Genomic DNA, 576,716 nt, shown 5'->3' on the forward strand with positions numbered 1-576,716 from the left:
TAGTGATTTCCAGGTCAGCCTGGACTAGAGTGAGACCCTACCCCCCCAAAGAAAAACAAAAAGGAAAAAAATATGAAAATAAAAGCAACAGAATAAGTTCTCATCCTGATGTTGATACCATCTATGTCTTCTTAAAATTTTCTGGACTTTCAGGCCAAGATTTAGTAACTGCTTTTTGACATCTGGATTAGCACTAAAAGTGGAAAAAGTGAGTCAGTCCCTTCAAAGCTCATATGTTGAAGTCCAAACATCCCTCACCATCCCACAGCACTAATTGGAGATAGCATTTAAAGAGGTCATTTAACATAGTGCTGAGAAGAAGTGACAGAGGAGTTTCCAGCACTGAAACATCTCCATCCCATCCTCCAAGGCTCAGGGTCCGTTGTGGAAGAATGTAAGAGCCAAAGGAAGGGAACTACTCCTTACAATGCAACTGTCCAGAAAATGGGCCCTGATCTCCATGACCTCACAGTGCCTAGCAATACCTTCACAAGACACTCATAATAGGAGAAAAAGATGATGACTTCAAAATAAATGAGAAATGGAGAGAGGGAGGGGATATGATGGAGAATGGAGTTGTGTAGCGGAAAGTGGGGGAGGGAAATATCAATAAAAAGTTTTTAAAAAGAGGTCATTTCATCTCTAATCCAGTATGATTGAAGACCTTATAAGAAGAGAATAAAATATCAGAGATGCAGGCACACAGAAGAAAGGCCATCTAAGGGCACAGTTATCAAGTAGCTATCTGCAAACAAAGAGGTTTTAGGACAAATCAAGCCTGTTAGAACCTTGAGTTGGACTTTCAGGCTCTAAAACTTTGGGGAAATAAGTGTCTGTTATCTCAATGGCCTACACCATGGTATCTGTTATGGCTGCTTTAGCAAACTAGAGCAACTCCACTGTCAGCAAACTTTCCAGTTTTCTTCCTAACTTTTCATTTTAACTCAAACACCAGTGAAACAAAGAAAAAGGAAGATAGTCATAATCTGGAATTTTGTGCTGTGCTATATGGAGAACTGGTTTTACTGGATTCTTCTCTATCCTCTACCAAGTTGAAAACATTTTTAAGAATTTCTTTAGGAATGCTTTTATGTTTCGGCAAACAACTTGGTCTCTCTGGGCCCTTTGCCGGCTTGCTTGCTGTGGTCTGTTACTTCTTTTTACATGTCTTGCTTTTATCTTCTGCCATCTAATAACTTCTTTACTCCCTAAGTATGGACAATGGGCTCCCCTGTTAGGCACTGATAAACTGTCAAAGTTCTGACTAACATTATGCAGCAATGCTTAGTAAAGGACTATGGAAGTATAGGGAAAAGAGAATGCCATTGACAGGGGAAAAAGAAGAAAAAGAAAAATAGAAAAGACAACCCTGCATTCACCCCAGGGTGTGCACTTATGGCAACAGAAGGCCAGCATTCTAAGCTCAATTTCTCAAACAGTTGTGTAACTCATGAGGTTTATAACACTGGATGGCTTGTCCCTTGTTACATTCATTAATAGTCAATTTTTTAAAAGTCAGGAAACATTTTAGACATGCAGGAGATCACACTCCTTGGTTTAGTGGGAAGCAGCAGCATTATACCTCAGGTTACTGTTGCCCCAAAGATTTTTTTTAAATATTTAATTTAATTTATTTATTTATTTGAGAGAAAGAGACAGGAAGAGGCAGAGCAAGAGAGAGAGCGAGAGAGAGAGAGAGAGAGAGAGAGAGAGAGAGAGAGAGAGAGAGAGAGAGAATGAGCATGCCAGGACCTCCAGCCATTGTAAATGAACTCCAGATGCACGCACCCCTTGTGTATCTGACCTACATGGGTCCCGGGGAATTGAACCAGGGTCCTTAGACTCCACTTAACTGCTAAGCCATTTCCTCAGCCCCCAAAGATTTTTTTAATGGTGGTTGGAAATTGTGATCTTATAGGAAAACAAGTCTTTTTGCATGAAGAAGACAATGAGAGATAAAGAAAGACATTAGTGCCGGACGTGGTGGCGCACACCTTTAATCCCAGCACTTGGGAGGTAGAGGTAGGAGGATCGCCATGAGTTCAAGGCCACCCTGAGACTACAGAGTTAATTTCAGTTCAGCCTGGACCAGAATGAGACCCTACCTCGAAAAACCAAAAAAATAAAATAAAATAAAAAAAGAAAGACATTAGTGAAGAGGTCATGATATTTTCTTATCCTTCTTTTCCATTTTTAATCTTTAATCTTCTATGCTTGACTATAGTGAGGCCTCCTGACCCATACTGGTGACTGCACCTCCCCATAGACGTAACACCACCACAATATTAGGAACAATACGGATAGTCCAAAGTTATGACCTAGTTCCAGAGGCATTGTGTCACTACTCTGCAGATATTATCTTAATCTTCATACAACTTAATTGGATGCCACATGTTACAAATGAAGAATCTGGATCTATAAAAGTAAAGCTATTTGCCTCACCTGTTGGAAGTAAAGTATAAGCCTATCTCCAAAAGTTATATGTAAAAAGTATTGTATAACCATTTAGGATAGTAATTGGAATGCTATGCTACTTCCTGTCTCCTCCAAAAATAAAAAATAAAACCAGGGCCTAAATAATTTTAAAGGTCTCCCTCTTTCTACTTCATTCTCCATCTCTTTACCTCTTCATTTCTTTTCTTCTCCCTTCACCTCTTTCCCTCTCCTCTCTCTCTCTCCTTTATTGTTTTACTTTGGTTTTCTACACTAATTTCTAAGAGATTGTGATGTGACAATGTTCTAAGTGCTGATTTTCCACTCAGCAAGGGCCATAAATAATAACAATATGTTTTCCCCAGGAAAACCAAATATTCTGAACTGATTTTGACCAAAAAAACCGAATGATTTTAATTTAACTTCTTATAGGTTGACAACACATTCAGTTGGACAAAGCTTAAGTGAGAGGCTGGAGAGTCCATGGTACACACTGAGTCGCTCTCTGCTTTAAGAGCAGGCTACCTACTACAAGGGCTCCATGTTTCAAGTATAATGTTATAAGGTACTGAGTTTTTCCTTGGTTCTCCGAAGATAGGTGTCAAGGTTGACCAGATGGTCCATTTGAAAATGTTATCCAGAAACAAGCAGCACTTCTAAAGCAGCACTCAAGTGATACTGTTGGTAAAAATTCCCTGAGCCATGGTGGGTGAGTTTTAAGTCTTCTTCAGTGATGAGCTCTTAGGAGCCTCTGGATCTCTGCCTTGGTAAGTGTTGAGTATCCTCAATGTCTGTCTCCTTCACCCTGGAGCTGATTGTCAGGCTCATCATGGAAGCAGTACTCTTGCTCATCTCCCCAATTCCTCTGTGGTTTCACCTGGGCCTTGACTGAGATGCAGGTGGGTCTTGCTACCTTCTGGAAAAGAAAAATAGATTTTCCAATGGAGAATGAGTGTAGTATAGGATAAATTGGACAAGGTTATTAATTTAGGGAGAGTTTGATGAATGTGACCCCTAGTGAGAGCTTGACATTGGAGAGCATAATCTTTGTCTCCAAAGGATTCTGACCTGGTTCCCAATCCTAGATATGGGTTCCTTTCCACTGAGTAGAGCTCTTAGCCAAGCAGAAAGCCATTGGTTACCCTCTAAGGCTGTGCTATCATTGCACTAATGTGCACTTCTTGTCAGGCTGGTTGCTTCTGAGTAGCTTAGACCCCTGCCTGCTCACACCGTTGTTGGCCACTTTCCTCCAGTACCTCATCAAGCACTTTGCAGCATTATACAGGCTGTCTGGGGACTGACTGTCTTCCAGATTCCAGTAAGGTCTCTTTGTGATCTGTGTTGGCAGCCTATGGTGTCTTCAGCATTTGGTGTCTTAGTATTTACCTCAGGTGGGTCATCAAGTGCTTTGACAGAAGCCTGTCTTGTTTTGGGGACCTCACAGGTCTCTATTATGCATAACCCACAACCTCATGGGGAATACCAGCAACCACACTAAGGAGGTGCCCACTGCAGAATGAGGGCAGGGAGGAGGGAAGCGATGGTACCAACACATGATGCATTCACCCAAAGTATGTTTTAAATAAACATAATTTTAAAAGAAATTTAGCATTCTATAATAGCATCTTTTTTTTTTTTTCAACAGAACTAGAATCTGACACTGCTTTTAGAAAAACTAACAAATGCTAGTGGGTATTCCAGGTGAGTATCTATCGGTGAGTCTCATTCCCTAATTTCTCCCTCTTTCCAAGCCTGTGGTGTGGTGATATTGGTCTGCTTTCCCAGTGAGGGAACAAAGGCAGCAGAGTTCAAGGGTGAGATCATCCTAGCGCACGAGAACGAAAGAGCTCTTTCCACAAACTTCAGTGCAGGAGAGAAAACAAATCACTCAGTCCCTTCTTCATAAAAGAGGGTTATTTCCTCAGGACTTAGGTAAGTATGGAGGACCAGTTTTGGCTAACTGAGAACAAATTTTGAGAGCAGAGTTTGAAACATTTGATAGTTCAGTATCAGCCACGGTGAGGATGCTTATACAGAGGAAATAAACAAATGGTATAAATCAAGCTTAATGTTTTCTTGTGGAGAGCTGGTTTTCTTTCCCACTGCTATTCAGAGTTTTAGCTACTTGTTCAAAGAAACTCCATTCTATGTTCACTTGAAAAACCCATTTTGATTTGCTACTCTACATTGATGTATTTATACTGTCAGGGGCTATTAAAGTTTTACCTAATAGAACTTTATTTATTTTGATTATTATTATTATTATTTTTGTCTTGACAAGGTCATGCCATACATCCCTGGCTGGCCTGGTATTCACTGTGCAGCCCAGGCTGAATTCATGGAAGTTCTCCTATGTTAGCCTCCTACACTGAGACTATAAACATGAACCACCATACTCACCTTAGAATTTAAACACTAAAAATATTAATACTGTGACACAATGATATCAGAAATTTCTACTATTTCACATTTTTTTCAATTGTTACATTCTGTCTCAGTTTTCGCACCTTCATCTAAGTATGGTATAGTCTATCTCATCAAAGCATCTCTGCAGGCTTCTGTGTGGTGTCATTAGCACAAACCTTCCTTCCTGGTTTACTCATCTTACCTTGACAAGGTAGAACTCCCATTTGTTCTTCTTTCCCAATAGTTGATCTTCTCAGACGCCTTGCTCCCAAGTGTTTCCATGAAGAACCACTGGAGCCTTGCTACTGAGGAGGCCAGTCCTGGGACACTGGGGAATCTTGCAACTAGAGAGGGAAAAACAATTTTATAAAACTGTTAATGAGGTATTGAATGGTTTCCACAAGGAAAATCTCTATATAACTTTGCCTTCCTCTGCCTGGAAGTGGAGGTCAATGGGGCAATGTGTGCCTGGACTCTTCTCCTCCTTTCTTGCTCAGGGACCTTCCCCTTCATCAGTACCTGCATTCATCCAGCTTGAGTCCATAACTACCTTACCTTTTCTTTTGTTTCTTCATGCCTTTCTCCAGAACATTGTGTTTTTTTACCCCCCCCCTCCACTATAGGCTGAGGAAAAAATCTTATCTCTGAAGTGAGCAGTAGTGTGCTTATAGAGTGGAGTTAAGGAATGTCTGTTAGAGAGAAAGGTGGTAGAGACAGAAAAAGTAAAGCAAAGCAAAAATGAAGAGACCCAGGGAATCAGTGAACTGTATGCAGGTCACATCCTTTCCTTGATGAACGCAGGACCTATCATGGATGGATAGAATGGATGAGCCTTCCAGCAGGGGCTGTCATGCTGCTGTGTAGTGAAATGCTTATGTGAAAAGGTTAGTGAAATGGTTATGTCAGTATCTTACAGAGGACCCCAAAGACACAAGATGTTGGACCTCTTCACAGGCCTAAAGAATAACTTTTACATAATTTATATAGCTTAGGTCAGCTTGGTGGTTAAAAGTGCTTGCAAAACCTAATGGTCTGAGTGTGATTGCTCAGTACCCACATAAAGCCAGAGGCACAAAGTGGCACATGAATCTGGAGTTCATTTGGAGTAGAAGGAGGACTTGCAGTGCCCATTCTCTTCTCCTCTTTCTCTCTCTCAATAAATAATTTTTTTTAAAAAAAAGATATAGGCATTTGGAATTAAGTAGAGAGTTTTAAACCTGGCTCTTTGCCTACATCCAACTTCTGAGTGAAGGTCCCATGCGGTATGATCACTATTGTTTTTCTTTTTCTTTTTTTTTCTTTTTTATTTATTTGACAGCGACAGACACAGAGAGAAATACAGATAGAGGGAGAGAGAGAGAATGGGCGCGTCAGGGCTTCCAGCCTCTGCAAATGAACTCCAGACGCGTGCGCCCCCTTGTGCATCTGGCTAACGTGGGACCTGGGGAACCGAGCCTCGAACCGGGGTCCTTAGGCTTCACAGGCAAGTGCTTAACCGCCAAGCCATCTCTCCAGCCCACTATTGTTTTTAATAAATGTTTTGAGACAGGGTCTCACTCTATAGCCCAGACTAGGATAGAACTCAGTATCTAGCCCAGACTGCTTCAAACTCATGATGGTCCTCCTGTCTCAGCCTCCCAAGTGCTGAGATTATTGACATGAGTGACCACACTTAGCTTGTATTATCATTTTAAGTCTTCAGATATCTAATTAGAACAATAAAATAACAATACATGACATAGAAGCAAACATTTTTATTTGCCAATCCAATATCTACTTCTCCTTCATTTCAAACATAGTTTTACTGAGTTATAATAGATATGATTTTCATATAATAAAAGAGTACATTTTAAGAAGTTTTATGTATATTTATACCCATGAAACCAAATCAAAAGAGAAAATGTATCTATAATACTCCAAATCTTCCTCTGGCACCTTTAAAACTCCCCTTCTATCCTGTCAATATCCACTGATTTACTTTCAGTCATTAGGGATTCATCCATTTTCTAGACCTTTATATAAATAAAATCATAGGCTCTGTACTATGATTTTTTTCACTTAGAATAATTATTCTAAGATTTATGCAAGGACTTTTGTGTACCAGCGATTTGTCCTTGCTTATTACAGAGTAGATTTCCATTGGAAGGACATTCCACATTTGTCCATACATTCCCATATAGATGGATATTTTGGTTTCTACTTTTGACCTAATATAATTACAAATTTACTGCTATGAATATCTACTTTATTTTTTTTTCCTAAGAAGAAAGCAGGCAAAAGAACAAACAGAACCCTGAGTTCATTTTAAACATTGACATGCCTAATTAGGATTTTTGTGGACTCCTTTTTACATTTAACAATAAAAATAAAGTTGTACCTTTCAGCTGCATTGATAAAGAAAATACAACCTAGACTGGATTGATTATTACATGCTTGTATTAGTTCCCTTCTTGTTGCTGGGACAAAATACTTGACAAAAAAATCAGTTTAAGGAAGAAGGGCTTATTTCAGTGTCTAGGCGCAGGGGCATCAGGAGCTGGAGGCAGCTGTTACATTCCATCCACAGTAAGGAAGCAGAGAGTGATGAATGGTGGTGTTCAGCAAGTTCTCTCCTTGATACACACAGTCCAGGGCCTTGGCCCATTGAATGGTGTTGCCCACAGGGAAGGCAGGGATTCTCGCTTCAGTTAACATAGGCTGATTCCTAACAGGCATGCCCATTGGATAAACTGGTCTAGATAATCCTTTAGAGATGAGTTTATTCTTGGCAAGTTGACAATCAATATAAGCATCACAATCCTCAATAGAAGCATGGTGAGGGCCAGGCAGTTTGCCTGCTGTACATAGTGGGTAAGGCGGGGCTGCGCCCAACCAAAATTTCTGTTCACCAGACTCAGATAAGAGTAGCCTCCTGACATCAGCTCAAAATTTCTTAGGAATTCTGAAAGAAGAGATGCTTATTTTTTCCTTATTCCTTCTGTTGAGAATTAAGGACATGAAACCGGTAGATACACTAGCCATTTTATACCCAAGAGGTGATAATATCTTCTTATTAAAGGCAATCAAACACAAAATTGAAACATCGTTGCTTATGGATTCTTGAATTCTAGCAGTAGCCAAAGAAAGCCCTATCAGATGAGGAGGGTAAAGGCCAGTTGTTTTAGTTAGTCTGGGTTTGGCTTTCTCTTATGAACCAGCAAGCAACTTCCCTCCTAACTTAGAAATTACCACAGAACTTCAAAACTGTTCTTCAGGTGGAGTACAACATCAAGACTTTACACAGATCTCTTCTTAACATTAGGAAGGTCTCCAGACCTGCAACGTCACGTAGGAATCACCAACACACAGGGAAACTATGGGAATGATTCTCTAGGAGCAAACATATTGTGGAGCCCTCCTCCTTATTTTCAGGAGAGGCTGTGAAGCACACAGACTATAAGAAACCAGGCTCCTTGCCACCTAGCCACGAGGATGCTCACTCCTTCCCGAGACAAGATCTTGAGTCCAGACCTAACTGCCTGTCCTTGGCAGACTGAACACACTTATGCCTACTGGGAAGCCTTAAGGGGCAGAGTGCCAGGAAAGAATAGATCCAATCACTTTAGGAAGACTAAACTCTGATAGAACCCCTCAAAGATAAGTTGGAAGACCACACACTATTTCTCAGTGAAGGATGGAAGCCCCAAAGGAGAGGTCAGTGCTCAGGCTTTGGGTCACCCCATTTCCTGCTGCTATAGCCTCAAGTGTCAGAAGACATGTGTTCCTGGGTCTTAGGATTGGGTTGGATTCCTTAGTGAGGTCAAAGTAGCAAGTGAAAAAAAATCAGTTGTGGCAGTACATTTTCTTGATCAAGCTTATACCTAATACCAAGAAGGAATGAGGAAAAAGAGGGTACCAACACATGATGTATCCATACAAAATATGTTGATAATAATAATAATAATTAATAATATTAAAAACTTATAGAGGAAAAGGGCCAAAAGCTTGAGTATATAAATAACAGCAGCTCCTACAATCTAAAAATGAGAAGGCTAAACAATTTATTTTAGGTAATTTTGAGGGAAAGACCCTATTCTACTAGGGGTTAGTGGCATAGCAGTACCTTCCAGACATTCATTTTTATTTATTCATTTTTAACTTGCGTACTTATTTGAAACACAAACAAATGAAAAACCTTAATACTAGCATGTGTACAACACTCTGAAGGAAATGGACTCCAATTCTGCCCTTAAGGTGATAGCCAGCTGGGAAGACACAGTGAACAAATAAAAGACAAAACAAGCATGCTAACTGATAATGGCCACTGTGGAAATGTGATGGAGGCGGTGGTTGCTCAGCATATTGGATCCGGGGATATTTCACAGATTACAAGGCCTGGGTCATGCAGCTAGTGAGCCACGATCTCTGGGGTGGAGCACATGGCCTATCCCACTTGGTTATAAAGTTTTCTAGGAGAATCCAGTGCTGACAAGTTTGACAGCCACTGAGAGGAGAATGAAAATCCCACTTCCTCTAATAAGCAAAAACCATAAACAAAACAATAAAAAGTGATGTATTTTGACCTGAACCTTAAAATCATTACATTCTGAGTGGGGTTCCTAAAAGGCTTCTTAGAAAAGTCAAAACTTGGGTCCACCCCAGAGCTATTGTATCAGGCTCTATGTTCAACAAGATCCCCAAGAGGCTGTACAGATAGTAAGGTTTGAGAAGCACTGTTAAAAAAATAAATTACTTCAAACTGGTTGCATTGGTTTGTGCTCACAGAATGCACAGGAATCAAGTGGAAAGACAAGTTGGAGAAGTCCACGGGGAAAGCCCGCTGAAGTCCTTGGATACTCTTCAAAATATACCTCTGGATAATCTGTATCTTTAGCAATGCTATTGGAGATGGAACATTTATTGATCTTTGACCTCAGAAAACCATTATTCACAGATGAGACTGAAATCCAGATGGGATCATCCACACTATGCATCCTCCTAGTCGGTCATTATTTTCTGACTTTCAAACTCACTTCATTTCCAAAAAATAAGGATGCACAGCAACCGCAGATGCTCAGAGGAATGCCCCCAAGGACTCTGGAAATGATTTTCATCATTACTAGAATGTATAGCCTTGCTCTGTGGCTGTTATAAATAGCATAGCATTTACTATATGTAGAGGTTCTGTTGGGTATATTAAAAGATCCTTAGTCAAAATGGATTTTAATCTATAACATCCTGGTGAAAGAATGCATTCCAATTCTATATGATTAATTGATTCCAAAGGAACTATTTCAGAATTCTATCTATAGTATGATCACATATATTCCAAGCATATGTTCAATGTGTGTATGCTTGTGAGCATTTGCTAAGAATTCAGAAACAAATCCAGGCATTGGATGAATACTTTCAATCAGACAGGAGAACTGCCAAATTTCAAGGTTATCCTAGATGACCTAGTGGATTCTAAGCCAGTCTGGGTCACAAAGTAGTCCCCTAACACAATGAGAACAGAAGTCAGAAAATTTGTTTTGATGTTATTTTCTCTGGTAGAAATTTAGATGATTGGTATTTTTTTTTAATTGGAGCACATCATTTTTTTTTTATTCAGCACATGTAGCTTAAGTAGTAAAATGTTATTTCCTTCTAAAAAGAAAACATTAAAAATAACTAGGATAAAACTGTCCACATGACAAAAGCAACACTTACAGAGGCTCTTAGAGAGCTCCCACTCCACCTCACCCTGCCATGGGGATGCCCAGTGTATCAAATTAAGATCCTTGTGTGTACTTCATGTAATAGGATTCTTTAAAAACCTTGAAAAATAGACTTGCTAAATATAAGTTTTGTAAAATTCAGGAACTAAACACTAGAGAGATGGCCCCTTAACCTATGTTGAAATGTCAGTTTATTCTTAATTACCATTTCAGTGGGCAGGGTGAACTATGGTAGAATAAATCCATGCTGGATTTTTGAGAGAGGCAAGGTCAACATACTTCTTTGTCCAATGAAGAGACAAAGAGAATCAGAAATAGGAGAGAGTGACAGGAAGAGAAAGAAAGAGAGAAAGACAAAAAGAGGAAGAGCGAAACAGAGAGAGAGAGTGTGTGAGTATTTCTTATAACTAATCCCAGAATGTGTGCATTGGTTACTGGAAGCTAGGAAAGCTGACTCCAAGTGAGGACCAGAAGGCTGCAGTCCCTGAAAGAGACAATGGGACATTTTCCTTTTAGTCTAAAGGGGGTGGGGAGGGGGAAATATCCCAGCTCAAACATAACAAAACAGCGTTCTTTTGGGTTCCTGAGCATGTTGATGAGGCTTCCTCACAGGTTTGAATGCTAAAATTATCTAGAAGCTCTAGCAGAAGCAGCCAGAATAAAGTGTGATTGCATATTTGGGTACCCAATGATCCAGTCAATGTGACCCATAAAGTTAACCATCACACCCACTTAGAAAAGATCTCCCTCGGACCACATCTATCACACCTGAGCTCTTCCTGCCTTACTTTCTATTCCCAACACATTTCCCATCCAGTTTGCTCATCTGAGCCAACCTTGGCTTTTCTGGAAACAGAATCAAAGAGGCTGGACACTGACCTGCAGACTTTGGTGGTGGATGGAACCCTTCACTCTCACCACTGATAAGCAGTACAGTCACAAAGGCGGGGTGCTCATTTCTACCCAGCAGCATCCTCTGTGTGCTCCACCTCTGATTAGCCTGCTGCTCTGAGATGCTTTGAGGACCTTGTACTTGTAGTATGAAGGTGAATGAGTCTGGGACCAACAGACATAAGCATCACTTCTGCTCCTTGCTGTTCTCCCTCCTAAGTGACTTCAGCTTCTCTGTGCTCACCTCTGAAACGGGAGCACTCACAGCCCTTCAGACCTCGTGAGGTTTGATGGATCTCCAAGTACTACAAAATATGCCAACAAGAATTCCTGTTGTTATTTTTTAGGAAAAAAAAAATTAACAACATAAAAATCAATCACATGAAGTGACTAGAACTGTGAACTCTTGGAGGACAGAAACCATACCAAACACATGCATAGCAGCTCTGTAAATGTCATCTGCACTTACTTCCTTAGTGTAAGTTTAGCTCATGACAATGGACTAGCTTTCTAATATTTTCTAATTAGCTTAAAATTTATTGCTTTTTTGCATACTAAATAACCCAGAAATAGTGTTGCCAGATAAAATGCAGGATGCCTAGTTAAATTTGAATTTCAAATTAATAACGAGTATTTTTTAGTATATGTTTGCCCATGTGAACCAATTGTTGTTTATCTGAAATTCAAATTTAACTAGGCATTCTCTATTTTTATTTGTTAAACTTGGCAACCCTAGGCAAAAAGGAGGTGGCAAAACTTTATGTTAAAATTACACAGTAACATTTTCTTAGATGATGAATATTTAAAGCATTACTATGTGGAAAACACCAAATTTGAGACTTCCTAATGGTTTATACAATTGGCCTTAAAAACAAATTACTTATGCAGCGAATGGACCTAAATATGGAATTTTAACTTCGCAAATTTTGATCGTAAGACAAAGATAACAATATTTAACATGCAGGGATCTTCTAAAGCTTAACTGAAATGACATATCAGAAAATTCTTCATAAACTGACCCAAGAAAGTCTTACTGGGTCCCAGTTTTTACTGTCTGATTTACCTGCATATGAGGTTCTGTGTTGTGTGACTCAGAAAAACTACTTAAGATCTCTGTCCTTTGTTCCTAATCCATAGTGTGAGGGTTATGATAGAGTATTCCACACAGGGTTTTTTTGCAGGAAGCAGAAGAGAAAATGCATAAATTACACCAAGTGCATTATCAAGAATTTCATAAATGTTAGGGTTCAAAAATGAAAGGATTTGTCTCCAAAAAATTATTAAGTTGGACTGGAAAGATGGCTTTGTGGTTAAAGTGTTTGCCTGCAAAGCTAAAGGACCAGGGTTCAATTCCCGAGGACCCAGGTTAGCCAGCTGCACAAGGGCGCGCATGCATATGAAGTTCCTTTGCAGTGGCTGGAGGCCCTGGAGAGCCCATTCTTTCTCTCTCTCTCACTAGCTCATTTGCTCCCTCTTTCTCTGTCAAATAAATAAATAAATAAAAGCCTTATTAAGTTATTGACACATGGTAATGTAAAATTTAAGGCCTAATTTCAAATATAATCTCTTGCTTTGTCTGAGTGTTCCTTCTAGTAGACATTATTTTATGTCTGCACTGCTAGGTGCTAACATGATGTGGTTGAAGGGTGAAGTGATGTATGAGCAAGGCTCCTCACTGCAAGCACTTTTCCTAAGTACCAAGAACAGCAGTTTCCATGCACTGAACATGTCATTGCAAATCCATGTGCAATGCATCCAGCTCTGAATGCCTCAATCCATCAGGATCATTCTTGTTTTAACCTTGTAAAGAACATTAGTATCATCAAGAAAATTATAGTGTGCTTTCAAATTGCTGCTTTAGTCTTATAAATCAGCCTGCAGGGGCAGTTATAGCCACACTCCTATTATTAATATAGAACCTTCGCTGTGCTCTTTCTGCAAATAGAATCCTAGAGAAATCACTATGCATGAAAGGTACAGCTGCTAGGCCAAGACTTTGGGCCAACGCTCTGAGCTCAATGAGGTGCTAGGACTTGTCCATCTCCGAAGGTCTCAAACTGGCTTAAGGTTAGGATCAATCAGCTAACCTGGCTCTTACTGTGTAGGGAGGTTCTAGGTTTCTCAGTGGCTGGCAAGTAGATCTGTTAAATGTATGTCTGATGAACATATACTGAGAAATTTTTTATAGAGTTTCCAGACATTCCTGATAATTTATGAAGACAAGGATGATTAGCTCACAGAATACCTATTTTTTCCCTAAAATTCATTTAACTAGGTGATAAATGACCCTTTACTATAATAATCATGTTGTCCTTTATGAACCATATATTAAATCTTACACTTAGAAAATAAATTAGGTATAGAGGATATGTTGTTTAAATTTTTGAAGCACTATTTTTTTTTAAAGCAAAAGATAGATTAGGGCTGGAAAAATGGATTAGCGAGTAAGGAGGTCACCTATGAAGCCTAAGTACCCAGATTAGATTCCCCAGTACCCATGTAAGCCAGATGCTCAAGGTGGTGCATGTGTCTGGAGTTCATTTGCAGTGTCTAGAGGCCCTTGAATTCCCAGGCCTTCCCTCTCTCTCTCTCTCTCTCAAATAAATAACCAAAATATTTTTAAAAAGAAAAACTTGGTAGATGCGCTGATACAAAGAGTTGGTGCCTCTAGCTCCTTCCCCACGGCCAGCTGTGCCCCCAGTGGCACTATGCCTTCTTGCAAACCCCCACCCCCACCCACTTACATTTTCCTAGCCAGCCACTCCAGGGTTTAACACAGGGAAGGCTTTATACCACATAGTCCTTGCTGATATCAAAACTGTCTCTACTAGCTTGTAAGGTTGGATCCCTCCTGGGGCTTCTGGCACTCCAAACAGCAGAAGGTCTGTGTGCAAGCTGGAGGCAGGAAGTCACAGAGGCGAGGGCACCCTCTGGCTGACACACACTTTCAACAACGTCTGGGCCACTGATCTGCTGCTTCTGTACTCAGTTCAATGAGGGGAAACTCTAAAATATTTGGAGCATATTCACAGCGCATATTAAACAGAGGGAACAATACCACGTTACAGGCTGTCCTGTGCTTCAGAAGACATTACTAGTAGAAACCTTGACTGCATTTGCCTTTTAAGGCATGAGGTGCTTTACCAGGTAGTGTGTATTCAGAGACGCATGTCAGAGGTCCTGTTAGGAGACATGACCCCAGCATCTTACTTTAAGGGATCCTTTAAGAAGTCAGTCCTGTCTGGTCTTTCTCAAGCTTTCTAGTCTTTCTTCAGTGTTTGATGTTGGTAAGCATTCTGTCTTTTTCTGAATTACTTTTCCATTCTCCTAACCATGGAAAGAAAATCAAAATATCAGCATTCTTCATATAACTGGTATCCTCAGGAGCTGCAAACCTAAACATGAATGTGCCTACTTGGAGCAGACGCCACACTCTGTGAGAAGCACTGTCAGTATTACCATCAGCTGCCTGCACTGTTGCCCAGGAAGGATCCCTTCTTCACCGCAGTGACAGTGGTAATGACAATAGCAGCTGACATTCGGCCAGGTCTTCATAAAGCCGGATGTAATGACTCATTCAAATATTCATTAACATCCTTCACACACTTCCTGAAAAGTTTGAGAGTTTCTGTAGGATGAGATTTTTCTTTTTTTTTTTCCTTTCTTTTTTTTTTTTTTTTTCTTTTTCAAGGTAGGGTCTCACTCTAGCCTAGGCTGACCTGAAATTCACTATGGGGTCTCAGGGTGGCCTCGAACTCACTGCAATCCTCCTACCTCTGCCTCCCAAGTGCTGGGATTACAGGTGTGCGCCACCACATCTGGCTTTAGGATGAGATTTTGTTTTAATTACAATGAAATGTTGTTTAGTTAATAAATGCAACATGTAGAATTGCAGAACAAACACCAGAAATTATGGGTAGCTAAGACAAAAGAAAATCCACAGTGATCCACAATGTATTACTAAATATCATGAGAGACAGACAGCCTCGGTGTTTTCAGCAATCCTGCCATTCAGTGCTCACAACCGTGAAGACAGTGGCATTCTGAGGTGTGCTCTTGCTTCTCAACATTCACCAGCAAAGACCCAGTGGAATCAGTGTGTATCCTGGACAGAAGGCATGTGGAAGTGTTCACCCGGGGGATGTCAGTCTTCTGCTGCCTAGCTTTGCTCACCGACACTGAGATCTCCGTCCTTTGGCTCAATTCTTCATCCCTTGGCCCCATTCCTGCCACTACAAGTGCTTAGGAATGTTGGGGGTAGGATGTGTGTTTCCCTATGTTCTGCCTAGAGAACCTCTAGACACTGTGGCCACCTGAAATGAAGTATGCTAGGCGCGTGGTGGAATTGTTTAGGAGCCTCATTTGCATAGCAATCATATTGCTTTCCATTCGAGTATGTTTTAGATCACTACTCACAACTGATGTAGAGTTTGTGACAGGTGAAAAATCTTTCTAAGATAAGCCTCGATGTTGGCTTGTGGTCTGTCCCTCCAAGGAGAGAAAGGCACACAGAATGTATCCAAGTCGAGTTATCCCAGTTAAGAGAGAAAGTGGCCTGAGAGCAGGAAGAGAGCAGAGGGGCAGAGAGTTCACAAATCACAGCTTTTGGGTCAGCCTTTTGCTTCCCTAAGGACAAGCAACAGTAAACTCGGCTTACTTTTTTTTTGGTCCTGATTGAATTAGAAGAAAGTCAAGGAAGCCCGTGTGAGTCTAAGTCAGGGAAATGCAAGAGACTTTTAAAAGCTTGCAACATCAAACTTTCCCATTGGAGCTGAGCCAAGCCTGGGGCAGATGTGTCAGTCAGCTTCTGGCTGGATTACTTCAGGAAAAGAGGGGGTAGGGATGAAAAACAAGTCGAAAGATGAACATATAATCGATAGAGAGGCATGGAGCGCTGGATGGAAGGTGGGCAGGTAGATGGAGCTGCACTTATTGCTGGTGACAGTCTGTCAAAGCCAAAGCAGAAAAAAATAAAAAGAAAGAAAGAAAGCAAAGAAAATTAAGCAGCTTTCTGCTCAGGAATGAAAGAGTGGGGAGAGGACTTAGTGGAAAGTCAGGGCTGCCTAGAAGCATAACAAATAACCATGGCCTGGAAAAGTACAGTGCTAGGGGAAAATGTGGGCTAGGCAGATTCCTCAGCAGGGCTTTGGGCTGTTTTCTTTGGCATCTTATCAATTATATGACTGTTGCCTGTTTGAATCTGGTCATCCCGTGCTTGAAATAAATGCACTCATATTTTTACAGTCTTGGAGTGGAGAGAGCCTTCTGAGCTTTAATGGAAGCCCAGAAACTGAGGAAAAGGCCAACAGATTGGAATGATTAAGAAGTCAAAACCTCTTCTTGGCAGGAATCAGCTCACGTGAACAAATTTACAAGCCAAAGGAGGACTGTGGGAAAATCTTTGTAACATGCACCAAAGACAAAGAGCTGCTCTCCACTGAAATGTACCTATAGCACACTATGAAAGAAACAAAGGCGGGGGGGGGGGGGGTGGGGGGGGAGGTAAGCATGGACAAATGATAACAAGAGAAATTTCAGAGAAAATTAGAAATGATTGCTAAACATTTAAAAATATTTAACTTCATTGACAATAGTTCTAAATCCAACTAACATAATTACTTTTTTAAATTGGGAAAATTCAATAAGATTTTGATGGCATGCTGTGCTCATTAACAAGATAAAGGAAATCTTCCTCTCCTTTTCTCTCTCATTTTCTGTTTTGTTAAGGCAACATCTTGCTATGTTGCTTCAACTGGCCTTGACATCACAATCTGCTTACCTTGGCCCACCAAATGTTAAGATTCTAGGCATGTGTCACCTTGACCAGTGAAAGAAGCAAATCTATATTTTGCTAAATGGGCAGGATATGGCATATTTGAAAGACAACTTGGTAAACCTTTGTTCAATTCAAGCTAACTAATTCAAGCTAATAACACAGATGTCCCACTGACAAGGTTCTATTTTTTTTTTTTTTAAAGCACTGACTGCAGTGGGAAAGATGTGTGTGTGTGTATGTGTATTTTTGTTTATTGTGACATGGTTGTACTGGCAAAATCTGAAGACAATGAAGATACCATCAATAGGGAAATGGAGAAATAAGTCATTTGAGGAGCTAAGAGATAATATAAAGCCACCACAGAGATGAAGTGTGTCTAGATGCACTGATAATAAGTTGTAAAATGAAAAGAGAAAGACTAGAGATATATGTTCACATATATGGTCACACATGGGTATGTCTATAGGTACAAAATATATAGTGATGCATATATATATGTATATAATATGCATAAATATGTAGACATGCATAGCATACATAGTATGTCATATTTTATTAAAATGAAACTACTTGTCTATATATAATTACTTGTATGCATATATTTACACTTTGAAAATTACATTGAAAAAGTATATACAATGAACACACACTAAACTGAGAAATGTGGTTAACTGTAAAGGAATAAAGCAATTGATAAACAATATCATTTTTACCTGTCATATTTCTGTATTTGGAGTTGTCATTGTGCATCTTAGTCTTACACTTAAAAGACACGTGTAAGCCAGGCATGGTGGCACAAGCCTTTAATCCTAGCACTTGGGAGGCAGAGGCAGGAGGATCACTATGAGTTTGAGATCACCCTCAGACTACATAGTGAACTCCAGGACAGCCTGGTCTAGAGTGAGACCCTACCTTGAAAAGGAAAAAAAGAAAAAAGAAAAAAGATGAAAGAATTATACATATTGATACACATATACTCATATCACTCTCCCAGTAAGCAGCAAGAGTACTGTAATGCAAACATATGATTATGCACACAAAAAAATCCTACTTCTGGCACTTTCAAGATCACCCTACTAAGGGTGGTTGGTAATTCTAGAAATAGCTCTAAACTTAGAGCAAAGGCATTTGGACACCATCCCCTCATGAGGAGTCTCAACATGAAACATGTCAGGAAAACTTATGAAAAACCATTTGCCATGGTGTCATCCCAGTGTCGCTAACCCTCACCTTCAAAAGCTTCCTTCCTCAGATTCAAACCCTTAAGAATCCTTATGAGGAGGAACTGAGTCATTATGGAAGTGATTGAAAAGTGGTTGGCACACAGAAAGTGACCTTCTCTCTCACCTCTACAGTGAGATGAGGTAACACTCAATGTATCTCCTCACTTCCCACAGGACTTCCCCAGCAAAATGGGAGCAGAAAGCACCCAGGGCAGTCTGGTAGTGCCTTCCTCCTGAGTGACTGCGGGACCTCCACACCCAGCAAGACGTCTGTGCAGCGCAGGGAAGAGTGGCAGGGAAAGAGAAAGGTAGGAAAATGGTGAAATTGCGAGGATCACTTGTCTCGTTTCCCCAGGAATCCAATCAAAGGTAGCATAAGTTCTTAGAGTTCCCATAAACTTGGACTTGGCAGCAGAAGGAAAGTGTGCTGGTTTAAATGTAAATGTCCTGGTAGCCTCAGGCATTTGTGAATGAACTTCCCCAGCTGGTGGAACATTTGAGAGATGGAGCCCTGAAGTTGGTGTAGTGCTGGGGGAGGGGCAGAACATGGAAGTTGAGGAGGCTAGTCTGCTGTGTGTTCAGAACTGGCTAGATCTTGCTGTTATCTCTGCTGAGGATGCATGATACTGTGAGCCACGTGCTTTTCTCTGCCATAATGAAGCATCCCTTCCAAACTGTAAGCTTTAAATAAATCCTTTTTTCCCATAAGCTGCTTTCAATCTTGTGTTTTGTCCCAGCAACAAAAAGCTAAGGGACCTGCTGGTTATTGCATGTGACTGTCAATGGAAGTAAAATGATCAGTGAGCACAAAGGTGGAAGTTGAAACACAGAAAAATGTTACTGACCACAGGTGGCTTATGCTTGAATATGGCCATCCATGATGGGGCTGACCAGCTTCATTGGCATAGAGGCTCACAGATTATGACATGAACTGTGAGACGTCCTAAATCAATTAAGGGATAATCGTTCACATAACCAAGAAGATCCATCCATGATGGAGTTGACTACCAGCTACACTTGGCATAGAGGCTCACAGATTATGACATGAGCTGTGAGATGTCCAAAATCAATTAAGGGATAATTGTCCACATAAACTAGATCTCTTTTGTTGTTAGCTCTGTAGCAAAAGGTTGAGATAAGTGCAGAACAGGAAAAGATCCTTAAGACAAAGGTGCTGTTTGATTGAAATTATGTATGTGTTTGTGTGTACACATGCATGCATGTGTGTGTAAATTCCATTGAGCTAATTTTAATATGCTGGATTAACTTTAAACTAGATGATAATAGAAAATAAGGTAACATTAAACAGAGGTTTTTCAAGGTGTGCATGAATATAACAGGAACCCTATACTTAAAGAAGAGGGCCAGCGCTTCAGAACCAAGGAGGGGGATGTGTAGTTACAAGGACAAGGCAGCCATTAGGTTTGCCCATATTCCAGTCTAATGTCCCCTTACTTCTTCCTCTTTCTTCATAAGGGAACATTTTATCTTCTCCTGTCATAAAGTCATAACGACTGAAGGGATCGAGGAGAAAGGAGCCAGCTCATCTGCAAGCTAAAGAGAGCCAGAGGGTGCCCCTTTATCCCCATCCTCACTAGCATTTATTCTTGTTTGAGGAATGAAGTTATATTGTGTGTAAGAAAATGGATGTGAGGAGAGATAATAATATTAAGCAAATTAAATCAGTCTCTGAAAGGCAAATATCATACTTTTTCTCTGGCAACCAGGTCCTAGACTTTATAGATACATAAAATGAGGTATAAAGTAGAAGTGAAGCTATCTTGAGAACAAAGGGGACTATTGGAAGGTAATGGAGCTGAAGGGTCAGAAATTTGGATATAGAGGGAATATGCTCAAAACACATCATATTTTTCAAAGAAAAATGGCCTTATCCAATCCTATAACCTCTTACAGTTACCGATTATTAAGAAAAATTAGAAGCTGTGTCATTGGTTTTAAATTATAATTAAGTATATATACTGAATCAACCCCCAAAAATAGAATCTAGGAGATCACACAGACATAGAATAATAGTATCTAATTTTATGATTCAGTTTCAAGGCTTGAAAGTTTGGCATTTGGCTGCAATTGGATGGTGAGCTCTAAGATAGGTTCCATTACTTCAATTTCAGCTCTATAAAATTGAAGGGATCTAGCTTTCAGTTAAAAAAACTTGCTATAAAAGTATTCTATGAGATAATTCATGCAACGTGTTAAATGTTATGAATGAATGTTTTATTATTAATTGGCAACATTTTCACATTTATTATTTGTGTGTGTGTGTGTGTGTGTGTGTGTGTGTGTGTGTGTGTGTGTATAGACATGCTGGAGTCTCTTGTCATTGCAAATGATCAATAATTGGGCTTTACATAGGTGGCTTGGGAATTGAACCTGACCAGAAGATTTTGTAAACAAATGCCTTTAACCACTGCTCCATATCCCCAGCCCCCAGCACATTTTAAAAAAATGTATTTTATTTATTTGAGAGAGAGAGAAAGAGGCAGAGGGAGAAAGAGGATGGGTGCACCAGGGCCTCCAGCCACCGCAAGCAAACTCCAGATACATGTACCCCCTTGTGCATCTGGCTTACGTGGGTCCTGGAGAGTGGAGCCCAGATCCTTTGGCTTTGCAGGCAAATGCCTTAACTGCTGAGCCAACTCTCCAGCCCCACATGTTTTAATGTAAAGGAATTGTCTGAACCAAAACAGTGGATTCTTCTAGCATGTCACGTTAAATTCAGCTTGACTGATTTTTGTGAGTGGATACAGAATTTACCCAAATAACTTTGCTGGGACGACAGGGTGAATTTCTCAAAAGTTTCCTAGGTAGGAGAATCATGACTAAGTCACTGGCATACCTGAGTCAGGTGATATTCAAGCATAATCCAGGGATGTTCAAGAATAAATGTGAGGAGGGTTGGGCTATGACACTGGTAACAGCACACACAGCCCTAAACCTCGGAAGATCAGGGACTGGCAAAGGTTATTTGTTGCTCATATGATGTCCGGTGGATCAACAGGGCACTCGGCCATGCAGTGACTCAGGAGTCCAGGCTCCGTCCATCTTGTGTGATGGCCTCAACATGTGACTCACATTCAGCCAAAGAAAAAAAATTATTAAAGGAAGGACAGAAACAATGAAGAATTCGGGATCAGAGGTACCATTTTCCTTTCACTCTTATTCCTAAGTGCCCGAGCTCCAGCACAGGGGGAAGTTTCCTAGATCGTTAAGGAGAGGAGGTGGGTATCAAGTCATTACCTGCTCTGTGGATGACTTGATGATACAATTAGGGTCATAAAGCCTTCAGGTACTTCCACCTTATGTACTTGAAATGGACTGAAGCTTTGGTTTTAAATGTTTTAACTAGTTATTCCAAAATAACACTGTTTCAGAAAGGAGAAGCAAACCAGGGAGGTTCAAGAATAAACGTGAGTAGGGTTGGGTTATGACCCTGGTAACAGCACACACAGCCCTAGGCCTTTCCAACTTTGCTAAGAAGTGCGTCTAGGGAAGAGTCTACTTCTAAGAGGCTGATCATAATGACATTTAAACCAACTCAAATCCTCATATAATTTCTAGAAAAAAAAAAAAACCCTGCTGCTTCGCCTGGCCTCAGACTCTGTAACTGAACCACTCACTTTGCTCTAAACCGAAACGCAGGACTTCATGTTTACCTACTCTCCTGTCCTGCTAGTCTCAAACAACTGCTTATCACAGCTACTTCTTTAGGATTTGCATCATTTTCCAGTTTGATGAGTATGTTTTCTATTATTGCATCCAAATTCTTGCAGAAGTAGGCCAAGGGTAGAGCCCTGCTTGAACCCCAGAGGCTCCCTTGGGAGGCATCACAATTCATTAACAAGCCCTGAGGGCTTATTTGTTCCACTAGCATCAGAACCTCCTTATCGTATTATCACCCAGTTCGCATTTTGCCATGCTTGCAAGAATTTATGAAGATTTCATAGCATGGGGGGTGGGGGCTGGAGAGATGGCTCAGAGGTGAAGGTGCTTGACTGCAAAGCCAAAGGACTCAGGCTCGATTCCCCAGGAGCCACGTAAGCCAGATGCACAAGATGGTGTATGCATCGGGAGTTCATTTGGCAGCTGGAAGCCCTAGCACATACTGTCTCTCTCTCATCTCTCAAATAAAATATTAACAAAAGAGATTTCATAGCACTAGTTCACTATCTTTCTTCCCTGACCCCCATCACATTCCTGATGTACTAGTTGATGGTACCACGGCCCAGCCCCGGGCCAGAAGCAAGCTGAAATGCCTGGGTCTCTACCCACTGTGGTTGTCACCCTTTGGTGTCTGGAACACGGCTTCCAAGCTTGCTCTCTGGTATCTCCTCCTCCACCTGCCCTCCTCCTCCTTCTCTTTCATTGCAATGGACACTGAAAAACACAAACTATATCATACTATACCCTTGACTAAAAGCATCAGAAGTCCCCAGTGTATGGGCAATATTTAAAATATTTAGTAAGTGATGAGGCACAGGTAAGGACCAAGCAGCCAGCCAGTGAAGCTATTCCCAATGGTTAGCAAGAGACCTTTCTATCCAGGTGTTTAGGTGGTTGCTGTCCACCCATCAACCCCACCCAGGATTTAAGTATATTTGTATATTTCTACCTGTTTCTCCTTCAGACCTCTCCCAACTCAGAAAGGGTCTGACTCCTCTAAGGTAGACAAGCATTGCATACGTTTTGCCTCACTACCTGAGTCAGCAATCATTCCAGTTTTATTGTGTTGTAGTCAAGGCTTCAGAGTTCAGTAACTCCATGAATGAATGCAACAAAAGGTGACCGCCAACCCTGCCCTACCTTCCAGAGGCCAGGCTCAGAAATGAAGTCTTGAAAAGCTTCCATTTTATAGTTTCATCTAGAACTTTGACTCTATTCTGGCTGGATTCTTTTCTTTGAGGCAATAGCCTGTTTCAGAATCTGGTTAAATGCTAAAAGGACTAAAGTGCAAAAAAAAAAAAAAAAAAAAAAAATCCAAGAAAGAAAAAGACTTCTTACAGTATTTTTATCCCAAATCTTTGTTGAACCATGAACTTGTATCACTAAGTTCAGCAGTATGCAGAGACCAGTGTTTGACTTCTGTCTATGGAGTGTGTGTGGAGGGATATATGACATGTTAATTGTTTATGGACTGAATGACTACATGAGCAAAGACAGACCATGCCAATGGCAGTTTGCTAACCGAGCAGTGTATTAACATAAAACAGGAAATAGAATGATTGAACTTAATTTCTTTTTTGTCAGTTGTCTCAAATTGAAGGAATAAGAAAAGTTACAGGATCTTTTGAGAAGCTTTAGCCACAGAAACTTTGAAACCACTTTTATAATCATAAGTTTTCGTGGGGTAGGAGTAGGGGAAATGGATATGTTCATAGAGAGAAGATTTTCATTTTCATTTTCAGACAATGGAATTCCCGTATGCTGGGTTTATAATTCTTCAAACAGAGAAGATTCATTTTGTTTTCTTCTCACCTTGTTTTCCTCCATTATCGTGGCAATGAATGCCATTTCATAAGATTAAATCAGTGGTTTTTGTATGAATCCTCTTCAACTTATTAGACCCTTGACCCTGGAATTGGTATGTCAACATAATTAGAATTAAAGTCATATTTCTCTGGAGCTAAGTATTGAAGTCTCTCAACTGTTTCTAAAATGACTCTAACCTCCTTGTGTGATTCTCCCTTCTTTCTTGGAACATTTCAAAAGGAATTATTTTACTGACCTAATGTGGTCCTTAACAGGTTTTTGTGACTTAGTACTGATTGATCTGTGCCCACAAGTACCACCTTTGTGGCATGTGGGCTCTGGATGAAAGCAGTCATGACTGTGGGCCCAGAAGCAGCATTGCATAGAGAAAGCGAGTGAGTGAGCACTTGATCCAAAAAAGCTGCTGTTAATTATACAACACAGCCTTGGAACTGCTTCTCGCAACATGTACAGTGAGCCCAGCACCATGTGTGACTACAATGAGTATGTAAAGTGACTGGCATAATTTATTAAACAATGAAGAGATTAGCCAGGTCAATAGACTAAGCAAGTGGCTTGTTCTCTGAATCCCTAGATCTCACTGAGAACAAGAGCTGGAGTCCAGTCAGGATGTGAAAAGAGCCTACTGTTCATATGGCCATGCTTGACATAGCAATCCTGGCCTGCTGAGACAGTGTCTGATCTGACCCTTTGCTCTGAATGCTTCCCTTACTATGACACAGCCTGTTCGGACAAACGGAGGCTTCACTGTCCGCCCCTCCCCACTGCTGGGCCTTCAGGCTTTTCCTATCAAGGTTCCTATGGCCCAGGAACCTTTGCTCTCCAGTCTGCAAACACTGGCTCGATATGCAGCAGACAAGTTATTAAAAGTACAGGAGAAAACTGTCTTAATGGATCACATGGCTACTATTTTAGCTGTGTGTGCATGTGTGTGAGCCACTAAATATAGTAGATTTCCTTTATCTTCTGGTTTCATTTTTATATCCAGTTCTTGAAAAGACATTTTATTCATTCTTAGTTCAGAAAAAAAAAAAAATAGGCCCACTTTGTAGTTCAGCTGTGTTCAATTATGTTACTCCACCCACACTCTGGGTTTTTTCTGGGCATTCATTTACCCAGAGAAGGATTTATAAGGCAACTCTCTGCTCCTTCTCATCCCCTGTGGTCACGCTGCCTCCCCACACCTAATCTGTTCCCTGAAGAGCCTGCTGGTTCTGAATCAGGGACTGTGCCAAGCAGAATAAAGGGTGCCTCTTCCTCCCCATGCTCAAACATTTGTGTATGAATACCTATCTACAGGTGCTATTTTGCAAAATCTACTATGTCAACAGGGCATGGTAGCTCACACTTGTAATGCCAGCATTTGGGAGGCTGAGGCAGGGAGACCACCACAAATCTGAGGCCATACTGGATACTCAGTGAATTTCAGAACAGTCTTGAGCAACCTAACAAGATCCTTCTGTCCTCCCCACCAAAAAAAAAAAAAAAAAAAGAAATCTTTATATGTTTAAACCAATGTAAGGTCCACCTGGTTCCCCATTCATCAATGTTGGTAAGAAACATAATTTCAATCATCACTGTGACTCTACATTCAAACAGTGTACAGAAGAATTTATATTATACTAGAGCATCATTTTGCCTTCTCAGGTCATGGACCATGGTCCTGATGGTTTCTGCTTTTATTGTTACTGTACAGTATGGTCATTGTTTCCTGAAACCATTCTTAGGACACTGAAGTTTAAAGCCAGCTTCCCCAAGAGTCCCTAAATATAGTGGTCTGAATATAAAATGTTCAAAGCCTCATGTGTTGTTGATTTAGCCTCATAGTTCATCCCCAGTTGGTAGAGACTGTGGGAGGTGAGGGCTTTCTGGAGGGTAGGCACTGGGGTACTATAGCCCAGCCCCATTTGCCACACTAAGCTCACTATCTCCTCATTTTCTCTCTGCTGCTGTGGATATGTGACACCTGGCTATATACTCCAGCCATACTTCCCCATCATTATGAAACTTTGGCTTGAAAATATAAGCTGGAAATAAAGTCTTTCCTTTCATAATCTCCCTCTAGTCAGATGGTTTCTCCCACAACAAGAAGATAATGGTCACACCCTGCCCTACCTCCAACCATTGGCCATCGTCCCTTCCTTGGCTTTCTGACCTGGATAGTAACATCCCTAGCATGAAGAGTATTGTTTGATCTTTACCTCCTATCACTGTCTAGAAAAAGCTCTCCGTTCCCCTTCTACTGGACTTGAAACTCCTCATCTTCTCTCCTCTGGCACACCTATCCTAATTTCATCAATGATAGAAACTTTGTCATAAGATGGCAAAGCACCCCTCTTTTTCTCAATTTTCTTAAACATTTTCCATGATTATAAAAAATATCCCATGGTAATACCTCCTCCCCACACTTTCCCCTTTGAAATTCCCTTCTCCATCACATCCATTCCCCATCTCAATAAGTCTCTCCTCTATTTGGATGCCATGATCCTTCCCTCCTCTTATGATGGTCTTGTGTAGGTAGTGTCAGGCATGATGAGGTCATGGATATTGAGGCCAAATTTTTTTCTGGAGGGAGCACATTGTAAGGAGTCCAACCCTTCCTTTGGCTCTTACACTGTTTCTGCCACCTCTTCCGCATTAGACCCTGAACCTTGGAAGGTGTGATCGAGATGTTACTCAGTACTTTAGTTACTTCTTTCCAGCACCATGATACCTTCTGAGTTGTCCCAAGGTCACTGCCATCTGAAAAGAGAAGAATCTCTATCCAAAATGAGAGTAGCAGTAATATAAGGGCATGAATATTAAGAGAAGTGCTTACTGGGCAGTTTGATAAGCATAGTATATACACTTATCCAGACATCAGCAGATGTTATACCCCTAGGGCTCATGATTACCCCTGCTTTAAGTTTTCAGTATCAGAGATGTATTCCCTCTCTTGGAGTGGGCCTCCAGTCCAACTGGAAGGCAGTTGGTTTCCACCATGACAGATGTGCCACTATTGCACCCGTTGGCTCATTTGGCCTGGCTGGCCAATTATAAGGATTTCAGTGTCCTCTGTTGAGTATCTTCACTGGTGGTGTATCTTTCTCCCATTGAATTGCATGTAGAATGGCTTCTTACAGCTTTCTGTCAGCTGGTCTGCATGGACGAGGTTATCAGCTCAGTTCCAGCAGGATTTCTCAGTGGCCTTACAGCCCAAGTATGTGGAGTCTTCAGCAATAGGGTCTTACCATCTATTCCAAGGGCCTCGGCAATGGCCTATAATGTTTTGGGGACATCAGGGACCTCCCTGGTCAACAACTCACTGGAAGGTGTCCCATCCATGGCACTGAAAATTTTCTAGCAACGATCTACAACTCCTGAGTGTTCCATTGTCCAAAACTGAAGGATTCCATTTGATTTATTTATATAAGCCCCCCCCCCTTTTTTGACATAGGGTTTCACTCTGTAGTCTCAGGGTAGCCTCAAACTCATGGTTTTCCTTCTGCCTCTTCCTCCCAAGTGCTGGGATTAAAGGTATGCACCACAATGCCTGGCCAGTAAAGCCTTTTGATATCAATTATATTTTTTGTTATGAGATAGGATGCCTGAAATGAGAATAAAAATGCAGTGTGCAACTGTTTTCTTTAGCATCCTGTTTGCTCTTTTGTAAATGAATAAACACTAGGAAAAGAATCATGGGGGAATGTGCAGGTCAGGAGAAAGGCAGCTGAGGAGCACAAGCATTGGTATGGAGTTGAAAGGGCTTCAGTGACTGCACACAGAGAGGTCACTGCTATCGCCCACATGAAATTTCTGGCATTTGCACTGTAATCTACATTGTTCTACTGGCATTTCTTCATTTGAACCTTTCATGCTTCATATGTCTTCATTCATTTCATTTTCTTTCCTCATTTTTCCCCAGCATGATTTCAGTTTGTACTCCCATGTAGAGCATCACAAAGGCAGAGTTCAATATTCTTTACCAAGGTCCAGTGAAGTCTCATGGAAGGTCATTTAAAATTAGCTTCATAGGGAAAGTGGTCCATTATTTAGACTTGGAAATATTCATAGGACCAGACCATATAAAAGGTAATTCGATGTTCATACAATCACCCTGAAGATGATTGAACTGGTTTGGTGCATAATTGCCTAATTATGGAATCAAAAGGAACATTAGCTTTTGTCTAAAACCTAAGTATATGATGCCTTTTGTCTGATTTCCAACCTTCCTATCTTATTTACACGGACAGCAAATATGAGCTTTTAAGCCACTATTTCTGATTTCACTTATTCTACACATTCATGCCTGGGTTTATAAATATTTAAGCTTGTGAAAGCTGTTTGTTATGATTCTCTTGTCCGCCTTTGTTGAAGAACACCTGCTTCTTTCACATACTTAGTATAAAAATCATTTTTTAGCAAAGGTGTTATGAACTTATATAATTTTGTAGTACATGATTTTCTATATCTTTTCTTCTATCCAAATTGTATTACATTTATTTTCTCCACATATTTTTATTCTGCAAAAATATGGGTCAGCACACAATGATAATGGGCCAAATATAAACCACTGTCTAGTTTTGTAAATAATGATTTATTAGAATACTGCAATGCACACTCTTTCATCAAATGCTTATGGCTGTTACACACTTGCACACTACAGTATCCGAGTTGAGTAGTTATAACAGACACTGTAGATCTTTAAGTTTTACAGGACAGATTAGAGCCTTGGCAGGTATGATTTATGAAAAGTAAAGATTTATTTTTCACCTCTGCTTTGTAACCATGGGAATGACAGACTCTCCATTGCACATGTTTCCTGATTCATATTTAAAATACACTGGCAACACACTTAGCACATGTGTCCTGGCATGCCTGGAATTAGTTCTTTTTGGGCTCTCAGAGCTATGGCTCTGCTCCCTACACATTTTCTTGTAGGTTGACTTAAGTCCTTACAAAGCCTATGCAGGGCTAGAGAGATGGCTTAGCTGTTAAAACACTCATCTGCCAAGCCTAAGGACCCATGTTCAACTCTCCAGGTCCCACACAAACCAGATGCACAAGGTGATGCAAGTGCGCAAGGTCGCACATGCACACAAGATGGCACAAGCATCTGGAGTTTGACTGTGGAGGCTGGAAGCCCTGGTGCATGAGTTCTCTCTCTCTCTCCTAAAGAAATTTTTTAAAAGCCTATGTAAAATAGAAGTGAATCAACTGTTAAAAGCTCCTCTGTTCCCGAGAGGAAATGAGACTCTTCTTCCATAAGTGAACCTCTTATGTCTCAAAAAAGTAAAACAGAAACCACTATTTTGAGTTATAACTTTCATAATTAATATTTCAAATTGGTACAACCTGGGCCTGCATGCTGCAAGACTTATTGACTCCACACAAAATTAAACTGCCTTTTCATAGCTTTCGAACTTATGTTAACTGTGAAGCTTCTTGACTGTAAAATTTGAAACTAATTTTTGTCAAAGAACATCAGAATATGAATCAAACAGGGAAGCATAGAAGATTGCCAAATTGTTTAATTTAATTTTCAAACCTCTGACACACTAGCATTAGAAAGCCAGGACTGCAGCATCTGAGCAGGATCCTCAACTTGCTGCCTGAGAAATGTGTACCTCTTATCTTTCATCAGTCTTACTGCTGTAGTTTGAATCCCTCCAATTTCCATGTTGAATTTAAGCCCATTTTGGTGGTATTAACAGGTAGAGCTGTTTAAGAAGTGATTAAATCATGTGTTCCACCCACATGAATGAGATTAATTCCCCTATAAAAGAGACTTCAGAGAGCTGCCTGGCACAAAATTTCTACCCTTCTGCCATCCGAGGGTATAGCTTCAAAGTGCTAACTTAGAGAAAGATACAAGAAGCAGTTTTCACTAGACACTAAATATGCTGACCTCCTGATCTTGTACTTTCTATTCTTCAGAACAGTGAGAAATAAGTTTCTATTTGTAAGTTACTCCCTTTAGTCTTGTGCTTTGATTTTCTCTTGGGTTTCCTATGTCATCCTTCTCAAATATTCTCTTCTCAAGTAAAGACCTTTTTAATGTCTAAACCCAGACATTGAAAGTCCCACAGCTGGGCAGGTTATTGTCTCGATGAATGTGGTCATCGCTTTTAGCTGGGCTTCTAAACTCTCCAAATCTCTACACCTGCATGACCCCAGGTGTCCCTACCTTCACCACAGTCCGCAGGGAGCCCTCCTCCCAAGGCAGGCCAGCTATGCCATAGTTCTCCTGTATCACATACACCTCAGGGAAAGTTTCCAGCTCTCTCCCCTTCACATCTGGTTTGCAGTGAAAGCAACCTGACCAGCCGATTCACAAGAGGTCCAAAAGCACCTCTGAGATAAATTAATATAGAAATACAGCATCACTTAACTCAGGCCTGCACGTATACTCATACAGCTATGACGGCAACAAACTGGACCCTCTCTTGCTGAGCAGAAACTTAAATCCAAAAAAGTGAAACAAACGACAGACAAGCATGCTCGATCCTAAGCCCTGGTCTGTCTCAAAGTACTCTCGTGATCTTTCCCACTGCATGATGCACAGACGTACAAGCAGAGAAACTTGCTACCAGCATCCAAGCAAGGCCAGCTCAGTTGTTTGAAGTCCGCTGAAATCCTTATGTTCATGTTTGATAAAGGACCAAACATGCATTACATAAAATTACATATGCGCCACTAAAGAGAAAGAACAAAACTGAGAACTGAGCAAATGACAGTTTCAATGCTATGAGCAATTCTGCCTGCCAGTCCCCTAAGTGCTCATATGAAGCAACTACTGTTGTCACACAGGACGACAGCTAATCCCTGCCATGTGTCCCGATACTTCTTTTCCTTATCTCATTGCTCATCACGCAGACACTGAAGCAATCATTACTGTCAGTGTAAGTCACCTGGATGAATCACCGTGTTCTTTGCAGAACCAGGCAAAAGCACCCAAGATACAGTGACCAGCACACCTTGGTGCTTCCTTTCTCCAAATGCTTCCACTCTCCTTATTATCTCATGATGTAAAATACTATAGACACTTCACAATTTGCATGTGAAGAAATGTGAAGATATGGCATTCGTGTGTAGTTTATATATGTACGTATTCTTTTTTATAGAAGATTGCACATACAAAACCATGCTGTATTCAATCTACAGGATTCTCAAGGGCTACTTTGAAGAAATATTCTCACATTGAAATGACAATGCAGCTTTTATATAAGATGCAGTCACCTGTAGAAATAAAGAACAATGTTAGTTCCCAGAAGCTAAAACAAACAAATAAAGCAACCTGATTTAGAAAAGAACAATAGAAACAAGAACCACCAGAAATTAAAGAAAGTTTTTTGCCAATATGAAATATAGCAGATGAGGTCCTTTAAAGTATATTTTACAAAACCTGGAGCTTACATAGTAGTTACTCTAAGAGAATTAGAATGACTTCATATCAAAATTTGAAGATAAAATCTTTAAAATGTAAGACAATTCCAGTTAGGAGCAATTCTACTTAGCATGTGGTGATTCTTAGTTTGAATTAGAATAATATAAAAAATAAGTTATGCTCTTTTCAATACAATGAGATTTCTCCTGTCCACATAAAGTAGATATTATACAAGTATTTAAATAATATTACTGTGCAAAGAGTTCAAGTTATTAGCCTCTATCAGTTTGGGTTTACTTGGCTCTTTCATGTATCTTCAGCCATTTATTCTGATCTATCCACTCTTACCAGCTCAAGTCTTGCCCATCAGTCAAATAAAACCAAATACCAACCAGTCAAAAAATCTATGTGAGTAGGAATAAAACTCAGTAGTAGAGGACAGTAAGATAGAAAGGGGATATAAAGGGAATAGAAATGGAGAGAGTGGGGACATCATAGGATGGTATTGTATATATGTAAGTAGAAGAACAGATTAATGGGGGTGAAAAGGCCTAAGTGAGGTCAGGGGAAGAGCTTGAGTAAGGAAAGGTGGAAGGAGGGCTAATCAAAATCTAATAGAATGTAAATCAATCACATGGCAACCTACTTTTTTGGACAATGGAACACTCAGAAGCCACAGATTGTTAGTAGAAAGTTTTCAGTGCCAGGGATGGGATACTTTCCACAGAGGTATTGGTCAGGGAGGTCACTGATACCCCAAAAACATTGCAGGCCATTGCTTCCCACCAGTAATAGATGGTAAGACTTCATTGCTGAAATCTCCCCACACTTGGGCTGCAAGATCACCAAGAAATCCTGCTGGATGTACACCAGCTGGAAAAGCCATGCTGCCTGCAGTTCAATGGGAAAGAGAAATCACCAGTGGACACTGTAAGCATTAAACATTCAACAGTGGACACTGTAAGCATTAATTTTGTCACCAGGCCAAATGAACCAATGGGTGCAATAGTGGCATGTCTATTATGAGGGAAAACAACCATTCTTTAATTGGACTGGAGGCCCATTCCATGGGAGGGAATGCAATCATGATATTGAAAAACTTACAATAGGAGTAGTCATGAGCCCTAGGGGTGTAACGTCTGCTGGTGTCTTGCTAAATGTATATACTATGATCACCAAACTGCCCAGTAAGCACTTTTCTTAATGTTCATACCCACGTATTAATGCTACTCTCACTTTTGGTTAGAGAACCTCTCTTTTTAGATGGCAGTGACCTTGTTATGACTCAGAAGGCACCATTGGTTCTCAGAAGTGACAGAGGAGTGCTCAGCATTGAAATATCTATATCACATTTTCCAAGGCTCAGAGTCCATTGTGGAAGATGTGGCAGAAAGAATGTACTCCTCCAGACAGAAAATGGCCTGGATATCCACCATCTCACAGTGTGTGACACTACCTACACAAGGCCATCATGCCAGGAATTCTAGATGGTGACATCAAAATAAAAGAGACTGATTGAGAGGGGAAAGGGTATTATGGAGAGTGGAATTTCAAAGAAAAAGTGGAGAGAGGGAGGGAGTTACTACAGGCTATTGCCTTACAATTATGGAAGTTGTCAATAAGAAAAAGTTAAAAAATAAATAATAGGGTTTTTTTTTTTAAAGTTAAAACAAAAACAAATAAAAACTTTTGAAATCTGTAGCCAGTAACATTTTATCTCCCTTCCTGGTCAACATTCTTCAGCTGGCTAAAATAATTTTCAATTTTTAAATCAAACTCAGCCTTTTAAGTGATTTTCTTGACTTATTTTCTCTGCTAATCCCACCTTCCAACTATAAGCACAGTAATTTTTTAAAAATACGTACCTTAGGGCTGGAGTGGAGACAGCCATTAAGACATTTGCCTGCAAAGCCTAACAACCTGGGTTTGAGTCCCTAGTACTGACATAAAGCAAAATGCAGCCAGGCGTAGTGGTGCACACCTTTAATCCCAGAACATGGGAGGCAGAGGTAAGAGGATCGCCAAGAGTTCAAGGCCACACTGAGACCACATAGTGAATTCCAGGTCAGCCTGGGATAGAGTGAAACCCTACCTTGAAAATCAAAAAAAAAAAAAGGAAGAAGAAGAAGCCCACAAAAAACAAACAAGCCAAATGCACAAAATGGTGCATGTATCTGGAGTTCATTTGCAATGGCTGGAGGACAATTAAAAAAAAAATGACAGCTCCGAGTTGTGAGAGTCTGTCTCAAAGCAACAGCACATTAAAATGTGACACCTAATTTTGCTCTGACCTCTGCATGCATGCATGTAGGGTGCATGTATCTCCATACACACATGCACATCACATACACTATACACCAAAGAAAGTATATAGAATTCTATTGATTATCTGATAATATATGAAAATGACCCCTAAACTTAGCAGTTTTAACAACTGTGATGGCTGGCCTCTATTTATTGTCAACCTGATAGGACCTCCAATCACCTATGAAGGACTATGTAGACTAGGTTAACCTCTGTGCATTATCTTGATTGGACTAATTGAAGTGGGAGGGTTCACCATCAGTGTGGGTGGCATTATTCCATAGGGTGGGTCCCAGGCTATATAGAGAAAGATCTGGCTAAGTAGCTGCCTTCATCACTCTGCTCTGCTTCCCCACTATCAGACTGAATGTGACCAGCTTCTGCTGCACTGACTTCCCTGCCACGATGAGCTGCAACCTGGAACAAAACTAAAATAAGTCTTTCCTCTGTTGAACTGATTTTTTGTCAGGTACTTTGTCTCAGCAATGAGAAGTTTACTCATAAAATACCACAAGTACATTATCTCAAAGTTTCTGTGGGTCACGAATCTATGCACTAATTTACTGGGTCGTTTGTTTTAGGGTTTCTCATGAGACTATAATCAAGATGACAATCAGACTACGGTGTCATCTGAAGGCTTAGCTGGGGAAGGATCTTGTAAGCCCACATACACTCAAACATTTCTCTGGGGATAGTTGGGATAAGGGCCTCAGTTTCTTATCAGATTTGGCTAGAGAATTCATCAGTTTCTTACCATGTCACTTGTCATACCAGACAAGCATATGAGAAAAGCCACAGAAAGAATCCTGGAAAAATAGAAGTTACATGTTTTGAAACTTCATACAAGTACAATGGCACCACTTTTACCATATCCTTGTCTATAAAAGCAAGTCACTAGATCCAGATCACATTGGGAGGTAGCTAACAGGGTCCAAGGTCATTGGGAGACATTTTGCAAGATTGTCTACCACAGTAATACAAACTGCAAAGAAGTCACATGGAGGAAAAGGGAGAAGTCCAATCTGTTTGGACCAAAGAGAATGGGTGAGAGAGCTGCAAGATTCTAAATGTTAGTTGGAACAAAATGTGAAGAACTTCCAAAACAATTTTGACCCTAACATACAGGAACAGAGGAGCAACATCTGAGCACAAGTTGACATGGTAAAATATATATATATATATATTAAATGAATACAGACCTTGTATTCTGAGAAGGGTGGCTAGTAGGAGCCAGGAAACAAGAAGCGTGTTAATAGACTCAATTCTATAGCAGGGTCTGAAGTAGGTTCTGTTAAGGAATTCAAGGGGAACAGTAAGTAATAAAAAAGAAGAAGTAGAAATATTTTGAAGATGACCTGGAAATTTTAAGGAATGAAGCAGCTACAAGCACAAATCACATAGACACATTGTTCTGTCATAATTATGTAATAAAAAAAATAGGCTGATAGGACAAAGGGAAAGGCTCAGTCTATAAATCATATGACCTGAGTTTGATCCCTAGTACCCATGTACAAATGTTAGGTGTGGTAGACTGGGCATATTGGCCACACACCTTTAATCCCAGCACTCAGGAGGCAGAAGTAGGAGGATTGCCTTGTGTTTGAGGCCACCCTGAGAATACATAGGGAATTCCAGGTTAGCCTAGGTTAGAGCAAGACTGTACCTCAAAAAAAAAAAAATGTTAGGTGTGGTAGAATGCATATTTAACCATAGAGTTGGGGAGAGACAGGCAGGAGAATCCCTGGGGTACATTTCCTAGCCAGTCTTGCCTAATTGGTCAGCTTCTGGCTGGCTTATTTGAGGAATAATACCCAAGGTTGTCCTCTGGCCTCTGTGTCATGTGCACACAGATGCATGTACATCCACACATGCACACTCACACACTATGAACACACCTATGCACATATTCCCCACATATGTATACACACACAGAAAAGAAAATGGGCTGATGTTTAAAATAACAACAAAAAAAAAGATCTTGTTTATTTAGAGATCTTTACTATTACAAAGAATTTGTGTGCTGACTGTTTAAATCTTCTCTTTACAACAATCTAGTGAGGGGAAGAATGGTATGGTAAGAAATTAAAGATGACAGAAGCCAAGAGCCTACTCTTCCATATCTTACTGCCAGTCTAAGTATTTAGCTCAAAATTTCCAGTTGAGTTGGTTTTCAACCTTAGTGTTTGGAAAGCTGCATAGTTTTCATGATTTCTAGCATTGTTAAATTAGTTTGAGCTAAAATAATATAAAGTATGATATTACGATCAAATTTAATCAATGCTACAGAAATAAATCAAAGAGCATATACCATTTAACTTGACGATGGAGGTGCCTCACCAGCTCGGTGGGTAGCGAGTAGTCTTATGGATTCATTGTTAATAAGTGAATCTTCACTTCTAAACCTAAGAGAGCATTCTAAACATAAAATCTCCTTGCAAGCTTTAAAGGTGAGATTCTAGCAGTTAGTAAAATTCTACAACAACTCAAAATGACCATGAAAGCTCTTAATTTTATGTGGAATCATTTTAAGTGGCCTTCTAAACATATTTAGCAAACATCACAAATTTTAGATTGTGGCATTGCTTTAATAAAATTCTTCTTGTAAGTGACAAGATACAGGAAGAATGTTAAGGCGTGGGCGTGGGAAGGAGCACTGTAGAACTCCGTCATCTGGACATGACAAGGCCAGTGCCTTCATGAGCTTACAATCGCTATGCACAAGCCCGGCACGTAGTGGAACCTGCCGATATTCTGTTATGGATCAACAAGATGCTTCAGAGGTTGCTCTCTCCCTGCAGACCTAATGACAGTTTACTGGCTGTCTGGGGAGGAGGAGTCATTCTGTTCAATGCTGTAGCCACTGGTCAGTGAGGAAAAGAAAGGGTACACTGGAATTGAGGGGGATAAGGAAGGATACTATGGGGTACACAAGGTCAAAATGTAATATTTGTGCATAAAAATGTCAAAAAAATTAAAAATAATTTTTAAAAGGCAAATCTCTAGTTAATTACTGCTAGATTAAAAAGAAACATTTCAGCACTGGAGGGTTAGTGGTTAAGGCATTTGTCTGCAAAGCCAAATGACCCAGGTTTGATTCCCAAGGACCCACATTAGCCAGATGCACAAGGGGGCGCATGCATCTGGAGTTCATTTTCATTGGCTGGAGGCCCTGGTGCACCCATTATCACTCTCCCTCCTTCTCCCTCTTTCTCTGACAAATAAATAAATATTTTAAAAAGAAACATTTCATATTTTATTGGCAACATCATTTTTTGGATCTGAGGTTAATAGGGCTATTCAAGAACATGTTTCTCACTTTGCCCAAATAGAAAGTGACTGGCTATTTGGTATTGAAAATTCACAGTGTAATTAACATGAAGCAATCTAGCAGCTGGCAGCACTGCAAACATTGTTCCTGTGACATCATGTGAAATTTTAAAACTTGCCAATGAAAGAATCTGGTAACAAAGTTGTCATGAACATTAACTTTGGTTAAACTAGAAATGCCTTCCATGAGGAGCTGACTTAATCATTATGGGATTTTGATGTGAATGCTTGATCACAGGGCACTTTATACCCCACTCCACTGTGTCACATAGCAGCAGGTGTGAACGCCGAGGTTCAGTTCCGGCTGGGCTTCAAGCTTGGTGCTCCTGCCTCTCAGCGCATCACCCAGCAAAACGATAAACAAAGAGAAATCTCTAGTCTTTCAGGAGTCTCAGGAGGTCAGAACTAGTAGTGGCATCATGAACAATTTCAGTTACCTAGAAATGTAGCTAATATTTCCTTTGAGAATCTCCAGTTGTCTTCATTTGCCAAACAAAATGGTCCATGTATTATGCCAGGATTAACCAATGTGGGTCTTAAAGGGAAGCTGACTCTGTCTTAGATGGTTATGCAACCATAAACACAGAATTATCCAGAATAAACTCTGACTGGCCTAAACTAATTTCTTGGAAAGTGTTCTAGGTATTTTCCCGAAAAGACTAGAGAAATATAGGAAGTTAGCCAGCCTGGCTTTGTTTATCCAGGAGTGTCAGTGCTCTAGAGCGCAAACATCGTCTTGCACAAGGGACATTATGTAGGTAGAAATTAATCATAATTAGTGACTCCTTGTCCAAGGGTGGATGCTACACAAGAGAGCCCAAGTGCTTTCAGAATCTATGTGCTTCACAGTTTCTGGTAAAGCCATTTTTCTTCCTCTCTGTTTATAAAGTAATTTAAAATAGTAATCAATAGCATATATTCAGGGCTGCTTCATTTTATGCAGTCTTAACTGACTCATATGTGTTATATCACATAACCAAATGGCAGCTTTATGAGATAACTGATGTCATCATTCCAAAAGAAACTTATGTTCAGAGTTGTTTAATAACTTTTCCAAATTTGTATAGATGATAAGTGGTGAATTGAAGATATCTGACTCATAATCACCATGCTATACTGCACCTTAGAATAATTTTCCTCTTGTTCTACCGCCTTCCATACTGCTGGTCTTTCAAGCCAGCCACATTATTTCCTGTAAGTTTCTCTTCTACTTAAAGTTATAAAACCTTAATAAATTAAGAAATAAAATGGAAATAAATAGCAATTATAAACTAAAAATTAAAAAAAAACTTTGAGAAATTGTATACCACTCAAGAAAGTTGGAAAAATCACTGAAATGCCTGTATTTTTAATTTAGATGTCCCTCTTCTTAGGATGGGAGCACAGAAGTGCAAATATTGGTGAGTAAGCAGCACAAGTCATTGAGTAGCAACAGAAAAGTCAAATTGTAATGAATATGTTGGCATCTAATGGGTGGCAATGATGTCAAGAGGCACTGACAGATCCAAAACTATCTTCTAAAATGGTCAGGCTTGCTATTTATTAGCAAACTAATCATATACAAATAATATCCATGTTAATAACACTTTTCTAGTTCCCGTCAAGTGATAGATTGAGCCAGGGAACAGACAATGTCCTCCTGATGCAACTCCCTGGAGCTCATAAACCAAGTACACTACAAAGTTATAAGTTATAGCATATCTCGGAAAAGAAAATGCTCCTTACAGATTGACTTTCCTGGTGGTTATTGATTGCTTACTCATGTCTTGTTGGACATAAGTGCAGAGCACCTTGTTGGTTTATATAGATTGTCAACTTGACAGGACCCAGAATCACCTGTGCAGGATTATAAAGATGAGCTTAGCCTCTGGGTAAGTCTATGGGGGATTATCTTGATTATTTTAAATAAGGCCGGAACTCTTCCTTGCCTGTGGGTAGAATCATTCCAAGGGGAGCTGGCTGAGCCGTAGCATTCATCGCTATCTGCTCCCTCACCGTGGGCCTTGTCAAGCTCCTGTCACCACGATTCCTCCACCATAACCTGCTATGGACTGTGACCTGGTATTGTAAGCTTAAATAAATGCTTGTTCCCTTAACATGGCTTTATTTCAGCAATGAAAAGTTGACAAATACAACCACTAAGCAGCAAGTTGTCTGGCTAATGGGCCACTTGTATGAGCTTCATGCTTGGGCTTTCTGCTGGATGGCTGCACTGTCTACACTACAAAATTCCTGAGGACACTTCACTTATTCTCATCAAGTGGATGAAGGCTGAAAGAACCCAAGTAGTGCCATTGGAAATCTTATGGGCTGGGCCCAGGAATGGCCTAAACTGCTCCTATTCCATTCAACGCACATGGAAGCAGCTGGAGAATGCAGCCAGACTGTGTGCTCTGAGAAGAGGAGGACACTAGGTGAGAAAATTAGTTACAAGCCTGTATCATGGTAAACCAAACAGCCAAAGAATCCTGGATAAATGGGAGCTGGAGAAAGAGATAACAAGTTCTTTAAGTCTCAAATGCTTATATTTTCAAAACTCATAGATTGAGGTACTTTAAAATTGACTGATTGTCAAACCTTGTCTGTGAGTACATTGTTTTTTAACATTACTATTATGCATGTAGATGGATTCATAGGGTAAATATGTAGTATCAAAGTTTTGCAGTAAGAGATGGTGCTTTACTGTTCCAATAAGGAGTTCTTGTATGCCCAATAAAGTTATTTTTTGATTTAGAAAAATCTCGATTCTTTTCCTCACTCAAATTTGACACATTATTTTCTGATTTCTGTGAAAAGCTATGAATAGAAGTAAATTGGAAGTTAAAATATCTATACAATGTTTCAGAGGTAAGTTTAATTGCTAAACCCAGATCTACTGAATTAAAGATGTGTTAAATGAGATAACATCATTAATTTGGGCTGGAGGGATGGTTAGTGGTCAAGGCGTTTGCTTGCAAAGCTAAAGGACCCAGGTTCTATCCCCCAGGACCCACATAAGCTGGATAAACAAGGTGGCACATGTGTCTGGAGTTCATTTGCAGTGGCTGGAGGCCCTGGCACTCTGATTTTATCCTCTCTCTCCCTCCTTCCCTCTTTCTCAGTGTCTCTCAAATAAATAAAATATTTTAAAAACCATTAAGTTTGTTTCAATATTTGCTTAATATTTATCTCACATGAGAATTTAATATTACACGAAGATCATAGCTTTGTTTGATATTTCTACTTTCCCTAAAATCAAGGTTTGTTGTCCAGAGATGTCAAATCAGAATCTAAAGAGCAGAGGAGAGTATACCCTAAGTTCTATGCACTACCATCCACAGTGTGGGAACATGTTCAGGGTGTCTGTCGGGCTCAGCCTCCTGGAGGGAGACTCCATGTCACCATGCTTCCATCACTGCTTTTCTCCTCATTTGCTGCTTTCTGACTCATCCCCTATGACAGGAGCATCACCTTTACAAATCAGTCCCTATTTGTCCTTCAGATAGCCACATGAACCTCATAGCTGGAGTTCACAGAAGCCTTTTCTGAGAGCTGTTTTCTAGGTCAGTACTTTAGAGATATACTTTGTAAAATGGGGTAATTTAGTAGTTTAGCAAAGCTAGAAGTAAATACAGATGCTATTCAGCTTCGGATAGTAACATCCTGATAAAGCCACTATAAGCTGAAATAATTATGTCAAAAAATGACTAACCCATCAAATATCACAGCTTAGCACTCAATGTTCTATAGATTGCTGGTTCTATAGATTGTTGTGATCTGGGCTGCCTGGGAATGATGGCTTGCTGCTTTCACCCAGCATCATGAGAGAGAACTGTATATTGCTCTTTGGAGAAAAAAATGCAATTCATAATATGGTTTCCACTGAATGCACTATCAGTAAAATTGAAAAGCCATAAGGTAAACCTGGGGACTGTCACTCATCACTTGTGGATTTGTTCAAAATTTATTTCTGGGCTAGAGAGATGGTTCAGCATTTAAAGGTACTTGCCTGCAAAGCCTAACGACTTGGGTTCAGTTTCCCAGTACTCATGTAAGCCAGATGCACAAAGTGGCACACACATCTGGAGTTCATTTGCAGTGGCGGGAGGCCCTGGCACATCCATAATTTTCTCTCTATCAGCTATCTATCTATCTATCTATCTATCTATCTATCTATCTATCTATCATCTATCTATCTCTCTGCTTGAAAAAAATGAGTAAAATGTTTTTTTAATTTATTTTAATCAGATATGGACATAATTAGTATGTAAACAACACATGTTGGTGTCATTGTTTCCCTCATCCCTGCCCCTTTTCCAGAGAGGCATTCCTTATTGGGGATGCAAGTCAATCCTATGAGGACTGTGAATCATACATTGTGGGGGCAGCAGTCAGTTATGGGGAAAGGCAATGTCTCTGTGCAGAATGTCCCAACTTGTGGCTCTGACAATCTTTCAGCCCCCTCTTCTGCAAAATTCCCTGAGCCATGTTGGGTGCATTTTAAGTCTACTTCAGTCATGGGCTCTTAGTTGCCTCTGGATCTCTGCTTTGGTAGATGTTGAGTGTCTATCTCCTTCACCCTTGTGCTGTTATCAGGTTCGTGAAGAAAGCAGCACTCTTGCTTATTTCCCCAAATTCCTCTGTGGTTTCAGCTGGGGCTGGGGTGAAGTTCTCTGGGTCATTTATCTACTCAGGTCCGGTTCCCATTTGAAAAAGAGAAGCAGAATCTCCAACTGAGAGAGAAGTCAGAACCAGTTAAATGGGATAACCATTATTAATTTGGAGAGAATTTAAAGGGTGTAGACCCTCTTATAGCCTAATATTAGTGGGAGCTTGACAATGGAAAGCAAAATCATTATCTGGATATAATTTTGAATTGTTTCCCAGTTCCAGACATGGTTTCCTTTCCACTGAGTGGATCTTTTAGCCAATCCAAGAGCAGCTGGTTACCCACCATGGCTGTGTGCCACTACTGCACTTGTGTGAGCACCATGTAAGGTGGTTTGATTCTGAGTAACTTAGACTTTGAGTTGCTCAGGTAGATATTAGCCATTTTCCCCAAGTAGCTCATGTAGCACCTTCTCATTTCATGGGCTGTCTGGGGAATGGCTCTCTTCTGGATTCCAACCAGGTCTCTCCATGGTCCTTGCTGACAGCATGTGTTATCTTCAGCAGTAGTGTCCTACCATTAACCTCTGGTGGATAATCTAGTGCTCTGACAGAAGTCTGTCGTGTTTTTTGGGGGAGACCTTGTCGTTTTCTCCAATCAACAGCTCCTTATAGATGTTAACTGCATCCTAGTACAGGGAATAACAGGCTAGCACCAAGAAAAAAGAAAAGACAAGAAACAGGGGAAATTTAAGGTTAGGCTTCATTTCATCTTCTCTAGGGCCTTTCAATTCAGGTGCTCCCCCTAAGTTCCTGTTGAAGGTTCAATCCTTTAGTCTAACTTTCAGGATATAGGTTTCTATGGTAATAGTTCAATTTGGGTTCAGTTTTGTGTCCTCCCCCACCATTCCCCTTCCCCCAAGTTTCCCTCCGTATTGTCCAAGCTTCATGATACCATTCAGGTATGTCAGCAACTTTGGCTGATCCAGGTTAGGAACCACAGATGAGTGAGATCATGCAATGATTATCTTTCTGTGACTGTGTGATCGCTTAGTATGACCTGCTTCAAGTTCAACCATTTTTCTGCAAATTTCATTATGTCATTTTTTTTTTCTTACTGCTTAGTAGAATTCCATCATTTAGATATACCACATCTTGGTTATCCATTCATCCAATGATGGGCAACTGGGTTGATTCCAGTTCTTAGCTATTATGAATTGGGCAGCTATAAACATGGTTGAGCAAATACCTCTGAACTGAGATGCGGAGCTTTTAGGATAAGCTTTTAAGTGTTTAAGGAAAGCTTTTAAGCTTATAAGGTAAGGGAATAACAGGGTCTTTTGGTAACTCTATATCCATCCTTTTCAGGAGTCTCCATATTGATTTCCATAGTGGTTGTACCAGCTTACATTCCCACCAACAGTGAATGAATGTTCCTATTTGTCCACATCCTCACCAACATTTGTTTTCATTTGATTTTTTTAATGTTTGCTGTCCTTACTGGGGTAAGGTGGAGTGTCATAGTTGTTTTAATTTGCATTTCCCTGATGGTTAGGGATGCTGAACTTTTTCTTAGTGTATGTTAGCTATGTGTAATTCTTCATCTGAGAACTTCCTATTCAGTTCTCTGTCCCACTTTTGGAGTGGGTTGTTCATTTTTTTTCTCAATTTTTATTAACATTTTCCATGATTATAAAAAGTATCCCATGGTATTACCCTCCTTTTCCTCCCCTATACTTTCCCCTTTGAAATTCCATTCTCCATCATATCCCCTCCCCATCTCAATCAGTCTCTCTTTTATTTTGAAGTCATGGTCTTTTCCTCCTCTTATGATGGTCTTGTGTAGTTAGTGTCAGGCACTATGAGGTCATGGATATCCAGGCCATTTTATGTCTGGAATGAGCATGTTGTAAGGAGTCCTACCCTTCTTTTGGCTCTTACATTCTTTCTGCCACCTCTTCCGCATTAGTTTTTGGAGTTCCTTGTTGATTCTAGATATTAGGCTTCTGTCAGTAGTATAGCTGACAGATTTTTCTCCCATTCAGTGGGTAATCTATTGGCTCTGCTTATGGTATGTTTGTTGTGCCAAAGCTTTTTAGCTTCATGAGATCCCATTGTTTGAGAGTTTGTTTAATTTCCTGGGCTACTGAGGTTTTGTTCAGGAAGTTTTTTTCCAGTCCTGTATTGTGGATAGTGCCTCCTATTTTTTCTTCCAGCAGTTGGAGAGTTTCAGACCTTTTAAATCCATTTGGACATGATTTTTGTATATGGTTAAGTGAGTGGATCTAATTTCATTATTCTACATATGGTCACCCAATTTGTCCAACACCATGTGTTGAAGATACTGTCTTTTCTCCAGTCTACATTATTGGCACCTTTGTCCAAGATCAAGCAGCTGTTGTTACTTGACCTAAGGTCTGGATCTTCAATTCTGTTCCATTGGTCTATGTTTCTGTTTTTATTCCAGTACCATGCTGTTTTTGTCACTATGGCTTTGTGATATAGCTTCAGATTAGATATGATTATGCCACCAGAGGTGTTTTCCCCCACCCCTGAGGATATGTTTGGATATCAGTGGCCTTCTTCCATTCCATATGAAGTTTTAGAACATTTTTTCAATTTCTGTGAAGAATGATGCTAATCTATTTATTGGTATTGCATTAAATCTGTATATTACTTTTGGTAGAATTGCTATTTTCACAATATTAATTCTAGATATCCAGGAGCATGTGAGATCTTTCTATCTTCTCAAATCCTCCCCAATTTTTTTCTTGAGGTTTTTTAAGTGTTTTATTATATAGGTCTTTCACATCCTTGGATGGTGTTATTCCAAGGTATTTAACTTTTTGTTTTTGTTGAAAATGGGACAGTCTCACTGATTTCTTTCTCTGTATTTGTCCTTTGCATACAGAAAATATGCTGATTTTTGTGCATTGGTTTTTATATCCTGCCACTTTGCTGAAGGAATTGATTACCTTTAGAAGTTTTGAGATGGAGACTTTTGGGTCACTTATATGTCAGATTATGTCATCTGCAAATAGGGATAACTTGACTTCTTCCTTTCCAATTTGAATCCCTTTTATTTCTTTCTCCTGTCTTATTGTTAGGGTTACTACTTCTAGTACTATGTTGAAGAGCAGTTGTGAGAGTGGGCAACCCTGTCTTGTTCCCAATCTCAGGGGGAACTCCTTGAGATTTTCCCCATTAAGTATTATTTGGGCTTTAGGAGATTAATATATATCCTTTATTATGTTGAGATATAAACCCTCCATGCCTATTCTTTTCAGTGTTTTGATCATGAAGTGGTATATTATTGCCAAAGGCCTTCTCTAAATCAATTGAGATAATCATGCAGTTCTAATGATTCAGTTTATTTATGTAGTGTATTACATTGACTGATTTCCATATGTTAAACCATCCTTGTATCCCTGGGATGAAGCCTACTTGATCAAGGTGGATAATGGTTTTGATATGTTGTTGTATTTGCTTTGCAAGGATTAGTGTTCAGGATCTTTGCATCTAAGTTCATTGTGGATATAGGCCTGTATTTTTCTTTCCTTGTTGCATCTCTGTCTGGTTTTGGTATTAGGGTGATGCCAGCTTCATAAAGGGAGTCAGGGAAGAGTCCTTGGTCTCTGATCATGTGAAAAAGTTTGAGAAAAATTGGTTTCTGTTCTTCAATGGGGGTTTGATAGAATTCATCTGAGAAGCCATCTGGTCCTGGACTTTTCCTTTTGGGGAGGTTTTTGATTAGTTTTTCAATCTCCATGGATATGATAGGTTTGTTTAGGAGACTAATCTGCTCTGAGTTTAGTTTTAGTAGGTGGCATGTGTCTAGGAATTCAACAATTTCTTCCAGATTATTCAATTTTGTGGAATAGAAGTTTTTGAAATATGCCTAATGATTCCTCCAATTTCATTGAAATCTGTTGTGATCTCTCCTTTTTCATTTCTGATTTTATTAATTTGATATTTTTATTTTTTTAGTTGATCAAATTGGCCAGGGGTTTGTCAGTCTTGTTTATTTTTCAAAGAACCAGATCTTTGTTTTATCAATTTTTTAAATTGTTTTCTTAGTTTCCAATTCATTAATTTCTGCTCTAATCTTGATTATTTCTTTCCATCTGGAGGACTTTGGGTTGGAGTCTTCGTGTTTTTCCTGTTTCTTTATGTGGACACTAAGGTTTTAGTTTGAGATCTCTTTGTCTTTGTAATGAAGGCATTTAGGGCTATGAATTTCCCCCTTAAGACTGCCTTCATTGTGTCCCGTACGTTTTGGTAGGATGTGTTATCATTATCAATCAATTCTAGGAGTTTTACAATTTCTTTTTTTATTTCTTCCAGGACCCTTTCATTGTTTAAAACTGTGTTGTTTAGCCTCCTGGAGCTGGTGAAGTTCTTGATGTGTCTCTTGTTAATTTCTAGCTGATCTAGGTGATATGATATGCTATGATACAGGAAGTTACTTCAATCTTCCTGTGTTCATGAAGACACTCTTTATGGCTTAATATATGGTCAGTTTTGGAGACGGTTCTGTGGGCTGCTAAGTTGGGTTAGAAAGTTCTGTAGATATCTGTTAGGTCTAGTTGATCTATGATGTTGTTGAGCTCTATTATTACCCTGTTCATATTCTGTTTGGATGATCTGTCTATTGATGATAGTGGAGTATTGAAGTCTCCAACTATGATGGTGTTATTGTTTATTTCTGTTTTACTATAGACTTTTTTTTTGTAAACTGTGGTGCACCTGTGTTTGGTGCATATGTATTTATGATTGTGATGTGTTCATGTTGGATCATTCCCTTGATGAGTAAGAAGTGGACTTCTTTATCCTTTTTGATTACTTTTGGTTTGAAGTCTATTTTATTAATGTAGCAACAGCTGCTTGGTTTTTTAAATTTCCATTTTCTTTGACTATCATTTTCAAACCTTTCCCCCTGAGGAGGTATCTATCTCTAGTAGTGAGGTGGGTTTCTTGAAGACAGAAGATAGAAAGGTCCAATTTTTGATCCACCCTGATAACCTGTGTCTTTTGATGGGTGAGTTAAGACTATTGATATTTAAGTTTATTACTACTGTGAGGTTTGAATTAATCCCTGCCATGATGAGGTGTTTTAAGGGGTTTGGTGCTTTCTTGTGTTTTGTATTATTTTAGGCCTGGTCTATTTTGGGTATTGTGATCTTCTTGTTGGCTCTTGAGACTAGTTGTTTGACTGTTCCATGTGGAGTATTCCCTTAAGTATTCTCTGTAGGACTGGGTTTGTGTTCATATAATCATAGTGTTGACTTTTTCATTGGAAAGTTTTCCTGGGTAGAGTAGTTGGGTTGGAAGCCATAGTTTTTCAGACTTTAAAGTGTTCCACTACAGGCCCTTCTGGCTTTCAGGGTTTCCCTGGAGGAATCTGATGTACTTCTCATGGTATTGTCTTTGTATGTTGTGATTTTTTTTCCCCTCTTGATGCTTTTAACACGTCCTCTTTGTTTCCATTGTTAAGAATTTTAACCATGATGTGTCTTGGAGGTTTCTTCTTTGGTCCTGTCTGTTTGGTGTTCTGTGGACTTCTTGTGGCTAGATGGGCTTCTCTTTTGAGATGTTTGGAAAATTTTCTTCAATAATTTTGTTGAAAATGTCCACTATGCCTCTTGCTTGGATTTTCTCTCCATGTGGCATACCCATGATCCAAATGTTTGGTCATTTTAAGGTATTCCACGATTCCCTCATATTCTGTTCACTTAATTTTTTTTTTCTGAACTTAGCAAAGGTTTTGGCCTCCTGATCTATTTCTTCTGTCTTGTCTTCCAGGTCAGAGGTTCTGTCTTCCACATGAGTAACTCTGTTAGTGAGGGGCTCTAGAGAGGGTTTTATAAGTTCCAGTTGATTTTTGCTTCCTGTTGTGTTATTTTGCATCCTTCCATCTCCCTTTTTTATTTGTATAACTTATTGAACATATATCTATTGCATGTGAAATGGTTTGATGGCAGCACTGGGCAGAAAAACCTTGGCAGGGTCTTTTCTTATCCTATGATGAGACAAAAATACATCATAAATATGACACAGTCTCTGATCTTTAGACTCTTATGACTACAAAATGGGATGAATAAGTATATATAAACATGTTGCATATATTGTGCTAAGTATAGTGTGTTCTTTACATCTTATTCATCATGAGACAGTCATGGCTTATGCTTGTTGTCCTGGTGACAACATTAGTATTTCTGAGGGTCACAATAATGGTCTGTATGAATGTTAAGGATAAAAATGTAGCACAGAGAGACCAGTCTGCTTTCCCACAGCAGATCCTGGAGCTAAGTGTTGAAATTTGGCCAGCTACAGCCTGAGAGTTTGGGGTTCTGGTGGGAGAAAAGGTATATTCCAGGAATGTATAAAGCTCTCTATGCATAGAGATTATTCTGGAAGCAAGAAAAATTAGTTGGTTCAAGTAATGTTTGGAAAATTTACTCTGTGACAGTTCCTCAAGGACAATTAATGAATATACAGGCCTCCAAATCCTAGGACATCTTTATTCCTGCACCCTTTGCTTTGGGCTAGAGATGGAATTTAAAGCCCTGTGTATTCTAGGCAACCACTCTACTTCTGAGCTATACCACCCAGCCTGAATTTTTGAAGTTTATTTTTTGACAACTTTATACATGTATTGCTCTCTTGTATCCCCTCCCTTAGAACTGTTTCTTCCCAAGAACTTCTGCTTTCATGTCATTTTTTTTTTCCTTGAACTACTGAATTTAACTAGGGAGGGTTGCTTGGATGCATATGAGTGGAGGGTGTGTGTGATTTGCTGGAGCATGCACAATTTACCAGTGGCTGTACCACTGAGGAGAATATCCTACCCTCAGGAACCATTAGCTGCCAATAGCTCCTCAGGCAGGGATAGAGCCTAAAGCCCCTCCCTCATCCAGGCTGGAATGCAGACAGGCCCAGTCTTGCGCAGGTCACCACAGCTGCTATGAGTTTATGAGCACAGCCACCAAGTCATGTCCAGAAGATAGCATTCCACAGCACTCTTGTACATCCACTGGCTCTTAGCTTCTTTTTGTTGTTGTTGTTAAAGAATTACTTGTGCTGTTGACATTGGCTTCCCACTATATCTATTTTATTTATTTGCTTATTAGAGGGGGTTAGAGAGAATGAACATACTAGGCCTCTAGCCCCTGCAAACAAACTCCAGACACATGCATCATCATGTGCATCTGACTTATGTGGGTACTGGGGAATTGAACCTGGGTCATTAGACTTCGTACACAAGTGCTACAACCATTAAGCAATCTCTCCAGCCCCTCTTAGACTCTGTAAAGCCCCCCTTCTTCGATGCTCTTTGAGCCTTAGAAGGGATTATCTAGATATCCCATTTAGGGGTGATGCACAACAGTCACTTATGCTCAGCACTTCGACCAGTTATGAGTCTCTACATTAACTACTTCCCACTGCAAAAAGAAACTTCTCTGAGCAAGGCTGAAAGCAGCACTGATCTATGGCGATAAACATAAATATTTAGAAAACTGTTTGACATGTCCACTTAGAAACATGATAGTAGTAATCCCTTTCCCACAGGCCCTATTACCGCCCCAGCCACAGACTTTTGGCCAAGTTTACACCAAGTATGAATACTCTCTTGAGGAGTTGGTCTCAATCCAGAGTGGTTGATGACTCCCATAACAGTCAGGTCATTATTCTAACAATGGGTATATCTTGCCTGGCAGGTTGATGCTTTAGTGTGCAGGGGCTATAGCTGGGTAAGACCACTAGATCGCTTTCTCTCTTAGCAGCCTGCATAGCACCTTCTAGCAGTAAGAAAGCTAGCCAGTAGAAAGAAGATTCCAGCTCTGTTCCAGCTTTTTTTCTCTATGTCCTGAACTTGAATTGTGTGATAACTCCAGTAATAGCCTACCAGCTACAGTATATGCATCTTATGCTTGTCTAGGTAATTTTAGGGCACACTGAAGGTTAGATCCAGGACTTTGAGGATGGTGGCTCAGAATTGTAGGGGATTCAGATAGAGGGAAGTAGTAAGTCAGACAGGGGTGAGCTAGGTGGGAAAACCGTGAACAGAAACCATGTATTAGTCACAACCAGGATGCAGAGAAAAGATTCTAGAACTATTCACAAGGGAAGCATGAGTAGGACCTGGGTACTGTTATTTCCAGGTAATATAACATGTGCCAAATCAAGGCACCCAAGAGACTTTTAACCTGAAAGTTTATTTCTTGGTGAACATAAATTCAAAGATACTAACAGTTGGGCAGTGTTGTCAGATGTCTTGTGAACCCATAACAAGATGATAGCTGCCTACTTCATTTCTTTGTAGACTTAGGACATTCATGACAGATGTGTTTATATATGGCATGAAGGTGGAATCAATTCTAACACATCCCCCTGCCCTTCCATTATGGTAGGATGCCTGACAATCCTAGTGATTTTGCTCCTGACTTTGTTATCAAATATTCCTTGGTAATGATGTGTTGCCAACCCCTTCAGGGCAGACTCCTTCAGTGTCTGACAGGTTTCAGCATAATTTTGCCCCCAAATTTTGGAGGTGCAGCCACTTCATAGATTTCTTTGCAAGTGTGGAAAACAATAGCTGTACAAGAAATGCCTCACAGAGATTCAAAGATGCCTAAGCCTAACATCAGGTTCATGTGGACCATGTGCTTGGGTGCAGGCCCTGCATGGAGCCCCTCAAAGGAAGATGAAGAAGAAAACAGTTCCAATCTTCCTTTGTATTAAGACACAAAGATGTTTTCACATGAAGGCTGCAATACTCAAGCCTTCTACAGAAAACAAGGAATGATGAATGTAAAGAGCTAGGAAAGGAAAAGAGAAGAGGAAACTGCTCAGATGTCTCCTTTACCTGATTTGACCTCTTCAAGGCATCCACAAGGTTTATAGTCTTTGTCCTGGGCTCGAGGACTTACAAATCCTGGAAGAACTAGGGATGATGATGGTCAGGCTTTAATTTTCTATGCTCTCAGTGTCTTGGAAGAGGATAAAACCATGTACAGGAGTTTCAGAGAAAAATGGTTCTGAACTTCTGTGTGGCCCAAAGACTCTTGTCATTATATATTAATACAAGATGAGGCCCATAACAGGTGCCCATCTCTTTTTTGAGGTATGAGTTCTGACTTTCTTGTTGCTTCCTGGAATTCATTCTTACATATGGTCAAGTTCATTCATTAACCTTAATCAATTGGTTGTTGAGATATTCCATTTCTTGACTCACTTTAAATTCATTCATATCGCTTTTGAGAGTTCTGATGTTTTCTTCAATCAATTTAAGCCGTCTGTCAAAAGCTGAACACTCTAAGAAATGATTCTATTCAATTTCATTGATAGGATTATTGGTTCTTTGATGGTTTGCTTCCAGTTCAGCAATTCTTTTGATCAGGGTCTAATTGGTTGTTGTGTTTTCATTTTGGGATTGATTTTCTGTTGATTTCTCTATGATTTCATTGGAAGCTTCCATTGTAGGAGGAGATCGCTCAGTTTTCTGACTTTCATTGGCTTTTTTGCATTGTGGTTTACCCATTTTAGGGAGACTTTATTTTGTTGAGAAGGAAGCAAATTTTTGTACTTTGACCTGTGTACCCTCTGACTCAGGTGAACAGGGATGTTGCTACCCAGTGGCCAGTCAGGATACCAGAGCAAAAGGCCTGATTCCACAGCCCATACAGGGACCAGGCCTCCAGGAAACTGGGCGGAGCAGGGAAGCAGGGATCTGGCTAGTCATTCCACACCGCCTCTGCAGCCGCCCACACACCATCTAGTACAGGGAACCTGGACCAGGGAACTGGGAGGAGCCAAGCTAAAAGTTTGGGGATTTTTAAATGTATTTCTTTAATGAGAATCTATGCTGCATCATAACACAGGCTCTTTATTTGTTCATAATTTTATTCCCTGACCTCTGAATTAAATGAGCATTAATAAATGCTAATTCATTCAATACATAATATTGAGCTTATTTGTAAAGAGTTGAGAAAGTCTTGGTTGTCCCCACTTTACAGATTTCAATGGTCTTTTACCAAGTAAAAGGCTGGGATAATACACCTTCATAGATTGTCACAGCTGAGAATACCCCATTACCTAGTCTCTCTACTCAGGATCGGTGATGACTCCCACCTACCTGTAACTGTCCCAAATATAGCATCATGGAAGATGCGAGGGGAAACAAGAGGATTGGCAGGTATTGTTTTGGCCCTATGGTAGTCTGAAAAGATTCCCCCCAATAGATACAGGAAATTATTAAAACTTCTTGGATTTCCAGCCACCTGGCTGAAGGAGGTGTCACTGGGTGGATTTTAGGGTCATCCCTAAGGTGTGGTGGTGGATTTGCAATACCAATTTAAAGATATGCAAAGTTCCTGGAGTCCCTGGAGTGTGTTAGCTTGTGGTGTGGCTTTTGGTTTTTTGGCTTATGGCTTCTCTTTGTGTGTATTTAGATCTGTGAAAGCAGGCCGTCTTCTTCTGCCATTATGGAACTTCCCTTGGATCTGTAAGCTTCAATAAATATCCCTTCTTCCATAACTGTGCCCAGTATGGAAGTTCACTTCAGCAATATGAAGCTGTCTACTACAGGGCCAGTTACATAGAACAGATAAATTCACAAATGCGGTAGCTCCTTTAATCGTGTGTGGACTTTTTATTAAACTAGGAAATCACCTAGAGAAGCAGAAATTGTATCAAAGAAGTTTGAGATCTGGAGATTGAGGTGGAACCTTGGCATTCTCATGCATTGCTATAGGCTCCCGTTCTGTTTCCAAGTATATTTTCTTTGTAACCTGGGAGAAGGGCTGAAGTACTGGGCTTCAGGGTGACTCAGGTCTGAGGAAAAGCTCTTCACACTCACTCTGATCTAGTATCCAGTCAGCCATCTTGAGGGGATTCTGGCAACTCAGGGAACTGGAACGTTTTTTGAGTATTTTTATGATTCCATTTCCGTCCTGGCCAGAGGGCTTACTGAGGATTTTCTCAAGGCCGCAGCTGCAAGAGGTTGTTTCAGGTCAATGCAAGAGACTGATCTATCCCTTAGAGTAAGACTAAAGAAAGCTGTAAAGTCAACAGGGCTGCAGTTTTCACAGGGCTCCCAAAGAATACTTAGGACACCCAGGGCCCCCAGACTGGTCTGCTCTGCGTGATGTACGCCTTCTTTCTGCTGGAGCAGAGAACGAAGGACCCCAAGAGAGGAGTCCTTCCTGTGATGCAAGCGGTGTCCATGGGTCTACCCCAGATTTCCACTTAAAAGATCATTATTTGGCTTTTATGGAATCACAGATAGGGCTGATACTTGCTTAACAATATCTAGAGATGCGGGGAATGAATTGAAAATCTTTTATGCTAACCCCTGAGGGTTGTGAAACTAACTTTGTAAGGAAAAAAAACCAGAAGACCATTACACCAGTGGTAAGGCTCCTACAAGGTCTCTTGTTGGGACCTTCAGCATTCTTGCTCCCCAGGTCCACGCCCACGACTTCCGCCTCTGTGTAAGCCTGTATCTCTTCACCACTCACTGGCTTATTTTCATAATGGTATTGTGCACTTCTGCTTTTTCTATGGGTAGGCTCTTTCAAGCGTGCTTTAGCTCTAGCCCATGAACAAATCCAGAAAAGTTCTAAACTCCTAAAAAATTTCAGTGCTGAAGTGAAACACTTATACGAAAATTCTTAAAAATATTACACGTTACCTTCAGGCTGTGTGTTGAAGATATGTATACATGAGACATAAATGAATTCTGTTTAGACTCAGGTCCCCTGCAAGCCAAGATGGCCGACCAGGTAGATGGCGATATTCCAAAGACCAAAGATAGTTTTAAACCTGAGGCATCTCTGATACCAAGCAATCCAGACAGGTCATAGTGAACCTGTGCATGGCTTCTTTTAAGTTGCCTGGGACTTAACAGAGTGCTTTCATCAACTAAGTAGCAGTTTTATAGCTATATATCTGTTTTTAATAAAGTGACTGGGTTTCCCTTATACCTGATATTATTTTTTCCTTGATTATACACTTGTCTTTGTTTCCAGAGAAAGCAGCAAGTTGCTGTGTGTGAACAATGCCTACAGTACACACCACATAACCTTTGGAGCATCAACAGATGAGTGGTCTGAGAACAGTATGAACACTAAATTCTCAACTTAATTCTCATGTCATGATCAGATTTTCTAAGTCCTGAATTTCAAATACTCAAATTGGATAATTTGCTCTGATAACCAGTATATATGGCATGCATTGTGCAGAGAAACAATTACCAGCACAAATCTAGTTTTCTCAAATGCTATATTTCATAGTTGTTTTTTTTTAAATTTTTTTATTTCTCTTCAGTGCTGGTATAGAGTCTAAAAGGCCCTGGACAGAAACTGCTAGCTGAGTTCTCTGTTAATTGTGTTCTGCTTGTTGACCCTCCGACTCCAAACTTTTAGCTAAGGTACATTTTTAAATCTTTTTTCTGAAGTTAGCTTTGGTTATGCCATTACTTCATAGTCAATAAAATGAATAGAATTTTCAAGGAAAAGTCCTTAAAAGAGGAGTCTCCTCCCTTTGCATCCTGGTCCTTAAAGTCTTCTTGGATCTTTTAAAGAGAAGGGTCATGTTAAGGATGGTGTGATAGACTTGAAAGGACTCTGGGTTCCTGACCGTTCTGTGGAGCCACCTCACCAGTGCTGGACTGTCTATCTTTGTAATTCTCTTTTCGTGACAAAGAAATGCATCTTGTTTAAGCCGCGGTCAATTTGGGTTTTTCAGTTATGTATGAATAATACTAATCTTAAGTTATACAACAGTCTACAATCCACTAATACCATTGATCCAGGGATCCATGGATGAATAAAAGAATTTTCTATGGTTTTAGGGATAAAATGATAATAAGTAAGCATGAGGACTCTGATTTCAAGAACAAAAGTAATTGCCAAAATTCAGAGGAAAAAACTAGGGCTCAAAGCTGTCTATATTTTCATTTTTGCCCTTCCTGTCAAGAGCAGAATTAAGGTCATCACCGCAGAAAGATTTCCACTGGTCTGAAAGATTTCCACTACAGTTTGTAGCTTCACATCTCTCATTTCCAACTGAAACCCCTCCTGCTCCTCGGTCCACACAAAGTAAACTTGTTTGCAAATTGCAGTCAGTCAAGATGAGACCACGTTTATAAACAAACTTTGGTGCCTGGGCCTGAGCTAGAGAAATATGTATGGTTTGAGTGCCTAATTACTAAGGATATTTGTTCAAATTAGCAATTAATTCAGGAAATAAAATACTTAAGCTGAAAGTAATGTTTGTGGTATTCCTGTCATCACAGATCTTCATTGTTCTACGAGATACAAAAAAAATCTAAGACTTTGTTTTTTGTGATGGTTATTTGAACAGTGGATGTTGAAGCCATGAGGACAGAAGAGAGGAAAAGGCAGAGGCTATGTCACTCCCCTGCAAAGAAGTAAATAAAGAAGTACATTGTTTTGTGATATGTCCTGCTGCTTCAGCATGCTCACTGCACTTCTCCTGTTCTAGGTACATGCAGTCAGAATTAGAAATATTTCACAGACTGGTGGGTCTACTAAAACTAAAAAGTGTAGAGAGAAGATACTATGCAAAAAATGTTTGATTGGGCGGAGAGATGGCTTAGTGGTTGAACACTTGCCTGTGAAGCCTAAGGACCCTGGTTCGAGGCTCGATTCCCCAGGACCCACGTTAGCCAGATACACAAGGGGGCACATGATTCCGAGTTCATTTGCAGTGGCTGGATGCTCCAGCGTGCCCATTCTCTCTCTTTCTCTCTCTCCTCTTCCTCCTCCTCCTCCTCTTTGTCTGTCACTCTCAAATAAACAAACAAACAAACAAATAAATAAATAAATAAAGTTTGACTCCCTCCCCCTAATATTGAAAGAGATAGATATATATCCTTGAGTCTAGTTGTCACCACATGATTTTTCTTTCACTTCAAGTATGTGACGGTGCCATATGGTTGGCAAATGAGAACTGTTAAAACTGAAAAACCATGGGCTGGAGAGACAGCTTAGTGGTTAAGGTGCTTGCCTATGTGCCTAAGGACCCAGGTTCAATTCCCCAGAGCCCACATAAGCCAGATGCATATGATGGTGCATGTGTCTGGAGTTCATTTGCAGTGGCCAGGAGCCCTATGCCCATTCTCTCTCTCTCATTAAAAAATGAAAATCTATGAAGAACTAAACAAATATGAAAGAAGCTGGGGATATGTATTGTATTTCAGAAATGTACTATGTCTTCGTTTAGTGATTTTCTTTTCCTTTCAATCATAACCCAATTCTCAATACCTATAAAAGAATTTTTAGACATTTCACTTTGATATCACAAACCAATGAGTTGTTCATACTATTTTCATGTTCTACTCATTCAATTCTTTCTTCCTATTGTGGAAAGAAAGAAAAAAAGATAATTCCCAATTAGAATGAAAAAGAAGTGCTGCGTGGCTCTTTCCTCTGAATTGAAATGTTTCTTCTTGGAAGGCATAGAAAGTCTCATAAGGCTTGGGAAGCTCAGGAAGCTTTGAAGATGCAAAAGCTCAGGACTTAGAGGTCATAAGGTTCCTTCCCATGGTTACATGAGCAGCAAAGTCGTGAACAACTACTACTAGTAAGGAGGCCCTCATTCAATGGAAAACACCACAAGTTGTGCAGGGAGCTGCAGGGAGGAGGATTTTTTTGAGTCATCAGCTATGCTGGGGTGAGTTTTTGGATGATGGTTTTGCCTTTATTATGTCACCCAGGCTCCCATAAGTAATTGCAATCAACCATTAATTTATGAAGCTAGAATGATGGAATTGGTTCTTTAGTCTGTCGTTGGTGCCCGACTGGGTAAATTGACTTTTGACCAGTCTCCCTAAAAGAGTCATGTGACATCAAGGTGTAGCAACTACTGATTATGAGAAATCTATGACCAAAAAATGGTAGGACCTTTCCACCTGAGTTTTAGTCATTTCAGTCCAACCAGAGTCAAAAGTTATCCTCGGGCTAGAGAAATAGCTTAGCAGTGGAGGCATTTGCCTGCAAAGCCAAAGGACCCAGATGCAATTCTCCAGAACCCATGTAAGTCAGAAGCATAAGGTGGTGCATGCATCTGGAGTTCATTTGAAGTGGCTTAAAGCTCTGGCTCACCCATTTCCTCTCTATATATCTGCCTTTTTCCTCTCTTTCTCTCACTGAAATAAATGAAAATGAATAAATGAAATATTTTTTTAAAAATTTATCCTCATTTGGCTGTTACACAACCATCAGACTGAGACAGTTTAAGGTGACCAGGTCCCACGAGTAAAAGTCCTTGAGCCTGCCCTTGCAATCTCCATGTTACTAGATCTCAGAGAAGGAGCTCTCCTCTTCTTTCCTTGACTAGGAATTAACTAGATCTGTTTTTCCATAAACAACGTGAGACCCTCCCTGGGAAGTTCTTTTATCCTAGAATTAAGGTTTAAATATCATCCTGGCATTGGGGTTTGCTTAAGTTCAACCCCAAAACTTGGCATCATGGCTGGCCTCTTCCTGAGGCAGGCCCAGAAGCCCAGACCAATCAGCTCTCTCTCAAACTCACCTGAGCCTGAGGGTAAAGCCTACCACAATGAGATTATAAATCAATAGGTGGGCAGGTCTATTTTTGGCTGCTCATCTCTCCTGAATGTCCAGGTTCCTGCCCTGGTAAGCTCCATGCTTGTCTCAGCTCAGCTGGGTAGTGGACTCCCATTCCCACTCCTGCCGCCACAAGGCAGGAGCTCTCTGCACCGTTCTCTTTCCTTCTCTGAGTCTAATAAAGTCTCTTTAAGTATTACCCTCTGGTCCATGAGTTTTAATTTTTTAAGTTCACAAGACAAGAATCTTGGGAACACTAAATTTGTTGGTGCATAGACATATTGCAGTTTGACAAGGAATCCCAATAATCCTGTTACAACTTCTAGTTAAGTAATTGTTCCTCACCTCAACCTGGGGCATCAGTTATTCCACAGCAATATGCATAACAATGGCCTAAATCCTAGGCTGAGTGCATTAACACATTTCATTCTTATGACTATCTGAGATTCTATCATCATCCTGTTTTAGAGATAACTTAGTCAGGAGATTGATAATTTGATGAAGGCTACACAGCAACTAAATTATATACCACAAGCAGTGGTCTTTATGTTTCATGATGCTAACCTCTGTACACACTGCTTCTCTGTGTAACTAAATATAAAACTCTCTCTCTCTCTCTCTCTATATATATATATATATATATGTATATATATATATATATATATATATATATATATATATATATATATATGTATATAGTTCATATATATATGAAAAGAAAAGCATGTTGAGAAAAATACAAATAAAAATTCATCCTACAAGCACCCTAATCTCTTTTCAATCTGCAAAAGTGTTAATAATTGATTAGCAGTTGTCCCCAGGTGATAATTCTAAAAAGAATGTTGACAATCAATTGTGGCTATGTATTCCTTCCAAAACTCTACTTAGTGAAAGCAGATATGAGTCATGCATTTAGAATTATGTCATCCTCCAAATAGCATCTCTCTTGGTCCCTCCTCCACCTCAAGTTCAGCCCTTTGAAAGCATGTAGTTATCATTCTCTGGAAATATTCTCATACTCTCCAGATATTGATGTGAAGACATGCCCAATAGAGCCATCTGATCTTTATATGTGTTCCACACATACTAGACATGAATGACTCAAGGAAGTAGCCTGCTATTCTCCGAGGAATAAAAGGTGGTTTCAATTGCTTATTCTTTCTTATATAGCTTTTCCTTTTGTGAGGGGTAGGGTGTCACTCTAGGCCAGGCTTCCTGGCAATTCACTCTGTTGCCTTGGGCTGGCCTTGAACTCACAGCAGTCCTCTTAACTTCTATCTCCTGACTCCCGAGTGTTGGGATTAAAGGCGTGTGCCACCATGCCCAGTTTATAGCCATTTTTATAAAATTTTGAAACACTGCTTCTTTCACAGGTTGGAGAAATAACAAAATTTAGCTTGCTTTTATGTGGTACTAGTTAAGTCTGGCATCAATTTGAAGCCTGAGTTGAGTATCACCCACTGAACAAAGGTTCTACAGACTTCATTCTTCCACACCCAAAATGACATGAATGTTGCATCTGTGTTTCTCCTTTACTTTTAACTTATTAGAATCAAAGAACTTCTACACCACAAAATTTTTTATGTTAACATATTTTTTCCAAATATGGATATTGAAATCTGAGATGTTTAGTGATTCATTTAAAATTACACAGTTATTAGCAGGAAAATGGATGGACCTAGAAAAAAAATCATTCTAAGCAAGGTCACACAGGGTAAGAAAGGCAAACAGTGCATGTTCTCTTTCATATGGAGCAGATCAGCTGGAGTTCAGTGTAATCGGTAGTAAGCATCAGAATATGGGCACAGAACTAGAATGAGACCAGGAGACAGTAGAAATAGGGAGGAAGAAAAGGAAAGGATGCCTGACAGAAAAAAATATTATGTGTGGGGTGGGAGGGTTTGGGGGATGTAGGAGGAAGAGTAGGTGGAGAGGGGAATTACACAAAATTAAAGACAGCATGAATCAGTATCTCCTCCTGGATAGCATTCTATAAGATATAATCCCCAGTAAGGGGGACCAGACCAGACAGAAGTATACCATAAAAGTTGAGAAAGCTTAATCTTAAAACTATTAGTTCTGGCTAGTAAATCCCTGAACTAGAATTGGGTTACCCCACACAGTGACCTGTTGTTTAAGGAGACCCAGGGGGACCCAACACAGTGCAGGTCATTGCCAAAACATTTGGCTACCCACCAGAGCCAATAGGTAAGACTCTAATTCCAAAGATACCAAAAGCTGCTGCCACAGAACATTGAGAGACCATGCTGTAACTGAGAGGGAAGCCAGTTCTCTCCTGGAAAGCCCTCATGGCACTGGAAAGTGCTAATTCCTTCAACAACAGGAGCAAGCATGGGACCCTGTAAGTCTGCAGTCAACCATCCAGGCAAGAAGTATACACCTGTACAATAGTGGCACACAGCCTATGCCGGTAACCAACTATCTTCTGATTGGACATGAGGCCCACACAGTAGGAGAGAACTCATACCTTGTACTGGGAACCAAATCAGAATCCCATGACCAGGAAATTGATCGACTCCAGAGACAAGCCCTCATAACTTTCTGGATAAGAAAAGTGGGCATACACATCAAAAAGTTTCTCAAACAACCGTACATATTCATCCTTAATCCAAATTGCTCTAATGCTTGATTGGAGAATCCGTTTTATCTTATAGATAACAGAGAACACTGGGGAGATTCAAGATCCATCATTATGACAACAAATAGCTGACTGCCTACTACAAGAAGTGCCACCTCTACCGCATCTGCCTGGTCCCAGGAGAAATTGCAGAGGAAGTAGCAACAGAGTATTGCTCTCACTACTAACCTGACAACCAGCTCTAGGGAAACGGAAACAGACACTGCAGTTAATCAAAACCCATCAAAGCAGAAACCCAGACCCTACAGCAAACTCAATACTAAGTCAGACTGTTAACAGGGCTAACAAGGCTCATGGATCATTATAGAAGAGAGGTCAAAAAGATTGTAACAGCCACAGGGTGGGTAGGATTATCCTGAGGCATAGCCCACCACCTCCCCAGACTGACTGAGGCCTTAAGTACCTCACAGTGAATACCAATAACCCCACTGAGAATTTCCCTTAGGGAAACTAGGGCCAGGGGAGGGAGGACATAAGACTATAACCTTTGTAAAAAAATTTAATTTAAAAAATTAAATTAAAAATAAATAAGGGATGGAGAGATGGCTTTGTAGTTAAGGTGTGTAGCAGACAGCTTCAGGTTCACTGAGATAAACTTCCAGACCAGGCACAGTTATGGAGGAAGGGATTTAGTGAAGCCTACAGATCCAGGGGAAATTCCATAAATGGCAGAAGAAGCTGGCCTAACTTCACAGGTCCAAGCAGAGAGGGCGAAGTACAAGTCTAAAGCCAAAAGCAACAGCACACTTCAGGAACTCCTGCTAGGCACACTTTGCATATCTTTAGATTGAAATCTGAAACCCACCACCATACCTTAAGATCCACCCAGTGACACTGCCTCCAGCCAGGTGGCAGCAAAAGCAAACTACAAACAATAAAGAATATACTGGGGGCCATCTATTCAAACTACCACAAGGTGTTTGCCTGCAAAGCCAAATGACCCTGGTTCTATTCCCCAGGACCTACATAAGCCAACTGCACAGGTGGCACATGAATTTTGAGTTCATTTGCAGCGGCTCAATGCCCTGGCATGCCCATTCTTCACCTGCCCCCTGGCTTTCTCTTCTTGTAAATAAATGACTAATAAAATGATGACTTTCAATGGCCTTAGCTATGTCATTGAGTAAAATTACAGACTTCTTTGATCATTTTAAATTCAGCAAATTTTGTAATGATTTAGCTTCAGATCATTGCTATCCTTGAGTAGAACCAATCATGACCAAACATCCAGCCATTTCTAGCTTAGATGTGAAAACAGTTTGTAAGCTGTAAAGCATCATGCTAGTAATATGCTACACAAATTCTATCTCATAGAGTTTCCTTGCCTCTTTAGTGGATGGTGAAGGCAAAAATAAAATAAAGAAATTTAAAAAAATGTAGAGAGATTAGTTGGAGAAAAGAAGTGGCATGGAGGAGGAGGAAAGAGAGCAATGAGAAGGGACTGTGATCAAAATACATTTTAAACTTATATAAAAATTGCTAATGAGAAAGGTTTTAAAAAAGGAAAAGTGCACTTGTAACCCATCCAAGAAAGCCAGGATAAGAACTGAGGTAGAGAATACCACCTCTAAATTTACTTTGAAAAGCTACGAGGAAAATTTCTTAAAAGTCCTGAAAATAGTATCAGGATGAGGTGCCAGCAGGCGGAAGCTCCCATCAGCCGCTGTGCTCAGGCTGCTGAACCTTGGCACGTGCCTTGGTCTTTGGGCTCTGCCAAATTTCATGTCAACTGGTATAGACTCAGGTGAAGGCATCAGGGTTTGCTTTCTGACCACCTCAGACTCCTTTCTAGACATGGCCCTTTTTCTCATTAGCTGATCTTTGAATATGTCGCAGACTTGCTCACAATACCCATTGCTCCCATAATGGTTATTTGGAAGTGCAGACAGAACTTTGCAACTCTCATCTACTCCATCCCAAATCAGCAAATGGAAGAGCAACATCTTAGTAGCCATCTGTCTATAACTTGCTTTCTACAAGGTTTTAATCGTTGCCAGTTTTCTCACTGCCAACACATTCTCTATAAATTTAGATACTATATGTTAAAGATCATTTCCAAAATCTACTCCAGGTTTTCACCAATTTTCCTAGGCCCACATACAGGGAGTTATTCTGTGCCAGCATGCTTTGCAACTTGCAGCAAAAATCAGACTGAGAAACATCTTTTCACAGAACCAGTCATGTGCAAATTCAGAACACATTAAATTGACTGAGTAACTTATCCCGCCTCCTCCCAGCTTTCTCCAATGGCCAAGCATGCTGAAATAAAAACGTAGCTTGCAGTTGGTTTTGAAAAGGAAGCATCATTGAATTACAGGCTTTTTATGTTTTTACTTTTTTTTTTTTTTTTTTTGAGGTAGGGTCTCACTCTAGCCAAGGCTGACCTGGAATTCACTATGTAATCTCATGGTGGCCTCGAACTCACAGCAATCCTTCTACCTCTGCCTCCCGAGTGCTGGAACTAAAGGCATGCATCACCACGCCCAGCTAAATTAAAGGGTTTTGTCATCTTCCATTTTCATGAATAAATTCCACTTACACAATCATCTGAGGTAACTCTTTGAACCCATGCTGAGAGTGGTAATGACAAAAGGAAGAAAAAAAAGTTAAAAGGTTATAGCTATAAGAAAGTAGTTTCATGTCATAGATAGATAGCCATAAATCTGGTGGCATGACATGTCAGGCTGGCACATTCCACCCTTCAAGAAAACTAGGATCTCTCTGGCTCTTATATAAGAGAATAACCACTATACAGACATGCAGGTCTGGTACTGTCCACATTTCCCAGCATGCACTTGTCCTCAGTCAGTCATCTTGTGGACAGATTGTCAGTAAGTTGAAGCATGTGTGGTAGGGGACCACCAGGTATGTCATTTATGTGAGAGTGACACATTAACTATTCTTTCAAAAATGCTCTCCCTTCACAAGCATATTTCCAGGTAGTACCACTATAAGAAGTAAGTATAAAATATTTATTTAAACAAAACAACTATGTTATATTCTTCACTTCTGTAGTCTTATCTGGACTCACTCTCAAGAAGTGACAATGTCAGTTCTATGGACTTGCTCTCATGAGTTTTTGCAGCAGCAAAACATTATCCAAATTCTTTACATTCACAGTCAGTAAAATATCTCAGAGAAACAATGAACTCCCACAGTGCTTATTGGTCTTACTTAATCACTTTATGCCAGTGCATCTGGCAGCTTTGAGAGTTATTATGTGAAAGGGGTTACCCAGAAGGGATTGCCAACATTCTGAGAATATTTCATGATCAAGGATTTGGCCTATTATGTGTGAATGCCATTGCCCCTAATGCATTCTTGGTTATAAACAGATTTCGGTTTTGAAATAGACCTTTATATAGTTATCCCTTTTGAAAATGTACTCTTGCTTGGCAATACAAGTAATGCATGCCAGTTCAAAGACTCATGACTTACCAATAAGCTCTCCCCTTTCCACAGACTGACACTCTTGAGAACTGCTGAAAACCTGGGATAATGACAGAACATTCTTTTGTACACAAAGGAAAATCTGAACAATCAACATGCCATCTAAGAAAGGCACCACAGGTTGAAAATTAGGTTGAAGAATACGTATCAAGTATCAAACCATTTTGGGAAAACCCCAGATCTAGCCAAGAAACCTTGGCAAGAGCACACAGCTGAGAGCCTGACTCTTGGCTGCCTAGGCGGCTGGAGATATTTGATTCCTTAAAGAGGCAAAGAGTTGGAATCTAATCAGCAGGCATGTCTCTAGATAAATAAATGCAGGGAGCAAGTTCTGTGTTTAGAAGGGCAGGGAAGGTCAGGAAATTTTACAATTAGATTGAGACCATAACAGCCAGAGATGGGACTGCTAGCTCTCACTGTGGAAGGTATGTGAACTTCAGAGAAGAGTGCAGAAGGATAGGTTGAATCTTGACCCTGTCACGAGCAATCTAGGTGACCTTGAGCAAGTTACTTAATCCCTAAGCCACCTGTGGGATGGAACTGAGACTCAGAATACCCATATGGACTTACTTTGAAGACTAAATGATGATTGTTAAACAAAAGGTTAGCCTGATTCTTAGTAAAGTTTCAAGAAGTGAGATCATGGTGGTTTGAGTCAGATGTCTCCCATAAACTCATGTGTTTCAAATGGTTCACAGTTGGTGGCAATTTGGTAGGTGGAGCCTGGCTGGAGGAGATGTGTTTTGGAGGTGTGTTTTGGGGTGCTATCGGCAGCTTTCAGTTGTCAGAGTATGGCTCATTTTCCTACTGCTTCTTGCTACTTGTTGTGGCAGAAGTGATGCCTAGCCTCTGCTCCTGCCATGCTTTGTTCTGCCATCATAAGCTTCTCCTCAATAGTGCAATACAAAATAAAACATCTCCTCCCATAGCTGCTTTGGGTTGGATGTTTTGTTCTGGCAATGCAAAGGTAACTGCAATAGAACATTGATGCCAGGAGTGAGGCTGTCGCTGCTATAAACCTTACCATGTTTTGTTTTTTAAATCTTTTCAAAATGATTTATTAAAGAACTATGGAAGAATTCAAAACTTTGGAGTAGGAGATGCCATACAGTGCTGTAACTAGAGTTTGGTGATCAATTCCATTGAGAATTGGAATACATAAATACAGAAATAACTATGGATTGTGTAGCTTAGCTTATAATGGCAAGAGCTTGTCTGGATTGGGCTAGAGGCAGTTTATAGGACAGGTTACCTGCACTCTGCCCATGTCCTAAAAATTAAGCTTTGTTGAATTTAAAAGAAATGGACTGGTATGAGTAGAAGGACATGACACTGAAAAATATGAAAGTTTTGGGCTGGAGAGTGCACCCTAGTTTAGCTGCAAATATTTGAGAGATTACTACCATTGACAATGGGGCAGATGTTTTCCATTGGGACAGTGAAAAGAATGCTGACCCTTTAGAACAGAGTTAGCTTAAAGGAAGAATGTTAAAGTTTTCCTGCTCTTCAAAGTTGGCTTTGTTCCCCACTGAATTAACAAATGCGGTATATGACCTGGTAGTACGAAAGTATAACAAATTCACTTTTGTGTGTGAATTTTCAACACATTGTTTTGGAAATGGATACTGGGTGTAACAAACAGCTTCAGATCACTGGGATGAACCCCCAGACCAAATATAGTGTAGGGGAGGAAAAGGGAATTTATTTGAACCTTACAGATCCAGAGGAAGTTCTGTAATGGCAGCAGAAGTTGGTCTCCTTTTCACAGATCCAAGCAGAGAGAGAAAAAAAGCAAAAAACTATCACCACCACACCAGTAAGCACACTTGAGGAACTCGAGGCAAAACTCAAGCATTCTGTATACCTTTAGACTGGAATCCCAAATCCACCCCCACACCTTAGGGCTGGACCCTAGGATCTGCCCAATGACCCCTCCTCCAGCCAGAAGGCTGGACATCTAAATTACAAGTTTTAATAAAATCCTGAATATATTGGTGGACATCCAATCAAACCATAACACTGAGCAACGTGAGGCAGGGTTTTTAGAAACCCTGGGTGGAGGCCCAATTGAGCCATGAAGATCATCTGTAGGTTGCAGTGGAGGAGATGACAGAATGATAGAATGGTTGCTAAGAAGAGCTACTGACTCAGAATGGAGTTTTCCCCAGGCTGTTGGGAGGTCAGCTGGAGGGGTGGAATTGGAACCTCAGAGACTTCATGATGGGTCCTACATTCTGCACATAGAGCTGAAGGATTTGTTATTTGCCCTGCTTATTTTATATATTGCATAGGTTCAATCTTTTTTTGCATGCTGTCTTTGCAGTGTGCATATTTACATATTTTTTTAAATATATATATATATATATTTTATATATATATATATATATGTATATATATATATATATATATATATATATATATATATATAAATTTGTGTTTTTATTTTATAGGCTTGCAGTTAAGAGACTTTGGCCTATGAAGATGTTTAAACAGTGTTGGGATCGATAAAAAAAATATGGGACTTTTCAAAGAGGCAACCTACAGAATGGGAAAAAATCTTCGCCAGCTATATATCTGATAGAGGATTAATATCTAGGATATACAAAGAACTCAAAAAGTTAAATAATAAGGAATCAAACAAGCCAATCAAAAAATGGGCTATGGAGCTAAATAGAGCATTCTCAAAGGAAGAAATACGAATGGCATATAAGCATCTAAAAAAATGTTCTACGTCAGTAGTCATCAGGGAAATGCAGATTAAAACTACATTGAGATTCCATCTCACTCCTGTCAGATTGGCCACCATCATGAAAACAAATGACCATAAATGTTGGCGGGGATGTGGAAAAAAAGGAACCCTTCTATACTGCTGGTGGGAATGCAATCTGGTCCAGCCATTGTGGAAATCAGTGTGGAGGTTCCTAAAACAGCTAAAGATTGATCTACCATATGACCCAGCAATAGCACTCCTAGGCATAGTTCCAAAGGACTCATCTCATTTCCTTAGAAGTACGTGCTCAACCATGTTTATTGCTGCTCAATTTATAATAGCTAGGAAATGGAACCAGCCTAGATGTCCCTCAACTGATGAGTGGATAATGAAGATGTGGCACATTTATACAATGGAGTTCTACTCAGCAGTAAAGAAAAATGAAGTTATGAAATTTGCAGAAAAATGGATGGACCTGGAATGGATTATACTAAGTGAGGTAACCCAGTCCCAGAAAGCCAAGCGCCACATGTTCTCCCTCATATGTGGATCCTAGCTACAGATGATTGGGCTTCTGTGTGAGAGTGAAAATACTTAGTAGCAGAGGCCAATAAGTTGAAAAGGAGACATAAAGGGAAGAGAAAGGAAGGGAGGAGGATACTTAATAGGTTGATATTGTATATATGTAATTACAATGATTGTAATGGGGAAGTAATATGATGGAGAATGGAATTTCAAATGGGAAAGTGTGGGGGTGGGGAGGGAAGGAATTACCATAGGATATATTTTGTAATCATGGAAAATGTTAATAAAAATTATTTAAAAAAAATATATGGGACTTTTAATGTTGGACTGAATGCATTTTATATCTTGAGATGATCATGAATCTATGGAAATAGCAATGAAATGTGGTGGTCTGAATCATGGCTTTTAAATGCTTAGGCCTAGCTGGTGGCAATTTGAGAGGTATATCTATGTGTTATTGAAGAAGGCTAACAGGTATTATAGTAAGTTCCCCTTTAGTAGGCTTTGGCTTACTCTCATGCTGCTATTTCCCATCTGCTTTGGCAGAAGTAATGTGTAGCCTCTGCTCATGCCATGTTTTCCCCGGTCATTAGGAAGCATCCCCTCAATTCTGTCAGCCAATATAAAACCATCAGTTGGTTTTGGTTGGGTGTTATAGTTTACAAAGGTAACTATGACAGAAAAGTGAAGTAATCATGGACTTAAGTAAACCAAGTATTAAAGCATCTCTTTGGAAGAACATGAATAAATTAAGGGCCAGACACTGATATATTCACAAATGAATATTTATTGGACTTGTATTGGATAATATCATATACTTTTAGTAAATTTTCCTGGAGAAAATACATATCAAATGAAGAAGAGAGAACTGTATCAGTGCCTCAATCCAAAATGTATAGTGTACAAGGAATTGGGCTCAATCATTAGCAGACAGAAAGAAACAATGAGAGAGAGATTGAGAGAGAGAGAGATTAAAGATGCAAGACTGTGGGTTCACTCACTGCAGAAAACAATCCAAACAGATCAGAGTATAGGATGTCCTTCTGAGCTACATGGAAGGAGTTTCATGGAGCTAAAGAAAGATATAAAGGAACATTATTAGCACAGAGGAGGCACATTTTCTTTACTTTGGATTATTCTATGGTGATGTACTGCATAATTATTCTTTCAACTGTACATGCGTGAGCTCCACATGACCTGTCTTCGCTTTCACATTCTCTGTGGTTTCTAGGTCTGCAACATGCACATCTCATGGTCAGATCATTTAGAGGGAAAATACTATTTTTAATTTTAAAAGTACAAATATTGTATTTGTTACTATGGGTAAGCAAGTTATGTAGAGATGATAGGAATGTTGCTTGATACAGCTCACAGTTTTAACTCAGACACACAAAATACACAAGCTTTCTCTGTTTCCTACTACATATGCTCACGTACTGTCCATCTGCCACACTAGAGTTTACAGGCCTTTCCTGTTGGGACTGATTATTTCCCCTTAATAATTGCCGCTATTCTTGCCTCAAGTCAATCTAGTCAAGCTGGATCTTCTAGTTTGTGGGTATACGGCATTAAGGCTGTCCTTGATTTCACTGTGTAGCTGAGGATTTTCCTACTTCCTCCCTCCAAGTATCTCAGCTTCTGTATGTCTTAAAAGACTTTATTTTGACTTTCCCTTTGAACGATATTCTAGTCAGATAAAAATTCTAAATGGTCTTTTTTATTTCAGTACTTTAGTTACTTACTCTACTGTCTTGTATAATATCCTATGAGAAATAGAAATCATCCTACCAGTGTGCCCTAATATGCATTTTTATTTGACAATATTTCTTTTATAATAATTTATTTATTTGCTTACAAGGAGGGAAAGAGAGAATGAATAAATGAATGTGCCTGGGCCTCCTGCAAATATAAACAAACTCCAGATGCACACACAGTGTGTCTGGCTTTACATAGATACTTAGGAATTAAACCCAGGTCTTTAGGCTTTGCAAGGAAGTGCCTTAACTGCTGAGCCATCTCTCCAGCCCTACAATGTCTATGTTTATTGCTAGTCTTAAGAAATTTTCTCCTGATTTTCCACAGTGTACTCTTATTTTTCATATGCCTGGGTTTAATTGAACTTTTCAGATCTGTAAGCCATAGGTTTTATCAAATTTAAAAACTTCCTTCAGTGATTATAATTATAATTAATTTTTGTTGCTTCAAATAGTCCTTTATTTCATCTTTTTTCTCTCATAATTAATATAGTCTATATTGTTAATCTTCACATTCATTAATCTTTTCTTCTATTATCTCTGATTCTATATAGTAAAATTTTAATCTCAGATGCAGTTTTATCTTCACATATATACATATATATAAACATATTACATAAAACATATTTTTATTATATATTTTTTATATTATATATTTTATATATGTTTATATATGTGTTTCTATGTCATGGTTCTTTTAGCACATCAGATATTTCTTCCAGCTTGTTGAACATTGAAGAATGTTCTGGAAGTGTTTTTATGACATTGACTATGAAGTCCTTCACCTGTGTCACTTCTGGCTAGTCAACTTACCTAAATAACAAGCATACATTCTTCAAAGAATAATGATGTTTACTTTGTAATGAACAGGGAGCATTGCAATACAGAATACACATGTCATGGAAATCATAAACATAATTAAAGGGATGCAGCAAAGGGAAACATTTTGGGCAAAATGAGGAAGGTTATATAAGCTATTTTGAAATAATGATCTTTGTCTACATGACTAGTATAAATAATAAGCAGGGTATCATCCCAAATTTGAACAGTTATTAGACAAATACACTTGAAGAAACATTTTCTGTATAAGGTTGTAGTGGCCTTTGTGCAAGGTTGTGGTCCTGACAGAATGTTTTATGATAGTTCTTGTTATCCACAAAATGTATATGAGATTTCTTCTTCTGTAATCTCCAAGATTTGTGTATTTTATTTCTTTTGTTAGGGCTTAACAAAAGTGACTCCATTTTAGATCTGCTTCAGTATGAGGTCTTGGGAGCCTCTGTGTCTCTGGATCTCTGGTTTGGTAGGAGTTCAGTGTTCTTTCTCTGTGTCTGCCTCCTTCCCCCTTGTGCATTTTTATTCTTTCACCATTTCATTTCCCTTCATTATGGGTTATGTTATCTTGCTTTCCATTATGTTATATGCCATTGCCTTCGGTGCCAGACCCTGTCGATTTTCTTTCAGTATAAATTATTTTATTTTGTTTCTAAAAATTTTTGTGAGTTTCAGTCTGGAGCATAGTTACATACTGGAAAACCATTTTGATCCTTTTAGGTATTGATTTTAAGCTTTTAAGCAGAAACAGAACAGTATTTAGTACAGGGTTAAAAATGAACCCAACATGGCTCAGGGAGATTTTGCAGAAGAGGGGGTGGAAAGAATGTCAGAGTCACATGTTGGGTCATGATATGCACAGACATTTATCATACCAATAACTGTGGGCTAACTCCACATTCCATTTACATCAACAAGGAGGGTCCAATGGGAAGGGGTAGATTATGGATGAGCCTACACAATAGTACCAAACTGCCTGTATTTGCTGAAAAGAAAACTAATAAATTAAAATTTTTAAAAAATGACCCTTTGCTGAGACAAGACATTTACTGGTCCTCTGTTCGATTCTCCAGGAATTATGAGATTTTCTGTTTTGGTCAGGGGAAACCGGCACCATGTCCAGACCTTTGTGAGCTCCCTCTCTGAAGCAGTTCTTGTTGTACTCTTTCCATTTGCTCTTTCACTGGCTTCTAGGAGTTTTCTTGCATGAATGCTCTGAAAAATAATCAACTGAATATTTAAGGAAATTCTGAAGATTCTCAAATTTTTCTCTTTGACCATCCATTTACTCACTAGTACCCCACTTAATCTTAGCTACATGGGCTTCTTTTGAAATTTTTTTTTATTAGTTATAGACATACTCATTACATGTTTGTACCATAATTACCCTCATTTCTACCCCCCCCAAGGGATCCTCCTCATTTAGGATGACAGTTATCCCCATGGGGATTCTGGGTCGTGCACTGTGGGATAGCCAGAAATTATGGGGAACAGGCAGTGTCTCTGTGCGTAATGTTCCAAATTGTGTCTCTAACAATTTTTCCATCCCCTCTTCCATGAATTTCCCTGAACTATGTTAGGTTCATTTTAGGTTTACTTCAGTGATAGGCTCTTAGGAATTTATGTATCTCTAGTTTGGTAGGAGTTGAGTGTCCTCAGTGTCTATCTCCTTCACCCTTCTGCTGATACCATGTTCACTAAGACAATAGTACTGTTGCTCATTTTCCTAATTACTCTATGGCTTCAGCTGGGGCCACCTGGTGAGGTGCAATGGGATGTTTGTCTCCTCAGGGCCTGCCTCCATCTGAAAAAGAGAATCAGACTCTCCAATGAAGAGTGAAGTCAGCACAGGTTAAATAGGATGACCACTATTAGTTTAGAAAAAATTTAGTGGGTGTAGGCCCACTTGTAGCATAAGATTGGCGGGAGCTTGATATTGGAGAGCAAACTCATTATCTGGATATGATTCTGACTTGTTTCCAAGTTCCAAATATGGGTTCCTTTCCACTGAGTGGATCTGTTGACCAATCCAAGAGCAACTGGTTATCCACCATGGCTGTGTGCCACTATTGCACTTATGTGAGCATCAAGTCAGGTTCTTTGCTTCTGAGTAGCTTAGACCTTGAGTTGCTTGGACAGATGTTGGACACTTTCTCCTAGTAGCTCATGTAGCACCTTCTAAGACTAGATGGCCTCATTTTCTGGGGACTGGCTCTCTTACAGATTTCAGCGAGGTCTCACCATGCTCTGTACTGACAGCATATGGTGTCTTAAGCAAGACTCTTATCATTAATCTCTGATGGATAATCAAGTGTTTTGACAGAAGTCTGTATTCTTTTAGGAAACCTTGTAGGTCTCTCTTATCAATAGCTCCTTGTGAACATTAACCACACCCTGGTACTGGGAGTTATAGGCCATTGCCAAGGAAAAGAAAGAAAAAACAGAAAGAAAACATTAAAAAAAAAAAAGAGAGAGAGAGAGAGAGAAACAGGAGAAAATTAAGGTTAGGCTTCATCTCACCCTCTCCAGGGCTCTTTCATGCAGGAATTCCCTCTCAGGTCCTGATGAGGGTTCAACTTTTTAGTCTTTCTTTGAGGATATAGGATTCTATGGTACCAGTTCCATTTGGGTTCAATTTTGTGACCTCTCCCATACCTTTATGCTTACCCTCCCTGTTGTTCAGTCCTCAAAATGCCTATTAGGTATCTCACTATCTTGGGCTGATCTAGGTTAAGAGCTACAGATGAGTGGCACCATGCAATGACTGTCTTTCTGTGATTGGGTAAGTTCACCGAGTATGATCTATTCTAAGTTCGATCGTTTTTCTTCAAATTTCATTGTGTCATTTTTTCTAAGTGCTAAATAGAATTCCATCATGTACATATACCACATCCTGTTTATCTATTTGTCTAATGGTGGGCACTTGGATTGATTCTAGTTCTTAACTATTATGAATTGAGCAGCTATAAACATGGTTGTACAAATATCTCTGAATTGAGGCATGAAGCATTTAGGGTAGATGCCCAGTAGGGCAATAACTGTGTCTGTTGGTAACTCTATGGTCAACCATTTTAGGAGTTTCCATATTGTTTTCCATAGTGGTTGTACCATCTTATATTCCTACCACCAGTGAATGAGGATTCCTATTTCTCCACAACCTTGTCAAAATTTGTTTTCATTTGATTTTTTAATGTTTGCTATCCTTACTGGGTAAGGTGAAATCTCATAGTTGTTTTAATTTGCTTTCCCTGATGGTTAGGTATGTTGAACATTTTCTTAAGTATGTGTTTGTCATTTGTATTTCTTCCTCTGAGAACTCACTGTTCAGTTCTCTGACCCACATTGGTGGGCTGTTTGGTTTTATATTGTTGAAGTTTTTGAGTTTTTTGTAGATTCTACAAATTAGGCTTCTGTCAGTTGTAAAGCCAGCAAAATTTTTCTCCCATGCTGTGGGTAGTCTATTGGTTCTGATTATTGTATGTTTGTCTGTGAAGAAACTTTTCAGCTTCATAAGATCCCAATGGTTGAGTGATTTTTTTTTTAAATCCATGAGCTGCTGGTATTTGGTTAATGAAGTCTTTTCCCACTCATATGTCGTGGAAATTTCCTCCTATATTTTTCTTCCCGTAGTAGCAGAGTTTCCATTCTTATATTGAGGTCTTTGATTCATTTGGACTTGATTTTTGTGCATGGCGAGATATGAGGGTCTAGTTTCATTTTTCTGCATATGGTCATCCTGTTTGTCCAGCACTATTTGTTGAAGAAGCTGTATTTTCTCCAGACCACATTATTAGGACCTTTGTTGAATATTAAGTAGCTATAGTTATGTGACCTAAGGTTCAGACACTCATTTCTGTTCTATTGGTCTATAATCCTGTTTTTATGCCAGTACCATGCTGTTTTTGATACTATAACTTTGTGATATATCTTTGTATCAGGTATGTTGATGCCTCCAGAGGTGTTTCTTTTGCTGAGGATATGCTTGGATATCTGAGACCTGCTTATATTCCATATGAATTTTGAGATCATTTTTTTCAATCTCTGTGAAGAATGATACTGGTATTGTTATTAGTATTCCATTAAATTTGTATATTGCTTTTGTTAGGATTGCCATTTTCACAATGTTAATTTGCCTATCCATGAGTATGGGAGGTTTTTCCATCTTCTCAAGTTCCTCCTCTATTTCTTTCTTGAGTGTTTTCATGTTTTGATTATATAAATCTTTCACATCCTTGGCTAGTGGTATTCCAAGGTATTTAATTTTTTTGTTGTTGTTGCTATTGAAAATGGGACAGCCTCATTGGTTTCTTTCTCTTTATCTTTGTCCTTTGCATATAGAAAGGCTACCAATTTTTGTGCATTGATTTTGTATTGTGCTACTTTGCTAAAGGAATTAATCACTTTTAGAAATTTTGAGATGGAGGCTTTTGGGTCACTTATGTATAAAATTATGTAGTCTGCAAATAGGGATAACTTTACTGCTTCCTTTCCAATTTTTATTTTATTTTATTAATTAATTTATTTATTTGGTTTTTCGAGGTAGGGTCTCACTCTGGCTCAGGCTGACCTGGAATTCACTATGTAGTCTCAGGGTGGCCTTGAACTCTCAGCGATCCTCCTACCTCTGCCTCCCAGTGCTGGGATTAAAGGCGTGCACCATCATGCCCAGCTCCAATTTTTATTTCTTTCTCCTGTCTTATTGCCTGTAGTATGGTTGAAGTGCAGGGGTGAGAGTGGGCACCCCTATCTTGTTCCTGGTTTCAATAGGAATTCCTTGAGTCTCTCCCCATTAAGTATTATTTGGGCTTTAGGTGCTTTATATGTAGTCTTTATTATATTGAGATATAAACTATGCCAATTGTCTCCAACCTTTTGATCATAAAGTGATGTTGTATTTTGTCAAAGACCTATTCTGTATCTCTCTAAATGGTTACATGGTTTTTGTGATTAAGCTTATTTATGTGGTGTATCTCATTGATAGATTTCTGTATGTTGAACCAACCCTGCATTCCTGGGATAAAGCCTACTTGATCAAGGTGCATAGTGCTTTTGATGTATTGTTGATTTGGTTTGCAAGGATCTTATTCTGGATCTTTCCATCTAAGTTCATCAGCAATATGGGTCTACAGTTTTTTGTTTTTTCTTTTTTCGTTTTGTTGTTGTATCTCTGTCTTCTTTTGTTATTAGGATGATACTAGCTTCATAAAAGGAGTTGGGGAGCTTTCCCTGTTCTCTGATTATGTGGACCAGTTTGAGAAAAAATTGGTTTCAGTTCTTCCATGAATGTTTGATAGAATTTGAGATAGATTTTCTAAGGAGATTAATCTGCTCTGAGTTTAGTTTTGGTAGGTTGTATGTGTCCAGGAATTTATCCATGTCTTCCAGATTATCCAGTTTTGTGGAGTAGAAGTTTTGGAAGTGAGTCCTGATGATTCTTCCAATTTCACTTATGTCTGTTGTGATCTCTCCCTTTTCACTTGCAATTTTGTTAATTTGAAGCATCTCTTTTTTTTTTCTTTCTTTCCATTTGATCATATTGCCCAGGGGTTTGTCAATCTTGTTTATTTTTTCAAAGAACCAGCTCTTTGTTGTTGTTTTTATTTTCAATTTCCTTAATTATTTTGTTAGTTTCCAATTCATTAATTTCTACTATGATCTTGATTATTTCTTTTGGTCTGGAACTTTTGGGTTGGATTCTTCTTGTTTTTCCAATGACTAGATGGATGGCTAGGTTACTGATTTGGGAATCTATCTTTGTTATGAAGGCATTTAGTGCTGTGAATTGTCCCATAAGGACTGCCTTCATAAGTTTTAGTAGGATGTGTTCTCATTGTCATTCAATTCTAGAAATTTTGCAGTCTCAGGGGTCTTTTTTTCTGATCCATACTGTTAGCTTGTGTCACTTGATGGATGAATTAAGGCTATTAATGTTCAGGGTAATAACTGTGAGGTTTGATTTAATCCATGCCATATTGTGATTCTTTATGTGGTTTGGTGTTTTCTTGGACTTTGCAGTTTTTTGAGCCTTCTCTGGTTTGGTTTATTGTGGTCTGCTTCTTTTAGGCTCTTGAGGTTGGTTGTTTGACTCATCTATGTGGAGAATCCCATGAATTACTCTCTATAGCTTTGGCTTTGTGTTCACATAGTTGTAGAGCTAACTTTTATCATGGAAAACTTTTCTTTTGCCATATATTATAAGGGATACCTTTGCTGGGTAGAGTAGTTTTGGGTTGGAAGCCATAGGTTCTTAGACTTTCCAGACCCTTCTGACTTTCAATTCCCATTGAGAAGTCTGAGGTAATTCTGATGAGGTTATATTTATATGTAATGTGTTGTTTCTCTTTTGCTACTTTTAGGACTTTCTGTTTGTTTTATTGTTTAGAGCCTTAATGATAATATGTTTTAGAGAGTTTCTCTTTTGGTCCAGTCTGTTTGGAATTCTTTTAGCTTCTTCTATCTTGATGGAAGTGTCTTTTGAGATGGTGGGAAAGTTTACTTCCATAATTTTGTTGAATAAGTTTTCTATGCCTTGGTCTGAATTTCTTCCCCTTCTGGTTACCCATAATCTGAATGTTGGGATGCTTAAGGGTATCCCACAGTTCCCTCATGTTCTGCTCATAAAATGTTTTGAACTTTCTGATTTTCTTAATGCTTCTTGAAATTCATCCTTGCATCATTTTATATCTTCATTGAGCTTAGCCAGCTGATTATTGGGGTCCCCTTTTTCTGGCTCACCTTCAGATTACTTAACTATCTTTGGAAGATACTTTGTTTGGATTGGTTTTGTGGGTTTTTTTTTTCCCCTATTAGGTCCAACCTAGCAAGGACAGAATTCACACAATTATTGGTCTTTTGTTGATTTTCTGCAAGTTCTGCCAATTGCTTGACCAGGGTCACATAGCTTGTGTCTTCATTTTGGGGTTCTGATACAGTTGTCTCTTCTATGCTTTGATTAGAGACTTCCATTGTGGGATTAGGCAACCTTGTTGGGATTACTTCCATTTTGATGTTTGGTATTATTCCTTTTGCACTGTGCCTTGCCTATCACAGTGTGGAATCTCATTTAATTCAGGAGGAAGCTGTGGGTTTACTCCTGAACTGTTCTCAGTGATTGTTCCCTTTTAGGTTTGACTAGATTAGGCTTTTGAAGGCAAGGAGGCCTGTCTACTCATGTGGGAGGAGTTAGCTAGCCTTGATGGGGACCAGGAGACCTGGTGGCAGGACCTGTTGCCTGGTTGGGGGGGGGGGGGAATGGGACTGCGTGGCCTGGCGGCATGTTGAAGGGGGGGTAGGACTGCATGGCCCCGTGGTGCAGCGGGTAGAGCAGTTATGTGGGACTGCTGGTGTGGTGGTGCAGTGGGGCAGGGAGGATGGGATGCTGCAGTCTGGCGGCATGGTGGTGTGGAGCAGATAGATGGGACTGCGTGCTCCGGTGGCATGGTGTGGTGGGGGATGGGATGGTGCGGTTCAGAGAAGTAGGGAGATGGACAGTGTGGCCCAGTGGCACGGCCAGGTGGAGCAGACGGACGGGATGGTGCAGTCCAGTGGCGCAGCAGGGTGGAGTTGGGTAGAGGGCACTGTGTTTCAGTGGTGTGGTGGGGGGATGGGCGGCATGGTCCCAGTGGTGTGGCAGAGCAGAGTGGATAGATGAGGCTGTGTGGTCCAGTGGCACGGTGGGGTGAGGGGATGGGGTCCCAGTGGTGGGGAAAGGGAGGAAAGCCACAGGAGGAATGGATGAACGAGAACCAGCTGGCATGAGTGGGGCCTGGCATGGGTCCAAGGAGCCTGCAGGTAGCCCAGGAGTAAACCTTGTCCGTGGAGTGGTGGCTTGTGTAGCCCCTGGGATGGCTGTTTGAGGGGCTTGGGGCACTGGTAGGCTACCCAAGAGCATAGAAATAAGCAGATTTTCTACTTTGCTCCTTGGCACCCTCCAACTGGAGGTCTTCTAGTACCTGTGGGCCCTAACCCCTACAGATCTGCCCTGCAAGGTGAAGTGTGGTTAGGTGGATGCCATCTTGACCAGAATTTCGTGAGCTTCTTAAACACCCAGCTCCATCTCTTCAGCTCTGACTTTTACCTCAGTTCTCTCTCTCTAGACAGTGAAGCTGGAGTACTTTCCCTAGGCAGTACACTGAGTTATCCTAGAACTTTTTATTTGTTTTCATTCTCAGAAATCATTTTCTTTTATTGTTATTATCATTTTAAAAAGCTTCATATTTATTTAGCTTTCTGACTCTTTGCTTGTGCCTTCAACACCTTCACAACTATTTTCTGCTCCTCAATAAGGAAAATTCACTTAATCCTGTTATGGACACATTCACCACACACAGAACCCCCATAAGCCCGGCTGACATGTTTTTTTTTTTTTTTCTTTTTGTTTTGGACAATCTCATAAGAACTTTAGGTCTCACAGAATGAACCTGTCCAAGTCTGCCTGGGCGCACACCACATGCTGACTTTGATGCTTTCCTGACCCTCTTGGTGTACAGATAAACAATTTTATTTCCCGGGGTTTGGGACAGCCTACTTTTGTTAGAGGCTGTATTGTAGGGAAGCCTACAATGCTATGCCAAATGTTTAGAGTTGCTGGCCCCAGAAGAGCTCAGAAATAATTTTCTTCATTGTCTGTCAAAACCTTGAGAGTGATTTCTTCAATAAATTTTGTTCAATTATTTAACAGGAGGAACACTGCTCTCACAGCTACCACTGACCACAGACTAGAAAACGTGGAGTGGTACAATGGAATGCTTAATGGCCACTCCTGGGTGCCTGCTCTTCTCCATGAAGAAGATCTCATCTAACCTTCTCTCTACCCCTCATTCTCTTTCTCCCTCCTTCTTTCTCTCTTTTCTTTAGCTCCTTCTCATAGGAATAGAATATATGACTTTTCTCTTTCACAGGTAGCCACTAATCTACCACCGTACTGCAAAAATTTATGCATGTTTGTAGTATTTATAAATATGTACATGCAAATACACATAGATAATTTTTGTATATTTTTTATTTATTGGAGAGAGGAAGAGAGACAGAGAAAGAGACAGAGAGAATGAGAATGGGCACACCAGGATCTGCTGCCACTGCAAACTTCACATGTATGTGCCACTCTGCACTTCTGGCTTTATGTGAGTAGTGGGAATCAAACCTGGGCCGTCATGCTTTACAAACAAGCACCTTTAACCACTGAGCAATGTTCACAGCCCTGGGTCTTTTCCATAAGTGGAAAAGGTCTTAAAAATATATACTTTTAAAAAATTTTTTTGTTTATTTTTATTTATTTGATAGTGACAGAGAGAGAAAGAGGCAGATAGGGAGAGAAGAGAGAGAATGGGCGTGCCAGGGCTTCCAGCCAGTGCAAACGAACTCCAGACGCTTGCGCCCCCTTGTGCATCTGGCTAACGTGGGACCTGGGGAATCGAGCCTCGAACAGGGATCCTTAGGCTTCACAGGCAAGCGCTTAACCGCTAAGCCATCTCTCCAGCCCATACTTCTTTTATTTACTATATTATAGTGATGTTTTCCTGAAGCATATATAAATGAATGGCAATAATTTTAACAGCTATGGAGTATTTCACAGTTTGGATATGTATTTGGATATTTGTCCACTGTGAGCCATTGAGGATTTCCAAATAGGTATCTTTATAAACATGTGTGACTATCTTTGAGTATAGATGATTACTGGTAAAATACTGGCTAATGGTACATAAAATATTTGCTATTACAGCAACATATGCCAGGGCTAGTCTATCTATGGTCTGTTTAAGTCATTGATTTTTAACAAAGTTGATTGTCTTCATAACTATATTCACTCATTGCATATTTTGTTCTGTAAATTGATTATTGATAGATTTAACTTATTTAGTAGGATGGGTATTCTTTTTCATTTTCTTATTGATTTGTATATCTTCCTATCACTATATCAATACTATTTTTTCATTATATGGACTTCAAATATATTCTCTCAAGCTGTCTTCTTATGATATTTATGCTAATTTTAGCCATGGTAGCTGCTGAACTCTGTTGGCAGAGTTAGTGAGAGAAGTAAGGCTAAATACCACTTTGGGCCACGTGGATATATAGATTGCTCTCCTTCTGTGTTGTGGAAGATTATTCTTTTATCTTAATAAATCCTCTCTTTGTTTAAACTAGGCAGAGTAGGTTCTGTTATTTCCAACTTAGTAGTCTGACTTACCTTCCTACTTACATTATACTAACGCCTCTCAATTTCTGTTCAATAATGGTGCTTTTACTCTTATGCTAGTATAAATGTGACGGCCTCTCTCACTAACCCTGAGAAAGTTACATTGAACCACTGACTCTTGCACGTATAAGCAAGAAAAATAGTCACTGTTCTTCTCAGGCATTCTCATGTCAGATAAAAGTCATCTGTTGTTTGATCATGTATGCTGGGAAGTGTGCATCTAGCAGTCAAAAGCAGCCCTTAGTTACATAGTAGGATACTCAGTTCACTTCTAACAACGTCTATATAAATGCTATGCACATTGGGTTGCAGTGTATGCTGTAACAGTTACCCTGTTTTTGCTCAGTTTGAAAACTACAACTCTTGCGCTGTTTTTAATCTTAGTACAACTTGTCACTCTCTGACATAACAAAAACCTTAGTAAGTTTTCAGTAAATATTGATTAAAAATTCATTCAGTGACCTTTGGAAAGATGGCTTGGAGGCTTTGTTAAGAGCAATGTATGGTCAATGACAGCTGAAGACCACTGGGTTTTGGATCCCAGGGTTGATGGATATAACAAGTGTCATCACTATACTAAGAAGGACAGACACAAGAAATTTCTGTCAGAAACATAATTGCTCTCAGTCTCAGTGTGTAAGGTTGTTGACTCCTTGTAAATCATGAATTATAGAGACAAAAGACCAGCTCTTCCCTTGCCTTCCTAGGGAGGTTTCTCAATCCTTTGCCATTATGCATTGCCAGACAAGTCTATATGAAGCTGCCAGCATCTAGCTGTGGATCTTTTTCTGTGTAGCATAATTAACTGGACAAGGGGAGTTATTTAGGGATTCCCCCAGCATTTTCCCTTCTCCCCAGGTTTTGCATTTCCTTCCTTGACTTAGGGGTTGCTGTGGGTTGTTTAAGGGCAGTGGCTCTTCCTGTGTTTGTGTATCTTTCCTGTATTTCTCCCAGTTGAAAAGTTTATGTTAGTACTAGGGAGCGGGTGGGGAGGAAGAGAATGCCTTTGAAGGAACTAATGTGAGAAGGAAAATTTCAGCAAGTTGAGAGGTGAGACCTGGAGCTATAGAGAGGGTGTTCTGATCATTGCAATGATTTGATAGAAAACATGGGTTTAAAGGGGCCTGGTCTCAGAAATGGCTCTGAAGGCCACAGTATTCCAACCTCAATATGACTTCATGCCCTCGGCAAATCACACGATATAGAAAGTTACTTGCTCAGAGATTACTTAGGTTTAGATCATGATGAAGCAGTGTGTGTATGAAGCGTGGAAGCACTGTACTGTCATTTTCCATCTCATGTTGCAAAAATAAAGTTTTAAAAATCTCAGAAAAAAATGGATGAATATTTGTCAAAGCTAGTATGTCCACTAGGAATTTATTCATATCACCCAGGGGGAAAATAAAGCACTTGCTCCAGCTGGTAAACAGGAACCCTGCAAGGAAAATCAGAACTAGGTCTATTACTTGACACACTCAAGGAGGAGAGAGAGGTGTGTTCTTTAAATGGAAGACTAAGGTGGTACTCCTAGTTGTTGATTCCAAGGTTCCAGGCCAGATGTATACCGGTGTCACTTTCAAAAACCTATCTGACGGTAACTAGCACAAGCCTGCTGATGACCTTACAGCATTCATCTGCCCTGAGAATATCATACTGTCATCATGGTTCATGGGTAGTTGGTGAGGGTATGCCTCATTGATTTGTCCTCCCTGGCATCTGAGGATCTGCTCTGCTTTAAGGAGTCAGCTCCTTCAACCAGTCGCCACAATCTCTGTAGCTGGGCCATGGTGTCTTCATTTGGGGAGAGATGGAAGATTTTCTTTTCACATCATCAGCCCTTGGGAGGAGGCAACTAATCCCCCACACTGAGTAGATGGAAAACAGGACTCTGCCAATATTTAACTGGAGAAAGTTCTTAAGTGAAACCTCAACTTGGGTAATATGGGAGTATTAGATGGTTAAGCAAGATTTATGAGGTAACACATTCCTGGGCAGTCAGGGTAGCTACCACAGCCCAGTTTTCAGTAAACTTAAAGATACAGATTGTCTCACTCACTCAACCCATGAGACAGGAATTCTACAACACTTTTGATAGAATGCTACTTTCCTGTCTTCAGACATTCAATGAATTCCCAAACAAACTTAGAAGCATGCACAAACAAAATAGATAAGGACATTCTCACTCTCCTTTGTTGGGTTGCTTCCATTCGCTGACTCAGCGCTTCCCTGGTACCACCTATAGCTGACCTCCCCCATCACAGCAAGCTCCAGACGTACTGCTTCTCAGGCGGAACATGCCATCTGATAACTTCTTAAACTAAGCTGATACCTGACCCAGCCCTGTGCTACACGACAGGAGGCTCCCTCTTATCCAACAAACCTGACTCCACACACTTGAGCAAGGAGACTTGGGGAAAAGCCAGATACAGGCTTGGTCTCTCCCCTTCTGTGAGAGAAGCATCTGCTATGTGTTTTGCAAACATGCCAAATAGAATCTAGTGTATCATTCCCCTACCTGAAAATCTTTGTCCCCTGACCCTTCTTTCACCTTCTCTTCCATAAGTGGGAGTTGGCAGGGAGAGGTTCTCGTTGGCTAAGTTCTTTCACAGTCTCTGCTTCCCTTAGTTCTCACATCCAAACTTTAGGCCTTGGTCTCGGTCTTTAGAGGTTCCATAGTCTGTGGTCTGCCACCACCTTATTTATCCCTAGCCCACTGCCAGGTGACTCTCAGCTATTATCCATTGTTCCTCCATTCATGTAACACTTATTTCTGCCCTACTATATGCTCAAGGTGCTGAGTATAATTTGTGTAAAAAGTACCCCTGTTTGGGCCATTTGGGAGTTTGAATTTTTAAAGAGGAGAGCACAAAATAAGCGTGCAGTATGTCCAAAGGTGGTGGATTGAGTGGAGGGGGAAAAAAAAGGTGTAGAAAAGGGGAATAGAGGACATTGGGAAGGGGAGCACTGTTTATTCATGGGCAGTAAAGGAAGACCCTTCTAGGAAGATAGTTTTACAAAGACTTGTAAGAAATAAATAAGCAAATTTGTAAGTAAATCTCGAGGATGTCTAAGTAACATGCGGTCTATGGAGAGGATACAAAAGTCTTGAGGCAGACGTTGGCTTGGTGCGGTCAAGGAGCTGCAGTGAGTCCAGCTCGCCCGTAGTAGAAAGTGGAGGGTGGCAAATGATGGGGAGAAAGGAAGTAAAGAGGGCAGTGGCTGCATGGCAGAGGGACTCACAGGGTCTTGTGAGGACTTTAGCTTTCCCTTGGAGTAAGATGCACAGTCACTAAAGACCCGAATGGAGGCATAATTAGAATTTTAACAGATGGATCTAGCTACTTCACTGAGAATAGGAGACAATGGTGAGATGAGAGCACACACTTAGGAAACCATGGTAGTAATCCTGGCTTGGGCTAGGGCTTAGTGTTAGAGATAGGGAATTAGTGTTGGACTCAAAAAGTGCTTTCCCAGTAGAATGAATATATAGGATTTTCTTAGCAGCTGAATGTGGACTGTGAAGGAAAAGAAGACTCCTTAGTATCCTCCTAAGCAGTTTTTTAGAAGTCAGGAGTGTCCCTTTCTTAAGCTGCAAAAGGAAAATTGGAATGAGGGAAGGAACTCAGAAGGGTATTTTGGTTTGTTTGTTTTGCTTTTGGACATCTGAAGTAATTTTGAAGTATTTGAAATGTTTTCTTAGATATTTGCATGAGTACACTAATCAAGCACTTGGCATGTGAAAGTGACATCTCAAGAAGTTGCATTTAAATACACACGTTAGAAAGTTACCAACATGTTGCTGATGTTGACGGGATTGGATGAGAGCAACAATGGGGTGAATTTAGGTTGCTTTATGTAGGGTTTGCAATGGCAGTTGGATTTCTCATTTTTCACTGTCTATTCTGAATAATAAGCCCTTTGCTCTACAGGCTGGCTCTGCAAGCTGGCTGCAGCAAACCTGGCCCTGCCTGTTCAAAAGCCTGGCACTTCTTCCTTTGAGCCTTTACCAGCAGCGACTACCTTCATCTTCTCTACACCAAGCTCCAGACTCAAAGACTAGATTCTAAGCCTTGAGTAGTGCTCACTTTTGAAGCACCAGCTCAATACACTTCTTTATTCAGTCACTTCCAACACAATTTTCTTTTGAAAATCTGTGAGCATTAGATGCCAAAAATATAGCAAAGCAACACCAATGACTTTCAATCAGAGTTTACTGGGGAGGCTGAAGAACTAGGCATGAAGAACTGTGTAGGTGAATACACACACACACACACACACACACACACACACACACACACACACACCATGTTTCTTGCTGTGATAGAATACATACATAGTAAAGCAGGATACTATCATATTCCCTAAAGATGCCAACATCTTACCAAGGCCAAGAAGCTATAAGTATGTCATTTTACATAGCAAAGGAGAAATTAAGGTTGCAGGTGAAATTAAAATTATACATTCAGCTGACATTAATATAGAGAACGTGTCTGAAGTTATCCATGTGGGGCCAGTGCAATTGCAATGGTATTTCAGTGTGGGGGGAGAAGACTGAGGGAAAGATACTTGATGATGGAAGTTAATGATAGAGAAAGACAAGCACAAAGCAAAACATGTGGGTGACCTACAGAAACTAGAAAAGGCAAGGAAATGCATATTCCCCCAGGGTTTACCACAAGGGCTGCACCCCCACCAACATCATGATTTTAGCCCAATGAGACTCAATAACTCTTCAGTGCAGAACTGTAACAAAATCAATGGTTATTATGTTAAGCCATCAAGTTCATAGTAATCTTTTACAGTAGTAAGAAAAACTAACATAGAACTCGATGGCCATTTAACTTTTTCAGAATTGTGTGTGTGTTGTAAGCCCACAATAAGCTGCCAAACCACAAAGACCTAAAACAGCAAAAACACCTTGAAAAAAATTCCTCCATGATTGTACATGTTAGTGAGCCCCTTTCCATGGCAAGTAACAGAAAACCTAGCCAAAAAAAAAAAAAAAAAAAAAAAAAAAAAAAAATCTTAAACTGAAGGTCTAGCTGAATAAATAAGAACTTCTGGGGAAGGTTTTCAGGAAGAGTAGAAAATGCTGTGATGTCAGAAGTCCACCTCTCTTCTGTACTTTGCGCAGAGAGGCTGTTTTCAGTTGGTTGCAAAGACACCCAGTGGCTGGAGGTGTTTTTACTCAGTTCTAGAATTGACATTCTTAGGATTGATTTGTTTTATCTACCTGACCCTGATCTTGTCATAGTGCCCAAGGGAGCGCTATGGTCTTATTGCCAGGTCTGGGTCATGTGGTCATCCCTGATGTGTGGAAGTGGGGTCAGCTTCCTCCACCCACAGCAATTGGAGTGAAAGTCCACAGTAATTGCCCTTTCCCTACAATGCCAGAGCAAGGAGTAGCTGCTAGGTGCAGGATAGATATAAGTGACTGGACACTGATAACAGACACACTTAGATTTCAATTCTATCTCTGCCCTTTACTAACTGGGTATCTGTCGGAAACCCACACCGTCCATCTGAACCTCAGTTTACTCATAAACAAAAATCATCTAACAATTCCAGTTCTTAAGTCAGTGCATCCATGCAAATCTGCAGAAAATAATGCACAATGTACTCAGAAATACACATTCCTTACTCTTTTTCCAGCTGGTAAGGGCTATGTCCTGCACATCTAGTAAACCCCTGCTGAACATCTCCGCCATTGCTCACCTTCCTCCCGCAGGAAGTCTCGCTCTTTTTTGCCTTCTGCCACTTTGATTCTACCTCTCCTCAGGGTGGTTCTTGTGCTTCTTTAGCTAAACTGGAATACTCCTTACTTATTATTTAGAAACAATCACTCCCCTCAATGCTACAAGAGTTATCCTAGCTAGGACCGTACTCTGTAGTGGAGGGTTTAAAAGTCAATGTGCCCACTGACTTCTTTCTCTTTCCCCACAACCTGTTGCACAAACGTGCCCTTGAAAGAGCAGGTGGCAGCTGTATCTGAAGATAGTTCACACAAATCCCAAGAGCTTATAGCTTTTCCAAGATGCTTAGCCAGATGATCACTAGCAAAACTGGGAGTGAATGTTTAGTACGAAATGGAGCCAAACTTGGCTACACTCAGAAGTTATCAAACTATGAGAGAAAAAAAAATCTATCTGGATCTGTATCAAGAGATATATTGCTCTGTTTCACATTGACCTCAGTCTCTCACCATCCAAGTATTAAAATCTTATGCAAAATTACAATGTGTTCTAGCTCATTTATATGAGAACACAATAAAGACAGACAAGGAATGGTTAAACAGAGTATCTCTAAATCTTTTAAAACTCACATTAGACTTCCTTAGTTTATTCATGAAACTGCCCTATGTTGGGGTACTGGCTTGGGCATCCTAACTTTAGACCCCAACCACTCACATGTATGTATTAAAACACATTCTTGCCCTCAGTAATGAAGAGTTTTCCTCATCACTCACATGCAGGGAGATTTTAAAACTTCTAAAAATTCCATTCCACTAGAAACTAGCTAAGTGGAAAATCACATTGCAAGTATATTTCTGAGCCAATAAAGAGGAACAATTCAATTGCAGGGAAGGCAGGAAAAGCAGAGAAAGTTTGGTAAGAATGAATACAAAGAAAAGAAAACCGTAAGCTAGCTCTAAATGTCAGAGGACAAAACAAATGTAGTCTCCAAGATGCACATAATGAAAACTTTTTTTTTGCCACTCTCTGACATCTTTAAATACAAGTAATGTGCTCTACATTGGTCTATACAAACCAGGCACAAATCCCATTAGTGGGTCTATTTTGAAAAAGAAACAACAAAACCCTCTGCAAATATCATTAACTCTCCCTAAAGCTTCTTGCAAAGGAAAATGACAAGTTGCTTGCCAACTTACAGCATGACAGTGATAGGACTATGTAGGTCACAGACAAGGGAAATCTTTAGAGTAAACAGCATCCTTGAGATTTGCTAAGGCTCCAAGGGAGAGTGTGAAGATGGCTGCTTTGATCTTATGGAGACAACTTCTCAGTTGGCCTCTGGCTCCAGTCTTCATTGTCTGTATTTTCTTCCTGAAGTAGTGAGGGAATTTGTGATGTCTTGTTTCTACTTAAGTAGTTTCTCAGAAGGAAAACAATCTGCTTTACCAACAAGGGAGAAAATTATGATTATCCAAACACTTAAAACGCAGACAGCTGGAAGGATCAGCATGCTGCACATCCATGAAGAACTAGTGGGTGGTTTGGCAGGGAAGGTCACTGGAAGTGTCCCATGGAAGCTCGTAACCATTAACTCTACCTCCTTCAGGAATATGGTTTTTCTACGGGCTTTGCAAATGCCACGCTTTGCTGACATTTTTTGATGTACCATTTTAATGGCTTGTGGGGTGAGCCTCCTTTCCTAAATGTCCCACTAGAAGTTGGTGGGGCATTGTATCATTACTCATTTCCTCATGTGTCTCCCACAATTTAAGTCTGTTCCCATGATGTCAGCTGTCATCCAGGTGATCAAATCTGTTTTCCTCTGAGCTACCTAATAGCCACTTCTTGGATATCTGCTTACTTAATGCATTTGTCTTTGAAAGTCTTTAACTTGCCTTATGAGACCCCTGTGCTCTAGATATTTCTGCCTCAGTGATTAGCCTGCCTATATTAATAGGAAGTGGGCAACATTCTTAACACTTTCTTGACCATTCTCCATAGCCACTGAATTATTAAACCCTGCCTGTTTTTCTTCTATTTTTTAAGTATTTCTTGAATCAACCCATCTAACCTTATCCATTTTTCTACCTTCCTAATTTAGGCTATGATATCAGGTAGCAGGTAAGGGTGGGAATTAAGAGAATGGTCCCTATGTCAGGGTTCAAATCCCAACTGTACTTCATAAGAACTAGGAAGAGACAATTTGCTCTGTTTAGTTTTGTTTTTCTTACCAACAAACAGAGTTGTGAAAACTAACAGCAATATATGTTAAGGGCTTAGAGGAATGCCAAACCCATACTGACCCAAGAAAACATTGATTGCGTTTACTATGATTATTATTACTACCATTACTATTATTATTATAAACCTTCTTAACTGAACCTCTCACATAACTCAATATCCTATTATCCTCTGATATTTCTCCCAAATCCTCTCCACACAAGAGCAATGATGTCTAAAGGACTATCCAACTGTAATTCTGCCTCACTGGTTTATTCCCCTTCAGAATAAAGTTAGGTGACTTGTCATAACTTAAGAGACTCTTCAGTGCCTACCTTTCCACTCATCTTTCGCACAGTCCTTCCTGACAGTCCTGTGCCTGTCCTTGTGACTGAAACACCCTTCAGCTTTTTCGCACTGCTGACTCTTGGTCTCCCTTCTGTTCTGCATTTGCTCCCCTTGTCTGAACAGAGAAATCCAGCTAGGAAATACAGTGGTGCACATCTGTAAACTCAGCACATGGAAGGTTAAGGCAGGGGGATTGAGATTTTGAGGTCAGCCTGGGCTTACATAGTGACACACTATCTTAAAAATAAATCAGTAAATAAATAAGCAAAATAACCCATCCCAGAAAAATCTCTCCACAAAGTTTGTATAATAAGGAAGGAGGTTTACTACTGAATAAGCATTATACCAAAATAAAATGTGGCTTATCAAATAGGATATCCTAGGAGATGGTGAAGATAGAAATCTCATGTGTGTGTGTGTGTGTGTGTGTATTCAGAGTGAGAGCAGGTATGTATGCGCTACATGCACATGTGGAGATGTGAGTGTAACTTCAGATGTGAGTTCTCACCTTCCAGCTAGTTTGAGGCAGTGTCTCGATTTGCACCACTGCCTCTACCAGGCTAGGTGTTGCAAGAGCTTTCGGGCAATTCCCCCATTTCATTCCCAACTCACCACAGGTACACTGGGGTTACAGACACCTGCCACAGCCTCCATGAACTTTCCCACAAAGTCCACATAACTTTTATGTGGGTTCTGGGGACCCACTCAGATATGCACCCTTGTAGGGCAAGTACCCTATGATCTATCTCCCAAGACTCTCTTTTGTGTTGTTTATAGCCAAGCAGTTGCATAAATGTTATCAAGGTAAGCACACATGTTTTATATACATATTTTCTTAAACACATGCTTGCAAGGTAAACAGTAACATTCCTGGAGTAAAGGGAGTTGACAGTACCATCTGTGACACAAAGCTTTAATGTCACCTGAAAATTGTGATAGCTGTTAGTTAATTGGCTCTGTCTAAAAAGATCTCAGACCCCCTAAGACAGAAGGTACACAGCTTGGAGATGTCCGCTGAAAGCAGGGTCCTGCTTAGCTGCAGCAGCCTCATTTTTAAAAAGACTACTCTCAAATTTGTGTGTGTGTGTGTGTGTGTGTGTGTGTGTGTGTGTGTGTGTGTGTGTGTGATGTATGTACAGGTATATATAAGTGCATATGTTCCACATTGTGTGCGCATGCAGTGGTCAAGTATCAGTCCTTGGGTATCAGTCCTCTCCCTCCACCTTGTTTAAGACATGTTCTTTCTTATTGTTTGTCACTGCAAACACCAAACTCACTGGCCTTTAAGCTTCTGTATTCTTCTGACTCTCCCTCCAATTGCCATAGGCATGTTGGGATCATAGACACTATATGAACACTGCTCATCTGACTTGCTCAGCAAGAGCTTTTAACAACTAAGACATCTTCCCAGCCCTGCTCTCAGATTCTTGAGTAAGATGTTTCCAGGTCATAAAACTGATGAAAGACCTCTTACTTTTCAAAGGTATTTATGTGCATTTCAAAACTAAATGAAAATGACTGGCTTTCCAAAGTAAATTTCCTAAGAAAAAAAAAATGCAGAGAAACCTCTTCCCTTAGTTTTAGCAGGGGGAATTTAGCCTCTTGTTTTTAACTTGCAATTGTCCTAGCTTGGGCACGAACTGCCATATCTGCATGTAATGTTGAATGAAATGCTGATGGCTGACATGCTGTATACTAATTGTGATTAATAAATGGAATTTGTGGGATGTCTTAGCACATTTAGTCCCAGCTCTTAGGAGTCTGAGATTGAGGTAATAGAATCACTGTGAGTTCAAGGTCAATCTGGGCATACAAAGTGAATTCCAAGTCAGCCTTGGCTAGAGTGAGACTCTGCTTTGAAAAAACTAATTAAAAAAAAAAAAACCTGAAAATGGGGGCTGGAGAGATGGCCTAGCAGTTAAGCACTTGCCTGTGAAGCCTAAGGACCCCGGTTCGAGGCTCGGTTCCCCAGGTCCCACGTTAACCAGATGCACAAGGGGGCGCACGCGTCTGGAGTTCGTTTGCAGAGGCTGGAAGCCCTGGCGCACCCATTCTCTCTCTCTCCCTCTATATGTCTTTCTCTCTGTGTCTGTTGCTCTAACTAAAAAAAAAACCAAAAACCTGGAAATGGAGTTTGGTTGTTTTAATAAAACTTATAGTCTAGTAAGGTAGCCAAACAAATAGTTGTGAAAGAAAAGTCAAGATTAAGAGACCAGAAAGAGAATGGGTCCCTAATGTAAGTCTGGTTCAGAATGTGTGCCCAGACAGCAAACCAAGGCTCTGTTCTGTCTAAACCATTGTGGTCATTTGAATGGGAAATGTCCCCCATTGCCTCATATGTTCATGATGAATCAACTCCCAGCTAGTAGTCTTTTGAAAGGTGGGGAGCATTGCTGGAGGAGTTGTGTCACTGGAGGTGGACCTTGAAGTTTATTAGACTAACCCACTGGCTGTTCAGAACTTGCTCACTCCTGCTGCTACCTCTCAGCTGATGTGACGAGACCTGAGGCCCAGCCACTGCTCTGCCATGCCTGTCCTACCATGATGAAACTGCCCCCTCAAAACCATAAGCTGAAACAAACCTTTACTTGCATATGCTGGCTTTGGTCAGGTGTTTAGTCCCAACAATGAGAAGGTAACTTCAATAACTATTAATAGTTGGATTGAGTATAATTAATCAGAACTGATTGCAACCCTGAATATCATCACCAGCCTGTGCTCAGCTCTACATAGGACCAAACAACAAATAATCACTAACCTCATTTATATCATAGGAATTGCACAATGGGAAATTGCCTGAATAGTAACATGCCCTAACTGAACAAGGGTGGCTGCTCCAAAATAGAGATTGCTATGTCCTATCTTCCTATGTTAGTGGCTTATTTGTTACTGACATCTTCACTGTTTTCTTTTTGCCCCTTATCTACTTCAGAGGGCAAATTCTCAACAGTTCATATACACTCACAATAATTAAACAAATGAGTAGTTATAAAATATGATGTGATAGGTATAAAACAAGCAAGTAATTTTAAAATAAATACTATTAACAAAAAATTAAGGACTAAGTAATTATATCTCTAGGGCTGAATAATTTAGAAAGGAAACATTTCTTGGACAATCTTAGGCTAGGATTGGCTATTAATCTAAAAGGGTTCTATAGAGCACTTTCACTCTTCAGGGCTCAAAGTGTTTAACATGTTTCACCATGCTTTCCTCAGATGTTTTCCTACACTAAAAGAATACTTTGTGAACAAATGCTTTTTGAAATATTAATGCTGAAGCAAAATTAGGCAATGGAGTTTTGTCCATAAAAATCAGTGCTTCCTCTATTTCACAGGATGTTGGTTAGAACAAAGACTATATTCTCTGCATGTTGGCTCGCTGTTTATCTAATTTCAGACTGTATATTTCATTTAAGGTCTTTTGAAAGTTACCAGAAGTTTGAGAGGAAGAGGTAACAACATCCTCCCCCTCCCACAAACACACATTCGTATGTGACACAAGTCCTGCCAACTTATATTCTACATTCCAGCCAAGGTTATACACATGATTCTCCAGGCAAGTTCCACCTTGCATTTTGTCACCTAAATCATTGAGGTTTACTTTGTTCCCAGAGTTATTTTTTTGTTCATTTTTTTATTTATTTGAGAGTGAGAGAGAGAGAGAGAGAGAGAGAGAGAGAATGGGCGTGCCAGGGCATCCAGCCACTGCAAGCCAACTCCAGATGCATGCGCCCCCTTGTGCATCTGGCTAATGTGGGTCCTGGGGAATCGAGCCTTGAACTGGGGTCCTTAGGCTTCATAGGCAAGCGTTTAACTGCTAAACCATTTCTCCAGTCCCCCAGTGTTAATTTTAAGCCAGCCAAGACCGGTTACTCCTTAGAGGATATGATGTGGCATTCTTTCAAGATAAGTTTGTTTTATGGGAGGGGGAACAACTTTAAAGACAGACAGGGATGTGATGCTCTGAACCATTAACAGTTGATCTCTCCTTCCTATTTGGTCTGCTAGGGAGGAAAGAAGTCAAAGAGAGGCGATGTTTTAGTGTGCACCAGAGCCACCTGTGGAGATCTAATTCAACAGGCTCAATTGGAGCTTGAGAATTTCATTTCTATAACAATTTCCCAAATGATGCTGATGCTGCTCATTTGGGAACTGTGCTTTAAGAATTACTGTCTCATGTTAATGGTTCTTATTCTTGACTATTAGAATCATCTGGAATACTTTTAGAAACATTGATGCAACACATCAAAAACCAAAAAAATTCACAATCCTTTGGAATAAGTCATAGCCATTTGAGGTTTCTTTAAATGTAATAGAAAAGCTGGGTTGAAAACAACTATTTCAGATAAAGACCTAGAATAACGAAAGCAGAGGAGTAAGTGGAAGCTGGAAAGGATGGTGAGTGAGTGCCAGTGAACACCATATCAATCATAGTAAAAGAATGTGGGAATAAGATCCTAGAATTGGAGAATGGTAGATTATTACTATGGTGAAAGATGGAACAGAGAAGGAAGGCAGTGTATTTAAGATTTTACTATCTATTAACATTTAAGTTAAACCTGAACACAAAAGCTCCTGATTTTCAGTTTAGTGGTTTTTTTTAACTCCACTGACCTTGGATTACAATCCTAACTGCTCTAAGAAAAAACTTTTGAGGTTCATCCTCAGAAAATCCTAAGAATGAACAGACATTAAATTCAATGTGATAACAGGAACGCTGAGATAAGCCATCTATCTTTGTTTAGTAAAGTGATGAGTTGGCACTTGCCAGTGGAGAGGGAAAGGACAGGTCAGAGTGACAGAAAAGTTCCAGCTGTGACACAGAGGTTGGAACGGAATGTTTATGAAGGTTCTGCAAAGCTTTCAGAAGCACTGCAACATAAAAAAGTAGGTAAAGGTCAGAATCTTATATATAATGATGTGTATTCTAAATAGGGAACTTTGGAATAATAAGTGGGTAACATTTTCATTTTAGATAGGCTAGATTGTCAGCAGTGATGAAACTCGATTTGAGGAGAACTAGTCTCTCAGGCAGAGAACGTTTATGGTGCCATAAAGAAAGTTTTGGGGAGATACATAAATGGTATAAATCAGGGCAGAAGCATAAGAGATAGAGCTTAAGAGAACTTTGGAAATGAACAACAAGTTCCAGTAATTGATTTGAGGTGAGTTTTGAGAAAGAAGGGTAGATCTAGAATAAAACCAGCTTCCTAGACTACATAACAATAAGAAATTATATTAGAACATGAGAGGAAAAACAAACATGGAGAAGACAGTGAGTGTAATTTAGAGAAAACTGATTATTGGAGTCTATAGGTATATTAGTCATGGTTATCTAGAGGAATGGAACTGATAGAATGAATTGGTATTAAAAAGTGAATTTATTGGAATAGCTTACAGCAGTCCAGCCATAAATGTCTGAAGACTTGAAACTAAAGGAACCCATAACTGCTCAGACAATGTGACTGGATACCTCAGCAGTTCCAATCCAGAACTGAAGGTCTGAAGTCTACCTGGAGAGCCTCTGGTCTTCAGTCCACATTGGAAGGCTGAGGAAACTTGGTTCCAATGCCAATAAGAAATAACTAAACATGATAGATGCATGTTCAACTGTAGGCACTCACTGGCAAGTAGCATAGATATCCAGGCAGAAAGAAGGGACCATTTCCCCTCAGAGTTTCTATATATATCCATATATCCTCTCACTGGGTGGGCCACCTACTCTGGATAAGGGGCCCACTTTGGAAGAAGGACTTCCTCCTCAAAGCAACAACACAGACCAACCCAAGAGGAATGTCTGTGGATTCCTAATCTAATCAATTTGACAACAGAACTTACCATCACAGTAAGTTATCCAGGTGAAGATGTCTAGTATATAATAAGTTTGACACTTGGGTGAAAGAGATATTCCAGAGGGAAAAAAAAATATATTCATGCTTCTGATTCACAAGTGAGGTTTTAATGGGAAGCAGCTGAGAAAACCAGTAAGGGCAATGTAATCTTGTAAATTCAAGAAAACACCAACATGGTAGGAGAAGGCAGGGCAAGAAGAGCTAATTAGACAATGAGAATGTGGTGAGACATCACCTCTCTTACACTTTCCTTCTACTCACCTGTGCTTTAGGAAGAAACTTGTACTTGATCTCTCCATTTTTGCTTCTCCACCTTTCCAAAACAGTAAGAAAAGTGGAAGAAATTGTGTATATTAAACTGATGAGTTAATAATAATGACTTACAATAATGACAATAACAGAAATCTATATAACAAAGGGACATAAAATGAAGTAAATGGGGCTGGAGAGATGGCTTAGTGGTAATGCTAAGAATGCATGTTCCAATCGCCAGGTCCCACATAAGCCAGACACAGTGATGCAAGCATGCAATGTATCACATGTGCCACAAGGGGACGCACATGTCTGGAGTTCACTCATAGTGGCTGAAAAGCCCTGGTGTGCATATTCTCATTCTCTCTCTCTCTCTCAAACATATAATAATAATAAAATGGGTAAACGAAGAAATAATCTAATATTAAGAACTAGGTGAGAGAATGATGGAGATTGTGGCTTTGAGATTTAAAATGTGTGAATGATATGTGTGTGTCTTTAAATGTATGATGGTATTAGATTTCTATTAAGATTCTCTGAGGATCCCACATTAAATTGCTCTCAGTTGCTGCTCTGGGCATCTTTTAAATTTTTTTTTGTTCATTTTTATTTATTTATTTGAGAGTGACAGAGAGAAAGAAGCAGACAGGTAGAGAGAGAATGGGCTTGCCAGGGCTTCCAGCCACTGCAAATGAACTCCAGACACCTGCGCCCCCATGTGCCTCTGGCTAACGTGGGTCCTGGGGAATCGAGCCTCAAATCGGAGTCCTTAGGCTTCACAGGCAAGCGCTTAACCACTAAGCCATCTCTCCAGCCCTCTAGGCATCTTTTAAATAGTCTCCGAAAGAGTCTTAGCAACATGGCATTCAAAATTTAGAAGAGTTATAAGGAACAGCTTTCAAGAGGATAGAAGGTGATTTAGAAGAGACACCACAGAAACCAATGTAAGGAAGGAGAGATCCACAGCATCTAATGCTGCTGCTGGGGAGGGGGGCCTGGGCAGCAGGGGGAAAATAATACAAGTCAACTTTTATCATTGTGGCTTTGGAAAAGCTAAATGTTGGAAGACAAATGACAAAAGATGAATTAGAATGAAGATGTAGGACAGTGAATTCAATCTTCTCTAATGAAAAACTTGACTACTAAGAGACAATTAGAAAAAGCTAATGTTTGCATTTAGACATCAGTTGCTATGTGTACAAAGTGATGGATCTGTTAGTCTGGACACTTCGATTTTCTCTTGCTTATAAGTTCTTGAGTCTGTTTGCTTCATTATTGTTCCACTGTATATAAGAAAGAATTTGGGTGTTATTCAAGCATATTTTGGTGATGACATCTTTTGTGTATTTTTTATGGATATTTTGTTGTTTGTGTGTTTAGTTTGCATAGTTATTTTATGTATTAGACAGAAATCAATTTTAGACAAACAGAACAAAACCAATGAGACAGATATACACATGAGGAGATTTTTTTTTCTTTTCTTTTCTTTTTTTTTTTTTGGTTTTTCAAGGTAGGGTCTCACTCTGGTCCAGGCTGACCTGGAATTAACTCTGTCATCTCAGGGTGGTCTTGAACTCATGGCAATCCTCCTGCCTCTGCCTCCTGAGTGCTGGGATTAAAGGTGTGTGCCACCACGCCCGGCTCACATGGGGAGATTTTTCATAGGATTTGGTTTATACATTCTTGGATGCCAAGAAGTCCTATGGCCAGCCACCAGATACCTGGTGGCATAGTCCAGCCAACAAAGGCCTGAGACTGGAGGAAGGAGAAATAAAATGGAAGTACCTGAGCAAGTTCAAAATCCAAGACACAGGAGCTCCAAAAGCTGAAGGCAGTCTCTGATCAAGTAAGAATAAATCCACCTTCTACCATTTTGTTCCTTTCATGACTTTAACAAATTGGATGATATGCCTACATTTGGAAGGGCCATTTGCTTTCCTCATACCAATTCTAACTGTACAGTTCCTAATCTAATGTTAATCTCTTTTAGGAACATACTCACAGACACTTTCAGGAAAGTGTTTTACCAGTGACCAGGGAACCCCTAAGCACAGTGAAGGTGACACATAAAATCAGCTATTGCTTCAGTGGAATCATCTGGTGTCAACTTAGTCTTGTGATTATTTATTTATATGTCTCCCAACAGTGATGATGATTTAAAACAGTCTTTACACAGGTAATATTTCTAGCTTTCTCTGAACAGGGTAATAGATTCAAGTGGGACATTTGTTTGGAACTTCTGTGGGAGAGTTTTAAGCTCACAACCATTGTTCTACTCTAACTCTATTGTCTACTTTCTAGATAAGATCAACTTAGCACAGAAGGGAGCTTGGCAATAGTGTGCTAAGAACGTAGCGCCGGCTAGTACCGTCATCGTATGTGAGTCAGGGCACGCTCGGCCGCCCTGTGTGTCACTTCCCTGCCCATGCCATCACTGCTGTCTCACATGTGAGCCCAGGGGCACTCTTCTTCTCCATGAACTCTTTCTCCACCTGCACCACCGCTGCTGCCGTGCATCAGTAAGGCACAACATCCTCCTCAGTGTGCTCCTACCCCACTTGTATGGCTGCTGCTATTGTGTGTAGATCAGGACACATTCAACTGCTCAGTGTGCTCTGTTTCTACTTGTATGATCCTTGACCAGCCTCATAGGTGTATCAGTTAGCTTCTCATTAATGGGGCAAAGCACTCAACTAGAAGTAGCGTGTGGAAGGCAAGGGTTTGTTCTGTCATACAGTTTCAAGGGAAAGTTTCGTCACGGCAAGGAGAACATAGCATAGACAGCTGGGCATCTTGTCACATCAGCAGGGTTGAAGTAGCAAAAGTTAGCTAGCTGTCACTGAAAAACACTGTTGGACTATAAAATCCCAAGGCCTGCCCCCAGCAACACACCTCTTCCAGCAAAATTCCACCACTGAAAGGCTCCACTACTTGGAGACTAAATAGGAGACTTAATTAATCATAAACACATGAGGTTATGGAAAACACTCCATATTTAAACATGGCAGGTATGAATCTGAACATAGTCTCCAACAACACATACCCTTCCCTCCATCCATACTACATGTGTAACACACAAAAGCTGGCCTGCAGATCAGAGCATGTGCATACCAGTTGACCTGAAGCCCAATGAAAAGATTCATCAAGGGAAGGGGCCATATGGAGGACAGAATATCAGGAGTCAAAGATAAAATAGAGGAAATATATCAGTTAGTAAAAGTCAATGATAAGTTCCAAAAAAAATCAGTAGAACATGATAGACTTTGAGGCACCATGAAAAGATCAAATTTATGAATAATGAGCATACAGAAGAGAACCTCTTGCCAAACAACATAAAATATTTTCAATAAAATCATAGAAGAAAATTTCCCAAGTGTGTAGGAAAAGAGGTGTCCATCCAAGTATAAAAGGAATATGTGAAACAGTAAATTGATGGCACCGAAAAAGAAACTCTTCATGTCATATTAAAGTCAAAGCACTAAGTACATGGAGAATGAAAAATATTGAAAGCTGCAAAAGGGAAACATAAATTGTACATAGAGGCAGGCTCTTCAGAATACCAGCCCATTTTCCAGTGGAAATTCTAAAAGCCAGAACTTGGAAGGATGTATTTCAAGTATTGAAAGACCACACCCAACAATCCAAACTACTGCATCCAACAAAATTATTTATAGTACTAGGAGGAAAAGAATCTTTCCATGATTGAAACAGTCTAAAGGAGCTTATGATTAAAACAACAGCTCTACATATATTACTGGAAAATACTTTAGAGGGAAGGAAAGAAACACATTCAAGAGGATAGAGGGGAAAAATAATAGCCAGTGCTAGAACACTTGTTAGGTAAATGAAGACCAAGAAAGTACCATACCCCACAAAGTCACCAACAAGGCAATAATTAACTCACAACTTCAATAATAGCTCTGAATATTATGTCGATGTCCTAATCAAAAGTCATAGACTAAAAGATTCGATCAGAAAATAGGATGCATCTTTTTGCTGTATTCAAGAAACATACCTCACTATCAATGACCAACACCATATGAGGGTGCAAGGATAGAAAAAAGGATTTTCCTAGCAAATGAAATCAAGAACAAAGTGGGTGCTGATATTCTAATATATACCAAAATAGGTTACAAACCAAAATTATTCAGAAATGGAGAGATTAATCAGCAGTTAAAGACACTTGTTTGCAAAATCTGCAGGCTAGGGTTTGATTCCTCAGTAACCACATAAAGCCAGGTTCATAATATCAGGCATACGAGATAAAGAAGGACATTTCCTACTGATTAACTTAATAACTCACCCAGAGGATGTTACAATAATAAATAAATACAGGACTTCTGGTCAAGATGGCATATGCCTAACCATGCTAACCTCACAGGGAAAGAAAGAGATTATAAAAATTGATCTCAAAATTCATATGGAATGGCAGAAGGCCTCAGATGTCTAAGCACATCCTCAGCAAAAGAAACACTGCAACAGGCATCACCATACCTGACCTAAAGCAGTAGTAACAAAAACAACTGGTACTGGCATAAAAACAGGATTATAGCCAGTGGAATTGAATAGAGGATCCAGACTGTGGGTCAAGTACCAACAGCTACTTGGTATTCAACAAAGGCCCTAATAATGTAGACTGGAAAAAAGACAGGTTCTTCAACAAATGGTGCTGGACAAACTGGATAACCATATGCAGGAAATTGAAACTCAATCCACACATCTCACCATGCACAAAAATAAAGTCCAAATGGATCAAAGACCTCAATATAAGACTGGAAATTCTGGGCTGGAGAGATGGATTAGCAGTTAAGCGCTTGCCTGTGAAGCCTAAGGACCCCAGTTCAAGGCTCGATTCCACAGGACCTACATTAGCCAGATGCACAACGGGGCGCACGCGTCTGGAGTTCGTTTGCAGAGGCTGGAAGCCCTGGCGCACCCATTCTCTCTCTCTCCCTCTATGTGCCTTTCTCTCTGTGTCTGTAGCTCTCAAATAAATAAATAAATAAAAGAAAAAAGATTTAAAACAAAAGACTGGAAATTCTGCTACCCCTGGAAAAAAAAATAGGAAGTACTTTCCACAGTATAGGAATGGGAAAACACTTTCTGAACAAAACCCCAGTAGCTTAGGAAATTAAACAATTACTCAACCATTGGGATCTCATGAAGCTGAAAAGTTTTTTCACAGACAAACATACAATAAGCAGAGCCAATAGATTACCCACAGAATGGGAGAAATTTTTTGCTGGCTATACAACTAACAGAGACCTAATTTCTAGAATCTACAAAGAACTCAAAAACCTAAACAATAAAAAGTCAAACAACCTACTCACAAAATGGGTCAGAGAACTGAATAGGGAGTTCTCAGTGGAGGAAATACAAATGAAAAACACACACTTAAGAAAATGTTCAACAGGGCTGGAAAGATGGCTTAGCGGTTAAGTGCTTGCCTGTGAAGCCTAAGGACCCCAGTTCAAGGCTCGATTCCCCAGGACCTACATTAGCCAGATGCACAACGGGGCGCATGTGTCTGGAGTTTGTTTGCAGTGGCTGGAAGCCCTGGCATGCCCATGCTCTCTGTCTCTATCTGTCTCTTTATCTCTCTGTCACTTTTGAATAAATAAAAATTAATTTAAAAAAAAGAAAATGTTCAACATCCCTAATCATCAGAGAAATGCAAATCAAAACAACTATGAGAGAAGTGACAGAAGAGTGCTCATCCCTGAAATATCTGTACTACACCTTCCAAAGCTCAGGGTCCATTGAGGAAGAGGTGGTGGAAAGAATGAAAGAGCCAAAGGAAGGGGCCTGAAGAGCAATGGTTTAGTGGCTAAGCCCTTGGACCCACATAAGCCAGTTGCACAAGGTGGTGCATGCATCTGGAGTTCCTTTGCAGTGGCTGGACATCCTGGCGCACCCATTCTCTCTCACTCTCAAATCAATAAAAATAAACAAACAAAAAAATGTTTTTCAGACAAATAAAATGGGTCCCAACTAAAAATAGAATAAAATAAAATAAAATAAAATAAAATAAAATAAAATAAAATAAAATAAAATAAAATAAAATAAAATAACTATGAGATTCTACCATATCCCAGTAAGGATAGAAAACATTAAAAAAATCAAATGAAAACAAATGCTGGCAAGGATATGGAGAAATTGGAACCCTCATTCACTGTTGGTGGGAATGTAAGATGGTACAACCACTATGGAAAGCAATATGGTGACTCCTAAAAAGATTGACTCTAGAGCTACCAACAGACCCAGCTATTCCCTTACTGGGCATTTACCCTAAAAGCTCCATGCCTCAGTTCAGAGAGATTTGCTCAACCATGTTTATAGCTGCTCAATTCATAATAGCTAAGAACTGGAATAAGCCCACATGTCTATCATTAAATGAATGAATAACAAAGATGTGGTGTATCTGCATGATGGAATTCTACAACAGAGTAAGGAAAAATGACACAATGAAATTTGAAGAAAAATGGTCAAACAGCTGGGTATAGTGGTGCATGCCTTTAATCCCAGCACTCAGGAGGCAGAAGTAGGAGGATCATCGTTCGAGGCCACCCTGGACAACCTAGTGAATTCCAAGTCAGCCTGGGCTACAGTGAGACCCTACCTCGAAAAACCAAAAATATAAAAAGGTCAAACTTGGAACAGCTCATTCTCAGTGAACTCACCCAATCACACAAAGATAAACATCACATGGTCTCACTCATCTGTGGCTCTTAACCTAAACCTGCCCACAATGCTGACATACCTAATAGGCGTCTGAAGAACTGGGCAATAGGGAGGGGAGGGCATGAGGGGAGGGTAAGGACATGGGGGGGACACAAAACTGGACCCAAATGGAACTGGTACCATAAAATCCTATATCCTGAAAGACAGACCAAAAGGCTAAACCTTCATCAGGTCTTCAGAGGGAACACTTGAATCACAGGACCCTGGAGAAGGCATGATGAAGACTAACCTTAATCTTCTCTGGTTTCTCCTATTTCTCTCTCTCTCTCTCTCTCTCTCTCTCTCGGTTACTCTCTCTCTCTTTCTCTTGTATATTACCTATCTTTTTCTTCCTTCTTTTCCTTTAATGCTGGCCTGTAACTCCCAATACCAGGATGTGATTAACATCCACAATGAGCTGTTGATCAGAGAGACCTACAAGGTTTCCCAAAAGAAGACAGATTTCCATCAGAGCACTTGATTACCTACTAAATATGCTAATTGTAAGACCCTACTGCCAAAGACACCATACACTGTTGGTATAGAACATGGAGAGATTTGGCTGGAATCTGGAAGAGAGTCAATCCCCAGCCAGTTAGCTTGTCTAGTGCCAGAAGGTACTACATGAGTGAGTAGGGAAAAATGGCCAACATCTATCCAAACAACTTGTGGTTTAAGCTACTCAGCAGCAAACAATGGGACATGATGCTCACCCAAGTGTAATAGTGGCACACAGCCATAGTGAGTAACCAACTGCTCTTGAATTGGCTAATGGATGTGCTCAATAGAATGGAACCAATGCCTGGAACTGGGAAACAAGTAAGAACCATATCCAAAAGACAAGTTCACTCTCCAATATCAAGATCCCACCAATCTTGGGCTACAAGAGGGCCTATACCTATTAAAGTACTTCTGAAGTAATAATGGTTATCCTATTTATCCAGTCCTGACTTCACTGTCTGTTAGAGAATCTGCTTCTCTTTTTCAGATGGACACAGAACCTGAGGAGAGAATCAGCCCATCATACCTCACCAGGGCCCCATCTGAAACCGTAGAGGAATTAGGGAAGTGAGCAAGAGTGTTGCTCTCTTGGTGAACCTGGTATCAGCAAAAGGATGAAGGAGATAGACACAAGAACACTCAACTCATACCAAACCAGATATCCAGAGACACAGAGGCTCCCAAGACCTCATCACTGAAGTAGACCTAAAGCAAACCCAACATGGCTCAGGGAAATTCACAGACGAGGGAATGGAAAGATTGTTAGAGCCACAAGTTGTAGCATTATGTACAGAGACATTTCCTCTTCCCAATAACTGATGACTACCCCCACAATTCATGACCCACCATCCCCAATGAAAATGGCCCTTCAGAGGAGGAAGAACAGGGAGGAGTTTTGCACTAAATTCAGGAACAAAACAAGAGTGTCCACTGTCCCCATTTTTATTTAATATAGTACTAGAAGTCATAGCTATAGCAATAAGGCAAGAGACACTCATAAAAGGGATACAAATTGGAAAAGAAGAGATAAAATTATCACTATTTGCAGATGATATGATTCTATACATAAAAGACCTCTGAGTTGTTATTATTTTATAATGGGTTAGTTTTGCTATTGTTATATGTGAGATGGTACATTTTTCTGTATAAGGTTATCATCATCAATTTCAAATACTGATGCTATAATTACATTAGAAAAAATGTTTGGATATTTTCCTCTGATTTTTGTCATGAAATTAAAAAAAAATTCTTAGAATCTGAGGAATTCATAAAAGTCTTCAAAGAAAAAAGACCCTAAAAACTCTACCAGCAAACTGTTAGAACTGATAAACCTTTATAGCAATGTAGCAGGATACAAAATACATACACAAATATCAGTAGCTTTCCTATATACTAACAACAAACATGCAGAGGATGAAATCAGGAAATCTCTCCCATTCACAATTGCCTCAAAAAAATAATAAATAAAGTATCTTGGAATAATATGAACCAAGGAGATGGAGGATCTCTACAATGAGAACTTTAAAACACATAAGTGAGAAATAACAGAAGACAAAAGGAAGTATAAAGACATTCCATGTTCCTGGATTGGATGAATCAATATTGTGAAAATGTCAATCTTACCAAAAGCAATCTACACATTTAATGCAATCCCCATTAAAATTCCAATGGCATTCTTAACAGAAATAGAAAAAAAATCCTAAAACTCATTTGGAAGTACATAAAACCTTGAATAGCCAAAATGGTTTTGAGCAACAAAAATAAGGCTTGTGCTATCACCATACTCAATTATAAGCTATATTACAAAGCCATAGTAACAAAAACAGCATGGTATCATCAATGGAACAGAATAGAGGACCCAGTTGTTAATCCAGACAGCTATAGCCATCTGACTTGACAAAAATGCAAAAAAAAAAAAAAGTGTTCATTGGTGAAAAGACATCCTCTTCAACAAGTGGTACTGGGAAAAATGGATATTTGTATGTAGAAAGATAAAACTAGATCCTTATGTTTCTCCATACACAAGAATCAAATCCAAGTGGATCAGGGACCTTAATATCAGACTTGAAAATCTGAAATTGCTTGAGGAAACTGTAGGGGAAACCCTTCAACATATATTGGCATAGGTAATTATTTTCTGAACATAAATTTCTCAGAAAATAAAACTGCTAATCAACCACTAGTATCTCATGAAATTACAAAGCTTTTGTACAGCAAAGAACACTGTGAATAGAACAAAGAGACAACCTAAAGAATGGGAGAAAATCATTGCCAGCTACACATCTGACAGGGGATTAATATCCAAAATATACAAAGAACTCAAAACCAGAACAATAAGCTAAACAACCCAATTAAAAAATGGGCTATGGAACTAAATAGAGAGTTCTCACTGGAAGAAATACAGGTGGACTATAAACATGTAAAAAAGTGTTCCATATTATTAGCCATCAGGGAAATGCAAATTAAAACTACCTTGAGATTCCATCTCTATTTTCAGAATGGCTACCATCAAGAAAACAAATGACAATAAATGTTGGCAAGGATGTGGTAAAAGGGGTACCCTTCTATACTGTTGATGGGAATGTAATCTGGTACAGCTATTGTGGAAATCAGTGTGGAGGTTTTTGAGATAGCTAAAAATAGATTTACCATATGATCTAGCTACAGCACTTCTAGGCATATATCCTAATGACTCTTCTCACTACATTAGAGATAATTGCACAACCATGTTTATTGCTGCTCTATTCACAATAGCTAGGAAATGGAAAAAGCCTAGATGTCCATCCTCAAATGAACGGATTAAAAATATGTGGTACATTTACACAATGTAGTTCTATTCAGTGGTAAAGAAAAATGAAATTCACAGGGAAATGGATGGATCTGGAAAGCATTATACTAAGTGAGGTAACCCAGGCCCAGAAAACCAAACATCACATGTTCTCTCTCATATGTGTATCTTAGCTACAAATGTTTAGATTTGTGTGGGCTGGAACCAAAAATCAGTAGCAGAGGCCCATAAGCTAGAAAAAGCCTATAAGGGAGGAGAAGAGGAAGGACTTTAGGGAATGGTATTGTATATATGTAAATAGAAGAACAGATTACAGGGAGGGGACAGGCCTAAAATAGATCAGGGGATGAGACTGTATAAAAGAAAGGTGGGGGGGAAGGTCAATCAAAACACAAGGTATTCAAAATAAGACATATAAAAATCTACTTTCTTGAATAATAGCACATCCAGAACCCATAGATTGTTACTAGAAAATTTTCAGTGCCAGGGATGGGATACCTTCCAGTGAGTTATTGGCAAGGGAGGACTCTTTTGCCTACAAAATATTATAGGCTACTATCAAGGTCCTATTCCTGAAGACTTCACATGCCTGAGTGGCAGAGTCACTGAGAAATCAAGCTGGTGCTGAGCAGAAAACCTTCTCCCTGTAGCGCAGCCAACTGAAAGCTGGATAAAGCTTCACTGTATGCAGCCCTATGGGAGACAGAAGTCATCAGTGGTGAAAACAGTGGACACTGGAAGCCTCAAGTTTGGCCAGACAGGCCAAATGAATGAATGAGTGCAATAGTGTCATGTCTGCTCTGGGGGAAACCAACTGCTCTCTAATTGGACTGAAGGCCTGCTCTATGGGAGGTAATACATGCCTGGTACTGAAAACCTAACCAGAAGTCTATGACAGGGGAGGCCATGAGACTTAGGGGTATAAAGCCTGCTCTTGTCTGGATAAATGTATATATTACTCTCACTAAATTGACCTGAAAGCACTACATTTAATGTTCATATTCGTATATTAATGCTAATCTCACTTCTGGTTAGAGAAGCTTCTCTTTTCACATGGTAATGACCACTGGGATGACCCAAAAGCAACATAATGCTGAGAAGAATGGATGGAGGAGTGTCCAGCACTGAAACATCTCACACCCTCTAAGGCTCAGGGTCCATTGTGGAAGAGGTGGCAGAAAGAATGTAAGAGCCAAAAGAAGGGTACTACTTCTTATACACCACTGTCCGGACAGAAGTTGGCCTCAATATCTAAGACCTCGCAGTGCCTAGCAGTATCTACATAAGCCCCTCATTATAGGAGAAAAAGATGATGACCTCAAATTAAAAGAGATACTAATGGAGAAAGAGGGGATATGATAGAGAGCAGAGTTATGAAGGGGAAAGTGGGAGAGGGGAGAGAAATACCATGGTTTTTTGTCTATAAATATAGAAGTTGTCAATTAAAAACTGTATAGGGCCCTCAGTGAAATGGGGTGAGGGAAGAGAGGACATAGGAGTATAGCACAATGGGACCCTGACCAATTTATTCTATGTTCATATACTAACATTTTTAATTTAAAAAAAAGAATGTCCAGATGGTTGGTGCTTAAGAAGTGATGTTATTGGGCTGGGGACATAGCTCTGTGGATATAGTACTTTCCACACAAGCATGAGTTTAATTCCCCAGAACCCAGATGCTATAATGTTATTGTCTTTAATCCCAGCATGTGTCTAGGGCAAGAGTGAAGTCAAAGACAGGATCACCCAGAAGCTTATGGATTTGATGAATGTAGCACAAAAAACAACAAGGAAGGCAATGATTGTTATATAACGTTACCCTCTGATCTCCATACATGCATCATGTAACTTATGTGTCTTATTTCACATACATAAACACACATATACTCAAAGAAATGATACTTTAGAGCTATGGAGACGGTTCACCAGTTAAAGACACTTGCTTGCAAAGCCTGATGGCCTGGGTTCAATTCGCCAGTACCCACATAAAGCCAAATGTGCAAAGTGGCACATGCATCTGGAATTTGTTTGCAATGGCTCTCTCTCCCTCTCTCTTTCTTGACCCTTGTAAATATATAATTTAAAATATTTTTAATTAAAAAAATGAATGGCACTTGATAAAACAAAAATCTAGTGCTTGGAATGGTAATGTGTATTTGTACTCAACATTTTGAAGAATTCTAATTTTCTTTTATGAAAGATCTTTTCGTCCTTCTTAACAAAGCTGTGGTGTATTCACTAGCCCTTGCTAGTAACTAAAACTAGTGACTCTTAATCATAAGGACTGGAAGGACTAGCAGTTTGTGAGCTGGGTCACAATCTCTCCTGCCCATCACCTTATTGTGTTTACCCTAGTTCAGGCTTCCAGAGACATCTGTAAGCACTTAAAATCATGTAAACAAACTGAAATAGATGAATAATGCATACTGTTTAGATTGATGGTATCCTGGCTACATGTCCTCAGTATTGTTAAAAATTCATTTCTTAGAGCAAGTAAATTTACCAATCAGCTTATCGAGACAGTCAATCCTGGGAAGTGTTTTGTGATTTAAAAAAAGTCTCTATCTGCAGCCTAATATGTATCTATATCCTGCCACTGCCATCATTTCTTTCACCCGAAGTTCTCTCAACACATCCTGACTCAGTTTTTCAGATTTCTGTTTTGTCTCACCACATGTAAGATTTTGCAAAGCAAATGGAGAAAGCACTCAACATATCTCTTCCTGTCTAAAGCAGCATTTGTGTTGGAGTCATTCATATGAAAACCCAAATGTGGTTCCACTATTTACTCTCAGAGCAAACTCTACAAGTAATGTATACGGCAGCTTGCCCTTGTTATCATAGGTTGAATGATGCAAATGCTCTTAATCAGAACTCTGTGTTGAGTCTCTTGTGCTTCTATAGCTAATTAAAATAATGTCCAAAAGATTCTTTGGCCCTATAATCCATGTTTTAACAAAGAAAATGCAAATTTAGCAATTCTTCCAGCAAAGTACACCTTCTGCTAAAGGCAGAGAAATCTTTCAAACAGCATCACCAATATGTCTTGCCATCTAAATAAATCATTTTAACCCCGGAATAACCATTTCTGTATCCAGGCCTACACTTTTGCACTTCAGTCCTTGCAGTGACTATTTACACTTGAGGGCACCAAATGTCAGTGGCTTTTATGTTCTCAAAGCAGAAAAATAAAAAAAAAAATATAAAAAACCTGCCAAAATCTAAACTAAAGCTAAAATTTTCATGGTGTCTGAGAGATGACACCCAACCTAGGTAGAAATGAATATGCTTAGGTAGTCATTAATTTGTAATATCTTAAAATCCATCTGAATCAAATGTTAGGGAACCACCATGTCCTTGCAAAATAACTTGCCAGAATTGTTGCTTTATATATCATTGGAAAGAAGGTATTAGGAGCTGGGCATGGTGGCGCACGCCTTTAATCCCAGCACTCGAGGCAGAGGTAGGAGGATCGCCGTGAGTGAGAGTCCACCCTGAAACTACATAGTGAATTCCAGGTCAGCCTGAGCTTGAGTGAGACCCTAAAAAAAAAAAAAAAAAAAAGAAAGAAAGAAAGAAAGAAAGAAAGAAAGAAAGAAAGAAAGAAAGAGAAAAAAGAAAAAGAAGGGGTAAGGGATTGAAATTTCAGTACGAAAGGATTATTGGCCAAGGTTGCCAATATGCATACCTTTCCCTATACTCACTTGTTGCTCACATTCCAGCAACTGTCTCGTATCAGGTAACTTCGTCACAGGCCATCAGCTCCTGTTGGAAGTTCCGTAGTTGCTCATGTATATTCAAGCATGTCAACCATAGAAGAGATCACTCTTCCCTGCCACAGGACTCTCCCTTGTCACCTGTGAGTGGTCACTTAAGGTGTTTACCCAAATGCCCAGGTGGAAACTGTGGGTGACATTTCCATATCCAATCAGTCACCAGTCTTCTTTCCCTATTTATGTTTCTCAAATACTGATGTATTCTTTTGATCTGCCAATGTCTTTGCTTTGTTCCTCAAATTTTCTCACGTAAATAACTGAAACTGTAAGACCCCCAAAACGAGGACCCCACGCTCTGCCCGCATATGGCGACACCCCAAATCACCCATGAGAAGCGGTCTTGATGCAAACTGCAAGAGGATTTTATTCCAAGCGCGCTGGGGCCCACAGTCATACACCTCACAGGGGTAGAGGACTGCAGAGCCCCGAATGCAGGAACGGGACAGTTTTTATAGGGTTTCTAACAAAGCCTGTGCATTAGACCAATCAGTCTCCTTTGACCTTGGTGGTCAGCATTTGCGCAGGTCCTTGGGTGGGAGTAGCAGAGTGTGGTATCAGTCTCCTATGACCTTGGTGGTCTGAGGCAGGCTGCTACGGCTTATGGTGCGGGCTACTAAGGCTTACGGTGTGGGCTATTAGGCTTATGGTGCAGGCTATTAAGGCTTACGGTGTGGGCTATTAGGCTTATGGTGCAGGCTATTTACAGAAACCAAATAAGTGGTTTACTTTATTATTCATTTCCCATCCTTGAGGGCTATCTCATGCCCTTTTTACCTAGTTTTATATTAGGAGTAGGCTCTGATATAATGAGAAGAGGGATTTTTTACTTGCTTTCAACAGAGAGTAAAGCCTGGAGTTTGAGGTATGCAGGGGCCCGCGTAAGCTCCCTTTGGAGCGTGATAGTATTTCTGGGCTTCTGAATTCTTGGGCCTTTCAAAACTTCTCTTTGGTTAGTCTCCCTGACTCTAAAGCATCCCTTGTTCAGTTAGTTCTCCATATTTCTATCAGATTTGTTATAAACATCTTTTTATAACTCTTTATGCCTTTAAATGATTTTTTTAATCCAAACTCCTTATTAAAGCACATAAATTATTCCATAAATGTCCCCAGTCTACATCATTGGCTTGTTTATTTCCAATCTCTATTTCTTATTTTATATTCAAATTATACTTATTTGTGATTTTCTGAGCAAGGTCTATTCTCTCTGGCCTTCACATGTTGGTTGGGTTGGAATTCAGCCAGGACAATAGTTCCTTCCAGAGCACATGTGACAATATCTGGTGATTTTTTTTTTTTTTTTGTAACTGTCAGTGAGAAAAGGATGTACTGATGTGCACTGGGGCTGTCCAAAACAAAGAATGTTCAGTTCAAAAATAACAATAGTGCTGGGCTGTGAAATCCTGCCTTCGTCCTTCTTTCCTTGTGTAACTGAAACTATTATTTGCCATAGTATCTGATCTTCATCTTTCTTTGCATGGTCAAATATCTCAAGCTTTAGTGGGCCACATACCCTGTGAGATTATAGCTCCCGACTCCATCATGGAAGGGATAGCATATGTGCTATGCTGAGTGGGCGCGCTTCCTATGGAAGCCTGCTGGCAAAGGGGACTCTTTGCTGACATCTGGGAATATGGACTTCATGAATGGTCTCATCAGCACCAAATAAGAGATACTTCCTGCACCTAAGCTCCTGAAAAATAACACATGCTAAATACTGCCTTGCCTTCTGGAAATCGACAATCTGGGGATGTTCTGAAACAGAGAGTGAAATAACCAGTCACAATTAAAAATCTGGACACTGGAGCAGGTCATGGTGGTGCACACCTTTAATCCCAACACTCGGGAGGTAGAGGTAGGGGGATCACTGTGAGTTCAAGGTCACCCTGAGACTACATAGTGAATTCCAGGTCAGCCTGGGCTAAAGTGAGACCCTACCTCATAAAACCAAAAAAAAAAAAAAAAGTCTGTACATAGACTCTCTAATGAGCTTCCCTAGTAAAGAACATCTTATGTTGTCATAATTTGTTGCTGGTGGATTTAAAGTACATCCTGAGTGACTCCACTGGGAAATGATTCTTGGAAGCTTGCAGCTGGTTTCCTCTGGCTTTTGTCCCATGTGATTGTCTTTCTTTTTTTCTTTCTTTCTTTCTTTCTTTCTTTCTTTCTTTCTTTCTTTCTTTCTTTCTTTGTTTCTTTGTTTCTTTCTTCCTTCCTTCCTTCTTTCCTTCCTTCCTTCCTTCCTTCATTTCTCTCTCTCTCTCTTTCTTTCTTTCTTTTTGTTTTCTCTATGTCCTTTTGTTTCAGTAGATCCCAGCCATGAGAATGACTACATGATAGTGCTGTGAGTTGGAATTATTAAAACTGAGAATAAGTATGGGGCTGGTGACATGCGTGTGACTCAGTTCTGGCCAATAAGAAGTGAACCGAAAGCAACTGCTGGTTCACAACGTTTAACAGGAAGTTGATTGGCTCTTTTGCTCTTCCTTCTTAACAGGCATTATGGTGCGGATATGGTAGTAACCTGCCACTCTCGGTCAGTTGAAGTGGTTCCATCTGCTAAAGCAGAGTTTGGCTTTTTTTTTTTTTTTTTTTTTTTTCTGTGAGGCAGCCATATGTTCTCTGTTGTGCATACTCATTTCTACTACTAAAGGAAGCTATGGAAAATACATAAATGATCATGTATAGCTATGTGCTAATAAACTTTACTAACAAAACAGGAGTGTATTTCTTACTTCTTTGATTGCTATGACACAGTACTTCACAAAGGCTAGTTGAGAAAGGAAGTGTTTATTTTGAATCACGGTATTGAGGATTTACAGCTCATCATGGTGTGCAAGTCACAGGGGCAGGAGCATGAAGGAGTTGGTCACATTGCAATCACAGTCAGGAATCAGAAAGAGTTGGTGCTCGGCTGGCTTCCTTCTTTTTTCCTTTTTATTTCATCTGGGATTTCAAATTATGGGGTGGTACTGCCCATACTCAAAATGTGTCTTCCATGTTTTATTGAACTTCTGTGGAAACACTCTCTCAGGCACCTTCAGAGGTATGTCTCCCAGCTTATTCTAAATCTAATCAAATTGCTTTGGAAGATTACCCATTACAAAGAGTAAGGCCAAAAGTTCCTAGCAAATCATAGTTAGCCAATTGCTTCCTTAGAAAATACAGATAGAAGGGGCTGAGAGACAATTTCCATGGGTCTTACTTTCCTTCCCAGCTGTCAAATAGATGTTTTGCTTTGTCTTGTTTTTGTATAGCTTTGAGAACTAGAGACATTGTCTTCTCCAGAGCAAAACCTTAACTAATCAAGGTAGTAAATATAATGTCTTATTCTAGGACAAAATTCAGGAAGATTTCACTTCCTGAGTTTAGGATTGCTCTCTTGTAAAGTAATCAACTATCACTACAAGTGCCTCCTCTGCCTCCCAGCATACCCTGTGATAGAGCTCGGGTAACTGGAGCAAACGCTGTTCGAAGTTGAGCATGGTGGCACATGCCTTTATAATCAGCACTCTGGAGACAGAGGAAGGAGGATCGCCATGAGTTTGAGACCAGCCTGAGACTACATAGTGAATTCTAGGTCAGCCTGAGCTAGAGCAAGAGCCTACTTTGTAAAACCAAGAAAATTGAAACAAAACTTGTTTGAGATGCTAGACAACAACTTAGTCTAATTTTAATACTCGTTAACTAATTATTAATCATCCCTTCGTTTCCAATTCTAGGCTTATTACCTATAGGAAATCTCCTATGACGTAATCCAAACACGCTCATACATTCAAGTCCTAAGGGAAACCCCTTGTGAGTGCTTCCATTTATTCTATGCATATGCTGATCAAAACGATTAATTTTCTGAATTAGGTTCCTTAAATTAATAGCCAAGCTCTTGAGAGCCAGGATTTTCATTCCCATATCTTCCTCACCTACCACAGTACCTACCACATAGCAGGGCTCAACAGCTCTGGTGCTGTATCTAGTCAAGTTTGCTTCTTATTTGCCCATTTTGTGGTCATCCTATCAGTCAAATATGGACAACACTTAATCAGTCAGAGTGCTCCCTTATGATATCACCCCAAGTTCTGAGTGGCATCTCAAAAGGAAGTTTACTTTAGAGGTATGAATATTCTAGAACATAATTTAATGCAAGAAAATGGAATATACATTGGAAAGATATATCTATTTCACTCCTAAAATCAGGACTAACATTTCAAACTTTTTACAAGAGAACATTTATGACAAGACCAAAATGTTCTCCTTTATAAAAATATGCAGATTAAAAATGCCCCAATAGTTCAATTGGTATCACTAGCGTGAGTATATTCTAAAGCAGACAAGGGGCAAATGACACACAATTAGGGCTTTTTGTGAGAAACAAGACTGCTGCTCACTTTTTGTTGTTGTTGTTGCCGGAAATCGTGCTCCTGCTCCATACACTGACTGTTCTCTAAAGTGGAGTTCCAAGCATGATTTTATAGCCTCCTTTCTGCTTATAGAAACTGCCTCACTGAGCATATTAAAATAATAGCTTACTCATTTATATGTTTCCCCTTCTTTTCTCCACACTGTGTCTGAGGATTAGCCTGTCAGTGCATTTTCCCCTTAACTTGTACAGGATAAAGGCTTGATCATTCCTGGGAGCCTTTAGGTATAGCTCAGAACAATCCTTACAAAGAGACTGTCCAAGCTCAGAACTTTATTCCTGCTCTCTGTAGTCTGCCTTCTTTCTTACAACTGGCTGGGCTATCCCTGTAGTTTAGAAGGCACGCCACTACCCACAGGAGCTGTTCTCATTCTTCCTGTTCTCAAGTCTAACGTCATGGCTATTTTTCTTGGTATTAGTACACAGCACTGATGTGGCATGGTAAGTCCCCCAAGGAGTAGACAGAACCAGCCTGTTTCTGGGCTCAACATCTCCTCAGGCTGTGGCTATATCTCTTGTGGATGCCCATTATTAACTGCTTCCTGGCACTGAGTTTGAGGTGGAACAAGGCTTTCTGCTCATCCTACAAAGCCTAGCACAAATGTTTGTCTATAGCACCCACGCTCTCATAGCCACCACTGCTCTCTTTCTAGAATCCACGTTCACAGACTTTGTGTGTCACATATAGTTTGAGGCTTAATGATGCTGTCTTTTGTTGCTTGGGGTGTCTTGGTTTTCGTCATTTCAATTGTAAGTTTCTTGAAATCAGGCTCTGTTTGAGCCTTCATTAAGCACAGTTATCTCAGTACACTTATCCTATACTTACTGAATAACTACTTGTTGACTGGTAGACATATAAACATTTTAGAAGTCAAAGGAAATGATAATAGCAAATGTTATGATATAAAGGGCATTAATGATGTCAAAACCAGTAAGCGTGGCAGCTAAAACCCACCTGCAGTGCCTTAGCGCCTACCCTGTAAGAAGTCTGTGCTATAGCAAGCCTATGATAGGTGTTCTGGGGTAGAAGCATCCTGGCGGCTCACTTCCTTGAGTCATAAAGTCCAGCACAGAATCATAATCAAATGCCCCAAAGTCCCTGTCTAGAAAGAAAATTCAAGTTTGTATTGCTTTATAAGCCACCTTGAAAGACAGGCCCCGGGCTTCAACAGATGTCTTCAGTGACCCACACACAGGATGGGACATTCCTCACGATTTCTTGAGTCCCAGCACGAGGGCATGCAGGGTGAGTCACATGGGGCCTGAGAAAAACCAGATGCTTGGGAAGGCAGTAACAGGCGACACTGGAAATACTGTATGGTCTAGACTGAATGCTTCATTGGTCTGCAGATAAACAAAGTAGGCCAAGGGTGAAATGTGTGAGCTCAGTCAGCTTTACCCAGGAGAATTCCAGCTCCTATCTTCAGGAAACAGCTAAGGCAGGTTTATGCTACCACAGGCAAACTTGGCATGCACTTTACTGCCTTTTGCAGATTGATCAGTGTACTTGACTTTACAGGACAATGCATTCGCATCACAAGTATTTTCCCAGAGTCCAGTGCTTGATCTTGAGACACATGAAAAGTTAAGTCTCCATAGGCATTTATTTCCTTCCTAAAGAAGGTGCTGAATGAGGTGCCTGTCGTTGGTACACGAAAAAGTGGGTGTTTTAGAGCTCTGCCTGGGGCAGGTCAGTATTGATGCTCAGTACACTTATCGAGAATTGATTTGCAAAGGTTGAGAAAGAGCTTGTTGAATCTGGGAGAAGCAGTAATTTAGGAGGAGGTCAGGTGCTATATGCAGATGGTGAAAGCGATGTGATCATTCATGCCAACAAGAAAGATGGATTGGACAGATCTTCCATTTGAAAGACTAGGACATCAGCACTCCAAAATTACTGCGTGCAAAATTGTCTTAATGCTGTTCCCTCCTCATCAAATAATTGGGTTCCATCCACAGTGGACAGTACTATAAGAACAAGAGCTGTGTTCAGCTGGCTTCACCAACCTGTGAGTGAAGTGTTGCTAGAGCATTGTCCCAGCTTCCTAGGGTGACTTCCTGCCCTGGCTTTGTTTCTGATCATCTGCTGCTGACCGTGACTTGAAGACTTTGGCTTCTGTCCCACTCAGCCCAACCAGCCTGACCAATTTCTTGACTTATTATTCTTTTGAGCTTAGCTGGATTTTTAACTTAACATTCACCATCCCCATTGTCCTATGGCCCTGTTGGCACCTTTCCAGGACCCCCTTTCACAGCTGCAAGACATCCCTAATTGGAGATGAACTAATTGTACTGTTCTGCTCTCAACATGTCTGCCCGGGAAGTCCACAGTAAGCAGCTCTTCAAAAACAGATGAATAATCAAGACATGTTTTTAAGCAGGGTTTTAATTCTTAAAAGATACAGACTCTCTATTAAGAAGTAGACTATTACAATGCTTTCTTTAATTATTGATTAGTCAAATTAATGTTATAATCAAGAAGCCCTTGAGGGTCACTGATGGCAAATGTCAAACAAGGTACCTATAATTTTACTCAATAAGCAAATAAACTCTGGCCTCTTGAAAAAAGAAATCCCTGACCCAAAGCTTTTGAATGGAATTACAAATTAAGCCATGATCTATTAACACTGTGACAGCATACTAACAAAGGAAAAATTAATGAAGAAAAGAATTAAGCTTATGGGAACAAATCTCCTGGAGAAAATCAAAGGTAAGTGTGCCCACGTGGACAAATTTAAAGTAAATGTTGTGAGCAATAATGAAATGGTTTTCAAACTGTCAGCTTTTCAGACAGCCTTATTCAAATACCTGAGCCTGCATTCCCAAGATAAATTAATTTTTTTCTTGCTTCTTAGGCCTAATATGGGAAGTCAAGTGCTGTAAGTAAGCAATGATGTTTTTCTTTTTACTCATATTTACTTATTTTTCCCAGCATTTCCTCTATGGTGTTTCAGTCTGCTCAATGGAGCAATAAGGAAGAAATCTTCTAATTTCCTGTCTTTTGACTTATGGTACCATTCTGCCTTCTGCCGAAAAGAACCTTCCATGCTGAACTCTTTGCTTTTTCTTTTTTTAAGTCTAACAACCCTTTGAAGGACAGATCAAATCCTACCTCTCCTGTGAAGCATTCTATGACTATACCACCTAGACATGCCCTATTTTCGTTTGTTTCATTTATATTTTAAACTCACAGACTTTTCATTGTCCTGCTCACTTTTGAGTCATTGCTTGAAAAATTTCCCAAGAATATAAATTAGCACAGGACCTCAGCTACTATTGCTTCCTTTCAAAATTTAGTTCTCTAACTAGTTATTTAGGTTTGATATTTTAATGAAATACTAGTTTGAGGATTAGAAATTATTTACTTTAAAAACAATTCTAGAAAAATGAAGTGCCAGGAATCTGAGTTCACATGTAGAAAAAAATTGCTCTGGTCAAATATGTCAACTACAACTATTTTAAAACTCTGGAGATTTTTTTGGCACTAAAAATGAATGAGGGAAACTTGAATGACAGTTGCTTCTTATCTCAGAAGCAAAGACAAGGAGGTAGTTATACATAACTGCATCTCTCCACACTGTTTCAGATCCATTCCACATGGATGACATTACTTCTAGGAAATTTCCTTTTTCGCTTTCCTTCTTTTAGAAGCTATTAAGTAATAACTCATTTACAAACAACAGTATATTGAGGAGACAAAGAATGTGATCACAGGGCTGGAGAGATGGTTTAGCAGTTAAAGCATATGCCTGCAAAGTCAAAGGACCAAGGTCCGGTTCCCCAGGACCTACATAAGCCAGAAGCACAAGGATATGCAAGCATCTAGAGTTCATTTGCAGTAGCTAGAGGTCCTGACACACCTAATCTTTCCCTTTCTTTTTTTCTCTCTTCCTCTCTCCTTCTTTCTCTCTCAAATAGATAAATAATAATAAATTTTTTTGAAAAGAATGTGACCATATGTCTAGGGAAATGCCAAGAAATACCTGAAAAGACTGGCTTTTGCCTCAGGCTACTCTTTAACATAAGAATAGCCTATAATAATCTAAAAAAAACAGAAAAAGAATGATAATAGTACTCATAAAAGCCTGCAGAAGTAGAGAATATGTATGCACATGCCCACAATTTCCCAGGTTTCAACAACAACAACAAAAAAATCACAAGAGAAATCAATAAAAACTAATAGACTATTTGAAAAGTCAAAAAAGCTGGGCTTGGTGGTGCACACCTTTATCCCAGCACTCGGCAGGCTAGGTAGGAGGATCGCCAAGAGTTCAAAGCCACCCTGAGAATACATAGTGAGTTTATAGCCACATTTATGAAGAACATGGGCAAGGACAGAAGTTTGATAAGTACAGAAGCAATTGAGAGAAACTATTTATTCATCACATGTATGGGATTCTCAAGATTATCAGCAAATATATCATCAGGAACTTTAAAGTCCAGAAGACATGAAAATAACATATAAAAAGCATTAAAGGGAAAAAATATACTATAAGCCAAAAGAATACTGTATATAACATCTGTGTCTTCGGCTCACAGGGTAATATCAGGTAAGATCTGTAGGGCTCAAGTGTGAGTAGTTCTTAGCAGACTTCCAGTGGGTGGGCATGGAGGGACACAACTGGGACTCTGCTGATTCCCATATTTTCAGGTGACCCACTACAGCCTTAGGTGCCCCTAGGCACTCGGCCTAGCCACCTCACCCTGACTCTGAAAACCAGGTTCTCTGCTGGGCTACCTGCAGTCTCTGCTGACCATGGCCCACCCCTTCCCTGTCTCCCAGAGACCCCTCCCACTGCTTCTGTGGGTCATGCGCATGCCCTCCCTGTCTCCCAAGATCTCCCCCGCCCCACACTCACACAAGTAGCCCATGCGCCTTCCCAGTCTCCTGGAGGCCCTGTCCCATGCCTGGCTTCCACAGGCTACACTGACTGAGCCCACAACCCACACACATTCCTGTTTCCTGCCATGCTTCCCTGTCTTGTATCCTTGCTGAGCTGGCCTGAGGGCTGCCTCATCCCCCCCCACCTGCTGATCTCAGACCATTAACACACTGTTTTGCCTATAGCCACCCCTGTGTGCACCCCCTGGCCAGTTCCCTTGTATCCCCCATACCAGCCAATTCACTGAACCAGCCTGGACTGTGGCACCCAGTGATCCCCACCATCTCTCTAATGCCCTCCCAGTGACTATTTGGGGCATCACATCAGTCCCAGAAGGGAACACAATAATATCAGGCAATCACCTGCCAGAGGGAACCAGTGAGTCTTCCATAACCTGCCTGTGGTGGTTTGATTCAGGTGTCCCCCATAAACTTAGGTGTTGTGAATGCTAGGTTCCCAGCTGATGGAGATTTGGGAATTAATGCCTCCTGGAGGGAGTGTATTGTTGGGGGCGGGCTTATGGGCTTTATAGCCAGTTTCCCCATGCCAGTGTTTGGCACACCCTCCTGTTGCTGTGGTCCACCTTATGTTGGCCAGGTGGTGATGTCCACCCTCTGCTCATGCCATCGTTTTCCCCTGCCATCGTGGAGCTTCCCCTCAAGCCTTTAAGCCAAAATAAATCTCTTTTTCCCAGAAGCTGCTCTTGGTTGGGTGATTTCTACCAGCAATGCGAACCGGACTGCAACACTGCCCATCTGTGTTCAGTAGGAGAGCAAGGACAAGTGCTATGGACCCAGAGCCACAGGCAAGACACAGCTGAGACACCAGGTCAAAGGGATCCCAGAATTCTAATCTCACCTTTGGTAGTGAGCACCAGCCCAGAGTGGCTGCTAAATTTATGCCCTTCGTAAGCTGCACATCCCAAAATACAAAGCCATCATTAGCCTACTCTATTCAAACATAAAATGGAAAACTCACTGAAGACACTACAAGGGAAAACTCTTGCTTTCTCCTTAATTAAATAAGATTCCCACAGTGTGATGGGCAGACTACAATGCAAAAGAAACATCATGAAACATTAAACAGAGGGAGCTCCAACAAGGTTGCCTAGTCCCCAACTGAAGTCTGCAATGAAAACACAGAGAAGACAAAAAGGAATGCAACACAAAAATGAACACACAAGATATATGATCCTGACCAAGCAAATGGCTAAACTGGCAGCAAATCAACAAACAAACAAACAAAAACAATTGTATAAACAAAATCCATGAAGCTTTCTTCACTAGGCTTGACTTTAAAAAACCCAGAGAGACCTCAAAATAGAGTTAAGTGAACTGAAGGTGAGCAAAAAAAAAAAAAAAAAAAACAGAGGATCTCAATAACCAGCTGCTTTAGCTTAATGAGACATAAGTAAATGCAAGAATAAATTCCAAGAAGCATTTAAAAAACTAAAATAGTGCCTAAATTTGGAACTCAACAAAGGGATGGATACTATACAGAAAAAGGCAACAGAAAATACAAATCAAATTGAAATAGTTAAAACCTCTCTAGAGACCCTCAGGAACAGAGGTAATCATATGGAAGACAGAACCTCAGAGTTGGAAAAGGAAACAGATGACACAGTTTTCAGCCAAGCATGGTGGTGCACACCTTTAATCCCAGCACTCAGGAGGCAGAGGTAGGAGGATCACCATGAGTTCAAGGCTACCCTGAGACTCCATAGTGAATTACAGGTCAGCCTGAGCTAGAGGAAGACTCTACCTCAAAAAACAAACAAACAAAAAAACCAATAAAAATAAAAGAAGAAACCATTTGGAAGTCCAAAAAAAACTTTAATTTAAAAAAAAAAAGATCTTGTGAACAGAACATAAGGGAACTATGGTGAGGTGGTTTGATTCAGGTGTCCCCATAAACTTGGGTGTTCTGACAGCTAGGTTCCCAGCTGATGGAGATTTGGCAATTAAAGCCTTCTGGAGACAGTGTCTTGTTCATAGTGGGCTTATGGTGTTGTAGCCACCTTCCCTGTGGCAGTGTTTGTCACTCTTTCCTATTGCTGCTGTCCACCTGATGTTGGCAAGAGAGTGATGTCCACCCTCTGCTCATGTCATCATTTTCCCCTGCCATGATGGAGCTTCCCCCTCAAGCCTGTAAGCCAAAATAAACCTCTTTTTTTTCCCATAAGCTGCTCTTGGTTGGGTGATTTCTACCAGCAATGAAAACCTGACTGCAAAATATGGGATACCCTAAAATGTCCTAATGTTCATATCATGGGTATACCAGAAGGGGAAGAAATTCAGACAAAATGCATGGAGAAGTTATTCAACAAAATTATTGAAGAAAACATTCTCATCCTCTTAAAAGAGAGTCCCATCAAGATACAAGAAGCTCAAAGAACTCCAAACAGACTGGACCAAAGAAGAAACTCTTCAAGGTGCATCATTGTTAAAATTCTAAGCAGCTCTCTTCCCAGTTTTCTGGTCCCATTTGTTCCCAGGCTTGAGACTACCTGGACCTTGAAAGCTTGTTGTGTAAATAAGCCCCTTGGGCCACCTTCCTGACTGAAGGGCGCCTTTGTCCCCAATTCCTGGATCGCTCCTCCGGAAAGTGTGCATGTGGAGTAAGTAGGACAGATCTCCACATTCCTCCCTCCCTCTCATCCCATTTCTTTGGTCCTGGTCAATTTCTCTGATGCTGGCTTGTGACTGCGTGGACCCTGCAAGCTTGCTGCAGAAACAGGTCCCTGGCTTCACCTTCTGAATTGAAGGGTCCTTGGGTCCCCAATTCCTGGATCCCCTGCTCTGGCTGGTGCATGTGTGAAGTGAGTAGGCCACACCTCTCCCCCCACCCCAACCTCCCAGCTCCCTGATCTTGGGCCAGTTCCCATGCTGCTGGCTTGGGGCTGCCTGGACTCTGCAATCTTGCTGTGGATGTAAGACCCTGGCTCTGCCTAATTGATTAAATGGCCCCTGGGCCCCAATTCCCAGATTCCCTGTTCTGGAGGGGGTGTGCATGGAATGAGTAGGCCAGAGCCCTGGCCCAGTACCCCTGTAGCTGCCTTGGGGTGGTCTTACCCTGTGTGGGGGCTGTGTAAGCAGGCCTTTTAATCAGGTTTCCTGATTGACTGACCTCTGTGTACACAAATCCCTATTCCCCTAAGTCAGAGGGTGCATGGACTACTGTCGGAGCTGGCCTCTTGCCCCTGGCTCTCCAGCTTTCCAGCTCCTGGTTCCCCAACCCCTAATCCCTATGTTCTGAAGAATACATGCAAGCCGGGTGAGTAGGTAAGAGCTCTCAGTTCCCAAAGTACCTTTGATATACTTGCAATCTCCACAGTCTACACATCTGTGGTTTAACACCATCCTACTCGAATCTGGTTCACATTTAAAACAAATACTTACTTCTCCTCAATAGAATAAAACATTTTCCCAAGATAGGTAGACCACAATGCAAAAAGAAAAAGAAAAAGAAAAAAGAACAGAAGAAAGAAAGTCAGAAAACAGACAGATCTCCACCAAGGATGCCTAGTCCCACAATGGAAGTGTCCAATGAAATCATAGAGAAATCAGCAAAAATTGAATACCAAAATGAAAACACAACAACCAATAAGAGCCTGATCAAAAGTATTGTTGAACTGGAGGTAAGCCATCAAACAAAACCAAAAACTGCATAATCTAATTGAGCAGAATTATCTCTTAGAGCACTCAGCTTTTTAAAAATCTATTTCTTCTAAAAGAAAATTTTGTTTATTATTTATTTATTTATTTGAGAGCAACAGACAGAGAAAGAGGCAGATAGCTAGAGAAGAGAATGGGCATGCCAAGGCCTTCAGCCACTGCAAACAAACTCTAGTCGCATGCACTTCCTTTTGGGTCCTGGGGAATCGAGCCTTGAACTGGAGTCCTTAGGCCTCACAGGCAAGCGATTAACTATTAAGCCATCTCTCCAGCCCAAAGCACTCAGCTTTTGACTCTAGGCTTAACTTAATTAAAGAAAACCTTAGAAGCTTAAAAAGAAATACAAATGAATTAAAGGTGAGTCACCATGGAAGATCTCAATAACCAGTTGATTAAGTTTAACAAAGACTTAATCAAATGCAAGGAAGAATTTTAGGAAGGATCAAGAAAATTGGACCTCAAACTGAATTTGTACCTTAAAAAAGAGATGTACATCAGGGAGGAGTCTAGTAATGGTACCAAAATGGCTGCTTACACACTGAGTGTATACATAACTAATAAAGAAGTAGAAAAAGAGATGAACATGATACAAAATATCACAACAGAAAACAAAAATCAAATAGAGATTTTGAAAACCTTTCTAGAAGCCATCTCTAACAGAGTTACTCATGTGGAAAACACAACCTCTTAGCTGAAAGACAAGACAGAAGAAATTGATCAAGAGAACTTTACTAAGTTCAAAAAAATCATGCAAACAGAATATGAGGAAACTGTGGGATACCCTAAAATGATCAAACATCCAGATCATGGGTTTACCAAAAGGAGAGGAAATCCAGGCCAGAGGCGTTGAGAACATATTAAAAAAAAAAAAAATTCCAGTCTTTCAAAAGAGAGGCTGGTCCAGATACAAGATGCTCACAGAGCACCAGACAGACAGGACAAAAGACGAAACTTTCCAAGTACATCATAGTTAAAATTCTTAACAATGAAAATAAAGAAAGAGTACTAAAGGCAGCAAGAGAGAAGCAACTCATTACATACAATGGCAATTCCATCAGAATTGCATCAGATTTCTCAGTCAAAACCCTGAAAGCCAGAAGGGCTGGAATGGAGCACTTTAAAGTCTAAAAAACTGTAGCTTCCAACCCAAGCTACTCTACCCAGCCAAAGTATACTTCATAATAGATGGTGAAAGAAAAAATTTCCATGATAAAAGCCAGCTCTATGATTATATGAAAACAAAGCCAAGCCTACAGAGAATACTTCACGGAATACTCCACCCAGAACAGTCAAACAACCAATCTCAAGAGCCAACAAGAAGATCACAATAACCAAAATATTGCTCAAAACACAAGAAAGCACCAACCCTCATAAAACACCTTATCATGACAGAGATTAAATCAAATGTCACAGTTATAACCTTAAATACTAATGGTCTCAACTCACCCATTAAAAGACACAAATTAACAGGGTGGATCAGAACAATGGACCCTTTGAATTATTGTCTTCAAAAACCCACCTCTAGAGACAGACACTTCCTCAGGGTGAAAGGATGGAAAATAATAATTCAAGCAAATGGAAATAATAAGCAAGAAGGAGTTTCTATATTAATATCTGATAAAATAGACTTTAAAAGAAATCCAAAGGAAGAAGGCCACTTATTACTCATCAAGAGAATGAGCCAACAAGGAGGGCATCTCAAAACTTATAAAGGCAATTAATTCCTTCAGTAAAGTGACATGATACAAAATCAACTCATAAAACTCCATAACCTTTCTACATGCAAAGGACAAAGATACAGAAAAAGAAATAAGCAGGGTTGTCTCAGTTGCAATAGCAACAAAAAAAATTAAATACCTTGAAATAACATTAACCAAGGATGTGAAAGATATATAATAAAAACATAAAAACACTCAAGAAAGAATCAAGGAAGATTTGAAAAAATGGAAAGACCTCCCATGCTCCTGGATAGGTAGAATTAATATTGTGAAAATGGCAATTCTACCAAAAGCAATATACAGATTTAATGCAAAATCAATAAAAATTCCAGAATCATTCTTCACAGATATCAAAAACATTATCTCAAAATTCATATGGAATGGCAACAGCCCTCAAATAACCAAACATATCCTCAGAAGAAGAAAATAATAACCTCTTGAGGTATCACCATACCTGCTCTAAAGCTATATTACAAAGCCATAATAACAAAAACAGCAAAGTACCGGCATAAAAAATAGAAACATAGACCAATGGAACAGAATTGAAAACCCCAGACCTTACATCAAGTAACTACAACTACTTGATATTTGACAAAGATGCCAATAAAGTAGATTGGAGAAAAAAAGACAGCATCTTCAACAAATGGTACTGAACAAATTGGATAAAGAAATGAAACTAGTCTCACTCCTCTCACCATTAAAAAATCAAGTCCAAATGTATTAAAGACCTCAATATAAGACCTGAAACTCTTCCCCTATAAGAACAAAACATAAGAGAAACTTTTCACAATACTGGAGTAGGGAAAGACTTCCTAGGCAAAACCCCAGTAGCCCAGGAAATTCAATAAGTAAACAATTAAACAATCAATTCAACCAATGAGATCTCATGAAGCTAAAATGCTTTTGCACACACAAACATATCATAAGCAGAGCCAATAGATTACCCACTGAATGGGAGAAAATCTTCACCAGTTATGCCACTGACAGAATCCTAATGTCTAGAATCTACAAAGAACTCAAAAAACTAAACAATAAAAAAAAAAAAATCAAACAACCCACTCCAAAAATGTGGCAGAGAACTGAGAACAGAGTTCTCAGAGGAAGAAATACAAATTGCAAACACACGCTTAAGAAAATATTCAACATCCCTAACCATTAGGGAAATGCAAATTAAAACAATCATGAGATCCCACCTTACTCCAGGTAAGATGGCAATCAGTTAAAAAAAAAAAATCTAACAACAACTGTTGTCAAGGATGTGGGGAAAGAAGAACCCTCATCCACTGTTAGTGGGAATGTAAACTTGTACAACCACAATGGAAAGCAATATGGAGATTCCTGAAAACAATGGATATAGAGCTACCAGCAGACCCAGTTATTTCCTTACTGGGCATGTACCCTAAATGCTCCATGCTCCAAAACAGAGATATTTGCTCCACCATGTTTATAGCTGCTCAATTCATTATAGCTAAGAACTGGAATCAACTCAGGTACTCATCATTGGATGAATGGATAACGAAGTTGTGGTACATTTACACCATGGAAATCTACTCAGCAGTAAGCAAAACTGACACCATGAAATTCACAGAAAAATGGACAAACTTGGAGCAGATCATACTCAGCAAACTCACACAATCACAGCATGGTCACACTCATCTGTGGTTCCTAACCTAGATCAGCTTGATTTGCTGACACAGCTGATAGGCAACTCAAGACCCAGAAAATGGAAAAGGAATGGTTTGGGGGAGGGAAAGGGAAGGTGAGGGGAAACCACAAAACTAAACCCAAAATGAACTAGTACCATAGAAACCTTTATCCTTGAAGATAGCCTAAGAGATTGAACTATCAACAGAAGTTTTGGAGGAGCACCTGAAAAGACGAGCCCTGGAGAGAGCGGGATGAAGACTAAACTTAAAAAAAAAAAATTCTGGCTCTGGCCTGTAACTCCCAGTACCAGAAAGTGGTTGCTACCCACAATGAGCTGTTGGTCAGAGAGACCTATGAGGTCCCCACAACAAAACAGGTTTCTATCCAAGCACTTAGTTACCCACCTGTGGTAAAAGGTAAGCCCCTATTGCTAAAGACACCATATGCTGCCAGCCCAGAACATGGAGAAAACTGGCTGGAATCTGGAAGAGAGCCAGACCCCAGACACTTAGCCCATCTAGTGCTGGAAAGTGCTACATGAGCTATTAGGGGAAAGTGGCCAAAAATATCTGAGCAACCAGTGGTCTTAGCTACTCAGACGCAAACACCATGGCAAAATGTGTACACCAGTGTAATAGTGGCACAGTCTTGGTGGGTAATCAATAGCTTTCTGATATGGCTAAGAGGTCTGCTCAGAGTAAAGGAACCCATATCTGGTTCAGAATCCTATGGAGACAAAGGTTATGCTCTCTGACTAAAATTTCCCATTAGTATTTGGCTAAAGTAGAGGCTATATCCATCAAATTCTCCCTAAATTAATAATGTTTATCCTATTTAACCTATGCTGACTTCACTCTCTGTTGAAGAGTCTGTTATTCTTTTCCATAAGGTAGCAAGTCCTAAGGAGATAAACTACCCCTTCACTTCAGCCAAGCCCCAGCTGAAACCACAAAGGGCAGAGATGAGCAAGAATACAGCTTCCATGGTGAGCTTGACAATCAGTATCAGGGTGAAAGAGACATACGCTGAGGACACTGAACACCCATCAAAGCTCTCACTTGCTTGGATTAGGACTCAGGCCCATTTGGCACTGACTTTAGGCCCTGGGCCTGCCACCTGTGCAGGCCTAAGTAGGGATGCCAGAGCTTGTGACACTCCCTATCCCAGCCAGTAGTGGAGACTGTACATAGAAAGAGGACTCTGATCATATTCCAGTGTGCCCTGACCTTCAGAAAACCTGCCATCCCATGACCACCTTGACTAAGGCTGACCAAGCCAATCAACACAGCCTCCACAAGAGTCACTGTTACTTCATTCTCAGCAAGATGAAAAGATTACCTAAAAATGGGTAAACTGCAACACAAAACAAATAAAAGAAACCAAGACAATATATTCCCACCAAGAATTTCTAGACCCATAGTGAAATCTTCCAATGAAGACAATTTGGAGGAAAATCCAGACAAAGAATTCTAAAATCCAACTACAATATTCAATAAGCATATTCAAAAAACAATGAGATCATGAACAAATGGCTGAATGAAATGGAAGAAAGTCAAGAAAAAAAAAACTCAACACATGACTGAATGAAATGGTTGAGAATCAAAAACAAAACTCAATAGATAGCAGAATAAACTCAAAGACAACATGATCAAATGCAAAACTGAATTCCAAGAGACAATAAGAAAGTCAAACCAAAGAAATGAAAATTGAATTCAATAAAAAGATGAAGATGTTGAAGGAAAACTTAATGGAAAACAACAACAGAATAGCTCAATTAAAAAGCTCCCAAGACAAAGCCAGGCATGGTGGCGCACACCTTAACCAGCACTTGGGAGGCAGAGGTAGGAGGATCACCATGAGTTCAAGGCCACCCTAAGACTACATAGTTAATTCCAGGTCAGCCTAGACCATAGTGAGACCCTACCTCAAAAAAACAAAAAATAAAAATAAAGCTCCCAAGACAGTCCCACCAATAGAATAGATCATGTGGAGAGCAGACTATTTAAGATTGAGGACAGCACAAAGGAAATACACTGGGAGGCCAAAATCAATGACAAGTTCAAAAACACATGTGAACGTGGGGGAAATGTGGGACAATTTTAAAAGACCAAATATTCAAATCATGGACATATAAGAAGAACTACAGGCCAGAGGCCTAGAGAATATTTTCAATAAAATTATACAAGAAAATTTTCTGAATCTTACAAAAGACAGACCCATACAGGTAAAAGAGGAGCACAGAATACCAAACAGACTGGGCCAGAGAAGGAATTCCCCCATGTCACATTAGAGTTAAAACAGTAAACACAGGAAACAAAGCTGAGTGCTACAAGCTGCAAAAGAAAGGGAGGCCACCATTCTGCCTTTCTTTTCCTCTGCCTCTTTCTCTCTCTTTCTCCCCCCACCAAATAAATAAATATAAAATATAAAAAAGGAAAAGAAAAGAAAAATCCATTTTTTAGTGGGCACTTTGAAAGCCAAAGGGATTAGAATGAAGTTTATTGTTTGAAAATATCAGGTGATCTATAAAAATGTAATATAATTGGCATTAGCAGAAGCAAATAATAATATTTTGAGCTTTCATTTTATATGAATGACTATTAAGTGAAATGAATCACAATCGTGGTTACTTAGATCACAAAATATCCACAGAAAATGTTAGTACTCAAAGCAATGCACAAATACCACCAAAATGGTTGTATATACATGCCATAAAAAGGAAATTAAAGCTGGGCATGGTGGTGCATGCCTTTAATCCTAGCACTTGGGAGGCAGAGGTAGGAGGATCACCATGAGTTCAAGGCCATCCTGAGACTACGTAGTGAATTCCAATTCAGCCTAGACTAGAGTAAAACCCTACCTTGAAAAACAAACAAAAAAGGAAATTAAGTCCTTTAAGAATGGCTATGTCATTATATAACTTTAACTTATACATTTTGTCTGAGACCAAAATGTATGTAATATGCATATTTTGAAGAATATTAGCCAAATAAATGTAAACATCTTGTGTTGCAATTTTTCTTTAAATCATTTAAATCAAAAGCACATGTGGATGCATGTTAAATTTTATCACAATTAATAACTAGCATAAAGGTCTCTGTAATGAAAGTGCTGTACAATTTTTCAAAAAAAAATTTGAAAGACCATGGCTTACAAATCAAACTACCATACCCAGCAAAATTAGTCTTCATACTAGAAGGTAAAAGAAAACTTTTCTTTTTTTTAATTTTTATTTATTTAAGAGCAACAGAGAGAGAAAGAGGGAGAGAGAGACAGAGAAACAGAGAGAGAGAGAGAATGGGCGCACCAGGCTTCCAGCCACTGCAAACGAACTCCAGACATGTGCACCCCCTTGTGCATTTGGCTATTGTGGGTCCTGGAGAATTGAGCCTCGAACCGGCATCCTTAGGCTTCACAGGCAAGCGCTTAACTGCTAAGCCATCACTTCAGCCCAAACTTTTCTATGCTAAAAACTGACTTTATGAACATATGAGCACTAAGCCAATCTTATACAGTATTAGATGAAGTACTTTGCACTGAAGAGAAAAGTAAACCTACCCAAGAGTCTACAAGAGGGGAAAAATACAATTGTCAAAACTAGATAATGTATTAGGACATAAAACAAGTCTCTAAAAATTCAGAAAAATTTACATAACTCCCTGCATTGTGTCTGACCACAATGCAATAAAGCTAGAAATTAACAAGAGGAACAGGAAAAAAGAAAAAAAGGTACACTCATGAAGATTGAACAACATACTATTGAACAATGTATGGATCGCTAAAGAAATCAAGAAGGAAATAAAAAACTTCCTAGAACTGAATGAGAATGAAGACAGTACAATATAGCAAAATGTGATACAATGGAGGCAGTGCTATAAGGAAGTTTATAGCTCTAATTGCTTACATTATAAAACTACAGTGATCTCTGGGCTGAAGAGATGGCTTAGAGGTTAAATGCTTGCCTGTGAACCCTAAAGACCCTGGTTCAAGGCTGGATTCCCCAGGACCCACATTAGCCAGATGCACAAGGAGGCGCATGCATCTGGAGTTCGTGTACAGTGGCTGGAGGCCCTGGCACACCCATTCTCTCTCTCTTTCTCTCTGTGTCTGTTACTCTCAAATAAATAAATGTACAAAAATTTAAAAGAAAAACCTAGAGTGATCTCAAATAAATGACTTAATAATCCACCCAAAGGCTTTGGAAAGATGAGAACAATCCAAATCCTCAAAATACCAGACACAAAAAATAGTGAAGATCAGGTAGAAGTCAATGAATTTGAAATGAAGAAAAAACAACTAATGAAACAAAGAAATGGTTCTTCAAAAAAGGAAAAAATTATATATCTATCTGGCCAAAGTGATCCAAAGAAAAAGAATTCTCTAATTAACAAGATTAACAGTGAAAAAGGATAGATGTTATAACAGATACTAGTAAAATTTGGAGAATTAATTAGCAGGTTTAAAATTTCTAATTTCCACAGGATTAGAAAATCTCAAAGAAATGGATGAATTTCTAGACAAAAATTACTTACCAAAGCTACACTGAAGGAGAGAAGTTACTTGGCCAGAGTTATGACATCTAACGAGACTGAAGGAGTGATTAAAAGGTCCCAGTTACAAAAGCCCAAGTCAACATGGATTTACTGCTGAATGCTACCAAATCCTTCCTGAAGAATTTAAGCCACTTCTTTTCAAGTTATTTCATAAAAATGAAAAGGAGGAATGCTCACTGATTCCTACGATGTAGGCAGAGCTATAATAATATAAAACCCAGAGACACAACAAGAAAATTAAAGACCAATATGCCTAATTATCTTAGATTCGACAATTCTGAGTAAAATTCTTGCAAATCAAGTCCAAGGACATATCAAAAATATCACCCACCTCAATAAAGTAGGTTTCATCCCAGGCATGCAGGAATGTTTCAACATAGAGAAATCAATAGACATAATATATCACATATAGTCTTAAGAACAAAAATAGCATGATCATCTAAATAAATACAGAAACAGTGTATTGTTGGGGGCTGGGTTATGGGTATTATAGCCAGTGTCCCCTTGTCAGTGTTTGGCACACTCTCCTGCTGCTATTGTCCACCTTATGTTGACCAAGGGGTGATGTCCATCCTCTGCTCATGCCATCATTTTCCTCGCCATCATGGAGTTTCCCCTTGAGTCTATAAACCAATATAAACCTTTTTTCCCCACAAGCTGTTCTTGGTCAGGTGATTTCTGCCAGCAATATGAATCTGACTGCAACACATTCTCCTAAGATCTGGAACAAGACAGGGTTGTCTACTCTTTCCCACTGCTATTTAACATGGTACCTGAAGTCATAGCTCAAGCATTAATGCAAGAGAAAGAAAGAAATACAAGCTGACCAGGAGCAAGTCAAACTAGCTCAATTTACAGATGATATGATTCTATGCATAAGTGAATGGGAAAGACTCCACAAAAAACTTCCTAGAGCTGATAAGCTCTTTTAGCAAAGTGGCAGAATATAAAATCATCCCACAAAAATCAGTAATTTTCATATAAACGAAGCCTATAGCTTGGAAGGTTATCCACCTCAGAAGGAAGTATTCACTGTTTTGTGGCTAAAAGATAGGTTATACCCATCGAAAAGTCTTCTAGGGCTGGAGAGATGGCTTAGCAGTTAACACACTTGCCTATAAAACCTAATGACATGAGTTCAATTCCTCAGTACCCACATAAAACCAGATGAACAAAGTGGTGCATACATCTGGAGTCCATTTGCAGCATCTGGTGGTCCTGGCATGCTCATTCTCTCTGCCTGTCTCTCTTCTTTCTATCTCTCTCTACTTGCAAATAAATAACATATTTCCTAAATGTCTATGTTTACATCCTTCGATCAATGCTCCTCTCACTTTTGACTAACAAATATTTTTACAGATAACAGTGAATGCCAGGGAGATCCAATACCTACTAGTATAACAAACAGACAACAAAAGAAGAATAGCTGACTGCTTAACACAAGACAAGTCATATCTATCAAAACTCAAAACTAATGGAGACATGTGTGTGTGTAGTATGTATGATGTGATATGTATGTGGTGAGTATATGTATAGCATATGTATGTGTTGGTACAGATGCACTGCTCAGTGCACATACATGGAACCAAAAAAGAATGCTGGGTATCCTCCTCTACTGATCTTCCACTTTGTTTGTTGAGACAGAGCTTCTCACTCAACCTGAAGCTGCCATTGTGGGTCAGAATGGCTAACCAGTGAACCTCACTGAGCAGATCCATTAGGCAACTCAAAAGCAGTTGGTAACCCACCATGGATGTGTGCCACTATTGCACTTGTGTGAACATCACATAAGGTTGATTGCTGCTGAGCAGTTTAGACCACGAATTGCTTAGACATACGTTGGTCATTTCCCCCCAGTCACTCATGTAACGCCTTCTGACATTAGGCAAGCTAATTGTCTTGGATTGACTCTCTTCCCATTTCCAGCCAGGTCACTCCATGTTCCATCCCAACAGCATGTGGTGTGTTCAGCAGTAGGGACTTGCCATTAACCTTTAGTGGGTCATCAAGTACTCTGAAAGAATTCTGTCTTCTTTTGGGAAACCTGGTAGGTCTCTCTGATCAATAGCTCATTGTGGATATTACCCACATGCTGGTATTGGAAGTTACAGGTCAGTACCAAGGGAGAAGAAGGAAGAAAAATATAGGTAATATAAAAGAGGAAGAGGAAAAAGAGAGAGAGAAACAGGAGAATATTGAGGATAGTCTTTATCATACCCTCTCCAGGCCCCTATGAATTCTCTCTAAGCACCTGATGAAGGTTCTACGTTTTAGTATGCCTTTCAGGATGTAGAATTTTAGGGTACCATTTCCATCTGGGTCCAGTTTTTTGCTCCCCCTGTCCTTATCCTTCCCTCCCACACTACCATCCCTACTGTCCAGTCCTCAAGGTGTTTGTTAGGTATGTTTGCACCACAGGCAGATTCAGGTTAGGAGCCACACATGAGTGAGACAATATGATGATGATCTTTCTGTGATTGGGTGAGTTCCTTAAGAATTATCTGTTCCAAGTTTGGCCATTTTTCTTCAAATTTCACTGTGTCATTTTTCCTTACTGCTGTGTAAAATTGCATCATGTAGATATACCACATCTTAGTTATCCATTTGACTAATGATGGACATCTGGGTTGATTATAGCTCTTAGCTATTATGAATTGAGCAGCTATAAACATAGTTGAGTAAGTATCTCTGAGCTGAGGTTTGGAGCCTTTAGGGTAAATGCCCAGTAAGGGAGTAACTGGGTCTGTTGGTACCTCTATAGTCATCCTTTTTAGGAGTCTCCGTATTGCATTCCACAGTGGTTGTACCACCTTACATTCCCACCAACAGTGAATGAGGGCTCTTATTTCTCTAGAACTTCATCAACATTTGTTGTCATTAGATTTTTTAATGTTTGCTATCTTTACTGGGTAGAATCTCATAGCTGTTTTAATTTGCATTTCCCTAATGATTAGGGATGTTGAACATTTTCTTAAATGTGTTTTTGCCATTTGTATTTCTTACTCTGAGAACTTCCTATACAGTTCTCTGCTCCATTTTGTGAGTGGGTTGTTTGACTTTTTATTGTTAAGGTTTTTGAGTTGTTTGTAGATTCTACAAATTAGGCCTCTGTCAGTTATATAGCCAGCAAAAATTTTCTCACATTCTGTGGGTAACATTATTATTGGCTCTGCTTATTGTATATTTGTCTATGAGAAAGCTTTTCAGTTTCCTGAGATACCAATGGTTGAGTGATTGTTTAATTTTATGAGCTACTGGGATTTTTTTTTTCAGGAAGTCTTTTCCCACTCCTATATCATGTAAGTTTCTCCTATTTTTTCTTCCAGTAGTAGTAGAATTTCTAGTCTTATATTGAGGTCTTTAATCCATTTGGACTTGATTTTTGTGCATGGTGAAATGTGTGGACCGAGTTTCAGTTTTTCTGCATATGGTTATCCAGCTTTTCCAGCACCATTTGTTGATGATGCTGTCTTCTTTCCAGTGTACGTTGTTAGGAACGTTGTCAAATATCAAGCAGCTATAGTTACTTGATCCAAAGTCCAGGTCCTCAATTCTGTTCCATTGATCTATGTTCCTGTTTTTATAATTATGGCTTTGTAGCATAGCTTTGGATCAGGTATGGTGATGCTTCCAGAGGTGTTTCTCTTGCTGAGGATATGCTTGGACATCCAAGGCCTCAGGTTCAACTGTTTTTCTTCAAATTTCATTGTGTCATATATCCTTACTGCTCTGTAGAATTCCGTCATATAGATATACCACATCTTGGTTATCCATTTGGTTAATGATGGACACCTGGGTTGATTCAAGCTCTTAGCTATTATGAATTACGCAGGTATAAACATGGTTGAGCTAATCTTTCTGAACTTAGGCATGGAGATTTTAGGATAAATGCCCAGTAAAGGAATAACTGGGTCTGTTGATAACTCTATAGTCAACCTTTTTATGAGTCTCTATATTGTGTTCCATAATGGTTGTACCACATTACATTCCCACCAACAGTGAATGAGGGTTCCTATTTCTCCTCAAACTTGCCAGTATTTGTTATTATCAGATTTTTAATGTTTGCTATCCTTACTGGGGTAAGGTGGAATCTCATGTTGTTTTAATTTGCATTTCCCTGATGATTAGGGATGTTGAACATTTTCTTAAGTGTGTGTTTACCATTTGTATTTCTTCCTCTGAGAACTTCCTGTACAGTGTTCTGTCCCATTTTGTGAGTGGGTTGTTTCACTTTTTATTTTTTAGGTTTTTGAGTTGTTTGTAGATTCTAAAAATTAGGCCTCTACCAGTTGTATAGCTGGCAAAAATTTTCTCCCATTCTGTGGGTAATCTTATTATTGGGTCTGCTTATTGTATGTTTGTCTATGAGAAAGCATCTCAGCTTCCTGAGATACCAATGGTTGAGTAATTGTTTAATTTTCTGAGTTACTAGGGTTTTGTTCAGGAAGTCTTTTCCCACCCCTCTATCATGGAAAGTTTCTCCTATTTTTTTTTTCTTTCAGTAGTAGCAGAGTTCCTGGTCTTATATTTAGCTCTTTGATCCATTCTATTTCTAGATTTTTGAGGAACCTCTATCAAGAATCCCACAGAGGTTGGAGTAGTCTACATTCCTAAGAGCAGTGTGTGAGAGTTCCTTTTTCCATACCACTACTTGTTGCTCTCTGTTTTCTTAATGACTAACTTTCTGACTGGATTAAAATGGAATCATAGTGTAGTTTTTATTTGCATTCCTCTGATGGCTACTGAGGTAGAACATTTTTTTTTTCAGATTACTGGCTCTTTGTAATTTATCTTTTGCAAGCTGTGTTTATGCACCTATTTACTGATTGAATTCTTTGCTTTCCTGCTGTTTATGGGTTCTTTTTAGTCCGTTATATATTCTATATATTAATCCTCTGTATAGTTATAAAAATTGTCTCCCATTCTAAAGGCTATGGAGAGACACTGGTTTCTGTTTAGTACTCTCTCTGGGCATGTTAGAAGAGCATCATGGTTATGACAACCCCTCCCAGCTCCCTAGATACTGCAGAGCTACTTAGTTCTCCATTAAGAATGAGGAAAGTCACAAGCTTAAGGGGCATCCCAGCACTACACATTATGACAAAGTCAGCTCCAGGGCCTAAGAATGGATATCTCAATGGACCACAAAATTGTCATGTTCTTCCCTTTGAATGAGACCCAAGAAACCAACCTTGCACTCATGGAAGACTGAGCCTGGGAGACTAGCTGCTCAACTCAGCATAGTCTCTCCCTAATCCACACAGTAAATATGCACTCAAGTCTCATGACACCATGAACTAATGGAGTTCAGCTACTAGAAGGTCTTTGGAGGGCAATCAGGTGCTATTAAAAATATGCTAATGGCAGCTTGTGATCTAGCAGTAGGACCCCAGGATTTGGAGTTGGCATGGCAACTGCCAGCAGATAGTTCATGCAGAACAGGAACAATGGAAAGAATGAGAATGAGCTGCTTAAGTGCAAATGTTAATGAAAAACGTAGAACACAAATGAGGATTTGAGAGAATGTTTAGTGCTCCCAGTGGTAAAAAATAAAATAAAATAAACAAAAGCCACATACACAAAGTCTAAAAGTGAAGTTGAATGCCTTCCATTGTGCTATGGCAATAGGAGGGCCAGCCAATGGGAAAAACTGATATTTAGCCCTATTTTACAAAGGAACTGTGATTCCGTTGTAATTCGAGTATTTCATATGTGGACGACAGAAGTGTCATGTGCATATGTGTCTTCTTGCTAAGGCTCAAAGAAAAGGTCTGATAGGGAACAGCTTTTAGCAATCTACAATATCAAAGGCAGTACAGATGGCTGTTTTTGCTTTTCTTTTTAACTTAAGTGAATGTCAAAGACAAAAAGGGGCTCCCTCACAAGCACATATCTGCCACATGGGGAGAAGTTGAAACAGATTTTGCACCCAGGTGCACACTCATCATGGAGTCGACATGGCACATGTGGACATGTGTGTGTCCCTGTGCTGGAGCTGTGTGCTGCTCTTTCCCTCCTTCTCTGGCAGAGCTTTTAGTTTTGTAGTAAGTCAGCCTTTGCCAATATGGGCTTGAGAACACAAAGAACACGATTTTTTTTTTCCTGTTTTCCCATTTTGAGGGCTAAATGCCACAGTGAATGATTTCTCATGGAGAGGATGGCCAAAAGGCATGTTGATTGCATTGTATCCAGGCATTCATTAGGTTTGCTAACCAATGTGGCTGACAGGGACCATACAGAGCAAGACAATGTGGAAGAGAGCTGTGGTATCCATGACAAAAATTCAGGAAAGGAAAGGTAATATATCTGCATCCAGCAGGGAGGCTCTCCTGTGCCCAAGATGCCAAGATACCAACGAAGCAGAAAGCAACCACATCTCTGGGTGGGGGATGTGTGGTAGCTTGAATATATGGCCCCCAATCTATTCAGTGTTTTATTACAGTTTGTAATTTAGATCTGCAGCCACCTGGCTACAGAAGGTGTCACTGGGACCCTAAGGTGTGGCAGTGGGTTTGAAATTCCAATCTAAAGATATACAAAGTGCCTAGTCCCACCTGGAGTTCCTGAAGTGTGCTGTGTGGCTTTTGGCTTGTGGCTTCTCTCCCTGTGTTTGGACCTGTGAAAGCAGGCCAGCTTCTTCTGCCATTATGGAACTTCCCCTGGATCTGTAAGCTTCAATAAACATCCCTTCCTCCATACCTGAGCCTGGTCTGGAAGTCATCTCAGAGAACCTGAAGCTGTCTGCTATAGGGTGAACAAAGAAAGAAATGGGGAGGCAGCCAGACTGAATGCCAGAATGAAGTGACCTCAGGAATACAGAGGATACTGGGTAAACCTACTAAAGCTCAAAGCACAATCTATATGCCACAGAGGGGGGCAGGGCAAAGAAAGGAATTCACCTCTGCAAGATTTAGGCTTCCATCACATTGCCCTTAGTGCTAGCCGGAAACCCTGGCTTTGGGGGAGAAAAGTTTTAATACAATTTAGGCATGCTTCCTTTCCTTAGTCACTTCCTTCCTTCCTTCCTTCTCTTTGATACAATAGTCCCTTAAAAAGAACTGGGAGAAAAGCTGATGGAAATGCATACAGTCTGAAACAATTGCTATTGTCCTAGGCCCTTCATCCAGCAGAAACGGACAGGTGTTCTGCTGCTAAAACGGGAGATCGCCAAGGAACCAAGGTTTTGTGGGACAATCAAAAGTCGTGTAAATTTGAAAGGGTCCCTTTTGAAGAAAAAATATTCAGAATCATAATACATATTTGCTAGGACACTCCTAGAGCTTTGCAAAGGACCCAGGCAAGGGTGGGGCTCTGTTCAATTGTATCTATTACTTACTGTGCGTGTCACTGTGTCAGTACTTCTGCTGACTGCAGACTGCGAATAGCACACTTCCAGAGGAAACGGATTAAAATTCCAAGATAAAAATCACTTTACAAAAAGTGATCTCTACCAGGCATATAGTGATGCTGAAATGTGACATTTCATCTAGTATAAGGCATGATTACTTGGTCTCCTGGGAGAGATGATGGGGATGTGTATAGCATGAAATGAAAGGAACCAAATGTTTCTTGGTTCATCTTGAATCTCTCGAGAGGCCAAAGACAAGTGGCTCAGGGGTTTCATAGTCCAAACTTAATCATTTACCATAAACCACTTAAGGTTCTTAATGAATGGTAGGGTTTTTCCCAAAACCAGATCATTGTCCTAAGCAAGCCTTTAGTCTGTGAAATCACAGGAAAACCTGTGAGGCAGCTGCCCAGGAATTTGAGGAGGCGAGTGTCCCTTACCTCCATCCTCAGAGGATGTTTTCAGAAGGTTTCCTCTAAAGGACTTGGTAAGTCAAACACAGAATAGTAATGGCTGAGTGGGGATTTCTTCTGTTAGGCTGCCCTCTTATGGAAATCTCATTATTTATCATGCATGGGAAAGGGCCACATAGCTAGTGGTCTGAGTTTTTGAAGATGCTCTTTTTCTGTAAAGCCTCAGTCACCAAGGCTCACCCTGGAGTGACCTCCCCTGTCTCTTTTCACTGTGACTGAACTTGTACATTTCTGTAGTTTATTAAATGCTTCCTTAACAGTGTGTTTCTTACACGTGGGTCACTGGAGAATTCCCCTGCCAGGCCTGTACTGAGTGGACACTGCTTGTACCCTGAACGCCCTTGTTCCTGAATCCTCTGGAACATACAGAACCCTGAACAAGTCTGTCCTTCATCTGCCTCTTCCTTCACTAGCACCCTTCATTCATTCGGTCTGTCTTCCAGATGCATTTGATTTGTTTTCAACTCAGGTTTTCTCTTCAGTATCTCTCCTGTCCATGCACACTTGCTTCATCTTAATCTTCTCTGAACCTTAACATCCTTCTGGTCTTGACCTAATCATCTGGGAAGGGTTTCCCTCCACCTCCAAGCATGGAGTTTGCACATACCCCTGAGGTTTCCACAGTCTCCTTTATTAATTACTCTCTCCCTGTGAGACCAGGCTTCCTGAGGACAGGAATCCTGTTTGTTTCTACCTGTGTTGTTCCTGATTGTGACCCCAGTGCCCATTTTGGTGTCTTCCACATAACAAGTGATAAATAGGCTTTGAATGACAAACAATCAGATACCATTATTTCATAGCATACACACTCTTCTAAACCAGTCATGCCTACAGCAGTATTACCGTCAATTTATGTTCCAGTTTATAAATAATTACCCATACTAACTATAGGTCAAACAGAATTGGTTGCAGTGTAAAAGGAATTGGCAAAAATGATTACCAAGGAAAAATGGGGTCGGCAGTGCCAAAGGAAAGGCCTGATGGTCCAAAACTTTTCCTGCTGAGAGGGTATACCATTCAGGCTGACATCATTAGGGACACTGTCACAAACAACTTTACATAAGTGGAGAAAATGACTAGCTGTATGATCAGAGGTAACTTTAATCATGTTCTCAAGGCTATATGAATAATGAGGAAGAAGTAGGCACTTGGGCCTCTATTGCAGTACAGGTCCGTATGCAGGCACTAGTTTTTATTAAATTTCTGCCTTCATGTGGCCCCAGTGAAAGGTTGTGATTTGGATAGTCTTCTAGGACTTTAGGGGAACTTCCCTCCAAATCACTCAGTCCCCTTTGAACATATCACATCTGGCTTCTCATGTGATTCAATGAGAAAGATTGTGAGAGAACCCTTGAAGAAATGAAAGACTCAAGTAGGTGTCCCAGGACCAATGTGTTACTATGAGCCCTAAAACCTACAAATCATATGATAGTTTTGTGTGGAGTTCTTTGGCAGCCCTGGAGTGTAATCAGCATGCTATCTGCCAGGCAGGCAACGTTTTTCAAACAAGCATAAATGCAAAAGAAAGCTTAAAGTCCATCCCTTTATTGGCACAGCCCTGCTCCCGGGTCAAAGGCTACCATGGTCATGTCCAGAGAGCATCACCTTCTGAATGGGAGGGCATATCCCTTGTCATTGAGATCCTCATGACAGCTTTGCTTCTTGTGTGCATTGATCAGTAATGTGACTTTGTGGTATGTTTGAGACACTGCAGATGAGGCATACATTTCCTTGGTGAAATATTCAAGTGTCTCCTAAGGAGTTTGGGATTAACTCAGAGTGAATTAACTTTGTCATCATGTTTAGATGGGAGCTTTTGAGTTTGCTTAAATTGCCATGTACAAAGAGGAAATCTACATAAATAGGTCCATAAAGCCTGCTGGTTCTACTCCTGATCCAAAATGATGCTTTCAGTTGTCCTCCTAGAGAACATGGCAGCCATTACTTATTTTCACTGGAGCCAGAACTATCCTGCTATGAAGTGCACCACAGGTACATTTAAGAAACAGAGTGTGTGCTAATTTCATAGCTCAGAGTAGGAGACCAAGAAAAGCAAATCAGATGGCTATTTTGGGAGAGATTATGTGAGAGGCAGATTTTAAAACTCAGCCCATCTCCTGCAGAGAAGAGCTTATTTATCTGTAGTAGTGATAAGGGCTTTACCTGTGAGCATGAAGTATGGAGTCATTGGATTGTGAGTGACTGCAGGCAAAACATGCTCATATATTAACGCTACTCTCACTTTTGATTAGAGAAGCTTCTCTTTTCAAATGGCAGTGACCACTAGGGGACTCAGAACTCACCCAAGTGCAATAGGAAGTGTCAGGGGAGTGTTCTGCATTAAGTAAGACAGATCTGTCACACTCTCCAAGGCCCAGGGACCATTGTAGAGTGGTGATGGAAAGAATTATAAGATCCAAAGAAAGGGGAGGAGTGCTTTGCAGTACTGTCTTCCAGACACAAAGCCACCATGGTATTCATGACCTCAAAGTGACTGACACTACTTACACAAGGTTTGAATTATAGGAGGGGAAAAATGAGGACATCAAAATAGAAGAGAGACTAGTTAGTAAGAAGAGCTTCACTGGAGGGAGTATTTGGATGATGGAAAAGTGAGGGTTGTGGGAGGGGATTGAGATCATGACATGATCTATTATGCTATGATCATACCATATCATGGTGTGATCATGGTCTATATCTATGGTGGTTGTCAATAACAAGGTTATTAAAAGGTGCACCTTACTCTTCTGAGTGGCACAGGATACAAGTTGTGATACATACATAGTCCTCAATGGTGACTGAATAAATATGATCCCTTCTCAGAGCACAAAGTTAGGCTGTTTCCAGAAATATTGGCATGTAGTAAAAGGGAGAAATGGGAGGAAAGTTCATAAGACTGTAGGCAATGTGATATGTGTGTTCTTGTTCTCTCATCCCTATCTCAACTTTGGAGCACCTCTATCTGCCAGGTTGGGGGAACTTTCCCCTCAAATTTCTGCCCTCCACCTGTCTAGTGGCCAACTTACCAATGGAGAAGGGATAGTTTCTATAATTCTTGGTCTTAAACCAAAAACTGTATCAAGAATGGATTTTGAAAAATTTAGTGTGTATATGTATGTATGCGAGTGTGTATCAGTGTGAGCTCATGTAATCCATCCTTGAGGCTGAGGACATTGGTCAATGGATAAAGAGCTTGCCCAAGAATAAAAGAAATAAAATAAAGAAATTTAAAATTAAAAGAAATAAAAATTTGTGTTTTTCCTATAAGCTTGTGCTGGTAAATCCTAGTGTCAGAACTGGGTTATTCTTCACAGTGAGCTGTTAGTCAGGGAGGTACCTAAAACAATGCAGCTTATTGCCAAAGCTCTTGGTTACCCATCAGATCTAAATAAGACCCTGTTGCTGAAGACACCACAGGCTGCAGTCACAGGACATCAAGAGATCATGCTGGAACTGAGATGGAAGCCATTCCCCTGCTGGCTAGCAGTCATAGTATTGGGAAGTACTGTGTGGCCTGCTGGGGTGTAATGGTCACTAATAGTGTGAACAAGCGGGGAATCCAGTCAGGCAGGATGCACGCATCTTTGCAATGATGGCACACAGTCTATGGGGGTGATCAGTTGTTCTCTGAGTAAATATTAGGCCTGCTCCATGGGAGGGAATTCATACCCAATACTGAGAACCAAGTCATAAACCTATGGCTTAGAAAGTCATAGACCTTAGAGGGAAGATCCTACTGTTGTTTGGCTAAAATGAGAAAGTATGCCTATTAAAAAGACTTGCAAATGTCTTTGTTTATTCCCTCTGATCCATGCTGCTCTCACTCTTGGTTAAAGAATTTGCTTTTTACAGACTACAGCAAATATAGGGGAGACCAAAGAGGCAAATCAGTAGGACAAGAAAAGTGCCAAGCACAAGACATCTTATCTGTATCCTATTTGCCAGGGCTCAGGACAGATTCCAGAGAAAGCTGCAGGTTAAATATGAGTGATGCTCTCGCTGCTAGCCTGAGGACCCTCTTCATGGAAATGACGGTGGACTCTGAGGAAACTCAGAACTTATCAACGCTGAAAGTCAGAGTCCGTTGGGAATACAACACATTAAAAAAAGACTAACAACAAGCCCCCCAAGACTCAGGGAACATTGTGGAAGAGGGGATGGAAAGAATGTAAAAGCTACAGGGTGTGAATGTGTATTCTGAGGCATCACCCCCCCCACACCGTCCACAGAGACTGCATGGTATTTTCATGACTCCACAGTGAACCTCAATAGCCCTACTGAGGGGGGCCCTCTGGGGAATAGGGATGGAGATAAGGGAACATAAGAGAATAACATGATAGCAATATGATCAATATGCAATATGCCTATGCAATAAAGTTCACAATAAAAATAAAATAAAAGATTCCTAGTTACAAGAACTGTACAATTAATGGAATGACTGGAACTTAAATATTTAAAGCATACTTCCCCCCAAAATTTGTTTTGGTTTATTTCATAAATATATTTGAAGAAAATTAGAGAACTGTATAAAAGTAGAATAAATTGAAAATGTTACCTGCATCAGGCATGGTGGCGCATGGCTTTAATCTCCCCACTTGGGAGTCTTTGATAGGAAGGTCACTGAGAGTTAGAGGCCAGCCCGGGCTAGAGTAAGACCCTACCTTGAAAATCAGGAGAAAAAAGTTATCTGTATTCAATATAGCCAACTTATATTAATGTTTTAATCAAGTTTTCATTATGTCTTATCTAAACACTAGTTGGTTAACTTTTTTTCTACAATTGTTGGCATTGGGTACATGCAATTGTATCTCACTTAAACCATAATTTTTCTTATGATATCATTTTACACTCAAATAGTTTTTATAGATAAAGGTTATTGGAGCATTGCTAATTGTGAAATTTTAAAATCATCTTCAGTTTTCACATTCACTAACAGTGTTGTGAGAAATTCCTTATATGACATTTTATCTCATTAAAATTATTTTCTTTTTTTAAATTTTTTTATTTATTTGAAAGTGACAGAGAGAGAAAGAGGCAGATAGAGAAAGAGAGAATGGGCATGCCAGGGCCTCCAGCCACTGCAAACAAACTCCAGATTCATGTGCCCCCTTATATCTGGCTAACGTGGGTCCTAGGGAATCAAGCCTCGAACCGGGGTCCTTAGGCTTCACAGGCAAGTTCTTAACCACTAAGCCATCTCTCCAGCTCTAAAATTATTTTCTTAAGGAAAACTTTATGGTGTAGTGTCAAGCAAAAATTTACCACAAATGACATTAAAGTAATATCTATAAGGAAAAAAAAGAAGAGGTAGATTTTTGTCAAAATAAAGTATTTTTCTCCACTTAAAATATTACTAAGGGGGGCTGGAGAGATGGCTTAGTGGTTAAGCGCTTGCCTGTGAAGCCTAAGGACCCTGGTTCGAGGCTCGATTCCCCAGGAACCACGTTAGCCAGATGTAAGGGGGCACATGAATCTGGAGTGTGTTTGCAATGGCTGGAGGCCCTGGTGTGCCCATTCTCTCCATCTGCATCTCTCTCTCTCTGTCTCTCTCTCTGTCTCTCTCTCTCGCTGTCTGTCACTTTCAAATAAATAAATAAAAATAAACAAAAAATTAAAAAATATTAACAAGGGAATATAGAGAGACAGCCTCTAGATTTGAGGAGAGTATTTGAAAATAACCTAACAAAATGCATGTATCCAAATTATAATAAAATTATCACTGGGTATGATTGCTCAGACGTGCAATCCTAGAACCTGGAAGGCAGAGTTAGGAAATTAAGGAGATTGAGGTCTATCTGGGCTGCTTAGAGAAAGCCGGTCTCAAAATGCCAAGGGCTGTGTATGTAGCTCAGTGACAACAGTGCTTGCACATCACGTACAAGGCCCTGAGTTTATGAAACAAGATAAAAATTCAACAACAATATAACTATTTGCCAATTAAAATATGAGCACAAGGTTTGAACACACACTTTATTAAAATGATATAGAAATGGCAAATAAGTCTATGAAAAGATGTTCGTGGGCTGGAGAGATGGCTTAGTGGTTAAGCACTTGCCTGTGAAGCCTAAGGACACCCGTTTGAGGCTCGATTCCCCAGGACCCACGTTAGCCAGATGCACAAGGGGCACTCACGTCTGGAGTTCGTTTGCAGTATCTGGACGCCCTGGCACACCCATTCTTTCTCTCTCTCCCTCTTTCTCTTTCTGTCTGTCACTCTCATAAATAAATAAAAATAAAGAAAAAGATGTTCAATATTATTAGCCACTACATTCAGTCAAATATAACCACAATTCACTATTACTACACTTATTGGAATGGCTAAGAAAAGTTAAAGTCATAATACTAAATGTTGGTGAGAAATTTGTGGTCTTATGTTTTGCTGGTGGAAATACAAGGAGACACAACAATTCTGGAAAACAATTTTATGATTTTACATACGGTTGACTATAACTTTACCATCTGACTTAGCAAATCAACTCCAGGATGTTTTTCCTACATTTGCAAAAACTTATATTTACATAAAATCTTATATACACATGCTCACAGTTTCTTTAAGTGGATGTCCTAATGTCCTTCAATGAACAAATAGATAAGCAAAATAGTGGTATAGACATACAATAGAATACTATTCATCAGTAAAAAGGAACATTCTAGCAACATACTAAAGCAACTTGGATACATTTTAAAAGCATTATGTTTTGTAAGAAAAGACAAGCTCAAAGATTCATTTATTGCAGTATTCCATTTATTTGGCAATCCAAAAATCTTGAATGATGGAAACCAGGCCAATGGTTGCCAGGGGCTATGGGTAGTAGATAGGATTATACAGAAATAGAAGTTTTCTCTGTGGCCCAAGAGTTTGGTATCCAGTTTGGCAGTGATTACAAGAATCTATTCGTGGGCTGGAGAGATGTCTCAGCAGTGAAAGGTGCTTGCTTGCAATGCCTGACAGCCGAGGTTCTATTCCCCGCCACCCCTGTACATCCAGATGCACAAGGTGGCACATGCATCTGGAGTTCGTTTGTAGTGGCAGGAGGCCCTTGCATGCCCATATTCTCTCTCTTTTTTGTCTCTTTCTCTCAGTCTGTCTTGAAAAAAATGATAAAAATATTGGAAAATTAAGTGTTAATTTTTGAGTTGAAGCCTGATTCTCATCCCCTTTCTGTTTTTTGTTTTTTGTTTTATTTTATTTTATTTTATTTTATTTTATTTTATTTTATTTTATTTTATTTTATTTTATTTATTTATGTTAGAGAGAAAGAGGGGGAGAGAGAGAGAGAGAGAGAGTGCACCAGGACCTCCAGCCACTACAAACAAACTCCAGATGCATGTGCCACCTTGTGCATCTGGCTTACATGGGTCCTGGGGAATCAAACCTGGGTCCTTTGGGTTGGTAGGCAAACCCCTTAACCACTAAGCCATCTCTCCAGACCCTCTTTCTGTTTTTCCTATGTTGTGAGTTAAGGACAATTCTGTAGTTACTGCTACAGCTGCTCCTGCTGCTGCTGGGACCAGCTACAAGGATGGTAAGAGAGGAAACTAAAGGAGACACTTGCTGACTTGTATCAGTCTGCTATTATGCCTGTCTGCACTAGAGATAACAAATCTGGATCTTCCTTTCCCAAATAAAAGCATACAGCCGGAAGAATGCTTGAAACACAAGCTTCTCTTCAGCCCTCCGAAGTAATAATAAGTCCTTGAGGTCTCCAATCCTTTTTGAGTAGTGCTTTGTTTTCTTCCTCACTCAAACCCAAATTTCTCCAACACTTGCTCTCTCAAATAAATAAAGAAAATTCTTAAAAAGAATATTCAGCCAGGCATGGCAGTGCACGCTTTTAATCCCAGCCCTCAGGAGGCAGAGGTAGGAGGATCACCATGAGTTCAAGGCCACCCTGAGGCCACATAGTGAATTCCAGGTTAGCCTGGGCTAGAGCAAGGCCCTACCTAGAAAAAAAAAAAAAGGAAGAATGTATTTATATGACAAATCTTATAGGATTGTATTTCAAAGAAAAAGATTTTTATACATGATTATTTTAAAAATTAAGTTAAATTTAAAACTAATGAATTTTTAAAGGAATACTCATGTGCAGCTGAATAAATGAGGCAAATAGCAGTGATAGGATGAAAGAGCTGAGGAACTTCATTAGCTCATCCGACCTAGTGCTATTGAAAGAAAGGAACAAACGAGGAGACATTCTAAGCAGCCACACAAATATTAACATGCTAGGACCCAAAATCTGAGTAAAAATAATAGCTAGTACTGAGTCTCAAGACACCCTTGTGATACTATTTTAAGGGTTCAAGGAATCTTATTCCATCCTAAAATGTCTCTTTCATAGATACAAGAATGAATATGTATATGTATATGTATATGAATATATATATATATATATATATATGCCACATAAAATCATACACATATCACATAAGAATTTCTTATTCAATGATTTTTTTCTGTTGTATTTTTGCATTGCTGTCTTGTTTTTAATTATTGAGTTTTTGTTTGTTTTGTTTTGTTTTTCATTTTTTTATTTTTATTTTTATTTGAGAGCGATAGACAGAGAAAGAGGCACAGAGAGAGAGAGAGAGAGAGAGAGAGAGAATGGGTGTGCCAGGGCCTCCAGCCACTGCAAATGAACTCCAGATACATGCCCCCCCCCCGGTGCATCTGGCTAACATGGGTCCTAGGGAATCGAGCCTCGAACAGGGGTCCTTAGGCTTCACAGGCAAGTGCTTAACCACTAAGCCATCTCATTTTTGAGGCAGGGTCTCACTCTAGCCTAGGATGACGTGAAATTCACTATGTAGTCTTAGGCTGGCTTCAAACTCATAGTAATCCTCCGACCTGTGCCTCCCAAATGCTGGGATTAAAGGCATGCATCACCAAGCCTGGCCCTAATTCTTTCTTTCTTTTTTTAATTCACTATGTAGTCTCAGGGTGGCCTCGAACACACAGTGATCCTCCTACCACTGGCTTCAAGTGCTGGGATTAAAGGCATGCGCCACCACACCAGGCAAGGGTCTCATTCTTTAAATGTGCAAATACAATCAACTGTCTCCTGGCTTAAGTTATACCTCATTGGCTTTCTTTACCCTTGGGATAAAATTCAACTTCTTGTTTAAACATCTCAAGTCTTCCATGATATACATGATTTCTTTCCTCTTGTCTAACTTCTTCCCTCGTTCATATCTTCTAGTGAAGCTAAATTCACTTATGTTTATTTTCCCTTAAGCTTACATCCGACTTGAGACATGTCAAAGAAGAGGAAAGACATGAGAAATACATGGAGAAAGAAAGGAAAACCTCATTACTCAGTGTGAGAGTTGAGGCAAACATGAATCATTTTTGAGTGTCATAATTGTCCATTAGGTGGCATGTCACCCAATTTTTCTGTCCCTTTCCCCTAAATAAAATTAATGATGGATAATATTTACTGAAAATTTAATATGCATCATTTTATTAAGTGCATGATATAATATTCTGTTTAATTCTCCCATTCATCTTAAGAGGCAAGTGGTTTTATTCACATTTTAAAGACGAGGCCATTGATGAGCATGAAACCTGATGACCTGAAATACCTTCCCAAATTAACACACCTAGAAGAGAGATAACTTGCTCATGTGTGTTCTTACTATCAGATTTAAGAGAAAGTGATTGTTTAGAGATAGCACCACTCTCTGGTCTGGGAGGGTTTCATTTTCATGGAAGAGTTTTTATTGTATGTTAGTTCTTTTATGACAAATATTAAATTCATTCAGTTTGTTTTTAACTTAATGATTTCTTGTGGTGCTATGAACTTTCTCCCTAAGAAAAATGAATGCAGGAGGAATGTCCTTGATTGACTATTTTTTCCTCCTTTGTACAGACACACAGATCTCATAATTGTTAATCCTGTTGAGCTATCTGAACTGAACTGAATTTTTTCAAAGCTAATTCGATCATTGATTCAGTGATCTTATAGAAACATGACTTTTTTAATGATAGAAGTAGAGATGTAATTTATTAATAACATCATTCTAAACCTTTATATGTATAAACAAAAATCTTGAACTTGAAATGCAACCAGAGATATGAAACACTATGTAAAATGTACGGCTTTGCCAGCCTCAGAGGCTAATGTCACACCAAATTAATAAGGTGACAGCTACAAAAGGACTGAGGATGTTTTTGTCATCAAAATGTGAATTCTTCCATCTTTTCCCTATACCAAAGGTTCTAAGGAGGAAATATACTCAAAATTACCACAAACAACAAGCCTCTCTTGAACAAGACTCTCATCAGAGATTTAGACCTAAATGCACTGAAAAAAAATTACACATTCCTCCCTCGAGAGTTCATTGCCTCATGTATTTTTCTCATGCAACCGAGTTTAAGCCTGGCATACATCTTACATCAATCCCCATGTGAACAAACCAGGTAATTATATTTAAAACACACTGTAATTGAGAGAAATGAAGCAGTGGAAGAATGGAGGGATGTGGAGGGAGAAGTATTTTTTCAAATTCGTAGCTCTAATTTCAGAAAAATAGTTGACATTGAAAATCCCACCCTTCATGTACTTAGAAATAATTATATTCTAGCCAGAGTAAAATGGATTTGGGTGCACTTTATCGAAGACATTCATGTGATGTTATTTCCTTGTTATCTGATGGTCTGGACATAATTTTCTTTCTGAAAATTGGCTATTAAGACATTATAGGAAAAAAAAAATTAACTCTTTCAAGCAAGTAAGCCTCCACACAGTAAAGTAGTGGTGTCGTATACAATATTCCTTTGGAAACCAAAGAAGTAACTGCTGCCACACCTTGACCTAAAATAATCTCAGGAATTGGACTAATTGCTACCAAGGAACTGGAGTTCCCTTTTGTGGGTTATTAGTCTTGCTAACGAAAGAACTTAGGAACAGATTCAAGAGAAAGCTCCAGTGTAATTTTATTGGTGTTTGAGAGAAAAAAGCCATAGGAAAGGCAATCTGTAAATCTTGGCCCCTGCTGAGAGGAGGGAAGTGGATAGGAGGAAGACAAAAAGCATTACTATTGGGGGAGGGTGCGGACAGCAGGCAGGTTCAGCATTCAAGGTAGACAAGTATCTGTGTGGGGTGGCAAAAAAGCCCAGAGTGCCTGGGCAATCATTACAGAGGTTTGGACCGTGATCCAAATCAGTACTAGAAAGGGAAGAGTAAGTTACACTGTCTTGAGGCAGACTCAGCAGTGGGAATCTATAAGCAACTGCACTGAAGGAGAGGCTTCGGCCAGCTTAAGTACATTATCTCATTAAGGGGACAGATATTTCTTCCACTTCCTTAGAATGTCCTTGGGTGAGGCATGGTCTCTTGACCAGGTGATTAATCGACAGGACATTTGGTTTAATTTTTAAGGAAGGGGACTGTAATTTCATGTGTGGAGTAGCTTAGAATTTCATGTTTCTATCCAGTGCCAGAAGTAAAACTCAAATTCTAATTTTTTTGACCAGAGGAAGTAGCTGGTATCTTCAGAGTTCTGTCTTTGACCAAGGAAAGTGAAGGTGGGTTCCAAAAATAAATGTGAGGAAGAGGTCCTTCTTCAATAGCTTCCAAGCCTGCTAAGTCCTGTCTAACCACCTCAATCAGAAGCACATGGCTGGGCTGGAGAGTGGCTTAGTGATTAAGGCACTTATCTGCAAAGCCTAAGGACCCATATTTCATGTCTCCAGATCCCACATAATCCTGTTGCACAAAGGTAAGGCAAGTGCAAGGTCATACATGCCCACTAGGTGGTGCAAACAGTGATTGATTGCAATGGGTGAGGCCTTGGTGTGTCAATTTTCCTTCTCCCCCCACCTCTCTCTCAAACCCTCTTCTCTCTAAAAAAGTAAAAGCACATGGCTAATGTAAAGCTGGAACACACTCTTCCCCACAGTGCACGTGTGTGTGTTGCAGGCATCTGTACATGCCAATGGAAATCCAAGGCCACTGCTAGGTTGTGTCTAGTAATTTACAAAACAATAAGGAAAAGGAACTGGTATAGAATTTCATTCCACCTGGGTGGCTGAAAAAGATTACTAGTAAGAGCTGCCTAAAAATTACCTGGTGGAGCCGGGCGTGGTGGCGCACTCCTTTAATCCCAGCACTCAGGAGGCAGAGGTAGGAGGATCGCCATGAGTTCGAGGCCACCCTGAGAATACATAGCGAATTCCAGGTCAGCCTCGGCTAGAGTGAAACAAACAAACAAACAAAAAATTATTTGGTGGATTTGATCAAAAAGAAATGCTGGTTCAAAATACCTGCGGACCAAATAATGGTTCTCCCCACTGGAAAGCCACTTAAGAGGGAATTTGAAATCATTGTGAGTCATATTTTCAAGGCTTCCCTGAACTGTGTGAAATCAAAGGATCACCCTATGTATGGAATCTCTGTTGGAACTATCAGAAGGGCCCTCAGCTTTTTAGTTAATGAGCAGTTGAGAGCCATTTTGTTACTCAAATTTCTTCCAGAGGAGCTATTTTTCAATGCACCCAGGCAGGTTCTTCTTTGTCTTACTATCCATCAGAGTTGCTAAAAAAGAGACCAAAAAACTCACTGTTCAAACTGGGAGAGAGTAGTCAAAAGTTCTCAGCCAGAGTTGGTGGCTCCTGCCTTTAATCCCAGCACTAGGGATACAGAGGTAGGAGGATCACTATAAACTTGAGGCCACCTTGAGACTACATAGTGAATTCCAGGTCAGCCTGGGCTAGAGTGAGATCCTACCTCAAAAAAACAAACCAACATCAAAAATTCTCCCACTACTTGAATGCTGCTTAAACTGAGTAAGAATGTATTGTATTAGAATTCCAGACCCTAAATTAAGGTTACATACAAAATATTCAAATTAACAAAAGCAAAATAATAAAAGACTTAACATGTGATGAATAGGTAGGGAATACTATATATTGATAAATACAATTACCCAGTTTGATGAAAATGTCAAATAAGTGAGAATAAATAGATAGACTATATGAGTCACAAATATTTATTTAATGTTAATAACTGTTCAATTTTCATTCCCATCCATATGACTATTACCACCCTAAATGCTAGAGAAAAGTATTACCCCTACTGCAAATGTCTTAAATCAATACTTAAACTTGAACTCTTAACATTGGTAATGAATATATTTTTAAAAATTCCAATTTCTATAGATTTTGAAATCAAAAATTACTTTTAGCAAAAAGGTGTAATATGATTGAAGGGTGATGAGAGATGGAACTTAAAGATAAATATTGATCAAGATGGCTTTAAAGTACCCTTAGGTAGCCTAAACTTTAGATCAGTTCTTTGGGTTTTTTGAAGAATGAATGAAGCCTGTTGACTTCCCTTGGTTAAAGCATTAACTTAAAACAATATTGTGAATTATTTTTTCTATACCCTCTCAGGTATATACCTATAGGTTTTCAAAATCACCTTGTTTGTTTCACAATACTGCACTTTCTTTCTCACCCACCTTGGGGCCCTCCCTTTGAAACATAGTCACATAGAGCAAGCTCCAGCCCTGTCTCCCAGGCTCTGTTGAAGGGAATAGGAGGTGAGCTTCCTAGAGAGCACTAATAAGCAAAAAAGGGTGGATTAACCTTGGAGAAAAATACCTGCAAGTTCAGGGCTAACTCAACGTGCTGGAAATACCCTATCTATTCTAATACCCTCCAGTATGTTTTTATCAGCTTAACTCACCTCTTAAACACGCTCCTTGCAGTTCAGTTCAGAGACAAAAGAACAGGAACAAAGCCCTGATTTTGGTTCCCAGTACTAAAATGAAACAAAAGCCCATAAAATAGCAAGAAAACTTTCTCTTGCCTTTTACTTCAGTGGGGTTAAGTTCAAACATAGCTCCAGTCTCCCTCCTCCATTGCAGTGACTTGAATCACATTGTTTCTTACTTCGTTTTGTGTGATGCAAGTTTGCTTTAAGAGTAGAGGTGCTATGATCAGCAGGGCAGGCCTTTCCAGGGAGAAGCACAGCAATGGTAAGACCTGGTGAGGCAAGACACGAGAGTGAGGTCTGGAAGACCTTGTGTAAAACCTTTCAAAAATTGACATGTGAAAAAAAAAAAAAAAAAAAAAAGAGTTGTCAAAGACGAAGACTGACCACCACCTTCCCCGAGGCTGGCTGAACTAGCTGGCTTCATGGCACAGACACTGGGCCCTCCAGAGTGTCCTCAGCAGCCTATGCCTCATTGTAATATTTGAACTAACGTTCCCCCAAAAGCGCTGCATCTGCTGCACCTACATCCAGCAAGGATGATGGATTGATAAAGCTCCTGTGTTCACAGAGAGATGGAATGTTGCATTACCTTGGGCTAACTTTAGCTCATCAATAGCCAATTATTGCCCACCTAGTTAGGGTCTGACCTAAAATACACATGACTATCATTTGGACAGGGGCAACCTTTTTGCATCTGAGGCCTATGGTGGTGACATGGGATCTGGAGAATTGGATTTACATGGGACCTGGAGAATTGGACCTGGGTCCTTAGGCTTCACAAGTATACAACTTCATCACTGAGCCATCTCTCCAGCCTGCTTCCTATCATTTTGATGAAAAAAAAAAAAAGTTATGGTATCTTCTAGAATAGCTCTCACAACTTTAGAAGCAAAAAAAAAAAAGAAAGAAAAAGAAAAAACAGGAAAGAAAGAAAGGGAGAGAAAGAATGAAAAGAAGAAAAGCCAAGGCCAGACTGCAAGCACACACTGAAATGCATGGAGTTGGTTAACTGCAAAAGTTAGATTAGAACATGTAATTCCTATTGATCTGACTGAGCCTTGTAAGCAGCACGCTGAGCGTGCATGAACAACATTTTGACCCTTGTACATTGCAGACCTTCTTATCTTCAAAATGAAATAGTAGCTACTTTCTACAACTACTATAAAGGACATGCTATGGATGGGTACTTGGTACAGTTCTCTTTCCTTTATCATAGCATCTATCAAACTGCATCAATATCTTTTTTCTCTAAATTATTATAAGGTATTTTAAAGAAAGAATTTTATTTATTTGATGATCTATTGCCAAAATTGTATCCAGAATAATTGTTTAACATAAGTACTTTTAAAATAAATTCAACGTTAAAGCAGTTTAAAATGTGTAAGCATAACCACACGTTGCATGGTCATAAAAACTGTTGTAGAGAACGTTCCTATAGGGAAAGGGTCAGGAGGGTTAGGATCAGGAAAAGTTGAAACCTGTGATGATGAAAAAGGTTTGGATAAAGGTGATGGCTGCACAACCTCATGAATACACTTAATGTCACTGAATTTACACTTGAAAGAGGTTAAAATATGCCTAGGGCTATGGTTCACTGGTAGAGCATTTGTCACTTGCCTAGTAAGAACAAATTTCTGGGGATTTCAATTATGGCAAAAAAAAATAATAATAATAAGGGTTAAAACGGCAAAATTTAATATTTTCTATAATTCCCCACATTTTAAATGTTACCATCTTGAAAAAGTTGCATCCATGGAAAATATTTTTACCACTTATAGAAAAAAACCATAGAGTCTATGTTCATTTAACACCAGCTGGAGACTTGGTCTCCATCTGAGAGTGACTCTTTTCTCTCTCCACTCCCGACTAGCAAAAGAGGGTGGAATGTGACTCTCTCCCCAGCTCCACAGCACCGTGGGGCAGAGCGGCAGCCAGGGCCAGGAGGATATTCTTCTTGTTTGTATGAAGAGGAAATAGTCTTGGGCAAAAAGTGACTGGCAGCACCCATCTTGGCAAGAGAGTATCAGAGAACTTTAGACACAGTATTTCAAACCTAGTATTTCAAATCTATGTGTGGTGGAGTTGCTGATAGAAATAATATTCTGTATTTGCCAATTAGGGCACTGGATGCCTTTCGTACGTAGGAATTCTCTAGTATTTACACAGGCTAGATGAGTCACTGCTACCCTCCCCAGAATCTGGCCTCTCTGTGTCTGTTGTGTGCCTGACCCGTGGAATCAGGACACGAGGTAGCTCCTCACTCACAGAGCCAGAGGGAAGCTGGCAACAAAGAGATCTTCCCTTATCACTGGGTAGCAATGGGGTAGGAGGAACAAGATTTTGACATCCGGAGTGCAAGAGTCAGCCAAGCAGGCCTCTTAGGACTTCTTTGGCTAGCCAGGCTCGTTGAGGTGAGCAGCCGCGATGCGAAGGTCACCCTCCTCCTCTCTGACAAGCCCCTTAGATTGTCAGAGGAAGGCTTCTGGCACCCACTTTCCCTTTACTCCTGCTTCTCTACCTGATGAAGGAAAAAAACAGAAATCATGCAGATAAAGGTGCAAAGTTGAACACGTTTTAATTATAAAAGTCTCTTGCAGCAGACTTTTACAATCATAGTGTTTTATAGCCATCTAGTGGTCAAAATTGGACTTCACAATTGAAAATTTTCACATGAAATTAGCTTAGCGGTTAAGCGTTTGCCTGTGAAGCCTAAGGACCCCGGTTTGAGGCTCGGTTCCCCAGGACCCACGTTAGCCAGATGCACAAGGAAGCGCATGCGCCTGGAGTTCGTTTGCAGTGGCTGGAGGCTCTGCGTGCCGTTCTCCCTCTCTCTCTCTCTCTCTGTCTCTCTCTCTCTCTTTCTCTGTCTGTTGCTCTCAATAATTTTTTTTTTTTTAAAGTGAAGACTTTAGAGGTGGTTTAGTGATAAAGGCTCTTGTCTGCAAAGCTTAAGTACCCAGGTTCTATTCACTAGTACCCACGTAAGCCAGATGCAAAAGATGGCACATACCTCTGGAGTTCGTTTGCAGTGGCTGGAGGCCCTGGTACACCCATTCTCTTTCTTTCACTCTCTCAAATAAATAAATAAATAATTTTTTTTTAAAAAAACAAGAATGATTTATAAATTTGGGGGGACCTGAAGTTTTCTTTTAATATATTCTGAATATGTGCATCTTAGGCAGTCTAATGAATGCCTTTTATACAAAATAATTTCTTCAGTTTATCTGTTGTTTTGAATTTCCTATCATAATTTTTATAGCAAGAAGAAATTCAGGTAGTAAAATTAGAGAACTGACTTTCCTCAAAAGGTTTCTGGCTATTTTATGTCCTTTGCTTTTGAAAATGGCTATTGGCATCTAAAAATGAGCCAGGGAAAACTTCAATTTAGGTTGTATCATGTCTATAGATAAGTATAGATAAAATAAGAATTTTCTGCAGATTAATGCACATTGATCTATGGAAAAGTAATACACATTAATCTATCACTATGACATTTATGACTTATGTTCAATGTGTGCTTTGCTTTGCACACATCGCAAAGTATTTCCTATTTTATGCCATCCTGACTAGTATTGTTATGCTAACTGATTTTTCTAGTAGTATTTTACTAACACATAGAAATGCAATTTTTATGATAGTTTAGATTATATTTTACATAAAATCATAAGTCACCACAAGTTTGTTTTATTTGCTTTTTGGGGTTTTTTATTAGTTATGTACACAGTGTATACAGCCATGTTGGTACCATTGTTAACCTCCTGCCTGTCCTGCCCCTTCTGCAGGAACCTTCCTCGTTGGGGAATATGGGTCGTGCATTGTGGGGGTATCCATCAGTTATGGGTAAGTGGCAATGTCTCTGTGAAAATGACCCAACATGAAGCTCTAATATTCTTTCCACCCCCCTTCTACAAATTTCTCTGAGCCATGTTTGGTTCATTTTAGGTCTTCTTCAGTGATGAGGTCTTGGGAGCCTCTGTGGCTCTGGATATCTGGTTTGGTAGAAATTGAGTATTCTGTGTGTCTATCTCCTTAACCCTTGTGCTGGTACCAGGTTCACCATGAAAACAGCACTCTTGCTTGTTTCCCCACTTATTCTTAGTTGCAGCTGAGGCCTTTTTGAGGTGTGATGGGCTTGTTCTCTCCTTAAGATCTGTGTCTATCCAAAAAAGTGAAGTAAATTCTCCAATGAACACTAAAGTTAGCATCAGATAAACTGGATAACCATTTTTTTAGAGAGAATTTAATAGGTGTAGGTCCACTTGTAGCCCATGATTGGTGGGGCTTGATAATGGAGAGCAGGCTCATTTTTGGATCTGGTTCTGACTTGTTTCCCAGCTCCAGCTATGGGTTCCGTTCCACTGAGCAGATCAGTTAGCCAAATCAAGAGCAGTTGGTTTCCCACCCTGGCTGTGTGGCACTATTGCACTTCTGTGAGCATCACATCAGGTTGTTTGCTGCAGAGTAGTTAGACCACGAGTTGCTTGGACAAATGTTGGTCATTTTCCCCCAGCTCATGAAGCACCTTCTGGCACTAGACAAGCTAACTTTCTGAGGACTGACTCTCTTCCAGATTCCAGTCAGGTCACTCCATGTTCCATACCAACAGCATAAGGTGTCTTCAGCAGTAGCATCTTACCACTTACCTTTTGTGGGTCATCAAGTACTTTGACAGAAATCTGTCTTCTTTTGGGCAACCTTTTAGGTCTCTCTGATCAACAGCTCATTGTGAATGTTAGCCATATATTGGTACTGGGAGTTACTGGTCAGTGCCAAAGAAGAGAAGGCAGTAAAAGATAGGTAATAAAAAGCGATAGAAAAAGAGGGAGGGAGAGAAAGAAATAGGAGAAGATTAAGGTCAGTCTTCATCATACCCTGTCCAGGGCCTTGTGATTCAGGTGTTCCCTCTAAGGACCTGATGAAGGTTTAACCATTTAGTCTGTCTTTTAGGATGTAGAATCTTATGGTACCATTGCCATTTGGGTCCACTTTTGTGTTCCCCCACCCCCACCCTTGTCCTCCCCTCAAGCTCCTCCCACCATATTGTCTGCCCCTCAAAATGTTTATTTAGTTATCCAGTTTGTCCAGCACCATTTGTTGAAGATGCTGTCTTTTTTTCCCCCAGCCTATATTATTATGGCATTTGTCAAATATCAAGTAGCTCTAGTTACTTGACCCAAAGTCTGGATCTTCGGTTCTGTTGCAGTGGTCTATACTCCTGTTTTTATGCCAGTACCATGCTGTTGTTATTACAATGGCTTTGTAATATAACTCCTTACCAGATCTAAAGCTATACTACAAAGTCATAGAAATACAATTTTATATTTACATTTATTTTTCATCCTTTATTATTATTAAACTCAATAAATCTAGTAAACAGTTATAGTTTCTACATACATGGTTTTCTACATAGATGATCATTCCATCTGTGACTAAAGAAAGCTGTCTTCCTTGTTTCCAGTCCAGACATCCTTATTTTCCTTGACTGACTGGACTGTCTAAAGGCCCTAGAACACTATTGAATAGAAGTGTGAGTAGCCATCCTAGTTTATTCCTCATCATAGCATTTCACCTTGGCCCACTGAGCATGACTAAGTATTACAGTGGTCATAGGTACCTTTCATTAGGTTGAGGATGTTTCTTCTACCCTACTTTTGTGAATATTTCCATGACTATTAGATGTGAGATACTTGTTAAATGCTTTCTCTTCATTGTTGACACTATGATATTTTTTGTCTTTTTTATTCTGTTAGCACAGCAAATTATATTTATTGGCTTTCAAATGCAAGCAAACCCAACTTTGTTGTAATCTTTAATGCTTTTAATTTGTCATTATATTTGATTTGAGAAAATTTTATAAATGTCATTATGTGCATGAGAGATATATGTCTGAAGTTTCCTTATGATATGCTTTCCTGGTTTCAAGTTTCACAACAGTTTCCAATAGAGAAAAGATGTCTTTAATTTTATGAAAGTTTGTGCTAAAATCATATAATATCACTATTAAATGTTTGATAGAATTCACCAGTGAATTGATCTGAAAGTAGAATTAGTGGTAGATGGGAGGTTAAGACTCCAGTTCAAATCCTTTCTTCGACAATTTTTCATACATGTACAGAAAGTATTTATATCATAATTCCCTATCATTACCCAATTATTTATCAAATCACATTGTGAAATTCTTTAATAGAAATAGTTATGTCTTCTTGAATAACTATGGTACTTTTAATCTTATGAAATTTTAAATTTTTCTTGCTTTTTATAAGTGAAACTTAATATAATTGACTAAAGATCTTTTTAATATAAATATTTAGAGTAAAAAAAGAAATTCTCCTTTAATTGCTATTTTGCTATGTGCCATAAATTTTCATATGTTGTTTTTATTTTAATTCTATTTTTTAAAAAATCTAATTTCCTTTTAAAATCTATTCTTTGGGCCTACAAGTATATAAATTATAAATATTTGGGAATCTCCCAGATAATTTTCTTTTACTTATTGCTTTATCGAAGTTTTAAAAATCAAGAACATAACTTTGTATGCCTGCATCATGTGTTGGTACCATCTTTCCCTCCTCCCTGCCCCCATTCCAATGGGTACCCTCCTCAGTGGGGTTGCTGGCATTCCGTGTGGGTTATGGGTTATGCATTGTGGGAGCAGCAGTCAGTTATCAAGGGGTGGCAATGCCCCTAGGCATGACATCCCAACCTGTGGCTCTTACAATCTTTCTACCCCCTCTTTCTTAAAATTCCCTGAGCCTTGGTAGGTATGGTTTGATTTACAAAAAAAATTTTTTTTTATGTGCAAGGAGAGATAAAGAGTGAGTGAGAGAATGGGCATACCCAGGGCCTCTGACCACTGCTGATGAACTCCAGATACATGCATTGCTTTGTGGGTACTGAAGAATTAACCTGAATCCTCAAGCTTGCAGGCAAGCACTTTAACCACTGACTCGTATCTCCAGCCCTCTTTTACTTATTTCTTCCCTTTTTAAGAAATTATTTTACTTATTTATTCATTTACTTGAGAGAAAGAGAAAGAGAGAGAGAAAGTGGCAGATAGAGAGAGACAGAATGGGTACACCAGGGCTTCTAGCCACTACAAATGAACTCCAGAAGCATGCGCCACCTTGTGCATCTGGTTTATCTGGGTACTGGGGAATCAAACCTGAGTCTTAGGCTTCATAAGCAAGCACCTTAACCACTAAGCCATCTCTCCAGCCTTCTTTTACTTATTTCCAAAGTAAGCCCATTGTGATCAGATAATGTACTTTGTTTGTCTTTTGTTACTCTATCTTGATATAAACATAAACTCAAGTTCATGTTTATGGACTTAGATCTTGTTTCTAATCTCATCCTACTACAAACAATTTTTGGATAGAGATACACTTGGAATCTTTGTACTGTTTACTATGGCTTAATGGTTAAGGCATTTGCCTGTGAAGCCTAAGGACCCCGGTTCAATTCCCCAGGACTCATGAAAGTCACATGCACAAGGGGACACATGCGTCTGCGCCTGGAGTTCGTTTGCAGTGGCTGGAGGTCCTGGCGAGCCCATCCTGTCTTTCTCTCTATCTGCCTCTATCTCTCATAAATAAATAAATAAATAAAATAAAATAAAAAGCTTGAAACAAAAGTTTTTGGTAAAAGAGCATTGACATCTTTTTATATAATGTGTATATACATGGCTTGTTTGATGATTTATACTCAGCAATGGACAAATACTTTATTTCAGATCAATAACTATCTCTATAATGTGTTCTTAATGACTTACAGTGTTCCACTTTACTAATACATTACATTATATTGAAGAATCTTCTAGTATTGTAGCTCTCAGTTCTCTCTAATTAGGGATAAATTTCCATAATGCTTGAAGACATCACATGCAGTTCATTAGTTTATGGAACAGCACTGACCTCATGAAGGCAGTGATTTAGGAAAATTTGTCAGGAAGTAGTGTGAAAATAGAGGACTGAGGTCTAGAGGTAGGAAAACCCATTATAGACAACTACGGTTCTAATATAATGGCTGCTTGCTGTGGCCATAGTGAAAGAAGACTAATGGAGACATAGAGCAGATGGAAGGAAAACCAAAACGAAAGGGCCTGACACAGTTAGCAACTGGTTTTGTGGAAATTTAAAATCCATATTAAAAAAAAGAAAAACAAAGGTCTTTTGAGATAAATTATCAGGCAGTAATTTCTTCTAATTACTTAGGAAACTTTTTTCATGAATTGTAGAAGGAAGCTAGAGGAAATATTTCTAATGTACTTATAATGCTATCTAATGAAAAACATAATTTATGTAGCTCATCACTTTACAAGGGATTCTATTAACTCAAAATGTTTATCTTCCTGTAGTACATACTTAGCATATCAAACCAGGAAAATCTGAGAGCTCTTTATGATTTTTGTTACACTTTTCTCCATTATTATCCTGCAATATTTGAAAACACAACATTTTTCTGAATTATTACTTTTACAAATATTTTTATTTACTTCAAAGCAGAAAGAGATAGAAGAGAGAGAGAGGTGGGGACAGAATGGATGCTCAAGGGTCTCCAGCAGCTACAAACGAACTCCAGATACATACTCCACTTTGTGCACCTGGCTTTGTGTGGGTACTTGGGAATTAAACCTGTGTCGTTAGGTTTTGCAGGCAAGCAGCCTAACCACTGAGCAATCTCTCCAACCCCAAAGCAAAGCATTTTTGATGGCTTAATATAAAGAAAGAGAACTTGTGTCTTCCTGTGAGTGCCTTGTCTCCTATAGTAGTTCACTGGTGCCTGGTGCATTGTGTATGGCAGGAATTTGCTTCTACGTTCAATGAATGCAGAAGGCCTATGTCTAAGCCTTGTATTTTTCTTTCCTGCCGCTCTAACCTCATATTTTGTAAAGTTAAGGCCTATGAGCTGGGCTTAGATGTTCTTTCCTGTAATTCTAACACTTGGGTATCCAAGGCAAGTGGATTATTGTGACTTTAAAGTCTGTCTGGTATACAGTAACATATTCAGCCCCACAAACAATTCATAATATGTTTATTATTATATGCACTTATATAATTTATCACTTAGTTTAGCATCCTTATTTAGATCTTTGTTCAAACTTTTCAAAGTGCAATCTATCGTAATAAATTCTCCTCCAAGGACTTAAATAAAAGCTTTTGCCTTGATAATGAATAGGGGCATGGCTTTATTAAGAGGCTTGATAAAATGACCAATTTCAACTTTTTTTTTGTTTTGATTTTGTAACACACTTCATTTATTCAGGAAAGCAACATACAGTCAGGTGATCAGAGGACACAGCTACAGACACAAAAGACTCTGGACACAACTGGCTGACTTTGGTCTTCGTGACCCCAGGGCTCTGACAGTGTTTAAGCTGGAGGTGAACTGGCAAGGGCTCGCTTTGCCCTGTGTGCTCCCAGCCTGGTGAGAGCCCACAGAAACGCCTGCTGAAGAGCCCTCAGGGCCAGAGGTAGCCACCCAGACCTGGTTCTGAACAGCCCAGTGCCAAAGCTAGCTTAATTTCAACTTTTTAGACAAAGTACCAAATGTGCTCACAATTGCCAAGAAAAACAGGAAGTACAAGGCTCCCCTTACAATTTGTAAGGATTTTCTAGTAAGTCAATTACAAAACTCCCTTAAACAATAAAGCCAATTACATGGAATTCCACTTGCATTGCTAGAAAGGAACACTGAAAACTGAGTATTTTATATGGAAATTTTTTTTTCAGAGGTCTGGAAAATGTAAAATTCAAGATCAGTGCTCATTTAAGTTTAACAGCCTTTACTGCTACATTTTCTGTATTTCCTCATGTGATGCAAGGGACAGAGGGTGGAAAAGAATGAAGTACCAAGACCTCCTGTTTTTGTTTTTGTTTTTTTTTAATATCACCTAATCTCATTCATGAAAGGAGCTCCAATAGCCCAATTACCTCCTCCATGCCCACTTTCATCATTATCACTTTAGTAAAAACCTAAGTTTTGGAGGTAACACATTCAAACCATAGAAAAAGCCACAAAACAATGAATTACAATGCACTCATTTGTTTGTTTACCTCACTGCTTAATTACCATCTGCACTGTTTTGTCATGTGACTACAATATCAGTACTACTACCCATCCAAATCCTATGTATAGTTTAAAGATATTACAAACGTTCCCACCCCTGGGTCAGTGATTATTAGTTACTTCTCAAAAGTGAACACCCTGAAGGGAATTATACCATGGGCTCTAAATCTGATTAGTGTGTTGTGGTCTACGACTCTTTTGGCAATGCATAATGGATTTTCGTACAAAACAAGTATTTTGCTTTTAATCTTTTTCTTTAATACATACTGGCCTTCTAATCTAGGAAAGTCACTTATACTCAGTGCAATGGTGTGTTAAGTTTCACCTACAGGTTCTTAAACATTGTAAGGTTTGAAATCTACAATGGCGGGAGTATTTGCAGCAGATAGCGGCAAAGGCTGCTAACGAGGGCGCTTTGTCCCTAGAGTTGGCTTAGCACTCCATTACTGTCTCTGAGCCACGTCCTCATCTATAACAGAAGCACTAAAATTTCAACCTGTAGTAGACATATCCAGTTGCAGAAAACAGAGGTTGTCTGAAAGTTTAAGTAGAAAAGAAATATTCTAGGGGGTATCAGATCACACAGAATTATAGGGAAGACTGGTGACGTAATTAACCAGTTGAGATTTTCAAAGACAACTGTGAGTCGCATTATAAAACTAGACCACTTCTACATTCAGAGAGCTGCTGGTCACGGGGAGGCTGTTACTACAGTGGCCAGTTTAGAACTAGTTTATCACTAATTTACTTCTAGCGCAAGCAGGAAAGTATCCTGGATGAAAAAGTCACCTGAGACAAACCACAGATCTCCACACTGTCTGTGCTTATACTTGCCTTTCAAAGATTTCAAGAGGTCATCTCACTAGCAGAAAGTAACTCAGAATCAGAAGTAGCTACATTGGCTGTTCAGAAATACAGTCTTCATTTGGAGAAGTCTTGTGTTCAGAAAAAAAAAAAAAATCACAGGTTCTACTGATATAGGTGTGAAGAAAAGGAAGGATCAGATCTTGGAAATCATCTAACAGTCTCTCTCATAGACTGGCCACTCATATCCCAAATAGTTCCTTGACATCTTTTTCCCCAAAGACTAATTCATGCCTTACCCTGGAGGTATGGCCTCCAAATCCAACCCAGAAAATGAGTACAGCTCAAAGATCAGTACCCCAGACCTCAGCCTTCAGAGTAATACAAAATAATCACAGGTAGGTCTAGATAGGGCCACCTGTTGCCAGGTGATCTGGGCAGACAGGTACATTATCCTATCATGCCCAGTACACATTCATGCACACACACACACACACACACACACACACACACACACACACACTGCAATAATAGAGTAGGAACATCATAGCTAGAATAAAAGTCTTTTCAGAACAATGCCTTTGGGCAGGAATTGCAAAGATCTCTTCCTCAATAGGTTGTCCCAACCCCCAATCTCATCTCTATGACCATCAGCTTCATCTTCTTGGATGTTTTGTTAGACCTCCATTATTGTGATTGAATATCTGACAACCATAATGGAAGACATTCATTTTGTCTTAAGGTTTCATGGTTTCACTCCATGCTCAGCTGCTAACACTGCTGTGAGACAGAAGCAAGCCTAAACATCATGATGTGAACACACAGTGGAGCTTGACTGGCTGAACTCACTACATGACAATCAGAAAGAGGAGTAAAAAGAAACAAGATACAGTCTCTAACAACACAGTCCAGTGAATCACTTCCTCCAGGTAGACCCCACCTCCTAAGTTTCTACACTTCCCAAAACATTGCCACCAGCTGGGTACCAAGCCTTTAATGCATGAGCCTATTGGGGAAGACACTTCATGTCCAAGCTGTAATACTCTGTTGCCACCCTCCAAAAGGTTCACATACATCTCATAAAGTAAAATGCATTTAGCCCATCTCTAACACTTCTGGCATTTTCCAAATGTTTCCTCTGAGACTCATGGTTAACTCATACAGATTCAAATCCATAATACCCTGTAATATGGGACAGAATGGCAAGGTAGCACCCTTAGACCAACCTATGCAAATGGACTAGTTCTTGATGTCTAACTGAAAACACTTTGGAGAAGCACTCGTGAATAATTGAAGTCACAGTTCTCCTTCAAAGCAACCTCTCACTGCTTCCATGCAGAAGTGCAAATACCATGACTTGGTTCAACAGTGAGGCACAGAATAATTAGATGTGTGAATATACAACTTCTTGTCTGCAGGTTTTCATTCTCTGTTATTTCCTTAGGGGAAAAAATATATTCCCTGTGTCTCTCATTGTAGCCTGGCTATCTCTAGATATAGTTCATCTCTATTCTCAGGAACCTTACCAAAAATAACAGAAACAACTGATTTATATCATCCTTCTGAAAATTTCCAGTGCTCTCACTTAGAGCCACAGACTAAGGTAATTTAGGGAACCATTTGTCAAATACATTGCCACTGAACAACAAGAGTCTCCGTTTTTCAGATTGTTACACAATTGCACAGCAAAGGGTGACAAAGAAATGGAGCCCCAAGCTGTTTTTAGAAATCAGCTAATTTTTGTTAATACAGACTCAACAGATTCCTTCATATCCAATGGCTAAGCCCCGAATGCAGTGGAACATTGCCTTATACAGACTTTAGTCTCTTTGGCTATCATACAGGGTGTTGCAGTCAGGTTTGCATTGCTGGCAGAAATCATCTGACAAAGAGAAGCTTATGAAGAAAAAAGGTTTATTTTGGCTTACAAACTCAAGGGGAAGCTCTATGATGGCAGGGGAAAACAATGGCATGATCAGAGGGTGGACATCACCTCCTGTCCAGCATCAGAGGGATAACAGGAACAGGAGAGTGTGCCAAACACTGGCAAGGGGAAACTGGCTATAACACCCATAAGTCTGCCCCCAACAATACACTGCCTCCAGGAGGTGTTAATTCCCAAGGCAACCTAGCATTCAAAACATTTAAGTTTATGGGGACACCTGAATCAAATCACCATACAGGGTGATACTCATATTCTGATTGGTCACTTAGAACTTGTTAAGCAAAGCTTACTAAAATAAAAAAAAAATTCAGAATTTATCACCATTGCTTACAGGGTGGGAGAGAAGGTAGATAGGCTCAAGGACTATAGATATTTCTTACATTTGTTCAGTTCCTCAGGACCACCTTTATCATCAGGGTCCTCTCCTCCCATGTCATAATACAGAAACATACTATTCTAAGATACTGATAAGATACTAAGCTCATTCTGGGCTCCAAGGCTGCTGGACGTACACTGACCTGCAGCTGCCTGGACTACCTTGTGAGGGCCCTTGTCTGTCCTTGTCATATGTTGCCTCACCCAGTGAAGTTTATGAGAGGAACCTTAACACCTTTCAGGAAAGTACCCACTTCTCAATTGCAAATTTTGATATTTGCCAGAGTCCAATTGCAGAGAATAAAAATCCACTTTATCTAGTTCAAACCAAAAAGAATTTAGTACAGCATTTGTTATATATCTTAGAGAATTACTTGGAAGACTGAAGAAACACCCAGTGAATATTTTGAGGATAAAACAACAGAGATAGGCTACTATGTTAGACAACTTTTTCTCACTATAACAAATATTTGATATAATCAAGTTATAAAGATATTTACTTTATTTTCTGGTTTCAGAAGTTTTGATCCATGATCAGTCGGCTCCATGGTTTGGGACTTGTGGTGGGATGTGAGTGGTAAAGCAAAATTTCTCCCTTTATGACTGAGATGCAAAAGAAACAAGAAGTGGCCATGGTACTATCATCCCTTTCAGGTGTAGGCTCCTTTGACCTGACAACCAGCCTCTAGACCTCATGTCTTAAAGATTCCATTGTTACTTAATAGTGTCTACCAGGGACCAAGACACATGAGCTTTTGAGGGAACTGCCATAATTTTAAAGCATTCTCGAACCAAACAATGTACTTGGATATCCAGAAACTTTTAGCATTAGCATTGCAGGAGCAATAACAACATGACTTTTATCTTGAAAATTTCTCATTATTGCATCTAGTTGGGGGAATCTAATTCAATCCGGTGCTGTATATGCAACAAAGTCTGGAAGATGCCTATTATTCTAGAAGATTATACTCTCAACTAAAAGTAAATATTTCTTTTTCTATGAGAAAAGGGGGAGATAAGAGAGTGAAGAACAATAAGTAGTCATTGTCAATGTAAAAATGTTAGGACTTAAAACTGCATAATCCCTCAGCCAGGCAAGATGAGTCTATAGATGCAATAGTGCCATATAAGTTATGGGGGTAAACAACTCCTTTCTGATTGGATTTGAGGCCCCACTCAGTGGTAGGGATTTCATGCCTGGCATTTAATATGAAGTCAAATGCCTATGTTTGAAAGGACATAGGCCTTAGAGGGAAGCTATCACTGTTTGAAATGGTATGTTGAGACCATTAAATTGCCATCTAAGTGTGTGTGCATGTGTGCATGTGTGTATACACACCTTTAGAAAGCAATTTGAAACTATTATATCCAATGCTATTCTCAGTTTTGGTTAAAAAAGCTTCGTTTCAGATGGTGGTTGTTGTAGTTACCTTGCCAGAACAATACACCTTACCAAAAGCATCTAATGAGAAGCAAGGGTTTATTTCCAAATACAGTCTTGAAGAGAAAGTTTCATCATGGCAGAGAAGGGTGATAGAGCAGAGGCTACACATCACTTCTTGTCATAGCAGCTAATAAAAAGCAGCAAAACTGAGTTGAGCTCCTACTGGCAAGGGGAACTCTAACACTCCTGAACCCAGCTCCAATCATACACCCTCCAGTGAGACTCTACCTTTCAAATTGTCATAGCTGGGGATCAAATATTAAAAAACACATAAGGATATGGGGGTGATTTCATTCAAAATACAACAGCATTGACTATGAGGAGATCCAAGATTCATCAAGGTGATGAGAATAGAAAGCCCAGTGCATAGTACTGGATACTGGAGGAGTCATCTCTATCATGTCCCTTATGGTTCAGTAACATTGCAGAGAAGGTGGAAGAAAGAATATTAGTTCTGATTATAGTGCAAGCCAGAGAAGCTTCTCTATGGAGATGGTAGTAAACACTGAAGAGGCTTAAAACTCAACAAATCTGAAAATAAGAAGCTGTTGAGAGCTCACAGCTAAACAGATATATCTTCCAAGCACTCCAAGGATCAGGGAACATTGTGTAAGAGGGGTCAGAATGAATGTAAGAGCCACAGGGTGGGAAGGAGTATTTTGGGGCACTATCATTCAGACATTATTAACTGACTGGTACATTCATGATCTCACAGTACATGTCATTATCCCCACAAGACCTGCACATTTCTGTGCCCATCAGCATTTTAACATAGAGGGTGGCAAAAGGCAAAAAGAATGAGATATCAAAAACATAAGAAGAACTATTTGGAAATATTTGGGTGCTCAATGGGATCAGATAGTGGAAAGAGGGGAAAAGATAATAATAGGATAGGGATATGATCAAATTAAAGTATGTTTTATAATTCTCAATAAAAAATGTTAACAGAATTAGGATTATTCCTGGTACTTTTATTAATTGCTTACATATTTAAGGAATAATATAAACATCCTAACTGAGAGTATAAAAATGTGAAGGCAGAAGTATAAGATCAAATACTGAAAGGAAAACTATGTCACAATAGTTTTAAGATTTGGAATGTTTAGGTGAAACAGTGTTTTCTCAGTTGTAATATTCACAAATGTCATCTCTACTTAACAAAATTCTTACTCTGAAGTAACCAAGGTCCTAATCCTATAGAATTTTCTTGTCCATTGGTCTTTCTCAACCAATGGCAGAAGGGCATTCAGGTGTGTAGTAAGTCTGGTTTTATTGCTTCAAATTTTAAATCTTAAACCTACATTTATGAAATATGCTTTAGGGTAGAGGCTAGCAAAAAGATTGTACTATTAAAGGCTAAGTGGTATTATTCACAGTTCTGTAGTCCACATGGTCTCTGTCACAGTTTCTCCATCGTGACCCTGCAGTATGGAAACTGTGCCAGGTAGCATATAAGTGAATGCCCCAGTGAACGCTTATATGCAGCAAACCTGGGAGCCCAGTTCCCTGGCTCTTATTTTAGATAACTGCATAGAATAAGTGGTTTTGGCAGAAGTACCTTGCAGATCTTTTGGGGTATGGACTTTAGATGGATCTTTGCCTTCTTTGCTTGTAAAAGGATTCCATTTTTCCATACACTAACTTTTGGTCTTTGAGAAAACACTCTCTTAAGTGCAGTTTCACTTTAAGACCATGCATCAGTGTTGTTCTGACCATTCCTGAACCCAAACCCAATATGAAATTTCTTTAACCTAAAAAAAAAAGTCACTGTAATGAGGATAGCAAGTTGCCACCAACTATACTATTCTACATGCAAAGTGACCATTGTACTTGTCTCTTAGCCTGAATTGTGAACAAGCTTCATGACAGACTTCTGGTATGTTACAGATACTTTGAGTACCTGTGAACAGATATGGCTTTCCACACCCAGTGGAAAATTCCAGTTAGTCTTAGTCAAGCCTTTTCTATTGCTGTTCTGCCCTGACAAGGATCAGCTTTTGTACTGAGAAGGAGAAGCGTATAGTGGCTAAGACTACAGAGCTCACACAACTTTTGCCACCTACTGGTCACATGACTTCACTTATTTAATCCTGTTATGCTTTAGTTTCCTAATATCAAGATGAGGAATTTGATAACACCTTCTTACAGCAATACCAAGACTACATGTTAAGCACTCCTTAGGTGTTATATACAATGAAGGTATCGCCTATTTATATAATTTATAATTACAATGTTATTTAAATAATTTAACATATTATGATTTATTTATATCAGAATATTTGAATACATGACAAAGTAAGCTTTGAATTTTTTGCTTTGCTTGTTTTATTTGTTTTCCCTTTGGTCACCAAACATCATAATATATATCAATATAGTGTACTTTTATACCCACTTGCTGTAAATTTTATGAAAAGGATACTTAATTTTTGAAGTAATTAAACAAAAACAGTGAACAACAGAGTTAGACACCACACAAAAGTAAATCAACAAGGAGTAGGATGTTACTGTATGATAAATATGACTGTGTAGATTTTGATCTTTTGGAACTTTTGTTTTAGAGGAATGGACATGGAGTTGGCATTTACAACCGAAGATGCCTTCATTCTGGTGAGAGTTTGAAAATACTAAGTGCAGAAAAAAAAAAATTGTACTTAGTGGCTTTGCTTGTGTGCGGCGAACCCCCTGACCAGCAGGAGAACGACCAGCAAACGAAGATCCTTCTCGATCACACTTTATTGGAGAGCCTCTTGGTTAACAGGAAAGCTGATGGCGAGGGGCGAGGGGCGCAGGAGTGTAGCTGCTTTTATAGGGCAGAATACTACGGGGCACCTGCTGATTGGCTGCCATAGGCTCACCCGCCCACAGGAGCCACGGGATAGGCTCAAGACAAGGTGCGTCAAGCGCATGCGCAACCTCAAGCGAGGTTGGCGCCAAGGCACTGCCTAAATAAGGATTTGTTTACCTCAAGACTGGCAGGAAGCCAGCGCCATCTTGTAATGGCGTCTGCATTAGCTCCCTACACTTGTGAACTTTCTAAGGGGAAGGAGAGACTAGAGAAAACTTTGTTAGAACTGGGAGACCAGCATAAGAGCTGGCTGAATTCTGTTGCCCATGCCCAGAGTTTTATTATGGTTAAATTTATAATGAACTTATGTGCTTGACCAAAGATATAGAACTCAGAGATATAATATTTAAAACTGAAAAAATTCAAACACGTTTAAGATTATTGGAACAGACACTGGTTTTAGGTTACTGAAGCTGCTATTATCAAATACATTAACATTTAAAAGAAAGGTAACCCAACTATTTTACATTAAATCAATGAAGAAGATGCCTGAGGAAAGACTAAATAGTAGAAATCCAAACTCTTTTAAAAGGAACTGAATAAAAGAAAGAAACCTTCTTTTTAAGATCATGATTTATTTTGTCCCTAAATTAACAACATGGTTGTGTCTGACCTACATGGTATTGGTTTCAAAAACATAAAAATCATGTGGAGTGGGTCATAAAGTGTGCAAGGTTCCAGGAGCTGCTGTTGAGACACAAGTGAGCTAGGGGTTGATGACCCTAATAGGCCAGTGAAACCATTAAAAGATGGACTGTGGGGTTGGAGGAATGGCTTAGCAGTTAAGGCGCTTGCCTGCAAAGCCAAAGGACACAGGTTCAATTCTCCAGGACTCACATTAGCCAGACGCACAAGGGGGCGCATGCATCCGGAGTTCGTTTACAGTAGTTGGAGGCCCTTTCGTGCCCATTTTCTCTCTCTGACTCTACTTCTTTCTCTCTTTCCATCTGTCACTCTCAAATAAATAAGGAAAAACTAACAAACAAACAAAAATAGATGGACTGTTGTTCCAGCTGAATCTGGCCCAGTACTACTATGGATGTGGCCAAATACAAAAATCACAAACTTACTTTGAATAGTAAGCAATTTTTGTGATTTTATTTAAATAACTTGACTGAGTTCTTGAGTGTGAATTTTGTAGATGCCAATGTCTTCTCAGCAATTTCAAAACTGCATGCAGATTTTTCAGAACCTCTCTTGATGAAGACATGTGGGAGAGTTAGTGACATCTTCTCAGTGTCCTTTCTCATGTTCTCACCCAAGTTCCCCTCCCTTGGCCTTTGTATCATTTTGTGCGTTTGTGCTCGCTCAGACCCCCAAACTGTACCAGTCTCCTTCAGTCACTTATAACACCTTTCAGAGAAAATGTTCTTCACATATTAAAGATAACCAAAGTTCAGTGATATTACTTATTTTGTCCAAATTCTTGGGTGATGAAAATGAATTAACACTTAGTACAATGCACACAGTGTGGCAGGGACTCTAAGGATATTTGCAGATATCAGACTTGTTCAGATTATTTTCTCCCACATTAATCTCTGACATTTTAGTTTATAAGTACATGTAATTAATATGATAGTTGATATTAATTCACCTCACATAGGTAAGGCTCTTTGTAGGGATGGGCCAAATCTTATATACAAGATGAGGATTGATTATAATCAATAAAATCTATGAAAAAGACCCATTAGAAGGATATAGGAGGATTTTGCGGGAACTAAATGCAAAAAAGTACAAATCCTGGCCTTATTAAAACTGTATACAACATTGCCTTTGGTGTTTGAGATACTTGTAATAACAAAAGTAATGGAGTTTTCCCAAATTATTCTATCAAGATACATAGATGTGTTTGGCTATGCCCAAATAGTTACTCCAGGCAACTGTGTAAGAATAAAGGAACTATTATTTATTATCTCCTCAAACACAGATGAAACATTTTGGGCCCCCCTTCATGAGTTAGCTATTGCCACTATATCTACTCCCTGCACTCTGTTTTCACCTGACCTCAGTCCACTGTTATATAAAACCAAAGGAAGAGTTCAACAGGAATGAGGTCTCTATTCGCTAGGAAATATTTTAACCTAAGTAAAAGAAGATTAACTCAGAGTTTTGAAGCAATAAACACAATGGATTGCATACATAAAAGGTCCAAGGTGAAATCTGGTCTGGCTTTGGATGGCTTTAAATACTCAGATGATGGATCCGGTCATAGCCTCCATCCACTGACCCTGTTTTATCTGCACTTAATCTTCATTCCTACAAGTGGCAGTGCTGAGGAGCTCCAAACTAACTTTGCACCTTGGAGCAGCAACTCGTATCAACAAAATCACTTCGCTTTCTTAATATCATCAGAAGTCCTGCAGAGAATGATTCCAAATGAATTTTTTGGATTGTTTTTTCTATTTCCATGAAGAATGCTTTTGGAATTTTGATAGGGATTGCATTAAATGTGTAGATTGCTTTTGGTAAGATTGCCATTTTCACAATATCGATTCTTCCAATCCAGGAACAGGGGATTTTTTTCCACTTCCTAGTGTCTTCTGCAATTTCTCGCTTGAGTGTTTTAAAGTTCTCATTGTAGAGATTCTTTACTTCCTTGGTTAGGTTTATTCCAAGGTACTTTATTTTTTTTGATGCAATTGTGAATGGGGGTGATTCTCTGATTTCATCCTCTGTGTGTTTGTTGTTAGCATATATGAAGGCTACTGATTTCTGTGTATTTATTTTGTATCCTGCTACATGGCTGTAGGTTTTGATCAGCTCTAACAGTTTACTAGTAGTTTTTAGGGTCTTTTATGTATAGAATCATGTCATCTGCAAATAATGATAACTTGATCTCTTCCTTTCCAATTTGTATCCCTTTTATATGTGTCTCTTGCCTTATTGCTATGAAACATGTAGAATAGATTAAGGTCATGTGGCCATTGGTAATTAATCCCTTTGGCAGAGTAGCTATGATATACGGATTAGCCAGACTGTGGCCATCTAAGAGCTCACAAGGCAGTAAGGTTGCTGTAGCAAAGGAACGGCAGTTGGAAAAGTCACACTCAAAGCTGAAATTGTTACTGTTAGCCGAAAAGAGACTCGCTCTTGGGCCCTCCAAAATAACTGTTGTTCTGTGCAGACCCCCGTCCTTCCTTCCTACCACATCAACAATGTCCTCGCCTTCTGGTACTGTTGGATATGCAACAGGGCTGCTTAAGAGCAAAGCAAAGAGGGACTGTGTGGCTGAAGCAGAAGTGGAGAGAAGAGAAATTTATAAGACAATGTAAGAGGATAAAGTGCACGTTTATGCTGATGGGCCTCTCCAGTGCATAGAGTTGATTTTGAAACAATACCTAAGGTCAAAATTTCACATCATTTGATTGTCTTAAGCTGTTTCAACTTTCCACCTCAATATTTCGGCTCAATCCTTTGAAAAGATATTAATTGCCAGGCTTTTTTTCTTTCTTTAAAAGTAAATGCTGGGGTGATGGCCCATTCAGTGAAGTGCTTGCTGTGCAAGTGTACAAACCTTTGTGTGCCTGTGAGCCCAGAGTTTAGGAGATGGAAACAGGCAGAGCTCTGGGGGCAAATTGGCTAGCTAGCTGGATTGTGAGCCCTGGTTTCAATGAGAGGCCATGTCTCAATAAATAAGATGGAGAAAAACTGAGAAAGACACTTGACATTGACATCTGACCTGTACATACATGAACACATATACAAGACATCTACACACACACAAAGACAGGTGAAGTGTTGGCTCATTAAATTATTTAAAGTATAATAGCCAGACATTATTTGAGATCAATAACTCACTCTCTTGTCTTTATGATTATTAGCAGAGTTAGAAGTTGAGCAACTATTTAAATAGACTAATAGACCATAGTGAGTCAATTATTAGCATTGGGTCGTCTACTTATCAGGGCTAAGGCAAAAAATACAGCACTCCAATCATTTTATAAAAACTGATCATAGGGCTGGAGAGATGGCTTAGCAGTTAGCGCTTTCCTGTGAAGCCTAAGGACCCTGGTTCAAGGCTCCATTCTCCAGAACCCACGTTAGCCAGATACACAAGGGGTCGCACACATCTGGAGTTTGTTTGCAGTGGCTGGAGGTCCTGGTGCACCCATTCTCTCTCCCTCCCTCTATCTGCCTCTTTCTCTCTCTGTCACTCTCAAATAAATTTTTAAAAAAATTAAAAACTTATAATCTTAGCACACGCCTTTAATCTCAGCACTCAGAAGGCAGAGCTAAGAGGATTTCCATGAGTTTGAGGCCACCCTGAGTGATTTCCAGGTCAGCCTGAGATAAAGAGAGACCCTACCTCGAAAAAGCAACTTAAAATCTTTAAAGTCTTAAAATGGGGATAAAGCTGCCAACCAGACTCAGCTTGAGCTCTGAGTCAAGCCTGACCTCTTCTTTCTGTGTTCTGTACAGATCTCTGTACTTCCTTGCTCACACATCAACAATGTTCTCTCCTTTTTTCACTCAGGCCATTAAACAAATATTCTTTTTCCCCTGCCCTCAGACTTATACTTTTTCCTTTTTTTTTCCCTTTTCAATGACTCCAAGAATATTTCCAGTAAGTTCCTCAGTTTGAAGTTGATCTAATCATGTAAATTCCTTTTTTCTCCCTGTTGCATTCAGGTTCGTATTGCTGGCAGAAATCACCCAACCAAGAGCAGCTTGTGGGGGGAAAAAAGGTTTATTTTGGCTTACAGAATTGAGAGGAAGGTCCAGGATGGCAGGGGGAAATGATGGCCAACATAAATTGGACAATAGCAACAGCAGAGTGTGCCAAACACTGTCATGGGGAAACTAGCTATAACACTCAGAAGCCTACCCCCAACAATACACTGCCTCCAGGAGGTATTAATTCCCAACTCTCCACCATCTGGAAACCTAGCATTCAGAACACCTAAGTTTATGGGGGACACCTGAATCAAGCCACTACATTCAGTCCCTGGCTTCAATAAGCTGATAACCATCCATGCATTCAGTCCATCTTTAAAAGTTCCCATAGTTTTTATCAATCCTAATGATGTTCAAACATCCCCATAATCGAAGTTTTTTAACTGAGCCATTATACCAAAAATAACTTCAAAAAAATGATAATGGCACAGAATAAACACTCACTCACACTGTAAAGGATGTCACTGGGCATAGATACTCAAGCAATACATGATTTAAACAGGACAAACACCAAATGCCGTAGGTCCAAGTCCACCAACTCTAGCCAGTGACAAATCTCCAAATCCAATCATTCTAACCAGCAAGTCTCTGGAATTGCAATTCCACTCCTCCAACTAGGCTACTCACAGTCCTGGAAAACTTTATCTGGGGCCGGCAGCTTTCCTCAGCAGCCATCTCGTGGTCCTGGCATCTCCATTGGGTCTCCACTGCAACCCAGGGTCCATCCTCATGGCTCTATCGGGTCTCCACGCAGGCATCCAGCAAACCTGCTTCACACTACCCATGGCCATTTGTAAAACACAAGACAACGTTGCAAACTCAATGACCCCCTCTATCCTACATTTCTTACACTCCATCAGACCATATGGGGTGCCTACATGTTAATGTGGGGGGAGGGGATAAAACAGACTTTGAAGAACAGCACACTCCTTGAGCACTCAGGCACCTTCACAAGAGTCTACATTTTACCTGTTGCCCCAGTGCAGGTCAGCTGACCCAATCTCAAAGGTGATAATCTCCCAATTGCAACTGAATAGGCAACAGTTTCAGCCTAAAGATTTCTTTCTGTGCCATGTCCCTCTGCTCACGCCAGTCTGTTTCTGTGCAATGCAATCCTGCACAACTTCTCAGGACACAGACATAATAAAAAGCCTCTCACACAACCTGCTTCTAGCACAGTCCAGGCAAAGCTCTTTCTCATCCTCACAGGCCAAACCTCACAGTCCATAGTTCTCACTGCATTCAGGTCTTTTAACTCTGACCAAAATGCCCATCAAGCTGTACTTATAGCACTGCAAGGTGTCTCTTAAGCAAAAAGTTCAAATCATTCCACATTCCTCTTGAAAATAAGTTCCAAAAGGCCAAAGCCACAGTCAGCAGCAATTCCACTCCTCTGGTATCAACATTACTGTTGCAGTCAGGTTCACATTGCTGGCAGAAATCACCCAACCAAGAACAGATTGTGGATAAAAAAGGGTTTGTTTTGGCTTACAGAATCAAGGGGAAGCTCCACGATGGCAGGGGGAAATGGTGGCATGAGCAGAGGGTGGACATCACTCCTTAGCCAACATAAGTTGGACAATAGCAAAAGGAGAGTGTGCCAAACACTGGCAAGAGGAAACTGGTTTTAACACCCATAAGTCCATCCCCCAAAATACACTGCCTTCAGGAGGCATTAGTTCCCAAATCTCCATTAAGTGGGAATCTAGCATTCAGAACAACTAAGTTCATAGGGTACACCTGAATCAAACCAGCACACACCCCTAGATAAAAGTATACACCAGACTTCTTTGAATTCTTCCTTTATACTGCCTAACTCAACACTGTGCATAAATGTGCACCTATGACTTTTCCTTAGCATTTGTTGATTTTTTTAATACAGTATAATAAAAATAAACAGAAGGCAGGTTTTAGAAGTCTTTAATGAATATCATGCAAATAGAATGTTGAGCTACAATTCCTGAAGGCATTTCTGTCCATGTGACCCCTTTCATCCTGGACTACCTTTGCAATAAAGTTTGACTAGCCAGCAACAGGAGGAATTCTGAATATACCTGAGGCAGAGCCATTGTACTTTTATGGGCTTGGTAGCAAAGAGATTCCTTTTCCCAAGAAAATAATAAAGTTTACAAATAGTGAAAAGTAGATTTGTGACATTAAGATGAAAACTTCCTGGTTTCCTGATGGTTTTACTATTCCGGTACTTGCTAAGGTTTGGTTGGCTCTCTGAAGTATTCTTCTGAGTCTTGAAAGTACACTTCTCATTTTTCTTAGGTTACTCTGAATTTGTAAGAATGTGCAAACCAATCAGTATCAGTAATTTAGTTCAGTCTGTCTGCATAATTACAAATGTTTGAAATAAAACTGTATCCATTACAATCTCATTGCTGAGACAAAACACCCAACCAGCAGCTGCTCATGTGAGCAAAGAGTTTACTTCAGCTTACAGCTTCAAGGGAAGAGTCATCATGGTGGAGAAAAAATGGCAGGCAGCCAGGTCACATCTCCATACATTGGCAGCAGAGCTGGAATAGCAACAAGGAGCTGGCTAGTAAACAGCCAATTGAGGTAGACTAATGAAACTTAAGGCCTACCCCCAGTGACAGAGGCTCCACTAGCTGGCATTGAGTATGAGGCTTAATCACAAACACATGAGGCTACAGTGGACATTTTGCATTAATTCCACCACAAAAACCATACATGACAAGAACAAATTCACAATACGTATCATCCACACACTCCTCCCTGGAGGAGGGCCTTCTTGAACTGTCCCTCTTCCAGTGAGTTTCCTACAGCATCTGGGATAACAGAGAGGCATCTTAGTAGGGCACAGAGGGACTCTGGTACCAATACATCAAAGCACTAAACAAAACACAGACTCCTTGATCAGTTAGAGAAACCTGTGATTCAGTTGAGATGACAATTTTTCAGGTTCTCGCACTTAGGTTGCCAAGCGTCTTTAACTGCTGAGCCATCTCCTTTCCAAAAAAAAATTATTTATTTATTTATTTGTGTGTGTGTGTGTGTGTGTGTGTGTGTGTGTGTGTGTGTGTGTGTGAAATCTCTTGACGCTGTAAACAAATGCCAGATGCATGCACTAAATTTTGCCTCAGGCTTTATGTGGGTGCTGGGGTATTGAACCTGTAACTGTTGAACCATCTTCCCAGCTCTCTCATGCTTAAATTGCTTTCTCAGTTCACTCTGAAAATCCAACCTAGTAAATTTCATGTTGGCTCTAAATGTTATTCCTTACAGGTACTTTAGTCCCTTCTAGAAATTTCTTCAAGGTGTCCTCTTTGAGAGCCGCTAGTCTGTCCCTGTTTGTTCCTTGGTGGGTAAGACTTCAATTCTGTGGCCTCCCTGGACCTTCAGTTACCTGCCAGGTACCTTTGATTCCCAAGGAGAAGGTGGCAAGATAACCATTCTGAGTGAATCTAAGTGGCTGAAATCCATCTCACATTCATGAGCAATACTGAGATATGTCCTTTGATCTCAGTCATGGCTTTTATGCCTGTTCTTTGTCCATGACCCACTTGGCTTAGTAAAAATACACTCACTTGTGTACTTCAGAGTAAGCTCTGTTTCATAAAATGAAGATTCCTATCTTTCTTCTGGGCTTGTGCCCAGTCAAAGCTGTGCATTTAGCCATCTGGCTTCTGAGTGCTGCAGCGATATTCCCTCAGAGCTGACCAGATTCTCCTTTTATTAAGTGCAGCAATATAGACTCGTTTTTCACCTTCATATCACCTTGCTGAACTTCAGTGATCAACATACACCAAATGCTGCCTGAGGTAGATTCATGGGAATTCACTGCACTCATTTCTCTTCTTGAGGGATGAAAATCTCACGTAGCCTGTCTCTCCATGTCAACAAACAATTGTTTCCTACATCTACTTCAGGAGAGCGATGTGAGATACAAGTCATTATGCCACGGAAAGAGATTATTTTGGTGTATATGTATAGATAACGTGTGGTGTGATGTGTATGTGATGTACGCACGTGTCCAGAGGGAAACGTTGGACAGCCCTCCTCTATCACTCCTGCACATAATTCCTGGAGACAGAGTTCTCCCCTCAAACTGGAGTTGCAATTTTTGGACAGTGAGCCCCAGTAATTCTCTTGTCACCCCTTATCTCCCAAAGGACTGGGGTTACAGCCATGAGTCTCCACTTATTGGTTTCTATGTGAATTTTGGGGATGTGAACTAGAGTGGCCTCACACTTAAGCAATAAGTGCTCCTACCTCCTGAGCTATTTTCCTAGCCCCAGAAAATTACTAAAATTTTAAAAGTCTTTTTTGAATATCAGAATAACACAAAATAATTCATGAAAAGAACATATTTTTGGAGCTGGAGGGATAGATCAGCAATGAAGGCACTTGCCTACAAAGCCAAATGAACCAGGTTCAATTCCCCACTACCCACATAAGCTAGAAGCATGCACTGGAGTTCATTTACAGTGGTTAGAAGTCCTGGTGCACCCATTCTCCATTGTCTCTCTCAAATATATAAATAAAAACAAGATATTAAAAAAGAACATATTTTTTAACATGTATGAATATAAACTCAATTTCAATAATATCAGAATTATAGTTTCTTTATGCAAACACTTTGTCCTTTGCCAAGAGGTAGTTTTGTTTTGCTAATAACTTCAAAGATTTTTTTTTAAGTTTATTAGAATTTCTCTTTCTTTCAAATTTTTTTTGCCAATTTATTTCCTTTGAGTATTATCTATTCAGCCATACTTAACTTAATGATTAGTCACTAATTTTGCTTGTTCTGTAATTATGATTTCTCCTGATTACTTACTTATAATTACTTAATTTGGCTTTCTTTTCCCTTCTTTATTGGGCTAGCTGTTGACTTTCCCATTTTATTATGCTTAAAATCTTCCTACGCCAAAAAAAAATTAAAATGTTTTAAAATTAATTTTATTGTCTCTTTTATCTCTTGAATAAAATGCATTTTAACTGATATAGAACAAGAATGTATATTGGGGCTGGGGAGATGGTGCAGCAAGTAAGAGCACTTGCTGCACAAACAGCTGGGTGTGGCCAGCCATGCCTGTAACCCCAGGCCTGACAGGAGAGTCAATGAAGTTTGTTAACTGGCCAGTCTGACTGAAAAATAAAAACAAAAACGGTGGCTCTAGGTTCAGTGAGAGACTCTGTCTCAAGGAAACATCGTGGATGAGCAATGCATAGGAGGACACCCAGTGTTCTCCTTTGGCCTCTGCACAGAAGCACACGGGGTAGGCACATCTTCCCACACCCATGAATACACCAAATGCTTACCACACATACACAAAAAATAATACACACTCATGGGGTACTATGAGATATGCCCATACATTACATGTAAATCAAGCTAAATATATGTAAAACCTTCAAAGCCTTGTCTTTCAACTTTTGGAAACATTATTGTCATCTCTGGTCACCCTACTGTGCAGTAACACATCAGAATTTCTTGTTCCTTTCTAACTATAACTTAATATCCACTATCACCATCCTTCTTCTCCCACTCTTCTGCATCCTATGATACCAGCTTTTTAAGAGTCCAGGTGTCAATCCTCATTACACGATGCTTGTGTTTCTGGGCCAGGTTTATTCACTTAAGAGAATGTGCTCTTGTTCCATTTCCAAGATGCAAATAACAAGATTATGTTCTTTTCTGAGGCTGGATGGTATTCCATAGTATATACATACCACATCTTTTTTCCCCGTTCATTACTTAATGAACACATAGATTGTTTCGGTGTCCAGCCCACAGTAGTAGTGTCACTATACACACAGGGCTTCAGATGTTTCTGACATACTTATTTTATTTCTTAGGAATATTAGCCTATAGTGGGATCACTGCATAGTGTAGATTATTTTTAAGTCCTTAGGGAACCTCAATACTGTTTTACGTTTCCACCAACTTGGTGTAAGGTTTTCCTTTACATCGTTACTGGCACATTTTATCTATGGTTATTCTTTTACTATTTTATGTTTTATTTATTTGAGAGAGGGAAAGGGGAGAGAGAGAGAGAGAGAGAGAATGGCACACCAGCCACTGCAAATGAATTCCAGACATATGCGCCACCTTGTAATCTGGCTTACATGGGTCCTGGGGAATCGAACCTGGGTTCTTTGGCTTTGTAGGCAAGTGCCTTAACCACTAAGCCATCTCTTCAGCCCTGTCTATGGTCATTTTGATAGCATCTATTTTTCTAGAGTGAGGTGATCTACCATTGACACTTTAATTTACATATCCTAGGTAATTAATGATGTCAAACATTTCTCTTTTTTGCCATTTGTGTCTTATTTTGAAAAATGTCTATTCAGATCTGTTGCTCATTTTGTAAATTGAGAACTTTATTGTATAAATATACAATAATTTGATCATGTTCCAGTCCCTTTATCCTTTTATTTTTTTTGTCCCCTCTTGTGCATCCCTGGGAACCTTTTTCTTTCAAAGTAATCTTCCCTCTGTTTTGTTGTCTCCTTCCTTTTGTCATCCATGTCAAAATGCTGATGGATTCAGAACCGTGCTGGTCTTGTGGTATGATTAAACATTGCGAGGTCACAAATGCACCAGTCAGCTCATGCTGGGAGGGCAGAGCACCATGAAGTATACCTGTGCACCCTGTGGCTCTTCATTCTTTCCACCTCCCTCTTCTGCGATGTTCTCTGAGCCGTGGGGGACACAGCAGAAACCTCTCTTAGTGTTGAAATCTCAACAGCCTCTTATTTTCTACTTTGATGAGTTTTGATTCTCCTCAGCATCTTCTCTAGTTAGCAGTAAATAATGCTCATTTTAAAAATGTTTTGTTTGGGCTGGAGAGATGGCTTAGCGGTTCAGCGCTTGCCTGCGAAGCCTAAGGACCCCGGTTCGAGGCTCAGTTCCCCAGGTCCCATGTTAGCCAGATGCACAAGGGGGCGCACGCGTCTGGAGTTCGTTTGCAGAGGCTGGAAGCCCTGGCGCGCCCATTCTCTCTCTCTTTCTCCCTCTGTCTTTCTCTCTGTGTCTGTCACTCTCAAATAAATAAATAAAAATTTAAAAAAAAAAATGTTTTGTTTGCTTATATATTACATATTTACCAAATGTATTATGTTTTTGCATATAAATTCCCAGCTTTGATGTTTAATTTATAACTTATAGCTTCACTCCGTTGAGTCATATGTTATACAGAAACTTTTCAGTTTGATATCACATTTATCCATTTTCTTTTGTTTCTTGTGATTTTGTGATCTTGTTCAAATAATTGCCATTTTCTATATCCTAAAGCCTTTATTTATGTTTTCTTTTACTAGTTTCATAGTTCCAGGTCCTCCCTTTAAGTCTTTATTCCATTTTTGAGTTCATTTGGTTCGCTGGGGAGAGAGAGGAATCTATTTTCATTTCCTGCATGTGCATCAATAATTTTCTTGAAACCATTCATGGAAAAGACTGTTCTTTCTTTAATGGATGTTCTTAACACCTTTGTCAAAAGTCACTTGTTGGTAGATAGAAGCTGGGCTTCTAGGACCTTTGGTTCTGTTAACTTAACTGTTTATGCTTATGCCAACACTTTATTACTTTAATGACTACTGTTTTGTAGCATATTTTGAACTTGGTATATTGCATGCCGTTTGCCTCTCTTTGCTCAAGATGGCTTTGGCCATTCAGGATTTTGTGGTTCTAAATCAATGTTTGGCTTCCCCCCCCACACACAGTACTGTGAAAAGTGAAGACTCTCATTGGTACTTTAATAGGAATTGCACTGAATCTGGAAATTGTTTGTGTAGTATGAGCTTTTTAGCAATATTGATTCTTCCAATCATTGGATATAGGATCTCCCCCCCCCCCTTTGTGTGTGTGTGTATACCCATGTTCACTTTAATTTCTTTTAATTACTTTCATCAATGTTTTATACTTTCCATTGTGATATTAACCACCCCATTTGGTTACATTTACTTGTAGCTTTTTTTTGTAGTTATTGTAAATTTCTATTTCAGATAATTTTCTATTGACTAATATCAATACTATTGATTGTATACATTGATTTTATATCATGAAACTTTGCTGATTTTGTTTGTTTTAATAGGTGTGTGTGTGTGTGTGTGTGTGTGTGTATGTATGTTTGAGATAGTGTCTCACACCTGCCTGGCATGAAACTCACTATGTATAACAATCGCTAAGCCTTCAAACTTGTGGCAATCATCCTGCCTCTGCCTCCCAAGTGCTAGAATTACAGACATACACTGTGGTGGTTTGATTCTGGTGTCCCCCCATAAACTTAGGTGTTCTGAATGCTAGGTTCCCAGCTGATGGAGATTTGGCAATTAATGCCTCCTGGAGGGAGTGTATGGTTGGGGGTGAGCTTGTGGGTGTTTTAGCCAGTTTTCCTATGCCAGTGTTTGGCACACTCTCCTGTTGCTATGGTCCACCTTATGTTGGCCAGGGGATGATATCCACCCTTTGCTCATGCCATCTTTTTCCCTGCCATCATGGAGTTTCCCCCTCAAGCCTGTAAGCCAAAATAAACCTTTTTTTCCCCCAAAAGCTGTTCTTGGCCAGGTGATTTCTATCAGTAATGTTGAGCCTGACTGTAACATACACCACAATGCCTGAGTTGATATGTTTTTTTGTTAAAGTATATAAGTACATGCCATCTACAAACAGACAATTTGGTTCTTGTTCCCCTTTTTCAATTTCCATGTCTTTTTTTTTTTTTTTTTGTAATGGCCTGATTCTTCTGTCTGGAACTTCTAGTACTATGTTGCAAATGTAGGCTGGAGAGATAGCTTAGCTTGCTTAAGGTGTTCACCTGTGAAGCCTAAGGACCCAGTTCAATTCTCCAGGTCCCACATAAGCTAGATGATCAAGGTCGCACATGTGTCTGAAGTTCATTTGCAATGGTTAGAAGCCCTGATGCTCCCATTCTCTCTCTCTCTACTTCTCTTTTTCTCTAATAAATAAATAAATAAGAATAAAATCTTTAAAAAAAAAAAAAAGAAAGAAAAGAAGAGGGCTGGAGATGTGGCTTAGTGGTTAAGTGCTTGCCTGTGAAGCCTAAGGACCCTGGTTCAAGGCTTGATTCCCCAGGACCCATGTTAGCCAGATGCACAAGGGGGCGCACGCGTCTGGAGTTCATTTGAAATGGATGGAGGCCCTGGCGTGTCCATTCTCTCTCTTTCTCTCCCTCTCCCTCCTTCTCTGCCTCCTTTTGTCTATCTGTCACTTTCAAATAAAAAAATAAAAATAAAGTAAAAAAGAAAAGAAGAGCAAATGTGGGCATCCTTGTCTTGCTACAAGTAGTAGAGAGAAATCATGCAGATTTTCCTAATTTAGGATGTTATTAATTGATTTACTATAAATGGCCTTTATTATGTGTATCAGTCAACTTCTAGTTGCTGGGACAACATGACAAAAATCAGTTTAAGTGAGGAAGGGTTTATTTCAGCTCACAGTTTCAAGTTACATGTAGTCCTTGGTGGTGGTGAAGCCATGATGGCAGCAGCTTAGGTAACTGATGACGTTCAGCCCAGTGAGGCAGCTGTGAGTCATGAATTACTGCTTAGTCTGTCTTTTCCTTTCTGTACAGTCCAGGGTCCTCACCCACAGAATGGTGGACACATTGTTTCTGTTTTAGTATTGTTTCTGCCTTTAGTTATATTCGTTTATACTGAAAAACTAGATAGAAACTTTATTTTTCAATCTTCAAACTATTTGGGAGGGATATCCATCTGCTTCCTGCATATGTATAATGGCAATAGTAATGCTGCCAATCACGATGTTAGAGTTAAGTGAGTTAATGCGTGCAAGCTGTTTATCACTGTGCTTGGACCATAGCAAGCCTTTAAATAACAGGGACAGTGTAGCAGACAGCTTCAGGTTTACTGAGATGAACTTCCAGACCAGGCACAGTTATGGAGGAAGGGATACTTATTGAAGCCTACAGATCGAGGGGAAGTTCCATAATGGTAGGAGAAGCTGGCCTGCTTTCACAGGACCAGAGAGAGAGAAGCACAAGCCAAAAACCAAAAGCCACACAGCACATTTCAGGAACTCCAGCTAGGCACACTTTGCATATCTTTAGATTGAAATCTCAAACCTACCACCACACCTTAAGATCCACCCATTGACACTGCCTCCAGCCAGGTGGCTACAGATGCAAACTACAAACAAATAAAAAACTGAATATATTGGGGGCCATCTATTCAAACCACCGCAGACAGATAATATTCTTTTTGAACCTGAGGTTTTGCCTTACTGTCATTCCACTTTCATAGAAACAGGGTAGTTTGCACTTAGCCTAACTTCAGTCTAACCAAGAAAAAAAAAAAAAAATAGGGCAAGAGATAAGAAACAAAAGAAAAAGAAACAGAAGGTCCTGGAAACTAGAGAGCAGACAAGAAATCACAGGGGTCATAAATGTGATGTATGAACTTAAGCAGGACTTTCTGCATAGAAAATAAATGTTAATTTTATTTTAAACATATTTTGCTGGACCTGGGGAGATTTCTCAGTGGTTAAAGATACTTGCTTTCAAAGCCTGCCAGCCTGTGTTTGACTGCCCAGCACCCATGCAAAATTGGATGACCATTTGTTTGCAGCCAGACACCCTGGAATACTCATGCCCACAAACATACAAATACACACACACACACACACACACACACACGTGCAAATAATTTTAAAAAATACATGTTACAGCCTTCTCTAAAAGATTAAGTAGAGTTGCTGAGCAATATTCTCATTTTGAAAGACATTACTTTTCTATTTTTCTGAACTGTTTGCATGAACTTAATCTCAAATCATTTACATATTTATAGAAGGGCCTTTAATTTCTGGGCATCGAACAAAGTAAAATGCAGAACACTATGAGTTTTGTGTGGAGCAACAGCTCCAGTTCTAGAGCCAAGAAGAGCAGTCATGCTGTAGTTTAACCGCTCGGTAATTAAGTGCCTTTAAGAACTATGTCTAGTGTTTCTCATCTGCATGGTTTGTTTGTATTTTACACCCAGAGCCCCAGCTAGCCCACTGGGCTGGGCAGGTGACAGTATTTTACAGGTATTTTATCTGCCATAGGAGGTTGTTAAGAAAATTCAATGAGGCATAAAACGTAAAACTTAACTCAAAAGGGATGGGACTTTAGAACATACAAATAACTCTACGGTCTCACATACAAACCCAAAACAAATCGTTCTTCTTTGTATGCATAAATAATGGAGTAAAATTGTTAATATATGTGTAGTTATTTATTTGAGAGGGAGAGAGAGAGAGAATGGGCACACTAGGGCCTCCAGCCACTGCAAAGGAACTCCAGTTGCATGTGTCCCCTTGTGCATCTGGCTTACGTGGGTCCTGGAGTGTTGAACGGGGATCCTTTGACCTTGCAGGCCTTAACTACTAGCCCATCTCTCCAGCCCAATGGAGTAAAAATTTAAATGGCCAATAATAAACAGCAAGTAGCACTTGGTGATTTTTTTTATTCCGTGAGGCCAATTTAAAGTTTTTTTTTTAAATTTTTATTTGAGAAAGAGAGAGAGAGAGAATATGCATGAGCATACCAGGACCTCCAACCACTGCCACCTTGTGCATCTGTCTTTATGTGGGTACTGGGGAATTGAACCTGGGCCCTTTTGGCTTTGCTGGCCAGTACCTTAACCATGAAACCATCTCTCCAACCCCAGTTTCAAATTTTATGGGGCATTATTTGCTCTTACTGAAAGTGTATGAGAAATATACTGCACTCTTTTCCTTCTTGCTTCTGAAGCCACATATAATTTGCAAACCATTTGAACCTTAGCGTTCAGATCTGGCCAAGAATCCCAGCAGCCGGCTGGCCTCACAGACACTGGAAGAATCATTTCTCAGGGTAAAGCAGATGAAAACTCGAAAAGGAACAGTGGCCCAATCCTCCTGCCACACTCTCCTCTACTTTCAAGGACAACCTCTTGAACTCTTATCTGCAGACTAGATATCAAGAGCTGGAAGAGCTGGCGAGATGGCTCAGCGGGCAAGGTTCAGCTCACACCTGGGCTGCACTGTTTATCTGCGGTTTACAGAAATCAACTACCCGAAGTCGGGCTGGGCCGGGGGAGGGGGGGGCGGGAGTGCCGGTCAGCCCGGGGAAGGGCCACTATTCTGACCAGACGTGGTTCTGACCCTGGAGGGAGAGCCTCACCCCTCACCATCAGGCATCAGTGTATTTCTTCCCGCAGGCACAGAGCCTTGCACAAGCCCAGTACAATCAATTGGCCAAACACTCAGCCTGACCCAAAGCCCACAGGCCACACCAAGCACTCGGGGGAACTCTGGCAAGGTTAGGGCCGGCCCCACACCCACGCGGAATCGGTCCATCTGCCCGCGACCAATCAGCGCCCGTCGCGCTGCCGAGCCAGCCAATCCGCGCAAACACACGTTGCTCTTCCCCCAAGTCTCCATAGCCCCCCGCCCAGAGCACCGGGGTCCATGCGGGGGCGTGGCTACAAGTGGGCCCGCCCCAACGTGGAAGCCTTTCGCCTTCTGATTGGCTGAGGCGGGCAGGCACTCTCTTTCCATTGGCTGCCGCTAGCCCGCACCTCGTCGGGCCGGGAAACCGCGGAGGTGAGCGGAGCGGGCGGGTGGTTGAAGTACTAGCGGCGTGAGCGCTGCCGGCGCCGGATGCCCGCCCGCCGCAGGTAGGAGCCGCGCCGGAGGGAGGTGGTGGCCGCGGGGGCCCGGCCGAGCGGGATGGCCCCGGCGTCTTCCGGGAGCGGCTCGGGACCCTGAGGGAGGGAGGCGGGCTGCTGGCCGGGGGCGGCCACCCAGGGTCGCGCGCAGGGCCGGCGGGAGCGGAGCCGGCGCGCTGCGGGCCTCGGTTTGCCCGTCTGTTGACGGGGCTGCCCGGGCTGTGGGGCAGAGCTGGGCTTCCGACGCGCTCCCCCGGGCCGGGGCCGCGGGTCCTGACCCCGAGCTGACGCGGTAGTGGTGGTGACCAGTATTCCGCCCGCTCCAAGTCTTGGCTCTCGCAATGCATCCGCGCATTTCAGGTACCGACTTTCTTACTTCAACCTCAGAGAGCCTTCCAGGAAGGTTACCTGAGAATTTGGGGTCCCGGAGTTCAGGAGCTAGGGGAAAAAATTCATTTCAGGGACAGCCCCTCCGTCCCTCCCTCCCTCCCTCTTCCACCCCCTACTTTTTAAATAGTCTCTTCAAATCTGTGATCAGCTTTTGACCTTTTTTTTTTTTTTTTTTTTTTAATTTCCAGAAGGCCTTTAGACTCAGGTCAAACTGCACCGGTTACGATTTTGTCTCATCATCACGTATTTATCTGTATGATATTGCACAAGCGATTTAACTTTTCTGTTGCCATATTCCCTTTCTGTAAAATAGGAATAATGACAGAATGAGTTCTTCGGGTTATACATGATGTTGGGGAAAGCCTATGGCATATTAAATTGAAGCTATTTCACATGTGTGAGAACTATATTGAATAATGGAAGGTTAAAAGTTCCCATGCCAGAGATGCTTTAAGTGTACATAGGGGAAGACAGCTGTTGAGGATATTCACTTGTTAACCGAGGTTAAGTGTTTAATACATATTTCATATTAGAAAGAGAACCTATTGCCATTTTGTTGTGATACAGGTTTGAGAATAAGTGGAACTGTGTTAGGCAACACTGGCGCTATAATTGGGTGGTTTCAAGAAAAATTTTAGTGTGAGAAAGAAGACTGCCTCAATCACCAGTAGTTTTCCTTCATAAATATGGGCATAGAAAACACGAACATAAAATTTAGCTCCAGTAAACAATGTGGATGGAGGTGGACAGTAATCAGCATTGGGCCATAGGACTAAAAAGGGTCTCAGGGTCTTTTGTGTTGAGTTCTTAGATTCTGATAATAATAAGGGATGCATGTTCTCCCTGGCAGGTGTTACAGTGGGAGAATCTCCTGACTACAAGATCAAGAAGGGGATAATAGTTTAATTAATAAGAGCATCCATTGTGGTATTTAAAACATTTTCAATGGGTAGAGCAAGATCCTACCTTGAAAAACTGAAAAAAGAAAAAGGAACCAAACAAATTAAAAAAAAATTCAGGCTGGAGAGATGGTTAAGCGCTTGCCTGTGAAGCCTCAGGACCCTGGTTCAAGGCTCGACAACCCAGGACCCACGTTAGCCAGATGCACAAGGGGGTGCATGCATCTGGAGTTCGTTTGCAGTGGCTGGAAGCCCTGGCGTGCCCTCTCTCCCCCTGCCTGTTTCTCTGTCGCTCTTAAATAAATAAAAATAAACAAAAAATTGTTTTAAAAAAAAAGCACGATCTCTAAAAAAAAAAAAATTCAAACATTTCCACAGTTGGAGTCTTCAAGAGGACAAGTTGCATGCTTTCCTTTCAGGTGATCTAAGTGCTCTATTATACTGGGAGGTGGCTAGAAGCACATCAGTTCCAATAGCATCTCTTCACACCTTCTTTATTCCATAACATATTTGGAGAGGTGCTCAGACATGCCTGTTTACACACAGCTAACAGCTTGGACAGTAATTTAATAATATTATGATATAGTATTATTTTATATGGTTTATAATAAATACTGATATTAATAAAGACAGATCCATGAAAGGCCTGCCAGGAAATAAAATATTTCATGGATTAAAAGATAGCTCTTAATTTTATGCTTCTTTTATCCTTGAAAGCTATTGATAAAAGTTTTTTAAGTTTTAGCTTTATTGTTGTTACTGCTGTTAAAGTATTTAAAGAACAGAATAAACCAAGTATGATAGCAAAAACAGTATTCAATCTATTTTCATGGTTTTAGGACTGGTTATACACCAGATAATTAGCATCGTATTATTCGTTCATTTTGGAATTTCAGTTACTCAAACTCTTGAGGATGGTTGGTATAAGTGGTAATATGTTAGTTATCTTGAGGTTTTCCGTAAGTGAGAATAGTAGCTCATTGTCTATCCATTTTCCACTTTCTCTTCGCTGGGATTGTGATACATGCTAGTCATAAGGAACACAACACAGAACAATTGTATTATTTGCTCTAAAGATTGACGCTGCATGGAGTAACATAGCTGGTGACTAATTAAAATCTGGAGTCGTGAGAAACCATTGGAGGAGGAGAGCTAACCCAGTTTTTAGGAGAGTCCAGGAAAGAAGAGTAGAAGCCAGGCAGTGAAGATGAGTTAGACATCTGTAAGCATCTTAAAATCCTTGGACATTATTCTAAGGAATAGATGTGAACGATTACTAAAATAAACAGCTTAAAGTTGCAGATTCTCATCTTTATAGGTACCTTGTTACTGCTTGCTTTTCTGACCTGTATTCATGTAAAGATAACGTTTGTTATTTATAATAATAGCTATTAGTTTTATCATTGATTTCTCTGAAGCCTTTAGTTTAAAGAATGCGATTTAACCATAATGATCCCAGTAGTAAATAAATGTCTTTTACAAGCTCACTTCAAGAGTTTATGCTTGTTTATAGCATACCCTTTTATAAGGTCATTGTACTGTCAAGTTGGCAGGCTCTTGAGTAGAAGTGGTATATATTCCTGATTGGCAGACTTTTTGAATGAGCTCATCCACTGTCTGGCTATAGGTGGGATCTGGACTTACTCATTTTGCATCACTTAATGTGTCATAAGCTCCATATTGATTGTCCTATATATGCTTTTCTATATTTCTCTGTATTTTTTAAAATTTGGTTTATTTTTATTTATTTGTTTGAAAGTGACAGAGAGAGAGAGAGAGAGAGAGAGAGAGAATGGGTGTGCCAGGGCCTCCAGCCACTGCAAAGGTACTCCAGATGCATGCGCCCCCTTGTGCATCTGGCTAACGTGGGTCCTGGGGAATCGAGCCTCGAACGGGGGTCTTTAGGCTGCACAGGCAAGTGCTTAACCGCTAGGCCATCTCTCCAGCCCTCTCTATTTTTTTGAGGCAAGCCCAACACACTGGCCTTTTTTATGCGGGAGAGGGGAAGAGAGAGAATCCGCTTGGCATGCCAGGGCCTCTAGCCACTGCAGTCAACCTCGGATGTGTGCATTCCCTTGTGTGTATGTGCGACATTGTGCACTTGTGTCACTGCATCTGGCTTATATGGGACCTGGAGTATTGAACATGAGTCCTTAGGCTTCACAGCCAAGCACCTTAACCACTAAGCCATCTTTCCAGCCCAAACATTTATGTTTGATTGGGTACTACTTTGACTTATTTCTGTCACCTCTAGTTTGTAGATCAGTTGACAGAAAGATTTATTATAAAAAAATACCCCAGAACAGATCTTGTTTTTAATAATTTCATAACTCTGTAATGGGCAGCTTTTTTCTCTAGACTTTTACCTTGAAACAAAGTAAGGGGAAATAGGAATTATACAAAGACATTACTACAGTGGCATCAAATGAAGATAAAGACCAGATCCTGTTTGAAAGTAAATCATTTCAACAGTGTTATTAAGTAAGGGCCTACTCTGGGCCAGATAGTATTGTAGGTGGGGTGCCATAGTAGCAAATAGGGTAGACAAAAATCCCTGTTTCATTAGTTAGCTGTATAAAGTTTAAAAAAAAAAAAAAAAGTAGAATTAGACCTGGAGAAATGGCTTAGTGGTTAAAGTGCTTGCCTGCAAAGCCAAAGGACCCAGGTTTGATTCTCCAGGACCCACATAAGCCAGATGCACAAGAGGCACATGCATCTGGAGTTCGTTTGCAGTGGCTAGAGGCCCTGGTGCGCCCATTCTCTCTCTGTCTGTCTCTCTTCTATCTCTGTCTGCTTGCAGATAAATAAATTAAATTTAAAAAAAAAGCAGAATCATGTACCAATAAGTAAACTTTAGATATTGGTAAACATTATGAGAAATAAATGAAAACTATAATAAAAAGTAACTTGCAGAGGCTGTATTAAGGACATAGGTTTTAAATTAAAAATTGTCTGTATAAGTTATTGTCATGCTAAGATTTAACATCTAGCAATCCAGGCAGAAACATACCAAGGACAAAGATCAAAAGTCAGTGAAGATTGGCTGATTTGAAGGGCACAAGGCAAACGCTGGCAAATAGAACATTGTAGGCAGTGGAGTGTGGTGGGATGAATAGAATTCCCTTTATTACTATTAAGGGTGGTTCCAAGCATTTTGACTTGACTGCCTTGACTCAGTTGTAATTTTCATAATAAATGTTAGGGAAAATGGAGACAAATTGAAATTGGCCCTTAGGCTTGAAGTTCTAAGTGGGCTTCTGGATTTGGGAATCTTGAACTCCCTTGAGAAAGCAGGCTTAGACTTCAACACTTCCTTTCCTGTTTTTTCTCCCTGTCTTTTTTTTTTTTAGTTAGAGAGAAATGGCATACCAGGTCCTCCAGCCACTGTAATTAAACTCCAGACGAGTGTACCATCTTGTGTGCGATCTGGTGCGCTTGTGTCACATTGTGTGTCTGGTTTATGTGACACCTGGAGAGTCAAACATGAGTCCTCAGGCTTCACAGGCAAGTAAGTGCCTTAACTGCTAAGCCATCTCTCCAGCCCTTTGTGTATTATTTTTATGAGTGATTTTAGTTACTATCAAAAAGTATAATCATTCTCCTTGGCCTTGAGATATTTCAAGAAGAAAATGCTCAGGTCCTACTCTCAGAGATTCTGGTTGGTTCATGGGGAGTGAGAGCCAGGTGCAGGTACCTTTTATAACTCTGCTAGAAGAATTTGTTGTGAATTCAACCTAGGACTTACAATAGTATTTTCTGATGCTAATCTTGGTCTTTATAACAGGAAAAAAAAATAAAATGGAAGGCCTGCTTGACGTTGCCTCTTTTTCTACCAAACTTCAAAACACTCTCATCCAGTACCATAGCATTGAAGATGATAAATGGCGAGTTGCAAAGAAAATGGTAAAGTTGCTCAGTTACTTAATGCTTATATTTTGGGTATACCCAACAGCTTGGTTAAGGACTTGCAAAATAATATGAAAGGTATTGACAAGAAACCTTTTGAGTGGATGTTCAAGATAGAAAATGATGCAGATAGGGCTGGTGTGTTGTCTTACAAAAGAAGAAACATGCATGGTAATGTTGCTCGTACTATTCTTATTATCTCTTCGCATACTAGACTTGAGAATAGTCTCATAGTGACCAAAGCCTGAAGAACAGTCTTCTGAGTCAACCAAGAAAGTACATCATTGTCAGCTTAAGGAAGTATAGTGGCTAAATGTTTGGGATGGTATTAGACATAACAAAAACTTGTGAGGGTGGCCAGGTTAAGATCTTTCTTAATAGTATATGACCAGCCATCTTAGCACCAATCTGAAAGCTAGGATTTTTCCCTACTATAGTTCTCTAGTTGCTCTAATATTCAAAGTTACTTAGCAGATAATTAGAGAAAAAAATGTAGGGACTAATTCAAGATAACACGGTCATGAAAATAGGTGAAATGATTAATTTTTTAAAAGGTATGAATAAGCTGGGCATGGTGGCACACACCTTTGATCCTAACACGAGGGAGGCAGAGGTAGTAGGAAGACACACACACACAAACACACACACTCAAAGGTATGAACAGTTTCAAATGAAATACTTAATGCTCTTCATGTCATAGTCTTTTTTAAAAAATTTATTTATTTATTTATTTATTTATTTGAGAGCGGCAGACACAGAGAGAAAGACAGATAGAGGGAGAGAGAGAGAGAATGGGCACGCCAGGGCTTCCAGCCTCTGCAAACGAACTCCAGACGCGTGCGCCCCCTTGTGCATCTGGCTAATGTGGGACCTGGGGAACTGAGCCTCGAACCGGGGTCCTTAGGCTTCACAGGCAAGCGCTTAACCGCTAAGCCATCTCTCCAGCCCTATGCTCTTCATGTCATAGTCTTGAATGTATCAGTAACAGTAAATCGATAAGATTGATGTGAAGCAAATAACAATGGTCTCTAATATAGTACCATCATTTCATCTTACAGTAGTTAAATCTCATTAAGCTGCTAAAAACTTTTTTGAAGTTATGTAACTTAAGTATACTATGATAGATGAAATTAAATGTAAATCACTTTATGGCATAGATAACGTTTGTGTCTGAATATTTACTGTAAAAATTGTTAGTTTTGTTTTGAGGATTCCACCTATGTAATTATCACTATATAATGCTTTTTATTTTTCTAGAAAGATGTAACAGTTTGGAGAATACCTTCAGAAGAATTTAATGGTTATCTGTAAGTACATTCTCAGTTTTTTTAGATCTAAAACATTGCTAAACTACATACATACAAATGCACACACAAGAGATACTAAATAACTATTGCTAGTAACATTTGGCATTTGCTTTTATGATTTTAAGCTTTCTGAAAGGCAGATTTGTTTTATGATTTAGAGCCTTAAAATGGCCATAAACCTTGTGAATTGAGTTATTCATAAATAATATCAAAGGGCTGAGAAAATTCTGAATTTTTAGCATGGTATGCCTCACCTTTCTTATGTTCTATATTACTCAGTGCGGTGTCATTTTTTTGTTGCCTTTTTCTCTTTTTTTTTTTTCCTACCTCAGGCTGACCTGGAATGCACTATATAGTTCTAGGCTGGCCTCAGACCCACAGCGATCCTCAAACCTCTGCCTCCCGAGAGCTGGAATTAAAAGTTCGAGCCACCGTGCCCGCAGTTTGTTGTCTTTTTAATGATTTTTTTTTTTTTTTTTTTTTTTGAGCCAGTCTCACATTGTAGCCCTGGCAGGGCTCAAACTCACTATGTAGTTCATTCTGGCCTGTGGGGAGCCTCCTGTCTCTGTTTCCTAGTGCTGAGATGATGGGCATAAGCTAATATGCCCAGCTAGCACTCTGAAATTTAAAAGTTTTTCTTGAAGAAATCATTAATAAGATGATAGTGGTAGTGATAGTTAAACATGCATTTTCTTATAGCCAAGAAAAAAATGTATTGCTTTGTAAAAGCCATGGAAACAGTTACCTTGTGTAATTGCAGTAGAGAATGTTCACATCCTTAGGGTTCAGCCCCTTTTAAAAAGGAAACAGGCCCTAACTAGTATATACAGAATGTTCTGAAGTATTATATGACAGATGTTTCCAAAAAGATGAGTTGTACAATATTTGTGAAATGGATAGAGAAACTAGAATTAGATTGAGCATTGTAAGCAAGTCTGGAAGTTAATCCTTTGGAATGGTAACTCCCCATGGGGATTGGAAAGCATAAAAAAAAAACACCGAGGGAGCACTAAGCTTGGAGGTTTGTAAAGACTTCATGGAGGGACAAACTCATTTGAGTTGAGACTTAAAGGAAGAAAAAACAGATGTTTCTTAAAGAATGAAGGGCTGATAGCAGGCAGGATGTACTGCTTCTGCCACTTACATAGAGAAGGGAACACTTTAGAGTGTGTTAATAAGGAAGTAGAAGTGCTTATAGCACTGGAGCCTAAAGCGTGGGGAGGGGGAGAACCATGTGTCTCAAGGGCTCTTGAATTCTAAGCCAGGAATGGCCCAAGCCCTTCTTGTATTTTCCAGGGCCTCAAAGAATTTCAACTTTATTGTAATAACACAGTGGAAGATGGAAATGACCATGGAGAAGTTAGGAATCTTCACTCATGGGTCTATGGCTAGCTTCTTGGATTTCCTCTAACAGTATACGTGAACTTTTGTGACAGTATATATTTCCTAGGGAGGTGATTCAGATTAAAAGAGTAGAAACAACTGATTGTGATGGTGTACACCTGTATGTAGTCCCAGCAAGGAGTTGAAGCCCAAGTCTCTTATTTCATTACCTTATTCTCTGGAGGTAACTTTCTAATCTGAAAATGTGTAGTGTATATTATTTTTGTTTCATTCTTTGACCACACAGTTTTATGTCCATATACAAAAGCATTTTCTGGGTTTTAATTTTTTTAAATTTTTGTGTGTATGTATTACTAAATGTGCCTTTAATCTTTTGGTCAGTATTCTCAAGATTTTACCATTTTATTCTGTATACATAAATAGATTCTTTTGCTTCTGAAAAATATACCCAATGTGTTTATCTGTGTCTGTAAGTTTCCCTGTTGACAAAATTTTAGATTGCTCTTGATTCTTCATAGTGTACAGTGCTGTAATAAGCGTTTGTGTTTGTGTTTTCTTATTCACATGTGTGGTTTTGTTTATGATGAGGGCATATGTCATCCAAATATGCTAGATCTTGCTATATAGTTCTAAAGGGACAGTTTAAGAGTTTTTATCTCTAAAACTTGGTAACAGAGGAGCTTGAGAGAGGACTTAGCAGATAAAGAAATTACTACTCAAGCCCAAGTACCTGGGTTTGGATCTCTAGACCCCATGGAAAAAGTCAGAAGCCACAGCAGGCTTCTATCTTCTCAACACACTGATGGCAAGAAGGGGGTGGAGACAGGAGAACTTCCCAGAAGCTTGTGGCTTAGTTAACCTAGCAAACACAGCAGTGAACAAGGCAAGGAGAAGGCACGTGCTGACACCCAGTTGTCCTCTGACCCCTGTGGGAGCCCCATGGCACCTGTGCTGCTGCACACACGCATGCACAGTGAGATGCAGTAAAAGGAGATATTGTGGTACACTGTAGACGTTTTGGATGGTAATTAAATGAAGGAATTCTGTCTTCATGGTGGCATGTAGTATGATCTTCAGTTTTCCATTTAGATTTGAGGGCAAAGGATATATTTTGATAAAACAATTGGTAGACTTTAATTTATCAGGAGAATGTTTGAAATTTCTTTCTTTAAAAAAAATCTATATTAAGTTTTACTCCTTTCAATGTTAGCTGTTCACTAAAAATGTTCATTCTGATAGTTAATGTTTTGTGTTTCAGCTACAAAGCCCAAGGTGTTATAGATGACATTTTTAGTAGAGTAATAGACCATATACGTCCAGGGCCCTGGCGCTTGGATTGGGACCGTTTAATGACTTCATTGGATATTTTGGAGCACTTTGAAGAGGTATCTGCTTAGATGCAGTACTGTAGAGTATGTATGTGTGCATGTGCATGTATGCACATGTGTGCTTGTGAGGGTATGAGCTAGAAGACAGAGTGCATGTGTGTGTGAGTATTGACATGTATATATGCTAATGTCCATTGTATTTATTGCTTTGAGAATAGTAGTCATGGCAAAGATCTCTGGGGAATCCTGTGCTGCCTCTCACAAAGCCCCGGTGTCCTCATCCTAATGAGGATTAGGTCTGAATTTTTTTCGACAACAGCTCTACTCCTACTGACTAGAGCAAAGCTTGAGCATCTTTAAGTCAAAACTAGTTAAGATTCTGAAATCTCAGAGTCTGAAAAATATCACCCTCCTAGTTATGTTTCTAGGTCATTGTAGATTTCATTAATATTAAGTCAAAATCAAACACCAAAGATAAAAATACTACCTTAAACATTAGACAACTATCTAGCCAAGATGCCATGTGCTTTTGTCTTCATTTCTTACCATGTTTGAATATTCTATCAAAACATGTACTAGTATAGTCAAAAAAACTTGTGGGTTTTTATTTTCATTCTCTTAAAACTATGCATTTCCTACTTCCTCATTCCATGTGACTGTTATTCTACATAATAAGCTAAATTAGTAGAATTAATAATTCATCTCAAATTAAATCAAAATTTGGATATTGAGTAACTCAAGTCTCCATATTTTTATTGTATATCTTTTTATATCCACACAATTTCAGTGGGGTTTAGACAAGAGATCTATACCTGTCAGAATTGTTATTCTGTAGCATAACACTTTAAATGAATATTAGTTTTATCCTAGAGATTTTTTTTATTGGAGAGAGGGAGAGAAAGTGATATCTATATATATAGAGAATGGGCATATCTGGGCCTTGAGCCATTGCATACAAAGTCCACATGCATGTGCAACCTTGTATATCTGGTTTTACCTGGGTGCTGGGGAATTGAGCCTAGGTCCTTTGCCTTTACTGGCAAATACCTTAACCGCTAAACCACCTCTCTGGCCTAGAGATTGATTTTGATGTATGAGTGTTTGTGTATGTCCTACAGTAGTAATGCCTACCTTACCTTTTTACTTTTTTCAGAATTGCTGTGTTATGCGTTATACTACTGCTGGTCAGCTTTGGAATATAATTTCCCCAAGAGAGTTTGTTGACTTCTCCTACACTGTGGGCTATGAAGAAGGACTTTTATCTTGTGGTATTTATCTACAAACCTTGTACTTCATTTCAGTGTGCTTTAGATATTTGAATTTTGGAGGCTAAATATATTAGATCAACTTTTAATCCTCATGCTTATTGCTAAGATTTTTGTTTTTGTTTTGTAAATGCTAAACCTGGATGACAGTGCAAGGAGGAATTTCAAATCTTTTTTTTTTTAATTTAAAAAAAAATTTTTTTGTTCATTTTTATTTATTTATTTGAGAGTGACACAGAGAGAAAGAGGCAGATAGATAAAGAGAGAGAGAGAGAGAATGGGCGCGCCAGGGCTTCCAGCCATTGCAAACGAACTCCAGACACATGCGCCGCCTTGTGCATCTGGCTAACGTGGGTCCTGGAGAATTGAGCCTCGAACCGGGGTCCTTAGGCTTCACAGGCAATCGCTTAACCGCTAAGCCATCTCTCCAGCCCGAATTTCAAATCTTGAAGTATTTCTTTGCCTTTTATCCTTAGTTCTATGGGATGCCCTAGAACACATAAGTAGCAGAAAAAATCATATGACTGAATAAAAAGGGATTCAATAATTAATTTTTTAAGCTATTCTGAGAAAATAGTTTCTTGGTATATGTTTGTGTGTGTGTATACAAGTACATATACACATATATGAATAATAGATATGTGCTACTACTAATTTTTTTCTTCCTCGTATTACATTTCTATTTCAAAATTGAAGATACTAACTTTGAAAAACAAAAAAAAAAATTAAAATACTGAAGTAGGAAGCTGTTTTCTAAAACAAATGGATAAATTAGCACTTTGTTATATATTATACACACTTAAGTTGTAGGTGAACATCTTCTTTCTTAATGAGCAGGTGCTAAGGTTGGATATGGCAGTGTCCATGGGGGAATAGTTGTGGTACCATGCAGTGCATTATTGGTACTGTGGGGCCTGGCTGCTACAACTATGATTTGTAATTTCCAAGGAGTTGCCAAGATTCTATTCTGAAGGAATTCTATTCTATTTTGAAGGAATTAGAACTTTTCTCATTGCCTATTCACCAATCCCATGTCAGAATTCACCTTGGTAATTATCTTTTCCATTTTGTAGTTACTTTTGGCATTTAACTTTCATTAATATGGCAATATTCGTAAAATTGATTGTTAGACAAATATCAGTCATTGCTACTAACAGTATTATTTTAAAATTGTCTTACAGGGATAAGTCTTGACTGGAGTGAAAAGAGAACAGAATTTGTTCGTGGATATAACCATCCCTGTGGATGGTTTTGTGTTCCACTTAAAGACAACCCAAATCAGAGCCTTTTGACAGGCTATATCCAGACAGATCTACGTGGAATGATTCCTCAGTCTGCAGTAGATACGGCCATGTCAAGCACTTTAACTAACTTCTATGGTGATTTACGAAAAGCCTTACAGAAAGCGTAATATGTTAAGATTTGTAGTATGGAGATTTGCAGAATCAGTTCTTCCCCTCAGCTACGTCACATGTAAAAGTCAGTTCCTGTCTTCTGCATAGTGTGTAGAAATATTTGAGCTGTTTTGGGTTTAGTACTACAATGTTTTGTAAGTCAATATTTGCACAAGAGAAGGTTGTTTACCTTTTCTTACTTATTTGCACATTGTTATGGAAGTATGTCTGGTAATGGAAAGTATCACAGAAGTCTGTGAAGACTTAGATATAGGTCTTCAGGTCAGACTATTCACAGAAGTGAAATAGTGCCTCTGTATTGTTTAGTAACTAGCAAAAGTCTTCCCTTCTTGTTATTCTTGTTATTTTAAAGCTTTATGAATATCTTGTAAAATTTTATTTCTCAAGGTAAACGTTTGGTATTACTTTTGGTAATGAATTTGCCAGGAACAAAAGGAAGAATGCCTTCTTTGTATTTTGTAAAGATGAGATTGTCAATTGACTTGTATTATTTTAACTATATTAAAAAGACCAAAAATGAGTGAAGCATATTTATCATAGTAACTGTAGGTACAATTCAAATACAATTTAGTTTTGATATCTAAATAGTGTTATTTTATAAAATCTTTAAAAGCATATTGTATTCTTTGGGGAATTTATTTTGTGAGCATAATACTGTTTTTCCATGGATATGATTTTATTAAATAAACGTTGTATATGTACTGGTGATACCACACTGTGCAGCAGCCGGGGCTATAGAAAACAGTTAGTGGAAGCCTCATTACTGACAGAGCGTCACCCCTAGAAAGTGAGATTCAGTGAATGCTCAGTGCATGTTTCAGTATCATTTAACTCTAAGCATTACATACTGCATCGTAACCATTCACAGCTGTGCTGTAGTCTAGAACGATAACGAATGCATGTTTAGAGTTACCCGATTGCCCACCTGTCAAGTGATAAATGACCTGAATGAACTAGGAGTGGAGCTATCTAAATGGACATTCTTAATTGTAGCATTGTTGTTTGACTTCATCTTCTATGCAGTGTAGTGCTACAAGTGGTAGTCCCACGCACGTCTTTGTGTTCATGTTTGTTTCCATGTGCTCGTCTTGAAATCCATCTCAGTGTTGAGTGTAGTTCCTTCCAGGTTATTGTTTCTGCCAGTCTTTTTTGCTTCCTTTTCCTTGTCAAATTCCCTCCTCTTTTTTTTTTTCTTTCTTGTTTAGGGTAATATGGAGTGAGCTCTGAAAATAATCACATGCAGGCAAGACATACAAAAAAGGACACAAAAGTATGTAGTGATTCAAGTGCCTGAAGGTTTAATGTTAAGATATTTTTCTCTGTAAAGAAAGAAGTCAATTCTTTAGACTAATTTTGACTGTCAAAAAAGTAAAGTTATTTTTATTTTATTTGTTTTGCTTTGATTTATTTTGTGACCAGGGATGATGGTATTTAAGGTAGAAAAATTCAGTTGGAGAGATGGCTTAGCATTTAAAGGGGCTTTCTTGCAAAGTCTGATGGCCTAGGTTCGATTCCCCAGTACCCACATAAAGCCAGATACTCAAAGTGGAATGTGCATCTGGAGTTTGCTGCAGTGACAAGAGGACCTGGTACGCCCATTCTCATTCTCTCTCTCCTTGCAAATAATTTTTTTGTTGTTGTTCATTTTTTATTTATTTATTTGAGAGCGACAGACATAGAGAGAAAGACAGATAGAGGGGGAGAGAGAGAATGGGCGCGCCAGGGCTTCCAGCCTCTGCAAACGAACTCCAGACGCGTGCACCCCCTTGTGCATCTGGCTAACGTGGGACCTGGGGAACCGAGCCTCGAACCGGGGTCCTTAGGCTTCACAGGCAAGCGCTTAACCGCTAAGCAATCTCTCCAGCCCGCAAATAATTTTTTAAACAAAAAGAAACAAAAGATGACAGCTTCTCATTGTCCATGGCAAATGATCTCATAGTTTTTAGACAAAAATAATGCTTAAAGGTGACAGAAGCAATGCCCAAAGAATCCTATATTCTGAATTGAAGTCACTAATACTCTTTTCTAAACTGTAACTTTTGAATTACTGGATTTCTATGTCACCTTTTCCTTCTACAATAGAGGGAAAAAACAATGTCCATTGAAAATTTTTAAATTTTAACTTTAATATCATTTCATTTGCTTTCTTAAATATTTTTAAACATTTTATTTATTTATGAGAGAGAGAGAAAGAAAAAGAGGCAGATAGAAAGAGATTGGCCACACCAGGACCTCTAGTTGCTGCCAACAAACTCCAGATGCATGCATTATGCATCTAGCTTATGTGGGTTCTGGGGAATTGAACCTGGTTTCTTTGGCTTTATAGGCAAGTGTCTTAACCACTAAGCTGTCTCTCCAGCCCTCTTCATTTGTTTTTATTAGTGTAGAACAGGAGGTTTGATACATTCCACTATTCTGTCCATGATGGTGAAATACCTTCAACTTGGGTAAAAGATTTGTTACAGGACTAGATATATTTATATAAAGGCTATTGTCTGAGCTGGGTGCCTCTTTAGATAAACCAGTTGCTCAATAGCCTCACTAACTCAGTGTTCCCTTTGTCCTTGTGGACTTACATCTCCAGTAAATGGTCACATCACTCACTGACGAATATGGACCCCACTGCATGGCCCTAGTGGGATAGTTTTCACTGCAGTATGAAGTCCTATGATGCATTAAAAATCACTCTTGAATCACTTGAAATTTATGTGCAGTTTCTAGATGACACTAGAACTGCTGGATTCCAGCTGTGGACTTTGTCACAAAAAGCTGCTTTATTGAGATACAGTGTATATAATGTAGAGCTTACCAATGTTAAGCATATAATTGAATGTTTTTAAAAAATATCTTCATAGGATTGTGCAGTCATTACAACAATCTAGTTTTAGAACATTTCTGTCACCCCAACAGATCCTGTTTGTTTGCAAACCCATCTCACCAAAGGTTGTCCACATTTCCAGGACAAAGAAAAGGATGAGAAAAGATTACCATATGTCATGTTTGGTTTTGCTTTCAAGAGTGGACCTGTTTGTGTGTGTGTGTGTGTGCGCACGCACGCACGCTTAAACTCAGGAACTTTGTTACAGTGTGTTCAGTGTGTTCTCTCAAATGTCATAGTAACAAAAATGTTGTGAGATGGGATTGTTATAACTATACAACTGGGTTTGCTGCTTCTATAGCAATATTAAAAGAGAAAAATAAAGCCATAGGGATAACTTAAAATAGCCATATTCAAAAATAAAAATATGTGGCTGAAATTAATTTTAGTAATTTTTTATTTAGCTCAAAATGGTATTTCAGCATGTAACAAATGTAAGAAAATCACTGAGTGTATAGCTTTTCCTGCTCACTCTGATGCCGCTGTGTATTAATGTGGAGTAGCCGTGGCTCCTGTAATGTGTAGTACATTATATGATTTAATTCATCTCGCTAAAGCTGAAGTATTAGTCAGCTTCATGGAATTACTTTTAGTAGAAATATTTTCTAGTTTGTCAAGCCTTCAGCATTTGCTGAATTGGGCAAGACATCAAAACTTTGGAAATAAGTTAGTATTTGTCAATAAAATAACCACTGATACCAAGTATTTTTCTTTAAAGATATATGGCAGCTAAGGATGTGGAAGAATATAATCTGGAATATTATTATCTACGTAGTTTTTCTGTAGTGTATAGCTAGTTATAGACATTTGGATAGATAGGAAATACCAAGTTTCTGTCTTTAGCATATATATTTTTAAAAGGAAACTAGTTTTGTAGAAGTGACATTTTTGCTTGTAATGTTATTAGTGATTCTTAAATTTAAGGTAATTCTCAGAAAAAAGTAATTGTTAGAATTTAACATCCTTCAGTTATTTATGAATAAAATGTTGGAGTATTACAGAAATTGTAAATGTCAGAAATGACTTCACTGTTTCTTGAAGTTAGATGAGTATGTATTGATTTCCTGGTATAAAATTATACCCTGGTTAATAGAATTTTATTTGTTACCTTTTATCCTCCGTTTATTTTCTAGCTCAGGGTCGTTTTATTAATACTCAAGTTGAATTCAATTAACTTCTCAAAGCACAAACTATCTGAGGTTGCCTCGGGAGAAGATAGAAAAACTGCACAATTTATGCTCCTACTTGCCTATTGAAGTTTTAGGTCTGGTATATATTTGATAATAGATTGGAGCTTTGCCTGTTTACATGTGACCTTACTAGTAACCTCAGAATTGGGACTTCAGTCAAATTTGTTTTAAATGAATACTATAACTTTCTGAACCTTATAGAAAAATTAAATAAAAATCTGTACCTGATCAGGCTTTTATTAAAACTTACATAATTGTCCAATCTCCCTCTATTGATCCTTTCCTTTCCCCTCTTTCTTCTTCCCTCCATTCCTGCCTTCCCTTGTGGTACCAGGGATCAATACTTAAGAGGAAAGCATTGTGCCACTGAATTACACTCCAAGCCCTTAGGTTATCTTACTTAACTTCTAGGAGTATGGGATGGTGGGACCTAATCATATAAGAAACAAGATTTATTACAGAGCACAGGGGCTTGAAATTACAATTTCTTCATTGTGTTGTTTCAGAGGTATGTATTGTGTGTGTGTGTGTGTGTGTGTATACATATAATTATTGAAATTCATCTAATTCAAGAAAAGCTATATATAGATCTTTCAAGTAGTTTATACTAGTCTCATGAATATATATCTATGAAGCTAGAATATTTAATAAGTGCATGTATTAGAATAAATAGAATGTATATTTTTAATTACAATGGAATATATCAATAAATGTTTCTGGATATTGTTGTAATTGGTCATTGATCTTGTATCTGTAAGTAGCTTTAATCTTAAGGATGGACCCAGAGTTTTAGTCTTATGTAACTGAATTTAGAGAATTCAACCCCCTGAACTGTTAACAAAACAAAAACCATAAACCTGGAACATAAAAAGTAACCCATACACTAGTCTGCCAGGGCTGCAAATAGTATTAGCAACAGTACTACCGAACCTTTATTGGCAGTTTATAGCCTTCGCTACAATAAATTACTTAAAATGGTTAATTTCAGCACCCAGTTCTGGAGGTTCCTGTCCAGAATCCAGTGGCTCTTGCCCTGGGCCTCTGGTCAGGGGAACATCATGAGAGAAGTGTGTGCTGGAGCAAACTGCTTACCTCATGATTCAGGAAGTGAAAAGCGAAAAAGATGAGGGTTCCCTGCATCACACATCAGTGACCTATAGATCTTTCATTAGGCACAGTTTTCCAATCGACTACCCTTGGCACATCGTAAGTCCTTGTGGGTATTCAACATTCGAATGATAGCCACTCTTCCATAGCTCGGGCAAATTGATAGGTTCTGCTCTTATTTTTTATTTTTTTTTTATTTGAGAGCGACAGACACAGAGAGAAAGACAGATAGAGGGAGAGAGAGAATGGGCGCGCCAGGGCTTCCAGCCTCTGCAAACGAACTCCAGACGCGTGCGCCCCCTTGTGCATCTGGCTAACGTTGGACCTGGGGAACTGAGACTCGAACCGGGGTCCTTAGGCTTCACAGGCAAGCGCTTAACCGCTAAGCCATCTCTCCAGCTCGGTTCTGCTCTTATTACAGTAATAGATTGCCAGAATCTGTAGTGCACATTCAGATGATTATGTTAAGCTGATTAGGAATTGTGGATACTTTCATTTGTGGATGTGTATGTTTAGATGTGTGTGTGTGTGTGTGTGTGTGTGTGTACGTGCGCACACGTGTGAATGTATGTGGAGGCTCGAGGACAACCTGAGGTGTTGCCCTTCACATACGACTCACCATGTCATGAGACAGGCTCTCAGCCCGGAACTTACTAGAGTAGCCTAGTTAGCCAGCAAGCCCCAGGGATCTACTTGTCTGCCTTCCCAGCCCAGAAATTACACATCAAGATTGGCCGTCTTACCTGTGTTCTGGGCATGGACCTCAGGTCATGCTTGTGAGGCCAGCATTTTGCTGACTGAGCTGCCTCCTGAGCCTTTAGATGCTTTCACTTAAAAATGAAATGGAAGTAGTTACAATCACACCTATGGTCTACATTGTGAGACAGTAATTACTAATGCTGTGGTACTGTGTGATAGAAGATATGACAGGCTTAATCAAATAGAGAGCTCTCCCACTTACCTGGTACTGTAGCCTGAATGCTTGTTACCCCCAAATTATGTTGAAAACTTAACTTCTATGGTGATGGCTTTAGGTGAGGCTTTGAGAGGTGGTTACCTCATGTATATCTCATCTAGTGACCCCTAAAAGCTCAATGAGACCCATTACCCCTTGTTCTTGTGAGGACATAGTAAGCAGGCATCCTCTGAAGACACAAGTCTTCATCAAACACTGTGATCTTGAACTAGCCCTTTCCTCTAGAAAGCTGAAAATATACCCATGACCCACCCAGCTTATTGTGTTTGGTTATAGCTGCTAGAATGCATTTCAGACATCTGAATAAAGGTGATTGTTAGTGTTTTTCAACTAGAGAATGTAAGGGCCAGTGCTTCGGCAGTTGCCTTACCTTTTCTGGAAGTTCAGAGGTAACTGACAAGCTCTGGGAATTCCAAACAGTTAAGTGAGAAGATTCAAGGATGGCTTGGAAATTCTCTCCCACTTACCAGGGAGACACAAGCTTTCTGAGAAGCTCCCATGACTTTGTTCCTCATCTGAATCACACAATTACCCATTACTGGGAACAAGAATTTTAGTATCTCAGAGAGGGTGCCGTTGGTGACTGGATAGCCTACCATAGCCTCGCCCTCTGTGGTTTTCCCCAGATGTTATAGGAGAGTGATGGTCCCCTAAAACAGAAATTAAAACACTTTTTGCTCCATTCAAGAAACATTTTGAAGCCCTTTCTAGGGACTGATGCTACATAGTGATCATTTGCTTAGGTAGTGGGGTGACAGCCACCCTTCATAGGAGGCAACAGCATCCAAAATGAATGATGTTTGTATTGCCATATTTCAATTACTCTGGAGCAAAGGGTATCCATATGGGCTACTTTTATAGCAGGCAGGTGTCAAAAGTGTGAAAAAGTGAACTGCAAATGTATCCCAGGAAATAAATGAGTATACCCAGGCTACTTGTAATTGAAAAGTGCACAATTCTGAGAGAAAAACATGGAGAAAGCAGAATCTATATGTACCTAGTAGGTTTTTACCCATTAGTATTCTTTTCAGGTGCTTTATGGTCTTACTTGTGGTTGTTTTGGTGACATTTCTTAAGGACAGGACAGCTGACTTATTAAAAGAAATAATCCAGAGGTTGTACAAAACTAATGAAATAAAAAAGGATACATATATAGAAACATAAAAATTGGTTGGCCAATGGGAACTTTTAGTTTTAATTCCCTCAACTGATAGGTTTTTGTTTAGGATACTGCAAAAGATCAGGATCTTGGACCTAAAGGTGTTGAGTCAAGAAAACTGTAATTCTGAGGGTGAGCCAGGCTGTCATGTCATCATCTCCCCTCAAACATTTGACACAAAATATTTGATAATTCATTGAGTGGCCAAGCAGCTCAAGGAAGATGTTCACAAATCATGCTGCTTTTTTTTTTTTTTTCAAGGTAGGGTCTCACTCTGGCTCAGACTGACCTGGAATTCACTATGTTGTCTCAGGGTGTCCTCAAAACTCACAGCGATCCTACTACCTCTGCCTCCCAAGTGCTGGGATAATAGGTGTGTGCCACCACTCCCAGCTGTGTGTGTGTGTGTGTGTCAACATGCAAGACTCTTATTCCTTTTAATCTCAGAACCTGGAGGTTTGGAAACGTCATCTTGCAGTTACCACTGACTGTCACTGACTTGTCAATGATGCCTTGAAAGCTCATAGTACCATTATTTCCTTAGGGTGGATTTCCCCAAATACCGAAAAGGTTTTATGTAGTGTTACTAAAGAAAGAAAAAGAATTGTGTGCATTATTATGCAGCTATCATAAATATGTGTGTGGAATTTATACAAAAGTATGTGTGCTATGATGAATGGTTGATACAGAACAGAATACAGTATGATTACAAATTTGTAAGAAAAAGTTATCTAGTGCTATGCGGCAGAGAAAATGGCTTTTGGAAAGTGTTACTATAATTTTCTACTTTTCTATATTTTTAATTTTTTTATAATGAGTAGATTTTTTATGAATTTCTGCTATTGTGTTGAGTGGATTAACTCTCTTGTGGTAAGAAACTAGGACTAAGTAGTGAGTACTCTGGCTTCCTTTCTCGGCCTCCATGAGCTTACATAAATCATTAACTTTATAGGTCTGACAATTCTCCAAATATAATGGATGAGTTGGATTAAGTAGTTATTAATATCTCCTAACTTTAATGGTTTTACCTTTCTACCCTATAGAAAATAAGTATTTTTGGATTGCAGTGTGACAAATACTATGGTACTCAAAGCATAATTTTATCTAAATAGGAAAAACACTCAAAGAATGATCCAACTACATATTTAAGATGTAAGGGAAATGTCCACTGTGTGTTCCTTGAGTCATAGTAATATTTCAAATCACAGAATGCAAAGTTTTGGTGGGTTCTTACATGATTTATTATCATACTGTACATGCAAATTGCTTTACAGATTTCCGATTGCAGTTTTGGCTTCTTTTGGCATTTTCTGACAGTCTGTGGAACTTACACAAAGTAACACTGGCCCTCACTAAAGTCAGTTTCTACCATCAGTCTACCAACATTCACTTTTGCTCATTTCACATATTATTTGTTCAAGTTCATGGCAAACATGCCCAACCCAGCATTGCCAAATGAGCACATTTAATTATCAAATTGTCCAAGCTGCATGCAAGAAGAAGCCACAGTGAGCTCTAAAATGTTCTTGGTTTTTGACAGCTGAAAGCCAGTGACTGTTGTGTTCCCTTCAAAGAAAGTAAGAAGTCTTAGGTCACTCCACCATTGAAGAATATGGTAGCTCATCCATTAGGAAATGGGCATGATTTTGATGAATTTGCTACAAAGTTTCTGTATTTACATTTATGGTTAAGCCTGACATATATTTAGCTAAAAATATTGTAATGTATCTTTGTATCAATAGCACCATGTTGACAAGTTTTAAAATGAAATGCTCACAACTATTTTTCAGTACTTTTAAATTGGAAGCTGGGAAAGACATCTGTATTCTCAATTATGCAAACTAACCTATTTATACTTTGTCCTCCAAGTCTTACAAGCTCTTGTTTGGGACTGATGTCTAAGCTACTAGAACTCTAGATTTTCTGCACGTGATGGTCTTCCATTCCTCTAGTCCTTGTGCCGCTACTGGAGCTGCTTATGTTCCTTGAGTCTTGAAAGTTTTCAACAACCCACAAGTACAAATTTTACATCTAGAAAAGACTAAAAATGACTTCACAGATAATGCCATGTAAGCCTGAAAACCCTTCATAGGAAGTTTTCCTTTCTCAATGTTTGTGAATTCCTTTCTACTACTCAGATGAGAGTCAATCTTTGTCCCTCTCTCTCCTTATTTCACGTACCCTGGAATAATGTAGCTATTCACTAATCATAGAAATTGCCATAAATAAGCAAGGTTTCAAGACACAAGTATTCACCCTGAAGTCAAATTCTACTTGGGGGCTACAGGGATGGCTTAGCAGTTAAGCCAAAGGACCCAGGTTCGATTCCCCAGGACCCACATTAGCCAGATGCACAAGGGGCACACACATCTGGAGTTCATTTGCAGTGTCTGGAGGCCCTGGCGTGCCAGTTTTCTTTCTCTGTCAAATAAATAAATAAATAAATAAAATACTTTAAAAAATTCTATTTGGCAGTAAAGATTTAAAAAAATTATTGGAGTTATATTGTTGTAATCGGTTAGTGTGTGATACTTATAAAAAACAAATTTCTTGAAGGTGGATGGAAAAAGTGTGTCTGCAATGAGTGATATAAAAAGCAGTTTACAGAGGGGTATATAAACTGGACAGAAGACTGGTAAGAGAGAAAGAACTTGACAGGACGATCTTAATGTTTGGGGAAAGGAGTTCTAACCTTCAAAAAAAAATTTTTTTTTTGTCATTTGTTGACTTAGCTTTACAAATTCTTTCCTTCTAAACGTTCAGGCAGCATTCTGTCTTCAGTCCTGTAGAAGTCATTTCAAGTCATGCAAAATAACAATGGAACCTTTGATTTGGGCCTCCACTAGCCACCCATTAGTAAGTGGTTTCTTAGTCACATAGACTGGAGTTTTGTAAGCTTAACTCAGATAAGCACATTGATAGCGTACTCTTCTTCAGTGGAGATCTGGCCAATACAGGTTTTTTAAATTAAATTAAATTAAATTTTTAGTGGCAGAGGCTATGTTTATACTGTTGACTTGCAAAAAAAGTCTTCAATATGTTCGATGGTTTTCATTCTGCTTAGATGTGCACTAGACCAGCCAAATGTGCGGAGCTACGTGTGCCGAGGCAAGGCTGCACCTGTGTTCATCCAGAGAGCAGAGAGCCTACCTCGTCTAATTCTGCACAGATCCAAGACTGACGCACAGCAACACCTCCTTCCCATCGAGTATGGCTCCTTTTCCACTTTGCCCATCCTTTCTTATCTCTGCCTAGGCTCAGCCAATCCTCACCCAGACGTGCGGCTTCCTCCCTTTCTGCAAAGATTTGGCCCATCCTGATTAGCTGTTTTCACACGAAGCTTTCCTTGCTCGTTTTTTTTTTTTTAAATAGGATTTTTTATTGTTTGAGTTTTGAGAGAGAGAAAGAATATGAAAGAGGGGGGGGGTTAGATGCTGCAAGGGTCTTTCACCTGCTGTGAATGAACTCCAGATGTGTGCGCCTCCTTGTGGGCATGTGCGACATTGCATGCTTGCATCACGCGTCCAGCTACTACTATGTGGGACCCACCAGGAGATTGGAACCAGCGTTCTTAAGCTTTGCAGGCAAGTGCCCTAGCCGCTAAGCTATCTCTCCTGCCCTCCTTGCTCATTTATGACAAAAGGCAGCATTTCCCGCTTTCTATCCCTAGAGGGCTTACCATCTGCCATGATTTAGCACAGGTTGTGTAGATAGATACACTTGCCTTGTCTAATTAAATGCCCAGTCATGGAGCGTAACATTGGGTTTTGCTCATCTCTGTCTCCTCCACTACATGTGATAGGTCTCTCAGGGAAAGTTGACTGGGAAAAAGGGTTCCTGGAATGGTCTGTTTCTGGGAGGCTTTCACATTAGTGAATCATGTCTGTAAAGTATGCTTCCATATAGGCCAAACACCCTCTAAAACTGTGGGGTTTCATTTCCAGGAAGAAAATGAACCATTGATTTGGGTCTATTCATTTCTAAGACATTTAAGCCTGTCAATAACTACCTTCAAACTCTGAGCAGCTCAGGAGGTAAGGAAGTAGGAATGCGAGGCCTAGTGTGTATTTAGTGCGGCCTTTCCTTCCATTAAGGTCTGTCTCCTACACGAGCTAGCCAGAGGACCTGGCAGATGACTCACACCTTTTGCTCATGAATTCTGGGACATATCCCCGTGACTATAGTATTGATTGCTGCAACATTTTTTTTTCCAAAGAATGTATATTTATGCATAAGTTTAGATATTCCTAATGATAGGCAGATAGTGGGTTTCTGCTCAACATCTTATTTATAACCTTTTGGCTACAGACATTGAAAGTCAAACTGAAACACAGTCATAAATGCCTAAATCTCTCTCAATATCTGGGTCACCTGCTTCCCTTCAAGTATAAAAAGACCTTCAGGCAGGTATTTTTAAGTGAGTAATTTCTCTGTGCAGAAATATATTATGGGGCCTTTCTTGGATTTCTATAGTTGTAGGAAAAGTACAGCATTTACTCGAAGCCTTTTCAAAGAAATGAAATATAGAATGCTGAAAAAAGCATGAGCATTGGAAAATAGTTTTCTTACTTGATCGAGTAATCCATTTGTATGTTCCCTGAATGAGCAAGCTGTTGTCACTGTCAAAGAATGCCACACGATACAACACACCGAGTCCTCGAAGTTCATGAAAATCCAGTTGCTATGAATTACTTCAGCGTTCTGAGAGACTCAGAACAAAAGAGCTCTCAACTTTTAGCCGACAGTGCTTCAGACTGACTCGAATGCGAACAAATGTTTGTGATGTATATGAATTTCATTTCGTTGATATGCTTCTAAATACAAAATTCCTAAAACATGCTCAAAGAACCAAAAACTGAGCTCCCACTCGTAACTGACTCAGCTCACACTCTAATTTTCTTTTTCAAGAACGATGCAATTTTACATATTTTGGTTCTGCAGGGAAATTTTACTTTTTTGTTTGTTTGTTTTTTGGAGGCAAGCCCAACAGAATGGCCTTGCTTTTTTCCTTTAAAATGTGTGTGAGCAAGCAAGAGAACTTGTGCGCCAGGACCTCCAGCCATTGTAATCAAACTCCAGACGCGTGTACCACCTAGTATGCATGTGAAAACTTGTGTACTTGTATTACCTTTCTGTGTCTGGCTTATGTGGGATCTGGAAAGTCAAACATGGGTCCTTAGGTTTCATAGGCAAGTGCCTTAGCCACCAAGCCATCTCTTTACCCTGGAAATTTCACTTTTAATTTCTGCTTCCTACACAGTTGCTGTGAGACTATTTGTAACATGAAACTCAACCTAACTTCCTAAGAAGCTAGTAAGAGTAAGGACTGTAAGCTAAGGGAAAACCTTGGCAGTCTAGGAATATGAATTCCCAGAGGATAAAAGCATGAGGTACAATATACAACAAAGTCTCTCTCTCAAGGGTCAGATAAATACTTCAGGTGTTGTGATTCATGTGGACTCTATTGAAAATGCTTATCTTGTTCTGGTAGCTTGACAACAGCCTCAAACGATATGCAAGAAAATAAGTCCTATAGTGTTTCAATAAAAATGGACTTTGGAAGATTTGTCCTGTCAACTATAATTTGGTCCCTAAAAACTATTCTTTGAAGATTTAAATTTAGATCCTCTGGGAATTATGTAGAAGTCATTTTGATAAATGCAGATTAATTTTATATGTATATCTCAAAAACCAAAAGTAAAATGACAGGCATCCAAACAAGTAAGAATAGTAGCATATTAGCATTACCCACTCTTTAATTGACAGCCCCTATTGTCTATTCCTTTATTGTTTGGGCATAGAGAATTTCTTATACTTCAAGTCAGCTGTTATCACTCACTGAACTCACAGGACACTTAGACATTTCAAGGCAAACAGCAACATCTATTGGACATAGTAGAATAAAGAACTATTTTGTCATTTTGACCTAAGTACTTAACAAATGGAAATGTTATAACATACAATGTTAGAACATGACCATACCAAATATTCCTGAAACTAGGAATGTCATATAAAGAAAAAAGTAATCATTAATTTTGTAATTGATGCAACTGTATATTAGCCACATTACAGGCATTCAAAATAGGTTAGGTTAAAAGGAAGCACACTTATAAAATGATAGTTTTTAATATGTGGCCATACTTAATTGTTCCCTTTACAAAATAGACTTTTCCATTTATAAAGTAAAGGACAAAGAAAACATGTACCTAGTAGATTTTTATCATTCACAACTGTCCAAGTTGGGAGAGAGTGTCAGAAAAACAGCTTTCAAAAAAAAAATCTAATACAAAGTCTATTGTATATGAGTAGGTTGAAATAATCTTTTTGATGGAACGTGAAGATTATTCAATCTTACTTAATATTAAATATCTGTCATTTTAACACAATGAATCAAAGCAAAGATCAGATTGGCTATAAATATTCTGTTTTTATGAGATTTTCAGGTCCATCTTCAAAGTGTGCAAGAACAGCTATTTGTATGAATAATGTGCTAAGATCAGACATCCAAGCCTTCTTGAGTACATCAAAAAACACATAAGAAAATTTGATTTTAAGGAAACATAAACTAATTCAGTTTGTTATTATTCTCCAAGATAAGCATAAAATGTTTGAACTAAGATTACATTATTTGACTTTGGGTAATATCCACAAAGACTAATGCCCTTAATGGGTCAAAGTATAGAAAGAGGAAATGTTGAAATTCGTTTTCATTGAAGTGTGTAGTTAATATATATTCAGGATGCGTCTGTCTGTCTGTCTCTCTGCTGCCCTCCCTCTGTCCTCCCTTCATTTCTATAATTTCAAAGAACTAGAGAGTCAGCCTTTTACAAGGAAGTAAAATGACTTGAAGTTTTTAAATAGAAAATTATTATGTACATTTTTGTATGATTATAAACATAATATTGAAGTTACATGTGCATAAATTTTTAAAAAATGAGAACACTGCAGACACATGTCTAATCAGAAAGCAGTGTCCAATCAGAAAATGCTCAAATGTCAGCAATGACCCTGATCTGGAAAAAATCAGTGATGAGCATTCAGGAAATTGGATTATGACCTAATAGGCAGTAATTACAAGGATATTACAAATCTCATTATATAAGTGAATGTCTGGAAATTTTGTGCTATCTCAAGTAAACCTAGATAACCAGGCTGAACACTCTGCCATGACAACTAGATTACGTAATGGCACTGTAATGGTCTAATTGGTGGCCTGTGAATATTTGTCAATTGTGTATGTTGTCAACCTTCATTATGAAGAAACTAGTAGTAATTCACTTCGATGACCTCCAGTCTTCGTTTGGCATTGCAAGAACGATCCTAAAGCAGGAGGAATGGTTTACAGATTTATCTTTGGCCGCTTCTGGAACTGCCTTTGCTTTTTCCCACCTGAAGTGCAACCAGCTGCTGCTGTTGCAATAAAAGCTGAATCACGAAGCAAAATGGCTGTCTAAATCATCAGCCTGTAGGCAACACTCTATGAGTTACCTTGCTTATATAACTGTAACTAGGACCTGCTAAACAGTCTAAATCGAAATAGTGTGTAATTGAGGTCACAGTAAAAGGCAAGCTGCTCCTTTCTTTCTGTCTGCCACTACAAGTGACTATAGAACATTGACAATTATTCTAAAATCAGTATGTAAAAAGATTCCAAAAGTATTTTTGTTTCAAAAAATCTATGTGTAATGGCAGTGTTGATTAAGCCCTTCTAAGGAAATCTACTTTATGTTCATAGTCCCACTTTGGGGATAACTGGCACATTGTTACCATCTTAATACAAAGCCCATCGTGCAAATTCATTTGGTTCTATCAGTTTACATAGAGAAAGATCACCTTCAAAATAAGGGTGGTGTCCAGCTTATTGCAGGACTGTCAAACTGCTATTGGGTAGTCTGCTCAGTGGGCCCCATGGTGTGCCCAAAGTAGGTTTTGGTGAGAATATTGTTGGCTCTCTGGCAGTATTCAGGAGACTAGAATGTGGTCAGGTTTACAGGGCCTGAGGGACTCTGGCAAGAACACAATTCAGCAATGCTCAGGAAACTCTTGCCCTTTGAAGTCATACTGGAAAATGCTATTCTGAGGCATAATAATCAGGAGTAACCAATAATGTTACTTATTTATGTCTGTAACATTTGTGAAGCATCTTCATCTTAACCTCTCAACAGATTACCAATGTGGGAAACTGAGGCAGCTCAAATTTAAGCACAGAAATTCAAATGTCATTTTGCTTAAAGTAAAAAGTACTCTAGACCAAGAGCTGTCTAACACAGTGGCCATTTACAGGTTGTTATTGGCTACTGTATGTATTAAAAGTGTGTGCACTGTCCATTTAAGAAGCAGTATAAAAATAATTCAAAACATCTCATTAATTTTAATATTGATATAATTTAGATTTATTGGATTAAAATATACTGTTATTAATTTCATGTTTTTCTTTATGTGGATAATAGAAAAAACTAAATCACATATCTGGTTGGGTATAGTGGTACATTCTTGTAATCCTAGCACTCAGAAGGCTGAGGAAGGAGGATCACTATGAGACTATGAGTTCAAGGCCAGTCTGGGATACATGGTAAATGGAAGGCCTGCTGAGATACATTACAAAACCCTGTCTCAAAAAAATTGCATGCCTGAGACCACATAGTGAATTCTAGGTCAGCCTGGGCTAGAGTGAGACCCTACCTTGAAAAACCAAAATAAAAAATAAAAAATAAAATTGCATGCTATGCATGTTGTGTTATACTTACGTTAGACAGCACTTGTTCTAGACTTCTACAACCAGCCTATTCTAACTTCTACCTTTTTTTATATGTCTTTGGTACAAATGAGGTCTTATTAGTTTGAGAAAACCACTGGGATTATAATTAGTTTTTTTTTTGCATGGGGTATTTCCAGGTTATCTGTCATGGTAAGAGGACCTGGTTTATGCTATGCATCTGAACGTCTCAAAATAAAAGCTAATAATATAATTTGGTAATTGTCTGCTCCAAAATACAAAATGTATTTATTTTGCTAAAATTTTAAAAATTCTTTTGCTCTGTGACTACACTGTCTCTTAAGTGTAACGTTATATAGAGTTATTTCCAATTAAGACTATTTGTCCTCCTTTAGCTAAGCAATCTTTGAGAAAGGTAATATATTTCATTTTAGTAAGCAATGTAAATATTGGCTATTCTTTTAAAAATGGCAACATCATTAGTTAAGTTGTGTTTCTATGAAATATAAATAATTTGTCTATAGTGAGCATTTTTGTGAATATTTGACTTATTTCCCACTGAAAGACTTAGTCATTATATATGCCCTAACAATGCTTAATATTTAACATACAAGTCAAAAGTTAAAATTCCTAATGACATTTAGGTAATGCACTTTTGAGTATCTCCAAGGAGTTGTCACATGCCGTCCCTTAAGTGGGCAAATTCTAAAGTGCATTCCTGCCTTAGCGTTTGTCCTGCTCTTCCTGTAGTCCATAGGGCCAACCAGTGCAACCTGCTCTTACTGGAGTAAAATAATATCTGCCTGTAGGATAAAGGGGGATGGGCTGGAGTGATATGTGCTCATCTTATCACTTTCTAATAAGACCTCTTTGTCTTCTTTGCTCTTCTAGTATAAGAGACACTTATCATGTGTCAGTTAAGTCTTATGGGGAAAATCACACCAGAATTACACCAATCTTGTTCTTAAGTGGAAATATTAATGAAGAAAGCATTCTTAAAGGTTAAAAATAGTGAGCCCTTTATAATACTCAAAATTTTGAAAAGGAATAATTAAAAGAGCACAAATACTACTAACTAAAATAGACTAAAGCCAAAAACAATCATGTGGGCACAAATGATATACTCCTTTAGGGCCTTTCACTCCATGCTAACTACCTGTCAGGTCCTCAGACTATTGAATACTAGAAGCACCACATTGTTTTCTGCTCATGAGAACTCTAATAGATTTGTGCTTGAAATATTGAAGACTCGAATAGCCTTGAGATGCCTAAGATTTAATTTCATTTTCCAATGTAACAGTTTTGTGGAAGAGTCAAAAGAAATTAAGATTTCATTACTTAATGAAAAATTTTCTGTGCTGGTTATTTTTATTATCTCCATTTTGGATTTTGAAAGTAATAGTTTTATTTAAAAATTAAGAAAACACACTAAAACTGTGATAATTGTTTTGGTAAGATGATCATTTTCATTCAAACTAGAAATTTGAGATACTTGAATTTAGTGTAGTTTTTATAGGAGAACACTGTTCCTAAGAAAGCAAAAGTAAAAGTCTTCTGGGAAAACCATACTAAAACAGTAGGTCTATGCTTTTGCTCCTTAGAATTTGATTTTAAAACAGCATTTTTCTTGTTTTGTAAGGCAAATAAAAATTTACAGCTAAATTTCTTGACAGGATAAGTTTAAAACTATTGCAAAATATGGACCCTTCCATTCCAAGTATGAGAAAAAATATACAAGTTTTCATAATTACCTTGAAGGTCATGAACAGTATGTCAACATAACCATCAACTAAAGGAGAGTACTTTGTGTAAATTGTTTCCTTGTTCTAATAAAATCAATGAATTACCTGATAATGAAATATATTCAGACATTTTTACATTAATATGTATAATGAACTTTTCTGAAAAATTGAAACTTGTTAATTATAGGGTATTTTTGTAACATTTGTCTTATCAACAAGATTGTATGTGTTTACAAATAGGGAAATTAAAAGTATCAGATTTTGTCTAAGTCCCAATTTTATCTCCTTTTCTCTTCTAAATTTCTTTATTTTCACCTGTCTTATTAATCCGGAGGGGGTGTCTTATTGGACAACAGGTGAAGGAAATGAACTCAGAATCAGTTTAAAAATAATCTTCTTAGAATTGTAAAATGGTAGAATCTTATGTTAGAACATTTTGATTATTATTACTATATAGTTCATATAAGTAAGAATAAAATAAGACATTCACATAAGCTTAAGGGCAGTATGGATTCATGGCCCTTTTAAGATGCTTCAATCTCTTAGCATTATAAATAGATTTTTTTTTTCCACACAGTGTATGACTATCATGTATAGCCATCCCTTTTAAACACTTGAACCCAATAATGATGAAGATATTTGGAAAGCCATGGGAATGTGTCTTCTAACTCTGACTGGTTTTAAGTGAGCAGTAGTTCATAGGAATTACTACTGCCTTTGAAGAAATTCAGAGGATATAAGATGGCTAGGCTTGAAAAGAAAAATTAGTTGGCTATCTCACTTCAAATATGTGCCAGAAGAGGCTGAGAATTATCTTTTTAAGTATTGTGTTTACTTGCAGTTTCAAATTTAGCTCACCAGTATTAGGTATCCATTACATGCCATAGGAAACACTATTATTTTCATAAAGCAATCACATGCATTGAAATTAGGATTACCAACTGGCATATATGTGTTTTGTTTTTGCACCTCAAAAACAGAATCACTATAGCTGCATATCATGCTTCCACACCTGCCTGGCTGAGGGACAAAGTAGGGACAATGCTGGGGTTGGTCTCCAGACCTATAGGAAGCCAGCTCAGTACTCGGGCAGGATCACATCTTGCTGTGGAACAGCCAGTCCCACAAGAGTGCTCTCCTGGTCTTCTCCAGGATTCTTCTCTATTGTTGGATCTTCCATCTTCATCCCATCCTCCTGTGACACAGGAACCACCCTGGGGGCCTTATCAGCCTTTCCACGGGTGTCTCCCTGCTCCTCTTCGGACCGCCCCTTCCTCATCTCTGCCACTTCACCATCAGCTTCCACCGGGGCCACATCTTCCTGCATGTTCTCTCCTTCTGGAAGACCTTTGTTGTTCTCCTTGCCATCCTGGGTTGGAGATGCTTCTCGGCTGGCCTTGTGGCTCTCCTGGATGCTATGGCTGCTGCTGCTGGCACTTCCCAGTCGAGAAGAGGCCACCACAGCCTTCACTGCTGCCTGCAGGAGACAGAAAAGTGCCACTTAAACTTAAAACACTGAGTCCAGGTGCAATACCTACTTTGTGTTCCAGAGTCTGTTTGATAAATTAGTATTCAGTCTTTCAAAATAGCTGATATTGTTTCAAGATTGTCTGTTAGAAGAAAACTTATTTTCAAGCTGAACAACAAGATCTCTTTCATCTCAAATCAGAATATTTAACCATATGGATAATTGCAAACTAGTGTAAGATGTGTTTGCCCACAGATGACTAGCATGAAAATTTCCACTATTTTTTCAAAGTATTTATTGCATGGGAATACTAAATCCATGGATGTTAGGAGATATGTCATGGAGATAGGAGAGTTATGTGGCAAAATTAGCTTCAGAAATACTGGGGTGAGCCAAAGATATTTAATACAAAGTGCTTCAAAATGTGACAATAGAACTCTTCTGGTTTGTTTGACTTCTATCAGACTGTGAAAAATGACTGAATAAAACCCTGATTTTGACCCCTAGCTATTCTCTGGGATCTATAAGTTCTAAATACCATTATATCATACAGAAGCACCTAATCTGTATTCTTTTTGTATTCTATCATATAAACATATATGATAATTATATATTATATATATGAATAATGTTAGTATCATTTGCATCATTTATAATTTAAGAAATTATATTATGAAATAGTTTCAAAAAATATTTCTCACCTTTCACAAATTCAAAAAGAAAATTTTTCTGAGTATTAGTTCCCTGAACAATGCTATTCAAGAAGTCCAGCCTTGTGCAGATAAAAGGCAACAATATATTCAATGACTAAATTCAACATATAAACTATTTTCCTGACTAATGGTGAATTTTGGAGGATAATAAAACTGCAAATGGTTTTTGTCAGCATCTTGACAATTTTGCCTGGCACCACGGGAAATAAATAAAAAAGGAAGAAGATAAGTAGAAAGCATAAATTTTAAAACATGGGATTTTTACCTTGAGCTTGCGTCGAGCATTGAACTCCTGGAGTTTCTTTTGAGCAGTATCCATGTGTACAAAGTTGGCTGCTTTACCTGTGACCCATGGGTGCTGGAGAGCTTGAAATGTGGTCAGCCTTTTCTTGGGATCCAAAACAATTAATTTTCTGACCTGAAATGACATAGACTCAGCAGAACTTTTACGGTGACCTGGACTTGCCCTTAGATTGTGAACTTTTAGGTCTTGTTCTATTTTGTTAGTAGTTAGCACTAAATATACAGTTATTTTAGAAGTGTACACCCTCAGGGGTCACTGAGCAGGACTAAATTCATCTAATGGAAGGAGACCAGGATGACCACCTGAGAGCCCCACCCCACCCCCTAAACTGGTAGATCTTTTTCACAGGGGTCAAAGAAATAAGTCCTGACTTGCCCATAGACGAGCTGCTATTCTGGATGATTCCAGGTTGTATTTTACAGTCACCTAGAATTCAGAACATATCTCCATGATACCAGAATTATTCACACAGCATAATTTTCTCTGTGGAGATTAAATGGCAAACAAAAGGGATAATCTCCCAGCCCTCACGGATCACTGTTTTATGATTTTCTCAGGATTTGTAGTTCATTTCCTTTAATCCCTTGAGTAAATTTGAAAGAGTAAGTTCAGAGCTAGAATGTATTCTATTTTTTTTTTTGTTTGTTTGTTTTTTTGAGGTAGGGTCTCACTCTAGTACAGGCTGACCTGAAAGTCACTATATAGTCTCAGGCTGGCCTCAAACTCATGACAATCCTTCTACCCCTTCCTCCCAAGTGCTGGGATTAAATGCGTGCACCACCATGCCCAGATATATAAGGCATTATGGAATAAAAATAATGTCCTGTCTTGCAGTATGATTAGCTTTAAAGGACTAAATTCAGTGGCAGAACATTCTGGAAGGTTTACTGCTACTGATGAAGATGAATAGACAATAAATTGCCAGAAAGAGCAACAAATGAAATAAGTCTCAGCCCTAAGCTCATAATGGAGGTCCTTGGTATAAGGCAAAGACCATGACTCAAGAGGGTTTTCAAGCCCTGGTTATAGCTCTATTTTTTGTGACCTAGTTATAGTCTTTAAGACAGATAGTTGTGGACACTACTGTAGACTTTGTTATTGGATCTCCTTTACATTTTGATTCTTTTGTAAGAACAATTCTTATATGCATATAAAATGCATGCACATAAACAGCCTTAAAACCCATGCAAATCATCTTAACCACCCAATTTAGGTTATAGAACTCTCAGCTACAATTTACAAGTGAGGGCAGGCAGATGCTCACAGGTATAGCTGCTTGCCTGTGGTCAAACAATTTGTAATTGGTAGAACCTGAATTCAAACTTAGGTCTGCATGACACCAAAGTTCATCAATGGCCACTGCATCATGATGACTCCAAATCAGACAATCTCTTTCGACTTTGACATTAAACATGAGGAGCTTTGAATGATCTAAAATCCAAGGTGTTTTCTAATTCTAACTCAGGAAGAAATAGCGTCACTAGGCAAGTGACATCAAGTTGCAAGTCAGGTAAGGAAGAAACAGTATCTGGTTCTCATTTTACGCTTTTTCTATTGTGTTTGCAAAGGAACGTGTGTTTGGGGTGGAGACATTAGGTTAGTAGAGGATAGAGCTACCTGGATCCTGTGTGGAGTATATTTGAGAAGGGCAAGAGAAGAAGCAGGAAGACCAGATAGGAGGTTGTGGCCATGGTACAGGTAAGGAGAGGACAGTGGTTTGGACTGAGACATGGTAGTGGAGAGAGGTAGATGCATTCAAAAGATAGTCAGGAGTGCTGGGTGACATATTTTTACATCATATGTGCTGCCTCCCTTGTCAGTCATGAGGGAAAAGGCACAGACCCTAAAGAATGTTTCATGAATGGGTATGTAAAGTGAAAGGAATTTGGAGGGAACAGTCTAGGAAAGGGGCTCTAGGAGCCAGAGTCAATTTGAGCAGTATTTCTGTTGGGAAGCTATAAACTTTGGCACAATTGGCATACTTATCTTTTAAACAAGGGAGGACTACATGGATTCTGTGTAAGGTTTGGGACTGACCAAGACCAAGGAGACCACTCTGAAGCAAAGATGGAAGCTTTTATTCAGGAAAAGCACAAGCTGCCAGGACTGACTCTCAAAAGCAGAGCACAGTTGATTTGGGATTACAGATAGTGGGATTATAGTTGGGGGAAGACGAGGAAGGGAAATAGCTAGGGTGTGAGACCAAGTGACCAGGTGACCTGGGAGATAAGGGGGCAGGAAACCTAGACCTGAGGCATTGTTGGGCAAGGAAGGGATAATGGCTGGGTGGTTTCTTGAGGAATGTGGATAATCCACTTCCTTATGTCTCTGTCACCCTCCTGCTGTGACTCCATTTTTTGTCCTGACCTAACATTCTAAACTTTCAGAAATCAGCTTTTCATTATGTTTGTAGCTTTTTTTTTCTAAATGATTGATGGCAAATATTTCAGTTATATACTAGCATCCTTTCTGATTTGTTTTTAGAAGAGGTGAACCTCTCCTCAGAAGGTATTCTCTGAATGTTAATGAGCTTCAGTGTTAACACCAATGAAAAGCAATGTAAAGCAAACAGTGAAACACACTATTGCCCTGTAATGCCAATGATGCAGAGTGGAACTTGGGTTAATGTCAAATTATTTTAGTAAATCTGAATGAATCTTCAAGCATTGAATTAAGTGGTTTTGAAGGACATCTAAGTCTAGGAAAAACAAGCCATGTTAAAATAGAATTCTAGGTGAATGATTTTTAAATTATAGTAACATAGTATCTTTTATAAGACTGTATAGTTGCCAAGCAGTAAAATGTGTTAATCAAGAGAAATTGTAATTTGTGATAATTCAACTAATGATGAGTCAAAATATGTTTTTCATTCTTCATAAGGACAAAGGATTATACATATTTTTAATTAAAATACTTTAAAATGATTACAAAATCATGATGCCAAAAGTGGTGTGTTTTTAAAACTGGATTTTACTTTATTAAACATGAATTTATTTCATTTTGTTTTGATCATACTTACCAAGTCCTTGGCATTTAAAGACACTTCATCCCACCAGGGGGAGATAAAGTAATATTCACAATTCAGAATTCTCCTGAACATGAACTGATCACCTCTTTCATCATAGAATGGTTCAAATCCACAAAGTCTACAGGAAAAAAATATAGAGAATCAAGAGTCTTTAAAAAATTAAGTATATTTTATCACATTTCCACAGAAATTATGGACTTCTTCCATGAAAGCAAGTCTACTCAGCTTTGTTATAATTCACTACAGATAGTATAAAAACACAATCATATCTTCAGGAAGCAAAAAGAAAATTGGATTTTAATAGAAAGCTATAATAATCATTACAATAATGACACAAAAGGATAAAAATAAATTACTAAAATTATAGATATTATGCTACCAATTTACCAGGGTCTTTTCATGAGAATTAAGAATATATAAGAGGTTGATTAGGGTTCCAACTTAGTATAAAGTGAAAAAAATGTAGGAATTTTAAGAACAGAGATTTGAAGAAAAAAAATAAAAAGGGATTTTATTCCTTTCTGGCCACTGAATTCTTGCAGAGAAATGAGAAAATGTCCTTCTAGATTGGATTTCATTAGATTGAAATAAGAGAGAGGTGAAACTATTAATTCAGTCACCACAGGCAGCCAGCAGATGAACATCCTGCACTGACCTTGTCTTTGTACATAACCCTCACCTTTGTATATCTTACAGATCTCCTACCCCATACGCCTTCACTTTCCACTGTAGCGTCATCATAAGAATGAATAGAGAGAGTGGGAGAAAAGGAACTTGGAAACTACTCTGGCTTGCTAACAGAGAGGGAAGGAAAGTCAGTTGCTGTTGTGGGATTACCAAGCCCACACTGCCTCAAGACAGGTGGCAGTTATGAAATCACGAAGGAGAAAATGGGAGCTGTAGTGATGCATCTCCATTTTCAACTTTATTAGATTGTGAAACAACCGAGAGACAGTTCTGTGAGGACATTTAGGGGAAGGATAAGCTGAGGGAGGAAGTTCGTCTCACTGAGTGGTAGCTGTTTCAGCTGCAGCTCAGGCTTAAAGAGGTCTGAGGTGAAGCAGGACTGCTTTTGACTGCCTGACATTGCTCCTTGCAGCTGAGATCATCTACCCCGTTGCTGTCATCCTTTGCTGACATTGAAACCCAGCTTTTTTGGCCTTCCAACCTGGACTGAAGACCAGCAGCTTTCAAAGAATCCTTCGGGCCTTCAGCACCAGAGCTGAGCTGCAGATCATCCAGCCTCAGGGACTGAGTAACTGTCAGGTTCTTAGCCTCTCCAGTACACAGGCAGCCTGGGTTGGACTACTCCACCTGTATCCCATAATCCAGTCTAATAAATCCCTTGGTGGTATCTATACAGTCTAGTGGTTCTGTTCCCCTAGAGAACCCTGACTAATATAGGAATTGCAGAAAGAAAAAAGAATCCATTCTGCAAAGAATGTAGGGAAATGGTAATAAGGGAAAACCATGCTGTCAGATTCTTTCCCTCAGATGGGCATGAGAAGTTCAAGTGCATCCTAAAACATGGGCTTTGAGGAAGAAGGAGTTTCTTATGGCTTCTTGCTCATGAGATGTCCCCACAGGGAAGTCTTTTGCTCTTCCAAATCTTCTGAAGCCGGACAAGAGAAATTACTTGGAAGGGCTAAGTGCTACACTAATGCATTCTTCCCCTGCCTCCATCTGCACTGAGAATCCTGCACTGGACTTACCTATGGAAAGGAAGCGTAAGGCCAGAAGGGAGAATTGCCCCTGACCTGGCCCATCTAGACTCCTATAATACTAGACAATTTTAGCTTGTTGCTGGATAGTCATGCAAAAAGTAAACAACTTTCTAAACTTATTTTAGGAGGGTCTTTATGTTTGCCATTTTGAAAATCTAAAGATTAAAATGATATTTAGAAATTTATAATGCACATATGTCTTTTCTTTCATCTTGACTTTGTGCTTTAGTGACAGAGATAAACAGTTTATGTCATGTAGACTAAAATGTCTGAAAGTGGAAGAACCAAGTGCACAATAAAAGAGATTCATAGGTCCAGCCGCACAACTCAGAGAAGAAAATGTGTCCGTGTACAAAGCACCAAGTCCCCAGGCTTAGGACCTGGCAGCATAGAAATAACGGGCATCAACTGTAAGGTGCATTGTCATTTTCATTTTGGGGCTAATTATCATTACTTCTTCCAATCATCACCTATTAGTTAATGATCTTAAGTATATGAAAATGGAAGAAATATAAAAAATATCTTGTATAACTTGGTAATAGACTGGGAGAAAGAAATTTTGATAGGTTTTGAAGTTATTTTCAAAGTTATAATGAAATATTTTTGAAATGTTCACATTTTCCCCTTTATGTTTCCATGCCAGTGGCCATGGATGGAATTTTATTTAATATGTATGGCAAACTTTCTGGGTGAATGCAACTTAATGTCCTACTTTCATCTCTTCAAGCTATCTTATAGCATTAATGCTTCTTAAATTTTAGGGTTAACATTAGTCCTAATTTGTATATTTCAGTTTTCCCTTCCTATCACAAAATACATTTCCTATACAACTTAGGAAACAATATTCTTTGACTTTTAATTAATTTATCACTTAGTGTGTCAATGAGAAATTACCTACTAGTTTGCAAATACATTCAGGCGAACAGGGAATTACTGTTTTGATATAATGTACAAGATACCATTTTCTGGGTTGCTTGCTTAAACTTTTTGTCTTTCTCAATCAATGAGTACATCTAGGTGAATTTAGGGTTTGCCATTTTTCGTGGAGATCCTACCTTAATTGCTCATTCTTAACCCATATGACCTTGACAGAACACTTTACAACAATAGGCTTCTCGGGAGGGGAAGTGAGATTCACCCATGCTGTAGCCACTGGTAAGTTGCCCATTTCACAAAAAATAACATTCCACGCACGACTGTACAAGCAACCCTAATTTAACTCAACAAGCTTTTAAAAAGGGAATGAAAGTAAGATGGAAATTAATGTTTGGAGTGGGGTAAGGGTGTTAATAGGAAGAGGTGAGGATAATATAGGGTAATTGGAAGGAATAAATTGAAAATACATTATATACATGTATAAAATGGAAAAATGTATAAAATTAAAACAAAACTAACCTTTTCTGAATTATATCTCCTCAAAAATGTATAAATTGAAGCTGTGTCCCCCCCCCCCCCCATATGACAGCATTTAGAGACAGAGCCTTTGGAAGTAATTAGATTTAAATGTTCCTGTTCACAGGATTACTGCCCTTGTAAATGACCACACAACTAGTGTCCTCCCCTCTACCCCTCTGTAAATGACCACAGACCCAGTGTACCTCCCTCTTTCCCCCTCTTGTTCAGCAATGAGAGGACATGGTGAAGGGGCAATTTTATGAAGCTGGGGAGAAAGCCCTTCTCCAGAACCAAATCATGCTGGTGCCCTGACCTCAGGTTTGAATCCTCCAGAGCTGTGAGAAAGCAAGCTTCTCTTGTTTAAGCCACTTTGCCTGTGTGTTTTGTTATGGTAGCTCACATAGGATTTAAGCACTGTCTTGGGAACCCTTGAAAAATCTCTGTATAAACTTGAATAATATGGATTCCAAAAGACATCCTCTATTCCCTTCAAAGTGACAAACAAATGTGCTTTGGATTAAACTCTTGGACTCAGTGGGATTGTGTGTTTCAGTTATCTCAGAGCAATCTTTCTCTTCAGTTTCAGTTATGATTTCTCTCATCAGTGCTTCCAATCCCATCATTGTTTTGACAAATTTCCTGAAACTTCATATTTTTTATTAGATACTAGTTTACTAATAGAGTTGTAGATAACCAGAGAGTGAAATATTTAGTTCACTTTTTCACCCTGAAAAATGTATGTAGAATTTAAACCCAAGGGCCTTAAAGACCTAACTGATAGAAATAAAATTGATATCCAAACATTTAGAATATTCTCACAAAGAAACATACTAGTTTTGGATTGCTTAAGAAATAAATAGTAGTTACTAGTTAGCCTTCCTAAAATGAACAATATATAATGAGAGAGTATAATAGGACAACTTAGATTTCACATTCATTCATGATACAATCATTAGTTTCCTAAATATGCTGTAAATTATGTAGTAAAATGAGACAAAGAAAAGTACCAGTGTTCTATTCCTCAAAAAAGTACAAAATAAAAAGCAATATTAATTTGAGAATTATATTTGCTGTGAATAGAAAATCATGAAATGCCAAATACTGACTCTTATGAGAACTACCAACACATAGAAAATGTTATGCAAAGGCAAACAGTTTATATAAAGATTGCTTTTCTTCACTTACAAGATATAGGTTATTATTCCTACAGACCACATGTCCACTTCCGGTCCATAGGCACAGCCTCTGAGAATCTCAGGTGCTGCAGAGAGAGTGAAAATTAAGTTAAGCTGTACCATTCGACACGCACATTGTAATATCAAGCAATGAGAAGAAGCAAATTTCCAACAAGATTTCAGAACTCTCTCATAACAAATTTCTCCCATAATCACACGAAGATGCTATAAATTCTTACATCTATTTTAGTAGGAGAGGTTACAGTCTGTGTTTTGAGTATATAAAAGTAATGCTAGTAATGATAAAATTCTACATTGGAACATCATGAGATTGTTCAAATCAGATAGATAGAGGTATATCTCTGCTACTAAACTCCTTACTTCAAAGAGAGCTTTGTATATAAATACAGAAGAAAAAAAAAAGAAAGTTAAACAAAGTAAAGGACCAAATAGACAAAAGCATGGTAACTTGAAAATTTGGAGTTGCTCTGAGCAAAGGGATTCCAGTGAGGATGGGTCTAACTGCATGGGGCGGGGCAGACTGAATGCAAGGGGCACTGAGCTCTGGTACTGGCATGAAGGATCAGGAGCAAGAAGAGGCCCTGCCACATATGCTGCCATTGACAGCTGCCTGTAGGTCCCCAAGGAGAAGCTGTTCTCAGTGAGACTGAGGTTATGGGCTGAGAAGGGGGGTTTCTCTGAACAGTGGGGATGCCCATATTAGCCCTACCTACTGTGGTGGCAAGGAAGGCCTTCTTAGTCATGAAATGTCTCTAGAGTAGAAAATGACATGATCTTTTTCTGTTACTTTCTGTGATTCTTTCACAGCTTTAGAGCTGTGGCAGTGGAAGTTAACTGGGTGTGTTGGTTTGACTGAGGACTGTGGGTGTTTGTCAAAGTGATGAAAAGATAAGTATAAGTTCTAGGTAGCCTTACAGGGACACAGGGCTCAGGCTTACAGACCACAGCAGATACTCTACTGTATTCAGTAAAGGACCTATAGCTAACAGTGAGGGAGGTTCTTTTTTTTTTAATTTTGTTTGTTTAGTTTTATTTATTTATTTGAGAGTGACAGACAAGAGAGAGAAAGAGGCAGAGAGAGAGAGAGAGAATGGGCACGCCAGGGCCTCCAACCACTGCAAACAAACTCCAGACGTGTGCACCCCCTTGTGCATCTGCCTCATGTGGGTCCTGGGGAATCAAGCCTTGAACTGGGGTCCTTAGGCTTCACAGGCAAGCGCTTGACCTCTAAGCCATCTCTCCAGCCCTCAGTGAGGTTCTTAAGGAAAGAACTGCTTCATGGAGGTCTCAGGGACCAGGATACTACACTACTCCTCCAGGTGGAGGCTCAGAGTCAGTAAACTGAATGTCATGTTCCCATATCGGGAAGACAAATATATTCCCTTGATCACTCTGAAGAGACTCTATTTGCCAAAAAGATTACTGCCATGTTTCAGTGCTATATCCTCTACCCCACCTTACTCTAATCAGAATTTTCCTGTCCTCCATAGAAACTGTCACATGCAGTACAGAAGATGAAGAGCTCATACTAGGAAAAGCGTCCCAGCATGCTAAACAGCTATCCAGTAAGATGCACTACTCAAAAAATTTTTATGTGGCCGGCATGGTGGCACACACCTTTAATCCTGGCACTTGGAAGGCAGAGGTAGGAGGATCACCTTTGAGTTCGAGGCCACCCTGAGACTATATAGTGAATTCCAGGTCAGCCTGGGTTAGAGTGAGACCCTACCTTGAAAAACAAAAACAAAAAACAAAAAAAAAAAATTATCTGGCCCCAACTAGTTTTTCTTATATATAGTTGAATTACTCCTAGAAAATTTTCCTTTGAAGAATTATTTGGCAAAATTTTAAAAAATGCCTCTTAATGCCAACATCTTTCTTAGAGTGATTTATATGTCACAGAGGAGACTTTATGGCCCAACAGTAAGCTCCTGCCTGACAGGCCTTCTTTATCTCACTAGGAAAGGAACCCAGGCTGCCACTTATAGTGGCCTCTTGCGGGCTCTGGGAGCTGATCCAGAAACAGGGCTGACAGCTGGCATGGTGAATGTGCCTCCATCCTCACCCACTCAGGCCCTCACGTCAAAGATTTCTGTCAGGTTTGAAATGTTATCAAGCCTCATACTGATATTTAATCATACATACAGAGGCATCCTGGCAGAGTCTTACACTTCCTAAGGATGCCTTCCTTCCTTCCTTCCTTCCTTCCTTCCTTCCTTCCTTCCTTCCTTCCTTCCTTCCTTCCTTCCTTCCTTCCTTTCTTTCTTTCTTTCTCAAATCTTACAGAATTGGACTAGCTGATTTCAGAGTTCATTCTGAGTTTTATCATGCGATTTAGTAAAGGCTTAGTTACTGGTCATTCAAGCAGGAAGAAAGGGCCAGCACAAGCACTTTCCTGTGTAGAATCTGCTCTATTTCCTTTCTCACTGATCTTGTTAGAGCAGTGACTGCCTGTGCTGCCCCCGTGGGTTGGTGGGGGGGGGGGGACTCGCACTGATGCCCTACTGAAGTCAGCCGTCCAGCTTCCTCCTGGCCGGAGACACCTCCTGGCAAGGGTCAAATGTCTTCTTTGGCTATTTCTCATGACTCCCAGCCACCAGCCTTCAGAGTGTGAATGCTGTGGGATGAAGAGCTTTTTGTATCCACTCTACACAGCATCTGAACTTCTTACCTAGCACACTAATACCTGCTCTCCTCATGGTACTAAGTGGAATCAAGTCTCCAGAGGCAAAATATTTCCTTGTAAGGCATTATCCTGTAATGCGAGGGAACTTTCAGTATGAAAGGATAAATTTCTCATAGTGATCTTAACTGAGCCAAAGACTCTAACATTTTCTTGGTCTCCATATTAAATTTCTCTTAAAACTATTTCAAGGGGGCTGGGGAGATGGTTCAGTGGTTAAAAGTACTTGCTTGCAAAGCCTTCCAGTCTGGGTGCAGTTCCCCAACACCTATGGAAAGCTGGACACAAAAAGTGTCACATGCATATGTTTGCAACAGCAAGAGACCCTGGTGAGTGTGAATGTGTGTGTGTGTGTGTGTGTGCGTGTGTGCATATACACACATTCAAACAACTACAAGTGTGCACACACACACAAAGAAAGATAAAGAAATTAGAGCTAATTTGAGAAGTTATTAAAATTAGAGCTGATTTGAGAGGTTATTAAAATGCACACCAAAAGATTTTACAAATAGGTTTAGAGGTTGGGGAAATGGCCCAGTGCCTAAAACACTTGCTGCTCAAGTGTGAGGAACAGAGTTGGACCCCCAGTACCCAAAGGGGTCATGATGGTCTGCCTGAGATCCTCGTACTAATGAGGTGAAGCTATGGGATTGCTGAGATAAGCAGGCTAGCCAATCTGACCAAACAGGTGAACTCTGGGTCTAAGTGAGAGGCTCTGTCTCAATAAATAAAATGGAGAGTCATTGAAGGAGACACCTAACATCAACCTCTGGCCTCCATACCCACACATGTGAAAACACACATGCATACACACATGTAAAAGAGACATATTTTCTTTAAAAGAACTCACAATATTTAATCATAATACAAAATAGGATTAAACAAAGTCTAAACCCCTAGAAACAGTTAGATACCATTTTCATTTGTGTTAAATATTTTCAATTACTAGTTCCTATGACACTGACTATCTTTGAAATCAGCAGAGTTTACTCCCATAATCTACCCAAACATTTCTAAAAAGCTGTTTCACAATAAATTTCAGTCTCTAACACACCAATGCTTCATTTCTCCTACGTATCAAATGTCCTACTAGGTGATTCTACTAATTTGTGATTTCCATAGAGTGAGAGTAGTTGCAAGATAAAGATGTTCATCTATTTAGTTAAAGAAAAGGTATCAATGAGTCTACCTTAGTCAGTTTTTTGAAAAATATTTTATAATTTATTTATTTGAGAAAGAGAGAGACAAGGCAAGGATGAGAATGGGTGTGTGAAGGCCTCTAGCTGCTGCAAATGAACTCCAGACACACTCTCCACCTTGTGCATCTGGCTTATGTGGGTCCTGGGGAATTTCACCTGGGTCCTTTGATTTGCAGGCAAGTGCCTTAACTGCTAGGCCATCTCTCCAGGTTTTCTTTTCTTTTTTCTTTTTTGGTTTTCTGAGGCAGGCTCTCATTCCAGCCCAGGCTGCTCTAAAACTAACTCTGTAATCCAGGCTGGCTTTACACTCACAGCAATCCTTCTACCTCAGCCTCCCCAGTGCTGGGATTAAAGGCATGTACCACCATGCCCAGATTTAGTCTACCTTTTAATGCTGTAAGCACTTGGCTATCCTTTATATATGTTGCCACCTAATTGCCAAAACAAATCAACCACTTTAAAATATAAGATATTTGAAATATACTTTCGGGACTGAGGATATAGCTCAGTAGTAGAGTGCATGCCTAATATGCTTACAGCCCTGGGTCTAATCTTCAGCTCCAACAAAAGAAAGTTTTTCATATGGCTTATAATCCTTTATTATGTTTATAAATCACCTTATCAATTCATGATATCATTTATCCAGCATGGAAATGTTACAGAGCTCTTGAATGGCTACTAACTCAATGCAAAGTCTAGTCTACTTTTGGAAAATGGTCTGAAAATCCTAAAGATGACAGACATACCATTTTAAAAAGCAATTTTAATAATATAAAAATTATCCAGTGATTGATATTTCATAAACCTACCACCTAAACCCCAGGGTGCTGATTTTTTTTTTTTTCTGTGAAATTGTGAACTAAAGTTCCAAGAAATAAGCCACACATATGTTAAGCACTCAAGGTCAATTAGAACTTTAGTGATTATGGAGAGGCAGGAATATTACACCACTGCAGTCATTTATTGTCCATATCTGTGTATAACCTTACACCCTGTGACTAATAAGTCCTTTTGGAATGTGGGAGCAGACTTCCTATCTCCCACTAACCTATGTCATCAGACAGTGTCTGAGGCCTGTACAGACTTCCCCACTTTGCTACGTCCTGATTACTTGATGCACTCCCCAACATATTTGAAAATGTTCTGATCTATGACTTTGTTCTGTTACTATAAAAACTTCATGAAACTGCTCTCATATTGGAACATGGAATCTGGGGTGACTTAAATCCGTGTGTCCAGGATATTATCACTCCCATTTGGCTGCAGAATAAACTATCTCTTATTCCCTTTGAGATGAGAGCTGTTTTTTTTTTTTTTCCATTATCAAAATGATGGCACCATTAAAACGCCTAGAGATGATGGTCTATCTAGAAATCACAATGAATTCAATTTTACCAAATAAAAGCACTATAACCAGTTCTGAGAAATGGTTTTAAATGTAAGAGCACTGAGAATTTAAGATTCTGTGCTACGAATTGGGACCATTAATGCTGGATTCCTCTTCTCTTCCTAAAGCCCTGGAGAAAAATATAGGGACAGGTTTTGTCATTGAACCATAATTCTATCAGTCTTGTAGGTGAACTGCTATTAGTTAATACTGAGTTAAAAACTATAAATATAGTTGTTGTTTTGAAACTTTTCAACTATTGTAAACTCTTAGAGAAAAAAATGGATGGAAGATGCCTTATATAAGTAAAATCCACAGGGGTATTGACTCGCTCATTAAATAAGTCATCAGGGCTGGAGAGATGGCTTAGTGGTTAAGTGCTTGCCTGTGAAGCCTAAGGACCCCGGTTCGAGGCTCGGTTCCCCAGGTCCCACGTTAGCCAGATGCACAAGGGGGCGCACGCGTCTGGAGTTCGTTTGCAGAGGCTGGAAGCCCTGGCGCGCCCATTCTCTCTGTCTCCCTCTATCTGTCTTTCTCTCTGTGTCTGTCGCTCTCAAATAAATAAATAAATAAAAATTTAAAAAAAAAAAAAGTTAAAAAAAAAAAATAAGTCATCAAACTTTTACTGAGCATCTACCACATGGTACGCTAGGAGGTGCTGAGGAAGTTAAGTTGAGCTGAGGTCTGAGGAACCTAGAGACATTAGCTAGGCAAATGGGGAGAAGCAGTGGTTGAAGAACCAGGGAGAAGACAGTGACTGGAAGGAAGGAGCAGAGAGCCATGGAGGAACTGAGAGAAGCTGCTGTGGCTGAGCATGGCCCAGGTCCAGATGGATGGACAGACTCCCTTGAGGTCGTCAGAGAACAGTCTGCAGATCTAGTACTGAGAGATTTTATTTCTTGTGCGGCAGAGATGGCTTAGTAGTTAAGGCGCTTGCCTGCAAAGCCTAAGGACCCATGTTTGACTCTCTGGGTCCCACATAAGCCAGACACACAAGGTTTTTCTCATGTGTACAAGGTGCCTCCTGAGTGTGGAGTTTGATTGCAGTCACTGGAGACCCTGGTATACCAATTCTCTCCTTCCATCCCTCCCTCTCTCATAAAAAAATACAAAAAAAATTTAAAAAGATTTTATTTCTTTAAAGTTTCTCCTCTAATTTCATTTTAGCAAATCAAACCATATGGGAAAAATATCTATGTGAATCTTAAAATGTCTGCATTTGACTCTCCAGCCCCCTCTCTGTGGGAGTTTTCATGGCAGAGCCTTGTCTTGAATTCAGATGCGTTCTCTGAGAGGCATGGAAATCCACTGTATCTTGAAGGTGCCTCTGGGTTCTCCAAACTTTGAAGTGAACATGAGGAAGGCTGAAAGGGGTAGGGGAAGCATCTGTGGGAAGAAAAGAGCAGGCCTTGGAGTCTCCCTGCCCTTCCCTCTTCCTCACCTGCTCTGGGAACCCAGGGGACAAGAGTGTGCTTGAAGCAGCTACATGGTGCTCACAGCTGGGCAGACTCCATATGGGGTGCTTTTCTTAGACCTATGCCTCACACAGCCCTTTGCTGTTATGACACCTATTTTTACCAAGAAGGGCACATGGCCCATGTGAAACAGGCCCCCTCCTCACTACAGATGAGGACAGCCACGCTGCACAGAGCTTGCTAGGGGGTCCTTGGGCAAGCTGCAGCCCAGGCCGTTTTACACTTTGCACTTCTGGTGGTGGGCACCTCCTGCTAGCAGCATCCCTGTCCCATGGGTGCAGTGACTAGTTCCACTTGTGCCACACTGTAAAGGGGTGAAGTGCTAGAAGGATATCTGAGGCCTCTGAGACTCTCCTTATCTGGGACTTGAAATAGGAGAGCAAAAAGAAAAAAAAAAAGTGGGCTGGAGAGATGGCTTAGCGGTTAAGCGCTTGCCTGTGAAGCCTAAGGACCCTGGTTCAAGGCTCGGTTCCCCAGGTCCCACGTTAGCCAAATGCACAAGGGGGCGCACGTGTCTGGAGTTCGTTTGCAGTGGCTGGAAGCCCTGGCGTGCCCATTCTCTCTCTCTCTCTCTCTCTCTCTCTCTCTCTGCCTATTTCTCTCTCTGTCACTCTCAAATAAATAAATAAAAATGAACAAAAAAAAATTAAAAAAAAAAAAAAGAAAAAAAAAGTGTCAGAGGCAAGTTTTCAAACACAAGTGAAATGCTGCATGCTCCAGCCACCGCCGCCCCAACTCCCCATCCCTGTGACCAGAGCGTCACTCTAACTCCCACTGCCGGCTCTTCTCTTGCGATGTGTGCAGTCTGCCTTGACACATGAATTGCATTTCCGCTTTGTATAAGTTCTATAGCTGAGGGAACAAAGATAGTATTTTTTTCTTATGTTACTTATGAGGTTTCTGTTTGTTTGGTTTTTGGTTCTTTTTTTTTTTTTTTTTTGTTTTTTCGAGGTAGGGTCTCACTCTGGCCCAGGCTGAGCTGTAATTCACCATGGAGTCTCAGGGTGGCCTCGAACTCATGGTGGGTGATCCTCCTACCTCTGCCTCCTGAGTGCTGAGATTAAAGGCGTGCACCACCACACCCAGCTTGTTTGTAGGTAGGGTCTCAGGCTTGACCATGAACTATGATACAATAAAACTTCCCCTGGAAACTATAGGCCAAAATAAAACCCTTTTCTCTCACAAGTTGCTTTTACTTGAATATTTTTCCAGCAAATAGAAGCTATTACAAAAGCCCTAAAGAGAAACTATCCCGAGAACACCTGTGCTTTGAGGAGAGGAAAAACAACAAAAACCCCTCACATGTCTGTTTTTTGTTTTTGTTTTTGTTTTTGTTTTTGAGGTAGGGTTTTGCTCCAGTCCAGGTCAATCTGGAATTCACTCTGTAGTCTCAGGTTGGCCTTGAACTCAAAGTGATCCTCCTACTTCTGCCTCCCGAGTACTGGGATTAAAGGTGTGCACCATCACACCTGGGTGATTTTTTTTTTTTTTTTTTTTTTTTTTTACCAACCTGTGAAATTCTCTTTTGTAATATTCCATTGAGTCTCCCATCCTGTGGTATCACAGACTTCTCCAAATCTGACTTAGACTGAGCCTCCTGATCATCCAAACTTGGCAAATGGGCATCCACTATGGTAAAGTTGCCTTTCAACAAGTTGCTGTAGAGCAGAGGCAAGCACAGCCCATGTCAGTGCCAGCATTGCGCAAGACTCTCCTGTCTGTGTCTGGGTTTCCTCGTATGAGAGGAAAGATGCAAGAATGTAGAATGACATGCTAACTATGGTAAATATATATGGTGTTTTTCTCTAAGGGATCAATAAACATCCCTGAGTGTCATTAATAATAACTCTAAAACTTTTCATTTTATGCATATACTGCTGCAATAACCTAACATTATAAGATGGAACATTTCTTTGTGGGTGTTCAGGGCCCAAAGAGTACATTTTAAGCAAGTCTTCTACCCACTTGCCATCAATCACCTCTTCCTTGTGACCTCTTTTCCTCCCATCATCCCACCCTCACATATGTAATAATAGAGCTGAATCCTTGCAGAACTGTGAATTCTTTGACATAGTTGGCTCTGCTATTGAAGTAGTGTCTTATAGTTACATAAAAGTAATAGAATATGACTTCTATGGAGACCCAGGAATGAAAGATGGCTTTTACATGAAAAAAAAACTGTCTTAAACTCAAAGAGAACATGAGAATTAATCTAATAATACTGGTGAAAGGTTCTTGAAATACAATCTTATCAGCATCTCAAGCCAAAACATACTTGATTAATACTGATCTTAGTAAACAATTGCCATAGCCCTCAGTTTAGCTTATATGGACAGTGTATAGAGGGTTTTAATGATGGTATCACTTAATATAGTCTGCCATATAACTTGTGGATGATATTTAATACAGCTCTTGCCTCCCTTAACTGACATCCATGCATTCTGAGAGGTGAGTCAGTTAGCTTTCACTCCACTTTCCAAACAAGGAGTCAGCCTTTGATCACTGGCCAAAAATCTGTGCCTTGAGATATTCATTCATAAGTCCTAATTCTGTCCTGCGAGACTTCCTCTTGCATTTGAAATTCTGTGATAAATGTGGTTCCTTCTCTCTGGATCCCAAATGATGATATGGCCAATGGACCAGACTGGGTTATCTCTTTTATGTCTTGAGAATGCCTGATAAGTCTCATGACTTTAAATATCAGCTATATCCTCCTAATTCCCATGTTTTTAATCAAGAGCCAAGTCTTGTCCCTGAACTTCAGACACATATCCTCTCTGCTTAGATATCTAACAGGCATCTCAAAAGTAACAAGCCCAAGACTCTTACTTCAAAAGTCAGTTCCAGCTCAGTAGAAATGTTAACTGCATTATTTTGGTTGTTAACTCTTCCCTCTGCCCCACTGCATTTCAACAAACCAAGCTTCTTCCTGACCTGAAAGACACCCAGGCCTATGCCCACCTCAGGCTGGTTGCTCTGACTCTTAAGACCCACCACTGGAAACTGACTTCCTCTAGACAGGCTCAGACTCCTAAAGGTTCCCCAACTTCCCAAACATTTCCACCAGCTGGGAACCAAGTGCTCAAGCTCATGAACCTATGGGAGTCATTCCATATTCAAACTACAACATTCAGCCCCTTGTCCCTACAGGCTCCATGGCCATCTTATTTTGCAAATGTATTCAGTTCAACTTCAAAGGTCTCCACAGTCTTCACCAGTTCCAACACTGTTCAAAAGTCCAAAGGTTTATCTGAGACTCTGATCATTTTCTTAACTATGAGCCTTGTAACACCAAAACACAAGTTATCTACTTTTAACATATAATGGAACAGAGATTCACATTCCAAAAGAGAGGATCTTGTTTCATATACAATTATCTTCAATTTTGTAGTATAAAATTTTCTGTATAATTCTATATTTTCCTTGTAAAAATAACAACACAACAACTCTTTGTAAATCCAACTAGGTCTTTGGAATGTTTTACTTAACTTCCCTACCATTTATTTTTGGAGTGTACATTTTTACAGCCTACTCTTCATTCCTAGAAACCATATTCCTAGTCAGTAGGTTTAAAAATCTAGACAACTATCATAAACCATACTTCTAAGTCATCAATGCTTATTAAAATATAGGAGACAATTTTACATTTCTAAAAGCTGTAGCAGAAAGGGTGCCATTTCAAAGACCTCCAGCCAAATTCCCCCAGAAGTAGGATTTACTATTAGGACAAAACGGAAATATCACAGGAACTGATCAAAGAAACAGATCCTTTTCAATGGTAACAGTTAAAATGATGGTGACAACATTAATAATTACTTTTTGAAGTGCTAGTGATGGAACCCAGAGTCTTTCACATGCTAGACAAACACTATCACTGAGCTATATTCCAAGCCAATAATTACTTTTACAGTATAGTCATCACTTATTGAATGTTCCTGTACCAGATACTGTGCAAAGACCTTTATATCCATTGTAAGATACATGCTCTTCTTTTTTCCTGAGGAGTTGAGGAGACAGAGATATTGCACTCACAGTGAGGCTGAATGGCTTACATGAGCGACAGCATAACAAGCCTAAGATCCACAGGGCCATGTGAGCAACAGGGAAACAGCTTTGCCTGTGGCCCACCAGCTCCTGCAGCCGGCCTCATTCTGCAGTGAAGGGAGACTGTGATAGACACTTGGCATGCCTCGGAGGGGAGGGAAGTATGTCTGTGATTTTAATACTGAACATCAGATTAGTGACGTTCACTTTTATGAGTCTATCTGCTTGCCGATCCTTTCTCACTTGGGGATACAGCAAGTCTGATGGGCTGTCTTTTGTATGCTACCCTTCACTTTTCATCATACCCTTCACATCTCAATAGCTAAAGCTCCACATTTAAATACCTGCATTACAATTACTGATATTTTACTATAGCACCTTCACTTACAGTTACTGCTGATAACAGCACAGTGGTTTCGGTTTCCAACGCAGAGGCAGTCACAGTCTGAATAATGGAACACTTTGTATTTGCTCTCTCTTTGGAAACTCCCATAATGGGATGTATAGAAATAGGTACCTGCACACCCTTGTTGCAGAGATATTTGCACGTAGTGGCAGCTCATTCATCATTTGCTAATAATTAGCTTCCATTTTGGTTTAAATAGAAGCACAAGACATATTTGCCACTGGAAAAGTCTGCAAATAGTAAAACACTGTGATGCTCAGGGGCTTAGCCTGTGGGGCCTTGTTATGTATTAATATTTCAACTGAGTTATGCCAATAGAGCCGTCTCAGAAAATATAATGAGACCTCGGCAAGTGTTGAAAGCCAATAAACTCTTAGCAGCTTCTCAGCTCTGAAAATAAAAACTGAGTAAATGCAAAATACAAATATGAATATATATGGTTTAATTCAAAAGCTTATGAACAATTTACATAATTGGCATTAAAAAGAAATATTCTTTTATCTAGCCCATTGCCATATTGGTTTCTTTTCTACACAGACAGTTGTGGCTTCTTTTCTGTGATAGGCATGGCAGTTAATATTGTACAGTTATATAGCTGCAGTACACTCATTACAAGCCGAGGCCCAAGGGATTCTTTTTCTTGAGGCCAGTTTTTTCTTTCCTCCAATAACAATGTATTAAGAAGATCTGTTCAATGGTGAACAGTTCCTCGATAATTTTAGAATATTAGCCACTGATTTTATTTATCTGGGCCACCTATTTTAACATCCTGGCCTGCAGTTTGGCTTTGACTGTGCACATTTGCTGTGAAATAGTAAGCATTTGCTTAAACAGGAAGTATCTGTGAAATTTTTCTTTTGAAATTCACTTTTAAACAACTCTCACTTATTAATAGTCCAGGGCAAAGGTTCTATAAACGAGACTAAGTGGGTAACTTTTCCTCTTTTGTTTCCTGAGAAGTGACAGATGGTATAATATAAACACTCACCCCCTCAAAACATATAATTTGAGAAGCCTTTAATTACATGTAGTGACCAGACAGTGCACATAGGCGACCTTGGATGCAATCATCCTTACAACAAGCACCAAAGAAAGTTCACACAACTTTACTCCTCTCTATGATTCTTAGGCACCTACATTAAATGTAGCATCTTTGTATTATAAATATTGAAGTTTTCCTGTAATTTGTTTGTATTATTATTATTATTATTTATTATTATTTTTGGTTTTTCCAGGTAGGGTCTTACTCCAGTCCAGGCTGACCTGGAATTCACTATGGAGTCTCAGGGTGGCCTCGAACTCACGGCAATCCTCCTACCTCTGCCTCCCGAGTGCTGGGATTAAAGGCGTGTGCCACCATGCCTGGCTTTGTTTGTATTTTTGACATAAAAATCCTTCCTGGATGAAGAATGACTAATTTTTCTCTTGGGACTAGTTGACACTTAGAAGTAACACAGGGTCCACTGGAAGCATGCACGGCTTTCGTCTTTAAGCTAACCAATCCACAGCTTCCTCTGCATGACCTTGAAGTTCTAGAAGGCAATAGCTTCTGCATTAGTCATTCCAGGGTGAGGTAGTGGGTATTAAGGGCTACTATAGCTTATAGACCATCAAAATTGTTAAAAAAGCCAAACCTAAATTTCTCACATGCTTTTCTTTTAGCCCCCTCCCAAGAAATGGGGGCTGGGGAGATAAGTCAATGGTTAAAGGCACTTTCCTGCAAAGCTTCCTGGGTTGGGTTCAATTCCGCAGTACCCATGTAAAGCAGGACACAGTGTGAAACATGCATACCTACAATAGGAGACCCTGTCTCCAAGTCGGTGAAGAGGTTGTCCTCTGACATCTACATAAATATATTGACCTTACTTATGGCTGCAGCTACCTTTCCATTGCTTGGATGAAACACCCGATCAAAAATAGCTGATGGGGGCTGGAGGAATGGCTTAGCAGTTAAGGCATTTGCCTGCTAAAGCCAAAGGATCCTGGTTCGATTCTCCAGGACCCATGTAAGCCACATGCACAGGGGGGTGCATGCATCTGGAGATCTGGAGTTCGTTTGCAGTGGCTGAAGGCCCTGGAGTGCCCATTCTCTCCCTCTCTCTCTGTATCGAATAAATAAATAAAATATATTTTTAAAAAAATAGCTGATGGGAGGAAAAGTGTTTATTTCGGTTCACAGTCTCAAGGGGAAGCTTCATGATGATGGGGGAAAATATGGCAGGAGAAGAGGCAGGACATCACTTCTGACAGCAGCAACAGAGTAAGCTCAGCTCTGGCAAGGAGGTGCTGGCCACAACACACCAAAGCCTGTCCCCCAACCACATACTTCCTCCAGCAAGACTCTGCCTCCCAAATTGTACCAGCTGGGAACCAAGCATTGAAAACACATGAGTTCAGGAGGAACATCTGATTCAAGCCCACCATACTCATTTTTAATCTTACATTCAACTTGCTCAGCCTACATTATGATAATTCCACATACTTATTCAGCATTTTAGACCCCACAAAGCACTGTCATTTTCCCTCTCAATTCTCAAAATGGTCCCCTGAGGTGAGCAGTCTGAGCTGCTTTCATCTCTTTTGCTTACATTATGGCAAACGATTCCTTCCTGGTGAGAAGCTTCCTGCAGAGCAGCAGGATGAATCACTCCTGAACACTCTTAAGTCCCTTCTCCCATTACCACACTCTACGGTAATATGCATATCTGCAATAATAATCATGGACAGAAAATAAGCCATTATGAGATGATACTATCTACAAACGAGCCTGTTTTGTCAAAGACGACATGATAGTAGAGTATTTTTGCAATTTTATCTAACCTGATTAGGATTCAGGTCAAATGCATTTTCCACTGAGCAACTACTCACGGGGTGATGGCGTGTGTGCGGATCTTTGTCATTGGAAAGGTGGGAAACGGCACCAGCAATAGTTCTCACTCATTCCCCTTTAACTCCATTTGTCATGTGTTGTAATAGCATCATCCACATGTTTACAAAATACAGACTCAACACCATAACACCATCCTGATGCAAAAACCTTTGTTGACCCACCATTGCCTATCCAAGCTCCTTAGCCTGATGGACAGGTTCTTTTAAAGCATGTTCCATCCTTCCTCCTAAATCCATCCATACGTTTGTATCAAGGACTCCACATTTCAGCCGTACACAGTGATAAATGGTCTCTGAACTTGCGAGGTGCCTCCAGTCCTCATGACTCTGCTCCCCCCCATGACCACTGACAAAGTGCCCTGTGGACACATTTTCACCAAACTCACATTCCTCCATCAGGGTGCAGCACAAATGCCTCTCTTTGGAAGACTCCTCTCTCTAGTCGGGATTAGTAGTTCCCTTCCTTCTGTATCCCTGAGCTTTTGGCTCAGATAAATACAGAACTCATAACAAAAGTGGGTTTGCTATTTTTTTTTTTTTTTGCTATGTTTTTGCCTTTATGTTTTCACAGCCCATGAAATCTTTGGACAGTAAGATCATATTGTGTTTATCTTTGTAACCTTAGAGGTTAACGTAGAATGTACTGGTCATTCATTATTCATTTCATCAGTCACTCCTTCTTAGAATGACCATTCTGTAGCGGTTAAAGAAAGCTGCTCTCGTCACGATTCGCACAGTCTTTGGGGGCCCTTGACAGGGTGCTGAGTGCTCACAGTCACAGAAGGGAACACTAATTTATTTACTCCCTTCTTGATCCTCCACTCTACCGTTGTACAGTTCATAGGAAACTGTTTTAACCTACCCGTATGCTGGGAATATTTAGTGTTTTGTATTAAACAATGATTATTCAATTTACCATCTTCTAATGGGAAATCTTTATTTTATCATTCTTTTCTCATTTTATTATTAAGCCTCCAATCAACTGGCCAACAATTAGTGGTGATAAATGAGCAATCTATATGGCACGACTAATCTAGCCCCTCCCACCATCGTGGTGAACACCTAGAAGCATGAAAGAAATAGAGGAGGGCAAATCGATTATAGGCAGTAAAACTACATATGGTACAATTAGGAGGAAAGGCTGAACAAAGAACAGTTCTAAAGGAAACAAATCACCAAAATAAACCAACGGGAACTGCCTACAGCATACATGGTGCAAACAGTTACTTTTCACATCTTTTTCTAGGGATGGGAATTTTGTTTCATCAGCTTCTCACAGAGGAAATGAGTTGTGTAACTCAATTTCATTTATTTTTTTGAGGCATGGGTAAATACAGTGCTTTTGTACATGCTTATCAAGTACTCTACTACTAAGCTGTACCCCCAGACCTTCAACCTCACTCCTAATACTATAGTCTGACTGTCCATGTTGCCCCAAAATGCATATGGTAGAATCCTAACCTCTTCCAAAGTGATGGATTTAGGAGGTAGGACTTTGGGAAGTGATCAGCTTTTGGGGGTGGAGACCCCACGAGTAGAATTAGTGCCTTATGAAGGGAGCCAAAGGGAAATTATCAATTCTTCCACCACATGGAACTAAGAACAAGAAAGCCAACCGGGCATGGTGGTGCACACCTTTAATCCCAGCACTCGTGAAGCAGAGGTAGGAGGATCACCATGAGCTCAAGGCCACCCTGAGACTACATAGTGAATTCCAGATCAGCCTGGGTTGGTGTGAGACCCTACCTCAAAAAAACAAACAAAAATCAAGAAAGCCAGCCTTTACCAGACACTGAATCTAATAGTTTCTGATCCTTGACTTACCAACTTTCAGAACTGGGGATCATAAGTTTTTTTGCTCATAAGTTACCCTGACTAAAGGTTTTTTTTTTTCTCTCTCTCTTGCTGCTCCTTGTGTGTGTGTGAGTGTTCATGCATGCATGCATGTGCCTGCTGTGTATGCACATGTATGTGCTCTTGTGGTGCCCCATGTGCCCTCCTGTAGTGGGATGAGTTTTCCTGCAGTGGCTGGAGTAGAAAATCAGATGTCCCACTCTATAGCTGCTGTTCTGTTCTTTCTTTTTGTAAAAAATACTTTTTTCTGATTTATTTTTATTTATTTATTAGAGACAAAGGGGAGAGAAAGAGAGAGAGAGAGAAAATGAGTGAATGGGCATGCCAGGGCCTCGAGCCAATACTCCAGATGCATGCACCACCATGTGCATCTGGCTTATGTGGTACCTGGATAATCGAACCTGGGTCCTTCACAGGCAAGTGCCTTAACCATTAAGCCATCTCTCCAGCCCTTCTGCTCATTATTATCTGAGCTGGAGTTTCTTACTGACCCTGAAGCTTGATGATTTTTCTCTCAAGATTCCTGGATTTCTGTTGCCCTGTGGGACTGGAGTTATAGGTATGTATGTGACCATGCAACTGTTTACATGCATTTTGGAGATATGAGCTTGTGTGCTTCCAGACAATCTAAGCCCCTCATACTTGTGCAGGCAGGGCACTTAGCCACCGGGCCAACTTTCTAGTCCTTTCTAAAGTATTTTGTTGTAGCAGCCCAAACTGATGAGGTCACTTGGTAATAGAACCTTGAATTCATTTAGGACAACAACGTGTCCACCCAAAGGAAACATTGCCATTTTCTCAAACAGTGAAGAGGCTGTGACTAAGCACGGCCAGTAAGATAGAAGAGCGACACAGGGTTTCAGCAAGTCTATCTGACTACAAGCAGGTGTGCCTTTGCCCAGAGTTTTTCCTTCCTGGTGTGTGGAGTGCAGATATGATGAATGACTTCAAGCAGCCACTTTGGACTATGAGACCCAGCCTTAATCGCTAACGCTGAGACCCGTCACAGCTGCAGAGCCACAACTTTGGAAGCCCCGGGGCCGCTGCTGTATTCTCACACAGGAACAATCATCCCCTACCTTTTGTAGGCCAGTGACCCTGAGTGCCTGAACTTCCTACTAGCTGATGAAGTACTCTGCCTTCAAAGAGTTTACAAGCTGGAAGAAGAAAGAAGACTTGGCACAATACAAACATTTAATGGGAAGATAAGTGTTGCAGTCAGCTTCTTGTTGCTGGCAGAGAGCACCTGACCGAAAGAGGTTGTGGGATGGAAAGGGGTTTATTATTTTGACTTACAGACACAAGGGGAAGCTCCACAATGGCAGGGGAAAAGGTGGCATGAGCAGAGGGTGGACATCCTGGACAACATCAGGTAGACAGTGGCAGGAGAGTGTACCAAGCCCTGGCAAGGGGAAGCTGGCTATAGCACCCACAAGCCCGCCTGCAATGATTTATCAACTCTAGGAGACTCCAGTCCCTAAATTGTCACTAGCGCGGGACCTAGCATTCAGAACATACAAGTTTATGGGTGACACTTGACTCAAACCACCACAGTAAGTATAGCTAATTCTGTGCAATTATTATATGTATGAAAAATTAAGTATTTAGGACTAATGTTTTAAATTTACCAGGTAAACTAACTCATTAAAAGCAGAAGTAGAAGATGTGTATATAAGCATTCCATATGAACATGGAGACAGAGAAAGGATGCCCAAGAGGTATTAATATCAATTACACATATTTTGACTTCTATTTCTTACAATGACCAAGTGATATTTCTGAAGCTTAAAATTTTGTACTGGGTACAGTGGAGTGCACCTGCGATTCTAGCATTCAGGAGGTTGAGGCAGGAGGATCGCCAAAGTTTAAGACCAGCTTGGACCACACAGTGAGTTCAACACTAAGCTAAGCTACAGAAAAGAGACTTGTGTCTCAAAAAACCAAACCAAGCTAGCTGGGCATCGTAGTACATGCCTTTGATCCTAGCATTCAGGAGGTAGAGGTAAGAGGATCGCCATGAATTTGGGGCCACCTTGGGACTACATAGTGAGTTCCAGGTAAGCCTGGGCTAAGTGTGAGACCTTACTTGGAAAAAAAAAAAAACAACAAAGCAACCCACTCAAAAAAATCCAAAAGACAAAACCAGGCCTGGGAACATAGCTCAATTGGTAAAGTTCTTGCTGGGCAAGCATAACCCTGTACTCTATTCCCACAATCCATGCAAAAAAAAAAAAAAAAAGCTGGATTTGGTGGCACAGGCTTGTGATCCTAGCCCTAAGGAGGTGGAGCTGGAGGATCCCTGCTGTGTGGAAGCCAGCCAGTTGCAAGGCTCTAGGCTAATGAGAGACTCTGGCTCATAAAAGGTGAATGACGTTCCTGAGGAATAACACCTGCAGTTGTCCTCTGCCCTCTACATGCAAGTGCACATAAATATACACGTGCACTCACATAAACATGTGCATCTGTGCACACACAGCCATGCACACACATGTACACACACAAGCCAACCAGACCAAAACTACACTTGGCTTATCTACATTGATTTTAAAAGATGTTTTAATTTATTTATTTGCAAGCAGAGAGAGATAGAAGAGAGACAAGAGAACATGGGTGCACCAGGGCCTCCAGCCACTGCAGACAGACTCCAGATGCATGTGTCACCTTGTGCATCTGGATTTATGTTGGTACTGGGGGGTCAAACTCTGGTCACCAGGATCTGCATGCAAGTGCCTTACCACTAAGCTGTCGCTCTAGCACTATATAGATTTTTTAAATATTTTATTTTTATTTTTAATGTGTTCATTTAAGATAGAAAGAGGGGGGAGAGAGAGAGAGAATGGGTGTGTCAATGCCTCCGCCACTGCAAACAGATTCAGATGCATGTGCTACTGTGTGCATCTGGCTAATGTGGGTCCTGCAGAGTTGAACCTGGGTCCTTTGGCTTTTTAGGTAAGTACGTTAACCACTAAACCATCTCTGCAACCCCCTACAACGATTTTTAAAGGGGTAAATTCCAGACATTTCTTAGTCTTTTAATACCTGAATTCTCATGCCTGAGTCTCTAGCAACTAGATATTGGGGCTGGGCAAAGTTTCATACTTTCTGGCCATTAATAAAATGAGAATGTTAATAAATAAAGTTCAGAGTTACTTCTAAATCAAGTTACTTCTAAAAAGCACTGAAATCCTGTGAATTTAATCATACATTTGCTTCAAGGAATATTTTATTTAACTGTTCCAATCTTATTTCCATATATTCACAAGTGTTAGAATGAGTTAGCCATGTAGCCCTTCTCTGAGACAGGAGTTGCTATGAATACAGATGCCACAGAGGAACAAAAGCAGGGACTCCAAATCCGTCCTCTTCCTGTTTCCATGACGGCCTGTCCACACCATCACAGCATCTCCTAGGGTGTAAACACTTGGTGGTTTGTGCTCTTGCTCCTCTGGAGTTGTGAGCCCTGCTGTGGAGGGCAACCCCCTGGGACCTTGCTAAATATAGCAGGTGATTAATAAATGTTTGCTGAGCAACTGAGTGAAAAGAGATGTGTACAAGGTTTCTGGTTATAGGCAGAGAGGCTGCCTAGTCTTCTGATTGATGACTTGAAATTTTATCTTTTCTTTCTAGTCTACATTAAAATTTGGATTTATTTGGTGCATACTTGCTAACCACTTCCCCCATTTTTTTTTCCAGGAATTCTTGGTAATTTTTGCAAGTTTTATTGGTTTTAAGGTTATTGCTGGTATAATTTAGCCATCAAACGCAGCAGGGTATTGGTGTGGGATTCCTGTTAGTATGGATAAAAAACTTCTGTGAGACCAGGCAAGAGCATGTAGCGACTTTGACGCAGGCACCACAGGGGCTGGATGAATTCTTGCCGGGATACCCCACTGGAAGTCCACATCTCAGTGCCACTGGGCCTAACACATGTAAGAGGGCCTCAAATACAGATGTTTTTATTTTTACCTTGAGAGAGAGAGAGAGAGAGAGAGAGAGAGAGAGAGAGAGAGAGAGAGAGAGAGAGGGAGAATATGGGCATGCCAGGGCCTTCAGCCACTGTGAACGAACTCCAGATAGATGCGTGCACCCCTCGTGTGCATGTGCAAAGCTGCATGCTTGCATCACTGTGTCTGGCTTATGTGGGACGTGGAGATTTGAACAGGGGTACTTAGGCTTCACAGGCAAGTGCCTTAATGGCTAAGCCATCTCTCCTGCCCCAAATACAGATTTTTTTTTCAAGGCAGGGTCTCATGCTAGCCCAGGCTGAGCTGGAAGTCACTATGTATTCTCAGGGTGGCCTCGAACTCATAGCAATCCTCCTGCCTCTGCATCCCGAGTACTGTGATTAAAGATGTGTGCCACCATGCCCAGCTTCAGATTATTTTTTTAAAAGCTACTTTCAGTTCCCACTCCCTACAGTAACTATCACCCAAGAGTAGATAGAGAGTCAGGTGTCCAAGTGGTGCCTGAGTGCCAGGAGGAAGCTGTCACTCACCTGACCGCCGGGGACTGTGGCTGACATATGTGCCCATCTTTCTTGGCTTTGTCCTACCTCTTGTATAAATTGTATCACCATTATGGACAAAGAGGAAGCTCATGGAGAAGGACTCTCTTTCCAGTTTTGCCCACAAACTATTAACAAATCCATTTTTTTCTGTTATATACATATACATATACATATACATATATACATATACATATACATATACATATACATATACATATACATATACATATACATATACATATACATATATATATATATATATATATATTTTGGTTTTTCGAGGTACAGTCTCACTCTAGCCAAGGCTGACCTGGAATTCACTATGGAGTCTCAGGGTGGCCTCGAACTCACAGCAATCCTCTACCTCTGCCTCCCGGGTGCTGGGATTAAAGGCGTGCGCCACCACGCCCAGCTTGTTTTATATTTTTTTATGTCCTATTCTTTAGCTATAAGTGATCAGCTAGGCCTCTTGGGCCACAGGTTCTATTAACACTAAGGACTACCCCATTCTCATTGTTGCCTAGATGCCATTTAAATTAATGTGTCCTGGGCTGGAGAGATGGCTTAGTGGTTAAAGCTTTTGCCTACAAAGCCAAAGGACCTCAGTTCAATTCCCCAGGACCCACATTAGCCAGAAGCACATGCGGGCACACGCATGTGGAGTTTGTTTGCAGTGGCTGGAGGCCCTGGCACACCCATTCTGTCTCTCTCTCTTTCCCTCTTTCTCTGTCAAATAAATAGATAAATATTAAAATATTTTTTTTAAATAAAATAATGTGTCTCTCCTACTCATAGCCCCCACCCAAGGAAAAGGAAATAAAGTGACAAAGAGCTTATAGCTTTAAGTGCACCAGAGTGCTGTTCTCCTTCGGTTCGGTGGCTGCTAACTTTCTACCCCTGCGTGGATCCAAGAGTCCTCCTCAACAGATGTTCTAATGCAGTGCTCCTAAACCCCACGTCACTGAGCCCCCACAGGCAGGGCGAGAGGTGGTCCACGTATCATTTGTGCACACCTCAGTCACGTAGAGCCATGCCACATTTAAAATGTGTATAAATAGAGACATTAGGAATTAAAAATAAAATCAGGCCATTAAGTAAAAATAGATTTCAACAAAGGTAAAGCTCAGGATTAAAGAACCTACCGCAGTACCCTGGGGTTCCACACACTGTCTTCATGAGCACTTGGTGCTCCACGATTTTAGAGAGTCCAAAATCAGCTATAAACACAAGAAGAGAATTGAGTGAAGCGGGTTTTTCTGTCTCCGTTTTTTAAGGAGATCGGATACATTCAGAGTGCTACAGCCATAAACTCTTGTTTTTTCTGAGTAATTCTGGTTTTCAAAAATAAAACTAAGTTATTCATTTATGTTTGATGATGATGATGTGCATACGGCACTTGAGGAAGCTTGGAGCAGTAATTAGAGTTTGGTAAGCTGCAGAGAATATGGCTCCAAAATACATTTACATCAATTTATATTTAGCCTTTGTTCTCTGTAGTTCACAGATTTTTAGCAATTAAGGTGTCATAGTGACATTTGTCTGATCTTAATTCTAAGATTTATGTGACGGTAACTCTAAGAGACAAAATAGGCTCAGTGATATAATTTAGAGTCTTTAGTTTACTGGTGAAATAAAAAATAGACTTTCATAAATGCCATGGAAATAAACAGAAATATCAAAAGGTTTATTTTTGTTGAAGAGAAATAATATCAGTCCCTAGTATATTTGGCAGTTAAGAATTTATTTTTATATGATGAATATGCAACCTTTCAGGAAGACAACAATCCTTTTCATTTATTCCTCAGAGTATTACCTAGATAAAATACTATCGAAGTTGGTGCCATTATGATCATTGCCGAGCTGCCTCTCTCACTCTTTGTGGAAACATCAGGAAATCACTCAAGGCCATTCTTCAGGAGAGGCAGGTGCAGAATGGAAGCCATTTTAGACTTCAAAGATAAACCCACATTTCCACGGAGGTGGCTGACCGTATCACCGAAAGCAGCAGGCTGCCCTTCAGTCCTGCCCAAATTGGTATCTCTCTATCCATTTAAAGAAATTCCTTTAAGGTCCAAATCTTTGAAAGCGATGTCAAAGGAGATAGAAACTCCCTGCTGTCCACTGCCTTGCAGGAGTGATTAAGAGAAGCTGGCTGCCAGGTAGAGGGGCGCATGGGGGCTTTGGTTTTTAGGTTCTCACCTGAGTGAAGCACATTCAGCTGTCTGAGCTTTCCCTGGAAAAACGACTTAATTTCCAAAGGTGTCAACATGTGTGAAAGCAAGGAGCAAGTCAGCTGAGCTATAGAGGACAGCGCTGCAAGAACCTTGACCTTCAGTGGACTTCATATAGATACTGCTAAGAATAAATATCACAAATACTTTACAATAGTTTTTGGAGATAAAAATGTGCTTTGGAAGGTTTATGGGATGTAAAATTATGATGTATTTTCTCCTAAAAGTTCACTCTTGTAGTTCTTTAAAATGCTTATTAAGGAAAAAAATTGAGGTTTCTAGCATCAATGACATTTGAGGAAAAAGTCTTGTAGATCACTATATGGCTAAGTCCAGTCTACACATTAGCCTTTTTTGAGGTTATGGGAAATAATGAGCATATAAAAATTTTTATTGAACTGTAAATTGGCCTTTTGAAATTTATTTGACCATCTCATAACCCCATAAACACACATATAAAAGGGAGTTTTCATCTTAACCCGCTCTGATGGGTAACTAGCATCCTGTAGAGTGCATTTTGAGAAATACAAATATTAATTTATTTCTGTTTATATAAACAAGTGACCCAGAGTATACTTTCACTAATATGTACCAAGCATTTTGTGTCAAAGTTCTTCATTATATAAAATTAAGCTCAAAATAATTTGGAGATCCAAAGTTTATAGCCCAAATAGAAGTGCTCTTTTCTGCCATTTCTTCACTGTGAACGTGTTTACAAACAGTAAGGCTATTTCCTGAGGCCCTCACGATTGCGAAGAGCCGCGGTTCATTTAGTTGTCCAACAGTGGTGCTCCTAGTTCTAGCACTGTCAGGTCACCATTCCAGGAAAGAGCACAGGCTCTCCACACAACGCCGCAGTCGCCCATAGATGTCAAGCATTAGAGGAAACTGAATAGAGGCATGACTTGGTTTGGGAAACAGTTTAAAATTCCACAGAGCAAAGTTCTTCTGCTGTGGGAAAGGGGACACGAAACAGGAAACACTCTCACCGATTTTGAGTGGTGCATCTGGGGCTGGAGTTGCATAGAGAAGATTCTCTGGTTTGAGATCACGATGGACAATTCCATTTTCATGGAGGTACTACATAGGGAAAATAATGAAGTGATATTTGTATAATCTTATTCATGGTTCCAACATCCACATTTTGATCTTTTAAAAGCTACATTAGGTGATGCAACGTAACATGTATTATGATTTAAAAATACATACCACAGAGGAAACTGTTCACAACTTTACAAGCTAATGTATAGCTTATTAGGATTAGAGGTATACCTTAGTGGTAGAGTGCTTGCCCTAGCATGACAGAGACCCTAGCTTCTAACAAAATGAAAACAAATAAAATAAAATAAAAACTGAGTTAAAAAAAAAAACACAAAATTCAATTTAAATAGTTTAGAATCAATTCCCAGAATGGCATATTTACTCCTTAGTGACTATTACATGATAATCTAATTATATAATACGTTTACTATATTTAGCCATATAACCATCATAGTTGGAATTATTATACAAAGTAAAGGTTCTCTATACTGAAAATTTTCTAGTTTATATCTAAAATGTATAGTTGCATGCATAATTTTAGCAACTGTGATGGTTTATGCTGACTGTCTGTCACAGAACCAAGGACCTAGGAAACCAGCCTCTAGGAATGCCTGTGAGGATAATCCAGATAAATTAACCCCTGCCATGCATGTGAGGATAATCTTGATCAGGCTGAGGACCACATGATGGTTCCTTGAGCTGGAGTGGGGTGAGAACAGACACTTACTTCCCTGTATGTCCTGACTGTAAATGAAATGGGACAGCTGCTTCCTGTTCCTGCTGCCAAGCCTTCCTTGCTAAAATGGACTGTAATCTCTTACTGTACTGAAACATAAACTCTTCTTCCCTTAAACTGATTTTAAAAAATGTTTTATTTATTTATTTGAAATAGAAAGAGGCACAGGAAGAGAGAGAGAGAGAGAAAGAGAGAGAATGGATGTGTCAGGGCCTCTAGCCTCTGCAAACGAATTCTAGATGCATGTGCCACCTTGTGCATATGGCTTACATGGGTCCTGGGAAATCAAACCTGGATCCTTTGTCTTTGCAGGCAAGCACCTTATCCGCTAAGCCACCTCTCCAGACCTTAAACTGAGTTTTGCAAGCAAGTTCCTTTAACCACTGAGCCATCTACTCAGCCCCTAAACTGATTTTTGTCAGGTATTTTGTCCCAGGAACAAGAAAGGTAACTAATATAGTTCATAGGTATTTTATAGCTTAAAGATCATTTCTACAAGCTGGGTGTGGTGGCACACGCCTTTAATCCCAGCACTCGGGAGGCAGAGGTAGGTGGATCGCCGAGAGTTCGAGGCCACCCTGAGACTACATAGTGAATTCCAGGTCAGCCTGAGCCAGAGTGAGACCCTACCTCGAAAAAAAAAAAATCATTTCTACCAGTTCTACTTATTGTATTTTGCATTATTTTGTAAAATTCTATGTAATCACATACTACCCCTTTTTCACCCTAAATGTTTATGTCCACCCAAACCCCATTCTCCAGTGAAGTCCATGTTTCAAAAGTAAGCATCAGTTTGAGCTTTCTTTTTTTAAAAAAAAACTTTTTTGCTCTATGCATTTATACTCATGGACTGTATATCTTCAAGGAGATATCTCTGATTTTCTAAGTCTTTTTGTATCAATATATTATTGTATGAATCTTTTCATTCCTTTTTCACCTACTAAACTTTTTAAGCCTTTTCTACCTATCACTTCTCCTTATTCTATTTAACTTTTTCATCCACTGTATTAGTTTCATTACAGTGAATTTTGCAGTTTATCAGGTGTCCTCTTTTCATTCATTTGCTTGATCCCTTGAGACTCAGTCCATCACTGAGCCCAGAGCTGCCATTTTTGGTCAGAATGACTGAGCACTGAGTCCCAGTTATCCTTGGTCTTCCTCTCATGCCCCATCGTTGTGTGGCAATTGCTCTTATGTTCTGAGCCATATTCCCAGGCCTAGCAATTGCTTTTTGAGACTCAGTCAAATTGATTTCAATTACAAAGCAAATGACAAGCAATGCAGTAATAAATACTCTAGTACTCATAGGTTTGGGTAGTTCTTCATATTTACTTTGGACAGATAATTGGAAACAAGTTGGAAGTGAAGTGAGGTCAAAGGTATAAAGATTTTTATGCTTGTGTGTGTAACGTAGTGAGGTATGTGGGGGGGTTACGCACATGTATGTGCTCATGTGGTGCCCCATCTCCTGCATGAAGCTGGGTATGCTCTCCTGCAGTGTCTGGACTGGAACTCTGGGCATCTTGCTCCATCACATTTTCACCTGTTCTTATGTAAGCTGGAGACTTAATAATCTCAGAATTTTCTGCCATTTTTTTTTTAAGAGTTCCAAAACTTCTCGAGTCTCTCTTCTACAGTACTGAGGTTCCACTATGTACATGGTCACACTCACCTGCTTATGCGGTCCTGTGGGTTGAACCTGAGCTGTCTCTTGGGCCCTCATGCTTGCACAAGAAGTGCTGAGCCACCTTTTCAGCCCAAGTTTCATTTAAATATATTGTGTAAAATCACTTTCCTAAAAGGCACCTTTTGCTGACTGGCATGTAATGATTAACTGGTTTTATTTAATTTGTCTTTTTCTGTTCCTAATGTAGTTGAGTTTCTTTTTAAATGCTTATTGGCTGTTAATGAATTGCCCATTCATGTTAATTGTAATTAATTTTGGGGGGGTATAAATTACAGTTTTCTAAGGTCTAAGCTGGGGAAGGTAGAAGTCCCAAATTGGAGATAAGTCTAAAATTTTGTTCTTTCCTTACTTTAGTGACTGAAAAGGGTATGGAAATGACCTAATTTTATTTTATTTTTTATTTGCAAAGTAGAAAAATATGTAGTTTGCTCATTAGGTCTAGCTCATTCACATTAGTTGATGACAGCTATAGATACTATCATATACACTAAGTACTTGGTGTAGCTCGAAGCTGTTTCAGACATGGTAACTCACTTAATCTTTGCAACAGCTCTGAGGTCAGTCATCTAATGTTTAGCCAATAAAAAACTGAACACAAGAAGGTAACATTCGTGTGGTGGTGCATCTAGAATTTGTAAATTACAGACTAAAGACTTATCCACTTGGCATTAAAACCCACTTCTGTGCCTGTTACCTAGTTCTCAAGGTGCTACTCAATAACTACTGACTATCTGAGTGATTCAGAGAAACATATGAAAAGAAAATAAAAATGGTATAGAGGATGGAGGAGAGGTGTAAGAAAGTAATGACAACAGGCAAGATGAGAAGTGAGAGAATAATATAAAGCCATGATTGATCTCCCATCATCCCCAGAGAAAACTTGAATATCTTCAAGAGGGAAATATACTATACTTTTATATAAACTGGGTTTGTTGGGGAAGATATATCTCAGAACTTTAAGACATTCCTAATGACTGAATACTTTGACACCTATAGAAAGGTTCAATCCCCCACTCCAAATCTTTCTTAGTTTAGACACTCCATTGTTTTAGAAAGAAACTAATGCTAAACTAGTAATACAATAACAATAATGAATCAAATGACCTGGCAAGTTTTGGTTTTTCAAGCATCAATTATAGGAACATTCTCATTAAATGTCATTCTCAGGCATTTAAAAGATATTTTTAATGTGACTTATTTATTTATTTATGTGTAAGCAGACACACACACACACACACACACACACACAGAAAATGGGAGCACTGGGGCCTCTAGCCACTGCAAATGAACCCCAGATGCATGCACTACTTTGTGCATCTGGCTTTATGTGGGTGCTGGACAACTGAGCATGGGTCACTAGCTTTGCATGCAAGCTCCTTAACCACTGAGCCATCACTCCAGCCCTCTCAGGCATTTTTGAACAGAAATTGTAACTGTGTTCTAAGTGCAAATCAAAAAGTAACAACAGAAGGAAAAATACTTTGCCATTCTATAAAGGAGAGCTAACTTGATGAAAGAAGGAACATTTCTGAGAATATAATAAAATTAGAAGCTATGCATTCCTAAGGAACAAACTTGAAGACAAAAGTAAAATGCTAACAGTCCTGGTCCTCACTTTAAAAAATATACAAAGAGATTATCTGCTATAAAATATTTATTGTGGAAAGGACCCAAGATTCACCAAAATGACCAGAAGTAGAGAAAGCCTAAGACTTAGTACTGGAAGAGTCATCCTTATCATATTCACCAGAGCTCAGAGAACGCTGTGGAGGAAGCGGCAGAAGGAATATGAATGCTGCTCTCCCTGCCAGCACATTCTTTGTGGAGATGGAGCAGACATTGAGGAGACTCCAAACTTATTGAAACAGAAAATAAGAGGCTGCCAAGATCTCAACAGTAAGGGAGATTTTAAAAAATATTTTACTTAATTATTAATTTGACAGAGAAAGAGGAAGAGAGAGAGAGAGAGAGAATGGGCACGCCAGGGCCTCCAGCCACTGCAAACGAACTCCAGATGTGTGTGCCCCTTTGTGCATTTGGCTAATGTGGGTCTTGGGGAATTGAACCTGGGTCTTTTGGCTTTGCAGGCAAATGCCTTAACAGCTAAGCCATCCCTCCTGCCCAAAAGGAAGGATGATTTTATCACACCCTCCAAGGCTCAGGGCACATTGCAGAAGAGAGTACATAAAGAATGTAAGAGACACAGGTAGATAAGCATTCTTTGTGGCACTGACCTTCCTACATAAACCAACTGGTGCATTCATGACCCCTCAGTACTGCCTGATACCTCTATAGTAACAGCATGGCTCTGAGCCCATCAACATTTTTCCATGAAGAGCTGGAGGAAAAAAGGAAGAAAACAAAGTAGAGAAAGGACACCTTGCAAGATGAGCATCCTCAGGGGATGGGGCAGTTGAGAGGGGACAAAAGAGGATAATGGGATAGGAACAAAATCAAGTTACTGCATGTTCATAGATCAAAGTTCCCATTTATTTAAAAAAAAATGAGTTTAGTAATAAATACTTCCTTTTATTTTCAAACTAGATTTTAAATAAAATTTACACCTTGAATCTCATGAAGCGCTAATCTCACCATTATGGTCACTGCACATGAAGATCAGTTAGAGGGAAATCGTTCCTCAACATTGATGGTGGGAAAATGTTCACAGACATTTGACATACTCATTAACGACTTAGTGCTAGTGATAGAGAAATATCCAGTACAGACAAATAATAGCCTTTTAACACATTACTCATTTTGGATATAGTTTGTTTAAATCATGGACATCCTACACTACAGATGAAGTCACTAGAGAAAATCAACAATAACTGCACATTATAGAATAAACCAAAGTTTAATGTAATCATAACAAAAACCAAACAAAAGTAAGTAATCAGAATAAAAATCTAAATGACATTTTGGAAAAATCTTTATGTTGGTGTAACAATTCACTGAGACAGAAATAATAAGTGTGGCAATTGTAACACCTGACCATTTAAGCTCATCTAGACAAGTGGCAAACCTTACTGGAGAAATAAATGTGAGTGCAAGTAACCAGGTGTACACAAATCCGGAAAATCTTATGGGATAAACAGAAGGAGAAGGAAAGAGAGGAAGAGTTGGAGTCAAGGAATCACAATTTACTGGCTCATTTTGTTTTGAGGCATAAAAAATATGTGATGAAAAATATAAGTTAATGTGCAGAGTAGATTAGATAGAAAACAAATAGACTTTTAGGGACTTCCTATTAATAAATTAACTGGTGACAAGAGCATATCTTTCCTGAATTCTATTTTAAAATCATACATGCACTCTTTTAATTAATAGTTGATATAAGAAATAAGCATATTAATATTTACAAGGTATTTTTAAAAATATTTTTAATGCATACATAATATTGATGTAAATAGTAAATGTAGTTAGGTCAGAAATACTTTACAAGTCTTTGATTATTTTTTGTTTAGCTCAGAACAATTTCATGAGAGGTGCTTTGGGGACAAGAGACCTGAATATACTATTTATTATCCATGTGAATGAAACACTTTGTCTGCTCTCTGACCATGGGGTTTTTCTTCTGCAATGCTCACAAGTAACCACAAGAAATGAAGTTGAGATATGGAATGCAAGCTATGGGGACTCTGTCATTGATGTTTCATGTCCCTTGTAAGATAATCACCTTTAGAAATCCTTTGAGATTTAGAAAATTTTCTCTTTCTTGTATCACAGGCTATATTGATCAGAAAATACTTTCTTTATAAGTCATCATGCTTTCTCCTTCTGTTTTTTGCCTAAAAACTCAATAGAAAAGAAGTTTCAAATTTAGTATCTAAGCGAATTTGTTTCCCTCTCCACTATTCTACTGTGTGTGTGTGTGTGTGTGTGTACATGCACACACATGCATGTGTCACTGGGGAATGAAACAAGATCATGCTAGGAAAACACTTATACCATTGACCTACATTCCCAGCCATCTCTACTTTCCTTTTGATTCATTTTTCTACTTTAATGGAAATTTTGTGGGCCTTTCAATTTGATTGACCACAGACTCTCTACCCACAAAGATGTACTATAATACAGAGTATATCATATGTTATCTTTTTTCTTCATCCTCTTCACTGGTTGAAGTGTACCATGTACAGAATTTGCTATAAATATGTTTATATTTTATAGTGAGGATGATTGGAATCTAAAAGAGAATAGTTTGTTGTAATTAGGGTTTGAAATAGTCTTACTATAGTTTGTCAATTGTAAAATAAGGTACTAAAATGCATACTTGTCATAGCCCTGCCTGTTTGCCTATGCTCATTTGTCCTGGAAATTTCTGTATTTCCTCAAGAGCCATCCCTCAGTGGTCCTTAGGTCTGGTGGATCCATGCCTTCCTGCTTCCTATGTAACACTGCCTGGTTACTTCACCTCTTCTGTCCCCTCTTTCTTAGTTTCTTCACATAAATGTGCTCTAGACTAAGTGCAACAGTCATCAAAAGGAAATAAGAAAAACAAACAACTACTCCCCTACAGGGGTCTCAGTCCCACACACAGTCAGCCTGCTCATTCAGCATGTCAACCATCCTGACAATCTGGTCTCCAGTCTTCTCCTTTAGTATTCAACACACTAGAAAACACACACACACACACACACACACACACACACACACAAATTTTCTTTTTTTAAAAAATATATTTTATTTATTTATTTATTTGAGAGAAAGGAAGAGGCAGAGAGACAGAAAGAGAGAGGGAGAGAATTGAGCATGCCAGGGCCTCCTGCCACTACAAAGGAACTCCAGACGCATGCGCCCCCTTGTGCATCTGGCTTACGTGGGTCCTGGAGAATCGAACAGGGATTGACAGGCAAATGCCTTACCCGCTAAGCCATCTCTCCAGCCCAACACAAATTTTCTGATTCATCTTGCACCTGACCACATTGACTGGCAGTCTGTGCTTTAGCCTCCTCTCCTCCTGTTCTCTTCACTGGCTGCCTGACTTTCCTTTCTTCACTGTCCCCCACCATGACTCAGGCCATGACTCTGTAGGATCTTCCTCCTTGATGGTCCATGTAGCTCCCATTCCCACTCCTTCTCCTTCTTCAGCCATCCCCCATGCTCTCTCAGTTACTCTGATAATCAGCTTAGGAGTCAGGTTTGCCACTTCCAATACTGCTCCTCTTAGTCCATGCTCCAAGTGGTCACAAGAGCAGTGTTTAAAAGGTACAAGTCTAGTCATGGTCTTACTTAAACCTTTCAATATCTTTCCACCGACTTTTTGGCATGTAGGTTGGTAGCAATGCACTTTATTTTATTTTATTTTATTTTATTTTATTTTATTTTATTTTATTTTATTTTATTTTATTTTATTTTATTTTATTTTTCAGAACAGGAGCCAGGAAGACTCTCTAAATAAATGAAGAAAGGTGACAGGGGTTAAAATAGCAGTGACGCTGAGAAGTTGCAAGAGCTCACCATGCCTGGAGAAAGCAGGGCCCCATAAGAGGTGATGCCCCTCCTGTTCGGCCACTGCTGTGAGGTGGGGCTGAAGACCCTATGTTGTTATTGTTTCTGTTTTGTTTTTTTTTAAAGGCAAAGCAGAAATTCAGAACTTTTATGTAAAATATCCCAAATTTTTAATGTTGGTAACTAAGTTAAAAAGTGTGTAACACTTTTCATATACTCTGCACAATCCAAACAAAAGACTCTTTGATGTGTGATTTTTGCTTTGTAATTTAAAACAGGGTTTGGCATTCAGTAGGTGCCATTCGGTAGACTCCTCCTTTTTCATGTTGGTGAGGGTGCTCTCCCTGCCGGCTCATCTGCTGTTATCTCTCAGAGCACACTTATCTACCTCCTTCCCTCTGTCACCTTTTAGAACACAGTGTACATGAATGTAAAAGAAACTGTGCGATGGGATTCTGATCTGTTCTCTTTGTCTTATATAAGCTTTAGCTATATTACATAATTAGTCAGAAGTAATTTTTTTTTTAAAGTACATTTAAGGACTGAGGAGAAGGAACAGTTGGTAAAGTGCTTGTGGCACAAGCATGGCAACCCAAGTCTGGGATCCTATCCCTCCCCACCCAGCATGGTGGCACTTCCAGCACCGGAATGGCAGAAGCAGGGAGATCCTTGTGGATTGCTGGCTAGATTATCTAGAAGAATCAGTGTGCTCTGGGTTCAGCAAGAGGTGCTGTCTCAAAGATCAAGGTGAAGAGCACCTAAAGAAGACAGCCTACACCTTGACCTCTGGCTTCTCTTGTGCATGTGCACTCCTCTGGCATGCATTCACCCACAATCATGCACACACAAAGCACGGGCCCCCCCCACATGCACATAAACACATACGTGTAATAGAAGTGCAAGGTGCATTGTGTGTCCTTATTTGAATGTCAACTGTCTGCTGAAAAGAATATGATATGGACAGAGTGGCTCTAAGATACATTTAACTGGCAACTATGGCTGGCCTCATATTTAAAAAAAAAAAAAAAAGAAATTAAGTTGTTAGCAGTTTAAGAGTACAAAGTTCATCCCATGCTGGTGTCTTAAAAAGGACAGTCTGTTTACAATTGTTTCTTAAACTTCAAGACTAATTTATCTAAACATTTATGTGTCAGTTCCGATTAGATATCTAGTAGGCACCTCCCTCAATTTTGCTGTCTAAAACTGAACTCTTGGCATTCTCTAGCTTGCTTCTAGTTTTTCCTGCTTCTAAATATGCCATCTCAGTTAACAGATGCCCTTCTCAATCTCACTACCTCCATTCAATTCACAACTAAGTTCTGATCGTCTTAATTCTATTTAAAATTTTTAAAATTTATTTTAGAGAGAGAAAATTTGCAGAGCAGGGCCTCAGCCACCGCAATCAAACTCTAGATGCTTGAGCCACCTAGTGGGCATATGCGACCTTGTGCTTGCCTCACCTTTGAGCTTCTGGTTTACGTGGGATTTAAAGGGTTGAACATGGGTCCTTAGGCTTTGCAGGCACGCACCTTATCTGCTAAGCCATCTCTCCAGCCATCACCTTAATTCTAACATGTTTCCCAAAGCCGGGCGTGGTGGCGCACACCTTTAATCCCAGCACTCTGGAGGCAGAGGTAGGAGGATCACCATGAGTTCAAGGCCACCCTGAGACTCCATAGTGAATTCCAGGTCAGCCTGGGCCAGAGTGAGACCCTACCTCGAAAAACCAAAAAAAAAAAAAAAAAAACCAAACAAATAAATAAATAAACATGTAAAAATAAAACAAAGTGTTTCCCGCGTGGTCTGGCTGCTGTACGCCATGGCCACGCTCTCAGCAGCTGTGCTGCCTTCGACTTTCGGAGTGCTTCCTTCAAACTATTCTCCGCATAAAGCACAGAAAATCTTTTCATGTATTCTCCCTGGGAAACAACTCAGTGGTTTCCTATTACTTCAGTGTGCCCTGTGAGGCCTTGACAACCTGGCTCCCCTGCTCTCGTCTAGCCTCTTAATCCACCACGTTCCCCTTGGCTTTGTGCTACCACACTGACTGCATATAAGCTCTTCAAAACCCATTATCTCTTCCCCACCACTGGGCTGCTCGGGCTGCCTGACTGTGTGTTCCCTCCCCACCTGAGAGGCTCTCCTCATCCTCAGGTCTCAATTGTAAGGCCACTTCCTCAAGACACCCATATCTGTCCATGCAAACAGACACCTGTCCCCCTCTTATGTCCTCTCAGTGAAACTTCCTGTTTCTCTTGATTGCAGGTGCTTTTCTTTACGCATCTCCCACTCATGATATCTCCAGTCTGAAACTCCACAAAGATAAGGAAAACACCCATATGCCACATTTTTGAATTCATAGTATGTATCCAAGAAATGCATTTTAAATGATTCATGAATAACTAAACTTTCTCACAGATTGCTGCAGTGCTTTACTTTATAGTCACTAACTTGCAAGAAGAATGGTAGGTAATCAGAATGTTTTATTTATTTGCCATTAATCATTTATAATAGAAGTTGAAGCTGACACATAGGAGGCCTGGGCTTACACTGTGGTAAAACATTTCTGCAGTCACATCACCTTGATATATTTAGCTCAGGTAAGGCCTTCAGACTCCCTGTGCTTAGAAAGCATGTACAATGGTTGGGTAGCCATGCTTAGTCTCCTCAAAGGCGTTCACTGGGTATTGGGCAGCTGAATCAAATTTGCTTGAGCCTGAACACATGATTAGGAGAAAGAGCTTTGTCTTTCAGAGGACATTTTGGATAACTGCCTAACTAGTTTTTGTTCTGTTCTGGCATGAAGTTGGTAGTGATGGCTGAATTAATTTTCTCATATTCTTGGAAAATGATCAGAAGATTCAGCATAATGCATGTCTCAGGAGAGCTTTGGAGAACAGATACTGCATTCATGTTAGTTCTATCTTCCACTTCCTCCATGTTTGAAACACTCAGCAATTATACTTAGCAGTATAATAACATGGAAGTGATGTGGCAGATGGAAAGTCAAATGGTTAAAAGACACTCGTGTAAGCAGCTTTACCAATACACAAGTGAGCACCAGACAAACTCAATGTCCTCTGCTGATAACTGAGGGCTCCCAGATGGAAGTGTTGGTGGCTGAGCCTGCTGCTGATCCAGCAGATAATGTTTGTAAATGTGCAATGCTGTGGATAAAGCAAACCTTCTCTTGAAAACACTTGATGGGGTAGGAAAAGATGTTGGTGGAAAGGAGGGTTATTGGTGCTTCTAATTAGAGAAACCTAGAACAGAGGTAACAAAAAACACTAAGATCTGAATTCTCATCCAGTTCTCATTTCTGACTGTGGCATGACTCTCCAGGTTTACTCAACCAGATGTGGGCTAGACATTCATTCTGCTGTCTATTCAGACATGTGTATTTCATAACATTTTGTTAAATGCATGTGTCTTAAAATCAATTATATGACACCAGTTTTACCTGTACCATGTTCTATTATTTTAACTCAAAACCTAATTAGATTCATTTAGTTAAAATTTTAATGAAATACTTATCATAACTTTCAACAGCAATCATTAAATGAATGGTAACACTTTCAACTCGGCGTGGTATTAAAAGAATAGTAAGTAGCTGTGCCCAGATACAAATTTTGTACTGACAGAATATTAGTATATAAATAAAACAGAAGTAATATACAGGTAGTCAACAAATGAATAGTATAAAAATGTATTTGCATATAGGATTAGAGCAAATGCACCTTGAGGGGAAACTCCCTGAGGGCACATTGAGGACTGTAAAGAGGATATCCATGTGATGAATTCATTTTCTCATTTTCACTCTATGGAGCTATGTTTCAGAAAAGATGATGAAGTTTTAGGCTACAGAAATGTCTGGGTTAATTAAATAAAGGTAGTATTCAGGGAATAATGTATAGTTTGAGAAAAGTTAAAAAAAAATGGTTGGTAGTTACAAAGAGAAAAGCAGCAAGTAAGTTTTTGCTGTTGGGAAGCAACTATCAGGCACAAAGGAAATGTGGAGGGGCACGCACAGTCTGGCCCTCCACAGAGGCTGAGCTCTTAATGCCCAGAGAAGCTTACTGGGCGGGACTATGGAGGAAAGAAGTAACTACTCCACCCTCAGGCAAAAAGGCCCACTTCTTCTCAAGGATGAGGAGACAAGGTTATTGAAGATGACTGTTGGGTTAGAGTGATGACTCAGCAGTTAAGGTACCTGCCTGTAAAACCTAATGACCTGGGTTCAATTCTCCCATTCCAGATGTCCAAAGGGATGCATGTATCTGGAGTTCATTCACAGTGGCCTAAGGCCGTGGAATGCCCACTCATGCCTATTCTCCCTGTATCTATCCTTTTTTATCCTTCTCTGCTTGCAAATAAATAAAAACATTAAAAAAATCGATTGTGTATGCTTTAAGTTATAGCATATAGCACATGCTCTAGACACTATAAAATAAAAGTGGACATTTGGAATGTAATAGAGAAAAACAAAAATAGCATTTGCATGCAAATGAAAGGTAAATCAAATATTAAAATGAGTGAACTACATACATTTAAAAAACATTGATATCAAAACCTATAGAAATGATTTGTAAATTAAGTATGCATCAAAGTAGAATGTGAAATTACAAAAGAAAGAGAAAACCCCCAAGTCTCTTTTACCATTCATTCTTTTTTGAAAAGGCAGCTTTCAAATGCTCAAATTCTCCTTTAAATACAACTGCCCTGAATTCAGGGATGTCTAGACATGCAATTAAACTCTCTCTATGGTCCTAACAAAAACTGTGTCATTGTGTAATGAAAGCTACTACATGGTAATTTTGTTTAATCACAGCTCTGCTATGTTCGATGGGTTGTGTGTGGTTAATTGATAATGTCTCAAGACTTGGTAGGAGGAAGTTTGAATCTCTTTAAGAATCTTTCAGGGCATAAATGAGCCAATCATTAAAGAGAGAAAACAGTGTTCTGGCTGCAGCCTTCCTACTGGGAAGGAAAATTTAAAAGCTGCATGAACTTTTCTATTCTTCAGAAAGTTGAGAATCAATACATACACCTAAGTAGAATTTAAGAGTGAGTACTCCATTTTTGTATCATGTCAACCTTGGAGAGATGCCACTTCCATTGTCTTCATTCTTGACTTCTCCTCTGTATGGCTGTATAATTGTCCACAGAATAGATGAGAACCATTTTCTATGACCAGACCAGTAGGTCTGCTTAGGATGATCTTACTGGGGTGTGTGGTACACCTTGGTCTCATCTGCATCCCAAACCTGCATCTCACTGGCATCCTTACCTATGTCAGAGTTGCCATATTTACTCCCCAGTCCCTCACCAGCCTCAAACACTTAGTGATAACTCCACACATATATAATCATGTCACTAATTTGTTCTTTTCATTTACATTACTGCCTCTTTGTATACACATATTTTGTGTCACTACTATTTTAATCACCTCCATACAACCATCTACCTATATTCTAAATCATAGAGTAACTCAGGCCAGTTTTATTTATTCTGGAAGCAAAATCAAGTCACTTTAAGCTTAAGTCTCACTGTTGACAAGTTGAAGTCTAATTTCCCTGAGATAAACATTGAAAAGCCTTTTAGGATGCATCCCTAATGTATGGCTGCATATCCTTCTGGGACAATTGTTAATTGTTAATAAGCCACATGGTGTTATTATTCCTAAGTCATGTTATTCACATTTCCATTGGTTTTCAGGTAGTAATAATCTCTCATGCTACAAAATTTATTTTCCAAATATTCTCAAAATAGTATTACTTATATACTTTTGCAGAATTTTCCATTCCTCCATCTAGATGTGGAATCTAATTATCTTTCCTTCAAACTGGGTGGGGTTATAAGCAACAATGACTTCTGAGGTTACATTAAAATCATCAATATCTTGTTTTCAATGTTAAAAACTGGACTATCCTAAGGCCATAGTGCTGTTTGACATCATGCTATGTGATGGAGAAGTCAGATATAGTTATTTGTTACATATGACAGGTCACATGGGCAAGTCAGGTGTAGATTTTCTGCTTGACAGTCCCCTCTGTGGTCTCATGTAGCAGACATGATCAACTATCAGACTTGTCAGTGGTCACAACTCTAGATAATTCTCCTTTAGATATCAGGCTCTCAAGCATTGAGTCTTCTCAAGTAAGACCCCAGACTGTATGGGGCAGACATAACATCATTTCCACTATGTCCCATTTCAAGTTTGGAATCAGAGGATAGATAGCTACAACAGTTGTTTCAAAATGACAGTTTGGGAACTGGAAAGATTTCTCAGTGGTTAAGGTGATTGCCTGCAAAATGACAGTTTGTCAAGGCATCAGTAGTAACTAGAACACTGTATGACCCAGTTGACCACTACCTTCTCTCTGAAAACTTACTCGCCCCTCCACAGCAAAATCAATCATTTCCTCTGTCTTCCAGAGCATCTCCTTCACATTCCTGGCACAATACTTTGTTGCTGTAAGGAAGTATGCACTTGCCACTCAAAGTAAATGACATATTATGTAAGAGCTGGATTTGATATTTCACCTTTGTACCCATGAACTTTAGGCCAATCACTAAGGTGTAACAGGTTTTTGATAGATGGTTTGAGAAATAATGCACGAAAGCAGTGAATGATCAGAATTACCATCTGGATGAAGCTCAATAGCAAACATCAATGAACAGACACAACACACCAAGGAATAGCTAGAATTTACTTGGAGGTCCAGCAATCTGTGCCTAATACATATTCATTAAATAAGTAAAGTTGTTGGAGGCCTGAGCTAGGCCAGGATGGATGAGCTTTGATGAGAACAGATGTTGTATGTTCATAGCTTTACAAGGCTCTGTGGGCAAGTTTAAATCTCTGTACTCATCTTGCTCTTTGTTAGGCATTAGCAGCATCTGCTTTTGTCTAGCAGGCTGGGCAGTCAAATGCAACACTAATTGATGCATTCCACTGTGTGAATCTATGCTAGTATCTCAGGTCTCCTTGTGAGGAACTGTATCTGGTAGGGCATGGCTAATGAAACCTTTGTTTTCCTTGTATTTTTGAAAGCTTTTCCACTGAGCACAGCATATCAGTGCATATTTCGTAGTGCTTTGATGATGTTGTTTTACCTTCTCTTATTGCACCATTTCTGATGAGAAATCTGCTGCCACGTTTTATCTTTGCACCTCTGATAGGTCCTTTTTCTTGCTCTGTTTTTATGTGGTTTATCTTTCACTTTTAAGAAAATCAAGTATGGTGATCCTGTTGCAATATTTTTCATGTCCCTTATGTTGATATCTGTTAAGATTCTTGGATGTGTCACTTATAAATGTAATCAAGTTTAGAAGGTTGTAGGAATCATTTCTTTACAACTAATTCTACATGCCATCATTCTCCATCAATTCTAATTTTACATATTGGGATTGTTCCTTACATTAGAGATACTGTTTCATTTTTCTTTGACTTACCTATAATAGTTTTTTTTTAATTTTTATTAACATTTTCCATGATTATAAAATATATCCCATGGTAATTCCCTCCCTCCCCACCCCCACACTTTCCCATTTGAAATTCCATTCTCCATCATATTACCTCCCCATTACAATCATTGTAATTACATATATACAATATCAACCTAGTAAGTATCCTCTTCCCTTCCTTTCTCTACCCTGTATGTCTCCTTTTTACCTTACTGGCCTCTGCTACTAAGTATTTTCATTCTCACGCAGAAACCCAGTCATCTGTAGCTAGGATCCACATATGAGAGAGAACATGTGGCACTTGGCTTTCTGGGCCTGGGTTACCTCACTTAGCATAATACTTTCCAGGTGCATCCATTTTTCTGCAAATTTCATAACTTCATTTTTCTTTACCGCTGAGTAGAACTCCATTGTATAAATGTGCCACAACTTCATTATCCACTCATCAGTTGAGGGACATCTAGGTTGGTTCCATTTCCCAGCTATTAAAAATTGAGCAGCAATAAACATGGTTGAGCATGTACTTCTAAGGAAATGAGATGAATCCTTTGGATATATGCCTAGGAGTGCTATAGCTGGGTCATATGGTAGATCAATCTCTAGCTGTTTTAGGAACCTCCACACTGTTTTCCACAATGGCTGGACCAGATTGCATTCCCACCAGCAGTGTAGAAGGGTTCCTTTTTTTCCACATCCCCGCCAACATTTATGATCATTTGTTTTCATGATGGTGGCCAATCTGACAGGAGTGAGATGGAATCTCAATGTAGTTTTAATCTGCATTTCCCTGATGACTAGTGACATAGAACATTTTTTTAGATACTTATATGCCATTCGTATTTCTTCCTTTGAGAACTCTCTATTTAGCTCCATAGCCCATTTTTTGATTGGCTTGTTTGATTCCTTATTATTTAACTTTTTGAGTTCTTTGTATATCCTAGATATTAATCCTCTAACAGATATATAGCTGGCGAAGATTTTTTCCCATTCTGTACGTTGCCTCTTTGCTTTTTTCACTGTGTCCTTTGCAGAACAAAATCTTTGTAATTTCATGAGGTCCTAGTGATTAATCTGTGGTTTTATTGCCTGAGCAATTGGGGTTGTATTCAGAAAGTCTTTGCCAAGACCAATATGTTGAAGGGTTTCCCCTACCTATAACAGTTTTTAATCCTATGCCTTCAAAGTGTACTACTTTTTGTATCTAACTGATTGACAACTTTGACAAACATATTTTTCCATCTTGGCTAATGCATTTACATTAAAGTTTCATCAATAGATGTTTGATTTCAGTCTTTTAAAAGTATGTTTTGAACTGGAGAGATGACTTAGCAGTTAAGGTGCTTGCCTGCAAAGCCAAAAGACCTAGGTTCGATTCCCCAGGACCCACGTATGCCAGATGCATCAGGTGGCTGGCGCATGAATCTGAGGTTCATTTCCAGTGGCTGGAGGCCCTGGTATGCCCATTTCCATTCTCTCTTTCTCTCTCTCAAATAAAATGTAAAGAAAATACTTTTTAAAAATATCTTTTATAAGCCTATTTAACATTCTACGTTTTCCTCTACTTCCTCAAATATGTGGGATATAATTAAATCTGTCCCATTCTGTCTTCTGGGCACTCAAACTCTTCCTTTCCCTAGGTGAGGTTCACACATGTTTCTAATCTGCAGCTCTTTCCCCAGCCTTGGACAGTTTCTCACATTCCAGGGCTGAACAGAACTCTGTTGGAAACTTGAAGGCTAGGCACATCTGTAGCTTTCCAAAGATCTCTCTCTAAACAGCTTGTCTTTGGCAGTCTGCTCTATAAAGCCTATCTCCTTGGGCACCCAGACCCTCAATTTTGTCTCGTCATCTCAGGAAGCTTTAGTGTCCGTTTGATCTCCCCCTCCCTCTGTTGAGTTCTCTTTCCCTCTGTTGAAATCTTGATTCATTTCAGGCAATTATAGTGATCATGGGGTTAGTTCTCCTTTCCCAGGAATTGCTATCCTGGGCTGAGTGGTGTCCTATATCTAAAACTTACCTTTCATGTATTTCTTATCTTAAGTTTGGTTATTTCATCCAAAGGGATAAGTTTCCTTCTACCTTATTGTAGTCATATGTTGTCAGTATTATTAAGTAACATTTTCTTGATACCTTAAAATTGGAATTACCCACACTTGAGATCTTTTTAACCTTATTACTGCTACTGGTATTGGTATACTAATAAATGCAGTTAAAGCTATGAAAGAATGAATGATGACTAAAGAAATCCTGTATTTAATTCAATATTAATTGAACTCTACATGGAATTTAATATTGATGAACATTTCCATCATATTCACCCATAATTTTCCAAGATTTCTAGCAGCAAAGTATGAAAATTATTTCAATTTGCTCATAGGCTAGTAAGAATTTCTTCTCTTTTTGTGGGCCCATGGGAATGTTAGAGAACAGTGCAGATATGAAATGGTTCCAAAATTCCAATGGTATAGAGGAAAAAATAATCTTAACAAAAAGTAAAGGCAATATAATACTTGGATTGGACACAATCACCTTGTCTCACTCTAGCCCAGGCTGACTTGGAATTCACTACATAGTATCAGGCTGGCCTCAAACTCACAGTGATCCTCCTTCTTCTGTCTCCCAAGTGCTGAGATTAAAGGTTTCCTATCACAACTGGCTGATAATTCTTAAATATATTAAAATATATTTATAATAATTAATAAGTTTAAAATGTGTAACACTTTATAACAAATATATTAAAATAAAAATATTAAATACTAAATCAATTATTTCATGCAAATTACAGGCTATATTTTATCCTAAGTAAAGAATACTTATCCATTTTATATTCAACTATTTGGATAATAGTTATGTAATTTATAAAAATGTATTTAAGTTCTATTGATACAAAATAGAGTAGGTATATAATAATTATATAAATATATCACTGAAACAACCTATTTAAGGGATTGATGTAGGGGATTCTTTTATATTAGTAAATTTTCACATTCTCATAGCAATACTAATAGTGCACTTAGTAACAAAAATATTTTCATATAGTATCATGACTATATATTCATTAATATCCTGCATGCATCACAACCACAGGATAATGGATTTTGAAAGTTTTAGTCATAAATAAATGATGAATGTTTGAGGAAATATACATTTAATGTGATTTAAATATTATACAATGTATACCTATATCAAAACCAATTACCTGGTACCGCTCTAATAGGAATAATTTTTGTGTTTTTATCAGTTTAAAGTTAATTAAAATAATTCAGGCCAATGCCTCTGAGAATAATAGAATTGTTCAGAGTTTCTCTATATTCTATGGCAATTATAAAGCCTCTCATTCCTTATAGAGAAATGTGACAAAAAGACTTATTATGTTCTATGATATTGAATTTAAAAGGATAAAAAACAATTTCACCAAATTCTGAAGGCTTCAATATGTCAAATTTGAAGTTACCTCGGAAGATTTAGTTTACAGTAATTTTAGATAATCAAGCATAGGCTTCATAAGTGGAGGCCAGAGGAGAACATTAAGCTCAGGAGTTTTGTGCAAGAACCCTTTCATTAGATCACTTTTGCTAGCCCTAGCATTCTTCCAGTCTCTACTCCACACAGGACTGGGGTCATATGTTTGTGGTCATGTCCAAATGTTTACAAGGGAAGTTGAGCTCAGGCAGTCTCAGACCCACTTGGGTCCTCGTGTTTTGGGGTGCTGTGCCGTCTCCCCAACCCCCAGGCAAGGGCTTTGAAAGCTTCTCTAAGAGTATTAAGGCTAGTGGAGACCTTAGGGTGTTAGAGTTGAAATCTCAAACTCAATTTCTTCTAAAGCACATTATATAAGTGAAGTGAGCAAAACACATACTTGAGTGTTGTATTTGACAACTTTTTTGTAGTACAACTATGTGGATGACACTAGGATCTGATTGGTCCTGGAGTTCATAGTCTGAATCATGGGGCCTGAAAAAGGGAGAATGGATAAGGCTAAGTGGAGAGAGCATACCTTTACCCCAAAGCTTTTTGCACATCTGAGCAAGTTTATAGGGTTTTGAAGCTGAGTTTCTCACCATTTTACTCCAAAAGGTTTGATGTTCAGAGTGAAAGAAAATTCTCTAACAGGGCTAAAACATTTGTCATCCATCTTGTGTAAAGTCCCTTCAGACAATGCTTTATTGATATCTACTCTGATCTTGACTATTTCTTGGTGTCTACTGGGTTTGGGCTTCTCATCTGGTTGTTTTTCTGGCATCTTAAACTGTGTCATTAGATTGTTTATTTGAACTCACTCTGAATTATTAACACACACACACACACACACACACACACACACACACACACACTTATGACCACAAACTTTCCTCTTCGGACTGCCTTGATTATATCCCAGAGAATCTGGTAGGACATTGTTAATTTCCTCCCTGAGTTCTTCAGTGATACAATGTTCATTCAAAAATATTTTGTTCAGTTAGTCTCAAAGTGTTTGTGTAGCTGCTGAAGTTTCTCTCATTGATTTCTAGTTTTATTGCACTGTGGTCTGATAGAAATGATCTCAAGGACTGTCCATTTAGTAAGGCTTACTTTGTGGCCTAGGATGCGGTCAGTTTTGGAGAAGCTTCCAGGTAGTGCTGATTCCCTATCTCTTGGATGGAATATTCCACAGATATCCGTTACATGTGGCTGGTCTCTGATAGGATTTAGCTCTGAAATATTTTTGCTGATAACTCATTTGGAGGACATGTCTAAATAGGTAAGTGAGGTATTAAAGTCTCCCACAAGTATCATGTCTGCACCTGTGTAACCTATTATAGCTTTTAATATTTGTTTTATGAATTTTCTAAAGAGGAATCTAATAGCATAGGAATCCATGAGTGGCATGTGAAATTAAAAAAAAAAAAAACTACAATAAAGACAATTATCAGCATAGGGAACATACATCCTACAGAATAAAAGATCTTTTCCAGCTATTCTTCTGTCAGGGGCTTGATATCTAAAATATATATAAAACTTAAAAAAATTAAACACCAAAAAAACACACGAAACTGCCAACTAATAAAATGAACACAGTTCTTAAAAGTAGAAACACAAATGACCAACAGATATTTAAAAAAAATATTCCCACATCCTTGGCTATCAGAAAAATGAAAATTAAAACAACTTTGGGATCTATTTCACTCCAGTCATAATGGCTTTCATTAAGGAACCCACTAATTTTTCAACAACAAATGCTGGTGAGGTTGTGGGTAGAGGGGAGCATTTATAAAAACAGCATTTATGAATAAAAGAAAAAAATGGTTTTTATTTATGAAGGGGATCTTTTAGTCATTGTTGCTTGGAGTGTAAACTGGTAAAGCCACTATAGAAATCCATGTGAAGGGTTCCCAAAAAGCTAAAACTTGAATCACCATATGACCCAGCTATAACACTTGTGGGCATAAATCCAAAGGACTTGATAGCCTACCACAGAGGTACTTACACATCCATTCTCATTGTTGCTCTTTTTGTAATGTTAGGAAATGGAATCAACATAAATGTATATCAAATGATGACAGATATGGAAAACGTGGCACATATATACACAATGGAGTTTTACTCAACTATAAAGAAAACTGAAGTTATGAAATTTGTAGGAGAATCAATGGAATTGGAAGTCCTAGAAAAGCAGAATTCTTCCAATCTGAAAAGAAAAAGCAACTATTGGAGATGCTTCTTTTGAGAAAAAGGAAATACAATGCAAGGAAACACCTGAGGGTGGGTTTGACATTCACCCATCCATTCTGCCTCTTCTGTTTGGGAAAAGCACAGAGCCTTTCCAACTTCTTCTGCTCTCTGGTAGGGGGTCGTTTTGATGTTTTCATTGTTGCTTGTTTGTTTCTTTTTCCCCTCGGCTGTACTTGGCTCATTTTAATAGAACTGCAGTCTCTATAGATCTACCCTCCAGTGTTCCTTTTGTTAGCCTGTAAGCAGTAGACATCCTATTGAGAAAGCCTATCTATAACACATTTGCTAAGTAGTAGTTGAATGGGCTCTCTCCTTTCTATTAATTAGATACAAAACCCAGGAGCCTATATAATATTTGTCTCTCCTTATCTGCTAGTCAAGAACATGATCAACAGCAACCAGGGTTACCACATTAAGTGATAAATGAAGCCAGATTAAATAGTGTTAAGATTTTTCTTAACTGCTTCTTCCATGGCTTGTATGTGGCTTTCATGGAATATTTAAGCAATCTGAGCATTAGAATGCTGTAGGAAGGATATTTGGTTTCAATTTGTTCTTACATCAAGAGATGGTTGATTTTGAATTCTTTAATAGATGAAATAATTAAAATTTTCATATTAAAATTCTTGGTAATAGATCTATAAAAAGTTATTGCCCATTTATGGTCTACTTTTTTCAATTTCCCATAAGTAAAATGCATATTAACATAATATCATCTCTCCATGAATATTAGCATAATACAATTTTCATTTTCTTTTGGCACATGTAATAGAATTGCTATTCACATTGCTTAGGTGAGATCTCAGAGTCAGTCCTCTTATACATTGCATCACCAAGTGACATCAATAATATAGATAACCAGAAATAAAAGGCTGGGTAGGTATTTTTAAAGAAAAATTAGAATGGAAGCTGAATTTGGCCATAAATACATGAATACAACTTCTATCCAGTCTTTTTCTATCGACGGACATGAGAAATGTCCAAATATTGATTACTCCATCATGTCAAATACTGATCAAACTACAGTCAGTGGTATCTGGAAAGGGTATTCCCATGGAGCTATTAGTATTCACATCCATTCCTTCCCTAAAATGAACAGAATATGCATTTGCATGTATTTTTAATTTGAGACATTTAATTTTTAATTATAACATGCAAGCTAGTTCTTCTTTATTATGTCAAGTATCATCTTAGAACTGAATATAAAAGTGAAAAAAAAGTTGATAAGAAATAAACAGATGCGCCTGCTTCTGCAAAGCACCTGTGTCCTTTAAAATGTGTGACTTTTTCCATACTGTGTGATTTTTAAAATGGATCATCTGACTTGTGTTGCTTCAGTCCTATGCCCTGCCATGTCTAGGCCTCTGCCTGCTCATCCCTGTCTTTGGCTCCCAGCTAAATAGTGTCTGGGGAACAGTATGGTGATGGGAGGAAGAGTGTTGAAGAATTAAGAGTATGGACTATGAGGTCATTATTTTCTAATTTTGGTGTATTTTTAGTATTTTATTTTTACTTATTTATTTGACAGAGAAAGATGAAGGGAAAGGGAGAGAGAGAGAAAGAGAGAGAGAGAGAGAGAGAGAGAGAGAGAGAGAATGAGCATGCCAGAGCCTCCAGCCACTGCAAACGAACTCCAGATGTGTGTGCCCCCTTGTGCATCTGGCTAATGTGGGTCCTGAGGAAACTAGCCAGGGTCCTTTGGCTTTGCAGGCAAGCACCTGAACTGCTAAGCCATCTCTCCAGCCCCTAATTTTTGGTTTTTAAATCTGTTTATGCCATGAACCAATCACATGACCTCAGAAAAGTTTCTGAACCTCTGGGTTTCAATTTCCTTATCTGCAAAAATGAACCTGAATGATGAATCTAGATAACTTTATAGGTGTAAATATTAAGTGAAATAATGTACATGAAGCTTTTAGTGAAAATGAGTTATATAGAATGTGTTAGGTAGCTCAAATAGTGATGGTTGACATTACCTATTACTCCGATTTTATGGTCAGATGTATTCCAATTATATATTTCTCCCCAAATTCCATGTGCTTTCAGTCAATTTGTAGTTGAACACAGAATACCACCCCTCCCCTATACTAACTGGCCCACTGTATAGGTCAACCAAAGGTTTAAATGTGAAATAATATGCAACAAGGCTCCCCATTTCAGTGGTACTCATTTTACAATGAATGCATTTCTGCAGTTCTGCAGAATTCAGTCATTAACTCTTGAATGTGGCTGTTTCTGTAACAGTAATTTCACAAGCAAAAGTGAGGAAAATAATTTAACAGCTACATACTGTGGTCATGGATCAGTGCCTTCATTCAAGCAAACACTTGAAAGGAAAAATTATGCAGAACATATAGGATGTTCTTCATATTATTCATAGATGTTTCAAGATGAAATTTTGAGAAGCAGAAACCACAAATGGAATGAAAAGGTTATTTGAGAAAAATATCTTTACCTTGACTTCCCCCACTCTGAAATGTGAAGTGCTTCCCTGCAGAGTTGGGCTCACATTATCATTTATGAAAACTTTATTAACAGTTTTGAATTACTGAATGTATTTGACATGCCATTATCTTTTAAAGCCCATGTCTTTAAGGCCAGTTCTGAGAGATTCTAGCACTTAAAATGCTGGGATCTTAAGCAAATTTAAGTGTGAGTTGTCTGTTTCTCTCTCTCTCTCTCTCTCTCTCTCTCTCTCTCTCTCTCTCTCTCTCTCTCTCTCTCTCTGTGTGTGTGTGTGTGTGTGTGTGTGCATATGGAAGATAAAGCAAAAAGGGAAGGATATAAATAAATTATGTCCCTCCTAGTCTGAGGTAAGACAGCCTATTACAAGACATAGTTCTACATGTAGTCAATTAATCAACAGTGTGGAGAGTGCTAAATAATGGCATAAAAGGACATGAAATTTCAAAGGAGAAAAATGCATTTATTGCAATTCTGAAATTATACCTCTCAGGAATACAAGACAGAACACAAAACCAATGTACATATTTAGCTTCAGAATTTATTCTAGTGAAGGAAGAAGGGGTAGATTAAAGGGAGCTCCTTGCATCATCTATCCAAGAAAGACTATGATGTGATTTAATTATGCAGAGCTTCAACTCTTTGTATGCCACAGTATGTGTGTGTAGGTCAGAGGACAACATTGAATGTTTGTCCTCACTTTATCCAGAGTCATCATTCTAGCCCTGAACATTACCAGCTGAACTTTCCTATTTTTAATTCTTTTTATTTTTCATTTTTTCAACTTGTTATTGTATCAAGTAAGCTTTCTTATAATTTATGCAAATATAAAAGCATAGATCTATTTTTATTTTAAGCTAGCTATTTATTAATAGCTTGATAAACATCAAGCATGGTTTAATTTCAAAACACAGAAGAGCCGGGCGTGGTGGCACACGCCTTTAATCCCAGCACTCGGGAGGCAGAGGTAGGAGGATGGCTGTGAGTTCAAGGCCACCCTGAGACTCCACAGTGAATTCCAGGTCAGCCTGGGCTAGAGTGAGACCCTACCTCAAAAAAACAAAACAAAACAAAAAAACCACAGGATTTTTTAATAAATATAGTATATGCCTTTTTAAATATCTCTCTATTCTCTTTTAATGTGTTTCTAAAAGCATGCTTATATTACTTATATCTTGAATACCTTTCTCCTTGTTTCTCTTTCTTGAGATATTTTAGTGAATCCATTGCATTTTCCCCTTGTTTAGCTATATCTAACTAAGAAGGAGTTGGCCCAAAGTCAACATTTGCCCATGTATAGCACAATATACCTATTAATTCCCTGCAGAAGTTCCAAAGAATCTACTTATCATGTTTTCAGCCTCCAAAAATTTACTCAGGTGTGGCTTAGCTACATAGAAAAGAGTAATCTGCTAGTCTATGTGCCCATGAAGAATTAATTCATGAACAGGAATTTGAAGAAAGCTGGTGTCTGCTACTGTCTAGAATGTTTCATCAGCATGAACAAGACTTAAGGCAGTACTTCCGTACATCTTGCTGCCTTTGGCCTAGAGCTGTTACATTTCAGTTTCTTTTTTAAAAAAATATATTTTATTTATTTATTTATTTATTTATTTATTTATTTATTTATATGCTTGAGAAAGAGAGAGAGAGCATGCCAGGGCCTCCAACCACTGCAAACAAACTCCAGACGCATGCACCCCCTTGTGCATCTGGCTTATGTGGGTCCTGCAGAATTGAATCAGGATCCTTTGGCTCTGCAAGCAAACTCCTTAACCATTAAGCCATCTCTCCAGCCCAAATTTCAGTTTCTTTTATATACTCCTTTATATTCATGAGACTTTATGTTCATGAATCTGTCCAAGGTTAGTTAAGGTAGAAAATAAAGGAGTTAGGCTTTACTCTCAGAAAGCCACACATAAAATGAGACTATGGATCCTATATTTCTGTTTGCTTTATTTACTGTAGAAGGCCTGGGCAGACGGGGTGAGAATGTTTTTATTATCTCCTGCTTTGTTTCTCTCTTGATGTAGTGCCTATCAGCAGAGTGTTCAAAGATTATCCCTTTTAGATTTTCCAGCCATGTAGACAACTGTTATGTTTTCCTAAGTGTTTAAACTTAAAGAAAGTGCTTTCATTGCACACATTGAAAAGATAATGAAGCCTAAGAACTTCTTTCCTTTTTTTTTAAAAAAAATATTGATTTATTTATTTGCAAACACGGAAAGAAAGATAGAGAGGGAGAAAATGAGAGAATGGGTGCGCCAGGGCCTCTAACTACTGCAAATGAACTCCAAATGCATGCATCATGGTCCATGTGGCTTTATGTGGGTACTGGGGAATTGAAGTTGGATCATCAGGCATTGCAAACAAGCACCTTAACTGATGAGCCATCTCTCCAGCTCAAGAACTTCTTCCTTAACCTAGAAATGCTAACACCCCCATTTTGCACAGTACTTTCTTACATGGAGGATATTCACACCAAAGTTTAATGATGAAAATTAAGCATTCATTGACAATAGAACATTATAATATTGTTTGAAGGCCCTACTTCTGTCTCAGAAACAAAATATCCCTGATTATTGAGAATTGTCTAGTTGTTCAATGTTGCTCCTGAATCATCAATTTCTAAAATAAAAATCCACTTATTATGGGTCAAAGATGTAGAATAATAAATTCACATTATTCTGTATAATATATACTAAGACTTCACATCATCAAGACAGGGAACACTTCAGCTTTTTGGCAAACAACTGTTATACGATGGTGAAAATATAAATCTCCCAAGAAATAATCAATGAAAGAACAACATGGAAATAGTTATCTATAGTTTAACTATCCTCCAAGTGAAACACACTTAAATGAAAAAGAAATTGTTCACCTCCAAATAAGTTGGCTTCAGTTATTTCTCACACAGTAATTATTTCTAGAAAGAGGATCATTTTCAAAGGAATCATTGTAGCTGAGAGCCCTTCTCTTGTGTCTGGTGGGAGATAGGCAGAAAGAATTGTACACAAACTATATTTACACATGTAATGAAGATGCTTCTATTAGGTGGCAGAATTCTTGGCCCAGGTTGTCAGAGGAATTGAATACCCATATGCAAAACAGTGTCAGCGGCATAAAAAAGATCAATAATGGTGTTTTCATAGGGTACTAGAGATCTAAGGTTATAATTTAGTACTTAGCATGTGTGAGTGCTTGAGATTCAATTTTCAGCACTGCAAAGAAAAAAAGGAGATTGTGATAATAGTCTTTCTCACATGGCTATCCATACCTGCCCAAGTAAAGAGAGAAATTTTAACAAATAACTGAAACGTGTAACCATCAAACCTATTTTCTTATAGCATGATTTCCTATCTTTTAATTTTTATTTATTTACAATAATTTATAGATCATCTATAGAATTCAAAACACTAACCACAAAAAGACACAGCATACTGTCGGGCACTGCCAAGCACAGGCTGGAGCCTTCAGAGGAGGGGCCTGAGCTTCCAGGCATGGCTATGGACCCCCAGGCTACAGGAAGCCACTCCCTCTCCAAGCCCAGCACACCTGAATTTAGGCTCTGCCCATAGCCCTGTGACCTTTGGCCAGTTGCCTAGGAAACTCCTTACCAGCCAGCAGTATTCACACACTGAGACCCTAGATCATCTGATATGCCCCTGTCATTGCCTACTGCTAGGATGAATGTCCCTACATGCTAATTAGGCATCAGAAATGAACTTGGTACAACCAATCCCCTTAGGATCCTCCCCTACACCCTCAGATGCTATAAACTCATTTCACTGACAATAAAAGGAGAGAGATGTTCAACTATCTCCCAGGAGTGTTTCTCTCATCACATGCTCACCCACTCCAGTTGCCTGGGCACCTTCAGGGGTTGGGGGGGGCATGGGTGGGCCCAGAGGATACAGGAACCCATAGCATATTTCTCAATTATTATATTTTCTTTTCTTTCCTTCTGTCAGTATTGCATAGACAGCATCTCCTACCCTTACTTGAGGTTATCTAGTTCTGCTTCAAAGTTGGTACTTCTGTGAAACTCATTTGCTAATTAAATATAAACTGACAGAGTAGCTGAGGCTGAACTGAAGTCCATACTCCAAAATGTAAAATAGGAATCAAGTCCTATCTACTCAGAAACTTCATGAAACTCAGAATACTCATCACGGTCTCAAGGCTTTCTTTCCAAGAGAGAGAAGCTAGATGCTATTTAATTTTCCCCTCTATTGATAAATCCTTCCAAAAGAGGATAAAGAAGAGCATAAAAAGAAAAAAGAAAAAAAAAAACAAAAAACAAATACACTTGAGGAGAAGGAAACAGGAATGACAGAGAAAGGGTCATAGAATGAACTGTGAGACCAGAAAGAAGACAGAAATTAAGTAGAATATCATCACCACATACTAATTTATGTATAGTAGTTAGAAAATTCCTAGATACATGTTCCAGAATTTTTCATAATTCTCCTAGGAATAAAGAGAGAAGGCCACAGAGACAAAATTTGATAAGCTTTTAGTATTATTATAGCTATCATTGCTGCATTGAGAACTTAAACTTAAGTTCTACTTAAGTAGAACTTAGTAAAGTGTTAATAAAAGTGAGAAAGTTTGATGAGAGGCCAATTGATCCTGTATTTCCTCATCCGTATGTACCTATTCTAGATCAATTTTCATTATCTCTAAGTGTGCATATTCATAACCATGGACATATAGTCAGTGAAGGTTCAAGGGAAATGCTTGGCTTAGCTGATTAGCTCACTGCATTCAGGCTTAAAACCAGTGCTTGTCCTCCTCATTCCATTTTTGGTGTGCATGGGGGTGAGGGTCCTTTGCATCTTTGCTTAAGTACTTTATTTTTATTTATTTATTAAGGAGAGAAAGAGAGGAAGAATATGGGCACACCAGGGCCTCTAGCCACTCCTAACCAACTCCGGAAGCATGTGCCAACATGTGCATCTGGCTTTCATGGGATCCAGGGAATCAAACCTGGGTCCTTAGGCTTCGCAGGCAAGTGCCTTAACCACTAAGCCATCTTTCCAGCCCCCTTTGCATCTTTTAAATGGACACTTTAATGTTTTCTTAACTAGCTCACTGCTTTTGGATTTTATGCTGCCATCAAGGTGATGGGCTGTCAGCAAAAATCTCTCCAGCATCCTCCCTGGCAGAGTCACAGAGCTCTGTAGCATGTCACTGAAGACCCTCAGGGCAGATTGTCTGACTCTCCCACAAGCCCACATCTTGCCAAATTCTTTCCTCCTAGCAAGATCACTTTTACACTATGCTCTCCAAACATCTGTGGGAGAAAAAGAATATATTTTTTTTTCATTTTACATGAATTTGAAGATATTTATTGCATTCTAGTTTTTGGTGGAAAAAAATGTAACATACATTTATTTAGCACAACCTTGTGAAATACACAAAGCAAGACTGAATAAGCAGCATCGTTTCTACTCCTAGTCCACTTCTGAGGACCAAATCATGAACTGTTCCACGGTCATTAAATATTTCTTGAAATAGTTGGGGTGCCATGTTGAACATTTATTAATTTTCTCCTCTCAGTATAGGCAACAATTCACCATTTTCTTTTAGTTCCTTCACAATATCCAGTCCTCCAACAAGCTCGCCCTTCACATATAGCTGAGGGTAGGTTGGCCAGTTCGAACACTTCTTCAACCCTCGCCGCACTTCCTCATCCTCCAGTATGTCGAACGTCTCATAGCCCACACCGGTTCTATTCGGTATTTCCAGAATTTGTTTGCTGAATCCACATTTAAAAAAAAATTATTTATTTATTTATTTGAGAGTGACAGACACAGAGAGAAAGACAGATAGAGAGAGAGAGAGAGAGAATGGGCGCGCCAGGGTTTCCAGCCTCTGCAAACGAACTCCAGACGCATGCACCCCCTTGTGCATCTGGCTAACGTGGGACCTGGGGAACCGAGCCTCAAACCGGGGTCCTTAGGCTTCACAGGCAAGCGCTTAACTGCTAAGCCATCTCTCCAGCCCCTGAATCCACACTTTGCTTCCTGCTTGCTTCCTTTCATGAAGAGCATCACAGAAGCAGTATTTGTCAGTACGTTGAGCCTTTCCTCTAATTTGGGAGCTTTGGGACAAACTGTATCTAATTCTTCAGATGTCTCTAGCTCCTTGACTATGTCAAGTCCTCCTATGAGCTCTCCAGAAACGTAGAGCTGGGGATATGTGGGCCAATTGGAGTACGTTTTGAGGCCCTGTCGAACTTCTTCATCCGAGAAGATGTCAAAACTGCTAAACTGAATATTATGTTTGTGAAGAATTTCCACCATATGCTTACTGAAACCGCAGCGAGGTTCTTGAGGTGTGCCCTTCTTAAAGCACATTCAGGGGGCAGCATGAGTCAGCTTCTTCAGGCGAAGGTTGAGGTCTTCTTTGAAATGCTTATTAGCACTGGGAGGGAAGGAGCTGCTACAAGCATGGTGCTGAACTTTTTTTTTTTGTCAACTCTGGGGCATGGGCACCATCTAATTGGTCAATTTTCTGAGAATTCTTGAAAAACAGAAAGGTGGGAATAGAACTAATTTCATATTTTTCAGATATTTCAGGAACAGCTTCAGCTTCCAGCTTCACAAATGAGACGGGAGGGTGTTCCTTAGCTAGCTCTGCCATGACATTGTTCATCTGCACACACTGTGGAGCCCATGGTGCCCAGAAATGGACCACAAGGAGGGACTTGGCTTTGAGGCGCAGCAGCTCCTCGAAGTGCCTGGCCGAGCAGACATCCGCCACCACCATGGCCACCTCAGCTGCCCCCGCCGCCATCAAAAATATTATTAGAATTTTTTTTCTGTCTTACTACAGTCTGATGAGTTTTTTTTTTTTTTTTAATTCTGAACGCCAAATCAGTTATAACTTCCTTAGGGAAGATATTTAGGACTCAGATTTTTCTACATAGAATAGCATTCTCCTTTCTTGAAGCTCTAAGGTTACTTGGTGCATAGGTGTTTTCATGTAGTCAAGTGTTAGTGTGTCTGTGTGCCCAGCTCCTTGCTAAATGTCCTGATCTCTATATTCAGTTCAAGAACTGAGTCTTTCACAGTTCATGGAATGGATAATGACCACATTGAATGGTTAATTATACTATTCAACATTTACCAAATACCCATATGACAAATATTAAGTAGAATATAATCATCACATAATATTTTATGTACAGTAGTTAGAAAATTCTCAGATACATGCTCCAGAATTTATCATCATTCTCTTGGGAAGAAAAAGGAAAGGCCACAGAGACAGAATTTGATAAAATTTTGATACTACTGTAAGTATTGTTGCTATAAATAATGTGCAGAAACATTTCATGAGAAGATACTCCCCTTTCCCCAAATTGTTTTAAAATCTCCAGTTTCCAAACAGTAATATTCATTTTCAGAACATAGATTGTTCTCCTGCTCCAAATTTTCTTTCTGATAAAATAATTTATGCTCTGACTGAAGCTCTAAGGAATTTTATTATATGTTTATAAACAAAAGTGGTAGAACAGTAACAAAATGTTCTGTTATTTCTTTTCTGGTAATTGTGACTTCTCAATTCTTGGTAAAAATATATAACCATGTTTACTTGTTACTGATAAGTTATCCTACAATGTTTTAATACTTCGCCCATTGCATTAATTAAAATCTATCCTCTAGAGGATAGTGCTTAAATTTGAGCAAAAAGGGAAAAAATATCTTCCCAAGGAAAATTGCAAATGCCATAGGAAATGATAGATCTGTAATAGGTGTTTTCTGCTTTAACTTCTCACTGCTTAACTGAACTTTCAGAATCTTTTTCATTGACAGTACGTAGACCCGAGGAGGAGTGGCATTCACAGAAAAAAAGGATAAGTGTCAGAAGCAAGTTTATTGTTAATAGCCTTCAATCTCATTATTTTTTCAAATTTTATTTAATCCTGATTTAGCAGTGTGTGGGTGTGCACTTGATATTCAGTGAAATGCAATTTTTGGAAATTTGAGGACCAGAATCCTTTTATCTAGGAGTATGCCCTTTGTACTATACTTAGCTCGACCATTATGGCAGGATCATTATGAGGATGTACTAAAAGTTTATTCAAGAAGGAGCTCGGTATCTTGTAATAAGACATACAATGTAAAGTGACAGAAACACTGAGGAACTGTTATCCTCTATGGGGGACAAAGGGAGAAGAACAGTCCAATAGTACCATCTTTACCCTCTGCCTTTTACACAAATTGAGCTTCTTGTCATAATTACAAGACAGCAAAAGCAATTACAAACATCATCTAAGAGCCAAACTATGACAGTGAAAAAGATAAACAGATTCTTAATCCCTTGGCTTCCATTTTATGAACAGTAATTTTGATGAGAGATCCGAAGGGAAAGCAGATTCTGCACATCAAGTAATATACAGTCGAACTACAGAATGCTCACTAAATGTATAAATGTTATTTAGTATATAGTACTCAGTACTAAGGCAGAGAGTAATTTATTTAGCATTGATTCTCTGTGTGTTGACTCATTAATCTCTTGAATCATTCTGTATACTTTGAAGACTATGGGAGACACTGTGCATAGAAACAATTTTTGAGAAGTTTTATTTTTGTATAACTTTCTATATAATTTATGAAGTTATTGTATCTTACATTTAAGTCCACTTTTCTACAGTCCACTTTATGAATTTTCCTTTTCTTGCTGTGTTGGCTCCCTTTAACTCCCTTTAACTTTGCCATGATGGACATGAGGGTGGGAGACTGGAGGCAGATAAAGGGAATTTCTCCTTCCTATTTGCTTTCTCCACTTCCCTGCTTGTGATGCCTACTTATATAAACCTACAAACACTCTTGCTCTGCGGTAATAGGTCATTCCTGAAGCAGCAGTTAATTTAGTCTAGTTTTCTAGTGTTCCTAGGGGCAGGCTCAAGTATGCCAGCATTGCTGGCTGGAGTGCCACCCTTGGAGGTGTAAGTTCCATCATCACGATCGATTTCTTGAATTCACAGACACCAGCACCACTCAGGCTTCCCAGAAGGTACATAGATAACTATCTTCCATCTTCCTATTTTATAATGATAACCTTTCTGTTGTCCCAGTCCAAGGATCCTTGTGATCTCCCCAATACCTTAGTTTAGAGATCCCTTTGCCTTTTCAGTTCAGTATCCATCACTAATTCTTTTATTACCTTACTCTCTAAGAAACCAAATCTGTTGCTCTTTTAGAGTGAGGAGTCACAGATTTTTTTTTACTTGAAGGTGCTTCTGTTATTTTATCTTTTCCTGATTTTTAAATATTACATTCATTTCTTGCTATGTTATGCTAAAATATTACATTGTTTTCCTTTTAATTTGGTTTTTTTTGTTGTTGTTGTTTTGTTTTGTTTTTGAAGGTAGGGTTTCACCCTAGTCCAGGATGACCTGGAATTCACTATGGAGTCTCAGGGTGGCCTCGAACTCACAGAGATCCTCCTACTTTTACCTCCTACTTTTATGAGTGCTGGGATTAAAGGCATGTGCCACCATGCCCAGCTTCCTTTTAAATTTTTAATGTTTCTGTTTGTAGTTTTTGACCCCCATCATCACAATGTTTTATACAACTCTAACAAAAATGCTGTGTGCTGGGATCATGGACAGATTTAACAGTTTCTCAATCACTTCCCCTCCACACACACTTTGAAAACCTTCAGTACTCTACTCCATATATATAAGTTTTGCCAGGCTCTGAAGTCATGCCTTTAAAATTCAGATGTACCACAGAGAACTGTGCCTACAAAAAGAAAAAGAACGCTTCACTGATGGGGGCGGGGAGAGAACACAAGAGCATATTGGAGCAGAAGACCAAGCCGCTACCAGGAAAACTGAAGACAACGGTAGCAGTAAGAGATGCAGGGCAGACAAATATCCTCTAGTTGTCTCTGGACAACTGTGGGAAAGAGGTCTGTAAGGATAGCATTGTGTAGGGCAAGGTCACCCTCCTAGAATGTCCAGATTGACTTGTGCCACTTATTAGTGACTGCAAGAATTGATTTCAAGGAGACATAATAATCAGGAAGACTTAAGGATATGCCCTGAAATATTTCAAATCCAAAGGGGAAAACATCTTTTAAATTCACTTAAAGGCTCTCATAAATGTTATTAAAGCCTCCTCCCCCAAAACCATAGTAGCAAAATAACAGTCAAAAATTCTGTAAAGTGTATGGGAAAAGAATTAGGATAGAATGGGGGGGGGGGAGGACTGCAAGACATGTTATGCATGGGAAATAATTATACCTGTAACATTTTCAATCTAAGTTGTTGGCTGCTGTGCTTTCAACAGTCAGCCTAGATAAACTCTTAAAACTGTATGATGTGGAAGAAATATGAGATGCATCACTGATTTCTTTGAGTTCCAACTGTCCCAATTTTTGGTAGCTTTCTAGTTGACAATAAGCTATTTTATAAATGCCAACCAGTTCTCATAAGCTGAAAATTGCTGTTTTCTACCTGTGAAATGTGAAGAAAAATGATTTTATTTCTTTTATGGTAACACCGAGATTCTATAATCAGAAAAAGTCTGATTTTTAAAAGCTTATTACAAGGGATGTTTGGATCAAATATGGTAGCCTAGATTTTAAGCCAGTTTTATGGGTGTATAAAGTAATAATTTAAAATTACAGGATTGCAGACTGGGGAAATGGCTTAGTGGTTATGGCATTGGCCTGCGAAGCCTAAGGACCTGGGTTTGATCTCCCAGGACCCACTTAAGCCAGATGCACAAGGGGGCGTGTATGTATGTACTGACTAGAGGCCCTGGTGTGCTCATTCTCTTTTTCTCTTTATCTGTCTCTTTCACTCTCATAATAAATAAATAAAATATTTTAAAATTACAGGATTAACAATGACCAGTTTAGCTTCATAGAACTGGGACTCTAGTATGCTCTGTGAGGTACCCTCCTATTTGGAGCATCACTGCCTGGACCCTTTTATTCACCCTTAATTGGTATCCTTCCAGGGGATGAAAATCCTTGAGGCTGAGAACATCCATTTATTATTCACCAAATGAGAAGAGTTTCCTCTGTCAGCCGTTTATGGTATCACAAAGTGAGAGCACACAATGTGACAAACCCAATGAGCAATAGCCATCAAAGTAGATGGAGGTGACTGGGAAGCACACATTGAATACCAGGGGGATTAACCCACGGCACATGAATGGAATGGTAATGGGGGAGCAGAGATGTGACTTCATGTGTGGAATGAGTTAAAATAATATTCAATTTCAAATAACTACAAATTCAAAAATACATGGGCTCAAGAGATTGCTTAGTGGTTATGGCCAGAAACAAAAGATCAATGTGGGGCTGGAGAGATGGCTTAGTGGTTAAGGCACTTGTCTGCAAAGCCAAAGGACCCAGAATTGATTCTCCAGGACCCATGTAAGCCAGATGAACAAGTTGGCACATGTGTCTGGAGCTTGTTTGCAATGTCCAGAGGCCCTGGCATGCCCATTCTCTCTCTCTTTCTTATAAGTAAATAAATTCAAAAATAAATCTAAAGCAGGTAAAGGAGACTGACAATAATATACAGTGAAATTACAAGATAGTCTAAGATAAGGTAATTTGATCTTCTTTCCTTTTCTTCATCTTTCCTTTCTTTACAGTTACAGTCTCACTACTTAGCACAGACCAGCCTCAAACTCAATGCCCCTCCTCTGCCTCCACATCCAACTGAGGCTGGGTTAACATTAGTGGCATAACTATAGGTAAGCTAAAATTGGTTTATTATTGACATCATAACCAGATGAAAAGAGTGGATGTTAGGGTAGTGGGAGTAGGTGGCCCATCTACAAGGTTTTGTAGCAATATGAGTATGAAATGATGGGGACTCCAACCAGGGCCTAGTAAAGATGAAGACCAAGGGTCAAATCATGTCATCTGGAAGTATCTGGCAGTACTTGGTTGAATTATCAGGATGAAAGGCAAACAAACCACAGAAAAGTGCTAGATTTTAGCCAACAGTTATTCAATGGCAGTATCACCAAAGCAAGATGAAAAAGACTTAAGGAGCATTGTAAGAGTTCTGTAGTAAGTGTACTTGAAGAGATGGCTATAAGCTATCCTTCTTGAATTAAGGTTGTAAAAGGAAGAAAGAACTAAATCATTTCATACTTACTGCAACCGCCTCCAGGATTTGTTTAACTGCATCTGCAGCATCTCGCTCACTGTAATACCCCTTTTCCACAATCCTAAAACAAAAAAACAAAAACATGAAATGTTTCTCCTACACAGATTTAGTGGAGTGACTATTAAAGGAAGTTAATTAAATCAACGTGAAAGAAGATACACTTAAACTGTTGCTACAGGTATCTATGCCCGAAGCCTGGGAGCTGGGAAAGATTCTGAGAGAGAGCACAGAGCTGCAAACTGTACACAAGTTTCCCAGATGCTGGACGGGTGGGAATAGAGCTTGGGGAAAGGTGAGAGAGAGAGTCAGGGGACTCGCAGACATGAGGGTACTGTCCGCTGACAGGGAATAAGCTCTGGTGGGAGTTAAAGTCTTTGTCGAGGCTTGGAAGCTGAAAATAGAGGATATTTTTGTGGCTTTTTCTTTTTATATGTAAGCACATTCATTTTTATGCTTTGTGAAATAATCAGAAAGCAGTTAAGATGCTATTAGAAACTTAAGCCCAGGGGCTATATAATTTGTCTGACACTTGAGTCCATAATGTTCCACTATAGGCTAGACTACAAGGCACAGCACTAAAACAAATTGTCTCCTGAAAATTTCATCACAACTTGGACCAAAAGGCTGCTGGGATCCACCATTCCTACAGGATCTGAAGATCTGGGGGGAAGCAGGGAGAAGCACGTTTCCCAGGATATCTCGCTACAGTCCTTACGCTCCGGCAGCCTTTCTTTAAGTGCTGTGCTTTTCACTTCCATGTTTGCTGTGCTGGACCACACACCTCTCTTCTCTCCGATCAGTCCATTTTCTATCCCATGATTTTTAAATCCTGGAATCAGAAACTATGGGTGATGTCTGTTTTTCCCCAAAGAGCTGCTTCCACGTATGGCTTTGGTGCATTTGTTTCTGTCACACTAATTGCCACGAACTGAACTGAGCACATCTCCACCCAAGCAGTTGTCATAGGCACAGCTTGAATCTGATTATGCCCTGAGGTTTCAGACTTCCTGGCACATTGGTTAGCAGCCCTATGGCCTTGCCCACCATCAGAGCTCTGTCCAGCTACCTATGTTATTAGAAGCCTGCAGGTTTATGTAAAAAATTACATTGATCTAATAAAGATGTTTACTGATGGATCAAAGGTCAGAGGGTAAAGGCCCTGAATAATAAGAGTTACAAAATTATATTAATGTGTACTGTGCTACGTCTACTGTAGCTATTTCTCCCTTAAAAGCTATACTTCTTTGTTTTCTCTCTTCATTGATGGCATTTGTATTTTTATGCTTTCTCTAAGGACTGTGGTGTGTTAAATTCACATATTAAAAGACAGTTTCAAAGGTCCCAGTAGCACTGATAGATGTGAGCAGCAGGGAAGGGCAGGGTCATGGATCGATGTGGGTGCTGGCTGAGGAGCTGCTGGATGGAAGAAAGCAGAGGCCAAATCAAATTGAAGACCTGGGAATGGGCCCAAGGGATTTCTAGTCCAATTCTTTCATACGAGAAATGAAAAAGTCTGACCCCATGACCTGATAAAAATTGCTAGAGAGCATATTGTTTACTCAACCATTCACTTGACAAATATCTAGCAAGTGCTTGCTTTCTGCCTACCTCAACATTTGAAGTAGAGACTAAGAAACTCATATTTCACTTCTATCGTGTGCTGTGTGGTTTGGGACATTGCTGTGCTCTGCAAGGTCCATGCCTCTATCCTCTGCTTGCTCATTTCCAGTTCCTCATGTAAGATTTAGGTCAAGGCCTTAGTGGTTAAGCACTTTCCTGTAAAGTCTAAGGACCCAGGTTTGATTCCCTAGTACCCACATAAGCCAGATGCACAAGGTGGCACATGTGTCTAGGGTTCCCTTTGCCGTGGCTGGAGACCTGGCCTGCCCATTCTCTATCTCTCAAATAATAAATAAAATATTTTGGGCTGGAGTGATGGCTTAGCTGCTAAGGCACTTGCCTGCGAAGCCTACAGACCCATGTTTGACTCCTCAGATCCCATATAAGCCAGATGCACAAGGTCACACATGCACAAGGTCACACATATGCACAAGGTAGCACATACCTCTGGAGTTTGAGTTTGATTACAGTGGATGGAAGGCCCTAGTGTACCAATTCTCTCTCTCTCTCATTAAAAAAGAAAAAAAAAAGAAAAGAAAAAGGAGCTGGGAGTGGTGGCGCATGCCTTTAATCCCAGTTCTAGGGAGGCAGAGGTAGGAGGATCACTGTGAGTTTGCGGCCACCCTGACACTATTGAATTCCAGGTCAGTCTGACCCAGAATGAGACCCTATCTCGAAAAACAAACCAAAAAAATTAAATTAGAAAAAAACATTTAAAGGCCAGTCTATTGGGCTTGCCTCAAAAAATAATTTAAAAAATATTTTTTAAGGCAAGCCCAGCAGACCGGCCTTTTATCTGAGAGAGAGAGAGAGAGAGAGAGAGAGAGAGAGAGAGAGAGAGAGAAAATTGGTGCACCAATGTGCCTTTAACCACTTGCATTCTCTCCAGCCCCCAATAATGTTATTTTAAAATTTTCATTTAATTTTTTATTTGTGTGTATGTGTGGTATGGTGTATACACATTTGTATGCAGATGTACATATTAAACACGTGTGCACAGAGGCCAGAAGAGACCTTTATGTGTCCTTCTCTATCACTCCCCTGCGTATTTTCCTATGGTGGGGTCTCTCCTGAAACCTGGACCTGCCATTTTCCCTGTCAAACAGCACCAATGATTTTCTAGTTTCTTCCCCTTACAGACTGGGATGACAAGACATGCATGGCCATGCCTGGCTTTTAAACGAAGCTCTGTGTAGTCAAACTCCAGTGGTCTCAGCCCCTTCACTCCTGCTTAAGTGCCAAGTACTTAACCACTGAGACATCTCCCAAACCCCAGAGATGAATTTTAATCATGTACTTTTGACTGAAATATCTTTAAAATTTTTTTTGTTCATTTTTTATTTATTTATTTGAGAGCGACAGAGATAGAGAGAAAGACAGATAGAGGGAGAGAGAGAGAATGGGCGCGCCAGGGCTTCCAGCCACTGCAAATGAACTCCAGACGCGTGCGCCCCCTTGTGCATCTGGCTAACGTGGGACCTGGGGAACCGAGCCTCGAACCGGGGTCCTTAGGCTTCACAGGCAAGCGCTTAACCGCTAAGCCATCTCTCCAGCCCTGAAATATCTTTAAAAGATCATGTTTTTTGAAAAATGTGAATAAGTATATCCCACAAAACTTCAAAATTTACTGAGTAGACTAAATGAAGATTCTTCCGAGGACCCATCAATACAACTTGGACTCAACATAAATAAAACAAGTAGTAGTTTATTCTCTTAGGTACCATGTTAAAGAGACTAACTGAGTTTAATAAAGGGAGATCACACAAGGTAGAAAGCGTCTGACAGAAAGGCATCCCTGGCTGTCTAATTTGGGAAGAAAATTTACTTTTATTCACTCTAAGTTTCAAAATATACATAGTGAATGAACTGTTTGGAATCCTGCTTTTCCAAAAGGGTAGACTTCTCTTTAAAAAGAGAAAACACACCAATACTGGTGAGGAAATTTTTCAATCTCAAGTGAATGTCTGCTCTCAGCAATGGTGGTGAGACAGGTTCCAGGCAAGAAGGTAAAAACAAGCTAAAGAAAATATTTTCAAAAAGTCTATTTGCACACTCCAGGGAGCTGTAAGGAAGTAAAGGTTTCCTGCAGGAGCCAGGGTCTGGGCAAGAAACAAAGCCAGCCAATGCAGCCTGTAGTGGGAAGCCTCACAGAAAAGGCTGAGGGTCTGAACCACAGAGTCCAGGGAGAGAATTTAGCCTCCAGGAGTATCAAGGAAGAGGGACCCTGGTAAAATCCTGCTTCAAATTTGGGACCCTTAAGAACAAACCTTCCTAGGAATTAGCAGGTAATTAAGAGTTCTTAGGAAACTAGCGTGGGTCCTCTCAGTACCTGATTGTATAGAACTATTTTTTTTTTTTTACCTTAAATACTTGTTAAGCCAAGAGAAAATCTGCTCTTTTGGAAGCAAGCAGCATTTAAATCTCCAAATTCTGAAATCTCTTATACATGGTATTTGGCATTGGCAAGCAAAAATGAAGACAGAGAAAAAAAAATGTTGAGACAAAAAAATTAATAAGCTTACATCAGAAATAAGAAGAAAATACTTTTGGCTTAATTAGAAGCCTAAGGGAACTGCTAAATTAGCTGTGGTAAAATGCAATCATTTTCTTGAAAACTGGAAAATTTACTCTTAAGCTTCATATTTTGTATATGAATGGTTTATTGAAGGGATCTGGGGCTGGAGCGATTTCTCAGCCTAAAGGGATCAAGAGATGGCTCAGAGCTCAAGAGCACTTCCTGTGTGAGCACCAAGTTCCAGGAGGCCTGAGAGAAGTCTTGCTTGACTCCCATCTCCAGGAGCCACATAAACAGCTGTGACTATCCACACCTATAACCCAGTGCTGTGGAGAACACAAGAATAACAGCAAGCTCTGAGCTCAGTAAGGACAGGGCAGAAGAGTGATGGTGTGAAACATCTGACATCCCCCTCTGGCCACTATTGGAGAAAGCACAGGGCATCACATGGGCACAAGCCACCACCTCCCAACACACAACCACATTATACACACACTTTCTCTCCCTCTCTCTCTTTCTCTCTCTCTCTCTCTCTCTCTCACACACACACATTCATGCACACATACAGGGAGAGAGAGAAAGAGTGAGAGAGGGAGGGAGTGAGAGAGAGACACACACACCACACAGTTTAATAAGAAGGATGTTGATATATTTTTTTTAATATTTTTTGTTTATTTATTTATTTGAGAGCGACAGACACAGAGAGAAAGACAGAGAGAGAGAGAGAGAGAGAGAATGGGTGCGCCAGGGCTTCCAGCCTCTGCAAACGAACTCCAGACGCGTGCGCCCCCTTGTGCATCTGGCTAACGTGGGACCTGGGGAAGCGAGCCTCGAACCGGGGTCCTTAGGCTTCACAGGCAAGCACTTAACCGCTAAGCCATCTCTCCAGCCCAGGATGTTGATATTTTAAGCCTTGTGGTAAGATTGCAAAGGATATGGCAAGGCACATGGCTCAGTGAATAAGAGGACTTGTTGCTTAAGCATGGGGCCTCTTGGGTGGGAGACCACTGAGTTCAACTCCCTGGAAGCCACATAAAAAGCTGGGTATGGCTACACTACTCTGCAACCCCAGTCTTTGTGGGAGAGGGGACAGAGACCAGAGAATAGATGGAGCTAGCTGACCAATGACAGCTCTTGGTTGATAGAGAGACCCCCTTCTCAAGCAGACAGTGCTTGAGTAATAAAGAAGGGCATCCAAAGCTCTCCTCTGTTCTTCTCTAGCCTCACATATGTGTGTATAGCACATACATGGCAATGCACATTGACACACACATTACACATCATATAGTACTCATACTCCGCACACACATGCCAAGAAATGAAAAAGAGAAAGACATGACAGAAAAAATATGTGAGCTTTCTTCTTCCCATGATGTCATAACTGTGTAAATTTAAATATTATATATGTATATGCATGTATTTATAATTTGTCTTAACTCAAAAGCACTGATTTTACTCCAAAACCTCAAACCATCTATCCTTTGCAATTTGCTGCAACAGAACACACTTGGGCTTTGACTATTCAGCTTTTATAGGCATCATCGGACAGATCTTTTACTAATAAAATAGAACTAATTTGACTCTAATTGACTATCATGATTATCTCTCCATCAACTGCTCCATTAGTTCATTCATTAGGTACTATTAGAGTCACCTCACCAGGAATGAATCCTCATCATAACTTCACAAATTTGAATTTGATCCAAGTGCATAAAAAAGAGACCATGAGGGCTGGAGAGATGGCTTAGTGATTAAGCGCTTGCCTGTGAAGCCTAAGGATCCCGGTTCGAGGCTCGGTTCCCCAGGTCCCACGTTAGCCAGATGCACAAGGGGGCGCACGCGTCTGGAATTCGTCTGCAGTGGCTGGAAGCCCTGGCGTGCCCATTCTCTCTCTCTCTCTGCCTCTTTCTCTGTCTGTCACTCTCAAATAAATAAATAAATAATAAACTTTAAAAAAAAGAGAGACCTTGACTGTTTTTTTAACTGTAAAGAAAAAAAAACCCACAGTAGATTAAATAATGAAAATGATTCAACTTGATATAATTTAGCAATAACTGTAGAGGCAAATAACCTAATGGCAAAGCTAAATTCTTATCAGTGGTGTCAATGATAGGAGCAACAATATTCAAGGGGAAACCAATCCATCCTGGGAAAGTTACTCAGAGTTTGTTCAGTGGCAAGTGCTTTACTGGGCTGCTAAATTTCGCATGTCATCTATTAAATCTGAATACTCAATTCATGTTTTTAAAATTTCTACAACTGAAATTAACAATAACCTATTTTCATTTTCTTTGGAGCTGAAATAAATTCCATCCCCATATTCTTTCATGGAAGCTTGGGAAAGGCAGCTGTTTGCCTGCAGACAACTGCTAAGCCTGTCACTTTTCAGAGTTCAAGCCTAAGAAGAATAGTCTTTTCTTCCCTTCTTTATATTTTTTCTTTGGATGCTGGCCAAAATCTCAAGACTCTTGCCATTACACTTTGGACTTTTTCATCTCAGCAATGACAGTGTAATTGCTACAAGGTGCTACAAAAGGAACCATTACAGAAAAATACTGGCTGCACTCATCTGGGCTGGTCCAGAGGAGTCTTGTCTAAATACACGGGAACATGAGAATCTTAGAAAGATTATCCATTCTTAGACTAGTAACAAGGAACCTAATCGTTCTTAGTAGCATAGAATAGCTTCAAATGTGTTCCAAATTTCAAAGATGGTACTCTAGGCTAGATCATCTTTGAGTGGTAGAGTCAAGATTCAGAACTGTGAGTCTATTAACTAACAACTGCCTCCCAGAGGCTACTTGATGCCCACAACTTTAGTTCATTCATTATGCGTAAAACTAATTCATAATGTGAAAATTATCATAGTATTACAAGTTTTAAAGGCTACTTGTTTTAATGAAATTTCTAAGTACTAATAAACAAAATTAAACATTTGAAAAAAGACATATAGTGTGGTTAAGGTGAAACAAAACCTTTTGTACTTAATATCTAAAGCTTCAGATCTGCATTAGAGAATTTTAAATGTAACAGACAAAAATTTTAAAAATAATATAAACCCTTTGGTAAAGGCGGACAATTCAATTGGGTATAGTAAGGATGGAAAAGAAGGTGTCATAGTCAGCTCATGCTGCTGGGATGAACCTCCAGGCCAGACACAGTTTACGGAAGGAGTGGGATTTATTTGAGGCTTACAGATCCAAGGGAACATCCATGATGGCAGAAGCAGCCAGGTGTACACACAGAGAAATATCACCACCTACACCACAAGTAAACACACTCCATCCAGGAACTTCAGACTGAGCTGAAACACTCTGCATACCTTTAGGCTGGAATTCTAGATCCATCCCAAAACACACCTTAAGGTCAGAATTGGCCCACAGTGAACCTATTGGGGGACATCCATTCAAACTACCACATTTTCCCCTTTGCCCCCAATAGATTCATAACTATCACACAGTGTAAATTGTATTCAGTCTAACTTCAAAGTTCCCAAAGTCTTTACCAACTTAAGATAGGTTGAAAGTCATAAGCCTGATTGAGATTCAAGACTATCTCTTAACCATGAGCCCTATAAAATCAAACACGTTACATACCTCCAACTTATACTGGCACAGAGTAAACATTTCCAACTGCTATAAGGTATAACAAGGAGAGAAATGGACCAATGAAATCCCAATAACTATCCAACAAACATCAAACATCTGCAGTTCAAGTCTGATATCATAACCAGTGACTGACAGTCTCCAGATTTTCCAATTCCTCCCCTACAGCTGGGCTGAATAGCTAAGGAAAGTTTCTATCCTGACTCAATAGTGATCCTTGATAGACCCTGTACAGTCCTAGTATTTCTAAATATATCCTTGGGTCTGCACTGAAAACTATGGTCCATCTTCCAAAGGCTTCACTGGCCTATCAGCCATCACACCCTGCCCCATGCCACATTCCAGCAGCAGCTCCTGGAATCATGTGCACTTCATGATCCATCCTATACATTTTTTCATGTTTTTGCAAACCATTACAAGTGTGTAGGACACAGTCATTTTCTTAATTCAGCAATGACAAATCATGAACTTGAAGAGCAGGTTCCTTTCTATCAGTAACTTCCTTTCAAAAGAGTTTGCATTTCTACCATCCAATCTTCCCTCAGGCATCCTTTCCACTGTTTCAATGTAAAGCAGTTGGTCCATCCTTAATCCCAGTAATATCTCCTTAACAATAGCAGCTTCAGAAATCAGTCTCAGTGCCAGTAATTTTAAACTTAGCTTGAGTTTTTATAACTTGAAATCTCAAGTTTCTCAGTTCCATATCTTTATCCAAGCACAATGCATTACAAATTTAATCTTGATCAACCTCTCTGTTCACGAGCAGCAGAATGCAGCCAGCCCTTATGCCAGTAGCCCAGTTCCAACAAAGTTCTTTGCAGTCTTTCCCTCCCCTTACAAAGCTCATAAGCAAAACCTCCAAATACAATTCTCTCTGCATTTAGAATTTCCCAAATCTCATAAGAAGAGTCCATAAACCTTGGCTTACCACTCTGGAAGGCATCTTCAGTTGCAAGTACCAAGTCCATGCCCATTCCTCCAGAAAAAAAAGTTCCAAAAGGCAAAAATTTACATGGTCAGTTTTATCATGCAGCAATTACTTTCTGGAACCAATTTTTTCATAGCCAGCATAGGTTGATGGGATGAACCTCAAAGCCAGACACAGTTTATGGGAGGAGTTGGATTTATTTGAAGCCAACAGATCCAGGGGAAGTTCCATGATGGCAGAAGAAGCTGGCCCCCTTTCACAGGTTCATGCAGAGAGACATGCCACCACTATCATCATAAGTAAGCACGCTCTAGGAACCCCAGGCAGAGATCAAGCACTGTGCATACCCTAGGCAGCAAATTCCTGATCCAACCCCAAACACACGTTAAGGCTGGACCCTAGAATACATCCACAGTTACACCTCCTCCAGCCAGGGGTCTGGAGATCTAAAGCTTTAATAAACTCCTAAATTTGCATTCCAACTATGAAAAAAGGTGTCTTTGTTTGGGCTGCTTTAACAAAGCGTTAACAGTGTGGCTTATAAAGCCAACAGACAATCATTTCTCACAGTTCTGCCGGCTACAAAGTCCACACCCAGAGCACCAAAAGATTTGATTTCTAAGGCCTGGGTTTGCTTTAGATATGCATTTTTCCTCATCTGGAGAAAGTGGTAAGGTATCTTTCTTGGGTTTCTTTTAAAATACCACGAATTCCATTCATAAAGGCACTGTCCTTATAACAAAATCACCTCTCAAAAGATCCATCAAATACCACCATGTATGGGGTTAAGATTTCAGCTTATGAATTTGGGGGTAACACAAACATTCACCACATTAGGGGAAAGTGCTCCTCTCCCAACACAGTCAAGTGTACATCTCTTTAGGGATCTTCCTCCTCAGAGTCTACTCATTGTTATACCTGTCTATTCATTCCATTCTGCAAATATTTATGGAGGCTTTCACAGAATCCACACATTTGGTCCCTCTTCTGCCCTCTTTTATCCAAGACCCAGTTCTCTTTTATTTCATGTTTTAAACATCTTTAAAAAAAAAAAACCCAAATTATTTATTTATTTATTTATTTAGAGAGAGAGAGAGAATGGGCACACCAGGGCCTCAGGATGCTACAAACAACTCTAGATGCATGCACCACCTTGTGCACCTGGCTTATGTGAGTCCTGGGGAATCGAACCTAGGTCCTTTGGCTTTGCAGGCAAGTGCCTTAACCACTAAGCCATCTCTCCAGCCCTGTGCCATTTTTTAACCAAGACCCTTACTTTTGCTTCTTACCATTTCTAACATATACCTATGGGTCTCTTATCCAGTTCCTCCGTTTACTACCCTAGTGAGCACAGTTAGTATCACAAGAACCCACCAGGAATTCTCTCGAGTAGGCAGGGGAAGGTGCGCAGCTATGAAAACCTGAAACCTGTGTGACCCAAGATTGTCCTGCGGATCCCAAGGCATCCTCCCTTCTCAATTCTCCAACCTCTGCACTGAATAATAAGCTGTGACACAGCAACCAGATTGCCAGTAACTGTCCAGAACAGACATGTTTTACTCTGTAACACGAAGCTGTTCACATATGCTGTTAAAGAAAACAGGTTTGAAATAATCATTTGAAGGAGTTCAGTGGAAGGGAGTAGGTGAGATGCTGACAAAAGACGGCATTGGGAGAGGGATTATGATCAAATCACATAATGTCTATGTATGAAAATTTCATGAAAAGTTAAAAAACAATCATTTGAAGAATATTCATTTTTATATTTTTGGTACTTGAACATGTTTTAGTTTATTTGGGTTACTCTAACAAAGTATCATTAACTATGAGCTTAGAAATCAACAAACATTTATTCTCACAGTTTTCTCAGTTTGCAGTTTCACTTGGAGAGCACTCAAAGCGTATGCTTAACTTTGTATAATCTTTCTTGTTTCTCATAAGAAAATATTTTCATAAATCTTACTGCCTATTTTAAACTTAACATAATTTCAGAAATAATACTTTTATTGAAGAAGTAAGTGTTTGCGAAAGTAAATGGGCATTATGGTATTTCTCATTTTATTTACTAATCATCTCAGATGGCCATCTATGTACAGTTTAAATGGTAACTGCATTTCTTGAACATTCTTCTAAAACTTATTTTATGAAAATATAGCTACTAGCATTCTCCTTTTGTAAACGCTTTTAGGAAAAATTCCTCTTACATTGTTTTTGCTGTCTCAACAAAAAGTATTTCTTTGATTTGATTTCCAGGTCCAACTCACCTGTCAAACAGTTCTCCTCCTGTGACGAGTTCTAGGACCAGACTGATTTCAGTGGGGGTTTCAAATATTTCTTTAAGCTTAATCTAGGGAAAGATGCAAAAGAGAACATCACAGATTTCTTATTTTTATCATTCTTTTTTTCTTTATTTAGTTTATAGTTATGTCCATACTTGGTGTGTAAATAGCCATGTTGGTACCGTAGTTAGCCTCTTCCCTGTCCTCCCTTCTCTGAAGGGACCCTCCTCATTGGGGATTGTGGGTCATGCATTGTGGGGTAGACATCAGTCATGGGGAAGAGGCAATGTCTCTGTGCATAATGTCCCAACTTGTGGCTCTAACAATCTTTCTGCACCACCCCCCTTAAAAATCTCTAAGACAATACCTCCGCATGCTGGATAAAGTCAACAAAAATCTTCATTCTAACATTAGGCAAATACTTGCCACTTTCTTTCTGAGTTGTTTGCCTTGTCAGGTTACATCATCTTTTTCAAAGATTAAATTTTGTTTTCCCTTTTAATGGTTAAAAAGTAACTACACTAAAAACTCTTCCTAAATTTTACCAAAGCATTTCAATTTCTGATTTTCTATCTAGAGCCAAAAAAAAAAAAAATCCAAACCTACCAAACTATTTGAAAGTATCATGAAATTGCTAGAGATAAAAAAATGTTTCAGCCAGCCATGGCGGCACATGCCTTAATCCCAGCACTTGGGAGGTGGGAGGTAGGTGGATCACTGTGAGCTCGAAGCCAGCCTGAAATTACACAGTGAGTTCCAGATCAGCCTGAACCAGAGTGAGACCCTGCCTCAAATAAAAGTAAAAGTTTACTCTTAGAAACAAGGGATTAGAAATTAGGAGTGAGAGGAGGGCAAGCTAGGTTAAAAAGTTTGTATATAAAAGTTATTATCAGCAACTAAAAAGTTACTATTTCAGGAAAGAGACCTTGAATAGAGTAGTGGCAGAGATTTGATTGACCAGACAATAGTTTTCATCACATAATCCAAGAAAATCTGAATAGTTTCTCACAGATCTGTGAATCTATTGGCCAGAACTGATGTAAATGTGAGGAAAATGCCATATAGACTTCTAAGAAAGAAGAGAACAATATGAAAGTAGTAATTGAGTAGGGCAGTCTTATTAATTGCTTGTTTAAAGTCCTTTGCCTTTCCTTCATTACAAAAATAATCTTGATTTTGTTCAGAGACTCCAAGGTGTCTGGTCCCATATTACGAATGATGCTGGTCTAACCCTCTTAGGGCAACTCAATTTGTCAAGCTGCCTGCCTTCCTGTACTTAAAGGTGATTTTGTGGCTAGCTTCAGCCAATGAAGTTTGCAGAGAGTTCTGCTGTAGCAGTTTCTGAGAAAGCTTTCATCTGATTCTGCTGGCAAGGCCTTTCCACATTCTTTCTTGATTATCAATGCAGGGACTGGTAAAAGTGTAGAGCTGCCATTTTAGGACCATGGAGGAAAAGAGGGTGAAGGTCAACATCCTAAGAAGATGGCAGGATCAAGAACAGGTGGCACCTGGGTTCTAAGTGGCATCCCTTGAGTTGCTGAGTCAATGTTAAAAACTGTCTACCTCCCCTGCCCATTTCTTATCAGAAAAATATTTTACCAGTGTATAGCTAAGTGCATCCCTAAAACATATTAAGTTGTATGCACTTTTCTTTGAGTCTAAGTATTGCAAGTAATCCCCTCATATAGCACAGCCTTCTCAGAGAAATGGGTATTTTTTAAGTAGATATTTTAATTATAAATACAAGTTATCACCAGGAAAAAGATTTTGTTCAATTTCACTTCATTGATTCAAAACAGCTTTTCACTGGACATTTTCCTCAGAGGTATTGCCTGAACAGAGCCAAAAGCAAAACTTATGAGCTCCTTTTATTTCCTCATTCAAGTACATAATTTATTTTCATCTTCACATTGTCTCCAAATCAGATACTCTCTCAAAGACTGAAATGACTTTTGGAAAGCAATGTGTTTTCTTCATGGACATTTTTTTTTCTCTTTGGCAACAGCATATTAATAAGATAGGCAAACAAAAGAGGGAGAAAGTGTTTCATTAGAGCAAAATAAAACTCTCCAATTTTTATCCTTTTATGCATGAAAAGAGACATAGTGTGTGTTGCTGACCCATCCAATTTGAACCTGAATAATTTTGTAAGGTTGACTTAACCAAAGCAGAGAAAATGTGATGAGATAAGGGCAGGAGTTAGGCTACGCTGCATCCCGTAGTGGAAGCACCCCTTCGCCTTAACACGGACAGTGAGGGACAACAATCCTGCTCTACAGCTTTGGAAATCTTTTGAAATAGTGAAATAGTAAATTAAAAACCACTTACAATGTTTGGATGTGAGAGGCGAAGAAGAACTCCTATCTCAGTTCTTACAATTTTTTTGTCCACCTAAAAGGCAAAATAAAAGACAAACTGAAAAAAAAAAAATCTCCTACCTTAGAAAAACCTTCCCTGTAGCAAAGATCTGAACCAGCATTAATCACCTGGATTAATTATCTCTCTTGTCCTCTTTCTTTCTGTCTTTCACACACACGCACGCACGCACGCACACAGACGTCTTATTTTGTATCTTGGGCTTGCCTGGAGCTCATGATCCACCTGCTTCAGCTTCTCTAGTGCTGAGGTTACAAGCAGATTCCATCACACCTTACACTAAACTCGTCCTTTTTCAGGTGGATGTCCTATATCTCTGTTTCAGAGATCAAATGGACCCAGTAACTAAGAGAGCACACAATGTATAAGACCTCTTGCATAACATCGCTAGCTTTCCCATCAAAAGTGATCAGTCAGCATGGGTATTACCACCAAGGCACATGTTCCTATAAACCTGTCCCTAATCTTTCTTTTACTTTCATTTATGCAAGTCTCTCTCTATATCAACAAAACTGCCCATCACCCCAACTACCTTCTACACAGAGGTGCTACAAACCCCAGCTTAACCAATTAAGGATTCCTGTTTTACATCAGGGAGAGAGAAGCAAAGATATCCAGAAGAACCAAGCTAGCCCAAAACTTGCCTTCAAATAATCAAGAAAGAGGCATTCTTTTTTTATCTGAAATTATGAGAACAAGAAGTGGTAGACTCTGTTAGTACTAGTGACCAATTTTTATTCCATATGGAGATTACCTAACTGAAGCCAAAACAAGAAAACATTGCTGAAATGCAAAGAAAAAGCAGGGCTAATATACCATATAATTCCCTGATTTGGCTATGCATACACAAATTTGTCCTTTGAACTTTCTAATTATATGAGCCCCTAAGTTTTCTTTTTCTTTTTGTAATCTAGAGTAAGCTTCTACTAATGGTCATTAAAGGACCATAGTTGGTTCATCACTTAGTCTGTTTGTTTGGGACAATGGCCATGAATACCATCTTCAAAATTAGAGATGCAACCCCCCTTCTTCCCCAGCATGGCTAGGGTGAACTCTTAATCACAGTGAATATGAGTTTTGGATCTAAGTCATTTCAGGCAGAAAAGTTTATGGGCACTCTACTTTCTCAGTATAACAAAAAGGTATATTCGTGTTCTTACTGGGGTTTCTGCAACATAAGCCAATCAGCACCTTGGTCCAGCTCATGGCTTTACAATAAGTGTGAAGACATTTATGTGTGAAACACAGCCAAACTCTGAGTATATCCAAGGACTGTTTTCAATAAAGAACAGTTCCCATCTTCTTAAGTTATGTCTCCTGAGAAAGAAAGGGTAGGCTCAAGGAGAAACCCCATTCTAGTTCAATGGGGATAACTAAGTAACAGCTTACAAGATGAACAAAAACACCTGTTCATTGAACTTGTAAAATGAGACATTCTTTGAAAATTAGGAGGAATCCTCAAAGGGTTTTACAAACCTTGTATGCTATTTTCCTGGGTTGTAATATATAAGTGTATCATATTCATATATTCTCTGGTAAATATAATTTTGTCAGACCCTAAAATACTTTTATTAAAGAGGTCAGACATTGTTTACAAATACCTGTAGTTTTTATAAAAAATGGAAGATGTCTATAAGAAACTGTTAAAGGAGGTTCATCCCAAATTGGAAATCATCAAGTAAAATAAGCCCAACATAGAAAGGAAATGTGGTTTTTCCCACATGCAAAATCATGACACACATATGCACATGTCACAAAAGCAGAAGAAGGAATACCTGGAGAAAGACTAGTGGGAGGGAAAGAAAAGACAGGGTAATGCATGATAATTGCAAAGTATAATGATCACATTATCTATCTATCTATCTTTCTATCAATCTATGTGTGTATGTGTGTGTATCATAATAAAAATAACAATCCCACCCCAGTTAGAAATTGTTCAAGAACCTATTTTAGCATTTTACATATAATAAACCATCAAACAGCTATGTTGTTATGATAAAGTCTCTTAATCATTTGTAACATCGATTAAGAGGCTTAGAGTAGTTTTTCTTACCTATGCCCAAGAAAATTAGACTATCAGAATTAGTCCACAGAACTATAAAACAAAACTGTATTCTACTTAATTTGGATATATACCAGTCTGTGTTACTCAGATACTTACTAAAACTCTGCATAGATATCTCATAAAAATTCAGTATTGACTGAAAGTTCTGGCTAAAGAGAGGGGAAGAAGACATGATCTGTCCGTTTTCAGACTTGAAAGCTAATTCAGGCTATTACATAAAAGCACAGATTCACTATGAATGGAGTAAAGTAAGTTGGACAGAAATAATCTAACTTGAATGACTGTACATCACATTGACAGGCTCTGGGGTTTTCACAGTGAAGGAAAAAGAAAAGACATTCATCTTATTACATTTGTGCTCTATGACTCGAAGAAACTGGAAGCTCTTTCACAGTCTCCACGGGACAATGAAGTATAGCTATTCTGTACAATTTAGATGGACTATATGTTGATGGAAACTTTCTTGTAAGTTACAAACACCTAGCTAAAGCTTACTGTGCCATAGGTGAATGCTTTGGGCACATGTAATTGGAAACTCCGAGTAGATCTAGCTACAGCCAAGGCCAGAGGTTCAGACTCAAACAATGCCCTCTCCATGCTCATCTCTTCCTCTCTTCTCCCAGAATGGCAGGACACATGGCCACTGAAGAGCTAAGTCTGTATTTCTCAGTCTCAGATTTCAAAGGGGAACCCCTCTTCTGCACCTAAACACACATCTGAAGTAGTATTCTCATTGTCTTGTTGTTTTCGATGCTTCCTTCTCCATGTAAGAGGCTTGTGACTGTGAGACCACACACGAGTTAGGAGGTTTCATCCTTGACGAGCATTAAGGGAGCTGGGGTCAGGGGGATAATTCTCATGAAAACTACATGCTGCCAGACTCAGAAGGCTCCTTTGCTGATTGCTTTTGTTACTAATTCCTTCCCTCTTACATTTGCATACAACTTTATTAGAGTATTGCTTTTTCTGTTTCATCCATGTGCCAGGTTAATTAATAAATTATTAACAAATATTTATTAATTTCTATGAACCCTAGCCATCAGTGTATTTAATGATCAAAATTTGGCCATATAAAATTACTTACTTAAAGCCCATCACTGTGGCACACCCTTGATTCCCAGCATTTGGGAAACTGAAGTAGGAGGGTCACCATGATTTCGAGGCCAGCCTGGGTTATATAGTGAATCCTGAGTCAGCCTAGACTACAGTGAAATCCTGCTTCACAAATTGAAAACAAAAAAAGCTAATTAGGCTTTTTTTTTTTTTCAACAGAAATTCTTTACACCTTTGCTGGAAAAAACCTGATGTAGGGCAATTGCTCAGCTGATGAGTGAGCCTCACAGACAATGTACCATTTGTGTCTTGAATTCTGTTGACTCATTCTCTACTTCCAGTCTATCATGTTGTCAATTGTTTTGGCATTACTAGTGATGTAAGGTGAAAGGCAGCAAAGCAGTGTAGGAAAATTATAACTATCAATATGAGAGGTTTGAGTTGAAATCTGGATAAATCAGTTCCTAAAACATATGCGATTAGTGGGACAGAAGAAAATCCATAGGTTCCATTATATTCTTAAAACTTCCAAAGCAGAAAAATAATTTAAGAAACTCTCCATAAAAGTGAAGAGTGATGGAATTAAAATTACATTTAGGGGATGGGGAGATGGCTCAGTAAGTAAAGTGCTCGCTGAGCAAGTATGAAGACCTGAGTTCAGATCCCCAGCACCCACGTTAAAAAGCTGGCCATGGTGGTGCTTGCCTGTAATTACATTATTGGGAAGGTGAAAATAGGAAGATCTTTAGGGCTTTCTAGTCAGCTAATTTAGCCAAATCCGTGAGCTCTAGGTTTAGTGAGAAACCCTGTCTCAAAAAATGAGGTGTAAAGAAAGCGAGGCAGACACCTGGTATCAGCCTATGACCTCCATGTGCATGTGTACACACGTGTACCCACAGGCATACAAACATACATGCTCACACGAGCATACCACAGATACATAAACATGCAAAGAAAATAAAGAAACCTTAAGTGAACCATGAAAGTCAGTAAGTAGCTATTTGGACAATCAATATTGCCATGTGACATTAGCTTCAAGTGCCAGTATAATTAGCATCTTGAAAAGGATCCACACATGGCTTTAAGAAAATAACATGACAATACTGGAACCCAGAAGACAAAGTTCTAGTCATTATATAACATCTTCAAACATGATAGTTTTGCTGGGCATAGTGGCACATGCCTTTAATCCCAGCACTTGGGAAGCTGAGGTAGGAGGTTTGCCATGAGTTCAAGGCCAGCCTGAGGCTATACAGTGAATTCCAGGTCAGCCTGGGCTAGAGCATGACCAAGCCTCAAAAATGATAGTTTTTCATTATTAACAACTTTCAATTATAAAAATACACTGTACTAAGTTCCTAATGTAGCAGACATAATTTATCTCAAAATCTCCAACAGACATGAAGATAATATCAACATTCTAGTTTTTATTTCACTATTGCACATCCACTGCAGAGAAGGGAGAAACAGAAGTACATAAGGCTCCTGGGTCACAATGACTTTTAAGGTTATCGGAACAGTGGTATAAAATTAGTACACAGTCCTTCTGCAGAGGCGCTGTGCCAGGCCACCATGACTTGAAGGAAACTAAAAACATCTTTTTTCTATTTCCCATTGGTGAACTCTCACCTCTCTGCAGGTTAACTTTTCCATACTCCTGGGATGCACATGTAGTCTCTGGTAGTCAGTGTGATGCTTAATATATACAGTATAGATCTAGACTAAAACCTCAAATCCTCTCAGCAAGTTGGGGTTACCTGTGTCACAGGAGACTGTTCTTCTTGTCTGGAAGGTTTCAGTCAAGTAAGCATATTAAACACACCCTCACTCAGCTATCTTTATAGAAAATAAGATTGTTTCTTGTTTGTTTCTATTTTCTCCTTTCTCTAATTGTTTGGCATAGTTGTCATTGGAATAATTTTCAAAGGAGGTAAAGTATGGAGTTCTGTTCTTCAGAAGCATTATGAAGACATGTAAGATAGAATTTTATGGATAAACACAGCCAAATGTCATTAATCTTTTCAGAATGATTCTCTTCTGCCTAAGTTCTGCTTCATTTAACATCCTGTTTTTGACACTCAAATCCTTGGTGAAGAGATTTGACAGCTGGAGTTTTGTTAAATTCAAGAATGACAGTTCTAGTTTGTAAAGACTTTAGAGCTAAGAACTGCCATTTGCACATGCAGAGCCCAAAGGGACACATACAAGTGTGGAGGTTTTCGTACATGAAGCTAGATTTCCAATGACTGAAGAATTCTAACCAAGCATGCTCATTTCCTTTACCTTCCTATCTGAATAGAGACGTGGGTCTCTGTTTGCATAGGCTCATGAGGTGACCTGTTTTTATCTCAGTGGGAAATACACCACCTGTCCTGAAACTAGACAAGTCCTTTGCTTGTTAGTGGTAAAAACATCAGCAGCATATAACCTTCAACCTTATGGTCATCTTCCTATGCCTCATACACTCTCTCTTAGCATATGTATTCCTACTTCATCCAATACTATCATCATTCTTAATAACTTTGACCATTATGCAATGATTTATCCAACATTCTTGTCTATCAGTTTCCTGACCATTCACTCAATTTCTCTTATCTCTTTAACATTCCCACTCTTATGGAGACATCCCAAGCCTTATCATTACTGACAATTGAACTACCTCAAACATGTTGACTTTGAACAGTACTCACTGATTTCTACCTCTTATTTTAGTTCTTCCTTAAAAGTTCATGGTCCATTAGTATAAGTACTTCTCTGTACATATTCCCAGCTTCTTTATCCTTCTCTGATTTTGTTTTAATTTCTAGACAAAACCCTTAATTTTATTAAGATTTGCTCTTACTCTATACTGTGCGTAAACTGTATAAATATGTTGGCTGATCCCATTTTAAATTTATAACCCCAAGTTGTAGGGGCCCTCTATGTTTTTATTCTACAATAGAAAAATTTGCACCCTCATTCCTCCTACCCTAACATACCTGCCTCCCTTTATTCTCCTCATGTGGCCTTGCTTCCAGATCATCAACAAAACCACAATTGTTTTATAAAATGTATTTGTCCAGTGAATATTTTTCAGCACCCATTATGTTCAAATGTGATTTGGGGCACAAGGATGCAGCAGTGCCCAAAGCAGACAGACTTGGAGCCAGGAGAATGCTGTGTTCTAGAGGAGACAGAATAGGAACAAGTAAGCAAAGGCTAGTTACGAAGGGAGCATGGCAAAGGAAACAGTAATGGGGACGATGGTTGAGAAGGACACAGGCGCAGTCTTTCTTGTAAAGTAGCATGGACAAACAACGTGGGTCTATGGGAGAGTGCCACATAAAGAAGCAGTAATGTAAGTGCCAGTGACTACGAATCAGGCTTTGCCCAAGGAAGTGATGTATCAATTGCCAATTATTGAGATGAAGAAGTTGGGAGAGAAGCACCTTCTGAAAAATACTGATGAAGGCCCTGTCTATTGACTGAACTCAACATCCTTTGTTTACCAGCTCACTGTTCAACTTTGAAGAAGCAAAGAGAATTTCCTTCTGGGTCTTTCCATGTTGCACTAGATAGTCCTTTGTCTCAAGTATTCATGTCCCAGATCTTTTAGTGTACGTTTGGGGCCAATAGGGAGAAGAATGGAAGAGGTAGTGACACAGAGCAGGTGATGGCTCAGAGGTTGGGCTAGGCAGGAGGGAGATGTAAACTGAAAGGGACACTCATCACCCACTTTATAGTTAGCGTTGTTTATCATACAGCCAGCACATCATATCAGTACAGGAAGACAGACTCTACAAAAGCCTTTCAGTGAAATAACCTTGGCTTTGAAAAATTATGAAACTCAAAGATTACTGATTGTTCTGTGACTTGTTACCTCCAACTCCCTACAGGCTCTAAGACACTGCAGTAGGGGATCAAAGGAGAAAATCATGCAACAAAGGAACACCCCTGAGAAGCTGAACCTAGACAGACAGAAGCCTGTGTTTCACATGCCAAATCCTCTGGAAGAGGTGGCTTCAGAGCAGGGCAGCCCTGGAGCCCTGGAGGGAGTCACCTATGTCCTTCCTTCTTAGATCCTCAATACACCTTCCTAGTCACAGAGGCTACAAGTTGGCCTTTACTTGACAGTGAGGGAAACATGCTTAATATTCCTTTTTTTTTTTTTTTTGGTTTTTTGACATAGGGGTTTCACTCTGGCCCAGGTTGACCTGGAATTCACTACGTAGTCTTAGCCTCGAACTCATGGTGATCCTTCTACCTCTGCCTCCAGAGTGCTGGGATTAAAGGTGTGCACCACCACGCCTGGCTCATGCTTGATATTTCTGAGATAAGGAGCTGAGCAAAGTTTGTACAAAAGATTTGGGATGATGTCAGATTCTCACAGGGAAAAAAAGTTTGGCTTAACAGAGGAAAGAAGAATGAAGAGTTATGTGGAGAAGGCCTCTGTGCTTGTACACACTTCTTTCTCTTGCTTGTTGAATCTCTGCATCTCTCAGAATGAAGAGTGTGGGTGGAGGTAACCTTGATCTAGTATCTTCTATCATTACAGGGCCCCTCTCAGTCCATCACCACCTCCTCCTCCTTCCAAAACAGGTCTGTTCCTCTCTGTGGAAAACACTGCTAGGGTATGATACATACTAACTTCCTAGCAACTTGTCTCCTTACTTTGATTCTCACCTTTTGTGCACAAAACAGCTAGAATGATGCTTTGAAAATATAAATCAGGTCATGTCACTCCCCAACTTAAATGCTCTGTTGATATCCTGCTGTGCTCAGGAGAAAAACAAGCTCTTTATTATATTCTACAAACACAGATGGTTTGCACTTACCCTGCTGGATTCATAGAATTTTTCTCACTACAGAGGGAATTCAACCTCTGTACCATGCTTTCAAGAGTTTTGTGCTTACAACTGTATCTTCCTCTATCCTTACCTCTTCACTTAGTATACCAAGAGCCCTTCTGGGGCATTCCATCCAAAGTAGGTACTAGCTCGGCATGGATGCACACACTTAGACAATCCTATCATTCACGAGGTTCATGCAGGAAGACGACCAGCATGAGATCATCCTGGGCTACATCATGAGATCTTGTGTCACACACAAAAAAGTAGTAATACATACACTCATGCACATGTGCATAGGTTATGATAACATCACTCTATTTCTTTACAATATGTATTTAAAAACCCACATTATACGATTTACATTGCATTAGGTTTACCTTTCACAAGAGCTTAAGCCAACAGTATGACAGTTTTGGAGGGTCTTGTTTATTTTCATGAGCATCACTTCCCAACATCTGGCATATAGTATTTGCTGAATGGATGATTAAGGAATGGGAGCTGTGCTTGGATACTAAAGGACAGTTTCATCATGGTATAAGATTAAGTTTTTCTTAGTGAGATGAGAATTGGTTAATTCTCTTGAGGGTTTAGGTCTCCATGACATTGTGTGTGTGTGTGTGTGTGTGTGTGTGTGTGTGTGTGTGTGTGTGTGTGTGTGACTTACAGTGGTACAGGGAGAACGCCTGCCTCAGCCAGAGCAGAGCATCAAGATCCCCACGGCCCAAGTAGAGCCCCTTGTGGTTTCTAAAGTATAAGTCACAAAGAGTCACTACCCTGTTGACCTCAGTAAGAGTCCTCTGACGCAAGTGAAGAGCAGGCTACAAAATGCCATTCATTTGTAAACACTCAGGCAGAGTTACTGACTTCCTAAGTCTTCGGCAGTATTACTGAGGTTGCTGACTGTTCATTCATCTCCATCATAGCACACCGAACATTTTCAGCTGCCAAAACAAAGTTCAGAGCTTTTCTTTCAACTAGAAGAACTTGCCATTACTTTGAGTGATCCACATTTGCATCAAACAAACCCTAGAAGTGGTTAAAGTATTGTGAAATGATAGCAACTCTAGGGGCACAAAGCCTGGATGGTTACTAACACCTCATCTTGCCCAAGGCTATGCCAGTGCTAGCATGGTCAAGTCCTTTCTAAAGAGAAATTGATATCTAATAATAAGTATAGAACCATGGGACTGGGGAGATTGCTCAGTGGTTAATGCACTTGCCTGGAAAGCCTAAGGACCCAAATTCGATTCCCCAGTACCTACATAAAGCCAGATGCACAAGACTGTGCATGCGTCTACAGTTCATTTGCTGTGGCAAGAGACCCTAGCATGCCCATATTTTCTCTCTCACTTTCTCTCTTAAGTAAATAAATAAAATATTTTAAAACATACTTATTTAAAACTAGAATTATGGGACTGGAGAGATGGCTTTTAGGTTAAGTGCTAGCCTGTGAAGCCTAAGGACACTGGTTCAAGACTCGATTCCCCAGGACCCACGTTAGCCAGATGCACAAGGGGACTCACACATCTGGAGTTCATTTGCAGAGGCTGGATGCCTGACATGCCCATTCTCTCTCTATCTGCCTCTTTCTCTCTCTGTCTATCACTTTCAAATAAATAAATAAAAATAAACAAAAAAAAATAGAATTCTGGAAAGCTAGGCATGGTGGCACACGCCTTTAATCCCAGCACTTGTGAAGCAGAAATAGGAGGATCACTGTAAGTTCAAGGCCACCCTGAGACTACATACTGAATTCTAGGTCGGCCTGGGCTGGCGTGCGACCCTACCTCAGAAAACCATAAAAAATAATAACAGTTATGTCAAGCCCCCTCTATTAGTTACTTTTCTCATTGCTGTGACCAAATACCTTGACAAATGCAATAGAAGGAAGAAAAAGTTTTATTTGGGCTTATAGTTTGATGTTACAGTAAGTACTTCATGACAGGACAGCGCATACGCAGAGCTGGTTACATGCATCTGTAGTCAGAAATCAGAGAACAAACAAGAAGTAGAGCCAGGTTATAAAACTTCAAGTCCTGCCCCAGGAACCAACTACCTCCAGGAAGGATCCATTTCCTAAAGGTCCCATAACTGTCTTAAACAGTGTCACTAGTTGGGGACCAAGTGTTCAAACCAATGAGTCTATGGGTTACATTCTAAATTCAGTCTACATCATTCCATCCCTGACCCCCAGAGGCTTATGACATCCTCATGAAGCAAAACGTTCTTGTTCTGGCCTCCAAAATCTGCATGCCTTTTCATGGTCCCAACACTGTGCAAAAGTCCAAAGTCTGATCTGAGACTCAAGCCGATCTCTTAACTGCGAGCCCTTGTAAAATCAAAATACAAGTTACATATCTCCAACAGAGGATGACACGGAGTAAATGTCATCATACCAGAAGCTTATGTTTGTCAGAGCATGAAGAAAACAAGACTATGTCATATATTTTTATAGATATGTCAATTGCAACTTTTTAAATATGTAAAATATAAAAAACAAGGGTAAAAACCATATCCAGCATCACAACACAACCAGTCATTGGTATTTGTAATCTTTCAAAACTATCTTTTTATATCTTCAAATCAGGAAATGTTATTTGTTACTTTTTCACTGATAATCTAAAATGGCCTAATATGATCAACACCCAGCCCACATGCGATGTTTTGTGATTCCTTACCATTTGTTACTAATATAAATCATTTGGTAATGACTATCATTTTTTGGGGGGGGGGAATTTCCGAAGTAGGCTCTCACTTTATCCCAGGCTGACCTGGAATTCACTACGTAGTCTCAGGGTGGCCTCAAACTCATGGTGATCCTCCTACCTCTGGCCCCCAAGTGCTGGGATTAAAGGAGTGTGCCACCATACCTGGCTGACTATCTTTGGCAGTACTTTTTAGTCCTTCATCAGGTATTAACTTAATCTAGGCAAGCATTATTTCCATTTCCTCTGTGTGAAATAGACAAAACTCCCACCATGCATTGTTATTGGATTAAATGAGCATATGCATGTTACTTCACGGTCCAGAGTAGATGACTGGTATTTGCCCGTATCTTTCCTAGAATGACGCTTACATGCTAAGCCTTTTCAAGTCTTCCATTTCCAGTTTACAGACTTTGGCCAGCGATGTCATCATTATCTGGCAGGACAGTATCATCAAAACCTGAACTAGGGCTGGAAACATGGCATAGTGGTTGAGGTGCTTGCCTGAGAAGCCTAAGGACCCAGTTTCTATTCCCCAGATCCCACGTAAGCCAGATGCACATGGTGGCACATGCATCTGGAATTCGTCTGCAGTGGCTAGAGACCCTGGCGTGCCCATTCTCTCCCTCTCTTTCTCTCCCTCTCTCAAAAAAAAAAAAAAAAAAAAAAAGAAGGAAAGAAAGAAAGAAAGAAAAGAAAGAGAAAATGGGACTAAAGCCCAGTATAATCTTCCTGCCTGGAAATAACCAGACTGCAGAACTGATGCCTAACTTCACTGAAATAAAAACTCCCTCACTTCTTCAGAAAACAGGTCATTTCTTATGCTTTAAAATTACTATTGACTAATAGGATCACATTTAACTTAAAATCAAATATCAGCCTTTCCCTATTTAAATTCAAGTTCTAATAGAAATGTAACATAGCATATCATTTCTTCTTAGTATCTTTCAGTAATATCATATGGTCAAGATACTACTTTTCAAAATGCTTTTAAAATTATCAAGAAAGCATGAAAACAGTACAATTTAGTTTTCACTTTATATTTCCTTCAGTCAAACAATGACTCATTTGCAGAGTTCCAAAATCATTTGATGTGAAGGCAAAATCCTGTATATTCTCTAAGATTTTAGGCAATCCTCTTATGTTTTTCTTGAATTTTAAAGCTAAGTAACTAGGTATTAGTTGTAAAATCAAACAGGTAATTATATTCAAGAAGCTTCTGACTTTATAATCTAGTAGGTACTTAAAATAAATATCCTCCTAGAATTATTAGCATTTTAAAACTCTTCAATTGCATGTAGGGGTTGGATCCTCTACAGAGAATATATTTAAATGCAAACACCTGGCTGTTCTTAGAAGAAAGCTGTTTGTTTGTTTTTACTCCCTAGGATAAATTAAGCTTCTTTAGGGTCTCTGGTTAATATTGGTCAAGGATACTGAGAATGTCCCTTAAAAAATATTTTAAAGAATTATCTATTTATTTTCAAGCAAGAAGAAAGAGAGAGAGGGAGAGAGGGAGAAAGGGCACACTAGGGCCTTTAGCCACTGCAGATGATGAACTCCAGATGCATGCTCCACTTTGAGCATTTGGCTTTACATGGGTACTGAGGAATTGAACCTGGGCCATTAGGTTTTTCAGGCTAGCTCCTTAAATGCTGAGCCATCTCTTTAGCCTGAGAGAGGACTTTTAATTGATTCTTCTAAAATCATTTAATACCAGGAATAAAAGCACATGCATGCCTCCACTCCCCCGCCCCCCCCCCGCTCACACACACATATAAGAATAAGGCTGGGCGTGGACTCAGAAGGCAGAAGTAGTAAAATTACTGTGCAGTGGAGGTGAGCCAGGGACTACAGAGTGAGTTCCAGGTCAGCCTGGGCTAGAGTGAGACTCTTCCTTGAAAAAACAAAACAAAACAAAAATAATACAGAAGTAAATAGTGTTGGATAAAAACATATAATCATACTCTGGGTTGGAACAAGGAAAAAGGATCTTTAATTATTTAGGGTTTCACAAACACAAAAGTTCACATTGGGATTACTCCATGGATATTTTTCCTAGAAATAGACATCTGGATCTGCCTTCCTAAACACGAGCACCAGAGTTTCATTTTTTCTTGAAGGCAACAGACACATGCAAAAATCAGAACTGGAAGTGTTATCAGCCCAGTCCTCACAGTGTCCATGTAAAGATGTGCGCATCCTCAAAGCATCCCATTCATCCTACATCTCTTTTGCTTGAAGGGACAACTCATAGTTTAAAAGTCTCATGTAAGAGTCACTGGGTAGATATACATGCATTCCATGTTAATGCCTTGTCCTTTTTCTACTCCCTCTCTTTGCGACTTTCTTGGCCATCAAAATTCAGAGGAGGAAGTAGCCAAGGGGACCGTGGCCCATGCAGCAGGCCTGATTGTGTGCAGTGGGCTGGTTTGGTCCCTGGATGTCTGCCAGTTTTGGCCTTTCTTGCACCAACTGTGAAGCCCATGGTCTGGTTCTAGCTACCTGGAGCTGCAGGTACTCCCACCTGGCCAGTCTCCAGGTGAGATGACAGCTGTGACAGTCCCGGTGGGGAGCCTCTCCCCTCTCTCTAGTGAACTTTACCTAGTGGAGCAGGATGCTCTGAAACGCACAGCCTCCCAGAGCCTGTCCGGAAGAACCGAGCGAGGAGAGCACTGCTGTGGAACACAGGTGAACTCGAACTCACTGTAAGGATACGCCTTTAGAAGAGAAACAAATTTAGACACCTTGGGCAGAAATTTATGACTGTTTTTTCCCTCCAAATACCTGGCAGTAGAAGGTTCTGTAAAAAATAGAAGACAGGCTTAAATACTTATGTATGTATGTATGTATATATGAGAGAGACAGACAGTAAGAGAGACAGAGAGAAAGAGAGAAAGAGACAGAGAGAGAGGGAGCCCGTGGTGGTTTGATTCAGGTGTCCCCCATAAACTTAGGTGTTCTGAATGCTAGGCTCCCAGCTGATGAAGATTTGGGAATTAACACCTCCTGGAGGCAGTGTATTGTTGGGGGCGGGCTTATGGGTATTATAGCCAGTTTTCCCATGACAGTGTTTGGCACACTTTCCTGTTGCTATTGTCCATCTTATGTTGGCCAGGGGGTGATGTCCACCCTCTGCTCATGCCATTGTTTTCCCCTGCCATCATGGAGCTTCCCCCTCAAGTCTGTAAGCCAAAATAAACCTCTTCTTTTCCCCCACAAGCTGCTCTTGGTTGGGTGATTTCTACCAGCAATGCAAACCTGACTGACTGCAACAGTAAAGTGGTACTGAGGAGTGGGATTGCTGCTAGGTGCCTGACTGTGTGGCTTTGGCCTTCTGGGGCTGATTTTCAAGAGGAATGTGGAAGGACTTGAAACCTTGGCCTAGGAGATGTCTTGCAGTGCTGTAAAGTACAGCTTGATGGACTATTCTGGTCAGAGTTAAAAGACCTGAATGCAGTAATAACTATGGACTGTGAGGTTTGGCTTATGAGGGTGAGCTTGGACTGGGCTAGAAGCAGTTTGAGAGGCTTGCTGTTATGCTCATCTCCTTAGAAGCTATGCAGGGTTGCATTGTGTAGAAATGGAATGGTGTGAGCAGAGGGATATGGAACAGAAATAATAAAATCTTTGGACCTAAATTGCTGCCCATTTACCTGCAAATTGTTTGAGAGATTACAACCATTGAGATTGGGCCAGCTGACCCGCACTGTGGCAACAGGAAGAATGTATACTTTTCTGAAGGGGCCTGAGTGCTCAAGGAGTGTCCTGTTCTTCAAAGTCTCTTTTATTCCCCCATGGATTAACAAATTGGCACCCAACCTGGTATTGTGGAGTATAAGAAATTCAGGAAAAAAGAGGGTCATTGAGTTTGCAACACGGTCTTGTGTTTTGGAAATGGCCATGGGCAATGTGAAGCAGGTTTGCTTGATGCCTGCATGGAGACCCCATGGGGCCATGAGGATGAACCGTGGATTGCAGTAGAGACCCAGTGGAGATGCCGGGACCACAAGATGGCTGCCAAGGAAAGCTGCCGACCCCGATGAAATTTTTCAGGACTGTGAGTAGCCTAGCTGGAGGGGTGGAATTGGAATACCAGAGACTTATTGCTGGTTAGAATTATCGGACTTGGAGATTTGTCACTGGCTAGAGTTATTGGAATTGAAAGTACAGAGTTTGATGTTTTCCCTGGTTGTTTTAAATCTTGCATGGGCTGAATGTTTCTTTGCTACACCCAATGCCATCTTTTGCAGTGTGAATGTTTATTCTGTGCCATTATGGGTTTTAGAGGGACATTATTTTTGTATTATGGCTCAGGGCTCAGTTAGAAGATCTTGGCCTACGGGGATGTTTGAACATCATTGGGATTGATAAAAAACTATGGGGACTTTTAAAGTTGGATGAATGTATTGTATTTTACATCATGTATGGTTATCAGTTTATGGGGGCCAGGGGCAGAATGTGGTGGTTCAATTCAGGTGGCCCCCATAAGCTTAGGTGTTCTGAATGCTAGATCCCAGCTGATAGAGATTTGGGAATTAATGCCTGCTGGAAACAGTGTATTGTTGGGGGCAGGCTTATGGTGCTATAGTCAGTTTCCCCATGCCAGTGTTTGGCACACTCTCCTATTGCTATTGTCCATCTTATGTTGGCCAGGGGGTGATGTTCACCCTCTGCTCATGACATTGTTTTCCCCTGCCATCATGGAGCTCCCCCCTCGAGCCTGTAAGCCAAAATAAACTTCTTTTCCCACAAGCTTCTCTTGGTTGGGTGATTTCTACCAGCAATGTGAACCTGGCTGCAAGAGGGAGAGGTAGAGAGAATGGGTACACTAGGTCCTCTAGCCACTGCAAATGAACTCCAGATACATGTGCCACCATGTACATTTAGCTTATGTGGGTTCTGGGGACTCAAACCTGAGTCCTAAGGCTTTGCAGGCAAGTACCTTAACTGCTAAGCCATCCCTTCAGTCCAAGTTTAAATTTTGTATGTAGATAGAAGTTTAAATTTTGAATGCAATATGACACTTTGACCTTGATACTCATCTACATTCCGTATTATAACATATGTCAAAAGTTAGGGCTGGAGATATGGTGTAACAGACAGATTCAGGTTCGCTGAGATGAACTTCTGGACCAGGCACAGTTATGGAGGAAGGGATTTATTGAAGTTTACAGATTTGGGGGATGTTCCATAATGGCAGAAGAAGCTGGCCTGCTTTCACAGGACCAAACACAGAGAGAGAAGCTCAAACCAAAAGCCAAAAGCCACACAGCACAGCACACTTCAGGAACTCCAGCTAGGCACACTTTGTGTATCTTTATATTGAAATCTCAAACCTACCACACCTTAAGATCTGCCCAATGACACCACCTCCAGCCAGGTGGCTGCAGATGCAAACTATAAGCTAATAAAACACTGAGTATATTGGGAGTTATCTATTCAAACTACCACAGATGACTTAGTGATTAACGCACTTGCCTGCAAAGCCAAGGGCCCCAGCTTCGATTTCCCAGGACCCACATAAGCCAGATGCACATGGTGGCACATGTGTCTGGAGTTCATTTGCAGTGGCTGAAGGCCTTGGCACAACCTCTCTCTCTCTCTCTCTCTCTCTCTCTTTCTCTCTGTCTCTCAAAAAAATAAAATATAGTTTAAAAAAAAACTAAAAAGCCAAGGCTGGTCATCTTGGCTATGCTTTGATTTATCAAAGGAAGATGTCACTTACAGTTTGTAGTGCTTTATTGTGTTTTGGCTCCTTGAAATGAATCAGAACACTCAAGGATGCCATGATGGAAAAAAATAGCTCTAGATTATTTTCATCCCAAAACTCAAAGAAAATTCCCTCCAGTGAAAGCATGCATGTTGGCAGAAGAAAAATAAAGCAGCAGTTAAAATGCAGTTACACACTTTTCAGACTTCTGACATATAAGCGACATTTGCTAAATTTACTCTTTCACAAAAGCCTTGCTACAGAGCAGATATTAGGATCTGGTGCACACCAGGGTCTCACCTACCACAAGGAGGTCCAGTGGCTCACACCAAGTCATGTGTACAATTTGTGCATTTCACATCCGCTGGTTCTTATTTCATTTGTTAGTCAATGTCTTTGTCCACATCGTGCTTCTATAACAGAATACCTAAACTCATTACTTTGTATTTATAAAGAGGTTTATTTAGATCCTTGTTCTGGGGACTGAAGGGTTCAGACAGAATGGTAACAGCATCCTGGCAAGGGCCTCTGAGCTTTGTCACACCTGAATGGAAATCTGGAAAAGGAAATGGCTGTGTGCAGAAGGGGTGGTCTTGCTTTATAACATGCACTTATCAAGAGAACTAACCTGGTCCTGTGATAACTGCTCTTTTAAGGGTGGTGCCCCATGATCTAATCATCTTTTACAGGGTCCACCCCAATACCGTTATATTAAGGAACGAGCCTCCAGTTTGGACCATAAACATATTCAGACCATAGCAGCAGGTATCTGTGGATGCCAAGACTCATTAAATCAAGGCTTTAGCTGAGCATAGAGAAGAAGCATGCTGCTTGTGTTCTCTGCACATGGAAACATTATTTGCCCTTATTTCCCAGTATGATTTAGAAGCTGCACAAGGTCTCTCTGTCTATGTCAATAAGGATTTAGTCATCCCTCATTAGCTTGGCAAGGAGGAACATCTAGTTTCAGTTCCAAATCTGGGCCAAGATCACTTCTGACTCTCTTTTATCCTTTTTTTCTCCATCAGAAACTTAATGGCATAAATAGAAAAGGCATAGTTTGGGGGCTCAATAATTCTGGGTCCTTTCTACATGCTACTATATGATTTGTATATTTGGTTTCCTGATACTCTGTCAAGAACATTTCCACGATGCATTAAAGCTCTGTATTAGCATTTGAAAAGAGGTCACTATACACTTCTCAATAATGAGATGCAGGCTCCATTCTCCTTAGCATTATACTCATTTACCATTGAGACTTCTGAAGTGACATGTGGCTTTCCAAGAGTAATTTTTAAAAACACTGAAAGCTAACTCAATGCTGAAAATAGCTTAGATATCTTCTAGTTAATACTATCTGGCATATACACAACATTTTCTCCTTTAAAAAAAATAATGGCTTTCGAGTTTCCTGACTTCACCTTTTTAGAACCATCTTTCTTTCCTCTCTTTTTCTTATATTGTCTGAATGGATAAAGTTTTGACCAACATTCAACTTTGGTAAGGAGTATAAAAACTTCTTAAATATTTTCCTCTGTTAATATTAAGATTACGGATGTTCCCCTTCTCATTAATATGTGAATACTAAATGCACGGAGGCTTATAGGCCTTGCTCCTGCTACCTCTCTCAGATATCACTCACCAACTTTGGTCTCCTCACCTTCCCTACTGTCCCAGCCCCCCTCACTCAGCTCTGAAAGGTTTGTCCCTCTAATAAGGTCAAGATCAGTTAAAATCCAACTTCCCACTTTTTGTAACAGTACTAAGGGTTAAATGTGGTGATTTAAACAAATAGGATAGTGGCCAATTGTGTGCCTAATTCAAGTATGCTCACCTTTTGAGCAATATAGCATACAGATCTGTCCAGGCTCTCTCCCCCACCCCACCCCCTCTCTCGGGCTTACTTTTGGATTATGGTGTTCATAAAACAAAATACCTATGAGTTCAGTATGTGAGAAGATGGATAACTAGTAGGATCATTACAAATTTTACTAACTTTTGTATCAAAAAAGTAAACAATGCTGGAGAGGTTTCTCAGCAGTACAAGGTGCTTGCTTGCACTGCTTAACGACCCAGGCTGTATCCCCCAGTATCCACAGAAAGCCAGATGAATAAAGTGATGCATGTATCTGGAGTTCATTGGCAGTGGCTAGAGGCCCTGTGTTGTAGTCAGGTTCGTATTGCTGGTAGAAATCACCTGACTAAGAGCAGCTTGTGGGAAAAAGGTTTATTTTGGCTTATAGGCTCAAGGGGAAGCTCCACGATGGCAGAGGGTGAAATGATGGCATGAGCAGAGAGTGGACATCACCCCCTGACCCACATAAGGTGGACAACAGGAACAGGAGAGTGTGCCAAATACTGGCAAGGGGACACTGGCTATAACACCCATAAGCTTGCCCCCAACAATACACTCCCTCCTGGAGGCATTAATTCCCAAATCTCCATCAGCTGGAAACCTAGCATTCAGGACACCTAAGTTTATGGGGGACACCTGAATCAAACCACCACACCCTGGCACACCCATTCTCTCTCTCCCTCTCTCTTTTCTTCTCTCTTTGTCTTTCTCTCTCTCATTCTCTGCCTCTGTGCAAATAAATATTTTTTTTTAATTTTATTTATTTATTTATTTATTTGAGAGCGACAGACACAGAGAGAAAGACAGATAGAGGAAGAGAGAGAGAATGGGCGCGCCAGGGCTTCCAGCCTCTGCAAACGAACTCCAGACGCGTGCGCCCCCTTGTGCATCTGGCTAACGTGGGATCTGGGGAACCGAGCCTCGAACAGGGGTCCTTAGGCTTCACAGGCAAGCGCTTAACCGCTAAACCATCTCTCCAGCCCCAAATAAATATTTTTTAAAGTAAACAAATCACACCAATGAAGACTCTACAAATGCTAGGACTTCTAAGTTAACTTTTGAGTGAGGGCCATATAAATTGGGACAAGATTTTAATGTTTCACCCTTTTCTCTTTATTAGACATATACTTGTCACAAACTGAATAGGAATATCCCCCTTCCTATTTCAGAAAACCTGCCTTAATAGTCCCTACAAAAATCAGTATGTTCCAACTGACAGAGGCTTGAAGAAGTTATACTTCACTTGACATGGCTTGTTACCTGCAAGCTGCTTATCCTTAATGTGTTCTGAGACCTCAATTGGGCCCAAAAAGTCTATTTGAGCTGGTAATTTAATACTCTCTGCTCCACGATTGACCAAGGTGACCGTGTCTGCACTCCCAGAGTACAGATATATGGCTAGAAGCACTGTTGAATAGAACATATCCTTATACCACATGGAAACATGCATCTCTTATGTGTATCATGACAATAAGTAATTATGTGGCTGATGGTCATATTTTTATGTTCTCACAGGTTAGGTAGAAAGAGAAAGAGGAGACTCTGTTATCCATCCCCAAGGTCTTGTGGCAAAGAGTAAAGGAACTCCCTTGAGGCTCCTTCTCACTAAGATGAGAGTATATAGGCTTCTTCCTCTCAGTCCTAATGGGTCTCATTTGTTTTGTAATTTACATATTCATCACTAATTTTTCAAGCCTTCATTTCAGGTACAATATTGATAATTAAAAATGTATGTTTAAGGCACAGAATGTAATATTTTGATATACATATACACTGTTAAATGCTTGTCATAATCAAGCTATTTAACATATTCATCTCCTTACACAGTTATCTTTTATGATTGCAAGAATATTTAAGATCCACTTTTACAGTATGCTCTAAGCACATGGTACATTATTTACTAAAGTAACTATTCAGTATATCAATCTCCAGAATTAACTCATCTGTTATCTGAAATCCTATACCTTTTGACTAATGTCTACCATTTTTCCTATCCTCATTCTTTTTTCTCTTTCTCTGAATTCAAAATTGTACATTCATATACAAGCAAGATCAGAAATATTTATCTTACTGTGCCTGGGTTATTTTACTTAGAATAATGCCTATGGGGTCCATCAATACTGCAGCAAAAAAAGCATGATTTATTTCCTTTGGAAGGCTGAATAGTTTATTATATATACAAGACTTTCTTTATTTATTTGTGAGTCAACAAACACTGGCTATTTGGTTATTGTGGATTTCTTTTAAGACTTTTATGGTTTACTGTTTTAATTTAAATCTTTAATCGATTTAGGTTGATTTGTGTATATGTTAGACAAAGGTCTAATTTTATTCATGAATGTAGAGATCCAGTTTTCACTATACTATCTCATGTAAATACTGTCTTCCCAATGTGTATAGCTGGCATACCTCACATGTGTTGATTTATTTCCATGCCTTTATTCTGTTTCATTAGCTTACATGTTTGTTTTTATCTCAGTATCTTGATGCTTTGATAAAGATAATTTTGTAGTAGATTTTGAAATGAGACACTGTGATGTGTCCAGCTCTTTTTATTTTATTGCTGTGGTTCAAGATTACTTGAGCTATTTGAGGTCTTTGGTGATTCTACAGGAACTTTTTGGAGTTTTGGCACAGATTTCATAAAAACTATATATCACTTTTGGTACTGTGAACATCTTAATTCTTTCAATTCCAGAACATGGGCTACCTTTTCACTTATGTGTATCCTTTTCAATTTATTGGTAAGCATTTTTATGTTACTGTGTTATTGTTTATGTCCTTGCTTTTTCAAATGGCTTACTGGTAGCATTTAAAAACACAACTAATTTTTGTATTTGACAATTTCATTAAGTTTGTTATGAACTCTAATAGCTTTATAGTAGAGTCTTTAGGGTTTTTCTATTTCAGATTTTATTATGTCATACGTAAACTGAAACCACCCTACTTTTTCAAAGAAGTCTCACTTAAATATTGATCTTAATATTTTATATATTTTTTTTCCTGAGATAACTTTTTCTCCCTTATTCTTTCATTCACTCAACTATCATACTTAGAGGATGATAATCTATAATCTACACATCCAAAGGACTTTACATATTAATGTGTAGTTTTTATTTAATAAAGTAAATATGAAACTGACAAATATAGCTTCAGAAACTATATCTGAGTGAATATGGGAATTAGCCTTAGAAGCTAACAATGAATGAACAGACATGCTGTCAGAATGGTAAGGCAGGGCCTGGACAGATGGCTTAGCAGCTAAGGCACTTGTCTGCAAAGGCTAAGGACTCAGATTTGATTCCCAAGTACCCATATAGGCCAAATGCATCTGGAGTTCTTTGTAGTGGCTAGAGGCCTTGGCATGCCCATTCTCTCCCTATTTACATTTCTCTCTCTCAAATAGATAAATAAATAAAAATAAATTTAAAAGAATGGTAAGATTATTCACTTAGGCATGCAAATGGTTTTTAACACAGTAAAATTTATCATGCATTAACTACTCAATAGATTGAAATTATATTATTATAGATTATCTAGTGAGGAACTCATGTTTCATGAGCTATATACTGAGAGTATTACATTCACACCACTTCAGAAATTTATGATAATTCCCACCCACATTGTGAGGCATTCTATTTTTCAAATCATGGAAAAGATGGGTTGGTTTTATTCAACATCTGGAAGGAAAAGTTGTAATCTGTTTAATTTTATTGTTAGAGGTTATGAAGTATATGTTAATCATTAATAATTTTATTTTTGTTAAAAGTCTGTATACAAGTATGTTGCTGCACATGAGGTACATAAATTTGAAGGAATCCTTGACTCTTAGCTTATTCCCTTTGAAATTGAAAACCTGGCCAGGTGTGGCGGTGCAGGTAACAACATCTGCTGCAAGGTCACAAATGCAACAATGCTGCATGTCTGAAGACATTGTTAAACCATTCCTCCTCAACCCCTGGCTCTTACATTTTCATTGTCCCCTCTTCAGCAGCAATTCTGGAGTCTGTAGTCCCAGAATTTGGGAGACAGAGGGAGGAGGATTATTCAAGACCAGTCTGAGGCTACAGAGTGGTTCCAGGTTAGTGTGGGATAGAGTGAGACCTTATCTTGAAAAACAAACAAACAAAAACCAAACAACAACAACACCCAAAAGAATCAAAAACAAAATAAAATATTCAATACTTGAAATTGAGAGGCTGCCCCAGACTGTGACACACTGTACACATTCAGCCAACGATGCTGTTGAGTGCTCAGTTATGCTAAATGGGACATCTCTATCATGTCCTTTTAGACTCAGTGATGGCTGCTGAAGAGGGGACAATGAAAATTTAAGAGCCAGGGGTTGAGGAGGAATGGTTTAACAATGTCTTCAGACATGCAGCATTATTGCATTTGTGACCTTGCAGCAGATGTTGTTACCTACACAAGACCTGCATAATATTGGGCCAATCAGCATCTTGAGGTGGATAATAGAGGAAGGAGAAAGAAAAAAAGACATCCAAATAGAAGAGGAACTAGTTGGAAATTGGAAAGAAGTGATTTAGTGGAGGGTAGATGGAGGAAGGAGAGCAAAAAGGTCACAGAGGAGATTATGATGAAAGTACATTATGTACATGGATGAAAATTATTAATAAAAAGATTATGACGAAAGTACATTATGTACATGGATGAAAATTATTAATAAAAAGATTGTGACGAAAGTACATTATGTACATGGATGAAGATTGTTAATAAAAAGTTTATGCAATGTTATAACTAATGTATGTTGCTTTCAATTCTGTGAGCAATAGTAAAATAAATAATTGTTCCAACATAATTATTGATTATGTTGGATTGGCTACACAAGATTCACATCAAAATGCAGTATGCCCCTTAATATCTCTGAGACTTATCTATGTAATGGTAATGACACAGCCTGGGAACACAGTGTGAGGTCAAGACACAATGGAGTTACTGCAGGAGGGTGAAGTGAATCATCCACATTCCTCAAGAAATTGCCCAGCCATTATCTCTTTGCAAATTCATTCATTTATTCAGAAGTTATGTATTGCCATTTTAAGTTTCTATTATATTTACCACTATGGAGACTGAAAGCAAACCTTGCTACCAGGCAGGCTGTCAGGAGAGGCTGAGGGAGCCAGAGGAGCTGGAGGAGCTGTTGGACCGAGGTGTCAGGGTCAAAAGCAGAGGGTGAGGATGAGTATGGGGAGGGGTTGAGTGAGAGCGCACTTCTGAGACCTTGGCTAGGACCTAGTTTGAGTGGCAGGTACAGCAGAGAAGGCCTTGCATACAGAGTGGAAAATAGGGTACTGGGACCATTTGCCTGTCCACTGGCAGAAGTTTGTTTTAATTCAGTGAGAATTCAGAAATCAAAAGTATCATTCTCAGGCCATTTGGACCCACTGTCCTGATTGTGGATGTGGCCAAGCAGAGTTGCAGAGGAAGACAAGGTGTCCTCCAAGAGTCGAAAAGGCTTTAAGTTCTTACGGACACAGAGAAAGAGCAAAACAAGGGTGACAGAAAAATAAACCAGGGCTTAAGCTGGATTTACACGGAACACTAACATGACCCCTTGGCCTGTTAGGGTGAATGGGCCTGCACCTCTCATGTGGGCAGAGGCCGTACAGGTCACAACTGTCAGCTGTTTAGCCTGTTAGTGGGCAAGGAGGGAGACTGGGCTCCCAATGGCAAAAGCTGCTGGCTGTGGAAGATGAAAGTGGCTGGCAGTGGAAGATGAGAGCTCAGGAGGGAGAGGGAGAGGAGGGAGGAAGAGGGGTCATCCCAAGATGGTGCAACCGAATGAAAAGGTGCCCCTTAGGGTGCAGTAGACCAGAGAGCGAGAGACCCGAGGGGTCCATGTGCATCTTTCTGGAGAGCTGGGGTTGGGGCCTAGTGGCTGAGAGGTGTAGCTGGCTTATGTGAGGAGGGGGTGAAACCTGAGACAGGCCAACCTGAGAGAGGGACACTTGCGGAGAAGGAGGCGGAGACGCAGAAAAGAACAGTGAGGCAGAGTGGATAGTTACTGAGGGTGAATATCGTGGTGGGTGTGAGAGCCTGTATCAGGCAGTGATTGTCAGAAGCCTTCAGGGGGCCGAATGGCAGCTTGGTGGTCTGGTCAGGGGAAAAGGAGGTCTGGCCACCCAAGAGGGTAGAATAAGCCTTCCTATCAGAGTCAGGCACCAGATGTAAGGTTCAGGAGTGACCAAGGACCATGGAGAGCACTCTAAGGCAAAGATGGAAGTTTTATTCAGGGGAAAACACTAGCTGCCAGAAGTGACTCTCAAGAGCGGAGCAGTCAGCTTGGGGTTACAGATGGTGTGCTTTATAGGCTCTTCAGTTGGGAGAAGGTGAGGAAGGGAAGGAATTTCTTTGTTGGGGCAGTAAATCTCTGTTCTTTACATTAGCCATAGGGTGAGACCAGCAGTGACCCAGTGAGAGATAAGGGGACAGTAAATCTAGACTTGGGGCCTTGTTAGGCAGGGGAGGGATCATGGCTGGGCAATTTCTTGAGGAATGTGGATGATCACTTAGTAAACTAAACAGGACATCTGGATTCAAAAGCAATTCTTCACATAAGAATATAATTCTTTCTGAGGAAATTTTGTGGGGAAACTGATATAAGAAGTAAAAGTTAGAAAGCAAAATAAGGCTATGCTGTAGAACACAGTACACATTTGGTGAATGCCTAAAATAGGCCAGAGAATACGCCAGTGTGCCTATATATGTACACAGATGACATTTCAAGTAACCCTCAGGTTGCCAAGTGGTGTGAATGCTATCACTCCTACTGTACAACTGAAGAGAAATCTCCTCTACAGGAGATGTCTTGGAGAGCTAGCTAGTATTAGGAAGGGTGCTTGTATCCCATCTGTAACAACATAGAGCAATCTTCCAAATCCTTCTACTACTTCCTAGTCATCTACTCAAATTATGTTCTTATATGAACATAAAGAAAACTCAGTGCATAGTAAAACAAACTCATGGAATTATCAGCAATTCACAGGTTGTGGTAGTGGTTCTGAAAAAGATAAAAGGCCAAATTGTTATTAAAAAATTATAGAGTTTGGTGGCAATTACTCAACAAAAATTCAATTACTCAAGCAAAAATCTTCCACAAATTATACAAGCAAATTTATTTTATAATGACTGAAGCATAACAACAGTTGGACCTGAAATTGCTATGACATTATGGACCTAGGTACACTGCTCCAAAGGTTAGAATCAGAAAATGGCTATGGGATTGAAGGTATTCTAATTTAGGTACCATAGCATCTAAAATAGGCCTAAATAGAATGTCATAAATTAGAAATTATCATATGCCACATTAAACTTTATTGATAAGAATAGTAAAAATGCACTCTCATTTTTGCAATAATATTAAAAAGCACTCCAAAAGTAAATTAATTAATTTGTTTATATGGAAGTACACAATACTCATTAGATGCTTTTCATCATTCAATTTCAAATCAAGCTATTGAGAATATTAGACCTGCATAAAAGCAACTCATAAGACTAGAGATACCACTTAGTGGTTAAGGCACTTGCCAGCAAGGCCAAAGACCCAGGTCTAATTCCCCAAAACCCATTTAAGAACCCACTTAAGCAAGATGCACAAGGTGGCGCACGTGTCTGGAGTTGGTTTGCAGTGGCTAGAGGCCCTGGTATACCCCTTCTGTCTGTCTGTCTGTCTGTCTCTCAAATAAATAAATAAAATATTTTCAAAAGCTACAAAAAAGTAAGTCATAGTATGATAAAAATATCTATATGGATTCATTCCAACCAATTTTAAGAATAATGTTCAGCACTTATGACATGCTTTCTGTGTTAAGAAATTTTTTTTTTCTTGTTTTTTTTTCTTGGTTTTTCGAGGTAGGGTCTCACTCTAGCACAGGCTGACCTGGAATTCACTATGGAGTCTCAGGGTAGCCTCGAACTCATGGCAATCCTCCTACCTCTGCCTCCTGAGTGTTGGGATTAAAGGCATGTGCCACCACGCCCGGCTTGTGTTAAGAAATATTTTATAAAAGCTATGTCATTCTATCTTCACTCAAATACTATGAGCCAGATGTTCTTAAATCAATTTTACAGATGAGGAAACTAAGATTAGGAAATGGCTTATAATTTGTAAAATCACACAGGTTGTAAGTGGTAGAAATGATCTTAGACACAGCCTGTCTGGTTCTAGAGTCCATAATCTGTGCCTATTTTTCCATAGCTATTCCAAACGAGAATCAAAATGAACACCTATAAATTCTGATTCTCCAAACCAAGGGTGGATCTCAGAATTGATATTGGATACTTCATGATAGAAAATTTAGGTGAAAACTATATTTACTAAGAGTTGAAATGCACAGCTAGAAATCTTGTTTCTGGAATTTAAATATTCGTCTCTAAGATTCCATGGATACTATAAATTTTTGGTAAGCATAATTTTTAAGATATCAACCTGTGATGGTTAATACTGGTTAAGTCTGGTTGATGACAGAGTCAAGAATCACCAGAAGATAAATCTCTGGACATGTCTGTGAGGAAGGCTCTAGGTTAGGTTAATTGAGGTGTGAAGATACACCCTAACTGTAGGCAACACCATTTTGAATAAAAAGGCCAAAGGGAGGTGAGTGTTAGCATTCTTCACACTGTTTCCTGATTGCAGATTGAATGTGAACATGTTTCTTCATGCTTCTGTCACCATGCCTTCCCACCATGGTGGACTGTATCCTCCTGAACTATAAGCTGAGATAAACACTTCCTGAAGTCGCTTCATGACAGTTATTTTGTCAGAACAAGGAAAGCAATTAATATGCAACCTATTAAACTTCTGAAAATGAGCTATGTGTACAGAGTAATATATAATCATATATATATAGTTATAGATACATCAAGTTTCCCACTTGAATCACTCCTGAATTATGATTCCATCATTACCATGCCATTCTTCAAAAATGGTGAGTCCACCCTGAGACTACATACTGAATCCCAGGTCAGCCCTGGCCAGAGTGAAACCCTGCCTCGAAAAAACAAACAAACAAACAAAAAAACCCACCACCACCAACAACAAAATGGTGAGTTCATTTAATCCAGCAAACATAGTCCAGACAGATCTGTTCAAACTGAGTACTTTCTTGAATTTATCTTTTTTCTTTTGTACAGTCTTGAGTTTGGCAGTTTTTCAAAAGCTATGTCACATTAGTAAAGAGGTCCCATCTTACAAACCACTCGTTGGCTTAATAGCTGTGTTTGTCAAATCTTTTAATGTCCCAAAGTCATTAACCTGAGAAAATAGCTAAGTAAAATCTTTCAGTTCTATTTCCATGTCTTTTATCACATTAAATGGGATCACAAAGGGCTGATGCCTGAAGAAACAAGTTAACTTTGTTTCCTTTATACTTAACTCATGATTTATAGAATTCACAGCAAAAATTCCAATGACAATGGCAAGCCAATTCATTCTCATGCTCACGGTAATGAGGCATTTGTGAACAATGAAATGGCTGTTCCAGTGAGTCCATAACTACCTGAAACAGAACAACACTGACTAAAGAAGATATGCACGTGCAGGACAGAGGAAAAGGCACATCTGTTACTTTGCCCCGTTTACCACAGACAGTCTACTATTAAGTGGAAGAAAATAAAACAACCAACCAAAACGTCTCTTGTTTACTTTTACCTCTCTCAAAGCTTTATCCCCATTGACAATAATGAGACAAACTGGCCATGGCTATGGGAAATTGCCAAGTATGTTCAATATACTAAAACATTAGTTCAATAATCATGTTTTATTTTCTGGCACATCAGTGAGTCTATAAAACAGTCACCAATGTTTATCATAACACTAAGAGACTGAAAACTCTTGAAATTCTTTGTTGTTGAACAGAATGTCAATACTGAACTATGTTTTCCTTTAAATTTTTCATTATGACAATGTTCATCTCTACTGGAATGTTGACATATTGTGGACACTAATTTACTGCCCTATATTAAAAAAACATTGACTTTTGCCATATTTTCTTTTTCTGCACATATACATACAAACACATTTTTAAAAACCATTTAGAAGTCAAGTAAAGATATAATGACAGCAGTCAATATGTGTCTCAATGTATTTTAATTCATTGAAATTTAGTTATACACATATGACATTAATGGAATTATATTTACAAGTAAAACACATGTTAATTTTAAATGTTTCTTATTATAATTACATGTTAGTTTCCCACAAAGATATTCTATTAGGCAAAATGACTATTTGTTCTCATTGTCAGTATTAACCCCTGTTACCATGACCAGCACATGGATTTCTCCATAAGATCCCATGCTTTAGTCTCTTGTCCATCTCCCAGATGTTGGAGTGTTTGATGGATTCTCAGTGATGATGAAAGATTTTGAAAGGGGAAATAAACTTCTCATTGACAGTATAGAATGAATATTTTCTAAAATATTAAGCTTTAAGAAAAGAGTACATATACATTGCCATAAAAAGCATTTGGACAAATTCCTTTAAAAGTGTTTAAATAGAGGGCCAGGTGTGGTGGTGCACACCTTTAATCCCAGCACTCTAAGAGGCAGAAGTAGAAGGATCATTATGAGTTCAAGGCCACCCTGAGACTACATAGTGAACTCCAGGTCAACCTGAGCTACAGGGAGACCCTGCCTCAAAAATCCAAAAAGAGGGCTGGAGAGATGGCTTAGCGGTTAAGCGCTTGCCTGTGAAGCCTAAGGACCCTGGTTCGAGGCTTGGTTCCCCAGGTCCCACGTTAGCCAGATGCACAAGGGGGCGCACGCATCTGGAGTTCGTTTGCAGAGGCTGTAAGCCCTGGCGCACCCATTCTCTCTCTCTCCCTCTATCTGTCTTTCTCTCTGTGTCTGTCGCTCTCAAATAAATAAATAAAAATAAACCAAAAAAATCCAAAAAGAAAAAAAGAAGTGTTTACATAGAGACTAATAATGATAATGTTACCAAGGAATAAAAAAATCTAAGCATTAAAGAGATAAGAAACTTTTTATTTAAAATTATATATTAATTTAACTATTTATAAATTAGAATAGTTTCTTTACACTTACTACTTTTCAATATGTATTTGTTTTGGATAAACACTAAATAGCTATTTTGAAATTCACCTTAGAGGTCATACCTGGTAGTATCACGGGTAAAAGTGTGTCCACCAAAAGACGTGTTTGTTATCTTAATTCCTAGTGTCTACCAGTGAGAACTCATTTGGAAATTATGCTAGCTCTGATGTAATTAGGTAAGGTCACGTTGGAAAAGAGTGGGCACTTCATATGATATATTGGTATTGAGGGAGGAGAAGGAGAAAGATAACTTTTTATAAGCAGTTAGCCAGGGACAAATGCCCTAACAGAACATGGATGCCACCTTGCCTGCCCTGGCAGGACTCGAGCCCACATCTGATCTGGTCATATCTGAGGTGGCTGCAAGCAATTCCTCAGTTACAGCACTTCCTGCTCTTTCCTCAAACTAGCACCCCTGGGAGGGCTGGCCCCCACTGAGTCAGCCTTTTGAGTCTGCCAATCATTTGGGTCTCTCCCTTACAAATGTGAGTCTGGTAATGAGGATCAGCCTAATTGGATGTCTGACCCACATAAAAGGACTTGGCACATGTACATACATTCTCTTGATCCCTTTTCTCCTGGTATATGAATTTCCTGGACCTTTCTCTGGTAAGCTCTCTCCCTTTGCAAACTGGCTCAGAAGAGGGGGTGAATTTCTTGTTTTGGGGTGCTTTCTCACTTTGCTGCATGAATGATCTATCTTTAAACACTGAGTCCTTCCAATCTCTGAGCTTTTTTTATGTGAAAGGAATCTTTTAGTCGAGGTTCTCTTGTTTAGCCTTCTGTATGTGTGCGTGCGTGCGTGCGTGCGTGTGTGTGTGTGTGTGTGTGTTGTGTGTTGTCCCTGGAGACTACTGTATGGAAAGGTGAGTCTCTCCATTTTCCCCTCTCTAGTCAAACAAGGAGAATTCCTTTCAGGCCTGAGTCTTTCAGCTAACCTTCTCCTGGATCATAACTCTTCCTAAAATAAACCTCATAAGTCATAATTTACCCTTCTTGGAATCTGTTTGTTCTTTCAATTCTTTGCCAAATCAGATAATGTTACAAAAGTTGGGGTTCACAGGCCTGGAATTTCCTGCATCTTTATGGAATCCCTTCCTAAACCCCAAATTATTGCATCCTTTTTTTTTGTTTGTTTTTTACAAGAAAGGTGAAATTTGGATACAAACGTGCATAGAAAGAAGAGGATGTGGGCTGGAGAGATGGCTTAGCCGTTAGGTGCTTGCCTGTGAAGCCCAAAGACCCCGGTTCTAGGCTCAATTCCCCAGGACCCACATTAGCCAGACGCACAAGGGGGTGGACGCATCTGGAGTTCGTTTGCAGTGGCTGGTGGGCCTGGTGTACCCATTCTCTCTCTCTCTCTCTCTCTCTGCCTCTCTCTCTCTGTTTGTCGCTCTTAAATAAATAAATAAAAATAAACAAAAATATTTTAAAAAAGAAAGAAGAGGATGTGAAAACTTGTAAAAAGAAGGTGGCCATGGGCAACAGAGGCAGAAATTGGAGTGGTAATTTATAAGTCAAGGTACACCAAAGATTGCTAACTATGGCTAGAAGCTAGGTATGAGGCAGGGGACAGGGAACAGCTGATTCTCTCTCAAAGTCACCAGAAGAAACTGACCCTAACAACACTTTAGAACTGGACATCTAGCTTCCAGAACAATACGGGAATGAATTTATATTGTTTTAACTTAAGCTGCCACTATGTGGTAGTTTGTTTCAGTATTCCAAGGAAACTAACATACATTGATAGACTGATGAATCAAAATAGCTAGAAAGCTAGATAAGCAGGCCGAAAATGAAGGAGTTAGCATATCTCATTATTGAGGGTCTCAGGAATTCAACACAATCCTGCTGAATGCGAAGGAGTCTGTCTGCCAAGGAGTCTCTATGGAGATCACCAAACTGCTCCCCTGCAATCTCGAGGCAGTTTGGGGGGCAGGAAGAGACCCTGTTGATTTATGACTCCCTGGAGGCTAGTTCCTGGTTGGTTATTTTAGAAGAAGCTTGCTTCCATCATTATCTAATCTGTCTCACCACCCCGCACTGCCAGCCCAACCGTCTGAGATTAACACCCTCCCCCCCAGCAAAAAAGCCATAAAAAAGCCATCAGGACACCTCCTATTTCCAGTCTTAGGACTGCAAAAATGTGGTGTGCCCCTCTGCTACCTCTAAACAAAACTCACTTAGAAGACCTCAAAATCTTTTTCCTTACAGATAGATGACAGTAGATACATACTAAGTCTAAGATTCAAGCCTTTTAATTTTATGACTAGTCATAAAATAAGAGCCTTAAAAAATACCCAGTGAGGTTGTACAGTGGTCCCATAGTTTTTAATTGAATGAAACAAAACTGCCATTTTTGTAGGTCAAAAAATGGTTTAATCCAGCCATTTTATGAGATTTGACATACTAGATTACATAAATATTTCAAGCTTTCTGAAATCCCTTTTTGTCCTCAGGTACAAAAGTTTTGAATATTCTCTAAAAAAATATTTCTCCTACATCATTTTCCCTCTATAAATAGATTCATAGCATCAATTCATTTCATTTCGATGAGGAAGTTTATGTCTCCATGACCTACATGGAGTTAACACTGGAGGCAATTTGTGGGTGGTTTTGACTGCTTTCTCTCGTTCACAAGTCTCCATGCAGGGTCTATCCTACAAGACAATGAGGAGGATTCCGTCTAATTCACATTCAAAGCTGAGGCTCCTCCAGGGGATTTTCTCTCATCCCATTTGGCACAGCAGTAACTATGTTTGACAACATCTGCCTTACAGCTCCATCTGACACTTGGTTCCCATCCACATTCTCTTCCTGCCTGCCTCTGAGGGAAGATCTCTCCTCTCCCCTCTCCTCCTTTTCCCTCTCCTTCCTCTCTCTCTCTCTCCTTTATCTGCTCTCCTCCCCGTCTCCACCCTCTCCTCTCCTCGGCCCTCCCCTCCCCTCTCCCTCCCCCTCTCCACTCCTTTGTAGCACAAGCTGTCCTGGGACTTGCCATCTTCCTGCTCCTCCTACTTTCCTAATGCTGGGATGACAGGACCATATCACTATGCCTAGCTTTTCATAAGTAATTTATGAACTTTGTTTTCTGAGATTTATGTATCTAGCTCTTTTTAAGTTTTCAGCCAGGAAAAAAATTCATGGAATTTAAATATATATATATTTTGGTTTTCCGAGGTAGGGTCTCACTTTAGAGCAGGCTGACCTGGAATTCACTATGGAGTCTCAGGGTGGCCTCGAACTCATGGCGATTCTCCTACTTCTGCTTCCCGAGTGCTGGGATTAAAGGCGTGCGCCACCACGTCCAGCAACAATATTTTTAACCAAGAGGAAACATAACAGCCAAGTCCAAATATATCTTGTATAAGACAAGTGTTCATGTATTCTAATATAATTTTTAAGTATATATTTAATAAGAAAATCTGTTCATAGATTTTTAAATAATTCCTAGTTCAGATAACTGTTTTAACTAAGAAGTTGATGTAAGGGAAAAATCACAGCCTTATCAAGAAAATTAAAAAAAAAAAAAAAAAAAAAAACCTCTGCAATTTGGACAAACTAAAGAAATTGTCTATACCAGTTAGAACATTTAGAATGCAGAACTTATCAATAACAATTAAGTTACTATGTACTCTGATTAAACTGTCTTTGTTATTTTGCTATGGCTTTAAATTCCAACAGATTGTTCCAAATGTCATTCTATTTCTACTTGACAGAAAATTCTCCATTATGTTCTTCATTATCTGAAGTTATCAAACTTCCCTGTGCCAGGCAATGCATAAACAGCTAGTGATATTAAGTAGCCTTTACGGGGAAATACTGCTTTGGCCTAGAAAAGGTATTACTTGACTTAAAATATATGATTCTTTTCTCTTTGGCATACTTTACAGTTGGGTTTTCAGAAATATATATTCCTCACATATGTATTCGCCTAAAATTTGATAAAAGAACACTGTTCTATAAAATATATCTTTGTGGTTTTATGAGCAGAAACTATATTATAAACAGAAGGAACAGAAAGGGCAAGTCAGGCACAGAGCGTGCTGCACGGGGCCCCTCACAGCGTGCCTCTTCCCGTTGCACGTCTTACTCTTAGCGAGGAGTCCTGGATGCCTGAGCTTTTTCTAGCTCATCTGGGAGCTTAAGGCCAATGTTGCAACCCCAGAACAGAGCCTTTCCTTTTTGTCTAAATTCGAACTTCTAGATGCAGGCTCTGTCCTAGAAACATTTGCTCAGTTGTACTTTTTAACGCAAACCCAGTCTTTGAACACCTAGGCAGATTAGAAACTGATGGGTCCTTCTAAAAATATAGATACTCATGTTTCTTTCTTTTATTCTTTTCTTTCTTTCTTTCTTTCTTTCTTTCTTTTTTTTTTTTTTTGAGGTAGGTTTTACTCTCTCTCAGGCTGACCTAGAATTCAGTATGTGTCATCTCAGGGTGGCCTTGAACTCATGGCGATCTTCCTACCTCTGTCTCCCGAGGGCTGGGATTAAAGGCGTGCACCACCACGCCAGCTCTACATACTCATGTTTCATTTAACATTCTTCTAAGTAGCAAGCATCCTTAACATATTAAAACGTGGGTTCTAATGTTTAAATATTAAAATATTGTTATATATACATATAAAAATTCACATATATAATATAATATAATATGTATATAATCATAAATAATATAGTATCTATGTATATGTATATATGTGTGTGTGTGTGTGTGTGTGTATACATCCAAGAGCCTGGCTGGCATACAATCCAAGTATTCCTTGCCAGTCTTAATGTTCTTTCTTTCCACACACCTCTCTGCAAGCCATATCCAACCCATGATCCGACTGGTTTTGAAGCATTACGTGGTTTCCAGGAGACTACAGTCTATTTGGGTGGTACTCTCCCTGGCCCCTTTGTCCTCTGAGTCAAGTTTCAGGTTCTTGACTTCTCAGGTGGCAGGTCCCTCAGAGATGCTATTATATAATGAAATGAACTTACTGTTTTCTTTAACACTTTGAGGGCATAAGGCTTCTGGGTCCCCTTCTGTTTGCATCTGTACACAATGGATGTAGCACCCCTTGGGGGGGGAGACAAAAAGAAAATGAATGTTATGCTGTGGACATGATCAAAGGGGAAAGCTTTAAAATAAGTGCTTCTTGCCCATTCCCCCATAACATCAAATGTATATACATCCTACCATATGCTGATCAAGAGCAATGTTTCCTCATAGCTGAATAAAGTTGGCTCAGAGAATTCTGTGTGTTCTCACCTGCTCTCTCCTCATGCCCCATCCATATACAAGTAGCAGTACCCAGGGCTTTTGCATTTCATAGGCTGTTAAGAAATTCAGGTCTTCAAGCAAATATAATTTTTGGAGAACACCCATCTACATTCAGAATCCCAGAGTTTCCTAAAATATACGTATCTGGAGTAAAATAAGACATATGGCTTCAGGGAGAGAGTTTGAAGCTCAGTGCTCTTATTGGGTATGAACAGTCTGCACTTCTGCTGTTTGCCAAAAGGGCTGCCTTTTAACCTGAAGAGGAGAGGGGAAAAAGGGATTCAATAGCTAATTTCATATGTGTGTAAGGCTGTGTTACAAAAAAGAACAGTTCAGTCTGAACGTTCTCACCTTGTACATGAAGCAAGAGAGTAAGGGAAAAAAAAGACAGAGACAAAAAGGCAACTACAGGCCAAACAGATTAAAGCTTTGACAATGAGAAAGAACTTTCAGAAATGTCTTAAAATAAGATCAGCTTGAAGTAAGTCTTTTAGACTTTAGAGATCAGGCCAAAGGACCTATTGCTATATATTTGGTCCTATGATGGTACCATTCTAAGTGAGCACAAAGAATTAGAAAACTTAACCGTATCCCTAGGTATCTAAGCACAATCAATTTTTGACAGATTAAGAAGTCAGGTCTGGTGTACTATATTTGTTAAGAGTTAAGAAAACACTTACTACATTTTAAAATTTTGTTTATGAAGAATTCTAGAAATGAAATAAGTGAAAAGACAAAATTGAAATTTTCTTATTCTTAAATGACTTTAAACATAATTTTGGAAAGCAAAATATAAACATTACATTTATAATATATGTAAAAGTAAAATATATGATAATAGTATAAAAGATAGGTAGAAATTGGTTAAATACTATGAATCTTCATAGTACGTATTAGGTACATGGTATTTCTTAAAGGTAAATCCTGACTAATTAAAGATGTATAATCTGCCAGCTGTGGTGGCACATGCTTTTAATCCCAGCACTCAGGAGGCAGAGGTAGGAGGATCGCTGTGAGTTTGAGGCCACCCTGAGACTACATGTGAATTCCAGGTCAGCCTGAGCTAGAGACCCTACCTCGAAAAACAATACAAAACGAAGCAAAACAAAACACAAACAAACAAAAAAGATGCATAATCTTATCAAGGTCTAAAATAATTATTTAAAATAAAATTCGATAAAGCTAAAAGGTAATAATTAAAACTGAAATGTGAAGAAAAAAAGAGATTCAGCAAACAGAACATCTAATAATGCAATATGGTGTGATTCAATCATGTTAATCACAATACACTTAAACCTCATAAACCACCAATTAAAAAACTGAAGATCACCAGGCATGGTGGTGCACGCCTTCAATCCCAGCACTCGGGAGGCAGAGATAGGAGGATCGCCATGAGTTTGAGACCAGCCTGAGACTACATAGTGAATTCCAGGTCAGCCTGGGTCAGAGCAAGACCTTACCTCGAAAAACCAAAAACCAAAAACCAAACAAACAATAAAACCCTAAAGATCATTATATAAGGTCATCACACCAGGTGAAAAGGCATAGATTAAAAAACAACATGAGCCAGGCATGGTGGCACATGCCTTTAATCCCAGCACCTGGGAAGCAGAGGTAGGAGGATCGCTGTGAGTTCGAGGTCACCCTGAAACAACACAGTGAATTTCAGGTCAGCCTGAGCTAGAGTGAGACCCTACCTCGCAAAACCAAAAAAAAAAAAAAAACAACAACAACAACAACAAAAAAAAAACCCCACAAAATGGGAGGTGGATCATTGGTAAAAGGCACTTGCTTTCAATGTCTTCCAGCTCTGATTTAATTTCCCAGTACCCATGCAAAGCCAGATGCATGATGTGGCACATGAGTCTGGCATATGTTTGGAGTTGGTTTGCAATAGCAAGAATCCTTGGGACATCCACTGTATCTTGCTCTCGTTTTCTCTTTCTTTCTGCCTGTCCATTTCACTCTCTCTCTTTCTCATGAATAAAAATATTTAAAAATACAAGGACCAATAAAAGATACCATGAAAATCTTAATCAAAAGAAGGCAAAAACAATATATTAATATATGACAAAGAAAAATGATAGGGAAACATTACTTAATCTTGAAGGAACAATTCATTAAAATAATATGAGATACAGGGCTGGAGAGATGGCTTAGCGGTTAAGTGCTTGCCTGTGAAGCCTAAGGACCCTGGTTTGAGGCTCGGTTCCCCAGGTCCCACGTTAGCCAGATGCACAAGGAGGCGCACGCGTCTGGAGTTCGTTTGCAGTGGCTGGAAGCCCTGGCTCGCCCATTCTCTCTCTCTCTCTCTCCCTCTATCTGTCTTTCTCTCTGTCTGTCACTATCAAATAAATTAATAAAAAATGAACAAAAATAATAATAATAATAATATGAGATACACCAATGTGCATGTACCTAATAGTGCTTCAAAGCAAAAATAATAGACTGAAAAAAACACATGGAAACTTAAATATGCTTTCTCAGTAACTGGTAGAAAATTGTAGACAAATCTCACCAAGTATATAGAAGACAAAAATGACATTATCAGTTCAATTATACTAGGTATTAGAAAAAATTTACACCAAACAGAAATGTATATTCTCTTAAAAATTACAGGACTTGCATATAGTATTTGATTGATAGAATTATTTATTATAAGATTATAGCAGTCAAGGGTGCTGTTTTGGAGGAAACATGGACATGATACAAAAAGAATGAAAAAGCATCCAGAAATAGTTCCATGCATATATGAACAACTGATTTTTTTAAAAAAATTAATTTAGCTTAATTTTACTTATTTATGAGAGAGAGAGAGAGAGAGAGAGAGAGAATGGGTGCACCAGAGCCTCTAGCCACTGCAAACAAACTCAAGATGTATGCACCCCCTTGTGTATATGGCTTATATGGGTACTGGGAAATGGAACCTGGATCCTTAGGTTTCACAGGAAAGTGCCTTGATCACTTAGCCACTTCTCCAACCCTGAACAATTGATTTTTTTAAAAAATATTTTTTTGGTTTATTTTTATTTATTTATTTGAGAGCGACAGACAGAGAAAGAGGCAGAGAGAGAGAATGGGCACACCAGGGCTTCCAGTCACTGCAGACGAATTCCAGATGTGTGCGCCCCCTTGTGCATCTGGCTAACGTGGGTCCTGGGGAATCAAGCCTCAAACCAGGGTCCTTAGGCTTCACAGGCAAGCGCTTAACCACTAAGCCATCTCTCCAGCCCGAACAATTGATTTTTGACACAAGTAAAATGGCAACTCAGTAGAGAAAGACAGTCTTTCAAATAATAATAATAATAATAATAATAATAATAATGCTGAAACAACTCTTGCAAATAAACCAGAGTGAAATTGAAGAAAATATTTTTAAAACACATGAGGAGATGTTAATATTTATAAAAATATAAGGTACTCAACTCAATATTATGAATACATACATACAAACCAAAACACTGGCAAAGGAATACACAATTCTTAAAAGAAGTGTAGGAAAGTGTTCAAAATTACTAACCACGAGAGAAATGCAAATTAAAACCATAATGAGATGTCACTTACTCAGTGTTAAAATGGCTTTTATGGAAAATATAAGTTATGTCAAGGATTGTTGAAAACATGGAGAAAAGAGAATCCTTGCTCACTTAGTAGGAATTAAATTAGCACAGCCATTATAGAAAAAAGCACTATAAATTTTTCTAAGAAAATGTAAACACATTACTCTTCTATGACCTAACAATCCAATAATAATACTCAAAGGAAATGAACTCAGTATGTCAAGAACTATATGTATTCCCACGTCTTCCACATTCATTTCAGTATTGTTCATATTAGTTAAGATATGGGAATCAGTGTCCGTTAACACATGAGTGGACAAAGACAACGTGATAGACGTATACATAATAGGATACTAAAAGAATCCTAAAAAAGAAAAAAAAAATGCTTTCATAGATGAACTTGAAGGGCAACACATTAAATGAAATAAGTCAGGCACAGAAAGGCAAATGTTACATGATCTCTTTTCTGTGTGGGGTCTAGAAAAGATGAATTCACACAAACACAGTACAGCACAGTAGTTATCAGACTTTGGGGAAAGAGAGTCTAGGGGATATTGCTCAAATGATATAACACTTGAAAATCAACGAAGTTGACTATGAGTGTTTACTGAAGAAAAATCACGATTTGAGGCATTTGTTAATTAGTTTAATTTAATGTAATACTATATATATATTATATATAATATTATATATAATATATATATAGTAATAGTATAATGTAATACCATATATATATATATATATATATATATATATATATATATATATATGTACAACATAAGAATATACCACTTGGGGAATGGGAATCTATGGTAAAGGAGATTTAAAAAATGAAACCAGGCCTGGAGAGATGGCTTAGCAGTTAAGCACTTGCCTGTGAAGCCTAAGGACCCTGGTTCAAGGCTTGATTCCCCAGGACCCACGTTAGCCAGATGCACAAGGGGACGCACGTGTCTCGAGTTCATTTGCAGTGGCTGGAGACCCTGGCATGCCCATTCTTTCCTTCTCTCTCTCTCTCTTTCTCTCTCTCCATATATATATATATATATATCTGCCTCTTTCTCTCTCTGTTGCTCTCAAATAAATAAATAAAAATGATAAACAACAACAACAAAAATGAAACCACACACCCATCTGAATGCCTTAGTTGGTAGGAATACAAAATGGTATAGTTACTTTGGAAAAAAGCTTGCCAGTATCTGATAAACAGATCACACTACCCAAGTATTACAGTCATGTTGTTTACCCAAATTAGATTAAAACTACATTAATTACAAACTTGAACAGGATTCTTCAAAAAACCTTTTGCCAAAAACTAGAAGCAACTCCAATATCCCCTCAAGTATGAAATGGATAAAAATCTGTAACATCCATAAATTGAAGTTGTATGTACAGATGAAAGGAATGAACTAGAATATACAAAATTTAGGTGACTCTCTAATCCAATTTCATAAGTAAAAAAAGGTAAGCTTGGGCTGGAGAGATGGCTTATTGGTTAAGCGCTTGCCTGTGAAGCCTAAGGACCCCGGTTCGAGGCTCGGTTCCCCAGGTCCCACGTTAGCCAGATGCACAAGGGGGCGCACGCGTCTGGAGTTCGTTTGCAGAGGCTGGAAGCCCTGGCACGCCCATTCTCTCTCTCTCCCTCTGTCTTTCTCTTTGTGTCTGTCGCTCTCAAATAAATAAATTAAAAAAAAAAAAAAGGTAAGCTCAAATGCTGATATACTATATAACTCCAATCGTATAATATTCTTGTAGAGGCAAAGTTATAGGAATAAAATATGTACCTTAGTTTTCAGGGACTCATAAATGGGGTGGTACTGAGTATTGAAAAACAAAAGCACAGAGGAATTTACTGTGGTTTGCTCAAGTATATAAACATGTCAACATACGTAGAGCTATGCACTAATAAGGTGACCTTTTTTATAACGTAAATTTAATTAAAACTATTTTTAAGACAACCATGTCATTGAAAGGGAATATTAAACATCAAATAATCAAAATGTGGCCTAAGCATTCATCCCACTTTATTTTTCATATAACGGTATTTAATGTATTTTTTAGAAAGAAATTGATAAAAGTATGACACGAAGTGATTTGCAAATATTGAACTGAAAACTTTATTTTCATATATATATATATATATAACACAAACACACACGTGTACACACAATTAATCCATTAAACGTACTGAGGGACAACTATGCTAAACTTAGAGATGGGGTAGAAAAGCTGAAGATACGGTATCATTTATTTTCTTAAATATGTTTCAATTATGAAGTCCTTTGCTACATTTAGGATTACTTTTATAAAAAAATATTTTATTTTAATTTATTTATTACACAGAGAAAAGGAAAGAGAGAGAATGGGCACACCAAGGCCTCCAGCCACTGCAAATGAACTCCAGACAAACTACAGACGCATGTGCCTCCTTGTGTATCTGGCTAACATGGGTTCTGGGGAATCGAACCTGTATCCTTTGGCTTTGCAGGCAAACACCTTAACCACTAAGTCATCTCTCCAGTCCTAGGATTACTTTTTTTTTTAAGTATTATTTCCATTTTTGACATTTCCATACATGTATAAATTTTGATATTTTTCCCCCATTCCCCTTTTATCCCTTCCTACTTCATTGTAATCTCCATCTTGCTTTCAGGCATTTTTTTTTTTAAACCAATTGAGTTAAATTAAAGTTGCTTACATGATCATGGGTGAAATGTTTAGTATGGAATGGGCATAGTACTGGTTACACCACAGATGAGCCTGACTCCCCTTTCCCATCAACGGCCAGCTGCGGCCAGCGGCTCTGCGAGGTCTGGGTTCTCAGGTGTCCTTCCCCCTGCAACTGTGAGATGACTGACAGCCTTAGTCTTGTGGTGGAAATTGCAGCTGCTGAGTTCAGGAGGGCAACAGCAAGGTCATCTTCAGAAGACAGAGTTTCACAGTCCTCCTCCCCATCCTCCTGTGCTTACATTCTTTGTTCCTGAGAGGTCCCCTGGGGTCCCGAGGGGGTAATGTAGCTCTTCTGTTTGAGATGGGCACACAGTAGTTGCTTACTCTTAGCAATTTTGCCAGCTATCCTTCTATTGCCCATTGTAGTGATAAACTTCATTATCAAGGCCTCAAGCAGTACTAATCTATGGGAACAGATATCGATATTTAGAATGCAGTTTAGCATGTTCACACACAGAGAACTAGGTTCTCCACTAGGCCCAGGTCCCTAGCAACAGAATTTCTTTCTATCATACAGTTCATCTTAGCGTGCTCCTCATACTCAATGTATTAGGAGAAACTATCCGAACCTTTCCAACTTTGTCTTAACAAAATGTGTTTTCTGTCCCCCTCCTTCTTAATCTCACCCCGTTGTCCTTCTCTTCCCTTTTTATTAAAGAATAGAACTTAGTTTAATTTTCGTTTTCCTCCAAATTAAATACAGGAATTTTGACTTAACTATCCATTTGCAGGCTGAGAGCTAGAGACCAGGATACCGTTAGAGTATCAAGTAGAGATCCAATCTTACTTACAATGGAGGCAGAAAATGAGAAATCTTGGGCTGGAGAGATGGCTTAGCGGTTAAGCGCTTGCCTGTGAAGCCTAAGGACCCCGGTTCGAGGCTCGGTTCCCCAGGTCCCACGTTAGCCAGATACACAAGGGGGCACACACGTCTGGAGTTCGTTTGCAGAGGCTGGAAGCCCTGGCGCGCCCATTCTCTCTCTCTCCCTCTATCTGTCTTTCTCTCTGTGTCTGTCGCTCTCAAATAAATAAATAAAAAATTTAAAAAAAAAAAAAAGAAAATGAGAAATCTCGTTTCATTCTGTGCTTTACAGGAAACTAAGATGGCAGTGCACCGTGTTGAGGCAATTTAGAGTTTATCTTTCTGTGGGAGGATCTAGTGGGACATATGTGATGGCTTGAGTCAAAGAAACAAAAGTTGGCTCCTTCCATTCATCCTTTAGCACTTGCACTTTGAAATGCAAGAGAACCTCAGACTCTGAATCTCCCAAGTCATGTAAGCCTAAGGTGCTGTTGACTGCAATGATACGCTTTGTAGCCACAAGGAAGTATCTTTGCTAAGACCATTAGACTGTATAGCTTTACTACTTTTACTCCTTATTTTTAATGACAGAGATCTTGAAATGGCACCAAAGAATCTTGTCTTTTTTTCCCTAATGTCAGGGCTTGGCTGAAGAAAATAGCTACACTAAAATATCAGTCATACTTAAAAATTTCAAAGCATTTTAATTGTGTTTACTTCTGCCTTGGATTTTTTTAATGCTGGTTACTTTTTATCATGTGTATCTTCTTGTAGGAAAGAGCTTCCTAATAGTATTTCTTGAAAAGGTCTAAAAGCAAAGCTGAAATGTCTAAGAGCTGTCAATCACAGTTGGAAACACGAGGTGTGCCACTCCGTTCCACTGCATTTCTTCTGCATGACTGACAACCCTGTTCTTTTCGTTGGTTTTCAGATTAGATGAATTATCAAAGACTCAGGATAACCTTAAGTTGACTCATCTTGAAGTGTGTAAGTACAGTCACATGAAGAAAAGAGACCCGACACCATTCAGCAAGCACACACACCCTGCTATGACTGGGTGAGAGATCTTCACCCCTTCTTTCATCTGTCAGCCCACAACTCAAGTGCTCTTTAACATGACAGTGCTTCAAAGTATGCGTTGGTCATGAATGACACAAAAAAACAAGCAAATAAAAAGTGACATACCTGGACTGACCTCAGATCAACAGAGAACAAGAGGGAATTTGTTTAAATGATCTAATTGCAGATTTGGCATTTCAACTCTTCAAGCTGAAGAATGGCTAACCTTTAGATTTAGAAGCTATCATCAGACATAGAAGCTTTGCGAGTCAGTTAAATACCACAGCCCTAAGGTATATCTCAAAAATATCAGGTCAGGGCTAAAGGGATGGCTTAGCGATTAAGGCACTGGCCTGCAAAGCCAAAGGAGCCAGGTTCGATTCCCCAGAACCCATGTTAGTCAGATGCACAAGGGGGCGCACACATCTGGTGTATGTTGGCAGTGGCTGGAGGCCCTGGCATACCTATTCTCTCCCTCTCTCTCTCTCTCTCTCTCTCTCTCTTTTCTTCTCTTTCTCTGTCAAACAAATAAAATAAAATATTTTTTTGAAAAGCCTTTAAAAAAATCAGGTCAAAGAATGACATTGAATGCCAGACCTTAAGAAATGCCTAAGTCGGGCTGGAGAGATGACTTAGCGGTTAAGCGCTTGCCTGTGAAGCCTAAGGACCTCAGTTCGAGGCTCGGTTCCCCAGGTCCCACGTTAGCCAGATGCACAAGGGGGCGCACGCGTCTGGAGTTCGTTTGCAGAGGCTTGGAAGCCCTGGCGCGCCCATTTTCTCTCTCTCCCTCGATCTGTCTTTCTCTTTGTGTCTGTCGCTCTCAAATAAATAAATAAATAAATAAAAAATAAAAAAAAAGAAATGCCTAAGTCTTGCCGGCATGGTGGTGCACGCCTTTAATCCCAGCACTCGGGAGGCAGAGGTAGGAGGATTGCCGTAAGTTCAAGGCTACCCTGAGACTACATAGTGAATTCCAGGTCAGCCTGGACTACAGTGAAACCCTACCTCGAAGAAAGGAAAAAAAAAAAAAAAAGAAATGCCTAAGTCCAAGGTTTTAGTAAGCTCGCAGTCAGAGTGTCTCCATAGATACACTCTCCCCTTTTCAGGCTCATTCAGCTGCCGAATATTTTTGAGAACAAATGCATAATTTCACACTATCCTGTGTTTTACTTAGTGTCTCATCTCAACTGTTGTGGCTGTCAGCCTGAGATAGTCATCATCTGTTGTTTCCTCCACATATAACCTTACTCTCTATGGACTGTCTTCAGGTTTAAGTCCTGACCCCCACCCTCTTTCAAGACACTGGCACTTGATTCACTCTTCAGCTCTAATCATCCGCTTGAGTCATGACTCCAGTTTCTTAGACTTTGCTTACCAACCTGCTTAAGTCATTGTCTATCAAGAGTCTGTATTTCGCCTAATGCCAGATCTTTTCAAAGACTGTCCAAAACAACTGAAGTTTAGGTACTATAAAAGAAAAAGTAACCTTAAGTTAACAGGATGATTTAAGTATTTGTTTCCAATTGCAAAGTAGTAGAGCAGCAAAATGAAGTTGAATAAAATGACATGAAACATTTATCAGTCCTCTTTGTTTCAAAATATTTGACACCTTTTATTTTTGCCTATGCTATTAATTAGTCAAACGTCCAGTAAATAGTGTGGGCTTTTTCATTTATCTATACAAGAACTATTTAATGTCCTGATATGTTACAAGAAGACCTGCGGATTTTTTCTTCACCTTTATCTTCTATTCTCAGTCTTGTTTCCTTCTATTTCATACCATCTACTATAGTATAACACATGTCCAATACAACTTTCCCATGCTTCTTTAAGTTTATTAACAATGATATGCAATATTTAACATTATTGATGATGGTTATCATAATTTGAAGTTATTAGCCATACAATCTACCTTAGCCTTCAACTGGAAATTTTTACTTTTTCACTGATAATCATTTTCAGAGATGTAGTAGCACTGATCAATAAAATCTTAATAAGTTCTTTTCCTTGCTGCTCCTAAATAAATGTACACATTTTATTCAGTATAACTTTGATGAATATTGTGGCTTCAGCTACATCAAATAAAATTTCATGGATATATTTGTAACAGTTTCTTCACAACTTAATTTTAATTTTCTACTGAGCTTTCAATTTTCCCTGCCATATGACAATTATTTTGATTTAAAAATTAACCTCTTCATCATGATCCCTGAAATAAGGCACACCATCAAATGCAGCCCAAGAACATATAATCATTAACAACAAAAAAAATAATTTCTTACAACCTCAAACTTATACTTCCAAATGAGACCAAGAAAAAGATGTAATTAATTTTTACAGATTATAATCGCTATTTCTGCAAATGCCGTGTGCTCCACAACTACCCTATCAGGTGAGATGTAAATACTAGTAAAATAGTGGCCAACTGCTTTTGGACTGGATTTGAGGCCCTCTTCACAGGAGAGAATCCGTGCTTGTTACTGTAAGCCTGACCCAAAGCCTGTGACTGGGGTGGGGCGGGGAATAGGCCCTAGCACAGACTGTGCTAAGTGGACAGGTTGTCAAAGCGCATGCTGAATGTTGGTGTTTGTGCCCATGGATTGGCGCTGCTCTCAGCTTCTATGACAGAAGTTTCTTTCTGCAATGAGCAGGGATTAATGCAGAGATGTTCACGCGGCCCTAACTGAGAATAACTGAGCATAAGTAACTCCTGTGGGTTTAGCCCTAACTAGGACGTCTAAGCCACCCCCTTTCAAAGCCAGGAACCTCCCAGAAGAGGAAGCAGAAAAAATGTAAGAGCCAGAAGATGGACAGTAGTGCTATAGAATGCTGTCTTGTGGATAAGACATGGCCACCACACTCATGAACCGACAAAAGCTGTGCTTTCCTACACAGGGTTGAGCCTTTCCACATTCCATCATGGATGAAGGAAGGGCTCACAAGACCCCAACTCTCCCCAAAGTAGCTATTGGCAGTTACTAGTTGTTGAGGGAAAGGGACTCATGCTCTTCAGTGGTACAGCCATTGGTAATGTGCCTGTACTCCAGTAGATAACATTCTATCCATGCTAATGCAAGCAGCCCTAATTTACCTCAATGGGTCAACAACAACAGCAAAAAGGTATAAAAATAAGAAAGGGGATAGTTGTGATCCAGAAAGGTTTACATGGGATGGGGAGGGATTAAGAGAGTAATGGGAGTGAATAAGGTCAAACATGTGTATATGAAATTGTCAAAAATTTTGAATACTAAAAAATAAAAATAAAGCTATTTCATTATAGTTAACTCCATAGCAAGGGTGAGTTTGTTAAGGAATATGAAAACAATATTAAAATTATGTGGCTATGAAAATATTTATTCTGTTTTTAAAAAGTGGCTAAAGTCACCATTCATTCTCAAAATGAGTTGATGCAATTCAGTTAGAATGTATTAATCATGTACTGGGAAATGCAGAAAGTTCTAGAGGCCCTTAACAGACTTATGGTATAATATGTAAACAAGGAACAAACATATAAAGCTGTAATTTTTCTGGGCTGGAGAGAGTTTAGTGGTTAAGGCACTTGCCTGCAAAGCTTAAAGACCCAGGTTCAATTTCCCAGGACCCATGTAAGCCAAATGCACAAGGTGGCATATGCATCTCGATTCATTTGCAGTGGTTAGAGGCCCTGGCACACCCATGCTCTCTTTCTTTCTATCTGCCTCTTTCTCGCTTTCTCTTAAATAAATAAATAAAAATGGTTTTAAAAAATAGAAAAAATATTTTTTCAGAGCAGGCCTAACACTAAGATCAAAAATAAGCGACTTTGGGGCTGGAGAAATGGCTTAGCGGTTAAGGCAGTTGCCTGCGAAGCTGAAGGACCTAGGTTCGATTCTCCAGGTCCCATGTCAGCCAGATGCACATGGTGGCATATGTGTTCATTTGCAGTGGCGAGAGGCCCTGGTGTGCCCATTGTCATTCTCTCTCTCTCCCTCCCACCTGTCTCTCTGTCTCTAATAAATAAATAATAAATAGGCAACTCTGGGTAGCATGGATTTATAGTTAATTGTTTTATCATTTTATTAACTGCACAAGAATCCAAATTGTCTTTGACAAACTAAGATACATAGTTCACTGATTGTTGAGCACTAAGAAGAGGAGAGAACTGGAGATCACTGTTATAGAAAGGAAAAATTTAAAGTGATTTCCAAGGTGAGTAGAGAATAGCAAAAGCAGATCAGCCTGCAGGTGTTCTAGGCACACAGCCTATCAGAGCTCTAAGGCCAAATGGGAGGAGCCATCAAGTATTTTACTCCCAAGAGACAGACAGACCTATTTGCATGAGAAATGGGAAACACACAGTAGAATGTTTGGTTGGAAGAGGGAATACCATTTTAAAAGATTATACACATCAGACTAGGCATTTTAAACTTTTGTTTTTTGTTTTGTTTTTTTCATTTTTTCGAGGTAGGGTCTCACTCTAGCCCAGGCTGACCTGGAATTCACTATGGAGTCTCAGGGTGGCCTCGAACTCACGGCGATCCTCCTACCTCTGCCTCCCAAGTGCTGGGATTAAAGGCGTGCACCACCACGCCCGGCTAAAACTTTAATCATGTATCAGTTGCTGAGATAAAATACCTGGCAAAGTCACTTTAAGGGAGGAAAGGTTTATTCTGGCTTACAGCTCTGGGTCCAGTCCATCATGACAAGAAAAAGGCTTGGTGGCAGGAGCTGTTCATTTAGGTCCTAATGAAAGGTCCAAGAATTCAGAAGCTCAGAAATACTATCACGCTCCAAGGGGAGCTTAAGCGGGCCCCCTGCATACCTCAAACTCCAGGCTTTACTCTCTGTTGGAAGCAAGTAAAGAATCCCTCTTCTCATTATATCAGAGCCCGCTCCTAATATAAAACTAGGTAAAAAGGGCATGAGATAGCCCTCAAGGATGGGAAATGAGTAATAAAGTGAACCACTTATTTGGTTTCTGTAAATAGCCTGCACTATAAGCCTTACACTATAAGCCTTAATAGCCCACACTGTAAGCCTTAGTAGCTCGCACCATAAGCTGTAGCAGCCTGCCTCAGACCACCGAGGTCATAGGAGGCTGATACCACACTCTGCTAACCCCCACCTAAGGAACTGCGCAAATGCTGACCACCAAGGTCATAAACTAATTGGCTTAGAAACTATGGGGTGGCACAAACTGACTGGCTAACACCTTGCAGGCTCCTGATATTAAAAAATGATTGGTCTGGGCTGGAGAGATGGCTTAGCAGTTAAGCGCTTGCCTGTGAAGCCTAAGGACCCCGGTTCGAGGCTTGGTTCCCCAGGCCCCACGTTAGCCAGATGCACAAGGGGGCACACACGTCTGGAGTGTGTTTGCAGAGGCTGGAAGCCCTGGCGCGCCCATTCTCTCTCTCTCCCTCTATCTGTCTTTCTCTCTGTGTCTGTCGCTCTCAAATAAATAAATAAATACAAATTAAAAAAAAAAATGATTGGTCTACTGCACTGGCTTTGTTAGAAACCCTATAAAAACTGTCCCGTTCCTGCATTCGGGGCTCTGCAGTCCTCTACCCCTGTGCGGTGTACGACTGTGGGCCCCAGCGCGCTTGGAATAAAATCCTCTTGCAGTTTGCATCAAGACCGCTTCTCGTGAGTGATTTGGGGTGTCGCCATATCCGGGCAGAGCGTGGGGTCCCCCTCCCGGGATTCCTTCACTACCAACATTGTGTTACCTCAGACACTTTGTCCCAAGTCAGCGGGCCGTGCACCCATGTGTCTGTGACCTTGTCCTATTCTTGTTACCTGTACACCTTTATTCTTATACCGATACCTCACCTTGATAATCGCTGTAGTGTTCCAGCAGTTCTTTCAACCGCGTAGGATAAGTTCTCCAACGTTGATCTAAGTTTTAAAGATCATTTGGGGTGTCTGTTTTAGGAATTTTATTTTGTTACAAATAAGAGAATCAATTTGTCAATGTCTATCAGAAAAAATAACTAGGATTGTAAAATTCGATAAATCAATTTGGATGACTTATTAACACCATTGAGTTCTCCCACCAATCTGCAGTGTTTATCACCCCATTTATGTCTTTAATATTTTGTAGTTTTTCTTGTGTTTCACATTTTTGTTGAAGTTATTACTGATTGTTTTATATATTTCTTTATGGTTATTTGCAGGTGGGCAGACAGAGAATGGGTACACAAGGGCCTATAGACACTGCAAATGAACTCTTAGACATGGGTACCACCTTGTGCATCTGGCTTATGTGGCCACTGGGAAATCAAAGCTGGGTCTTTAGGCTTTGCAGGCAAGTGCTTTAACCACTAAGCCATCTCTTTAGCCCTTTATATTTCTTAAGATAATTACATTTTAGAATTTACTTTTAGTTATTTGTTTCTGATGCATTATTTAGTATAATGGCAATTTATCCTACAACCTGTCCAAATCAATTTATTAGATTGTTATTCTTTATTTATTTTTTTTCATCTTTTTGGTGGAATCCTGAGAAATTTCTATTAAAAATGTCATCGTTTTCTTTGCAAAAGTATGGCTTCTTCCTTTCCAATTCCCTCCTTCCTTCTCTCTTTCCCTCCTTCCCTGCCTCCCCTCATTCCTTCCTTCCAAATTACACTGGTTAAGACCTCAAATATAATATTCTGTTAGTATTGAGAATAGATACAATTGGCTTATTCTTTTGGGCTTTTTGTTTTGTTGTTGTTGTTGTTTTTTGGGTAGGGTCTGACCTGAGACTCACTCTGCAGTCCCAGGCTGGCCTCAAATTTACAGCGATCCTCCCACCTCTGTGCCACCTCCATACCTTTTTTGTTTGTTTGTTTGTTTTTGGTTTTCCGAGGTAGGGTCTCACTCTATCCCAGGCTGACCTGGAATTCACTATGTCATCTCAGTGGCCTCAAACTCATGGCAATCCTCCTACCTCTGCCTCCCAAATTCTGGGATTAAAGGTGCATGCGCCATCAGGCCCGTCGTGACTGGCTTCTTCTGAAAGTAAGCTCATTCAGACTTTCATTATTAAAAAATATTAAAAGAATAAGAATAGTATTTTTATAGATGTAGTTTGTCAGAATAAGGTGGTTCCCTTTTAGTTTGCTAAGGCTCACCTAAAACATAAAAACAAACAAACAAACAAAAACATAACCAAGTCTCATGGAAATTCACAGAAGAGGGGGCAGAAAAAAATGTAAGAGCCACAGGGTGGAAGGGAATACCCAGCGACCTGGCCCTCCCCACAATGGCAGACTGCTGCTCTCACAGCTCATAACCCACAGCTCCACAGTGAACACCAGCAATCCCACTGAGGAGGGCACCTCAGTGGAGTGGGGGCAGGGAGGAGGGAAATAATAGTACCAATATATGATGTGTCCATACAAAATTTCTACTTAATAAAAAAAACATAATAAATTTTATCAAATACTTCACCTACTTTTATTAAGATCACCATGTGCTTTCCTTTATTCTCTTAAATGTAGCTATGTCCATTGATCTGTTTCCTAATGTTAACTAACCTTGCATTCTTGGAATAATCTCCACTTGTGCATAGGACATTAAACATGTTATATTTCTACGTGCTATGTTTAACAATTTTAATGGATTGTTTTATGTAATAAAAATGGTCTGTCACTTGATTTTCTTCTAATGTGTTGAAAATGACATGGCATACACAATATGCTCCCATCATAAACAAGAGGGGCATGTATCTGTACATTTTCTGTAAAAGTTTGTATGAACTTAATATTATTTATTTCTTAAGGTTTTTGCAGAATTCATCAGTGAAAGGATTTGCACCCTAGAGTTTGCTTTCAGAGAAGCATTTCAGTAATACATGTATTATATATTGTGTTTAGACTCAATCATTAAAAATTGTCCACTATATTAACTGAATTGGTTAAATATACCATTGTAAAGTTGCACTAAGTGTCCCCTTCAGAGTTTCAGGGTTTATAAGGACACCCCTTCTCATAGGCCCAAGCAGGTTTTTGCTTTCCTTCTGATTTGCTTTTACTTCTCATTTCCTTGATCAATTTTGCTAAGGGTCTGCAGCGTCCTTTAATCACATCAAAGGACAGGCTTTGGTTTTTCTCTGCTGTTTGCTTGCAGTTTTGTTGATCTGTATCTTATTGATTGCTTCTTCCTTTGATATGTAACTGCTACTTTCATTTTACTTTTCTTTAGCTTCTTGAGGTGGAAGATTAAATAATTGAATCTAAACCACTTTTCTTTAAGCACACAATGCTCACTGTTTCCCTTTAGATATCACTTAAGTTGTATCCCTCAAGTTTTGATGCTGTATTTCCATTACCATTCAGGAGAAAAATAATGACCAGCTTTCCTTCAATTGTACTCTTTGTCCCAAGGATTTTTTTTTTTTTTTTTTTTTTTTTTTTTGAGGTAGTGTCTAGCTCAGGCTGACCTGGAATTCACTATGTAGTCTCAGGGTGGCCTTGAACTCATGGCAATCCTCCTACCTCTGCCTCCCAAGTGTTCAGGTTAAATGCATGCACCACCACACTGGGTCTTTCAAAGGATAATTTAAAAGCACAGATGCTGACAAACCTATGACTGAAGGAGAGCAGCAAATAAAAGGCCATGAGAAAAGAAACCACAAATTTCCTTTGCCATTCAAGTCAGCTTTTTAAACATCAACAGCATCTGTTATTGTTTCTTGAGAATTTTGAGGCAGGTGTTATTATATTATGAAAAAACACTATACCCCAAACTTTTCCTGTTGAATAGATTATCAAGAAGGCATATTTTAGGACAAAATAATAAACCTATTTTAGATCACAGGCCTTGGGATAATCCCTACTGCTGCTTCTACAGGATTCATGTGGCTGAGAGCTCTGGCAGATGGCTCTTCCATACAAGGGAAAGATTTTCTCTTTCCCAGATGTACCTCAGGCTTATCTTTGATATTCAGCAACATCTCACATTTGATATGAAGAAACTATATAGATTAGGAGTCCTAAAACCAGTTCCTAAGGTTTTAATACATTGTTTCACTCATTCATAAAAACAACGCTGTCCTCTGTAGGATATCAGAGTTTGAAAATTTTATTGTACACCAGGAGCTCCTTGAACTAAGAGAGTGGCTTCCCATCTATGTACCCTGATGCCCAGTTACATAAACTACATAGCCATCATTCAGGAAACATTTTAAAGATTGACTTGAATAATGTGATATGATAATCACAACATATAAGCAAAGAACACAGAGAGGTATTATAATGTATTATTGTAAAGAAAATATAGTTTGGGAAGACAGTGCATTGTTCAAAAAAGCATAGTCAATAAAAGGCAGAATTGAGTCTGAATCTGTCTCTGCTCTGTCTCAGGATTTCTCTAAGATACACAGTTCTGTTTCTATCCCAACACAGCACAGATCTGCAACTGTCTTTGCATTATGAATAATTGTGTTCACATGTCTGTTTATTGTGACTTGAAGGTGAACACCTGAAATCAGCAGTGCCTTTCATGTTACAGACCAGCAATATAGAATTAGAGAATTAAAAAGAACTAAATAAATAGCTTTCTACTCTTTACTACTTCTACTAAAGCAATGTTTTGTGACTCATAAAAGGAAAAAAAAAAATGGGAAAGGTGAGGATAGGAAGAAGGCAGGAGAGAGTTCATTATTCTAAAAGAAGGAAATATGAGCAGACTCCATTTACACCTAGTTACTGGTTTCCATCTTTATCACCAGCATATATGAAACTGAGAAAACTGTGTTGATTCTAATATATTTAAGATGTGAGATGTTACCAACCTATCATCATAGTTATATATGTTGAGATATTTATATTTGTTTCTACCAGTTGACAACCAACTCCTTCTTTTGCTAATACAGTCAAGTTTCTTTAAGACCAGTTTGTTTGTTTGTGGTGCTGGAGACTGAACCCATGTGTGCTAGGCAAGCACTCTACCATGGAGCCACCAACCATATCCCAAGCCAAGGGTCAATCTCATATAAAAAGTGACATTTACTTTTGGATCGTATTGTCTAAGTTAAACTGCCCTGGGCTGGTGTCAGAGCTTGGCAATTACGATTTATTAGTCTCCTCCAACAACCATGTATTTTTGCCTCCTCCCTTAGGTAACACAAAACCTGTCCTAGTTACATTCGAACAATCTACCCCAAACAAAGCTTCATAAACAGTATTCTCTGAGCTTCATTTTACTCATCCCACAGAACAGGAACCATATCTAAGAGTTTATTATCTACAGTTTCTGAGAGTAACACAGGAGCACCTCACAGCCTGGACCAGCTCATTACACATTCCTTCAGCCTGAAATATGAATATGGAAAGTCTGCTAATTTCTTTAAGCTATTACTTAGTTAACCATTGTGTTGTACACAGTGTACTTTCTCCTAATGCATATACCAAATTAAGTAATAGATTCATACACTAAACATCACTTTTTATAATTACCTTTCTCTTACAAATGAAAAGCCAAATACCTTCAATAAATTCAACCAAGTGCTTGTGTTATCTGTACGTAGTGAAAATCTACTCTTCTTTCTTAGCCAATTATTTACAAATATTCTGCTATGAGATAATCTCCTAACATTTTTATGCTTCTTAACTTTTTACTGTACTTGGATTTAGGATATTGGGATTATGAATTAATTTGAAAAGTAAATGCAAAATTTGTCTTCAGACAATACAAAGGTCAAATTTCATTGAAAATTTGAATGTGGCCACAGCAAAAGATCAACCCAAGTACAGAGCCCATCTTCACATGAGAACCTGCAGGACACAGGGCACATGCCCATGAGGCTGACCCTAGCCACATGCAAACCATGTGACCTTCCTGACCATTGGACTGTCATCCACAAAGGCAGCATATCACATGGGCCACGTCTTCCTTGAGGAGTCATGGCAAGAATCACCCCAGATAAGTTCAAAGTCTTTGCAGGCTCTCACACATCTTATAAGCTTGCATTACATGTCTTCGATGATATACCTGATCTCTTTCAGTTATGTAACAAATATTATAAAAATCTTCCTAGGGGCTGGAGAGATGGCTTAGCAGTTAAGGCATCTGCTTGCAAAGCCAAAGGATCCCAGTTTGATTCTCCAGGACCCAGGTAAGCCAGATACACAAGGGGGGCATGAGCCTAGAGTTCACTTGCAGTGTCTAGTGGCCCTGGTACACCCATTCTCTCTCTCTTTCTTAAAAATATTTTAAGAAAACTGCTTTCTACGTGTTAAGCTTGAAGTAATGTTCCTTATTCCCCTGTTGAAAACACAAGCCTTACTGAAAACATTGAGCTTCACTATGATAATCTTAAACCACTTTCATACCTAGAAAATTTGAAAATAGCTAAACACAGGAAAGTAACTTAAAATTAAGCTAACCTGGGCTGGAGTGATGGCTTAGCGGTTAAGCGCTTGCCTATGAAGCCTAAGGACCCAGTTTGAAGCTCAATTCTCCAGGACCAACATTAGCCAGATGCACAAGGGGGCGCACGCATCTGGAGTTCATTTGCAGTGGCCAGAGGCCCTGGCGTGCCCATTCTGTCTCTCTCTCTATCTGCCTCTTTCTCTCTCTCTGTCTGTCGCCTTCAAATAAATAAACATAAACGAAAAAAAAATTAAGCTAACTTGTCCAAATTCCCATGAAATATGACTCTGAGATTTTACTTTTATATTTTGGCATATCTAGCCCCATCTTAAGCCTTTCCCCAGTTTCACAAATCTGTGTTCCCCTTTTGTTTCTAGCTAAAAATTTTCCTAGTACTTTTGCAAATCAAATGCATAGGCGGATTTATTGCATCTTGCTGACATAAGTGTTTATGAAGAGGGAAGCCTTCAATTCTGCGCTCTTGTGCCTTTTGGCAGGACATCCTATCCTGTGGAGGAGGTTTATTTCAATGCTTCTTCAGTAATTTTCCTGTATATTTGACTTTTGAGTGAAAGTTTAAGGGGAGATGCTTAACCAGCTAGAAATTTCGAAGTAAATTCTTATATGCTTTTTGTCCTCAAAACAAAACAGGATCCAATCACACAAAAACGAAATCCCCTCAATTTTCATTGTGAAGATAAATTTTTCACTCACTATTCTGCTTGTGTTCTTTGTTTTCTAGGGAATGTTTAAATATGGTTGATTTAAATAGTTCTGAAACACATTAGAACATCATTATCCTTATTCATGAAAATCACTTATTAACTGAAAATGTAGATTCTTCTTTTCCTGTGATTTACCTATTTTTTTCTTATTTGTTTATTTGGAGAGAGAGAGAGAGAATAGGCATGCCAAGGTCTCTTGCTGCTGCAAAGGAACTCCAGATTCATACACTACTTTGTGCATCTTTTGCATGGGTACTGAGAAATCAAGCTTGGGCTGAAAAGCTTTGCAAGCAAGTGCCTTTAACCACTGAGCCATCTCCTCAGCTCTCCAGTGGTTTCTCAATGCTGGTAAAATATTAAGAACCTGTAACTCATATCCTTTTACTCTTGTGCTAACATAACCATCACTTAGCATAAGAAAACCTTTTATTGAAACAAGTGGTTTAAGCAAATAATAGAGTCCCCTGGTCAAACATGGCACCATCTCTTCAGTTGCAGAATGAAGTTCTCTGCACATCTTTGCCACCTTCCTTCAACAGCTATTTAAAGAAGAGGGTCTAGTCCTCAGAGCTGCAAGAAGATCACTCACTATCTGTCAGAAGCTCGGAGTTAGAAAAGGTCACTTCGGGTGCTCCAATGTTCAAAGAAAAAGAGAAAGAAGCTGCAACTCACAGTGTATTTCCAAATGTCAGATCGAGCCTCATGGCAAAAAGGGTGGGATGCCATGGTGCAGAACAGTTCAGTGGGACAGTGACCATCACAAGCACTGGAACTGAAACTGCAAGGGCTAGCCACAGAAAAGGAAGTGAGCGGATCCCATTTCATCCTCAGGGGACTGTGCTGTTGCTATAGAATGGCACTGGCGGAGGGAAGTTGGGGAAAAACAGATTAGAATATTAGGCTCCAAGGCAAAACTTTGATATGATTAGAAATTATTGCAAATCCCTCAGGAGGTCAGTTTCCTCTTTCTTATTAATAATGTTTGCTTTGGCTCGTGAAATAGTTTCAGTTGTCAGAAGTAATCTTTAATGGATAAAATGCAATGGTATTCTCTGCTTCTTGCATTAATTAGAAATGGCATCAAATTATTGTCTAATGAACCAAACAAAACGATACGTGCAAGGTCTTTTTATGCCCTTTAGCTTTAATCTTAGATCACTGACCTGCTGTCTGCAGAAACCAGAGGCATATGTAGCTTACTGGGAAAAAATGGAGCTGGCTATGGTCCTGCAGCCTTTGCAATTACTGGGGTGTCAATCATGTAATCGAACAGCAGAAGCCACCATAGCTGAAGACTGGAAAACACTAAGAATTGGCTTTCAAGAAAACACTGGGGAAATTTGCCTAAATATGACCCAACATAAAAATCACTGTTTCCCAAGCTAACATTTACTTAGCTCCTCTTACACTCTGGGAGAAAAACGTTAGTGAACTTAATCTAAGAGGAAAAGGAATAAGAATGAAGTTTAAGGTTTTTGTATGTATTATTCTCACAAGACGTATATAGTATTGAGCCTATTAATATTTTGGCATGAAGAATGGAAGAGGAAAGGCTGGAGAGATGGCTTGGTGGTTAATTGCTTGCCTGTGAAGCCTAAGGACCCCGGTTCGAGGCTTGATTCCCCAGAGCCCATGTTAGTTAGATGCACAAAGGGGCACACGCATCTGGAGTTCTTCTGCAGTGGCTGGAGGCCCTGGCCTGCCCATTTTCTCTTTCTATCTGTCTCTTGCTCTTTCTGTCTGTTGCTCTCAAATAAATAAATAAAAATGAACAAAAAATTTAAAAAAGAAGAATGGAAGAGGAAAAATGATTGAGATATCAAAACAAAGAAAAGGAAGAGAAGGGTGCTCAGCGGAACAGAAGAGGGGAGGGGAGACAAGTGAGGGGAGTGGGGAAGGGAAATATGATCAAACTAGAGTATGTTCATGCATTAAGATTCTCAATTAAAATATAGAGAGAAGAATTTCAACAGCTAAGACTGTCACGGGGACTACACAGTTTATGTGCAAGGCTCCATTCCACACAGGGCAGGCACATAAATAGTGCTGAGTCATTTATCTAATGTCACAGTGCCCAGTGAACCCTAACCTGGTCGTACCGACAATGATCTATCAATAAGTGAGCTCATCTCTGTTCTGTTCACCACCTACAATGTCAATTTTCAAATTAATTTGAATAAATCATATGTATTAAACTATACCAGGCAAATGCTACATAGAACTAAAATAGGTGGCTACTTGCTCCCTAATCAATGGAAAAGCCAACGTTAGCAGAAGTTTCTAGTTATCCACGCTAGCAGTGTGCTTTCTCTTTGCTTAGCAATTTTTTAGGTCAATTATCAGTGTTTCTTGAGGAACCTTGACTTCAACGACCACTCATATGTACATACATTTCAATTATAGGATAAAAATTTTCACAGTGTATCCAGCAATAAACATGATGTCAAAGCATTTATCAGGAAATGATTGAAAGTACATTCTCTTTTCTTTGACAAACGTGCTCCTTCAGACACAAAATGGCCTGGGTGCCCATGACTTCACAGTGCCTGATGCTATCTACACAAGACCATCATAATAGGGGGAAAAGATGATGACTTCAAAATAGAAGAGACTGATTGAGAGGGGGAGAGGATATGATGGAAAGTGGAGTTTCAAAGGGGAAAGTGGGGTGAGGGAGGAAATTACCATGAGATATTATTTACAATTATGAAAGTTGTCAATAAAAAAGTTAAATTTAAGGACTGGAGAGATGGCTTAGCAGTTAAGCGCTTGCCTGTGAAGCCTAAGGACCCCAGTTCGAGGCTCGGTTCCCCAGGTCCCACGTTAGCCAGATGCACAAGGGGGCTCACGCGTCTGGAGTTCATTTGCAGAGGCTGGAAGCCCTGGTGCGCCCATTCTCTCTCTCTCCCTCTATCTGTCTTTCTCTCTGTGTGTCTGTCTCTCTCAAATAAATAAATAAATAAATAATTTTTAAAAAAGTTAAACTTAAAAATTAAAATAATAATACTAATGTCTTGCTGTCATCCATTTGTGTCCTGAGCTTTCAAGGTACTAGTAGAGAATTCAAAATATTCCACAAGAATTCTTGATAGACTTTGGATCTTGTGACGGAGGCTTTTAGGATCATGAAAAATATAACAAAGCCAGATCTCTTTGAACACAGTAAAGACTAGCACTTAGGAAGCAGTTACTCTTGGCATAGTGTTATGTTTCTTCCATGTACATATCTTTTAATTCTCAAAACACCTTTTTATCAGCTACCCATTTTAATGCCTAATTTACATATGCAAAGAACTGAATTAAGAGAGATTACTTGCTTGCTCAAGGTTACAAAATAGGAAATTGTGTGGGTGCATTTGGAACTTGAACCTAGAGTCTGTTCTGTCTCTTCCTATAACAAACTTGTCATTTGTCTTACTTGGTGATCCTCAAAACCAGATCCTCAGTCCTGAAAGTCCTAACACCCCGCTGCATAAAAGCAGTACTTGTGTCATTTTGAAGGATACATCACTCTGCAATGAATGTATTTCCTGTAATAAACAAGTTCTTTGTATGGAAGTTCATAACTTTAAAACAATCAAGAAAATTACTTTGCTCTAAAGAGAAATTGATTAATAATTTTAGAATAAAAAACAATACCAACCATCCCAAATTTTTAGTTCTTTCATTTTCTTTTTATGAAAACGTTATAGTGAGCATGGGGAGAAAGCTTAGCAAGTGAAAGTGTTTGTTTGCAAAGCCTGATGACCTGGGCTCAGGTACGTACATAGAGCCAAACAGACATACCATCATAGTGGCAAGAAACCCAGGTGCGCGCGTGCGTGCGCACACACACACACACACACACACACACGCGCGCGCGCGCACACACACACACACACACACGCACAAATCTATGCTCACACATGTGCATGCAAATAAATAACGTTTTTAACTGCTGTAGCTTTTAAGTTGGCTTTCTATATCTAGCAAGAGAACTAGCAACCAAAGTGTATTACACACACACACACACACACACACACACACACACACACACAAATCCAAACACACAAAACCCCCTCCCATTTCACTGTTATAGAAAGTTGGCAAACTATTTATAATGATTCTCTACTGAAATGAGACCAGAGAAGCCAGCAAACACGTTCTTGGTATGATACTTATAGCCCTCGTGCTTGTGAAATGTCCCAGGCAGAGTCTTCTCCACCTTCCTTTGAGGGACAGCTCTGCTCCATAAACGGAGGGTGAGGGGCGACCAGTGCGGTGCTGCTGGGTTCCCCCACCACGTGAGGTGCAGCTCCAGAGCGCCCTGTCCTCAGGGCCGTCATGCAGACTTTGGGGCCTCTCTGGAACCTGCTTACCTTCCAAAGAGAACACAAGGTCCATTGATGTATTGCCTATTTAGACTTTTTTCCACACAAAGATCATCACTCTGCAAACAGAAGTCTCCGAGGAGCAAGGCAAGCTGTGGCACATGCCCGCAGCACGCTCTCCCAGAGTCTCCGCCAGAGCCAGCAGCTATGCAGGTGGTGACTGCCACATGGCAGCAGGCAGCCCCCTCCATCAGCCAATTTTAGAAAATCCGAGGAAGAGGAACTAGGGTATTTTTTTTTCATTTGCCTTGGACATAATTATAACTTATGCGAGCTAATCCGACGCTCTAACCCCTTGAAAGAAAACAGGGATGGGAGGATGTTATAAGAAGGGGGATTTGAAGGTTTTCACATTCATCCAGGAATGTTCTGACTACAGTAAGACTAATGACATCAGACTCTTCAATAACAACCTCCCTTCGCATGAATTCTATCATCTCAATTTAATTTCATTACACTGGCATTCTTAGAATGGGTGTGTGTGAGTTTCTGTATGTCTGTGAGATTGATACTCAGCACTGCCAGATGAGCTTAGCAAGGACAACCCTTCATACCAATAGCCCAGCAAGCTAGACAAAGCATTTCAAATGAACATGGACAAATGTTTTATGTTTCAGGAAAGAAACATATTAGTCGAGGGACAGAATATAGGGGAAGGAAGGGTCTAGGGGGATGGGGGAAGAGAAGATGGAGGTTACACAAAACCAATGACAGCATGATATAGTAATGTAGGAGAAACTTTCCTCCCAGACAGTGAACAAAGAGATATAATCACTAATAAGGGGTTGAGGGAAGGAGATTGTCTGGGCATAAGGGCCCTGTAGAGAGTGGAGCCCTAAAACCATAGGCAAAACCAGTGCCAGATCTGGCTTATCCCCCACAGTAAGGTGTTGGTCGAGGGTATACATAAGGTCCCCAAACCAATGCAGGCCATTGCCAAAGCCATTGGTTACCTGCCAGAACTAAATGCTAAGACCCTCTTGCTGAATTCTCCACAGGCTGTGGACACAGGACATTGACAGATTACACTGGAAACTAGAAGCAAGCCAATGCACTGCTTCCTAGTCCACATAGTGCTAGAAAGGGCTACGTGAGTTGCTGGGGGATAATGGGCACTCACAGTGTGAACAAGCAGGGGATCCCGCAAGCTATGGAATAAACCAGTTGGACAAGATGTCCACACCTGTGCACTAGTGGCACACAGCTTATGTGGGTTATCAATGGCTCTCTGATTGGATATGAGGACTGCTCAATGGGAGAACCTGGTATTGATACCTGGTGTAGAGAACCAAGTCAAACTCTTATGGATAGGAAGACCATAGACTCCAGAGAGAAGTTCTCATTATTTCATTAGCCTTTGGCCAAAAAAAGTGGCTGTATCCCCCACAAAAGTCTCTTAAGAACTTGGCTTATCCCCTTTAACCCATGCTGCCCTCACTCTTGGGGTATCTACATGTTTTCTTTCCCATGTCCGTCACATCTGTCAGGGCCCACAAGACATTTCAGAAGAAGGGCCATTCCAAACACGAGTGTTCCTTCCACTTCTGGCCTGACAACCAGCTCGAGAGAGATGGCAATAGACACCGAGGACACTCACAATGCTTCAAAGCAGAAATTCAGAGACTGCAGAGGGCTTAGCACTAAAGTAGTATTACGACACACCCTCTAAGGTTCAGGAAGCATTGCAGAAGAGGGGCAGGAAGAGCCACAGGGTCAGAAAGGATATTTTGAGGAATTGTCCTCCACACCCACAGAGACTGACTGGTGCGTTTATGACCCCACAGTGAACACCAATGACCCCACTGAGGAGGGCCCTCAGTGGATTAGGGTGTGGAAAGAGAGGTTGTAAGAATATAACCTGATGGGACTATGACAACACCAGATACAATACAATTCATAATAAAAAACAGAAGCAAGACTAGGTGGAAAGAAGAAGAGATTTACTAGAGGGGAGATTAGGGAGATGGAAAAGGAGTGGTTGTAATAGGGGGTTATGGTCATGGTGCATCTAGCTATCTATCTATCAATCACCTATCTATATGGAAATTTTTGAGAAAATGTTTTTTTTTTAAGCCAGGCATGGTGGCATATACCTTTAATCTCAGCACTTGGGAGGCAGGGGTAGGAGGATTGCTGTGAGGTCAAGGCTAGCCTAAGATTACATAGTGAATTCTAGGTCAGCCTGAGCGAGAGTCAGACCCTATCTCAAAATGCCAAAAAAAAAAAAGAGAAGAAAAATAAGTAAGAAATATATTTATAATCACATAGCCCAGATAGCATTTCAAAAGGCCAATATATTTTTTATCCTTCACTGGAATTCTTCAAAGGAATGTGTCAGAGGCACTCTTCCTGTCAAAGCTGCCCGTGCACTCGCAGAAGGGTTAGCAGAGCATGGACAGGAGCCCTAGAGCCACTGCTGAGGCTCTGTGCGCTAAGTGACCAGACCTAGCCTTTCTACACACACTCTTCCAAGCCGTCTTCCAGGTTACCTTGAGACTCTACTCTGACTTTGTCATCCTCTTGTTCAAACCTTTCAGCAACTCTCCATTGCAATTGGATAAAATGCAAATTACTTAACATGGCATCTATAAAAATTGGCTTAACATTAGTTACTACAGCAATTTCAAGCCTTACTGAACTTCAGTTAAGTCTCTGGCATCTCACTCACTACACTGCACTTTTTTGTTTATGTTTATTTAAACTGTAGCACATAGAAAAGACTTTTTATTACACTGCTAGAGTCTTATACGTGCTAGGAATAATATACTATGTACTTTATAATGATATCCCATAGGTCCAAGGAAAACATGAAGGATGTCTGATTCAAACAGCCACACAGGTTATGCAAGTTCATTTTGTATTCTAGTTTTTAAAATATTTTATTTGTTTGAGACAGAGAGAGAGAAAGGGGTAGGGAGAGAGAGAGAGGACAAGCATGCCAGGTCCGAAAGCCACTCCAAACAAACATCAAATGCATGTGCCAGTATGTACATCTGGATTACGTGGGATCTGAAGAATCAAACCTGGGTCCTTAGGTTTTGCAGGTAAGCATTTTAACTGCTAAACCATCCCTCCACCACCTTCTTCTAGTTTTATTGTTTTGTTCCTTCACCACCCAACCTTTACACAAAACCCCAGTCAGGTGTTTCTTCCTAGTCATGTACCATTAAGTACAATATCCTGGGTGTGAATGTTTGTAATGGTGTATGCCCCTCAACCTCATGTGCTTATGATTAATCTTCATACTTTATCCCCAGATGGTGGAGTGTTTGGGAAGTGGAGCCTTGGAGGAGATGTGTCACTGGGGCCAGGTCTTGAAGTTTACTAGTCCAGCCCCATTGGATGCAGATAGCTTAGCTATAACTCTCTTTACTACTTCCCTGATGATATGTGAAGATGTGAGTGAGCATCCTGCTAATGCCAATCTTACCCACCATGATGAAACTTACCCTTGAAACTGTAAGCTGAAGTAAACCATTTCCTTCCATATGCTGCTTCTACTTGGGTGTTTTGTCCCACAAGGTCACTGCAATACTGGGATATAAGAATGCCAGGCTGAAAAAGCATTGTTTACTCAACTCTGCACCAAAAAATATATGGTTGAATATTCCTCTTTAGGTTTAACAAAATGTATACACCAGTAAAAGACCTTTAAGAAAAGATGTTACTAATCCCTCTCAGGTAGAAAAAGCAGTACCCAAAAGACAGATTCCTGTCCTGTACTCATATCTTTAATGTAAGAAATTGTTTGTCAGGATATTCCTAAAGCATTTGTGAGATTGCATGTCTATTTTCTTACAAGTCTACCAATTTTTTTTTCCAGCCTATGTACGTACTACTTGAGTCAATACCTGCTTCTTCCTACAAATGACACCAAGAATGCTACTGGTCATGGAGATGGAATAAATTTCAAGTCTTAAATATCATATTTAACTCACATTTATTTCAACCCACTTCCTAAATGAGCAAACTTTGATAGAACACACATTTTAAAAGGATAATAGAAACCTGGAAAATTCAACTGAAGGAGAACAAGCTGATACTAAAGAGCCAGTAAAGCCCAATCCACAACTACTGCAACCAAGCAGCCACTGGACATTTAGAACGGGAATAGATGCAAAGATTTCTCAGTGATCTTCAGCCTAGGCAGCTTATTTCTGTCAGACCATAAGATGGTTTTGTGTACAATGAACAGGAATCCTGAGAAGGAGAGAGACATGGACTACTGATGCCCCTACAAATGCAAGAATTTATCACACTGCCCTCTCTGCCATTTACCTCACTACCTAAATCCAGGGTCAAAGATTTTATTACCTACAACCCTGAGCCAAGGCAGATCTGAGACATCATTCAGGTGGTGTTTGATTTGGTGTGGATGTTTACTAACTATGGAATAGTCCCAAGTTACAAAGCTCTGGAATTTTTAACCTGTGTGCCCACAACCAAGAACTGTTAGAGCCTGTGAAAATATGCTCCTTTTTTTGTTGTGCTTGTTTATCTGACCCCACAAGATTGTCAGATCTCTAGGCCTGAGGACAACACCTTATTTACTCAATTTCTCCAGCATGGATCATGGTCCATGATATCTAGGAATAACTTAGTACATGTTATGGTAAAAAAGAATCAAGCAAGGGCTGGAGAGGTGGCTTAGTGGTTAAGGCGTTTGCCTGCAAAGCTAAAGCACACCTGTTCGATTCCCCAGGACCCACGTAAGACAGATGCACCAGGGGGCGCGTATGTCTGGAGTTCGTTTGCAGTGGCTAGAGGCCCTGACGAGCACATTCCCCTTCTCTCTCTCAAATAAATAAACTAAATACATTAAAAAAAAGAATCAGCCAATCCACCAACCCAACGACAAGCCCAATTAAACATATACATGCACTCACACACGAACAAAATTGATAGAAATAAACAAAAGGCCAAAAGTAGGTCACCAAATAGGCATCTGGCTTTACATGGGAACTGGAGGATGGAACTCCAAGCTGGCAGGCTTTGTAAACAAGTGCTTTTAAATGCTGAGCCATCTCTCCAGCCTGGTTTCTCCATATTTTCCATGTTTTGGCAATAATCAGAAAAAAACAATCAGTGAAATCAAACAAACATAACCGCACATAAATAAACATAATATTTAAATAGAAAGCAAATTATATTTCAATTATTATACTGTAATACATAATTAAACAAATGTCACTTTGAAATTACTAGGTACTCAATTTTCCTTTTTCTTTCAAATAATAATGCAATTTCATTAAGATTAGAGAAATATATTTAATGAGTTTGGGACCTACAGTCAAAACAAAGATGAGGGCTGGAGAGATGGCTTAGCGGATAAGTGCTTGCCTGTGAAGCCTAAGGACCCCAGTTCGAGGCTCGGTTCCCCAGGTCCCAGTTAGCCAGATGCACAAGGGGGCACACGCGTCTGGAGTTCGTTTGCAGTGGCTGGAAGCCCTGGCGCGCCCATTCTCTCTCTCTCCCTCTATCTGTCTTTCTCTCTGTGTCTGTCGCTCTCAAATAAATAAATAAAAAATTTAAAAAAAAAACAAAGATGATAAGCTATAATTTCCCATTGCATAAATAATTCTAGGAGCACTTCATATCATTGCCTTATTCTAAAACTTAAGTCAACATAGTGGCTCTCAATCATATCTGCTTCTCAATCACATTAAATTTCAATATATGCTTTGATTTAATTTTAAACTAATTTCCCAAAGATAATTGTTACCAAATTAAGTTTAAAAATTTTAAATTTTCCAGCCTGTAGAAAAAATGTCTATACACTAGTAATTATAAGCACAGCGAAATAAATTATTTTTTGAAGGAGCTATAAATTTTATTATAAAACAAACATTCTTCTGTAATCCTTATTATCACTTCCTATCATATCAATTCTACATACCAAGATTATTAAACCACAGACACATTTATATTTTAATAATAATGTACATATAAAAATGTTAACCAATTTTCATGCATCTTACAAGGTAACTTTGGGACCCTAAGAATTTTAAAATGCTTCTAAAAACTTCACAGTTTGGACACTGAGAGACTACCAGCCTACAAATATTAAATTCCTTAAAGACTCCTCTCAACCCAAAGCCAATGGCTACTTACAAGCTTAAGCATTCCAGGGCTTCAAAATTTAAGATTACTTATCCTTCAGTAAGCATCTTCACCTAATTCAGATGCCAATTCAGTAATCATATCAAAAGCTCTTCAGAATAAATATTCCTTTGCTGAACAAAGATCTATCACTTTACTGCTGAAGACACCTTATGTGGTTGACATGTAAAATGGAATGGCATGGCTAGAAGATGGAAGAGAGTCAGTTCCCAGACAGTCAGTGCGTCTAGTGCCAGAAGGTGCTACATGGGCAACTGGGGGAAAATGACCAATATCTGTCCAAGCAACTCATGGTCTCACCTACTTAGCAGCAAATAACTTGTTGTGATGCTCACACAAGTGCAATAGTGGCACACAGCCATGGTGGGAAACCAATTGCTCTTAATTTGGCTAACTGATCCCCTCAGTGGTATGGGACTGATAGCTAGAGCTGGGAAACAAGTCAGAACCATATCCAAACATAAGCCCACTCTCCATTATCAAGTTACCATCAATCGTGGGCTACAAGAGGGCCTACACCTATTAAATTCTCTATAAAAAAGTAAGGGTTATCTCATTTGTCCTGGTGCTAACTTACTCTCTGTTGTAGAATCTGCTTCTCTTTTTCAGATAGATGTAGATCCTAAGAAGAGAGCCACCCCATCATACCTCAAAAGGGCCCTGGCTGAAACCAAGAAAAGTTGAAAAAACAAGCAACAGTGCTGTTTTCTTGGTGAACCAGGTACCAGCACAAGGGTGAAGGAGATCAACACAGAGAAAAATCAACTCCTACCAAATCAGAGACCCAGAGACCCAGAGGCCCCCAACACCTTATCACTGAAGCAGACCAAAAATGAACCCAACATGGCTCAGGGAAATTTTGCCGAAGAGGGGGTGGAAAGAATGTCAGAGCCACATGTTGGGTCATGATATGCAGAGACATTTATCCTCCCCATAACTGAGAACTAACTCCACAATGCATGACGCATATACCTCAACAAGGAGGAGCCAAGGGGTGTGGGTAGGTCATGGATGAGCCTAATAATCATACCCAACTGACTGTATTCACTGAATACAAAACTAATTAATAAAAAAAATTTAAAAAGCTATATCACTCATATGAAAACCTACTAAATATAATCATTTTGCAAATGAATTATAAAGAAAATAAATGATAGAAGAATGAGTAGGCAAAAAACTACAGTGCATTATACTTCTATTTTTAAAAAAATCTAAATCTAAATAGAATCAAATTTATAACTAGTTAAGCTTCAGCATTCTGATAAATAGAACTCTCAATGTGATGGTAAAGAGAAGGGCATAGGAAGTAGTTCTGCCAGAATTAAAAAATAAAAATAAAAAAGAACTGGTACATTCAATTCATTTGGTTATTTTATTCTCTCCAGAATTAGCTACCCCATGAGGACTACATTTATCCAGAAAAATTCTACTTCTTATCTTGGTTCTTACCCATACTCCTTTCTAATGGAATTTAACTTGAAATGAACTGAAGGATATCTCACAGATATTCCTGTTTTAGAAATAGTTTACAGAAAGATCAGACCAAGTTCCTTTAGTCAGTCCAGGTTCACTGACAGACACATGGGCATAGATCATCAGAATAGTTATTCCTTGACCCCTGTCATTTAAAGTTACCAAATGTACACATTTATACTCATAATAATTGCTCAGTTGTCTGTATATTGATGATTCCATAAGCTATGTTAAGTAATCATTATAAAGTCTGTTTTGCCACTTCTTGATAAATAATCATTATAATTACAGCTAAGAGGAGATGTTGCCTGAGGCACACAGAAGCAAAATTTGTAGTCAATATGCTTACAAATGAGACATATTTCTACATATGGCATTTGAATGTAGCTTATTTTAAAAAAATGTAAGCTTTAAATTCACTAAACCATTTTCCCACTCTGTAGCTTCAAATATAGGTAAGTTTAAAAGGCAATTTGCAAATTAAAATTTTTCCTGAGGATAAGTAACAGCCCATATTTCAATGGTCACTGAGTTTGTGAACACATAGAGATGTTTTTAAATTATTTTTATTTATTTATTTGAGAGTGACAGGCAGAGAGAGAAAGAGCCAGAGAGAGAGAGAGAGAGAGAGAGAGAGAGAGAGAGAGAGAGAGAATGGGCACACCAGGGCCTCCAGCCACTGCAAATGAACTCCAGATGTGTGCGCCCCTTGTACATCTGGCTAACATGGGTCCTGGGGACTTGAGCCTCAAACCAGGGTCCATAGGCTTCACAGGCAAGAGCTTAACAGCTAAGCCATCTCTCCAGCCACACAGAGACATTTTTAATGCATGTTGTTTCTCAACATTTCATTTTCCTCCAAATTAATTATAAGTTTTTATTCATAAGTATTGAACTAAATCTAGTTTAATATAAAATTCAATTTACAGCAGGAGTATTCTGAGGACATATTAAAAGTAATGTTAAAATAGCACCATTTGCTTCTGATCCCAACATTTATGACTCCATATTTTAATAACATCTTTAAAAATAATCTAAAATAGGCTACAAATATTTAAATGGGTCAACTTAAAATTATGTACCCAAGATTGGCAATTTCTATGAAATATTTAAAAGAAACAACACTGGTTTGTTCATTTAAAATTGAACTAATAGTGGAAAGCAAAAATATCCCAGATAATCAAGTTTTTATAGCACCAAAACACAGAAATATTCAAGTAATAACTTATTGGTGCATCTCACATGACTAGAAAAATACAAAAAAATGGAAAAGGTCTGATTCTTAAAAGAATTAAAAAATGAACAAAGTGAGAGACAGAGAGAACTTAAAGAAATAAAATCTGAGGTAAAAATGGAAAGGTTAAAACTGGCATCACATTATCTGTAATAGATCACTACAAATTGGTATGAACAAAGCCAAACCAATGACTGTTATAAGCTACAAAGAACTGAAAAATTCTAGACACATGTACCTTACCAAAACTAAGCATGCAGAAATAGAAAATCTGAACCAAGCAATAAGGTTGAATCAGTAATTAAAGGGCTCCCATTAAAGAAAAGCGTAAAATCAGAATACTTTTCTTCTGAAATCTACCAAATGAAGAACTTATACCAATTTTCTTTACATTATTCCAAAAATTAGAAAAGGAAAATATCCTTTTAAATATAGTAGTATGATAGAATAATAATATTTTTCAATCATACTATCTGCTGTATCCTGGTATTAAAACAAGATAAGGACATAGCTGAAAAAGAAAGTTGCTGTTGGGCTGGAGAGATGGCTTAGTGGTTAACGTGTCTGCCTACAAAGCCAAAGGACCTAGGTTTAATTCCCAAAGACCCATTTAAGCCAGATGTACAAGGTAGCACATGTGTGTGGAGTTCATATGCAGTGGCTAGAGGCCCTGGTGCACCTATTTTCTATCTCTCTCTTTCCATTGTTCCCTCCCTTCCTCCCTCCCTGCTCTCAAATAAGTAAATAAAAGTAAAAATTGTTTTCTAAAAGCAAGCTGCACACTAATATTGTTGACAAACAAATATGCAAGAATTCTTAACAAACTGGGAGATTGAATCTAGTAGATTCTAGTAGAGTATTCACATGCTTATGTGGTGTGGTAATTTGAAAGGATGTCCCCCAATATATTCAGTTTTATCAAGGCTTCTTGGATGTCCAGCTGCCTGGATGGAGGAGATGTCACTGCACTGTGGGCAGATCCTAGGGTCAATCTCTAAGGTGTTACTGGGGGTGGATCTGAAATTACAGCCTAAGGTATGTAGAGAGAAGTTTGTGTTCTGCTTGGCTTCCCCGATGTTTGGTTGCTAGTTTTTGCTCTTGCTTTTGGTGGTGGGATCTCTCTTTTTCACCAGTATGAAACTTCCTCAGGATGGTTAAGCCTGAAATAAACTCCATTCCTCCTATGAACTGTGTCTGATTTGGAGGTTCATCCTGGGAATGTGAGACAGACTGTGAGACACAGCATTCATGCCAGGAATGCAAGGATGGTTTAAAATTCACGGATTACTAATGTGATAGACTACATCACTGATATAGAAGAAGGCATCTTATAATATGTAGCATTCCTTCATGATAAAAAAGGCTGAGTGCTGAATGAGCTAGGTGGCAAAAGAACATAATTCACTATAGTAAACATCATTTATAATAAGACAACATCTAACACAATACATGTGAAAACTGGAAGCTTTCTTCTAAGAACTTGTTAAAGTAAAAAAATCAAAAGACCATTATTACCACTTTTATTCAAAATATTGTTTAAATTCCTAATGAATAATTTGCCAAAAGGAAGAAATAAAGTCAAATTATCACTGTTTTTAACAAACATGTTCTTGCACATAATAAATCCAAAAGACGCCACAAAATACACATTAACACTAATAAACAATGCCAGTAAAGTTGAAGCTTAAAGAATCTATATACAAAACTCAAAATATTACTATATGCTAATAGCAAATTAGTTGAAATAGAAATGAAGAAAGTAATCCAATTTGTAATAGCTACAATATATAAAATACCAAGAAATAAACTTAATCAAAGGTAGAGATCTTTATAATAAAAATTATAAAGTATTGATGGAAATGTTAAAGAGGATGCACGTCAAAAAATCTGGAAATCGGGCTGAAGAAATGGATCAGCAGATAAAGGCACTTTCTTGCAAAGCCCGATGGCCTGGATTTGACCCACAGTGTCTACAAAATGCCAGATGCAGAAAGTAGCACATGTATCTGGAGTTTTCTTCCAGTGGCCAGAAGCAGTGGTGCACCCATTTTCCCTCTCTTTCTTTCTCACTCCTTGAAAATTTATTAATAAAATGATTTTTTAAACTCTGGACATATATTCAGTATTTATAGATTAGAAGAATCAATATGTCAAAATGTCCATACCATCCAAAAGTGTGTGTGTGTGTGTGTGTGTGTATCCTAACACTTGTAAGGAACCACCACAATACCAAATACCAAAAGTCACTTAGGACAAAAAGAAGAAAACAGGGTATATTATCCTACCATATTTCAAATTATTCTATAAAGCTATAGCAATTAAAGTATACTAGGTTTATTCACAGAAACACAAAAGAACAAAATTGAGAAACCAGAAGTCATTCCACACCTTTTCATCAAACTGACTTTTATAATAAAGTTGCTAAAACAAACAATGGAACAATAAACATTTTCATAAATGGCCCTAGGGAAAATTGAATATACACATACAAAAGAATGAATATAAGCCCCATCTCTCACAAGTTGCACAACAAATTTATAATGGATTAAAAAAATGGAAAGCATGGGCCTGGAGAGATAATTCAGTGGTTAAAGGTCTTTATTTCAAAGCCTCATGGCCACGGTTCAATTCCCCAGTACCCATGTAAAGCCAGGTGTACAAAATGGTACAAGTGTCTGGACTTTATTTGCTGTGACAGGAGACCCTGGAACACCCATTCTTTCTCTCTGCTTGCTTCATTCATTCTATCTCTTTCTCAAGTAAATTAATTATTTTTAAAAGTCTATTTACAATAGAAATAATGTTTAAAATTATAACAGTTATGAAAAATACAGGAGAAATGTTTCAAAATGACCCCCAAAGTCACAGAAATGGAAAAAAAAGAGATAATATCTAAAAAGATTCTGCCTACAAAAGGAAACTATCAACAAAATGCAGAGACAATCTACTGAAGGAGAGAACACATTTGCAAATTATACAACTTTTGCATGGGGAGAGGTACACACGTGTGTGTAAGTGTGTTTGTGTGTATACAAGCATGTGTGTGGGTGGACGTGCATGTATGTGCATGTGGAGTTCAGATGTCAACATCACAGATCTTTCTCACCTGCTCTCTACCATGTTTTCTGAGACAGGGTCTCTAAAGTTAGCTGGAGCTCGGTGATCCCACCAGGTTACCTAGCCACCAGGTCCCAGGTGTCCTCTTCGCCACATGCCCACCCCTGTCACTGCCGGTGCATGGAGCCCCACCTAGCTTTTACTTAGGCACTAGGGGATCTGAAGTCAGTTCTTTATGTTTACAAGGTAAAATCCTTTACCAACAGAACTTTTCAGCCCCACAACTTATATATCTGACAAGGGACTGATATCCAGAATACATAAGGAACTTTATCAACTCAATAGCAAATAATCTGATTTTTAATATAGGCAATGAATCGACATAAATACTTCCCAAAGGAAGACATGTAATATAGCCAACAGGTCTCCAGATCACTAATCACAAGGGAAATACAAATGACAGCTAAAATAGTGGTTGTGGCGATGCACACCTTTAATCCCAGCACTCAGGAGGCAGAGGTAGGAGGATGGCTGTGAGTTCGAGGCCACCTTGAGACTACATAATGAATTCCAGGTTAGCGTGAGCTAGAGTGAGACCCTGCCTCGGAAAACCAAAACATACACACACACACACACACACACACACACACACACACACACACACACACACACACACAAAAGAAATAATCACCTCACTCCAGTAAGAATTGTTATTATCAAAATGACTAATGATAGCAAGGGCAGAAAGGCCATATATAAAGGAGAAAACTTGCATACTATTGGTGGAAACTTAAATTTGTATAAGTGTTATCAAAATCTGTTTAGAGATTTCTGAAAATATTTAAAATCAGAATTGTTACATGGTCTAACAATCCAACTACTGAGTATCTATCAGTAGGCCAGATACTGTATCCAATAGACATTTTTGCTCCCAAATCCACTGAAGTGCTGTTCATCATAGGCAGGGAATGGAAGCGACCTCATCATCTATGAACTGGTGAATTAACAAAGAAAATGTGGTACATACACATAATAGAATACTACAAAGCATAAAAAAGTTAAATCCCATCATTTGCAGCAACATGGAAGAAAACAGAAATGACTATGTTAGATGAGACAAGCCTGCCACATTAATGCAAGTACCACATGACCTCACTCATATGTGCACCCTAAAAGAGTCACCTCACAGAAGCTGAGTGAAGAGTGGGAGTCAACAGAGGCTAGCAGAGTGGTGTGGGATGGGAGTAGCTAACTAATTACTGTTAGATAAGAGTTGGAAGCTCTGATTACTGTCATGAAATAAGGTGGCTGAGAAAGCTCTAATGAACTGCTCGATAATTAACATTTGAGGAATAAAACTAGCAGAAAGGATTTGTAAAAACTTCCTCATAAAAAAATAATAAATATTGAAGTAGATATGTTTAACCTTAGTTAACCATTATACAATGTTTATGTGTGTTTCTATTCTACTACTTACAATATTTGTGGTTTGTGTATCAGTTAAAAATAAATTTAAAGTCCAGCATGGTGGTGTATGCCTTTAATCCCAGTAATTGGGAGGCAGAGGTATGTGTATCCAAAATATTCCCATTTCAATATGTAACCAATATGAGATTATTAGTGATAAACTTTAAGTTGTCTCTTGTCTTTACACTGTCTTTCAAGTCTTTTCTCACTTAATAGCACACCTCATTTCTAGCCAACCACATTTCAATTGCTCAGGGGTCACAGGTGGCTGGTGGCTACTTAACTAGTCAGGGCAGGTCTAAAGTATGAGGAGAAACCCTGACTTCATGTTATTACAAAGTGACTGGCACTTCATGATTAATTTCTCTAATTTTTCAGGGAATCAGAAAAAGGAAGCATTACCACTATACAGAGAAGAGATTCTCATTAGGTTCTGTATTGAAACAGCTTCTTCAAGCATCCTCTCGCTGCCTTTGACCTTTTCAGTCCTGCACCTATACTCAAAATGACCCCTCACCTTCTGGCATCTTCCTCGCAGATTCCAACAAGGACTGGATCCAGCTTCCCCTTCCTCAGCACTGCCTCCCTGCTCTCCCAGCCCTCAGCCCGAGCCTTTCCCTAGCAGCTGTGTGTGTTTGCTAGCACTCCATGTAGCATAAAATGCAGCTCTATTTACAAACTACAGTTTTTCAAAATACTGAATTTTGAACTGGCTTACATTATAAACATAAACAGGTACCTCCCATTCATTCCTCAATAATATATTTCTCGGAAAAGCCAGGCGTGGTGGTGCACGCCTTTAATCCCAGCACTCAGGAGGCAGAGGTAGGAGGATCCCCATGAGCTCGAGGCCACCCTGAGACTACATAGTGAATTCCAGGAGAGCCTGAGCTAGAGTGAAACCCTACCTCAAAGAAACAAACAAACAAACAAAAATTTCTCAGGCTGAAAGGATGGCTTAGCTAAGCCTATGAAGCCAAAGGACCCAGGAGCAATTTCCCAGGAACCATGTAAGCCAGATGCACAATGTGGCACATATGTTTGGAGCTCGTTTACAGTGGCTGAAGGCCCTGGTGTACCCATTCTCTCTCTCTTTCTCTACCCCTCCCTTTTTCTTTCAAATAAATAAAATAAAATAAAAAATTTAAATATAATTTTTCATAAATGAAGTCACATACTTAAATCTCTTTAGTTTCTGTGCAGGAAGTAGAGATGAAGACTCCTGTAGATTTTGCAGAAAGGATGTATAAGAACTGGCTTCCTTATGCAACTGTTTTTTTTTTTTTTTTAAACAGATTTCAACTTCTATTTATTCCTTATTTCTTTATAATCCAGTAATGAAGTTTTTTTTAAATTACTTTGTTGGTTTTTTCAAGGGAGGGTCTTGATCAAGCCCAGACTGGCCTGGAATTCACTATGTAGTCTCAGGGTGGTTCAAACAAGGTTCAAACAATTATTAATCTCTCCTCTCCCCACCTCTTTCTGACACACAAACACACATATACAACCACATTTTGTTTTAAGTCTAGTCACATATAAGGAAGGAAAGGTCATTAATGCCATATCTTTACTCAGTGTCTGATCTTTTTTAAAACATAGTACTGAGGGTGGAGAGATGGTTTAATGGTTAAGGCTCTTGCCTGCAAAGCCTAAGGACCCAGCTTTGATTCCCCAGTACCCACATAAGCCAAATGCATATGGTGGTGCATGTGTCTGGAGTTCATTTGCAGTGGCTCGAGGTCCTGATGCACCCATTCTCAACCTCTGTCTGCCTCTCTCTCTCTTCTCTTTCTCTCAAATAAATAAAATATTTTTAGTGGTGCACACCTTTAATGCCAGCACTCTGGGAGGCAGAGGTAGGACAGTAACTATCAGTTTGAGACCACTCTGAGACTACTTAGTGAATTCCAGGTCAGCCTGGACTAGAGTGTGACACTTCCTCCCTATCTATCTATCTATCTATCTATCTATCTATCTATCTATCTAAACTTATTACTGGATTGTATCTATCTATCTATCTATCTATCTATCTATCTATCTATCTATCTATCTATCTAAACTTATTACTGGATTGTAAAGAAATAAGGAATAAATAGGAGTTGAAATATGTTAAGAACAGTTGCATAAGGAAGCCAGTTCTTAGGCCTCTTTCTGCAACATCCTTCCAAAGCACAGGAGGTGGGAACAAAGGGGGACTATAACACAGTCTTCATCTCTAGTTCCTGCATTCTGGAATGGATTCTGTAGCCCATTTCTCCATGGGTTCCACTCGTCTGCAGACCCCATGGACTTCCTTATCCCAGTTTCACCCTTGCCCATCCTTTGGATTTCTCTCTTGACAGTATTTCCTAGCTATACTTTGGCATTACTTCAAAAATTATTTGGATGTTTTAACCTGCTGAATGTAACTCAGGTGATCCCCACTGTCATCTAGCATGGTCGTGGGACTCCTGACCCCAGTCTACTTCTATGAACATTGCTCTGCCTGCTTAACCAGGATATGTGAGTGGCAAAATAACAGTGTGGGAGCAAAAAGTAAGCAACTTGAAATCTTTTTCTGGATAGACCATGAACATAAAGTGAGTTCCCTAGCTATTATTAGAACTCTGTAAAAGAGATCATTCAGGGCTGGAGGGATGGCTTATTGATTAAGGTGCTTGCCTGTAAAGCCAGGTTTGATTCCCCAGGACCCAGGTGCACAAGGGGGTGCACCGTCTGGAGTTCTTTTGCAGTGGCTGGAAGCCTTGGAGTGCCCATTCTCACTCTCGCTTCTCATAACCACTCTCTCTCTCTCCCTCTGTCTCTGATTCTAATAAAAATAAAAATAAAAGCCAATTATTTTAAAAAAGAGAGAGATCATTCAAAGTAACCTAAATTAACTGCACTGTGCATTTATTATATTTAAATGCAAAGTGCACTGGTTTTATTGCAAATTATTCTATGTGCTCTAACTGAGCAACAAATGTTTGTAATCCATATTTATTCAGAAGTGTATATATGATTTAAGTGGATGGTAATGAATTTGAAAAAATAAAGGCAAACTGAAATATTCAGCATTGCTCAGTCATACAATATTCTCAATGCAAAGAAGCTTAAAATGAAATTGAGCAATAAGGTGCTATTGTAGGCATTGTACCTCAGCAATTTGTCTGAACCCACAATTGTAAACATACCCAAAAGAGCACAACTGCCAATTACAAAATTCTAGTTAAGTGTACCATAATTTCAAGGACATTAAAATATGCAAAGCCTTTGTGCCAAATTATTGATAAAATGTGACATTTCTTGAAGGTGCTATCAGCTACAGATGAGAGGCCTAAGATTCAATCAGCCATGGGCTCATAACACTGAATGACAGTTCCAAACTTACAAGAGCAATAACAAGTAAGTGACATGTGATGGTGGGATGTCTGTGTTGCTGCCATGAAAAATTGAGATACAGATAAGATATGCTTATCCAAAAATCACTTAGCAAAGGCCTGCATGAGGGACATGAGGACCTTTCCTTTACTGCAAAATTTACATGTGCAATAAAAACTTACTAAATAAGATTACAAACATTCTAATGCACTATCTGAACAGATCCTATCAAATGCAGAAAATCCACACTAAATAAAATAAGCTCCCATATGGCTTGATAAGGCACCTAGAACTGTCCATGTAGTTTTTATTTTTTCATATTGATAATTCTCTAGATCTAATTTTAAGTGTTACTAGAAATAAATCATTTTTAATAAAGAAATTATAACAACACAATTTTAAGAAATCAAATACTACTTTATGCTGGAGCTATGTGTTTGAGGGGTGTGGAGATGGATCAGAAGTTAAAGGTGCTTGCCTATAGCACCTGTAATGCCCGCTGGCCTATGTTCTAGTCCTCAGGATCCACATAAAGCCAGACATACAAAGTGGCACATATATCCTTAATTCATCTGGTATACCCATTCTCACTATCTTTCTTTTTCTCTCCGCCCCCTCCTCCCTCACAAATATATATATTTTTTAATTTGGGGGAAAAAGAAAGTTGGAAGCCTTTGTATGCAAAAGACAATTTGAATCAAGTTGGATGTCCTGCTCATCACAGCAACCAAATGCAGGGACTTATTGGCCACTGTCAATTAATAGAAAGGCTTCTTAGAGGTTTCCCTTTTATAACCTCAGAAAGCTTTGAATTAATGTTAGTTTCACTAAATATATCCATTTTCTTAAATATTGCCATATTTGTATCTAAAACGTGTGGATTGAGAACTAGAAAATCCATAAGTGTTCAGTTTTAAGCACAGATCCAGAACTCTAGTGCTTAATTCAAAATGTCTTGCCTGCCCTTCAGACACAGGGCCAATCATTCAACAGAGCTTCCCACAGATGCAGTGTGACACTGTAATAGAGCCAGTGTCCTGAGGGCTTTGGACCATTTTTGTGGAGATCCCTACTCATTCAGCTTCTAATACTCTTCATGCTCAACTTCTCTCCAGCTATGGGATTTTCATCTAATTACACTCATCTGCAAAGATATTACATGTATATGTAGATCTGACAAAGTAATTTTGGTAGAAATTATTTATTTGACAAACCAATCACAGAAAACAAATGCAGATTTAAACAAATAGAAGGGAAAATAAACGACAGCAAAGATTAGAGTTAGTTATATTTTCCCTTAATTTTTATTAAAACAGGTGTTCTTGGTTAGGACTTCCATACAAAACCTATTTATCAGTGAAAAGTTTGTTGGCAGTTTTTCTGAAGGATGGAATGCCCTGGTGATAATCACAGAATTGTCATCCCTGGGCTTTGATATTCCCTGGCATTTAGTGAACTGTAGTAAAGCTTCTCTGCGAGGAAGGGTATGCTGCACCACCAGGGCTCCCTTCGCTCACATGGTCAACTCATTGATAGTTGCAATATTACAGGGGTGGAGGGTGGAGGGATGCCAGGTTTCTGGAGGGTGGGCTGTTTCATGGGTTGCTTTTTTTTTTTTAACACATGAATTTCTTAAAAGAATATATCACTTATACCTTTTAAAATAAAAAGATATGTGGACTTACCATCACATGTCATTGTTACATTATGAGTACAGTAAAAACAATCCATCTTTAAAAAACAGCCCAATAGTCAACAGTGTAGTAAACAAAGGCTCATAAAAGACTCAGAGCTCAAAAGAACACACACACACACACACACACACACACACACACACACACACACACTCCTAAGTGCATCATGTGATTCAACTTTTTTTTTTTTTTTGGTTTTTCAAGGTAGAGTCTCACTCTAGCCCAGGCTGACCTGGAATTCACTATGGAGTCTCAGGGTGGCCTCGAACTCATGGCAATCCTCCTACCTCTGCCTCCCGGGTGCTGGGATTAAAGGCGTGTGCCACCACACCCGGCTTTCAACTTTTTTTTTAAGTGGCCTGACAGAAGATAGGGAGAAGGGGCAATATGTTTGCCATACACATTATGAGGACCTGAGTTCACAACCTCAGAACCTACCTAAAGTGCCAGTTATGGCAGTATTCACCTGTAATCCCAGCGGTAGAGAGGCGGAGACAGGCACTCTCTAGAGCTCATTAGCTAGCCAGACTAGCCAAATCAGTGAGCTTTGGGTTGAGTGAGAGACCCTGTCTCAACAAGGCAGAGAGCGAAGGAGGAAGAATACAAGTCTCCCTGTAGCCTCCACATACACAAGTCCATATGCACTTGCATACACACACATGTACACACACACTCTCTCACTTGCACAAACATGAGGTGCATGCACACACATACATATGCAAAAAGTAATTTTAACGGCATGACAAAGAAGCCTACTGGTTGGAGTTCCTTTGCTCTTCTTATTTTCCACTCCTTCTCTTTGTCTAACAACCCAAAAACACTGAAGCGTGATTCAGAACACTGCAGATTTCCTCCAACATCAAGATATATATATCCAAGATATAGTTGGGAGCCAATAGGGGCAGCATTTTTTACCATGTGTGCTCTATAAGTATTTTTCCCTAAACCATATTTGTCTTTTTAATGAGAACAGATACAAAGCCAAGTTTGTTATGTCTTGTACACTACCAATAATTACATTTTCATTATCACCAAGTTGGAAACTAAAAGGTTTAAGGTTCTTAGGAATCATTTTAGGTCTACAGTTCTTGAACTTAATTTGTACAAAATTTCTCATATACTTCACTTTTAATTTGTCTGTGATAGACTACTGGTATCATTATTTTGAGACAAGGATGTGAACATGGCAGTGCATTTAAATGAGAACTTTTTCAATATTTTATTTATTTTTTATTTGAAAGAGGGGGACATAAGGGGAAATAGAGAGAGAGAATAGCATGCCAGGGTCTCCCGCTACTGCAAACAAATGCCAGATGCATGTGCCATCTTGTACATCTGTCTTATGTGGATCCTGGGAAATCAAACCTTGGTCCTTAGGCTTTGCAGGAGCCATCCCCCAGCCCCTCCATCACATTTTAAGAGATGTTTTCTGTTTATTATGACTATCTCCATTTCATATATAACTACTTACTTTCACTTATTTTGACTTCTTTTTCAATTTTGAATCAACACAGGAAGGAAATTCAGAAAGGTAATTTGGGGGAATTATCATGAAGATAAAATACGAAATCCAAGAACAACTGCAGAAAGTACAACTCAACCTTGACATGGTGGCTCAAGTCTTTAATCCTAGCATTCAGGGGCCTGAGGTAGCATACCATGAGTTCAAGGCCAGACTGGAATAAAGTGAGACCTTGCCTTAAATAAGTAAATACCAAAATAAAGCCCTATGAAAACACAGTAGTTTGCAACATCTGGATTTGAAATTTAAGTCTGTAAGACTTGTAAAGTTTCATATTTCTAAAAAAAAAATGACTCCGAGGTTTATTTAAAATGTTGTATTTTTTAGGACTGAAAAGATGGCAAAGCAGTTAAAGGTACTTGCTTCCAAAGCATGCAGGCCTGCGTTTGATTCTTTAGTGCCCACCTAAAGCCACATGCACAAAGTGGCACTCACATCTGAAGGTTATTTCCAGAGGCAAGAGGCCCTGGTGCACTCATTTATTCTCTCTCTCTTCTTGCAAATTTGTCTGCAGTGGCTGGAGACCCTGATGCACCTATTCTCTATCTCTATCTGTGACCCCCCTCTCTTTCTCTCTCTGTCTTATCTCTTTCCCTCTCTCTCAACTAACTAACTAAATAAATATATTTTTAAAAATCAAAACTAGGAATCAGCAATATTTGCAACAGAATACAAAGAATATGCACCTTTTTCCACTTCTGTACCTTAATATATTTATTTGTATGATCTCAATCTTACATTTGAACTTAAATAATGTATCTGTCTGTCATAGCTCCAAAAACCCTACTGGTGACGATAGGAAATAAAACATCAACAGCACCTTCGGTCATTTCAACATTCACCTAAGTTAATACCTCATGCCAATATTTACTTTAAAATAGAATGTTAAAATAAGTTTGTCTTAATGCAATTATTTAAAATTATGTACAAATTCACTGAAAGCCACTAACTGTGATGAGACGGGGAGGAGACTATCCCAAATTAATGATATAAATTACATGTTTAGCATTTATCACATTTATAGTTTAGAATCCCAGAAATCACCTGGGTAAGTTTATAGTAAAAACTGGGAATAAAAAACAAGATAGAAATACTTGAAAGGCTTATGGTTTGGGGAGAAAAGCTACATTTTTAAAGCTGAAACAAAGTAAGATACAACTTTTAAAATAAAAAAAGGCTTACTGCCATTAGAAAGAACTCAAGTACTTTTTAGAACTCAGATAACAGAAGAGGTGACTTAAAGATGCCTTAGGAGGCTTTTGGTTAAGATGGTGGCATAGGATCCATGCCAAAACAGCCTAGGGGAGAGAAAGCCAAAAAAAAAAAAAAAAAACACTCCTACTAAAAAGTGAGGTGAATAAGAAATTACCAATGGCAGCAGAGAAGTAGGAGAGATCCAGAGCATCCAGAGCCCACATAGGCAGGCAGAAGTGGCTCCAGAAGTGGCTGCGCCAGGTCCACAAGGTCACAGCTGCAAGGCTCGGCTTGAGCCACAGGAAAAGCCAGGTGAAGGGATTTTCCACTCATTCCAGAGCTCTTTGCAAACTCAAGAAACGTGACAGGAGGACAGCAGTGAACTACAGGGGAGCAGATCACATGGACCAGCAGGAGAACGAGAGCCATCATCCGCAGTCTCCCCTCCCCCACCCCCAGCACAACAGCCAGCAAGCACCAGAGACCAGGGGAAGGGAGCTCACAGCACCCAGCACCTGCAACCAGAGTAGCAATCCAGCAACCCAGCCAGCCTACTTGAACCCACAGGGCACCAAAGAGGGACCCAAGCAGGAGCGCAGCATAGCTGAGACCAAAATCATCCCAAAAGGTAACTGGGATTATACCAGGTCAGTACCTGCCAAATAAACCTGGTATATAGGCCTGAACTGGAAGTGCTAACTGCACCTTCCATATCAGGATAAATTATATGTTAAATCTGATGGATGGTCAGACTTCCCATTCTTAAATAAGCTATATTTGGGGCTTATTATTTGTTGCTTCTTGATTTATAGTGCCTTTGTTTCCTCTTCTGTTGTTCATCAGGGAAGAGTTCCACTTGGTCACAAGCTGACTTGTAACCCTCAACAGACCAGAAATCTTAACCTCCTAGTTGACAGCATTAAGGGTGTCACACATTCTAAAGGACAGTGACTTTGTTAGCAGCTCTGGTTGTCATAATACCCACTCTTGCATAACTACTCTGTGCTGTTTTTTATTGAATGTGCACATTGTTTAGTTAAATTTTAGAATCTGCCTGTATTTTGTTCTGCTCAGTCTACTTGAATACTTTCATAGCAGGCAAACCCAAAACCTAGGGTCACTTTTGTAGATACTCTCAGAGTCTTAAGAGCCACACCTAGCACCTTAAGCTCCTACCCTGAAGATATATAATGCCAGATTGATTGACACATCTAATAATACTGCAGCTAACTAGAAAAATCCAAGCATTAAATTAATCCAACATGCAAAAATATATACATTATGACATAAGAAACACCAAAAATCAAGAAAATATGAATCCACCAAAAAGTATTAATGCATCAGAAATGACTTCCAGTAAGAATGAGTTAGAGGAAATGCCTGAGAAAGATTTTAAAAGAAGGATTATAAATATGCTAAAAGAAGTCAAAGAGGAAATTAAATGAATGAAAGAGGAAATGAAAGAAATCAAAGAAGACACGGGAAACCAACTGAATGAAATAAAGAGGTCAATACAAGACATAAATAAGGAAATAGAAATAATAAAGAAAAACCACTCAGAATTACCAGCAATGAAGAACATAGTCAATGAAATAAAAACCTCTGTAGAAAAATCTCACTAGTAGAATGGAGGAAGGAGAGGACAGAATATCTAAACTAGAAGACCAGGTGGCAGATCTAATATAGTTCAACAAAGAGAAAGACAAACTAATAGGAAAGTATGAATGGGAATTTCAAGATATTTGAGACACTATGAAAAGATCAAATATAAGAATTCAGGGTATAATAGAAGAAGAAGAATGTCACTCCAAAGGCATAGTAGGTGTTTTCAACAAAATCATAGAAGAAAACTTCCCCCAAATTGAGAAAGAGGTGCCAATGCAGATACAGGACTCCTTCAGAACACCAAAGAGACAAGACCTGTAAATAAATTCTCCTCACCATATTGTAATTAGACTACCAAACATACAAACCAAAGAAAATATATTGAAAGCAGTTAGAGAGAAAAATCAAGTTACCTACAAAGGTAAGCCTATCAGAATCACAGCAGATAACTCAACACAAACTTTAAGAGCCAGAAAGGCTTACAGTGTTGTATTCCAGGTTCTGAAAGATAACAACTGTCAACCAAGGTTACTTTATCTTGAAAAGCTATCCATTCAAATAGATGGATAAATAAAGACCATTCCACAACAAAAGCAGGATAAAGAAATATTTGAAGACAAAAACAGCACTACAGAAAATACTTAAAGAATCCTCCATGGTGAAGAGAAAGAAAAGCACACATATAAGGAACCTGGAAAAAATAAACCATACTCAAATACTAGTTAATAAAGAGAGCAAAAGTAAAACCAGAAGAGCTACGAAAAATGGTAAAAATAAATACACACCTTTCAATAATATCTATTTATATCAATGGTCTCGATGCCCCAAGCAAAAGACATAGGTTTGCAGACTGGGTGAAAAGCAGGATCCTTCAGTTTGTTGCCTCCATGAAACTCACCTTTCTACAAAGGATGGAAACTATCTTAGGGTGAAAGGTTGGAAGAAGGTGTTTCAAGCAAATGAGTCTAGAAAACAAGCAGGGCTTGCTATCCTAATATCTGACAAGGTGGATTTCAATCCAGCATTAGTTAGGAAAGATAAGGAAGGTCACTTTATATTGATTGAAGGCACACTCCAACAGGAGGACATTACAATCCTAAACATATATGCACCTAACATGGGGCTCCTAACTTCACCAAACAAATGCTATTAGAACTAAAGTCACAAATAACACCAAACACAATTGTAGTGGATGACTTCAACACCCCACTCTCATCGATTAACAGGTCATCCCACCAAAAAAATAAACAGAGAGGCATCTGGACTAAATGAGGTCATAGAAGAAATGGACCTAACAGATATCTACAGGACATTTCATCCAAATGCTGCAGAATACACATTTTTTTCAGCAGAACATGGAACATTCTCTAAAATAGACCACATATTAGGACACAAAGCAAATCTTAACAAACATAGGAAAACTGAAATAATTCCTTGCATCCCATCTGACCACAATGGAATCAACCTTCAAATCAATGGCAAGAAAAGCTATAGAGCATACACAAAATCATGGAAACTAAACAATACACTACTAAATGATGAATGGGTCAATGAAGAAACCAAGAAGGAAATAAAAAAATTCATAGAGTCAAATAATAAAGAGAACACAACATAGCAAAACTTTTGGGACACAATGAAGGCAGTCCTAAGAGGTAAATTTATAGCTCTAAGTGCCTATATTAAGAAATTAGAAACGACTCAAGTAAACTACCTAATGCTTCACCTTAAAGCCTCAGAAAAAGAAAACAAGGCAAACCAAAAATCAGTAGATGGGAAGAAATAATAAAGATTAGGTCAGAAATTAATAAAATAGAAACAAAAAAATTCAAATAATCAGTGAAACAAAAGAGTTGGTTCTTTGAGAGGATAAACAAGATTGATGAACCCTTAGCAAATGTGACCAAATGAAAAAGAGAAGAGATACATATTAATAAAATTAGAGATGATAAAGGCAGCATCACAACAGATACCAGAGAAATTCAAAAAAATCATAGGGGCATACTCTGAAAACATACAGTCCACTAAGTATGAAAATCTGAAAGAAATGGATGATTTCCTTGATTTATATGACCTACTTAAATGAAATCAAGAAGAGATTAATCACTTTAATAGACCTATATCAAGTATGGAGATCCAAGAAGTTATCAAAAATCTCCCAACTAAGTCCCAAAAAGTCCAGGCCCAGATTGAGTCACTGATGAATTTTACCAGACCTTCAAGGAAGAAGTAACAGCATTGCTTCTTAAGCATTTCCATAAAATAGGAAAAGAAAGAATCCTACCAAACTCCTTCTATGAAGCCAGAATCATCCTGATACCAAAACCAGGCAAAGATAGAACACAAAAAAAAAAAAAATATAGACTAATTTCCCTCATGAACATAGATGCAAAAATTCTCAACAAAATATTGGCAAATAGAATACAAGAATATATCAGAAATATCATTCATCCCAACCAAGTAGGCTTTATCCCAGAGTTGCAGGGATGGTTCAACATATGCAAATTGATAAATGTAATAAACTATATAAATGGACTGAAGGACAAAAATCACATGATCATCTCATTAGATACAGAGAAAGCATTTGACAAAATCCAACATCCCTTCATGATAAAAGTCCTACAGAGACTGGGAATAGAAGAAACATATCTCAATATAATAAAGGCGATTTATGACAAGCCTACAGCCAACATATTACTAAATTGGAGAAAAACTGGAAGCTTGTCCACTAAATTCAGGAACAAGAAAAATGTGTCCACTGTCCCCACTTTTATTTAACATAGTACTGGAAGTATTATTCATAGCAATAAGGCATGAGACACACATAAAAGGGATACAAATTGGAAAGGAAGAGATCAAGTTATCATTATTTGCAGATGACATGATTATATATATAAGGACCCTAAAGACTCTACAAGGAAACTGGTAGAGCTGATAAACACCTATAGCTATGTAGCAGGATACAAAATAAATACATAGAAATCAGGAGTCTTTTTATATGCTAACAACAAACAAACAGAGGATGAAATCAGAGAATCACTCCCATTCACAAGTGCATCAAATAAATAAATAAATAAATAAAGTACCTTGGAATAAACCTAACCAAGGAAGTAAAGGATCTCTACAATGAAAGCTTTAAAACATTCAAGCAAGAAATTGCAGAAGACACTAGGAAATGGCATTGTTCTTGTTCTTGGATCAGAAGAATCAATATTGTAAAAATGCCAATCTTACCAAAAAAACCTACACATTTAATCCCCATCAAAATTCCAATGGCATTCTTCATGGAAATAAAAACAATCCAAAAATTCATTTGGAATCACAAAAAAATCTCAAATATCTACAACAATACTGAGCAACAAAAATGAGGCTGGTGGTATCACCATACCTGATTTTTAACCTATACTACAGAGCCATAGTAACAAAAGCAGCATGGTACTGGCACAAAAGCAGACATGTAGATCAATGGAACAGAATAGAGGACCTAGATTTAAGTTTGGGTAGCTATAGCCACCTGATATTTGATAAAAATGCCAAAAATATTCATTGGAGAAAAGACATCCTCTGCAACAAATGGTGCTGAGAAAACTGGATATGTATCTGTAGAAGGATGAAAATAGATTCTTCTCTCTCTCCATGCACAAGAATTAAGTCCAAATGGTTAATGACCTTAATATCAGACCTGAAACTGAAACTGCTAGAGGAAAAAGTAGGGGAAATCCTTCAACATATTGGTCTTGGCAAAGACTTCCTGAATATGACCCCAATTGCTCAGACAATAAAACCATAGATTAACTACCAGGACCTCATGAAATTACAAAGATTTTGTATGGCAAAAGACACTGTGAATAAAACAAAGAGGCAACCTACCGAGTGGGAAAAAAATCTTTTCCTGCTATACATCTGATAGAGAATTAATATCTAGGATATTAAATTAAATTAATTAAATTAAAAATGGGCTATGGAACAAAATAGAGAGTTCTCAAAAGAAGAAATAAAGATGGCATATAAGCATCTAAAAAAATGTTCTACATCCCTAGTCATCAGGGAAATGCAAAACTACAAAACTACATTGAGAGCTGGGTAGATGGCTTAGCGGTTAAGCACTTGCCTGTGAAGCCTAAGGACCTCGGTTCGAGGCTTGACTCCCCAGGACCCACATTAACCAGATGCACAAGGGGCACACGCATCTGGAGTTCGTTTACAGTAGCTGAAGGCCCTGACGCACCCATTCTTTCTCTATCTATCTGCCTCTCTCTCTCTCTCTCTCTCTCTGTTGCTCTACAATAAATAAATAAAAATAACAACATTTTAAAAAACTACATTAAGATTCCATCTTACTCCTATCATATTGGCTACCATCATGAAAACAAATGACCATAAGTGCTGGTGAGGATGTGGAAAAAGAGGAGCACCTTCTACATTGTTAGTGGGAATGAAATCTGGTCCAGCCATTGTGGAAATCAGTGTGGAGCTTCCTGAAACAGCTTTAAATAGATCTACCATATGACCCAGCTACAGCACTCCTAGGCATATGTCCTAAGGACTCATTTCATTACCTTAGAGATACTTGCTCAACCATGTTTATTGCCACTCAATTCACAATAGCTGGGAAATGGAAACAGCCTAGATGTCCCTCAACTGATGAGTGGATAATGAAGATATGCTGAATTTATACAATGGAGATCTACTCAGTGGTAAAGAAAAGTGAAGTTATGAAATTTGCAGGAAAATGGATGGATCTGGAAAGAATTATACTAAGTGAGGTAACCCAGCCCCAGAAAGCCAAACATCACATGTTCTCTCTCATATGTGGATCCTACCTACAGATGAATGGACTTCTGTGTGAGTAGGAAGAAAACTCAGTAGCAAAGGCCAGTAAGCTAGAAAAGAGATATAAAGGGAAGAGAAAGGAAAGGAGGGTACTTAATAGCATGGTATTGTATATATGTAAGTAGAAGAATAGATTAATGGGGATTAAAAGACCTAAGTGAGGTCAGGGGAAGAGACTGAGTAAAGGAAAGGTGGAGGGAGGGCTAGGAAAAATCTAAGAGGATATAAATAAATCATATGGAAACTTACCTTTTTGGACAATGGGACACTCAGGAGCCATAGATTGTTGCTAGAAAGTTTTCAGTGCCAGGGATGGGATACCTTCCAGTGAATTGTTGGCCAGGGAGGTCCCTGATGTCCCCAAAACATTATAGGCCATTGCCGAGACCCTTGGTTTCCCAGCAGAAATAGATGGTAAGACCCTATTGCTGAAGACTCTACATACTTGGGCTGCAAGGCCATTGAGAAATCCTGCTAGAACTGAGATGATACCCTCCTACATGTAGACCAGCTTACAGAAAGCTGGAAAAAGCCATTCTGCATGCAGTTCAATGGGAGAGAGAGGAATCACCAGTGAAGATACTCAACAGTGGACACTGCAAGCCTTAAACTTGGCCAGCCAAGTCAAATGAGCCAATAGGTGCAATAGTGGCACATCTATTATGGGGGAAACCAACTGCCCTCTAATTGGACTGGAGGCACTCTCCATGGGAGGGAATCCATCCCTGATACTAAAAACTTAAAACAGGGGTATTCATGAGCCCTATGGGTGTAACGTCTGCTGCTGTCTAGTTAAATGTATATACTATGCTTATCGAACTGCCCAGTAAGCACTTCTCTTAATGTTCATACCCATATATTAATGTTACTCTCACTTTTGGTAGAGAATCTTCTTTTCAGATGGAAGTGACCTTGGTATGACTCAGAAGGCATCATGGTGCTGGAAAGCAGTGACAGGAGTGCTCAGCACTGCAATATCTCTATCACACCTTCCAAGGCTCAGGGTCTATTGAGGAAGAGGTGCCAGAAAGAAGGTAAGAGCCAAAGGAAGGGTAGGGCTCCTTACAATATGCTCCTCCAGACACAAAATTGCTTGGATATCCATGACCTCACAGTGCCTGTCACTACCTACACAAGACCATTGTAATAGGAGGAAAAGATCATGACATAAAAACAGAAGACAGACTGATTAAGAGGGGGAGGGGATATGATGGAGAATGGAGTTTCATCAGGGAAAGTGGTGTGAGGGAGGGCATTACCATGGGATATTGTTTACAATCATGGAAGTTGTTAGCAAAAAGAAAAAAAAAAGATGCCTCAGGTCTTGGATAGTTCCTATCTACTGCAGGCCCCAGGTATAAAACTAAACTCTTGAAAAACTACCTTTCAACACCTTTTGGCAGCTTTGCTCTCACAGGACTACCTTAAATGCTGTTTCTCTAAAATTCATTCTAGCCTGCTCAGCTTCCCAAGTACTCAAAAGCTACTGCAATCATGGTCCAGTGGTTCAGCTACTTGGGGAGCTGGCAGCTGACTTTTGTACTATCCAAATGGTGTGCTTTACAGGCATGGGGAATGTAATAGCTTCGGGGTCATGGAGGCTTTTGCACAGATTTCTGAGAACCTGAGAGGCCAGGCAAGATGTGGGAGGTTAGTATCTCTGTGAGAAACTTCCTGAAGGGATAATGCTCAAGGCTGTATGAATGAAACAAAAGATGTAATGGAAAGTCCAGGAAGTCAGAGATGCCAGGATCATTGAATGTCTGCCAAAGAAATCCACATGTAGTGATCAGAGCCATTGCAGGAGAGAAGCCATATGGGATATAGCCAGCAGTGCCATCAGGGTTGAATTGTCTGAGCTCTCTGAAGCTCACATCAGGCCGTCATGTGCCTCAGATGCCAGTCATGGAATTATAGGATTTAATGTTTCCCTGTTTGAGCTTTGGTCCTATTTTGGTCTGATCCATCCTTTCTATGCCTCCATTATTCTTTTGAAGAATAGGAATGTTTATTTTGTCCCATTGTATGTTGGAAGTGTATTCTTTCTAATATTATGTAATGTTATCAGTTTTGCCTTGAATATCAAAGGAAACTTGAGCTTTGCAAAGATTTTTAATAACATTAAAATTATCAAGATTTTGAGAGCTCTTAGGAATGAAAGGAGTGTATATGTACTATGAGATGGGCATGAACCTTAAACCTTCGGGGACTACAAGCAGATTGTGATGGTTTGCATATGAAATGGCCCACACAGGCTCATGTGTTGACTTGTTTCCCAGTTGTTGATTGTATTCTAATTCTGGGCTGGAGAAATGGCTCAGCATTTAAGGCACTTGCCTGCAAAATCTAAGGACCCAGGTTTGATGCCCCAGGACCCATGTAAGCCGGAAGCACAAGGTGGTACATACATCTGGAGATCGTTGGTAGTTGCTGGAGACCCTGGTATGCCCATTCTCTCCCTCTCTTAAATAAATAAATAATTTTTTTAATTCTGGAAATTAATTAGTGGGTCCTGGAATAGTAAGTTGACTGCTGAGGGAATATTCCTGGGGGCTGTATCCTTCTCTGGACTGGCCCCTTTCTATCTCTCTCTTTCTGCCTCCTGAGTTTCATGAGTTCTTCCACACCCTTTGGCCACAGGCCCAGAAATAAGGGAGCCAGTGATCATGGACTTAAACCTTTGAAACCATGAGACAAAATAAACTTTTTCTCCTTTAAATTGTTTCTCTTAGTTACTTGTGATAGCAAATAAAAAAAAAAAAAACTTACTAATTTATATGCCTCTTTCATACCTGACATAAAGATAACTGTGTGGGCACATATAAATATATGCATGAACAAATGAGTGAATAATAAGCCAATGAAACTGTTCATCATTTTCAAAATAATTCATTAAAATAAAAATTAGACCACACCACAAGTGCATCCACAAGAAGCTTCCATAAGCATAGTTTGCTTTCAAGAATTCACATTTCCCTAACAGCTCAAGTTAAAAGATCTGAACACCTTATGATTAGTGTTTTCCCAGGGAAGCACATTCACAAATTACTAAAGGCTTTTGTCAGTCAACAGGATTGGGATCTTACTCTTCCAGGGATTCTAGAATTTAGACCAACAAGGGCCTATATCACTCATTCACGTGGGTCTGTGGCAAGGGAGAATGAATGTGTCACTGATGTGTCTTTTTCTGACTTTCAAATGAGAAATTGTTCACTTTGTACTGCAAATATCAATTCTATTGACTTTGCCAAAACTTAGACTCTGCTGTGTCAACTCTGCTAATATAAAATCATTTCAAACATAGGAAACCCATACATATGAATGCTGGCTTGTAAAGGCAGGCAGACTGCTACAGCCAAGAGTTAAATTTCACAATACTTATTTTTTTAAGTATATTTTAAGAATTCAGGGCTGGAGAAATGGCTTAGCAGTTAAAGTGCTTGCCTGAAAAGCATAAGGACTCAGGTCTGACTCTCCAAGTGCCCTGGAAACCAGATGCACAGGGTGATGCTCATGCACACTAGGTGGTGCACGTGTCTGGAGTTCGAAAGCAGTGGCTGAGGCCCTGGTGTGCCAATTCTTTCTCCCTCTCTTATTCATAAAAAAGGCCAGTCTGTTGGCTTGCCACAAAAAAAAAAAATATTCAAATTCACGATTGTCTAAAGGCTAAGTTGGGACTTAGCATTTCTGTACTTTGCTAATATGCTGAGCATATGCATACGCAAACATACTAGCACAAAATGTATATATTGTGGTGGTAGGCATTGAACCCAGGAACTTTCATATGCTAGGCAAGTGCTTTACATTTATTTTAATACTTATTTGTGAGAAAGAGAGAAAGAGAGAGAATGGGTGTGCCAGGGACTCTAGCCACTGCAAACAAACTCCAGATTGATGCACCACATTTTACAACTGGCTTATGTGGGTCCTGGGGAATCAAACCTGTGTCCTTAGGCTTCACAGGCAAGCATTTTAACCACCAAGCCATCTCTCCAGTCCAAGTGCATTATCTTGAGCTATGTCCTCAGCCCAAAGAGAAATGATCTTTTGTTTGTTGTTGTGGGCTTTTGTTTGTTTGTTTTGGGTTTGGGTTTTGTGGTGTTGATGAATAAATCCAGGGGTTTATGCATATCAGACAAGTGATTTCCCACTGAGCTACATCAGTAGTCACATACTTTTCTAGTTATGTCCTTGTTTATACCACTATAAAAATGTGTGCTTTTGCTCCAGTTTTTTACTTAAACACAACAACATGCACACACACACACACACACACACACACACACACACACACACAAACACACACACCTATGTTGTAATATTTTATTTCATTAATAATCTGTGATTAAAGTTGTATACATTGGAAACATAAAAGATAAAGGAAATGAGATAAATTTAAACATGATGATGACATAGAAATTACTGACAGCCAACCTTTTGAAACACACTATTACCTTTGAGGGTGACATGGAGATAATTATGAGAAGAGCTTGGTGCCACTGTCAGGTTAAGGCAATGCACTGACCCAGTGTCAGTGTGAGCTAGGTTATGCATTTATAGTTTGATGGGAACAATTTACTGACAATATAAACTCTTTTAAATTCCCATGCTGACTGTAAATTTTAGTACAAAAATGTTTACAATAAAATATATATGTCCACTGTAGCTTTTGTAGTTTCTTAGGCACATGCAAGCCATTTTAACACATTTTGTTTAATATTTATTTATTTATTTTATTTTATTTTTTTTGAGTTTTGACAAAATTTATTGGTATTTTAGTAAAGACATTCATTTCAGTTATTTCTCTCTCCTTAACTTGGCCTTAGGTTAACATTTTATTTGGGTCAAGTAAGGAATATGTAGGAGAGAGATGTTACAAATAGTAAATGGACAAAATGAAGAGTTTGTCTACAGAAAAGTTAAATTTATGTATCTTGATATAATTAAATCATGTAAGAACTAATAGTGCTATGTACATTTCCATTGTTTCACTTGGGGCTTATTCTAAACTTAAATTTAAGTGAACAGACTGTTAAGAACATCCACAAGCTGCTTTTCAGGAATTGTTACCTAGTAAAAGAGCCTAGCGAATAGTCACAACCAATAAAACTCTCAGAAGCTGCCTCCAAATTTAGCTTGTAGTTCTTAAGGGAATCATACTATTTCATCTGTGACTATGCACTTAAAGAAGCATTTAATTGACACATTAGAAAAAAAAGTCCATATACAATACAAAAATACAAAACAAATATCCTACAGTACACAAATCTTGCAGAGTATATGTGGTGAAAGATTCCATAAAATGTGTTTGAAGATGTATTTTGTTTAATATTTAAATAGTAACCACATAAAATATATTTTCTGGAGCAACCCAGGTCTAAAACAACTAAAAAACATAACTCAAAGATAAAGGAAAGAAATTATAAGAAAGCAAAAAGCTTTACAAACAAGCTTAAAAATATAGAATACTTAAAAACTTGTGAGAAATTTGAGGTATTATAAAGTACCAAGGAGATGGGAACTATGAATTTCTGTTAGTGAAAATTTCCTCTGCTTTGGTTAAGGTTAAAGAAAATTAATGAGGTATGTTTGTACATCAAGAAAGAAACAATGATCCTACATCGAAAAACACCAGCAAACATGATCATCCCTTTGCCAAAATTTCACTTTAATATAATATTTATTACTTATTTCTCATTATGAATGCATATGTGCTTATTACATACTTAGGGGACACATAAAAGCATAAAGGAGAAAATCATTTAATCATGGTAGATAACCGCAATTTACTGTGGGAATTTAAAACTGTTGTTATTTTTGAGTGAATAATGAACAAACTTTCTACTCAATAATTAATCTAATGCATATCTTGCCTAGACAGTTTAACACAAAGATGAACGATTGTTTAGAAGTCGCTAGGCTTATTTCACTTATGATCTTCCATGCTGTAGACACACACAAATCGCAGGAACATTGTTTCTCAGATTCTTTCTTTATAACTACTTGTGGTGGCATAAGAAGCCAATTGGCATCTATTATGTTTATTATTATTATTAAAAAGTTTCATATGGATACATCATGTGTTGGTACCCTCTTTCCCCTCATCCCTGCCTCCATTCCATTACTGAAATAACATTTAGGCTATATAAGCCCATTTCGTGACAGAATTTGTCTGCATATGTGTTTCCCCACATTTTAATTTTGTTAAATAAATCTCAGGGAAGTGAGATGTTAGATGCAAGAACATTAACAGGGGACCCTTACCTCAAGGGTCACCTCAGGGGCTCCACTGAGAGGATCTAGTTTCTCATGTACAACACAGATGGGGAGAAGCAGGGATATAGGGCGAATCACTGGGAAGTATTTAGATTTTTTTTTTTTTTTTTGGTGGATCTACAATAAAGGTGAACAGGTAACAGCAACAGCTACAAGTCAATGACAGCACCCACATCTATAGGCTCACATTTCTCAAAGGCATGTACCAAAACAACAACCACTCAGCACACACGCCATCAAGATATTGGAGGAACTGCTGGTCAAGGAAAGAGAAATGGAGACCTGGTGGTGGGGAAATCCACAGTGACTATGACTATGAACTGCAGCCTTTACTTAGCTCACTTGTATTAATGACGACCTGCAACAGGAATGCTTCAGTGTTACTCTTGCAGTAAGATATTTTGGAGACTCTGCCTCGCCAGCTATAGTGAGGAGACACAATGAGCATCAGAAGTGAGAGGGGTATAACTCAGTGATAGAGCATTTGTCAGCAGACATGAGACGGATGCTTTAACATGTGCCTTTCTTTTCACCATGACTTTCCCTGTTGTTATCAGACTACTAGACCCCATGTGTTACCCATACATGCAGGCCAGAAGTGAGGGGTGGTTAATGTTCTGAGGATAGCCCTTTAGCAAACGGTACGCACGAACTGTAGCAAGCACTTACCGTCTCTCCATCCATGGAAGGTCTTACCAAGATTACTGTTCTTGTGCCTCTGTCCTCTGAGTGGGCCAGCTGCTGCATCTAGTGGCAACCTACTCAGTAACTGTCTTTTTTGCCAGCTATCTCAGTTTCTGCTTACTTTGTCTTCATAACTTACCTATGTTTCTAAGCATTGCACTGTCTACAAAAGCAGTAGCATATGTACTTGGACCCTCTTTCCCATACCCTACTCTAGAGGAAAGGAAGATTAGAAATTTGTAACTAGGAATACATATTCCCAAATCAACACAAAAATAGGCAAAAGGTCTGAAAAGAGATTATTAAAAGTCTAAATTGGCAAAACAATGTTAAACTGTTGGTAGTCAGTCTTTTTTCAGCTTTATATTTGAAATAAGTTAGATGAAACCTAAAATTAATGTGATTTTGCAAAGAGATATCCAAATCAATGAAGGCTGTGATGAACTGTTGGTGGTAGTGCACTTAGGTATAACCTCTTTGAGAAAATAACCACATCATCTAATACAGCTGTAATATGCCCCCCTATGAGCGAGCTCAAGTTTTATGCTTAGTCACCCATCCCAGAGACCATCTTGCATGTACACCAGGCTACTGAGGAAGATATTTACAGTGTCAATATTTGAATCAGCCAAAACCTGGAACCAAACCAGGTATGGTGGTGTGCACCTGTAATCCAAGCACTCAGAAGGTTTAGGCAGGAGTATCTTGATTTTTTGAAGTCTAAGCAATAGAGTAAAACTCTATCTCAAAGAAAAAAAATCTCAACCCCAAAACCAGGAGAAAAAAAAAAAAAACTTAAACACAAAACAAAACGACTTCTGGAAATAACCCAACTGTGCATTAGCATAGCAGTAAAGTAAATTGGGGTATAGCTTTATAATAGAACACTTCATAGTAAATAGCTACAAATCATCCTCAGAATGTGGATAAATCTAATAATTCTTTCCACCACCAGTAACCATATTAACATTAAAACTAAATAAATTAAATCTAAATAACTTAGTATCTCATATGAAATATGGAAAATAATTTTCTACTGAAATATCAACCAGAGGTTTTGTTGTTGTTGCTGTTAATTTCCTCTGAACTTAATTGCTATGATTCTCCAATTCCCCAGAACTTTGTTCCTGTCCCATCTCATCTGACAGGTTCAACCCTCTCCATGGCTAGTCTATTCACAGAAGTACTCAAATTTTTCCTAGTAGCCTATTTATACTTTTGGAAAAAAAGAAGGAAAGGTTAAAAGATTTCAGTGTGTAGGCACATCTAAGTACCTGACACAAAGAAAAATCTAAAAAGTTAAAAGAAGGAATACTGAGTCCATTTTTGTGAAAAAAAAATACATATGTCTCCATCAAGTAGCAATCTTCTCAGCAAAAGGCCATAGAATGAGACAACATGTGATTCTTAATATCTCTCAGATATGTACCTAAAAGATAAATGATTTTGCTAACTATATGGCAAGGAAAGGAAAGCAGAGGGAGAGGGAATAGGGGAGGGAGGAGAGACATAAAGGATGGAGGGAGGAAGCAGGGATAGAGGGAAGTTACCTACTTTAAAAAATGAGCATGAGAAAGAAGGGGTTTAGTGGACTGGGGGGGATATGGGAGGTTAGAGATGAATGTGTTAAGAAGGGATAGTGATCAGGGTACATGTTGTACATGTATGTGAAGGTTGTCAATAAAGTTCAAAAAGCTTTCTCTTCAAATATTTTACTTATTCATTTGAGAGAGGGAGAGAGAAGAGAGAGGAAGAGGCCGATAGAGAGAATGGGTGTTCTAGGACCTCCAACCTCTACAAGCAAACTACATACACGTATGCTAGCATGTGCTTCTGGCTTATGTGGGTACTGGGGAAGAGAACCTGGGTCCTTGGGCTCCACAGGCAAGCACCTTAACCACTAAGCCATCTCTCCAGCCCCCCCCCCCAAGTTTTAAATCTTGAAGCTTATACTTAAAAAGCATGGATTTAGAATATGTTTAAATGTGCATGAGAGAGAAAGAGGAAAAAGGAAAGACAGAGAATGGGTACCACACTCACACCACTTTGCATCCAGCTTTACGTGGGAATCAAACTCGGGCCAACAGGCTTTGCCAGAAAAGGCTTTCATCCACTGAGCAGGATCTCCCCTGGCCTTGAACAGACTGAATGCATCCCTGATCTCAGCACAGTGGGTGGCATCAGTATGCACAGAAACTTCACGTTTTGGCAGTGCTGTTAAGTGTTTATAGAAAAAGATTTAGAAAAGTTAATAAGTGTCATCTTGCTAATAGCATATGACACATTATGTTGCTGTTAGTAAAATACCATAGCATTCTTATTTTTGTTAAAGCATATTGACAGACTCTGAATCATATTAGCATACCATAGACTGTCAAACAGGTACCTAATGCACAAGGAGATGCCTGACTACCTCTGTAGTGTGTGTGTGTGTGTGTGTGTGTGTGCACGCGCACGCGCACGCGCACGCGCGCATGTGTGCGTGTGTGATCTCTATAACCATGTACAAACTCTTCACCAGCATATTTATGTTTATATATTCTGCAAAGTACAGTCATGATTTTTAATTGTTTGTTTTTTCCCCTTCTGGGTAACTGTGATCATTTCAAGATGGCTTTTGTTTGTTTCAATTCCCCGGAGTAGGGCTTTATTTCTAGTTTCCAACCAAAATAACAGTAAGTGACATAGTTCTCTGTTTTTTGTGACAAACATTCCATAGGCATGTGTAGAAATGTTAAAAAATTAGAAATCACTGAATAATTTTGCACTGTGTAGCATAACACATAATTGTAGCCTCCACTAGTAAACAGTTAGGTTACGTTTGCAATTTTTAAAAAAGTGTGGGAAGTCTCTTTCTCATAGTTTTTAAAAAGTCAGAAACAAAAGAAAAATGTTGATTAGTTGGGAAACAAGCATCTGTCTATATTCTTGTTTATTTCCAATAGGGATCAGAAATACTAGAAAAACACTAGTATGTTTAACTTAAAAAATAGCAAAACTAGCATCAGGAAAAAGAGGCAATAACACCCTCAGATCGATTCTTTTTCCTTGGGATAGTTTTGCCTCATCACTCATCTTTAAACCACCACCGTTGTCATGGGATAGAGATGGAGGGGCAGGGCAGGAGGGCCGTGTTAAGGTGTGTCCTTTGCTCACATCTAGACATCCTGCTACGTCTCATTTGGGGAACACGCTGAAGTCAGCCCACAAGGGCGGGGGAATCCAAATCTGAAGTGACAAGTTAGGAAGAGGGAAACATACTGAGCAAGAGCCATAGAGACGAGACTAGATAAATTATACTCCTTGTTGCTTTTTCAATGAACTCATATTACCCAATATAGTGCCTTCCAATATGAGACTACCATTAAAATGTCCTTTGATTTAGTATACTGGCTAATGTACATTTGACATATCCATATTTATAAATGATAAAAAAAAATATGGCAAAGCCAAATAGAAAATGTTTGTTGCTAATTACCAAAGTACATATTAAAACCTCAAGTCTCATAGTTTTTACATAAGATACAAGATAACATTAGTATAATTTTACTATGAATATAACATATTTAAAAACAGAAAGATTGAAATTTCCACCTGACAGGTACCTATTATTAATTTAGTGACTTGTCTTAATTAAATAATAATGTGTATCCCTATTTAAAATGTTAAACCTACTCACAAAATTACTTATTATGAACATTATGATACAAGTGACACAGGAAAAGATGTTTCAATTGAAATGAGATATCAAAATGGGAACTAAATACACATGAGGACAAAAGTAGATCACCAAAATGTTATATTTTGCAAACAAAGTACTATTTATAAGTTAAAAGGAATAAAATATTGTATCTTGCCAATTCCAAGGCACGTTCCACATTACTGTATGTGAACTGCATAAAAGTTTTGCAGTGAACAGTACCGGACGGCTGCTATTGTCTAGGCCATTGGCATGCTTCTATCACCATTAAGAATGCAAAACAGGGGCTGGAGAGATGGCTTAGCGGTTAAGTGCTTGCCTGTGAAGCCTAAGGGCCCTGGTTCGAGGCTCGGTTCCCCAGGTCCCACGTTAGCCAGATGCACAAGGAGGCACACGCGTCTGGAGTTCGTTTGCAGAGGCTGGAAGCCCTGGCGCGCCCATTCTCTCTCTCTCCCTCTATCTGTCTTTCTCTCTGTGTCTGTCGCTCTCAAATAAATAAATTAAAAAAAAAAAGAATGCAAAACAGTAGTCAGGTGTTTGTAGCTTACACCTATAATCCTAGCACTCGAAGGCTGGCTCAGGAGGCTTCCAGTGAGTTCTATTCCAGCCTTTTCTAAAGAAGGAGCTCCAGGCCTGAGTGAGACCTTGCCTTGAAAAATAGTTTTCAAGCAAGGCTGCAACAAATCCGTGGTTATTCCTGATGGCACACTTGGCTGACTACAACCTGTATTCAACAGACCTCAGTAGAACGATCTGAAGAACAGGCATATGTCCTGGATGCTCTCTGAAGAGTCTATTCACATCTCTGGGAAAATCAAGAAAGTGCCAACAACAAAATTAATACAATATGTATCAAAGCTTGGTTGAAATTACTGAAGCATTCTTTTAAGAAGTGGCCATTCATCAGTACTTCTGACAGCTGAGAGGATGAGATGTTTTGGAAAAAAATAAGTATCAGTAGTTGAATCATGCAGTGATTCAGGAATAATTTAACTATGACTGTGAAGAGATTTTTAGGAATATCTTCACTCATTTTTCTTGTTTTCTTGCCTACGTACCAGAATAATACGATTAAAAAAAATCTGTCAAGCACATTGAAAAAAGCTCCTTCAATAGAACTGTCAATTTAGTTAGCAAAATTATTTTTCCTAAAGAATATAAAAATATTGATGTATCAAATATGGTAGATCTATATGCAAACGCAAATATGGATCTCAGATATCATAGTGTTAAAGGGAAAAGGTTACAAAAGTATGTGCGGTGGAAGGATCCCAGTCACCTAGAAAAGACTCGCATAAGATGATTTGTAGTTTCGGGGCTATATATACAAGCCACATACACAAGGTTGTATTTTGAAAATGCGAGAATACTCTTACCTTCCCAATATATTTTCATACACTATATACCTAGATAAACTGACCAAAAGCAAATGCTGAATGCACAAATATTACTTAGTACTTAGGGAAAAAAGTACTTAGGGAAACTACTAGGTTTTTTTTTTTTAATTATAGTTAAAATGTGTTTGTTTTCCTGCTTAGCCTTCAAATTTTTAAAATTAAAATAACCAGGGAATTATACTTACATTTAAATGCCAGACATATAATCCAAAATGAACTTGACTGCACATCTTTCTATCAGTGATCCAGTGGCATTCGCTAAATAGCCCTGTTTGCCTTGGCACGCCTCTCTCTCTCTCTCTCTCTCTCTCTCTCTCCCCTCACCCCCTCCTGAAGCAAAACTACAATACACTTGTTGCCCCAACTCTAGGACATTTCAAAAAACAACTTAGTGAGAAGCATCCATCATCTCATCTCCCCTTTTGATGTATGTAAGTCATAAACAAGCTTTCAACCCTTAACTTGGCTCCTCTGATCAAATGTTTGATTCTTATCTCTATCAATCTTTTCATTTTTCAACATTGGTCTCTCTTGGCTATATAATGGTAAGTTAACATTTTTTCTCTCAAAATTTTCCTTCTTTATCCTTTTATAAAAAGATAAGTGAGGTATGCTTTACAAATTAGCATGGAAACAAGGGACTATATAAGATTTACTACAGGGTGGGAAAGAACAAAACAGCTCTGTTTTATTATTTGCACTGTGTTGACTAAGATTGAGCTAGAGGAACATAAATGTATTCTATTTTAAGCTAAAAACACAGGCAAGTGGGTATGTGCAGGATCTCTGACAGGAGTGTAGTAACGGGCTCCAGTAAAGCATAGGATTAGGTCCCAGAACAAGAGCTCAGGCCTGCCCAGCATGTCCCCATGAGAAATTTTTGTATGTCTAGGCCCATTCGTCTCTTGACACTTACCACACTAATGTCTTGGCTGTAGGATAATGCTACAGAAAACAAAGAAAAACAAAACTTCCCAACGTGCCTTGCCAAGATCAGCACTGTAGCCAAGCACTGCCTCCTCTCTCTCCCTCTCCCTCTCTCTCTCCAGAGCTTACATGAGTATATATAAAAGGCAAGGTTAAATCACACTCAAGAAACTTAGCAAAAATATAAAGCTTCCCCAAACTCCCAGCCCTCCTCACTCTTGGTGCCATAGCAACAATCCAACCAATACTAATATTCAATTAATATTCTGAAGAAGTGTGCCCAAGCACTCTCAAGTTTTGTTCTGTTTTAATTAAAATTCTCAGAGGTCCACAGTGAGATTATATTTCCTCCCTAGCCTGCTTCATCTTGAGTTCCGCTCTCTGCCAATTTGCACGTAGAGTTCCCTGTGTTACAGTTACCATCTGTTTAAATAACCCACATCTCAGAGATTTACACGGCTGCACGTGTGTCAGCAAACCTTTCAGATTGGAGATCTAGGTCAGTCCGTCTAGAATTTTAACAGAACAGTTGGCTTTCCTATAGAAATAACTGTATTTAGAATTTTGGAGGGTTCATTGTCTTTACCAAGCAGCTGATCATCTGCACAAAATTTAGTTATAATAAAGCATGCAGCGGAGAGAAAGAAGGATAGGTACTAAAAAAATGGCCTTGGGAAGGTCGATTGAAACCACAGTAAGAAGGATATACAACTAACTGGCAAACTTATTTGGAGTCACAAACAAAAAAAAAAAAGTATTTCAATGATTTCACTTGCCTTCTGCCTTTTAAGGACTGGTCTTGTATTTCCTGTACCTTCAGAATGCTTCATATCCAGCATATAATTTGCTAGATCTGATTTTTTTTTTCAAGGTAGCATTTCGCTCTAGTCCAGGCTGACCTGAACTTCACTATGTAGATTCAGGGTGGCCTTGAGCTCACAGTGATCCTCCTCCCTCTGCCTCACAAATGCTGGTATTAAAGGCATGTGTCACCATGCCAGGCACTAGAGCTGATTTTTTAAATTTGTTTGTTTATTTTTATTTATTTGAGAGCAACAGAGAGAGATAGAGAGAGAAAGAGGGAGATAAAGAGAGAGAGAATGGGTGTGCCAGGGCTTGTAGCCACTGCAAATGAGCTCCAGATGCGTGCACCCTCTTATGCATCTGACTAATGTGGGTCCTGGGGAATTGAGCCTCGATCCAGGGTCCTTAGGCTTCACAGGCAAACGCTTAACCACTAAGCCATCTCTCCAGCCCTAGAGCTGATTTTTTAATACTGAAGTAGTTATCACCCTTACCTGAAAAATTATTGCCTGCTACTTTTCTATCAGGAGAATCAGTGTTCTGTTTCAAAATGCCTCCCCACTGGGCAGTGATGTCTGGAAATATTGCTATTCAATTAGTAAACCATAGACAGATAAATGAAAGCGTACATTCTGCTGCTCTTTATGAAAGCTGTTTTGACATATATAGCACACATATCAGATGTTCAACTCTTTGAAAACCTTATGACCTCAACACTACTCTAAATTCTTACTCTGCAATACTGCATTTTTACCCTCAACCTGATCAGTAACACTCAGGAGTGGCTCTATTATTCATTAAACCTGGCCGTCTCTAATTACATTTGACAACACAAATAGCATTTATGGATTAACTAACACCAGATTCAGTGACAGGTACATAAGACACAGCAATCAACATACAACTCCTGCTCATGAAACATTAAAAACTTGTTGGAGCCAGACATGGCACACGCCTTTAATCCCAGCACTTAGGAGGCAGAGGTAGGAGGATCGCCATGAGTTTGAGGCCACCCTGAGACTACATAGTGAATTCTAAGTCAGCCTGGACTAGAGCAAGACTTTACCTTGAAAAACAAACAAACAAAAAAAAAAGTTGGAGAACACCTAAAGCATATATATGCCTAGGGTGTACATATACACGTGTATAGGTTCATTATTAAAACAATACAACATTGAGTGTCATACTTCAGATTTAAAAGTGAAGTTCTTCATGAGCTCTGAAAAATAATCAATCAGTAATGTGAGGCAGGCTTTGATGAATTAACTGTCCTGTGACTTACAGGACAATGCTTGTGTTCTGTAATAGTTTACTATCTATCATGTGATGGGAGGAAAAGATCACATGCAGAGAAATTTTACTCCCCCCTCTGCATGTGGCACACCTGGGCATGGTTCATGCATTCTTGAGCATGTAGCATCTGGCTTTATCGTGCATGGATTTGATGGCTCAGGGCCAGAGCTGATTGGCAGAGACAGTTAAAATCTGCAGAACTGGTCCCAATGTTGCCATGGTGACAGAGCTCATCTTTCCAAGTGGCTCACTCAGGGTTTCTCATAATGAGCTACAGTTGCTGGGCCAGGAACCCAGGTCCCTCTCAACCCTAACCTTCTTTCCCCCAGCAGTACCTGTTTTACTACTCTGGGTTCTTGGGTCAGTGTTGAATCTATGACCAAATCTGCTTCAGACAAAGAAAACTTAGGGTTCACTACACCTGGCTAAGGTAAATAATGCAAATTCACCTATCCAAGAAGGCCCTTGTGTTGCCAAACCCCAGAGAGAGCGGCTCGGCCACTTATGTGCTCCAGGGGTGCTGTCCTATTTCAGACACGTCCCCACAGGTAGGAGGTACCACTGTCACAGAGCTAGTGTCTACCAACCTCACGACACTCGGATTCCTTTCTGTAACTTCTTATGTACGTATGTATTTTATTTCTAGAGCTCCTTATATCATATATATGCGCTAAAATTTTTGTGTAACAACAAAAACAAATTTTTCTTTCTATCTCCTCTTTCTTTAAGGAGAAGAGAAATGAGTTGTGTCGGTGTGTTTTTTGCATGAGACAAAGATCCAGTCAGATATCTGGCAAATCTTGCTAAGAAATAAACAGCAATAAAATTCCTCCATTCAGATTTACCACAGTAGATTCAACTGGTAAATAAAAATAACTGCATTAGTGTGTGCAAGATTTTTTTCACTCATGAACTTCACACACTGTCTGGTGCACTGCACAAATGTTTGTTCTGGCAACTATTGTTTATTTATATTTACAACAACCTAACTTGTACGTATGTAAGTATACACAAATGAGTATACACAAACTGTGTGTGTGTGTGTGTGTGTGTGTGTTTCAGGGTTACAAAAATATGCTCCTTTTGAACTTTTCATTAAATTAAAATTTTCATACCTGTGAAGGCTTTTTCCTAAATTATTCTAAACTATCTAAAGTACATGATAAAAATGAATAAGCATATTTCTCTTAGGCTCACAATGAAACTCACTATTGTATAAATCTATAAACTGTAACCATTTCATGGATTTCAGTGTCCATTTTATAACAACATTCAGGGGTATGCAATGACTTTAACCTTATGCATGTTTGTCCTTAAGCATCCCTCAACGCAAAAGGAGGCAAAAGGAAAATCCCACACCTAGGAACATTATAATCTCAGTAGCAGTAAAGCACACAGTGGAATAAATGTATCATTAAATTATTGACCTATACAGTAACATAATAATTTGGATTTTCAGTTCGAAAATAGCAATTTTACCACACATTAACTTCACCTTTTCCAAATTGTACTGCACCCTGAAATGGGTAAATAATTATTATCCACACCCTGAGAAATAACCAAACATTACTTCTGGCAATATTTAATTTAAATTTTTCTAGGTCTTCAATATTTTTATATTTATATATTAATTTATCCTTTCAGGGCATTCTAGGTTCTCTTCTCTAAAAATCTGGTTTCAACCATGTGGTGCTCTAAACATAAATAAGGTATGCACTGAGGACTGGGTGAAAGCAGAGTGCTTGCCTAGCATACTCAAGGCCCTAGGTTCAAACCCCAGTACAACCACTGCCCCCCCACACACACACATACACAAAACAGAAGGAAAAGGGCTGAAGAGGCAGCTCAGTGGTTAAAGGTATTTGCTTGCAAAGCATGACAAGCCAGATTCAGTTTCCCAGTACCAACATGAAAGCATGTGTCTGAAGTTTGTTTGCAGTGGCAGAAGGCCCTGGTGTATGTGTTCTCTTTCTCTCCCTCTCCCTCCTCCTCTGTCTCCTGGAAAATAAATAAAAATATTTTGTATACAGTGGGGCTGTAGATGTGGCTTAGCGACTAAGGCACTTGCCTGTGAAGCCTAAGAACCCAGGTTTGATTCCTCAGAACCCACATAAGCCAGATGTACATGGTGGCACATGTCTGGAGTTTGTCTGCAGTGGCCAGAGGCCCTGGCATGCCCATTTTTAATTTCTCTATATGCCTCTTTCTTTCTCTCTCTTTCTCTGAAATAAATAAATAAATAAATAAATAAATAAATAAATAAATAAATAAATAAAATATTCAAAAAGTATGCTGTGTATAAAATGTTACATGGAGTGTAGCAGCCAGATTGTGGGTAGAATAAAAGTGTATAACAAAAACTTAGAGAAAACATTGTTGATTAACATCATTTTAAAATTCATATATTGTTATTATTTTAACATAATTCAGGTCTTTTTGTTAAATCAGGCTATTTGGCAACATTATCTAAGGTAATGTTGACTATCTACACTCTTTCACAACTTTAGAAATTTATGTTCATTATCATGAGAAACTGTAAGAGGGCAGTAAAAGGGAAATAAAATGTTTTCAAGTCTATTGGAATTGCAAGAGCAATTGGCTAAACTTAACATTACTTTTAATCCTAGAAAATCTGTTACAGAATGACTTGGTGATATATTATGCCCCAGTGCTTTATGACATAACGTACGTACATGCCAGTTTCATTCAGTGGATAGATTTCAGTCAACTGCTACAAGATCAAGCCAAGGACAAATTGTTTCTTCTGGACTCCAGGTTAAGTGGTTGAATGTCTGTGGTCTCTAAAACCACAATCAATATCTCCATAATTTAAATACCTCTATTACTCAAGGTGCTTCAAATCTTATGTCTTTAAAATCCAGTTTCTCTTAAGTTTATCATTTACGCACCAAAATCTTAACAAAAATTAAGTAAACGTAACATTCCCAATATATGAACAACACAAATCCTAAGCACGGGGAATTTAATCATGTAGAATTATCATTAAAATGACTGAAGCTCCATCCAGATTCAGTGGATAGAGCTACAAAATCGTACATCACAGTAACTGCAGTTAATTATAATATATTGCAAAATTTATGAAAGAGTAGATTTTGAGTGTTCTTGCAATAAAAAGTGAGATGATACATATGTATATTGTCCTAATTTAATCTTTCCATGACATATACATGGAATAACATAATACATGCTCAATTCTAATATCAAAATTCTTGTAGACTTTGAAGGTTATTTGTGATTGGAAAAGTAAATGATAATGAATGGAAAGGTATCTAAAATCAGACCCTAAAATTTTTATTAAAATTGGAATTTTTCTACTAAAATAGAGAGAGGAAGTATAATTTTCAGTCAATCGCTGTTCAGTTTTGGCTAATGTCAGTGTTTTTCCTAGTCAATTCCGTTCTGTTTTTTTAAATCAGGTTATTTGCCAACACAAAAATAGGACTATTTACATAAAATCCAGATGGTTTAGCAAGTCAGATTTTTTAAAAAAGAAAAAGACATAAATAAGAATAAAAAGGGGACAGTACTAAAAAATGGTAAAGATTTTAAAAAATAGTTAACACTAAGGAACTTTATACAATACATTTAAAAATCTAGGTTAAATTTTTTTCTTTAGGAAATGAGACAATAAAAATCGGCATAAAATACATCAGAAACATTAAGATATTCACACACAACAGAAGAAATGAAAACATCCATTAAATGCCAGAATGGCTTCAGGAGTAAATTTATATGCCCCTTCAAAGACAAGATAATTCTATGTTATAGAAAAAATGAAAAGGTTATGGAATCACTTAATAATGCTTAAATAACTCATATATCAAGGACAGAAAGGATAAGAAGACAAAAAAATCTTACAGACATACTATAAAATTCGAAATAGGACTGGAGGGATGGCTTATTGGTTAAGGCATTTGCCTGCAAAGCCAAAGGACCCAGGTTCAATTCCCCAGGACCCACATTAGCCAGATACACAAGGGGTTGCATGCATCTGATGTTCATTTGCAGTAGCTGGTGGCCCTGGTGCACCCTTCTCTCTCTCACACTCCCTCCCTCCTTCTTTCTCTGTCAAATAAATTTTTTAATTCTTTAAAAAAAAATCTAAATAAACACAATGGCCAATTGACCATATTATAATTAAGTAGGTCATTTATGTCAGTAATGTAATGATATTCTAATGCTAAAACATTGATGTACTTGATAAAATTTTAAAACATCAAGCAATAAAATTCTACACTTATTTTGCATTCAATCAAAATTCACAGCATAAAAAGAATAGCTAACAAACTAGGAAGTTATTGACTTAGTGAACAGACATTACAAAAACTGTAAATCATGGTGGCAAACTTAATTATAATGTGTAATGAGAAAATAGGCACTTCCACATGAGAGGGTAAAAATTGGTATAACCCATTTCAATGGCTATTTTCATACATTAAAATTTTAAATGAGTATATATTCAGACTCCAGGATTTCTCTTATGGGAATCCACTCTGCACAAATCTTATATCTATTAACATGTATACAAATGCTCAAACATATAAAAGAATACTCTCACAGTTTAACTTTGGAAATGACTGAAATGTCCACACTTCAGGTAAGAGTTAAATTAATTCAATAAAGTTTCATCCTAGTCATGTTGCTATTCAGTTATGTATTATGTACTAGTTACTCTTCTAGGCCCTAGGAATGTATCGTTAAACAAATTCTGAAAAAAATTCTAAACAGGGTATCTCTGTTAACACTATTGATGTAACATACCCAACAAGACAGACTGAAATGTTTTATGTACTTATAAATGTGTATAAACAAAATTTTTTAAAACTGAAAGATGTAGTCCAAAGAAGAAATACTAATAGTACTGCAATGGAGAAAAGTAATGAAACATGATTTTATATCACATGATAGTTCTCTTTGAAGCTTTTTGAAAAACATACCTCAAAAAAAAATTATGTGGACTAGAAACATGGCTTAGCAGTTAAGCGCTTGCCTGTGAAGCCTAAGGACCCCGATTTTAGGCTCCATTCCCCAGGTCCCATGTTAGCCAGATGCACAAGGGGACGCATGCATCTGGAGTTTGTTTGCAGTGGGTGGAGGCCCTGGCATGCCCATTATCTCTATATATATCTGCCTCTTTCTCTCTGTCTCTGTCACTCTGAAAATAAATTAAAATAAACAAAAAATTTTGTGTGACTTTTTAAAATTGTAGACTTTTAGCTTATAATTAAAAAATATAGTGCTCGTTCTTGAGTTTCTAACACAAAATGTATGTATGTTCTTGGAAATTTTTACTTCTTTGCACTCAGTTTTCTCACAAAAACTGGATAGGTAAATTCTGTCTCATGTTATTATAACTGGGATTCAGTTTGCTTCATATTTTAAAATGTTTAATACCATTATTGACATTTATATGTTTTTTTCTTCCCTACAGGAAAATGCAAAAGGACAGAAAATAGGAGGAAGAAAGCAACGCTGGTCCATAAACTTAAATTCAGTGGGAAAAAAAATGGTCAGTGAGCTATTTGATATAACTAAAGCAAAGACACCCAAGAAACAAAAATTTTCACCATCTTCCCCTGGATACATGGTGTTCATGTCACATTATCTCTCTTTTACATACATCCACTGTCCCACACAAGCACATATATGGAGCACACATATGTGTCAAAGGGAGAAAGAGGATTTATCACACACTCTTAGGGGAATTTTGCTTGGGTGAAAATCCCAGCATACATGAACAAAACTAATGAAGGATGTGGCGAGTGCTGGGCGTGGCAGTGTACACCTGTAATCTCTGCTCAAGGAGGCAGAAACAGGAGGATCAAGGCAAGCTCATGGCCGGCCTGGTCTACAGAGCTACTTCCAGTCCAGCCAAAGTTATACAGTAAGAGTTTGTCTGGAAAAAAAAGAAAGAGCAGATGGTGGTCTGGAGAGATGGTGGCCTGCAATGCCTAACAATGCACTTGATACCCAAGTACCCACATAAAGCCAGATGCACATAACAGTGCATGAGTCTGGGGTTTGTTTGCAGTGGCTAGAGGTCCTGGCATAGAGACAGAGAGAGAGTGGTACCATAATATTAAATAAAATTTTAAAACTAGTGGCCTAAAGAGATGGCTCAACAAGCAAATGTGCTTCCTGCACATTTCCTGCATGACGGCCTGAGTTCAAAGCTGCAGAACCCACATGAACGGCGGGCTGTGGCCATGTACATCCCATGACGCAGTCCTCTGTGAAGTAGGGGCAGGAAAATCGCCAGAACTTGCCAATGGCAAGCCCTGGAGTCAGTATGAGACTCTAACAAGGATAACCGGCAGGTGAGTTGGAGTGAGATACCCAACATTCTCCTCTGGCCTCAACAGGCAAGTGCACAGGGCACTGAATCAGTTTGCTGCAATGTCACAGGTATCTAACTTCCAGCCTCCTACTTCTACCACCCCATCCAAACTCAGTGGAACTAGCAAAGCAATGTGATATAGAAACTCAAACTGACAATGGTGAACCTGCAGGTGTCTGGGTCATTCCTCTTCAGCCAATACATTATAACATGCCTTGCAGAGGACTACACAGTCCAGCTTCCTGACAAGTAATTTTTCTCTCACATGTTTTCAATCTACATATAGCAAAGGTGGCTACAACCTTTGTCTTAATGAAGAAGAAAACAAAACTGAAAGATACTTTATTAACAAGTCCAAGGTCCCACACCTTAAAATGTATATACAGCTTATCCAATTTCACTGCTCTTAAACATTACCTAATATGTATCCCACACTGAATTATTCATTCAGTCAATATTAATTGTGATATGCCAGGCTCTGTGCCTTGTCCTCAGGAATCTAGGTTTCCAAGTAGAAAATTGAAGTAGAAAAATCCCAATTAAGATTTATGTTAGGCCAGGCGTGGTGGTGCACGCCTTTAATCCCAGCACTCGGGAGGCAGAGGTAGGAGGATCACTGTGAGTTCAAGGCCACCCTGAGACTATAGAGTGAATTCCAGGTCAGCCTGGGCTAAAGCAAGACACTACCTCGAGAAAAAAAAAAAAAAAAAAAGATTTGTGTTAGGCTAGGGAATGGAGAAGGATTTGGAGTTGGGGAATCACTTCAAGAGGGCACAGAAAGTTGGGTTGGAGGGATTGCTTAGTGGTTAAGGCATTTTTCTGCAATGCCAAAGGACCAGGTCCAATTCCCCAGAACCCACATTAGCCAGCTGCACAAGGTGGCACATGTGTCTGGAGTTCATTTGCAGTGGCTGGAGGCCCTGGCATGCCCACTCTCTCTCTCTCTCTCCCTCTCTATCCCTTCCTTCCTCCCTCCCTCTTTCTCTCTGTCAAATAAATAAATAAGTAAAAGAGAGCACAGAAAGTGTATGGTTCACAAAATTTAGGGAGAGCAAGAAAAGAAATGGACAGTAGGCAGTATATAGGCACAAAAATTGAAAGGAAGACAAGGTTCAAAAGGCTAAAGAGGAAAGGACATTTTGAAAGTGATGATATGAGAAAGTTGAAAGTCATGTGCAATCCAATAGCAAGACATTGGAGTTCAAAGTTTTGAGTGTGTGACTAATCTGTAATTCGGTGGATGATGAGTTAGGAGAGGAGAGTGAAGGCAGTAACTACAGGGAAAAATAAAATGTGACCTAGTATTCAAATGTTCAGTGTATGAGAGTGAGTGACAGTGAGGGAAGAGATGGACAGGCAGGGGGAAGATCCGTGGACGGGGCAAGTGAGAGCCTCTAATAAGAAGGAGCTTTGCACAACCCACTGACCACAGTACTTACCTGTAAAAATTATTAGATTAGGGTTTACATTTTTAAATCATATCTAGATTTGCTTTCACTTCCTTTCATGTAAAAACCATGCTTTCTAGCAGATAGGCTGACAGTATAACAGCAGAACAGAAGAGGTAAAAGCACACCACATTGAGATACCCTTGTAGGGCTGGAGGACTAAATGAAAGACTCCTATAATTGGTCCTGATGATTGAGGAGCAGAGGAAAGATACAGGCAAAAGAAAAGGAACAGATATACTCCTTACTCTCCCATTTGGGAATGAAGCCAGCCATTATGGATACACCCATGAAAGTATGGAAAATGTTTGAGGCAGTGCTTCACATGCCTGTGGGCATACACAGCAGATGAAGGAAGGCCTCTCGGTGGATGAGCTGAGTTGGAAGTTCAGACTCCCTGCACCATTTCTTAGGTTGTGCAGGCCAGCCAGGGAGAAGGCGAAGAGATGCTAGTAGGGTTGGCAGCAAGACAAAGCACAGCGTGCTGACAAACAGCTCAGATGAGGGGCGCTGGTACTCAAACTGCAAGTCAGATCCATGTGGACTTCAGTGTCTAGAAGCAAAACCAGTCACTGAACACCAAGGACCCAGGAAGGTCTAGACGGTGTAGATGGGTTACATTCCCTGCCAAGAATTTTGAGCGTCCTGATCCCTCAAAGAACCAGATGGCACTTCGGAGGAAAAGGAGAAGAGGAGGAAATGCCAAGCATTGGATATTTTTTTTGCTTGGGAAGGACCAGTGTCCAAACTACACTCCTGAGCCTGACAGCACCTGGAAGCCCTAGGAGATGAACCTGCGGCCATGACTCTGAGTGATTGTCTTGATTAGCTTGACTGAGGTGGAAAGATCCATCTTAATTGTAAGCAGCACATGATCTCAGCACAGGCTGGGACCATGGACCGGATGAGAGGCAGAAGCAATCAAGAGAACCTGAGAGAGAGACCAACAGAGAAGTAAAATAGATCATGTATTTGGACACAAATCAAATCTTAACAAATATGGGAAAATTGCAATTATTATACTCTGTATTCTGTCTGATCATGATGGGATAAAACTACCAATCAACATCAAGAAGAACTATAGAACATACACAAACTCACAGAAACCAAACAATAAAGTCTTGAGTGCTGAATGGGTTATGGAAGAAATCAGTATTCCTAGCACCAAGTGATAATGAAAAGATAACTTACCAAAACCTACGAGACATGAAGAAGGCATTCATAAAAGGGAGCTTTATAGCTTTAAGTACCTACCTTAAGAAATGATAGGGCAGTGCTGCTGCTTAGAAGTGATGGGACGGCTGGAGAGATGGCTTAGCGGTTAAGCACTTGTCTGTGAAGCCTAAGGACCCCGGTTCGAGGCTCGGTTCCCCAGGTCCCACGTTAGCCAGATGCACAAGGGGTATATGCATCTGGAGTTTTTTTGCAGTGGCTGGAGGCCCTGGCGCGCCCATTCTCTCTCTCTATCTGTGTCACAGCCTCCAATGGCTCAGGGACTACAGCAGAGGAAATGGCAGAAAGAATGAAAGAGTCAAAGGATAAGGATAAGGAGGAGGAGTGCTTTGGAACAGCACTTGACACCCACATATAAAGTAGTCAATTTATTCGTGTCTTGACAGCAGCTAAGACTATCAGTAAAATACCTACATATTATTGGGCTCCACCAATAGGTTGCTGTGGCTGATGAATAAAGGCACTAAAAGAGAGAGAGAGAGAAGGGGAAGTGGAAGGAGAGAGAAGAGGAGAGGAAAGAGGAGAGGAGAGGAGAGGAGAGGAGAGGAGAGGAGAGGAGAGGAGAGGAGAGGAGAGGAGAGGAGAGGAGAGAGGAGAAAGAGTGGAGAAGAGAAGAGAAGAGAAGAGAAGAGAAGAGAAGAGAAGAGAAGAGAAGAGAAGAGAAGAGAAGGGGAGGGGAGGGGAGGGGAGGGGAGGGGAGGGGAGGGGAGGGGAGGGGAGGGGAGGGGAGGGGAGGGGAAGGGAGGGGAAGGGAAGGGAAGGGAAGGAAAAAAGTCAGCATTCAGTGGAGGGAGATAGGGAGGAGACACAAAGAGGGTAGTCCATTAGGATTATGTGAGATAACTGACTAACCCTTCATCTATTACAATTCTGTCACAGAGCATCTTTATTCCTAATTAATATATAGGAACTTCTGAGGAACTTACCATTCAAGGTGATTTTTTTTTTGCTTTTTTTTTTTTAGGAGAAGACAGAAAATTGGTACTGTGTTCGTTGGAAATAGACATATTGTAACCATCTTCCTCTCTTTGCTGGGACAAAACAGCTGAGCAAAAGCAGTACAGGAAAGGAAAGGGTTTAGCAGGGAAAGCAAGACAGGCGCAAACAGAAAGCCTACACATCAGCTGGAGGAAGCCGTCTAAGTAAGCCAGCCTGCTGACTCCCAGTGCGGCTGGACGAATGAACCCCAAGACCTGCTCCCAGTGACACGTCTTTTCCAGAAAGCCTCCACCTCCCAATTGCCCTACAAGTTTCCCAAATTGCCACCAGCTGAGGGCCAAGTATTCAAAACACAAGAGTCAATGAAGGATAGTTCATTAAAACCACCACACATATAAAAGAGAAATCACTGATTCCCTGTGGCTTTAATGTTTTGTGAGCCAGGAAGTTCCTTGTGCTGCAAAAGGAGTGAAAAAATAAGTGATAGAGGGTCCAACACAAGCCTCCACCAGGCACTACTCACAGTGAATTACCCTGGGCTTAATTATGCCAACCTGCCTGTTGAATGGAATTCTCTGTAGGCTTCTCTTGGAAACCATCAAAAACTACAACCACAGAGGGCATGCCAAGGAAAGTCATTCCCACTAATCAGTACCACTTCTACAGACAAATAATATAGAGGTCTAGCTTCAAATTAACTGAAATACATGTGTTCATCAGCAATATCACTAACATTTCCTAAGTCAATGCAATATACAAATCCCACTGATGGTGATGACATTCAAGTTATTGTTCTGAGGATGTTGTGTTTGTGTTTGTACTGTGGGATATTCTAATTCTAACATTCCCCTGTGTCCTTCAGAACCAAGACTCTCAGTGTAGAAAAAAGCACACACATAAAATGGACAAGGGGTAAAACATAAACCACATGGTCCTGAATTGTAATTACAAATATTAGTGTCAATTTATATATATGAAATACAAATACCTGGAAAGTCTTGTCATATCCAACATATCTAAGACACAAATTATGGTATATTGAAATACCATTCCCACTAAAAGAAACAAAGATTTCTTAGATAAAGAGCTAATCCAAGATCTAAGGCTGGAAATGTACAGATAAGCTTCAAATATATGAGCCGGACAGCAAGGAAGCTACTGGAAACTACCAGGGTCATGGCAGAAGGTTCAGGAGCCAGCCTGAATAGGCTCCTACTGACCAGAGAGTGAGATAAATGTAGGCATGTCAAAGTCTTAGTGATTTAAAAGTCCTAAATATAACGAATCTCATAATGATATTTCCGAGTCATTCACTTCTCCAAATTAATTCCCTTTCTTGCTCCTTCTATTATAGCTTCCTTCATAGAATTTACAACATATGTTATTATTTCATGTTTACCAGAAGATGGTTACAATATGTCTATTTCCAACAAATACAGTACCGATTTTCTGTCTTCTGCTAAAAAAAAAAAAAAAATTCAACTTGAATGGAAAGTTCCTCAGAAGGTCCTATATATTAAATAAGAATAAAGATGCTCTATGACAGAATCATAATAGATGAAGGGTTAATCAGTTATCTCACATAATCCTAATGGACTCGTTACTAAAATCCACTACATGAAGGTAGGCAATTTAATAGTCAGTTAAAGAATACACCAGTAGAGACGGAACACACTGGCAGGGGCAAAAAGTCAGACAGGCTTCCCTGAGGGGCAAACATTCAAAATATTGTTTCAAAAAGGGAGTGAGAACTGCATGTGAGAACTGAAACACATCTAATAGATTTAACACTATTGTCGAAGCTATGGAAAACAGCTCAACAAAAATGTGTGCCCAAGATAATAAAAAACATTATATATATATAAAATGTTTTTTAATATATATTGTAAGCACTTCTCTGAAATAAATATGATTCAATCTGGGTGGGGGGGCGTGTGTATGTGTATGCACATGTGTGTGTATTGTATGTTAGTGAAGGCAGATGGGAGTTAAATCATTTTCAAAAAAAGTTTGGTCAATTGTGTTAGTCAGTAAGCAAGCCTACCAACAATAGCAAGGTGACACTCTATCAGAATAAAGACAACACTGGTGTTCAAACACTTGGATGTTGTGTCTGTGACAGAAAATGGACATTTCGAGGATTTACAGAGATCTTTTTAAATGCCTGAGAATATAAAGGTACATGCAAATAAAAAAAAATGAACAATAAAGTGATAGCCCACATAATGAAATGATTCATGAGTATTAAGGTAAAAAGGCTTAGGTTTGAAGAATGAGGTAACTGAAGCTCAGGATGAACATAGAGAGGGGAAAAGTTCAATGTGAGTGAACAGTTTTCTCTCCATGTGTACGTGTGTGTGTGTGTGTGTGTGTGTGTGTGTGTGTGTGCGTGCGCGCGTGCGCATACACGCGCACGCTTTGCATACATTTCTTTTTCAATGTTTTGTTTTTATTTACTTGTTTGAAAGAGTGAAAGAGGCAGAAAGAGAGGATGCACCAGGGAATCTACCTGCTGCAAACCAACTCCAGACACATGTGCCACCTTGTGTATCTGGCTTACATGGGTCCTGGGAAATTGAACCTAGGTCCTTTGGCTTTGCAGGCAAGTGCCTTAATCACTAAGCAATCTCTCCAGCCCTTGAATAGATTTCTTTAGGAAAACTATCCTGCCTTTCAAATTTTTATTCTGGTTTGTAACTTTCCAGAGGTTGCTAACTGACTAGTCTCAGTGTTTAGTGTTCCACATTCCAATTCATCTTGCCAAAGTACATCTAAATTCATCCTCTAAAAAGAACTTCTGTGCTGATGTTGGCCTCACTAACAAAACTCCTAAGTTCAAAGTCATCCATAATAGATGTCCCTCCTAAAACTGTGGACACTGTGACTCAAGTAGAAAATGCCTTTTCTTCCCTTGCCATTTCCTCTTCATCTGACATTTCCTGTACTTGTCAAAACCTTAGTGATTTAAAGGCACAAGATACAGCTAGCCTCATAATGAAGCATTGCCTATTAATTCACTTCTCTGTCATCCTTCCTTCCCTGTATCGTTCTCTTTTAAATACTTCTTCCTTCATGAAATGGAAAAAATATGATGTCATTTCTTGTTTACCAGAATACAGAAATTTTTTTCTCTCTCTACACCTTAAAAAAGGATAAAAATTATATTTTCATGTAGATTCCTCCTAACAAACAGTGAAGCATTGAATCTGGTAGTGGCTGAATAAGACCTCACTTATTTAACAAAAAGGGGAGAGGAGCAGGAGAGATGGCTCCGCAGTTAAGGCTCTTGCCTGCAAAACCTAATGACCTGAGTTTGATTCCCCAGTCCCCATGTAAAGACAAATACACGAAGTGAACCATGCATCTGGAGATCATTTGCAGTGGCTGGAGGCTCTGGCATGCCACCTCCCCCACCCTCTCTGCTTACAAAAAATAGATTAAAAATATTTTTAAATGAAAGGATGGTAAAATTAGAGATGCCAATATTTAAATGTTCTTAGGAAATATATACAAAATATAAGTAGAAACCCAAAAGATCTGAGTATCCATGACCATACTGAAATATCCACTCATGTTGATACCCCAAACATAGAGCTAAGTCTTTAAAAACAGTTTATTGTAAGAGATTCTTGTTACTGCCACACCTGCTGTTCTCTTTGCAGGGTACTATATAAACTTGTCATTGAAAAAGGAAAAAGTTTGCTGATGAGATACCAAGATAAAAGTAATTTCCAGATAGTAAGCTATATGAAACCAGACCACATCCTTCTTTGACTCTCAAGGCAATACTGTATTAGACCTGAGATGTGATGAGAACTCACGAAACAGCACTTACTTAGTTAAATCATTAGTTACTTCACTGAAATAGTTATGAGGCATATTCATCTTCTGTGCAGTGCTAGAGATACAGCAGTGTACAAAGGGAAAGATCCTTGCTCTCTTGGGCTTTATTCCCATGACAGTGGGGAAGCAAAACATATACAAATAAAGAAACAAGATAATTTCAGGTAATTATAAGAATTACAAAGCATATGAAAGTGGTTTCTATCACTAGAAACTGGTCATAAATGACAATACCGAACATGCAAATAAATATACAGCAGACAGGAAATCCTTTCTCACTAGGTGACTTTCTGTGCTGAGAAACCTAATGGGAAGAAGGAAGAGTAAGGGAAAGGTCCTAAGGCATGGGTAATCATGCAGCGTCAAGGGACAGAGTGGACAGTATTGCCCGAGAACTCAGCAGTGGTAAGAAGTGAGGAAGGGGGAGGGTATGGCCTTGGTCAGGAGTCTGCCATTTGTCCTGAGTAACCTGCAAAATTAGGGGAGGGCCCTGAGGCTGGTAAGCAGAAAAATCTGTGCTGGCTTGTATGTTTGAAGTCGGACTGTAAAATTGTTGGCTGGAATAAGGATGGAGATGGCATAGAATATGGCACTGAAGATGGAGTGCCAAAGATGGAGATTGCCGAGGGAGCAATAGAACACGAAAACAAGAGTCCCAAATAAATACGGAAATAAAGGTGGAAAAGTAAAGAACAGTACTTCATTCACTTCCTGAACCACGGACATCTGCTACCAGCTTTCACCAGTCACTCTAAGTGCTCTAATCTAAACCTTATCTTCCCTCCATTTCCCCCTCCCATGAAATTTTATATAAAAGTGTGGGTGATAATTATGATATAGGTATCAGAAAAGCTTTAGTATACTTCATTGACATTGCTAGCTCTATTTCTGAAGTCCATTTCACATAATAGGTATTGAAAACTAAGACAATCATCTTTTCCACAGGAAAAAGTCCAGTGGTAGAGGCAATCTACCTATTGAAAGCGTTCCATTTAGAAACATGGTGCCATAAACAGCTCTCTTTGTTCTTTATTAACTACTTCCTTTTCTCTTTAACTCGTTCTCTTTCAGTGTTTCTGGCTTAGTATGATTCACTTACCTTAAATAAGCTTAGCTTAGATGTTTTTGTTTCCCCAAAAGACTCACCCAAACACACTTATACAGAAAACAGAAAGCAACAATATAAATCAATCAAGCCAAAGAATTTGTCTGTATGATTGGTTCACCTTTAATATATGGCTTAGAAGTAAAAATAATAATAATAATAATAATAATAATAATAATAATAATAATAATTGCACAATATTTATTTTGGAGGATTTATTTTTCCTTGAAAGGGCATATCTTTAGAGGGAAATTGCTGACAGATGTAAAATGTTATTAAAATCTCAATATGAATAAATTTCATTCATAATGGCAACAGCCTTATTGCATAACCCATTTCATTGCTGTTAATAGTGTATAAACTTCAGGTGAAAGCAAGTTAAGTGATTTAGCCATAAAATCCGCCTGAGCTTGACTGAACAGATGGGCTTCTACCAGGAGACTCTGACCTCCTTTTTCTTACAACGGCTTAGTTTAGCAATCTTGCCATTATAAAAATCCTTCTCTGCCTCAATGTCAATCTACAATCCAAGCATGTCTTTGGGGGACCTAGGAATCCTCTCTCCTAGACTATAATTATCAAGAAAAACAGGGCTTCTGCTTGCCTGGTTCTGTAAGAGGGTAGGAGCTTAATACCATACATACCAATCAGCAAATCCAGAAGTCCTAATCATCTTGATCAGCTCTCCACTAATGTCCCCCAATACTACTACTCCACCAGATCTCAGTGCTTAAAATCTCTCCTATCTTTTCTCCCCCCAGTGGAGTCAGTTTCATCTCTTTCCCTTATTACAATATCCTAAATTAAGTCCTGCCTTGCTTGAGTGGGCTGCTGCAAGCACTGTGTGTGTGTGTGTGTGTGTGTGTGTGTGTGTGTACGCACGCACGCACGCACGCACGCACGCACGCACGCACGCGTGCATGCATTTGTGAGTATATGGAAAACATGCATTCCTGTGGAGATCAGAGGATACCTCAGAGTGTCTGTCATCTCCTTCCACCTTTGAAGAGAAGTCTCTGTTGTTATTTTGTCACTGCATGCACCAGTCTAGCTGGCTCTTGAGCTTCTGGATTCTCTTGGATCAGTTGTTCCCATTTGTTATGGGTCCATTTGTATGACAGACACATGTGCACCACTTTGCATCCAGATTTACAAAGGTGTTGGAGAACTCATGTGGGCAAACTGGCAAGCAAGTGCCTTTAACTGCTGTGCCATCTTCCCAGGTCTACTGCAAATTTCCCACACATATCAAAGTTATAAGGATCTACTCTGAATAATACTGTATATGAAGATAAGCTGGTAGAATCAGGGTCCCAGAAACCAGGGAAAGGTACTACCGATCTGTTGTGACGTTGGTTGTACATATTAAGACCTTGAAACTATTACCTCAGCCATGAGGAGTTTTCATTTCCCATGCCATACACCTTAGAAAAAAAGAGAAGGCTCACTGCTCATGGTAAAAGTTTTTTTGTCTGGAAGATGGATAAATGTGTTTATAAAAGAAAAGTACTTGTAAGAAAAGTCTTTTCATTCACTCAGATTATTATGTATTCCAGTCCAAAAATGAGGGGTTATGGGAACAATGAATCATGGTTAGAGTCTTCCTTTTGCAAAGATGAGGCAAATTCCGATTGTGATTAGCACACATATTAGAAGAGAGACTGCAAGTGGAAGACATTCTTACCACCTTTAATATGATAAATGTGGTACTAAATAGACAGTTACTCTCCTTTGATATCACAAGCATTCAAGCACATCCACAGTGATATACAGAATGGAAGCCATTAGAAACTGAACAGCATTCACAAGGACTCTGAAGTCAGGAAAAGGAAGGCAATCATTATGCCTAGGGCTACCTTTGAGAGCCCAGTGGACCTGAAAGGAGTACCCAGAGGAAGGAGATGGGCCTAGAACCAGTAATATGACAGCCACTGCTATAGCCTGAAGATGGTTTCTCCGCTTCAGATTTCATGTTAAAATTTAAGACTTAAAGCCAGGTATGGTGGCACACGCCTTCAATCCCTGCACTCAGGAGGCAGAGGTAAGGAGGATCACCGTGAGTTCGAGGCCACCCTGAGACTCCATAGTGAATTCCAGGTCAGCCTGGGCCAGAGTGAGACCCTACCTTGAAAAAAAAAAAAAAATAAGACTTAATTAGTTAAGCCAACCGATTTGTTAACAGATGGAACTTTCCTTTACTGGCTTGATGAGACCATAGTGTTTCCTTTTGGGTAATATATACTTGATGTGCAAAGGATACAAATTCATTAAACATAAGAGTCACTTCCTCTGCACATTTAAGTCATTACAGTATATGAGTCTTTTGTATGACTGAGCACTCTGATAGACCCTTTTATGTTTTTATTGAAAACTCAAAACATTTAAATAAATATGATTTATTTATCACATAAGAAATTAACGCCTATTACAAGATATTAAAGTGTGGGGCCAGGTAGTCTCTTTAAGGTGTGACTGACTAATCCATTCATGTGGCTAGTAAATGAATGACTTATCTGGAGCCTGAGTCTGCTATATTCTCCCTCCTTGTCTCTGGTTAGGTGCTATCTTGAGCCACCTCACGATTCTGCCAGCAAGAAGACCAGCATCAGATTCAACTACCTCATTTTATATCAGAATATAAGACAAATAAATCCCTTTGTAAGTTACCTACTCTGTGGGACTGTATTGTTAGCAACAAAACCCAAAATAAGACAGCAATACTCCCAGATTGGTTTGGCTGAGTAATGTGACCAATACTTGAAGACACTAACTGATGCCTATAACACAGCAGTCATTGGGTTGTTCCAGCTGCTGAGTTAGCACACATAAGGCAGTCTCAGCACACTAATATGGCATACCATTCTTCAAATAATGTCATCAGTGATAGCAGGGGTATCAAAGGTACTCTTTATCAGAGAAATAATTGGGGTTGGAGATAATCAGGGAAAACATCACTGTGCACTACATCTTTAAGGCACAAACTGTATCTTAGAGAACAAAATGGAACTCACTAGATGGACAAGATCTGGGAAAGAGTATACTAGGAAGAGTGATAGACCATCTTAGGAAGAAGGTCACAAAATTTCAAGTGAATGTTGACTTTGAAGCATATTTATGGATTCAGAAAGGTTAAGTGGGTGCACAATGTAAAATGTTTAAAAATATGATGAGACAGCTGGATGTGATGGCTCATACCTTTAATCCTGGCACTCAAGAAGCTAAGGGGGAAGGATTACTGTGGCTGTTGATGCTAGCGTAGACTACACAGTGAGTTCCAAGTCAGCTTGGACTAAGGCAAGACCCTCAATCAAAAAAAAAAATAAATAAATAAAAAGGAAAAAAAAAGAAAAGAAGAAAAAGGAAAAGAAATATAAGTGAAGAAACTGTCCTCAGAAAGGTAATTCTGACATCAGTGAGGAAAGTAAAGGGTAAAGGGATGAAATGAGGGTCTAGAAAATTTATTGTTACCAGCAGTAAATAAATAAGACAAGGACAGTGGCAAAGGGATATGAAGAAAGTCTGTATTTGAGAAGTCTTTAGGATTGTGAAATGTGGAAATAAATTGGGAAATAAAATGTACAAAATTGTGGAGGAGTTTGAGACCATGGGAAAATGGTGGCATAAAGACAGGCATATTGGGACAGAAGCAGGGATTTATAGGAGGATACAATATTGAGATTGAAAAATCCAAGCCCACCCTTTCAGAAGAGAAGAGGCTAAAGATACATATTTGAGATAAGAATATGGCAAGAAAATATAGCTGACTGCCTAGCATGATATGACCCACCTCCATCACCTCTGCCAGGGCAGGGTCCACAGGGCATTTCAGTGGAAGTGGCATTCTAAGCATGGATGCAGCTCTCACTAACTCTAGAATGATGGCAATAGACACTGAGGATACTAAAAATGCCTCAAAGCAGAAACTCAGTCTTATAACACACTCTCAAAGACTTGGGGTACATTGGGGAAGAGGGGATAAAAAGGTTATAAAGAGCTGCAAGGCAAGAAGGAATATCTTGCAGTATTATCCATCTCATATCACTCACACAGACTGATATACTTACGACCTCACAGTGAAAACCAATAACCCTACAGAGTAGAGATCTCAATGGTCTGGGGACTGGGGAGATTGGATATAAGCGTATATTCTGATGGGAATTTACCAACACCCAACAGGTTCATACAATAAAATTCATAATAAAATAGTCTCCATTGTATATATTAGGCATTTATTTTCTGTGGATCTCTGTATTTAACCATTTAAATTGAAAAAAAAATCTTTTGAGTAACTAGTACTTACTAATAGTTAATGTAATAAAATCCAATGTATCTTATTTATTAGGGCCCTAAATAACCTAATAATATCACTTACTTATCAAGAACTATAATAATATTTTTAGTGATAGGCTAATAACTGATACAGTAATAAAAGGCTATAGCTGAGCATGGTGGTATATGCCTTTAATCCCAGCACTCTGGAAGAGAGGTAGAATTGTTGTGAGTTTGAGTCCAGCCTGAGACTACATAGTGAATTCCAAACCAGCCTGGGCTAGAGTGAAACCCTACCTCAAAACCAATTAAAAAGAAAAAAGCACCTCAATATTTCTAATTCATTGTTATTTTAAAAATATTGTTTTTATTTATTTATTTGGAAGAGACAGACAGACGGAATGGGAGCACCAAGGTCTCTTGCATCAGCAAATGAGCTTGAAGATGCATGTTCCACTTTGTGCATCTTGCTTTACATAGGTACTGAGGAATTGAACTTGGGCCAACAAGCTTTGCAAGCAAGAACCTTTAACCACTGAGCAATCTCTCCAGTCCTCAGTATGTTATCTTTTTTGTTTGTTTGAGGTAGGGTCTCACTCTGGCTCAGGCTGACCTGGAATTCACTATGTAGTCTCAGGGTGGCTTTGAACTTATGGTGATCCTCTTGGTTTTCAAAATGAGGATAGAAAGAGAAACACACCCCTTATGTAAGGATAGTGATTGTTGCAGCCTTGTAGGTACTTGCACACAAATCTTCACCAATATGGGAATTACTTAGCGACGTCAAGGGGCCCCTTCTGTTGGTGGCAGCTCTGCATGGCTGTTGCTACCAGAGATGTGAGGCTCAGCCTGTCAACTGCATGTGCACTTGCCTGAGCGTTCTGATTTTCATCAAGTCTGATTTCCTACCTCTGGAAATTGTTTTAGGTCATTTGATCTTTGCTGCATAACTGAATAACCAGTTTAGTGCAACACAGTCTTTCTCTCGCTATCATAGATTTTGGTGTGCAGTTTTTATGTGACTTTGGCATCAGTGACGATTCAGTGACCACTCCTGTTCCACCATTCCTACAGTTTTCTCTTCCTCCAAAGTATTTTGGGTTCCTGACAACTACATATGAAGAAGCTCTGAGGCGGTGTGCTGGTGCTTCTTTTCTGGGCAAGCATCTCAAACCAACAGCAGGTGCTGGCCATCCTTTTTGTCCCTAGAGCATGGAAGGAGAGACAGTTCCAATTGTGGGCAGTGTTGGGCAGGGCTGCCATGGCAGATGGTCAGCATTTGGTGTTCTCCCTCCTGTCACCTGGGAAACTCCAACACTGTCTAGTGTTCTGTTATTTACTTTTCATTTAAAAAAAAAAAAAAAGGCTGAAATGGGAACACAATGCCATTAAAAACAAAACTGTGTCAATGTTGACAAGAGAGAAAGACAATCTTTTAAGAAAGAAAATGAAGAGAAATGCAGAAATGAGCATTGCTAAAATGTTTGACTTTAATTCTGTGATCTTTTAAAAATAATTATTGATTTGTGTGTGTGTGTGCCCATGCACACACACGTGTATGCTCATCCCACTGCAGACAATCTCCACGTGCATGTTCTACTTCCCTTTTAGCTTTATGTAAGTGCTAGGGAATTGAGTCCAGGCCAGCAGGCTTTGCAAGCAAGCCCCTTTAACCACTTAGCCATCTCCGCAGCCTCAATTCTGTGATTTCAATTTTACTCATTTTATGAAAACTTGAGAAAATTTAGCTACTTATATGTTATGGATTGAATTATACAAATTTAGGATTTTATTTATTTATTTGAGGGGGGAAAGGCAAATAGAAAAAGTGAGAATGGACACACCAGAGCCTTCAGCTACTGCAAACAAACTCCAGACACATGTGCCACCTTGTGCATATGGTTTATGTGGGTACTGGGGAATTGAACCTTAGGCTTTGGAAGCAAGTGCCTTAACTGCTACACCATCTTTCCATCCCAGGTTTTTATTTTTTACTAGTGTAACAGGTATTTCCTGTCCTTTTCTTTTCTCTCTTTTCTTCCCTTCTTCCTTTTACTTTCCTTCCTCCCTCACTCCCCCTTCTGTTTTCCCTCCCTCCTTTCTTCCTTCCTTCTTTTCTATTTCTCTTTCTTGACAGGGTCTCATGCAACCCAGCTTGGACTCAAACTTTCTACGAAGCCAAAGCTGCCCTTGAACTTCTGATCCTTCTGACGCCAACTCCTGAATGTTGGAATAACAGGCTTGTGACACAATGTCCAGCATCCACTTTATATTTTTAATTGATATTTACATATGGTTAACTAGCCATATAACTAGTTGTGTTGCTTTTTTCTCTGAACTTAATAGAGAGAAGCTGACAGGAAATGTGGTTAGGATGGGATCAGTGAGGCCCAGAGATAGGTCACTGCTGCAGGCTCTCCAGGAAACTGGCAGAAATTGCTGTCTCTGTGTGTTGTAGTGTGGACTGTGGATTCAGCCTAATCTCTTCACAGAATCCTTTCTGGGATATAAGCAGAGCTGACACCCTTGATACAACAAAGGCTACAGGCCAGTTAACACTGCTTCACTCCTTCCTACTCTGTAATAGCATGAATTGACAATAATTTAAAAGTGCAAATTTTAAAGTATGGAAGTAATTTGTGAAGAAATCATTGCAATGAGAAAGTAACTGAAGAAGAAAGAGATTCTTCATACATCATCTGCTCATTCCATCTGCTACTAGGGACAGACATTCTTTCAAGGACAGTGGTGCATACCTACAAGCTGCCAGGCTTCCTGTGGTGATCCCCCTTCTGTATCTTGGAGAGCCCTGCATCACTGGGCACTTGCAGTGATCCCCCACCTGCATCTCGCAGAGCCTTACACCACTGGATATTTTCGGTATTTTGAGCAGAGGATGACAAAAAAAAAAAAAAAAAAAACCATCCAAATATGGGGATCTCTGTGTAATCAAGACACTGCTGTTGAGTCCCCGGGTTTCCCTGATAGTTGCTGTGGTTTGTGGGGCCCTTTTCATATGCTGTGAAATTACTGGTTTTGACGTTGGTGCGGCTGATGTTAGAAGTGCTGGAGGGAAACACTTCTGTGCATTGCAATGAGGTCGGGGTGGTGGAAGAACAGAACAGAAGATCCAGTGATCTTTAGGTTTAAAGCTTAAGATTAAAAAAAAAAAAAAAGTGTTGCTCCATTCAGCTTTTAGAGTGTTTTAAACAGTATATTGAAATTCAAATGCATTTATGGATATTTTTGAGGTCTATTTGATTATTATCTGCACCTCTGTTGATGACAGCCCTGGTTCCTGTGTCTTGCCAATAACTACTATGTCATCATCCCTTTGAATCCATTTGCTTTGCTGAGTTCTGAATGGGGAAGTTTTCCTCATGCATCAAGCAATTATATTTCTCTTTACAAACAGAAAATGTTTGCAGTGGTCTTTGTCATATCTGGAGTGGGTTTTCTTGGACGCATGCCTAGTAAGTTTATTTTTGTGTGGTGTAGGCTTGTTTTCTAATTTTCTGATCATTTCTTCATAGCATTTACCATTTATCTTTACTGACAGCTTCAGCTCGATTAGGGTCTGTGTAAATGAGGTGGAGCCTTTAAAAAATCCATCATCTAAGATTCTGTAAGATCTATATGGCTGACTTTTACAGGTATGATTTTCATGCCCCTGCAGCTGACCCTGCCCTGGCCATAACAAGTGAGAGGTGTGTTTGTATTCTCAAACCCTGATCCAACTGGTAAAGACTCCACTATTAGCCTTTGTAGTCTTAGAAGTTTTATACTTATAGTTTTGTTATATCATTATCTCATGATCATTTGGAATCTTTGAGAGTGCTTTAGTTAAATGCCTATTTCCTATTTACTACAGCAGTGCTTTAAACTGCTTTGTATGCCAACCTCCCCCAATGTGTTTCTGGATATGTGGGTAATGGGATGGAACCAGTAATGTTGTCGGAAATAAACTATTTTAATGCTAATGGTACAAAGGTTAAAATACTTCCCTAAGATAAGTTGGTTTCCTTGTATTAAGAGCACACACACATGACATATGTAGTTCTACTTAATTTTCATTGACTAGTTTAGTATAGAATCCAGCTATATGTGTTACATAAATGAATCATCTCACATCTGTGTAATGGCTATTACTCAGCAATAAAAACCAACTAAGGATGCATGAAACAATTTATATGGATCCCAAGGGCCATATGTTAGTAAACACAATTGAAAAAAAGCAATCTCAAAAGGATTTATTTCATGTAAATAAGCATTTAATGACACAATTATAGGAGTAGAGAACAAATGAGTGATTAGCAGAGGTTAGGGATAGGACTGGCATGATAGTATGGGTCTGGGTGTGGCCATAAATGGGAATGTAAGTGATTATCTTCATGGTGAAATAATAGATTTGTATCTAGATTATGGTAGCAATTAGATGAGTCAGGGAACATGATAAAATTATATAGTACCAGACATACATATTAGATCAATGTCAAATTTCTGGGTTTTATAGTATACTTGTTATATAAATATAACTACTTGAGGAAATGGTTGAAGAGGATTCATGACCTCTTTATAATTATTATTATTATTTTGGTTTTTCAAGATAGGGTTCCGCTCTAGCCCAGGCTGATTTGCAATTCATGATTTAGTCTCAGGGTGGCCTCGAACTCATGGACATCCTCTTATCTCTGCCTCCTGAGTGCTGGGATTAAAGGCGTGTTCCACCACACCCAACAATTATGTTTATACCTTCTTGTAAATATGTACTTTTTATTTTCTTTCAAAATAAACCAATAGTTACAAGAAACTCTCTGAAAAGAAAATTTTTCTTTTTAGTGTTGGTAACAAAGCAATCCATTCTTAGAGCTGGAAAAGGCAATAATATTCACACTTAAACATCAGAATAATATTGCAGACCAATCCTTTTGACATAGCTTTTTATAGCTTGTACTATTGGCAGTGTTCTTATTGTTTTCAATAATTAATTTTTTCTTGCTTATATTTTATTTGTATTCATAATTTTATTACATTGTTGTGAGAGAAAAGCACAGATAAAATGTTAGTTATTTGGAATTTGTTGAGGTGTCCATTCGGGTCTAATATGTGGTCATTGTTATCTTGTAACTCTTCATGTATTTTTAGAATAATTATTTCTTGGAGTAGTCTTTACTTCACCACAAATATATTGTGTAGTTTTCTATCTTAGTAATATTACCTGTCAATTTCTCAGAAAAATGTAAAACCTCCCTCCTTCAGAGTGAATTTGTAAATATGTCCTTGTCATTCGAGCTTCTTTATATATTCCAGGTTCTTTTGTTTATGATAATCTTAATACTCTTTTTAGCAATATCAAATGCCTGTCTGTACCCCATTGTTGATACTTTAAAATGTAATATCCTAGCCTCATTTACTATTTAGTTGTTGACAATTTTATACATGTGTATTACTATTTTGATCATAATTCCTTCCTATTACCTTCTTTTGACCTCCTCTTCCACCCCTCTTTCTGCTGATCTCGTTCTTACAAACTAGCTCTTCTTATACTTTGATGTCTTCCCCCTCTTATTTTTTTTAGAAGTGTGTGTGACCCATTGAGTTTAATTAGGATTACTTTCATGAGCACAGGTGAGGGGTTATTTACCAGAGCACATGAGTCCTACCAATGGCTACACCATAAAATGTCTTTCACTCCCCCATCCATCATTAGCTACATAATCTCTTCCATAACCAATATCAGAATGTTTGTGGACCAGTCTTGTGTGAGGCTTGTTACCATTATGTCGGCCACTGTGAGGTCATGAATGCAATGGCTATGCCATGTTCAGAAGACAGCATTCTACAGTACTTCTCCCCCCATCCTCTGGCTCTTACATTTTTTTTCTACCCACTTTTCCACATTGTTTCATGAGGGCAGGAAGGGATGATGTAGATGTTTCCTTCAGCATCAAGCACTCCAGAGTCACTTATTCTAAGCACTCTGAGAAGTTTGGAGTCTCCCCAGTGGTCATCACTATCTGCAAAGAAAGCTTCTCTAACACAGGCAAGAATGACACTAGTCTATGGGCAGAGACATACTTATTTAGAGGGCAATTGATGTATACACAACATAGACACTTAGCCAAATAACCAGATAAGCGTCCATAGTTGGGTCCATGACCTCCCCAGCCATAAGCTTTTGACTAGGTTTTCAGTACTGGACATGAATTCCCTCCCATGTAGTGAAACACAAATCTACTCAGAGAGAAGTTGGTTAGCCCCATAGTAGTAATGCTGCTGTTGTACCATTGAGCACATCCTGCCACAATGAGCATTTGTATAGCTCACAGATTCTGCTGCTGGTTAAGACTGTTGACATTTCTCCCCAAGAAGCTTGTGTAGAACCTTCCAAAGCTATGCAGATAACCATCAGGGAGAAAACTTCCAGCTCACGTCCAGCCCTAGTTCTCAATGTCCTGCAACCAAAATAAGTCACATCTTCAGCAGTAGGGTCTTACCATCGAGTTTTTATGGGCAACCAAGACCATTGGAATTAGCCTGTATTGTTTTGAGGCTCTTGGAGGCCTCCCCAACAAACAAGTCACTGGGAGTTTGCAGTCAGCACTGGAATTTTCCTGTAATAAGTATGGCTTCTGGGGCTAGCATCATCCACCCACAGGATACTTCTGTTCAAATTCTTTTTATACATTATATATCTATATAGCTAGCAAAAAGTAGGTTTTCATATGGCTTTTTCATGTGTCTTCAGTTTTGCTAAACTCTCCCCTCTTCTCTTCTTCATCTTCCCACACACTTAAACCTTTCCATTTCCTACTCCATACTCCTGCTTTCATATTACATGTATTCTAATGTTCCTTCCCCTTTAGGTCCCTCCCCCTCTCATGGCCCATATCTAACTTCCTTGCCTCTATTGATTCTTAGTCTTAGATAAATATTTAAAATTTGGTGGGCTAGAGAGATGGTTTAGTGGTTAAGGCACTTGTCTGTGAAGCCTAAGGACCCAGGTTTGATCCCCCAGTACCCATGCAAGCCAGATGCACATGGTGGCACATATATCTGGAGTTCATTTGCAGTGGCTGGAGGCTCTGGCACATCCAATCTCCTTCTCTCTCTCTCTCTCTCTCTCTCTCTTGCTCTCGCTCTCGCTCTCACTCTCGCTCTCGCTCTTGCTCTCTCTCATAAATAAATAAATAAATAAAATTTGAATATAGGATCTGCATATAGAGAAAATGTGGGTCTTGTCTTTCTGAGCCTCAGATAACTCAATATAACCTTATCCATATCTACCTTTTTCCTGAAAATTTTTCAATTACATTTTTATTCACAGCTAAGTAAAGCTCCATTGTGTATATGTACCTCATCTTTATTATCCATTTATCAGTTGGTGGGCACCTTAGGTTGATTCCACTTCCAAACTGTTGTGAATACAGTGGCAGTAAACATGAGTGACTAAGTATCTCTGTGGTAAAGTGTGCAGTCCTTAGGGTATATTACCAGGCCTGGTATACTTAGGTGCTATGGGAGTTCCATATTAAGCTGTGTTTATTTTTTTGAGGCAAGCTTTCACTCTAGCCTGGGCTGACTCCAAACTCACTCTATAGCCCCAGGTCGGCCTTGAACTCATGGCTGTACTCATAGCTCAGCTCCCAAATGATGGGATCAAAGCCACATGCCACCATACCCAGCTAAAGTTAGCTTTTTGGTTTTTAAGAAATTTCCACAGAGATTTCCATAGAGACTGGACCAGTTTGCACCCCTACCAGTAGTGAATATCAGTTCTCCTTTCACCACACCTTTGCCAGTATTTGTTGCTGTGCTAGCCATTCTGGTTGGGGTGAGATGGAATTTCAAAAATAATTTTAATTTATAATTCCCTTATGACTAAAGACACATTTAAAAATACTTAGTAAGCACTTTTAAAATTCTTTCAGCCATTTGTATTTAGTTTGTGAATTCTCTGTTCAGGTCCATAGCCCTCTTCTTGATGGGACTGTGTATTTTCTTGTTGCTTAGTTTTGTAAGTTCTTTGTATATACTAGGTATTAATCCTCTCAAAGATGTATAGATGGTGATTTTTCCTCCTATTCTGTAGGTTGTTTCTATGCCCAGTTGATAGTTTCCTTTATTGTGCAATAGCTTTTTAGTTTCATGAGGTTCTGTTTATTGATTGTTTGACATATTTCTGATGCAACCTGAGTCACATCCAGATAGTCCTTCCCTATACCCATATCTTGTAATGTACTCTCTACTTCCTCTTCTAGCTGTTTCAGTGTTTCAGGTTTTACTCTGAGATCCTTGGTCCATTTGGGGTTCGTTTTTATTATGAATGGATGTTATTTTTTGTCCAAGGCCTTTTTTGCATCTACTGAGATGATCATGTGACTTCTGCCCTGGAGTCTATTTATGGGATGCATTCTATTTGTTGATTTATATATGTTGAACCATCCCTGCATGTCTATAATGAAGCCAACTTGATCTAGGTAAGTGATTTTTTAAAAAATTATTTATTTATTGGGAGATAGAGGGAGGAGATGGGAGTAGAGAGAAAGAGAGAGAGAAAGGGAGATAATGGGTATGCTGTGGCTTCCAGCCACTGCAAACAAACTCCAGATGCATGCAACACCTGCCACTTTGTGTCTTTTTCTATTGTATCTCTATTTGATCTTGCTATTAGTATAATTCTTCTGGCTTCAGTAAAAGAGTTAGGGAGCATTTCTTCTGTTTATAATTAATGGGACAATTTGAGACATAGTGGTTTCAGTTCTTCTGTAAAGGTTGGGTAGAATTCTGCAATGAATCCATATGGAACTTTTTTAATCCCTGGGGATTTTTTATTACCACTTCAATCTCATTGTTCATTGATCCGTTTTTAATTATTTATCTCATTTTTGGTGGGACGTATATATCTAACCTTCATTTTAGATTTTTCAAATTGGGTAGAAATTAAGTTTTTAAAGCATGCCTTTATTATTTTCACAATTTCATTTGTATGTCTTGTATTGTCTCCTTTTTCATCTAATTTTATTGATCTGGGTTTTCTCTTTTTTGGTTCATTTGGCTGGAGTTTTCTTGGTCTTTTTTATCTTTTCATATGTCCAACTCATTCTTTTATCAATTCTTTTGTATTTCATTAATTTATGACCAGATTTTAATAAATTATTTTTGTATTATGCCTTAGGACTTTTTTTTTCTATTTTAAGGCCTTCAAATGCATTATTTAGTCATGTTCTTAAGACTTCTTTGCTTTTGTAATGTAGACATATAGAAGTATAAACTTTTCATAGGACTTCTTTAATCATATTCCATAGATTTTGGTATTTTGTGTTTTTCTTTTCATTTAATTCTAGGAACTTACTGAATTCCTTCTTAATTTCTTCAATAACTCATTTGATATCCAATAATGTGTTGTTTAATCTCCATGAATTTGTTTCTCTGTAGTTTTTCATGTTGTTAATTTCTAGCCTTCTTTCATTGTGGTGAGATGGAATATCAGGAGTTATTTCAATTTTCATGTGTATAGTGAGACTTGCTTTGTGTCCTAATATATGAGCTATTTTAGAGAAAGTTCCATGGGCTGGTGAGAAGAATGTGTAATCTATAGTATTTGAATGGAATGTTCTTTGAATATATGATAGGTCCATTTGATCTATGGGAGCATTTAAGTACAATGTTTTCATGCTTACTTTTTTGCCCAGATATCATGTCTATTGGTATTGGAGTCACCCACTATTACTATGCTGTGATTTATGTCTGATTTTATATTGGGTAGCATTTGTTTTATGAAATTGGTGAACCGATTTGTGTGTGGCACTCATTTGTTTGGAAGTGTAAAGTCCTCTTGGTGACCTTTATCTCTTCTGATTAACTTTGACTTGAAGTCCACTTCTCCATATAGATAATAGCAATTCCTGCTCATTTCCTGGTTCCATTTGTTTGGGATACCTTTTCAATTCTTTCACCCTAAGGTTGTTGTCTATCTTTGTTGGTGAGTTCCTTGAAGATAGCAAAAAGATGAATTCTGTTGTCTGATCCAGTATGTTAGTCTGTTTCTTGATGTGGGAATTAAGATCATTGATAATCAGTTATTATTGAAAGAAATGTGAGTTAATCCTTATCATGTTGATGATTTTGTGGCGGTTGGTGTTTTCTTAGTCTGCGTTTGATTAATATTAATTTCTACCCTCCCTGGAGCTTCTTGAAAGTGTTTACCCTCTGCAATGCAAAGGATTCCTTCCAATAGTCTTTATAGAGCTGGTTAGTGGTCACAAATTCTTATGGTTTGCTTTTAAATGAAAATTTTTGTCTCTTCTATTATGAGAGATAGCTTTTCTGGGAATAGTAGGTGGGATTGGCAGATGTGGTCTTTCAGTACTTGAAGTACTTTATCTCACGCACTTCTGACTTCTGGAGTTTCCATTGAACAATTGGTTGTTATTCTGATTGACCTGCCTGTATATGTTAATTGGTGCCTTTCTCTTGCAGCTATCAGAACACTTTCTTTGTTCTGGGTATTTAGTGCTTTGAGTATAAGGCCACTTGGGGAGTTTCTTTTCTAGTTGTTTGGTATTCCACATGGCTTTTGTACCTGAATGACCATCTTGCTCTCAATTTTTATTGATAAGGTTTTCTTAGCACTTGGCCTGAAGTTCCCTTTTCTTATGCCCATTATTTGAACATTTGATCTTTTCATTGTGTCCCAAATCTGTCTCATTATGTTCATACATTTCTTTACTTTTTTTTTTTGAGAGAGATACAGAGGAAGAAAGAGGAAGAAGAGAAGAAAAGGAGAGAGAGAAAGAGAGAGAGAGAGAATGGACACAACAGGGCCTTTCAGCCATTGTGAATGATCTCCAGACATGTGCACCCCCTTGTGTGCATGTGCAATATTGCATGCTTGCATCACTTTTCCATCTGGGTATACTTGGAGACTCGAACCAGCATTCTTAGGCTTCGCAGGCAAGGGCCTTAACCACTAAGCCATATCTCCAGCCCATGTTCATACGTTTTTAAACTCCTCATTATTTTTAACTAACTGATCCAGTTACTTTATTATTTTTGATATTTGTTAAATACCAGAGACATAAATGTAAAGGGATGTTCATTGTCTTGAAACAGAATGCTTGATTTTCCACACTTTCAAAACCTTTCACCCATAGAGACAGCATGATTTATGTCAATGCCATTACAGCAGCCCATAAAGCAAGTCCATTTTATTTTTTAAACAGCATAATTTTACTGGCTATTCTAATAGTGCTCAGTCTGGTTGCAGATTAGTTTCTCATTGATTTGATTAAATACCAGACATTTGAAGAAACACATAAGAAGCAAGTTAAGGAAGGAATGGTTTATTTTGGCTTGCAGTGTGAGTTGTAGTCCATCCTGGTCAGAAAGGTATGGCTGTAGAACCCTGAGGCAGTGGGTTCATTTGCTCCTTGTGGGGAAGCCAAAAGTGAAGAATGCTCATGGTCAGCTAGCTCGTTCCTCCTTACACCGTCCAGGACCCTGCCCACAGTTATAGTTGGCCTTCCCACCTCAATTAACCTAATCGCAGGCATGCCCAGTGGCTAACCCTAACCTTGATAATCCTTCATGGGTGATTTCATGTTCTGTCAACTTGTCAATCAATGTAGGCCATCACAGTAGGTTCAAAAACATTTTTTTTTTTAAATTAAAGCCACTTTGTTTCTGGAAAACAGCATTGTAAGCAGTCTTTTCCTGCTTTTGGCTCTTATATTCTTTCTGCCACCTCTTCCACAATGGCTCCTGAGTCTTGAAGGGTATGATAGAAATGTCTCAGTGCTGAACACTCCACTGTCACTTCTTCTTAGCACTCTGGTGAGATCTGGGTCATCCCAGTGGTCACCCCACCATCCGAAAAGAGAAACTTCTCGAGCTAAAACTGAAAGTAGCATTAATATTTGGGGCATAAATCTAAGTGTTCAGAGGTTAGTTTTTTGGACATCCATTTATCCAGGCAACAGTAGTAGTTTTCTCCCTAGGGCTCATGACCTCCCTCGCCACAAGCTTTTGTTTAATTCTTTTTTTTATTAGTTATGTATATAGTGGGTGTACAGCCATGAGGGTATCATCGTTAGCCTTCTCCCTGTCATCCACACCCCTGAAGATTGTGGGTGTTGCATTGTGGGGGTGGCCTTCAGTTATGGGGGAGACGCAATGTCTCTGTGCTAGATGACCCAACTTATGGCTCTAACAATATTTCCAACCCCTCTTCTGTGAATTTCTCTGAGCCATGTTGGGTTCATTTTAGGTCTATTTCAGTGACTAGATCTTGGGAGTCTCTGTGTCTCTGGAAGTCTGATTTGGCATGGGTTGAGTGTTCTCTGTGTCTGTCTCCTTTACCCTTGTTCTGGTACCAGGTTCACCGAGAAAGCATCTCTTGCTAATTGCCCCATTAATTCTATGGCTTCAGCTGGTGCCCAGGTGCAATGCGATGGGCCGATTCTTCTCTCCTCAGGTTCTGTGTCCATCTTAAGTGTCTTGCCTTTTCTTCCCTGTGAGGTGAGGTAAGGCGAGGTGAGGCAGACGTCATCTTATCCAGAAGTTGCCACCAGCTTTTGACTAGGTTTTCAGTACCAAGAATGAATTTCCTCCTTTAGAGTGGGCTTCTAGTACAATCAGAGAGCAGTTGGTTTCCCTCATAACAAACATGCTATCATTGCACCCCTTGGAGTAGTTGGCTTGTTTGTCTAGACATAAACCTTGAAGTGTCCCTTTCTGTTAAAACTGTTGATGTCGTCTCTCTTTCTAAAAGGCTGTGTACTGCACAGCTCTTTCCAGAATCCTAACATCTAGTCAACAGGGAATAGGATTCCAGCTCACCTCTATCAAAACAGAGGAGAGACTAATTGGGAAAAAGGGATGTAATGAAGGGGGGCTTGGGAGGGGGTATATTGCCCGTATTTATAAAACTTTTCAATAAGAAGTTAAAGGCATATTTCAGAATTAAAAATAAGCAGTTTTATTTAGGTATTATTGATATAATAATTGAATGTATTTAAAATGTAGAGGTTGATGTTTTCATTTGTGTGACCATGATGAAAGAACCACCAGAGTCAAGCTAATTCACATATCTGTTACTTCTATGTCCTTCCTCCTATTATATATATTAATGCATGTATGTGATCTTATTACTTTTCATTGTGAAATGTTATTATCATAAAGGAACTTCTTTTCTACTTAATACTTTAGATAAAAACATTCCAAAATGGATACAGGCCTTGGAGCTATCTAAGAATTACACAAATCTCAAGCTATGCATGTTAAAAAGAACCTAGTAAAACCCCTTAAGAAAATAAACCTCCACATTATGGTGTGATATTTATGTAAAATTGTTGCCTCCCAATCCAAGGATTAAAATGAGAGATATAGACTTTATTGTTCAGCCTCATTTGTCAAATGACAGGTAATTTAGAAAATAAGTTATTTGTATCTTTTCTAATTATTCCCTTATCATTAATGTAGTTCAAGGACACATGGTTATAGAACCAGATCTTATAGAAACAGGAAAAAATTGTGTTTTCCTTATCTTCCTTAGATAAAGTATATAGGATTCTTAGAGATGACACAGTTTATATTAATTTTTGTATCTCTCATTCCCATAAAGTTTAATATTTAACTAGTAAGAAGAGTCCCTATCTAACTGGAAACTGGTGTGTGTGTGTGTGTGTGTGTGTGTGTGTGTACGCACTTGTGCACATGCACATGCATACATATACCAGAGGACGATCTTAAGTATTGTTCTTAAGGAATGTCACTCATCTTTGTTGGGACTTTGATCTGAATCTTACCAATTAGACGAGACTGACTGGCCAGCAAGCCCTTGAACTCAGAGAAGACAACTATGTGTCATTGTGCCTGGCATTTCTACCCCGGTTCTGGAGATCAAACTTAAGTCCTCAGGCCTGTGAGGCAAGCTCTTTACTGACTGAGCCATCTATGCCCCTAGCTCTGCAAATGGAAATATTAAGACTAAGTACAATCTACGGAAATGCAACAATGATAAAAACTGAGTGCTTTCTTTCAGTGTAATTTTAACTGAAGAACAATAAAATAAGAAAACATGATCTTAGTTCAAATGGCCTAAAACTTTTCTCACTGAACTAATAATATTTATTGAAAGATCTTCAGACAACTTCTCTCCATCCATTGGAATTAGCATGGGTCTGTTGTAGATAAAGGAGAGTGGGAAAATGTGTACCACTTGAATTATCTTCCTCAGGACATATTGGTGGCCCACATACATGATTGCTCCAAGTCCACTGGGAAAGGGGCTCTTTTTTTCTTTTGAAGTAGGGTTTCACCCTAGCCCAGGCTGACCTGGAATTCACTATGTAGTCTCAGGGTGGTGGCCATGAACTCACAGCGATCCTCCTACCTCTGCCTCCCAAGTGCTGGAATTAAAAGTTTGTGCAAACACACCCAGCTGGGTGCACTTTTTTAAAAACAAAATTTCATTTCTTTATGTATGATCTAATTTCTTCAGTTTGAATTAAGATAAGAGATTCATTAAGAAATGCACTGCAGGGCTGAAGAGATGGCCTAGTGGTTAAGGTGTTTGCTTGTGAAGCCTAAGAATGCATGTTCAAATCTCCATGTCCCTCATAGCCAGACTCACAGTGACACAAGTGTGCAATGTTGCACATGTGCACAAGGAGGACACATGTATCTGGAGTTCCTTCATAGTAGCTGAAAGGCCCTGGTTGTCCATTCTCTCTGCCTCTTCATACCTACCTATCTCTCTCTCTCTCTCAAAAATAAATAATAAAAAGTAATTCATAGTACAAAGCTGAAAGTATTACAAAAGAACTTTTCACATTAGCAGTGTTCCCTGTGATGGTCATTTGAGGTATGAAAGTAGATTTTCATATATCATTTACATGCTGGCAGTTCTGGAAGTAGAATATTATAGAACTGGCGTGTTACAAAGTCATGCCAGTTGAAAAATCTATCAAAAGAGATATGGGTATTCCTGAAAGCTATCAATGAATTAAGCATAAACTAACCCCATTATAAGCCATTTACCAACAATATCAATTAAATTATAAATTTAATATCTATAAATCCTGTTAACATCATCATAAGTAATAGCTAGAAAGAATTTTGAGGCCTATAGAGATGGTTTAGCAGTTAAGAGGCTTGCTGGCAAAGCCGAAAGACATAGGTTTGACTCCTCATGACTCATGTAAGCCAGATGCCAAGGTGACATGCATCTGGAGTTTGTTTGCAGTGGCTGAAGGTTCTGGTATACCCATTCTCTCTATCTGCCTCTTTCCCTTGCTCTCTGTCCCACTCTTAAATAAATAATGAAAAAAAATATGTATTTTATTTACTTATATTCATTGTGCATGGTTTTCTTTGCCTTCTGTAAAAAAAAAAAAAAAAAAAAAAGTAGATAATTCAACTAAGTGTGAGAACAGCATGGATTAAAGGGAACAAGCCTTGTTATTTGAGAGAGTTTTTGATGGGTATAGCCACTCTTCTTGGCCAAGGGCCAGTGGGAGCTTCTCTCTGGAATCTAAGGTCTTCCTATCCATAGGATTTGACTTGGTTCTCAGTATCAGGTGTGACTTCTCTCCCACTGAGCAGGCTTCATATCCAACCAAGAGCCACTGACAATGCACATAGGCCGCGTGGCACTATTTCACAGCTGGTTGGTTTTGTAATTTACATGATCCTCTGCTCGTTCATGCTATTAGGAGCCATTATCCCCAGCAATTCATACCACACTGCATGTTTAAGAATGCACCACCCTTCGTAGGTAACGGTTTTCTGTGTTTCAGCATGAGCTCTGCAGCTCTACACACAGACCATGTGAAGCAGTCAACAATTGAGTCCTCACATAAGTCAGCTAAAAAAAACAAGATGAGTAACTTTGCAAGGTTTCCAAGACCTCTCCAAATAGGCCCATCCTTAGAAAGATTGTGGCTCCAGACTTACGGATAATTCCTAAAGCTACAGTAGATAAAATGGGACTCTGGCACCCTACATCAGTGACGATGCCTTGGCATCCCATAAGCCTCTCCTACCCAAATTGCCTTCTGTTATGCTCATGTGACTCAAGAAGTATGACAAGCATAAACTGTACAAAATGTATACAGATGCCTGAGTTTGGAATTGAAGTTATTATCCACGCTCTTTCAGCAAATCTTCTGAGCTCATTAGTAGCAGTAAGACATGAATGCAGGAGACCTGGTAAAAAACAACTCAGTGAACTCCAAGGTCATTGAATACCATGCAGTACCATTAAGTCACTTACTTATACAAGCTCATGAGGGCTGGAGAGATGGCTTTGCAGTTAGGGCGCTTGCTTGTGAAGCCTAAGGACTCAGGTTTGACTCCCCAGAACATATGTAAGCCAGATGCACAAGACGACGCATGAGTCTAGAGTTGGACTGTAGTGGCCGGATGCCCTGGCATGCCAATTCTCTCTCACACACACTAATAAAAAACACATGAACTTGGAAATCACAGGCTTCCTCACTGTACTTACATAACAGGAAACCTCCATTAGTGAATGCATATTGAAATTTCCTTTCCATTACAGCTCTCTATCACATGCTTACATATTTAGAATTGATATTTTAAAAGCATTTAAATAGATAGCAGAAACAGAAAAAAAATGAAGATCAAAGGGAAAGGATTAAGGAAAGGAATAAATATCAGAAGATTAAGAAAGAAATAAAAGTTCTCTCAAATTGAATCCTTGTGGTATTTTTTCATTTTAAAAGTATTTTATTTTTATTTATTTGACAGAGAAAGAGGGAGAGAAAATGGGTATGCTGCAAACGAACTCCAGACATGTGCACCCCCCATGTGCATCTGAGGAATCAAACCTGGGTCCTTTGGCTTTGCAGACAAATGCTTTAACTGCTAAGCCATCCCTCCACTCCCCTTGTGGTATTTTTTTAGCATTTCAAAACTAAGTTTGAAGAGAAGTTTTTAACTAACCCAGCCCTATTTTCCTTTCAATCTTGTAACACAATGGCCATGGTGAACACATGAGGCATGCCTTCTTCAGTAACAATACCCTTCTGTTACGATCTTGGACTTTTTTCCTGCAATTATAGCCTATGTACTTGTGGATTTCTGTTATTATCCTGGACACTCATTTAACAAGGCCTCTATAAAGAAGGAAAGAAACCCCCACATAAGGAAAATCATTTTTTAAAAGGTACCTTCTTGCCTATGAAATTAAGTGGTTTGAATCAGTGAAGGATGGACTGGATATAAAATGTAATCAGAATGGTACAACTAAAGAGCCCTTCCATGAATAGCAAAACAATCACTTTCTGAGAGCATAATATTAACAAAAATAGATAATATAAAATACAGTTACAAATGTCAGCTTTCTTAAGATACAGAATTGCCCTCATGCTTTAAACTAAAGTTGCACAGAATGTTGTAGCAAATAATACCCAGTGATTACAAAAAAAAAAAAATCAGCAGGAATCTGGACAAAAGCCAAATACCTTGAAGGTCTAAGGAACATTAGGGAAAAATAGTAGAAAGCTTAAGGGTAGGTCTCAGAGTTAGTCATTGCCTGGCAGAACGGATGGAAGCTAAGTGAGGTCTGTACAGAACATAAAGGTGGCAGTTAATGAGAAACAGAAGAGATAAGTGAACACAGATGGCAAAATGGAATCCAGCTGAGATTAAGAAGGATGGAATTGAAACAGCTGAGCACAAGGGTGCATGCCTTTAATCCCTGCACTCAGGAGGCAGAGGTAGGAGAATTGCAATGAGTTCGAAGACAGCCTGGGACTACAGAGTGAGTTCCAGGTCAACCTGGACTACATTGTGACCCTACCACAAAAACAAAAACTAGAGCTGGAGAGATGGCTTAGCCATTAAGGTGTTTGCCTGCAAGGCCAATAGACTTCAGTTCAATTCCCCAGGACCCATGTAAACCAGATGCAGAAGGGGAAGCATGTGTCTGGAGTTCATTTTCAGTGGCTAGAGGCTTTGGTGTGCCCATTCTCTCTTCTATCTCTCTCTCTGCTTGCAAATAAATAAATAAAAATACTTAAAAAAAAAAAAAGAATAGTTACCTCAAAGTGCCCAGGTTGAATCTTCCAATATTATTTTTAGCCCATAATTAAAAACAAATCCGATATTTAAGTAAAAACCCTGTGAAGAAAATCTGCCTTCTTTAAAGAACTGCACCAATGCCTTCAACGGGTAGAGTCCAGTGACAGGCCTCCCCCACAGCTCTTGGCGGATGCCTCTCCAAAATGCAGAAGCACTCAAACCACCTTTGTGAAGTCCTGACTGTCATGTTTATGTGCATGACCAATGCTCCTGAGTTAATTTCATTATATCTCAGACATTTTTCTCTGGGACACAGTAAATTCAACATGGAATTTGTGTCAGAAGTGGCAAGATGACAGTTTTAAGAGTCCAAGTTTTAGAGCAAGATAATCAGGTAATTCCTGTCAGATCCTTCCTGCCTGTGTACCAGTCATGTAGATCACTGCTCTGCCCAGGCCTCTTCCTCAGACACCTTGCAGGTCACTGTGAGAACTGAGGACAATTAAAACAACATGCTCAGATTCTGAAATATACCTGTGAAGTGTCAGCAAGTATTGCTTGCAATTTTTTTCTTAAGGTTTTCAAGGTAGGGTCTCACCCTAGAACAGGTTGACCTAGAATTCAGTCTGTAGTCTCAGGGTGACCTTGAACTCAAGGCGATCCTCCTACCTGTGCCTCCCAAGTGCTGGGATTAAAGGCACACACCACCATGCCTAGCTTTGCTTATAATTTTGAATACTCAAAAGTATACATGAAATGTTTACACATTTTATATGGTAATCCATAAAAGCATATTTTAAAAGTAACCAATTGAATATACTCAATTCATGCAATATTAATCTTGAAATTCTAAAATAAAAATGTTTGGGAAGATAAAAAAAAATGAATGACAGCCAAAAAAAACATGTAGACAAATACAAACAGAAACAAACATAATATGAGTAATGACCATCTTTGGATCATAGTATTTTAAGTGATTTTTATTGACTCACTTTTTGTTTTGTTTTGATTTGGTATGAGAATTTTGGTTTTTCGAGGTAGGGTCTTGCTGTAGCTCAGGCTGACCAGGAATTCACTATGTAGATATGAGATATTCCTACCTCTGCCTCCCGAGTGCTAGGATTAAAGGTATGTGCCACCACACTCGGCTCTATTGACTCACTTTTTTTTTTTTAATTTTTATTTATTTATTTATTTGAGAGCGACAGACTCAGAGGGAAAGACAGATAGAGGGAGGGAGAGAATGGGCACACCAGGGCTTCCAGCCACTGCAAACGAACTCCAGACGCGTGCGCCCCCTTGTGCATCTGGCTAACGTGGGACCTGGGGAACCGAGCCTCGAACCGGGGTCCTTAGGCTTCACAGGCCAGCGCTTAACTGCTAAGCCATCTCTCCAGCCCTATTGACTCACTTTTATTGATGTATCATTTCCAAATTTTCTGCCCTCAAAAAGAATTTATTTTATCTAAATAAATGTTTTTAGATACTTAATACATTTTGTTAATATATTTAAGGAAGTTATATTTAAATTAAACACTGACATATTTATAAATCGTACTTTACATAAAAGAGGATAATATTTAGGTTATTAACCTTATAATCTGGGAATGTTTCTAAGGCTAGCTACTTTCAGTTTTTAGGTTATTGTCTCAAGTAGAACAGAAAATTTTGTACTCATTTCTGTTCTTAGAAACTTTTAAGTGTTATGTGGTTGGGCTTTATCCCAACTCACTCATCAAAGACATCCTTAAGGCCTAGATTTCATGCATAAAGAAAAAAGCAATAAGAAACTAATCTGTCCACTTTTATGATGATACATGCGAACTGGCACTTAAATAATCTACTTGAATTCAGCTAAACTGGCTATTTGGAAAAAAAAAAAAAAAGTACCTTGGTCTCTGTGCTGTGTGACTCGGCTAACCTTCCAGCTGCTGGTGGGTTCCTCCTTTGCTTGGCTCAGTTGGGCCCAGTTTGGCCGAGCTGAGAAGACAGCCCCCTAACCCTTACTCTCCATGTGGGATCTTTACCTCCTCGAGCTCCCCACATGGCAGAAACTACTTGAACTTTCTTTTCTCTCTTTTCTTTCCATGGTTTTCTCAGGCTCTCCAACGTGGGATCTCTAGCCATGGGGGTGCCTTTCCTTGGCTCTGTATCTGTGTTTCCCTTAATAAACATCATAATTTAATAATTATCCTTCTTAGAAAAAAAGTCTCTTGGGTTCAACTAGTATCTTTCTGAATAAATCAACTTAAATTTTTTTTTTTCAAAAGCCATTTTATATAGTTACACCATCTATACCAACAGATTAAGATTGGGGAGGGGGGCTGCAAAAGGAAGCAGCAGTGAAGGGATTAGACAGAGACCCAAGAAACAGCTCAGGGACCTACAAAAGACAATCACACAAGTTTTTCATGTTCCATCCCCTTTTGAGTAAGTACATCTATGCACAATGCAACTTGATTCCTGCCTACAGTCTCTGGCCAGGACTCTAGGCTACTCTTGACTCTAGACCACATGACATCACTAATGGCACAGGAGAGTGAACCACAGCTCTGTTTGATCTAATAATATGCCATCACAACAATAAGACATGTAACCAGAGTCCAGAGGAAATAGCTGCGTTTGGTACTCAAGGCATGACATATTACCAAGCTCCACTAAGGGCATAGCAAGATACTAGTCACTGGGAGCAAGGTAAACAAATTGAACCCACCTTCAGGAACTAAACCTATCTTACTGTTCAAGTTGACCTGTTTTCTCTAACTTTAAATATTTTCTTGTTATAGTCTATCACATTAAAAAATAATAATAATAAGATGAGGTGTAAGATGCCCAGAGTATAGATCCTCTTCCATCTTACAGGCTGGTTCCTTAGAGTGAGATAATCTCTAAAGATCAGCAAACACTTGAAAGCTATAACAATTTAGTTTCTCCCAAAGAAAAGTGTTCATTCTAAGCAAATATAAATATCATTAATATGAGACTTAATAATAATTTATTTACCTAAAAATGCTTCTCAGTCAGCATTTTTTAAATTTTTACTTCATGAAGACACAAAGTGTGTTCCTCAAAGGGCTATAATTTAACAGAGAGGAAGTCCTTATTCTCAGCTACAGTTTAGTCTGATGCCTTATAAAATATATTCAGCAGTGAAACACCAGTATAGAGAGATATTCTTCAGAGAAGACAAAAAAATGTCACTGATCAACACAGTTTGAGAAATGGTTAAAAGTCACAATGTGGTTGAGCACATTAAAGACAGAAAAATACCAGAGCAACGTTTTCCAAAACCTTTCTCAATTTTTTTGAACCTCACTACCCTTCTTACACCTCACAGGTATTAACAGCTGAGGCAGTTAGTTGGCATATAAACTTTGTTTGCTTCAATAGCACAACATTCAATTAAACAGTAACCCTGATGTTACTGAGAGGGTACTTTGTAAAAATAGTTAAGATCCTCTATAGCAAGATGGTAGTAAAGTAAGAGAGATTGGGTTGGAGGGATTGCTTAGCGGTTAAGGCATTTGCCTGCAAAGCCAAAGGACCCACGTTCGATTCCCTAGCCAGATGTACAAAGGGGCGCACACATTTGGAGTTCGTTTTCAGTGGCTGGAAGCCCTGGCATGCCCATTCTCTCTCTCTCTCTTTCTCTCTGCCTCCCTCTTTTTATGTCAAATAAATAAATAAATAAAAATTTAAAAAATAAAGTAAAAGAGATCATGTTCCATTGTCTGAGTAGGCATTGGCCAATCATTCAAATGGCAATAAAAGCAGGGATGAACTTTTTCTGAGGAAGAAAGACCACAGCATCAGTGGCTGCTCAAGGTCTTCCTGACTGCTACCTGCCATACAAAATTCAGGCTTTCCCTCCTTCGTAACTTTCCAGTTCCTAGAAATAAGTAAATTCATTTACTTATAAATATGGAATGATATTTATAATAATACACTCATAAGTTAAAATGTAAATTGTATTAATAAACTTAAAATATTTATAAATATTAAATATAGGATAATATTTATTATACATGACAAGCATTAATAAATATAAATAAATGAATTAGTATGTATGTGTATATACATTTTGTATGTATATATATATACATATATATATATCACTTAAGATATTATCATATGTATGTATATACATATATGAATATGAAATTGGTTGTTTTTCTCTGATAGAACTTGGAATCAAACCATTTTGTTTTTTCACCAATTATCAACAAGAAAATCCTATCTTCCACAGCACACGAGGAGCCATATGACCAAACTTCACTTGATGTGTGGGCTATAATAAGCAGTATTGGCTGCTGCTAGCCTCTTTTCCTCCAGTTCCCACACTCAAATGCACACAAGTCAGGATTGCCTAAGTCCTAAAAGAAGACCCTGCCTGGCAAGAAACTGAACACTGTTATCTGATCTCTTTCTCTGGAATTTGTTCTGGTGTGTCAGTCATAGCACAGACACCTCCCTGGCCAAGATAATGGATGAAACTCCCTGTTGTCCCAGACAGTGATGGTTGACTGGCAGTGTTAGGGCCTAATGGCTTTATTTTACTACCATCAGGGAAGCTGGCATAAAGGAAAAGGCCACACACTCAGAAGAGCAAAGCTGAACTACACAGAAGTAAATCTGTGGCCTGCACCAAACACCCACAGAGCCCAAGCAACCTGTTTTTCAGTTACACAAGCCACAGACCTACACCATGGAGTAAGATGACCCAAGCTGGGTTTCAGTCCATAGTTGTAAAATCACTTTGCATCCTAACTGATCAAAGGTATCACAGAAGAGCAAAGTCTGAAAGCCCTTTCATAGGGGTTGATAGACTGGGCATGGCAGTAGAAGGAGGAAACAAGAAGTTTGTTGAATCAAGTGGTCAACAGAGGTCGCATGGCCCAGTTGTTCTGCATATGTGTGTGAAGGTGTTGGTGCAGAAAAGACCAAGTACCACTGTTCCTTAAATGCCTTTGAGAATGTGATGATCACTCTGTTTATTCTCCTCAATAAATACTTCCATACATAAAGTTTAGCTTCCCATGCCAAGAGTTTTACGCCATCACACAACAGAGGCACAGAAGTCTAAAACTCATGGCAAAGACATTGTGACAGAAAGTTTTTCAGTGTGATGTCTATTATAAACAGATACAGAAGAACAACAACAAAAGGATGATTTGGCTAAACACAGTCATGTATGGGAACCATCCACCCCTGAAGCCAAAAACTTTGTTCACATAATCATGATGGGCCCACCCAACAGAGGTGTGTGTGAGTCACTCTCACATGAGTAATCGTCCATGACATACAGCATTCCGTGGGACAAGCACAGCCATCTTAGCCCCTGCAAGGTAAGCTGGCATTGGTCAGCAGAAGATATACAGGCAATTAAATATGTGAGAAGTTAGGTCAGAGAACCTGGGAGGTGAGAGTCAGAGAACTCAACTTTAAGTTATAAAGCTTCTAACAAGGTCAAAGGGATCAAAGGAGAAGCTGAGGGAAATAAGGACCTGGCTGGCTGTGTTGTCTGAGCAAGGAGACCAAAAGAAGAAGAAATTAACGCCATCATATGTATCAGTCCCCACATTCTTTAGCACAAACCTGGACATAGGCAAATGAACAAAAGAAAAATGATATTGTTGCCATGTTTCTTCCTGTTGGTAATTAAAATTTCTTCTATTTCCACAAATAATAGATATCAGCTAAAGTAGTGAAAAATCTTTATTTCCCAACCAATTGTCATAGTTAGTCAAATTAATGGGCCAGGGAAGAAAAAGTATACCATATATATATATATATATTTTTTTTTTTCTCCAGACCAGGTGCTGGCAGCCTTAATGAACTTAAGAATAAATATAAATATTTCTCTTATAAACAATACAGTTGGGGAACTAATGCTATCTCCAACTATAAGAAAATAAACCTGGTTTCCTGACTTGTGCAAACCCCACAAAAGTATTAGCTGCATGTGATTCTGTATGGCAATAGTGATGAATGGATTACTTCCTGCAAATACTGTAGTAATGCTAACTGTATGTGATTCTGTAATACAATATTGATTAACAGATCACTTCATGTAAATATTGTAGTAATGCTGAAATCAATCCATCTGCTCAGATATTCAGTTTTCCAGGAGCCAAGAGGAACAACCAACAGGGGATCTATTTCCTGGAATATTTTAATGTAGACAGGTTTTTTTTTTTTTTGGACTGGGTATATACTTTACTGATTTTGTCAATAAGTTGCATAAAATTAGTATTTCAACCCCAAATAATTTATAGACTGTACAAAATACAGGATGCTGAATAAGTAAGGATATGATTTCAACATATTTGAGGGAATGGACCCTTTCCAGTGTGAAAACTGGCCAAAACTGGGGGAAAAAAGTCAAATGTAAAGTGCCATCCAATGTGTAGTGATTTTTGTCATATTTTAGTGAAGATGGCATCTTCTGCCTTCTCCAAAAATGAACACAACCCACAAGAGAGAAAACAGTGCAAATCTTAACATCAGAATCTGTGGCAGCTTCTTACAGATAAGAAATCTTGTATTCTGGAATAATTTAGGAAAGCTGTAGGAGGAAAAGACAGGAATGGCTTACGTCCTGGTTTCTGAAAATGGTGCTTGTGAGGGAAGGAAACACAGCAGGGTCCATGTGTGAAAGACTGAGGTTCTAGCTTCACCTCTGCTACTGCTTGGCTCTGGAGTGTTGAGAAAGATGCTTGACCTCGGTGCTTCAACGCCTTCCCCTACGTGACAAAGCCCTGGACTTGGGCAGGGGGACGGTGTCTAAGGCGCTACACAACTACCGAGTTCCCAAGAACAGGAAGGCAGAGTCTAGAGAACTGTGAAGATGTTCAGGACGTCAGTCTGCCATGTGGATACAGACACAAGATCCAGTCACGGGTTTTTCAGCAACTTTACAATGGGAGGCTCAACACCCTTGTAGCTATGTCCTTTCTGAGCACAGAAGAAAACTACTGTGGACATCTCTCCCACACATTTGCCTTAATCTTGCCTTATTGTCTCTGACAGGGGAATATGTCATCACGCCCAAAAGTCCAAGAAATGTTCCAGTTAACTCTGTCATGGTATCACCTAAAACCTCAACGTTATTTCTTTTTAAATCTTCCACTTATGACAGAGATTCTCTTCTTGATAAACTTCGATCAGGGTAAAGCAACATGGGAGGAAACTTCTTTGTTAGATATAGATTTCACAAAAGCCATGCTAGCTCAGTCTTCCAAAGACCTCACCTGGATACCTCTTCATCATCTTCAATGTTCCCCACCCCACACCCAGGTAATATCGGAGTACTAGGACAGCAAGAATCCTGTTGGGCTGGCTTAGTCACAATCCCTCTTATCCCTATATTCCCTCTCAAGAACTTTCCACCCACTGACCCTGCTCCTTGAGTCTACATCCTTCCTTGCTCATATTGCATTTGGAATTGAGGGAAGTATCTGCCTTCTCCACTGCAAGACCCAAAGAGTGCTCTTCATCCTTACTCAGCGGTCCCAAGCAAAGTGTCTGCCTTACCATGCTTTAACAAGCACCATTAAGTAGTTATTTTTCATTTGTCATTAAAATGCACTAGAAACTGTGGAGGATCATAGGAATTAAAAACATCATCAACAAATCTAAAAGTAGAGGTAGCAGACAGTAGAGGCAGAGGGTAAGGATGCCTGCTTGAGTCAGGTATGGCTTTCCTGAGATGACAGTACATGTTCCACTCTGAGGAAGGAAAAGGTGTGTGTGCATGCATGCATGTATACATGTATGCATGCGTGTGTGTGTGTGTGTGTGTGTGTGTACGTGTGTGTTTAGCCTGGGGAATGAACAATGGTGCATGTACACTCTCACATGCGTGTGTGTATGTCTGTGGTTAGCCCGGGGAATGGACAATGGTGCAGGTACACTCTCACTTGTGTGTGCGTGTGTGTGTGTGTGTGTGTGTGTGTGTGTGTGTGTGTGTGTGTAGCCCGGGGAATGGACAATTGTCGGGAGCCATTTTGGCTGGACTTGTATCCATAGCTCTGGGCTTCTGGCAGCAAGACATTAGCAAAACTATAGCAGCCTACCTGTAAGCAAGATTATGTATATTCAGCCATTTGGCTGGTCTTTTGTACTGAGAAGTGATTGAAATGCAAAAACTCTGTGACAGGAGGGTTTTTTGATAGAAACTTGTAAAGCTCATAAAATCTTTGTCCATGGAAAAACTGTTTGTAAAAAGATATAAAAAGGGATGCTGGGAAATAAACCGTGTCTTCAGTCCTGGCTTGAGGCCTTGCTTCTGCCCTGGACTGGGATCCATGCTTTCAGTCTTTCTTCTGTCTTTCCTAATCCTCACTCCCCATCAGGCTCAAACCCTTTCAGCCGGCAAGCTCGGGCAGACAATGGTGCAGGTACACTCTCACATGCGTGTGTGTGCATGCATGTGTGTGTGTTTAGCCTGGGGAATGGACAATGGTGCAGGTACACTCTCATGTGCTATAGCAAAACATATCCTGAATACGAAAGAAGAGCTGGCAGAGCCGGAGCCAAGGTGAGGACGCAGGTGTGACTTGAGAGAGCTGGAAAAGCAGGAGGAGCTCTTCTGAAGACTGTTGTCCGTAATAAGAAGCCCCACATCCTGAATGGGACCAAAGATGTGAAAAAAATCTTAAGCAGGGAAGCGAATAATCAAAATAGCCTCAGGAAGATCATCTTACAAGCAGAGTGAACAGTGGACGGGAGGAAAAACCTGAAATACCAAGTGTCATAATCTAGCAAAGAGCTCCAAGTAACCTGAACTAAAAGGATCAGTGAATATACAGAAAAGGAAACTGACTTAAAATACATTTGAAACCAGACGTGGTGGTTCATACCTATAATCCTAGCACTTGGGAAGCCAAGATAAGAGGATCACCTTGAATTTAAGGCCACTGTAGGGTACCGAGTCAGTTCCAGGTCAACCTGGACTATAATGAGACCCTGACCAAAACAAACAAACAAACAAACAAAAAAACTATATTTGAGATGGAAATCATGCCTATTGGCATTTATTGAGTATTTACAATAAATGAATTCATTGAATGCCCATAATAATTTTATGAGATTATAATTTTGTGAGGCTCAAAGAATAAAAGATTTGCCCAGTGCTATAAACCTAGTACCTGGGAGAATATGTGTTATTAGTGGTGATGAAGGAGAAATTCAGAAAAAGTCTGATGATTCTAGACTGGGAATCAAAGTCGATGAAGAAGTGACATTAACTGACATGAGATACACAAGCAAAAGAAGCAGTGTAAGATCTATGTAATATACTGCTTCTGGTGTGAGGAAGGCGGAGTTAGGGATTTTTGTATAAAACAAAATTTGTTGATCTTTTGGGGAAATCTGATGTGTTATCACTGCATGATAGTTGAGCCATTAATGTGGTGGCTTTGTCAACATTAGCTGATTCATTGTGATGGTTCTCCAGAGGAATGAACTCTTTCTGCAGGGGTTCAAGAGAAAGGCCTTTTGAGAAGGTTGCAAGCTCCTTCTGAATGTCTATAAAAGCTCTATTCATTTTGTTAATCTTCTCCTCATTCACAATGTTTATCTTCTTGAGATTAATGGTAACTTGTTTTGCTTTGTTTTTAGCCTTTTTTTTTAATTTTTTTTGCTTATTTTTATTTATTTATTTGAGAGCAACAGAGACAGAAAGAGGCAGAGAAAGAAAGAGAGAGAGAATGGGCGTGCCAGGGCCTCCAGTCACTGCAAACGAACTCCAGATGTGTGCGCCCCCTTGTGCATCTGGCTAAACGTGGGTCCTGGGGAATCAAGCCTCGAACCGGGGTCCTTAGCTTCACAGGCAAGCACTTAACCACTAAGCCATCTCTCCAGCCCTTGTGTGTGTGTTTTTTAACTGGCTATATGAAATACGTTTCTGGACTTTTGCCCTCCTAATTTGTTCTTGGCCATTGTGGTCTCACCAGACTTCCGGTACCACAAGGACTGCTCAGAGTTAGTTTTGATAGCCTGCATCAAGGGTTCCTGACCTTCCAATGAAGAGCTATAGCACACCAAATTAAACAAGGGCTGGGCTACTCCAGCTCTAACTTATGCTTCCACAAGACACACAGACAACAAAAATTATGACCAAATTTGAAACACCCATATTAAGACAAAAGAGACTTTCTGACTTCATACCCTCTCTGTAAAACAGCATCTTCAATATGTCCCATTGTTAAAATAGAGATTTCAGGGCAGATTTTTCTTTATTTTTATTTATTTATTTATTTGACAGAGAGGCATACACACACACACACACACACACACACACACACACACGCATACGGAGAGGGGGAGGAGAATGGGCAGGCCAGGGCCTCTAGCCACAGCAAATGAACTCCAGACACATGTACTACCTTGTACATCTGGCTATGTGGGTCTTAGGGAATTGAACCTGAGTCCTTTGGCTTTGCAAGAAAGTACCTTAACCATCAAGCCATCACTCCAGCCCCAGGGGCAGCTTTTCTTACCAAAACAAAAGCTTCTCATAGTTTGGCACTGTTATTAGTTACTTTTCTCATTTCTGTGACAATTCCTGACAAACCAGCTTAAGGCAGGAAGTACTTCTTTTCACTCATAGTCTGAGGGTGCAATCAATTGTGGCAAGGAAGTCTTGGTAGCAGAAGCATGAGACAGCTGATCCCACTGCACCCAGTCAGAAAGTAGAAAAGGATGTCTCTTACTGGGCATTTACCCTAAAAGCTCCATGTCTCAGTTCAGAAAGATTTGCTCAGCCATGTTTGTAGCTGCTCAATCATAATAGCTAAGAACTGGAATTAACCCAGATGTCCATCATTAGACAAATGGATAACCAAGATGTGGTATATCTACATGATGGAATTCTACACAGCAGCAAGGAAAAATGACACAATGAAATTTGAAGAAAAATGGCTGAACTTGGAACAGATCATTCTCAGCAAACTCACCCAATCACAGAAAGACACTCATTACATCGTCTCACCCATCTGTGGCTCCTAACCTGGATCTGCCCAAGATGCTGACATTCCCAATAAGCATCTTGAGTATGGGACAATAGGGAGGGTGGAGGGGAGGGGAGGATAAGGGGGGGATACAAAATGGGACCCAAATGGAACTGGTACCATAAAATCCCATATCATGAAAGACAGATTAAAAGGCTGAACCTTCATCAGGTCCTTAGAGGGAACACCTGAATCAAAGGGCAATGGAGAGGGTATGATGAAAACTAACCTTAATCTTCATCTGTTTCTCTTTCTCTCTCTCTCTCTCTTTCTCTTTTATGTTACCTATTTTTTTCTTCCTTCTTTTCCCTTGGAGATGGCCTGTAACTCTCAGATCTAGGATGAGGTTAACATCTACAATGATCTGTTGATCAGAGTGACCTACAAAGTTTCCCAAAAGAAGACAGGCTTCTGTCAGAGCACTTGATTACCCATCAAAAGTTAATGGTAAGATCATATTGCCAAAGATATCATGTGCTCTTGTTATGGAACATGGAGAGACCTGGCTGGAACCTGGAAAAGAGTCAGTCCCCAGAGAATTAGCTTGTCTACTGCCATAAGGTGCTACGTGAGCTACTAGGAAAAAAATGGTCAACACCTGTCCAAGAAACTCGTGGTCTAAGGTGCTCAGAAGCAAACAACCTGATGTGATGCTCACCCAAGTGCAATAGTGGCACACAGCCACTGTGGGTAACCAATTGCTCTTGGATTGGCTAACAAATCCACTCAGTGTAACAAAACCCATAGCTAGAACTGGGAAATTAGTCAGAATCATTTCCAACAAATTAGTTCACTCTCCAATATCAAGCTCCCACCAATCTTTGGCTATAAGAGGTCCTACCTACATCTATTAAATTCTCTTTAAACTAACAATGGTTATCCCATTTATCCAGTGCTGACTTCACTCCCCGTTAAAGAATCTGCTTCCCTTTTCCAGATGGACATAGAACCTGAGGGAGAATCAGCCCATCACACCTCATCAGGACCCCAGTTGAAACCATACAGGAACTAAGGAAATGACAAAAGAGCTGCTTTCTTGGTGAATCTGGTATCAGCACAAGGGCGAAGGAGATAGACACAGAGAACACTTAACTTCTACCAAACCAGGTATCCAGAGACACAGTGGCTCCCAAGACCTCATCACTGAAGTAGACCTAAAACAAACCCAACATTGCTCAGGGAAATTTGTGGAAGGGGGGGGGCATAAAGATTGTTAGAGCCACAGATTGGGACATTTTGCACAGCAACATGGCCTTTTCCCCATTACTGATGGCTATCTCCACAATGCATGACCCACAATCCCCATGGGGGCAACTGGCATCCCCAACAATGAGAGCTCCTTCAGAGCGGGGAGGACAGGTATGAAGATAAGAATGGTACCAACATGTGCTGTTTACACACTGAGTATGTACATAACTAATAAAGAAAAAAATGGAAAAGAAAAGAAAAGAAAGAAAGAGAAAGATGAATCCTGGTTCTTAGCTTGGTCTCTCCTTTTCATTAAGTCTAGGATCCCAGCTCATGGAATGGTGCCACCCACCTTCAGGACAGTTCTTCCCTATTCTAGTAAACTGTTCTGAAAGTACCCTTATAGACACACCCAGAGATGTGTTTCCACCAATACTATTCAATCAAGTTGACTATGAAGAACAACCAGCATTCACACATTCCCCAATGCATGATTTATTATTCTACTATCTATTATTATATTTTCACAAGATTTTAAGACAAATGACTTAAAACATTCAATCATTTTGTATCTAGCTAAGAATTTATTAGTGATAATACCTCATAAATATTCCTTACAGAACACTATATCTAGTCTATGTCTATGTTCCCCCTCCAGGTGGTACATCTGGACTTCCTTCCCCTTCCCTCTCAAGCATGGACAAGACCTGGTCACACATCTCTAAGAACCAGATAAAACTAGAAAGGGATAAACTGTAACCACACAATGGAGAAAGCTAACAAGTTAGGCAGGCTGAGAGCATGACTTGAAATACCATTTGTGACCAAGTCATCTCTGAACTGAACCAGAAAAAGGGTACTTCATTTCTGTGATACTCTTTTCCAAAATTTAAGACCCCAGTTTACTGTGAAAAATAAAATACAAGTCCAAATTGTGAGGTATTTTTCAGTACTTTGTCCCGCATCACTCAAGACTTGAAAGGTCATTAGAAGCAAGAAGGGACTGTGAAACTGTCACAGACTGAGAAAAATGTGGCAATGAAATGCAATACTGTTTGTAGATTGGATCCTGGAGGAGAAAATGGACACTGATGGAGAATCAAATGAAGCCTACTGTCTAGCCAATATTACATGAAATCACTAGTATTAAAATAAATATGCATTATGCCACCACCACTTTCTTAACAAATACAGCCATATAATTTATCTCTTCTTAACTTCCACAACAATTCTATGAAAGGGGCATGGAAATTTTCTTTCCCCAAACAAGGCAAATGGAACTTGTTATAATTTAAAGGCTCATTAACAATAGACAGCTGAGATATTGTACTTAGAACATATAGTTACACCATCGAAGTCGCGCTGGGGAGCCTTTTATTATCTGATTACAGTTACGGGTTCATTTTAAGACCCAAAGCCTCACTTTTTACTCTTGTTGATTTCTCTACAGTCAACATAGTTCCAGAATCTTGGGAGCAGAAGACATGAGGGGTTGTGACTTCTAATCACATGTGATCTCTCTTCCTTTACTGAGACCCATTCCAGGATAAATCCTCCTTGCCTGAATGGCATGCACACAACTGTCTGATCTTGATCTTGATCTCTATCCCTTTTTTGTTCCTAGTCATGCATGGGTAGCTCAACAGATTTCGTGAAGTTTATTGGCTTGTATTCCTCAGTGCTACAAAGAAATCCATTCACCAGAAGAGAGACTAAAAGTTTTAAAGGCAGCTAATGAAAGAAACACCAGATCAGACCTGGGCATGGTAGCATATGCCTTTAATTCCAGCACTAGGAAGACTGAAGTGGGGAGAATCACAGTGAGTTTGGGGCCAGCTTGGGGGTACAGAGTGAGTTCCAAATCAGCCTAGGCTAGAATGAGATCCTACCTCAGAAAAAACAAAACAAAACAAAACAGGAAACGTCTGACTAAACAGAAAACCAAACAGTATTCTATCATTTGAGTAACAAGTTAGAGAAGAGCACTTTAAGTATGGCTAAGAGTTACTGACATCATCTTAAATATAAAAATTATCTTTTATGTTGCTCATTTTTCCTTTCCATGTACAAAAAGTAGCTATTTTAACAATACTCCCAGCTATGAGGTTTTTTTTTGTAATCTTTAAATAATTTCCGGAGCTCTCTTCTTTATTTCTGAACCATAGACAAGTTGCCCTGCTCATAGATCCAGCTATTATACTTACTAGCAAAGAATGAAGTGTTCTGAATAAAAATTAATGAATCTATGATAAGGTGTTAGTGCAAATAAGTTCTCAAAGCAACAAAAAGAATAATATGTTCTAATTTTAACCTCCTTCTTAGAAGTAAAGGAGGCTGTAAAAATCATAAAGAACCACCTACAGAAGTTATTTTAAATTACCCCAACTGTCCTTTTTTGGTCTGCAGATATAGAAAGCCTTAAGGTTACATACTTATGCTTCACTGCGGCATAAAAAGCATGGTAGTCAAACACTCAGAAATACTGAATAATGCACTTCCCCTGGGGAAAAGGCAGGCTTAGTTGTTCTGAGAACTTATCAGCTTGAAGCAACCACAGAACATCACCAGGACGTGCTGCCAACACATTTCCAGGACACTAGCATCTGAAGAGACCTATGAGAGATCACGTAATCATCTGCAGCCTCTCCACCTTCACAGAGAGTCGTTCCAGCGTGAATACCATAAAGGTCTAACGCAGCGGACAGTGCACAGCAAGACCTCTTGCCTCACTTAACTCTCTTCTTGATTAACAGACGGAGAAGCCGAGGTTCACTGAAACTTGCCTGCGATGTACTTGCAGCAGACCTGCACTGCTCCGCCGTAGCTCTTCCTAATACCAATGACTGTCTGCCTAAGCGCAATGTTTCGTGGTGTGCGCAGCCAGCATCGCTCTCCGGGCATAACCTCAGGCTCATAGAAAGTCCTGCAGAAGTACCATGAATTCAGTGTTGTGCATTAGATATTCATTGACTTAGGAAACATGATCCTTATTCTTGACAATTTAAAAGTTAAGATATAAAACTGACACTAAGATCCAGGGAAACAACCTAGAGTGAATGACACACTGAGCGGTTAAACATTGTTCCCTTTGGTTCCCTCAATTTTGATTTTATTTAGATTTTCATTATTAGGATCACCTCTCTCTCATTTTAAGTTCAGAGACACTTTATCAGATTAAGAGAAAGAAAGAGGAGAGAGCATGATGAGTTCCTAGCCATGAGAGGGAGGAGATAAAGCTCCAAGGTGAAACATTTCAATAAGACCAAGCAAAGCGTTGGTACGTTAACCTTCAACTAATCATAAGCAGCCCAGATTGTTCGCGGAGATTGTATGTGCGCGAGGTAGGTGAAGCTGCGGTCAGATAGCAGAGGAGCACTGGTGTCCCGTTCCTGAGAAAGGTGCCCAAAGTGATGAGAGCTGTGCCAGGATGCGGTCCAAGTCCTGACGGAAACATATGATGCTCAAGATGGGCCAAGTTTTATTTTTTAATAGCTGAGCTTCTAGTTGGCAACAGAAAAATCTCGTGCCAGCTGCTGAGGAAATAACGTACCCGGTGCTGGCAGGCACTGGCACTTGGAGAGCCAACAGGTATGGATACCCGGTGGTGCACCGCGGCGCTGCTGCCTGGACGGCGGGGAAGGGGAACTGTCCTCAGCTGGGGACGGGGGAGTGGCCGTGTGCTGGAGAGCTCTCATCCTCTCAAACACATAGAAAAGTAAAACAATATATTTTAAAAAAAGGCAGATAGACCACAAAATGAACAGCAGATCCAGCTCTAGCCACCCTAGATAAAGCAAACAGGAGGCTGTAGGCCTTGGGAAACGGCCTCTGAGCCACGTTCCCCGGCAGGCGAGGAAAGAAAATGGGTGGCCATCCGCGGGGACGGCACCCAGGCGTGCCTGAGTCTTCCTAAGCTGCCGTAACCACTAGCACAGATGGGTTGCCGTCAACAACAGACCCTTGCTTCATGGCTCTGGGGAGGTGGAGTCCGAGACTGAATGCCAGCACGGTTCTGGCGAGGCTTCTCTTGGCTGGCAGACGGCCGCGTCCTCCCAGGGCCGGGAGAGCGAGGGAAGGCCAGCTGTCCCGCTCCTCTGCGCGCGGGGAGCGCGCTGCTCCAGCACAGCGGCCGCTCTCATCCCCTGGCCTAGGACAAACCACTCTCACAAACCACAGCAGGGGCACAGGTAGCAGAGGAACTCTCCAGCTAGAAACTCCCAGTCCGCAGTGCGGACGATGAGCACAGTCTAGGCTCTGATGGAATGAAGAAAAAAGTCAAAAGGGAATGGCGAGTCAGGCGTGGTGGCGCACGCCATCAGTCCCAGCACTCGGGAGGCAGAGGTAAGGAGGATCGCCATGAGTTCAAGACCACATGAGACTGCATAGTGAATTCCAGGTCAGCCTGGGCTAAAGTGAGACCCAACCTCAAAAAGCAAAACAAAACAGAACAAAAAAAAAAAAAAAAAGGAGTGTGGTGTGCCAGTGTGGTGAAAACGAGTGGTAGGCACAGTAGGCACAGGTTAAGTGTCACCTTTCTTCAGTCCCTTGGGCCCGTTTTTTGCCACCCATGATTTCCTTCACATTTTCCCAGACTCTTGTTGTCAAAAAATAAAGGTAGGAACATTAAGGAAGGGCTCAATTCAATGGCTTCTAAATAATGCCCTCACATAATTATGGACATGAGAGACTACGTGTGTTCCTTTCTCCCTTCATGACTCTTTCCTAAGGCTATGTCTTCTCTGTAGTGAAGGGAGGGATGTGCCATAGGACAACATGACAGGAAATTCCAGCTAGCTACACAAATGGGCCTAAGCTTTTTAAGGATAATTCATTTAGGGGCTGGGGAGATGATTCAGTGATTAAAGGTACTTCCTTCTAAAGCCTGATGACCCAGGTTCGATTCCCCAGTACCGACATGAAGCCAGATAAATAAAACGGCATATACATCTGGAGTTCATTTTCAGTGGCAAGAGACCCTGGTACACCCATACTCATTCTCTCTCTCTCTCTCTCTCTCTCATAAATAAATAAAAATATTTTAACAAATAATTCCTTTAAAAACAAAACTAAGAGGGGTGAGAAAAGCTCAAAAATATACCTTCTTGCTAAGTTCAATGCTGCCAGCATTTGTAGTATTCACGACAGGAAGCAAACATGTGCACATGCTTCCTTAAATGGCAGAGGCCTTTACTAAACACTACGTAAGAATACAAACTGCTCGAGGATCCTCAAACACCTACTGAGAGCCTGTGGAGCTTACAGACCTCCTTACTCCAAGAGCTGCTCTGCCTCCTGAACATAAGTGAAAAAACAAAGGTACCCACCAGAGAACTCATCCAGAAGAAAACACAGGTGCACATGGCCAGCAAGCACCAATCACTGAAGGCCAGACTGTTCTCACATTCCTGAAGCGGGGGTCCCTTCAGGACAGAGTATCCTGAAGAGGATCACAGCCCTTTAGGTTAGAAGGATTGAACTGAGACAATCCTACTGGTATCCAGCAAAGATTCAATGAGTGTTATGTGCTTCACTCTTGTGCTGGATGCTAGGATATGAGTGAATGAGGTGGCAGAGGCTAGACCCTCTGCAGCTTCCATTCCTGAGAGGGCAACAGGTATTAGGTGCTGAACAAGTCACTTCACAATGTGCTGGGCTAACCAAGGTTTGCTATAGAGAAAATGTCCTCAAGGAAAAGAGACTTAAATCTTTTAAATTTTAAATTTTTTCCTTACAGCTCTCTGCCTAATTCTTCTAACATTTGTTCATTCACAAGCTCTTCCACAAGCATCGCCTAAACACTTATATGGAAAGGGCACTGGTTGAAGACTAACTTAGTATGAACAAAGGATCAGTAAGATACAGCATTTCTCTGCCCAAGGAAGCAGAGGCTTGGTGGCAAAGAGCACAGATGTAACTTTTTTAAAAAAATATTTTTTGTTTATTTATTTATTTGAGAGAGAGAATGGGCTCTCTAGGGCCCCCAGCTACTGGAAAAAAAAAAAAAAACAACTCCAGATGCATGCATCCCCTTGTGTATCTGGCTTACTGGGTCCTGGAGAATGGAACCGGATCCTTTGGCTTTGCAGGCAGATGTCTTAACCGCTAAGCCATCTCTCCAGCCCCACAGACATAACTTTAAAAATCACAAGCATTACAGTTTGTGTGGTGGTTTGAATGAAATGCTCCCCAGAAATTCCTGTGTTCTGAATGCTTGGTCTATGGCTGATGGCAATTGGGGAGGTGTATTTCTGAGGGTGGGTTTAGGAGTGTTATAGCCAGCTCCCCCATGCAAGAATTTGACTTACTTTCCTGCTACTGTTTTCCACCTGTTGTGGCAGAGATGATGTCCAGCCTCTGCTCTCCCCTGCCATCATGGAGCTTCCCCTCGAGAAAATAAGCCAAAATAAAAATAAATAAATAAAATAACTTTCCTCCCATCAGCTGCTTTTGGTCGGGTGCTTTATCTCAGCAATAAGAAGGTAACAACAACTTGGTCTACACAAAAATGATAGGAAAGCACAGATGTTGGACCGACTTCCATTTTAGGGGAAGGGGTTGGTTTTTTTTCTTTTTTTAATTTATTTATTTAAGAGCGACAGACACAGAGAGAAGACAGATAGAGGGAGAAAGAGAGAATGGGCGCGCCAGGGCTTCTAGCCTCTGCAAACGAACTCCAGACGCGTGCGCCTCCTTGTGCATCTGGCTAACGTGGGACCTGGGGAACCGAGCCTCGAACCAGGGTCCTTAGGCTTCACAGGCAAGTGCTTAACCGCTAAGCCATCTCTCCAGCCCGGGGCTGGTTTTTGAGCTGGGGTCTTGCTGTAACCCAGACTGGCCTGGAATTCACTATGCAGTCTCAGGGTGGCCTCAAACTCATGGCGATCCTCCTACCTCTGCCTCCCGAGTGCTGGGATTAAAGGCATGTACCACCACGAGTCCAGCTGAAGAGACTCTCTGCCTGAGGACTCAGGCAATAGTTGTGGAATGGTACCTAGCAGGAGTGCATTAAAACTAAGACCATTTCATGCACACTGCAGAGGTCTGAAATGAGAGATCCATATGCTCAAGGCTGAGACAAACTGATTCACCATTCTCGATCTTAGTTCCTCTTCTATGACATGGTGTTAGTGATACAGATCTTGTCATGTTATTGGAAGTCCATGATGCAAAGACAGGAAACTGTACCAAGGTGCTGGTTAACCTCCCATGGAGGCGAAGAGGAAGAGAAGTGGTGGTAATAAAGACGGCAGGCACACTGAGGTCAGACTGCTCTAAGCTGCACCAAGGCAGATACCGATCCTGTCCATACCCAGTGCAGAATCCGCATACCCTACTACCCGCCACGTAGCCTGTGTGGGGAATGATAGTAAGTGAATATACCAGGTATGGAGCTGTTGTGTTTTGCATATATGACCTGGCAACTCCAAGAATGGAATACCACCACATTCTTGTCACACAAATGCCACTGAGTGTCAGGTTCATGCACCCAGAGGCACAGCAATAAATAGCACTTTTTTATTACCTGCTTCTGCCTTTGCCATTATCTTGCTCAACAGTCATTCCCCACCACCTATTTTAACTGTCCAAAATGGCCCCTCTTGGTACTGTACCTCAGAGCCACCCTGAGAATCTTGCCTTACCCAGCCATCCCCTTTGGTAATCACTTCCTCACCTTCCTACCAAGCCCAAGCTGGAAATGGCATTCTGCCGCACTTACCTGGTCTAGATCAGGGACATATGCCAACTGCTCCCCTCGATCCCACAAGCCAGTCCTGGCATTCCATTTCCTCTAAGTCATCATGTTTTAAAGAAGTACATTAGTTTTCTCACAATATCTTGGCTATTTCCTCAAGTTTCCACTTCTCTAATGTGACATACGTTCATATGGCAAGTTCTATTTATTGTTTTTAGTTCAGCTCTAGTGACAGGTGCAGGAGAGCTCACAGGGTACCTCCGTGAACATTATTCTCAGCTTACATGTTCATATTATCAGAAAAGTAAAGGGAAGGGTCCACAATCCCAAAAGAGGCATTAATTGTTTCCTCTACAAAATAAGTCTCTGGTGGTGTGTTATGACTGAACATTCCAGTCCAGACTGATTTATTGAATTATATATTTTGAATCTGGTCACATTTAATAACAGTCTTATTTTCTCAGTGGTAGTCCTGAGAGGGAGCTATGAAAAAGTGCATGAGTCACTAGAAAAAGTAAGTAGCAATACTTACAACCTGATCTAGAATAAACTTGGTTCAATTGTCACAATGACAGAACTTTGCATGCCTATGGAGTCACTTTAAAAAAATATTTTTATTTACTAATTTGAGAGAGAGAGAAAGAGGCAGATAGAGAGAAAGAATGGACATACCAGGGCCTCCAGCTACTATAAACAAAATGAACTCCAGACACATGGACCTCCTTGTGCATCTAGCTTACCTAGGGAATTGAACCTGGCTCCTTTAGCTTTCAGGTAAGCACCTTAACCACTAAGCCATCTCACCAGCCCTGGTGTCACTTTATTACTATTTTTTTAATTTTTTATTTATTTATTTATTGGTTTTCCAAGGTAGGGTCTCACTCTAGCGCAGACTGACCTGGAATTCACTATGTAGTTTCAGGGTGGCGTCAAACTCTTGGCAATCCTACCTCTTTTTCCCGAGTGCTGGGATTAAAGGTGTGCACCACCAAGCCTGGCTAAGTTTTTGTTTTTGCTTTTTTGGGGGGTTGGTAATATTTTTATTTATTTATCTGAGACAGAGAGAGAGAGAATGGCATGTCAGGGCCTTTAGCCACAGCAAGCAAACTCCAGATGCATGTGCCACCTTGTGCATGTGGCTTATGTGGGTCCTGGGGAATCAAAGCTGGGTCCTTTGGCTTTGTAGGCAAGTGCCTCAACTGCTAAACCAACCCTCCAGCTCAAGAGTCACTTTTTAAAGTAACTATCAACTTTCCATTTAAGATCATAGAGCAAATAATATGGGACAAGCAAATGAGTGCAAGATTCTGAGAAAATAGGGAGAAATCATTAAAATACTGCCTGCCTTATAGGTAACAATACCTGTGTGAAGTTGGTTGCAGGTACAATATCTCCTTCCCTTCTACATTCTGACTTACAATATTAATCAAGCTTTGTCTATAGTCTTGACATGTCAAAGTCCACTCTTGATCTCGTTTTATTTTTCAAAGAATCATTTATACACCTGGAGAATCTATCAACCACAAAGCCCTGAAGCATGGCTTACCAAGTAGGTGGACAGTGTTCTCATCAGCAGGGTTAAGCTCAATATACTGGAACTAATGCCCACAATTCCCTGAGCACTGCTCACAGGGCACAGAGGGCCCAATCCCTCCAACAGCCTAAGCCAGCCTAGAGCAAAATTTTCAAGCCAGTCAAGTTAGTAAATCAATTCTAAGTTTCTTGCGAACAAACAGACAAAAAAAAAAACTCACTGAACTCCATGACCACTCACTTTTGTAGTTGAATCCAAAATTAATTTCATCCTCTATTTGACGAATACCTTTACTCTTTTTCTGTTTGCATCTATATGTCCTTATTTTGTTGTTGTTACAATGTCAGTAAGCCCTTATCAATGCCTTCCATCAAGTTAAAATGCAGCACCAGTGCACATGTGCACCCACTTCCTCTTGTTGCACAAAGACACACTTTACAGTGTGATATCTGGTTTTGTTTTCATTTTGACCTATTTATCTGCTTTGAACTCATTTTCATAAAGTAGAATGTTGTTTAAACATGGACACATTTATTCAGTATTCACTTGTTACTACAGTTCTTTGTTCCATTTATATCTAATAAAATGTTTCTTGTGACCATGTTTCCAAATTATGTATACTGAACTACTATAATTGCTACACATGTGCTACTTAACCAACACGTAATGTACTTGTCAAAATATCTAAAGGCTAAAATTAAAGACAAAAATTATGAAAAGGAATAGAAATGGATTCAACAATACTTTTTCGTAACAGTCCATTTTATCATACATCCCCAGGACATAGGTGGCCTGATTTAGAGACCTCTACTTTTGTCAAAACATGACTGCTCAATTTAGCTTCACTCCAAAGTCTACTCAAAATAAAGAAGTAATTCATTTTTTGTGTGTGAAAGATTACTTATTTAAGTAGGGCACTGATATAAAGGACTTTAATTAGTCCATTTGAGATATATGCATAACGTATAAAATTACTCAATATACCATATGCATTAGTAAACAGAATCACTAATTATAAATTTGCCAGATGTAAATATTTCATCCATAGTTTAAATATTTAGAGTATTATTAATTTGCATCCCAAATAAAGCAGGAGGGTAGTTAGCTGGAAATCTTTCATAATTATGTACAAAACAAATTTACAATAGTTTTCAGACCTGTGCATGCTCACAGAAACTGAACGTAAGCACACTAAAGTAAAACATTAACTGAGGGAACATCACTCACGCAATCACTGTCAAGTAAAAGAAACAGAAGCCCAAAAACTGGTGAGTCGTGCTGGCCAACCTGCTACATAGGTAAGAACTGTTCTGCAACCATTTCAGTGGAGCTAGGAATGAGATGAGTCTGCATTCGAAATTTGTTTACACATGGAAAGCTAATATTAGGTTAGTAGTTTTAAAATGAAAAGGAGACGCAAGGTAGTGCCTTAAATAAATGAACATCTGGTACCATGTTAACCCCAAATTTTTATGTTAACTGAAGACAAGCAGAATTGTAACTTGGCTAGTCTAGATCAGCAAACCACAGAAACAATCTAGCAGCTGCTTGGTTTTGCACAGTAATCGATATAAGTGTAACTTTGACATTTTGAATTCGTTTTTAATATCAAAAGAATTGCTTGTGATGTGAAAATGACAAGTAGTTCACTGCAGTACAAAGCGACATTATGTCCTTGCTTTCACTCAGTTATTACAGAATTCAGATTTCCCTCAGTGGCTGAAATGTCAAAACAAAAACTCCTTACTGTCTTTGCCCTTACTGGCTCCTTTCTTGGTCTAGTTAACAAATTTTAATCCAATATTATCTAGCCGTGGCGGGGGAGGGGTATTGTTGTTTTTCTTTCTTATCCTTTATTCTAAGCTAGCTTGGTAAGATTTCTCTTGCCCACTCGCATGGTCTGTCCTCATTATAGGTTAGGGGCAACTTCTAAGTCTCATAAACCCAGCCAAGACCTCGCTACCCTTTGCTCTTAAATGTTTACTTGTGTCTCTGCAACTGTGGTCATCACCTGTCACACTTGCTCCTTTTTATGGATTTATCCTTATCTTCAGGCCCTCTTTGGGTCTGCCATTTACTTACCCCCTCCCAACCTTACCTGGCATTGCAATGTTCACGCTTTATGAATTTTGCAGAATAAAATGTTCATCTTGTATTTTTCTACCCTTTTTTGGTTTTCCCTTTAACCTTAGCAATAAAGTTGAATGTACTTGGTGCTTGGCATGCTCTTTGTCAGGTCTACACATGTTAAAAATCCTGACATAGGGCTGGAGACATGGCTTAGCGGTTAAGCCCTTACCTATGAAGCCTAAGGACCCCGGTTCGAGGCCCGATTCCCCAGGACCCATGTTAGCCAGATGCACAAGGGGGCGCACGCCTCTGGAGTTCGTTTGCAGTGGCTGGAGGCCCTGGCGCACCCATTCTCTCTCTCTCTCTCTCTCTCTCTCTCTCTCTCTCTCTTTCTCTCTCTCTCTCTCTCTCTCTCTGCCTCTTTCTCTGTCACTCTCAAATAAATAAAAACAAACAAAAAATATTAAAAAAAAATCCTGACATATTTCAAGGCCCACTACTCCTCCATGAGGACATCAAAACCGTCTGAGAAAAAAAATATCACTGTTCAAAAGAATGTCACTGTTCTGGGCTGGGGAGATGGCTCAGCAGTTAAAGGTGCCTGTTTGCAAAGCAAGTTCAATTCTTTACTATTCACATAAAGCCAGATGCACAAAGCAGCTCATGTACCTGGAGTTTGCTTTCAGTGGCAAGAGGACCTGACATGCTCATTCTTACTCTTGCTCTCTCTCTCTTTCACTCTCTCTTTGACGTCATATATATAATTACTCTTTCTCTCTTATACATAAATAAAACATAATTCAAATGCCACAGTTCTTACCTATCTGTCACATATTAAATTTTTCAACATCTTAAGTTGTTTGCATAAAAGGTATAGATTCTCATATTAATTCTGATCATGAATGAGAGACAAAGCAAGGCACCAACAAGATGTGCTTCACCTATAACAATCCTGGTGGATAAACAGGAAGCCCGGATCACTGTGCAAGAATAATTGGAGTCAAATTTGAATAAAATATGAATTGACTGTATACTGAAATGTTTGTGTAGAGACAGTACACCCATGGTATAATTTACTGAACTCCTTCAGTGATGGTGCACAATTCCTTAATCACCTATTTGTGAAATATGAACATTAAGAAATATGAAATCAAAACAGCAAGTTTTCATACCATCAATGCTAAACTCCAAGGAGCACCTTTGAATATTTCCGATGTAGACAGCAATCTTACCTTTCTTAGCTTTAGGAATAGAGTATGCAAAGAAAGGATAGATTACTTATTCTACTTCCAAGGAGACCGAGCCTCAACCTACATTTACATAGCATGAGCAACAAAGGGCAGCAGACAAATGCAATACCTACACATATGAAAATCTCTGCTCACATCATCGTCCTACAGTTATACAACAAGCCTCTCAGACCACTAGCGCGTGCAAGCTGAACACAATTACTAAATGAATGACACAACTTTACAGAAATTCCCATATCTTTGCTCCCAACACAATTTAATACACTTATTTACTATTTGTATGTTTTGCCCATTGATATCTAGAGCCAGATTTATTGCTGTTGCCTTATTGTCAGTATTTATCATACTCATTCACACGCTAACTCCTCTCTGCAGTGACAACACACAGGGCCAACATACATTGTCTAGGTCATCATTATGCAAAAGGTCAGCCACAACCAAGGAAAATTAAATAACAAGTAACCAAAAAAAAGTCCTTCTTTCAATTGTTTTTAATCATTCTGATTGCATTGAAAGAAAGCCTCTATTTATGCTACCACAGTTTTAACTCTGCTAATCTCCAATAAGCTCTCTTCTTAACAGGAAAAAAAAAAAAAAAAACAAGCCTCGGGCTCATGGCCTTCAGTCCACAAAAATCTCTAGCTACAATGCAATATTAATGCTTTGCTTTGATTGCAATTTATTTTTACAATTTGCTTCTATTTATGGATATAGAATCTTATTTGACTTTTGATTTAGTGAATATAAGAATTTTTTGTAAGAAAGTTTAAATTAACAGTGGGAAGGTTACGTAAGCAAAAATATTAAGTAAGAGCCGGGTGTGGTGGCGCAGGCCTTTAATCCCAGCACTTGGGAGGCAGAGGTGGGAGGATTGTGAGTTCGAGGCCACCCTGAGACTCCATTGTGAATTCCAGGTCAGCCTGGGCTACAGTGAGACCCTACCTCGAAAAACCAAAAAAAAAAAAAAAAATTAAGTAAGTCACAGCACAGGTAGTGTGCAATTATGAGAGAAGTCATAACAGAAACAGGAGAAACATTTGTTTGTAACAAATATGCAATAATGTCAAATAAACTCACTTCAGCCACCCCTTTGTTACTCACCATGTACAGAACTAAAAGAAAGTTATGTAATAGCTTAGTTTTAAGTTTCTAAGACACCAATCAACAGGCAGGGAGGGTCTACTTGACTATGTGTAGAGACATTTTTGCTGTAACAACTTAGTAAGAAGATTGCTACCAGTAGCTAGAGGCCAGAGTCATTGATAAACATCCTACAATGCAAAGCATGGTCTCACAACAGAATTGCCTAGCCCAGAATTCCTATGGAGTCTTTGTTCAGAGACCCTAGCAATAAGAGAAAAAGATACATGTTCTAGTATGTGCCCGTCACTAGGGTCCATCACATTCTCTCCTTACACTGTTCCTTTCCTCGTCTGATTTTTGTCACTGATCTAAAACTTTCTCTTTTCTATCCAACCCACACAGTCACTGCTGCCCATTTGCAATTAGAATGAAAATCTTTACGTGTTAATATTATTTCTAAAATTTCAAACCTTGGAATAAAACTAAATTTGCATGCATCTTATTAATTATCTTAGCTTTTTCAAAGAAATTTAAATAAATCAAAACTACTTCTCATCTATCAAAAGTAAATAATAGGGCTGGAGAGATGGCTTAGCAACTAAGGCGCTTGCCTGCAAAATCAAAGGACCCAGGTTCGACTCCTCAGGACCCATGTTAAGCCAGATGCACAAGGGGGCGCATGTGTCTGGAGTTTGTTTGCCGTGGCTGGAGGCCCTAGCAAGGCCATTCCCCCACCTCCCTACTTATTTCTGTATTTATCTCAAATAAATAAAAATAAAACATTTTTTAAAAAGTAAGTAATAAATGAGATAAAAAAAATCACTAACAAAAAAGAATAACGAGTAGTCATCAATGGTCTTAACCAACAACGGACCCTGAAGGCTTTAGAGCTGCACAACCAGGTCAATATTCCCCAACTGGCGCAATGGCGGCGTGCCTGCTATAAAGAAATCAACTCTCCTCTGGTTTGACGTGTGGCCTGCTCCAGGAGAGGCAACTCACATTTTTATTTACTTATTAGAGAGAGAGAGAGAGAGAATGGGAATGCCTGGACCTCTGGCCACTGCAAACAAACTCCAGATGCATGCGCCATCATGAGCATCTGGCTTACATGGGACCTGGAGAATCAAACCTGGATCCTTAGGCTTCTCAGGCAAGTGCCTTAACCACTAAGCCATCCTTCCAGGCCCCTCAAAGTGTTTTTCTTTGTTGGTTTCAAGATTTTGGGTTTTATGTTAAGAGCTTTTATCATTTTAAATCTATTTTTTTTAATTTTATTCAATTTTTATTTAATCACTTGAAAGAGAGAGAGAAAGTAGCAGAAAGAGAGAGAGAGAGAGAATGGGAGCGCCAGGCCTTCCAGGCACTGCAAATGAGCGCCAGACGCATGCGCCCCCTTGTGCATCTGGCTAACGTGGGTCCTGGGGAATCGAGCCTCAAACCGGCGTCCTCGGGCTTCACAGGCAAGCCCTCAACCGCTAAGCCATCTCTCCAGCCCCTTAAATCTATTTTTATGCAAGGTGAGAGATATGGATTTGTACTAAAAACTGAATCAAAAGCCTATGGCTGGGGAGATCTGAGGACTTAGGGGGAAAGTTATTACTGTAGTCTGGCTAAATTGATATATTAAAACCCACCAAACTATCTTCTAAATACTTATGTTTATGCCCACATATTAATGCTACTCTCACTCTTGTTTAGAGAAGCTTCTCTTTTCAGATGGCAATGACCACTGGGGAGACTCAAAACTCACCAAAGTTCTGAGAAGAAATGACAGTGGTGTGTTCAATACTAAGTTAGACATATGTATCACACCCTCCAAGGCTCAAGGGCCATTGCAGAAGAGGTGGCAAAAACAGCATAAGAACCAAAGGAACGGGAGGACTGCTTACAATGCTGTCCTCCAGACACAAAGTGGTCTTAATATCAATGACCTCTAGTAACCTACACTACCTACACAAGACTTGCATAATAGGAGGGGGGAAATGATGTCATCTGATGGCATCGAAGTGGAAGGGACAGTAGTTGAAAAGAAATAGGAACTCAGTGGAGGAGGAATTCAGGACAGGAAAACAAGGATGGTGGGAGATTGTTCATATGTATGGAAACTGTCAATAAAAAGTTTAAAATAATAGTAACTAATGATTAAAACAGTTTATTTGGCAAACACAAAATACTAAATACACACACACACAAGAACATTCTTTGAAATTATTCTGTGGCTCTTTCTCTTTTGCTCTTCTCGTAAAATCAAAAAGTACCTGTGTCATCTTTCCCAAAATCTGGAGGAATTTTTAACATTTTTAGCATTTACACATGGAAAATACTGTGTTCTTAAAATAGTGATTCTATTATATTCTTCTACTGATTTCAAGGCTCTGTACAATGAATGTAATTTCTAAGTACTTCTGAAGTTCAGATGTCGCAATAGCCCAGAGCAGATCATGACTTGAAGTTCAACTTGATTTAACTCCTGATTCTGACACACATCTGTGGTAAAATGCTAGTGAAGGTGAAAGTGAATCCCTTTCATTTCAGAACCACAAAACATTGCCAGCAGAAATGAGGCCTTGTTGTCAGCAGCTACAAGCTACAGAGGTGGCACTTATCAGTACCTACCCTGCAAAGAATGGAAACCAAAGTGGCGTGAGATTAGGGTCATGATCATGTATGTACATATTAGGGAGAAGAGAAGACAGTTAAGAGTCTAGAATGGAGGTCACCACAACCAACACCATAGCTACCAGGGCATGGTGGCACATACCTGTAAGTCCTGAATGCAAGAAGTTGAAATAAGAAGATAGAAAATTCAATACAAGTCTGGGCTATATAACAAGAGCATGTCTCAAAAACAAAACAAACAATAAACCAACACCAACTAGAGAGGAAGATTCCACAAAGGAGGAAGGAGGTACATTTTTTGGGATTACCTGGTCCACTTCATTACCTTTGAGTCATTCTCTTTCAAATCTTTTGCTGAGCACCTGCTAAGTGCTAGGCTGTTGCTAGGCAATGAACAAACACATAAAGGTGCACAGGCCAAACCCACAGACTCTGCTGTCCTGAAGGCAAGTCCATATTCTTCCAAAGAGCCTGTGCAGCAGCAGTCTCTATTTTCCCATCTGTAGTCCAACCCCCACCCCACCCTTGCTCCTGAGTCACCTGTGTGAAAAAATAAACAGGTGCATGGAGAACAAGTCAGTGATTGAACAAGCATTTTCTAAATTCATACACAGATTAAAAACAAAACAGGGCTGGGCATGGTAGCGCACACCTTTATTTCCAGCACTCAGGAGGCAGAGGTAGGAGGATTGCCATGACTTCGAGGCCACCCTGAGACTACATAGTGAATTCCAGGTCAGCCTGAGCCACAGTGAGACCCTACCTTGAAAAATAAAAACAATAAAAAAATAAAAAGCCGGGACATATTATTCCCAAATAAGTTAAGCAGTGGTAAGGGCAGAGTGTGTAAAACAGGAGATCAAGAGCCAATGGGGCCTTAGAAGACAGTGTAAGGGGAAAACCAGGGACATGAAAAGTACCAGCCAAGAGAACAGCCCAGGGAGGGAGCTGACCAAGAATGAAGGAAGGAAGAAAGAAAGGAAGGAAGGGAGGGAGGAAGAGAGGGAGGGAGGGAGGGGAGAAAGGAAGGAGGGAAAGGAAGAGAAGGAAGGATGGGAGAAAGAAAAGACAGGCTCTGATCCCTCACCATCCATGGTGTAGAATAAATTACGTCTTCTCAAATTTCACTTGCTGATAAAATTATGTGTTTACAAGTAATATGAAAATAGAATCAAAACTGTCTAGGAGAACAAAAGGGACTGATGAGACCAGGAGGGATGAGAAAGGGAAAGGTCGAGGGGCAGGAGATATGCTCAAAGATCAGTACATCCTTCTATGAAATGTTCTTATGCAATACTATGTACAAAAAACATACAATGCATGTGTTGAGACCTAACTTTAATATGGGACATGGAGTTATGGCTTTTGAGAAGCAATTATGTCTAGGGCCACCTAATGAAGGTGAGGACCCCTGATGGGATTAGTGATTTTATGAAACAACAAAGAGCTTAATTTATTTCTTTCCATTCCTCTTAATTTCCCTTTCTACATTCTGAGGACACAGCAAGAAGATGGCTACCTGCAATACAGTAAGTGAGCCAGCCCCTGGATTTTGAAGCTCCTAGCCTCCAGTTTGTGAGCCACCCATGTCTATTGTTTAATCCACCCAGATGTTTTGCTATAGTAACCCAAGCCAAGAGTGCCAAGACAAAAGCACTGGTCTGAAGCCCTTCGCTCAAAAAAGACACATCTTGTGTGGTTGCTTGTAGGAGGAATTGACTGGGTCAGAGTTACCACCGTTGGAACAGTTGGTTTCTCACTTCTCCACATTCCCCCATTCCTTGCGAAGTTGCCCCTTGTGCAAGCCCTCTCTCAGGCTCAATTAGTTCAGTTCAGATTCCTGTGTGCCCAGTGTATGCTTGGGAGACACCCATGTTTCCTCAAAAAAAAAAAAAAAAAAAAAAATGGAGGGGAAAGCCCACGATTGATGTAGAGTCAGCATGAAAAGTTTTCTCCATACAGTTGAGCCAAATGGACAGTATTCAATACAGTACTGACAACTGGTCTGTTTGTTTGTTTTTTTGTTTTTCAAAGTAGGGTCTCACTCTAGCCCAGGCTGACCTGGAATTCACTACGAAGTCTCAGGGTGGCCTCAAACTCACGGCAATCCTTCTACCTCTGCTTCCAGAGTGCTGGGATTAAAGGCATGCGCCACCACACCCGGCATAAGACATCTTTTAAGTGATTCTGCCTCATAGCTAGTCTGGTATACTAGATTTATGGGCTAAAATAAAATTTCCAACTGAATCACAGCACATTAGTAAAATAGCAGATCACATGAATTCAGTCAATAATTTTAATAAAATGGAATGAAATTAAATTAAACAGCATAAAATAAAAAACATTAAAATACACTCTTGGCAATAAAAGTAAATATGATTTCATGATTTTTTTGTATACATACACATATAAATGAACATCTCGATGTCTTATCTATTTGTATCCTAAGCAATGAGATAGACAAAGAGAATGGCAATCCCCATATACTTATGTTGTAACTGAGTTGTTCCATAAATTCATTCTTTAAATTGTGTAATGGAGAGATGGCTCAGTGGCTAAGGTACTTGCCTTCAAACCAAAGGAACTGGGTTTGATTCCTTAGTACCCATAAAAAAAACCTTCACAAAGTGGCATACATGCATCCAGAGTTTGTTTACAGTGCCATCCTCCCCTTTGTCTCTCTCTATCTGCCTCTTTCTATGTGTCAAATAAATGAATCAATAAAATATTTTTCTTTAACTGTGAACTGAGTTGGTGGGAGTACTGAGAGTTATCAACAGGGCTGGAGAGATGACTTAGCAGTTAAGACACTTGCCAGCAAAGCCAAGGGACTCAGGTTCAATTCAGGTTCAATTCCCCAGTACTCACGTAAAGCCAGATGCACAAGATGACACACATATCTAGAGTTCGTTTGCAGTGGCTGGAGGCCCTGGCACATCCATTCTGTATCTGCTTCTCTCTCTCCTCCCTCTCTCTCTCTCTCTCCCTTTCTCTCTCCTTCTCTCAAATAAATAAATATTTAAGAAAAAAAGAAGAAACTAAAGTAAAACTCCAAAATATTTTGTCCCTGTTATGGTCCATTTTGTTTTTCTTGAGTTGAGTGTCTAAGCAAGCACCTGAGTTCCTTGCAAATGTATTTTCAACATGACACAGCACGTAAAAGCAAAAGTGAGACATAAATGAAATCGGGACATGGGCTTGGGTGTACAAGGAGTACTTCCCACCACAGAGCAGGCCAAGCAACGCCACTGGACAGACTCTGAAGCAGAGGCATTCAAAAGCTCCATTAAAAAGCCTTTAAAATGCCAATTCTTACTCCTAACAGTAGTTGGGCAAGAGACCAACTGCTCTCTAGGATATAGATTCATGAATAGGATCATAGCCAATTTATATTTTAAATAGATTTGAATTTGTTGGTGTATCCTGACTTTTATAAACTTTTGGATGAACTCTATAGATATTAAAGTCTTTTCAAATGTAATTTTAAGAAATGTGAGTTTACTTAACACTGAAATAGCCCATCCATATGCGTACATATACCCAAAAGAAAGTGATCTCTGCTCTGGGCTGAATGGCTACCTGCAGGTCAGTCCACCAGGCCCCACCTTCAACAAGCACTGTCCAGGGCCTTCAGGTGGTCATAACCTTGAGGACCTCACTGGACTTCACTCTCCAGACACATCCTGTCCGGGGGTATGTAACCAAAATGGTCTGTATCCAATCTTCTTGAATTCAAAAGTCCCTAGTTGATTATAGCTGATTTTAACAGAGGAACCAATAACTCACCAATTAATCTGGAGAGGACTGTCTATGCTGTGGAAAGGCACCTCACAACAGAAACGGTTCTCTTAGCAAGCTGACAGCTGTGTACTAATAAATCAAACAGTTTGGCTTCAGAGTTATCACTGGCCTACACATTTTGTCTGAGAGACAAATTTTTAAATCAATGATGTCAGTTCAACTTGATCACTAGTAATGAAAGTTCAAGGACTTGTGCCACTTTGTCACCACCTACAATGGCCATTCTATTGCATTCTGGCTTTTGTGCATTATTAACAATTACAGTTGCTTTAGGTACTCGATTTTGTTGAAAAAAAATAACTGATTGTAAAGTGATAATATTGCTCATTCTTAACAAATGGCATGAGCTCAGCGCTCTCACCCAAGCTGCCATCTACAGTGAACCTGCCTAGCAATACACATCACTGTTGGAAAACAGATGTGCAACTTTTTAGCTTTTTTTTCCCTCTCTCCCATATCATGTTAATTTGATCTTAAGGTAATGAAAAAGACTACAAACAGAACCAGTCTTAGCACAAGATAATAACTTTACATTTGTCACCCTAAATATGCTAAAAATGTAACACCAAACTTTAATAAAACAAAAGAAAAAAACTTTCAATTCCTCTCTGTAAAGTTTATCACACCTTATACGTGTATCTCACTCAGCAAATCAAAGGAAAACCTTTTGAGTGTCTGGTGGCAAAGCTTATTCATGAGTTGATGACCAGTCAATACTCGCTGAGGTATCTGGGTGTCTCTCAGAAGGTGGGTAGTGAGGCTGCGGGACTGTCCCCTGCAGCAGCAGCTCCAGCAAGCACTTCCTCTGCAAAGATCTGGCAGCTTCTAAAACACCTAGTAAACAAGTTTCAGTAGAGTAGCTCTTTATAAAACAAAGTTTATTCTGCAACACCTTCCACAAGACAGCACAACACACAAGTATAACACGCTTCCCAACCTTACAAAAATACACTTCCTCACTGCTTCATTTCAACTTCCTTACAGCAGATCGTTAGGTGAACATACAAAAAAAAAATGTGATTAAAAGTGGATGTCTGCAGAAATATTCACTGTCGAACATTCTGAGAATTTTTTAACAGTAGCAACCTGTCAACTTTCTGTTCAGAAGTTTTGAATTTTTGCACATCACCAGTACTCAGTGGGCCACGGATCCATATTCCCTCCCACTTAGTATGAACCCACAGAACACTGCTCTGGGATCCTTACTAGTATTAAAGAAAGGAAGGAGAAAATGAAACAGAAGGGCTGTTAGCTAAATGGAAAATGGAGCTGCAAAGAAGTTACAACTTGTCAACTGCTGAAGTCACACCTTCTGATTCTCTGTCACGAAAAGCTGCGTTTAAGCTGAGGGTTGACCAGAAGTCTCCTTACCTATGGCTAACACAAAGGGAAGAAGACCAATGCATAAGGAAAGAGAGAAGAATTTTCAGTGGATAAGAATCTGAGAGCATACGAAATCAAGGCAAAACTGCTACCTGTTTGTATCTTCAGAAAAGGAACGCTTCTGGCTCCTCCAGGGACAAGGATTTTCGCATACATGATTGAAATAAATCACCCCAGCACACGAAAGAAGAGCGGCAGAACTCACTCATCACCCCTCCTGGACCCCCATATACTTTCTCGTTAAAGCCCCCACCACGTCACTCTGCCTTTAACTCTCTTAAATGATTCATTCTCCCCTTCGCTTCCGAGCACGCTCCGCGGGGAAGCTAGTATTTAAGTTTAATTTCTAGTGCCACTTGGCCTCGGAGAGCTTGATGAGGAGAAGCAGGAAGAAATCTAATTTAACAATTTTGCCATGATGATGTGGAGGAGCACTCGACAAGCCCCTACCCTAAGAGCTAACTAGGCAAGACCTTCTGGCAAACTATCATCCTGAGCAAAGAAGACACTAATTGGGGGGGGGGGGAAGCAGAGCCCACGTGCGGTGAGAGCTGTCAGCCCAGGAGAAGCGGCAGGCAGCCGGTGGGTGAGGCGCCCCGGGAGGGCTCCGGGGACACCGGCCTGGGCGCTCGGGGAAGAGCTGGGTGGCCTGCGAGCCGGTGCAGCCCCGCTGCGGGCCCGGGCGTGGAGAGCCGGGAGGACGCGGGAGCCCGGCCCGCACCCCGGGAAAGCGGCGGCCGAGAACCGGCCCGCGCGCGCGCGCGCCCATCCGCCCGCCCCGGCCCGCGCCTTACCGTCCCAGCTCCGACTCCACCTCGAAGAAATCGCTCAGAGCGTCCCGGTTGGAGCCGTCGATCCAGTAATCCGGGACGAGGCCGTCGGTCCCCGGGGCCCCGCTGGCCGTGCCCGACGAGCAGGACGAGGAGGAGCAGGAGGGCGCCGTGACTTTGAGCATCTTGGCCGCGGGACTCCGGAAGCCGCCCTCGCCCTCGCCGCCGCCGCCGCTGCCCGAGCTGGAAGCCCCGCCGGCCGCCGCCTGCGAACGCAGCAGCCAGAGGCGGCGTCCTTCCCCGCGCACGCCCACCGCCGCCGCCGCCGCCGCGCTCCGCTCCGCGCCGGGGGAGGAGCTGCCGCGGGCCCGGGGACCCCGGTCGCCGCCCGCCCCCGCTCCGCCGGCTCCCCCCCCAACCGCCTCCCTCTCCCAGGCCCCGGCGGCCGCGCGCTGCCGGCCCGGGCAGCTCGGCGAGGGAAGGCAGGGCACCGGGACCCCGGCGTGGCATCGTCGCCCTCCCCCGCGCCCGCCCGCAGGAGCCCGGAGCCGGGAAGGACCCCGCGCGCCGCGGGATGGGAGCCCCCCGCCCCCGGGAGGTGAGGGCACTCAGACCTCGGTGAGAAGGGGGCACCTGGGTCGCGGTCAGCGCTCCTCCTCCCTCTTAGAGCGCAGCCACCACCCCACTCACACGCCACACACACACACCTGGCACCACATAACCAGCCGGTCCCTACTGGTGCCAATGCTGAAGCTTGTAGCGGTGGCAGAGAGGCGGGAGTCCCGGGTGAGCAAACCGCGCCCCCGCCCGCCCGCCCGCCCGCAGTGCTCCTGGGCTTGGACCGAAGGAAGGGGCCTGGGTCCGTGCGGAACGCACTCACCTTTGAGCGAAGTCTTCAGTTTGTTGTCATGGGTGGTGGCGCTGCCGCCTCGGGCACTGCTGGGGCTCCTGAAAGGGCACACACTTGGCTGTGTCTACTTCAATTTCAGCGTCTGAAGGCCAGCAGCAGAGGTGGTTCGGAGAAGGGCCCTGGAGAAGCCAGCAAGTCAAAGCCTCTGCCTTAAAGGCAGGACTTATCACCGTTCTTGACAGAGATGATTACTGCATTTAAACCTTTTTCTTCTTCCCCAGAGACGTACCCCATCCTAAGCATTCTGATGCCCATCCAGCAGTTGTCATGGCCACTCAAAGGACTGGATGAATATATATGCCACCTATATTTCCATCCTCTTACAGATTTCAGCAGAGAAGAGCAACTACTAGTTCTGACATTATGATACAAATACAACACTAAACCACATCTGATTTCTCGCTAAACAACCCTAAACCCGAATCTTCGGTCACAGGGATTGCTTCTAGTCTTCCTCTGACTTTCCTCCAATATGCTTAAACTCTTTCTAGTAACTCTTCATTCCTGAAAACATCATAAGGATGGTCCAATATTTTTCTCTCACTTGTGTTTTCTTGTTCTTAATCATTTTTCTATTATATTGGTGAAATAACAACTACCCTCCAACATCAATTAAGTTGTGATAGAAATATTTGCCCTGGATGATAGGAAATTTAAAAAATAATACAAAAAAAAAACCTATCCCTTGGGGGTAATTTTATGATGAGCACATGCTCAATTTACAAAATGCCTTAAAAATAGCAAGTAGGTTCACAGAAATTTCATTGTATTATGGACTACTCAGTGAGAGGCTGAAAATGCTTACATGACATTTACTTTTCAGAGAATAAATTCACTAACTGCCATGTTAAAAAATCAATCTCATAAGTAAAGTAAGATAATAAAGATCTGAAAAGTCAATTCTAGTTCTCAAGAAGTAAATTACCCTTGGCCTGAATGGATGGAAAAATGGACATGAAGTGATTGCTTGGCCATTTTTTTTTTTTTCTAGGTAGGGTCTTACTGTAGCCCAGGCTGACCTGGAATTCTCTCTGTATTCTCAGGGTGGCCTCGAACCCATGGCAATCCTCCTACCTCTGCCTCCCAAGTGCTGGGATTAAAGGCGTGCGCCACCACGCCCGGCATTGCTTGACTATTTTTAATCACACTTCTTTGAGGCAAGTCCAGAGGTAGCAGCACTGGATGTAAATGCTTTTCTGCTGTGAGAAATTCTTTTACAATATAGGTCTGAAGCAAGCATATTCCATTGATGAAGATGGCAAGCTTTTCTTTTTATCTGCTGTTTTAGAAAACCGTGTCTGAGAAAAGAGCCCTTGCACGATACAAAGCTGGTCGTCATCATAGAATTAGTACTTACATTCTGCATGAATTTAGTCATTTGACACCTCTTCTTTTCATACATAACTTTTGTAAAGGTGAAACTGATGTAAGTTCAACCAGAGAGAACAGCAGTATCACCTCCTGGGCAGTCTCACTTTCTGGTTTTTGTTGTTGTTTTTGAGGTAAGGTTTCACTGTAGCCCAGGTTGATCTGGAACTCATTATGTAGTCTTAGTGTGGCCTCAAACTCACAATGATCCTCCTACCTTCTGCCTCCCAAGTGCTGGGATTAAAAGTGTGCGCCGCCACGCTCAGTATTTACTTTCTGTTGCTAGTTACCCTGCAGTAAACTGAGGTCTGGAACTACAAATGGAAAATTCTAGAAATAGAGCATTCATTATAGACTATTTAAATTTCCCAGTGTTGGAAATGATATGATAAAGTCCATCCTACTCTGACCCAGCCAGAATGAGAATACTTCCTTCGACCAATGTCACCTCCCCATATACTACTCCACTTGGTCACTTAGTAGTCATCTCAGGTCAACTGTATGTCTGTGCAGGAAAAAGTGCAGTTATCTGTAGGGTTCAGAAGTGTCCACAGTTTTAAACATCTATTGGCACTCTTGAAATAGAAGTGGGAAGAGCCGGGCGTGGTGGTGCACGCCTTTAATCCCAGCACTTGGGAGGCAGAGGTAGGAGGATCGTTGTGAGTTCAAGGCCACCCTGAGACTACATAGTTAATTCCAGGTCAGCCTGGGCCAGAGTGAGACCCTACCTCAAAAAACCAGCAACAACAACAAAAAAAAAAAAGAAAAAAGAAAAGAAAAGAAAAGAAAAGAAAAGAAAGAAAGAAAGAAAGAAAGAAAGAAAGAAAGAAAGAAAGAAAAATAGAAGTGGGACAGGGAAAATGTATGTTTAATCTATGACCTTACTTTTTCATTTAAAAAATAGATAAATATCAATTATTAAATGTTATTTTTAAACAGAACAAGAATTAACATGATACTTGTCATCACTCCTTACCAAACATTAGCTAAAATAAAAAGAAACAGAAATTTAAACTCACAGGAAGAAAGAGCCAGGTGTGGTGGCACACACCTTTAATCCCAGCACTCTGGAGGCAAAGGTAGAAGTATTGCCAAAAGTTTGAGGCCACTCTGAGACTACATGGTGAATTCCAGGTCACCCTGATCCAGAGTAAGACCCTACCTTGAAAAACCAAAAAAAAAGAAAAAGAAAAAAAAAAGATTAAGATAAGGAAGGAAGGAGATGGGAGAGACAATGAAGAAAGAAAGAATGAGAAATTGAATAACTAAATCTTAAATATACTGAAAAATGTTAATTGGATTAGAAGACTGGAAAGACCTGAAACCCAGATTCCCAATAGGAAAAGCTAACAAGAAGAAAAGACTAATTCTTACCAAAGAATCAAGAAATGCTCTGGGGCAAGAAATGGAGAGCAAGATATTGGCTGGCAGTGGTTATAAGACTCTCTTGGGCCTATAGATACCTAATCAATCCAAACGCACTCATCCCAACCAAGCCCTAAAATAAAACAATGACTTTAGTTTTTGCAAAAACTTAACAATGAATAAAATTTGTTTTATATCAAAGATGTAGCTGATGGCATATTCAAAGCAGAATTAAGTGGAACTCTGCAAAATAAGCAGGGAGGTTTGCCTGCAGGCTCAGTGCTGACAAACTGACTTACATTAATCCTTTCCCCATCTGGACAGAAACTGGAATATTCTCCACAGGAAATTAAAAATCCCAAAGTCAGTGAGGCCTACGGATACGAAGTTAGATATTCCCAACAAAACATCCTGATTTCTGTTTTCTTTTTTTATATTTTATTTGTTTATTTATTTATTTGCTTATTTGAGAGGTGGGGAGAGAGAGAGAAATAGGCACATAGAATGGGCACACCAGGGCCTCTAGCCAGTACAAATGAACTCCAGACATATGTGCCACCTTGTGCATCTGGCTTACATGGGTACTGGGGAACTGAACCTGGATCCTCAGGCTGCACAGGCAAGCACTTTAACTGCTAAGCCATCTCTCCAGCCCACTGACTTCTATATTTTTGCAGTGGTGGAAATCAAGCTCAGATCGTTGCACAAGGTAGGCAAGGACTCTATCGCTGTGATGGTTTGAATCATATGTCACCCATAAACTCGTGAGTTCTGAAGGCTTTTTTCTTAGCTGGTAGCAATTGACAGGTGGAGCCTTGCTGCAGGGGCTGTGTTAATGGAGGGTGGGTTTAGGGGGTTTATAGCCAGATCCTCCTTGCGAGAATTTGTCTTGCTCTCTTGCTACTTTTCGCCACCTAGTATGGCAGAGGTGGCATCTGGCCTGCAGGTGATGTACAGGCTTTTCCCTGTAATTATGAAGCATCTCCTTGAGACTTTAAACCAAAATAAAACTTTCCTCCCATCAGCTCTTCTGCTGCAGTGCTTTATTCCAGCAACAAAAAAGTAACTGCAACTACCAAGCTACGACCCTACTCCTGAGTTTTGTGAACCACCTCAGAGTTAAGCATTAAAAAGTTCCAGCAATACAGTTTCAAGTGAGCTATTTAGTATATCACTGATACATGGATGGGCAAAGCCCCATTCTGAAAATGGCAAAGTAGCTGGCACGTAAAGGTCTCCTTTACACAAACTTTATAATTTCTGAACTAAATGTTAAGAAGTTTACTTAAATGGGAAGAAAATAACAAACAAAATTTTTTAAATAGGATGGTATAACCAATGGGAACAGGAAATTCTTTTGAGTAAACTTATTTGTCATATATTGAAGTAGCAGAAAACAGAATTCTGGGCTGAGAAATAAATGCTAAAAAGAAGGGTACCCAGTAGGGGAATCCATACATGTACATAATTGATACTTAAATAACCAATGAGTCTCCTAAATTATGGAAGTGTGTGGTAAACTTCAATAAGTGATAATAGCTAGAAGAGCAAACAGCCAGGGAAAAAGATTAATGATTGCCCACCATAGGAGCACGTGGTTTGCAGTATAATCCCACCAAGTTAAATATGTTTTTGTTTACAAGAAAAAAAAAAGTGTTTACAAGAAAAAAAAATGACAGAATTCAGCAACTCCACAAGAAAACATTGGCCTTTACGGTATATAATAAGTTTGTTAGGCATGTAAAATAATAGAAAAATGTGAATGGGAGTAAATAGAAAAACCAGCCCAAACAAATTCCAAGATGATTCATAGGTTGATAGTCACATAAGAAGGATTTAGAACAGCAATTATGAGCATTCAAATAATTAAAAGGAAAGATAATCATGATGAATACAGATGGAGATTACTACCAGAGAAAGAACAGCTATTCAAAAGAAACTAGTGACCAAGCAAGCTGATTTTTTTTTTAATTAAATGGAAAGGGTTCAAGACAGTGTAGTTTGGAAATATAATATCCAGCTTCCAAAACAGACCCATATTCATGACTTTCTGGGTGCCCCTTCCAGACTGGACTGTGGGATTCTGTGTGATAGAAATCAAAGAAGAAGAAAAAAAAGCAGAACAGAAGCTGCCTTCCTCTCTGGCTTGCTCATTCTGAGGGAAGCCAGCTCCCATGGCATGAGGACATGCAGGCAGCCTCATGGTGACTGCTAGGAAAAGGACTCAACGCCAGCCACATGAATGAGCCAGCACAGTGCATCCCCAGCCCAAGTCAAGCCTTCAGATGATCACAGCCACAGCAAGCATCTGACTACAACCTCATGAGAAAACTGAGCCATGTTTACTCAAATAGTTTATAGATAATTTGGGATTCCAGCTGCAGAGAAATTGCGAGAGATAAGTGATCACTTGTGGTTTCAAATAAGGTTAGCTGATAAGTTATGAAATAACAGAAAACTAATAAAAATATGGGGGCAGGCTGAGGAAGTGACTTCATCAGTAAAGCACTTGTCACACAAGCATGAAGACCTGATTTTGTACCCACCCCAGCACCCACACAAACGCTGGGTTGCTGTGCTGGTCCACTTGAAATCCCAGCATTCAGGAAGTAAAGACACAACGCACAATCCGTGCTGCCTAGCTACACTAGCCCAGTCATCAAGCTCTGGGGTCGAGCAAGAAACCCTGTCTCAGTAAGTAAAGTGGAGCACAACCAACGAAAATGCCTGACTTTAATCTTTGGCTTCCATACACACATGCACGCACTTGCACACACACACACACACACACACACACCCGTGCACCTGCATACATGCTTGCAACCACACACGTGAACAGGCATACACACATGTATATCACACACATACACATAGGTAAAAAAAATAGTTTCTGATCACAGAAAAATAAAAATAAAAATATGGTTATAGAAATTATCTAATGTAAGGAACAAAAAAAAGACAATATAAGGATAAACAGTGAGTTGGAGGGCAATGTCAAGATATCTTACATTATATAAACATATATAAACAGATTACTGGGGGTGGAAAGGTCTAATTGTGGCCAGGGGGAAAGACTGAGTAAAGGAAGGATAGGGGGAAGTTAATCAAAATTTAAGAGGGTACAAATAAGCTGTATGGAAACCTACTTTTTTAGACAATGGTGCGCCCAGAAGCCATAGATTGTTACTAGAAAAACTTCAGTGCCATAGATGGGATACCTCCCAGTAATTTGTTGGCCAGGGAGTTCCCTAATGTCCCCAAAACATGATAGGCCATTGCCAAGGCTCTTTGTTTCCCACTAGGAATAGATAGTAAGACCCTACTGCTGAAGACTCCACGTGCTGGGGCCGCAGGGTCATTGACAAATCAGGTTGCAGCTGAGCTGAAAACCTCCTCCATGTAGACTAGCTGACAGAAAGCTGGGAAAAGCTGCACTGCATGCAGCCCTGTGGGAGAGAGAAGTCATCCGTGGAGATAAATAGCACTGGATACTGCATGCCCTGAGTTTGGCCAGCCAGGCCAAATGAGCCAATGGGTGCAGTAATGGCACCTGTGTTATGGAGGAAAGCAACTGCTAACTAACTGGACTGAAGACCCACTCTCCTGGGGGCTGGTACTGAAAATCTATGACTAGGGAGGTCATGAACCCTTGTGATGTAATGCCTGTTGGTGTCTGATTAAATACATATATTATGCTCACCAAAATTCCCTGTAAGCACTTCTCATAATGTTCATACTCATATATTAATGCTACTCTCACCTTTGGGTTAGAGAAGCTTCTCTTTTCAGATGGTGGTGACATCTGGGATGAGGCGCCATAGTGCTGAGAAGAAGTGACAGAGGAATTCTCAGCACTGAAACATCTCTATCACACCCTCCAAGGCACAGGGTCCATTGTGGAAGAGGGGACAGAAAGAGTGTAACAGCCAAAGGAAGGGTAGGACTGCTTAGAAGACAATCTTCCAGACCCAATGGATGTCCATGACCTTACAATGTCTGGTACTACCTACACAGGACCCTCATAATAGGAGGAAAAGATGATAACATCAAAATAAAGAGACTAATTAATAGGGGGTGATATGATGGAGAATGGTTTTGTGAAGAGGACAGTCGAGGAAGGGAGGGAATTATCATGTTTTATTGTCTATAATTATGGAATTTGTCAATTAAATTTTTTTAAATATTTGTAGAGAAATTTCTAATATGTGGTTCAATGACTAAATTGTATACACAACCAGACTTGCTAGATTAATTCAAACCCCCACGTTGTCTAGTAAAGGGATAGGCATGCCTGCCCATAGACATACAATCTATTTGCCACTGTCCAACCGAAGATGTGTGAAATCCAACACAAACAAGATGGCAATAAACAATGTCATACTGCTAAGAAATGTATAAATTAAACCACCTTCTGACAGTGATTATGTTAAAAATTCTGATGGAGCCAGGTATGGTGGCACACACCTTTAATCCCAGCACTTGGGAGGCAGAAGTAGGAGGATCACTGTGAGTTAAAGGCTACCCTGAAACTGCATAGTAAATTCCAGGTCAGCCAGGATAGAGTGAAACCCTACCTCAAAAAAAAAAAAAAAATTCTGATGGAAAATGTTAAATGTATATATGAGTTATACATAATATAAATATATAAATAATATAAATATGTAATATATGAGCTCAGTAGAAAATTTCAGCAAAGAGATGAGAATTGAATGAAAGAGCCAGGTGGATTTCAAGAAGCCAAATCATATAGTAAAATAAAGAAACTGAGACACAGTTTAGGATTCTATGAACTTAAGAAAGGGTGAGAGAATTACCTAAGGCAAAAAGCAAAACAAAGAATACAAGGGCTATTGAATGCTCTTAAATGTATTAATCTTCATTAAGATTTAATCTTCATAGCTGAGCGTGGTGGCGCACGCCTTTAGTTCCAGCACTCGGGAGGCAGAGGTAGAAGGATCGCCATGAGTTTGAGGCCACCCTGAGATTACATAGTGAATTCCAGGTCAGCCTTGGCTAGAGTGAGACCCTACCTCAAGAAAAAAAAAAAAAAAAAAAAAAAATCTAATCTTCATGTATCTTATCTAGTATATGCCTAAATAGAGTCTTGAATGAAAATAGGATAAGAGGGCTGGAGAGATGGCTTAGTGGTTAAGCGCTTGCCTGTGAAGCCTAAGGACCCCGGTTCGAGGCTCGGTTCCCCAGGTCCCACGTTAGCCAGATGCACAAGGGGGCGCACACATCTGGAGTTTGTTTGCAGAGGCTGGAAGCCCTGGCGCGCCCATTCCCTCTCTCTCCCTCTATCTGTCTTTCTCTCTGTGTCTGTCGCTCTCAAAAAAAAAAAAAAAAAGAAAAGAAAAGAAAAAGAAAATAGGATAAGATAAAAAAAATTGAAGAAATAATGGCATGAATTTTCCAAAATCAGGAACATCCAACAAATCACAGATCCAAACTAACAAGAATAAAAATCAATTGTGTCCTATACATGCAAGAACTCATACAAGTATACTCTAGAAGTACACTCTATGCAATCTGCTGGAAATAAAAGAAAAAATTTGAAGGTAGTTACAGAAAAATATGTACAGAGAAAACATGATAATTACATTCAACTTTCAGACAAGGAAAAGGACAAAGCAGTGATTCCTTTCCAATTATTTCTTTTATTTTCTTTTTAATTTGTTTTTTGAGATAGGGTCTCACTCTAGCTCAGGCTGACCTGGAATTCACTATATAGTCTCACGGTGGTCTCAAACTCATGGTGATCCTCCTACCTCTGCCTCCCGAGTGCTGGGATTAAAGGTGTGTGCCACCATGTCCTGCTTCCAATTATTTCTATAATGGCATACTTTCTAAGTAGTTTGATACAACTATATAACCATAATGTGAAACTATGTTGGACATGCAAAATATAGTAGGTTTAGGTATGTAAATTTAACCAATAAACCTTCATCATAATCAAGAGTGTAGACAGGTCTGTCACCTCTAGTCCTAGGCCCCTTTATCACCACTCTCTCCACACCCTCTTCACCATCCCACATTCCTACTGGGATGTCTTGATTTCATTTTTAAGGAAAACTAATTTGAAACTGTGTCTTGAAAATTATGTATCACTCCCAGGCTTTGTGCTCTGCCTCAGTGTTTTTCTATTTTCACTTCTCAGATGAAAGAGTGATAACAGTATTTTCTAAATCTATCTTTTTTGGTGGGGGTGGTTAAGGTTTGAAGCAGGTTCTCAGTCTAGCTCAGGCTGACTCACTATATACCCCAAACTGGCCTCACACTCATGGTAATTCTCCTCAAGTGCTGGGATTAAGGTGTATGCCACCATACCCTGTTTAAAGCTCTCTTTAGCTGAATGATCTAGGCTCTTTTCTGTTGTTCATATTCCCTAACATTTTCTGGCTCTGCAATGCAATGCTCTTAGCATCATCAATCCTTAAGGATTAGGATCATATTCTTACACATTAAAAGAGAGAGAGTGGGGGTGGGGAGGGAGGAAATTACCATGGGATATTTTTTTATAATCATGGAAAATGTTAATAAAAATTTAAAAATTAAAAAAAAGAGAGAGAAAAAATTAGATTCAAAAAGTAAAGCAAACTAAAAACATAAGAGGTAAGTTAATGAAATAAAAACTACAGCATAAAGATGCTACGACACTCTAAAGTTTATTCTTTAGAATCAATGAGTTGATGAACTACCAAAAAAAACCACTAAATCAATAGAAAAATCAAATGATATAAGGTTAAAGAATAAACTTCAAACTTTTTAAAATTCATAATGGCTTAGCAGTTAAGCTCTTGTTTGTGAAGCCTAAGGGCCCTGGTTCAAGGCTCGATTCCCCAGTACCCATGTAAGCCAGATGCACAAGGTGGCACATGCATCTGGAGTTTGTTTGCAGTGGCTGGAGGCCCTGGAGTACCCATTCTCTTTGTCTCTCTGACTCTTTCTCTCTGTGTCTGTTGCTTTTAAATAAATAAAAATAAACAAAAACAATTTTTAAAAATTGAGTAAAGTGGTACATTAATTACCTTTCCATTACTGGGACAAAATACTTGACAGAAATAAATTTAGGGGCTGTGAGGTTTATGTCAGCTAACAGTTCCAGTTTACAGTCCATCATGGCAGGGGACTTGAGGGGGCTGATCACATTCAGTCGACAGGAAGGAAGCAGAAAGCACCGAGTGCTGTGGCTCCTTTATACAGTCAGGACCCCGGTCCGTGGTATGGTGCAACCCCCAGTTAAAGTGTGTCTTTCCACCTTAATTAACCTCATCACAATAATCCCTCACAAACATACATAGAGGCTAACTTAATCTACATAATCCCTTACAGATGATTCTAGGTTCTATCAAGTTGACAATCAATAGAATTCATCACAAATCCACCCCATGTCAACCTGACACCCAAATACACCTTGTTTAAGTCATACCTTTCCACCTCTTTGTTTCCTTAGATTCAGGTTCATCTCATAATACAAAATACGTTCAGTTCAACTTCAAAAATCCTCATAGTCTTTAACAACTCCAACACTGTTCTAAAGTCTGATGTCTCATCTGAAACTCAATCTTTTAACTGTGAGCCCTATAAAATCATAACACAAGTTATTTACTTCCAGCATGTCATGGTACAAAATAAGCCTTGCCATTCAAAATGGGAGGGATGAGGTCATAACAAGGAAAAACTGAACCAGAGCAAGAATGAAACCCAGCAGAGAAAACACCAAATCCCACAGCTCCATGTCCAGTAACTGGGACTTGTAAAGAAACCATCCAGGCTTCAACAGGCTTGGGTAGCTCAAGCCCTCTAGCTGTGCTACTTATATCCTCTCTCATGGGTCAGCTCTGCTTCCAGCCTACAGGTTTTCTTGACAAGTGTCCCATGTGCCTGGTGTCTCTAACTTCCTAGGGTCTCCGTTGCGATTTATGATGCACCTTCACAACTTCATGCAATGGCCTTTCAAGGCTTCTGTGTAGTGTTTCTGACCCTGTCTCACATTGCTCAGCCTCAGAGACTCTCTGAGGTGGAATATCTCATGACCCCTTTTCATCTTGCATCTTTCATTCTTCTAAAACAGCACCACAGAGCCAAGCACCCCTGTCAGATCAGGATGATGCCTGGCTCCACTGGAACACAGCCGTAGTGGCCTATGAATGCTGACCTTGGAGCCTAGAAAACCTCCTTAGGCATTCTTCTTTCAGGTTTTTTCCTTTCAAAATAATCTGTGTTCCTCCTATCTTGGGCCTTCAACGAGTGGGGTTTCACCTTCAGGGTATGTTTCCTATTACACCAGTAAAGAATAGATTTTCCCCTTCCCTTCCTTTTTTTTTCTTCTTTTATTAAGGCTGGATCTCACTCTACCCCAGGCTAATCTGGAATTCACTCTGTATCGCAGGCTGGTCTTGAACTCATGAGATTCCTTCAACTTCAGCCTTTCAAGTACTGGGATTATAGGCATGAGTCATCACTTGTGGATTAGATTTTCCTTTAATGTGGTAATCTCTTTAACAACTGCAGCCAAGTTGCTGCAGTCTCTGGACCTGGGGCTATAAATTTGCTTATATTACTTCCCATGTCAAGCTTCACATTTTTCTTTTGATTTTCCTTTCTACAGTTGTACTTCTGGATCAGGGTAGCAAAAAGAAACCATACCATAGACTCAGTGCTTTGCTGCCATGAAATTTCCTACACCAAACACAGTTATCCATTACTCTTAACTCTAGTCTCACTCAAATTCTCAGGACATGAGTAAAATGTAGCTCATTTCTTTACCAGGAATATCACATGAAATGCCTCTCTCCCAGTTCCCAAAACAGTCCTTTTTTGTCCTCTGGATCCTCATGAGTCAGACCTCCAAAGTCCACATTTCTCTCTATTTTCTGGTCTTTCAAACTCCACCAGAATGGTCCGCTTTGCTTACAGCATTGTAAGGCTTCTTTAGTCCAAAGTTCCAGTTCTGTCCACATTCATACTGCAAACTAGTTCCAAAAGCCTAAAAACCACTTGTGGTGGTTTGACTCAGGTGTCCCCCATAAACTTAGGTGTTCTGAATGCTAGGTTCCCAGCTGATGGAGATTTGGGAATGAATGCCCCCTGGAGGAGTTGTTGGGGGCAGGCTTATGGTGTTACAGCCAGTTTCTTCTTGCCAGTGTTTGGCACATTCTCCTGTTCTATTGTTGCTATTGCTACCTTATGTTGGCCAAGGGGTGATGTTCACCCTCTGCTCATGCCATCATTTCCCCTGCCATTGTGGAGCATCCTCTTGAGCCTGTAAGCCAAAATAAACCTTTTCATCCACAAGCTGCTCTTGGTTGGGTGATTTCTACCAGCAATGTGAACTTGATGCAACACCATTTGATTAAGTTATAACAGCAATAGCCCCATTTCTTGGTACCATTTTTCTGTATGTTACATTCTCATTACTAGACAAAATACCCAACCAGAAGCAACTTAGGGGAGGAATTAATCTTGGTGTACATTTCCAGAGGGCAGAGGCCATTGTGGTGGAGAAAGTTTGACTGGAACAGGAAGCTAGAATCATGCTGTCACATTCACAGAGAGGAAGAAGAGGCAGGACTACAAGCAGAACTGGGTTGTAATACCCCAAGGTCCACCCCCAGTGACACAATTTGTCTAGCAAGGCTCCACCTCCTGAAGTTTCCACAACCTTCCCAAAATGGCACCACCAACTGGGGATTAAGGGTTCAAACAATAAGTTTCTTGGGGACATATTACATTTCAATTCCTACAAAAGTATCACCACTTACCAAAACTGATGGAAAAACCTGAAGAGCTGTATTCTTCTAACCAAACGGATTCTCCAGTTCCAAACTTTAATATACACACACATGCAAACAACTTCAGATTCAGAAGGTTCACCTGCAACTTAAACTATACTACTCAGCAAAATAAAGAAACTACTAATTCAACAGAAAATGGCTGAGTCCAAAAACATAAAACTGAACAAAAAAGCCAAACCCAAAGAATATGTAGAATGCGATTTATATGGCAATCTACAAGAACACAGTGAAAGTAGGACATTCTATGTGGAGTTATGTCTTTGTGTTATTTAAGAACACTTGTATTTGAAGAAAATACTTACATTGCCTACAAAGAAACACCACATTTTTGTTGCATGTGTGTTCATGTATGTGAGTAGGGTAATGAGCAGTGACTGGTATATGCACATGTGTGTGGAGATGCACATATGCATGTGCATGCAGAGGCCTGAAGTTAATTTGAGTGGCCCTTTCTATCACTCAACCATGCATTTCTTTGAGACAGAAGTCTCACCTAGAGCTGATGTCTGTCAGAGAGCCACAGCAGTCCTCTGGCCACACCCAGATTTGATGTGGGTTCTGGGGAGTTGAATTTGGCATCTTCTGGCCCAAAATGTTCTTATTTTTAAAAAGCAACTGCTCTTCACTGCTAAGCCGTCTCCCTAGCCCAATACTCAGAATTCTGTAGCCTCTTTTATCAGTATCACTAAATGTTGAAGGAAACTAAGCAATTACTTGCAAAGTTCAGAGGAAAAGAAAGTACATTTTTATCACACTCAACTTTGATTTTCATGAAGCAAAATGAAAGACTCAAATATTTAGACTCTAAATTTATCACCTCTTTATTCCCTCAGAAATAATCACTTTATGATGAATTACAATAAACCCTTTAATATGTACAAGAAAGTTACAGAATTATAAGAAAGCATGCAATTCAGGAAAAAATAAGTTAATATTTATTAGTTAGCAGGGCATTTGTGGTCATGCATGTAATCTTTGCACTTGGGAGGCTGAGGTGGGAAAGCTGAGAGTTCAAGGCCATGAAAGTTATTAATGCGTAATAAAATGAATATATATAAGAATCTAGAAATATGAGATCCAATGGAGGATAGAAGTCAGGGCCAGAACACACAAAAGTGGCTGCATGTCTCATCACTTCCAGGTGGAGATAAGCTGATTAAGCATGAACATTGAAAGAATCGTATAATGCACATTTCAAAATACAAGGAGAGATATGAGAATAGAAAGCATATTAGCTTTTAAACAAGTTGAAGGTGGAGGAAAAGGGACAAAGAAAAAATCTGATGAAAGTTTTAAAAATGAGCCAGATATGATGGCACACACTTTTAATTCCAGCCCCTCCGTGGCTGAGGTGAGAGGATTGCCATGAATTTGAGGCTTACAGAACAAATTCCAAGTCAGCTTGTGCTAAAGTGATATCTTGCCTCAAAAAGGAGGAGTGGGGTGGGCTGAAGAGATTACTTAGTGGTTAAAGCATTTGCCTACAAAGCCCAAGGACCCAGGCTCGATTCCCCAGGACCTAAGCAAGCCAGAGGCACAAGGTGACGCATGTGTCTGGAGTTTGTTTACAGCAGCTAAAGGCCCTGGCATGTCCAGTCTCTGCCCTCCAACCCCCCCTCCTCTACCTTTCTCCCTCTCTCTCTCTCTCTCTCAGATAAAATAAATAAATAAAAAATTATTTTAAAAGAGGGTATATAAAATAAAACTAATAATAAACTAGCATGGCAAATTGGGGATGTAAGGATATTAAAAATTATTTGTCAGGCTGAAGAGATGGCTTAGCAGTTAAGGCACTTGCCTGCAAAGCCTAAGAATGCATGTTTGAATCTATAGATCTCATGTAAGCCAGATGAACAGTGACATAAGTATGTAATGTTGCACATGTACACATGTGTTCAGAGTTTTTTTTGCAGCAGCTGAAGGCCCTGGGATGCCCATTCTCTCTCTCTCTCTCTCTCTCTCTCTCTCTCTCTCTCTCTCTCTCTCTCTCCTAAATAAATAAATAAATAAATAAATAAATAAATAAATAAAAATATTTTAAAATTTTGTCAATGTTGACTTATTCAGATTCAGCCTTCTCCCTGGAAATAGTTTTGTATACAATAACTGGTCTCAGACACATTGTTTCCACATTGAGTCCAGCACTGAAGGTTCACCCTATCTCTAGGGCTTCCTGTGGAGTTTGCTAAAACCTCAGGCATAACTTCTTCTTTTTGCCCATTCTTTCTTTTATACCCTTCACAGGCATTTTTCCTGATGCCACTCAGTAAAATTTTTATGCATATTCTGTCTTCTCTCTCACAACAAATTCTTCTCAAGGGACTTTAATTAGAAGTGGTCCAAAGAAGCTGAATTTTTTTTTTCAGGGATGAGGACTGAGTCCACACATTGTACTTTGTAGACAAGCACTGTTCCCCTGAGCTAAATCCCCAGCCCCTGGACACAGATTTTAAGCATGAAACCTTGAAAGCAGATCCTCCATCAGCTAGATCACAATAAAGGTTCAGTCACTGGTGAGTGAATGAGTGTATGGAGGCTCCTGGAATATTATGGCAACATATTAGGATTATACTTGGCTGCATAACAACTTACTGCAAAGCCTAGTGGCCTGAAATAACTATTATCTCTCGTGATCAGGCTCATGATTAGTGGCCAGTTCTCCAGTATCAGTGATGTTAGAAGTACTTGCAGTCATCTGTGAGCTTAATTGGTTCATATCATGGTTAGAAGCTGCTGTTTGGTTCAGTTGTAAGATCACCAAGGTGCCAGCCAGCAAGCAGGCGTTTTATACCATGGGTGGCTAGGTTGCAGAGGGACCATCCCAAGAGCAAGAGTTCTAACCTTGAACTGGAAACTTCTGGGTCAGTCAGAAACTAGGCCAACACCTTACAAAGCACAGCATCAATACCACTGTATCAAACAAAACAATCTCAAGCACAGGCACACAACACCCAAGAGGAAAGGAACTAGTGTGTGTGACATGTACATGGTGGGTGGAGTGAAACTGCTGCACTCAATAATTGCAAAAAAAAAAACCAGTAATAGTAAATTTAAGTGGGGGTAACAGTGGAAGAAAAGAAAATCACTGATGATTTCAAGATGTTAAATGTTCTAAAAGGCTGGGAAAACTAACAATAATAAAAATGGAATCAGATCCTGGCATAAGGGTACATGCCCATAATCTTAGCTGAGGCCAAAATTTCAGAATATTAAGAGACCTAGAAAACATAATGTTAGGCTGAAGAGATGGCTTATCAGTTAAGGTGTTTTCCTGTAAATCCAAAGGACCCAGTTGCGATTTCCCAGGACCCACGTGAGCCAGATGTACAAGGTGGTACATACATGCATCTGGAATTCACTTGCAGTGGCTGAAAGCCCTGGCATGCCCATTCTCTCCCCTCTCTCCCCCACCTCTCTTAAATAAACAAAACAAATAATTTCTGAACATTCTTTTAAAAAATAATAGAATGCTATGGCAGTGACCACTTACCAAATTAGATACAAAATTGATATTGTCACACTAGTTTTGACCTTTGGTTTATAAGATCCTATTCCCTCTCCCACCCCACTGTATATCTGAACTAATATGGTTCCCCTTCCACTTTACTTAGTGGGTGGTAGACACATGTTAGTCTAGCCTCTATCCCAGTTGGCAATGATCCTAACCAGTTCTGGATCCCTCACCTTATCCACACCAGTTACAATGTAAAGCTCCTCTGTGATGTTTGGAAGGAAAAGCACAAGAAAAATCTTGATATATGCAGTAACAAAAGCTGACTACACTTTGGAAAATAAACACATATATCATTGTTAGTAGACTAAGGAGAAAATCCATTTGGTTATATTCAATGGTTTCAATGATTCAAAAATAATTAGCCAGCAGAGACCAAAAGGAAATATTGTCAATCCAATAAAGGGTGTTTTCATGACATCTTCAGAAAACACTGCAATTAATGGCAAAATATAACAAGTGTTCTTACTAAAGACCAAATCTCAAAAAGGATGAATGCTGTAACTGTGACATTACTTGTGTACAAAACTATGGAAGAAAGAACCATAAATATGAAAAACAAAGAAACTCTCAATATTTTTCTGTAAATATTATTCAGTGTGAACATAGAGCTCATAAAAATATAAAATACATAGAAAGTAAAATTCAAAAGATTATATATCTCTACCCATCTACCTACTTTCATATTTATCTTTTTAATCAGAGCAGAAAAACTCTGGAACAGACTATCAAAGGGAAAGGATTTTTTTTAATTGGATGTAAATACATTATAAGACTTTTATAATTAAACCTGGAGAGTTCAAAACAGGGAAACAAGTATGTAAAATTAAATAAAGCACATACAGGTATATATGTAGGACTTTATGGTTAATTTGATCTCATCAATGGAAAGAATATATAATTATTAAATTGTAGGAAAAGTGGCTACCTATATGGAAAAAAATTAAGCAAGATAATAACTATGGCTCATAATTTACTAAATTAAATACCAAATAAACTCTAGGTGGCCTAAATAACTAAGCACTAAGCACACACATAATGTGTTAAAGGAGAATACAGAATTCTTCCTAAAGCCATGTAGAAGCAAAGGTCTTTCTAGGTGTGGACCCTTAAGTGTAAACAATGAAGCTCACCTAAGAAACTGGAAAACTTCTGTATAATATTGGGAAAAAATACAGAAAAGATAAAATTCAAGTGGCAGAGATAAATTACTGCAACACATTTAGCAGACAAGGTATTAATAACCAGGATGTATAAAGCCTGCTATAAATAATTTCGGAAAAGGCAAAAGAACTTAACACATTAAAATGAGTTAAGGATGCCAGATGGTAATTCTCTAAAGGGGAAATAAGATGGGCAATAAACACATAAAGGATGTTTATTCTCACTAACAATTGTCTCTCTCTCTCTCTCTGTGTGTGTGTGTGTGTGTGTGTGTGTGTGTGGTTTTTCCTATTAGATGGCATAAACTGTAAAATAGAAAAAAAATAGGAAAACTGTCACATTCATACACAGCAAGCAAATAGCAGTCCTTTCGATTGTAGTATTTGGATAAAGCAATTAGGAGTTACATACTTTAACTCTTAAATTCCCTTGGCCAGCAACTTTACCCTAAGCAGTATATTTTTCAAGAAATCCATTCACAAGTGCCAATGATATGTGTTTAAGGCCATGCATTACTATTATTCATATTAGTATAAAACTGAAAACATGGAATTGCCCATTAGTAAGACAGCTGTAGGTGGAAAATGATGAATGGCACACTATAAAGTGTGAGATCTGGTCTGGAAAGATGACTCAGTGGTTAAAAGCACTTGCTGGCAAAACCCATTGGACTCAGCTCAATTTCTCAGTATCAATGTAAAGCCAGATGCACAAAGTGGTGCATGTGTCTTGAGTTCACTTGCTGTGGTAAGAGGCCCTGGCATGCCTATTCTCATTCTCACTCTCTCTTTCCATTCATCCTTTCCTCCTTGCAAATAAATAAAAGCCAGATGCACAAGGTGGCACATGTATCTAGAGTTCCTTTGCAGTGGCTGGAGGCCCTGGCATGCCCATTCCCTCCCTCTCTCTCTCAAATTAATTAGTCAACTAATTAATTAATTATATAAAATATTAAATAAACAAGAATAAGATCTATCTGCACACATTACATGAAAGACTTTATTTATAAGTATAAGATCAAGTAGTGGAAGGAAACATTTAGGTTAAACCTAAGTACTAAACGGTAAACACATGTAAATGAGAAGGAATAGAAAGATGCATGCTATAGACTATATGATACCATAAGGTCAGAGAAGGTATGGAAAGGCACATTTTGGGAGTCATTTCGGGGTTTTCTGTTAATGCTTTTGTATCTTTAAAACTTTTTTCAGAGACAATGTTTTAGTAGGGTGATTCAAAGGACAATATACAAGTTCAGTAGAAAAGTAGCAAAGAATTTTCTCCTTTGTTCACTAGACACATCTAGATAACCTGGTCCTCAATTTGGCCACTCTATTTATTTTGACCATTTATTACTCATGGCTTCAGAAAGGCTCACATTTTCAATGACTATAGATGAAAAGAAGCAATGTATTCTCAAAGCAAATTATTCATCAAAACAACCATTTCAAAAGCTTTCATTTTTTGGAGATTATTACTGTGGTATATTATCTATATTATGAAGGTTGTCAATATAAAGCTTTAAAAAAAGAAAACTTTCACTTTAGATATTCATCCACCTACCTCCTGCACTTTCGCCCCTCTGGAATTGAGAATTTTTTCTTCCTGAAACTTCTGGTTGCTAAGCAACATTTCCTCCTCCTTCTCTATGGAGCATCATTGTAGTTCTGTGCCAACTGTTCATCAACACTCTTTCTCTTCTCCTCCTCCTCCTCATCATCACCCTCACCCTCACACACACATGCCCACACTCACACAATGCTAACAACACAGCTTTTTAGCCTTCTTCAATGGATGTGATGTTTCATTTATTTGCTCTGTAAGAAATCAAAGTTTGTTGTTTAATTATTATAAGCACATAACCAAAAGAATGAAGACCAGGTTCTTTCACCTCTTCTAAGAGAGTAGCAACCCAGTGATGGCTTTATTAAAACTCAGGAAAGGGTAAATAGGTCTGGAGGTGAGAGTTTGAGGATGGTGCCTTGGGTCCAAGGACTTTTAGGTAGTGACTCTCCGCTGCCTGACACCTATTAGAACTTAGCCAGCACCTACCCAGCTGCTGCTATGATCTCTAGGGTGTGCTGGACATTGAGAATGCAGCAGTCAATGAAAATAGTCTCTGCTCTCAAGGTGACATTCAGAGGATCGTTTATCATGAATCAATGCCCTCAACTCCACTGTCCAAAACACTTTCTCTTCAGCTGGGTGATGGCTAGTTAGGGAGTCATTGTGTCAAGCTTCTGCTCTGCCCGTGTACTAAAGGAACGATACATGCAGTTGTCTTTCTTCTCCGGATAGTAGAGACACATGACTGCAAATGGACAGGCTCAGAGGAGGATCTGAGCTCTGAGATTTAGGGTGAGAGGTTTCATCTCTCTAGATGTATCTGGGAGGAGCAAAAATTTTTTACTTAAAATACAGACACAAACTCAGGGTTTGGGGTTCAAGGACTTCTGAACCCCCATAGCCCTGTTACATGTCGTCAGCCCTGTATGGGTATTGCGTTTGAGAGCTGTCAACATGTAAAAAGACTGCTTGCACTGAAGTTTTGGCTCTGTTACTTCTACTGGACACGTTTATTAAACACTTTTTTTTTGTAAAAAATGGAGACAGTGATATTTAAATCAAATGGTAATTATACATTTTTTTAAAAAATCGTATAAATCACTTGTAACATGAAGTAAAATATGGCTTAGTCCAACACTGCTTTTGCAGTTGAGAATAGGAAGGACAGATGTTTTCTGGGGAGGGAGCTTTGCTTGTCTTTCATTAACTACCAAGAACATAAAGCACATTGTCTTCACCATGTTTTATGTTGTACTCATATTGCTCAGCTAAGTTACTCAGAGCTCTGAAGTCAGTGAAGCCAGTGTCCCAAGGCACTGATCACCAGAAGAAGAAAGAGCAGGAAATGGGTTTTTTGTTTGTTTGTTTTTTCAAATTTTTTTTTAATTTTTTATTTATTTATTTGAGAGCGACAGACACAGAGAGAAAGACAGATAGAGGGAGAGAGAGAGAATGGGTGCGCCAGGGCTTCCAGCCTCTGCAAACGAACTCCAGATGCGTGCGCCCCCTTGTGCATCTGGCTAACGTGGGACCTGGGGAACCGAGCCTCGAACCGGGGTCCTTAGGCTTCACAGGCAAGCGCTTAACCGCTAAGCCATCTCTCCAGCCCTGTTTGTTTGTTTTTTGTTTTGGGTTTTTTTAATTTTTTTTTGGAAAAAAGGTAATAACTGAATATGGAGCTGCAGACAGAGCCAGGCATAAGGTTGACATCAATAACAAAATAATGAGAGCACTTAAAGTAATTTAGCATTAAAATGTACTTTCTGGAAGAAAAACTAAGGCCTTTTGACTTTACAAAAATGTAATATAATAGATGAATAACAAAATAAGCATTACTACCCCACAATGGTCACCCAACACAAGAGCAGCATGGTTCTAGACCATCAATTAAAACATGGAGAATGGAGGGGCACAAGAGGAATGAGCAAACAAAACCAAGGAAGGAATATCTGGAAAGAGGAGAGCCCTGAGGGAAGGACAAGCAGGGGCGAGGGGACAAAAGGAAAACATGAAGGGAATAGGATCAAATGTATGTTCATATACCAAAGTTCTCAAGAAAAAAAAAAAAATTAAGTAACCATTACTGAGAACTGAAACATTGTCACAGAAACTGAAAGTGTAGAAATGCTTCAAACATGAGGTAAATAAATAAATCAAAGGCGATATTAGTCTTGAGACAAGATAAAAATTGATTTGGAAAAACCAAACCTATCAATCAAACGTACAAATGGTCAAATGATAGGAGATCCAGAAGAGAAGGAAATAACAGTGACTAAACATTACAGAAATATTTTCTAGATTCAAAATGGATTTGATTCTACAAATTAAAAATGTTCACTGGACCTGGAGAGATGGCTTAGCAGTTAAGACTTTTGCCTATTAAGCCAAAGGACCTTGGTGATTCCCCAGGACCCATGTAAGCCAGATGCACAAGGGGCGCATGCATCTGGAGTTTGTTTCCAGTGGCTGGAGGCTCTGGCGCACCCATTCTCTCTCTCCCTCTCTCTCTCTCTGCCTCTCTCTCTCTCTCTGTCACTCTCTCTCTCTGTCTCTGTCTCTCTCTCTCAAATAATTGAGCAGGTAGGTGTGGCTTCAATAAGACAACATATGTATTAGTATGTATTATGGTAGAATTCTTGTCTTAATGGAAAAAAAGCTTCAAATTAGAATTTTTTTAAAATGGAAAACAAATAAATAAAAAGAAAACCAGACGGACATAAGAAGAGTTATCTGTGGTCCTGGAAATGAGATGACATTTGAATAACATCTGCAGGCTACTCAGACAAGAGCTGTAACCCAATTAGTGGTCAGCAAGAATCCACAGACAGCATCAGCAGAGATCTTATCTGAGGAGAATGCTCACAAAAGAACACTAGCCAAAGAAATGAATCAGAATGTAAATATTTCTTTTAGAAAAATGTATTCATTTGAGAGAGAAAGAGTAAATATGGTTTCTCCAGGGCCTCACTTGAGGTGGGTACTGGGAAATCGTACTTGCAATGGCAGGCTGTGCAAGTAAGCCATCTTCCCAGAGCCAGAATGGAAGCCTTAACATAGACAAAGGGGAGGAAGAAAGAACTCTCTATCTATATGTAAAGGAATCTCTATCTATATGTGGGAGGCAGTAGAATGACTTGAAATAAAGATTTGAAATGAAATTACACTCTCTGAAATAGAATAAAATAGCAGTTTAAGGTTAAAGTACAATCATGTTCATGTAAACTTTTGGGTTGGGAATGGAGAGTAAGGGGGACACAAGAGTTCTGATCATACTTAGGGAGAGGAGAGTGGGGGGGGGAGAGGGGGGAGGGGCTAAAGAGGGAGACAGGAGGCACCTTGACCGGAGGGGAATAACCGTCAGATCACACGCACCTGCACAAACTGGGGAGTCTGACTGCACAGGCTCTTGTGTTGGTCACACAGCAGGAGTCAGCCCCAGACAGCCAATGAAGACCTACCCTGCTGTGCTCTGTTCTGTGCCCTTGTGGCTTTTGTTATTATCATCACATCATGGCCACCCCGCCTCCAGGTATGGTACCTGCATTTTAGACAGGAAGAAGAGGAAGGGAAAAGGACAATAACTGACCAACTGCATACACTGTGGTTTTCCTAGAGTCCTCCTCCATCACCGTTTTCCTGTTTCCCATTTGTCAAGCTGTGGCCCACTAGTGGCCCCCCATAGGTCCCACATAAGCCAGATGCACACAGCGGTGGATGCACCTGGAATTTGTTTGCAAGGGCTAGAGGCCCTGGCGCACCCATTCTCTCTCTCTCTCCTCCTTCTCTCTGTCTCAAATAAATAAAAAGAAAATAGGAAAAATAAAAGAGTTCATCAGAAAGCTGCCCACAAGGGATGATGACCCCCACTGACCGTCAATCAACAGCAAGCTTGCTGATTCCTCAAAAAAAAAAAAAAAAAAGCCACTCTATATTAATGAAAGGTACAGTTTTTACAGATGTAATATGTAGATACTTGGATAAATCAAATAACACAATGCTAATGAACACTATATGATAACCATTATAAGCACAAAAACAGCTTGTAGAAACTATAGAGGAGAGTTTTGTGTCATTTTAAGAAGTAGTTCAATCTAGCAGGCAAGAATCTTGTTTTCTGGCAGCATCGTTCCGCGTGAGGAAATGGAACAGGTCAGCAGACAGGCAACTATAACTTAGGGAGGTAACTGCAATGACTGAAATGGACACAGGGCATTCCTGACCGAATTCCTTCACCACTAGAACCTCATTCGTGAAGTCGGTTAATGACAGTTGTTCATGATTACAGCAGACAGTTCTATTCCAGGACATACTCATAAGGTCAAGTCATTCTGTTCTAAAAACTTTTCCTTATTTAAGGAAATATCTTCCCCAATACCAAATGCCAAAATAATCTATAATAACATATTATGTGACTTTACTAAGGAGAAAATATTTTCCAGACAGAGAATGTGGCCTATGTTTAGGTCACAGATTTCATCAGATATTATAATGAAGTTAATGGGTAAAACACTGAGCTAATTGCTTACCTTTATCTTTTGCACTGAGATGGCAATAGGGAAGGAGCAGCTGCCTGATTCTTCCTCCTTTATTGTAGCCCCTCTCCCCAGCAGGGGGCTCCTGTGAGCCTGTGCGCTCCTCCCTGGCCCAGCTACTAATCAAGGTTCTCCATATACATTTGAACTTGGCACTGGGGCTCATCCCAACTGGACAACTCATTTATATCTCTAAGGCTATATAAGAAGACCTGCTCCAAGTAGCCATGCAGATTTTCCAGCTTGGGGCCCCTTTCCAGCTTCTCTGCTCAGCTTGGGAGCTTTTCTGCTTTGCGTCTACTCTCTTTCAAAGTAAATTTTTCATAGGCAGGGCATGTTGGCGCACGCCTTTAATCCCAGCACTCGGGAGGCAGAGGTAGGAGGATTGCCGTGAGTTCAAGGCCAGCCTGAGACTACATAATGAATTCCAGGTCAGCCTGGGCTAGAGTGAGACCCTATCTAATAAAAAAAAAAAAAATTATATTTTTCATAACCCAATGGGAAAAAAGAGTGGGTAAACCATATGCCCATGGGTTCCTTAAAACAATCACTGCTCTGGGATGAGGAAATGGACACCCTTGCTGCTTTCATTAATGGTCTGCTTGGCTCAAAGGCTCTCCAGCTCAATGCTGACATCACCACTTAGGTCATTCAGTGCTCTTTGGACGTATAAGGACAGTTGAGCATTTACCTAGCATAACCCTGTCTTCCAAATTTATGCAGTTGCACTTACATCTTCCCCTGGACTTATTCCCATGTGTTTATTGTAGTAGTTCTCAATTGTGATTTGAATATGTAGTAGCTACTGGAGAAGTAGCTCACATTAAGAGACCTTGAATCTTACAAAAAATAGAACTGTGAATTACACAATCCAGCTTTTATCTGAAGCAGTGCCACAGCCAAATGCCAACACAGAAAGATGCAGCTGAGACATGTACAGCAGCCAGATACCAACTCCTCTTAAATACAATGTGTTACATTATAGGAAAATATAGTCATCTCTTTGAACTTTAAATTTTTCATTTATTTTCTCTTGATTGCCTTACTTCTTGTGGTTTGATAAATGATGTGTATTAAAAATCATTAAGCCAGGGCTGGGAGGGTGGATGACTCAATGGCTAAAGGCACATGCTTGCAAAGCATGCAGGTCTGGGTTCAGCTCCTAATCCATCCACATAAGCTGGATGCAAAAGGCGGTGTTCGGTGTCCCCCAGCCCCCCACACACAGTGCAAATAAACACATTAAAAAAAATCATTAACCCGGCGCGCGGTGAGGAGGAAGGAGGACCGCCGGCACCCCCAGATGGTCCTGGAGGGCGCTCCTGCCGCCCCCCGGAAGCCCTGGGCTCTGAAGTCAGGGACCCCCGCGTGGCTCTGCCTGTGCTGAGGCGGGGGCGCCGCGGGACGTGGGAACGGCCTCTCTCCTGGGCTCGGGGTAGTCCTGCGGGATGGGTTCGAATCCCGGTTTTGCAGCTTTGATAACTCTGAGACCTTGCACTCGCGTATTAACGACTCCAAGGCCTGTGAGGAATGATCACCAAGACCCACAAAGTAGACCTGGGCCCAGGGGTCCCAGAGAAGAAAAAGAAAAAAAAGAAGATTGCAGTGGTCAAAGAACCCGAGACTCAGTACTCTGTCTTAAATAGTGACGATTAGTTTTCTGACATTTCTCCTGCAAGGCCCATATCCCCCTCTGATAATGTGGGTCAGGGGCAGGTCTCCGAGGTGTCTCCGGGCAAGAAAAAGAAGAAAAAGAAGGACCACCATACCTCTTGTAAGGAGTTTTCAGAACCTGAGCCCCTGGTATGTGCCAGACTGACAGAGTCACCCAGTGCTAGAAACCAGGTCCTTGACCAGCTGGAATGTCTTAGTGGAGAGAAGGAAAAGAAAAGGAAGTCTTTATCTCTGGCTGCTTCCCAAAGCTCAAAGTTGAAGACTTCCCCTGACCCCAAACAGGGCAAGGAGGTGAGCGGAGCTAGCAAGAAAGTCAAAAAGCACAAGAAGGAGAAAAAGACACGAGATGCCATAGCCTTCTCCATCAAGGACCCCTGGCTGTGTGAGGCTGGCGATGCTCTGTATGCAGCCTCAGTGGAGAAGGAGGAGGCTGAGGGGCAGGTGGCCTTGGGGCAGAAACGCAAGCAAGGCAGCACCAGAGAGCACAGCTTGAAAAAGAAGAAGGCCCCCCAGGAGAGCGACACCCTCCAGGTTCACTGTAGGCACAGTAGGGCTGTAGAGACTAGCCCCCGGAGAGGAAGGAAGAAGCTGGGGTTCTAGACTACATCTCAGTAGGAGACAGCCTGAAATCTCCAGGGAAGAAGAAGGGGAAGTCCAAGAAAAAGGAAGAACAGCCAGTTGGTGAGGAGCTGGCAGTGAAAACAAAGAAAAAGAAGAGGAAAGAGCACAGAGTAGCAGAAGTTCCCTTGGAGGAGGAGGAGGTGTCTGATGCAGACTTGGAGGTGGTGCTGGAAAAGAAAAGCAACATGGATGAAACCTACATAGACCAGGTGAGGCGAAAGGCCTTGCAAGAAGAGATTGATCTGGAGTCTGGCAAGACAGAAGCTTCAGAACCCAGGAAGTGGACGGGAACCCAGTTTGGTCAGTGGGATACTGCTGGTTTTGAAAATGAGGAACAGAAACTGAAATTTCTCAAACTGATGGGTGGCTTTAAGCATCTTTCCCCTTCATTCAACCTCCCCCCCCAACATGACTGGGAGACCCAACATGGCCCTCAGCAAGAAGGCCGCAGACACACTACAGCAGAACTTGCAGCAGGACTACGACCGAGCCATGAGCTGGAAATACAGCCGTGGAGCTGGCCTTGGATTCCTCACCACCACAAACAAACTCTTCTATATCGATAGGAACGCCTCCAAGTCTGTCAAGTTTGATGATTAAATTCTAGGGTCTTGCCTCCCCGAGCAACCCAAATTACATCTTGTTTGATTTTGTAGATGAAAGCCAGTTGGAAAGTTGTCTTGAGTTAAACAAGAAGAATAAGGAAACTCATGATGGGTTTTGGACTAAATGGGTAGGATGGCTTGTGTGTCAGGACTAGAATATGTGAGGCTGAAACTTCTATTTTCTGTGTTAAGTGTTCAATCCCTGCTTGGTGTGTAAGTAATAGTAGCTAACATCTGTTAGGTTTTAGCATGTACAGAGCACATACTGAAGGGTTTTCTTTGCATTAGTGTAAATAATCATGATTATGAAATGGATGTTATTCTTATCTCCATCTTATAGATGTGGCAACTGAAGTTCAGAGATGAAAGTAATAAAACTGTCCAGGGTCACCTAGCAATAAGTGCAAAAAAAAAAAAAAAATCATTAACCCACTTTTGAGATTATCCCTGAAACTTCCTACTGCTTATCTTTCCCTGACAGGCTGATAATGAAGTTCGACTATAGTGATTTTCAGAAGATTTGCCACATCCCAAAGGAATTTTATAAGCACACAGGCCCATTTTGGATTATCACAGTGACTGGAGCATGTTAATTACATTACTTATTTATTTATTTTATTTATAGCAGATATACAAAGACTCAAATATATCTAATGTGTACAACATAGCAAGTTTGGATATATGGAGACACTTACACTACCATCAGGACAATTAAAGTAACAGACATATAAATATTTATAATTTCTTATGTCCCTTAGTTTCTTGTTTTTTAAAATATATTTTATTTATTTGAGAGAGAGAAAGAGGCAGAGAGAGGGAGAGAGAAAGAGAGGGAGAGAGAATGTGCTTGCCAGGGCCTCCAGCCACTGCAAATGAACTCCAGATGCATGTGCCCCTCTCGTGCATCTGGCTTATGTGCGTCCTGGAGAGTCGAGTAGGGATCCTTTGGCTTTGCAGGCAATTGCCTTAACCACTAAGCCATCTCTCCAGCCTCTTGGGTTTTTTAACAAGTATTATTTATTTATTTATTTGACTGAGAAAGAGGGAGAGAGAGAGAAAGAGAGAAAGAGAGAGAGAGAGAGAGAGAGAGAGAATGGGTGTGCCAGGACCTCCAGCCACTGCAAATGAACCCCAGACACATGCACCCCCCTTGTGTATCTGGCTAACATTGGTCCTGGGGAATTGAACCTGGGTCCTTTGGCTTTGCAGGCCAAGCCTTAACTGCTAAGCCATTCCTCCATCTCTTGGGGGGTTTCGTATGTGATAACACTTAATATAAAAAATACCCTCTTAACAAATATTGAACTGTGCATTGTTCTCTCCAGACACTCATATCATAAATAGATATCTATCTATAAATTATACATCTGACATAACTGAAACTTTATATCCAGGAAATAATTTCCCATTCCTGCACTCTATCGACCCTGGGAAAAAGCACTGTACTGCTTCAATAAATTTCACTATTATTTAAATACTCCATATAAGTGAAATCATGCAATATTTGACATGCCTGTAATAATAGAACCCATAGAAGCAAAATATGTATATATACTGGTTGCTACTTGCAACTGGCAGATGGATTAAAAAGAATGTAGTGTAGCTAGGCATGGTGGCATATGTCTGTATTTTCACCACTCAGAAGTTTGGGGAAGAATGACTATGGGTTTGAGGCCAGCTAGGCTACACAGTGAGACACTGTATCATGAAACAGATAAAACAAAACTGTGAATAAAATAGAATACTATCCAGCTATAATATGAAATAGTTTCATTTGCAACCACATGGTTGGAACTAAAAATTCAATATTATGTTAAATGGAATAAGCTAGGCAGTGAAAAACAAGTCCAGTTCTATGACCCATATCTAAAGAAAAGATGCTATAGGGCACGGTCGAGAGCTTCATGACCCTACAGTGAATACCACACCTCCAATGAGGAGGACCCCCAGGGAAATGGGAGCAGGGGCCAGGGATATAGACTGAGCTCTCTCTGCCTCTCTCTCTCTCTGTCCATATATGTGTGTGTGTGTGTACACATATATGTATGTATGTATGTGTGTGTGTGTGTATATATATATATATATATATATATATATATCACATAATTTTTTAAAAGATCATATAGAAATGAGCATAGAATGGTGGTACCCAGTAGTTGGAAGGAATAGAGGGGAGAGAGGGATGGGACATGATCAATGGGTACTAACATATGGTTAGATAGGAGTAAGAAGTTCTCACGTGCTAGTGCATGGTAAGAGGACTACAGATAACAATTATATGATATATATTTTAAAAGCAAATAAACTAAAGGTTTTTGCATGTTTGTGAAATGGCACATGTTTCAGGAGATTTAAATGATGAACCTCACAAACACTACACAATGTATATTGGGGTAGAAACATTACCCGAGACTATTTAATATGGATGATCTTATTTAATTTTTGTGCATGTGTGTGTGGCTTGTGTACACGTGTGCACAGGTGTCCATATGCATGTGGACACGCGTGAGTGCGGGTGCACATGGGCACCTGAGCCTGTGGAGACCAGAGGCTGAGGAGGGGTGTCTGCCTTCATCACTCTCCACTTCGTTTACCAAGGTCTCTTACATGAGCCCAGAGCTCACTAATTTATAGTCTGACTAGTCACCCTGCCCTGTGGGGTGGGGTCACTGCTGAGCGCTGGGTTCCAGGCGGGCCGCCGCGCCCACCCAGCACTTACGTGAGTGCTGGGGACCCGAGCTCCGCTCCGGCCCTCCACTTGCGCAGCAAGTGCTGCGCCCGCTGAGTCTTCTCACCGCCTCTGAGCTCCACACCTTAATGATTTCATGTACCAATTAAAATTAACCAGCTAACTAATAAAAAGTAAAACGTATGTCTGCTTTCATTTACAGCCCACGACCATGTATTTTGACCAAATGAGTAAGTAACCTACAATTTGCCACAAACCTTGTTTCTTGGAAATATTGGGCAGTAAGTAATTATTTTAAACCTTACCATCAGCTACCTAGCCTTAAAATTAATTAGGTTTGAGTTTGACACATATAATTTATTTGCCTATTATATAAAAACTCCAAAAAAATTCAAAGAATTTGGGAAGGAATGACATTACCTTTGGGTCTCCTAATAAAATTTCTGCCAAAATTTAACTTTGTGTTCAAATTTCTGAAGAATGCTTCCAATACCAAAAGAGGTCCTCTTAATGTCACCCTAGAAAGAACACCTGGTTTAGTAGAGAGAATGGGTATGCCACAAAAAAAGATGCTCTTTGGATTAAGCGGCCTAGGTGGAAGTGTCTCTCCGGCTCTTTCTTTAGCTGTAACAAGCTGCACTGGGACACAGTGGCATCTATTGGAGCACATTTCTCTTTGCAGAATGTCAAGGATTTTTGTGTACTTCTAATTTCTTTAGCTCTTAAACTTCTGAGCCTTATCAAATAAAAATGACTTATTAGGGACATAATGGAACTGAACCAGACCCTTAGGCAACATCTCAATAGTTTATGCCGGAGCAGCCTTGGGAAGCTTCCAGGGCAGGGCAGGGAGGAGAGCTCTGAGCAGCCCTGAAGGAGCGAAGCCCCAGATCAGTAAGGGGAGGCACCACCAGCATTGTGACACGATTTCCCCAAAACTTTTCATGGACAGCCTGCCTAAGTGGATGAACAACAAATGTTAAGCTTCAGTAATTAGGCCTTAATAAAAAACTCATATGACAACAAAAATTTAGCATTTTCATGTCTTATTTTTTCATTACATCCACATTCTTTTAAATACACATCTTTCTCCCAATCCTCCAAAATTAGAATGGCAATTCAATTTTTTTTTCTATTTTTGGTATTTTACTGTGATCACTTAGATAAATTCACAAGATGTATATGGCATTTATTTGCCTTATCAAGGTAATGAACCTATTGGTATGGTGTAGTCATAAAAACAGGAACCAAAATTATTTTAACAGGAAAAAGAACATATTTGAAGAAGTTGGTTTAGGAAATACTGGAAATGCTGAAGTTACAGATACAAGAAGTACAGAAACTGCTCTTAGCTCTTCTGTTGAAGGAGCAGAGGCCAAGCACGTGGTTATTAAAGTGACCCGCTCATGCTGGTGTCTCTGGAATTTAAGAGATGGCCCTTGCAAAGCTGGGTCTCAGGATCTGAGGGGACAGCGCAGGTAGGTCTTCCTGACTCTAAGGATGAGACTGGCTATGGGAGCATGGGAGGTTGGCCATGGGAGAGCAGGAAACAAATCCTACTGCCAGGATGAAGGGTGTTTGTTCGGGTTACACCAGAGCGGCAGTAAAGGATACAGACATGGAAGAAGCAGGTGCCATTTCTTGGTTCAGGCTTATACTCTGACTTTTGAGCTCCATTTTGGCAGGAAACCAGATGACAAACAAGAGACAAGAGATGTGCAAGGTTCCAGCCACAGCACAATAGAGAAGATTAGAGCAAGTGGATGTAAAGCTGAGAACTGAGATCTAAGAAACAGAAAGAACCAGTAACAGTGCTTTGACACCATTCTCCAAACATTGGGTTGTTTTATGCTTCAGTTCTCCACTGTATTCTGACAGTTCAGGTCAGTAGTACGAGAGAGGGTGGAAATGATTATGAAACAAACAAGAGAGCATTTGAAGGAGACCCAGGGGACTCCACTGGAGTGAAGCCCTGTCCTCATTTTACTTGTAGCTTTTATTGAGAGTTTTAGGAAGTAACGGCTATGGGAATTCTAGGTGTAAGACAGACCATGCATTTACATCAGCTTAGAACACACATGTTGACATATATTTATCTGGAAATCCTTGGAGAAGCCCATGAGTTCCTATGTCCTAGGGACTCCATCCAAGATGCATAGTTTTCATGTCCCCAGGCTTAGCCTATGCAAACATTAACCTACTATGAATGAGCATGATTTCCACATTATATCAAATAAAATATTATATCAAATATAATCACCCTAAAAGATGAGAATTATAATTAACTTTTATTAATATCAGGCTCAATAATTTATAAAATGTGATGCCTTTTAATTTGCCTTATTTCAAATAGTAGATAACTTATGTCATAATTTTTCAAGTTGCCAGCAGTATTCTAAACATTCTCTTAGAATTTTACCATTAAATACAGTCTTTGTTTATTAGTCTCTCTACATTTTTCTTCAAATATTAGGACTAGTCATAAAAAGAATATAAAGTTAAAGCATGAGATAACAATTTATACTCGTTAGGAAACACACTTTTTAAGTGGCAGTATGTGTAGCATTTCCAACTTTGGTTCTAAAAATACATAAATTTATAACATTTTACAAGATTTTTGTTTAAATGTACTCTTGCCATGTGTGGTGGCAAACACCTTTAAAAAATATTTTATTTGTTTATTTGAGAGAGAGAGTAAGAGAGACAGAGAGAGAGGGTGGGAAAGAATGGGAGCACCAGGGCCTCCAGCCACTGCAAATGAACTCCAGACACATGCTCCACCTTTTACGTCTAGCTTATGTGGGTCCAGGGGAATAGAACCTGGGTCCTTTGGCTTTGAAGGAAAGTGCCTTAACCACTAGGCAATCCCTTCAGCCCTTCACCTGTCTTTATAGTATTAGAATAGATAATATTTAGAGTGCTTTTGAAAAACCTATATTGTGCCGCACGTTGTCATGCTTCAATAACCACCTTTTGAAGGATATACTACATTATCTTTCATAACTAAGTGAACTGAAAACGTAACATCATGAGTAATTTTACTAAGAGCACATGAATAATTAATGAAATTTTCACTGAGCAGAACTCTTTGTTACACTACCCTTAGCAGCATTCCATTGCAAATGGTATCAGCTGTCTATACGGCCCACTGGGACAATTCAAATTTGGTCTTCCTCTAGAATAGCACAGTGTGTGTGTGTGTGTGTGTGTGTGTATTTTCATACTTGGGTGGGTGGGTGAGTGAGTGGGTGGGTGCACTCGAATGCCTGTCCACTTATGTTGGTGCCTGGGGAATTGTACCCAGAGCAGTAGGCTTTGAAAGTAAGTGTCTTTAACCACTGAAACATCTCCCCGGGTCCACAGTGATCCTTTTAGGGCAGAGTATAATCTAAAGTTTTTAATCATATTTCTATACATCATAAAGGAAAAAAATGCACCAATTACAATGCTATCAAATTAGATTTTATACATGATAGGGAAAAATTTCTATACTGAGAGATATAGAACATTGCTGAGATAAGAAATATGCGTCTGGCTTGGTGGCTTACACCTATACTCTCAGTACTGAGGAAGCTGAAGTAAGAAGAGCGCTGGGAAAGCCAGGCGTGGTGGTGCACGCCTTTATCCCAGCACTTGGGAGGCAGAGGTAGGAGGATTGCCGTGAGTTCGAGGCATAGTGAATTCCAGGTCAGCCTAGGCTGAGTAAGAACCTACCTTGAAAAACCAAACAAGAAAAAAAAAAAAAGAAAGAAAGAAAGAAAAGAAAAGAAAGTGCTGTGAGTTCAAGACTAGCCTGGGAAGAAGTGAGACAGTTCCTCAAAAAAAGGAGAGGAGGAGGAGGAACAAGAGGAAAAGCAAGGAGGAGGAGGAGATGAAATAATATGTAATAGAAAAAACATTTGTCTTTCCTTCACAAAAAGAAAACATTTTGTCCTTCTTTTTCTTTTTAAAAAATGTTTAATCTATTTGAGTGAGAGAAAAAGAGGAAAAGAGGCAGATACAGAGAGAGCATGGGCATGTCAGAGCTTCCAGCCACTGCAGAAGAGCTCCAGACACATGTGCCATCTTGTGTGTCTGGCTTACACGCGTTCTGGGAAATTGAACCTTGAATCGGGGTCCTTAAGCTTTGCAGTCAAGTGCTTAACTTCTAAGCCATCTCTTCAGCCACTGTCTTTCCTTTTATAGAGAATTTTTGAATACAAGTGCTAAACCATGCACATGGGTTAAAAATATCTCCACCTACAAAGTTTAAGACCTGATGCCAATTCCCCAGTACTCACATAGAGCCAGATGCACAGGGCACATGCATCTGGAGTTCACTTTCAGAAGCTGAAGACCTTGGTGTGCCCGTTCTATCTCTTCTCTCTGTCTCTGTCTGCTTGCAAATAAATAAATAAGCAAAGCTATCTAAAAATCTCCACAGTAAAATGAAATCAATGCTAATTCTCTTCAAATTAATCCATTGATTAAATTTAGTCTCAGTCAAAAACTCAAAAGATTTCTATTATTTTTTGCAAGATGTAAAACCTCTGGCCAGCTTGTTTAAAATGTCTTATAGGGTAGAAAGGTCCAAACATCGTCTAAGCAATTCTAAAGAATGGGGATAGACAAGATACTGAAGTAGATATTGGTATCTACTAAATGAGAGTGGGCATGTTCTGGGTGCTATCACTGCAGACTATTAATACCTATTAAACAACAAGACATGGAAGTGTGGACACAAAGATAAACAAGTAGACTAGAGGAATACGGTACAGAGTTTAAAAAAAATGCTTAATTTCTGGCAAAAAATGACTCTGTAAAAAAATGGTTATAGCAGACAGCTTCAGGTTTGCTGAGATGAGCTTCTAGACCAGGCACAGTTATGGAGGAAGGGATATTTATTGAAGCTTACAGATCCAGGGGAAGTTCCATAAATATCAGAAGAAGCTGGCCTGCCTTCATAGGACCAAACAGACAGAGAGAAGCACAAGCGAAAAGCCACAGCACACTTCAGGAACTCCTGCTAGACACACTTTGCATATCTTTAGATTGAAATCTGAAGCCCACAGCCACACCTTAACATTCACCCAGTGACACTGCTTCCAGCCAGGTGGCTGCAGATACAAACTACAAACAAATAAAAAACTGAATATTTTGGGGGCCATCTATTCAAACCACCACAATGGTATACTTTGAACCCTACTTCACACCATACAAAAGAATCAATTTCAGATAGTTTACACATTTAAAGGTAAAAATAATAGCACAAAGCTTTTAGGGGAAATTGTACAAACATAATTTGAAATCTGTAAGGGAAGTAAATATGTCTTGAAGTAGGACAAAAAGTCCAGGGGAAAAATGAGTACTTTGGACTATGTTACAAATATGTGGCCTCAGTGTAACAAATCACTATTAGAAAGCTATGAAGAGTGTCAGAGTCAGGACAACTCATATCAATAATACAAATAAATCCTAGAAGTCACTAAAAATGCAAGCCACCAAATAAAATATGGGTAAGGACAGACACTTCACAGAAGAGAACATTCAAGTGGTCAACAAACAAAAATGGCTCAACTTCATCAATAATTAGGGAAACGCAAATTTAAATTGAAACCACAGTGTACCAACACTATAAATTTACCAGACTGACTAACATGAAAAAGACAGCAAATACTAGATCAACTAATGTGAAAAAGACAGGAAATGCTAAATGTCAACTGGAATGTAAGAAACAGAACACTCAAACATTCCTGGTAGGAGTGAAAAACGCTGTTATTCTGTCAAACTGGCAGCTTGTACCAAAGCTGAGTATAGGCTACACGGCCCACAGATTCAGTCTTAGATACAAACCAGACAGGCATGCATATTTTTACCAAAGTCATGTAGAAAAATGCTTAAAGGCATTCTAAGAATCAAGAAATAAGACTGGAGCTGGAGTTCCGTTAGTAGAGTGCTTGTCTAGCATGCAAAAGCCCTGGGTCTAATCCCCAGCCCACACGAAACACACGTGGTAGTGATGCCACCCCCAGTGACACAGTCAGCTCGAGGCGAGCCTGGGTTACATGTGACACTGTCTCACAAGAACAAACAAATTGGACAGTCTTTATGCAATGAGAACACATGATAAGTGAATCTCATGAACAAGATGTCCAGTAGTGAAATCTGAATACAGATACATGATTCTAGTCATGCAAAGTAGAAAAGGAGCAGTAAGGCTTCTGTGAAGCTAGACGTGAAGACAGCCAGTTTCCCTGTTAAGCTGTAGCTGAAGAAAGAGTTCACAAAACGGGGCTGTGGGGTGCTGCTAACTGCTTCTGGAATTAAAGACCATCACACAGATGTATACACGCTGGGAAATGCCAGTGAACAGTAGACTTGTTTTTACAGTTTCTCTGTGTGCCTTATACTGTAATATCTTAAACATATACATAGCCTTAAATTCCAGCATACCTTTGACACTACAGAAATGACATGCCCTGGGCTGGAGAGATGGCTCAGGAGTTAAAGGCATTTGCTTGCAAAGCCTGATGGCTCAGGTCCAATTCCCCAGTACCCACATAAAGCCAGATGCACAAAAGGGTGCATGCATTTGAAGCTCATTCTGGTGAACCTCTCTTTCTGTCTCCTTGAAAATAAAATTTTTTAAAAAGTTAAAGCACATGCCTTTAATCCCAGCACTTGTGAAACAAAGGTAGGAGGATTGCCATGAGTTAGAGGCCATCCTGAGACTACATAGTGAATTCCAGGTCAACTTGGGCTAGAGTGAGACCCTACCTCAAACAAACAAAAACAAACAAAGAGAAGGAAAGAAAGAAAGAAAGAAAGAAAGAAAGAAAGAAAGAAAGAAAGAAAGAAAGAAAGATCCCCAGAAATTTGTCCCCTAGCTGATTCCAAATCCAATCAAATTGACAATTGAGGTTAACCATCACATTTACTAAAAGTTTGATCTCCCAAGTCTGGAGAGATGGCTTAGCAGTTAAGGTACTTTCCTGCAAAGTCAAAGGACCCAGGTTCAATTCCCTAGCGCCCACATAAGCTAAATGCACAAGATGGTGCATGTTTCTGGAGTTTGTTTGCAGTAGCTGAAGGCCTTGATATGCCCATTCTCTCTATCTGCCTTTCCCTCTCTCTCTCTCTCAAATAAATAAATAAATAAATAAAATTAATTTTTTAAGAGTTTTACTCTCCCATTTTACAAAATATTTCATAATTTTTGTGTGGGTAAAATCAACAAAAAATACATGTTTGCTATATTATCTAAGTTCTAGCTTATATGCCTGGTTAGAGTGCTGGGAAATTAAATACCTGAAGGAAATAGTAAAAGAATGCTATCAAGCATCATGCTGTGTGGTAAGCATGTTACCAACTGAGCCACCTCCCCAGCCAGAAATATTCATTTCTTAGTTGAAGCATCTGATCCTTGTTTAATATGTCCAGTGAACAGGTGTTCAGTCTTTCTGCTTCCCTCTCAGGCAGGAGGAGTTAACTTACAGAAGGAGTTGCTTAGTTTTTGGTTGTGTCTTTGTGGGGGGGGAGGGTGGCACTTGATATTGAACCCTGGGATTTATGCATGCTAGGCAAGCACCCTGCCACTGAACTGCATCCTCAGCCTCAGAGGCTTTTTTTTAAGACGTGCATTCCTATCCCCCAAGAAAATTCTCTGATTGGAAAAAGAACAGTAGCATTTGTGAAAAATATATTTTTATTTCATTATTTGCAGAGGAAGGGAGAGAGGAAGAGAGAGAGAATGGGCACACCAGGGCCTCTTGCCTCTGCAAATGAATTCCAGATGTATGTGCCACTTTTTGTGCATCTGGCTTTACTTGGGTGCTGGGGAATAAAACCCAGACTGGCAGGCTTTAAAAGCAAGTGCCTTTAAGCACCAAACCATCTCTCCAGCTCCTTAATATTTTTATTTATTGACTTGTGAGGAAAGAGAGAGTACGGGTGCACCAGGGCCTCTTTATGGTACAAACAAACTCCAGGTACATGGGCCACTTGATGCATCTAGTTTTTTATGTAGATACTGGGGAGTTAAATCTAGGCCAGTAGGCTTTGCAGGCAAGTGCCTTTAACCACTGAGCATTCTCCCCAGCCTCAACTGCATTTTATTCTTATCCAGCTATCACTGTATCTTGCCCCTTGCACAGCATTCAGTCAGTCCCTACTGGAACACAACAGTACCACAAAAAACACTTGCCTGCTGGTCCAGGTAGGTGCTATAAATATGCCAAAGTCATTGAGTTCCACTAGCATAGAGAAGCTGTGGTGAACATAGCCAAAAGCATTCATGTTAAATTTTTAAAGAACTGTTTTTAGCTCATAAGCAAAATCAAGTTTAGGGCCTTCATTTATTTATTTATAGACACCAATTTGCAAGCCAATCTCCTTCATGCTAAGCATTGTGCAAGATGCCCTGGGGGATCCTGAACTGCCTAATACAACTACCTTCAAGAAGATTTTAATTTATTTTGGGAAGATGAATAGTATTTGAATCACAAGCAGCAACACAAACTGGTACGTAACTATCATTGAGAAATGCTGTAGGGGAGAATAAAGATTGGTGGGACAGGAAAACGTTATGGGAATATTGCAGCAATAAACATGGCTGTGCAAGTGTCACTGTGTTATGCTAACTTGGAACCTTTGGGTATGTACCAAGAAGTCATATGGTAATTCTATTTTTAGTTTCCTGAGGAACTTTCCTGTTGATTTCCATAGTGACTAGATTAGCTTACATTTCTACCAGTATTATATAGGGTTCCTCTTTCCCCACATATTCATCCACATTTATTTTCTTGATTATAGCCTTTGTAACTTGGGTAAAATTGGAAAAAATATCAAGAATAAAATAGGTCAGCAGTTTTAATTTATTAGTCTTTGATAAAGATAAGAGTGTTGATCACCTTTTCAATATTTATTGGCCATTTTTGAGCTTCTTCCTTTAACAACTACTTATTTAATTCATCTACCTGTTTATTGGTTGAATGATTTGTTTTCTTGTTTCTAATTTTTAGAGCTCATATTCCATTCAAGATATTAGCCCCCTATCAGTGTAGAGTTGGCACAGACAGAAATAAAAAGAACACAAATAAAAGTCATGAAATCTAATTAATGTTATCTGCAGATTACCTGAGCCTATATTTAGAAGACCCTAAAGGCACACTAGAAGACTCTTAGATCTGATAAATACCTTTGGGAAAGTAGTAGGATATAACATTGAATTACAAAGATCAATAGCTTTTCTATATAACAAATTTGCCAGAAGGAAATCAAGAAAAATTTCCATTCATACTAATTTTTGAAATAGACACGACCTCTACAATGAAAACTTTAAATCATCAAATAAAGGAACTGAAGATGCTAGCATATTGAAAGACCTTGCAAGCACATGTATTGGCAGAATTAATATTATAAAAATAGATAATATTATTGAAACTTTAATACATATAAAGATCTTCCTGTACTTAGTTAAGAAAATTAAAAATAATAAATATATCTTAGTAAATTGGGCTATAGAAGACTGGAGGAATGACTCAGCAATTAAGACACTTGCCTGTGAAGCTAAACCACCTGGTTTCAATTCCCCAGGATCCACATAAAGCAAGATGCACAAAGTGGAGCATGCATCTGGAGTTGATTTGCAATGGCTAGAGGCCCTGGTGTGCCCTTTTTCTCTGCCTGTCTCTCCTCGCTTTATCTCTCTCTCTCTCTGCTTTCAGATAAATAAATTTATATATGTGTATAAATAAATATATATAAAACCACTGCTCCTGGCTTCTAAAAGACGCTTTTAAATTTTTTGTTATACACATAGTGTGCTCACAATAAAATTTTCTTCCTCTCTGTGATACCTTCATATACAAAATGGGGTTATAATAGAGCCTGTCTTAAAGGGTTGTTAACAAACATTTGTGAGAACTTAGTGTCTTGTAAGCACTATATAAGAGATACATAGTAGATAGACATAGTAGATAGAGGCCTCCTGCCGCTGAAAATGAACTCCAGACACAGAAGCCACTTTATGCATCTGGATTTACATGGGTATTGGGAAATCAAACCTGGGTCTTCAGGCTTTGTAAGCAAGCTCCTTTAACCATTGAGCCACATCTCTAGTCTCATAGCATAGTTTGAGTAAACCAAAGTAATTCAGAAGTATACCCAGATAGCTGTAGTAATTATTATATGACAAATATTACTTAAAATCACTATGCAAATGTGGAATACTTAACAGATGAAATGTTGTTATAGACAATTCCACAATGCTGAGATGAACATCGGAACCAAACACAGTTTATGGGAGCAGTTATTCAGGAATTTATTTCAGGTTTACAGACCCAGCAGAAGTTCCATCAGTAGCTGAAGAAGCTGGCTCCCTTTCACAGATCCAAGCAGAGACAAGCAATCAAACAGCCAGCAAAAGCCAAAAGGCAGCGAACAAGACACCGGCACCAGCGCACACACGAACTGGCCAGAGCGCAGGCTGATTTCTCACACCTTTGGGCTCGAATCAGATCAGGGCCCTGTGACACTTTTGGGCTGGACTCCAGCATCCACTCTCAGTAACACCTCCTCCAGCCAGGCCACTGGAGAGCCAATTTACAAGCTCAATAAAACACCTGACTCAGCCGGGCATGGTGGCGCACACCTTTAATCCCAGCACTCGGGAGGCAGAGGTAGGAGGATCGCCGTGAGTTCGAGGCCACCCTGAGACTCCACAGTGAATTCCAGGTCAGCCTGGGCTAGAGTGAGACCCTACCTCAAAAAAACAAAACAAAACAAAAAAAAAAAAGAAGTATTTTAAAAACACCTGATGGGCTGGAGAGATGGCTTAGCGGTTAAGCGCTTGCCTGTGAAGCCTAAGGACCCCGGTTCGAGGCTCGGTTCCCCAGGACCCACGTTAGCCAGATGCACAAGGGAACGCACACATCTGGAATTCATCTACAGTGGCTGGAAGCCCTGGCGCGCCCATTTCTCGCTCTCTCTCACTGTCTATGCCTCTTTGTCTGTCGCTCTCAAATAAATAAACAAAAATAAACTAAAAAAATTAAAAAAAAAAACACACCTGACTCTACAGGACCAAACGTTTCAAACTACCACAGATATTTACATGAAAATAACCATCAGTGATGAATGACATGATCACAAGCTAACCCACAACTACTGGAGCATGTGCAGCTCAGGTGAGCATATAACAATAGCCACTGAAAACCTTTGAGGAATTTGACATAAATCAGTTTTTTTTTTCTTGTTTAAAAAAAGAAAAGAAAAGAAAGGAAACAAGCTTCCAACCAAATTCCTGCTCACTTATTAAATAATAAAGATCAAAAAACACAAAAAAGTCCATTCATAGCCTGTTATATAAACTTGTCAAAAGTCCTTGATACTATTCTGTCAATTTGACCAAAGTTTGAGATATATAGAAGATTTGCATGAGACAAAGCTGATGACGTTTCTGAGAAAAGGTGCTGTTACCTACTTCATAAGCCTCATCAGCCAAGTTTCCAAACCAATGTCCTGATCCAGAATTATTCAAGAATTCAAGACTCAAGTTCCACCCTTAAGGACACAGACAAAAGCCTCAACTGATTCTAAACTCTATTCAGGTGTATGTCTTTGAGGTCTCTGCAATTTGGGGAGGTTTATGAATCAAGGTTGTTCTCTAGTCCAGGCTAACCTAGAATTTACTCTGTAGTCTAGGCTGCCCTCAAACTCACAGGGATCCTTCTACCTCAGCCTCCTGAGTGCTGGGATTAAAGGCATGTGCCAGCATGCCTGATACTACATTTTGATCCATCTTTATATCTTAAATACTTTTAATTCTACAAGTGAGGTGTCATGTTTAATTTTCATCAAGCTAATACATAAAAGTTTTCAGAGAATTAGGAAAATGCAAGTAGATGAAGGTCAGAAATGCGGGAGAGCTTGTGGTTGGTCCTCAGGAGGATTAGCTTTCTGACAATGTTAACTGATCCTCCTCATAACTTAAGCTAAGTACCAAGGGCCAATGCCATATTATAAATTGTAAATTGTAGTTATTGTGACAGCTGGTGTCACATGTCACTGTTTAAAACAAAATGTATCTTTAGCATTTTTAAAGTAAAACAAGAAATATGAGAGTAAAAAGGAATTATGGGAAATATTTTGTATTTTCTCTTCTCTCTTTCTCTCCTCATCATATACCTTCATCAATCAAACAGAAATAATTCAGTTATATTTTACCCCCTAAAAATAGAAATGTTATTCTAAACTACTTAAAAATATATTAAATTAAGAAAAAATGTTTACAGCTGAAAAGATGTCAAGAACTAATTTCATTAACATAAACTTGTAAAATTTAACTATCTAATCAAAACTAGGCACAGCATACAGGGAAAAAACAACTTTTAAAAGGAGCCAAATATAAATGGCACTTTAATGAATGAAAAATACTGCATTTATACAGAACTATAATACAAAACAAAATGAGATCCCATCTTATAATCATGATCATAAGACTTAAAAAATTGGCAATAGGGTTAGGAAGAGAGCATGAGGACCTGGGCTGAGTCCCGTGGCAGCCATGTGAGAAGCCGGGCTCTGCTGCCATGCCGATAACGCCACTGTTGTCAGGAGTGGAGACAGGCGGCCCTCTCCAGCTCTTTGGTCAGCCAGGCCAACTTACTATGGCCTCCCTGCTCAACGAGAGGCTCTGTCTCAAGGAGATAAGGTAGAGGGGTGATGGAGAAGGGCTCTCAACAGGTTCCTACAGCCTCTGCATGAACACATGTTGAAAATAATAGAGAATCACATGAGAATAAGAGGAAATCCATTCATTGCTAGTGTGATTATAAACTGGCACTGAAAATATTTACTAAAAATATTAAATATGTATGAAATATATTGGTGCAATGACTCATTTGAGAACTTACTCCACAGATATTGGCTGACTTATGTATGATGAATTAGGCCTGCGATGTATATAACACATTGGTTGTAGTAATATATGGTGAGAACTACCTACACTTTAATAACTAGGGCATATTTTATATGCTAATGCATACCAGTAAAACAGCATAGATATTCGTACATATGGAATTTCATGTGCATTGCTAAGTAAAACGCATTCAACTGGTACATAAGATATGCAAACATCTGTGAAAAATTCAAACACTAATAACAGTGCAAGTGTATATACAGAGGATATGATGTATCTGGATTAACACAGTCATCTGTGCCTCCACAGTTGCTCTTGTGGACAGGAACACGAAGCAGATGATGTGCCACAGATTGCTTTGTATTGAATATTTTGTACTTTAAGTTTTTTAAAAACAAACTATTTATTAAATATGCCCCTTCAAAGTAGTGTGGGAGGATAAAAAACAGAGAAGGAAATATGGATGAAAGTGTTAATTTTACTGTTAAATTTGAGTTAACAGAGGAATTTCATCTATGTGACAGCTGGAAAATTAATTCAATGATCCTCCCGCATCGTTTTTGGGGCTCGGTCATTTAAAAATCAAAGTATGGTTCACTCTTTCCTTGGTAAGGTCTAATGGGGCTCTGTCTTATGAGCCAATAAATGTAGTATAAATGGATGAAGGTCTGCTCCTTCCATGATTAGTTTGATTCACTTTCTAAATTGCGTTGAGACCAATGCACACACACTCCACTACAATGAGGGAACACATGACTTCTGTGTGGAAACAGTCACTCAGTGGCTCTGAGGAATAGAAAATAACCATTTCATGAACAACTTTTTGTGCATAGAAAGAAGCTCTTGAAATGGAATGTTTACATGTTTTTTAAAAATGGGAAAACAGGCTGTATTAGGAATTTATTACCATGTGCCAAGTATCATCATGAAATGATATATATTTTTCTTGACATAAAATGACAGCAATTTGCTCTGTTGCCTTGTTCTGGTTTTTACCCTGAGTAGGAGTTAATCTTATTTCAAATCTAAGCAAGTGGCTTAGACTGAAAACAAATGGATAAAACTAGATAATGGGACCTGAATAAAAGAACTTGTGCCCGCTGTCAGATGCAAACAATTCAATTAGAGCACAGCACACTGGTGGGAGCTGTCTTGAAGGGGCATCTTCTCTTACTTGTGCCTGTGTGTGGTTGTGTTCAAGTTAATTAAAATAATTACCAATTGACACCCTATGGTGCTTTACAATGAGCCAATTCTTTGATTTTATACTTAAAAAATGATTGCCTTGGTAATTTTTTTCATGAGATATTCAAATTAGTCAAGGAGACAGATGCAAAAGGCAATAATTACAATACTGTGGGAAGCTCCCTCCCTGAAGAAGAGCTGTGGGCATGTATATTTGTCTTCACTTCTATCAGAAACATCACTGAAATGACAGTCACTGATAAAATACCATTAAATACATAAGTTGAAAGGGACCGAGGCTACATGGAAGACTTAAGGCATAAGAGAACCAATAATTTACAAAGAAACAAACTCCTTCCTAGAAAACACATAGCAAAAGTAAAACTCCAAACAAACAATGCTTTGGGAATAAATACTTGCAATTCACATTAAAGAACCTAGCTTTTTAATTACAAGTATATTAATATTAAATATAGTATAAATAAGAAAAGACCAGAAAGTATGAAAAGAAGTAAAAGATAAAAATTGAATTTACGGAAAAATTAATAAAAGTTATTGCTATACACATGATTTTTTTTGTTTGTTTGTTTTCGAGGTAGGGTCTCTCTCTAGCCCAGGTTGACCTGGAATTCACTATCTAGTCTCAGAGTGGCCTCAAACTCATGGTGATCCTCCTAACTCTGCCTTCCATGTACTGGGATTAAAGTTGTGCACCTCCATGCCTGGCTTCACAGGAAATTTTTTAACCTGACTCATATATAGAGAAATGTCCATTGGCACTACACTAAAATATAATTTCTCCATGGAGTGTGGTGACAGCTGTTATTTGAGCGCTCTGGAGACTGAGGCAGGAAATTTATAAGTTTCAGGCCAGGCTAGGGTATATATCAAGACCTGTGCAATAAAAGAGACAGACATACAAAAAGAAAGACAGTGGGAACAGGAGGAAAGGGGGAAGAAAGGAAGGAAGAGAGGGAAGGATGGAGGGAGGGAAGATAGATTATCTTTGCTAGGATTGGTAATCTCAGCTCCTTGGGAGGTTGAGGCATGAGGATCACAAGTTCAATGCCCACCTGGGTTACACAATAAGGTCAAAGCATTCCAGGCTAGCCCGGGAAAGCTATTAATACCTTGTCATGAATATATTTAAATGATAAAAAAAAGGGCAGGATATATAGCTTTTAAGAAGACTTTATTCTCTTAGTGTCAAGTAGTTCTATCCTTAATACCAAAAGCATCAGAATTTACTCCTCATTTCTTAGTCCACATACTAAACAGAATCAAATATTGTCAAATTATAGCAAATTATTTGAAAGTTGTTACCTATGTACATGGGTTGATGACCTTTCAAGAAATAGAGGGATAAAAAGTAAATATTTAACAAGTTCAGAAAACAGTGATAATTTATTTAGAGTAATGGTACGCATAAAATGTTCTGTGAATAACAATGTTAACAAAGAACACCAGGAACCTCTTCACTGGAAATACAAAAAAAGCAGTGCATGCCTTCCTTGCATGGTATTTAGGAGTCTGAGAAATATGCAGAATGAGGAATAGCCCATGACAAGCTAGAGAGCATTTCCAGTGTGCCCTCCTAGAAAGAAGAATTCAAAAGCCCCCAGGCCTTGCTGAATGGAAAAGATAAAGTTGTAATTCAAAACCTGAAGTAGCTAGACTCTGTGGGAAAGGGGAACAGAAAGGAGCTTTATGAAGAAGTCTTTGAAGCCAGCTAGGCATCATGTGAGAGATACTAAAGAAACATTTTCGGGGCTGGAGTGATGGCTTAGCGGTTAAGGCATTTGCCTGCAAAGCCAAAGGATCCTGGTTTGAATCTCCAGGACCCACATAAGCCTAATGCACAAGGGGGCGCATGCGTCTGGAGTTCATTTGCAGTGGCTGAAGGTCCTGGCCTGCCCATTCTCTCTCTCCCCCTCCCTCCCTCACCCCCCTCTCTTTCTCTGCTTCTTGTCTCTCTCAAATAAATAAGTTAAAAAAAAAAATCTTTAAAAAAAATAAAAGAAGCATCATCTTCATTAGCTTGAGTTATGTGGAAGTCATCCCAAACAAAACTAAAACCACCACGCTCAGTATTTGTGGATGAGGAGAGTCATGCCACTATGACTTCCCAAAGCCTGAAACTAAGAGTTCCAGTATACATGTACGCATATGGTCTGTGTGGGGAAAATGATTAAAAAACATTAAATTTTCATTTTCCACACAGATAATAGAAATGGCAGTCTGAATAGCAAAGCTTTTCAGTTTGTGATAAAGGAAGCAGAAATAAAACAGAAAGCTAAAAGATTTAGAAATAGATGCCTGGTAGGATTTACGGTCAAGAGGGCTTCCATCTAACCATGCTTCACCTCTTGGGGAAGGAAAGGCGAGATCTTCAGGGTTCATTGGCATTTTTAGGGGTTTGCAGATCCTAGTAGACCTCCAGTGGGCGGGCACAGAGGAGCAACGTGCCAAATCCACTGATTCCCATGTTCTCGGGTAGCCCAAGTTCTCCAATCCCCTCAAGCAGCGGTCCCGGGCTCAGTCCCAGCCGCCGGTTCCTCCTGCACCAACTGCGGGCTTAGTGGACCCAGGCCAGCCAGCCAGGGCTCCCTCCGGCGCCCAGGGAGCTCCATGCCCAGCCATCTTCTCGCAGCTGCCATCTGTCCCCCTAGCCACGTGCGCGCCCAGGCCAGCAGGCTATTCTTCACCTCCCCTTTCTGACGCCCCACCTGACCATCGCCAACGCCCCCCCCAACACCCCGCATGTCACCTGACCTGCAGCAGTCCCACATTCCCACCCTGCCTGGTCACAGGATACTGCAGTCCCACCCACCCCTGCTACATCCCATCTCCTCACCGCTCAGCACCACAGAACCACCACACATCCCATACTACCCCCCCTCCGCAGCCCAGCCACACCGCCAGTCTGATTTGTCCCATTCCCCCACCCACCCCATGTCACCTTGGGCCACCTGACCATGCAGTCCCCTACCCCAAACCACTGAACAACAAGCCACTTCATCACGTCCTCAGGCCCACATCAGAGCCTCACAGCCTCCTTCCTCTGAGCAGGCAGGCCCAATTGTCATCAGATGCCTAGTTGAACCAAACATAACAGGGAATAATCATTGAAGACACTTCAAGGGTAGAGTACAGCTTCCTCCTAAGTTAAGTAAGATTCCTACACTGATGGGCAGAACACATTGCAAAAGGAATGACATGAAAAATCAAATGCAAGTAAATCCAACACAATTGCCCAGTCCCACAATGAATGTTTCTAATCAAAACATAGAAGAGGACTGGAAAAATGGCTTAGCAGTGAAGATTTTTGCCTGTGAAGCCAAAGGAACCAGGTCCAATTCTCCAGGACTCATGTAAGTCAGATGCACAAGGGATACATGCATCTGGAGTTTGTTTGCAGTGGCTGGAGGACATGGTGTGACCAATCTCTCTCTCTCTCTGTCTCTCTTCTTTCTCCCCCCCACCCTCTTTCCCTGCTTGAAAATAAAGTAATTAATTTTAAAAAGAACATAGAAGAGACATTAGGGTCAGAACTCCAAAATGAAGATACAAGCTATACAACTCTGGCCAAGCAAATAGCAGGATTTGCAGAAGATCAACAAAGGGCCAATAATTGTATGAATGCTGTCCTCATTAGACTAGACCTAATAGAAAAAAAAACAAAGAAGGGTTCCAAAGACAGTTTAATGATCTGAAGGAGAGAAAGAAAGCAGAGAGAGAGAGAGAGAGAACCTCAATAACCAGCTTGCTAAGCTCAACAAAAACATCAATAAATGAGAGTATGAATTCCAAAAGTATTAGGAAAATCAGAAAATGACATGTAAAGGGAATTCAACAGAGGGATGGAAACTATACATTTAAAAAAAGTAGTAAATATGAATCAAATTTAGCAAGCCCAAAACTCCAAAGAAGCTCTTAAGAACAGAATCAGCCACATGGACAATAGAAACTCAGAACTGAAAGACAAAACAGAAGAAACAGATCTGAGTCCAAAAGTTTCAGTAAGCTCAAAAATTTTTGTGAACACAACATGAGGGAACTCTGATATACCCTTAAATGTCCCAACATTTGATCATGGGAATACCAGAGGGGAAGAAATTCAGACCAATGGCATGAAGAACTTATTCAACAAAATTATCAAAAAAAAAAAAAAATTTCCCACTCTCTCAAAAGAAAGTCCCAAGAAGCTAACAGAACTCCAAACAGACTGGACCAAAGGAGAAATTCTCCAAGACATATTATCATTAAGACTCTAAACTTTGACAGCAAAGAGGAAGTTTTAAAAATCAGCTAGGGAGAAACAACACATTCAATATAAAGGTGACCCCATCAGAATTCCTTCAGACTTCTCAATGGAAACCCTGAAAGCCAGAAGGGCCTGTCCTGAAACACTGCAAAGTCTAAGAACTTATGGCTTCCAACTCAAACTACTCTATGCAGCAAAAGTACCCCTCATAATAGATGGTGAAAGAAAAGCTTTCTATGACAAAACTCAGCTTTACAACTATATAAACACAAAGTCAAACCTGCAGAGAGTACTTCAGGGAATTCTATACTCATAATAATAAAATAACCAACCTAAAGTGACTACAAGAAGCATATCACAATAACCAAGCTCAGAGAAGGCACAAAACCCTACAAAGTCCAAGAAAACACCAAGTCACATAAACCACCACAATATGGCAAGGATTAAATCAAACCTCACAGTTATTGCCTTAAATATCAATGGCCTTAATTCACCCATCAAGAAACATAAGCTAACAGGGTGGATCAGAAAATTGGACTCCTCAATCTTCAAGAAACCAACCTCATCACTAAAAACAGACACTTCCTCAGGGCAAAAGGGAGGAAAATGATATTCCAAGCAAGCAGAAATAAGAAACAAGCAGGCTTAGCTATACTAATATCAGGTAAAAGAGACTTCAAATCAAACACAATAAAAAAAGGCATAGAAGGCTACACCTTACTTACCAAGGGAATGATCCAACAAGAAGATATCACAATCATCAGTCTTTATGCACCAAATGCAGGGGCACCACAATTCATAAAACAAAACCTACTTGACAAAAGAAAAAAAAAAAAAAAAAACCAGAAATAAACACCAATACCATCATAGTTCGGGACTTCAATACTTCACTTTCAGCAATAGATAGATCATCCAAGCAGAAAATTAACAGGGAAGTGAAAGAGCTCAACAAAACCATAGATCAGTTAGGCCCTATGGACATCTACAGAACATTCAACCCCAAATCCACAGATTACACATTCTTCTCAGCAGCCCATGGAACCTTCTCTTAAATATATCATATACTAGGTCATAAAGCCTGCCTCCATATATTTAGGAAGATTGACATAATTTCCTGTATGATATCAGATCACAATGCTGTATTGCTAGAAATTAACAACAAAAGATGCACCAGGAATCCCACCAGCTCCTGGAAACAGAACAACACTCTTTTAAACAATAAATGGGTAGTGAATGAAATAAAAAATGAAACTGCAAAATTTCTAGAATTGAATGACAATGAGAACACATGATACCAAAACTTTGGGACACAATGAAGACAGTCCTTAGGGGGAAATTCATAGCACTAAATGCTTTCATAACAAAGACAGAGAAATCTCAAATCAATAATTTAACCATCCACCTAAATGTATTGGAAAAACAAGAATCCAACCCCAAAAGCTCCAGATGGAAAGAAATAATTAAGATCAAAGTAGAAATTAATGAATTGCAAAATAATAAAACAATTAAGAATATTGATGAGGGCTGGAGAGATGGCTTAGCAGTTAAGCGCTTGCCCGTGAAGCCTAAGGACCCCGGTTCGAGGCTCGGTTCCCCAGGTCCCACGTTAGCCAGATGCACAAGGGGGCGCACGCGTCTGGAGTTCATTTGCAGAGGCTGGAAGCTCTGGCGGCCCATTCTCTCTCTCTCCCTCTATCTGTCTTTCTCTCTGTGTCTGTCACTCTCAAATAAATAAATAAATAAAATTTAAAAAGAAAAAAAGAATATTGATGAAACAAAGAGTTGGTTCTTTGAAAAAATAAACAAGATTGATAAACTCCTCATCATAAAGCAAAAAAAGGGACACTTTAACAAAATTAGAAATGAAAAAGGAGAGATCACAACAGAAATAAATGAAATTAAGAGAATTAGCAGGACTTATTTCACAAACCTCTACACCACAACTGGATAATGTGGAGGAAATGTATGAATTCCTGGACACATACCACTTACCAAAGCTAAACTCAGCAGATTAATCTCTTAAACAAACCTATCACACTCATTGAGATTGAAAAGGAAATCAAAAATCTCCCAAAAAAGAAGAGTCTAGGACTAGATGGCTTCTCAGCTGAATTCTATCAAACCTTCATGGAAGAACTGAAACCAATTTTTCTCAAACTGTACCACATAATTGGAGAACAGGGAAAGCTCCCCAACTCCTTCTATGAATCTAGAATCACCATAATAGCAAAACCAGGCAGAGATGCCACAAGAAAAGAAAACTATACAATGCAGTTCTACTCAGCGGTAAAGAAAAATGAAGTTAAGAAAAGAAAACTATAGGTCTATTTCCCTGATGAACTTAGATGCAAAGATCCTGAACAAAATCCTCACAAACCAAATTCAACAACACATTAAAAGTATTATCCACCTTGATCAAGTAGCCTCCATTCCAGGAACACAGGATTGGTTCAACACAGAGAAATCTGTCAATGTAATACGCCACATAAATAAGCTTAAACACAAAAACCACATGATCATTTCAATAGATATAGAAAAGGCCTTTGACAAAATACAACATCATTTCATGATCAAAACATTGGAGAGAATTGGCATGGATGGTTTATATCTCAATATAATAAAGGCTACATATAAAGCTCCTAAGGCCCAAATAACACTTAATGGAGAGAGACTAAAGGAATCTCCATTGAGTCCAGGAAGAACACATGGGTATCCACTCTCACCTCTACTCTTTAACATAGTACTGGAAGTCCTAGTTCAAGCAGTAAGACAGGAGAAAGAAATAAAAGGGATACAAATTGAAAAGGACGAAGTTAAATTAGCCCTATTCACAGATGACATGATTCTATACTGAAGTGACCTGAGAACCTCCATCTCAAAACTCTTAAAGGTGATTAATTCCTTCAGCAAAGTAGCAGGATACAAAATCAATGCAAAAAAAAAAAAAAATTAATAGTCTTTCCATATGCAAAGGACAAAGACATATAGAGAGAAGTTAGTGAAATTGTCCCATTTTCAATAGGAACAAAAAAGATGATAATACCTTGAAATAACATTAACCAAGGATGTAAAAGACTTAAATAATGAAAATGTTAAAAACATCCAAAAAGAAATTGAGGAGGGCTGGGTATGGTGATGCATGCCCTTAATCCCAGCACTAGGTAATACCAGCAGAGGTAGGAGGATCACCATGAGTAAAAGGCCAACCTAGGACTACATAGCGAATTCCAGGTCAGCCTGGGCTAAAGTGAGATATACCTCGAAAAACCAAAAAAAAAAAAAGAAGAAGAAGAAGAAGAAAAAAAAAAAAAGAAAAGAAAAGAAATTGAGGACTTGAGAAAATGTAAAGACCTCCTATGCTCTTGGATAGGCAGATTAACATTGTGAAAATGGCAATCTTACCAAAAGCAATATACAGATTTAATGCAATACCAATAAAAATCCCAATATCTTTCTTCACAGAGATAGAAAAAATGATCTCAAAATTCATATGGAATGGCAAAAGGCCTCAGACATCCAAGCATATCCTCAGCAAAAGAAACACATCTCGAGGTATTACACATACCTGATCTAAAGCTATATTACAAAGCCATAGTAATAAAAACAACATGGTAATGGCATAAAAACAGAATTATAGACCAGTGGAACAGTGGACCCAGGCTTTGGGTAAAGTAACTACAGCTACTTGATATTCAACAAAAGCACTAACAATGTAGACTGGAAAAAAGACAGCATCTTCAACAAATGGTGCTGGACAAACCGGATAGCCACATGCAGGAAAATGAAACTAGATACACACATATTGCCATGCACAAAAATCAAGTCTCAATATATCAAAGACCTCATTATAAGACTGAAAACTTTGCTACTACTAGGAAAAAAAATTGGAGGAACTTTCCACGATATAGGGGTGGGAAATGACTTTCTAAAAAAAAACCCCAGTAGCTCAGGAAATTAAACAATCACTCAACCACTGGGGTCTCATGTAGCTGAAAAGGTTTTTCATAGACAAACATATAATAAGCAGAGCCAATAGATTACCCACAGAATGGGAGAAAATTTTTGCCAGCTATACAACTGACAGAGGCCTATTTTTTAGACTCTACAAAGAACTCAAAAACCTAAACAATAAAAAGTCAAATAAGGCACTCACAAAATGGGGCAGAGAACTGAATAGGGAATTTTGAGAGGAAGAAATACAAATGACAAACACACACATAATAAAATGTTCAAATCCCTAACCATCAGGGAAATGCAAATTAAAACAAGTATGAGATTCCACCTAACCCCAGTAAGGATAGCAAACACTGAATATATTGGGAGCCATCTACTCAAACTACTACACCCAGGAAGGGCAAAATTGGGGTATTCTGACACTTGTGACAATCGCTTTTAAACTACAATTTGTTTCAGTTAGACATTTTTTGTTAATAATCAAGAATTATACTTGAGTTATGGTAAATAACTTGCCTAAGTTTTCATGACAATGCAGGGATTCAAACACTCCTCATGTGTCTGATATATTCTTTTAGAAAATGGGATGATTCCTCTGTGCAATTCAGGTGTTTACTGTTACCTAAGGAATGTTATGATCACTCTGGGCAGTGCAGGTGTTTATGGTTACCTAAGGAATGGAATTATCCCTCTGTGCAATGTACCATGACCTTTCTGTATCTCTTTGTTTCTAAATATCTTTGTGATTACATAGCCTAGAATGTTTCTTGCCTCAGTTCCACCTATGTGACCTATGTACCCTTGTGACTACTTGCAATAGGCCCCCCTCCCCGACTTTGTTTAACAGTATGTAACTTTGTGGTTTAACTCCCATTCTGTTTTTACTATAAACACTGCATGGTTATTTCCAATAAAAGTCAACACTCCAAACAGTTTGAGGCTGCATGCTGAAATCCTGACCTTTAGGATGCAGACCTGATGCACCAATTTCTTTTTTTTTTTTATTTTCTTTTCTGTCTTTTTTTTGCCAAATAAAACTTTGTCTCATATTCCATGAGTCAATGGTCTTACTTGTGTAACACCAGGCCCCATTACACTTTCTTTCTCTATATCATCTCTTTTTTCTATGTTTCTTCATTTTCCCTAGTTTTCCTGTTCTCTGTACTTTTCGTTCTCTCACCCTACCTCACTTGTTTTTATTCCTTTCCTTCCTTATATTTATTTTTCTTTGTTAGTAAAAGAAAAAGGGAAAGAAATTGTACCATCTGGTGTTAGCCACAGCTGAGCCATTTTGTAAAGCTCTTCCATTTTGTGTAAACCATAGTGATTGCCAGGGCAGAAATGACTTGATTTTTCCAGAACTGAATCAACTTGTGTTTTAGAAACTTGCCTCCCCACTCCTTATAATCTTATCAATGGCTTCTAGGCCCCAAAACCCAACTATCAGGCCTCTTCCCCCCTTTCTATATGGGGTGTAATTACCTCAGCTTGTAAACAGATTACAGGCTTTGATTCTTTTACTAGAAGACCCTGGTCCACAAGATTTTCCACTGAATAAAGTCTGACCTAAAGCCACTATCCCTTTGTCCTTTACTTTTCTCACCAAACCTTATACCTGGTATTCCAACAATACAGCATGATTTTGTCTCTTGAAGATCTTTAGCAATGACCCAAACAAAGACCAAAGAAATTGTTAGGTCAGGAAAAAATGGAGTTACAGCAGAAGGGTGCCAGAGACATAAGGAAGTGGGTCATCCACATTCTTCAAAAAAACACCCAGCCATTATCCCTTCCTTGCCTAACAGTGCCCCAGCTCTAGGTTTCCTGGCCCCTTGTCTCTCAGGACACCTGATCACTGTTCTGGTCTCACACCCTAGCTATTTGAAATGTAAAAAACAAGGGAGTTCTTTACCCTTCCTCACCTTCCCCAAGCTGAAGAACTCGATATAGCCCACTATCTTTAATCTCAAAGTTCACTATGCTCTTGAGAGTCAGTGCTGGCTGCTCATGTTTTTCTTGAATAAAAGTTTCCATCATTGTTTCAGAGTGGTCTCCATGGTCTTGGTCACTCCTGAACTTTACATCTGGTGCCCTGACTCAGATAGGAAGGCTTCTGGTTGCCCTCTTGGGCAGCCAGACATCCTTTCCCCTGAACAGACCACCAAGCTGTCATTTGACACTCTGAAGGCTTCAAACCATCCTTGCCTGTTGTTGCAGACAGCTTCAGATTCACTGAGATGAACTTCCAGACCAGACACAGTTATGGAGGAAAGGATATTTATTGAATCTCACAGATCCAGGGGAAGTTCCATGATGGCAGAAGAAGTTGGCCTGCCTTCACAGGCCCAAGCAGACACAGAGAGAACCACAAGCCAAAAGCCAAAAGCCACACAGCACACTTTAGGAACTCCAGCTAGGCACACTTTGCATATCTTTAGATTGAAATCTGAAACCCACCACCACACCTTAAGATCCACCCAGTGACACTACCTCCAGACAGGTGGCTGTAGATGCAAACTACAAACAATAAAGAACTGAATATATTGGGGGTCATCTATTCAAACTACCACACCTGGTAATTTGCCCTCACTGTTTTTCCTTTTTCTGTCTCTTCCTTCCTTCTTGGTAAGTGTCCCTCTTGGGTTGGCCTGCTCTTGGGTTTCATCCCTCCTTGAGGAATCCATGAAAGCATGCCAGGCTACACCCTTGGCCATTAGGCCCCAACCCCAGGTCTTGAGAAAGATGCACTCTCAGCACATTGGGTCTATTGCTCTCTGGTCTACTATACCCTAAAGGGTGCTTTTGGTTCAGTTATCACCTCAGGACATTCCCCCTCCTTCCCTCCTCTTCCTCTCCCTCCTGAGCTCTCATCTTCCACAGCCATCTGCTTTCACCATCAGGAGCACAGTCTCCCTCCCTGCCCACTAACAGGCTAAAAATCCAATGGTTTCAACCTGTACAGTCTCTGCCCATGTGGGAGGTGCAGGCCCCCTTCACCCTAACAGGCCAGGAGGTCTTATTGATGTTCTGTGTAAACCCAGCTTAATCTCTGGTTTATTTTTTTCTCATTCTTGTTTTGCTCTTTCTCTGTCTCCTTAAGAACTTAAAGTCTCTATGACTCTTGGATGACACCTTATCTTTCTCTGCAACTCTGCTTGGCCACATCAATAAGCTGTACAATGGGTCCAAATGGCCTGAGAATAATACTTTTGATTTCTAAATTCTCACTGATTAAAAAAAAAAAAAAATCTTCCAATGTACAGGCAAATGGTCTGAAATACCCTAATTTTCACTCTGCATGCATGGCCTTCTCTCCATTCTACCTCCTTTTCTCACCAGGTCCTTCTAGCCAACTTGCTCCCACATATCTTCTGGCTCCTCCAGTTCCCTCATCTTCTCCTGACACCCTGGCTGGTAACAAGATTTTATTTTAATTCCAGAGTTCCAGATAGAATAGAAATATAAAATAGGAATGCATAGCTTCTGAATGAATGAATGAGTGAATATGTGAAGGGGAAATGGTTGTCTAGAGTCTATATGAAAAATGCACTTAAGAATTCCGGCCAAGATGGCGACCACCTTGCTGCGCTGCAAATCTCGGGGAAAGAAAGGCAAGACATTCAGGGTTTTCTGGGTCTTCTTATCAGTGGGAGGGCTTGGGGGGCAGGGAATCGCGGATCCCCCCATGGGCAGGTGGACCACCCCCCCACCAAATAGCTGCTGCGCCCCTCGCCCTGCCGCTATGATCTGATCGCACGCCGATCGCATGCCTATCATCGATCCCTATGTGCGGAAGCTTAAATTGCTCTGCCCATTTGCCCACATTACTGTTACTGCTGCTGCATGTTCAGTGAGCCCAGTCCCACAGCAACTGCCACACAAGCCCAGGCTGTGTCTCTCGCTTGCACCAGCTCAGGTGCCATCCCCTATTCTCCTGTGGTGGGGGAGCACAGACTGTTTCTGGGTCCCAGTGTTCCCAACCAGAGTTGGGGCTGCTTCAGGGCTTGGTACCTCAGTCCCCCTCCAAGCTCAAATGCAGGCAGCTTTGGTGCATTACCGCTTGAGAATTCAGGCAACTTTGGAGCCCCTGTCAGGCAGTAGATAGGCGGCTTTGGCAAGTGGGAGCCAAAGCCCAGGCTGCTTGGCAAATGCCCCAGGCTGCCTCAGATTGTGAGGTAGGGTCTCACTCTAGCCCAGGCTGATCCACCCACCTACGTGCCCATACACTGTCATGGGCAGAACACAACGCAAAAGAAATAACATGAAAAATCAAATGCAAGAAAATCCAGATAGATTACCCAGTCCTACAATGAATAATCTAACCAAAACATAGAAGAGTCATTAGGATCAGAACATCAAATTGAAGCTATGAGCAATGCAACCCTGACCAACCTACTGTTAGAACTTGTAGGAAAGCAACAAAGGACTGACAATCATGTGGATGCAACCATCACTAAGCTAGAATAAACTGATAAAAGATTAGAAGGAAAGAGGGGGCAGAAAAAATGTCATAGCCACATGTTGGGTCATGATATGAAGAGACATTTATCGTACCAATGACAGTGAGCTCACTCCACAATGCACAACCCGTTTACCTCAACATGGAGGGGTCAATAGGGAGAGGGTAGGCCATGGATGAGCCTAATAATGGTACCAAACTGCCTGTATTTGCTGAATAGAAAACTAATAAAAAAAAAAAGTTAAAAAAAGAAAAGTGCACTTAATATGAATGTGTGTGTATGAGTGTATATGTGGCTCACAGCCCTAAGGCTGCAGAATGATTTCTGTTCTGAGCAGTGCCATTTCACTATGGAGATGTTTTCCAACAAGCCCATTGTACTGGATGGTATAGCCAATTTTTATTGTTGAGTGTGCCCCAGAAGGAACACTAAAAGTAATTAAGAGCATAGACAAAAAAAAAAAAAAAATTGCAAGATTCTCCTACTCTTAAAGTGTTGTAAAATGGCAGGATTGGAAAGCAACATATATCCCTGAGGAAAGTCCAAATCTCTCCCTGGAATTTAAAAAGGAAAAAAAAAAAAAAGCTATAGCTGGGTGCAGTGGTGCACGCCTTTAATCTCAGCACTCAGGAGGCAGGGGTAGGATGATCGCGGTGAGTTCAAGGCCACCCTGAGACTACATAGTGAATTTCAGATCAGCCTGGGCTAGAGTGAGATCCTGCCTCAATACACAAAAACAAACAAAAAAAGGGGGGGGGGGGCTCTTTCTTAGCTTCTCTGCCTTGCAGAGCCAGAGGGCTGCAAGCACAGGGAATCTCAGGGTCCTGGCCCCAGCATGATGATGAATGAATGCCAAGTCACTGTAAACAGATGGGGACTTCTTATAAGAAGTTTGTAACTGTTTTGTGTTTACTTTATCCTTCCGTGCTTCTATGGAACTACTAACACTTAATAGCCTCAAGATTTATATTTAAACTTAGAAGTACTTGATACTAAGTTTGTGAAAAATTTTCTAAAATTTTTAATAATGTTTAAATCTGCTTTCATATTTTTAAAAATGTGTTTCAGGAAAGTTAAAAGAAACAAAGTTCCAAAATCTACATGTTTATTCTAAATAGTAAGTAGTATAAGACAAATCTAGTCTACCTTTTCAAAAAAGTTATTTCAAAAGGCCTTCTTTAAAAAATAGGTCATATTACAAGTGTTATGGTCAGAACAATAAACGTTTTGTTGGTAGTTATGAAATGAACTCACTAAAGAAGATAAACTGGAGAGGAAATTTTAAGTGTTGGATGGTAAATGTTGGATGAAAAGGTTGTTACAGAGTGGTTACATGGATTGTAAGGTAGAAGCATGTAGAAGAAGGTATGAGTAAAGTATGGTGATGAAGCTATGAGTAAGCTTAAACAGAAGGTGAAAGACAAAGTCCTTGATCAGATTACAGACTTCTTGAGATACACAATGACTATTAGCCCAGGGCTTACATCAGACTAACAAAGTACGGCAATGGCTGGTAGCAGGTTGCTATGGTATTCAGGTTGTAAACTTAACTTGAACTCCTTCATGTTAATCTGGATATAATAATGGCCATGAAAGACTAAATTTAGAGTACCCAACCAAGTTAGCTTGGTTCCTCTGTTTGTTAACCTCTTAAGTAAATCTTAAGGTAAAATTGACACATTAATATCTAACTATTCTTTCCTAAAGTCATATATAAAACCCTGCCTCAAAAAACAAAATAAATAAATAAAAAATCTTGCTGGGCATGGTGAGGCACGCCTTGAATCCCAGCAGTCCAGAGGCAGAGTAGGAGGACTGCTGAGAGTTCGAGGCCACCCTGAGACTACATGGTGAATTTCAGGTCAGCCTGAGCTAGAGTGAGACCCTACCTCAAAAAAAAAAAAAAAAAAAAAAAACTCACAGAGGCACTATTTGCTCTTTTATTATAAGGTAAATGGACCACATTTAAAACATTAAACTGTATTTATCTGCCACACATTTGAAAACTGTTTACTTCATGGTGAACAGTAACAAGAAATCCTAATAAGCAAAGTATTCCTCAATTCCTCCAACAATCAGTCTTAATACTTTAGATTTGACTGTGTCATTATTGAACAAGTTCACCAAAGAACCACAGACAGAATTGTAGAGTTGATTAAGGTACGAATAGTTATAGATTATGTCAAAAAATTTTGTGTATGTTTGGAATTCAATATAGTTCTATAAAAGTGATTTAAAAGAGATTGAAAATATTTCTTTTTTTGGCTCAGCAGTTAAAGGTGCTTATTTGCAAAGCCAGATGCACACAGTGGAACATTTGGAAACTGTTTGCAGTGGCAAGTGGCCCTGGCGTGCCCATGCCCTCTCTTTTCCATGACACTTGTCTCCTTTTTCCATTAGATAATGGCAGTTTAATCCAATTCCTCTATTCTTTGGGTATGTTAAATATAGCTAAAGTAATTTCAAAAATTGACTTATAGATTGGGTGGACATCTATTTAGCTTTTAAAAATGCTAAATCTCCTCATAAAAATATATATATTATAAAAAGTTATCTCCCCTATGATGAATTTTGAAAATTATAAAATTTTTCATATCTTCATATTTAAGCCAAAAATATAACTACATATTATAGATTTCTTGTTTATTTTAAATTGTCAGCAGATTTGTTGGTCATAGTGTACTCTCTGTAGCCTCATGCACCTTAAATATGTAAACTTTACTTTTTGTTAATATCAGACTTTCCCAGATATCAGAATTTTGTAATTTGGTTTATACAAAGTCCATGACATTTAGCTATCAATAAGCATGCATCACCATGCCTGGCTAAAACTCTGTAATTTTAAGATGATTCTTGTCTTGTTCATACTGATTTTGCTAGATGATTTTCACTTAGGTTATAATCTAAGTCTTATAAAAATTGACTTATAGTGATTTTTGTTCTTAAAAAAACTAAAAAAGCTCCCCATGTCTTAGAAAAATCCACTGTATAAAAAAAATGTTAATATGGTTTGTCTAAGCTTCAACAGTCATAAGTAGTTCTTTAGTTAAGCCTTAAAATTGTTCAATGGTAAAAGGTACTTAAGAAATTTCTTTGTATCTGTCATGTTGTCTCTAATGTAACTCAATAATGACCAAGTTTTATTTTAGTCTTGAGGTTTTACTTAATTAATTGCTTCATTTCTGGAATCTTAAGTTCATTGCTTATAGAGATATTTATACTCAGAACATGTTTCCTGCCCTAAAAAAAAATCTTAAATTGCTGTTCTACTTCCAGGTTGCGGGTAATTGGTACTTACATTGATATACAGACTACCCAAAGTTGTTTTCAAACACAGATGCTAAGTTTTTATTTTGTCTTGTCTTTTTTCTGGCATATGATTTCTAGTGTAAATCAATTGCCTTAAAGTTATTGATAAAATATTGTTTTCAAGGCTACTAAAATATTCTGACTATACTTATAACTGATAGGAACTTAAAAGGTAAAATATGTATGGTTTCTATGTCCCAGATATAGCTTACACTGTCACCTGACAACTAAGCTTAAATATTAATCAGAATTATTTTCAACTATTGTATCATTGTCTAACCAGGTCTGCTTTGCTAACCAGATATGTTCTGCACCCTTTTTACTAATCTGTTTTGCTAATCAGATGTGTACAGTCTCTTTGAGTGAGTAATAACCACATGTAGAAGCCAAAATCAATTGGAAATGTTGGCATTAAAAGGATAACCAATATTTTGGTTCCTGCTTCTGGGTCAAAAGGCTGTAGGAGATGATGGGACACCTGAACTTCTAGCCTCTGGTAAATTATCTGTCTTCTTGATCAAAGAGGATGTGGAGACCCAGAAACAAGTTCCAAGTCAGTGTTATCTACAACAGGAGAGTCACATTGGAGGAAAATCAGTCCTCCAGGCTTCCCAAAAGAGGGAGGGCCATCTGATTAGCATGGCCTTGACTTATCCTAACAGATGATAATACTGAGAGTCATAGAACTCCTCACAGGTCCCTAAAAGTCTCTCCTATGGAGCCATTATTGACCTCCAAAATATACAGTTAATTCTGGCAGCCTACGTGGTCTTAATCACCCAATGAGAAAAATATAACTACAGTATAAACAATGAGTCAGAATAATAAGTTCTCATGTCTGATGCTGACTTACAATACTAGACTTTAACATTAATTCATGCCTTCTCCCTCTCTGTGTCCCTGATTAACTTCACCTACCATGACCCCAGCTCCTCCCACTTGCCTTAGATAAAATCAGAGCTTCAGGTGCCCTCCTTTCTTAGCCCTCACTCTTATCTCATCCAGGGATAAGTACACTGGTATCCCAACGGGCACTCTCAAACATAAACTCTATTGTGTTCCCACTCCTCCCCTGATCCCAAAATGACCCTCCTCTTCCTACTCTTGCCCCAAGCCCTCTATCTCTCACCTCTGAATGTTCATCCTCCCTTTACACCTGGCATTTTGACAAGAGTAACAACCTCCTTTATTCTCCCTTCTGTTTTCTCACAAGATGCACAGAGCCCATCTCCCTCACCTTCTGTATAACAGGTGTCTACCAGCAATTGTCCTGAAGCCAGCTCAATACAGGGATGGTATGAGAGAAGTCTCTGCTTTACTCATGATCAAGTCATAACAGCATGCTACACTGGCACTATTGATCTCACCACTCTGCCACCTCTAGCCACCATAAAACCGCCTCTTCATCACCTGCCCTGAAGAGAGAACCATCCACTGCATTATCCAGCCTCTCTCATAAGCACTCATCTCTCTTACAGTCAGCATGAAAAATTAACCTTTGTCTCTTATCATTAACTAAAGGCTGGAATGTTAGGTCAGGATAAAATGGAGTCACAGCAGGAGGGTGCTACAGACATAAGGAAGTAGATCATTCACATTCCTCAAGAAACTGCGCAGCCATTATTCCTTCCTTGCCTAACAATGCCCAGGACTAGGTCTCTTGACCCCTTATCTCTCAGGACACCTGGTCACTGTTCTGGTCTCATGCTCTAGCTATTTGAAATGTAAAGAACAAGGGAGTTCTTTTCCCTTCCTCACCTTCCTCCAACTGAAGAGCCCTATATAGCGCACTATCTGTAATCTCAAAGTTGACTGTGCTCTGCTTTTAAGAGTCAGTCCTGGCAGCTCATGTTTTTCCTGAATAAAAGTTTCCATCATTGTTTCAGAGTGGTCTCCATAGTCTTGGTCACTGCTGAATCTTACAAAAACTTATGTCAGTATTTAAAGCTAAAAGATTCTTGTATAAATATCTAGCCTCAAGAGAGGGAGAAGATAATAAATTTGTTATCAGTGTCAACTTCTCCACCCTATCTATTTGGATCTGGCTGTTTAAAGAAGGTCATAATAGCCGGGCATGGTGGCGCACGCCTTTAATCCCAGCACTCGGGAGGCAGAGATAGGAGGATCACCGAGAGTTCGAGGCCACCCTGAGACTCCATGGCGAATTCCAGGTCAGCCTGAGCCAGAGTGAGACCCTACCTCGAAAAACCAAAAAAAAAAAAAAGAAGGTCATAATAATAACATGGGTCACAATAATAATGGTATGCATTGACAACTTATTTTGCTTTAATTTTTCAGAAAAATACTAGATAAAATTCTTTTTTTAATTAAAAAAATTTTAACAAGATGGAAACGTATAGCTGTGAGACTGTTTCTCTTGTTGAAAACCCTTTCCAAATATCTTTAAATAATATGAAAATTAGCCGGGCATGGTGGTGCACACCTTTAATCCTAGCACTTGGGAGGCAGAGGATCGCTGTGAGTTCAAGGCCACCCTGAGACTTCATAGTGAATTCCAGGTCAGCCTGGGCTACAGGAAGACCCTACCTCGAAAAACCTAATAATTTTCATATATTATTAACAAAAATTACTGAGACGCTATTAGGATTTTGAAGGTTAATAAGAATAAAAAATGTCAGGTAAACCCTCATCTTGGCTAGGACAGGAAGCAGACTGAAGTATGATAACAATGTACCAGTTCAGTTCCCTGGGGCACACCCCACCCCCACTAGTAAGTACTATAACTGAAGAGTAAAATTTTCATTTCCATGTAATAGATGATGGCTAAATTTCAACCCTGAAATTCATAGCTACAGGTTAGCAGTGCATGAAATACATTTTCCCCTTAATAAACACAGTTCTCCCTGGTTGGAGCTCATCTGCATCCTAGAAAGTAATTTCATCATTCATTCATTCATTCATTCATTCATTCATTCAAAGATAAAACTTACTGAAGACCTCTGACCTCAAAGACTTCCTTGATGAGTAATGAAGCATACATACAAACTCCCTAAGTCATTTTATCTTATAAAAATTGCTTATTTATTTATTTTAGAGAACTAGGGAGAAAAATAAAGGTAGTGAGTATATGGGTGTTTCAGGGCTGGTTGCCACTACAAACAAACTCTAGACATGTGTCACTGTGTCTGTCTGGCTTTATTTACATGGGTGCTAGGGAACCAAACCCAGGTGGTCAGGCTTTGCACGCCAGCACCTTCAACTGCTAAGCCTTCTACCCAGCCTAGTAATTTTATTTTCTAAGTGAAATTTGTGGAAATCTGAAAGTGGAAAGTTGATATTCAGTTAGGAAGCTCCTAGTGAAAGGAGACAGTAGAATTTTAGAAGACCATAAGCAGTGAGGACCATAAGTCATCATTTTATTTTAAATAACCATGATACAAAATAGTGCTGTAAGACTTCTGGTTTTGATGAAGTTAGCAGTTATTTTAGATCTCTATTTAAATATTTGTCTTTCTGATCAGAAAGACAGTGGATCTTAGCAACTAAGCCTAGTGATAAATGATAAAGAAATGCTAAGTCTTAAATTTCAAGATGTGTTCTTAATTCCACATGAAGATGTTATTTTATAGAACCAGCAGCTGAACTAGAGAATAATTTAAGGTAATTTTTGAAAGTTTCATTATTAAGAAAGAATAATCAGTTGAACATTTTCTCCATACTTCTTTATTAATCATAGATGAAAGTGTACACACAACTTCTCTTGGATTCTAATCCAATGTTCATCCAGTTTCATAAAACCACCAGCCTGCATTAGTAAAAACAATACCTAGAACATTTCCTAAGTCATCACGATTTTTGGGTTTGCTTTCCTGAAAATGGTAGTTTAGTTTTTTAAGCAACCAGAGGTTATTACAACAACCTGTATCTCATGACCTACATTATTCAGGAGCATCTTTTTTTAAAAAACAAATTTAAATGACCAATAATTTCTGGGGAGAAATGAGCTTTCTTTCTTAATATTCTGAATCATCTCACCAGACCTCTAACATGGAAAAGAAAACTAAAAAAAAAACACACATATTTTATGAAAGATATATTGTTGCAGCTCTTAATTTTAATTAAGAAAAATTGCCTCTCTCTCTCTTTCTCTATCTGCCTCTTTCTCTGTCACTTTCAAATAAATAAATAAAAACAAACAAACAAACAAACAAAAAAAGAAAAAATGGGGGCTGGAGAGATGGCTTAGCAGTTAAAGTGCATGCCTGCGAAACCTAAGGACCTAGGTTCAATTCTCCAGGTCCCACGCATGCCAGATGCACATGATGGAGCACGTGTCTGGAGTTTGTTTGCAATGGCTAGAGGCCCTGGTGTGTCCATTCTCTTTCTTTCCCCCTTCTCTAACTCAAATAAATAAATAAGAAAAATTGATTTTGATAATTTAAAGAAAGAAAGATTTGTCAAATGATGTTGTATTTGTCAATGAACTCCAGACAGAGATGGATTCCTGGATTATATGGCAGGGCCAGTACTTAATCCCACTGTGATGGTTAATCCTCCTTGTCAGCCTGACGGTATCTAGAATCCCCATGGAAACATACCTTTGGGTGTCTATACGGGTGTGTCCAGAAAGCTTTATTTGAGGAGGAAAGATCTACCTAGAATGTAGGTAGCACCATTCCACAGAGTGGGGTCCCTGGAGGAATGAGCACCACCACTCACCTCTCTGTCTCCTGAGTATAGACACAATGCGTCATGCTCCTGTGACCATGACTTCATTGAGATGGACTGTGACTGCAAACTAGGAGTAAAATAACTCATTCCTCCCTTAAAGTACTTTTGCCAGGTGGGTCATTATCACAGCAATGAGAAAAATACCTAGTACAACTGATGCAGGAATTTTGGGGTGCCTTTAGAGTGTCAGAGCTTTATCTTGGCTCTTTGGTGGGCAGTAAGTCAGAAGCTAAGGCCTTGGAAAACTCAATGTCACAAAAACCTCTCATTGAGTCAGGAGCCTCTGGATTCTTGTCTTACGTATTCAAAGAATTTAAATTCAGACACCAGAAGATAAGGTTCAGAACGATTTTGTTATAGCATAGAGTTTTAGAAGAAAGAGCTTTAAGAGCAGGAAAGCTTAGGATAAAGGGCTAATTCAGAGCTATTGTCTATAAATGAAACAAATGGGGGTTTTCAGAAAGTGAGAAGTCCACCTTGAGACCCAAATGGGGCCTTTTCTGTGAGTTCCCTGGATGGGCAGCTGGACTAGCCAGTTTACTCCTGATGTCAGGTGTCTGGGTGGCATTGAGTTCTGGGAAAGGGACTAGTACCGTTACATTCCTTCCTGTCCTAGGAAAGGAAGAGATAAGAATGGAAACACTTATTCACCTCCTATGATAAGGAGATAACAAAAAAAAATCCATATTCTTCCCTTGACATTTCTGATCTGTATCAAAGTATAAGGAGCTATATTCTCCCCTACAGGCTCAAAGACATCCCTAACTTTTACTTTTGTGGTCTTGTCACCCCCAAACTGTCTCACAGTCACCAAAGTGATTAACTTGAGACTGCAGTGTTGGACTGGCAGAAGTACTCACTGTGCCCATTTGCATTATAAATAGCCCCAGGGCTGAATGAAGATGCTGCCATAGCATTAGTGCTATGGGTACCCTAACCACTGCATCCCACTGCAGCCACTACTTTGGCCAGAGAGTTCCCACAGTTGACCATGCCCTGTGTGCTAGCTCACAATTTGCAAATGTTCAGTCGCATCTGTTCAGCAGAGCTCAGTCATACACTCAGAGTAGTAGAAAGGCTGAGTAGTCATCAGACTCTATTAACATCCATGGGCCATGAGTTCTCCTAACAAAATTTGTGACATGAGGAATTTGTCAAGTGTAGAAAGAAGACTTAGATGCTAGGCAGGCCAAAAGAACAACAAATGTCAACCCAAGTGCGGTGAATGTACTCCGTAGGTGTGCATGTCCTTCACCTGCTCCACGGGCTCCTCTTTGCTGGTTTCTTCCTTTGTGTTCCTCCCCGATCTGAGCACACTCCTTGTGATCGCATCTGCTGTTAGAGTGCAATGGCTTCAAAATCTTCTTTAGCTATTTGCACATACTTATTATAGCAGAGACTGATCACTGTTCACCAAGTCACATTATCCTTCTCTCCTAGGAAATATGGTTTCAGCTGGCCATAGAGATGCCTAGACACAGAATTTTTTTCTTGAAATTTCTCTTCATAGTAATGTGAACAAATGTGATGTGTGTAACTCTCAACTCTGAGATGTAAGATATCTCTGTATTTTTCTTCAAATTCCACGGTCTCTCCCCTTTGCAATATCTGTAACTTGTGGAACTCCACCTCAAATATGCAGGTGATAATACAGCTTTAAGAAACAGAGAAACAACCTGGGATTGTGGCTCACTGAATGGGAAGCTGAGAGAGCTACCTACCAACACCTACCTGGAATGCAGCCCTTGGATCAATGTACGAGAGACTTCTATTTTAAGTTTTGTCTTTAGTAAGCCACAGAATTATTATTGATTGTCTTTTACAGCTGTTTTGCCTTGTTATAACACACACACACACACACACACACACACACACACACACACACACACAGTTACCAACTCTCATAATAAAATCAATATTTACCCAAGCAGCAATGCTAGGAAATTAGGTGCCCTTGTCACTTCCTTATCCAAATCAACACATCACTAAATTGTGTTAGCTATGCTTTATTAATATGTCTGTGAAACAAAACTGCCTCCTCACTGCGGGTTTAGTCCACCTCCTGATATGAGTTCATTGCCTTGTTTCAGTGACTAGCTCTGCATTGGATGTCCTTGGCCTCTTTTTATCTAGCCCTTCTTCATATTTCAACTAACCAACTTCTAAGGGACCCTAGTGATGCACAGCTGTGTTTTTTTCTGTAATCCAAGAATAATCAGAAGCTATCTCTAGTGATTAAATTGGTTTGTAATCTTTTTTTTTTAATTTTTATTTATTTATTTGAGAGCGACAGACACAGAGAGAAAGACAGATAGAGGGAGAGAGAGAATGGGCGCGCCAGGGCTTCCAGCCTCTGCAAACGAACTCCAGACTCGTGCGCCCCCTTGTGCATCTGGCTAACGTGGGACCTGGGGAACCAAGCCTCGAACCGGGGTCCTTAGGCTTCACAGGCGAGCGGTTAACCACGAAGCCATCTCTCCAGCCCTGGTTTGTAATCTCTTGAGGCAAGGAATGTATCTTAAATAGAATGGCTCCACCCACCATGCAACAACAATGGGGGGGGCGGGGAAAGCATTGTATCTTTACTTTCTTGCAGTTACAGCCTGTTGCTGGTCCACCAGCGAGTTCTCAGTGGGAATGTGCAGGAAATTCAGATTCCTTTCATGGCGCCTGAAAATGCAGGCCGCTTCACCGCCTGTTTGGTTACCTACATCTCTTCCTTATCCACTGCTGACCAGGTATGGAGAAAAATAGTTGACTCTCAGAGAGAAAGCTGTTGTCTCTATAGAAAACAAAAGTACAACAACCTTTCTTAGGTTAATTCTCAAGAGAGAGATGTAAGCTGTATGCTGAAAATTTTCTGGGAGCAGGGCTGGAGAGATGGATTAGCAGTTAAGCGCTTGCTTGTGAAACCTAAGGACCGGGTTTGAGGCTCGATTCCCCAGGACCCACGTTAGCCAGATGCACAAGGGGGCGCACGCATCTGGAATTCGTCTGCAGTGGCTGGAAGCCCTGCCGCGCCCATTCTCTCTCTCTCTCTCACTGCCTCTTTCTGTCTGTCGCTCTCAAATAAATAAATAAAAATAAACCAAAAAATTTTTTTAAAAATTTTTCTGGGAGCAGCCTCATTCACAGCCACCGAGAGGGGCCTAAGGATGTCAAGGGAGAAGTCACCCCACCGTACAGTTGTGGACTAAACCCTCAGTCATGCTCATGGGCATCTTGGGAACTAGCAATTGATGAATATAACTTCCTCTTTTCAAAACCCCACCGTGGTGGGTTTTGATTTCCATGGTTTCTAGGAAAGGACTCTCCACTCTTGATGCAGTTATGCAACATAACTTTTCTACCTGCTGTTGAAATGAGCCTATTTCCCCATCTCCTTAAATCTGGTTTGCCCTCATGACCTCTGGCACAAGTGATAGTATATGACATACGAGGTTAGACTTTAAGAGATCTCTGCCTCTGAACATTTCTCTTGCCCTGAGAACAGCCCCATTCGCAAGACACATGTCCTGTAAGCAGCTCAGTCTTGCAGAAGCCCAGGATGAACACATGCGGAGAAAGGACACAAAGAAGCACCAAAACACAGCGAGTCAAAATGTGACTGCGACCTTCTCGGACCTTCCAGACTGCCCAGACTTCAACCCGGTTCACTGAGAGAGTGGCCAGGACATGTTATTTTGCCCAGCCTGGCTTGAACTCTTAACTTACGTGCAGAGGCATAAACTGCTAAGACGGCTGTTGCTGGCTTGTGCTGAGTCTTGGTGTGGTTGATTATGCTGTGATAGGGATGGAGGCAGAGTTCTGTCCTTGTTTAGAAACATTTAGAGTATGTCACAGCTGACATCTAGATTTTGTTACCTTAAGCAACCACCCATGCTGAAACCTTTCAGATAATTTAATCTTTCTACACGCACAAAGCAGCAAAGGTGGACACCTTCTGTAGCCATTAGACATGAGGTCTACGACTATATTCCTTCTGAGCCGCACTTGTTCCTTCCCTCTGTGTCTTAGTCTGACCTCTGAAGCTAAAGAGCACAGTAGTTGCAGTAGCTATCAGGTTTTTTAAGTCAGAGCAATCTCATTTCCTTGAGGAAAATTTTCTGAGTATGAAAGCTAGTCCCCTGAGGAAACACTGATGGAAAAGATAATTACAGAATCCTAAAGCATTAGGCTTCCTGCCCTGGTTACAACAAAGAGAGTCGCGGGCGCTCCACGAAACAGCCACTCCTGAAAATGGTCCGGTAATTGGGATAAAAGGCAAGAGGAAAATGAAATTCAGATTGATTCCCTTGGGTTCTCCTCATCAACCCTTAATCTAAATTTGTCACAAGACCGGATGAAGTAAGACTTTAGTGTAATGTAGGACTCACTGTCGCCTTGCCCTTAGTGTATGTTCTAAAGGCCTAACTTCACACAAAAGAATGCTGGGAAATCCTCACCATGTCTTCTGTTCGGCTGTTGTCATCCTAAGCCAGGATTCAGCAGGGCAGCTTGCTGGAGCTTGGTAGATTTCTCTGATTTTACAAGTTATCACCAGTGATCACGGAAGAAGTCTTTCATGAAGATTATGGTGGTCATCAAATTTTCTGCTCTTTTTGTGGTGATAGAATGAATTGGCTCATTAATAAGAAAAGAAGAGAGCCTTGTGTGGTTGCACATGTCTGTAGTACCAGCACTTAGGACACAGAAGCAGAAAAATCAGGACTACATGAGCCACCATTGTTATGCTCCACAGGAGGGAACTCATGGCTGGTACTGAAAACCTAATCAAAATCCTGTGGTTGGGGAGGTCCTAAACCCTAGGGGGAAAACTACTACTATTTTCTGACTAAATGAATCTATTATGCCCACCAAACTGCCCTCGAAATACTCATGTTTATGCCCATACTTGAATGCTACTCTCACTTTTGGTTAGAGAAGTTTCTTGTTTCAGGTGGTAGTGACCACTGGGGAAACTCAAAACTTACCAAAGTGCTGAGAAGTGACAGTGAGCCAGGCATGGTGGTGCACACCTTTAATCCCAGCACTTGGGAGGCAGAGGTAGGAGCATCAACGTGAGTTCAAGGCCACCCTGAGATTACATAGTTAATTCCAGGACAGCCTGGACCAGAGTGAGACCCTTCCTTGAACGCCCACCCCCCGCCAAAAAAAAGTGACAGTGGAGTGTTTAGCACTGAGACATCTCTATCAAATCCTTGAAGGCTCAGGGATCATTGTAGAAGAGGTGATGGAAGGAATGTAAGAGCCAAAGAAAGGGGAGGAGTACTTTGCAATTCTGCCTTCCAGATGCATAGTGGCCATGGTATTCATGACCTCACAGTAGCTGATAATACCTATACAAGACCTGTGAATAGGAAGGGGAAAATGGCTATATTAAAATAGAAGAAAAACCAATTGGATGAAGAGATTCTATGGAGAGGAGATTCAGGAAAGAGAAAAGGGAGGGAGATGGGAAGGGATTAAGACAATGGTGTATTGTCTATTTGTAGAGAGACTGTCAATACAGAAAGAAAAAAAAAAAAAGGACATGGCCAGATATGGCTATCTGGCCCTATTTCAAAATAACACAACAAAAAATCCAAATAAAACAAAACAACAAAAGAACAGAAATTTGTTTAATTTCTACAGGCTGAGATATCCAAGATTGAGGGGGCAATAGATTCAATGTCTGGTGAGGAGGGTCATGTTGCTATATCCTCATATGACAAAGGGGATGACAAAGAAAGAGCTGAATATTCATGTCCTCTACTGATGTCTAATTCATGCTCTATGCTAATTTCGATTCTAGAAACTTCACATGGAAGGAAGAAAGCTAAAAAGTCCTCACTGGTGCCCTCCCTCTCTTTTATAAGGTCCCTTCCTTCCCTAACTGACCTTGTATCTCTAAGGCCCGCTTATTAATACTATTGTATTAGTGATTAAATTTCAACACATGAGCTGGGCATGGTGGTGCATGCCTTTAATCCCAGCACTCAGGAGGCAAAGGTAGGAGGATCGCCATGAGTCTGAGGCCACCCTGAGACTACATAGTGAACTACAGGTCAGCTTGAGCTAGAACAAGACCCTTCCTCAGGAAAAAAATAATAATTTTCAACACATGAATTTTGTGGAACACATTCAGACCATAGCATGAATTATAATTATAAAAAGTAACAGAAAAGCATGTCATGTGACCAGATTGTATACTGTTTACTCTTCTCATTGCTGTGAGGTAATACCTGCAAAGCAACTTAAGGGCTGGAGAGATGGTTCAGTGGGTAAAGCACTTGATGCAAAAGCATAAAGGTCTGAGTTCAGATCCTCTTTACCTATATAAAAATAGGTGCTTGGTGACATGTACCTCTCATCCCAGTGAATTTTAGATTTAATGAGAGACCATACCTCAAAAAAATAAAATAAAACAAGGTGAAGAGTGAATGAGAAAGACACTCGATGTCCACCTCTGGCTTCCAAAAGCATGGGAAAACAAAAGCATACACCACACACACAGACAAAACAACATAAAAATGGAAGGGTTTATTCTGGTTGTTTGAGCCCCTGATAGACATATCCTGTGCAAGCTTGTGACACTGAGTGCCAGTGTTGTCATCTACAAGGTCCATGCTCAAGCATTCCAGGTCAGCTGGCCCATGAGCTCCTGGGAATTCTTCTGCCTCCACTTCCCATCTTGTCATAGGAATGCTGGGATTATAAATGTGAGCTACTGAACCCAGCTTTGCATAGGTATGGGGAAATTGAAGTTAGGGCCCCAAACTTGTGTACTGAGCGTTTTCCCATTGAGCCACTCTTCTACTTGAGACTTTAAAAAAGTATATTTATTTATTTATTTATGGACAGGGTGGGGGGCACAGAGACAGAGAATGTGGGCACCAAGTCCTGTAGTCACTGCAAAGGAACTCCAGATGCATAGGTCACCTTGTGCATCTGGCTTTATGTGGATCCTGGGGAATTGAAACTGGGTCCTTTGGCTTTGCCTGGATTCACCTAAACCACTAAGCCATCACTCCAGCCCTGTATTTCAGTCTTGAAAGGAAAAATTAAAGACCTATATTCAAATCATGACTGACCATGATTGTGTGATCCATTACAGTGATACAGGATTTGGGGTCCAAGAAGGGATTAAATTCTATAAAGATACAGGAGGTCCCAGGCCTGTGGACCTCAACTTTTGGGTCCTTATCTGAGTTAACAAAGAATTGAAAACATGGACTCAGAGTGTGGGTACACACACACACACACACACACACACACACACACACAGAGAGACAGGCTGGGAAGTGGGAGAGGAGACTCAGAGACTTACACACTTGTGTCCAGCATGATCCAGAGGAAGAAGGGAGACCAACAGAGAAATGTACACACAGGCAAGAGAGCAGCAAGAACAAAGCACATGAGGAAAACCAGCAGGAAAATACCCAGGCAAAAAGAAGGCCTCCCCCTTCTCAGTTTGACTTGGAAGGGGGAGCTTACCCAGGGGGCCAGGGAGCACAGACCAAGAGAGTCAGCAGCCAAGAGAGTAAAAGGATTTACACTCATGTGCCAGGCCCATTTATGGATTAAACCTGCAATTAGGGAGAGCCCCATCATCAGATGCAGTTGTGTAAGGGAGAGACCTGATTGGCTGGTGAATTTAAGAGACTGACTCAGAAGGGGCCAGCTCACTGGCATGCTTAGCTTGAAGAGGCAGAAAGCTGCTGTTGGGGTGTGTTGCCTGCAGCCATCTTGAATGGGATTGGATCAGACATGGGTTCTAGTCCTCTCAGTGCAGGAAAGGTAACGGCTTCTTGGACCTGTGTTCCTGGATGACTGCCTATAAAAAACACCTTGTGCCCAGTGTGGTGGTACACACCTTTAATCACAGCATTTGGAAGGCAGAGGTAGGACAATCATGGTGATTTCAAGCCGCAGTGAGATCCAGATCAGCCTGGGCTAGAGTGAGACCCACCTCAAAAGAAAAAGAAAAAAAAAAAAAAAAACACACACAACAACAAAAACCCCTCTACCTTGTTCCTATTCTCCATGCACACAGATTCAGATGATGAGAATTACCCTTGATTACAACTTGATAAACCAGAAACAAAGTCTCCATCCAAAGAAAGCATCTGGCCCTGAACATATATTAATAAGCACAAATGACGTAATTTAATGACTCCAGATGTTCACAGGGAGCAGTTCTTAGTTCATATCCTTGGTGATAATCGATAGAAAACAACTGGTTATTTTGGCTGAAAGGGTATGCATTAAAGGGACGGTAGGTAGGTTATAGGATGGACAAGCGGCCAGAGAACCAATTTCAGGTGCACCAGAGAATGAGCGCGGGGTAAGAGTAGCTCTGGCCACACAGACTACATGTGTTTTACTATCTCTAATGGCCCAGAGAGACGGGAACCAACTGGCCTAGTTACTCAAAGTTCCTGCTTAGAGCCACACCAAGACTGCAAAGAGGATACCTAGACAGGGAATCAGGCAGTTCTCGGGAGGAATAGTTGAGAACTCTGGAGGGGCAGGTTGATAACTGGGTAGGAAAGAAACAGAATTCATAGATGACTTTCTTTGTGCGAAGTGTTGTCCTGTTTTGTACTTTGTGTGTCACTTAATGCTCACAGTGGTCCTATAAATCAATTACTATTTTTTTTTCTATTTCTACATTTTAAAAAGCAAAAAGCTAAGTTCACATTTAAGAAAGAGCTAGGAGTTGAATGTGGCGCTATAGGCTCTGCAGTTGTGCTTTTTCAGGATGAAAGACAAGGCAAGGTCAGGCATGCTATTACCTTCTGGGAAGAGTGGGCCAGCTTAGATGTCATAGCAGGAGGCCAGACAAAATGATGCGCCCTGCAAAAGCAAAGTAGAAGAGAGAAAAGCCACAAGCACAGAGGTGAATGGGGCACGTCTTTCTTTTCCCCCCCCCCAATAATGTGGCACTGAAAATTTCTTATTAAGAATTTGCTCTAGAGGTGACAGGGCCAAAGAAAGGCTTGAAAACTAGCAAGTGAATCAAGCAGGCCTTGAAGGGTGCAGCAGAGAAATGGGTTGATCAGCTAGTTACAAAACGAGAGTGGCGTGACGTCACCGAGATGGCTCTGCCTATGGAGTAGCAAACAGACTAACTGGGGAAGAATGGAAGCAGGACATCTGGTTAGTTCTCTTCAGTCCATTTGGAACGAATGAGGGTCTTTCCTAATGAAAGTTATTCCCTATGACACCAGACTCTGCGCAGTGTCCAGGGCAGATGAATACAATGGGTTTTCTTGCCCTGGTGTCCTTCCCTGTCTTTATGTCCTTCTTATCCCCTCAGTCCCCACATACATCTGTAAGGAAGGGACCTGCATCTTCTTTTTGTTTGCCTGCCACTTAGTCACCTGAGTAGAAAGGAACTGCCACATAAATTCAATAGCACGCCTGTGTACATTCTTTTTTAATGCTTACATCTTGTTCAATCCCCAGAACCAACAAAAGCACTAATGGTGACTTTTCAAATTTTTCAAAATAGAAAGAGGCTTATCAAGATATCTGTGGTTTGGAGAATTTTAACACTTCTCAAATCCATCATGAGTATAAAACTTCCATGTGACTTTTTGGACTCTGATGTAAGTTTCTTTTTTTTAAATGATGAAATGGACTTGTGTGTTGTGTACCCTGTTCATAGCAAAGGGAGACACAGGAGTCTCCACCACTTCTGCAGGTCGGACCTCCATTCACTGCCTAAAACTGTTTGCATGAACCTCACTCTGCATTGAAGTACCTAGTCTATGTTACTCAAAAACACCCCTCACATATAATAACCATTATGATTCAAGCTATGAATAACTGGTGAGTTCAAGAGCTAATGCTGTAGCACTAATGGGCTTCCCAGGTCATTTCTTCAACACAAGTGAAATAAAGATCAAATATGTGTACCATGTTTCTTCAATGCATACTTGCTGAAGGGTTCTGAAAATGAGAATGTCCAAGTATTGAACGCTGGCATTCTGCAAGGAACTCTTGCAGATCCGTCATCTTAGATGCCTCTCACTGTGGAATCTAAGCATCCGGATCCACGCTGTACTCTTTTCTCATAGGATTTCAGTTAAGTTGCTTCACCTCTCTGTTCCTTAGTTTCCTCATCTCTGTGTGGATCCACTATTAAGTCTACCTTATGAGAAATTCTGGAGGACTGAGTTAAAACCTTTGCTCACTGAGCATGCTACCTGGCCACTGTAAGTACTCAGTAGGACCTCAGTTATTATGAGTCACTGTCAGCAGTACATTGGAGAATTTTTGTTGTATACCACTATTACACAATTACAATGCGCTTATTTGTCTAAGCCACTAGGACCACAAGCTCCTTGGCAGTGGGAACTATGACTCATTTTACAATGTTTCCTTAGCGAAGTGGCTGCACATGGCATTCCTTTCTCAAATGTTTGCTCAGTGAATACATGAATGAAATTTTCAGCCTTCATGGCAGCACTTGTCTCTGTGTAATGGCTCATTATTTGGGCAGGAGAGTTGGCTTAGCAGTTAAAGGTGCTTACCTTCGCTGGGCGTGGTGGCACATGCCTTTAATCCCAGCACTCGGGAGGCAGAGGTAGGGGATCGCCGTGAGTTCAAGGCTACCCTGAGACTCCATAGTGAATTCCAGGTCAGCCTGGGCTAGAGTGAGACCCTACCTTGAAAAACCAAAAAAATAAAAAATAAAAAGTTGCTTACCTGCAAAGCCTAATAGCCTAGGGTTGATTCCCCAGTACCCACCTAAAGCCAGATACACAAAGTGGCACATGTGTCTGGAGTTCATTTGAAGTGGCAGGATGTCTTGGTATGTCCATTCTTTCTTTCTCTCTCTCCCTCCTCAAAGAAATAAATAAAGAAAACATTAAAAAATAAATATAAAAAAGACTCATTACTTAAGTAGTTGAAATTTTTGGAGGTTATATGGATATCTCAGTCTCTTCAGCTGCTATAAGCAAAACAATATAATGTGACTTATAAACAATTTAAATTTCTTTATCACAGTTCTGAAGACAGGGAAAGGCAAAATCAAGGCACTGTCAGATTTGGCTTTTGGTAAGGGCTTTCCAGTGTGAAGAGAACTTCTAGCTATGCTGTCACGTGGTAGAAGGGGTGGGACAGCTCTCTGGGTCTCTTATAAGGATAGAATGACCTCTGCACTCATAACCTAATCATCTGCATAAGGATCTAACCCAAATATCACATTGGGGATTAAATTTTCAGATCACAACAGTGAGTCTGGAGAGTCAGAAAGGCCTTGAGGAGAGGTACTGCACTAGGATCTAACCTGCCCGGGCCTTCATGCTGCAAGCCCAGGCTTCTGGGTGCTTTCATACTGTTTTTCAACGCTGTTCTCAATCCTGGATGAATGATCTAGTCGTCAAGGAAGCTGTTAAAACCATTGATTCTTAAGCCATACCTCAGGTCAATTAAATCAGCATCTGGGTGAGATGGAGGCATCTTTATTTTTTGTCTGCTACCCAGATGATTCTAATATATAACCAAGATGGAAATGCTTCCCTCAGGCTTTGTGGTTATACAATTAAACTCATCTAATCAGTTTTCTTCTGGCTCCTTTACAAGAGTTTCTTCACCTGGAAAATTGTCTCACCTGCATTGTCATTGACCCTACTTTGCATAGGCTTCTTGTGGGATGGTGATTAGCACTAATTAAAAGATGACTACATAACTGAATTATGGCATAACTATTTAAACACATATTTCTCTTCATAAATAAAATCAACTAATAGAAAGCCAAATTAACATAGCTGGCAACAGAAAGGGAGGATTCCTCACTCAAGGTTTCATTAAAAGATCATGCCAACTCTAATCCTCAAATGCTAGATTGTGTCTCCATCTAGCGGGCAATTTGTAATTACTGTTGCATAGTCTTTTGTGAGGACAGAAGTTAGAGGAAGGCCCCTAGGAATTGTATAGGCATGGTAATTTACTTTAGAGAAGGTAAACTTTTCTCAGTTCCCATACCTGGGTTGAGCTATTCTCCAAGGGGTCTCAGCTATTTTGAATTACTACTGATGAAAAAATTTCATACTGGGCTTGAAGATTAATTTCCTAGATCCAACAGTTGATTGATATAGAAAAATTTAGAGACTAAGAACAGAAAAATATTTACAGACCCACTTTGAAAATTTTCTATCAAGTAAATTAAAATGCCAAAGAGTTATGGATCCAGAATATTAGAAAAGCTGATTTATTTTATTTTTTATCATGTGGTGCCTGAGTGTTACTAGAAGGACACTAACAGGGCCCTGGGGCTTGCCCTCTCAATATCCATTATTTCCTTTACTGTAAGTAGCAGAATACCATTTCGGTCCAAAGCAAAATTACACTGGGCTGTAAAACCCAGTGTCTAGCATCCCATCTCTTCAGTGAAGTATGATAACATTCACTGTGCGATACAATGATCACCAACTAGAAGCTGTGAGTGGTGGCGTACTCGGGAGGCAGAGGTAGGAGGATCCCCATGAATTCGAGGCCGCCCTGAGACTACATAGTGAATTCCAGGTCAGCCTGAGCTAGAGTGAAACCCTATCTCCAAAAAAAAAAAACAAAAAAAAAAAAAACAAGCAAACAAAAAAAAAATTCACCAATTAAATTAACAGTCTATTAGGGATTCCTGGGGTAAATGTTTCCTTCATAATACACATGTAGCTCTTTTCACCCTTTCTGCCAGTCAGATGAGAAGATGTGAAGTAGGCATCCCATGTCCTGTGGAGCAGAAGCCACATGCTAGAGCCATACCAAGGAGGAAGGCAGAGCCTAGGACAGTGACTTCATGGACAGTGAATGATTTTCTCCTATATTTTCCTAGGAAAAGAAAGAACCCTGCCATGGAATGAATTTTGTTCCTTCAAATTCATAGATTGAAGCTTTGTCCTCCCATTGTGACTATACATGAAGTCAAGGCCCTTAGGAAGTAACTAAGGTCAAATAATGTTATGCAGTGGAGCCCTTATCTGGTAGGACTGGTGGTCTTATAAGAGATCGCAGAAGCAAACCTGTTTGACACTTGATCTTGTACTTTGTGTCATCTAGAACTATAAAAAATGAATGAATTTTTGTTTCGAAAGCCACCTAGATAGTTTACAGGAGCTGTCGTTAGCCTCAGCTACTTAAGAAGAGTAATACAGACCCCATTTGGGTTAAGTCGGCACAGTAAGTTCATTTATACCTAGAAACAGAACATTCTACATAATCACAAAGTAAATTATGCACAAATTCACGGAGTATGGATTTGTAAAGTGGGCAGTTTGGTCTCATCTATTTTGATCTGGAAAGGTTTCCATGGTGATTAAACATTTAACTTATCATTTACCATGTGTTTACTGCAGTGCAATATTAGAACTGATAGGAAAAGTCAAAATGTTTGTGCTCCTTAGTGCTGAGTTTTGCACAAAGCCCTCCTTGAACTTGTATATTAGAGATGGTCATTCTCACATCTGAAAGATCTGGGCTTGCCCATGGCCTACGGTCCAAGTTGTCTGAGACACTGACAGAGCAGCGTCTTCTAGCTGAAGAAAACCTTCTGCTTTCCCAGCCCAAACTGAAGTCTTTCAAGGCAGAGTTCAAGCAGCAGCCACCCACTCGAAGGGCCAGCGTGGGACTCCCAGCCCTGCGTTTAGGTTCTCTGCTAGACACAGGAGCATTTAGAGAATGTTGCTCTTTGTCCAAATTCACAATTCTATGTTCCTGTGACAACTCAACTCAAAGGAGAGCAGATGCATGGGAAATGAAGCAATATTTGCTGCTCTTATCCCATTAACCACTTTAAAATATATATTTTTAAATAAACTATGTAGCAGGGGCAGAATTAAAAAAGGAGGAGAGAGGAAAAATGAGAGTGAGGGAGAAGATGGGTAGCTAGAAAGGCAAGAGTTAAGAAGGAAGGAAGGAAAGTTAGAAGGACAGAGTAAAAAGAAATAAGACACACAATTGATGATGGAGAACCTTGTAGGTCCAAACCAATGGAGGGAAGTTATGGCATCATCATCATCAGTGATATTATAGTCATGAATCACTATAAGAATTAAGCAATGTTATTTGGAGAGAAAGATATTTACAGAAGAATGAAGAAACCACAAAGGGAACAGAGATAAAACTAATTGCCTGAGGTATATGAATATAGTCCCAAGCTTTTGAAATAAGCTTTCTCTCCATGCTTAGTGTGATATAGGAAATACCCAGATGTGTGGCCACCTATAAATATACTATTAGGCATATTATGTCAGGGGCAAGTCCCTTAGCCACAGTGAAGCTCACCAATTAGCCTCAGGAGCAGTTGTAAAATTCCAGGTCAGCCTGAATGAAAGTGAAACCATACCTCGAAAAAAAAAAAAAAAAAAAAAAAAGAAAGACATATGCGAACTTGGAAGACAGCATTATTACTACATGCCTTTCAAAGGGTGGGGCCTGGAGAAGATTGCCCAGCAGTTAAGGTGCTTGCCTGCAAAGCCTAATGACCCAGGTTTGACTCCCCAGTACCCATGTAAAGCCATATGCACATAGTGGCATGTGCATCTCAAGTTCGTTTGCAATGGCTAGACGTCCTGCCCTGGCATGGCATGCCGATTGCCCCTCTCTCTTCCTGCTTGCAAATAAATAATAATAATAATAATAAACCACTGAGGGTAAAGCACTGTCAAGAAGCCATACTATATAACAAGGGTCATCTGATGAGCACTAATTTATGGCTGAATAACTGAAAGCAGTATTTCTCTGCAGAGGAAGTGGGGGCGAGGGGAACTGGCTGGAAAGGGGAAAGGGGAGTATTCTGGAGGGATGGAAATGTTCCATAGCTTATTTGATAGTTTTGTGTTTCCAGTTATCATAATTTATTGACCCTAGCAATATCTGTGTGATTAAATATAAAATCAACCCCCAAGAAGAAAACTTAGGAAAAAAAATAAAGGGCTGTCACAGTCCTTGTCAACAGTGTTACCAGCATGGTCCATAAATCAAGAATCCTGAAGTTCTGTTCGCCGCCTTGAAGGTGGAGAAGGCTGCAGCGAAGCAATCTCTGTCTATGGCCGAGTTGATTTTTCCCCCAAGAGGCAGTGAGTTTTACCAGAAGAGTGGGTGGCTCAGGAATCCATTTCTTAATAATTCCACACTCCGAGGCATACTGTGCAGTGGTGGGTGGTGAAAGTGAGTGAAGCCAATAATTAGTGAATTCTGCTTTCCGTTTGCCAGGCTGGTTCTCTGGTGCCATTCCTAAACAAGCAGGGCCAGAGGGCAGTTAGGTAAGGACTTTCCATAGCCATTCCCTCCCAAGCAGATCAGTGAAGGATTCTCCAGTGGATGAGCAAATTATTGGTCACCCTATTGATCTGCATAAACACACCCTCAGGGTGAGGAGGTGGAGCCTGCTGGTGCTAATTAATCCCACCAGGATACCTCAGAATTTATGGGATAGTCAAAATTATATGTACATATAATTTGAAAGGAAAGAGAGAGTGGGTGTACCAGAGCCCCTTGTCACTGCAAAGAAACTCCATATGCATGTGCCATGGCTTTACATGGGTACTAGGGAATTGAACCCAGGCCATTTGACAGGCTTGCAAGCAGGAGTCTTTAACCCCTGAGCCATCTCTCCAGCACCTCTGGTTTATATTATTAGTGCCACACTGGTTTCCTTGAGTACAATTGGCTTCAGAGACAGAAAGTCATCTACTTACTAACTACAGCATAAACCTGACCTGGCCAAATTACTTCAAACCACTAACTTGGAAGAAATGGGAGGATTAAACGAGATGTTTTCTTTAGTTACTAAGAGAGGTCAATATATGTAAATCCCAGAGCTGGAGAGATAAGTCAGTGATTAAAAGCACTTGCTTGCACAGCTTGCTGGCCCAGGTTCAATTCCCCAGTCACCCGTGTAAATCCAGTCGGGGTTGGTTTGCAGCAGCAAGAAACTCTAATGGGAACACACACATAAATAACTAATTTTTTTAAAATAGGGTAAAACTTGAAATGAGACCCTTTCACAACTTCCTTTTATAGACTTAAGTGTCCAACTTATGAGGAAGTTTGGTTTTATTTTGAGGAAAGCACTTCCTCAGAATCATAACTGAGTTTTCAATAAGTTATCTACCATCCTATTACATACTCACTTCTGTGATATCATAATTACAAAAATATCAAAACCTTTGTAAGCAAAATAAGATATCTAATCATTTAAATGGCTCTTAATCACTTTTTCCTTTAAGTTTAGTATAAAGTTGCTTTGTTTTGTTTTTATTGAGACATGATTTCTTGGGCTGGGGAGATGGCTAAGCAATTAAAGTGCTTGCTTACAAAGCCTGACAGCCTGGGTGTGATTCCCCAGCGCCCTCATAAAGCCAGAGGCACAAGGTGGCTTATGTATCTGGAGTTTGTGTGCAGTGACAAGAGGCAGTGTTTCTCTCTGCAGCCCAGGCTGGTCTAGATCTTGGGGTCCTCCTGCCTCTGCCTCCCACGTGCTGGAGTTGTAGATGTGTGCTACTGTACCTGCCACTAGTTTATGACGCTCGAGGGAAGAACAGTGCTAAGATGTAAGGACCTTTTGAAGAATGGTGGGTTACAGAAGAGCCTGGTGTACAAGGATGGGCCATGAAAGCAAAGGTACCGAAAGACTGAGTAATAAACAGGTCAAGTGGGCCTAATAGATATGTGTGTCTTGAGACAGTAAGACAGGAAAATCCTCCCTCTTCAAAGCAGGTAAGAGAAAGGCTGGCTACGGACAATCAGAATGTAGATAGATTTTCTCAAAGCCTATGTTACCAACTGCTACAGAAGAAACAGACTGAAGTGGGCAGGTGTGGTGACACATGCCTGTTATTCCAGCACTTAGGAGGCTGAGGCAGAGGGATGGTGAATTTAAGATCAGCTTGGGACACATAGAAAGATTCTCTCTATAAACAATGAAAATGGAATGGATTTCTATAGCATGAAGCATTTGGCTGACTGTAGTTCATGTCATGACCGCTTGGTGAACAAAATGATGGTTATAATGAATATGGTTGGGGCTGGAGAGATGGCTTGATGGTTAAGCAATTGCCTGTGAAGCCTAAGGACCAGGGTTTGAGGCTCAATTCCCCAGGACCCACGTTAGCCAGATTTAGATGGGGACGCACACATCTGGAGTTCCTTTGCAGTAGCTGGAGGCCCTGGAGCACCCATTCTCTCTCTCTCTTTCTATCTGCCTCTTTCTCTGTCTGTCTGACGCTCTCAAATAAATAAACAAAAATAAAAAATAATATTCAAGATGGTTGGACTTAGGACAAGTTGGATTCCCTAGTATGTTAGTGACTTTTCTCATTACTCTGATCAAATACTTGACAAGAAGCAACTTAAGAGTAAAGAGGTTTTCGTCTCATGGTTTGCAGGGGGTAAAGTCTACCATGGTCGGGGAGGCATGGTTGCAGGGTGCTCCCTGGGATGGGAATGTGCGGCTGCTTGCTCACATCTCAGAACACAGACGAGAGAGCAGAGCAGAAACAAACTTGACCAGTTTCCTCCAGTGAGGCTCCACCTCCTGAAGGTTCCACAACTTCCCAAAACCAGCACCACTAGACCTACAGGGGACATTTCACATTCAGATCACAATATACAAGGTACAGAAAAAGGATAAAGCCAGGATGGGGAGTGGTCACTTACCTAGTTAGTGTTCAGTACTGCAACACATGTAGAAAAGTAAAGAAAAAAAAAATAGAACAGAAAGCCACATCATGGAATTAGGCAACTGTTAGTAAGGAAAGGAACACATTGGTGGATTTGAAAAGTCATATAGATTTCTAGACCTCATTATCTTCTAGCTCCTGTCAATTCTTTTACACACATCAGAGCTTGAGCTGGAGATCTCCGATAGAATAGGATTATCTGAGCTCTCTCAACTTAGATGAACCAATAAAACCCATGATGAATTAAGTAGATAGAGTAATTTTCTGGGGCTACTGCATCTATACTAAGATAAGAACTTCTCTGGGGAGAATTGTTCAGAAACCCTTGGGGAACCTGCTTGTTTTTTTTTTTTTTCCAAGGTAGGGTGTCCTTCTGACCCAGGCTGACCTGAAATTACTATGTAGTCTCAGGCTGCCCTTGAACTGTCTGTGATCCTCCTACCTCAGCCTCCCGAGTGCTGGGATTAAAGGTATACCCACCACACCCAGCTTAGAACCTGCTTGGTTTTGTTTTTTTTTTTTTTTTTTTTTGAGTACTAAGTCAAAACAGTAGAACTTTTCCTTTCTTTTTCTCCTTCTCTGTGGATACTGGCCAAAATCCTAAGCATGCTTACCTTGACATGTTGGGGGATTTTCCACCTTTTTCTTAATAAATCTCCTTTGCCTTACTCATGCCTCATCATTCTTATGCCTAAATTTTCATGGTCATGAGACAAAAAACTTGACAGTATGAAAATATGCAAACTTTCAAGGTGCCACAAAGACATTGTAAGGTAAGAAACCTCGAGCCTGTCAAACTTAGCTACTGGATTCACAGAAATGACATGACTGCCCTACAGGATTAAAGACTGACCAACAAATAACAGGGCAGCCTAACAGATCCCAGAGTTAACCTTGTTCCCTCCCAAAATGACCAGTCATGACCCTTTACCTTGTTAACATAATTGTGCCATTTGAGTTTGTAATTGTCCTCATGTGACTGAACAGCATAGAGCAAACCCCAGTCTGCTGCTTAGAATTCTCAAAATCACTAACAAACTTTGAATCCACATCACTTTTTCCATGCTTTCTAATACACACTATCATTATTTTTCATTTTCTTTCTTTATTTGTTGTTGTTATTTTTGTCTTTATTTCTTGTCATGCCAACTAAACATGTATGAATGGCTAGATATGTGCATGCTGGAGATACACTAAAAGACAAGTACTTATTACTTATAAACCTTAGGTACACTTAATTGCTTGAAATCTATTAAAATGATATTTTGTTTGATTAAATGTTTCATAAAGGTTAAAATGGTATTTGATTAATAATTACCTCCCTCCAAAATAGGTTTTTAATTAATTATATTTGGTTTTTTGTTTGTCTTGTGTTCTTTGATGTAGGGGCTCACTCTAGTCTAGTCTGACCTGGACTTCACTATGTAGTCTCAGGTGGCCTCAAACTCACAGCAATCCTCCTACCTCTGCTTATTGAGTGCTGGGATTAAAGGTGTGCACCACCATACCCAGTTATTTCATTTTTTAAATAGTCATGGGTAACAATAAAAAGAGACATAAAATGGCTCTATGATAATCAAAATGTGTCTAGATAATGCACATTAAAAGTCCTTTTTTTATCAAATTAGCTGTTATGCACTTCTTCGGGATTAACAAACAAGTATCAAATGGGAGGCTGTTATTTTATATGCTTGTCAAAGATTTGTATGTAAGAAAAAAACAGCTACAGTATTAAGTCAAATTAAGACTTATGATTTTAGATAAATTTTAACTTACTGTCATTAAAACATAAAGAATATGGCTTGTTCAGCTGTGCTGTCCTCTTTCAAGATAAATTTATCAAAATACTATTTTGTCCAATTTACGCAAGGAAAACAGAGGGTCAGTTTAAAACTAAGCTGTTTTGGTTTATCTGGGACCAGTTCTGTTTCACTTCTGCTGGGAGATCTGTCTTCAGGTAGATGTCATTGAACTTTGCGCCAAGGCTTTACGTTAAGTCACTGTCTCAGCTCTTATTCACAAGAAGCCCCTACTGCTTTGAAATATATATTGACTCCCAAGACATGATGCCTTTTGCTCCAGGGTACAGCCTCACCCTTCTAAATAACTGCTCTCATCTGGGGGAAGAGAGAATGGTCCTCCTGGCTCTCCTATTCCTAAAAATTGAAAGACTCAGAAAATGACTTATCTCCCTCTGCTTTCAGTTTTCTAATTAATCTGCTTAATTACAGAGATATACAGATTAATCAAAATGCTGTGAAACAGTTTCCTGCTTTTTTCTTTTTTCTTTTAAATAGAAAACAATTTCTGCATGCTTGTTACAATGAAACTTAAATATTTATCAAATTGGTTACATCATGTCTCCATGGCTATTATCATGTTTTTAGACTTGTTACTATACTTATATAAGATAGGTATTTAAAGGTAAAATGTTTTCTGTTTTTCAGATCCAGCTTTTTATCTTTTCATTAAAATATGAAGTTATTTTTCTTTTATTTTTTATTTATTTATTTATTTGAGAGTGACAGACACAGAGAGAAAGACAGATAGAGGGAGAGAGAGAGAATGGGCGCTCCAGGGCTTCCAGCCTCTGCAAATGAACTCCAGACGCGTGTGCCCCCTTGTGCATCTGGCTAATGTGGGACCTGGGGAACCGAGCCTCGAACTGGGGTCCTTAGGCTTCACAGGCAAGCACTTAACCGCTAAGCCATCTCTCCAGCCCAAAATATGAAGTTATTTTACTTAAAATATTTAAGAAAAAAATTTAACTTGGCTATATACAATGTTACCAGGCAACTTAAGTTAGCTGTTAGATAAAATGACCAATAACTAACAGTTTGAGCTTTTATATCATTCTTTTTTTAAAAAATATTTTATTTTTATTTATTTATTTGAGAGATAGAGAGAGAACAGGTGAACCAGGGCCTCCAGTGATTGTAAAGAAACTACAGATGCATGTGCTGCCTTATACATCTGACTTACATGGGTCCTGGAGAATTGAACCTGGGTCCTTTGGCTTTGCAGGCAAGTGCCTTCCTTAAATGCTAAGCCATCTCTCCAGTCCTTATATCATTCTTTAATTGGATTGGTTTTGCTAAAGACAAAAGGCTGTCAGATGTGCTATGGATCTATGCTTTTCTTCAAGTGTTATAAAACAGTTGCCAGGACTTTATCCTGAACTTTTGAATGTTCAATATCCATACTTAAACATTAAAGCCAATGAGGATATCGGGGCTAAAAGGGGAGCCCATAGTTTTTGCTCCCTGCCCCAAGGTTGAACAGGAGACTACAGTACACCTGTAAAAGGTCCTATAGTTCTGAGAAGTCTTCTTGATCAGAGAGACCATGGAAATCCAGAGATTGGACTCCAACCAGTGTCCAGTTTGCAAGAGGAGGGACAAGACAGAGGGAACAATCCCCAGTGCTTTCAAGAGAAGCCACATGGTTAGCAAGACTCCGATCCATCCCAGCAGACAGCACAAATATATGATCCAGCAACTAAAGGAGTTAATGGCTCTTCCCAGGTCTCTAAAAGTAGCCCTTTAAGAGCCTCAATTGACCTTAAAATACATATTTAATTTTTGCTATCTGCTTGGTCTTAAGAACCTAGCAGGAAACAAAGACTTGGGCTACGCAACAACAAATAATTATTGTGTATAAATATATTCCAGGTAATTATAATGTCTTCCTTGCTTTGACTCAGATTCAAGCTACATTGAACACCATGCCTTTGGTGAATAACTTTAAAATTAGATTCCTGGATCATCATGGCAAAATGGACTCTATTATAATCTTAATAACCTTATTACTCTTTCAACTTTGTGTAATTTTATCTCCTCTCATTTACAGATGGTCCTACAACAATCTAACTCCATCTATCTGGATTTTAAAAAATATATATTTATTTACTTATTTGTTTGTTTGCAAGGAGAGAGAGAGAGAAAGAGAGAGGGACTATGAGATAAAGCGAAAATGGGTATGCCAGGGTCTCTTGCCATGGCAAACAAACTCCAGACACATGTACCACTTTGTGAGTCTGGCTTTACATGGGTACTGGGAAAGTGAACCCAGGCTGTCAGGCTTTGCAAGCAAGCATTTTTAACTGCTGTACCGCCCTGAATCCCTTTTGATAATTCTTTAAGTCCTGGAAGTCAACAAGTAGAGACCCTAAAATGTCCTCTACACCCATTTCAGCCTGAAGTAGCTACATCAAGTCAGTATCAGTACACATCTTTTTAAACAAATTTTATTTATTTATTTGTTTAAGGGGGGATTGGACGAATGGCCAGGGCCTCTAGCCACAATAAATGAACTTCAGATGCATGCATCACCATGTGCATCTGGCCTATGTAGGTTCTGGAGAATTGAACCTTGGTCCTTAGGCTTCACAGGCATATGCCTTAACTGCTAATCCATCTCTCTGGCCCCAGTACACATCTTCTAAATGAGCTTAGGGTTTCAACTTCTGAAAGAGGAATAGGTGGCTTTAGACTTCAAGGTCACTGAAGAACAGATCCAAATTCTTATTTCCCTGGCAACATAAGGATGAGAAACAACACAGCTGCCCTCCATAGGATTTAATAAAATACCATAATAGAAGCATTTGTTGAGGGAAAGTTAATTTGAGTTTTACCTCCAGTCCTATGTGGGAATATGACATCCTAAGATACTCAAAACATGAGATTATTCCCCTCCCCTTAAGGGTGAATTCAACTGAGCCTTTTGATCGCTTGGCTAAGAGACCACACCTCACATACAGACATAATAAAGAGGTGGAAGTCATAGTTATCCCTTTAATGAGATAAGTACTCAAGCCCACCAAGCTGCTGGCTCACTGCAGTTGCTCACAGATCTTCTCCAAGCCTGTGAACTTCTCTGAGACCAACTTCCTGTAAGGCAGGGTCTCTTTGTTTGTGGCTGACTACACTAGGCTAGCTGGCCTATGAGCTTCCAGGAATGTTTCTGCCTCCCGTCTTGCTGTAGATGTGCCGGGATTGTAGACATATATGCTATTGTACCTGGCTTCACATGGGTTCTGGGGTTCAAACTCATGCCCTCATGCTTGTCTGTGCAAGCACTTTGCCTGTTGATCCATCTCTTCAGTCCTACAATAAATTCTTGACTACAGATCTGTAATTTGCCATCCCAGGGCATCATTTTGGTCAATTTCAACTATTCTATGAATGTTATTCCATCTTCTCATGCAGCTTTTTCATACTTCATTCAAGGCATGTCTACTAGCTTCTTTCTATCCCTGGTTTGAGATTTCCCCAGGGCTAGATTAGAGCTGTTTGCACTGCAGGTCGACCTGGGGAACTCAACACAACATGTCTCCAGGAGCTACTTTGCCACACTGCCTCCAAGTTTTGTTTTTGTTAATGTTTTTCCGAGGTAGGGTCTCATTCTAGCCCAGGCTGACCTGGAATTCACTATGTAGTCTCAGGGTGGCCTTGAACTCACAATGATCCTCTTACCTCTGCCTCCCAAGTGCTGGGATTAAAGGCGTCTGCCACCATGCCTGGCTTGCCTCCAAGTTTTGATCTATTGTTTTCTCAGCACACATATCTGGAGGGAGATTTGTGGGCAGAGAAAATGAACTCTACCTTGAAACTCCTGCCAGCCCACACAGTAGCTGAAAAACTACTGATTTCATCTTACCACAGAAGATTATCCCTGCCTGAGTCAGGCCCAGTTTGTATTGGCCCATACCTGACTCAGCAGCTACCTGAGAAGGTACTGGGGATACCTATCTCCGTCAGAGATATAGTCCTTACACTTTTTTCATGGTGGAGGAGTATACTTTCACAGGAGAGGCCATGTGTATTTGGAGACAGGGTTATTTGGGAAATCTCAGTAACTGAGAATTTTGCTGTGAATGTAAAACTACTCTAAAAATAAAGTTTAACATATATGCAAATACTTATATCTCTGTGTGTTGGGCATTCTATATCTTTGAGTTGTGCATCCATGAATTCAACTACCCAAGCACAAATATTTGAAAAGAAAAGTTGCATCTATAATGAACATGTACAGACATTTTAAAATGTATTTTATTTATTTATTTTTGAAAGGTAGAGAATAGGCATGCCAGGGACTCCAGCCTCTGCAAACATACTCCAGATGCATGCACCCTCTTGTGCATCTGGCTTATGTGGGTCCTGGGGAATTGAATCAAGGTCCTTTGGCTTTGCAGGCAAACACCTTAACCACTAAGCCCTCTCTCCAGCCCCAATGTATAGACATTTTCCTGTCATTATTTCCTGAAAACAGTATAGCATGACAACTACTTATACTTAATGTGCATTGTGCTAGGTGTTATAAGCAACTAGAGATGACGAAGTATATGTAAGATTATGTAGGTTGTATGTAGAAGTAGGTTATATTCATTTTACTTAGGGGATTTGAACATCCACAGAGTTTGCCACCTGTGGGAGGTCTTAGACTCAACCCTGTGTCAATACTGTGAGGGGTGTGTGTGTGTGTGTGTGTGTGTGTGTGTGTATGTGTGTGTTAACATACTCACAAAGTCTAACATAACTCTCTAGCAACTCAGTGTAAGTGAGCTGTTGTGAGAGTGATTAACCTTGGTCTTGAGCTGGCAGTGAGAAAAAGCAAAATGAATGGAAGTAAATGGAGGGGCCACAAGAGATGTGAAATACCAGAAATGTGATGTGAATAAGAATTGTACAGATACTAAGAGCATAGAGTGTTTAAGTCTATACCCAAACTGGGTGGTATGCCATAAACTCCAGCTGCAGGTGACACAGAAATCAAGCGGGAGCTGAGCTAAAAAGCTTCCCCTCTGCTGGTTGTTGCTCATAGTACTGGGAGGTGCCATGCAGAGCTTCTGGAGAAGAAAAGTAACCAATAGTCTTGTTACCCAGCTCTGGACCCTGCATGCTACACAACCAACCTGCAGGCAAGATGGGATGCAATAGTGGCATAACTATTTGGGGGGGGGGGCAGGGTTAACAAACTGCTTTCAGATTGGACTTGAGGCCCACTCTACAGAAGGGTATGCATGCCTGGTACTGTAAAGCTGGCCAAAAGCCAATGGCTGGGGTGGTCATAGGCCCTAGGGGCGAAACTACTACTGTTTTGCTAAGTGGATATGATGTCAAACTGCTTTATAAATATTTATGTTTATAACCACAGCATCGGTCAGAGAATCTTCTTTTTGCAATGGGTGACAGCAAGTGTACACTCATAATTGTCACAGTTAGGAGGATGTGACTTTCAGCCCTAAATGAAACATTGATGTCACCCATTCCAATGCTTAGGGAACAATGCACAAAAGGAAGCAAAACAGGATGGAAGAGGATGGGACGGAGTGCTATGGAATGCTGTCTTCTAGAGATGACAGAGCCTGTTCACTCGCGAACATTATGAACTCATAGCAACTGTGTGGTTCCTGCCCACAAATGGGCCCGTCAACATTAGATCGTGGATGGGAGAAGGCCTCATGAGGCTCCTCCCCACCATCTGGAGTGATGAGCAATTAGTGCTTGCTCAGGGAAGGAACGTCAATTTCTTCAGTGGTGTAGCCAGTGGCATGTCCCCCTCCCCCACCACGTGCTCATGGAAGCAACCTTACTTAACTAAATCAAGTGGGTTACAAAAGGGAAAAAAATGGAGGGGGACTAGTTGGGAAGAAGGGGGTCAGCCAAAGTAGGAGAGGGATAAGAGGGAGTAATAGAAGTGAACATGATCAGATCAGTATTATTGACATGTATGAATTTGTTAACAAAAAAGTAAAACTTTTTCAAAAGGCAAAGTGACCCCCAGAGGCTGAGTGTTTCTGCTTAGCTGTGCTGTGCACTCTTGCTGAGTGGCTGTCATTGAAACTGCTAAGAAGCACAGAAGCCCCACTGAAGGGTAGAAGAGCTCTCCGAGCTGTCTATGGTACTGCTTCGAAACATGGTGGACTGCTCAAATAACTATGGGTGACTGCTTTGTAGAAGCCCATACTCACTCTAGGTCATGTAATGCTGTTTTTATCCTTAAGTCTCTCTCTCTTTCCCACTAATGCATGTATTTAAATTTTTATTAAAATTGCTTCTTGATAAACTCAAACTTTGCTTCATAAAAAGTAAACTAAGACTTACGGTTAAGATGGCAGCGTAGGTACCACGCCGAAGCACCTAGGAGGGAAAAAAGACCAAAAAAACTCAGCAAAATATACAATTTTACTAAAAAGTGAGGTGTATAGGAAATTGAAGCAGCAGCGGAGAAATAGAAGAGATCCAGAGCATCCAGAGCCCGCACCGGCCGGCAAAAGCGGCTCCATCAGCTCGGCCAACCACGGTGGCGGCGGCGCACCAGAAAGCGGCCAGACTCGGCTCCAGCCGCAGGAAAAGCCAGGTGCGAGAGCTTCCGCTCACACCGTGCTCTCCGCAACTCGGGAAACGTGAGGGGAGAGCGGCAGCAAGCAACAGAGGAGCAGACCGCGAGGTAGAAGAACACATGGAGCAGCGAGAGAACCAGAGCAGCTGCGAACCCTCCCCTTACCCACTGCCTGAGCCCAGCTCCTGCGAACAGAGCAGCGTCCCGGGACCCGGCCACGCCAACTTGAGCCGACAGTGGGACTCAAGCAGGAGCAGAGTTCGGCAGCAACATCAGTGGCTCCAGCACCGGGAACAGTGGCCCCAGCAGTAGCAGCTACAGTCGCAGCAGCAGTGGCAGACTTGGCAGCAGCAGACTCAGGAGCGGCAGCAGCGGCAGACCAAGCAGCAGCAGCTTCTGTGGGAGTAGCGGCAGTGGACACAGCAGCAGCAGCTTCAGCAGCAGTGGTGGATCCAGCAGTGGCAGCTACAGCAGCAGCAGAGGCAGCAGCAGCGGTGGATCCAGCAGCAGCAGCTTCAGCAGCAGCGGCTACAGACCCAGCAGCGGCAGTTGAGCAGCAGTTCCAGCAGCAGGGGTGCTGATCTGCAGGGCCACACTTGCCAGGCTCAGTTTGCCCCACAGGAAAAGCCAGTGCCCAGCTCCAGAAATCAGAACAGCAGCCCGACGACCCAAGCAGCAACTTGACTGAGACCAAAATCATCCAAGGTAACTGGGACTGCACCAGGGAAGGGTCTCACTTGGTCACAAGCTGACTTGGATCCCTCAACAGACCAGAAATCTTAACCTCTTTGTTGATAGAGGATCTGGTCGTTATAATAACTACTCTTGCATACATACTCGGGGCTATTTTTGATTGAATGTGTACAGTGTTTAGTTAAACTTTAAAAATTCTTTTTGTTCATTTTTTATTTATTTATTTGAGAGCAACAGACATAGAGAGAAAGACAGATAGGGGGAGAGAGAGCCAGGGCTTCCAGCCACTGCAAACGAACTCCAGATGCGTGCGCCCCCTTGTGCATCTGGCTAACGTGGGACCTGGGGAACCGAGCCTCGAACCGAGGTCCTTAGGCTTCACAGGCAAGCGCTTAACCGCTAAGCCATCTCTCCAGCCCCTTAGTTAAACTTTAGAATCTACCTGTATTTTATTCCACCCAGCCTGCTTGAATACTCCTATAGCAGGGAAACTCAACCCCTAAGAATATCTTTGTAGATACTCTGAGAGTCTTAAGAGCCACACCTAACACCTTAAGCTCCTACCCTGAAAATATTACATCAAATCAATTGATACAGCTAAGAATACCCAGCTAGCTAGAAAATCCAAGCATTAACTTAATCCAAGATGCAAACATATATACATTATAACACAAGAAACACTAAAAAGCAAGACAATATAAATCCACCTAAAAGTATTAATGCATCAGAAATGTCCTCCAGTGAGAACGAGTTAGAGGAAATGCCTGAGAAAGACTTCAAAAGAATGATTATAAATATGTTCAAAGAGGTCAAAGAACAAATCAAAAGAAACAGAGAAGAAATCAAAGAGGAAATCAAAGGAATCAAAGAAGACGCAGGACACCAATTTAATGAAATAAAGAAGGCAATACAAGACATAAATAAGGAAATAGAAATAATAAAGAAAAACCAGTCAGAATTACTAGCAATGAAGAACACAGTTAACGAAATAAAAAACTCTGTAGAAAATCTCACCAGTAGGATGGATGAGGGAGAGGACAGAATATCTAAGCTAGAAGACCAGGTGGCAGATCTAATACAGTCCAACAAAGAGAAAGACAAACTTACAGAAAAGTATGAGTGGGAATTTCAAGATATTCGGGACACTATGAAAAGATCCAATATAAGAACTCAGGGCATAGTAGAAGGAGAAGAAATCCACTTCAAAGGCATAGTAGGCGTCTTCAACAAAATCATAGAAGAAAATTTCCCCCAAATTGGGAAACAGATGCCAAAGCAGATACAGGAAGCCTTTAGAACCCCAGCCAGACAAAACCTGGAAAGAACCTCTCCTCGCCATGTTATAATCAAACTTCCAAACACACACACCAAAGAAAAAATATTGAAAGCAGTTAGAGAGAAAAATCAAGTTACCTACAAAAGCAAGCCCATCAGGATTATAGTAGATTATTATCAACACAAACTTTTAAAGCCAGAAGGGGTTGGAGTGATATATTCCAAGTTCTGAAACTGTCAACCAAGGATACTTTATCCTGCAAAGTTATCCATTCAAATAGATGGAGAAATGAGGACATTCCATGACAAAAGCAGGTTAAAGGAGTAGTTGAAGACAAAACCAGCTCTACAGAAAATACTTGATAGAATCCTCCATGCTGAAGAAAAGGAAAAGTACACATATAAGGAACCTAGAAAAAACAAGCAATACTCAAATACTAGTTAACTGAAGAGAGCACAGGTAGAACCAGAACCACAAAAAAAAAAATGGCAAACATAAATACACACCTTTCAATAATATCTCTTAATATCAACGGCAACAATGCCCCAACGAAAAGACATAGATTTGCAGACTGGGTTAAAAAGCAGGATCCTACATTTTGTTGTCTCCAAGAAACTCACCTTTCTACAAAGGATAGACATTATCTTAGGGTGAAAGGTTGGAAGACGGTGTTTCTAGCAAATGGGCCTAGAAAACAAGCAGGGGTTGCTATCCTAATATCAGACAAGGTAGACTTTAGTCCAACGATACTCAAGAAAGATAAGGAAGGTCACTTTATATTGATTAAGGGCACACTCCAACAGGAGGAGATTACAATCTAAACATATATGCACCTAACATGGGGGCTCCCAAATTCGTCAAACAAACACTATTAGAACTAAGGTCACAGATAACACCAAACACAGTGGTGGTGGGTGACTTTAACACCCCACTCTCATCAATTGACAGGTCATCCCGGGAAAAAATAAACAGAGAAGCAAGTGGACTAAATGAGGTCATAGAAGGAATGGACTTAACAGATATATACAGGACATTTCATCCAAAGGCTGCAGAATATACATTCTTTTCAGCAGCACATGGAACATTCTCTAAAATAGACCATATATTAGGACACAAAGCAAATCTTAACAAATTCAGGAAAATTGAAATAATTCCTTGCATTCTATCTGACCACAATGGAATTAAACTACAAATCAGTAGCAAGAAAGGCTATAGAGCATACACAAAATCATGGAAACTAAACAATACACTACTAAATGATGAATGGGTCAATGAAGAAATCAAGAAGGAAATCAAAAAATTTATAGAGTCAAATGATAATGAGAACACAACATACCAAAATCTCTGGGACACAATGAAGGCAGTTCTAAGAGGTAAATTTATAGCCTTAAGTGCCTATATTAAGAAATTAGAAAGGTCGCAAGTAAATGACCTAATGCTTCACCTTAAAGCCTTGGAAAAAGAAGAACAAGGCAAACCAAAAACCATTAGACGGGAAGAAATAATAAAGATTAGGGCAGAAATTAATGAAATAGAAACAAAAAGAACAATCAAAAGAATTAATGAAACAAAGAGTTGGTTCTTTGAAAGGATAAACAAGATTGATAAACCCTTAGCCATCTGACCAAAAGAAAGAGAGAAGAGACACAAATTAATAAAATCAGAGATGAACAAGGTAATATCACAACAGATTCCAGAGAAATTCAAAAAATTATAGGGACTTACTATAAAAGCATATACACCACAAAGTATGAAAATCTGAAAGAAATGGATGATTTCCTTGATCTATATGACCTACCTAAATTAAATCAAAATGAGATTAATCACTTAAATAGACCTATAACAAACATGGAGATCCGAACAGTAATCAATAATCTCCCAACTAAAAAACGCCCAGGCCCAGATGGATTCACTGCTGAATTTTACCAGACTTTTAAGGAAGAGCTAACACCATTGTTTCTTAAGCTTTTCTAGAAAATAGAAAAAGAAGGAATTCTACCAAAGTCCTTCTATGAGGCCAGCATCACCCTGATACCAAAACCAGGCAAAGATAGAACAAAAAAAGAAAATTACAGACCAATCTCCCTCATGAACATAGATGCAAAAATTCTCAACAAAATATTGGCAAACAGAATACAAGAGTATATCAAAAAGATCATTCACCCTGACCAAGTAGGCTTTATCCCAGAGATGCAGGGATGGTTCAACATACGCAAATCTATAAATGTAATACATTACATAAACGGGTTGAAGGACAAAAATCAAATGATCATCTCATTAGACGCAGAGAAAGCATTTGACAAAATCCAACATCCCTTCATGATAAAAGTCCTACAGAGACTGGGAATAGAAGGAACATATCTCAATATAATAAAGGCTATTTATGACAAGCCTACAGCCAACATATTACTAAATGGGGAAAAACTGGAAGTTTTCCCACTAGAATCAGGAACAAGACAAGGGTGTCCACTGTCCCCACTTTTATTTAATATAGTTTTGGAAGTCTTAGCCATAGCAATAAGGCAAGAGACACACATAAAAGGGATACAAATTGGAAAGGAAGAGATCAAGTTATCATTATTTGCAGATGACATGATTCTATACATAAAGGACCCTAAAGACTCTACTAGCAAACTGTTAGAGCTGACCAAAACCTACAGCAATGTAGCAGAATACAAAATAAATACACAGAAACCAGTAGCCTTCATATATGCTAACAACAAACACAGAGGATGAAACCAGAGAATCACTCCCATTCACAGTTGCATCAAAAAAAATAAATAAATAAATAAAGTTCCTTGGAATAAACCTAACCAAGGAAGTAAAGTATCTCTACAATGAGAACTTTAAAACACTCATGCGAGAAATTGCAGAAGGCACTAGAAAGTGGAGAAAAACATCCCTTGTTCCTGGATTGGAAGAATCAATATTGTGAAAATGGCAATCTTACCTAAAGCAATCTACACATTTAATGCAATCCTTATCAAAATTCCAAAGGATTTCTTCATGGAAATAGAAAAAACAATCCAAAAATTCATTTGGAATCACAAAAAAACTCGAATATCTAAAATAATACTGAGCAACAAAAATGAGGCCGGTGGTATCACCATACCTGATTTTAACCTATACTACAGAGCCATAGTAACAAAAACAGCATGGTACTGGCACAAAAACAGACATGTATATCAGTGGAACAGAATAGAGGACCCAGATATAAGCCCAAGTAGCTATAGCCACCTGATATTCGATTAAAATGCCAAAAACACTCATTGGAGAAGAGACAGCCTCTTCAGCAAATGGTGTTTTGAAAACTGAATATATATCTGCAGAAGGATGAAAGTAGATTCTTCTCTCTTACCATGCACAAGAATTAAGTCCAAATGGATTAAAGACCTTAACATCAGACCTGAAACTCTGAAACTGCTAGAGGAAAAAGTAGGGGAAACCCTTCAACATATTGGTCTTGGCAAAGACTTTCTGAATACAACCCCAATTGCTCAGGCAATAAAACCACAGATTACTCACTGGGACCTCATGAAATTACAAAGATTTTGCACTGCAAAGGACACAGTGAAAAAAGCAAAGAGGCAACCTACAGAATGGGAAAAAATCTTCGCCAGCTATATATCTGATAGAGGATTAATATCTAGGATATACAAAGAACTCAAAAAGTTAAATAATAAGGAATCAAACAAGCCAATCAAAAAATGGGCTATGGAGCTAAATAGAGCATTCTCAAAGGAAGAAATACGAATGGCATACAAGCATCTAAAAAAATGTTCTACATCACTAGTCATCAGGGAAATGCAGATTAAAATTACATTGAGATTCCATCTCACTCCTGTCAGATTGGCCACCATCATGAAAACAAATGACCATAAATGTTGGCGGGGATGTGGAAAAAAAGGAACCCTTCTACACTGCTCGTGGGAATGCAATCTGGTCCATCCATTGTGCTAAATAGTGTGGAGGTTCCTAAAACAGCTAAAGATTGATCTACCATATGACCCAGCTATAGCACTCCTAGGCATATATCCAAAGGACTCATCTCATTCCCTTAGAAGTACGTGCTCAACCATGTTTATTGCTGCTCAATTTATAATAGCTGGGAAATGGAACCAGCCTAGATGTCCCTCAACTGATGAGTGGATCATGAAGATGTGGCAGGCACATTTATACAATGGAGTTCTACTCAGCAGGAAAGAAAAATGAAGTTATGAAATTTGCAGAAAAATGAATGGGCCTGGAATGGATTATACTAAGTCAGGTAACCCAGTCCCAGAAAGCCAAGCGCCACATGTTCTCCCTCATATGTGGATCCTAGCTACAGATGATTGGGCTTCTGTGTGAGAGTGAAAATACTTAGTAGCATACTTAGTAGCAGAGGCCAGTAAGTTGAAAAGGAGACATAAAGGGAAGAGAAAGGAAGGAAGGAGGATACTTAATAGGTTGATATATATATATCAACATATATATATATATATATATATATATATATATATATATATATATATATATATATGTAATTACAATGATTGTAATGGGGAGGTAATATGATGGAGAATGGAATCTCAAATGGGAAAGTGTGGGGGTGGGGAGGGAGGGAATTACCATGGGATATATTTTGTAATCATGGAAAATGTTAATAAAAAGTAAAAAAAGAAAATAAACTAAAATGTAAAAGAATGTTTACAGTTAGAAGTAGAATTTAAGATATGCGAAGGAATTCAAAGTGATGATCAAGACAGAGGAAAGAGGGGGTCACTTAAGCTGGTGGTGGGTGTGGGGGCACTAACAAGTCAAAACTTGTTCATTTCCAATCTCTTAAATCTAGGTGTCTTAGAAACCAGATTGTATTTTATACAAGCAAAGATCTCTCCCCCACCCCACAACACATGATCTCCCCCATCCCCATTCCAGGTTATGAAGAACAAAATATATTTTTAAAAAATCCCATTCTAGTATAAATTTAGGTTCCTGATAAGGTTTACTTCTCAGAATTAAATTATATTTCTTAAAATCCTGAATTTTGCAGTTTATTTTCATAGATTAAAGATGTTTCAGGCAGTCTTAGTGATTTTCGTACTGTTGCTTACTTGCATGCATTCTGTTCTCCTTCTGAGCCTACCAACCCCCTGTCTTCAACCCCCAAGAACATAGATTTGCCCTTCTCCACCACATAGGTGCAGAACACCATGTGAGAAACAAGGTCCGACAAATCCGCAGATGCCTAGCACAAGAAGGGCACCTGGGAGACATAGCACCATGCACGCACGGGCGAGAAGCAGGTTCATTGCAGATGTGGGATCTTCCCTAAGCTCTGATGAGCTGGACTTTTGTATCTGCAGAGGGCATGTAAGTAGATCACAGTGTACAAACAAAAGCATGGAAGACAGAAAACAATGACTCATCTGTTAGCCATTACCCAGTAATTTCCAGGAATCAGCGTAAGTCCTTAAAGCTCAGCATGTGAGTCAAGAGAGGGCAGTTGAGTGCAGTCCTGTTGTGGACGGCTTGCTGGCAATGAAAAATTTGCACTCAACCTATTGGCAATACAGCAACTGGGAAGCGGTAAGGATTCATAGTTACACTGTAGCCCAGGACGGTGCAGCTAGAGGAGTTAGGAGGACCCACTTATGGTGCTGTCTTCCTTGGTAACCCGTAATTTCCTCCTCCTCCTTCACTGCTAACCTTTCAGTTCATAACTTTAAACATACCAGGTAAGAAGCATCTTCCATAGATGCAAGATGTTGGGTTGGGAGTAGAATAAAGCCTTAAAAGTTGGAAATTTTTGGAACATAAACTACTTTTTAAAATATTTATTTCTTGAGAGAAAGGGAGGGAGGGAGAGAGAGAAAGAGAGACTGGGCATACCAGGGCCTATACCCACTACAAACGAACTCCAGATGCATGTGCCACCTTGTGTATCTGGCTTTAAATATGTACTGAGGAATCAAACATAGGTCCTTAGGCTTTGAAGGCAAGTACCTTATTCACTGAGCTATCTCTCCAGCCCCATAAACTACTTTTTCTTTTTTCTGAGGTAGGGTTTCAGTCTAGCCCAGGCTGACCTGGAATTCACTATGTAGTCTCAGGGTGGCCTTGAACTGTCGGCAATCCTCCTGCCCCTGCCTCCCGAATGCTGGGATTAAAGGTGTGTGCCACTATACCCGGCTCCCATAAACTGCTTTTAAAAAATTTGTTGTTTATTTATTTATTTGAGAGCGACAGATACACAGAGAGAAAGAGATAGATATATAGAGAGAATGGGCATGTTAGGGCCTCCAGCCACTGCAAATGAACTCCAGACGCGTGTAACCCCTTGTGCATCTGGCTAACGTGTGTCCTGGGGAATAGAGCCTCAAACCAGGGTCCTTAGGCTTCACCGGCAAGTGCCTAACTGCTAAGCCATCTCTCCATCCCATAAACTGCTTTTAATGTGAGGCTAACTATGCTTGACAATTCAGTTTCCCACTGTAAACAACTTTCTTTTGAAAGAGGTCTTTGAAAGAGGCAGTTAGTTTATATTTACTGTACTGAGGAAGGGAGAATTTAAATTGCTGTAGTAAGTTTTAAGAAAAACACTTGGAACACTACAGTCTAACCTACATTTGCTTTCTCCAGAATTCATTTAAAGCATAGAGTTATTTGTCTCTGGATAGTGGTGTGACTTTTTAATTTTTTCCCTTTAAAAATGCTATTTCCTTTTTGGTTGCTGGATCTTAATGGAAAGTGACATTTACAGTTCTCTTTATTTTTAAAAGTAACCACACCACCCACATGCAACATAGGATACTTTTGTGAAGGTGATATTGAAGTGGTTTTAAATTCAATATTAATCTTTGAAAAGTGTTCTAAATCTTTCCAAACATGAACATACTTAGATTGAAGAAAGAAAAAGTTAGAACCAGCTCTGTCATTACTAGGTTGAAATGTCCTTTTATTTTTAGTTTCTACAGGCCCTTGCCACTGACAGCTGCGGTGCTGAGAGAAGACACTCTCCTGCACTTCCCCCAGACATGCTGGACTAGGTCAGCTTGACTTGGATGCTTAGTGCTGAATGAGCAGCGCATCGAGAAGACCCCCTGACCCTCAAGTCGCACACTGAGAACGAGTCAGCATCTTCTGTGTTTCTTCCTTTAACTTCGACCTCAGTAGCATCTCTGCTCATGACTGATAGAGCTGGGCCCGGCGGGGAGGGGCTTGGAGTGGTGGAGACAGAGCAGGGAGACCACTGGTGACAGCTCGGAAGCAGGAGGGAGCCTGAGATTTGGGCTGCACTGCAAAGCGAATTTATAGACAGTAGGTTTAGTCAGTTTAGGCCTTGCCACATCAATTCTTCTAGAATTCTTTTCATCAGAGCCATATTGCTGCCAATTCCATAGGTATTGCTCATCAGCCATAGCTACTCAGAGATTGTGACCTAGGCCAGTAAACCAGAAAAAGTTGGATTACTTGGACCATGTCTTTCATCCTTCAATATCTTAATTTCCTACTAAAATGTTTTACTAATGATAATATATGTGCCAAATTTGATTACTTTGATCATATTACATCAATAACTCACATTAAAAAATCTCTATTGGCATTATGAGCCAACAGGTAGTATTCCATCACCAGTGTAACAGCAAGCTACACCACTCCCCCCTTTGGGGGAACCAGGTTTGAGGAAGGGTTTTGCTGTAGCCCAGGGTAACCTGGAATTCACTATGTAGTCTCAGGGTGGCCTTGAACTCAAGGGAATCCTCCTATGTCTGTCTCCTGAGTGCTGGGATTAAAGGTGTATGCCACCATGCCTGGCCCACTCCTTTCTAGTGGAATTCCTAATTTATTTTCAAGGAGAGAGAGGGAAACAGGGAATGAGAGAAAGCTTCCAGGCATTGCAAATTAACTCCAAATGCATGTATCACTTTGTGTATCTTGCTTTTATGTGGGTTCTGGGAAACTGACTGTAGCTTGTTAGGTTTTGCAGGCAAGCACCTTAACTGCTGAGCCATTTCTCCAGCCTCTGATTTCTTTCTTTCTTTTTTTTTAATCATATGATCATCTCTTTCCCCATCTCCCTGGGCTTCTTGTTGGGAAAAGCTTTAAGAGGTCTACTGACTAGAGCTGTGGCAGCTGAATTGAGAACACAAAAATGTCACACATGAAAAACATGTCATTAAACTTGTCTCTATTATGTATCTCATGTCTTTTGCAGACTTGTTGAATAATGGAGCCAGTGCTAAACACCTACTTCCATACTTTGATACATAAGAAAAATAAATCCCTCTTTGTGAAAAATCAAGGTTAGTTGTGATTTAATCTTGGAATATGGTTGCAACTGATAGAGACTATTGTTTCCCCTTTACAGAAAGGGGGAGGTTTTGTTTCTATGAGTTAGTATTTAACTCTTGTTACTGCTGAGAAGTTTCCATATGGAAAAACAGTGGGTGTTGGTCAGCTAAAGGTAGGACTGTTCTGGGTTCCCTGTGAACACTTTTTTGTGCTTAGGGAATTCCTACTGTAGAACCCAGAACCTCATTCTGTCAGCCTTGGGTCTAGGCATGAGTCTTACCCTCCTCCAGCTAGGTACACCAACAAGATGGTAAAACTGAGTGTCCTGGAGAAGCAGGTGCTCTGTGCAGCCTGACCCAGGAACTTCCTGCTCTCAGAGGCTGAGGGCCTAGAACCCAGCTCAGCATCCCTGGACACCATTTTCAGCCACATGGCATGCAAGAGATTTAGACAGCTGATGTTCTTTAATAAATTTTAATGCTGGAAACAGCTGACCCTGAGTCTGATCACCAATACTCACACACTCATTGTTAGTAGTGGAAACACTCCTTAGCGGAGGCAGTACCAGAAGTGGAGGCAAAGGAATGGGAATGAGATTACCATGCGGATTCAATCAAGGATCCAGCAAGGCCAGGACACACTAGTGACACAGGAAAACCATGACAGCACACATTCCTGAGCTAAATTTACCATAAGTGCTTCTGGGAAATGCTAGAAATTGTCTAAGAAATACTATAACTAAAAAAATAATAATAAAGTACTTTTAGAGTTTTTCTTTAAGGTCAGTTATTTTGGGGGGGGTAGGGATCAAATTCAGGGCTTTAAGTATGCTAGGATAGTACTCAACTATTTGCCACACCCCCAGTCCAATATCATATTATTTTAAGATAAAAGTGGTTCCAAGTGATATAAGGGGTGGCATATTTGCAATAACTATCAATTCCTAGCAGGAAGAAGAGGGATAATTTTCTTTACTGAACTCTGGCAAAGACATACATTAATCTGAGATTATATTTCTTCACCATGCAGGACACCTGAAGTCAGGTGGGTTGTGGATTATTTCTCCCCTCCCTTTATTATTATTAATACTATTATTATTTTGGTTTGTTCAAGGTAGGGTCTTGCTCTAGGCCAGGCTGACCTGGAATTCCCTATGTAGCCTCAGGCTGGCCTTGAACTCACAGCGATCATCCTACCTCAGCCTCCTAGCACTGGTCTCAAAGGCCTGCACCACCACTCCCAGCTTCAGATTATTTCTTTATTATGAAGGAAAGTGAAATTCTCCACCCCGTATGTATTCTTCATGCTTCCTGGGAAATCTCAGGTGTGCACATTGTCTAGGTGAAAATCTCTTCTGCCAAGGGCTGTGCTTCTCATCAATTCACGGAGGAGTGCCTGACTTAACAGAAACCCTTGACTCATGGCCACTTCCTTGTCTCTTCTCCCATTTCATGTCAGCAAGTGCAAAGAGGAGAAAGGGTTTGGAGTTCACCTGCAGATTATCCACATCTCTCAAAGAACCAGTGCCAGGAACTCACATCTAGATGTGTGTGGCCGTGAGAAACAGGAGGCTGGAGTTTTGGGGAAGCTCCAATGACTCAGGCAGCAAACACAGTTGTAGCTTTCAGGAGTTCTTTTCTAAAAGGAAATGAAATTTAACCAGCCACACAGGATACTTCTATGCAGTAGAATGTATGCACGGATAGTTTAAAAATACACCAAATTTGCCTAAATATATACAGACATAAACTCTACTTGAAAAACTAAAGGTAAAATAGAATAATGCAAATAGTAGCAAAAGCTATATATCACAATAGCTGTGCTCAAGTTGTTAATATTCCATCCTATTTTGTTTAATTAAACAACTACATGGGCCGGGTACAGTGGTGCAAGCATTTAATCCCAGCACTGGCAGGCAGAGGAAGGAGGATCACTGTGAGTTCGAGGTCACCCTGAGACTCCATAGTGAATGCCAGGTCAGCCTGGGCTAGAATGAGACCCTATGTCGAAAAACCAAACCAAAAAAAAAAAAGTTTATTAGGTTGGAGAGATGGCATAGCAGTTAAGGTGTTTGCCTGCAAAGCCAAAGGATCCCAGTTCGACATTCCAGGGCCCACATAAGCCAGATGCACAAGGGGACGCGTGCGCCTGGAGTTTCTTTGCGGTGGTTGGAGGCCCCTCTCCCTCTTTTTCACTCTCAAATGAATAATATGTATAAAAAAACAACTACATGGGATATTTCAGATAATATCCAAGTTTCCTTTGTGGCCAGTTCCGGGCCATCCATCTCTGGGCTTTCTGGAGACATGAGCTTGGACTTGGTTACTCTGCTTTCCCATTTTCCTCACGTTGTGTTCTTGCTGAACCACCACAGCCTTCATTGAGGACCCAGGACGTCCAGCTGTCTTCCACACAGCCTTCCCAGGCTCATCTAGCAGAGATGGGGGACAGGGACTTGTGCCCTTTGCTCCAACGTCTTACCGTACTGCCCCCAAGGCTTACTGAGCGAAGATGCTGACAAGAGGGAATTGGAAGGTGGAGAGAAGCGCAGAAGCCACGGTTATCCACGGTCTCAACCTCCACTTGTGTTGAAACTTCACCTGTGCCCCTACGTTAGCGCAACAGCAGAGAGGAACCACTAATCTCTGCACTGGCTCTCATCTTTCTAACCCAAAGTGCCTAAAGCTAAAACTGCAAGCAGACCCCTCAGCTCCAGGAACCCCACCCGACAAGTGGCAGGCCAAGGCCCATCCTCATCCTCTTCTCTGAATCTAGCAATCTTTGACCACCAGAGAACAGAGAGGTGTTCTTTCCAAAGGAAACAAGAAACATAGCTTCCTGGGGCTAGTGTGAATTTGGAATGTTTCCTATGGCCAGTTCCCAGCCAGTGGCAATTTGGGAAGTGGAGTCTTGCTAGGGGTGTGCTTTGAGGTGCTAAAACCCAGCTTCCCCTTACCAGAGCTCAGCCCATTCTTGCTGCTTTCTGCCAGAGGCCGTAGCAGGATGTAATGACCAGCATTTGCTTTACCATCCTTTCCTTGCATGGTGAAGCCTCCCTCCTCTTGACTGTAGACCAAAATAAACTCTTTGCTCCCAACAGCTGCTTTTGGAAGCAATGGTAAGATAACTAAAGCACTTGTTTTTCTTATTTTTACTCTTCATATGCAGTTATCAAACTGTTTATAAAACCAGAATTACAGAAAAAAACAGCTTATGTATCCATATCGAGGCTACTTGAAAGTACACATATGAGGGCTGGAGAGATGGCTTAGTGGTTAAGCGCTTGCCTGTGAAGCCTAAGGACCCTGGTTCGAGGCTCGGTTCCCCAGGTCCCACGTTAGCCAGATGCACAAGGGGGCGCACGCGTCTGGAGTTCGTTTGCAGTGGCTGGAAGCCCTGGCGCGCCCATTCTCTCCCTCTCCCTCTATCTGTCTTTCTCTCTGTGTCTGTCGCTCTCAAATAAAAAAAAAAAATGAACAAAAAATATTTTAAAAATAAAAAAAAGAAAATACATATATGAACATATGTGTATGCATGCCCTCCCTTCCACAGAGGCTACACTTAGAAACAAACAAAACTCACAGCACATACTCCTTTTGCAGAATGTGAGGGCTTAGAAACAACTTCATTATGGCTCAATCAAAGAAGGCAAAATACTAAGCCATGTCTGAGAAAGGGTGGATGCTAAGATTTTCACTAGAGATTGAATAAATCAGTGGTGGCAGGTGTGTGTGGGGGGGGTGTGCAACACTGCATGCTGGATGGAGAGATGTCAAGGAACTAGGGAAATGGCTTCATTAAGTATGAAGACCTGAATTTAGATGTCTGGTACCCATGTACATGTCAGAACAGGCAAAGGTGTCTGTAATCCCAGTACTTGACAGGTAGACAGGGACTTGGACAAGCTGTCTAGTCTGGCTAAAATCATTAGTTCTGAGTTCAAGTGAGGGACCTGTCTCATAAATAAGGTGGTGAGCAGTTAAGGAAGACACCCAATGCCAGCACGTACATGTATACACATGCATACTCACTTGCACACATGTGCCCATACACATACAAACACGCCTGCACACATGTAATTGAATACATTAAAAAGGTACAGAAATACCTGGACTTCCACAGCACTTCTTGCCAATCGTTCACTTATTGGATTTGCATATTTATAGTAGGATGTAGTGCTGGAGGGATGACTTAGTGGCTAAGGCATTTGCCTGCTGAGCCTAAGGACCCAGGCTCAATTCCCCAAACCCAACGTAAGCCAGATGCGCAAGGTGGCACATGTGTCTGGAGTTCATTTGCAGTGATTCAAGGCCCTAGCACAGCCATTCTTCTCTCTCTTCTCTATCTGCCTCTTTCTAGCTCTTCAAATAAAGTAGGATGTAGTAAAAGTGGCAGAATTTTTGGCATAGAGGCCAGACTTGGACACTTTAGATGAGAGGGAAAATAATTATAAAGAAATGTAATGTAAGTCAGAGGAGAAAAGAAAAAAAATAATTCCCTATTATGGCTGATTCTTTTCTGACAGTAGTTCAATCCTTCTTTCCAAGACGTGGACAGAGGAAACACCTATTGCCAGAACTCAGCTATGAAGACCCACTTGGCCTGTGCCCCAGGTCTGTCAGTCTTGGGCTAGAATGGTACCACAGTGCCCTACTGTGGGCTCACTGCTCATCAGCCATATGGCTCTACAGTGGGCCTGTTTGCAGTCTTCTTCAGCTTATCTTCCTTGTTCCCCTCAGGGAACAGATGGAAACTTTCAGAGCCTGCCAAATGTCACCCTGTCATAGGAAACTGAATGAGCTGCCACAGGCCTCTACCTAAATGAATCATCACTTTTAAGGTATGGCCACCTTATTAGGACAAGAGCCTACCTCCTCCACATTCCACTTCAGTGGAGGCAGGGCCAGGCTCTATAAACTCCAGGTTCCACTCGTCATAGCTTTCATTTACCCCACTTAGTTCTAGTGCCCAGGGGCTGGCTACTTACTGCCAGCCTTTCTCATTTTTCATCCTCTGAGAGGGTCACAGAGCCTTATAGCTTTCTTTTCCTTTCTCAGGCTCTCTTCCAAGTTCCAGTACACTCAAACCATACACCTGTTAAAAAGTACTGCAGGACCAACCTGCAGGGTTTATTGAGTAGGTTTGGAGATGATGGGTCTGAGTGCATGTCTACAAGCTCCCATGTGATGATGATGGTGCTGACTAGCGGATGGCACTGAGAACCAACGGCCTTCTCTGGGCCATCACTGCCCCTTGCCTTTGCACTAACCTTTGGGTGGGTGCCTTGAAAGGAGAAGGTTGGCAGGACAGATTGCTGGCACTGTTATTACTCACTTGAGACAATGCACTGTGCCTTTGGTCTTTCAGGATCTCAAATCATTTTGCAATAGAAAACAAGACAGTCTACAGAGCAAAACTATGACCAAAAATTTGTAAGAATAACACTGTCAAGCCCTTTGTGTGCATTTTCTTGTAGAGGAACACCACTTGTCAGGTTGCTTGAGGCAATCTGAGACAAGCAAGTTTTTGTTTGTTTGAGATACCATGCTAATACTCTTATTCAGACATTCAAAAAGATGGGGGTTTTCAGCAAGATAGTTAGCATTCCCTTTTCTGAGATGTGGAGAGAGGGTCATGAGGCAGTGAGATACCTGATACTAGGAGGGATGCTAGTCCTCAGCCACATGCCACTCTAG

The 576,716-nt window shown here is 39.7% G+C and overlaps 2 protein-coding genes and 3 pseudogenes across 3 annotated transcripts; 2 read left to right on the forward strand and 3 right to left on the reverse strand.

Moving 5' to 3' along the window:
• The first annotated feature begins 184,529 nt into the window (after positions 1-184,529).
• Stard4 (StAR related lipid transfer domain containing 4) lies at positions 184,530-197,850 on the forward strand. 2 transcript variants are annotated; one of them, XM_004652566.3, is made up of 6 exons: positions 184,530-184,617; positions 189,682-189,800; positions 191,061-191,110; positions 193,713-193,839; positions 194,936-195,050; positions 196,229-197,850. In XM_004652566.3, the coding sequence occupies exons 2-6, from the start codon at positions 189,696-189,698 to the stop codon at positions 196,456-196,458; spliced, it is 627 nt and encodes a 208-aa protein (XP_004652623.2). In that variant the 5' UTR covers positions 184,530-184,617; positions 189,682-189,695; the 3' UTR covers positions 196,459-197,850. The 2 variants fall into 2 exon arrangements, with proteins under 2 accessions (XP_004652623.2, XP_044988530.1); XM_045132595.1 differs by lacking the exon at positions 184,530-184,617 and adding an exon at positions 189,362-189,405.
• Positions 197,851-204,989: 7,139 nt separating this feature from the next.
• On the reverse strand, positions 204,990-470,397 carry Camk4 (calcium/calmodulin dependent protein kinase IV). Its single transcript, XM_045131967.1, has 11 exons — positions 470,220-470,397; positions 331,041-331,119; positions 296,714-296,776; positions 294,371-294,453; positions 283,427-283,499; positions 247,723-247,813; positions 245,645-245,719; positions 224,048-224,123; positions 219,735-219,861; positions 216,677-216,829; positions 204,990-215,707 (listed from the first exon to the last, which is right to left on the reverse strand). The coding sequence occupies exons 1-11, from the start codon at positions 470,378-470,380 to the stop codon at positions 215,309-215,311; spliced, it is 1,380 nt and encodes a 459-aa protein (XP_044987902.1). The 5' UTR covers positions 470,381-470,397; the 3' UTR covers positions 204,990-215,308.
• On the reverse strand, positions 276,626-278,091 carry LOC123454014 (annotated as a pseudogene).
• Positions 445,115-445,731, reverse strand: LOC105943647 (annotated as a pseudogene).
• Positions 470,398-495,935: 25,538 nt separating the features above from the next.
• Positions 495,936-497,341, forward strand: LOC101605096 (annotated as a pseudogene).
• Positions 497,342-576,716: the final 79,375 nt, after the last annotated feature.

Source organism: Jaculus jaculus, chromosome 13, assembly GCF_020740685.1.
Source record: "Jaculus jaculus isolate mJacJac1 chromosome 13, mJacJac1.mat.Y.cur, whole genome shotgun sequence".
Classification (NCBI taxonomy): domain Eukaryota; kingdom Metazoa; phylum Chordata; class Mammalia; order Rodentia; family Dipodidae; genus Jaculus; species Jaculus jaculus.

Excerpts from the sequence above, each read along its gene's own strand:
- Stard4 (XM_045132595.1), top strand. The coding sequence starts at position 189,381 with ATGAGTCCTCAGGCTTCACAGGCAA. Across the intron at positions 189,801-191,060 it reads GGCGAGTTGCAAAGAAAATG|AAAGATGTAACAGTTTGGAG; the intron begins GTAAAGTTGCTC and ends TTATTTTTCTAG. Across the intron at positions 195,051-196,228 it reads AGAAGGACTTTTATCTTGTG|GGATAAGTCTTGACTGGAGT; the intron begins GTATTTATCTAC and ends ATTGTCTTACAG.
- Camk4 (XM_045131967.1), bottom strand. The coding sequence starts at position 470,380 with ATGCTCAAAGTCACGGCGCCCTCCTGCTCCTCCTCGTCCTGCTCGTCG. Across the intron at positions 294,454-296,713 it reads GCCTCTCACATCCAAACATT|ATTAAGCTTAAAGAAATATT; the intron begins GTAAGTGGTTTT and ends ATCTTTCCCTAG. Across the intron at positions 283,500-294,370 it reads GGAGGAGAACTGTTTGACAG|GATTGTGGAAAAGGGGTATT; the intron begins GTGAGTTGGACC and ends TTTTTGTTTTAG.